The sequence below is a fragment of the Ambystoma mexicanum genome, chromosome 9 (genome assembly GCF_040938575.1).
Source record: "Ambystoma mexicanum isolate Mex_15411 chromosome 9, UKY_AmexF1_1, whole genome shotgun sequence".
NCBI classification, from domain to species: domain Eukaryota; kingdom Metazoa; phylum Chordata; class Amphibia; order Caudata; family Ambystomatidae; genus Ambystoma; species Ambystoma mexicanum.
In genome coordinates this window covers 179,110,010-179,686,725 of record NC_090931.1, presented here as the reverse complement: position 1 = coordinate 179,686,725, position 576,716 = coordinate 179,110,010, and the positions used below count along the sequence as shown (strand labels likewise).

Below are 576,716 nucleotides of genomic sequence, written 5' to 3'. Positions count from 1 at the left end.
TAATAAATTATGTTTATGTTTAAATGTGTAACTAGGTGATGTCATGACCTACCACTGACAAATCCTAAAAGGATGTGTGCTGTAGACGAGCTGAAGATGGTAGTTAAGTTAATTGTGACCTATGACAACATTGGGGGAATTGGAGAAGCTTGATTTCTTAAGTATGGTTTTGACCAATCACGTGTGGGGGTGGTTTCTAATAAAACATATGGCAGTGTTTTGGCTGTTGCAAAAATATATATAATGTGACAACTTGTGTGGTTCAGGGAGACTTGGGTTAGTTTGACTATATAGAATCATCTAGCCCCTCGCAGCCGATTGTACAATAAACTTGCTTTGCGTACAAACGTGCACTCACTTAAGTAGCAGGCCTGTTTTGGGTTAGGGTGATTTAAAGTCCATCCGCACAGCAATCCTTATGCCCCTTGCTGTGTCCTGAAACACACCATATAAACTCTGCAACATGCTGAGCCAATCGAGAAGGATTGAGATGGGAAATGCATCAAACCTAAGACTGATGCGAGCAGGAATTGTTACACACCCAGATCTGTTAGGAATGGGGAGTGTGCCGCACCGGGGTGGAGGGCAGAGGATGAGAGGTATGTCCCCCCTGGAAGGGCGGTTGGAGACCAGAAGTGCATTTCACCTTGACAGAACACCAAAGGTGGGAACAGTAGAGGGAGATGCATCACACTTAAATGGACTGCTGAGGGTGTGAAATGTGTCACACAAAGGAATGCATTTGGGGACAGAAACTGCCACACACGGATTGACCTCCGGTGACAGGAGACATCTCTCCTTGAGGAATTTGCGGGGGTGGTAATTGCTTCACACTAGAATGGACAGGGGGAGGAATATGGAACAAGTTACTTACCTGTAACTATTGTTCTCCAGCATGGGTCTGGCATGGATTCACATGCTCATGAATATTCCCTGTCGTCAGGTTCACTTCACTTATAAACTGTATTTCTCCTCTAAACCCATCACTCTACTTTGCACCCAGCCAATGACTGCCCTCTCCCTAAGCACCTCCTCTGTCAGCCACCTTCAGATTTGGTAAGCGTGTACAGTGGCAGTATGACCAAGAAGAGCTGCAGAGGGGTACGAGGGAGGGTTCCATGTGAATCCATGCCAAACCCATGCTGCAGAACAATAGTTACAGGTAAGTAACTTGTTCCTTCTCCAGCATGGGGTCTGACATGGATTCACATGCTCATGAATAAAGAATACATAGCAGTACCACAATACACAACCACGGGAGGTGGCAAGGCTCAACAGAAGCAATTATCTCTTACCTCTGGAACAGACTCACCTCAAACGAACAGGTCGCGTAGCACTGCTTGGCCGACCCTGGACTCCTCTCTGGAATCCCCGTCGATGCAGAAGAACCTTGTGAAGGTGCACACAGACCTCCACGTAGCAGCCCTGCTGATGTCCAGCAGGGGCACACCAGACAGGAACGCCATCACATCGATCGCTCTGGTGGAATGGGCTCTCGGACAGCCGGGCATAAGTCGATTTGCCAAACAATTACAGTGTGTGATACAGCCGGAGAGCCACCTGGAGATTGAAGCTTTGGACAATGCCTTCCCATTGTTCACAGGACCAAAGTTCACAAACAGTTGAGACGTCTTCCGAAAACTCTTCATGCATGCCACGTACAACTACTGAGCACAAGCAACAATCAGCTTGTGCAAGGCCCTTTCAGCTGGTGATGAAGGCTTCGGAAAAAACTGTCAGGTCCAGCTTCAGAATTCCTGCAGGAGTGACGATAGCCCACCAGACCCCCTAATCCTGTCGGCCCAAAAGTCTGAGTAACAACTATCAAGCTGGCAAACCCAAGGGAAAGGGGAAGTGGAGAAAATAACAAATGCAGGTTTCTTTTAGCCCTGGACTTCAAAACCTGACCTCCTCACGACTGGATTGCACAGAGATAACCTAAAAGATTATCACAAACACATTGCGAACTTGTCTGCAACTTCTCTAACTGTTGCTGTGTTAAATTTCCCAACCTCTCGTTCATACCTGCTGCATATACTTATTTAGCTAATAGGCCCTTTAGATGTTGAAGACTGAAGTGATGCTTGCTTTTAATAAAGTCTTCAACATTAATGTCTGCTTGGTATTTTTACTGCTTCAGTTTCTTCCCACTTTCAAACTAGAAATGCTTTGACACAGCCAAAGTCTCAGAATAAATGCCTTGATGCTTTGTCAGCTTCTCTGCTTCAAATTCATACTTTAAATAGTTCAACTTGCAAACTCTTCCTTGAAGCATTTTCTCATGAGGCTGTGTCCCTACCTCAGCGAAAACTGAAGTCATTGCTTTTCTAAAAATATCAGGTCTGTAGATCGTTGCGTGGCTTCACGCTACACTATGTGAGTTTGTTCACTCTAAATAACGTTTTACAGCTGCTGCGTGAACAAACTACTGTTCCGTTGTGGCCATGTTCAGTTAGACACGTAATATCCTTTGAAATTGCCTGGAGTTATGCTGACAGTGTTCCGGCTCAAAGTGACTTGATGCGTGTGTGCGCGATTCGATTCATCAGGTCCTGTTCACTAAGCAAAGCCTGTCAGAACACTCCTCACGCATGCAACGACTAAAAGAAAAGCTACGCGAGTTAACTAATGTTAGATTGCGGTTACTGAAAATAACTTTCAATTAGTGCGTTAGTTTAGGGGAAGAGAGTGACGCTGTTCATCCACTCGCTTTAGTTAATAAAATAAATGCGTGGCAAATATGATGCAACAAGCAATAAACTCCTTGCCAGATAACATTACAACTTTGTACATTTAAATTGTTTAAACATTGAAGATTTCACTTGGAATTCCTTTTCTTAGACATATAGTTTAAATACTAAACTGGGTAATTCATTCTGTAAAACTGAAAATCATAAATTAGAAGTTCACTTAGCTTTCTTCTTCATTAGTTGCTGACTTGACTTCTCTTCTTTCAAGCGATGACACTGTAGACTCAATACTTCTCTGGAACTTAATCTATGGATAATATAACTCCTTAAGGTGTAAGAATCTAGTTCTTATAAGGACTAAATTCCTCTGATTGCTGGAGCAATGCTGGAGCTGCAAAAGCTGTGACCTGCTCTGATGGTTACTTGAATGAAAGGCCATTTAGAATCCTAAAAAGAATTCCAAACTACTTCACACGCAGCCTCAGCCAATCAATGCTGCTGCATAGAGCCTCCATCTGCCCTGGGGAAACAAAGGCTTCCTCAAAGATACATTAAGGAAATACCACTGTCACTGAAACCCATGCCATTTCCACAAAGAACTGAACTCCCCCCTTAGATAACTGGCCAAATCTTAGACAACCTACCTCTCCAGATAGAGTGTCTCAAACGTGAATGGTATGGGACCCTGACAGCACCCCCTTCGTAATGCCCTGTTCCAGGGCCTGGTTTTCCTGGCTACAATTGATGGAACCATCTAACCAACCTCAGAGCATGCACAATCTCAACCTTTTACCAAGATCTTTCCTCCAGCCCATAACCCTTCCAATCCACCAAATATTGCAGTTGCCCACGAACGACTCTAGAATCTAATATGGCCTGTACCTCATATTCATTTTCATCATCAGATAATACTGGACCTGGAACCCCATGAACCCTTGTGTCTTTTCTATAAATCTTTAACAAATTTACATGAAATGTAGGATGCTCCTTTAACCCAGGAGGCAATTTCAGTCTTCCTGAAAGATACATTAAGGAAATACCACTGTCCCTGAAACCCAGGCCATTTCCACAAAGAAATGAACTCCCCCTTAGTTACCTGTCCAAATCTAAGACAGCCCACCTCTCCAGACAGAGTGTCTCAAACGTGAACAGTATGGGACCTTGACAAAAACACAGGTAACACCAAAGGCTCATTGAGGTGGAATTCCGACTGAACCTTTGGCATGAAGGAGCGGTGCGTCCGTGGCACCACCCTTGATTCGTGGAAATTCAGATATGGCTGTTTGCAGGACAGGGCTTGGATCTCACCCGTACCCCTGGCAGAGGTGATGGCCACAAAGAATGCTGTTTTCCACAAGAGGAAGGAGCGGGGCCTGATGCATGAGCTTCTTCAGCACCATGTTGAGTTCCCACGCGGGTGCAGGAACCTTCACCGGCGGGAAAGATCAAAACAGTCCTTTGAGGAAGTCCTTGACGAGATGGTGGGACCAAAGAGAAGATTTAGGAGACCTGGTGTACTGGGAGATAGCTACCAAATGCACCTTGATAGAGGCATGTGCCAGCCCCGCCCTGGCCAAGGACAAGTATGAAAGAATCTGCCGGGCCGTGACCCTCAGAGGGGTGATCTTCTGCGACCAGCACCACGTAGCGAAACGCTTCCACTTGTGACCATAGCATTTAAGAGATGACAACGCTCTGGCCTTGTCAAGCACGTCCCTGCAGTCTGCTGGCAAATCTAATCCTCCAAACACTAGGGCAGCAGGAGGAAAGCCCTCAGGTTCAGCAATCCTGGTTCATGATGCTGGATTGCGCCTCCTTCTCTGGTGAGCAGATCCACGGCCACTTGCAGCTTGACAAGAGGTGACGCTGACAGGCTGAGAAGGTCCAGGTACCAAATCTGCCTTGGCCACGCTGGGGCGACTAGTATCCTGCATTAGCACTGTTTGAGTTGACTGATAACTCTTAGCAGGAGAGGCAATGGGGGAAACACATACAGAAACAGGCCTTCACACGGAAAGGAGAACGCATTCCCCATGCTCCTCCGCTGGTGGAACCTGCTGACAAATTTCTGGCATTATGAGTTTGCTGCCATCACAAACAGATCGATCTGGGGCCTGCCCCACTTGATGAAGATGCGGTCCACCTGGTTCAGCTGAAGTTCCCACTCGTGACAGGAACGCAGCTCCAAGCTGAGGGAGTCGGCGATGGTGTTCTTGACTCCCGCCAGGTGAAAGGGGATGAGGAACATCTCTTGTTCGACAGCCCGGTGCCACAAATTTTGCACCTCTTTGGAGAGTGCTGGAGATCGGGTGCCACCCTACTTCCTGATGTAGAACATCGTGGTGGTGTTGTCTGTGAAGATCCTTACCACCTTGCCCTTCAGGGATGGAAGGAATGACTTGCTGGCACAGAACACTGGCCGCAGCTCCAGGATATTGATGTGGAGATCCTTCTCCTCCGGCAGCCACAGGCCTCTCGCGTGCAGAAGTCCGGGTGTGGGCTCCCCAGCCCTCCAGGGAAGCGTCCGTGGTGACCGTCTCCTGGTATGGGGTTTTGAAACCCTGGGCAATGTTGGAGTGTATGCCCCACTACCTCACAGCCGGACGGAACTCCTTGTCGAGCAGGTATTGTTTGCGAAGCTTCAGGACACTTGTATCCATCGAGCGTCCAGAAACTCAAGAGGCTGCATCCGCAACTTGCATAGATGGATAAGGTAAATGCACGACATCATGCAGAGCAGCGACTTGATAGTCCGCACTGTGACGGTCTTCAGTGACAAAAGCCATTGCACCTTGACCAGCTTGGCCGCTATCTTCTCCTCTGAGGGAGATGTACAGCAGGAGACCGTGTTGAGCTTGTCTCCTAGAAACAGCGTTGTGCGATGGAGTCAAGCAGGACTTCATATAATTGACAGAGAATCCCAGATCTGTCAGCAGCTGGACGGTCATCTCCTTGTGTTCAACGGCTACCTCTCGAATTGGCCCGGATGAGCCAGCCATCAAGGTACTGGTACATGTGTATCTCTCTTAGATGGGCCGCTGCTGGTGCCAGGCACTTTGTTAACACCCTGGGAGCTGATTTTAGGCTGAAAGGGAGAACTCTGAACTGGTAGTGCCTTCCTTGCACCACAAAGTGTAGGAACTTTTTGATGCTTCCTGTGAATGCTTCCTGTGAATGGGGACATGGAAGTAGGCATCCTCTAGATCCAGCGACGTCAATAAGTCTCCTTCATCCAGTTGGCTGAGCATGTGCTGCAACGTGACCATCCTGATTTTTTGGGACTTCGGGTACTTGAGACGCTGTAGGTCTAGGATGGGCCTCCAGCCCCCTGTCTTCTTTTTGACTAAGAAGTATCTGGAGTACACTCCAGAGCCCTGGAGTAGTCTTGGAACTGGCTCTATTGCCCCTTTTTTGTAGCATGGCACGTACCTCCTGCAGGAGCTGAGGGGTGTGCTGCTCCGGCCGGGTCACTAGAGGGATCCGCAGACACTTTTGCTGAAACTCCAGGGTATGTCTGTGAGCGAATGTGTCCAGCACCCATCTGTCGGTAGAGATCTTTTCCCCACTCGCTGACGAATCCAGTCATCCGGCCTCCCACCGGGGTGCATGGGTGGGGGTCCGACATCCAGGCCGGTTCAGTCCTGCTTCGGCACCTGCGTTCTGTCTTGGGGACGACTACACTGACCACCTCCACCGAAAGCCTTGGAACAGCCTCTGTAGGCCTCCTGGGTCATGGACCGGGAGGGCTAACAGTACGAGGAGCTTGCACCAAACCCTTTAGTTGATCTGCCCGATTTTTTCCACCGGAGGCGCAAAAGGATGAGGGGTGCTGTTGGAGAGTACTCAGGGCATGAGCCGTATCAGTCTTGATGGCCTGCAAGGACTCATCGATGGCATTCCCGAAGAGGTTATCCCTGTTGAAGGGCATGTCCAGTACCCTCGTCTGGATCTCCTGGCAGAAATTGGTGGCCTTTGTGTGTTTTTTGTGCAATAACTTTTGTGCTTAGGTACATTTTGGTTAAACATTTGAGATATTGATGGTATGTGTGAAAATATGAAAGAATAGAGACCGATGAGAAGAAATTATGATGTGGAATAAGTTGGGTTAATATTATTTTGAAAACTGCGTTCTTATGTAAATGAAATTGGTTTGTGTTTTGAAATTATACAATTTGTATATTTTTGCAATTTTCTCTCTAGCCTCATTTGTACCTAGGCTTGTTGTTTATTATTGTGTTATATAAGTTTACCTGGAGGGCCTATGGTATATACAGGTACCCCTTTATTATTCCCTAAAACATATGTGAGCAGAAAGCTTGCGTCACTGCTTTGTGACTGCTTTGCCCTGCACCCGCGAGTTTCCCTACTCCACCGGTGGACTGCAAGACTGCAGTCTAAGCAATGGAGCTAGCCCAGAAGTGTGGGGCTGGGAGTAGCCCATCATTGAAGATTGGTGTGAGCGGTCCGCTACCCGTGGATAATAAGGCTGAATCTGATACCTTTAATTCAACAAATGTAACTTCGCTGGCAGCTATGTCCACAGAGTCAGTGTGTGTCCCTTCTTCGCAATGGCCTATCCTTATGGGCAGTATTGATAAAGAGCTGTTATTATGTACCAGCCCATTTGATTTGGGCTTACTAGTTGACTCACTGAACGATTGGGTAGCAGATATACGCCAATCTAGCACGAATACTGTTTCACAGACTAAAGGGCTTAGCAGTCCTGCTGTGTGGCCACAAGTGTTGAAGCTGGATAGATCTTGTCAAAAAGGAATGAAGAGACCAAGCCACACAAACTGTCCATCTTATTGAGGAGTCTCCTGTTTCTAAGGGGTTAACATCGGCAGTCAAGGAGAGGGTGAAAACCTCCAATACTGAAACAAAAGGGTTAAAACAAGAAATTCCCCCTGCACTTTCGACTATTCATGTGGATGACAAAGTAGTTAAACCACTTACTGAAGTGAATGTCAACTAAAAGGGTAGCTGTGCGAAGCCTACATCTAAGGAAATCACAAATGCCAATAACTCAGGCCAATAGTCTCCAGGACTTCATTATGGACGATAGGAACTTGATCATTAATAACATTCCGAAGGCTGAAACTATAGAGTCAAGACAAGCATTACGCTATAAGGTCCTTGCTTGGTTTCGACAGATGACAGGACCCGGCGTAGTCAGACTGTCGGATTTGAAGATCATGCGTAGACTAGGCTTGGATGGCTGGTGTACACAACCCGACAGTGACTGCGTCTTAGTGGGTTGTGGGAGCAGCTCCTTACCTGCCTTTTTAAGAAAATGAAAATATCCCCCCAGAGGTTCTTCTATGTGCAACTTGATGTGCATCCCGGTATATGCCTTTTTCTATGGATACCATTTGATATATCATTCATATGTTGATAGTTGTCATTTTCTGTTTATTGTTGTATGTACTGTTATGCGCCCTCACACGTCTGGGTTTATGGTGTGCTATATAAAAGTAAAGTAAAATTATCTAGCCAGGATCCACAATTCGAGTCTGGTGACGGTTGTGACCGTAGGCACTTGGGTGCGGACTACGGCATTCAGTACTTTTTCTCCAGCCTATCCCACTTGGCCAGGGGCAAGGATTCTTCAGGATGGCTAGGCCTTGCTCCCACACGTCACCCAGGAGGGGCACTGCCACGATGGTCTTCCTTTTGGTATAGGCGATCCACGCGCCGTGACAAAGTCGTCGTCAGTTGTCGCAGTGGCTGTGTCCGTCCCCATCGGGGTGGAGGGCATCTGGCACGGGTGTGGAGGTTGATGCGGGGGCGTCAGATGGCGCTTCCTCTTTTTAGCCAGAGGATAATCCGGAGCCACCGGGGCCTGCGGCATCCTCTTCTGGATTTCAGACACCAGCGTGTGTAGGGTGGAAAGGATGTCCAGGGATACATATGAGCTGAGCAGGCATGGTGGGTACACTAGGCCCCAGAAGTCATTGCCCTCGGCGCTGCCGCCATCGTCATCCTCCATGTCCTTGTGGACCGTGTAAAGGGACTCCCAGTCCTCACCGTCCGAAGACGAAACATCCATGTCTTGGGGTACAGCCTTTCGCTGGCCTGGGACTTCATCACCCCCCACCCCCTTTTTTCACCCTGAGGGGTCTCAGCCGGGCTTAGTGAAGGCATCATCTTCTCTGGTGTGCCAGCAGACTTTGCCACTGCCCCGGTTGAGGACTCCCGCCTCTGGGGCAGTGACACCCTGGACACAGTACGGGCTACCTTCACTGGGTCAGCCCCTTTGGCTTTCGAGAGAGCTGCCACCACCTTCTCGATCGCGATGACAATTTCTCCTGTGCCGCATGGGCCTTCTTGGGCAGGTTAGCCGTCTTTTCCTCCGCCCTAGGCTTCTCAGGCTTCTCCCACAGCTTAGCCGGGTTGGGCGACTTCTTTTTTGAGGAGGAGCTCGATCGATGGCTGGCGATGCAGGCAGACTGAGATGTTCGCGTCCTTCCCATCGAGGGACCCTCTTGCACAGCAACCCAGACGGAAACGGACTCGCTGTGCTTGGCCTTGTTTTGTGCCCCTACAGATGGAGCGCCCTCATAGGACTTAGAAGCCCGCTCTTCGGACCGGCGGGTCCTGGGTGAGGCATCACCCTGCTAGGGGCACGGGGCAGAGGGCTTGGCGCTTAGCCATGTTGCCAGTCTACTATGTCGATCGTTCATCGTTCTCTAGGAGAATCCGAGGCAGATCTCGCAATTGCCTTTGCGAACCGGGTGAAGGCAGTAAAGGTATTGAAGGCGTTTGTCCTCCACAAACAAGTTCCGCAGTACGCATCTGGTGCAGATCTGGAAACGGGAACTTCCTTCCTTCTCCTCCGTCATGGTGGGAGGTGCGGAGTAGGCCCAAAGGCCTTTCTGGAAACTTTGATGAAAACTTGACGATCTTTGCCCTTGTGGGGTGTTGAAATTCACTGACAGATTGCCGTTTGTCGGTAGATGGAGGGAAGAGCATGTGGGCTGTTTTTGATAAAATATAACTTTCTGTAGAAGAAGCGCGAGAACCGTAGAATAGCTCACGTAGCAAAACACGAGGACTCCCAACACTTGAACGTGTGGTAAAAATATGAAGATGGCTGCCAGAGCAGGGGCTTAGGGAGAGGGCAGTCATTGGCTGGGGGCAGTATGACCCAGAGTACAGTGATTGGTTTAGAGGAGAAATACAGTGTGAAAGTGAAACTTTTTTCTTTAACTGAGGCTTCCCAGCCTGACAACAGGGAATATTAATGAGCATGTGAATCCATGTCAGACCGCAAGCTGGAGAAAGGTTGTATTTCAAAACAAATGTCAGGGCAGGAAATGTATTGCCACAAGCCATACTACAAACTCACCCTTATGCATACGCCTTCTCACACTATGAACTAAACACAACCATACCTCTCTTCAGCACCACAAACCATGTGCACTTCACAACACCCAGACAACTAAACAAACAACACAATCGCAGCTCAACACATGATGCCTACCAACCGAAAAACCATTGATGCTCCGTGACTGGCGGTTTGTACAAACTGAAGCTGCCAACAGCACATCCTAGCTCTCTTGCTCTTCTCCCGCTCAATCCTGCTAAGAAACCCTGCCACCCTACTTGCATTACAGAATCGCCAAAGCGCCAAGTGACCACACAGGTGGCAACAGTGCGCTGTACAAGCACCTTTAAAATAACATCTAGCAATCACAAGATGTTCACAGATATTTCCAGGTGGGGGCAAATACCCGATGCATGGCGGGCGAGTTTTCTTGTCCCAATTTATAAAAAGACACTGCAACAATCCTGGCAACTACAGGCTATTAGTCCTGCTGGATGCTTCATCAAAAATATTTTCAACACGGTTATTAGAAGATCTGACAGAGTGGGCTGCATCCTGTGGGAAACCAAATAAATATCAGCCAGGCTCCCGCAGTCACTATGTAAGCACCCTGAGCTGACTTATGGTGAAGCTGCTTCGGTCTCAAATACATCTTGGAGCATCTGAATCGTTACACATGGGTTTTATAGATCTATCCTGTGCATTTGATCTAGTCGACCGGAATATACTTTGGAATAAGCTACACAGCTGGGGAATTCTAGGAGGGTTACTAAAGCTGCTGGTGCTACTTCACGAAAGGAGTGTCCGAATCAGGTTAGACAACATCAGGAACTTCGCTCCGCCAGTAGAAACCTCTGTGGGCCCAAGACAGGGCTGGTTATTGGCCCCCATGTCTATATAATCTTTCTATCCGATCTCATTAAACATATAGGGCAATTTTGTGCCTTCTGGACTAAAAATAGGCAAACTAATACCAGCTTTACTATTTGCCAACGATATTGGACAGAACCCCTATCGGACTCCAAAGAACCGTTTCGAAACTCTCAGTGCCTATTTTCTGGTAAACAATTTAAAACCTAATGCAGATAAAATTGGCTATAGTATTAACTTCAGCAACCAGAAGAAAAAAAAAACTTTAAATGATACATAGACGTCACTACAATTAATACTATGAATAGTATCCGATATTTCGGCTTTATGATACATAGCAAAATCGGTTAAAGCGCAACCACCTTACATAAATCTAAACTGGCACAATCTAGGAAAATCCTTTTTAAATATTGCTGGTTTACGATGCTACCAATCTTATGCTTTTATGCTGGTATGGTGATCCGATCACCTACTCTAATGTGTTGAATTGCAGGAGATCAACTGGGTGCAGCTTGATAGATTGGAATGCAGGTTCTGGAAACGACTCTTGGGTCTCCCTGCATCCTTGCCATTTGTAGTTTTAGGGCACGAGTTAGGGATCACCTCATGGGAAACGTATGTGAAAATAAGGATAAGCTTAGGGTCCATCAAACTATTAGTACCTACATTACATTCACTGTTTGGGGAGCTGCATGAGGTAGCGTGATCCAAAAGCGATCAGGCCCTAAGTCAGCTTGCTCAAGACTGAGGATATACTAACCCAAATCGGACAATGGTTAACCCATGTAAGACCTACAAAAAAAAATAATAATTGAATGGTCCAAGGATCAAGATAAATTTACAAACTAAATTGCAAGCTTGGGCAACTGCAAAGACTCCCTTCGAGTTTACTATCATATTTAAGTAAGTTCCCAAATTTTCCCCATCATAACTTTTTTGCATTTCCATTTAAACTTCTTGAAATCACTGGAAAGGTGGGGGTACGGGGGGGGGCGTTACGTTTTGTCATGTCATTTGTATAGCGCCTTTTCCCATGGTCTCAAAGCTGGGGACCAAAGTGCAAGGTGTGGGAACAGAGGAGTTGGGAATGCTTGTATGCATTGTTAGGCAAGAATAAGTGCAGTCCAACTGGTTCGGGACTAACCAAGACTTCTCTTGGCATTAAACAACACACCTTTTAATATAGGTTTGTACTGCACAAGTTGGTAGTAAGACTGAGGAGCCAGGCTTATCTCAAGAGGGGTAATGTGAGCTGTACAATGAAATCAGTAAATACAAGTATCCAATTAAACACTTACACACTTAAGTTATACAATAAATTATGTATTTATTTATACACACATATTTAAAGCATTCTTTTAAATGCAGTAATTAGATGCAACATTAATCCGCAGGTAAGATTCAATTCAAACAGTGAACAATGAGCAGGTGAGTAATTCATTCATGTGCTCAACATGTTCCAGCACCCGTCTGTGATGTTATTTGAGGTCGGTATAGCATTTATATAGCATCACCTTTGCAATAATGGGTTTTCAAGGAAGGAAAGGTTAGGGTTAGATCAGAACAGACTGATCGGTTATAAGAACAGTTAGATTCTCCCAAAGGGATACAGGCAGTCTATTATCCCAGCATTAAAGTATCCAACATTAAAACGTGTAAGGGAACTAGCACTGCCAAAGCCAATAGGTTCGGAAGACGTCCTTTAGGGAGCCAGAACAGCCATGGTCAATGGGCAAAGTCAAAGACGTCATCTTACTATTGAGAACAGTAGTTCACCCAAGAAAATGTAGTTAAACATTAAGAGAAGTCCAAGGGACTTCAGTGAAATTGCACAAAAGGTGCTGTGTGTCACAATGCAAAACCTGATGCCTATGGAGTTTACCAGACTCCATAAAACAGTAAAGTACATAGAAAGACATAGGCAGAAAAAACACATGAGTGAGAAAAAGGTCCCACTCAGACAGGAGTCAAAATTAAAAAGCCCAGAGTCCAGCAAAAGAGCTGGGGGCTCCAAGGTTAAAAGGAATTTGCACAGAAATGAACATTCTCCCTAACACACCCACCCCCCCCCCCAACCCCAACTAAGGGACATGATGATTTAATCCACTCCTGGATAAATCTCTTGTTCCAGTCGTTCATACTTCCTGGAGAGACCATTAGCATTTTGGTGATTGCATCCGGACCTATGCTTAATGGTAAAATCAAACCCTTGGAGGCTGATAGACCATCCAAATAATTTAGGATTTTCCTCCTTCATTTGCATTAACCATCTCAATGGTTGGTGGTCCGTTTGAATAACAAAAGTAGAACGATACATGTATGGCCTAAACTTCTTCAAAGACCACACAATGGCAAACCATTCACGCTCTATAGTTGCCCACCTTGTTTCATGGTCCTTCAGTTTCCTACTGAGGAAGCAAATGGGGTGTTCTCTACCTTGCTCATCCAGTTGACTTAAGACTGCACAAATTCCTGTATTAGAAGCATCTGTGTGTACTATAAAGGATTGGTTGTAATCAGGAGCGCTTAAGACAGGAGCTTTGCAGAGGGCTTTTGCTTGAGCCTGTGAATGCCTTGGCACACTCCTCATTGACTCTGACCTTCTTAGGAAACTTTGGAGAGGAGATGACATTCATGGAAGAAGCTATGGTCCCATAGTTCTCAATGAAATTTCTGTAGTACCCAGTGAGACCTAGAAAGGCTCTCACTTGGGTTTCAGTAGTGGGGCTGGCCCAGTCCTGTACAGTGTGTATAGGCAAAGGCCTAATCTCACCACTTCCTACCCCATGTCCAAGGTAGACCACTTTGCTCTGATCAATTTGACATGTTCTTGCCTTTATGTTGAGATGGGCCTGTTCAAGAGCCTGCAGTACATATCCCAGGTGAAGATGGTCTTCCCAAGTGGGGCTGAACACTGCTATGTCATCCACGCAGGCCGTGCAGAAGTTCTATCCCATTCAGACCCTTGTTCACCATCCTTTGGAATGTAGCAGGTGCATTCTTTAATCCAAAAGTCCCCTAAACTGGTATAAGCATCTTGGGGTGGAAAAAGCAGTTTTCTCCTTGGCATGGTCTGTCAGTGCTGTTTGTCAATAGTTGTAACGCTCACCTGATTCCCGCAGAGGCGCCGGTCTTGACTGGGTGAATGCCGTATCTTCAAAGGTGATGTGTAACACACGGTTGGCTCTTTGGGCTCGACCTCTGTGCACTGTATGTCTGACTCGAAGAGTAAGATGTCTGCAGATAGAAAATATGGGATTAATGAACTGGGGTTATTGGGTGCCTCTCTCCTCTTCCCTTTCTCTTCTCCTGTACAACCCCAAAGGTTAACGCCCTCACCTTAGGTAAGTGAACGCCGAGCTCTCCATCTGCCTCGGGGCAGGGTGCCGTAACCAGTTTCTTCACTGGATAAGGGTGCAGGCCTCTTGACCTCAGAGGACTGCTGTCCGTCGTTAACTGCACGAACGGTAAGTTCTGGGCACTTCAAATGTCTTAAAAGTCTTTTGTAATGATATCTCTTGTTTTGCAGGGTTCCGGCGATGGCGGATGGCGGGCTGATGAGAGTTGAGGATCGAACCCGCGTGAGGAATAGAAGCGCCTGGAAGCACGTAAGTAAGCGCTTGTAGCCTGCTTCACGATGCGCACTAACTGTCCCTTTTATCTTGCAGGTACAAGTTTGGAGCTTTAGAGAAGCTGAAGGGTGCTGGAATACCCACTGGATTCGGCGTGGGAAGGAGTAATGGCACGTGAGTAATAAAGTTGCCCAATGTCTTTAAACGCACCTTCTTTTGTCTTTCAGATGCGGGATGCAGCGCCGAAGGCCTCCGGAGCGTGCGAAGAGCTGGTAAGCTTTTGTCTTTCAGATGCCGGAATGCAGTGCGAAGACCTCCGGAGCATGCGAAGAGTAGGTAAGCCTTTGTCTTTCAGATGCCGGAATGCAGCGCGAGGCGTTGGTGACAGCCGATGGACCAGGTAAGAGATGCGCTGCCACTGAAGACTGTAGTGCTAACCTGTTCTTTCTTTGTCTTTACAGGTGCTGCTGAAGACTGGATTCCAGGATGGTAAGCCTTTGTTCCCTTAGGCCCAGGATCAGAAGCAGAAGACACAATGAGCGTTCTGCTGCAGAGAATGCAGAATAACACAAAGCAAGATTCATCCATCGGGTGTGGTTTAAATAGCCTCCTGTAGTGCTTAGGTGTCTCCTTCCACAGCCACGCCTAGGTAAGAAAAGAGTTCCTGCTTTCCAGAAGAGTTCCAGTGTTCTGAACCTAGGGAGTGGCTCCTGCCCCACCCAACAGGAAAAGTAGTCCCAAACAGAAGAGGATCAGGGGTTCAACTGGCAGGTAAGTAAGCAGCATGGTCTGCTGCAGGTAAGTCCACCCAAGCATTATGAGCCCGGCGCTTCCAGCGCTGGGACTGGGCATCTTTATGAGCCTGGTGCCACTGGCGCCAGGACAGGGTCCAAAAGGTCCCAATTGGGACTGGCTGGCACTCGGAACCGGGGTTATGGGTCTGCTTCCAAGGGAGTCGGGCAAGTCCTGATCTTTTGGAAGCAGAGATCATGACAATAGTCTGAGGTCAAGTCAAGTCAAATCTGCTGAGGAACTTGGCAGATAAAAAGTTTGTGCACCAGCTCCTCTGTCCTTGGTAAAGGATGGGCATCAGTCTATATGACTACATTTAGAGCTCTATAGTCGACACAGAATCTCAATTCCTTGGTTCCTGCTTTGGGTACTAGTACAACGGGACTAGCCCATGGACTTGTAGATAGCTCTATAACCCTGATGTCAAGCATCTTGTGAACCTCCTCCTTTATACGAGTTCTGACATGATCAGACATTCTGTAGCCCTGGCTTTTAACAGGGAGACTGTCACCAGTGAGGATATCATGCAGGCCCCAAGGGGTCAACCTTGGTGTCAGAGAAAACAGGGAGGCAAACTGACTTAACAGAGAATTGCACTCCTGTTGCTGAGAGTCAGATTTGAAGAGTTTGACTCCTTTAATTGTCGCATCTGAAGGGTCCCCTGAGGAGATCAGGGAGAGGCCCACTCTCCTCTTCCTCCTCTTGAACATTGGCTAGAAGCAAAGCTCTCAGTTCGGGTCTAGAGACATAGACGGTTAGTGTGAAAGACACTAGGGACCTCCGTGTGGTTGCCCAAGTCCACTAAACAATTCACCTCTCCAAGTTTGCCTACAACTTTGAAGGGTCCAATCCATTTGTTCTGTAAGGGCCTCTGCCTTGTAGGAACCATAACTAATACTAATTGGTCTGGAGAAAACTGCACCATGTTGGCCTTCTTTCAGGTTTCCTGTTTCTTCTGTCATCAAAAGTACCATCCTCCTCCTGAGATCTAGCAGATATTCAGTGACATGAACTGGCTTCAGGGATGAAAGAGTCTCCAAACTCATTTTAATCAGGACCAAGGGGCCTCTGACAGGATGACCATACAGGAGCTCAAAGGGGCTGCAACCCACTCCAACTTGAGGCACCTCTCTGTAAGTAAATAAAAGGCATTTCAAAAGAGGTTCCCACTTTCTTCACAGGGGTTCTTCTAATGCACCTATCATGCTCCTTATTGTTCTGTTAGACCTCCCAACCAACCCGTCCGTTTGAAGGTGGTAGGCAGTTGAGAACTTCTAAGTTACTCCACAGTTTCTCCACATGATCTGTAGTGGGACATAACATTAGATGCCCTGTTAGAGATAACATCCATCGGAAACCCAACCCTGGTAAAAATACCAAGGCGAGCCTTAGCCACTGCTTGGGCAGTAACAGTCCTGATAGGTATAGCCTCAGGGTACCTGGTAGCATGGTCTAACACTTGCATGAGGAAGTAGGAGGGCCTAGGGGGCCAACAATGTCAATCCCCACCTTCTCAAAAGGAACTCCCACCACTGGAAGGGGCACTACTAAAAGATACCACATTATTGTATCCACTTTTGCCAGAGGTCTGGTAGGTGTGGCAGATTCTACAATGTTTGTCAACATCTGCACACATATTGGCCCAGTAAAAGTACAGAGAAAGCCTGTCTTTGGTCTTCTTGTAACTCGAGTGACCAGCCAGAGGTGGTATGTGCTAGTTGTAGTAGCTTGGATCTCACATCCTGGGGTACTACCAGTCACCTGAAGTCCCCTGGGGTAGATTCTGTAGGTTCACTGTAGAGGAGTCCATCCTCCCAGTAGAGTCTTCACTTCCAAATATGCTTGTAAGGGCCACCCTGCTTTGTCTCCAGGGAAGCCCCGGTGTTTGGGGTGTTGTTAAGGGCTTTGGGGGCCAGAGGGCATCAATCCAGAATACCTCATATTCATGTCCCAGCTCTTACCCAGTTCTAGCCATCCCTGGAGTGAGTCCGATTCATTCATGGGGGTTTATCATCTAATGGATGAAACATGTCCCAGATTAGTGCCTTCCAGGCCTCATATGCAGGGCTCGCATCGCCTCCTGCCTTAGATACTCCATCGCCCCATACCTTAGTTTCTGCCCCCGTCCAATGTTCCATCTCACTGTGCCATCTGGAATCTTACGGGCCCCCTGCCATTTTCCACACCATTGCAATGGCCCTCTTGATCAGCACACATACCACGTCCATGAATTTAATTAAGTGCCTGAATTTACTAATTCTTGGATAGGCCCCCAGGAAGCCTTCCTTCAGTGTCCATTCGTACCATGCTACCCCAGCCTTTCTGCAAGTTTGTTCTATCTTGGCCCAGAAGCGCTGTACCTTCAGACACCCCCAGAACATATGCATCATTCTAGCACCCTCTGCCCTACACCAAGGGCACAGTGGGTTTGTTTTGGCATTTCTTGACACTTCCCGGGGGAACACTAGAATCCTCTGTCATTCCTTCTCCGTTATAGTGGTACCCAGATTTTATTCTCACCAATGCTTCAACATATCGCTTTTAGGGTTGGGTCTATCTGTGAGCGGACTATAAAGTCTAGATACTGGTTTCCACCAATCCCCCAGTTTGCGAAGTAGCGTAAGTATTGGTTCAGCCTCTGGCTCCCCTGGCCATTCATTCCATTTACTCCTCGCCACCTTCCTAATCCTCTGGTACCATAGAAACTGGCCGTTGGGCAGCCCCTCCTTCTCCCCCATGGATTCAAATTCCCTAAAGACACCCTCCTCATATGCGTCCCCCCTCCCCCCAAGTATAAATACTGTATCCTTCCCATTGCCTTGCCAGGTATGCCCTAACTACACAGACATCAGCAGCGATCGGGGTATCAGGTGAGTAAGGGTGTTCTTGTCCTACCAGTTTTAGGGCCCTGCCCCAAACCCTCCTACCCAACTGTACAATCATTGGAGCCTCACTCAAGCACCTCAGCAGGACCCATAGTGTCTCTTTCAGGCGCGCTGGCGCTACTAGCTGTTTAAGTAGCTTTGTTTCCGAGGTGGTCTTGTCTGCGAGCCACTTGGCCACAAAGCTGAGTTGCGCTGCCAAAACATATCTTTCGAGATCTGGCAATTGGACCGCGCCTGCCTTGTAGGGAAGCATAAGTGTGTTTAGGGATAGCCTGTGTCTGGCAGGACTCCACAGCAGCTCCCTCAGTACCTTTTCTAACAGACAAAAGAAAGAGGCCAGTATTTAGTAAATAACATTGTTGAAAAAGTACAGGAACCTTGGCAGGACTATCATTTTAATGACGGCCACCCTGTCCATAGCCGACAGCAGCGATTGGGACCAAAATGTCATGGACTTCCTGAGCCCCTGCACCGCCAATAGTGTGTTACCCCCATCCATGCATCTATTCAGGTGTGTGCCAGACATTTACGCCCAAGTATCTGAACTAGTGCATCTTCCACCAGAGCCCAACTTTTGGGAGATCTTCCTCCTTTTTCTTCACCAGCCCCGCTAGTGGGAATATGCACAATTTCTCTGCGCTGAAGGAGATCCCTGATACCCGCGCAAAGTTCTGCAGCACCTCCAAAATCACTGGTACATTGAGGTGTGGGTCCCTTAGATAGAGCAGTACATCGTCCGCGTACAGGGACACATGACTCGCTCCTTCCACTCTGATGCCTACGTCAAACAATTGTTTCCTAATGTATATAGCTATCGGCTCTAAATGCAAGACAAAGCATTGGCGACAGTAGGAAGCCTTGTCTGGTGCCCCTTTGAATGTCCCACAATGCTGATACGGTTCTCCCAGTTTTCCCCCTAGCCACCGGTGCCATGTAGAATATTTTAAATCGACCCTATGAAGTGTTCTCCCAACCCGAATTGTCTCAAGGCAGCGATTAGCCACTCCCAGTATATGGAGTCAAACGCTTTTATGGCATTCAGGGGGATCACTGCATATTGTTCCTGCGCATCTGCCGTTTGCGCAATAATATGTTGCAGCCTTTGCAGGTTTATTGCCATGTTTCGCCTGGTATGAAACCATTCTGGTCCCCATGCACTATGGTTCCTATGCCCCTCGACAGCCATTTGGCCAGTATGGTCGTCAATATTTTAATGTCGTTGTTCACTATCGCCAACACAGCCTGTACGAGCCAAACTCATCCGCGGGTTTCCCCGGTTTAGGTATCGGGACCACCAATGTCTCCCTCATGCTCCTCTGCAATACCCTTGTTTTGTATCCCTCCTTAAATACTTCATGCAGGACCGGGGCTTACTCCGGGCTGTATGCCTTGTAGAACTCGGGAGGTAAACACTCAGTCCCTGGGATCTTGCAAGTAGCTAGTGCTTTAAATGCATCACTTATGTCCTCTACTGTTAGTTCCACATTTAATATTTCCCGTTGAGTACTGTCTAGTGAGGGAAGATCTATCCCTTCTAACGTGTTCAATATATCTGCCTGGGATATGAGCTCGTCATAGCAGTACAATTGGGAATAAAAGTTTTTATAAGCGTCGTTGATTGCCGACTGCATTGTGTGCACCAAGCCCGTTTCATCTTTGATTTCTGTGATCAGGTATTTTGGTTTTCCTTTTTGCACAGCCACGACAGCAGCTTACTTGATGTATCACCCTCTGAGTGAGCCCTAGTGGTTTTTGCGATATAATCAAACTTTGCTAATCTAGCCCAGGCGCTTTGGCAGTCATCCCTGACTGCTGCTAGTTCCAATACTGCCTCTCTGGTTTTCCGTGCATAAGCCTCCATCTGCCTAATCCTCCCCTTGCTCGCCTCTAGTTCACTCCTCAGCAACTTTCTAATGCCCCCAGTGCTAGCGAAGACCACCCCTCTGACCATCACTTTCAGTGCCTCCCAGATTGTGTTCCAGCCCTCTACACACCCCACATTGTTGTCCATATACTCTGTTATCCTACGCCGGAGCCCCTCTCTGAAGGCACAGTCCGTCAGGGCGTATGTTGGCATACGCCACAGCGGTATGTGTAGCCTAGGGCCCTGTATCTTCCATTCCATGAGTAATGGTGAGTGATCTAATATTGATCTGCCCAGATATGACGCTGATTCTACTTGGGGTAGGTGTGTTCTATCCACCAGTAGGTAGTCTATCCTGGTATATAGTTTATGGGGCAACGAAAATAAGAAAATTCCTTTCTCTCTGGGTGTAACTCCCTCCACACCTCTTCCAAGTCTAGGTTCCCTATCACTTCATTCAATGATGACAGGGTCAGCTTTGCCCCTTGCATCAGTGGGTTAGACCTATCTAGGGGAGATCGCAAACACAGTTGAAATCTCCTCCCCAGATGAAAAAGCAATCTCAGTATGGAGCTAGCCTCGCACTCAGCTTGGTCAAATACACCGAGGTCCCACAGTTAGGGAGGTAGGTATTAACTATGCAGATCTCTAGCTGTTCAATGCTTCCTCGGAGTATCAAATATCTCCCCTCTGCGTCTACCTCCTTCATTAAGAGCCTGAATGGCACAGTGTCGTTTATCCATGTGTATACACCTTGTGCATACTTAGAGTATGTTGCTCTGAAACCGTTGCTCCGAACCCTTGCCCTCCCCAATGTCCTACCACTTTGCTATTTCCTTCAGCAGTGAGGTGGGTTTCCTGCAACAATGCGAAGGAGACTTTCTTCCTCCTCAGGAAGGATCTGATCCTGTTCCTGCACATATAGGTACCCATCCCTCTAACATTCCAAGTAAGCACTTTTATGTCAGCCACCATCACCACCTAGTGTAACCCAAGTGCGCTCCATTCCCACCCTTTGCTTCCACCAGCCTGTCACCCCCCCTTTCGCTCACACCCCATCATCTGCTTTCCCCCATCGAGTGCCCTACTCCCCATTGTCTCAGTTACTGTAAAGACCTTATAACAGTTCAAAAACAGACCACACTTAACCAACTGTAACCAATAATTGCATTGAACAGGCAAAGCCAACTGCGCCCAGCTGCTGCCATACTCCTGCAGCGCTCAGGCGCCCCTGCACGCCTCACACCCTTCCGGGCCATTGTGTGTGAGTATTGTCGTGCCAGCCACAGGCCGGCACTAACCGTTCCGTGGGCTAGACCAGTAAGCCCAGGTCAAGTGGCCAGGCAGGCCCCCTGTCAGATATTAGTCATATAACAGTGCTGCTGTGGACATAAAGCGCTGTCGGTTGGTTCATCACAGTTGTAATGGGCGGCTTTGTTCCCCCATTCCGGCTTCCGGCCTCCGCCCCAGCACTGTTCATGTGACTGCTTCACCTCCCTCTGCCAGGTTGTTGTGCTCCAGCCACATGTTTGCTCCTGCTGGAGTATCCAAGAATATGGCTCGCTCTTTATAGATCACTTTTAGTCTAGATGGGTACATTAGCATGTATTTCAGGTTCAGTTGTCTGAGCCTGGCCTTTATCGGGGCAAAGGAGTTCCTTTCACTAGCCCTACAAGACTTCCCATGAAATTTACCCTTGTGGGTTTTGTGGCCCTCTTTAGGTGGTGGAGGATTAAAATGTTTCTATCTTTCTTGTGATTTTTCCTTTATCCTTTTTCTGAGTTGCCCCAGAATCCTTATGAGTGGCCCTGTTGGCTACCCATAAGTCAGCAGCTTGAGCCAGTCTCTTGGAATCATGTTCCTTAGAGTCAGCCAGGTGCTGTCTCAGCTCAGGAGAGCAGGCATCAATAAAATGCTCTAGTAAAAGCAAATTCCACATTCCTTCAAAGGAGTTTGCTTTGTAACCCTTAACCCAACCATATGGGGTTTTCAGGCATTCACAAACCCAGGTAGCCCAAGGGGTACCAGCTTTCTTTTTATGGTCTCTAAACCTTTTAAGATATTGAGGAGTCTTCTGGCAACAAGTGCCTGTTTGACTAGTTCATAATCTTTTCTGTCTTTAGCACTCAATTCCATTCAACCATTCTAGTGGAGCCTAGACATGATCCATGCAACTAAATCATTCCCCACATATACTCTGCAAACCATAATTGAATTCAAATGTACTCAACAAATCCAACACATCAAGCATAGGATCATACATACTTACAGCCTCTTTTGGTAAGCAAGGTCTCTTGGGACTAGTACACCGAGACAACACTCTGAAGGAAGCCGAACCAATGGACCTCTTTTTCATATCATACTTGTGCTGTATTTCCCTCTCTCTGAGCCTGCCGTCTTCAGATTGCACTGCATGTTTGTTGAATTCTAGTTCGTCTCATTCTTTCACGATATCAATATTCTGGGCTGATATTGTGACCCTCAGGGGTCGTGATAGGAGTCTCTTGAATTATAGGAGCAGGCTGTAGAGAGGAGTTGCTCACTCCTTGAGGATCCTCCTCACCTTCTGACACATTTGGCAGATTGGAGTTAAGCTCTAAACTACCAGTTTCATCAATTTCTACCACATGAATATTGGGAGTAGGGGTTATGGGCCTTCTCTCAGGGTGTTGGTGATTTAACAATTTTACAACAAACTCACTCTTCCAACCCTTTAAACTTGGTCCCCTTATCCTACATGCATCTTTCAATTCTTCCATTGTAAGTGCAGCAAGGGACTGTTCATTCAAATTATCCATTCCTGGCATTTTCAGTTACAAGATTACTTTTCTTTGTGTTGGCGCTAGCCTTGTGTATGGTTTATTTGGGCACAAGTACAACCAATAGTCACTAACCACTCTACACCAATCCCACTGCTGCCTCCACTGTTATGTAAAAATTAGTGCAGTCCAACTGGTGTGGGACTACACGAGACTTATCTCTTAGTATTAGGTAACCTACCTTTTAATGTAGGTCTGTACTACAAGTTGGTAGTGTGCCTGAGCAGCCAGGCCTATCTTAAGAGGAGCAATATGAGCTGTAGAGCTGTACAATTAAATCAGTAAATCCAAGTATTCGATTAAACACTTACACACTTAGTTATATAATACAGTATGTATACACAAAGATATTTAAAGCATTCTTTTAAAGGCAGTAATTAGCTGTAACATTAATCCTCAGGTAGGATTCAGTTCCAACAGTGAAAAAGCAGGTGAGCAATTCATTCATATGTGTAAGGAAGTCATGGTATCAACAGTAAGACAGACAAGTGACCACAGCTCAAGGGATTAAAAAAAAAAAGATTGTCTATCCTTACCTCTAAATACAAATAGTGTGGGGGAACAATGTTATGAAAAAGAAGAAGTGTTCAAAATGATAAGCCAGGTTGTTCAGTCCGTTGGCCTCCCTTCCCCATGTTTTCAGCACGGGACAAGGCAGTTCAATCAAGCGTAGCACAGTCTCTGGCTTCTTTAACACAAGGCTACAGTTCAATCATTAGCATCAGGGCTTTCTGTGCACAAGGTAGTAGTTTCTTACCTGTAACTCCATTTCTCCAGCGTTGGTATCTCATGGATTCACATGCTGTGAATATTCCCAGTCAGGCTGGGAATCCCGAGTTACTTTGATTTAGTACTTTCCTATGGAAAAATGTTGACACCTTGAGTGTCCCATTGACATCGTTGTGGGTGCTTTTGGCCCCCCACCAATAGGACGTCGAGTATATAGCTTTGCTCCAGAAGCTTCCCCTCAGATTTTAACCACTCCAGCTGGAGGGCAATCCCCTGTAGATGTTTGCTTGGAGGGAAAGGCAGGAAGGTACATGTGAATCCATGAAAGATGCCAATGCTGGAGAAATGGAGTTACAGGTAAGAAACTACTCCCTTTTCCAGCATTGGATATTTCATAGATTCACATGCTGTGAATAGATGTTATAGCAGTATACATGTCTGGAGGAGAAAAACCAGGCAAACAAAGATTTGAAACCTTTGCATTTTTACACTCATGCCAGAGGTTTACATATGCAATTACAACAAAACCCGGAAGGTGCAGGGCTTACCTTACTGAAAGGGCCATTGAAGGACTGCTCGTCCCCTTTGCACATTTTCCACGTGCTGTTGATGCAGGAAGTAGTGCCTAGTGAATGTGAGAGGCACTGCCCATGTTGCCGCCTGTCAAATGTCTTTGATGTGCATTCCCGACCAGAGAGCTGTCGAGGTTGCTGTGACTCTAGTAGAATGTGCCCTGGCTGTAGTTTGCAGTGGCCTGTTGGCTTTTGCGTGGCAGAAGGAAATCACCAATGATATCCACCTTGCGATACCCTGTTTTGTGATGGCTTTCCCTTTGTTCGAGGGACCAAAAGCAATAAAGAGCTGTCTCGCCGCTCTAAAGTATTTTGTCCGGTCTAGGTGGTATTTTAACACCCTTTTTACATCCAGAGAGTGCAATACTCTTTCTGCTGGGGAGGTGGCATTCTGGAAGAATGTAGGTAAGTTGATAGTTGCATTCTTGTGGAATTCAGATGGCACTTTTGGGATAAAGTGAGGATTGGTGGAAAGAATTACTTTGTCTTTTGCAAATCGGTGGTACAGAGGGTCTATCACTAAGGCCTGTAGTTCAGAGTCTCGTCTGGAGGATGTAATGGCAATCAGAAACGCCAATTTCCAGGTTACAAACTTGATGTGCACCAAATAGAGAGGTTCAAAAGGTGTTTTCATGAGGCTGGCTAGCACTAGATTTAACCTCCACACCGGTGGAATTATTTTCTTTGGTGGAAAAAGCCCTTTTAGGAAGTGCTTGAGCAGCCTGTTGCTGTAAAGAGGGTTTTCCTCTTTTTGTAGTGAACCTGGAGATTGCTGCCAGGGTTACCTTTATGGAGGAGATTGCAAGACCTTTCTTTGCCAGCTTCAGTAGATGGGGAAGACTCTGTTGCGGTCGTATGGCCAGAGGTTGAAGGTTGGACTGCTGGGAACACCATGCGTAGAACCTTTTCCACTTCTGGTTAGTGGAAGATGCCCTTGCTGCCGCTTGTATGCGCTGGCATTCCTGAGAGATGTCTAGGTGCCGAATTCGGTGCGGTCAGGAGCCACGCTGTCAGCTTGAGAGTGCCTGTGTCGTGATGCAGAATTGCACTGTTATTCTGTGACAGGAGGTTGGTGTGGGACCCCAGATATATTGGGTTGTCTGCCGATAACTGAAGGAGGTCTAAGAACCAGGTTTGTCTGGGCCAGTAGGGTGCCACCAGGATTATCTTGCAATGGTATCTGTGGATCAACTGGATCGTTTTCCTGATCAGCAGGAATAAAGGGAACACATATGCAAAGATGCCGCTCCATGGGAATGAGAATGCATCTGCCTGAGAGTTAGGGTGTGATAACCTGCTCACAAATTATTTGCATTGTTTGTTGCACCTTGTGGCAAAGAGGTCAAGAGGAGGCTGGCCCCATGCTGAGATTTTGTTTATTTGGTTGTAGTGAGGGCGCCATTCGTGGGACTGTGTAGAGTCCCTGCTGTGGGTGTCTGCCAGTTGATTGTTTATCCCGGAAGGTGGAATGCTTGCAAAGCGATGCTGTGAATGGACTACTGCCAAATGGTTTGAGCTGCCTGAGACAGTGTTTGATTTCTTTTCCGCCTTGCTTGCGCAAGTAAAACATTGTGGTGGTATTGTCCCTGAGGATCTGCTCTACTGAATTTTTGATCAGTGGAAGGAAAGACTTTAGGGGGCAATGGATTGCTTTCAGCCCCAGGATATTTATGTGCAGGATCGATTCTTCAGGAGTCCACATGCCTTTGATCTGGTGTTTGCCTAGGTGAGCTCCCCAACCTGCCATGGAAGCATCAGACATGATAGGGAGTTGGTGAGCCGGTTCTACTAGTGGCATCCCTCTCGAGATGTCGAGGACCACTCACTATTTCAGTGACAGAGTGCAGGGGTGATGGTTATCTTGCCTCCCCAGGAGCCTTGTGTATGGGACCATCTGGTAGCTATAAAACACTGCACCGGTCACATGTGTATCCTACAATTGGGTATTAGTTGAATGCACCTTCAAGTGCAAGTGTCATGGCCTCCTTGCGCTGTTGTTCTGGTAAGGAACAAGTTACTTACCTGCAACTGTTGTTCTCCAGCATGGGTCTGGCATGGATTCACATGCTCATGAATATTCCCCGTCGTCAGGCTGGGAATCCTCGGTAAAGAAAAAAACAGTATCAGTTTAGTAACCAATCACTGATCTCTGCGTCATACTGACCACAGCCAATGACTGCCCTCTACCTAAGCACCGCCTCTGGCAGCCATCTTCAGATTTGGTAGCACATGAAGTGGCAGTATGACCAAGTGACGAGCCGCAGAGGGGTTGGCGGGAGGGTTCGCATGTGAATCCATGCCAGACCCCAGCTGGAGAACAACAGTTACAGGTAAGTAACTTGTTCCTTCTCCAGCATGGGGTCTGGCATGGATTCACATGCTCATGAATATAAGAATAAATAGCAGTACACACATGCACAACCACGGGGGGTGGCAAAAGGCTCAACATTAAGCAATACAAAAAACTCAACATTAAGCATCTCTTACCTCCTCACCAGGCTCACCTTAAGCGAACACGTTGCGCAGCACTGCTTGGCCGACCCTGGACTCCTCCCTGGAATCCCGATCGAGGCAGTAGAATCTCGTGAAGGTGTGCGTCGACCTCCACGTAGCAGCCCTGCAGATGTCCAGCAGGGGCACACCAGATAAGAACGCCGTAGTAGCAGCGATCGCTCTGGTCGAATGGGCTCTCGGACGGCCTGGCAGCGGTCGGTTAGCCAACCGGTGACAGTGCATGATGCAGCCGGAGAGCCATCTGGAAATAGAAGACTTTGAGAGAGCCTTCCCTTGATTCACAGGTCCAAAGTTCACAAACAGCTGTGATGTCCTCCGGAAACTCTTCGTGCGGTCCACGTAGAACTTCAGCGCTCTAGCCACATCCAGCGAGTGCAAAGTCCTCTCGGCCGGCGACGAAGGAGACGGGAAGAAAACAGGTAACACCAACGGCTCGTTAAGATGGAAGTCCGACGGCACCTTGGGCATAAAGGAGGGGTGCGTCCTAAGCACCACCCTCGAGGTATGGAAAGTTAAGTACGGTGCTTTGCAGGATAAGGCCTGGATCTCTCCCACTCGTCGTGTGGAGGTTATGGCCACCAGGAACGCAGTCTTCCACGACACAAACTTCATCGGTGCGGAGTGCATCGGCTCGAATGGGGGCCCCATGAGCCTGGTCAGCACCACGTTAAGTTCCCACGCCGGGGCCTTCACCGGCGAGAACGACCGGAACAGTCCTTTCATAAACTCTTTTACCAGTCAATGGGACCACAGGGACGTCCGTCCTGTGGTTCTGGTATATCTGGAGATCACCGCCAGATGAATCTTAATGGAGGCATGGGCTAGCCCAGCCTTTGCCAGCGATAGCAGGTACGGCAGCACTTGAGGGGCCGTAATCCGTAGGGGGTTGATCTTCTGTGCTCGGCACCAGATAGAGAACCTCTTCCACTTATGACCGTAGCATTTGAGAGTCGAGGACGCCCTGGCCTTTGCAAGAACCTCTCTGCAATCGGCCGGTATATCGTAGCCTCCAAACTCTAGCGCTGCAGGAGCCAAGCCTGCAGATTCAGTGATGCCGGGTCGTGGTGGAAGATGGCGCCCCCTTCTCTGGAGAGAAGGTCCGCGTCCGCCGACAGCTTGATGGGAGGGGACGTTGACAAGTCCAGAAGGCCCGGGAACCAGATCTGCCTCGGCCACGCCGGTGCGACGAGGATCATCCTGCACCGGGACTTCTTGAGCTGGCTGATGAGTCGAAGCAGCAACGGCAACGGAGGGAACGCATACAGGTTTAGGCCGTCCCAGGGGAACGAGAACGCATCGCCCATGCTTTTCGGCTGGGGAAACCTGCTGGCGAACCTCTTGCACTTAGAGTTCGTCGCTGTTGCGAACAGGTCGATTTGGGGTTTGCCCCATCGTCGGAAGAGTTGATCCACCTGATCCTGGCGCAGTTCCCACTCGTGACACGTGCGCAGCTCCCTGCTGAGCGAGTCGGCGATGGTGTTTCTTTCTCCTGCCAGGTGGAAGGGAACCAGGAACATCCCCTGGGCGACCGCCCAGTGCCACAGATCCTGTGCCCCCTTCGATAGGGCTGGGGATCTGGTGCCTCCCTGCTTCCGCATGTAAAACATTGTCGTGGTGTTGTCCGTGAAGATCCGCACCCCCTTGCCCTTGAGCGACAGGAGGAACGATTTGAGAGCCCAGAACACGGCTCAGAGTTCCAGGACGTTGATGTGCAGGAGCCTCTCCTCCGGGAGCCAGAGGCCTCTTGCGTGGAGATCTCCGGTGTGGGCGCCCCACCCTTCCAGGGAGGCGTCCGTCGTCACCGTCTCCTGGTACGCCGGCGTCTGAAAGTCCTTGCCCGCCGTGAGGTGCGCTCGAACGCCCCACCACTGAATCGACCGCCAGAACACCTCGTTGAGGGGGACCCTGTCTTCGAAGGTGCCCGTCGCCTGCAGCCAACGGGCGTTGAGAAATTCTTGAAGAGGGTGCATCCGTAGTCTGCAGAGGTGCACCCGGTAGATGCAAGAGGACATCATCCCCAAGGGATACTTGATGGACTTCACCCTGGCCACCTCCGTGGCTAGCAGGCGCTGCACTTTGCCTAGAATGGTCTTCGTCCGTTTTTCCGATGGGGCCGCCAGGCGCCTCACTGTATCGAGCTTCGCTCCCAGAAACAGGGCCACCTGCGACGGCACCAGGTGGGACTTTGGGTAGTTTATGGCGAAACCCAGGTCTGTGAGTAGCTGGACGGTCCTCGCAGTGTGTTCGACGGCGAGTTCCCTCGTCCTTGAGCGGATGAGCCAGTTGTCCAGGTAGGGGTAGACGTGAATCCCCTGCAGGCGCAGCCGCTCCGCCACTGGTCCTAGGCACTTGGTAAAGACCCTGGGGGCCGACTTCAATCCGAACGGCAGTGGCGTCCCTGGACGACGAACCTGAGGAACTTTTGGTGACTTTTGAGGATGGGAACATGGAAGTATGCATCCTCCAGGTCCAACGACGATAGAAAGTCGCCCTCCTCCAGCTGTCCCAGTACATGCTGGAGGGTGACCATCCTGAACTTTTGTGATCTGATGTATTTGTTCAAACGACGAAGGTCTAGGATGGGGCGCCAGCTGCCCGTCTTCTTCCTGACGAGGAAGTACCTTGAGTACACCCAGGAGCCCCGGAGCCTCTTCAGGACAAGCTCAATGGCGCCTTTCCTGAGCATCGCCCGTACTTCCAACAGCAGTTGCGGGACGTGATTTTCCTTCCTGGCCACAGGTGGAACGTGAGGGCACTTCTTCAGGAATTCGATAGAGTGTACTCTTGCTAGGGTATCCAGCACCCAACGGTCGGTGGAGATGGACTTCCACACGCCGACAAAATTCGTCAGCCGGCCTCCCACCGGGGTGCTTCGGTGGGGGCCCGAGACCACGGCCGGTTCAGTCCTGCTTGGAGGTGGTGGCCTTGCCGCCCTGGCCACCTTGCCGACGGCGGCGAGGCGCTCCCTGCTTGCCGCAACCCCTGTAGGCCTCCTGAGAAGAGGAGCGTGCCGCCTGGCGGTAGGACGAGCCACCGCTGGATCCCTTGGAGGCACCCTGTCTGCCTCCGGAGCTCCGAAAGGGCCGTCGTTGCTGAAGGGCTCCTAAGGCGCGGGCCGTCTCCGTTTTTATGGCTTGGAGGGATTCGTCCACCGCCTTCCCGAACAAGTTGCTGCCGTCGAACGGCATGTCCAACAACCTGGTCTGGACGTCCTGACGGAAGTCGGTCGCCCGGAGCCAACCCCGTCGTCTTAGGCAAACACCGTTGCCCAGCTGGCAGAACCCGGTATCGGCAATATCGGTTGCCACCATTATGGCGTGGTCCGATGCCACCTCGCCCTCTTGCAGTATTTCCAGGGCCTCGGACCTCTTGTCGTCCGGCAGGAAGTCCAATATGGGGGCCAGCTTAAACCAGAGCTCCCTGTCGTAACGGGCCACGATCGTCAGGGCGTTGGCCGCTTTGATCGTGGTCGCCGCCGACAAAATGACCCACCGCCCCATGGCGTCCAACTTCTTTCCCTCGCCGTCCGGCAGGGAATTCGACGTCGAGGCTCCTGACCCCGCCGCTTTCTTCTTCGCCGCCGCCGAGACGACCGAGTCTGGCGTTGGTTGGGCCCTGAGGCACTGGGGAGCGGTTTCGGGGACCCGGTACTACTTCTCGTACCGGTCCCGTTTGGCTGGTGCCGTGGAGGGCTTTGAGAACCGACAGGCCCTCCTCCCAGATGTCATCGATTAGGGGCACCGCGATGACCGTCTTCCTCTTGGCCTCCCGGCGCTGATAGAGGAAACCTTCCTTTTTCTGCTCCTCCAGGCAGAGCTGGAACAATTCGGACGCCCTGGCGATCATGGCGTGGAATGAGCCAATCTCGTCGGGCGGCGATGCCCGTGCGACGGGAGACCCGTTCCGTCGTCGTCGCCCTCAGAACCCGTCGTCGAGCCCAACGCACCGTCATCTCCCGACTCGTGGGAGGATGAGGAGGGAACTGTAGGCCTTACGGGGGGCGAGCGGAGGAGAGGGTTGGGTCCTCTGTCGTTTGTTCTGAGGACTTCCCGACGGGCCAGGTTGCGGGTCCTCCGGCCTGGGCCGTGGGAATCTCGTCCTTATCTCAGAGCATAAGGACTGGATGGCAGACAAAATGGCCGCCGAGCCATCCTGAGGCCTAGGATCCGGCTGCGCCGGAAGGGAAGGCCGCTCTTCCTCACCATCGTCGTCTTCCTCGGTTATCTCCCGAGGATCTTCCTGACGGGATCGAACCTTCTCGAATTGGACTTCGAGGTTCCTCACGGCCTCGGTTAGTTCCTCCTCCGAGGCTGACTCCGAGCTCGAGGAGGGCACCGTGCCCCCCCCCTCGCTTCTTCCATCATGGCAGCCACGACGATGGGCTGAAAAGAGGATTCCTTCCTTGGCGGCAGGGAAACTCTAGTCCTGGAGGCAGTCTCCGCTGGTGGTGTCTCTGCCGGCTTGGCCAGAGTCGCCGAGATAGCCTCGATAGAGGCCTTCGCCTGCTGGATAGGGGCCTTCACCACCTTAGGTGCGTCCCGGGCCTTCTCCTTCAGGAGTGGGGCGACGCCTCGCTCCCCCTCTTCCGAGATCGGACGGGGCTTCTCCCGAAGCTTACCCGGGGTCTCGGACTTTCTCTTCCCCGAACCGGAGCGGTGGCTCGTGGTTGACGGTGCCGGGGAAGGTGCGCCCTGCCTGGCGACTGAAGAGCCTGACCTTTCGGCGCTCCCGGAGCCAGCGGACTCGCGCCGCTTGGCCTGGTGTTGGGTCCCCGTCGCCAGGGCACCCGCACAGGACTTAGAAGCCCGCTCGGACCCTTTCTTCTTCTTCTCACCCGTCAAGCCCTTCTCCAACCAGCTTGCGAGATGGGATTGACGGGCCCTCATGGTCCGCTCCGACAAGTTCTTGCAGAACTGGCAGTCCTTCTCTACATGGGTCTTGTCCCCATGAAGACAGTAGAGGCATTGCGAATGTTCGTCTTCCTTAAACACATTCTGCAGCCCGCATCCAGGGCAGCTGCGAAACAGCTTGGGTCCGGGCGACGAACTCGCATCCTGGGCCATCTCGAAGTAGGCCGCAAATCTTCTGGAATCCTCCAAGAAGTTGATTCGACAAAATCTTCACCCTTGAGGGGCGTAGGAAAATCCTGCAATGGGTAGCCGTTAACGGGAGTAGAAACGGTGGAGCTTGAGGCTCGATTAACCGAAAAAATGTGAAAATTCACCTGAAAAAGCGCAAAACACGCAGTAAAAGCTCGAGAGCTAAGCACGAGGACTCCCAACACTTGAACGTGCGGTAAAAATCTGAAGATGGCTGCCAGAGGCGGGGCTTAGGTAGAGGGCAGTCATTGGCTGTGGTCAGTATGACGCAGAGATCAGTGATTGGTTACTACTACGAAAGACAGATCAGAAACGAAACTGATACTGATTTTTTCTTTACCGAGGATTCCCAGCCTGATGACAGGGAATATTCATGAGCATGTGAATCCATGCCAGACCCCATGCTGGAGAAATGCTCTAATATGGAAGCCAACTGATGCCACATTTCACAGTCATAGCGAGCTACTATCGCCAGGGTGTTGGCCACTTTAACTGTTGCCCCGATGGTTAGCACGTTCTCGCAGAAAGCATCTATTTTTCTGCCCCCATTCTCCGGGGGTGTAGCGCATTTGTGTTGTGTATGTGCTTTGTGACTTGCTGCCACCGACACTACCGACTCTGGAGAGGGTTGAGAGGTCATGTCCGGTGCCATAAATTCCTTGTCTAGTCTTCCTTTTACTGCAGGTTCAGAGAAAGGATGTTTCAGGGTTCGAAACCCCTCTTGCCAAACATGATCTAGGATGGGTATTGCAAATACAGCCTTTCTGCACTTACCCACGGGATCAAAAAGAAAACAGTCTTTCTTTTCCTCTGCAGGAGTTAACTCAAATTCTTAGCACACCTGGATACCATGGCGTGGTAAGCACCAAGGTCGTCTGGTGGAGAGGGTTGTGGTGTTTTCTGGTCCAGGTCTTCTGTATCCCACAAATCATCCTGGTGAGGAGAGTTAGAAGAGGTGGTAGAGCTCGAGTCCCTTGGACCGGTGTCCTTATCTGTATCTACTAGCTCCCCTTCTTGCTTGCCTATTCGCAGGTTCTCTCTTCTTGGAGGTGGAGGCCTGGGTGTAGATTGCGACCTGGGCCAAATGTGACCGTTTGGCGTGGTCCCTGGACAAGTGCCCTTGATCTCTTCCTTGTTCTGCTTGCTGAGCTAGGGTTACCTGGTCTTTCCTGCATTGATGCATCCCCTGAGGCTGAGGAGGTGGGAGCCTAGCATTGAGCTGCCCTAGTAGACTTTGCAGAGTTGAAAGTACTTGTAGGGATAGTAGAGATTGTGGATTCATAAAAGGGTATGTTGGTGCCATACCTCCTGTTCCTGATGGTGTAGAGGGAAAACCAAGTGGTACACTGTAGTCTCACTGGTGTTAATTCCCCACCTGATTGGAGCCAACTGGAAGATCTGTCCTGTACATGGGGTTGGATCCTGCATTCTTCAGAATCTGAATCTGTGACCCCCGGGCACACCTCGCTTGGAGGTTCAAAGTGAGATGTTCTCATGTCGTAGGATTTCATCAGACATGATTTCAGTGTAGTTTAAGGGTGACGCACCCAGAGGGAGTTGCCTGGGCTCTGTTGGTTCCTCCGTTGGAGTATCAGTATTCCTTTTGTATAGCATATTTTCCTGTTGTAGCTGTTGGATAGGTTGTTCAGTATGAACTGTGGCTTGAGCCGTGGTAGAAGTCGTTGATGGGGGTGTGTGAACTACTGCTTCACTCCCTGGAGATTTTTGTTTTTTCAACGTCGAGTGATGTCCCCATTTCGTCAGAGTATCTACCGTCAGCGATTTTCCTTGCCGGAGGATGTCTTGTGGACGACTCTTGACAAGAGAAGGATTTATGCCCTTCTCTAGAAGTACGAGAATCTGACAAGTGGTGTTTCCTCGTCATAGAGGTTGTTCTTGACGAATGGGAGGTTGACTTTGTTGACTGGCGTGTGCCCTTATCCGTCTGTTTTGACGATGGTGTTATCATCGACAGGATTTTCGATCACTGTTTAGATATGGACCGGGAGCCTTCGCTGCTAATCAGTTACTTTTTTGCAGGAGACTGGGGTTGTGAGGCAGTCTTATCCTGGCTCGACGATTTTGGCTCACCAGTATTTTTTTTCATAGGTCTTCCGACCCGGACCTGTGGCTTGATGGCGAAAGCCTATCAGAAGGGGTGGTAGCACTCTCACTCCTTGGCGAGCCCATTTCCGATGCCGGGTATGCCCCTTCATTTAGTCAACAAATCAGTCGACGTTTCAGGTCTTTGAGGGTTTTCTGAGAGAAACCCTGACAGATATCTCACATTCTTCAGAGGAATGGTGAGGGTATAGGCAGTATATGCATTCTACGTGTCGGTCACCTTCTTAGACGTTTCTTAGGCTGCACGTTCCACAGGGCCTGAACAAGAATGTTTTAGGTCCAACGGTCTCCATGGTCGTAGCCGACACCGTAGAAGGGTTGTCGGTTGCTACGGTTTGAATGCAGTGTGAAAAAATATAGTTTGTGTGTAAAGATAATTTCTTCTTGAAGAAAACAACTTGAGGAAACCCACCAGCTACAAAGATGGTTGAAATTTGAGGAGGAAGCTGCTGCGGTGGAGCTATACACTCAACGTCCTATTGGTGGGGACCAAAAGCACCCACGTCATTGATGGGACACTCAGGATGTCAACGTTTTTCCATAGGAAAAGTACTAAAACTAATTAATCGGGAGTTCCCAGCCTGACGACGGGGAATATTCACAGCATGTGAATCCGTGAAAGATCCCATGCTGGAGAAGTCTCCTTGTCTTTAAAAGTCTTCACTCAGAGTGCCTGATGCAACCAAATAAACAAGTTATTCTTCGCCTTAGATTTGAACAAATATTCACTTCGGGTAATTTACTATTCACCCCGGATCCCCCTCAGCCAGGCTCAGATCCCTTTAGCAAAATGTTCTCCTTGGATCCCCCTCATCGGGGCTTAGATCCCTTTTAAAAAATGTTCATAGGATATTCCTACCTCGGGTGACCCACAGTTCACCCTGGACCCCCCTCAGCCGGGCTCTGATTCCTTTTACACAATTAGTCTCCCTCAGCTGGGCTGGGACCAATTTCAATTTACTTCATGTATCTAAGGCTTTTGAATGTGCATGTGGTTTGGATTGACCCGTTGCAGGACCACTTCGTTTTCACAATTCCTTTTGGTTCAATATTTGTCACTTTTTCATCGGATACATAAAAGAATTTTAAATAAGCACCCACGTGGTGCTGGACCACTACTAGTCCATGGTATTGTATTTTAAGTTTCAAAGTTCCATCACTCATCTGCTGTTTTAATTATATTTTCGTCGCTCATCACATACGCTTCATTCACAGTTCTCTTCAATTTTCTTTATACAATGTTGCCGCTTGCAACCGTGGTTTACATACAAACTGTTCTGGTATCAGTCTTCCCAACTCACTGGTTGTGCTGCCTTCACTGGCGCTGCTTTGTTGTAGGAGCCAAGGACAGTATCACAGTGGCACACTAACAAGCCCCGGGTACCTCCGACACGCAATGCAGGGATCATCAGCTTTGATTTCAGGTCTTATGTTTCCTATTCTCAAAGGCTCATGAAAGATGCAGACTTTCTGTAAACAGGTCAAGGGCACTTCTCCCCCCTTCCCCCCTTCCCCGCTCCCCTCCTGCAATCCTCTTCAGTCTATCCGTCTTCGCCTTGTATTAAACTGCCATCTTGTAACTGTGTGCTTTGCCTTTCTTTGCACAGTGTGCTTTGGTGCTCCGTGTTTTATCAGTGTGGGGGGTGAAGTGTGATGAAGTCAGGTATGTGTAATGATAAGTAATTGCCTGACCATGGTATTGGGACATGTCAGGTAAATGGCTCAGGTGTTAGTCCATTTTCTTTCACAGTGAGCTGGCCGTTAGAAAGTGTTTGTGTTGGAAAAGGAGGGTGGTGGGGGGGGTTGAGTTGGTTGGTAGCCGACCTGGTATGATGGGGTAATGGTGTTACAGCGAAGGGGATACTGCATCTCGCCATCCGGTGTCCCACTTCCACTCCCCGAAAACCCCTCATTCAGGTGATCCTCCTGCACTGGTCCACCCCCAGAACCTGGATCCGAAAGCAATGGCCATATCCTGGCCACCTGGATGACAGATCAGATCCCCCAGGGACTAGAGTTAAGATTAGATCAGAACAGACTGATAGGAGCTGTTAGATTACCCCAAAGGGATGTAGGCAGTCTATTATCCCAGCATTAAAGGGTTCAACAATAAAACATGTAAGGGAACACGCACTGACAAAGACAATAGGTTCAGAAGGAGGCCTTTAGGGAACCAGGACAGGCAAAGTCAATGGTCAAAGTTCTGCTCTTCTTCTTAGAACAATGTTCTTAAATAGTCAGTGTTCAAAAGAGAAATCACAGCAAATCAAGAGGAGTCACCTTTTGAAAGCACACGCTGTAAGGTTAATGCAGGTAAGTTGAGGTCAACCTGGTGTACGGTTAAAACACACTGCCAAAGATGGGAAGCACATCAAATGGCAAAAGGATAATGTACCCCAAGCCCCACAGTACCTCAAATGAAGAAGTTGTTCCAGCTGGATTCCTTCACGATGCAAAACCCTTGCGCTAACCCATAAATGTGTTCACCAAACGGCCCCCTCCTACCTGTCCCAAAGAATACACATATCCATTTCCACAAGACCAATCAGAACTCCTTACTCCAACTTGCTCACAGTTCCTAAAATTCAAGCAAGTCAGAGCAGGAGCAGCCAGCTTTCCATACCTAGCAGCCCTACAATAGAATGTCCTCCCACCATCTCTAAGAGCCGAAAACGTACACCTGGCACCCCGCAAAACTCTCAAGACCTTACTCTTCACCTAACCACCACCGCACAATAATTGTATACAATGCTCTCAACACTATCTGCCTGTAAAATATAATGTATGTAATCTGTATTGATTGAATCCAAAGGCAGCTCAAAGGTCTCATGTAACTAAGCTCATCACATGTAACAGTGCCTCGATGCCCAAGGGCTGTTTGTGCGCTATATAAATAAAACATTAAAAAAAGAAAAAGCAGAAGACCCTTGTTCCTGGTCGTGGCGACGAAAGGGAAGACCATCTGGCGGGCTTGTGCGGCAGCACAAGAGAGAGGGGCTCAGTAGCAATGGATGTCCATCGATTCAGGGGCTCTTTGTGGTTTTGGTGCCTTTTTCTCAGCGCCAAAGAAGAACAAAAGGTTCTGGTTAGGATTTCCTTGATCCCTCAGTCCTGGACTCTGGCGAGGGGACTGTGGATGCAGATTTCTTGCTTCTGGAGGGTCCTCTGGATGTCTACGAAGATCTGGCCGGATTCGGACTTCGAAAGACAATGCACTCGCAGGTGGAAGAGATACCCCGGCTATTGGGCTTCTGCAGCCTTGGAAAGTCGGAGTAAGTCGTAGATGTGCCAAAATAAAGTTGGTCTCCAGGCTAGTTGGTCCCACCAGCCTAACGAAGGAAGTTGTCCTTTACGGGTCTTCCCGGACGATTCGAAAACAGGGTCAGTACAGCTGCAGGGCTTCACCAGGAACTTTGCGGTCCAGGAAGGTGCTGCTGGCATCTTCTCTCATCTTCTGCTTCGGATGTTGTCCTCCAGTGGTTGACTCTGCTCCTAGTCCTCAAAACCTTGCTTTTTATGCAAGTTCACATTCATTCACAGTCCTAGACTGTCAATCACACAGCAGGGTGGCTGTCCTTCAGGACAGCCAGTCGGCCAATTGGAACTGGTTTCACTCAGGCACTCCTAGATACCAAGGACAGGGAAGTTTCAAGATCCGCCCTCACTTCCTGCCTTTCCAGACACACTGAAGCCTGGACGGGCTTCAGGGCTGAAGCCTGCCAAAGGCAAAACACACAAAGGATCCAAACCTGATGCAAACAACAGAGTAAAAGCCTAAAAGAAACTAATTAACAAGACATTTTGAAAAAAGAAGACCAGGCCATTTTTAGAAAATGGTCACCCTTGGGTGCAGCACTGCAGCTGAGGTATCAGCCTGCAGATACAGGTCACTAGGTAGAACAAAATAAACCACTGCAACCAGCCATTCAAGTAGGTTAGTGTAACAAAATGTTACATGAGGAATGGGTTAAAGGAATGACTATGTAACCACCCCGCCCCCCAGCACTCCACATATGGAGGCGTGTGTTGGATCCATAAAGTAAAGGTATGCAAGCCAGGGGTCATCTTACTATTCTTGGGAACAGTCGTTCACCCAAGAAAATGTAGTTAAACATTAAGAGAAGTCCAAGGGACTTCAGTGGCACTGCACAAAAGGTGCTGTGCATCACAATGCAAAAGCAGATGCCTATTGCGTTTACCAGACTACATAAAACAGTAAGGTACTTAGAAAATCATATAAACAAAGTGAGTGAGAAAAAGGTCACACTCGGGAGTCATAATTAAAAAGCTGAGTCCCGCAAAAGAGCTGGGGGTCTCTAAGGTTAAAGGCCGAAGTTGCGCCAAAGTTAAGCCCATCTGGGCCCATCCGGGTCACGGGCACTGCTCCCGCTCAGGTCTGTTCGATATGGCACAGGCAGCTACTGTTTTTCCCATGATTTCTACTTTGGCATGTTGCGCTCCTGTTGTGGTTTCTTCCAGCTCTAACACACCTCAGTGCCTTGTTGCTTAATTCACACTCCCTAGTCGCACATGCTGATCATGTTTACGATGTTATCTGCAACGATGGTCCATATATACTCTGTTTTACGGAATCCTGGCTAACAGCCATCTTGGGCCCATGTTTCCCCAACTCTTGCATGAGGGGTATAAAATCAGAGCTGTACCCCCATGCGGGTGGTGGGGATAGCGGTTACATTTAAAGCCACCCTTAAGGTTACTACTATACGGGTAGATCACGATTTGACCAGGGAAGCTTTTTTAGTGTGCTTGGAAATCTCTGCTTCAGACTTCGTTCATTTTCTGTGGGTCTATCATCCGCCTGGCCCTTATACGCATTTCCTGATACCCTTCCTGGAACTAGTGGCTTTGCTTCACCTGAAATGTGTGTCTTATGGTGCTAGGAGGCTTGAATATCCGCTTTAACCTTCCCCTTGTCCGTACTCTAGATGATCTTTATTTTTAGGGTGTTGTGGATCTGGGTTTAACCCAATGTGTCACTGAACCCACCTTCTTGGGGGGGGGGGGGGGGAATCCTGGATCTTATTTTTTCTGCAGTCCCGGGTCTGGTAGTCCGCCCCTTAGTGTCTGTCCCTTGGTCCAACCACTTTCCGATGCCTTTTTCAGTACCCCTTGGAGTTTCCCCTCCTAAGCCGTCTAGAGGCAAAGTTCTTAAGAGGAAATGGCATGGCATTGATAAGTCTATCTTGGCATCTGCGGTGAAGACTAAATGTCCTAGTGACTTGCCTGGTGATTTTGCCACCCTGTCTCAGGCACTGCTATCTACTGCCGATCAATTGGCACCCTTTCAAACCATGCAGCTGCATGGCCGCCCGTCTCAGGGATGGTTCACAGAAGAACCAAGAGTGGCAGAACTGGGGCTTCGCCAAGCAGAGCGCAAGTGGCACTCTTCTTATAGTCCTTGTGATAAATCGGCCTTTGCCTCCCTCTCCAGAAACCATCATCTGGCTATTAAATCAGCCAAACAGAACTTCTTTACTCTCAAGATTGAAACAGCACTCAATCGAAGGAGATATTTGTGGTCGTTAAATCCCTTCTAGAGCTCACTTTCGTCCCACAGCCCCTGCTTCCCAGTCACACTGTGATGCACTTGCTGAGTTTTTCCATTCCAAAATTGTTGAAATTCGAAACAATTTTCATCTCACACAGGTTAGCCCTGGTGTGACTGGCATGGGGCGCAGCCAGCCAGCTACCTCTGGCTGGGCTACCTTCCCTGGATTCTCTGATGAGGCTGTATTGAAGGCCATCACTCACCTGAAATCTGCAGCCCCACCCAACCCTATTCCTCTATTTATTCTTAAGCTCTTGTGTGTGAGATTAATCCTCTGGTGACCCAGCAGTAAATCGACAGGAAGTGCCAGGGGAAGAGGGGGGAAGGGAGGATAAGTGGATTGGACAGAGTGGACCAGGCTGGGCTAGTCCAGGGAAGGGTGCCCGATGGCAAGTGCAGGCAAGGGATGCTGGGAGGACTGGTGGGGGCAGAGGTCTGGCCCAGGTATGACTTTGAAGGGACCAGGCCCCAGCCACAGAGGGGAAGTTAGCATGGGAGGGGGGAGAAGGAAGAGGCACAACTTGAGAAGTTTCCAGAACTAAAGAAGATCCAGCTCAAGTCTGAGAGGGAGCAGGGAGGCTGTTCCAGAGGGAGGAACCTGTTGAGGAAAGGGATCTACCTCCCACTGTCTGCTTGGAGAAACATATGACCAGCAGAGAGGTTGAGCCAGAGGACTGAAGAACTCTAGCAGGGAGGTAGTTAGAGAGAGAAAGCTGGCTGTAGAGAGGTCCCAGGCCCCAGACAGCCTTGTGGATGATGCAAAGGGTCCTGAATTTGATCCCTGTGTCACCGGGAACCAGTGGAGAGACATTAGGGTTGGAGAGATGCAGTCCCTTGGATTGAGGCCAAGGCTAAATCTTGCAGTCCTATTCTGGTTTAGTTGAGGGGGGAAAAGGGAGGAAAGAGGAAGATTGAGGAAGAGTATGTTGCAGTAGTCCAGCCTGGAGAGAACCAGGGCTATGGAGACATTGAGCTTCTGGGGGAAGGTGAGAAAAGGTAGAATGCCACTGAGGAGGTGTAGCTGAAAGTTGAACTGCTTGGCAAGGTCCGTAATGTGTGGCGAGAAAGAGGAGTCAAAGTTAACCCCAATGTTTTTTGCCTCACAGGAGGATGAGGGGGCCCAAGGAGGCTGACCAGAGAGTGGAGTGGGGGGGGGCAAGGAACAGGCGTCCCAATGAGAAGGATCTCTGCCTAACTGGCATTAAGGCAGAGATCGTTAGCAGAGAACCATGCCTGAATAGCAGTCAGGCAGTCAAGCATGAGAGAGGAAGGAGGGGAGGAAGAGGATGGCAGCTTAAAGGAGAGCTGTGTGTCATCTGCATAACACTAGAAATGAGGGGAGAAGGTGGAGATCGGGTGAGCCAGAGGGGCCAGATAGATGTTGAAGACCCATGGCGAAAGAATAAAGCCCCGAGGGACACCACAGATAGAGAGTGAGGTGGATGAGAGAAAAGGACCCATTTGTACTTTGGAGGGTATGATATGATAGGTTATTTATAATGCGCTTAATACCCAGAGGTTTCTAAGCGCAAACCCGGGGATCGAACCTGTGGTGCTCTGTGTTGGCTTGCTTCCAAGGCGAGCACGTTGCCCCCGAGCTATCCTCCACGGGGTCTGTTTGAAAGGAAGGTCGTCAGCCACACCAGTGCCCTGTCCGTGATGCCAAGGGTATCATGGAGACGGTTTATGAGGATGGAGTGGTTGACTGTGTCAAGGGCACAGGAAAGATAAAGGAGATCTGAATAGAGGGAGTATTTGAGTCCAGGGTAGAGACCATGTCTTCATAGGTGTTGAGGAGAGCAGTTTCTGTGCCTCTGGATGCCCTGTAACCAGAACGGTGGTCATGGAGGCAGCTAGCCAATTCAGTGTGGAGGGTCAGTTGGGGGATGACCAGCTTCTCCAGGAGTTTGCCCAGGGATGGTGTGATGGGGCAGTAGTTAGCTGGGCAAGAAGGGTCAGTAGATGGCTTTTTTAGGAGGGGGTGCACAAGAGTGCTTAAGGGTGTGTGATAAGGAGCCAGTGGCAAAGGAGTGGTTGCAGAGGTCAGGCAAAGCTGGGGCGAGAGAGGCAATGTTGTCCTGGATGGTTTTGGAGGAGCATGGGGACACCTGTTTAGATGACTTTCACAGAGTGGACAACTCTAGAGATCTGGTGCAATGGGAGAGAAGGCGGCGAAGAGTATTGGGAGAGGGGGGGCCAGAGCAGGACCAAGGGAGGCAAGAGAGGGGAATTGGGTGGGAGCAGATAAGAGGACAGGAACTGTCTAGAGATTTGGAGAAGTGGATGGCAAGTGCAGAGGGCCTGAGAGGGAGGAGAGGATGAGACTGCAGTAAGATTGGCAAGCCCCTTGCTGATTTTAAAGAGCTCAGCCGTGTTATTGGTGGCTTCTGAGATGCAGGCTTGGACAAGAACCCTCTTCTGGGAGAAGATGGTGAGGTGGTATTGCCTTTGAAGTAGGCAACAGGCAAGTTTATCAGAGGATGAGCTGGATGCCTGCGACTTCCACTCAGCAGCGTTGCACTTTCGTTTCAGAGCTGCCAAGTCGGAATCATACCAAGAGTTGCATTTGGATGCAAGCTTCATGCGGATCCTCATAATGGAGCAAGGATGTCAAGAGTGTTAGAGATAGAGAGATGGCGGTTAGCAATAGCAGTGTCAGGAGAGTCCAAAGAAGGGGGCAGGAATGAAGGAGGAGGCAAATGCAGCAGCTGACACTTTCTCATCGGTCAAATGACGGAGAAGGAGATTGGCAGTGCGGGTGGAGGCATCATCGGGGGGGGGGGAGGTCAAGTTAGGAAGAGAGGAGAGAGTGGTCAGACTGGGGGAGAGGGACAGTAACAGGGTTGGAGAGTGGGATGTCAGTTGAGATGAGAGCATCCAAGGTGTGTCCGGCAGAGTGGATTGGGCCAGAGAGAAGGATAGTGAGGGAAAGTGTCACAGAGGTTGCTAAAGAGTAAAGAAGTAGCCACATTCGGGGAGTCAAGATGGATGTTAAAGTCCCCAAGGAAGATAAGTTTGTGGGAGGAGGCAAGAGGAGAGGAGGACAGGTCCGCCCATTCAGAGAGGAAGATGGAAGTTGATCTGGGGGGCCTGTAGATGGTAGCAATAGTAATAGAGAAGTTAGGAGAGACAGAAAGCTTGCAGACTAGGCTTTCAAAGGATGTGTAGGTTTGAGTGGGAATGATGGAGGCAGGAACCCACTCAGGGAAGATTAGAGCCACTCCGCTGTCGGGCCGTGAGAGCCTGGGATTGGACAGGATTCTTGTAGCCATCAGGGAGAAGTGTCAAAAGCAGTACAGAGCTGGCCTTGATCCACGTCTCAGTGAGAGCAAGGACGTCAAGGTCTTCAAGGAGGTGACAGATATCTGCGGTGTGTTTGACAGTGGAGCAAGAGTTAAGGTTAGCTAAGGGAAGCTGGTTGCCCCCTTTAAATGTTTTCCGAGGTGCGGCACAGGGACAGGGTGCCACCACTGGAGAAAGAGAGGGAATGGGGGAAGGAGGGGTGGAGAGAGAGGGTAGAGGGGGGGAGTTGAAAACAGATGAAAGACACCCATCAAGGAGGAGAAGGTTGGGCTGAAAACCCTTGGCCACAATAGTGCCATTGTGATAGACATTAATGGTGCATTTGGAAGATGCAAAGTGAGCCAAGAGAACCTCCCATCTGGTGCCACCAGTAATGGTAAAGAAAGAGAAAGGTGAGAGGACAAACCTTATGGGGAGTACATAGGTCAGAGGAAGGGACAGCAAAGAGAATGTCGATGAGTCTGTCTGGAGGAATCATCGACGTAGGTATCTGCAATGGGCAGACAGGGGTTGGAATTCAGGAGTGTATTTTTAAATATCTTCCTTCCAGACTTCATGAGAGAGCGGTGAGGGGGATAGGTGATGAGAAGCAATTATAAAAAGATAGGAGGGATCGAGAGCACCATGAGGGCAGAGTGGGGGGGGAGGGTTGGAAGCTCTATTCGACAGATTATCACCAGGCAGAACAAAAATATCAATGAGCATGCTAGAGTGCCCAGATTAAAAGATCATTAACAGTTGGAAGCACACCTAGATTCGATTTTCACAGAGACACTTAATGCAGCAGAAAGTGGAGGGTGCACAGTTGGAAAACCACCTTGGAGACAGAGAAAACTGCAGATGAATCATCTAGCATCATTAGACTAACAAGACAGCAGAAAGAATAAGCATGTGAAGATGAATGCAAAGGAGAGTGCCAAAGCAGGGATTTAAAGAAAATAGCTATGGTGTCTTTGTTGCATGATTGCATGGTTGAGGTCATCATTAGAAAAGGAGGGGAGGGTGGCCAGCCAATCGAGCCTCAGAAGAACTGGATGTTCCTCCCACGTATTCCTCATCTTTGATATACTCAGCTATCCTGCTCGCAGCTTGGGAAGGTTTACCAGCAGAGGGCGTTGTCGACCTTGTGTCCCTCAAGAGCCTCCATCCTCCTGTAGTAGGACATTGATGGTGGTACATATGGCACGGACCGCGCTCGTTGCCTCAGTTTGTGTTTTTCCTCTCTTCAGCACAGCAGTCTAGACGAGAGTACTTGAGCGTTAACGGAGAGGAAGGTGTGTGTTGCAGGAGGAGGGAAAGAAGAGTTTGATTTTTATTTAATTTTGGTTTATGCGGTGTAAGAGCCTTTCCAAAGCTGGATTCCCGGCCCGAAAAGGGAATCTAAACAGTAACATTTTGTAAATGTATGCACAAAACAGGTGGCAGCACTGCAGATGTCTTGTAGCTGTACAACTCTCTGGAGAGCTGAAGTGGCTACACCTCTGGTCAAGTGGGCCCGGTCTAACATTCGGATATACAAAGTATGATCCACTGAGACAGCATTTGTTTGGTGATGGCTTGTCCCATTCTGTGGCCTGCATAGCCAACAAATAATTGGTCTACTCTCATTTTAGAGACCCTGCTGATGTAAAAGCTCAAGGCTCTTCTAGGGACCAGTCTGTGTAATCTCTCCTCTTTAGACGGATGAGGAGGGTAGAAGGCCGGTAAGAATCTTCCGTCAGATGAAATTTACACACGATTTTTGGAAGAAAAGAGGGACGAACACTCAAAAACTACATTGTCCTTATGAAAGACTGTGAATGGTGGTTTTGAACATAAGGCTTGAAGCTCGCTCACTCTGCAAGCAGAAGTAATAGCGGTTAAGAATACAGCTTTTAAGGACAACATCCTAAGTGGACAAGTATGTAATGGTTCAAATGGAGAATCCACCAGGAACCTTAAAACTAGGTTAAGATCCCAGACCGGAACAATAAAAAGGAATAGGTGGGAAGATGTTAGTCATCCAATTTTTGAAAGGGTTGACCATGGGAACCTTGAAGTAGGAACCTTGTTCGGAAGAAAGCTTGTAAACTGACAGCACAGCCAGATAGCCCTTGGCTGTAGCAGCCTGTAGCCTCTGATGGGTTAAATATAGTAGTAAAGACAAAACCGATGGTGTGTCACAAGTAAATGGATCAATTCCTTTATCTCTACACCAGCTGCAAAATATGTTACAACAGCAGCAGTATAAACATTTTGTTGGTGGCCTTCTGGCCAAAATCAGCACCTCCATGACATCTCCCGGAAGGTCCCAATCTTTGTATCTCAGCCGCTCAGAAACCATGCATGGTGATGGAGGGTCCTGATCTCTGGATGAAGAATGTGATCCCCCTCTTGCGAGAGAAGCTCCTATCTTTGTGGAAGATGAAATGTGACAGATGGACATTTCCAGAAGTTCCAGGTATCACGTCCTCCTGGCCTAGTCCAGGGCAATCAGGATCATGGATTTCCGAAATTTTCTTAGCCTCCTGAGAAAATGAGGAATGACTGGGATAGGCAAAAAGGTGCACCGAAGTGGAAATTCCCAGTTAACTATGAACACGTCTCCTAGAGCTCCTCTCGGGGGAAATTCCCTGGAGCAGAACTGTTTGCACTTCCGGTTGACACTGGTCACAAACAGATCCACTTGTGGGGTTCCCCAAAGGGTGAAGATCTCTTGAAGGACTTCCTGAGCTAATTCCCACTCGTGGGAGACTGCTCTGCCTGCTCAGAGTATCCACTGCTGTGTTTTCTTCACCAGCCAGATGAACTGTCGACAGATTCCTCCTTGCAGTGCCCAAAAGCAGAGCTGTATTGCCCCTCTGCACAGAGGCAGTGGGCCCACACCGCCACTCTTGTTGAGGTAATGCATGGCCACTGTGTTGTCCGTCATGATCAGGACACTCTTTCCTCGTACAGAGGGCAGGAAGGCCCCCAGAGCCAAAGGTTGATATGCAGTTGGGACTCCGACTGAGACCAGTGTCCGCTGATTGTGAGACTGTTGGTGTGATCTCCCCAATCTGATAGGGAGGCGTACGTCACCAACAATCTCTTACCACAGTTGCCAAAAGGGTTCCCCTTTCAACACATTCTCCTTGACGGACCACCACAGGAGATCCTGCGTGACCCTGTTCGGGATCAGTACCAGCTCAATCATCCTGCCCGAGAACTCTGACCTCTGAGTCCTAAGGGCCCACTGAAGAAACCTCATTCTTAGATGGGCCTCTGGCACCAGAAAAATGCAGGATGACATCCGATAGAGCAACCTCAGAAATCAATCGAAGGCTGGAAGATTTGATGCACTTTGAAATTTGTTTACCATCTGCGCCATGTGGATAGCCCTCACTTTGGGTGGTGAAGCTTATCCAGAGGAAGAGTCCAGGACTGCTCCAATGAATTGCAGCTTCTGGGAGGGTGTCATGTGGGACTTCTTGAAGTTTAGGTAGACGCCCAGCTTGTGGAGAGAATGACAGGTGCCATCTAGATGTTCCAGAGCCTGTTCGGGTGAACGGGCTCCGATTAGCCAATCGTCCAGGTAGGGGTACATGTGACTGCCAACACCCCCCCCCCCCTCCATAGATTTGCTGCCACCACTGCCAACAGCCTGGTGAAAACCTGCGGGCAGAGGTCAACACGAATGGCAGAAATCGAAACCGATAGTGAGAACTGCCAACAGAGAATCTCAGGTATTTCCTGTCCTTGAGATGAATTGGCACATGAAAATACGTATCCTGAAGATCCAATTACACCATCCAATCCTGGAGCTGAAGGGCCTGGAGAATCTGTGAGTGACCATCTTGAACGTATACTTCCTGAGGAACATGTTCGAGCATACAAGATGGGGCGCGTCCCTCCATCCTTTTTCGGGATCAGAAAATAAGCAGAGTACCAGCCTTCATTTCTTCCCGCTACAGGTACCTGTTCGATTGCACTGTTCACCAGTGTTTGAACTTCCTGTAGGAGGAGCGGATATGGTACTATCAAGGACTGGTCTTCTGGGGGATAGTCTGGTGGTGTCTTTATAAAAAGGAGGCAGTAACCATGGGTGACTGTAGTGCCCAAGCATCTGTTGCAATACTTCACCATTCTTTCTGCTGCTGGGATAATCTGCCTCCCATCACTGTCGAATGATTCAAATTTTCAAAGTGGTTTTGTGTTGCACCGGCTAGTTTTCAGGGTATGAGAAAACATTTTTTGTAATTATACTCTTAACTACGCAGTAAATAACATGCTGAGGCTAAAAACTGTTTTGAGCAGCTGAGTGGAATAACAGAACTGAGGCAACAGGCGCAGCGTCAACGTCATACTCTAGGACGGAGGCTCCCAAGGGACACTAGGTCAACGACTACGCATAGCGCCCTCTGCTGAAAATGTTTATGAGCTGCAGGCAGGATATCGGAGTATATCAAAGATGAGGCATGCGTGTATATGGGATACATTACTCACTGTAATCGTATTTCTAATGCTTGTATCTGCTTAGATTCACATGCTTTGCATAGGCCGACATCGAGTGGAAGCTGCAAAGTATTACAGTTGTTTTCGAAACTCGAAAAGGGACTTCAACAGGGTGTGCCAGTAATACTATCCCTAGTGTGACATCCACTGTACCCATGATCCCTTACGCGTCGAGGTCCCTCAGATTGTTATTTTTCTGACATGCGGTAGCATGAGGTTTAGCACGAGTACAGTTGTATCCAAGCAGATACTTATCAGACAAGATCATAAGCATCCAATGCGCCTTCTCTCCGAGGGGAGGAAGGGTGGGTCGCATGTGAATCCAAACAAATGCAAGCATCAGAAATACGATTACGGTGAGTAATGTATCCCTTCTGAGGCTTGTGGAATCTGCTTAGATCACATGCTGTGCATAGATTAGCAAGCAGTGGAAGGAGGTGGGATGTGAGCAGGTTCATGAGCGAATACATGTCTTAGAACCGCTTGTCCCACTTGTGCATCTGTCTTGGAATGAGTGTCAATGCAGTAGTGCTGAGTGAAAGTATGTATTGAGCTCCATGTAGCAGCTTTGCAAATGCTGTCTAAGGGGACATTTGCAATGAAAGCAAATGGCTCCAGTACCTCTTGTGGAGTGGGCCCTTGGCATAAAGGGAAGTGTTTTATTAGTTAAGCAATAGCACAGTTGTATACACCTGACTAGCCACCTAGAGATGGCATTCTTAGAGATGCAATCTCCTTCTCTGCCTGGCGCTATGGAGACAAACAGTTGATCTGTCTTTCTTAGCGGTCTGGTCTTGTCTACGTAGTAGAGGACCGCTCTCCTGACATCTAGTGTGTCGAGTTTTACCTCAGCAGAGCTTTTGGGATCCTGGAAGAAAGCCAGTAGCTCAATAGACTGGTTTACATGGAAGTTGGAGATGAATTTAGGTGAGAACCTAGGGTGAGTGCGTAAAACCAGTTTGTCCGTATGTATAGTAAAGAAAGGATCCTGCACTGACAGAGCTTGGATTTCACTGACCCTTCTTATAGGAGTGATGGCTACTAAGAAGGCAGTTTTATAAGTCAGGTGTTTGAGACTATACTTGTGCAGAGGCATGAACGGGGGTCCCATGAGCTTAGCGAGTACCACATTAAGGTCCCTTTACCCCTTCCATAAATGCTTTGATGACTGGTACCTTCCACCATGAGACCTTGTTATGGGAAGTGGTGTATGCTGACAAAGCTGCCAGGTGGACTTTTAGGGAGTTGAACACTAACCCTGCATCTAGTAAGCGGAGCATATAGGATAGAATGTTAGATGGAGTACAATCAATGGAGTTGATTTGCTTATTCTGGCACCAAATTACGAATCGTTTCCATTTATCATAGTAACAGTGCCCAGTGTTTGGTTTTCTTGATTTCTTCAAGATATCCATGCATCTCTGTGGTAGATTGAGATGCCAAACTCTGACTTCAGGAGCCATGCTGCCAAGTTCATTGAGTGTGGCTGTGGGTGCACTGTTAGTCCTCCGTGCTGGGTGAGTAGGTTGTACTGGTACGGGAGTTTGATGGGATTGCGCATCGCCAGTCTGCGCAGATGTGGATACCAGGGTTGTCTTGCCTACATAGGAGCAACAAGGATAAACGTCATCGGTTCCTTGTGTAACTTGTCCACCACCTTCCTCAAGAGAGGAGTCAGGGGGCGTGGGGGAGGGGGGAAGAGTAAGCAAACTTCCCTGACCAGTTCATCCATAGGGCATTCCCCTTGGAGCCTGGCGGGGGGAACCTGGACACGAAGTCTGGGCATTGACGATTTTCACTTGTGGCAAATAAGTCTATAGTTGGGAAACCCCATTGAGAGATGAGGTGTTCTACAACTGCTTCGTGTAGACGCCACTCGTGTTCCTCTGGTAGGGGATCTCTGCTCAATGAGTCTGCTAGAGCGTGGAGTTCCACTGGAACATGTTGTAATGACAGGAACATTTTCCGTCTGAGTGCCCATTTCCAGATTTTCTGTGCAAGTCCGGATTTGGAGAGTGTGTACCCCCGTTTGTTGATATAAAACATCGCTGTGGTGCTGTCCGTTAGGATCGGCACCGACAGGTTTGTTAAGTGGGGTTTGAATGCCTGAAGGGCTTTCAATACTGCCAGAAGTTCTAGCACATTGAGGTGGTTCTGAGCTGCAGTTTGAGACCACAGACCCTGAGTTGTGTGGTGCAGGTAGTGAGCCCCCCAGCCTGCCAGCGAGGCATCCATTGTGATCAAAGCCTGTATCTGTGGGCCATAGAAGGGTTTCCCTTTCGTCCGATTTTCTCGTCCACCAGCGAAGATTTTGTACCAGTGTTGGCGAAATGACCACTAGATTGTCCCACTGACCGCTTGCCTGAGACCATTGTTTCACCAACCACTCCTGAATGGGATGCAGGCGCGCGTGAGGAACCAGGTATATGCAAGATGCCATCCTGCCAATTAAACGCATTGCTTTGCACACCCTTATCTGGTGGCCGGCCTGATAATGTGGTATTTGCAGCAACATATTTTTTACTCTTTCCTCTGAGGGAAAGACCAATCCTTCCTCTGTGTTTAGGATAGCTCATAGGAACTGTTTGGAAGTGCTTGGCACTAGGCTTGATTTGTTCTCATAGATTGAGAAGCCCAATTGAAAGAGGAGGTTGATTGTTGTTTGTATGTTTTGTCTGCAAATCAGAGGTAATTCCCCTGTTACGAGCCAGTCGGCCAAGTAAGGGTACACTGGGATTGCTCCCCTGTGCAGGTGCACTGCCACTACCGCCAGTACCTTTGTGAATACCCTTGGAGACGAGGCTATTCGAAAGGGCAGCACTTTGCATTGGTAGTGCTTGTTCGCTATCTTGAAACATAAGAATCATCTGTGTGCTGGAAACATTGGAATATGAAAATAGGCATCTTTCAAATCCAGTGTTGCCATGTAATCCCCCCTTTTTAGTGGGGGGGATTACCTCTTGCAGGATAGTCATGCAGAATTTTTGTGGCTTGGCATACTTGTTTGCAGGGCGCAAATCTAATACAGGGCACATTGTTTTATTTTTTTTTGGCACAAGGAAATAAGTTGAATAAATACCCCCGTTTACCTGGTTTATTGGGACCCCTTCTATGGCGTCCTTTAATAGATGCGCTGTTATTTCTTCCAGAAGGATCTGCTGATGTTCCTCCGAGTGGACCTTCTGTCGTGGGGGGTGGCCGTGAGGACGTTGAAGTAGTTCTACACAGTAGCCCCTTGCTACTGTGGATAGCACCCATCTGTCTGAGGTGATACCATCCCATGCGTGGGTGAAGTTGTTAATGTGTCCTCCTATTGGAGATGCATGGGAGGGTACCTGGAGCGGAATGTCTTTTGCTCTGAGGTGGGGTGCCACCTCGAGCTGGGCCTCGGAACAGATTACCACGACCTCTGTGTTGGCCTCGTGGATAGCCTTGTTTCAAAAACAAAAACTGTAATACTCTGCAGCTTCCACTAGATGTCGGCATATGCACAGCATGTGATCCAAGAAGATTCCACAAGCCTCAGAAATTACATATTATACACACACACAACACCAAGAAAGTTATTGTGGGATATGGGATAAATTCCTCACCGTAAACGTATTTCTGATGCTTGTATCTGCTGAGATTCACATGCTATGCATAGGCCGACATGTAATGGAAGCTGCAGAATCTTACAGTTTTCGAAACTCAAAAAAGGGTCCACAGGGCAGCCTAGTGTGACGTCCACTGTACCCATGGTCCTTCACGCGTCGAGGTCCCTCAGATTGTTTCGTTCATGACATGAGGTAGCATGAAGTGTAGCGCGAGTACAGGTGTATTAAAGCAGATATGAATCAGATAAAGCTCATATAAACACCTGAGGCTTGTGTAATCTGCTTAGATCACATGCTATGCATAGATTAGCGAGTAGTATTAGGAGAAGGTGGTGGGTTGTGAGAAGGTCCAGCGGCAAATACATGTTTTAGAACCGCTTGTCCCACCTGTGTATCTGCTTTGTAATGAGTGTCAATGCAGTAATGCTGAGTGAAAGCGTGTACTGAGCTCCATGTAGCTGCTTTGTAAATGGTATTCAGCGGGACATTAGCGATAAAGGCCAAAGTAGCTCCTGTACCCCTTGTGGGGTGAGCTCTTGGTGTGAAAGGCAGTGTCTTGCTTGATAATGAGTAACAGAGCTGTATGCATCAGACTATCCATGTGGAGATGGCATTTTTGGAAACACGGTCTCCCTTCTTTGCCTGGTGCTATGGAGACAAACAGTTGGTCTGTTTTCCTGAGCGGTTTGGTCTTGTTTACATAGTAAAGGAGCGCTCTCCTTACATTTAGTGTATGGAGTTTTCTATCAGCTGAGTTTGATGGGTTCTGAAAGAAGGTCGTTAGCTCAATGGATTGGTTCACGCGAAATTTGGAAATTAATTTAGGTGAAAACCTAGGTGAGTTCGCAAAACCAATTTGTCCTTGTGGATGACAAAGAATGGGTCCTGCACTGAGAATGCTTGAAGTTAACTTACTCTTCTCATGGACGTGATAGCTACTAAGAAGGCAGCCTTTTAAGACAGGTGTTTAAGACTTTACTTATGTATAGGCTCAAAGGGAGGTCCCATGAGCTTTGAAGGTACTACATTGAGATCCCATCCTGGCGGTGGTTTGAAATTGGAGGGTGGAGTCACTATACTCCCCCCATGAATGCTTTAATGACTGTAAGCTTCCACCACAATACTTTACTGTGAGAACTGGTGATAGAGCCACCAGGTGAACCTTTATAGAGTTGAATACTAACCCAGATTCTAACAAGTAGAGCATGTAGTGAAGAATGTGGGATGTACATTCTACAGGTTGTGCTTAGACTGACACCAAATTTTGAATCTTCTCCACTTGTCAAAATAACAGTGTTTGGTTTATGTGCCTCCTTGAGGATATCTATTCACCTCTGCGGTAGATTAAGATTCCCAAACTCTATGACCTCAGGAGCCATGCTGCCAAGTTCATTGAGTGAAGTTGGGGGTGTACTATTATTCCCCCGTGTTGGGTCTGTAGATTGTACTGGCACAGGAGTTTGATGGGAATCGCACATCGCCAGTTTGCGCAGATGTGGATACCATGGCTGTCTTGCCCACATGGGAGTAACTAGGATGAGCGTCATCTGTGCTCTGTGAATCTTGTTTATCACCCTGTTCATTAGAGGAGTTGGGGAAAAGCATAAGCGAATTTCTCTGACAAGCTCATACATCGGGCATTCCCCTTGGAGTCTGGTTGGGGCAACCCGGGTGCAAAGTCTGGGCATTGCCTGTTTTTTCTTGTAGCAAACAAGTCTAGTGTGGGTTAACTGTATTTTGAGAAGATGTGGTCGACATTTGTGTCTAGTCGCCATTCATGTTCCTCTGGTAGGGGATCCCTGCTGCACAAGTCTGTCATGGTGTGGAGTTCCCCTCTGGAACATGCTGGCAAGATAGGAGCATTCCCCGTTTGAGTGCCCATCTCCATATTTTCTGTGCTAGCTTGAACAGATTTGGAGAATGTGTGCCCCCGTTCTTGTTGATGTAGAACACTGCAGTGGTGCTGTTGGGTAGGGTTTGTACAGACTGATTTGTCAGTTGTGCTTCGAATGCTTGAAGCACTTTGAATACTGCCAGAAGTTCCAGCAGGTTGATGGGGTTCTGTGCTGTGAGATGAAGGCGATGTGCCCCCTACCCGAAGAGTGATGCATCTGTGCATCTGTTGTAACTACCGCATGCACCACTGGATCGTGGAAGGGTTTTCCCCATCAACAGATTCTCCTTTGTCCACCAGCGAAGGTGTTGTACTAGTGTTGGCAAAACGACCAATTGATCGTCCCACTGACCGCTTGCCTGAGACCAGTTTCGCCAACCACTGCCGCATGGGGCGCATGCTCAAACATTTGTGTGGGACCAGGTAAATGCAAGATGCCATCATACCGAGCAAACGCATAGCTTTGTGTACATTTATCTGCTGACCGGCTTGATAATGAGGTATTTGCAGTAGCATATTCTGTACTCTTTCCTTTGATGGAACCCTTCTTCTGTGTTTATGACAGCTCCTAGGAACGGTTTGGTCTTGTTTGGTACGAGGCTTGATTTTTTTCTCATTTATTGAGAAGCCCAATTGGAAGAGAAGGTTTATATTTCTTAAGAGTATTTTGCACGCAAATTTGGGGAGGCTCCCCTGTAATCAGCCAGTCGTCCAGGTAGGGGTACACTGGTATTGCCTCCCTGCGCAGATGCGCTGCCACCACCGCCAGTACTTTGGTGAATACCTTGGAGCGGATGCTATGCCAAAGGGTAGCACCTTGAATTGGTATTGCTGGTTTGCCATCTTGAAACGCTAGAATCTTCTGTGCGCTGGGAACATTGAAATATGAAAATAGGCATCTTTCATATCCAATGTTGCCATGTACTCCCCCACTTTAGCAAACGGGATGACTTCTTGTACCATTATCATGTGGAATTTTTGTGGCTGGACATAGGTGTTTGCAGGGTTTATACTGGGTGCATTGTTAGATTTTTTTTGGGCACAAGGAAGTAGGTTGAATAGATATCCTTGTTTACCTGGTTCGCTGGGACGATTTCGATGGCATCCTTGAGCAGCAGCATTGAGACCACTTCTAGAAGGATACTTTGTTCCTCCTTCGTGGTTGGTTTTTGCCGCAGGCGATGGTTTTAGGGTCACTGAAATAATTCCACGCAATAACCACCCACTACGGTCGATAGCAACCACTTGTCCAAAGTGATTCCCTCCCATGCGTGGGTGAAGTGTGTTATACACCCTCCTACTGGAGAGGCATGGGAGGGGACCTGAAGCGGGTGATCATTGTTTAGGTGTTGCTCCACCTCTGGAAGTGGAGGACCTTCCCCGGCCACAAGCTCTACGCTGGCCCCTCTGGAAACCTTGCAAGGCTTGTCCCTGATTGTTGCCCCAGGATGAGCCCTGACTTTTGCCATAGCCAGAACCACTTTTCGGGTTTTGTCCTCAAAAGCGACGAAAATTGCTTCTGCCTCTGGCCTGGTGGTTTATTAGTTAGCTGGCCTAATGATTTAAGAGTATCGTACTCTTCTTCGGCAGATTTTGATGCATCCTCAACGGCTTTACCAAATGAGACATTGGGATCTATTGGCATGTTGAGGAGTGTTGCTTGTGTCTCCACTTTGAATCCCGACAGGCGAAGCCATGCATGGCATTTTAATATTGGCCCTTCTGCAATTATTCTGCCTGCGTTATCTGCGGCATTCAAGTTATTCTTCAGGATGCAGTTTAACACCGACTTTCCTTCCGCTACTGCAAGGCATAGTTGGGATTTGAGAAGTTCAGGTGCCGGTGCCATTAGAATTGCAACTTCATCTCACTTATGGCAGTTGTAACTCACCAATAGTGTGCTATAGTTTGCAATCCTTGTCTGAAAGGCCGCTGAGGTGGCCACTTTCCTCCCTAGAGTTTAAAGCTTTTTGCTTTACTTATCTGGGGGAGCTTCAGATGAGGCTAGCAGTGTTCATGCCCCCTTTCGTGTAGTGGTCACTACTAATGAGTCTGGTTACAGTTGACCCCTTACGTAAAGTGGATCTATGGGCGCAGGTTGGAACATCTTTTCAATACATGGGTTCACAGCCCGAGTTTGCCTTGGCGTTTCTAGTGAGGGCTGAATTCTCCTTTGTATTGATTGGAGGAGGGGTATAAACTGGGTAACAGCTTTTTTGTCCCCCCAATAGGTCCCCTACAAAATCCTTATCCAACTGCATCTCCTGGGTCTTGGATTTGCTCTGCTGCTTTTATGAGCATATCATTAAACGAAGGTTGATTGTCCACCGGCGAGTCTGCCACTAGTGCGTCCAGGTGATCTAGAGAGGGCAAGATGTAAATGTCCTCATAATAGTGATCTTGACCCCCCCACCCCCCCTCGCCCCTTCGGTATCCTGCGCCTCAGTGTCTGAATTGGGATCATAAAGATCATATTTGACAGGATCTTGCTGAGGACTAATTAAGAGGGTGTCAGGATGTGGCATCTTTGTTGGGGGGTGTGAAGTGGATGTGCCACTAGTGGCTGGCGTGTTCCGTAGGCTGTGTAATGCCTGTGGATTTTTTGCAAAGAAATTTGCCAATTAAGACATCCTACGCATTACCCCATCAGGGTCTTCACAGGACCATTTAGAGGAACTTGGTATAGCAAGAGGACTCTGTGGTAGGAGTCTGCGGTATTTCTGGAGTAGGCTGCTTATGTCTCAAAGCACCTGCTAAAGTAACCTCCCCTTGGGAAGCACTCTTACCCCTCACTAGGTGAACTACCTTTCTCCTTATGGGAATGGTGACTCTTAGTGTTTTTTTTTAACGTTCTCCCTTTAAGGAGCAACTCCAGAACATGTTTTTTCATTAGCTGGGCTATTTTAGAACTGGTTCGTTTCCGCCGATTTAGATGTTCGTGAGTGTCGAGTCTAAGCAAAAGGGAGGTCCGAAGCTACCAACACTCAGCTTTTGCCCATTGGTTTGGACACTGCATCACCTTTGTCGTGCGACTTTGGGGGCCTGTCGTGTGGCTATCGAGATCTTGAGTGCCCAGAGGACAGGGAGCTTGTGGACCTACCCCTTGGCGCCATGTGTCGATGATGGCGTTGATTTTCATCCATGTGGTATTTGTTTTGTGCGAGTTGCACTGTGTGTGCTAGTGCTGCCAGGTGTCGTCCCGTAACAGCACTGCTGGTCTGTCTATTGGGGTCACGGGCTAGCATGTGGGAATTGATTTGTTCCACATCGCCTTTGTCAGAAAAGACTGCAATGCTGCCATAGCTGGAAGCACAGTCCACGTCCAAAGCGGCCTCGGCCTGCATGGTAAGCCCAATGTTTGGTCTTTCAGTACTTTAGTGTTTTCGGTTTGAAGAACTGACAAGCTCAACAATGGCCCTCGTTGGGGTCCAATGCAAGACAGAGGTTGCACACCCAGTGCTGGTGTTTCCAGGGGAACTTCTTGTTACAACTGGGGTAGAATTTTAATGGTGGGTTTTCCATATTTGGATGGAAGGGCAGCTAGGCTAAAATAGAGCGGGTAAAGGGGAATATGCATTCTCTTAGAGCCCTAAGAAACCCCTCACTCTCTCTGTCTGGGCCGAGGCACAGTGCGGCCTTCCAAGGCCAAAGGGGTGTCTTCGAGTCAGGATGTTCGTCCGACAACATTCATCCTTATTGCCGCCAAAGAGGTTCCTCGAAGGTCAACGATTTAAAGGATAGAAAGAGTAACTAACTCTAATTAAGTTTTACAAAATGGTGATAGCTGGATAAGAAATCTGCGATTAAGCATCTGTCGATGATGGCAGAAAAAAAACAATCTGAGGGACCTCGATGCATGAAGGACCATGGCTACAGTGGACGTTGCACTAGTGATAGTATTACTGGCATGCCCCGTCAATGTCCCTTTTCGAGTTTCAAAAACAACTAATACCCTGCAGCTTCCACTAGATGTTGGTCTATGCATAGCATGCGATCTAAGCAGATGCCATAAGCCTCAAAAATATATATCATACATTACTCACCGTAATCTTATTTCTGATGCTTGTATCTGCTTAGATTCACATGCTATGCATAGGACAATATCTAATGGTAGTCGTGGAATATTGCATGATTTGTTTTCAAAAATCGAAAAGGGACATCGACTGGGCGGGTCAGTAATACTGTCCATAGTGTAGAGCAGAGGTCTTCAAACTGTGGGGCGCGCACCCCAACGGGGGCGTGGCCGCATACCAAGGGGGGGTGCCAGAGCCCAGCATGAAATGTAAAAAAATAAATTTAAAAAAAAAATCTTTTTTTTTTGATTGGAGGAAATGGGAAGGGGCAGCTCACATGGTCAGACTGGGCCATAAAACGGTCTTAGGCACCAATGAAAAAATGGCCAGCAGTTGCAAATGGATATTCAGTGTTTAGTCACAGACTGTTTGAATACTACCCAAGGGGTTGTTTTTTGTTCAAATGTAAACAAATGGTGATATTTAAAGAATATTTATTCAGCAACAATGGTCAAAACTACTAGCTGCATAGTGAAGTAACTCCTCAAACTGGCCCACATTGGCCAAAAAAGTGGCCCATTTTTACTGGCCTACACTAGCATTTTGCATTTTTGGTACGGTCATCGCCCTATTGCCCTATAGGCCAGTCCAAGCCTGCCGGCACATCCATAATGGGGGAGGGGGCATCCACCCACTGGCCACCTCACACATTATGGAGGAGCCGAGGAGCCAGCCCAGTGAAACACCGAGCACTCCCTCAGCTGCTTTTTCCAGCTGAGGGAGTGCTCCTGGGCTGGCTGAACTGTCAAAGGGAAACTGTTTGCCTTTGATAGTTATGATATGGTATGGTATTTGTAACGCGCCTATACACAAGTGTTTCAAGTTCATTTCCCCAGCCGCACATGATCACTGAGCCATGCAATGCTGGGGGTGTTTTGCTTCGCGAGTCTTGCATAGCTCATTGGAAATGCTGGCTGGGGCACTGCATGTATGTATGTGCGAGGGGGTGCTCCTGCGCCTCCTCGCACATACGGGCAGAGCAATCTGGAGCGGGGCATTTTAGCAACCACACGAGGTACGTTTATGGCGATTTATTTTTTATTTATATGTGTATGGATGTGTGTATGCTTGTGTTATGGGACTGTGGTGGGAGCAGGATGGGCGGCAGCACTGGGATAGTGGTGGGAGTAGGGTGGGGAGAGCCCAGGGTCTGTACTGGGAGTAGGGTGTGGTGACGGCACGCAAAAGTTCATAGCGATTTCTACATACTGTCCACCTGTCACTTTGGGGGGGGCCTGGCCTGCCCAAACTTTGCTCAGGTGGGTGAGGGGGGCAGGCCAAAAAAGTTTGAAGACCACTGGTGTAGAGTCTACTGTACCAATGGTGCTCAACACATTGAGGTCCCTCAGATTGTTTTGTTTCCAACACGAGGTTGCATGAAGTTAGCGCGAGTACAGATGTAATAAACCAGAAGAAATGGCAATTGAGCAAGACCATCCATGCACCTTTGACTTCAGGAGGGGAGGAAGGGTGGGCGAATGTGAATCTAAGCAGAAATAGGATTATCGTGAGTAATGTATGCCTTCTAAGGCTTGTGAAACTGCCTAGATCACATGCTATGCCTAGATTAGCAACCAGTATCTGGAGAAGGTGGTGGGTTGTGATCAGGTACAGCAGCAAAGAGATGTTTTAGCACCGCTTGTCCCACCTTTGAATCTGCTTTAGAATATGTGTCAATGCAGTAATGCGGTGTAAAAGTAAGTATAGAACTCCATTAGCTGCTTTGCAAATGGCATCCAGTGTGACATTTGCAATAAAGGCCAAAGTAGCTCCTGTACCCCGAGTAGAATGAGCTCTTTGTGTGGAAGGCAGAGTTTTGCTTGATGGAGTAGCACAGCTGTATGCATTTCACTATCCATATGGCGATGGTGTTTTTTGAAGTGTGATCATCTTCCCTACCAGGTGCAATGGAAACACAAATCTTGTCCGTTTTCGTTAGAGGTTTTGTTTACGTAGTACAAGACCACCCTCCTTATATCTGATGTATGGAGGCTTCCTTCAGCTAAGTTGGATGGATTTTCAAAAAAGGTAGGTAGTTCAATGGATTGGTTGACATGGAACCTAGATATGAATTTTGGTGAAAACCTAGGATGTGTACCAAGGACCACCTTGAACTTGTGGATTATAGAGAAAGTCTTGTACAAATAATGCCTGTAGCTCACTAACCAGTCTCATCGAGGCGATTGCTACCAGAGAGGTGGTTTGTAGGTTAAGTGTTTAGGCTTGCTTTGTGCATAGGTTCAAAGGGCAGGCCCATAAGTTTTGAAAGCACAACATTAAGGTCTCAACCTGGCAGAGGGTTCAAAATGGGAGGGTAAAGTCTCTTTACTCCCGCCATGAAAGCTTTGATAACAGGAACATTCCACCAAGACACTGTTCTGAGAAGTGGTGTACATGGACAGGGCATACCTTGATGGAGTTAAATACTAGTATAGAGTCTAATAGAAAAAGCATGTAGTGTAGAATGTTGGATGGTGAACATTCAATTGAATTGAAGGTTTGTGATGGGCACCATGCTACAAACCTTTTCCACTTGTTGAAGTAACAGTGTCTGGTGCTGGGCTTCCGTGCCTCCTTTAGGCTATCCATACACCTTTGAGGAAGGTTTAAGTGCCCAAACTATGACTTCATGAGCCAGGATGCCACGTTCGTAGACTGAGGATGTGGATTGAGTGTCGTCACCTTGTGCTGGGACAACATGTTGGAGGGGCACAGAAGTTTGATTTGTTCACAGATCACCAGTTTGAGCAGGGGTGAAAACCATGGTGTTCTTGCCCACATTGGAGCGATCCAGTTTAGCGTGGCTTGTGCCTTGTGCACTATCCTGCTGTGGAGTAGTGTCGGGGAGGGGGCGATTTGGCGGAGGAAGCGTAACCAAATATCCCCAACAAGCTCATCAACATGGCATTCCCCTTGAACTCTAGTTGGAGAAAACTGGATGCAAGGTCTGGCATTGTGCGTTTTGGCTTGTGGCAAACAAGTTTACAGGAGGATAATCTCACAGGGAAAAGGTTTCTCGAATATCTGTCGAGTTGCCACTCGTGCTCCTCAGGAAGAGGAATTCTGCTCAATCTCTGCAAGAGCAGCGAGTTCCCCTAGAACGTGTTGGGACTAGGAACATGTTCCGCTTGAGTGCCCACTTCCACATTTTTGGGGGATAGCCTGGACAGACTTGGAGAGTGTGTGCGCACCCCTGCTTGTTTAGGTAAAACATGGCAATGGGGCGGTCTGTAACGACTTGCCCTGTCTGACCTACTAGACGCTTCTTAAAACCTTGCAAAGTCTTGAGAAATGGCAGAAGTTCTAGAAGGTTAATGTGGATTTGTGGTGTGTGTCCACTGGCCCAACAGCTGTGTGGTGAAGGTAATGGGCACCCTATCAGGAGAGTGAGGAGTCTGTAGTTAGTATCACTTGAACTGGTGGATTGCCAAAGGGTTTTCCTTTTAACAAGTTGTCCTTGCCCACCAGCGAAGAGCAGAACAATCACTAGAACATCCCATTGACCGCTTGCCCAAGACCATGGTTTTGCTAACCACTCCTGCATTGGGCGAATGTGCAGTTGCACGTGTGGCACTAGGTAAATGCATGAGGCCAGTATCCCAAGCAGGTGCATTTGCCTTGCGTACAGTTATTTGACGACCGGCTAGATAGTGGGTTATAAGCAACAGCATGTTCTGAACTCTTTAGTTTAAGGGGAAGACAAGCCCCTCCTTTGTTTTTATGATTGCTCCAAGGATTTTGTTTGACTGGGTACAAGCCTTTCTTGATGGAGAATCCCAATTGGAACAGAAGGTTGATTGTTCTTTGGGTGCTGTCTGCAAATTTGCGCAGACTCCCCCGTTATCAGCCAATCGTCCAGATAAGGGTACACTGATTGACTGTGCGCCACTACCACTGCTAGTACTTTTGTGAATACCTTGGTGCTGAGGCTTTGCCAAAAGGGAGCAACTTGATTTGGTAGTGTTCTCCCACTATTTGAAAGCATAGCTACTTTCTGTGCGCTGGGAACATTGGAATATGCAAGTATGCATCTTTCATATCCATTGTTGCCCTAGAATTACCTCCTGAAACAAAGTCATGCGAAATGTTTGAGGCTTGACATACGTGTTCGCTTGGCACAGGACAGGTCTAGTACCGGGTGCACGGTTAGGTCTTTCTTTGGCACAAGGAAGTAGGTTGAATACCCTTTTTTACCTGGTTTGCTGGGACAATTTTATTGCCTCCTTTTCCAGCAGGGCTTTCACCTCCTCCAATAATAAGTGCCTTTCCTCTGGTGTCATTTTTCTGCATCTTGGTGGTTGGATGGATGGTCTTTGCAGAAGCCCTATACAATATCCACCCGCAACGGTGGATAACACCCACTTATCCGAAGTGATCCGCTCCCATGCGTAGGTGAATTGCGAGCTGTGACCTACTGGATAGCTTGGGAGGGGACCTGGAGTGGAACGCCATTGCTTGGGTGGAGTGGAGTCTCTGGCAGAGGAGGCTGTACCCCTACTCCTAGCCCTTTTGTAGCCTCTTTGAAAGTTGGACGGCCCTGTGAAGTGCCCCACGGTGGCAAATGGCTGCCTTGATCGTAACCAGAGGAGCGTTGCGAGTCCTCGCCACGGAATCTTCTAGTGTTAAGACCTGCTTTGGAGGTAAGGTTTCTTAGATAGATGTCAAAGACATTTTAGGGTGACCTATTCCTCTTTGGCACCTTTCACGGCATCTTCGACTGCCTTACTGTACAGGGCATTAGGTGCAATGGGCATGTTGAGCAAAGTGTTGAGCAATGTGGCCTGCGTTTCTAGTTTGAACCCCGGCTGCCTTAGTCAGGCATGGCGTTTGATTAATGTGCCCATGGCCGTTTGTTTGTAAAAGTGCAACTACAAAATATATATATATATATATATATATATATATATATATAGAAAGACAACTGAGAAAAAAATGATCTTTGGTGGTCGGACTTTTTCAATTCTAATTTCACACAGATCCGTTTTTTTCTACCAACAGCCTATTGCCCGCAGCACTAACTGCTTCGACGGATGGCTATATAGTTGACGCTCAACTACCTCAAACTGAGACTGCGGCCTACGCAGGCATCACCGGGCCTTGGCCCTTCACAGTAGGGAGAGTGGGAGGCGGTCATACATGTGTAACCTTTCAGAGAATGCCTCTTCTAACCACTTATCTTCCCTTTTATCATTGCTTTGCTTTTTCCTCTAGCAATGGAAAATGTTCCATTTAAATGTTGCCCTTCCTGCAACAGGAAATACCCCTGGAAAGACACGCACAAAGTGTGCAATCAATGTCTGCCAAAGGATCACCCGAGAAAAACTGCAAGTCCTGCAGACCTATCGGCCAAACACCCTAAAGGACCGTCCAACCAAAGGCTGGGCCGCCCACACCATGCTGGATGAGACCTCCATAGATGTGGTGGGGGGAATCCAGTGAAGGCAGCACTGACTTCCTTGGTGATGCCAAAGGCGATCAGGATTCAATGGATTCCCATGTGTGAACCCCCAGCTCCAACAAGCAGGCCAGCGGTCCTGTGATGGATAAATTAACCGGTGGCTCAGGCACACACACACCCCACGGCCGACCGTGTCATCACCAGTTAAGAGCTATGCAGTGTCGAAGTAGGGGTCCTCAAAGTCATCTTTGTCCTCTGGGCCATTGTGCTTGCTGCATGACAGGACTCCAAATCGGTTGCCAAAAGCCATTTCGGACACTGCTCCAAAAAAGTACTCCTTTCACTTGCCGAAGGGCGTCCACTGAAAAGCACTTCAGTGCCCCCTGCCCTCCACATCCAAAAGGAAGCAAATTCTCCCAAAAAAAAATTATATATTTGCGACCCCCAAAAGCCCCCCACCTTATACATTAACTTTACCCCCACATATGCGAATAAATGGGGTCGGACATCTGGTGAAAGGACAACATTACCCAAGTAGAAAAGTCCTAACCCGAAAACACAGCAAAAAAGTCTAAAATAAACGGTCTAATCAAAGGAGCTAGTCAGAAGAACTCTGCAAACTATTGACCGACCACAATGGCGTAAGGAAAAACAATGAGTGACAGACATGTGAACAACCATGGGTATAGTAGACATCACAATAGGGATAGCAATACTGAGACACCCAGTCAACGTCCCTTTTCAAGTTTAGAAAACAAATCCATGACTACCACTAGATGTCAGCCAGACCTGCAAGACTCAGAAATATATCCATCTCTGCATTCTCTGCATTCTCTTCATAAAACTGGTTTGTGTGCATTGTCGTGAGAATTGATCACCCGGTTGGGTGGAGTCTATAGTGTATAGGTCATCTGAGGTGTCCAGACTGAGGAAAGTTTGACTTATGGAAGCACCTTGTTTCTGCACTACTACCTTGTGGTGCTGCACTATCCTGTGAGTGTAGACATTCCTCTAGGTGACTGCCCATAAAATCCATAAAGCATGAGGTTCGCTTCATGACTTCTTCCAACTTTTCCCTGGTCCACTCAGTAGATTTTGGAAATGTGTGGCCCTGGAGGGAAGAGGACTCTAAGCGGGAGGCATGCTTACCATTACAGTTTTAGGCTTTAGGTGTTTGCAATACTTGCAGTTCTTTTCTGCATTGTGTCAGGGAAGCCAATGGTTGCACACCGAGTGCGTGTCTTTCCAGGGGTATTTGCAATTGCAGGACGGGCAAAATTTAAAGTACTTTCCATACTGAATATTAAAAGCAGCACAACGAATAATGGTAAGTGGAGTAAAAGTAGGAACAAGTTACTTACCTTTAACGGTTCTCCAGCATGGGTCCGGCATGGATTCACATGCTCATGAATATTCCCTGTCATCACCCTGGGAATCCTCAGAAAAGAAAAAAAAAAAATCAGTTTTGTTTCTGAACTGTCTTTCTACTAGTAACCAATCACTGGTCTCTGGGTCATACTGCCCGCAGCCAATGTCTGCCCTCTACCTAAGCCCCTCCTCTGGTAGCCATCTTCAGATTTGGTAGCACGTAAAGTGGCAGTAGGACAAAGAAGAAGAGCCGCAGAGGGGTTGGAGGGACGGTTCGCATGTGAATCCATGCCAGACCCATGCGGGAGAACAGTTACAGGTAAGTAACTTGTTCCTTCTCCACCCTGGGGTCTGGAATGGATTCACATGCTCATGAATACAAGAATACATAGCAGTACACACATGCACAACCACGGGAAGTGGCAAGGCTCAACATTAAGCATCTTACCTACTCACCAGGCTCACCTTCAAGCAAACAGGTTGCGCAGCACTGCCTGGCCGACTCTGGACTCCTCCCTGGAATCCCGATCGACGGAGTAGAATCTCATGAAGGTGTGAGTCGACCTCCACGTAGCAGCCCTGCAGATGTCCAGCAGGGGCACACCAGACAGGAACGCCATAGTAGCGGCGATCGCTCTGGTTGAATGGGCTCTCGGACGGCCGGGCAACGGTCTGTTTGCCAACCGGTCACAGTGCACGATGCAGCCGGAGAGCCATCTGGAAATTGAAGCCTTCGATAGGGCCTCCCCTTGGGTCACAGGGCCAAAGTTCACCAACAGCTGTGATGTCTTCCGGAAACTATTTGTGCGGTCCACGTAGAACTTCAGCGCTCTAGCTACATCCAGCGAGTGCAAAGTCCTCTCAGCCGGCGATGGGAAGAAAACTGGCAACACAAAGGGCTCGTTGAGGTGGAAGTCCGACGGCACCTTGGGCATGAAGGAGGGGTGCATCCTCAGCACCACCCTCGTCTCGTGGAAAGTCAAGTATGGAATCTTGCAGAATAGGGCCTGAATCTCTCCCACTTGTCATGCGGAGGTGATGGCCACAAGGAACGCTGTTTTCCACAACAGAAATTTCAATGGTGCCGAATGCAGAGGCTCGAACGGCGGCCCCATGAGCCTGGTCAGCACCACGTTGAGCTCCCACGCCGGGGCCGGAGCCTTTACCGGAGGGAACGATCGGAACAGTCCCTTCATAAATTCCTTCACCAGGTGATGAGACCACAGGGATGACCATCCCGTAGTTCTGGTGTAATGTGAAATTGCTGCAAGATGGATCTTGATGGAAGCGTGAGCTAGCCCCGCCTTGGCCAGCAACAGCAGGTACGGCAGCACTTGAGGGGCCGTAATTCGCAGAGGGTCAATCTTCTGTGCACAGCACCAGACAGAGAACCTCTTCCACTTGTGTCCGTAGCACTTTAGAGTCGAGGACGCCGTGGCTTTTCCAAGCACCTCCTTGCAGTCCGCCGGGATATCGTATCCTCCAAACTCTAGTGCTGCAGGAGCCAGGCCTGCAAGTTCAGAGACTCTGGGACGTGATGGAGGATGTCGCCTCCTTCTCTGGAGAGAAGATCTGCGTCCGTCGACAGTCTGCCTGGGGGGGGAGACGGTGACAAGTCCAGAAGGTCCGGGAACCAGATCTGTCTCGGCCATGCCGGCACGACGAGGATCATCCTGCACCGGTACCTCTTGAGTTCGTTGATGAGTTAGAGCAGCAACAGCAACTGAGGGAACGCATATAGGAACAGGCCGTCCCAGGGGAACAAGAAAGCATCGGCCATGCTCCTCGGCTGGGGAAACCTGCTGGCGAACCTCTGGCACCTGGAGTTCATCGGCGTCGCAAAAAAGGTTGATCTGGGGTTTGCCCTACCGTTGGAAAAGTCGAACCACCTGATCCTGACGCAGCTCCCACTCGTGGCACGAGCGCAGCTCCCTGCTGAGTGAGTCGGCGATGACGTTCTTTGTTCATGCTAGATGGATAGGCACCAGAAACATTCCCTGGGCAACGGCCCAGTGCCACAGATCCTGGGTCTCCTTGGACAGGGCTGGGGATCTAATGCCTCCCTGCTTCTGGATGTAGAACATCGTGGTGGTGTTGTCGGTGAAGATCCTCACCACCTTGCCCTTGAGGGACGGGAGAAAAGACCCGAGGGCCTAGAACACTGCTCCAAGTTCCAGGATGTTGATGTGGAGTGACGCCTCTCGCGTGCAGATCTCCAGTGTGCGCTCCCCATCCCTCCAGGGAGGCGTCCGTCGTCACCGTCTCCTCATGTACCAGGGTCTGAAAGTCCTTGCGTGCCGCGAGATGCGCACGGGTGCCCCACCATTGGATCGCTTGTCGGAAAACCTCGTTGAGCGGGATCCTGTCTTCGAAGCTGCCCGTCGCTTGTATCCAATGGGCGTCGAGGAACTCTTGTAGAGGGCGCATCCGTAGCCTGCACAGGCGCACCAGGTAGATGCATGAGGACATCATTCCAAGCAGGGACCTGATGGATCTCATCCTGGCCACGCCCGTGGCCAGCAGGCGCTGCACCTTGCCCAAGATGGCCTGCTTCCTCTCCTCCGACGGCAAGGCCAATCGCGCCACTGTATCGAGCTTGGCTCCCAGAAACAGTGCGACCTGAGACGGGACCAGGTGGGATTTCGAGTAGTTGATGGAGAAGCCCAGATCCTTAAGAAGTTGGACGGTCACCGCCGTGTTCGACAGAGAGTTCTCTTGTCCTCGCAAGGATGAGCCAATCGTCCAGGTAGGGGTAGACTTTTATCCCCGCAGGCGCAGCCGTGCCGCCACTGGTGCAAGGTACTTGGTAAACACCCTGGGTGCCGACTTCAGCCCGAATGGCAGGGCCTTGAATTGGTAGTGCCGCCCTTGGACTACGAATCTGAGAAACTTTCGGTGTCCTTTTAGAATGGGGATGTGGAAGTAAGCATCCTCCAAGTCCAGCGACGATAGGAAGTCGCCCTCCTCCAGCTATCCCAGCACGTGCTGGAGGGTGACCATCCTGAACTTTAGTGCATTGATGTATTTGTTCAGCCGCCGCAGGTCCAGAATGGGGCGCCAACTGCCTGTCTTCTTTCTGACGAGGAAGTACCTTGAATATACTCCGGAGCCCCGGCACCGCTTCGGGACGTGCTCGATGGCACCCTTCCTGAGCATCGCCCTTACTTCTAACAGCAGTTGAGGGATGCGATTTTCCTTCCTGGCCACGGGAAGAATGTGGGGGCACTTTCTTTGAAATTCGAGAGTGTGCCTGTGGGCCAGGGCATCCAGCATGCCACGGTCGGTGGAGATGGACTCCCACACGCTGATGAACTTCACCAGCTGGCCTCCCATCAGGGTGCTCCGGTGGGGCCCCAACGCTACGGCCGGTTCAGTCCTGCTTGGAGGCGGCCTTGCCGCCGAGGTCCTCCTGATTTGCTGCAACCTCTGTAGGCCTCCTGCGACGAGGAGTGAGCCACCTAGCGGTACATCGAGGAGCTGCCGCCGGATCCCCTGGAGGCACCCTGTCTGCCTCCGGCGTTCCGAAAGGGCAGCCATTGTTGCTCTAACACTCCCAAGGCCTGTAACGCTCACCTGATTCTCGCAGAGGCGCCGGTCTTGACTGGGCGACTACCGTATCTTCACAGGTGATGTGTAGCACCCGGTTGGCTCTTTGGGCTGGACCTCTGTGCACTGTATGCCTGACGTGTAGAGTAAGATGTCTGCAGATAGAAAATATGGGGTTAATGAACTGGGGTTATTGGGGTGTCCCTATCTCTTTCCTCTTCTCCTCTCCTGTAGACCCCCAAAGGTTAACGCTCTCACCTTAGGTAAGTGAATGCCGAGCTCTCCATCTGCCTCGGGGCAGGGTGCTGTAGCCAGTTTCCTCACTGGATAGGTAGTGCAGGCCTCTTGACTTCAGAGGACTGCTGTCCGTCGTTTACTGCACGAACGGTAAGTTTCGAGTCATTCAAATGTCTTTTTAAAGTCTTTAGTAATGATGTCTCTTGTTTTGCAGGGTTCCGGCGATGGCGGATGACGGGCTGAAGTGAGTTGAAGATGGAGCCCGTGTGATGAATAGAAGCGCCTGGAAGCACGTGAGTAAGCGCTTGTTGCCTGCTTCACGATGCGCTCTGTCTTTTTATTTTGCAGGTACGAGTTCGGAGCGGCTGCAGGGTGCCGGAATACCCACTGGATTAGATGTGGAAAGGAGTAATGGCACGTGAGTATTAAAGTTCCCCAATGTCTTTAAACGCACCTTGTTTTGTCTTTCAGATGCGGGATGCAGCGCCGAAGGCCTCCGGTGCGTGCGAAGAGTTGGTAATCTTTTGTCTTTCAGATGCCGGAATGCAGTATGAAGACCTCCGGAGCGCACGAGGAGTAGGTAAGCCTTTGCCTTTCAGATGCCGGAATGCAGAGTGAAGACCTCCGGAGCGCACGAAGAGTAGGTAAGCCTTTGCCTTTCAGATGCCGGAATGCTAACCTGTTCTTTCTTGTCTTTATAGGTGCTGCTGAAGACTGGATTCAGGATGGTAAGCCTTTTTCCTTAGGCCCAGGACTGGATGCAGAAGACACGATGAGCGTCCTGCTGCAGAGGGTGCAGAATAACGCAAAGCAAGATTCATCCACCGGGTGTGGTTTAAATAGCCTCCTGTAGTGCTTAGGTGTCTCCTTCCACAGCCACGCCTAAGTAAGAAAAGAGTTCCTGGTAAGAAAAGAGTTCCTGCCTTCCAGAAGAGTTCCAGTGTTCTAAATCTAGGGAGTGGCTCCAGCCCCACCCAACAGGAAAAGTAGTTCCAAACAGAAGAGGATCAGAGGCTCAACTGGCAGGCAAGTAAGCAGCATGGTCTGCTGCAGGTAAGTCCACCCAAGCATTATGAGCCCGGCGCTTCCAGCGCTGGGACTGGGCATATTTATGAGCCTGGTGCCACTGGCGCCAGGACTGGGTCCAAAAGGTCCCAATTGGGACTGGTTGGCACTCGGAACCTGGGTTATGGATCTGCTTCCAAGGGAGTTGGGAAAACCCTGACCTTTTGGAAGCAGAGATCATGACAGGCCCGAGCAGTCTCCGTGTCGGTCTTGATGGCCTGAAATGACTCATCCACTGTTTTTCCAAACATGTTGTTCCCGTCGAAGGGCATGTCCAAAACTCTGGTTTGCACGTCCTGGCGGAAATCAGTTGCCTTGAGCCATCCCGGCCGTCTAAGGCAAACACCGTTGCCCAACTGGTGGAATCCAGCGTCAGCGATATCCGTGGCCACCGTTATGGCGTGGTCCGACGCCACCTCACCTTCCTCTAGGATCTCCAGGGCCTCTGACCTCTTATTGTCCGGTAGGAAGTCCAGTAGGGGAGCGATCTTGTAACACAGCTCCCTGTCGTAGCGGGCCACATCGCTAGGGCGTTGGCCACCTTAATTGTCGTCGCCGCAGACGAGATGACTCATCGTCCCATGGCATCCAGCTTCTTTCCCTTGCCGTCCGGTGGGGAGGTCGAAGTTGAGGATGATGCCCCCGCCACCTTGATCTTTGCTGCCGCCGAGACAACCGAATCCGGGTTCGGCTATGCCCTAAGGCACAAAGGGGCGGAATCGGGGACCCGGTACTTCTTGTACTGATCCCTCTTGGCAGGTGTAGTGGATAGGTTCTTCAGGAGAGCCAGTACCTCCTCCCAGATATCGTCTATCAATGGTACCGCTAGGACCGTCCTCCTCTTGGCCTCGCACCGCTGATAGAGGAAACCTTCCTTCTTCTGTTCCTCAGGGCAGAGCTGAAAGAGCTCGGATGCCCTGGCAATCATGGCATGGAAGGAGCCAATTTCATCGGGTGGGGAGGCCCGAGGGGGTGGTGATGGAAGGCCATCCCGTCGTCACCACCGTCCCCACCACTGTCCCCGTCGTGGCCGTATCCGTTCCCATGTCATCCCTAGGATCAAGGCGACGAAGGCTGAGCGGGCACGAGGGCTGGAAAGGCAGGGAGGTGCGGGGGGGGGTGAACTCTCCTCCGCTTGTTGGGGAGGTGAATAAGCCGATCCTTCATGGGCCGATCCGACATGTTCCTGCAAAATGCACAGTCCTTCTCCACGTGTGTTGTCTGCATGAAGGCAGTAGAGACATCTTGAATGCTCGTCCTCCTTGAAAACATTCTTTAATCCGCATCCAGGGCAGTTCCTGAACAGCTTGGATCCGGGTGTCGAGCTTCCCTTGTCCTGGGCCATGTCCACAAGGTAGGCCTCGGATCTTCTGGAATCCTCAAAGAAGTGTAGCTTGATGAAACCTTGCCCTTGAGGGGCGCAGAAATTTCCGAAACGGGTCCCCGTTAATCGGAAGTAGAAACGGTGGAGCTTGAGGCTCGACTGACCGAATAAATTAGATTAAACTCTTTGGAAAAAAAAAATGAAAAGAAAATAAATATATCGCAAAACGCAGTAAAAGCTTGAGAGCTAAAGCACGAGGACTCCCAACACTTGAACTTGTGGTAAAAATCTGAGGATGGCTGCCAGGGGTGGGGCTTAGGGAGAGGGCAGTCATTGGCTGGGGGCAGTATGACCCAGAGACCAGTGATTGGTTATTACTAAGAAAGACAGATCAGAAACAAAACGGATACTGATTTTTTCTTTACTGAGGATTCCCAGCCTGACGGGGAATATTCTTGAGCATGTGAATCCATGCCAGACCCCATGCTGGAGAACCACTTAATCCTGCCGAAGTTCCCACTCGTGGCAAGAGCACAGCTCCCTGCTGAGTGAGTCGGCGACAATGATTTTCACTCCTGCCAGATGCAAAGGTACCAGGAACATTCCCCAGGGAACAGCCCAGTGCCACAGGTCCTGCGCTTCCTTGGATAGGGCAGGGGATCTGGTGCCCCCCTGCTTCCGTATGTAGAACATCGTGGTGGTGTTGTCAGTGAAGATCCGTACCACTTTGCCCTTGAGGGATGGAAGGAAAGACCTGAGGGCCCAGAACACGGCCCGAGCTCCAGGACGTTGATGTGAACGGACCTCTCCTCCGGGAGCCAAAGGCTTCTTGGGTGGAGATCTCTGGTGTGTGTGTGCTCCCCATCCTTCCAGGGAGGTGTCCATCATCCCCATTTCTTGGTGCTTTGGGTCCATGCCCACCACGAGATGTGCACAGATGCCCCACCACCGGATCACCTGACGGAAAGTCTTGTTGAGGGAGATCTTGTCTTCAAAGCTCCCCGCCACTTGCATCCAACGGGCTTCAAGGAACTCCTGCAGTGGTCGCATCCGCAGCTTGCAGAGGTGCACGAGGTAGAGGTGCACGAGCTAGATGCAGGATGACATGCCGAGCAGGGACTTCATGGACCTCACCCTGGCCACTTTCATGGTCAACAGCTGTTGTACCTTGCCTAGGATGGCCTTAGTCCTCTTCTGCCGGTGAAGCCAACCGCGCCACTGTTTCGAGTCTGGCACCCAAGAACAGGGCATCCTGCGACGGCACCAGGTGGGACTTCGCAAGGTTGATTGAGAATCAAAGTTCTGTGACCAGGCGGATGGTCCTCGCTGTGTGGTAGACGGCGAGTTCTCTTGACTTTGCTCGGATGAGCCAATCGTCCAGGTAGGGGTAAACATGGATCCCTTGCAGGCGCAGTCGCGCCGCCACAAGTGCCAGGCACTTGGTAAAGACCCTTGGGACGATTTCAACCCGAAGGGCATGGCCTTGAACTGGTAGTGCCGCCCTTGGACCACGAAACGTAGGAACTTTCAATGTCCTTTGTGTATGGGGATGTGAAAGTAAGCATCCTCCAAGTCCAGCGACGATAGGAAGTCATCTTCCTCGAGCTGTCCCAGCACGTGCTGAAGGGTAACCATCCGGAACTTGTGGGCTTTGATGTATTTGTTGAGGCGCTGAAGGTCCAGGATGGGTCGCCAGCTGCCAGTCTTCTTTCGGACAAGGAACTACAGCGAGTATACTCCGGAGCCTCTTTGGGACGAGTTCTATCGCACCCTTTCTCAGCATGGCTCGTACCTCCAGAAACAGCTGTGGAATGTGGTTTTCTTTCCTGGCCACAGGAGGGAAAGGGGTGCACTTTCTTTGAAACTCCAGAGTGTGCCTGTGGGCCAGGGCATCTAGCACCCAACGGTCGGTGGAGATGGACTCCCACACGCTGACGAAGTTAGTCAGCCAGCCTCCCACCGCGGTGCTTAGGTGGGGGCCGGACGTCACGGCCGGTTCAATCCTGTTCCGAGGCCTTGCCACTCTGGGCTCCTTGGCGACGACGGTATCCACCGGTCTTGCTGCGGCCTCTGTAAGCTTTCTGCGATGAGGAACGGGCAGCTTGGCGGTGCAACGAACCGCCGCCGAATCCTTTGGAGGCGCCTTGGATTTGTCTCTGGAGGTCCGAAAGGACGGCCGTCGATGAAGAGCACAGGCCGTTTTGGTGTCCGCCTTGATGGCCTGTAGCGACTCGTCCACCGCTTTCCCGAATAGGTTGTTTCCGTCGAAGAGCATGTCCAGCACCCTGGTCTGCACGTCATGACGGAAGTCGGTGGCCTTGAGCTAACCGCGCAGGCAAACTCCATTGCCCATCTGGGGAAAGCCGGTGCCCATCACGATGGCATAGTCCAACGCCACCTCACCCTTCTGCAGGATTTTAAGGGCTTCCGCCCTCTTATCTGGGAGGAAGTCCAAGAGGGGAGCGATCTTGAACCACAGCTCCCTGTCATAGCGTGCCACGATTGTGAGGGCATTGGCCGCCTTGATAGTCGTCGCTGACGAGATGACCCGTCGTCCCATGGCGTCCAGCTTCTTCCCCTCGCCGTCAAGTGGGGAAATGGAAGTAGATGGCGTCGTCCCTGCCGATTTCTTCTTGGCCGCCGCGGAGACCACCGAATCTGGGGACAGCTGTGCCCTGAGGCACATAGGAGCGGAGTCTGGGACCCGGTACTTTTCGTACCGGTCCCTCTTCGCAGGGGCCGTAGACGGATTCTTCAGCAGGGACAGTCCTTTGTCCCAGATGCCGTCCAGTAACGGGACTGAGAGGACGGTCTTCCTCTTTGCCTCCCATCCTTGGTAGAGGAAACCTTCCTTCTGCTCTTCGGGGCATAGCTGGAAAAGCTCTGATGCCCTGGCGATTATGGCGTGAAAGGAGCCATTTTCGTCAGGAGGGGAGGCCCGGGCAGGGAGTGAGGGGAGATCCATCCCGTCATCACCACCATCGTTGTTTGTCCCCGTCTCCGTTCCCATCTCATCTCTCGGTGGAGGGGATGCAGGTGAAGGATGGAAGGGAGGGGTAGGATGGATTCGCCTCCGCTTGTTCGGTGGGCTCCCGACAGTCCAGGCACTGCTGGATCGTCCACTGGGGGTAAGGGCAACCTTGTCCTCATTTCCGTACACAGGGTCTGCAAAGCCATCAAGATTGCTCCTGAATTGTCCGGTGGCCTTGGTTGCAACGGGTTCAACGGCTGGGGCACGGGGTCCTCAGTTTCCTCCACGGCCCACGGCTCCTCATCGGCTCCATCGTGCTCTCCACATCCGCCTTGTCGGGATCCTTCCCATTGTGAGACCGTGCACCAAACGAGACAAATTCTACCATTGGCCTACCCCCAAGTGGGCGACCATGCATCAGTCTTAAACAATCTCCTAGGGGGGGGTGTGGATCACTATTTCCCCCCCCCCTCCCCTGCTCTTGTATCTCAGTGCCTTTGTGCACTGTGTTACTCCTAGATTACTCCTATCTTACGCCAATGGGCACATCAACATAAGGCACAAAGAAAACACATGAATTGATTCAACAAAAGAAAAACTTTTATTCATACATAGCAATGCATGATGCAAACACTACTATAATGCAAATCTCAAATGTGCACCTTTTATAATTTTGGTGCAAATCTACAATGAAACTACTATAAGCCTTACTGGCTTCTAGTGCAAATCTAGTAGGCACACCATTCCTCTCCATTCCACACCATACTTCACACTCTCTAAGACAAACCCTGTCTGATTACCCCATCTATCATGTCAGCCAAAGCTCTGTGCGAGTCTGTTCCAATTCCCCATGCACGTGTCTTATTCAGCAATACTCCTCTTTTCCTGTTCTTTGCTCGGTTTCTCCTCTCCCGCTAACTCTGAAGTCAGTCGGTGTCAGGGCCAGGCCTCTCTCTGCCAGATCTCATCAGCTTTGCTCAGAATGCTTCCCCAATGCTCCCTCGATCTCAGCTCAATCTCTCAGAGAGCAGCTCCATCCAAAAAACTCCATCTCCAACTAGAAACTCCCAAAAGCCTCTCCTCTCATTGTACTGTTCAATGACGTACACATATCCATGGTTACACTTGTTCTCTAAGCTAAAATGCCTCTCTTTACGTCTGTCAGCAATTCTATAATTGAGCAGTGACTAAATGTCTGTGATGCATGTACTTGTACTTTTTCATAACTGCGTGTTCTGGTCATTTTGACATTTGCCATCATATCAATACCATATGTATTCTTCGGTCTGCCAGCTCCTCATATTTCTCCATTCAAATCCCTCTATCCTCCTGCTGCATGTCTCTGCCTACACAAGCTCTTCTCCCTTCATGGTGCTGCCTACCCCCACCTTCCCTCTCTGCGAAGCACAACCCAGGATCTGATGAGGTAGAATGCCTTCTCCCTCTCGGACAAAGGTTCATGTTATCCATCTGCCAAGCAATTGTTAACGAATACTTTGTACACTAACTCATAACAATCGTTGCACTCCGCGGAACGAACAGTTTTTGTGTGTCTCAACGGAAATGCTTCATAATACCATAGGCCTCATTCTTTCTCTATTCTCGAAGGTAATGCCTAACACATTCATTCATACCAAGCACTATACTCAAAGCTCAATGCATATTCTAAGTGCACACTCATTGTGTGTCTCTCTACAAGGCATACATAATACATAACATCTCTACAAGTCTCTCTTAATGGCACTTCAAATATAACAGGCCTCATTCTATATTCAAATTGCAAATGCATACAAAGTGGCAGAATAATGTTAATAGTCTAATGTTACCATTTCATGTCACTACTAATCAGAACATATGATGGATAACTAAATAGGATGCAACAATAGATAACTGATTCCTAAATGGGTAATGATTCCATAATAATGATGACAAACCAGGCCTCGCCATACTATCAGGTTCTACACCATAGGTCCTGACCTCAAACTTCTTGTCCAGGATAGCTTTAATGCCAGCCAGCTCATCCTCGGAGGAGGTGACTGTCCGTTATGGCTACCGTGCCCCCCCCTTCTTTCTCGTCATGGGGTTTCACAGGGGTCCTCTCGATAGGCTGGAAAGATGATTCCCTCTGGGGTGGCAGGGACACTCTAGGCCCGGAAGTCGTCTTCACTGGCGTAGCCTCCACAGGCTTCACCAGGGCCCGCCATGACTCCTTTAATCTAGGCCTTTGCCGGGTGAATCAGGGCCTTGCCGACCTTGGGCGCGCCTGAAGCCTTCACCTTAGTGGGAGGGTCACTGCCTCGCCCACCCTTGGCTTTCTCCGTCGGGATCGACCGGGGCTTCTCCCGAAGCTTACCTAGGTTCTGACTTCCTTTTCCCCCCCCTCGAGCCAGAGCGTTGGCTCCTGGATGATGGCGTCGGTGACATTGCGCCCTGCCAGGCAGCCGAGGAGCCCGAACCGACGGCGTTCCCGGTGGCCACAAAGCTTTGCCTTTTGTTGGACCCCCGTCGCCGGAGTGCCCTCAAAAGGTCTTAGAAGACCACTCGGAAGACCACTCAGACTTTTCACCTGCTGCTGGGCTCTTTCTCCCCCCCCCCCCAGCCAGTTGGCGAGCCGAATAAGATTTCCTTCATTGTCTGGACAGACATGTTCTTACAGAACGCACAGTCCTCCACATGCGACTTGTCGGCTTGAAGGCAGTAGAGGCACTGAGAGTGCTCATCTTCCTTGAAGACATTCTGTAGTCCACATCCTGGGCAGTTCCTGAACAGTTTGGATCCAGTAGGTGTCGAATTTCCTTTGTCCTGGGCCATGTCCGAATCGAGGTAGGCCTCAAAAGGTCTTCCAGAATCCTCCAAGAGGTTTAATTGGACGAAAATACAAAAATCCAAAACGGGTCCCCGTTGATCAGAAGAATCAGTGGAGCTTGAGGCTCGAATTGACTGAAAAAATAAGAGTAAACTCTTTGAAAAAACGCAATACGCAGTAAAAGCTCGAGAGCTGCAGCACTAGGACTCCCAACACTTGTACATGCGGTAAAAATCTGAAGATGGCTGCCAGAGGAGGGGTTAGGTAGAGGGCAGTCATTAGCTGAGGGCAGTATGACCCAGAGACCAGTGATTGTTACTAGTAGAAAGACAGTTCAGAAACTAAACTGAAACTGATTTTTTCTTTACCAAGGATTCCCAGCCTGACGGGGAATATTCATGAGCATGTGAATCCATGCCAGACCCCATGCTGGAGAAATAGGCATTCTCTAAATACAAGAGTAAATGGCCTCCCCTCACTCTACCTACTGTGATAGGCCAGAGTTGGCATCCATCGAGAGTTGAGGATCTCCTGTCCAGGATGGTAGCTGGAGCACTTCGTGAATCATCAACGAAGGTTGTCGAGAAGTAGGTAAACAATGGGAACAGCTAATACAGTAGTATAACTTTATAATAATGGCATTAGCCAGGAATCTTTACAACACGCTGCAGACTATGATGGCGGAAAAAAAAACAAAGGGACCTCGACGCATGAAGGACCATGGGTACAGTAGAAGTCACTAGGGATAGCATTACAAACATGTCAACATACGTCCGTTTTTGTATTTCGAAAAGAAGTCGTACAATACTCAGCAACTACCACTAGATGTCGGCCTATGCATTGCATGTGATCTAAGCAGATCCACAAGCCTAAGAAAACTATTTCTATTTTTGTAATGCATGTATTATCATTGAATGAATTGCATTTTTCAGATTTTGTAACTTTATAAATGTGTAAAAGTAAGCACAACAACCGAAGAAAAAAATGTGTACTGCTGATCAGCCCTGAATACCCCCTTCTCAGCTATGAACCAAGGACTTCACACCCCATCTGACCACATGCACAAATTCCCTTGGGTTCGACAGACACCTCTCCTTCAAACAGCACATAGTATACACAAGGCATGGTACCAACTTTCTCTCCTGCAGAAAATCAAGCCCTGCTTACCAGAAAAGAACTTCTGATCTGCTGCTTTCCACACCCTCCTGGATGGTGGCAAAGGCCTTTTGTAAGGCATCCCACCTACTAACCTGGCACCCCTGAGATGTGCCCTGCATTTTGCAGTACGATTCAAAAGAAACTAACTGCACTGGAACCTGCTACAAGGCTCTCTTCAAATCTTGCTTCACAACCAACAAGGCAGTCATACTGAGGTCCGCAAGCGGCCTCCCTGAGAAACTCTGCATCTTCAGAGGACTATGATCCACCGGAATTATGGAAATGTGCAGACTAACTCCAGCGGTGCAGTAAGGAAAGAACCAGAATACCAGGCTTCTCCGTCTACGCCCCAAGAATCTGGAACCTCCTTCCAGACTCACACAGTCATTCTATCCACAAGTCTACTGTCTAAACTACCTCTTTACTCTGCTACGGCAGAACTTGAACTTCTGCAGCTTATATCTGGTCCTACTCGCATCCACAGTAATACACAATCTGTTTGCCCCGGATATCTATGCCAAAGTCTATTCCCCCATTCAGATGTGGACCAAAAACTTCATTCCCTTCTCAGTGCTGGCCCCCCTCAAAACCCCCCTGCAGTCCCCCCCGCCATCTCAGCCTCAGCATATGGGTCGTCACCGGCATACTGTAGCTACCACAGACGTCCTAGATCTTGAGACCTTGTGCCATTCCCTTTCTTCCAATTCTAATGTTGACTTTGAACTTCTATAATGTTTTTCTCAAGCCAGATAATCACTTTGCTCCCCTTAAGCTTCTAAAACCATGTGCATGTACTTCTCAACCATGGTCCATGCCCAAACTCTGAGCTTCGTCACCTTCGTAGACAGGCTGAAAGGAAATGGTGCTCAAATTATTGCCCTGCCAAATCTGCGCTTCGTAAAGCCACCTCTTCCTATCACAAGGCTATTCTGGATGCCAAACACGATTACTTTACCAACCGCATACAACATGCCCTTAATTTCCCCAAAGAGCTCTTCAGAACTGTGCGGTCACTTTCCTCACTCTCTCCTTCCCCCAGTTCTATTCTCTCTTCACATGATTCGGTCTTCCGTTATTGAAAAAAAATCTCTGACCCGTTACTATAGCTCTGCTCTTCAGATTAATCCCATTTTGGTTCCTGAACCTGCTTGCCGTGCGCAGCCAACCCCTTGCACCCCCGGTCGGTATGGTCTAATTTTCTTGTTTTCAGCACCCACCATTCTTCAAGCTATTGCCCGTTTAAAGTCTGCCTCCCCTTTAGATTCTATCGCTATTTCAGTCCTCAAAGTGATGGCCCGTGTACTTTCTCCCTACTTGCTTCAGCAGTCAACCCATCAGCCCTCACTAAACCCCTCCTTGTCTAAGAACTACCAACCTATTTCTCTTCTCTCTTTATGACATTACTTGAAGTTCTTATCGCCCCATTCTATCTTTTCTCGAAGATGGCTCTTTCTTCGACCCTTTTCATCCTGCTCGTGGTACAGTCAGTACTCGTATCTGGGGTCAACTACCTCACCAGGCTGGCACAGTGTTGGTGTGGGCACTCCAATTCTTTTAGACCGATCAGCAGCTTTTGAAACTATCGACCACACCACCCTATTGCACCACTTGGCTGAGGACGGCATCTCTGGGCGGATCCTGACTTGGTTCTGTTCTTTTTTAATGGACTGTTCACTCTTCCCCTTTTTCAGTCTGCTCCTCTCCCGGTCACTTGTGATGTCCCCCAAGGTTTGGCAGTGCACCTATTCAATGGTTATGTTCAGCCCGCAGCCAAGCTAATTCATTCTCATGGCCTTCGATGCTACATATGCCATCGACACGCACATTTGTTTCCACCTTGACCTCTGACAACCATAGGTGGCTGCTGCTAGTCTTCACTCTTGCCTTGAGTCAGTGGGTAACTGGATGGGCCTTAACTGTCTCAAGCTCAATGGTGACATGACAGAGGTCCTGGTGGGTGAACCTCCCGTAGATTTCTGTTTAGACCCTGGGTTTTCGGTTTCCATATCTCTGCCTTTCACCTCGCTCAGCGACTATTGTTAAAGACCTGGGCATTCAGCGCACTACCTCGCTATCTATGACGGCCCAAATTAGCGACGTTTGTGAAACAGGCCACTTCCACTTGAAAGTCTTACGTAGGGGGGTCCATTCCTTCTTACGTCAACCTTCAACACACCTGTTGTGGCTGCTGCCCTTTTAAGTCACCTGGATTACTGCAATTCCCTTTATTTAGCTCAACCTGCCTTCCTGCTTCACCATCTTTAAGTTCTTTATAACTCTGCCGCAAGACCACCTTCTGGTTGCTCCTACCGCACTCACTTTTCTCCCATTTTACATGTATTGCATTGGCTCCCTTTAGCTGGCAGAATCCAGTTTAAAAACACACTGCATCGTCCACCATGCTTTTTATTGCCGTGGAGCTTAATTTCTGCAGGATACATTTTGTCCCTATATTCCTTCCAGACCCCTCCCCTCTGTCAATACCTTATTCATCAGGCTCCTCGTTTTCACTGTTCTAGAGTTGGAGGTTGCGCTTTTCCCATCACAGCTGCCACTATTTGGAACTCGTTACCGCTCTTTATCCATACCACGTGTTAGGGGACTTTTCCTAAAGTCGACTTGAGGTAAGACTTCATAAAACTATCTCAATAATTCTTAGAATAAGTATGTACTACTCATGGACCCATGGCAGAGCAGTGAGGCGTATAAGAGTAAGATGTGAACTGTAGACAAGTACACTGAACCCAGTTACTAATGCAATTCAAAGAAACACTTACACAAATCAATGCATATAAAATATATATTTACACAACATGTTTAATACTTTGCACATAGAACCAAAACACAAATGATTAGTTGTAGATCCTTTTCAAAGGCCAATGCTTAGTTTATAGTTGTTCGCAGTTATAACAAAGTTACTCACTGTAGCGACTACCTTACTCCTAGTCCATAGTCCCCTTTTCCCCAATTTGTGGGATATTCAGTCCTTCGGGACGGTACCGTAGCACCTTTGTTAAAAGCATCAAAAATGTAATTGTCCTTTTATTTTTATAAAGGGCCACCGCACAAGGCCGTAACCCTACCCTCTTGAGATCCGCCCCACGCACCGCCCTGCAGTCCTTTTCCATCACCAGGTCTGAGATCATTTAAGCAACAATAGAGGATACGTTTTAGAGGGGACAGCAGGTGGGCATATGGAGGAAAGGGGACTATGGACTAGGAGTAAGGTAGTCACTATGGTGAGTAACTGTTTTACTCATACGTCCCGTCCTTTCCTCCACGCTGGTGGGAGATTCCCAAGCAGCAACCATAGGTAGTACAGGTGGATGGAAAATCCCTTTACTGGAATAAGTTTTTCAGCACAGCCTGGCCAAATAGGGCATCAACCCTGGAGCTCAGGTCTAAGCAATAATGCTTGCAAAAAGCCGATGGGGAGGCCCCACGTAGCCGCCCGCTGATGACTCCCAAGGGACATACTTTTGGAAGGCAACAGCAGCCGCTTTGCCCCGGACTAGATATGCATGGATGCCCTTTTGCTGTTGAAGACTTTGAATGTTATAGGCCTCAGAAATACACAAGGCTATCCAGCGGGAGATGGATGCTTTGGAAGCTGGTTTCCCTTTTGGATCCCCGAATGTAACTAAGTTGTGAGGATCCTCTGAGTTCTATCAAGGTAAAACTTCAGGGCTTGCCTGACGTCCAGGTTGTGTAGAACTCACGGCATCAAAGAATGCCAGGATCAGGAAGAAAACTTGTAAAGAGAGACTGGTTCAAATGAAAATCAATAACTACTTTAGGAAGGATGGATGAGTGCGAAGCACCACCTTATCCTTGTGGAAAGTGAGGCACGGATGTTCCACAGAAAGAGCATGGAGGTTGCTTACTCGCCATGCGGATGTTCTTGCAATCCGAAGAGCAACTTTCCAAGAAAGGTACCCAAGGGTCGGTAGTGGCCATGGGTTCAAACGGCTTATGGCATAAAGCAGCAAGGACCACATACAGATCCCATTTGGGATAAGGAGTCCGCACCAGCAGGAAGAAGTCCTGCAAAATGCCTTTTGATGACCGGGTTAGTCAATGAAAAAACAGCTGTCCATGGACAGGTAGGCCGCTATGGTGGATAAATAAGTCCTGCATGACAGAACATGCATGTCAGAAGCCGCCAGGTGAGACAAAAGATAAATAGTGTAGACTGAAGCATGCCTGGGATCGAGCGGTTTAGCTGAACACCAGTTGCAGAAAACAGCCATTTGCTCCTGTACTGGGCCCTCGCAGGTGGTTTCCTGGCCGCTTGGATAATGCACATGTCTTCGGACAGATTGAACTGTGCTAAAGAGCTGAACTCCGGCACCAGGCTGCCAAGCGGAACGATTTTGGGGAGGGGTACCTTAGCTGGTGATTACTCTGGTGAAGGTGAGTTATCTGCAGCAATCTGAGGGGAGGGGGGGGGGGGGGAGAACCGACAGAGGCTGTAGTTCCAAAAAACAGAATCTGGCTGGCCACCAAGGAGTCATGAACAGGAGAGTGCAGTCCGATGCGGTCCTGAGCTTGCAGAGTAACCAATGAATCAGTGGCAATGGAGGAAAGGCATAAGCCTTCATGTAGTCCACCAGAATATTGAGCGAGTCACCCAGGGAGGATGCTTCGAGCCTGTCCCTGGACGCAGAAAGAGGAAGTTTCTTGTTTGAAACTTCTTCAAAGAGGTCCGCCTCTGGAGTGCCCCACTGCTAGAAAATGTTTGAGAGGACATTGCTGTTCATTTCCCACTCAACTGGCTGCCGACTGAGCAAATCTGCAGTCACATTGATGTGACCCGGGATGTGGACAGCCTAGAGTCAAACATTGCGCTGGATGGCCCAGTCCCAAATTTGTATGGTAAGATCCACAAGGAGAGGTGACCCTGTGCCGCCCTGCTTGATGTAAAATAATCGCCACAGAATTGTCTGTGCGAATATGGCCTACCATGTTGTCGATAGTCGGTTGAAAAGCTTCGAGTGCCAGGAACACAGCCAGGAGTTGATATGAAACTGCCTGTCCTGAGGCATCGAATACTTCAAGGAGACGCAGCATCGCTCCCCACCCCAGAAGGGAGGATTCTGTAAGAACCGTTAATTGTGGGCAGGGCTCCTGGAAGGAGGCTCCCACTGAAAGGTTGTTGGCAGAGGACCACCATTGTAGATCCACCGCGATACAGGATGGAACTGGAATGATCTTGGAATCCGGATCTGAAGCCTGAGACCAGCAGCTCCGAAGAGCTAGCTGAGTGCGCCTCATCTTCAGACATGCAAGTCGTAGAGCTAGCACGCAAGAGGCCATGAGACCCAGAAGTCTTTGGAACTATCAGGCCATCATGTGCAGAGATTGGAGGAAGAGCAACCACGTGGTCGACAGGTCTGCAATCCTGTCTGTCGTTAGGAACACCCTGGTACTGACCATATTCCAAAGGAAACCCAGAAAGATCAGGTCTTGAGCGACCGTCATGGATGATTTCTGCCAATTCACAGACAGCACAAGATGGAACAGGAGCCAATCTTCCAAGTATGCGTATATAGGAATCCCCTGCAGTCTGAGGAATGCTGCAATGACCGACATCTTCATAAAGACATGCAGTGCCAAGCTCAGATCAAAAAGGGATTACACGAAACTGGAAGTGTTCTGCTCCCACAGAGAACCACAGATATTTTTAATGCGTGCTCCAAATCATAGTGTGCATGTATGCATCCTGGAGGTCTACCACGCTGAGCCAGTCGCCCTTCCAGAGAGAGTACTATCTGGCAGTGCGTAGTTATCTTGAATTTCTCTTGGGGAAGAGAAAGATTAAACTTGGAAAGATAGAGGATAGTGCACAGGCCAGCCTGGTTGGGTACTGAACAGACAGGAGTAGTAACCCTCCTGTTGCTCCCTGAGGGGAACAGGCTCCACCACTGAGGTCTAGAAGTTTCTGAACCTCTGCTCTGAGGGAGGGTGACCCAGTCTGCTGGAACAGAGGGTTGAAGGGTGGGGTAGAGGCAAGCAAAAGCCCACCTGAGCGATTGAAAAAAATGTATTGGTCTTCGGTGATGGTCTGCCACACCTCCAGATTAAATGAAATTTTTACTCCCACTGGAGTCTTGTGCGACTGACAAAATATCATTTAGAGGATTTGTCGGCAGAGAGACTACCTGTCCCAGGACAGGAGAGGAGAGGAGGCCGATGGCCGAGCGAAAAACCGCCTACCTTGCTGCTGCTGCATATGGCGGGGCCTGCCAGCCAGAGTGATTGGTGTGCATGGCGATCCTGAAAACCGCCGATTCCAGAGAAAGACAGAGTTTGGGACCCTGACATCTGTGTACAAGGAGCCTTAGCTGGAGTTTTTGCCAGGACCAATAAATACTTGGCTGTTTGAGTGCTTGCCTTGATCTTTGCGAGTTCCTCATCTGTGGAGGAATGGAACAATTCCTTCCCATCAAAAGGAAGATCAAGCACCTTGTCCTGCCCTTCCTTGGAGAACTTCGTAGCACGGAGCCACACTTGGTAGGAGATGTCGACCCAGGCCATGAGGCCTCGAGCAGAAGTGTCTACGTGGTGTCCCGAAGGCTCCAGTATATCCTAAGCAAAAACAAAGAGGTGATGGCTGGAAGGTTTAGACGGAATCTTAACCACTGGCATTGCTCGGGGCAACCCTCCAGACCATTGTTCTTCGCCTGCCAAGCAATTACAGAAGGGGAAAGACCATATGCAAATCAGGCTTGGCCCCACCCCAAAAGGGGCAGTCCAGCCCGAACTGCTAGGTCACATCCCTTCTGCACGAGACCACAAACATCCCCAAACATGTTTCACCCTTGTTGGGGCTCATCAGTGAAGAGTAGCTTGGGTCTCTAGGCCCAGCAGGCACGGGACCCACGTCTGGGCATACCCGTCCCACTCGGGGTGACAAAGCAAAAACAAAGAGGTGATGGCTGGAAGGTTTAGGCGGAATCTTAACCACTGGCATTGCTCGGGGCAACCCTCCAGACCATTGTTCTTCGCCTGCCAAGCCATTACAGAAGGGGAATATTTCTTCTCTGTGAAAGATGGTGAGCTAAAGACTCTGGGTAAGTCTCTCGTAACCAGGACTAATGTCTGGCAGAGGGATTCCCAGGACCCCCCTTGTTAAATCTGCATATTTAAGTAACTTTGGGTCTCACCCTAAGTTACTAGGGGAATCCAGACGTGGACCCCTTGCTCACTATTCTTAGAGAGGCACAGATCCACCCTACTGATGAGGTCCAACCAGACCGAAACACGTGTCTGGGGTTTCTGTTGGTACTCTTGTTCAGAGGAGAATTGCCTCGCATTTCGGTGCTGGACAAAGACTGATATGTTTGGGATATTTCTTCTCTGTGAAAGATAGTGAGCTAAAGACTCTGGGTAAGTCTCTCGTAACCAGGACTAATGTCTGGCAGAGGGACTCCCAGGACCCCCCCCCCTTGTTAAATTGTATTGTATTTTATTTTATATAGCGCCGGTAGCCCGTGGGCATCAGGGCGCTTGCACTTACAATACAGCAACAACAAGACAGACATAAAGTGACAAACACTGCGGCCTATTAAGGACCCCGACACATTGCTTTCCCCAGGCTCTTCATCTGAAGAGGTATGTCTTCAGGTGCTTCCTGAAGGTAAGGTGGTTTACCTCTGACCTCAGCACTTCTGGCAGGCTATCTCCAAATCTCCAGTATATCCTAAGCCAGCACTCTGTCATCCAAAGAAACAGCTTTGAAGTCCTCGAGCCTATTCGCAGGAGTATATTCCTGGAAGTCGGCTAGTTCCCTTTATAGCTTGACATTGGCCGCTGCCAGGATAAGCTCTGTGTTAGCCTGACCGAGCTAGAGAGCCTGACGAAGGTGGAGTGCCAAATTGGAAAAGACCTTCTTCCCAATGGCATCAAGAAGCTTGTCCTCCTTGGAGAGGATTTGGAACGCTGCAGTGGAGGATGTAGAGGTCGGCTTGGACTGGAGGGTGGCTGCTGCCACCACCGTTAAAGGAAGCGGACAAGCCGACAAAGATACGTTCTCAGAGGTATGAAGCTTGTAGTGAACGTCAATCCCATTGAGACGCTGCCTGGAATTAGGTTTTTAACCAGACCTTATTGGCCTCCGTCAAAACGTCCTTCTGGAGGAACAGGCCGCTGCGCTCCTGAGGCGACAGTGAAAGCTCCAGAAAGCACCCCCTCTTGTGGAGCTGTGACCTCGGGTACTGGAATGTAAGCAGCACCATCATGTCCAGCACACAGTCATGAAATGCTCTAATAGAGCGGGGCAGCTCATCGCTGTCCTGGTCCACCTGATCGTAGTTCAGTGAAGCAGTAGCAGATGACTGATCTGCTGCACCTTCTGCCTCAGGTCCTAAAGTGTTAATGGGGAAGTGGAGGCAGAGCAGGAAGTGATGGAGGAGGTTTGACAGGCAGAGGCGGAGGAGGCACCACCAGTACCCGTGTAGGATCTGCCAGAGCAGGAGGCGGTACTGAAGGCCTAAGATACATTTCCCTGAACAGAATCTTAATGCCTTCATGGGATCAGAATGCATCAGCGTCTGAAATTTCCCAAAAACGCATCCTCGGCCGAAGGTCTAGTTGCTGGAGTGGGCAGAGGCCACTCGGAAGGGGCCTACACCCATGAACACAGATCAGGAGTGCGAAGGCAGGAGAGAGCGAGACTGTATGAGGCAGCGGTGCCAGAGCACACCAGTCCATTGGAAGGGGGAACAGATTCTTATCCAAATAGCGCGGAAAAGGCTGCTCTGCCCCCAAAAAGGAGGTCCTCCAGCACCAGCCGTAATGAACGAAGTAGTCAAAATAACTGCCATGGTCCGGGGAGGTTGGGCCGCCATTTTTTGTCGACTCCTGAGGCAAACTGCGTCACAGGGGAAAGTGAGGCAATAGTTTCCTCAGGGGAGTCAGTGGCCTGGTGCGCCATTTTAGCCTTGAAGCACCGAACCTCGGCAGAGCCACTACTGGCGGATCTAAGGTGTTTACTGGACACCTTAGGGACTGCCCCAGAATTAGCCTAAAGTGGAGGAACCATAGCAGAGCCAGTGCTGGAAGGCCTATGGTGCACGACTGCCTTCTTTGCCCCCTCGACAGAACTGGTATCACCACACCCATGAGCATGGGAAGGCTGTGGGATGTACCTCACAGCAAGGACCCTTGAAGAGGGTCCCTAAATTCTGCCGGTATTCGATTTAGCCCCAAGAAGGGGAACCTCGGGTTGGACCCTGGTACGTTTAGCTCCCTCGAGAGGGAGCTAGAGCCGAGACTTGGTGCAGGGAGTTCCAGATGCGGAAACCTCAGGGCGAACCCCGGTACCCAGAGCCACAGAAGAACTGGGCCCAACTTTAGCCCCCAAACGGGGAACCTCGGAAGACCATCCGGTTTTGGCAGGCCCGCTGCAAGGACCCTCTGGTGCGCCTATTAAGTCCCTTGCGGGTGGACCGTTAGGGAGTATTCTCAGAAATGTGCCAATTCCCTTCTACCTTAGAAACTCCAAGCTCTTTTGCTGGACTTTAGGACTTAATTCTGAACCTGGAGAGAGTGAGACCTTATTTCCCCCACTTTTTTCTGTGATTTGGACCGTTTCTTTTGACTTTGGAGTCTGACAAACTACATAGGCATCATCTTTGCAGTGTGACACAGCACCATCAGTGCAGTGACACAGGGTAGCCTCTGATTTCCCAAAGGTTTAAATACCTTCTCTTGGTAAAACTACTGTTTCCAAGAGCAGTGAAGTGAAATGAACTTTACTTACATTTTGTAAACTTTCTAGTGCTGGAGGGGTTACTTAGGATCCCCTTTGTCTAGTTTCTCATGTAAAATGTGCAGGTTACCCTTTCTGCAATTAATGGCTCGTGGCAGTGGTTTACTTTTTACTACAATTTTGTCTCTTTACCGCGGGCTGCGTTCGCAGCTTCAGTAAGGCACCCATGGGTGCCCATTTTGTCAAAAAGGCCCCGGTCTTTTTTAGCCACTTGTTGGAAATGTCCTTCGAGATTTACTCTGCGCGCCAAACCTGGTTTGGTCCCTTTGTTCGCTTTGTCTTTCGTGGGATTCACAAGTGAAGCCCACCTCTGGCTCCAGCATGTCTGGCAGGGGGAGGAAGTGAGGGAGGTGCCCGAAACTCCCTGTGCTTAATCCCCTGGTTACAGTAATGCACCCAAAGGTGATTGGCCAGCTGGCTGTCCTTGGAGGGTAGCCACCCTCCTGGGTGACTGACCTCTAGGCTGGAATGAATGTGAGAAACCTGCATAAAAGGCAAGGCTTTTTGGCTCGGAAGGCAGAGTCGACCGCTGGACTAAGGAATCCGAAGACGACCTTGGAAGAGACGCCTGCTACAACTCCTGGACCGTTGGTTTGCCCGGTGAAGCCCTGCTGCTGTGCTGATGCTCCGATTTAGTTTCGACTGGAGAAGCCCTGCAAGGACTACGACTTCTCCCCTTGGGTTGGTGGGACCAATCAACCCCAAAGTGAACTAGTCGGGTCATCCTCTCAGAGCTGGCTGTACTTCCACTGCTGCTGGAACCGAGGTGCCAGGGAGAGGAACACCAGATTGTGTGCGCTGTTTTAAGTCAGACCCGAGCACCAGGAAGATCCTCCAGACTTCCCTGAAGCAGTACTGACCAAGCCTGAGCCCCCTCAACAGAGTGCTGGACCCCAGATGCGAGGAAAGTCTGAAGTGGTATCGGAGAACCGCTGTGTTGCAGTTTGCTGTAGACACGAGGAGCTGAAACTGCAAAGCTCCGCTGAAATGAAGTTTGCCCAGTGCTGCGGCCGACCTTCCCCGTTGTGTTGCACGAGTCCCGACGTCCTACCTCTTGTCCCCACAACTGAGGCCCAGGATCTGCAGAGCCACACAGGAACAGAAGCCAGCTGGAATAATTTCTTCTAACCAAAGGCACTGTAAACCTAACGGGATTTTACCGCTTGTTGTGTAGCCTTACTTGCTCTCAGCTGAGACTTGTCTTGGTTGCCATTGCAGAGTTGCTTGCAGCTTTGGCCCTTCACAAGCCTCCCAGCTTGTGGCCCTTCAAGTGAATCTTATTCCTACAAACGTTTCTAAAAACATTGTGCAAGACTTACCTACAAAGAAGATCTTCAGCTCCCCTAGACTTTGCTCAACTAAAATTGGCTGTCCTGACTCCGAGAGACTCTTCTCACCACTACTATGACTTTTACCTTTCCCCCAGGAAAGGGTTAAATTTACTTGACAGTGGAAAGATTAAAAAGTACTTAACCGTTTATGAATTGTTAACCTTCGTTTTATTCCCCAATCTAACCTTTGCACCGAATTAAGTATTGTTCTAAATGTACCAGTGATAAATAATATCCAGTGTCCTAGCTATTTAAGTCCCCCGAGGGTGTAGGAAGTGTGTGTACCATCCCCAATGGGTATCATCTGATTAGAGCACCAAAGAGTGTGTTTTGAAGTATAGTTGGAAGTGTTACATGTTTTGCTCCCTTCTGAAGAAAGCGTATATAACTGACTTAAATTAATAATTGTTTAATCAAGAAACCTTGAGTTTAAGGAACAAGTTACTTACCTGTAACTGTTGTTCTCCAGCATGGGTCTGGCATGGATTCACATGCTCATGAATATTCCCAGTCGTCAGGCTGGGAATCCTCAGTAAATAAAAAAATCAGTTTCATTTTCGTTTCTGAACTGTCTTTCTACTAGTAACCAATCACTGGTCTCTGGGTCATACTTCCACCAGCCAATGACTGCCCTCTACCCAAGCCCCTCATCTGGCAGCCATCTTCAGATTTGGTAGCACGTAAAATGGCAGTAGGACCAAGAGAAGCGCCTCAGAGGGGCAGGAGGGAGGGTTCGCATGTGAATCCATGCCAGACCCAGGCTGGAGAACAACAGTTACAGGTAAGTAACATGTTCCTTCTCCAGCATGGGGTCTGGCATGGACTCACATGTTCATGAATATAAGAATACACAGCAGTACACGTATGCACAACCACGGGAGGTGGCAAGGCTCAACATTAAGCATTTCATCAACTCAACATTAAGCATCTTACCTCCTCACCAGGCCCACCTTCAGGTGAACAGGTTGCGCAGCACTGCCTGGCCAACCCTGGACTCCTCCCTGGAATCCCGGTCGACGCAGTAGAATCTCGTGAAGGTGTGCATCGACCTCCACGTAGCAGCCCCGCAGATTTCCAGCAGGGGCACACCAGACAAGAACGCCGTGGTAGAAGCGATCGCGATGGTCGAATGGGCTCTCGGACAGACGGGCAACGGCCGGTTTGCCAACCGGTGACAGTGCATGATGCAACCAGAGAGCCATCTGGAAATGGAAGCCTTTGAGAGGGCCTTCCCTTGGTTCACAGGTCCAACGTTCACAAACAGTTGTGATGTCTTCCGAAGGCTCTTCGTGCGGGCCACGTAGAACTTCAGCACTCTCGCTATATCCAACGAGTGCAAAGTCAACTCAGCCAGCGACGGGGAAAAAAACGGTAACACCAAGGGGTAGTTGAGATTGAAGCCCGACGGCACCTTGGGCATGAAGGAGGGGTGCGTCCTCAGCACCAGCCTCGTCTCGGGAAAAGTCAGGTATGGAGGTTTACAGGAGAGGGCCTGGATCTCTCCCACTCGTGTGGAGGTGATGGCCACAAGAAACGCCGTCTTCCACGACAGGAACTTTAACGGTGCCGAATGCAGAGGCTTGAATGGCGGCCCCATGAGCCTGGTCAGCACCACTTTGAGCTCCCACACCGGGGCAGGAGCCTTCACCGGCAGGAACGATCGAACAGTCCTTTCATGAACTCCTTCACCAGGCGATGGGACCATAGCGACGAGCACCCCAGAGTTCTGCTGTAGCAGGAGATAGCCGCCAGATGGATCTTGATGGAGGCATGCCCCAGACCCGCCTTGGCCAGCGATAGCAAGTACGGCAGCACTTGAGGGGCCGTAATTCGCAGAGGGTTAAATCTTCTGTGCACAGCACCGGACAGAGAACCTCTTCCATTTGTGTCCATAGCACGAGAGTTGAGGACGCCCTGGCCTTTGCAAGCACCTCCTTGCAGTCTGCTGGAATATCATACCCTCTGAATTCTAGTGCTGCAGGAGCAAGGCCTGCAAGTTCAGCGACCCCGGGTTGTGGTGGAGGATGGCGCCTCCTTCCCTGGCGAGAAGATCCGCGTCTGTCGGCAGTTTGACTGGGGTGGGGGGGGGGGGGGGGGGGGTGACGCTGACATGTCCAGAAGGTCCGGGAACCAGGCCTGCCTCGGCCACGCCGGTGCGATGAGGATCATCCAGCACCGGGACAGTCTGAGTTGACCGATGAGTCGCAGCAGCAACGGTGAGAACGCATACAGGAACAGGCCGTCCCAGGGGAAGGCGAAGGCATCGCCCATGCTCCCCGGCTGGGGAAACCTGCTGGCGAACCTCCGGCACTTTGTGTTGGTCGCCATCGCAAACAGGTTGATCTGGGGACTACCCATCGTCGGAATAGGAGATCCACTTGATCCTGCCGCAGCTCCCATTCGTGGCACGAGCGCAGCACCCTGATGAGTGAGTCGGCGATGGTGTTCATTATTCCTGCCAGAAGGAAGGGTACCAGAAACATACCTTGGGTGACGGCCCAGTGCTACAGATCCTGGGCTTTCTTGGATAGGGCTGGGGATATGGTGCCTCCCTGCTTCCGGATGTAAAACATTGTGGTGGTGTTGTCAGTGAAGAACCTTACCACCTTGCCCTTGAGGGACGGAAGGAACAAACTGAGGGCTCAGAACACGGCTCGGAGCTCCAGGTCATTGATGTGTAGTGACCTCTCCTCCGGGAGCCAAAGGCCTCTTGCGTGGAGCTCCCCGGTGTGGGCTCCCCATCCCTCCAGGGAGGCATCTGTCGTCACCGTTTCCTGATGTGCCGGGGTCTGGAAGTCCATGCCCGCCGCCAGATGCGCGCAAGTGCCCTACCACCGGATCGCTTGGCGGAAAGTCTCCTCGAGTGAGATTCTGTCTTCGAAGCTGCCCACTGCTTGCATCCAACGGGTGTCGATGAACTCCTGTAGCGGTCTCATTCACAGTCTGCAGAGGTGCACGAGGTAGATGCACGAGGACATCATGCCGAGTAGGGACTATATAGACCTCACCCTGCCCTCGTCCATAGTCAACAGCCGTTGTACTTTGCCCAGGAAGGTCTTCGTCCTTTTCTCTGACGGAGAAGCCAATCGCGCCACTGTGTCGAGCCTGGCTCCCAGGAACAGGGCGACTTGCGACGGTACCAAGTGGGATTTCGCAAAGTTGATCGAGAATCCCAGATCCGTGAGCAGTTGGACAGTCTTCCCTGTGTGATCGACGGCGAGTTTTCTTGACTTTGCTCGGATGAGCCAATCATCCATATAGGGGTAGACGTGGATCCCCTGCAAGTGCAGCTGCGCCACCACTGGTGCGAGGCACTTTGTGAACACCCTGGGAGCAGACTTCAATCCGAAGGGAAGGGCTGAACTGATAGCGTCGCCCTTAGACCACAAATCGCAGGAATTTTTGATGTCCTTTTAGAATGGGGATGTGAAAGTAGGCATCCTCCAGGTCCATTGACGATGGGAAGTCGCCCTTCTCCAGCTGTCCCAGCACGTGCTGGAGGGTGACCATCCGGAACTTCTGGGACGTGATGTACTTGTTTAGATGACGAAGGTCCAGGATGGGTCGCCAACCACCGGTCGTCTTCTGGATGAGGAAGTAACACAAGTACACTCCGGAGCCTCTTTGGGACGAGTTTGATGGCTTCCTTTCTTAGCATCGCCCGTACCTCCAGCAGCAGTTAAGACGTGGTTTTCCTTCCTGGCCACGGGTGGAATACGGGGACACTTCTTTAGAAATTCCAGAGTGTGCCCGCGGGCCAGGGAATCCAGCACTCAATGGTCGGAGATGGACTCCCACACGCTGACCAATTTCGCCAGCCAGCCTCCCAACGGGGTGCTCAAGTGGGAGCCCGACCCTATGGCCGGTTCAATCCTGCATCGTCGCGGCCTTGCTGCCTTGGCCTCCTTGGCGACGACTGGTCCTCCTACCTTGCCGCGTCCTCTTTGGCCTCCTGAGACGAGGAGCAGGCCGCTTAGCGGTACGAGGAACCACCGCCGAATCCCTTGGAGGCACCTTGCTTGCCTCCGGAGTTCCGAAAGGACGGCTGTCGAAGAACCCTCAAGGCTCGAGCTGTCTCGGTGTCCACCTTGATGGCCTGCAGTGACTCGTCCACTGTCTTGCCGAACAGGTTGCTCCCCAAGGGCATGTCCAGAACCCTGGTCTGCACGTCCGGGTGGATGGCCTTGAGCCAACCGCGCTGGCGAAGGCAAATGCCATTGCCCATCTGTCAAAAGCCAGTGTCGGCGATGTCCATGGCCACCGTAATGGCGTGGTCCGTCGCCACCTCTTCATCCTGTAGGATTTCCAGGGCCTCAGCCCCCTTGTCGTCCGGGAGGAAGTCAAGCAGGGGAGTGATCTTAAACCAAAGCTCCCTGTCATAGCGAGCCACAATGGCGAGCGCATTGGCGGCTTAATGACCCGTCGTCGAATGGCATCCAGTTTCTTTCCCTGAGTGTCCGGAGGAGAAGTTTAAATTGAAGCTGTCGCCACCGCCACTTTCAGAGACCACTGAATCCGGGGACGGCTGCGTCCTGAGGCACATGTGGCGGAATCCGGGACCCGGTATTTCTTCTCATACTGGTCTCTTAGCCGGAGCCCGAGCGGGTGGTGATGGATGATCCATTCCATCGCCGCCACCGTCGTCATCCGTCCATGTTCCAGTCTCATCCCTCAGAGCAGGTGAAGGCTGTGAATGCTGTACAGTCTGAAAAAGGAGGAGGGGGAGGAGTTCTCCTCTGCTTGTTCAGTGGGCTTTCCGACGGTCCAGGCTCCACTGGATCGTCTGCTGGGGTAAGGGCAACCTTGTCCTTATCTCCGTACACATAGCCATCAAGATTGCTCCCGAGTGGTCTTGTGGTATCGGCACCGGTTGCGACGGGAGCGACAGTTGGGGAGTAGGATCCCCTGTCCTCTCCCCGCCCCCGGTTCCTCGTCGGCACCGCCGTTGCTTTCTTCGTCTGCCTCATCGGGAGGGCTGCCACAATTCCCTCAATCGAGGCCTTAGCCGGGTGAGTAGGGCCTTCGCGACTTTGGGCACGCCCGAGGCCTTCAATTTAGGGGGGTTGGGGGGGGGGGGGTCACCACCTCGCTCCCCTCGGCTGTCTCCGTCGGGACTTCTCCCGAAGCTTAGCCGGGTTCTCTGGTTTCCTCTTCCCCCGAGCCAGAGCGTTGGCTCGTGGTTGATGGCGTCTGTGATAGTGCGCCCTGCCTGGCAGCCAAGGAGCCCGACCAATCGGCGCTCCCGGTGCCCGCGTGCTTTGCCTTTTGTTGGGCCGGAGCGCCCTCAAAGGTCTTAGAAGACCGCTCGGATTTCCTCTTCTCACCTGCTGCTGGGCCCCTCCCCTCCAGCCAGTTGGAGAGTACGACGATCCCTCGTCCGTTCGGACATGTTCTTACAAAACGCACAGTCCTCCACGTGCGATTTGTCGTCGTGAAGGCAGTAAAGGCACCGAAAGTGCTCATCCTCCTTAAAAACGTTCTGAAGTCCGCATCCAGGGCTGCTCCTGAACAGCTTGGATCCAACAGGCTTCATACTTCCCTTGTCCTGGGCCATGTTCACGCGGGGTGGGCATCAAAGATCTTCTGGAATCCCCAGAGAAGTGGAAAACAACGAAAAAGTGCCCTTGAGGAGCGTAGAAAATTCCCAAAACGGATCCCCGTTAATCGGATGGAGCTTGAGGCTCGATTGACCGAAAATATAAGAGTAAACTCTTCGAAAAAACGCAGTAAAAGCTCCCAACACTTGAACGTGCGGTAAAAATCTGAAGATGGCTGCCAGAGGAGGGGCTTAGGTAGAGGGCAGTCATTGGCTGTGGGCAGTATGACCCAGAGACCAGTGATTGGTTACTAGTTAAGAGTTCAGAAACGAAATTGAAACTGATTTTTTCTTTACCGAGGATTACCAGCCTGACAGGGAATATTCATGAGCATGTGAATCCATGCCAGACCCCATGCTGGAGAAGTGTTTATTTGAATAACTGTCACTGAAACTCTGTTACACCCTTCCGCTCACAATGGCCCCTCTTGACAAACTTGACTGATCAGCCACATTACCAACCTGTGTAGTACAGACAAGGTTGGGTTCCTATTGCCAGGAAGTCAAGGTTGCAGTAGTCTTCCAAAGCATACTGCACACAATCTTACCTAACCGGGACACCTCAGGGATATCCCTGGTAGAAGAGGTACTTGAGCCCCTCCGGGTCCTGGAAGACCCCAGGAAGGAGTATTCTGGGCAGGGTGCCCTAAAAAGGAAAGAACACACCAGAAGTTTCTTTTTTTCGTTGATGAAGAGCTGTAAATGAGGTGGAGGAATGGGTTGAAACACCACCTCCCACCTGACAAGACAACACTGGAGTGCACGGACGGAAAGGGAGTCGCATTAGAAGTGCAAGTCCCAGTGGTGTTTCGGGCCTAGACACTCCAGGCAAAGAGTGGGGATCTGCTCTAGTGAAACTACGTTCGCAGGATGAACAGGACAAGAATCCCAGACGCTCCGGCATAGACTGAGGACAAGATGACTGTAGAACCGGAACAGAAAGGAAGGACAAAGGGAATAAAAAAGAAATTCCCAGTGATTCTAGTGCATCCAAGCGCACTGAGAAAAGGACTGAAGAGCAGGGTTACAGCCACATGCGGTTAATCTGCGTAAAAGTAAAAAGGACACATTTTTTTCAAAATAATTATTAGGTTTTATTTAACAAAAGAAAAACTACAACATGAGTACACAATGACATTAGGAGTCCTGTCTTCAAGGTCGCTGTAAATAGCAGAACATAACCTAGCATTTGACGGTTAAATGACAACGGGAGCAGAGAGTCTGCAGCGCCCAACCGGCAGGTGCACTGGGTACCTCGGCTCTCCCTTGTTCTTGGCTTAACTGTTTTTATACTTCCCACTTCCCCCATATTTTCCAGAACGTACAGGGGGACCCCCTTCGTTTATAAATTCTCTTTTCCAGGGAGGCGCATCTGTCCATTTCGTTGGACCATCTGTCTATCTTGTCTCTCGAGCCCCAGGTGGCTGTCGTTAGTCTGTTTCCCACTCCAAATGCCAACCCAGAAATGTTTTGTGTTTGTTGAGGTCAGTTTCGCCTCCTATACCCAGCAGGATAAGTTTGGGGTCCCTTGGGATTGTGGTGCCAAGTATTCTGGAGAGGCGGAGTAAGCATGCTGTCCAAAACTCCTGCAGCACCCCACATTCCCATATCATGTAGTAGAAGGTGCCCTCTGCCCTTTTGCATCAGCGACATTCTGTATCGACCTCTCCCCCCCCCCCCCCCAAGCTGGCTATGTGCGTTCTGGAGTAGTAGGACCTGTGTAGGATTCAAAGCTACATCAGCCCGAGTTTGGCGTCAATACCCATTTCCCTTGGGGACATCAGGACATCCACCCACTCTTCCGCCTCCAGTGGCCCCAGGTCTTGTTCCCATTTACCCCCGAGGTTGGCAAGGTCCCCCAATCCAAAGGAGTGAATTGCGTGATAGAGGGTGGTTACCTTGAAAGGGATACGGTGTGGGAGTAGATTTGTTTCCAAGGGAGAGCAGGTGGGTATGTCGGCCAGGTTCGGGAATGGGTGTTAATGGCGTGCGTGAGTTGGCGGTATCTAACGCGGTCCATGGGTGACAGCCGTTTTTCGTTTGCACAGTTTCAAAGACCATCAGTCGTCCCTCCTGGGCGATGTATGCCAGTGTGGATATCCCCTTTCTCTCCCAGGTTTCAAAGTGGCTCATTTTTTGGATTTCAGAGGTGTGTATTGCACCAGAGGGGTTGGATCAAGGTTGGTCTGCCTTCCCAGCCGATGTATCTATGTATTTCTCTCCAGACTCGATGGATGTGGCGGGACCCACTCGGTGCTGTTCTTAAATTCTTTTGGTTATCGTATAGTATATGGAGGGGGGAGGGGGAGCCGGTGTCACCCACCTCCACCCGGATATGTGGGAGCAGTGGGTCCCCGTGTAGCCATTCATTTGCCACCCCAGCCTGTGCAGCCCAATAGTATGTGCGAATGTTGGGCAGCGCGATGCCCCCTTCCCACACGAGCGGTAAAGCGTTTTTAAAGCAATGCACGACTGTTTCCCTCCCCAGAGTAGTGTACGGAGGGTCCTGTTGATGTCTGCAAATGTTGTGGCCGGGATGGGGAGTGGGGCGTTGGAGGTTGGAGGACATAAAGGAATTTCGGGAGTGCAAGCATCTTAAATAGTGGCTGCCCTCCTGAGTAGTGGGAGGGAGTGCCAGTGGGCGATGTCCTCAAATGTTTGCATTATCGGGTGCAGGTTCAGTTTGAGGAAGTCCTGTGTCCTGTTAATCTGTTTGCCCAAGTAAGTGAAGCCCAGTACCGAAACAGAGTATGGGCAGGGTTCTGGGATTGCTTCACCACCACCCTTGTACCAGGAAGTAAATTGTTTTCTGCGTGTTGACCTGGAGTCCCATGAAGTGTAGGTATTCCTCCAGGGTTCTGGTCACGATCGGGCAGGAGATTATTGGATTGCTCAGATATAACAGGAGATCATCCGCGTACAGCGAGACATGTTCCTCCCCTCCCCGCGGCCAGGCAAATCCTGCCCATTGTGCATCAGTTCTTAGCCGGATCGCCAGAGGTTCAATGACGAGGAGAAACAATCGGGGAGAGAAGGGGCATCCCTGCCTAGTCCCCCTACTCAGCGGGAATGTGGCAGATGTTTTCCCGTTGTCTCTTACGGAAGCCTCAGGGAGGGAGTAAAGGAGCTTGACCCATGACATGAAATGTCCAAAGCCCATGCGTTCCATTATGGCCCACAGGGCGTACCACCACACTGAATCGAAGGCCTTCTCCAAATCAACCGCGAGGAGGGCCAGCGGGGATGGGATATCGTCTGCCCAGTCGAGGGCGATCTGAACCCCGCGGAGGTTCATTCGTGTGGATTTACCGGGCATAAATCCACACTGATCTGGGTGAATTGAAGAGCCGATCACCCCAAGCAGTCTATTTGCGATTGACCTCGATCGCGAACAGATCCACTCGAGGGGTTCCCCCAAAGGGTAAAGATCTCTTGAAGGACTTCCTGAGCTAGTTCTCACTCATGGGAGACTGCTTTGCCTGCTCAGAGCATCCGCCGCCGTGTTTCTCTCCGGCTAGGTGAACTGCTGATCACAAGATTCCAACTTGTATTTCCCAGAACCAGAGCTGCATTGCCCCTCTGCACAGTTGTAGTGACCCTACACCCCCTCTCTTGTTGAGTTAGTACATGGCCACTGTGGTGTCTGTCATTATCAGGACATGCTTTCCCCGTACAGAGGGCAGAAAGGCCTTCAGCGCTAGTCTGATTCCCTTCAGCTTCAAAAGGTTGATGTGTAGTTTGGACTCAATGGAGACCAACGACTGCCGATTGTCAGATCGTTGGTGCGAGCTCCTCTGTGAGGTCCTCACCCCTTGAGTGAGGCGTCCGGCACGAATGTTATCTCCGGAGATGGTTGCCAAAAAGATTCTCCCTTGAAAATATTGTCACAGCAAGCCCACCATAGCAGATCTTGAGCTACTCTGACCGGAACTTGCAAACGATCCAACATATTCCCCGAAAATTGGAACCATTGAGTCCCGAGGGCCCATTGAAGGGATCTCATGCTCAATCTGGCTTCTGGCACCAGAAAAATGCAGGATGACATGAAGCCGAGCAACCTCAGAAAACCGATGAGCTCTCACCTCGGGAGACGAGACTTTGCCCGAGGAAGTATCCAGGACTGCTCCTATGAATTGGAGTCTTTGGAATGCTACCATATTTGACTTCTTGTAATTTAGGGAGAAGCCCAGTCTGTGTTAGAAGTGGCAGGTCATGGTCAGATGTTCCGGGGCCCGCTCAGGTGAAGCACTGATTGACCAGTCGTCCAGGGAAGGGAAGTAGTGAATCACCTCCCCCCTCTGCCTCCTGAGACTCGCTGCCACGCCAGCCATCAGCTTGGTGAAAACCCTCAAGGCAGAGGTCAGTTCGAATGGCAGAACTCGAAACGGATAGTGAGAATCGCCAACCGCGAACCTCAGGTGCTTCCTGTCCTTGAGATGGATCGCCAGTAAGTAAGCATCCTTAAGGTCCAATGATACCAACCAGTCTTAAAGTTGGAGAGCCTGAAGGATCGGAGAAAGGGTTACGATCTTAAACTTGTCCTTTCTGAAGAACTTGTTCAAGTGTCTCAAGTGCAAGATGGGTCTCAATCCTTCCTTCCTTGGGATGCGTAGGAAAGTGGAGTACCAACCCTTGTTCCTCTCCGCTACAGTTACATGTTCTATTGCACCTTTCTCTAGCAGGGTTAAAATCTCCTGCACAAGGAGCGGGTCTGGAATTTTGGCAGCGTTGGCTCCCGATGGATGGTCCCGAGGCCTTTGTTGAAAAGGAAGGCAGTAACCCTGAGCTACTGTCTCCAGTGCCCAAGCATCTGAAGTAATGCCCCTCCATTTGTTCAGATGCGGAGAGATCCTGCCTCCCACCGGGGTCTTGTGGGTCAAGCCCTCAGTGGCTTTGTGGCAGCTGAAAGGACAGTTGCTGCGGCTGTTCTAGCACTGTTTCCTCTTCTTTGACTAGCCTGCCCTCTTCCAAATGAGGAGTAGAATCGAAAAGGACTACCCATTCAGGAAGATGAACATGAGTAGGAGCGTTGCTGAGGTTTTCGTATGGAGGTGCTAAGAGACTTAGCCACCGCCTTGGCGGTCTGCAGCTTCTCCAGACTTTCATCCGCCTTGCTGCCAAACAACCTCAAGCTGTCAAAAGGCATTAAGTAGTCTGCCTTGCACGTCCGGTGCGAAGCCCGACTTCCCAGCCAGGCAAACCTGCATAGCACTGTGCTAGATGCCATGGACCCGCTTATGCCATCAGCAGTGTCCAGTCCCGATTGAAGGCATTCCCCATAGCCTCCTTTCCATCTTTTACAATCGTGAGGAAACCCTCTCTCCCCTCACCCTCAGGAATGTGTTCATCCGCTGCAGTAATACAATTCCACAGGGTGTATGTGAATCTTGCAAGGGTGCAAGTCACATTTGTTGACTTTAAGGCCATGCTGCCCGAAGAGAAGATCTTGCGAGACCAGGCATCAATTCTCTTATCCCTATCTGGGGGAATTGAAGGATATGCCAAAGGTCTAGTGGATGTGGCTGCCTGCACTACTAAGCTCTCAGGCATATGATGTTTAGTTAAGTATCCATCGTCAGAAGAAGAGGGCCTATATTTTCCTGCACATTTTTTATTTACTGCTGGTCTAGAATCTGGGGTTTCCCATGTGGCCATAACCTTCTGAAGGGCAGTGTGAAAAGGAAGGACGGCATCCTTTTGAGGAGCTCCTCTGAGAATGTCAGTCATGTCGTCTTGCTCAAACTGGGGAATTTCTATTCCACCCCACGAATGCTACCACCCTATTACAGATTTCTATATCCAGAGACTGCATGGTCATCTTTATCCAATTCCACTTCAGGAGACGTGTCTAGACCACTAGCTGTTTGCAGACATTCACAGAGGTCAGCCATTTTGGAGCGAGGATCAATTAATCCATCATGAACAGCCCTTGTACCATATTTTAACCCCAGAAGGGGAAACCTCCCCAGAAGATTGTTCTTCATAAATAGAAGCCACAAACTTCAGTGTTGTCTAGACAGGGTGAAAAAACATACCCATGGATTGTGGAGGCATAGACCTTGGCTTTGCCAAAGGCGTTGATATTGGTGCTGGAATCAGTGTTGACCTCGACAAAGGAGTCGGAGTCGTGGACGAAGGCTTCGACACGGTCAAAGGAGCGCTGGATGCAAGCGCTGTTGAGAAAGCGGACGGTGCTGTCCGACACTGGCGTTGAGTAAGTCTTCGACAGATGCGTTGAGGAGACCTTCGACACAGACTTCGATAGTGGTTTGGTACCCGACGCTATTTTGTCTGGTTTTGAGTCCGGTTTATGCACTAGTAGGCCCATTTTACTTTTCTTAGAACGCCATCACCAATTTTTCACTGGATTTAGAGTGTCTCGTCTCTGACCTCCCTCTGTCACTGTTCGAAAAAAGACCCGGGACATGGTCTTCACGCAATCTCTTCGAGGGGGGTCTGGCCACAGTCTCAAAGATTTGCATCATCGATGCTCTGAAGGCATCCTATTTCCTAGGGGAATCGTGCTTAGATGGACATTCGATAACCCCTATATCGGATGACGAAGGAGATCGGCGACGCCTCTTCAAAGATTTGAGACGGACTCCTCGACCTAGATTTCTTTGATTTACATTGGGATTTTACACTAGACTCAACGGAGTCTTTTTCCTCAAAGAGGACTTCGAGGATTCCTCCCCCACCGCCAATTTACCTTTTCATTCCTTGAGAGCTTTGTTCATGGCTTGACAGGAACCGCATTCGTCAACTCAATGGTACGGGCGCAAGCACCAGAGGTAAACTTGATGGGGGTCAGTAATAGACATTTTCTTCACGCATTTCTGGCACTTTTTAAAGCCAGTTTTGGGGGTAGAAGGATTTGAAGACAACATTGTCGAAAGACTGACGCGCCGTTTTTGTACACATGAAGCGAAAGCTGTGTCGGAAAAACTGAACTGAAGCCAACAGTCGCGGCTAGAGTCCTTTATACTGCGGATGACGTTGACGCTCAGTGGCAGCCCTCGAGGTACATAGACACCGTGACCTCGAGCACAGCGCCCCCTCGTGGACATTTTTTTTGTGAAGCAGCAAAGCTGAAGATAAGAATATATAAGATGAGGAATACGTGGGAGGACAATCCATTCGAAGGGGTCCTCTTCGGAGCTCCACTGTCACACAGAAAACAGGGTCAGGACAGCAGTGGTCGCTTCAGTGTCTCAAAGGGTCTGCAGGTGTCTCTGGTCGTCTTCGGTTAATTCAGTTTCCACTGGTCAGCTTGCCTTTCACCTCAGGAAACACAACTTCTATTCAGTTTCAGCACACTCCTCTGCAATCTTTCAGCAGTTTACAAACAGGGGTGGGTGGTTTTCCAATCAGGACAGCCAAACCCCCAGTGGGAGCTGGTTCCACTCAGACCGAGCAGGGGAGTGAAAAACTCCTCCCCCATTTCCTGCCTGCCCAGACACTGGAACCTAGGCAGGGACACTCATAGGTTCCCGGCAAAGGCAACAAAAACAGATCCCCACTTCCAGAATGGTAAAATGGGGAACAAAGAACGCTAGAAATGGTGAAAAAGGAAAGGTGCCACCATGTTAGGACAAAAGTGACCCTATGGTGCACAACCGGGACTATGAACAGTCGGTGGCTAAAAAGTAGAACCTTAGTTGGTAGAATATGTCCACTGCCACCAACCATAACTAGGTTGTCTGACTAAAAAGTCAAAGGAGCAGAGAGTAGGGGGTAGACTAGGAATCCCCCTAGCATTCCACCCAAGGTGGTGTGTGCCAATCTCATGGTATAACGTTTTTAAGAGCAATACAAAGTATCCCTCTATTTGTATCCCTCTACCCATAAGAACTGTAGTTACTCTAGGATCAAGACAATCTCAAGGAGAACCCAGAGGGTTCCCAGCAACACTGCCCATAAGGAGCTGTGTACTGCAAAAGTGAAACATGGATGCCTTAAAAGCAAATGGAGGAAAGTAAACGCCACTGGAAATGTAAAAAAACAGAGGAGTTCCAAAAGAGCCCATAATGAATGAGTGGAAAAAGGCTCTACTCACCCAGAGGGTTCCCAGCAACACTGCCCATAAGGAGCTGTGTACTGCAAAAGTGAAACATGGATGCCTTAAAAGCAAATGGAGGAAAGTAAACGCCACTGGAAATGTAAAAAAACAGAGGAGTTCCAAAAGAGCCCATAATGAATGAGTGGAAAAAGGCTCTACTCATTCCGGATAGAAAGAAAAAGGCCCAGAAGTCCATTAAAATGTGCCGGGGTCTCACTAGAAGAGGGACAGAAGCATAAAAATGATAAATCTCAGGCAAAACATTTATTTTGTAATATTTTCATTTGTCACACGCCTTTCCCCTGTGATAATTTCCTCCATTAGAACAATGCCACCTTCGGTCAACTGCTGCGCTCTACAAATACGCTTAGCATAACAAGACTCTCCACTTGAAGGTAAGGACCCCCTTTCTCCCCCCCCCCCCCCCCCCCCCCCCCCCCCCCCAACACCATACTGGAAAGTGGGTGATTAACACAAAGTTAGTTCCACCCTCAATACCAGAATAATAATCTAAAGAAACCCAGCTGTACACAAACATGTGCAATCCAATACCAGTGAATGAAAAGTAACATGAATTATAACTATATTTTCCTGTTTCAGGTTATATGACATGCATTACTTACCGTAAAAGCATTAGATGATTGTATCTGCTCAGATTCACATGTTGTGCATATAGTCCGACATCCAATGGACACCGCAGAGTATTGCATCAAGTCTTTTCGAGAATCTAAAGGGAACGTCGACATGGGCGTGCCTGTAACACTATCCCTACGTGACATAGTGTACCCAAAAGCCCTCACGCATCGAGGTGCGTCCGATTGTATTTTTTCAGCCGTGAGGGAGCCTTAGGACTATCGTGAGTACAGAAAAGAGAAAGTAGTAGATGTCTATGTTCCGTCCATTCGAGTGGGGAAGAAGGGTGGGTGCATGGGAATCTAAGCAGATACAATCATCAGAAATGCTTCTATGGTAATTAATGCATGTCTTCTGATGCTTCTTAATCTTAGAATCACATGTTGTGCATAGACTAGCAAGCAGTACCCAGCGTTGGTGGGGTGTGAGAAGGAACAGTAGTGAAAAGATGAACAAGTTACTTACCAACTGGTAACATTCTTTCGATTGGATGTTCCTCCAAAGTATTCCTCATCTTAGATGTATTCCATCCAGCTTTGCTGCTCTTCAGAAATTTTTTCGGCAGCTGGCGTCTATGTCGGCGAGTCGATGGTCCCTCGAAGGCCTCCGTCGAGGGTGACGTCATCGGGTATATAATTAGCACGCGCGGCGCCCATTGGCCTCAGTTCTGTTTTTACCCTTTTTATCTTTGATCTTGTACTGTGTAGATTTGTGCCGGCAGACAGGTATGAGCCTTGCGAGATTTGAGATGGCAATAACCCGGAAAAATCTACAGAGGGGAAGGCTGGGTGGGCGATGAGGCATACGTTGGAGGAACATCCAATCGAAAGAACGTTACCAGTGAACATTAACTTGTTCTTTGAGTGGATTGTGTCCTCCAACGTATTCCTCATCTTAGATAGACTCCTAAAGCAGTATGGACAATTCCTCTGGAGGAGGGGGTAGATTTTTGCGATACTCTTAGATGGCCGAGTATAGTACTGCTTTTCCAGAAGTTAGCTCCCTAGACTGGGAAGCATCCAGGTTATAGAATTTTGAGAAGGTGTGTAGTGAAGACCAAGTTGCTCTTCGGAAATGGATCTTATTGGAACACCTCTTTGAAGGGCCGTGGAGGAGGCGATGCCTCTGGTGGAATGAGCCCTTAACCCTTCCGGAGGGTCTTTTTGAGCTAGTCTGTAACATTCTGAAATGCAAAGCACAATCCAGCGTGAAATTGTCTGTTTTGTCACCGATTGACCCAGTTTCCTTCCTGTATAACCTATAAACAGCTGGTTGTCCACTCTACGTCTGGAAAGTCTAGAGATGTAAAAGCTTAAAGCTCTTTTCAGATCCAACCTGTGTAATCTTTCCTCCTCCTTCGAAGGATGGGGTGGAGGATAGAATGCGGGTAAGAATTTTCTGACTTAAATGAAAATCAGATACTAATTTCAGTAAAAATGATGGTTTTACCCTCAACACAACTCTGTCCTTATGGAACACAGTATAGGGTGGCCCAGAAAGTTTGCTCACTCTTCTTGCCGATTTTAGAACAACCAAGAAAGCGGTTTTCCATGCTAGTAATCTTAATGGACACGTGTGCATAGCCTCAAAAAGGAGAACACTAAGAAATTTAGGACTGCATTTAGATCTCAGATCGGTACTTGAAATGGGTGAGGAAGAAACACATTAGTGAGTCTTTTTAAGAATTGTATCAAAGGAATTTTGAAGTAGGAGCATTCTTCCTATGAGCGCTTGAAAATGGAAAGCGCCGCAAGGTAACCTTTTATTGTTCCGATATTCAGACCTCTATGTGCTAGGGTCAGAAGGAAAGATAATACTTCCCCGAATAGAACATAGGAAAGGATCGACATTCTTTTCTCTGCACCAGTTGCAAAACTTTTTCCAACGGTATAGAGACTTTGTTGCTGGCCTTCTTGCTGAAAAGCAACATCCATAACGTCATCTGGAAGGTTCCAATCCCTGTATCTCAGCCTTTCAGATACCAAGCATGAAGGTTGAGCGTTTTGACCTCTGGATGGAGAACCTGACCCTATATTTGATAGAAGGTTCTCTGAGGAAGACGTACTGGGGGGACAGATGGACATGTCTAGAAGGTCCGGGTACCACGTTCTCCTGGCCCAATCCGGGGCAATTAGGATCATGCGGCTCCGAAACCTTCTCAGCCTCACGATGACCTGAGGAATGACGGGAATCGGAGGGAACGCGTACAATAGTGGGAAATTCCACTCCATCACGAACGCGTCCCCCAGGGCTCCTCTCTGGGGAAAATCCCTTGAGCAATACCTTCCGCATTTTCGGTTGATTCCGGTTGCAAACAGGTCTACTTGAGGGGTTCCCCAAAGGGCGAAGATCTCTAGAATGACTTCTTGAGCCAGTTCACATTCATGGGATACCGTGCTCTGCCTGCTCAGCGCTTCTGCCATCATATTCTCTTCCCCGGCTAGATAAATTGCTGTTAAAGAGATTCCTTCCTGAATCGCCCAATACCAGAGCTGCATTGCCTCTCTGCACAGGGGTAGTGACCCCCACACCTCTTGTTTAGGTAGTGCATGTTCTTTCCCCTGACAGATGGCAGGAAGGCCTTCAGCGCTAGTCTGAGTGCCCTCAGCTCTAAAAGGTGGATATGTAGTTTGGACTCCGATGGAGACCAACGACCATTGATTGTCAAATCGCTGGCATGAGCTCCCCACCCCAGGAGTGAGGCGTCTGTCACTACTGTGATCTTCGGCCATGGTTGCCAAAAAGGTTCTCCTTTTAGGAAGTTCTCTGTACAGGTCAACCATAGGTCTTGTCTGACCTTGTTTGGAATCTGAAGAAGATCCGTCATTTGACCCGAGAACTGGGACCACTGAGTCTTTAGGGCCCATTGAATGGATCTCATCCTCAAGCGTGCCTCTGGCACCAGAAAGATGTAGGATGCCATGAGGCCGAGCAACCTTAAAAAGTCGTAAGCCTGGAGATTTTGGGCATTTTGGAAACCATCTGAAGAATGTCTTGAGCCCTCGATTTGGGAGGCGAGCTCTTTCCCCAAGGACGTGTCTAATACATCTCCTATGTACTGAAGCTGTTGGGGTCATCTGTGACTTCTTGAAATTGAGGGAGAAGCCCAGTTTGTGGAGGAAGTGGCAGGTGACTTTCAGATGATCCAGTGCTTGCTCGGCAGAATGCGCTCTGATCAACCACCGTCCAGGTAGGGGTAGACCTGAATTCCCCCCTCTCCTGAGGTGCGCTGCCACCACTACCATTAACTTGGTGAAGACCCTCGGGGCAGAGGTGAACCCGAAAGGCAGGACTCGAAACTGATGTGAGTCGCCAACTACGAACCTCAGGTATTTTCTGTGTTTGAGATGAATCGGCACATGAAAATAAGCATCCTGGAGGTCCAATGACACCAACCAGTCCTGAAGTTGAAGGGCCTGAAGATCTGAGAAAGGGTAACCATCTTGAACTTGTCCTTTCTGAGGAACTTGTCCAAGTTTCTTAAGTCCAAGATGGGTCTCAGTCCTCCATCCTTTGTGGGGATCAAAAAAATACGGGGAGTACCATCCCTGGTTCCTCTCCGCTGCAGGTACTGGTTCTATAGCACCTTTCTCCAGCAGGGTTAAAACTTCCTGCTGTAGGAGCGGGTTTGAAGACTTCAATGGGTGTCTCCCTGGTGGATTGCTTTGAGGTTGCGTTAGAAAAGGAAGGCAGTAACCTTGGGCTATTATTTCTAGAGCCCAAACGTCTGAAGTCATGGCTCGCCATTCTTGCAGATGCTGGGACAGCCTGCCCCCTTCAGGTGTTTTGTGATGCAAGTCCTAAGCGGTTTTGTGGCAGATGTTGCAGCCGCTGATGGCAGAGAGGCTGCAGCTGGAGCTGGGTTAGCACGTTTTCCTGTCCACCACGAGTGGCCTTTTTCTGGCCCCTTTGAGGCCATTCCTCTCGCCTTTCCATATGAGGTGTAGTAATGATAGGATCGTCCCCTCCATGACTGTCCTTGCGCACGAAAAGGCTGAGGTTGCCTAATAGCAGCTCCTAAAGATTTGGCAGCTGCTTTTGTGGTCTGCAACCTCTCAAGAATCTCGTCAGCCTTGTTGCCAAAAAGGGGAGACCCGTCAAAAGCCATGTTCAGAAGGCGGTTCTGTACGTCCGGTGCGAAACCAGACTTCCGTAACCACGCAAATCTGCGCATTACCGTGCTAGTGCCATTGACCTGCTTACACCATCTGCAGTGTCCAATCCAGATTGAAGGGATTCCTGCATGGCTTCCTTTCCATCTCCGACGGCTAGGAACCCTTCCCTTTCTTCCCCTTCTGGTATGTGCTCCGCCGCCATTGCAATGCACTCCCAAAGAGTGTACGAAAATTTTGCCAAGGCACATCTGGAGTTGGCAGATTTTAATGCCATGCTCCCGGCTGAAAATACCTTCCGTGCCCAACCATCCACACGCTTATCGTCCCTGTCTGGAGGGATAGACAGGTATGCACTTTTTTTTAGAAGCTGTGGCTGCCTGTATGACCAGACTCTCGGGAGTTGGGTGTTTGGACAGATAGCCGGGGTCGCTACTGGCCGGGCGGTATTTTTGAGGTGAGGGATTTACTGGAGGAATAGATTCCGGAGTTTCCCAATTCTTGGCCACCCTATTTTGCAGGGCTACATGAAAGGGTAGTACTGGGTCTTCGGTGGGACCATGGTCCAATATATCTGTTAGATCATCCTGGATGAATTGGGCTGATGGTTTAGCCCATCCTAAAAAATCTACTACCTTTGTCATTAATTGATGGTATGGTGGACTGGCATGCTCTCCTGGTTCTGCTCTGCCAAAGTCGTTTTCAGGAGATGTGTCAATGCCACTTGCATTGTGTAATGATTCCACTAAATCCCTCATTCTGCTTTCTTCTGAACTCAAGCATTCTGGGACATTTGGGGTGCCATATTCCAGCCCAAAAGGTACATTCTCCTCATCAGATCTCTCCCGTTCCTTAAAAATGGAGGTCAGGGATTTGAAAAACTCTTTCTGGGGAGAGGCTTGAAAACCTTTGGGGAGGAGGAAGAGGTCTAGTACCTGGCTCTGAGGACACTACAGGTTTTGTAATCTTATCCTTCTCTTTTTCTGGCTTCCCTGGCTTGGCTGGAGCCTTTGGTGCCGAGGGTTTCGGCGTCGACGTCTATAACGGCGTCAACAACATAGTGGTCGTTGACAGGGTCTGCTTCGAGGGCGTCGAGGCGACCTTTGAAGATTTTCCCTTCGAGGTATGATGGGTCTCGGACGGCGTCTATGACCTCGAGCGGTCGACTCGACTAGCGTTTTTCACTCGGCGTCCTGGAAGGTTCCGTATCCTTCCTTTTTCGATCACCCGGGCTCGAGGGCGATGGAGGGTGTCGGAGCGATGACGCTCACGGCCGGCTTCCAAAGAAGGTGCGGACCGAGGTTTTGCTTTTTCAAACACCTCCATCATTTTGACCCGGAATGCTTCCCACTCTTCGGTAGACAAATGTTTCATGGGGCATTTCATCTTTTTTGGAGACTCGTCTGACGATGAGGTGGAGGGAGACCTGTGGCGTTTCTTCGATCTTTTTGATGAAGACGAGGAGCGATGGGAATCGCTACAGGACCTCGATCGATGCCTTTCGCGTCGATGATTCTCCTCACGGGATCTCGACTCGACGCTAGAGGTTTTTCGACCTACCTGTAGCTTTCCTCTCTTCTCTCGCATGGCCTTCCCCGTCATCCCCCGACACTTCGTACAGGCCTGCATGTCGTGGCCTTCTCCGAGGCACCACAAACACTCGATGCGGGTCCGTGATCGACATTTTTGACCCGCACGATTTGCACTTTTTGAATCCCGATGTCGTGGTCGGTGTCGATGACGAGGACATATTTCTATATTATATATTTTCACAGAACTCGAGGCGTGCCAAATGTCCCAAGCAACGTATACTGCGGAAAAACGGAACTGAGGCCAATGTGCGCAGCACATGCTACTTAAACACCCGATGACATCATCCTCGACGGAGGCCTTCGAGGGACCATCGACTCCACATCGACGCACGGCGCCCTCCGACGAGAAAATGTCCAAAGAGCGGCAAAGCTGGATGCAATACATCTAAGATGAGGAATACGTTGGAGGACACAATCCACTCGAAGTTTTAGTACTGCCTGTCCCACCTGAGAATCAGACCTAGAGTGTGTGTCTAGGCAAATAGGTTTTGTAAAAGGTGTGTACAATACTCCAAGTTGCCGCTTTGCAAATGAACTCCAGGGGAACATTTGCAATGAATGCTATGGAAGCCCCAGTGCCTCGAGTAGAATGTGCTCTAGGCTTGAAGTGCGTTCTCTCTTAGCAAGATTGTAGCAGAGTGACGCATTTGACAATCCACCTAGAGCTAGTGGACTTGGAGACCGGATCTCCTCTTCCTGCTGCCACTGAAACGAAAAAATGATTAGTCTTTTAGTGGTCGAGTTCTTTTCATGTAAAACAGGACTGCTCTGCGTACATCAAGTGTGTGAAGGCTTCTTTCTCCCATGCTTGAAGAGTTTTGAAAGAATGTTGGTAGTTCTATGGATTGGTTGACATGGAACTTGGAAACGAAATTAGGCGGAACCCTAGGGTGAGTGTGTAGAACCATCTTATCTCTGAACTGTTACAAAGTCTAGGAGTGAGCGCTTGTAGTTCACTTACTCTCCTAATGGAGGTAATAGCGATTAAAAAGGCAGTCTTATAGGTGAGATCTTTAAGACTCGCTCTATGCATGGGTTCGAAAGGAGGACCCATAAGTCTAGTCAACACCATGTTTAGGTCCCATCCGGGAGCTGGGTTAGAAATGGGAGGGTGAATTGTTTTCACACTCTGCACAAAAGCCTTAACTGGTATTTTCCACCACAACACTGTTATGTAGTGTACGGGGGGGGGAAATGTCTGCTGAGAATGTCTGCCAGAAGACTTAGTGGAACATGTTGTGACAATAGGAACATGTGTTTGAGAGCCCACTTCCATATTTTCTGGGACAGTTTGGATAGCCCTGTAGAATGGGTGCCTCAGTTTGTTTAGATAGTACATGACCGTGGTGCTGCCGGAGGAGTTGTGCAGCTGTGTCTGGAAAGCTTTTAGTGCTTTGAACACCGCTAACAGTTCCAGCAGGTTTATGTGGTTGGATGCTATGTCCGACGACCAAACTCTGCGCTATTTGTTGAAGCAGGTGAGCTCCCCATCATGTGAGAGATGTGTAGTTAGAGTGGCCTCCACTGCGGGGGTGGTGAAGGATTTACCCTTCAAGAGGTAGTCCCTCAAACACCACCGCAGTGAGAGAACGAGAGCTGGAGAGACGACCACTAGATCGTCCCATTGTCCGCTGGCCTGACACCACTGGCTGTTGAGCCATTCCTGCATTGGACGCAGGTGCAAGCGCGCGTGAGGAAGTAAATGCATGACGCCATCATTCCCAACAGTCATATAGCTTTGCGTAGTGTCACCTCTCGACTGGCTACATATTGAGGGATTTGAAACTGCATGCTTTGGACCCTCTCAGAGGGGACGACAAGGCTGTATTTTTTCCTTGTTGCTAGAGAATCCCAGACTGCATAAAAGATCTATCGTTCTTTGGGTATTTGACAGACAGGTTTTGTAAGAGTCCCTTGTTAGAAGCCTGTTATAAGCCAGTCGTCGAGGTAAGGATAGACCGGGATTTGCCTGCGCAAGGTGTGCTGCTACTACCGCTAGTACCTTTGTAAATACCCTTGATGCAGATGCTATGCCAAAAGGGTAGTACCTTTAACTCATGGTGCACATCTTGCATCAAAAATCTGAGGTATTTTCTGTACGCCAACAACATTGAAATATGAAAGTATGCATCTTTCATGTCCAGTGATGCCATGTAATCCCCCTGTGTGAGCAGGGGGATTACTTCCTGCAGAGTGACCATGCAGAAGTTGTAGCTTTACAAATTTGTTCGCTGAGGGCAGATCTAATACAGGGCGCATAGTGATATCCTTTTTGGGTACAAGTAAGTACACTAAATAAAATACCTTACTTTACATATGACGGAGGTACAACCTCTATGGGTCCGTTTTCTTGTAGTGTCGACTTCCTGAAGGATCCGCAGATCTGGTGTCAGTAGTCTTGCATGTGGAGGTCTGAACGTTGGGGACCAGCGGAACTCTATACATTACCCATGGGCCATGGTCTTTAGCATCCACTGGTCTGTAGTTATCCCCCTCCCATGCCTGAAGGAATGTTGTTAATCGGCTCCTGACCAGGGAGGCATGGGAGGGGACCCGAATCTTCGGGTCGTTTTGAACCCGAGGACGGGGGAGCCTCTGGGGGGGTAGAGTTCTGGCCCCTTCCTTTCCCACTATGCTGACCCCTCTGGGGGTAAAGGGTGGTGCATCTGCTGGTTCCCTGTGGAGAGGACCAATTGTTTCAAGGTGTACTGTTGAGGGAAGCGTTGACCATGAAAGACACCTAGACCCAGATCCTCGTCGTGTGGAGGGTCTTCGTTTAATTTAGTCTAGCGTCTTCAAGGTATCATGCTCCTTTTTTGCGGTCTTAAGGGCCTTGTCAACCGCTCTTCCAAACAGGTTGGATTCGTCCAAAGGTTTATTTGTAAGTGACGCTTGCGTCTCTGGCTTGAACACAGAATTTCTTAGCCACGCGTGTCTCTTTAGGAGTGTGCCCTGAGCCAAAGATAGACCTGCTGTTTCAGCGGAATCCAAAGATCCAAAGTGTTGTTAAGTAAACTTTGATTTACTTTTCTGCCCTTGGTCACCGTGGCCAGGAGACGAGTCCTAGTGGTTCGGGAACCTCCTGTGGGGCTTCTTGTAACAAGGCCCAATCAGCAACCGCGTAGCTGGCTAACAAGGTGGTATTGTTGGTGATGTGTGTAGAAACAGCTGCTTCGGCTGTGACCCTTTTCTAAAGGGCGTAAAGTCTTTTACCTGCTTTGTCAGGGGGTGCCTCGCCGGTTGACAGGAACTCCTGCCCTCTTTCTTGTAGTTGTCACCACCAGGGAGCCTTGGGTGGAGTGACCCGATATAAAGGGGTCCGAGGGGGAAGGCTGAAAAAGCTTTTCTATCCCTGGATTAACACCTCTTGTTAGAGCAGGTGTTGATAACGAGGGAGCCAGATGCTTTTTAATAGAGTTGAGGAGAGGAATAGCCTGGCTGGCCAGTGGCTTCTCTTTAAGAATATCCTCCACAAAGTCAGCTTCAGGGACAGCTTCATCGGTGGCGATCTTAAAGTGTTCGGCTGTTTTGCGCAACCTGGCGTTAAACGTCATTTGATCGTCCACTGTGAGGGCTGTCTAGTGGGAGTGGTCTGGGGAATCCAAACACAGGGCATCAGGATCTGGAGACTGCCAAAGCAGAGTGTCACCCATATCTGGGTCCTTCCCTCCCCCCACACCTCAATGGGATCATGCATGTGCTCAGGATTCATGAATGGATCTTCATCCTGAGTGTCTGGAGGAATCTCTTCAGTGAGGTCATAGGTGTACATATCCTCTTCCTGAGAGGGGTCAAAAAGTCTTGGGAATTTTGCTACAGGTCCAAAGGGCTCTCATCCTGTTGTCTTCTTGGGGTGGGTTGCTCTGAACGGGTAACTAACTGGTAAAGCCTCTCCATACAATTTTCAAACTTTTCCCTAGTTCAAACAGAAGACCCAGAATGGTCTAGAGGCGGAAAGGGATCCTGTAAACAATCCTCTGCCGTCAAACATCGAGATTTTTGTCTCAACGTCAAAGAAATACCTTACTCGCCATCCGAAAACAACTCCTGTGGGACCGACGGAGGTGGCGTGTCCCTGTGCTTCTACCCCGGCTTGGCAGAGGGTTCGGGTACTCCCCTTAGGCTATCCTTGGATTTTGACAGATCCTTGGCCTTTTCCATAGGCCTTGGTGAATCCCTTGACTGCCGCCTAGGAGCGTCGGCGGAAATCATTCTTGCCATGCTGTTGGCAACATCCTCCACAGACGGGAAGCGTGTAGCCTCGGCCTACGATTGTGAAGTTTTCGACGGACGCCATTTTCGGCGGGGCCAGGGCCTTGTCGCCAGACGCCTTCTTGCGATGCATCTCGACAGAAGTTGAAATATTAGAAATGGCGCCATTTGTTTTTGAGGGCCTGGTCGCTAGGCGCATATGCGGCTGCCTGGAGGGCTGCCGATCTTTACAGTTGGCGGTTACAGCCAGAACTTGCGGTGTACCAGTTGGTGCCGAGGTCTTCTTCGACTTAGTTGAAGATTGACTGGGGGTTGTGTGCTTAGTGATTTGTAAATTCGTCTTTGTTGCCGGGGTGTATATTCCCCATTGCAGCGCCAGGCGGGGCGAGACGATGTGGAGTGTGAGCGCTCCTTCAAAAGGTCAACGACCTCCAGTTCGGAGATGTTAGTCCGACTATTGCCATCGTCACATTCGGTGGCTGCGGCAGTTGGAGGTGACTCAGCCTTCGACATCCCGTAGGCCGGCCACCGATTGATTCGGCGCTCCTTCGATGTTTTAGGACGGAGTAACTTGGAAGCCGCGCAACCGACTTCATTGTGATCGAGGGGCAAGCAACAGTTACACAGTTTATGCGCATCTCTACAAAGAAATTTGCCTTTGAAAATCGGACAAAACCTAAATGGAGTCCTCTCCATAGCTGAGGATAGGTAAAGTGACTAAGACCAAAGAGGAAAGAGGGAGGAAAGGGAAAGGCATTCTCAAATTGTACAGAAATGTCCACCCCAACCCCACTCTCCCTACTGTGTAGGCCAGCTGGAAGGCCCGGCCATGTGGTCAGCCATGTGGTCGGCTGCGCCGACTGGATCACCATCCGTCAAAGGTCAGTTGGAGGCTTTCGGCAGAGATCTGGAACAGCCGTCGAAAGAAGGACGGATAGGGTGATCTTAAGTATTTATATAAACTATTCGACCAAAGGTCGAAGGGACAATTGGCAATGTCTCGGGCGAGCTCCGCTTAAGGTGACCAGTATGCTGGGTGGAAAAACCCAATCTGAGGGACCTCGACGCGTGAGGTATTTTGGGTACACTACATGTCACGTAGGGATAGTGTTACAGGCACACCCATGTCGACGTCCCCTTTCGATTCTCAAAAGACAAGATGCAATACTCTGCTGTGACCACTGGATGTCAGACTATATGCACAGCATGTGATTCTAAGCAGAGTAACAAGCATCTGAATTTTTTTTTTTCACTTCTGGGGGTGTTTTTATTCTGTAAACAAAAACCTTGCTCACTGCGAGTTCCATAGAATTACAGCCCAACTCTGTTCCAGAGAGCAGCTTGTGCACCGTACCACGGCATCCGGAAAAGAAACCAACTATTTAGCCAACTTTAGAAACCCATAATCAAGATGCAGCCGCCTGCTTTGTTTGAACTCTGAACATGAACAAACAAGAGGTACATATTTTCTCTAAGCGACAGCGCTGTCTGTATGCCTACAAACATGATTGGGGTGCTACTGCATTAACTCCCCAGCAAAGACAAATTAATGTTGGCTTTTGCCGCAGTTTGAAAATGTGGCCAGTTGATCACACAAATCGATTCTGCGAGCGCTCAGTGCACATAATAGTCTTAAAGGTTATAAAATTAAGCACCACTGCACTAAATTCCCCAGCAAAGGTAAAAAGACAAATTAAGGTTGACTTTGGCCACCATTTGAAAGTACGGTCTGCTGATCTCACAAGTTGCTTTTGGGAGCGCTCAGTCCACTTAGCTGTCTTACAGGCAAAGTAACCTAGCACCTTTGCCAACTCACCAGGGCACAATCACATCTCTAACATGTGTGGCTGCAGAGCGCTGACCTTGTTAAGGTGTAAATACAGATATTAGCAGATTGTGTTTGGGGAGCTGGGGGAGGCGGGGCGCCTCGGATGGTAGCAGCTGCACTTAGTTTGCTGTTCGGCATTCGTTAGAATTTTCAAACTTTTTTTTGCACTTTAGATGAATCTATGGTGATTGGTGTCTGGGTGGTATGTAATAATTCTCAATCAGGTCCCAGGCCCATTTCCCTGCTGACAGGCACATTGAATCCAAGTGTGTGTTGATTAAACAAACTATACACATGCTAAATAAGTGTGCAACTCCAAGGAGTGCCACACAGAAGCTGCCATCCAGGAAGAATTCTATTCACAGGAGTCGGCAGGATAGCTCAGGGGCAACACGTTTGACACAGAATGACACTGCTTTGAATCCTGCTTCAGCACAATTATTAATTCAATATAAGTGTTATTCAGAGTCCCACAATAATAAAAAAACAATCCCATGGGCTATATTCTGGAATTTCAGAATTTACCAGAAACCGGAAACCAATCATAAGTTCCTCCAAGTCAATATAGCACTTGGATGGCCCATGCAGCTGGCATGCTTCCAAAACATAAAATTAAACTATCATGTGCAAGATCAGAAGTTGACGGTTATGTATGTGGCACAACTGTCAGATTCAAGTGTTTCTGTATGTAAAGCAAGAAGCTGGTGAATACAAAAGGACATTAAAGACAATATGGAGGATCCAGTGGGTTTTTATTGAGCAAAATACATTAAAATAAATTAGGTTTTTACCATTCTTTTCCATACTTCAACTCTTCTCATGGTCACCTGCTTTCAGATGCATACAATACAAATAATCTCAAATCAAACCTCTACCACACTGGACCAATTAGCCATTTGTTGTTCCCCAAAAGCCAATTGTGTTGCTTGTTTGCTCGCCCACCCTTCTCCCTCCTCCCATCCCTTCCCCAACCACTGGTTTCAAATTTGGTGTCAAACCTGTACTCTGTAAAGACACTGCTGGTACAGGTTGTTCGTCCCTCCCCCATCCCCCAGGCCCCAAAAGGTTGACTTTAGTTTCAGATATCTGTCAGTTGAACATGTAAAGTGCCAATTCGCTAAACAATTAAAAAAATGGAACAGGGCTTGTTCCAATGAAGGGGTAATATAACTTTGAGAAATGTTCCAACCCTCCCACCGCCCCCAACCAACCCACTCAATGTTTGGTTAAAATACAGTGTCTGTATCTCAGTTCTATTAATTGCCCCCACACCCTTAAGTTTGTCCCCACAAAGGATTTATGAAAAGTTCAAGTAGTTTAGCTTCCATAATCAGCACTTCGAAATAATGCCATTATTCAGGGTTAGTAGCAATGCAAGTTTTGGGGAATTGTTCAAGCATCCTTCACAAAGCCAGTCCTGTTTAGTTGCCTGCTACAAGTGCTTGCTAGTTTTAGCAAACTGCTGAAGCACCTATTGTAGAACAAGGCAATGCCATTAGGACCACCCATTTTCTCAGCACAAATGAAACTGAAGACAACCTTCAAGGAGAAAGTGAAGAGTTCAATATCATGGTTGCTGTAAAACACCAGCTTTGCTGGTCTTCATTCATCTACGGATAATTGGTGTTGGTGAAAGGCAGACCCCGTTTAGTCTGACCAGAGGAGAGAAGCTCCATTCCCATGACAATTTTAGGTGTGAAGACAAATACTTGAACAGACCATTCCTTTGTGTGGACCCCATCCCGCCAAATAAAAAACAGAATGAGATGATTCAATACCAACTACATGTATGCCAGTAGAATGCTTCTTGATGACTGCCGCTAGCAAACACTACAATGCATACACAAAAATAGGAGTTGCTGCAAAGGAAAGATGCTCCCACCTCATTCTAAAAATATAAAGATATATTCATAGACCCTCCCCCACCCACTTAGGACCCATCTCCCATTGTGTAACCTTATTTCTAAGTTTTGAACAGTTCTGCAATAACAATTGCAACTGAAAAGCTGCCTTAAGCAACCAACCATTTGGCATTCCCAAAGCCAAAATAAAATGCACTTTACCCGTCGTGATCAACTACATTTATGCTTCAGGAAACAGTTTATTTGGTTGGTACCTTCATACATCAGTGAAAAGCACAGACTCTGCCCAAATAGCGTGTCACTCAGAATTGCAAGTAAGATTATTAGGGCCAAAATTAAGCAATCAACAGATTGCATGACTCAATACTGCTCCAGAAGGGGAATAAAAAAAAATAAAAACTGACTAGGATAATTCCAAGTCAGCATTTTAGAGCATCTTAACATTTGCAGCTTTAAAGTACGAGGGGGAAAAAAATGCATGGCACCAGAACTGCCTGCCCTTACAATAAGTCACACTGGCAAAAGTGACCTACTATAAGGGTAAGTGAGGCCAAGCTTAATACTTCAATATAGTTTGCATTTCTGGTTAGTTCTGGGATTGGAACACTATCAGAACGCAGAACGGTGCCAGCTAAACTTCTGTTATAACATGGTGTGCAAAGCCCATGGGCCACTACCCATCTACTTCCCAACTGACCATGCACACAATTGCAAAAAGGAACAAAACAGAATTTCCACTATGATCATCCTCTCATTAAACAACTCAAATAATTTTACTGCAGTACTAGGGAAATATTGTAGATTTGGTCAAGTTTTCCTCAAAAATCACAATCCACCCTCCCACCCACAGCGAAAGGATAATTTATAGTACCTGCCAGATTTAACTAATGTTGGTGCATAGCTTACTTTTGTATATAGTGCGTTTCAGAAAACGCACACGCTGAAATGTCTAGAGGCACCGGTACCTTTTCAAAAGGCAGAGAGGTTGGCCTTTTTGTAACACATTTTAAAATTTAACAAGGCATAAACAAAAAAACAAGGGGGAAGAACAGAAAAATAATCATGCCTTGTTGGGTTAAGCCACTACTGCGTCTTTAGTCAGGCAGGTTTTACTGAGGTGCCTCACGAGAGACAGTTGACCAGGGGAAAGAAAGAAACCCCAATATAATTTGTCTCCCTATTGTTGCCTGTACATCAGGCCAAACCTCGAGCATGTTGGGAGGGATACAGTTTAAAGCAACACAAACACTTGCCAATGGGGAGATAAGAGTGGAGCTCATAAAAACTAAAGGAATCTTTGAATAGAACCCATTCACTAGTGCATGTGTAGGTGTGTGGACAGCTCCCTTCAAAAGAATGCTTGGTTCAATAACGTACGCTGTGAATTGTGAGAAGTATACAATGGCGGAAGAGAAGTTCACGTAAGGAAAACTTCAGATGTAGCTTTGGTTTTATTACTTTTAAATAAACTGTGAGGCAGCCAAGCCCTACCGGTACAGCAGAGACTAATGTTTGCAACCTAGCACAACTGTGCTAGGAAGCTTCTGTATAAACAAGAGGCCTACACCTCTGAAATGTGAGCAAAAAATGCATGTTCGGGCAGACTTCCTTTACTCCAATTCAAGCATATAAATAAGGATCCCTGCATACTTTAAACTCAGCGGGAGTTAATTTAGGCCTCCTAAATTCTACATAGAAAGTGCTTTCAAAATTAGCCAATGTTTCTCCCTTTAAGTCCTTACTAACAGCGCTTCCTTGGCAATTACAACTTAGTTGGACTAACTCTAAGTTAGAGCATGTGTGTCTGGTGTTGCGAATAAAACTGTACCCCTCTCATCCTGAGCTCCTTATAATCCTTTCAATTTCTCTTTACCCCCGACAACATATAAAAACTAGGAAAAGGGTTTGAAAACATGGGCAGGGACAAGTAAATGAAAAATATTTACAAAGTTTGTACAAGTACGCACACAGTTTTGTTTTCTCCTGGTGGTAAACAGCCAAGGAAGAAAAAGAAAAACAGAGTGCCATGGCTGCATACAAAGACTGCAACGCAAGTGCTGGAGCCGATCGTCCAAGGCGGACGCAAATCAGTCTTTAGTGTTCCGCAAGATCAAAGGGGACTTAAAACGGCTCATACTCCAAAAATAAAAAAAATAAAAATTACAAAGTAATGCAATGTCCTCTCCAGTCTGGAGTTCTTTAACCTAATCAGCAAAGGTATGTTGAATTGGGTCTTCTGTCAAGTACATGTATTTACACAGCACGTTTAACTCGGTGTCGCATCAACATCCCCTCAGAATGAGCAGGTGCAGGAAGGAACTGAAAACAAATCTAGGTTGTATTTCTGATAAATGTCATCCACAAGCCCTGGTCACCAAAGCGTTTCAGAGGAGGTGAAGGACAACCTGAAACGAACAAGATGAGCTGCTGAATTCCGAGGGCTACTTCCGGAAGATCTTGCATGGTCTCGTAGCATAAGGCACTTTGCACGAATAACAAGCTCTAAAGCTTTATTTAAAAATAAACCAGAGGAGAAGTTGATGCACAGCAAGTTTGCCACTTGAAAATGCAGACGCTGTTTTAACGATGAAGCTTCGATAGAGTCTTCTTTGTCCAGGAATTCTTCGCCTTTTCCATCCCGCAAAATATTGTTTCCTCCATAAAAAAGCAGTTAGTGCAACTCATGTTCAGTCAGCACACAGTGCAAACGAAGGGGGCGCAAATTAAAGGTATTCCTTCTGTGAATAATCTAGAACTTCAGATACTTTCCCAGATTTAAAAAAAAAAATGAAGGAAGATTCTCGGTCTTTGCAGTTCAAAACCAAAAAGGAGACAAAAACCTGCAGAGAGAAACTGCAGTCAAAGAAACAAGGTTTCAGATCATGAGCCAAGGACTTCAGGCTTCAGGAGTGCGGAATCAGCCTTAAAAAAAAAAAAAAAAAAAACACATTAAATTCATTTAAATTGTGTGTTAACCTACAAAGCCAACTCCATTTTTGAAGGTACAAGTGCTACATAAGTAATTTACATTGGCATGAGCTCTAGAGCAGGCATTCCAAACAGATATTCCTTATCCCAGGTTGAATACATCCACGATATCTCTGACAAACTACACAAATTCTAGGCAGACCAGACTCCACTAAATTCGGGGCAATAAGCAGCCGAACTTTGATAAAATGTTTGAGGGACAGACATGTGTATAACCCTGCCATTTTAAGGTTGGGTTTAGAAATGTCTTCTCTCTCAAAGCTGGAGACATTTGAATGAGAAAGGGTGATGCTTGGTACTAAAGTCCCATTTCTTGTGCCACAGTAGCATACAAGTCTACTGTACCTGTCACAAACATCTGCTGAAAGATGTGTCAACGGACATGACAAACACAGCCAAACTCGGAACAAAGCAATCATGTGGAGTGCAGCATTTTATGCTGATGGACCACCACTTTACACCAAGTGCAATTCATTTTCCACAATACGTTCAGCTTTCTAGAATCAGTCAACCATTTGTAAGGCAGATTAAAGTAAAGCAAATTAAAAACAGTTTTGTACAGATTCAAAAGATTCACTAGCTCCCCAATTACCAGACGCATTGGGTAAGCTTGCTCTGCCCCAACCAAAGCCAGATTTAAGCAGTGTATTCCCTGTGCTCACATTTGGGCTTCGACTTACATGCTTTTTATGGTTTTTCGTCATCCACAGGTTCACTGTGATATTCTGCCACGTAAAGGCTTTTGTCTATGCTGCCAGGGATTGGTTTAATTTCAGTTCCCAGCTGCTCCTCAATACTTTTCAGGTTGAATCGATCATCGTATGTGATCAAGTTGATAGCAAGACCAAGGTGACCAAAACGACCTAGAAGGAAAGTAAACTACCATCAGGGCCAGAGGGAGCCAGCAGCAAAACACTGATCCAACAGAGTAACTATACAGAGTAAAAAACCACTTAAAAAAAAGAACTTGTGTACAGCATTAAGAGCTATAATGACTTGTCTTTGGACTATTAACCACCCTCCAATTTCTGGGGAGCAAAACAATAAGTTATTGACCAGTAAAAAATGAGAGTGAGGCATCTCCTGTGTTAAGGGAGTTTTCCTAAAGTCTGCCTGTGAGAAGACTTTATAAAACTATCCCTTGGTATATAGGTCCCAACTTCTAGTATAAGTCTGTATTAAAGGTTTTGGTAGTATGGCAGAGCAGCCAGGCTCATTTTTAGGAGGAGTATGTGACCTGTAGGCAAGTACAATTAACAATTAAAAAAAAGTAAATACATGTTAGGACAGTTTTTGTGAAGTCCAACTAAGGGCATAGTAAAACCATACAACCAAGACAGTATAAGGCTGTACCAACTGAGTATTTAGTACCATAAACAAAGCAGCCAGGTTCATTTTAGGAGAGGGGGCTGTATGATTGTACAAAAAACGTGTAGCACACAAATGGTTCAACAGAAACACATTCACCCAGAAGTATGGCCAAGGTGAATCTTGGTGGGTAAGTACTTTGTCATAGAATCATAAACCCAAAATAAAAATGTAACAATGCTTAAGGTACACAGACCAAAGCATAAACCTTTTTCAGAATCACTACCAGTATTTTTAGGCAAGTCCGCAACAGGTACTGTCTGCCACAACTACGAATGGACCCAGGACAACATCCCACAGACTATCATGATGCCCTGAAATGTAGCTTGCATAACAATATAATGGCCTTCTGCTAGTGAGCCACAAGGATGCGACTCCCTGCACTGCTGCACCTACAGTCTCGGAGGGCTCTCCTTGCGGCCGCATTACTCCCACATTCACCAGCTGCAGGTGAGGCAGGCAGGGAGAGGGAGGGCAAGCATTGGGTCATTGCTTTTGGACCTCGAGGTCAGTACAATATGGCTGGCATTTTTCACCCGCAACTTTGATGGTTCTTTGGAGTCCTCTCCCCTCTTGTTGCAGCTGATTGGTTGTGTGTGGACCTAATTGGCCTATCGGGGACCAGTAGGCTTTAGCCTGCCCCCTCACCAAAAAGGCCCACTTCCTGGGCCCCGTCTGTTCCCTGGCCGGGTCTGGGGAACTCACTGTTTACGCCGCCTCCCACCAAGTGCACATGGAAGCTGAGGTGACCGCCATATGCTTGGGACACTGGAAATCAATGGAGCACCTAACTTTTCTCTAACGTTGGCTATCTCTACTAACTACCTGCACTGTTAATTCTCTCGAACTTAGTTGTGTCCAGAGGCTGCTTTGTGTTTCATCCTGCACAGTTTAATTCCGTACTTCGCTGTGCCAAGTGACTGCATTCTGTCTGTTCCTGTAATGTTCTTTCTCTTCTGCTTGCATCCCCCTTGCTCTCCCCCAGTGTTTCAACCCCCTCTTCCGATCCGCTCACTCCCCCCACCCCCCATCCACCCCACTTCAATCTCCTCTTCCACTTCATCACCCATGGCGCTCTCCGTTTCTCCCATCTTCTCCAACTGTTTCACCATTGACTATCCCACCCTTCACACTAAGTCTGGTAGGAAGAAATTAAAAAAGGATATCCTGGTCTCCAACCCTGACCTCCCTAGCGCTGATGCCTACACCAGTGCTTCCTCCAGACAGACCCTCACTGACATCCTCCGTCGTACCTTCGCCAGACCTAGGGTCTCTTCATATGGTCTCTGCTCGCTCCTTTTCCCTATTCTCTCATTAATGGTGGCCCCCGCTGGGAGGCCCTCCTGGCTTCCTTCCACTCCTAAAGGGTCAACATTAAGCTCTACCTTAATGGCACCATCTTGTTTCAAGGGCCCTCGGGTCAACCTCTTTGACAGACGTTTCCCACAACTTATCAATTTCCTTTCTGCTCCTGCTGTACACTCCCGTTGCCACCTCTCTGGTGCCCTCTTCCTCCTCTTCAGCTACCTTGCCCTCTCCTCCCATTATTCCCGCCCTGCCAAGTCTTTCAAGGACGGCAACCTTCTCTTCCTCGCCACTCTTAATTCTCATTCAGCTGTAAAACATTCTCGACATCTGCCGTCTCCTGGAAGAACTGGACCTCGATTTCCTTGGTGTTGCAGAGACATGGTTCACTGCCAGCCACCCATCACAAGCTTTGATACTCTCCTCCCCGATGGCTACAAGATACTCTACATGCCCAGATCCAGCCGTTCTGGTGGTGTAGCCTTGATCTTTCTAGAGCGGACCCCTACCTCCATTTCTATGCAGGCCTACTCCTCCTTTGAATACCTCATCTGTCTGCTTTCTCTCTCTCCTGGTCATTCTCATAGTTGCCACTATCTACCGGCCACCGGGTCAGATCACCTCCTTCCTCTCCGAGTGGGCATAGTTCTGTTTCTCCCTCCTGGCCTCGACCACTCAACTCCTCCTTGGAGACTTCAAAATCCAACTGGATGCCTCCTGTCCTGCCACAGGTCTTGTTCGTGACCTCTGCGTCTCTATTCTTCCCTCTGGCCCGACTCACTCTGCAGGGCACACTCTATGTTCTTATCTCCTCTCACCTCGCCCTCTCTAACCCCCTCACCACTCCTCTCTCCTGGAGTGATCACTTCCTCATCTCCCTCACTACCCCCAGGCCAATTCTACCCCGAAACTGCCACCCACCGTCTGTCATTCGACCTATGAAGAATGTGTCTGTTGAGGCTTTTGCCACTTTCTCTCCCTTCTGCATCTCTGGCTGACACACCGTGACATAGCCCTCTCCATTCTGCTATCTGCTACTCTTGATGTACTTGCCCCTGTGTCATGAGGATCGCATGAAGCCTAAAATCAAGTGCAACTCCTGGTACGACTCCGACCTCATCACCCTTAAACGCAAATGCAGAGTGACTAAGAGGAACTGGTTGGCATCATGTACATCCTCTGACAAACTGGCCTGTCACCTGCTCCAAAAGGCAATACCAAATCTGCAAGGAATTGGCCAATCCTTCCGCAGTCTCTAGCTCTCCTGTCCCTTCCCAGGCCATCTGCATGTCCCTGGCTTCTCACTTCATCTCTAAAACCCAATTCATCCTGTCCACCCACTATCATCTCCTCCTCTGGCCCGTTGCAGTCAGTCCCCCTTGCTTTCTCTGCCTTTCCTCTCTCCTCCCCTGACGAGGTTTCTGGACAAGTCTGATCTAAGAAAACCTCTTCTAAGCGGGTTCCTCTGTTATTCCAAAACCATCAAGGACCAAATTGACACCCTCACCCAAGCCTTGGCTGACTTCTGCAATCACTCTTTCGCCTCTGGAACCCCCCCCCCCCCCCCAACCCCCCATCTTAAGCACTCGTCCACCCTCTCAAGAAACCTCAGTCGACAACTCCCTTCTGAATAATTATTATCCTATCTCCATCACTCTTTCCTGGGCATACTCCTGGAAAAGCTAGCCATCTCCCAGCTTAATCTTCACACTGAATCTGTTGGTTGTCTTCATGACCATCAGTCTGGCTTCAAAGCAGCCAGAAGCACGGAAACTGCTCTCCTGAACATCCGTGAAGACCTGCTCTCCAACCTCGATTCCAACCTCCCCTCTGTCCTCATCCTACTGGATCTCTCTTCTGCCTTCAACACGGTCAACCATGCCAACAGGCTCTGTGATAATCTGGGTATCACTGTAGGCGCTGGCCTGGCTGACTTTCCTCTCTGGCTAACCCTTCTAGGCCCAACTTGGGTCCTTCCTCTCCATCTCCCTCCACATGGTGTTCCCAGGTGTCTAACAGCTCTCCCTAGTTGTTCAACCAATATCTGGCACCTCTCACCCAACACATTGCTGCTCTCTGCTCCAACTTTCAGTGCTATGCAGATGACACCCAGCTCGCTCTCAGGCTCCCCTCTGCTCCTCCTCCTCTCATCCATGACTGTACGCGTGGTGCGCCGCCAGCCATCTCTGCCTTAATGTCAGTAAGACAGATCCTCTAATTAGCATACCGGCACTCACCTATCCCGCCACTCTGGCCAGCCTCCCTTGGCCCTCTTCCTGCTACCACCTGTGACGCCAAGAACCTGAGGGTTATCTTTGATTCCACCCTCTCCTTCTCCCCCGTTTCCGATGACTAAGAAGTCACACTACCGACTGCACCTCCTCAGAGGTATTCTTCCTTTCCTCCCCCCTCCTCCCCCTCCCCCTCCCCCAGAAGCTCACTGTCTCCAGAGCTCTGGTTCTCACTAGACTTGACCACTGTAGCCTCTTTAAATCTACCCTCCTTTACTCTGTCCTCTGCAACTCATCCAGAATAGGACTGCAAGACTTATCCTTGGCCTTAAGCCCTGGGGCCGTAACTCTCCAGCACTGAAATCTCTCCATTGGCTCCCAGTGGCTGCAAGGATTAAATTCAAGACCCTTTGCATGGTCCACAAGGCCTTCGGGGGCTGGGTCCAAAATCTTCCTTCTTGAGCTGTTCTGGCTTCCAACTCCATGAGGTTCAGTCGCCTCTAAGCACAGAGTTCGGGGAGATGTCTCTTCAGCCAGTGCCTCCCTCTGGAACAGCCTCTCTGAAACTTGAGCAGAACCATCTCTGGCTCTGGAAGCCGATCAAGACCTCTTTGCTTCGGCCTTCTTTCTTCCACTTCTCTGCTGATCTCATGCTTGAAAATGCACTGGTTACCTGGCAACCCACTGAATCACAGACCCAGATCCCTGCCTTCCCAGTTGCACACTTGCACTGCCTCCTGGCAACCGTGCACTCGGTCTGTATTCCGCATCCATACAGTCCCCTCTACCTGCACTTATTTAACACTGGTTATCTGCACTTAACCCCTGCACCGCCACCTTTTGGCCGCACTTTTTTTTGTCTTGATCCTATGTTTTGCACTTCTCCCCTTGCCTCTGAACGTTTCCCATTCCCACTCCTCACATGCACGATCTCAATGTCACTTGGCCTAGTAAAATCGTTGTTTGTCCCCACCACCATGCCTTGTCGTGCCCTGAAACACTTGTCTATAGGCGCACTATAATATATAATGATGATGATGCGTCTGCACCGCCACTTGTCCCTACTTAGTCTAAACATTGCAATGTCCTCAAATCTGTGCAAGAGAATGCAGAGTTCCCACCAATTGGAGTTAGCGAGCAGCAATATTGTAATGTAATTCAGACGTTATTTGAGCCAAGATAGACCGCAAAGCCCAAACACTAGTACAAGCATTATTCGTTTAGCCAACACCATTGCAAAGACAAACAGTCGATACAGAAGTGTATGCTAGCTTTGCCCGAAATACTGCTAAACGCTGCATGCTAGAAAATAAAGTACAAATTGCTAATGCAGATGTTTTGTTATTGTGTCACCCGGAAATCCCTCTGCCACTACGCAGCACCTTTCTCAAACCAGCACTGAGTGAAGCGCTGCTCTCGCATAATGATTGGTTATCCTCCCCATGACCAAACAAGCTACCCAATCAATATCGGGGTGTGGCTAGCATTCGGCATACAAACGTCTGCCTGCGCTCTGACAGAACTAGCACAGTATAAAAGCGTTGCAATTGCCTACAGCACCCAGAGAACTAAGCACTGCCTCAAACCTCAGTGCTCGCTCAGGCTGAATTCAATGCCAGCGCGAATGCCAGTCAGTTCCAACATGGTACGAGAGCCCTGATCAGGAAAACTCCCCCACAAGCCTGTGCGTATGGGCACACATTGCAAAGTCAGTCTATTGCTGCTAGGCTTTCTGATCCATCTATATCAAGCCTGCGCACAGCAAAGGTATCCGCATCTAACAGCAGTGGCCCTCGTCACAAAGTGATATGCCTGCATTAGTTGATCCATGCTTGCCCGCGACAGTAAGTTGCTCCCACGCTCTGCGCTGTCCAGAATTCCCTCACAGGCTGCCCAATCCCACCACTTTCCTTCCCACTTGCTGGCCAAATGTAGCCACGCTCCCTCCGACACCTGAATAACGCCCCTCTACCCCAACAATCTAAGGACCCTGCTTAGTAATGAGCGACTGCACTCACGCTGCTGTCGCAGCCCCCTTATCACATCAACCCTAAAGCAGACTAAGAAAAGCCAGTCTGCGCCTGCACAACTGTACCACCTCTTGCACCCCCCCCAAGCTGCCTACCCTCCCAAGCCAACAATGTAACCACGTTACCCCCCCGCCCCTACCCATGCCAACCTACTCACTCTCTGCAATGAGCAGCCAAGGCCCCGCGCTCAACACTACTCAAACTAGTTTTTATCCCCAGGAAGGACTTGTCCCCTCAGCGCACCACCACTGCCACCCTGGGAGTCAACACCAAGCCTATCCCTGCACTGCTACACCCTCAGTTGACACCGCCATCCCCCAATCTTGCAACCCCCAAAACCCTTACAAACATCTCCACCTAACACGATCAAGAACACAGCCTTACCAGTTAGCCACCCGAAACAACCAGCACCTAGCCTCCAACAGCTTGACGCACGCCCGCTCACCATTCCAAGTCCAAGCAGGGCTATGGCCAGTGTCTCCCGACCACAGCCACCCAGCCCCTCTTGAACGGCACCTTCATTCATTAACGCTCGATCACTGCCTGCACATGCGTTTGTGTTTGGAGATGAGGTTGTCTAGTGCAACGCCATAGCTGAGACTTGGCTTCATGAGGCCTTTGGCCGTGCCCCATCCCTAGCAGTACCTCCAGGATACACCATCTTCCAGAATGACAGACCCTCTGCCAGTGGAGGTGGCATCCCCTTATAGCCAGAGAATCCGTCCCCTCAGAAGGGGAAACGCCACCCTTGAGGGTTCTACTGACGATCACTCAAATTCTCGCCTTCACCTACATAAACTATCACCATCCACCTCTACCGCCCACCTGCCCCTCTCCACCCCCCCCCCAAAAACGCTGATCAAAACCTACTTCATATTCTACTTGAGAACCTAAAAGCCCCCTATAAAATGATCCTGCTAGGAGACCTTAATCTGGGCCTCCATGACCCAAATGACCAATATGCATCTTCGCTTTCCGACGCCCTTGACAACCTAGGATTCTGACAGCACATTACCATTCCCACACTCTAAAGGACGTACTCTAGGCTGGAGCCGACCACAACGGTAAGATCTCCACCAGTGCCAACCTTCCCTGTCCTTGATCAGACCACCATCTTCTCCATCCCACAGCCCGCCAAAGCCAAAACCACACCCAAACCTCTACCTCCTGCGCTAGCACGAAACTCACGGAAGCTCACTAGAGACAACATCCTTCCCCTGCTTAACATCCCAGACCTCCAGCGCCGGATCTCATCCAACCACAACGCAATAGTGGCAACATACCACAATCCTTTCCAAAGCTATGGATACCTTAGCGCCCCCTCCCCCCCCCCCCCAGCCCCACACAAATCCAAGATAGACATTCAAACTCTTGGTTTACCCCAGACCTCATGGAACTGCGTACTCAGAAACAAGCCCAGCTCACTTGGCTGAAGGACCCCTCCAACTCTGAAAAAGGAGTTCAGCATATTATCAAAATGCTACAAAGCTGCCACAATTGCAGCAAAAGCAAACTCCTTCAACGCAAGAATCAGCATGGCCAACTCTATACAAAAGACATCTTTAACATTCAGGGAACTTGAATCTCCTACCCCACCAGCCTCAACAAAGACGCTATGTGGTGCTCTGACATTCAAGCAGTGCTCTTAGGTAAAAATCGACACCCTAAACCTAAAAGTACCCTTATAAAACGCCGAATAATGACCCTACAGCCACACTCCCACCTCCCCAGTTCCCTCCACCAATCCATTCTCCTTCAGAGAAATCACCAAAAGCAAAGTCTTAAAGCTAATACAATGCTTGAAAGCCTCTAAATGCAAAGGGGATATTTGCCCAGCATCCCTCGTCAAAGACTGCTGACTTGCTACCCCCAGTCACTGCAGCCTTCATAAATGCATCCTTCTCCAAAAGCACTGTGCCAGCCAGCCAGCCAGCCTTAAAAACCTCACTAGACCCATCCATTCCATCAAAATATAGGCCAATTACAACTGCCCCCTTTCTACTAAGCATCTTAAACCAAGAAGCCTACTTGCAGGTTCAGCAATTCTTGGAGGAAAACAAATCCTAGGGATGCATGGCACAGAATCTGAAAATCAGCTTGAGATCTGGGATGAACGTAACTGCCTTGCTCCTAGAATGATCCGCAGCATGCAAAATGCTGAACCACCAAATCCTCTTTCACCACCTTACCATCCATGCTAAATTCTTCCCACCTGCTTCTGCCTGGATTGCATTCTTCCTGGAAGGCAGAGTGCTGAGAGTCTTGGACACTGCCAACACCTCCCCCCTCCTAATCACCTGTAGTGTATCCCAAGGGTCCTGCATCGCCACCAACCTATACAAGATCTTTACCAGGCCACTAACATCCTAGACTCCCTCGGCATAGCTTACACCTACTATGCCGATAACATGCAAATCCTGATCCCACTCTCAGACAATTACACAGATGACTCCATTACCCTCCAAAACATTTACTCTACAATTCAGGCATGGATGGCAGCTAATCATCTTCGCCTCAACAGCAACAGATGGAAATCTTAATTGTTGGCACACCCTGTTAGGGAGAATTCTCAAATATGTGCCAATTCTCTTCACCCTAGAGAACCCCAGCAACTTTGCTGGATTTTGAAGACTTGTTTTTTTTTACCTGGAGAGAGTGACTTTTTTTTCCCCCACTCGTGTATTTTGATATGCGATTTACCCTGGCGTTTCCTTTGGTTATGGAGTCCAACCAACTCCATAGGCATCTTTTTCAATTGTGTCACACAGCACCCTCAATGCAGTGACACAGGAAAGCCTTTCAGGCTTCCCCAAAGTTTAAATTACTTACTCTGGGAAACCGTTTATCCCAGAGAAGGTAAAGTGAAATTGACTTTACTAGTCTTTTCAAATTCCTAGTCCAAGCACACCCTATCTTACAATAGAGTGCTGGAGTGGTTACTTAGTATCCCCGGTGTCTAGATACTCCTGTAGCACTCAAATGCTACCCCTTTCCTCTCAGAATGGCTCATGGCAGTGGTTTTACAACAAAATACCATGATTTTTCCCGACCGCTAACTATTCATAGCTCTGGTAACGTTAAATCGCGCGAGCCATGTTTTTCAAGATGGCGCCCAGTCATTGTTGCTAAAATGGTTCCCGTGCTTTTTTCGCCATGTCTTTGTGGAAAGGTCCTTCTAGAGTTTTTCTCTGCATACCAAACCAGGTTTGGTCTCTGTTCATTCGGCTTTGGCAGGCTTCAGGAGTGAAACCCGACTCTGGCTCAAGAGTGTCTGGGGTAGGCAGGAAGTGTGGGAGGTACCCGAAAATCCCTGTGCTTAGTCTCCTAGGAGACCCAAATGCACTCTGATTGGCTGGCTGTCCGGCAAGGACAGCCACCCTGCTGGGTGAGTGGCAGCTAGGCTGGAATGAATGGGAGAGAACTGAATAAAAGGCAAGTCTCTTGGATTGGAAGGCAGAGTCAACCGATGGACGAAGGAAACGAAGAACTTGAAGAGGTCACCTGCTACAACTCCTGGACCGTTGGTTTGCCCGGTGAAGCCCTGCTGCTGTGCTGAAGCTCCGAATTTGCCTCGATTAGAGAAGCCCTGCAAGGACTTCTCCCTCTGAGTTGGTGGGACCAATCAACTTCAAAGTAAGCATGTCTGTACATCCTCTCGGAGCTGGCTGTACGAGGAACACCTGATTGTGTACGTTGCTTTTAAGTCTGACCAGAGCGACAGGAAGATCCTCCGCACTTCCCTGAAGCAGGTTTGACCAGACCTGAGCCACCTCAAGAGTGCTGAACCCAGATGCGAGGAAAGTCCAGAGTGGTATCAGAGAACCGCAGTGTTGCTATTTGCCGTCAGACGCGAGGAGCTGAAACACTGAAGGACCGCTGAATTGAAGTTTACCCATTGCTGCTGCTGACCTTCCCACTGCAGAGCAGGGGTCCCCAGACGTCCGCCCTCTTGTCCCCATGACTGAGGCTCAGGAACAACAGGATCTGCAGAGCTGTACAGGAACAGAAGCCAGCTGGAACCATTTCTTCTAACCAGAGGTACTGTAAAGTGTTAGAGAACTTGCCTCTTGTTGTGTAGCCTTGTTTGTTCTCAGTTGAGACCCGTCTTGGTTACCTTGCAGAGTTGCTATAGCTTTGCCCCTCATGCCTTCCAGCTTGTGGCCCTTCAGTGTTCTATTTTCTACAAACATTTCTAAAAACACTGCACGACTTTTTCCCTACCTGCAAAGAAGATCCTCAGCTCCCCTAGACATTGTGCAATTAACATTGGCTGTCCTGGCTCCCTGAGAGACTACTCTTCCCTTTGACTCTGTGCTTTATCTTTTCCTCAGAAAAGGATTAAACCTATCTGACATTGGAAGGTTTTTAAAAAGTACTTACCCGTTTGTGAATTATTTGCTAACCTCTTTTTCCTCTCTTCCATCTTTTACACCAAACTCAGTATTGCTCTAAATGTAACAGTGATAAATCAATGTCCTAACTATTTAAGTGACCTGAGGGTGTAGGAAGTGTCAGTGTGCCATCCCCGATGAGTATCATCTGATTTAAGTGTTTTAAAGTGTATTATACGTATTACATATATTACTCCCTTTTGAAGAAGGCTTATATAACCAACTGAAATAAATGTATAATTGTTTTATCAAGAATCTTTAATGTAAGTGTTTATTTGAAAAACTGCTTCTGTGAAACTGTCGCAACATTACTGCTCACATTGACCCCTTTTGAGATGAGCCTGACTGCTCAGCCACACTACTAACCTGTGTAATTCAGACTTACCAAAGGTTGGGTCCCTATTGCCAGAAGATCAAGGTTATTTTAGTACACCCAAAGCGTACTGCATACAATCTTGCCCAACACTGGTCCTTGGTCGTGGTGACTAAAGGGAGGACGTCCGACGGGCTTCTGCGGCAGCACTCGAGAGGGGCTCTGCAGCAATGGACTTACCTCCTTGATACTAATTATTATTATACAGCTGCCTTTTGTGGTTTTGGCACCAAAGAAGAACAAACAGCTCTGGTCGGAAGCCTCTTGATCCCTAGGTCCTGGACTCTGAGGGGACTCTGGATGAAGATTTCCTGCTTTTGTAGGGTCCTCTGGATGCCAGCAAAGTGTTGGCCGGATTCGCACTTCTGAAGACCATGCACTCTAGGATGGTCAGGGGTCCCCAAGCATTGGGATTCTGCAGCCTTGGAAAGTCACAGTAAGTCGTGTGGTGCACCGAAATGAAGCTTGTCTTAAGGCTAGTTGGTCCCAACAGCCCAAAGAAATCATTCCGTATGGGTCTTCCCAGACACAATTGTGAGTCAGCACAGCTGCAGGGCTTCACCGGGCACTCCATGGTCCAGGTGGTTGCTGCTGGAGCCTCAACAAGTCTTCATTGGATGTTGTCCTCCAGTGGTCGACTTCCTCTAGTCCCAAAAACTTCCCCCTTTCCCATTCATTTACAGACCTGGCTGGCCTCCCTGGCTGGCTGACTGTCCGGCAAGGACAGCCACCCTGCTGGGCGGGTGGCAGCTAGGCTGGAATGAATGGGAGAAAACTGGATAAGAGGTAAGTCTTTTGGAAGGCAGAATCGACCACTGGAACGAAAGAACCGAAGACTAGCTTGAGGACGACGGCTGCGGCAACTCCTGGACCGTTGGTTTGCCCAGTGAAGCCCTGCTGGAGGTCTGAATCGCCAAGTTCATCTCGACAGAGAAGCCCCTCCCAATGACAACTTCTCCCTTTGAGTTGGTAGGACCAATCAACTCGAACCCTAAGCCACCTGGATACCATTCTCGGAGCCGGTTGTATTTTCCTCAGAGTGCTGCAGGAAACCGAATAACCAGGGAGAGAGACACCAGTTTGTATGCTTGTCTACAGCTACCGCAATCGAAGATTTTCCACTTGCCAGCTTTTTGACCAGTGCAGGAGTCCCGACTTCTTCCCTCTTGTCCCCACGACTGAGGCTCAGTAACAGCGAGATCTACAGGAACTGCTGGAACAGTAGTCTTCAGCTGAATCTTTCTTCAATTGTAAAGGTACTGTGAAACGAGACAGTACTCAACTCTCGCAATGAAAGTGCTTGAAACTTCCCCAACTTGGATCAGTTTGTGACCCAACATATGATTCTTTCTTTTACGAACTACTTCTGAGAACCTCTACAGAGACTTTACTGTTTACTTACCAGAACTGTTTTTACCTATCCAAGACTTTAGCCCACTGACTTTGGCCTAACCTATTGCATTGAATCAATTCCTCTGGTGAACTCAAAGCCTCTGCACCATCTAAGAGTAATTGTAACCTTTGTTTTATTAACTTATGCCATTTTGCTCCTCCTTCAAAGTAGTTGAAATGCCTCAGAATCTTCTATTGTGAAGAACCGAAGTATAGTTGTGTGCGACATGTATTGCTTCCTTCTAGTGAATGTTTTCCAACTGACTGAAATAAATTAAGTGTTTTACCAAGAAACCTGGAGTGTAAGTCTATTTGCATACTTTTAATTGTAGACCTCTGTGTAACCTCATTTTGGTGCTTTATGGCCCTAACCAATGAGGTGGCAGGGTTTAAGCTCCGCCCCAGTCAGCCACCTCCAGATTTTGAACCATAGAGACTACAGTATGATGGTGCCGAGCGTAGGAGCAGCCTTTAGGGGAGGCAGGTGGGCGCATGTGAATCTATGAACGATACCTGTAACTGTATTTCTCCAGCATTGGTAAGTAACTAACTTCTCCAGCATTGGATCTTTCATAGATTCAGATGCTTTAATAGAATACCAAGCAGTTAAAACTTGCCCACATCTATACATAGATCTGCAGAAACTTCTGCAAGCCTTTGCCATACAGCATCACCAAGGTTACAAACCCAGGGAAAGGCGGGAGGAAGGCAGATCCTACCTTATGCAAAGAGATGGCGGAGCACTGCCTGGCCAACTGCAGGTTTTGTTGGCATCTTCTGTCAGGCAGTAATACTTGGCGAACGTGTGCAGAGTGCTCCAGGTAACGGCTCTGCAAATGTCCTTCAAAGCTACCCCTGCATGACAAGCCACTGAAACTGCCCTTCTGGTGGAGTGCACCAAAGGAGGTCTGGTGAAGGGGGGAGTGGGGGTGGGGGTGGGGGTGGGGGAGGGAGGGTCGCCTTTGGATTGATGACAGTGGGTGATACAGAGAAACCCAACGTGCCAATCTGTTGACCTTAAGTGCGTCCAGAGAAGGCAATGAACAATCTGTTGGAGGAGCAGAACTCCTTAGTTCTCTGTAGGTAAAATTTTAGGACCCCTGCCACATCTAGAGAATGCAAAGATCTTTCTGCATCAGATGTGTTATTCTGGAAGAAAGTTTGGAGGACAATGCGCTCTGTGAGAGGCATCTCCGACAAAACTTTGGGAAGGAATTTAGGATGGGTTCTCAGAATGACTCGGTCTTTGTGGAACAATGTGAAAGGAGGTTCTGATAAAGCTTGTAACTCACTGATCCTCCTCGTTTTCCATGGTAAGAATTTCATTTCGCATCTATGAATAGGCTCGTAAGGTGGTTCCATTAGAGCTGTCAGTACCGTGTTTAGGCTCCAGGATGGTACCAATGTTGGCATAGCTGGGAAAGTATGCATCATCCCTTTCAGGAAGATCTTAACAGCTGGTAGAGTGAGCAAAGACTGTTTATCTGGGTTTGTTGTATATGCTGCTATGGCCGATAGATGAACCTTGATAGAGGATATAGATAACCCCGCTTTTGCCAAGTACAGTAAATAAGGCAGTACTTGTTCGACCGATGCTGCGAGAGGGTTCACTGAAGATGTTTCGCCCCACTTGGAGAAAAAAGTCAATTTACAGGTATAGGTGATCCGCGTGGAAGGAGCTCTAGATGCCTTGATAATATCCCAGCAATCAGCAGGGAGATCCAGATTCACGGATTTTCGCTGCTCAGGAACCAGGCCTTGCGAGATAGGCTCGCTGGGTCGTGGTGGAGGACCTTGGGGTTCTGCTACATCAAAAGCTCCTGATGATCTTTGAGGTGAATCAGGGGCCACCGGGAGAGGTGCTGTAGCGTTGAGTACTAGATCTGCCGGGCCCAATCCAGAGCCATCAGGATCATTGAACAATTATTTTCCTTCAGTCTGCGTAAAACTCTCAATATGAGAGGGATGGGGGGAAAGGCATAAAGGAATTTCCCTGTCCAATCCACCGAGAACGCCTCTCCTACTGACCAATGCTCTGGGTACCTGGAGGAGAATTCGTGGCATTTCTTGTTGGCTTTGGTGGCGAACAGGTCGCTCTGCGGATGACCTCATTTGGAAAACATTCACTGGACTTCTTTCTCGTCTAGTTCCCACTCGTGAGATGTCATGAACTCTGTTTAATTTTTCCGCTAGGACATTGTCCACTCCCGGGAGATGTTCTGCTTTAATTTGTACTCTGTGGTGTTGTGCCCGTGCCCATAGGAGTTGAGCTTCTTGTGACAAGATTTGACTTGGTGCCTTCCTTGTTCATTTGTGTAATGCATGGAGATCGTATTGTCTGGATGGTCACCCCCTGGCCGGCTAATACCGGAAGGAAGGCTTTCAGTGCCCACTGTATTACCCTGAGCTCTAAGACATTGATGTGTAGTAGAGATTCCTGAGTGAACCATGTGTCCTTGGTTTGAAGGTCTTCTAGATAGGCCCGCCAGCTGGACAGATGCGCATCTGTCCTGAGGAGAAGGGTAGATGTTGGTGCCTGAAAGGGCATTCCCTGTGACAGGTTTTGAGGTGAATTGCACCATCAAAGTGCTTTGAGTAATGTCTGTGGTAGTTGGACTGTATCCTCCCATGAGCCGAGTGCCCATTTCCATTAGTGGTCCAGGGCCTCCGGATTGGTCTCATGCGAAGCCTGCAATTTGGTATGAGGAATATACATGAGGACATCATGCCAAGGAGAGATTTGTAAGAGTGTACTGTGGTTGTCGCTCTGTTTAGGAACCATGAGGTCAAGTGGAGAATAGCAGTTACTCTGTCCGCTGAGGGTCTTTACCCTGGGGATGCAGGTGGCGAGGTCCACACCCAGGAAGAGAACTCGTTGCTGGGAAGGATTTTGTTTTGTTGATGGAAAAACCGAACCCTTTCATAAGTTTTATTGTTCTCGAAACTGCCAAGCGTTTGAGTTTTTAGGAGCTTGCCCTTATCAACCAATCGTCCAAATATGGGAAGACTTGTTCCTGTCCTTCTGAGTTTTGCTGCTACCAGTGCAAGACACTTGGTAAAAACTCTTGATGCCGACTTTAGGCCGAACGGGAGAACATGGAATTGGAAGTGCAGCTCCCCTATTGCGAACCTGAGGAACTGTGTGGGCAGGATGAATAGGAATGTGGAAATAGGAGTCTTCCAAATCTAGAGTGGCCAGGAAGTCGTGCTGGTTTAGCCAAGGTAAGACACTTTGCAGGGATATCATCTTGCATTTGATGCGCTTGATGAACTTGTTGAGCGCTCTTGGAACACTATAGGTCTCCACTGACAGTTTCTTCTTGATCAGGAAGAAATGGTAGTAAAAACCTCTTCCCTTCTGTTGGTCTTGGACTGGTTCGATAGCTGCTTTTAGGAGCAGTTTTTGAATCCCAGACAGGTCTTAAAAGATGTACCTTGTAAGGTGTGGGAGCAATGGATGGAGGTTGATCTAGAATTCTATAGTGTGAACATTGCAGATCACCTGCAACATCCACTTGTCCGATATTACCTGCCAACAATGGAGAATCGGCTTAACTCTTCCCCCCAACGGCGGGGAGACGTTAAGGGGAAAGACATGATCTGTCCATTTTGTTTACCCTGGGTAGAACCACTCCTTCCCCTCTGGGAAAACCACCTGCCAGAGGTTTGGTGGTATCTTGTCCTAGAAGGTGTTTCCCCGTATTTTTTGGCCATAAGAGGAACGATTGAAGCCTCTGAATTTGGATGCAGAACCTTGAAAGGGACGAAGAGATCTACGGTCTTTGTCCTGGTCTTTAAGGGAACTGATGGCTCAAGCAGTGTCAGTCTTTATTCCTTTGAGGTGGTCATCGATCTTCTTACCAAATAAGTCTTGACCATCGAAAGGCATGTCCAATATTTGAGCTTGCACTTCCGGTCTGAAATTTGTAGCTTTCATCCAGGCTTGTCTCCTTAGAACAATACGGTGAGACATTTGCCTGAAACCTGATTCTGCCATGTCCACGGCTGCGTCAATCATATGATCTGAGGTAGCTTCCCCGTCTGCTATGCTTGTTCTGGCTTTTTCCTGGAGATCCAGTGGTAAATGCCTGGTTAGTTTAGACATACGCAACCATAGCTCGCAGTCAAAACGCGCTGTCATGGCTAGTGCATTGCCCGCTCTGATGGGGAGAGGCTGACTAGGATACCTTCCTTCCCATAGCCTCTAACCTACGGCCTTCCTTGTCAGGAGGTGCTGATAAGGACGATAAAGGATTGGCCAACTTTTTTCAGGCTGCCACCGTGATGACAGAATCTGGTTTAGTATGTCCCCGTAGACAAGGTGGCACGGTGTCAGGAGCTTTGCATTTCTTTTCCGGTCTTGAAACCAGAGTGATATTAGCTAAACGCGTAGCCAATTTCTTTGATCTAGATTCCCACATGGTATGAAGAAGAGTAATGTTCATGACTGTCCCGAGTTTGTCCCTGTGCTCATAAAGCACAGACTTTCTCTTCAGATGTGACTTGAAGCTTGAATAAGTCTGCAGCTTTGCCAATAATGGTATCGAAAGATAACAAATCGTCTGGTGGTGAAGACTCTCCTGGAGACTTTCTTGGTTTTTCAACTACGTAGTCATACCATTCCCACTGAGTGTCAGGCTCATGCGTGATATCCCCTGCTTCGGGTTCAGAAAAATCTCAAAGGATCCTCTTGTCAGTCTGAGACCAATGCGGTTGAAGGCACAATTGTAGTGTCTCAAACAGGTGACCTTGGCCTAGGCGATAATCTAGGAGAAGGGACCCTTGCTGGTGAAGCACTGAGTCCTGCTCTTGGATCTGCGAGGAGGCTCCAGTGAATGTGCCCTTTTAAGTGGCCTGCTCCTGGAAGGAGACTCTTGGTGTGCTATGGAGAGGCGAGATGCTCTGAGGAGGGGTTACCTCTTGTTATGGATGACTTATTCTTTTCCGCTTGACGTCTGTTGAATTCTTAAATGATCCTTTGCATCGACTAGGAGTGCTGGATCGTAAGGATCAGCAGGTTCCTCCACAGTTGGTTGCCAAGGAGGACTATGTTCCTTGGGGTTGAGGCAAGGTTGCCCACCAACAAATTCTGTGTCTGAAAACTACCCCTGAAGAATGTCTTGGAATTCTGTCATCTCTCCCAAAGGAGAAAGTTGTGCTCCTATCGGTTCATGAGTCGCTGATAAAGGAAGCACTGTTTTTTCCATGTTTTATTTTCATTTTACTTATAACAACAAAACATGAAATAAAGAAATTCATAGCAAAAACTATACATAATTACAAACACAAATTCCCCCCCCCCTTACAGATGCCAGGTACACATCATATAATATGAAATTGAGAGATTCAATACAATGTCAGAAATGTGCCCCAAATGTTCATAAACAACCCATTCTTGCCTTGTTTCCTATATATACATTTTTCCACATCCGCCTGATCAAGCATTTCTTTCAACCAGTCCTCTTTTTTTTGAAGAAATGTAGGATTTCCAATTCCTAAGGATGATTTTTTCCCCCCCCCCATCATGGCTCCCCTAAATAACCACTTCTTTTGGCTTAGAGCGAGTATATCTAAGGTAGCATCATTTCCCAGTATTAATGTCTCAAAATCAAGACCTATCGGTTCATCCAAGACCTTTTCCATCACCACACCAATCTCATTCCAAAATTCACGCACCTTCCTACAATCCCACATCATATGTTCCAGTGTACCAGTTTCACAAATACAAGCCCAACACTCAGTCATCTTTCAAACCTCGCTTCCATAATCTTTCAGGTGTCCAATAAACCCTGTTTAATATCTTTATTTGTCTCGTTCTCTCAGTCAAACCCAGGGAACAAAATTTGACATTTGCACACATCCTTGTCCATGTCTCCACTGTAATTTCAGAGCCAATCCTTCGTCTCCACTCGTCTCTGAGCTGAACATTGTCTTTATATTCACTCACTATTTGTACACCCGGCTAGCTAAGCCACCTTCACCTACCAACGACTTTCTTGTAAGAAAATCCAAATTCAAACTCGCCTGGAAATCAATCTCACCAACTGCAATCTTCAATTTCCTGTAATCCGAAAACCTGAAATTTTCAATATGAAATTGTTGTTGCAACTCTCTAGCACTCATCCATTTCCCCTCCTTAAATAAATCATCAATCCAACTCACACCACCCAAAACTAGTCTGCCCAGAATAGCATCTTATTTTCCAATCTAATAGAGGGATTCAACCATAATGACGCACCAGGATCTCTACATGCATCTACACCCAGAAAACCATTGAATTTCTTCCAGGAGTTTCTCAGACAGTCAATGGGTCCTTCACACACTTCACTCTTGATTCTGTAGTCAGTAAGGTTCTGGGTGACAGAGGATCATTACAACTTGCTTCCGCCACAGCCCATTCATCAGGTATCAGTGCCAAGAAATCAATTATGAAGTCACAAATAAAGGCAAGGTGATAGGCTCTAAAGTTCGGCACTCCTAGTCCACCTTTCTCCACTGGTAATTGTAGCACTTTTTTCATTGGATGGTGTAAAAGTGGCGTTTGCGGCAGCTGTTTTGGGTTTTGGTTTCTCTGTGGACAAAGGAATGGCGTCATTATGTGCTTTGTCGACAATGACTTCGACGACGGTTGAGCGTGTTTATCCGTTGACTGGATCTTCGTGGACAAGAGACTTGTGGGCGAGTGATGGGACTCAGTCGACAAATGTTTCGTGGAGGCTGACTGACGAAGATTTGGTCATCGATGACTAGGTTTGAAGTGTCGTCATGGATACAAGTTTAGACGCTTGGTCATCTATGGGCCTATCACGATGATCGCTCAGACGGCTTATCCATTGACAATTGCCGCCCCTCCGCCCCCCTCTGGTTTTTTGAATGCGCCTCATCTTTGGGGGTGGTTTTTTTCTTGCCGTTTGTGATCCCCAGATTTCAAAGGAGGTATTTCCACCTTTTTACTTTTGTGAGACACTCCTTTCCACTGAATAGGCCCTTCTCTTAGAGGTTTGTCTCTCAGATGGTTTAGAAGAATGTGCAGGAACTTTCTTGGCAGATTCTTCGTCAGAAGATAGACCTTTGGCTTGTAGATGGAGAAGAAGTCTTCTGTGTCTATCCTGCAGGGTCTTGTTGGAGAAAGTCCTGCAAATGTCACATTTATTTATATCATGAGGATACAAGCAGTAGATGCATTGCTTATAAGGATCCTTCATGTAGACAAGTTTCTTCATGCACCTCGTGCAGTCCCTTAACAGGGAAGGCTTCTTGGCGGTTGGAAGTTCAGCCATGTTTTGACGAGGATTTCACTCGACGATTTTATGAGATAGTGTTTTCTAAGCCCAGAAACGAAGCAGAAAGCTCTTGAACAGGAGATCTCAAAAAGATATCATTTGTGTAAAACAAATACGCCCAACAGGAAAAAATATATGAAGAGCTCAGAGAGCTGGAGGATTCCCTCTGTCAGACTACGGTGAAAAATCTGAAGATGGCTGGCTGGGGCAGAGCTTAAACCCTGCCACCTCATTGGTTTGGGCCATAAAGGACCAAAGTGAGGTGGAGGGACTACACAAGGGGATGGCTCAGACCATAATGGGCTATCTACACTCATATTTCTAAGGCAATAATGAATATATTTAAAAAAATATAATTTAAATCAGAGGATTCCCAGTCTGACGACGAGGAATATTCAAGGATATGAATATATGAAAGATCCAATGCTGGAGAAGCCTGGCTGCTCAGCTCTGCTACCAAAAACGGTAGTACAGACTTATACCAAAAGGTTGGTTTTGCTTACACCTGTAGCCTTAGATGTGTGTAGTGGTCACAAAGGGTACTGCATACAAACTCTGCCCAACTGATTTTCTATCCTATGGCGTGGTGGACAAATGTGTACAAGGCCAACTTAGTATTGCTACAGGGACAACTCTGAGCTGTAGCCAAACCAGTTCAAGGAAGCAAGGCGAGTGGTTTAGACTAAGTCTAAAAGAGGCGGTGAGCTTGTAAGGGGTCCACAATGAGCACAAAGAGTGCAACAGTCAAGGAACACACTTAAAATAGGTATACAAATAAGTCTTTACTTATGGCCAAATACAGTGATAAATGACTACAAACAGGTAATACCATCACACAACACTAATAATAGATACATACACACAGAGTAGAGCAAAGTAGTTCAGGTAGGTATCGCTACAACTCACTCCCCGTACAAGATTTTTCAGAGGACTTGGCAGGTCTGTTAGAGGGTCCAAGGTCACTTTCCCTGCAGTCCGCTTCAGCCCTCGATTCCCTGGGGTTGCAGGTTTCAGTACTTCTCCAGTCGGTGACTAATGCTGGTGCAAGGTCTACCAGTTGAATAATGCAGCAGAATGCAATTCAGGGCCCCTGCAAGGACAGCACTCCATGCAGGCAACCAGTTTCAGACAACGGCAACCAATGCACGGTGACGCAAAGGGATTCTCTTGCCACGGTCAGACTTTGCCTCCTATCTCAGGTCCTCTTGATGCCAAGACCAAGACATTTCACGAAGGTAAGTCTTACAGGACAAGCTGAAGATCCCCCTAGTTCCAGGACACTCTTTAGAACGGCAACGTCTGCAGCAGTGTAACCTAAACTTCGAGCTGGTCAGCCACTGGGCGGTCCAGGGACACTTACGAAGGCTCTTTGTGGGACTGAGCAGACGTTGAGAATGGATGTTTCCCTCCACTCCAATGGGTTGCAGCCCCTTCGCAGGACTGCTGGAGATCTTCCATAAGACCTGGCTCGACCAGGGCAGCAGCAGAAGTTGGTCGCCGGGCCTTCTTTCTAAGGGTCCATGGTCTCCTCGCAAGTCTCGCAGCTGGACATGATTCTTGGCTCCTTCAGCTTCTTCCAAGATCACTTTAGAGTGGGTACAGATTTACTCTCATCCCAAAAGCAAGGCAAGAGCTGAAACACCCACTAGCCAATGACAGATCTGTCTGACACCCCAACATTGGTCCAATCAGGACCACTGGCAGCCAAACTCGAGCATACCAGCCAAATGCACCAGTTTGTGGATTGGGACCAGACAGTTCCCACCCACTTCCTGGCTGCAACGCACATAGCCCTAGAGTAGCCTGCCAAAAGCCTCTGCTTTCCTGGGGACTTTCTATAAGGATGTTCCTGGCCTCACAGGCCAGGAAGTAGTGCAAAAGACAAGATGGCCAAGGACAAGAGAAAAACCTTGTGATATGGCCAGGTTTGACCACTAGCCACAGTTAGTAGCCAAACGCGGTAAGGCTCAAACAAAATGTACTCAAAAAAACAACTAACTACTGCTCCCAGCTTGTACATTTAGCATACCTAAAGTAACCAAAAATCCTCAGTGTTCGTCTAGGGCGAAACAAAAAGTGTACCCCATTGTACGATGCATCATACAATGATAAAATGTTGCCACAAGTAATAAGTTACTAAAAGTAGTAACTAAGTAGCTACACTATGGGAAACTGTTAGGTTAAAAACTGGTGCAGTCACACAGACTACACAACGCTCATCTGCTTGGTATAGATCTGAACTACACACATTGGTAGTGTGACTGAGTAGCCAGTTCTCTCTCGTGAGCGATAGAGAGTTTCCGAATAAATCACTCTAGGGTCACAAACTAAAGCCTGTGAGAAGTGAGTTGGAAACACTTGAAGGTAAGCTAATGCGATTCCCTAGTGAAAAAAGCATGGCTACAGGCAGTGAGGCAAGTACCCCAAGCCTAAACAGTACCTCTGGTTAGAACAGTGGTCCAGCTGGATTCTGTCTTGCTACAACGGGGCAGAGACTGGTTCCTGAGCTTTAGTCAAGAGGGACAAGAGGGAGGACGTCTGAAGGGCTCCTTGGCAGTACTTGAGGTACTTGGCAGCTATGGGCTCTTTTACATTAAGCAGCACTTTGTGGTTTCATCGCTTAGCCAACAGCACTGATGCGGATAACTAATACCGGTTGGACTTCCTTCACTCATTCGGTCCTGCACTCTGGTGAGAGGACTCTGGATCTAGAGGCCCTGCTTCTGGAGGGTCCTTCAGAGGCTCCTGGAGCTTCTAGCTGGATTTGTTACCGCTGCAGATGTTTCTCTAGACTACAAAAATTCGACCCCTGGCATTGGGCTACCGAAGCAATGGAGAAGAACAGAAAGTCGGGGATAGTGGTCCAGTTGAGTTAGTCTCAGGGAAAGTTGGTCCCACTAAACCAAGGGGAGAAGTTGTTCTGTTCGGAGCTTCTGTGTCGAGGTGAAAAAGGAGTTCAGCACAACAGCAGGGCTTTACCGGGCAATTCAAAGTTCAAGGAGGTTGCAGCAAGCTTTGTTCGTCAGGTGTTTCTCCCAGTGGTCGACTGCTGTAGCCCCAAAACCCTCGCCTTTTAAGCAGATTTCTCCCATTTATGCACAGCATAGGTTGTCAATCACACAAGCTGCCTGGCTGTCCTTTTGGGACAGCCAATCAGGACTAGTTGCATTCAGGCATTCCTAGAGAAAAGGGACAGGGGAGTTTCGGGACCCTTGCCCACATCCTGTCCTTCCAGACACACTGAAGCCACGGGTGAGGTGCACAGCTGAAGCCTGCCAAAGGCAAGGCAAACAAAGATCAAATCTGCCTCAACACAAAGTAAACCCCAAGAAAGACCTTGCAAACAGAAAATGGCGGAAAGAGACGACAGGGGCCATTTCAATGGGCTAAAGTCTTGGTTAGGATACAGTAGTTCTGGTAAGTAGATTGAAAAGTCTCCGCCCACGTTCTTAGAAGTAGTTTGTAGAAAGAAGAATCACATGTTGGGTCACAAGCCGATTAGGCCTGCGAGTTGCAAAGGTGTCAAGCACTTTTACAGTGAGGGGTTAGGTTTTCTCAGTCTGGATTTACAGTACCTTACAATGAAGAAAAAGATGCAGCTGATGACTTCTGTTCCTGGCAGTTGCTGCAGATCTTGCTGTTCCTGGGCCTCAGTCGTGGGGACAAGAGGGAGGACGTTGGGGGACTCCTGCATTGGACTGGTCAAAATCTTGCAACTGGCAAACTACAATTTTGGTGGCTGTTTCACGTTTCAGCTACCGCACCGGTAACAACGCTGGTCCTGGCTGTCGAGGTGGACTGTCCTTCCTTCTGAGGTCCTGCACGCAGCTGAAGAGGGTCAAGCTCGGTCAGTCCGACACCGTGGGACTTTAGGCCAGCTTACAAGCAACGCACACAATGTGGTGTCCCTCTCCATGGCTCTATGGTTTCCTGCAGCAACTCTGAGGAAATTCAACCAGCTCGAAATGGGTGTCCAGGTGGTTTACTTACTCGAGTACATCGCCTTTAAGCCGGTCCCAAGCTCCAAACAGATCCCCCGGACTCCCTCGAAGCAGGTCTAACAAAACCTGAGCCACCTCAACAGAGTGATGGACCCCAGAAGCAAGGAAAGTCCACAAGGTGTCCAAGAACCGTGATGGTGAAATTTGCGAGAAGCTGAAACGGCAAAGTACTGCTGATCTGAATTGCACTCATTGCTGCCGCCGACCTTCAAACCGTAGTGCAGGAGTCCCCAAACGTCCTCCCTCTTGTCCCCAAGACTGAGGCCCAGGAACAGGCTCTGCAGGACTACAACGGGAATAGAAGCCAGCTGGAACCTTTTCTTCAGACTCAAGGTGCTGTGAAACTAGGGGTACTTACCTCTACTGTATAGCTTGCTTGCTCTCACTGGAGACTTGCATTTGCTGCTCTTTGCAGAGTTGCTTGCAGTTGGCCCTCCACAAGCCTCCCAGCTTGTGGCCAAACAGTGACTCTTTTCACAACAAAGCTCCCTTTAACTTTGTGCAAGACTTTTGTACTACCTTCAAGAAGTGCCTCAGCTCCTCTAGACTTTGTTCAATTGCCATTGGCTGTCCTGGCTCCCTGAAGACTCTTCTTAACCTCTGACTTTGTGTTCATCTGTCCCTCCTAAATCATACATACCTTACTTGTATAGCTGGGAAAGGGTTAACCTATATTTCACTGGGGGATTGAAAAGTGCTTACCTGTTTGAGAAACTTGTTAATCTTTGTTTCCTTCCCTAACCTTTTCCTTTCTGCCATACCTTCTGTATTACCAGTTAAGTGATATATTAATGTCCAGAGTGTTCCAACTATTGAAGTCACCTCAGGGTGTAGGAAGTATCTGTGTGCCATTCCAAAAGGCTATCTACTTACTTTATCGGACTGAAAGTGTATTGTTGAAGTGTATTGCATGTTGCTCCCTTCTAAAGAAGGCTTATTTTAAAACCAATTGTTAAATTAATAAATAATTATTTGATCAAGAAACTTGCATATAAGTGTTATTTGACTACTTGTCACTGTGAAACTATGTTGCAACGCTGCAGCTCACATTGAACCCTCTTGAGATAAGCCTGGCTGCTCAGTCACTACCAACTTGTGTAGTACAGGCCTATACCAAAGGTTAGGTTACCAATTGCCAGAGGACAAGGCTGGTCTAGTCTCCCACAGGGTTACTACATACAATCTTCGCAACACTGGTGGCAGGCGGTGAGGATCTATTGTAGATTTGTTACATTGAGTATGTTGCTTTGCTAGTGTTCAACTAAACCCCCACAAGGCAACAGCAATTGTAACATGCCAAATATGGAAACTTCAGTCAGGAAGCCCAGATCATTTGGACAGTAAATCAACTGAAATAATTTGCAAAGCCAGCAATCTTACTGTAAAAGGAAAGAAAAATGAGTTGATTACAAGGTTGTTGAATCACCAAAGTTTGTGTAGTAAGCCTGTAACACCTACTCACCCAATAAATGTGGAAAATTATGAGTAGGACAATTCTTTCTCTAACTGTTGTACAAGAGGAGTCTGAGGCTGTAGAGTCCGCGGATAGGAGCCCATCTTTGCCACAGCCTGCCTTTCTGCCTCAAACCATGTCTACTGGGACACCACAAGGTCCAACACAGTCCAGATTATATATGAGTCTTGAAACAATGAGACTAGAATTGGAACATCAATCTCAGAAATGGAAATGCGGCATGCTCTTGATGCGAAAGGTTTGTCTGTTGAAACCGCTTCCTTCCCAGGGTCCTCTAGTCATCCAGTGCCAAGAGGCCTCGCCTGCTCAAAGAAGCAGTGAGTATGTATGATCAGAAACTTGAAGATATTTTGGATTGGTTGGGTGCCTTGGTGTACAATCATGGGATTCTGGGTTTCAAAGGGAAGGAGTTACCTTCCTTGCTTTTGTCTAGGCTTCCCCACAGTGCAACTGATGCTGTAATGGAGGTGAGTGAACATGAAAGACAGGAGTATGATAATGTGAAGCTGCCATTGACAACCAGATTTGGGAAAACTCCTTCCCAGTACCTTAAGAGGTTTAGGACCCCCAAAAGGCTGATGTTAGTCCATGGGGGACCTGGGTGTGTGAATGTTTGAAAAACTTAGATGGATGGGTGAAGGGTTACATAGTGAACACCTTTGAAGGAATGAGAAGAACAAGTTACTTACCAACTGGTAACGTTCTTTCGACTGGATGTTCCTCCAACGTATGCCTCATCTTTGACATGTAATGTCCAGCTTCGTCAAACTTTCAGCAGAGGTTGCCATGCATCGATGGCTTCGAGTCAATGTCCTCGAAGGCCTCCGTCAAGGGGGACGTCATTGGATGTTATAAGTAGCACGCACAGCCCCAGTTGGCCTCAGTTCTTTTTTTCACTCCTCGTGTTAGCAAAGGTGCCCTTGGTACAGGCCGGCAGTAGTCAGCCTTGTTGGAACGAAAGCTGTAATAGCATGGGAAATTCTACAGAGGGGTAGGATGGGAGGGTGATGAATACGTTGGAGGAACATCCAGTTGAAAGAATGTTACCAGTTGGTAAGTAACTTGTTCTTCGAATTGTGTCCTCCAACGTATTCCTCATCTTTGACAGACTCCCAAAGCAGTATCCAAGGCTGGAGGAGGGTGGAAAATGTAGAATTGCCAATTTTCACAGGGCAGACTAAAGTACCGCCTTACCAAAGGCGACGTCCTGGGCGTGGGAGGTATCCACGCAATAATGCTTAGTGAACATGTGCAACGATGACCATGTTGCAGCATCACAAATGTTTCGAATGGTTACATTTAACCATATTAATTGGCTTAAGTCACATCATTAAGACCTGGCCTCCTTCACCACTCTGCACCTAGTCGTTACAATGCTGCCATTTTTCTGTAACACAGTATACCCTGCTCATGCGCCCATTCCCGATTGTAAAGATTCGTAACTGCTACCTATGCCTGCTTTTGTATATATTTGCCTCCTGTAATAGGTCTGTAACTCAAGCTGTGAATTTCCTTGTAACCTCTGAGCCCTGATACCTTCGGGTCAGGCGCGCAATACAAATAAAGAAACAAACTCCCCTTTGCAGGCCATGCCCCTGGTGGAATGTGCCCGCAAATCCTGTAGTGGGTCCTTGTCCGCCATTCTGTAACATTCTGAAATCCCAAGGATGATCCACCTTGACAAAATCTGTTTAGAAACCGCTGGTCCCAATTTTTGTCCAGTATATTTCATAAAGAGCTGGTTGTCCACTCAATTTGGACATCCTACAAATATAAAAGCTTATAGCTCTTCTAGGGTCCAATCTATGGAGTCTTTCTTCCTCTTTACTGGGATGCGGCGGAGGATAAACCACTGGCAGAACAATTTTTTTTATTTAAATGGCAATCAGATACAACTTTAGGCAGGAAGGAGGGCGTGACCCTCAACACAACCCTGTCCTTGTGGAATACAGTAAAGGGTGGCTTGGAAGAGTGCCTGCAACTCGCTCACTCTACGTACAGATGTTAGAGCAACCAACAATATGGTTTTAAAAGTTAATCTCAATGGACAGGTGTGCAAGGGTTCAAATGGTGCACACATTAAGAATTTTAGAACCAGGTTAAGGCCCCAAACTAGAACCTGAAAAGTAGAAGGTGGGAAAACGTTTGTGAGCCCTTTCAAAAATTGAATTATCAAAAAGGTATTTTGAAGTAGGAACATTCTTCTAAAGAGCGTTTGAATATGGAGAGCACTACCAGATAACCCTTAATGGTCCCAATTTTAAGACCTTTGTGTGCTAATGAAAGCACAAACGATGGCACATCTTGAGAAGAGCATAGAAAAGGATCAACATTCTTTTCCCTGCACCAGTCACAAAACTTTCCAACGGCTCAGATTTCGTTACTTGCCTTCTTGCTGTAAGCAACACTTCCATCAGGTCATCCGGGAGGTCCCAATCCCTGTATCTCAACTTTCAGAATCCATGTGTGAAGGGAGTGTTGACCTCTGGATGGAGAACCTGACCCCCCCCCCCCCCGCACCCCCCTTGCGAGATATGAGCCTCCCTTTGTGGAAGACTTATAGGACAGATGGACATGTCCAGAAGATCCGAGTACCACCACGTACTGGCCCAATCTAGAGCAATTAGGCTCATGTGGCTTACAAACCGTCTCAATCTCCTGATTACTTGACTAATGACAGGGATCAGCGGGAACACGTATAGTAGCGGAAAATCCCAATCCACCACGAATGCGTCTCCTAGAGCTCCTCTTAGAGGAAATTTGCTTGAGCAGTACCTTTCGCAATTCCAGTTGATTACGGTTGCAAACAGATCTACTTGAGGGGTTTCCCAAGGGGGGGGGGGGTTGAGATATCTCTTGACGGACTTCCTGAGCTAGTGATCATTTGTGGGGGACTGCTCTGCCTGCTCAGATGGACCGTAGTGTTCTCCTCCCCGGCTAGGTGAACTGCCGACAGGGAGATTCCTTCTTGAATTGCCCAGTAACAGCTGCATTGCCTCTCTGCACAGTGGTAGTGACCCCACACCACCTCTTGTTGAGGTAATGCATGGCCACTGTGTTGTGTGTCATTATCAGGACATTCGTTCCCCGTACAGAGGACAGGAAGGCCTTCACAGTGCTAGTCCGATTGCCCTCGGCTCCAAAAGGTTGATGTGTAGTTTGGACTCCGATGGAGACCATCAACCGCTGTCAGGTTGTTGGCGTGGATTTCCCACCCCTTGAGTGAGGCGTCCGTCACTACTGTAATTCCCGGCCATGGTTGGCAAAATTGTTGCCCCTTAAGAATATTGTCTTTGCAGGTCCACCACAGAAGATCCTGTGCAACCCTGCATGGAACCTGAAGTAGGTCCGACATGTTTCCTGATAACTGGGACCATTGAGTTCTTAGAGCCCATTGAAGGGATCTCATTCTCAGGCAGGCCTATGGCACCAGAAAAATGCAGGACACCACGAGGCCGAGCAACCTCAAGAAATCGAAGGCCCGAAGATTCTGGGCACTCTGAAATTTGGAAACCATCTGAAGAATGTCTTGAGCCCTTACCTTGGGTGGCAAGCACTTTCCCCAAGGATGTGTCTAATACAGCCCTGATGTACTGGAGCTGCTGGGAAGGTGTCATCTGTGACTTCTTGAAATTGAGGGAGAAGCCCAGTCTGTGAAGGGAGTGGCAGATGGCAAATGATCCAAGGCTTGCTCGGGAGAACGCGTCCTGATCAACCAAAATCATCCAGGTAGGGGTAGACCTGAATGCCCCCACTCCTGAGATGCGCTGCCACCACCATCAGTTTGGTGAAGACAGTCAGGCGGAGGTCAACCCGAATTGCAGGACTTGAAACTGATGGGTGTGAGCCGCCAACAGCAAACCTCAGGTATTTTCTATGCTTGAGATGGATTGGCACATGAAAATAAGCATCCTGAAGTGACCATCTTGAATTTGTCCTTCCTGAGGAACTTGGAAGTATCTCAAGTCCAAGATGGGTCTCAGTCGCCAGTCTTTCTAGGGGATCAAAAAATATGGGTAATACCAATCATTGTTCCTCTGCGCTAAAGATACTGGTTCTATAGCACCCTTCTCTAGCATAACTAATATTCTGCACAAGGAGCGGATGTGGAATTCTCAGTGTTTCCCCAGTGGATTGGTGCGAGGCTGCGCTATGAATGGAGGCAGTAACCTTGGGCTTGTCTCCAGAACCCAAGCACCTGAAGTAATGGCTCGCCATTCTTCTAGATGTTGAGGCGTGCCCCCGCCCCCCACCATCGGCGACACATGACGCAAGCTCTCAAAGTGGTTTTGAAGTGGTTGCTGCAGCTGCTGATGGCAAGGTAGCTGAGTTGGCTTGGCACCTCGTCCACCACGAGGGAACTTCACCTGGCCTCCGACTGACCAATCCTCTCGCCTTTCTAAATGAGAAATAGTAGCAAAACTATAGCCCCCCTCCATGGCTGTCCCGCCGGATGAAAATGCTGAGGTTACCCAACAGCGGCCCCTAAAGATTTGGCAGCCGCCTCAGAGGTCTGCAACCTCAAGGCTTTCGTCAGCCTTGCTGCCAAAAAGGTGAGACCCGTCAAATGGCATGTTGAGAAGACGAGCCTGCACATCCGGTGCAAAACCGGACTTCCGCAACCACGCAAATCTGCGCATCACTGTGGTCATGGCCATGGACCAGCTGATGCAATCTGCAGTGTCCAATCCAGATTGAAGGGACTCTCACACGGCTTCCTTGCCGTTTCATCCCCTTCTGGAATATACTTCGCCACCATGGATATGCACTTCCGTACTAACATTTTGCTAAGACACGTGGAGTTGGCCGACTTTAGTTCAGAGCCATACTCGCAGCTGAAAATACCTTCCGTGCCCATCAACCACGCGCTTGCCCCCCATCAGGAGAGATGGTAGGGTGCGCTGCCTTGTTTGAGGTAGCCGTGGCTGCCTGGACCACCAGACTCGGAGTGGGGTGTTGAACAGGTAGCCACGGTCGCTACTGGAACAGCAGTATTTTTTTGTAAGGGACAGAGCCACATGGAAGGGTAATATGGGGCCAGTAGGTCTACCTTGGTCTAAAATATCGGTCAGATCATCCTGATGAAATTGTACTGGGGGTCTGGACCAACTCAGACACTCCACCACCCTGGACTTGAGCTGCCGGTATGAGGCGGTGTGTTCCCCTGGTTCTGGCCTGCCAAACTAATGCGGAAGAGTTATCAACACCGCTGGCATTATGTAAGGTGTTTCAAAGGGCTTGCATCCTACTTTCTTCCGATATCAGACATTCCGGGACATTGGGGGTTCCATAATGGCCTCATCAGACCTTTCTTGATCCTCAAAAACAGATGAGGGATTTTTAAAAATCTGTCTTGGGTAAAGGTCTTTTCTGGCATAGAGCTCACTGGATTCAGAACCAAAGGAGTCTATTTAGTCTCGGCCCTAGCTTTCTTATGAGGCTCTTCAGGCACAGGGGGCTGAACAGATAACTGGCTTCAATGGCTTAGTTTTTGGTGTCTACATCGAGAATGGCATTGACTGTGCCAAAAGCTTACTCGAGGATGGTGACGCAACCAGCTCCTTTGACGTTTTTGGCGCCGCTGGCATTGAGGGCTTTACGGGCTTCAAGGGTGTCGACCTAGAGCGATCGCTGCGTCCCAAGTGATCCTTCTACAATCGAGGCATCGAAGGTTCTCGATGTGGATCACACCGTCCACTTGGGCTCGATGGCACAAGAGTTTCTGGTCGAGACTGCTCCTTGACGGCTTCCATCGAAGGCGCGGACAGAGCTTTGCCCTGCTTTTCAAAGATCCTTAGCATCTCTACCCAGAATGCTTCCCACTCCCTGGGTGTTCACTTTTTAGAAGGGCACCAGTGTTGCCTCCTTCTCGAACGCTTCACTGAGGACGAAGAGTGGAGGGAGACACTGTGGGACCTTGAACGCTTATCTTTCTTACACCAGGGAGAGTCACCTCTAGTCGGATGGACTTATGGGGCTTGAATATTTTGCCTACCTGTAGCTTCCCCTTTTGTTCCCGTAAGGCCTTTCTCATCATAGCCTGACACTTCGAACAGGTATCTGTGTCGTGGCCTTTACCCAGGCACCACAGACATAAGCAATATGTATCCGTGATAGACATCTTGGAGTCACACTCCTTGCATTTCTTGAAGCCCAAGCGAGGGGTCGATGGTGTAGAAGGCAACGCCATTTTTGAGAGAAAGTAGTAACTAAGAAGTTATAAATTGACCGGCCCGAAGCGTGCAGCGTTTCGAAGCAAACATGTTTGCGGAATAACGGAACTGAGGCCAACGGGCGCCATGCGTGCGACTTATAACATCTGATGACGTCACCCTCGACGGAGGCCTTCGAAGCACATCAACTCAATGCCTTCGACGAAAGGCGCCCTCTGCCAAAAAGCTTTTCGAAGCTGGACATTACATGTCAAAGATGAGGAATAAGTTGAAGGACAATTCATTCAAAATCTGTTTATGAGAATCTATTTTTGATGCCTGCTCTCATAGGAGATTGATCCCAAAAAGTTAGCAAAGGCTGCTGACTTGTGGGTTGCCAACAGGGCCACTCAAGAGTATGGGACCGCTCAGAAAAAGGATGCGGGGAAGCAACACAAGCGTGGAAAAGAGATTTCTAATTCCAAACATCCAAAAGAGGGCCACAGACAAGGGTAAGCCCCATGGGAAACCAGTTCAGTCTAGTGAAACCTCTGGTGCTAAACCAGATGGAGGTCAGCATAAACCCCATTCCAAAGAACATTTGGTAAATGTTATGCTTGTGGGTCAACTGACCATGTGAAAGAGGATCCCAGATTTAAGGGTAAACCTTCAGGGGGTACACACTGCCTCCCTAGCATTCATCCCTAAGGGATAAGTTCATATAGCAAGTGGCAACTTTCAATTATCGGCTGACGACCCCATTGGCGTCTCAGCCAGTATTTAGTATCCCTGGGTCTGCGGGAACAGCAGAATGTGGATATGTACAACTCCATTCCAGATAACAAAAGATTATTATAAGGGCAATGTACTTGTAAATGGTCAGGAGAACCCTGCCACTAGAGACACTGGGGCCAGCATTACAGTGGTTGATGAGTTGTTTCAAACCCGAGAATGTTGCCAAGGCACCAAAAGGTCCCACTAAACCTGCTGGAGGCGCAACCCAGATGGTTCCAATACTGCCAGCTCTCATCCAGTGCATTAATACGACTGTTAGAATACCCGTCAGTGTACAAAATGAGGTGCCTGGACGAGTCCTGTTGGGGAATGACTTAAAAGCTCTTTGAGTTGTATCAAGCACCCGAGGCCTCCCAGTAAAAGGAAGCAGAAGCATACTCCATTGGCCAGAGAGGCAACATTAGATGACGCTCAATGGGAGGTTACAGAGGTACCTATAACCCCCCAGTCCACAGGTACACTTCCAATTCCAGGCCAAAGAAAGAAAGGGGAAACCCAAGGTCTCAGGAAACAAGAAAGGTATTACACCTGTTCAAAGGACAAGGACATCCAAGGTCACACCTGTGACACCCTCCAGCAGCTGAGGCCGAGTGGGAGGACCAACCAGAAAGCGGTGAATCAGCTACTGGTGAAACAGACCTGGAAGAAGCCATTCCCTATGTTGGAGATCTGGATCTTAAAGCCCATCCCAAGCTGCAGACTTTGCTTGCAGAAGGTGGACGCCCTAGTGCAGACTTCAGCAGAGGTCAAAGAATGTCCTTCTCTTGAAGGACTAAGCCAACAAGGAGCTTCCCAGTTGGATGGGCAAGAGGCAGGGAAGCACAGGCTGTACTGAGAGTATGGCCTCCTTTACAGTGAGCCTATTGAGTCTACCCCAAGGGACTGCGGAAGACTTGTAGTGCCTCAGGTGACGAGACCCCAGTTTCTACAGTTAACCCACGAGATCCCTCTGGCTGGTCACTTGCGCTTCAAGAAGACCAAAGAGGATATCACTGTATTTTTACTGGCCCAAGACGGGGGTCTGATGTAGATAGATTCTGTAGAAGCTGTTAAACTTGTCAGACATATGGCAAGAGTGGAGCCAAAAACGTGGCACCCTTGGCGCCTCTCCCATTGGTGGGAGTTCCTTTTGAGAGGTTAAGGATTGACATTGTTGGTCCCCTTGACCCTCCCACATCTTCTGGCAACCGATTTATATTGGTTGTGGTAGACCATGCTACTAGATATCCTGAAGCCATACCCATGAGGACTTACTTCTCAGGCAGTGGCAAAGGCCCTTCTTGGTATTTTTATCAGAGTTGGTTTTCCTAAGGAGGTCACCTCAGACAGGGGGTCACATTTTCTGTCCCACTAAATGGAGACCATGTGGAAAAACTGGAGTGATCTACAAGTTCTCAACAGCCTACCATCCCCCAAACCAATGCCTTGGTGGAGAGGTTTAACAGAACTATGAAGAGTACGATTGGTGCTTTAGAGGTATCCCTTAGAAGAAAGTGGGACCTGTTAGGGAGAATTATCCGAAATGTGCCAATTCTCTCCACCTTAGAGACCCCCAGCAATGTTGCTGGATTTTGAGGACTTGATTTCTTTAACCTGGAAAGAGTAAGACCCTTTTCCCCCAGCTCAAATGTATTTTAATGTGATTTTGTACACTGTTTTTTGGTTGTGGAGTCTGACAAACTCCAAAATGCATCATATTTTACATTGTGTCACACAGCAGTTTCAGTGCAGTGACACAGGGCAGTCTTTCAGATTTCTCAAAGGTTTAAATAACTTCTCTGGGATAAACTCTTGTTTCCCGGAGCAGTAAAGTGAAATTGACTTTACTTACATTTGTAACTTTCTAGAACCAGCACACACCATCTTACAATAGGGTGCTGGAGGGGTTACTTAGTATCCCCTTTGTGTAGTTTCTCATGTAACAATTTTATTTTACCTTTTCCTTGATGAATGGCTGGTGGCAGTGGTTTACTTTTAACTACTGTGGTGTGCATTTACCGCGGGTTACGTTCTCAGCTGCAGTAAAGCACCCAAGGGTGCCATTTTTGTCAAAATAGCACCAGTCTTTTTTTCGCCATTTCTTTGTGGAATGATTCTTCTTGAGATTTACTCTGTGTGCCAATCCAGGTTTGGTCCCTTTGTCCGCTTTGCCTCTGGCGGGATTCACGAGTGAAGCCTGCCTATGGATCCAGGGTGTCTGGTGGGGGCAGGAAGTGGGGGAGGTGCCCAAAACTCCCAGTGCTTAGTCTCCTAGGCAACCCAAATGGTGATTGGCTGGTTGACTGTCTGGTCTGCCTGTGATATTCGCTGGACCCTTAACTTCCTTCACAACCTGATCAGTTCTAGAACGCTCACTCCTAACCCAAACCCTACTCTCAGAAAAATGTCCCCACTTTTCTGACCTCTCACTCAACCTTACATCTAATTGGATAATCAAGGAAATCAAATCCTCACAGGAGATTGGCCTCTACAATGGTTGACAAGGCATCCTTTAACTCCTCGCGTAATACCCTATAGAAAATTGAAGCCCTCTTTTCTTCAGGCCAAAATAAACACCCAAACTGGGTGATATAAGCCACAAACTCCAGATTCCCTTGAAGCAACTCAAGTAACTCCCCATCTACACTCTGTGATAGCGTTCTACTGTTAAACATCTTTCTGAATTCGGCTTTAAACTCCTCCCAACTATGCAACTCAACTGCTCCCTTCTCTACCATGGTATTGACCAAGTGCCGCTTCCCCCGTTAAATAGGAAATTAAAACCGCTACTTTATAAGTTTGTGGAAAAAGACTCTGGCCTGCACATGAAGTGCAACTCACACTGCATAAGAAAAGTCTTACATTTCCTGAAATCTCCACCAAATCTTTCCGAAGGTACCAAAGGAGTGGAAACTATTGATATACCTGAAGGAATATGATCTCTTCTGTCCCTGCCCACTATACCTTTGGACTCCTCCGAGCCTCCTTCTGGATACATACTGGCGGCTCCTTTTCAATCTCCAAACTCAACCCTGAGGATCTTGCAGAATCTACCTTATAAACTATTACTTAATTCCTCCATCTTAACTCCCAGGGACAAAGTTTCTTTCCTTGCCCCTTTCAATTCTTCCTAATGCGTCCAGACTCCACCCTGACTCCAGGTCTATCGCTCGGGCAGAATTAATTACGTGGGCCTTTCTTTCTGTCCTGTCTGCCCGTGATATTCTGCAGGAGTGATGCTGGACCTCTAGAGGCCCTAAGCCTGCCAGCCCAACAATCTCGTAACTTACAACTACCAAATTGGCAAACCCAAGAGGAAAGGGGATTTGGAGAAAACAAATGAATTCTTCTACTGCTCTTGAATTCTGCTTTCTCAAGATGTGTATGGTTCAGTAGAGGACCTAAGGAATAAATTACAATATGTTGCTCCTTACCGGCCAACTCTTTCTTGAACATACCATTACATCCCTCTCAGCACCCTTCTCATACCTTCTGCCCAAGCTCTATTCCCTTTAGGCTTCTGATCTGTTCATAGACTGGTAAGCTCAGGGAAGTCTTTCAACTGAAGGACACTGCGCTGACTGCTTCTGATCACTCAAGCTCTTGCTCCTCCTCTCTATCTGTAACTTCAATTGGATTTGATGTATCCTATAATTAATTTCAGTCTTTTAAATAAATTCAAAACTTTCTGTAGCTTTTGCTTTTACTGTTGCTGAAGTTCACTGTGGAAGGTGCACAACGTTCATTTTTTTTTTAACAATTTGCTTACTTGGAATTCAATGTTGAAAACTGTCCTGGTTTTCACTGCGTGCCATTCAATGAATGCAGCACGTAAAGCTAGCGGTGGTAATTTGATCCGTTACCCGCGCCTCAGATTGCCTAGACTTTCTCAAGCTGCAACCAACTTCCCTGAAGCCTGACGTGATGCACGAGCAATGTTGTAAGGTCCTTTCCTCGAACTCGCGCTCCGAGAGAAAAAGCTTTGCCCGCCACCTCAAACTCTTCAATGATACGCGACCTGTAGCCAATGTTAGTACCTACAATGTTATTAATTCCTGTACAAGACAACGCTTAATATCGCAAGCTATGTTACATGTGCCAAGATCACTGCTGATCTCTCCTGCGCACTGTTCACTCCGCTAAGCGCTGCGTATGCCAAGCATGCAGTTACTGTCACACTTCTATTTACTCAGCTGTCTTATGCTAAAATACCAGCCACCTTAACAATAACTCTTAACTGCAATTTATTCAGATTATCACTCTTCTTTAGTAAAAGAATACTTAGCTTAGATCTGGTCTTCAGTAGCTACAGCTGATCTGCTTCCTCTTCAAATTCATTTTCGGATGAATTCTGCTTCTACCAAGACAAATACTTTGATGGAACCTTCAATAAACGCTCTAAAATAAAGACTTCGTCTTTCTGGGATTTTTTTTAAACCCTTTATTAACTGGAGCTAAAAAGCCTATGACCTGCTTTAACAAAAACTAAAACGAAAGGCAGTTTGTTTAGAAACCCACTGAGGGTTCTAAGTGACAACACAAAGCCAGAGCCAATTACTGCTGTGATGTTGATCCTCCATCTTGGCCTGGGAAAACAAAGACTTCCTGATGTAGGAAAATTAAGGATAACGAACATTACAACCCAATTGTCACCCAAAGCCAGGCTCACTCCCAGAACCTAATACTTAAACTGACCTCCCCTTCTACACCTCCTGAGCAAGTACCTAGAACGCCAGCAGTTCTTTGAAACCCTAACAGTGTAGATAGTGTGGAACCCCGACATCCGGCAAGGACAGACACCCTGCTGTGTGATTGACAGCTAGGCTGGTATGAATGCGAGAAACCTGCATAAAATGCAAGGCTTTTTGGCTTGGAAGGCAGAGACGACCACTGGACGAAGGAATCCGACAAGACCTTGAAGACACCGACTGCAACTCCTGGACGGTTGGTTTGCCCGGTGAAGCTCGGCTGCTGTGCTGAAAACTGAAAATTTGTATTGACAGATAAGCCCCTGCAAGGACGACTTAGTCCCTTGAGTTGGTGGGACCAGTCAACTCCAAAGTAAGCCACCTAGACATCCTCTCTGAGCTGGTTGAATTTCCACAGAGTTGCTGCTGGAAACCAAATAGCCAGGAAGAGGAACACCAGATTGCGCGTGTTGCTTTTAAGCTGGCAAGAGCGCCAGGAAGATCCAACGGACTCCCATGAAGCAGGACTGACCCAGCCCGAACCTCAGAGTGCGGGACACCAGATGCAAGGAAAGTCCATCTAGACAGCCAGGAACCGCAGTGTTGCTATTTACAGTAGTCGCGAGGAGCTGAAACATTGAAGATTGCTAGTTGCGAGCGGTGACCGACCCATTGCAGTGCAGGAGTCCCCAGAAGTCCTCCCTCTTGGCCCAACGACTGAGGCCCAGGAATAGTGAGATCTGCAGAGCTGCACAAGAACAGACGTCATCTGCTGCACTTTTCTTCAATCCAAAGTTACTGTAAAGCCCGAGAACACGGACCTCTTATTGTAGAGGCTTGCATCTTCGACTACAGCTTGTGGCCTACATTGATTCGTCTTTTTCTTCAAAGACTTCTAAAACATTGTGCAAAGACTTTTCTTACTTAACTACCAGAAGTGCTTCAGCTCATAGACTTTTGCCCATTGACTTTGGCTTAGCCTGTCCCACTGAATGACTCAGATTGGGGGACCCAAAAGTATTTGCCTGCTTATTATTATTGGTGATCTCTGGTTTGTTCCAATAACCCTATCCTTTGACCTATTCCTAAGAATATTCTTAATGCAACATGGTATATTAATGTGCCCAACACCCTAATTGAGGTCAACTAAGGGTGTAGATTGTGTCAGTGGGCCATCCCAAAAGGGTATTTACTTATTTAAAAACTTGAGTGTTTTGAAATATATTTGTGTGGCGTTACATTGCTCTCTTCTGAAGAAGGCTTATTCGAACTGACTGATAAATGAATAATTGTGTATTCAAGAAACCTTGTGTTTAAGTGTTTATGTGAATACTTTCACTGAATCTCTAACTCCCCTACAGCTCACATTGACCCCTCTTGAGATGAGCCTGGCTGATCAACATGCCACCAACCTGTGTAGTACATACTTATACCAAAGGTGTGGTTCCTATTGCCAGGAGGTCAGGGTTGTTGAAGTGCAGCCAAAGGGTACTGCATACAATCTTGCCTAACAGGACCTTCTACAGCCATGTCTTCACTTTGCTTATAGAGAAGTCCCTCAGGAAGGGATTGGTGTCACCCCCTTTGAGCTGCTCTATGATCATCCAGGTAGAGGTCCATTGGCCCTACTCAAGGAAGGGTTGGAGAGTGCTCCTTCCCTCAAGCCGGTGGGAGTCACTGGGGGTGTTATGCTCACCTGGCTCCCACAGGGGTGTCGGTCGGACCCGGACAGCTGCGGTCTCCACCCACGTAATGCGTAGTGCAGCGATGACTGACTGGATTTGCCCTCCTAATCTTGTCTGCTTAACCCATAGAAATATTCTCCTGCAAGTGGAGGGATGGATTTAGCCACTTGTGGATTCAAGTGATGGCACCCCCACAGTCTCCCCAACTAATCACCTCAGAAATGCCCTCACAGAAATCTCACCTTATATTCTTGAAAGATGAGCTCTCCATCCTGCGTGGATTTGCAGGGGTGCGTCGATTCCAGTTACTTCACTGGTTTGAAGGCACGGGAGAGTTCCGGAGGGTATTGACTTAGGTTCCTGGTGAGGACCAGTAAGTATTAAGTTCATAGAGTTCAATATGTCCGATATTCACTCTTGTTCCCCCCCTTCCTTTCTTGTCTTGCAGCTGGCTCGTGAAAAGATGCTCTTGTGGCAGCTGGTGGCGCTCAGGTAAGAGTCTGTATTACCCGGCGCTGTCCGGTAAATGTTGCACGAGGAAAACGTGTTTTGTCTCTTTACAGATGCGGCACGTGAAAATATGGAGATTCACAAAAGGATGCCTCCGGTGGTAAATCAGGTAAGTCTATGGTGGTAAGAATTATATTTGTTGGTTCCCTCGGCTCACCTTGTGGTTTTCTTTTGTCTCCTAGGTGCCGAAGTTCGGCGAAGAAATTGAGGCAGCGCCGACCCGAAGGATGCTGTGAAGACTGGCGAGTATGGCGCGGCGCTGCAGCTGGAGGTGCGGCGCATGCAGAAATGATGTTCTTTACAGGTCCGGAGAGAAGATGCATCCAGAATCAGGTGTGGAATAGAAATAAGTTTGTTTTCTAACCTTGTCCCTTTCTTCCCTCTTTGTTTTAGGAGCTCCGGTTTCGAGGCGGGCGTGGCAGAAGACTGAATGCAGGCTGCAGGCACGGTGAGTGTTACACTGCTGGATGCAGAATAACGTGAAGCGTGTGTTGCTGGTCGGGTGTGGTTTAAATAGCCTCAAAAGTAGTCCCAGGTAAGAAGTCCCTAGAACCACACCCGAGTAGAAAAACAGTGAGTCCCTGTAGAAACAAAACAGTCAGTCCCTGTAGAAACAAAACAGTCAGTCCCTGTAGAAACAAAACAGTCAGTCCCTGTAGAAACAAAACAGTCAGTCCCTGTAGAAACAAAACAGTCAGTCCCTGTAGAAACAAAACAGTCAGTCCCTGTAGAAACAAAACAGTCAGTCCCTGTGGAAAAACAGTCAGTCCCTGTGGAAAAACAGTCCCTTTCAGGTTTCATGTTGGATTGGAGTCATTTGCAGCATGGTCTGCCTGAGGTAAGTAGTGACTATGAGCCTGGTGCCTTAGCCGCCAGGACTTATTCCTACTATGAGCCTGGTGCCTAAGGCGTCAGGACTGAACCCAGATAGCCCCTAGCCGGGGCTGCTGGGGTTTTACTAAATGTCTACATGCCTGCTCCCGGGGCGCAGGGGCTTGGTCCGGATGCCTGGGGGTAGGCATCATGACAGGGGGGGATCATTATGAGGTTGCCAGTCTGGAAATGTTACAGTTAAGCTTGCAGGTACCATTGTTTCCAGATCTGCAAACTACGATTCTGCAAGCAGGTGCCATTCAGCCCACCAAGTCTGACCTGGCGTACAGAACGGCACCCCCTCACAGACCTTGACTGATGCACCGGCACCAGTAATGAATGCTGCCGGTGCATCCGACCTCCGCATTCCCATTGAGTCTAATGGGACTCAAATAGGAATAAAAATATTTCAGCGCCCAGCAATGAGGAATTACCGGGACCACCGGGGCTGTAATGCCACGGTAAGTCCCCATTGACGGTCACTTGAGAAAAAGAAATGTCTCTGGCGGCAGCCGTGCCGTTACTGAAACGGCTACCGCCGGACTCACTGAAGCCCAATGACTATGTTTTAAGTCTCCGAAGGAGAATGGCACAAATGACAGAAGCTTCTGGTAACTTGAAAGCAGGTCAGGCTCTGGTCAAACATTGGCATAACCAGAAAGCAAACTTGGTTGAAATTACACCAGACCAGCTTGTTCTAGTTATGGTACCTACAAGGCAGAGGGGCCTTACAGTACAAATGGATTGGACCCTTCAATGTTGTGAGCAAACTTGGATGTCAATTATTTAGTGGACCTGGGCAAACCCAAGCAGGCCCCCCGGGTCCATCACACTAAAGGCCTATGTTTCCAGACCAGGAGCTTTGCTTTTAGCATCTGATCAAGAGGAGGAGAGTGAACCTCTGACCTTCTCAGAGGACAACTTTTAGATGGAAAAATGGGAGTTAATCTCTTCTGATCTGACTCAGAAACAGGAGTGCAAGGTTCAGTTGAATCAGTTTGCCTCCCTGTTTTCACTTATGCCAGGCTTGACCCCTTGGGGCCAGCATGATATACTCACAAATTATAAATTACTCACCGTAGTGACTAACATAATCTTAGTCCCCTTTCTTCCATACTGCATGGGTGCACCACACATCAGTCCCCATAGACGCGTCGACAATAGATTGCCTAATGACACCAGTTTTATAAGGGGGTGGAGGGGTTGGCAGGACGTATGAGGAAAAGGGACTCTGGACTAAGTATGTTAGTCACTACGGTGAGTAACTTATAATTACTTTTACGTCCCGCCCCCTTTCCTCCATACTGCATGGGTGATTACAACAGAGTATAGCCCCAGGGTGGAGAGGAGACCCTCCTTAAGCAAACAGGTTTCTAAAAACAGCCTGTCCGAAAGCCGCGTCTGCTCTAGAGCCGGCAGTGCTTGCAGAAAGCCGAAAGGGGTGGCCCATGTGGCCGCCCTGCTTATGACTTGCAAGGGGATTATGCCGCTGGAAAGCGATGGCCGTTGCCTTGGCTCTGACCGCGTGAGCGTGCATGTTGGCCAGCAGTGGCTTGTGCTGTCCCTCGGAGGCTTCTTTGATGGCCGAGACCTTCCAATGGGCTATCGAGGCCTTGAAGGCCTACTACCCCGGTCTTGAACCTCCAAAAGATGACAAAAAGAGCATCTGACTTGCGGAAGTCCCTGGTCCTGTCCAGGTAGAATTTCAGGGCACGCCTGACATCAAGGCAATGCAGAACTGTGCCTAGTCTTTGGGCTCAGCAAAAAAATGTGGGCAACAATTTTTGTTCAGATGGAATGCGGACAGCACCTTAGGTAGGCATGCTGGCTGCGGCTGTACTACTTTGTCCTTGTGAAGCGTAGTGTATGGCTCCGAGGCGACCAGCGCCTGGATTTTGCAGATTCTGCGAATAGAGGCGAGGCTGACTAACAAGGGCATCTAAATGGTGACCAGGCTGATGTCCGCGGATGCCATTGGTTCGAATAGTTTGTGCGCCAGGGCACCCAAGACTATGTTGAGGTCCCACATGGGGTACGGCATCCTGATGGGTGGGTAGAGCCTGGCGAGACCTGTCAAATGTCGCTTGACAAATGTGCTGGCAGAGGAAAAACTCTCCTCCGCCGAGTTTCTGTATGCCCCAATGGCTGCGAGGTAGGTGCGAGGTAGGTGCGGGCAAGTGTCCACCTGCACGCCTGAATGGGCGAGTTCTGGTACCACGCTGCTTGTTGACGTAGAACATGCTGGTTGAATTGTTCATCTGAATGAGGACTACCTTGCCCTCAAGAACCGGAAGGAAGGCCCTGAGCACCAGCCAGATGGCCCTCAACTCCAGCCAATTGATGTGGTGCTCCTGCCGGGTCCAGGTGCCATGGACGCAGTGGTTGTCCAGTGTGGCCCCCCAACCCGCGAGAGAGGAGTCCGTGGTGATGGTGACCTGTGGTGTAGGTTGCCAGAAAGGCTTGTCCGTCCGCAGGTTGCAGTCCCTGGACCACCATGTGAGGTCCGGGTGCAATGGAGGAACATTGATCATTTCTGACTGATGGCCCCGTTCCTGGTTCCAGGATGCTGTAAAGTGCAGCTGTATCCACATCCGGAGTCTCGTGTGGGGGACGACCAAGAGGACTGCTGCCATGAGACCCGGTAGGTGTTGGTACCACCAAGCCGAGGTCAGCTCGCTGTGGCCCTCTTGGTGTCTGATCTTGTCCTCCGAGGGGGGGGAAAACTTTCTCGGAACATGTGTCCCAAATGAGGCCCAAGGAGGTCAGTCTCTGCGTGGGCTGAGGTGCGACTTTGAGGTTGAATGAAAAACCCAGCTTGTGCAGTGTGTTCATAATAGCGTGGGAAGTATGGTGCACTGCTTCCAGAGATGTAGCCCTGACGAGCCAGTCGTCGAGGTACGGTAGATGTGGCCCTGCGACCTGAGGAGGGCCGCCACAGAGTTCAGCCTGGTAAAGACCCTGTGGGCAGAGTTGAGGCCGAAAAGGAAGCACCTTGTATTGGAAATGACAGCCCATGATCCTGAATCGTAGAAAGGAAAGATGTGGCTGCCAGATCGAGACGTGTAGGTAGGTGTCCTTCAGATCCAGGGAGCACACCCAGTCTCCCCTGCACAAGGTCTCCGCTATCAAAGCTGGCGTAACCATCTTTAATTTTTGTAGGGAGAGGTCCAGCACAACTCAGGCCTGCCTGTTCCTTTCTGAATGGCGAAAATCCTGGAGTAAAAGCCCAAGCCTTGCTGGGAGGCTGGGACTTCCTCCACTGCCTGGCTCTCGACGAGCGACTGGATCTCTGCCAAAAGAGTTGCTGTCCCTACCTGTGGGAGTGGAGGGGAGGAGAGGCTGGGATAGGGAGGTGGTACCCTGTGGAGTCTACAGAGGATCCAGCGGTCCACGAAATTCTGGCACCAGAAATGTGTGTGAAGAGCAAGCCTGCCCCTCACTGGAGACACGTTGACCTGAATGGGTGCGTCATGCCTTCTTTCCCTTAAGGCTGTTATGAGGAAGGGGACTGGAAAAACACACATACTCCCCACGTTTACCCGACAACCCACCCCCGATTTTTGTTTGCGCCGATGCTGGGACGGCGAATGGTCAGGCTGCATGGACCTCTGCTCTTGAAAGCTGCAGAACCCTCCATAGGTACGCCGCTTCTCATAGCGCTGCTGTGATTGAGTGTACAGTTTGGGCGTGGTCTTTGTAAGGATGGATAAAGGCTTGGCCGTTTGAGAGCCGATTTTCTTTTAATCCAGCTCCTCGTCCGTTGTGGAGTGGAAGAGGTCACCCCCTTCAAACAGAAGATCTAGTATGCGTTCCTGGTCATCTGGGTAGAATTTCGTAGCACGGAGCCAGGCCGTTCTCATGTCCGTGGCAATACAGATGGCAGGGCCAGGGGTGTCATTGTGGGCCACGGAGGACTCCATGATGTCCTGCGCCACACTCTTGGCCTCTGCCAATCCCGCCTTGAATCATGATTGGCTCTGTACTGGAAGCTCTGGGAGGAAATCCTCAATTTCCCGCCAGAGCCTCTGGTTAACGGCTGCCAGCATGGCACCCGCGTTGGCTTGACACAGGTGCAAGTACGTGCTGGAATACAGCTTCTTCCCGTACACCTCCAAGATCTTCTCGTTGTCCAGCAGCGCAGCAGAGTCGGCGGCGGCAGCAGCTCAGGACGACTGAAGCTTGGAGTACAGTGATGCTGCAGCGATCACTGAGGAGTGTGGCTGGGGATGGGCCGATAGCAAGTGTATCACCATCCATCTGCCTGTACTTGGCGTCCAGGTGTTTATTTACTGGCTGGGCCGAGTGGGGCTTCAGCCAACCCTTTCTGGCCAAGGCAACTACGTCCTTCTACCTCAGGATCCCTGTTCTGGCCACAGTATGTAGCATGAGGATTTCTGCGAGGACCCCCTCTGCTGGTTGCTCGACCTCGGGTTGAGGAAGGTCAAAGTACTTTGCCAGCCTTCGTGGAAGGCTTTGGCTGAAGATGACGTGTCAGCGGCGTCCTCATCTGTGTCCACCTGTTGGACCGGCACTGGAGGGTGGGGGATGCTAGAAGCTGCAGGCTGAGATGTGGGGACCGGAGCCAGAGGCTGCAGCGGGGCCTGGTATGGCCCACTTGCTCAATCGGTTGGGGGCCCGGAGCAGGCTGCCGAGGCTGAACATGGACCGGAGTGGCCTGTACTGGGGCCTGCAGCGCCGGAGCCATTGGAGGGCGCAAGTCCCTGATGGCGTCCCAGAGGATGACCCCCATCTGAGGAGACTTCATGAGCCTGAGGAACTTTTCAAAGAACCTATCCTCGCTGGCTGGGCTGGTGGAAGGTGGTACTGACCGGGTAGCGGGTGGCTTCTGAGCAGTTGCATGCCCTGCCCGTATGGTACCAAGGCGTGATACCTGAGGACCGAGTACCTGAAGGATAAAAAGACGAAAAAGACAAAAGAAGAAATATCCATGCATGGAATTACATGGCCAAAGCCAAACCCAGGAGCGCTGGTGAATTTGGCCCGTTCCAGTCGACACGGAAAAGGGGACTGATGTGTGGTGCCGGAGTCAGGGCAGTGCATGCTCCCAGGGACGCACCCATGCACGCCTCTAAATTTAAAGGGGAAGAATGTTTTTTCTGGTGAAAAAAGTTCAGTCTCCCGTCCCTCGCGAGGGACGCCAATGTAGTATGGAGGAAAGGGGACAGGACGCAAGAGTATATCAGACCATGTAAGAACCCACATAAAGGAAGAGGTCTGGAAGATGCTTGATCTTTGATTAATAGATGTTAGGCAAGATTGTATGCAGTAACCTTTGGGTGCACTACAACAACCCTGACCTCCTGGCAATAGGAACCCAAACTTTGGTATTAGTCTGTACTACACAGGTTCGTAACAAGATTGATCAGCCAGGTTCATCTCAAGAGGGGTCAATGTGAGCTGTAGGGGAGTTAGAGATTCACAGTGACAAGTATTCAAATAAACTCTTACACACAAGGTTTCTTGAATCAACAAGTATTAATTAATCAGTGTAAGCCTTCTTAAGAAGTGAGCAATATAACAGTAACACTCAAATATACTTCACAAGATACACTCTTAATCTCTCTAAATCAGCTAGTACCCTTTTGGGATGGCCCAGACAACCTCACCATCAGGTGACTTCAGTAGCTAGGGTGCTAGGGACCAATATACAACAGTGATGTATTAATAATAATTTAGGAGTAAGTCGAAGGAAAAGGTTATTAGAACATACAAGAGACCACAAATATTCTTCAAGTAGGAAATTACTTTTGGATCGCCCAATAAGAGTCATTCAGTGGAACAGGATAAGCCAAAGTCAATGGGCAGAAGTATATATGAGCTGAAGTACTTCTTTGCAGGTAAGTAAAAAAGCCTTTGCACAATGTTTCAGCAGTCCTTGAAGAAAAAGAAGAATCAATGTAGGGCCACAAGCTGTTAGACTTGTGAGTAGTAGAAGATGCAAGCAACTACAGCAAGAGCGAAGTTCTCTCAGACTTTTACAGTACCTTTGTATTGAAGAAAATGTGCAGCAGATGGCTTCTGTTCCCAAGCAGCTCTGCAGATCTCACTGTTCCTGGGCCTCCGTCGTGGGGACAAGTAGGACTTCTGGGGACTCCTGCACTTCAATGGGACGGTCACCGCTCGCAACTGACAAACTTCAGACAATTGGCTGTTTGGTGTTTCAGCTCCTCGCATTTACCACAAATAGCAACACTGCGGTTACTGGCTGTCGAGACTTTCCTTGCTTCTGGGGTCCCACACTCTGAGGGGGGGCTCAGGCTCGGTCAGTCCAGCTTTCTGGGAGTCCGGAGGATCTTCCTGGAGCTCTTGGCCAGCTTAAAAGCAACACACAATCTGGTGTTCCTCTCCCTGGCGTTTCGGTTTCCAGCAGCAACTCTGGAAAGTCAACCAGCTCCGAGAGAATGTCCAGGTGGCTTACTTTGGAGTTGATTGGTCCCACCACAGTCGATACGAATTTGGAGTTTCAGCACAGCAGCAGGTCTTCACCGGGCAAACCAACGGTCCAGGAGTTGCAGCAGGCGTGCTGTTCAAGTTCAGTTCCTTCATCCATTGGTCGACTCCGCCTTCCAAGCCAAAAGCCTCGCCTTGTATTAATTTCTCTCCCATTCATTCCAGCCTAGCTGTCAGTCACCCAGCAGAAGAGCTTGAAGAGGACGCCTGCTGCAACTCCTGGACCGTTGGTTTGCCCGGTGAAGTCCTGCTGCAGTGCTCAAACGCCAAGTTTGCATCGACAGAGAAGCCCCTGCAAGGACGACTTCTCCCTTTGAGTTGGTGGGACCAATCAACTCCAAAGTAAGCCACCTGGACACCCATCTCAGAGCTGGTTGGATTTCCTCACAGTTGCTGCAGGAAACTGTATAGCCAGGGAGAGGAACACCAGATTGTGTGCGTTACTTTTAACCTGGCTTAAAACTTTTCGAAGATACTCCAGACTCCCAAGCCTGAGCCCCCTCAGCAGAGTGTGGGACCCCAGAAGCAAGGACAGTCCACCTTGACAGCCAGGAACCACGTTGTTGCTATTTGTGGTAGCTGAAACGCGAAACACCACTGAAAGTGAAGTTTGCTGGTTGCGTGTTTTGGCCATCGCATTGCAGGAGGCCCGACGCCCTCCCTCTGGTCTCCACGACTGAGGCCCAGGAACAGTGAGATCTGCAGATCTGCACAGGAACAGAAGTCATCAGCTGCATCTTTTCTTCTTTACCAAGGTACTGTAAAACAAGTCTGAGAACTTGTGGCCCTACATTTGATTCTTTTCATCGAAGACTAAGAACCTGTGCAAAGACTTTTCCATTGACTTACCAAAAGTGCTTTATCCCATCTAAGACTTTTTCCCATTAACTTTGGCTTAGCCTATGGAATTGAATGACTGCTTAGGAATATTTGTGGTCTCTTGTGTTCCAATAACCTTTGCCTTTTATCCACTTTTTAAAGAGTGTTCTGAATGCCAACAGTAAGATATTAATGTTCCCAGCACCCTTGTTACTGAAGAAGTCACGTGTGTGTAGGTTGCGTCTGTGGGCCATCCCAAAAGGGTCTTGTCTGATTCAGAAACTCAAAGTGTACAGTACTGAAGTATATTTGTGTGTTACTATTCTATTTATCCCTTCTGAAGAAGGCTTTATAACTGACTGATACATTAATTGTTTATGCAAGAAACCTTGAGTGTAAGTTTATTTGAATACATGTAACTGAATCTTTGTGTAACTACACTACAGCTCACATTTCCCCTCTTGAGATAAGCCTGGCTGCTCAACACTCTACCAAGGCTTTGTAGTACAAGCTTATACCAAAGGTTGGGTTGCCTATGCCTGTAGTCAGTTGTTTGTAGTGTTCCCAGAGGGTACTGCATTCAAGCTTTGCCCAACAGTCGATTGGTCCAAACAATCGAAGGGGAGTAGTCTGCCTTTGCAGGGCTTCTACAGTCGAGGCAAATGCAGAGCTTTGGCACTGCAGCAGGGCTTAACCAGGCAAACCAACAGTCCAGGAGTTGCAGCAAGTTCTTCAGATTCCTTCATCCAGTGGTCGACTGCCTCAGATCGTCCTTTCTAAGGTCTACCGGCCCGTAGTGCCCTGCGCTCACCTCTTTGCTGATCCTTGGATCAGGTGAAGGCATTTCTGAAAAGACCCTCATGGGCCTCTTCCACAGTATTATTTTGCTTTATTAGCGTCCCCCAACCCATTTGTGCAGCCTCTCCACTTCCTCCCCCCAGCCCGCTCCCACTTCCTGTGGCAATCCGCCCACCAACCCCGATTGGCGCTCCTAGGTCTTAACTGACCTTCCCAGGGCAGCCCTCTGCCCGGCAGCCCTTGTGGCTAAGGGCCCAAAGGCAAAGGGCGGCTCCAACAGAGGTGGCTCCAGGTTGTGTCTGGAGTTGAAGCCAGTGGCCAGCCATCAACAACGAACAAGGTAGGAGCGGCCAGGGTAGGGAGTAGAGCAATTACTACTCTGGAAACCCTACCACATAAACCTACATACACTAAGATAATACTTTGATTATTAGACTGCGCTGTACCCTTAGAGATTACCACATTGACTTAAATCACATCTAGAAAGCACCACAATAGAATAGTACTGCGATTGGTAGCCTGTGTCTCTCTAGGATACCACCGATTATTAGCTTGTGCCTTTCTAGGACAGTACCGTGATTAATAATCTCAGTACTATTCTAGAGAGGCACAGGATAATAGACTGCACCGCACCCTTAGAGATTAGTAGATATTGACCCGAATCACATCTAGAAAGCGCCACAATAGAATAGTACTGCGATTATTAGCCTGTGCCGCTCTAAAAAAGTACCATGATTATTAGCTTTCACCTTTTCAGGATAGTACTGTGACAATTGGCTTGTGCCTTTCAAGGCTAGCATTGTGATTCGTAGGCTGTGTCTCTCTAGGATAATACTGTGAACCTTTAGCCTGTGTCTCTCTAAGATAGTACTGTGATTATTGGCTTGTGCCGTTCAAGGATAGCACTGCCATTATTAGCTTGTGCCTCTCTAGGATGGTACTATGGTTATTAGACTGCACGCTTAGAGATTACCACACAGTGACTTGAATCACATCTAGAAAGCACCACAATAGAATAGTACTGTGATTATTAACCTGTGTGTCTCTAGGAGACTACTGTGATTACTAGCTTTTGCCTTTCTAGGATAATACTATGAATATTAGATTGTACTATTTCTAGGATAGCACAGATTAGCTTGTGCCTTTCTAGGAGAGTACCGTTATTAGCCTGTTCCTCTCTAGGCTACTACTGTGTTTAAACTGCACCTCACCCTTGGAGATTAGCACATATTGACATGAATCACATTTAGAAAGCACCACAATAGAATAGTACAGTGATAATTAACCTCCATCTCCCCAAGACAGTACATTGATTATTAGCTTGTGCCTCTCTAGGATAGTACTGCTATTACTAGCCTGTGCCTCACGAGGTTAGCACAGCGATTATGACCCTGTCCCACACTAGGATAGTACCGTGACTATTGGCCTGCACCACAGTGGGATAGCACTGTGAATGTAGGCCGTCGCACCATTAGAAAAATGTTAAGGCCTTTAAATCACACCTAGAAAGTGCCACATTGGGATTAAATATTGGCCCTGCCGCACCGTGATGGTACTGCGATTATTGGCCCTGACATTCTGAGATGATGCTGTGAATAATAGCCTGCATCACACCCAGGAGATCTGTTTGTTGCTGTAAGTCTCACCCAGGGAGGGCCACATTAGGGACAGCCACTGAATTACCCTAGCGACATAGCCCCTTAGTAGACATCCCCAACCAGACCGCCCTCAAGCTTGAGAAAGCAACTGAACTTCCCTAGTGATATAACCCGACAAGACCACCTCCAACAGACAGAGCCCAAGCTTGTGTTGGACAATCCCCCACACTCAGCACAAGACAGGTGGACCAAAGCATGAAAGAACGAGTCTGCAACAATGAACCGAACAAAACCAACCAGAAAAACATGTGCAACCGTATGATCATAACAAAACTAACAAAACTAACCAATCAACAAAGCACTGCACAAGGGCTACCGACCCAGCAACTGCAACCCCGAGGAAATCAAAGGAAATACATTCCAAACATGTTAGCAAGCACGCAACCGCCAAATAACTAAAAATGCAGTGAAAACGAATCGTACCACAGGAAAGAGCAGAATAACAAAGTAGTGATTATCTTACTCCTAGTCCATAGTCCACTTTCCTCCGTACTTGTGGGACATTCTGTCCTTCGTGATGGGACCGGAGCACTTTTTCCAAAAAGCATCAAAAATGGAAAATGGTGTCTTTTTACGCAGGGTACCGCACACAGCAAGAAAAGCTGAAAATGAGGCAGAGGAATGCGCTGAAAAATGTCCTCCCACCGAAGAAGACAGCGACGGAATGCCCGGACTGAGAGGGCATCGCAGTAGAAGCCCGAATCCCAGCAGTGGTCCCGCCCGAGACACTAAGAGAAAGGGGATCAGCCCTAGCGAAGCGTCGTTCGCATGAAAAACAGGACTCAAATACCAGACGCTCCGGAATAGACTGAGGACTACGCAACTGCAGCAGGAAAGAAATACAACGGGAACAGAAAAACTCCAGAAGATGCAAGTGCGTCCAGTCCTAACCGCTCAGAGAAAAGGACTGAAGTGCGATGCACAGGGAAGAGCTAAGGAGGGCGGGGTTACAGCCGCATGCAGATGCGTAAAAAGAGAAAGCCAAACATTCCATTTTTTATGCTTTTTGGAAAGTGCTACGTTCCCGTCCCAAAGGACAGAATGTCCCACAAGTACGGAGGAAAGGGGAAGGGAGTGTAAGAATAAACCCAACTGAACACCACAGAAAACTACAGAACACACTCCCACTGACAAGAATAATAGAACCAGCACAGAGGGAAGAAAGAAATCCCTATACCTAACACAATGCATCACAAATAACCACTCACCAGACCGACCCAATGTATAAATCCAAAATGACCAACAACCAAACCACCACACAGACAAAGAACGGACAAAGCTAGAGGTAATAAGAACACCCTAACCCCTTGCATCACCAAAACAAGAGGACCCTCCCCTCAACTGCTAGCCACAAAATTTGACAAAGCAACCTGATGAAAACAAAAAACAAGACTGAACCTAGAAGAGCTATTCGATGACATACAACTGTACCAACACCAACTGGATATCGACTTGGAAGGAAACCAAAACACCAGTCAGGACAACACAGACACCAAAGCACACGTCATACTATACCTTAAAAATCCACTGCAACATAATGCAAAATCCATGTCAAAACACCCAGATCTTCGACCTTCTGACAACTTTATCAACATCCTATTCATCACAGAAACATGGCTTGCTGAATACAAAAATCACACTCCAAAGCTGCCTCCCCACCAACTTCAAATGCCTACAGTTAAACAGAAAAAATAAAAAAGGAGGTCTCAGAATAGCATTCATAAAACACCTGAAAATAAAAATAAACCCAAGCATCGTGAACTGCAAATCCATGGCCATACACCTATCGGCAAATCAAAAACAAACATTAAATTCATACTGGTTTACAGACCGACATAGGATGCAACCTTCGACAACTTCATAGAAGCCATCACCAACATAGCCATTCAATACGAGTATCTGATAAATCCTGGAGGACTTCAACATTTGGTTCGAAGAAAAACACCATGAAACTACAACAGCTGGTCAAAGGGGCAACACACTCGGCAGAAAACACCCTCGACGCAATCTTTGCGAAGAAAATATCACCACTGCACCGTCAACACATACTTTGGAGCTACCATCTCATCATTCCATTTGTGATCACACTACCAAAGTCACCATCCATCCCCTCAAGCTCCCAACCACCAAAAAAAAGAAACTGGAAAACCGTCAAAGCAAGCAACCCAATAGAACTGGAGCTGACCAAACCTTCAATGGCAGAACTGGAGAAGGCAGACACAGAATGGGAAGTGGGGCTCCTCCACAAATGGATTTCTGATACAATTGAAAACATCTGCCCGGAAAAACCTTTTACCCCCTCAAGAAAAAGAGCAATGGCAAAATGGTTCACCCCACTACTATGCACCACGAAAAACAAGAAGCTGAACTAGAATGGAGGAAAGAATACGACCAAGGTAAGAAAACCCAGTTCCAGAGACAAATCAGATCGTATGAGAAGGAAATTCAAAAGGCAAAACAAGGCATTATGATGACAATCACCAAGCCACCAACAGAAAACAAATGCTCCACATCAACAAAATGAGAAAACAACCAGGTTGCGATAACACCCCAATACCCAACTATGCAACAACTTGGCAGACCACTTAAAAAACAAAATCAATGACATCCGACCAATCATACAAAACAGACCAACCAACCCCAACACTCCAACAACTGGACGAGGCATCAGAGCACAAACTGCATTCGTCAAGTTGGTAAAACACACCAAGAAAGCAGGATCCCATGGATCCCCGACCCACTGACATCTACAAATCAATCCGCGCACAAGGAACGCCATCAGAATAGAGAAATCTCTCAAACCGTTGCTCGCAACAGGGACTGTACCACGATCCTTCAAATCAGCATATATTACACCACTTCTAAAAAACACAAGTGGTGACATGGAAGACCGATTTTTCAAACATTCCCTACCCGGCAAAACTCAAACATGCATATACAAACGAACCCAACGTCACGTAGAAGACCAAGCAAAAGTCGGCTTCAGACCAGCAAGAGGAACAGAATCGGCACTACTATCCATCTGGGACGACTTAAAAACAACCGCAGACTACAGCACCACCACCGCCCCGATTCTGCTCTACATCCCGGCAGCTTTCGACACAGTAAGCCAGGACACCCTAATGAAAAGATTAGAACATATAGGTATACCAGACATGGCACTACTCTGGATTAAATCATTCCTAGCAAACAGAACAGAAACTATGTATAAAACCCTTCAAATCTACTCCATGAGTTAACTCGAGTACCACAAGGTTCCTCACTATCACCACTATACTTCAACACCTTCCAGACTGTTAATTAGGATTTAAAAAAAAATACAATATTACATGCTACAACTATGCATAAGACTCAATCTACAAAATCGAAGATACACAAGCCGATAACTCAACCCTAGGAGACGGTCTAAAAGAAATCTATGCGTGGATGAACGCCTACAAAAAAACAAAAACAAAACAACCCAGGAAAGACACAAATCATGATTATATCCAAGAGAACACCTCAATTCCCTGGCCGACAGAATTGGGAACCGCGTTCACACCCTCTAAGGCAGTAAAAAACCTGCGAGTCCTAATGGGCAACGCTCCAACTTTAGAACCACAAGCAAACGCGATAATTAAAAAAAATGCTTCCACCTACACTCAAGAAGAATCCTACTTTTCCTCTCCTTCACCCACCAAACACTGACAATCGTCGCCCTCATGTCAAGCATCGACTACGCAAACAGCCTCTACCTCGAGATGCCGAAACACCACCTGAAGAAATTACAACGCATCCAAATTACAGCAGCTAGACTATCCAGAAGAAACCACATCAGTCCAGCACTAAAAATGCTACATTGGCTTCCAATCAAACATCGCATCACGTTCAAAACAATGTGCATAACACACAGGGCAAAATGACAGGGAGCAGAATTCCTACAAAAGAAAAATCGACAAGCCAACAAGACTCCTCAGATCAAGCAATGAAATCCACCTGGAACCAAAACCATACGCCAGGAAATACTAGGGGGCTCCTTCTCCCACCTAGCCGCAAAAACTTGGAACAACCTCTCAAAAGAAATAAGAAACACCAAAGACCACCTTAAATTTAGACAACTTCTAAAAACCTGGCTCTTCAACACCTGGGAACCAGACGGAAACAACAATCAAACAGGCAACACAAATGAATATTCCGAGTAGATGATGGCACAGACAACGCCTAGGACTGAAAAAAGGCAATGCTAGGCGGAACAGAACATGAGCGACAACCCCATGAGGCACAAGAGCAAACATGCCTCACACAAAGGCACTACCACCAACCATACCCACTCAAAGAGTGGAGGGTACGGGCATAGGTCGCAAATGAATCGATCCAAAAGGACTAGACAAAGTGGGAGCTAAGGGGTGGCCAAATACAATGATAGAAACAACGACTAGATAACTTAGCATAATGACAGATGAGACAGCCTCATCATGCTGAAGAACAAGTTCCTTTCTTACCTGGTAACGTTTTTCCGCTAGGTATTCCACATCTATGACAGATGATCACCACAGCTGTGCTGCTTCGGAAAGTTTTCGGTGTCTGCGTCCTGCATCAATGACGTCGATACGCTGTCCTCGAGGGCCTCCGTCGAGCCGACGTCACCGGATGTTATAATGAGGACGCACGACGCCTGTAGCCTCAGTTGTAGTTTTTTTCCCCAGAACGTGTGGCACCAATCTTCTGCCATTATGACTACAGAAAGCCTTGCGGAAACGGAAGCTGCAATCGCATAAATTCTGTAGAGGGGCAAGCTGTGAGGGTACGATGTGGAATACGTTGTCGGAACTTCCCATCGAAAGAACATTACCAGGTAAGAAAGTAACTTGTTCTTCGAAGGGATTGGTTCCTCTGACGTATTCCACATCTATGACAGACTCCCAAAGCAGTACTAAAGTAAGGAGGTGGGGAAAGAATTTAGAATTTTAGAATGCCCAATTCAATTGCAGAATAGAGGACCGCCTTGCCGAAGGCCAAATCATGCCCATGGATAGAATCCAGGGAGTAGTGTTTTACAAAAGTATGGACAGAGGCCCATGTGGCTGCTTCACAAATGGGAACACCCCTCTGCAGGGCAGTAGAGGCAGCCACACCCCTAGTATAATGGGCCCGTAAGCCTACCGGAGGGTCCTTCGCCGCCAAGCGGTAACATTCAGAAATTGTCAAGATAATCCATATTGACAAAGTCTGTTTAGTAACCGCTTGTCCCAAACGCCTTCCAGCGTATCCTACAAAGAGCTGATCGTCCACTCTGACCTGGGACTGCGTGACATGTAGAAACTTAAAGCTCTCCTAGGATCCAACCTATGAAGCCTCTCCTTCCTTACCAGGATGCAGAGCAGGATAGAACGCCAGAAGAATGACCTTGCTTAAATGAAATGCCGACAACCTTTGGAAGAAAAGAAGGACGAACCCTAAGGACAACCATGTCCTTATGGAACACTGAAGGGTCGCTTAAAGGAAAGTGCCTGCAACTCACTCTGCGAGCGGAAGTGACCGCAACTAAAAATAGTTTAAGGTCAACAGTCTCAAAGGACAAGAATGTAAAGGCTCAAACGGAGCTCCCATTAGGAATTTTAGAAGCAGGTTCAAAACCAAACCGGGCACCTGGAAAGGTGACGGTGGGAACACATTAGTGAGCCCTTTCAGAAACTGAGAAATCAAAGGAAGTTTAAAATAAGAACACTCCTCAGACGAGCGCTTAAATATGGACAGCGCCGTCGGGTAGCCTTTAATGGTACCCACTTGCGGGCCCTTATGGGCTAACTAAAGCAAAAAAGAACCACAGGAATAGCACATGAAAAAGGATCCACATTCTTAACCCTGCACCAGTCGCAGCACTTCCTCCAACGGTAACGGTACAGGGACTTTGTTGCAGGCCTTCTGGCCGAAAGCAACACCTCCATCACGTCTTCAGGGAGGTCCCAATCCTTATACCTCAACCTTTCAGAAGCCAAGCGTGAAGATTGAGGGATCTGACCTCTGGATGGAGAACCTGACACCCCCCCCCCTCCCGTGAGAGCAGATCGTCTCGGTAGGGAGACGACGTGGAGGGCAGATGGACAAGTCTAGAAGGTCCGGGTACCACGTCCTCCGGGCCCACGCCGGAGCAATGAGGATCATCCGGGAACCGAACCTCTGTAACCTCCGCAGCACTTGCGGGATGACTGGGACTGGAGGAAACGCGTACAGCAGTTGGAAGGACCACTTCACTACGACCCCAGCCACTAAGGCTCCTCTTGGAGGAAATTCCCGCAAGCAGAATCTTTCGCACTTCTGGTTGACACTGGTGCCTAAGAGATCCACTTGTGGGGTCCCCCAAGGGGCGAAGATCTCCAGGAGAATCTCATGAGCCAGCTCCAACTCGTGAGAGACTGCTGTGCCTGCTGAGAGCGTCCGCCGCTGCATTGGTCTCCGGCCAGATGAACTGCAGAGATCGAAATTTCCTGCTGAATGGCCCAGAACCAGCGCTGCATCGCCTCTCTGCACAGAGGGAGAGACCCTGCCCCCCCCCCCTTTTTGTTGAGGTAGTCCATGGCCACTGTATTGTCCGTCAGAATCAGGACCTTCTTCCCCTGCACAGGAACAGAAAAGCCTTCAGGGCTAGCCTGACGGCCCTCAGCTCCAAAAGATTGATATGGAGTCTGGACTCCGACAGACCAATGACCGTTGACTGTCAACTCGTTGGCATGAGCTCCCAATCCCATGAGGGATATGATCGTCACCTCTGCCCAGGGTAGCCAAAATGGGGCCCCCCCTTCATCAGATTGCCTTTGACAGCCCACCACAGAAGATCCTGGGCGACCGAGGGTGGCACCTGAACGGGATCCAACATCCTGCCGGAGGACTGTGAACACTGTATCTTGAGAGCCCACTGCAGAGATCTCATCCACAGCCTGGCCTCTGGCACCAGGAGAATGCAGGATGCCATGAGGCAGTGCAACATCAAGAACTCGAATGCCGGGAGACTCTTGGCATGTTGAAACTTGTTCACCATCTGCAGAATGTGATGAGCCCTCACCTGGGGAGGAAAACACAGCCCCAGGGATGAGTAGAGCACTGCTCCGATGTACTGGAGCTGCTCGGTAGGTGTCAAGTGGGACTTCAAGTTGAGGGAGAAGCCCAGCCTGTGAAGTGAGTGGCAGGTGACAGATCTAGGACTCCCTCTTGGGGAGCTGGTGCCTCAGGTAGGGAGGCAGGGGCGGAAGGGCTGGAGGTGGGCCAATCGGTAGAGGTGAAACAGCTGCTGGGACAACCGGTGCTACGGCTGGAACCGTCGACACAGGAGCAAGCGCTGGAGGGCAGATTTCCCTAAAAAGACCTCTGAAATACTTCATGCCGTCAGAGTGCATATGCCTCTGACATTTTTCAAAAAAGGCATCCTCCACTGAAGGCTTAGGCATTGGAGTGAGGAGAGGCCGCTCATGAAAGGGGTAATTCCAAGGCCGTAAGGGAGGGGGCTGCCAAGAAGGGCCTCCTCCAGTCAGAACATAGATCAAAGGGGCAGATGTAGCGGGCGGCGAGACCGTGTGCAGTAATGGCATCCGAGCCTTCCAGCCGTACACTGGACGAAAAGGATTTGCACCGGGAAGTAGATGTTCACCTGAAAACATGCTCCCAGCATCTGACGCCAATGGCGTAGGTGTAAGGGAGGAATCCAAAATGGCCACCGTAGTTCGTTCGGGAACGGGCACCATTTTGTCAGCGTCTGAGGAGAACAGTCACATGTGTGAGAGGCAGGGATCTCCAGACTGGTCAGGGGCCTTGACTTTAGTCTTGACACAAGGAACCCCGGCAGAGCCGGTACTGTGTGGCCTAGGGTGTTTGAGACATACTATTAGCCAAATTAGCCTCTAGAAGAGGAACCTCGGCAGAGCCGGTAACAAAGAAATTAGGGTCAGCGACCTCACTGTGCCCCCTCAAAAGAACCGGTATCGCAGGAAAGACGGGCACGTTAAGGAATCCACCTCACAGACAAGACCTTGACAGGTCTCAGTTCTGTCGGTCACCTTCGCCTCAGAAAGAGGAACCTCGGAACAGAGTCCGGTAACAGCTCCCTCAAGAGGGGCCTTGAACCTTGGTTCTGTACAGAAAACCTCTACAGAGGCCTCAGGACAAGCCCCAGTGTCTGTATGGGAAGCTCCAGCCAAGGAGACCTTGAAGCAAGCTCTGGTACCCCACCGCCTCAATAGAACTGGGCTGTCGATTAGCACCCACAGCAGGGGCCTGGGATTGCAATCCGGTGTTGGCAGGCCCCTTACGGAAGCCCTCTGAGAAACTGGTACCTTTTTTAGGCCTGGAAGGCACCTCAAGGGGAACCCCGGAAATAAAGCTTATGAAGCCCCTCCCGGACCGGGAAGACACCGGGAAGATGTCCCCTGGCCGGGGTGCCCTAAAAACTTAACTTATCAGGCGTCTCATCTCGTCGATTAAACTCTGAAAGTGCGGAGGAGGAACGCACAAACACCTCCTCCCACCGCTCCAGATGACATTGAAGTGCCCGGATCGAGAGGGAATCACAGTTTAAACACGAGTCCCCACCGATGATCCGGACCAAACACTAAACAAAGAGGATGGGGATCCACCCTAGCAAAGCGTCACTCGCAAGAAGAACAAGGAAATTCTAAATGAACCGGCATCGACAGACTACTACGTGACCGCCAAACCAGAGGAGGAGAGAAGGACACTGGAAGGAAAAAAATATCCCAAAGATGCAAGTGCGTCCAGTCCTGCCCACACAGAGAAAAGGACAGATGGGCGATGCGCTGGGCAGAGAGGGCGGGGTTATGGCCAGGTATGGTACCCCGCGTAGAGACTTTTGAACAACGTGATTTTTTTACAAAAGTTCTCAGGTCCCATCCCATAGGACAGAATGTCCCATAAGTATGAAAGAAAGGGGACAGGACATGGGAGTAGCTCTTTAATTTGTTCTCTTAATTAGCTGTTCCCGAGTAGCATATGCCGTTCTAGCTCATCTTAAAGGTCAATATCATTCGATATTTCATGGGGTCACTTTGCCCCCCCCCCCCCATCTTAAATATTGTAATTAACACAGATCGCTTCCAGGAAAAGGGGGGGGGCGTAGGTCCCTGCGACTCAATGGTCATTGAAAAGCCCAAACATATCAGATGGAATGAGAGGTATGTGCAGTATAAGAACAGTATCCAAGTTCCATCGACCACACAGGCCTCGATGCGTCTTTTCAGACGTGCAATTGTCAACCTTGTTCCATTGCAGTCTCCCATGATGGAATAAAATTGCGTAGTAGCATAATTATAGCACCTACTTTCAGTTTAAGTTTGTGAGGAGGCAATCTTCCTACAGCTCCCTCTTTAGAGACTGAATTTAGCAGGTAGTTAAGTGACACTGGGACTGCTGTGCCCTGTGTGAAGAGAAATAGGAGTAAAGAGAAATAAGAGTAAAGAAGTAACTTGAAATTATTCTGAATGTTTCCGATAGTGGAAGGTGAAGGTGACCGCGTAGCACCGGGCTCATTTTGTTTGGTGCAATGATAGCCATTGTTGAAGTAGGTGCACTTTGCCATTTGGACAGCAGAGGGCAACCAACACTGAAATATTGCATCAGTTGAGTACAGAAACATACCCAAGCATTTTATTTATAGAGATTCATCACAATCCCCCAACATACAAACAGTTCCCTCTGCCAGTTTTGCCAGACCTGTCGTACTTCCATCTGTGGATCCGCCAAGGGTCTTCAGTGTCACATCTCCCCTAACAGCTAGCTGCCCTACGAGGCGTCTGGCGGGGACCAGACAGGACTTTCTCCAATGGTGCTCTTGTTGACCTCTCCATAACGTGCAATATCCCTCTCCCCACAGGCCACCTCCGTAGTCTTCTGGCCACAGCAAGGACCGCGTGACAATGTGACTCTAGCAAACCATCCCCTCTGCTACCATCTGTTAAGACAGCTTTGAAAGTCACATTTGCACATGATCTGGAGCCAAATTATACCACACGCAATAATGGAAAGGGACAAAAAGGGCAAGGCAAAACCCAGCTAAATCATCAAAGTAAGTCAGAGACAGCATACAAACATTAAAATGTTGTCACTCTTGCTCATTTAAAGCCAGTTCTATATTCACTATTCATCATAACTAACACTGTCATCTTAGTTGCCAAAACCTACGAGGTATGGGTATTTGAAACAATTCCACAACTCAATCGTTTTTCAATTTGATGAGCAAGTCCCAATTGAAGGCCAAGAAAATTCGATCGGACTGAAGTTCTGCTCAGATGTCTGTGTACATATACACTTCACCCCGACCAAGAAGCCCTTAGCTAGACATCTGAAAACAACCAGTTTACTGAAGTCCTTGCAGCTCATATTTCAAAGTAAATAAATGTAATCACAAAATTAAAAACCATAAACATGACAAAATTGCGAAACCTAAACTGCTTTCGAGCATGTGAAAGTGCAAAAACATTAGTGTTAGTAACAGCCCTCTCTGCAGGACTGCATTGAATACTCCATGAGATCAGGTTGAAATCATTGATCAATAATAAAACATAATGCACAAGAGACAAGCCAAACCACCTAACCATAGCACACTGTTTTTGCTTACCGGATCTGCCAATACGATGCAAATAGGTCTCTGCAAGCTTTGGGAAGTCAAAGTTTATCACCACATTCACAGCTTGGATATCAATACCTCTGGTAAACAGATCTGTAATGGGAAAAACAAAACATGTGTCCATATTACCACAGTGCTTCAGTTCACAGAAATCCATGGTACTGTGGGGGAGCAAGAGCCCCAACACCAAGAACATAAAACCATCGAGAGGATTAGAAACTTGTATCAGTTTGTGTAAGAATATTGAATGAAAATGTGTGTCACAGCACACCAACTCACCCACAGTGTATCACTGCCAAGGCCTACAGTGAAACTTCAGGCCGAATGCAAGATCTAAGTTAGGATGAAAGTTCTAAACTCAAGGTATTTACAGGCCTTCAGAAGAGGGGGTTAAAAGTATCCAAGCGGTAAAAGATTCTAACAAAAAGAAGCCCCCACCCAAAAAAGAAAAAAAAAGTAGCAATGACGGAGGATTATTGGCTTCACTCAAGGGAGGTAGGGCAGCCAATTGTGAAGAAACTTCAAAATATCAACACTTTATTACAAAGTTACACGAAAATTCCTACAAGTTCAAATATGTATTCAGTGTAGGGCAACAGTTACTCCAGTGTTCATAAAAACAACCTTCAGTCAGACTCTTCCATCTATAGACAATTGTTAGGCAAGCTTGTATGCCGTACCCTTTGGGAGACTACAGCAACCTTGTCCTCTTGGCAATAGGTAACCCAAACTTTCATAAACGTCTGTACTACACAGGTTGGTAGTGTGGCTGAGCAGTCAGGCTCATCTCAAGGGGTGGGACGGGAGGAGGGGTCAATATAAGCAGTAGGGTTCTTCACAGGTTCAAAGTGACAAGTATTCAACTAAACTTACACTCAAGGTTCCTTGATTAAACAATGATTACATTTAACAGTCAGTTATATAAGCCTTCTTCAGAAGGGAGCAATATAGATGTTAAACAAAAAACATTTCAAAATACACTTAGTTTCTCTAAATCAGCAACTACCCATTTGGGATGGCACACAGATTCTTCCTACACCCTGAGGTGACTTAAATAACTAGGACACTGGACATTAATATATCACTGGTACATTTAGAGAAATACTGAGTTTGGTGTCAAAGGGGTTTGGGAATAAAACAAAGGTTAAGCAAATATTCTGAAGCAGGTAAGTACTTTTTAACTCCCACTGCAAAGTAAATTAACCCTTTGCTGGAGGAAAGGTAAAGCACAAAGTCAGGGGTAAGAAGAGTCTTTCAGGGAACCAGGCCAGCCAATGTTAATTGAACAAAAATGTCTAGGTGAGCTGAAGCACTTCTTGCAGGCAAGTACAAGTCTTGCACAAGGTTTTAGAAGTCTGTAGAAAAAATATAATCACTGTAGGGCCACAAGCTGGGAGGCTTGTGAGGGCCAAAGCTGCAAGAAACTCTGCAAAAGCAACCAAGACAAGTCTTAACTGAGAACTAGCAAGGCTACACAACAAGAGGCAAGTCCCCTTAGTTTTACAGTACCTTTGGTTTGAAGAAATTGGTTCCATTCTGGCTTCTGTTCCTGTATAAATCTGCAGATCCTGTCCCTCTGCCTCAGTTGTGGGGACAAGAGGGAGGACGTCTGGGGACTCGTGTACTACGAATTGAAGGTCGGCGGCAGCAATGGGCAAACTTCAGATCAGCGGCACTTTGCAGTTTCAGCACCTCACCGACTCGAAAATAGCACCACTGTGGTTCTCAGATACCACTATGGACTTCTCGCATCTGGGGTCCAGCACTCTGTTGAGGTGGCTCAGGCTTGGTCAGTCCTGCTTCCTGGGAGTCCAGAGAATCTTCCTGGAGCTCTGGTCCGACTTAGACAAGACACTCACTCGATTCTGGTATTCCTCTCCCTGGCACTTGGGTTGCTGCAGCAGCGATGCAACTACAGCCAGCTCAGAGGATTTCGAAACAAGCTCGTCTTGGGGGTCGAGTGGTCCCACCAACTGAAGGGGAGAAGAAGTCCTTTGCAGGTCTTCTCTAGTCGAGGCGTATTTGGAGCTTCTGCACAGCAGCAGGGCTTCACCGGGCAAAGCACTGGTCCAGGAGTTGCAGCAGGCGTCCTCTTAAAGTTCTTCTTCGGTTTCTTCGTCCAGTGGTCGACTCTGCTTTTCAGGCAAAAAGCCTTGCCTTTTCTACAGGTTTCTCCCATTCATTTGCAGCCTAGCTGTCAATCACACAGCAGGGTGGCTGTCCTCCAAAGAAAGCCCTCCAGCCCATCAACCTTGGGTGCATTCCTGTACCCAAGGAGAATAAGCACAGAGTTTTGGGCACCTCCCTCGCTTCCTACCCTGCTAGACACACTGGAGCCAGAGGCAGGCTTCACTTGTGAATCCCTGTCAAAGAAAGCGAACAAGGGACTAAACATGGTCTGGCTGACAGTAAATCTCAAGAAGGACCTTTCCAACAAGAAATGGTGGAAAAAAAAAATAACTGGAGCCATTCTAACAAAATGGGCATCCATGGGTGTCTTATTGCAGCTGCACTTGCAACCCACGGTAAAAACACAGCAGGAAAAAGTAAACCACTGCCACCAGCCATTAATTGTGGAAAGGGCAACATAAAAATGTTACATGAGAAACTAGACAAAAGGGATACCAAGTAGCTCCCCCAGCACCCTATTGTAAGAGTGTGTGCTGGGTCTAGAAAGTTACAAAATGTAAGTAAAGTCAAGTTCACCGCTCTTGGAAACAGTAGTTCACCAAGAGAAGGTATTTAAACCTTTGGGAAATCTAAGACTTCCATGTGCCACTGCACTGAGGGTGCTGTGTGTCAATGTAAAGTTGGATGCCTATGGAGTTTGTCAGACTCCAAAATCAAAAGAAACTTCCCAAATCACAAAAATGAGCGAGTGGGGAAAAGTTATCACTCTCTCCGGGTTAGAAATTAAAAGTCCTAAAGTCCAGCAAAAGAGCTGGGTGTCTCTAAGGTCAAAGGGAATTGGTACATTTCTGAGGATTCTCCCTAACAATACAGACCAACCCCTGGCCGCAAACTATTCTTAAGATAAGTGATGTTATTGTTGTTATTGTTATTTTGCATTTATATAGCGCCTTATATACCATTGGTATGGGCTGAAGGCGCTGGTAGGTTGAACGCCCTTGGGAACCGAAGTTCAGATCGGTAGAGAGAATAGAGGGAGTCAAAAGGTGCGTGTGAGCACCGGGTATGTGTGCAGCAAATCGTGCAATAGCTGCTTCTTAGCGGTAGGTGTGGTGGTTGAGAGATCAGGAGTATGTGTTCGTTCTGGAAGGATTTATCCAGACCGGGTGTGGCTGTGTTAGGTCTGAGGAGAACGCCTGGCTGGGGTTGTGAAACAAGCAGGGTTTAGTTAGAATGATGTGGAGTGAGCGGCAGATGTTGGTATGAGAACAGTTATACCGAATGGTGTCATAGTATCTGTGTTCTAGTTGAGTGGTGATGTAAAGGAGAGAGTAAGCGTGGTGGTGCGATATGATGGGTTGTATGCTCTTTCAAACGGAGAAAAGGGATCCCTAGACATAAGCACCAGGCATGAGCAGGTCTCAAAAGCCAATGTCATGATTCCACACGTCTATTAGATAGTAGAACAGAACACCAAGGTAAATCTGAGTATAATGTATAGAGTGAAGGATCTCAACAATGTGAACCTTACCCAGAAAGCCGCCAACTGTCAGAATACAGTTAGGCTTACACTATAGTACACCTACATGGGTTCAATAAAACCAGAAATCAATGGAAATAAAATAGCCAGAGAGATACAGTAATGCAATATATTTTAATTGAGGGGCAACAGTGCGCTGGTGTATTACATTAAACTCCCCAAGGTTAGGCAAAGTTTGTATGCAGTACCCTTCGGGTGCATTACATCAACTCTTGACTACAGGTATAGGATACCCAACCTTTGGTATAAGCTTGTACTACATAGTTTTGATAGCGTGTGGAGCAGCCAGGCTCATCTTAAGAAGGGTCAATGTGAGCTGTAGGGGAGTTACAGATTCACAGTGACAAGTATTCAAATAAACTTTTACACACAAGGTTTCTTAAATAAACCATTAATGTATTTATCAGTCAGTTAGAGTAAGCCTTCAGAAGGGAGCAATTTAAAAAGTAACAAACCCACCTCAATACTATTCACTCTTAGTTTCTAAATCAGTAAAGACCCTTTTGGGATGGCCCACAGACACAACCTACCGCCTCAGGTGACTTCAATCGCTAGGTTGCTGGGGAAATATCTTACTGTTTGCATTTACAATACTGCTAGAAGTTGGTAAAAGGAAAAGCTGATCAGAAGAACAAGAGACCACAAATATACTTAAGCAGGCAAATACTTTTGGATCCCCTAACCAGAGTCATTCAGTATAATAGGCTAGGCCAAAGTCAATGGGCAAAAGTCTTATACAAGATGAAGCATTTATGGTAGGCAAGTAGAAAAGTCCTTGCACAATGTTTAAGACGTCTTTGAAGAAAAGAATCAAATGTAGGGCCAAAAGCAGATTAGGCTTGTGAGTAGTAGAAGATGCAAGCAACTCTACAGTAAGAGGTATGTTCTCTCAAACTTTACAGTACCTTTGTATTGAAGAAAAAGTGCAGCAGATGACTTGTTCCTGTGCAGCTCTGCAGATCTGTTCCTGGGCCTCAGTTGTGGGGACAAGAGAGAGGACTACTGGGGAATCCTGCACTGCAATGGGACAGTCACCGCTCGCAAGCGGCAATCTTTCCAACAAGTGGCACTTGGGTTTCAGCTCCTCGGGACTACCACGAATCGCAACACAGATTCCTGGCGGTCGAGATGGACTTTTCTTGCTTCTGGGGTCCCACACTGTTGAGGGGGCTCAGGCTTGGTCAGTCCCGCTTCCTGGGAGTCCAGAGGATCTTCCTGGAGCTCTTGCCCAACTTAAAAGCAACACACAATGTGGTGTTCCTCTCCCTGGCTATATGGTTTCTAGCAGCAACTCTGGAAATTCAGCCAGCTCCGAGAAGGATGTCCAGGTGGCTGGCTTTGGAGTGGATTGGTACCACCAACTCAAAGGGAGAAGTCGTCCTTGCAGGGGCTTCTCAGTCGATACGAATTCAGAGCTACAGCACAGCAGCAGGGCTTCACTGGGCAAACCAACGATCCAGGAGTTGCAGCAGGCGTCCTCTTCAGGTTCTTCTGTTCCTTCGTCCAGTGGTCGACTGCCTTCCAAGCCAAAAGCCTCGCCTTTTATTCAGTTCTCTCCCATTCATTCCAGCATAGCTGGCCGTCCTTGCCGGACAGTCAGCCAGCCAATCATTACAGAGTGCATTTGGGTCTCCTAGGAGACTAAGCACAGGGAGTTTCGGGCACCTACCTCACTTCCTGCCCACCCAGGACACCCTGAAGCCAGAGGCGGGCATCACTCGTGAATCCCACCAAAGGCAAAACTAACAAATGGGACTAAACCTGGTTTGGTGCACAGAGTAAGTCTCAAGAAGGACCTTTCTGACAAGAAATGGCAAAAAAGAAGACTGGGGCCATTTTGACAAAATGAGCACCCATGGATGCCTGACTGCAGCTGCGAACACAGCCCGCAGTAAAAACACACAATGGTAGTAAAACGCAAACCACTGCCACAAGCCATTAATTGTACAAAGGGTAACAAATGTTACATGAGAAATTAGACAAGGGGGATACCAAGTAACCCCTTCAGCACCCTATAGTAAGAGTGCGTGCTGGGTCTAGAAAGTTACAAAATATAAGTTAAATTCAATTTCACTTCACTGCTCTTGGAAACAGTAGTTCCACCAAGAGAAGGTATTTTAAAACCTTAGGGAAATTTAAGAGACTTCTGGTGCCATTACACGGAAGGTGATGTGTGTGACAATGCCAATATGCCGCCTTTGGAGTTTCAGGCCCCAAACTCAAAAGAAACGGCCCAAATCACAGAAAAAGAAATACACGAGAGAGTGGGAAAAAGGTCTCTCTCTAGGCTAGAAATTAAAAGGCCTGAAGTACAGCAAAAGACCTGGGGGTCTCTTAAGGTAGAGAGGAATTAGCACAATTCTGAGAATTCTCCCAAACAAAGGGGATACATTGCATCTCCCCAGCACTCCACTTAAGGTGGGGTGTGCTGGTTTCCCCAAAAAATGTAAAACGGGATCCAAAGATCCAATCTACCCTTGGGAACTGTGGTTCTTTCAAGGTTAGCCAGAGAAAGTTTATGTGGGGTACCGCACACGGCCGTAACCCTGCCCTCCTTAACTCCATGCATCGCCCTCGAGTCCTTTTCTATCGCCAGGTCTGAGACCATTTAAGCAATAATAGAGGATACTTATTAGAGGGGACGGTGGGTTGGTGTATGGAGGAAAGGGGACTATGGACTAGGAGTAAGGTAGTCACTATAGTGAGTAACTATAATACTCCTACGTCCCGTCCCCTTTCCTCCATACTTGTGGGAGATTACCAAGCACTCCTTACATAATAATGGGTGGATGGAAGGGGTTTTTAAGAACAGCTTGCCCGAACTTAGCATCAGCCCTGGAGCTCAGTAATGTTTCACAAAAGCTGATGAGGAAGCCCAGGTGGCTGTTTTGGCAAAGGGTTTCCAAGGGAACATATTTGGAAGACAATGGTGGCTGCCTTGCCCCGCACAAGATGGGCATGAATTCCCTTCGGAGACTGAAGGCTCTTCACGACATAAGCTTCAGGAGATCCAGGAAGCAATCCTTTGGGAAATGGGAAAGCGGCTTTCAAAGCAACTATCGGGTCTCTGAAGGTCACCAAGAGTTAAGAGCGCTGAAGATTAGATATTCTGTCCAAATAAAACTTAAGAACTCGCCTTACATCAGATTATGCGGAAAACTCTCGGCATCTGAAGCCGGTTCTGGAAAGAAGACTGGCAAGGAAATAGACTGGTTCCGATGAAAATCGGATGCCACCTTTGAAGGAAAGAAGGATTGGTCCGGAGGACAACCTTACCCTTGTGAAAGGTGAGAAATGGATTCTGACAAGGCCGGAAGCTCGCTTACACGCCTTGCCGAAGTTACCGCAATCAGAAAATCCATTTTCCATTAAATGAATTTCAAGTCTGCCGTAGCCATGGGCTCCAAGGGTTTAAGGCATAAAGCAGTAAGGACCACATTAAGATTCCACCTGGGATGTGGGTTGCGTACAGGTGGCTATAGATGCAATAGACTTGCAAAGTGCCTTTTAATGACAGGATTTGTCAAAAAGAAAAAGAGCAGGAGTCAGTAGACAGGTAAGCGACAATAGCCGACAAATTAAGCCCTACAAGACATGTATGCCCGAAGCTGCCGATGAGAAATGAAGGCCAGAACCATATTGATGACTGCTTCTCTGGGGTCCAGCTTTTTCGCTTAACACCAGTGACAGAAACTGAGCCATTTGCTCCTGTACTGAGACCTCGAAGGCTTTCTTGCCACCTGGATGAAACGCATATTATCCACGGACACATTGAAGCATTCTAAAGATTTGAACTCTGGCACCAGGCTGCCAAGCTGAATGATTGTGGGGAGGGGTGCCACATCTGCTGATCACTCTGGTGAAGCAGGTCAGGAATCAGCGGAGGCCTGATCGGTGAGCAGACCGACAGATGCTGAAGCTCAGAAAACCAGAATTTGGCTGCCCACCACGGGGCTATGAACAAGAGTGCAATTCTACGTTTTCCTGAGCTTGCTTAACGCCCAGTGAATCAGAGGAAGAGGTGGGAAGGCGTAGGCCCTCATGTTGTGCCACGGAATCTCGAGAGCATCCCCCAGGGAAGAATCTGAGTCCGTTCCTGGAAGCATAAAGGGGAAGTTTCCTGTTTGATGACGCCGCAAAGAGGTCCACTTCTGGAGTGTCCCAAAGGCAAGAAAGATCAGAGACCATCTACATGTTCAGTTCCCACTCGTAGCTGACCACCACTCGCTGGCTGAGAGTCTGCAGTCACATTCAGATGGCCCGAATGTGTACCACCAACAGCCAAACACACTGCTGAATGGCCCATTCCCAAATCTTGTAGACCTAGCCTTTCAGAGGATGTGACCTGGCAACCCCTCCTGGTTGATGTAAAACAAGGATACCGCATTGTCCGTGCGGATGCGGATCACCTTGTTCACAATCCCAGGCTTGAAAGCTTTGAGCACCAGGAAAATCGCCAGAAGTTCCAGATAATGTATGTGTAATTGTCTGTCCTGCTGTGACCACAGGTCGAAAACCTGATGATCCATCGTCGCGCCCCACCGGTTAAAGGAGGAGTCCGTGGTAATGGTCACCTGAGGGCAGGGCTCCTGAAAAGGCGCACCCACTGACAGATTGCTGGAAGAAGACCACCAAAGGAGATCTGACATGTAGGGTGGAACGGAAATCTTTTTGGTGTCCTGGTCCACCGCCTGGAGCGCCAAAGAGCCAACTGCGTAAGTCGCATCTTGGAGACGTGTCAGGGGAAGAGCAAGCAAGCACGAGGCCATGAGGCCCAGAAGCCTCTGGAACCACCAAGCGGACATGCTCTCGGACTGAATAAATACTGGTTAACAGATCCGCCATCCTGTTCACCATCAAGTACACGCTGCAGTCGATCATGTTCCAATGGAAACCCAGGATAATCAGGTCCTGAGCGATCGTCATGGAGGATTTCTGCCAGTTCACCAACAGCCCAAGACTGAACATGAGCTGAAGGAGAGACTAAGGTTGCTCGAGGCTTTCACCGGACAGGGGCTGCGCAGAAGCCAGTCGTTCAAATACGGATACACCTGAATACCGTGTAGCCTTACAAAAGCCACAATGACTGACATATTTGTGAAGACATGCAGAGCTGAGACCGAAAGGGAGCACTCGAAACTGATGGTTCTCCCTGCGAGAGGAGCACTGCAGATATTTACGATGCGGGCTCCAAATCAGGATATGCATATAAAGCATCCTCAAGGTCCACAACACAGCTATTCGCCCCTCTGAAGAGGACTTTATTTGGCAGAGCGTAATCATCTTTAATTTCTCTTGGGGGAAGAGAAAGTTTGAACTGGGAAAGGTCTATAATGGTGCGCAGGCCTGCCCGGTTGGGTTTTGGCACCGTAAAAAGACGAGAGTAGAAGCCATCCCCTCGTTCCACTAGGGTTACAGGTTCGACAGCCCTGAGATCTAGAAGTTTCTGGACCTCGCTCTGAGGGAGGGTGTGCCCGAATGCTGAAAGGGAAGATTGAAGGGTGGGGTGGGGGGGCAAGCAGAAGCCTGCACAATGGACAAAACCCACTGGTCAGTGGTTGTTTGCCTCGCCTCCAGATGAGACGAGATTCGTCCTCCCACCGGAGTCTCATGCGAGCGCCAATAAATATAATTTTGCAGACTTTCGGCAGATAGACTGTCCCTGATGTGGAGACAGACTACCGAGAGAAAAAACGGCCACATTGCTGCCTCTGGCGGGAGTTACCCGGCAGAGGATCAGTCCTGCGCGACCTGCGATCCTGGAACCCTCTAAAGCCAGAAGAGGAACGAGAGAGACCCATCTCCAACCTTTGATTGGGGCCTTCACGAGCAGCGACGAAGACTTGGTGAGCTCATCATCCGCTGGAGAATTAAATAACTCTTTGCCATCAAAAGGCAGGTACATAACTTTATCTTGGACCTCCTTCGAAAACTTAGCTGCATAAAGCCAAGCCTGACGAGAGGTGTCGACCCCCATCATGAGGCCTCGAACCGAGGTGTCACCATGGTGCGCAGCAGCCTCTGGCATATCCTCCGCCAACACCCTGGCATCTGAAAAGCTGCCTTTAAAGTCTTCTAGCTTGTCAACAGGAATGAACTCCTGGAAGTCAGTCAAATCACTCAACAGTTTCATATTCCCCCGCCGCCAGGATGAGCTCTGCGTTGGACTGATGCAATTGCAGCGGCGAATTGGCAAAAAATCTTCTTGCCCAAGGAATCTAGCAATTTGTCCTCCTTGGACAGAACTGGAGCCGCAGAAGTCGCAGAGGCCGGCTTGGATTGCAGAGTGGTGGCCGCTACCACCATCTAGGACGAAAGTGGACATAGCACCAAGGCTACTTCCTTGGAGGTGTGAAGCCTGTAACTGGCGTCAATCCTTTTATTAATGTGCAGCCCGGTGTGGGGCTTTTGCCAGACCTTGCGGGCCTCGGCAAGGACGTCCCTCTGAAGGAACAGGCTGGTACGCTCCTGTGGAGACAAGGTTAGTGCCCCCGAAAGCACCCCTTCCTGTGGAGTGGGTGCCTCAGGCAGTGGGATGTCAAGGAGTGACATGTCAAGTACCAAGTCGTGAAATGCTCGGACAGAGCGGGGCTGGTCCTCACTATCCTGATCTGCCAAAGGGTTGTCTAGAGCATCCGGGTCCCCCAGCTGAGACTCAACCGGCATCAAATTGACATCACGCTCTGCCGGAGTCTTGTCCACCAGTGACAAGGGAGACAGAGGCGGAAGAGCCAGGGGAGGGCCGGGAGGCAGAGGAGGTGCTGCCGCCAGGGCGACAGGCACCAGGACAGGAACTGACGGGCAGGCAACGGAGTCTGCAGGGAGATTTCTCTAAAAAGGCCCTTAAAGTACTCCCTCATGGGATAAGAGCTCATTAGACTGAAATTTCACAAAAAAGGCATCCTCTACAGAGACCTTAGGCACTGGAGTGGGCAGATGCCTCTCATGAGTAGAATAACCCCACAAACGCAGTAAGGAGGACTGCCAAGAGGGCCCAACACCAATCAGATCTACACAGACTAATGGGGTAGATGTAGGAGGAAGCGAAACCGACTGTGGTAGTGGCATCCGAGCACACCAGTCATAGGAAGGGCGGAACGGATTCACACTGTTGCATAGAAATGGTTGTCCACCGTAAAGAAGGGTCCCAGCGCCCTCCATCAATAGCGTGGGTGAGAGCAAAGAATCCAAAATGGCTGCAGTCCTCCATGCGGGAAGGGCCGCCATTTTGTGAACATCTGAGGAGAACTACGTCACATGTGTAGATGAGGCAGTTGACTCCAGAGATTGGTCATGGGACTCGACTGAAATGTTAGTCTTGACACAAGGACCTAACGCAGAGCCGGTACTATGGGGCTTTGGATGTTTACTGGACATCTTGTCCCTTGAATTAGCCTCCAAAAAGGAGGAACCTCGGCAACGCCGGTAACAGGAGTTCTGGTCGACGACCTCTCCCTGTGCCAACTCAACAGAACCGGTACCTCTGCGAGCCAGGGAAAGTTGAGGAATCCACCTCACATACAAGACCTTTACAGGCCTCAGTTCTTTTGGTACACAGCTTTGCCTCGTTAAGAGGAACCTCGGAACAGAATTCGGTCTTGATAGCTCCCTCGAGAGGGGCCTTGAATCGTGGTTCGGTACAGAAAGCCTCAGAGGCCTCAGGGCACGGGTCTGTGTGGGACGCTCCAGACAAGGAGACCTCAGAGCGAACTCCAGTACCCAACACCTCAACACGACTATGCTGGCTATTGGCACCTGATCGGTGAACCTCGGATTGTGATCCGGTATAGGCAGGCCCCTTGTGGAAACCCTCAGAGAAAACCCTGGTATGCCTATTAGGCCTATGAGGCACCTCAGGGAAAACCCCGGTAGCAGAGCTATTGAAGCCCCTCCCGGACCTGGAGGACCCCGGGAAGGAGCCCCCCCCACCCCCATGAAAAGTAAAGAACTTACCAGGGGTCTCTTTCAGTCAATGAAGAGTTGGAAATGCGATGGAACTTTCTGGAAGATTTCCACCCCACCTGCGAAGATGACGAAGTGCCGGACCCAAAGGGAGTCACAGAAGAAATGAGTCCCAACGGTGATCCGGACCCACACTCCAAGCAGAGAGAATGGGGATTCGCCCTAGGGAAGCGACGTTCGCAAGAAGAACAAGTGGCAAATACAAGACGCTGTGGTATAGACGGAGGACTACGCAACCGCAGAACCAGAGCAGGAGAGAAGGACAACAGGAAACAAAAAAGATGTTCCCGGTGATGCAAGTGCATCCAGCCCCAACCGCGTGGAGAAAAGGACTGAAGGGCGATGCAGAACTACAGCCGTGTGCGGTACCCCACATAAAATGAGAAGGACACATTTTCAATTCGATGTTTTACAAAAGTGCTCCGGTCCCGCCCCACAGGACGGAATGTCCCACAAGTATGGAGGCAAGAGGACGGGATTTAGGAGTAAGACCTATACCAAAGGTTGGGTTCCCTCTTGCCCAGAGGGCAAGGCTGGTGTAGTCTCCCACAGGGTTACTACATATACTCTTGCCTAACAGAGCTTCTCTTGTCGATCAGAAAAAGGAAATTTAGCACAGCAGCTAGGCTTCACCGGGCAATTCAAATGTCCAGGAGGATGCAGCAAGCTTTGTTCAGTTTCTTTGTTGGGTGTCCTTCCCAGTGGTCGATTGCCTCTAGTCCCCAAAATCTCGCCTTTTAAGCAGGTTTCTCCCACTCATGCACAGCCTAGGCGGTCAATCACACAGCACGGTAGCCAGCGGTTACATGTTTTTACAACGAAAATTATATAAACTAATGCATGTTTCACCAAAATATTTTCACAGAAAAATGATTTACCAAATTAACATTCATGAATACAAAAGTGCTTATATACCGAAACCCTTTCACTGAAAAGATCACGGATTCAATGCTACTTTGAGAGGTCTGAGAAAAGGACCCTACCTGAATGAAATCCTTTGAACATGTAAATGCAGTTGGAAACGAACATTCGATGTAATTGAAGGACTAACTGGATTACTGGGAGTGTTGAAGCAGAGAGAATTATGAAAGGAAAACATTCTAAAGAAACAGGTTAGGGTGAACGATTAATAATGTGACAAACCCATTATTTTCCATCAGTACAATACTGGTATTGGGAAAATACTATGTTTGGAAACTTAGTAAATTATGTTTCTCCTTGTTTTTAGAGTACATCACAATGAGTGATTCTGAGGAGTTTGTACTTTCACAGAGGGGGAAAAACTGGTTGTAAAGGTTTACAACAGAAAAAGGCAACAGAACGAGAAAATATATTGGAAGTGTTCAAAATACCACAACAACAAGTGCAAGGGAAGGGCAGTTACACAGAGAGCATCCAATACATGAGGCAGAACACAATCACCTTTGAAATAGCACCATAATATTAAAGTTTTAAAAAAAGGTTATCAAAATGAAAGCTCTTGTGGAGATAAATGTGGATGAACCTAGTGGATTGATAGTTGGGCGAGTATGCTCAGAACTAACATTTCACGTGGTTAGCCAGATGCCACAAATGAGTGTTACGACATATATGTAACCACAGAAAACAAAAACCGGTTTTCCTAAAGCACCAGAAAGCTTTCACGATATAACAATACCACCAGAAATGCAGATAACAAACATTAAGCCTTTTTACTTACAAATAAGGAAAGTTACGAACAACGAATACCAATATTTGGAACTAAAAATGTGGAATATTTATGTGGAGTATGCCCAACACCGTTTGCACAATTTTACACAATTCATAGAATAATACAAGATACACTGCTACCTTTGATTTTTACCCTTATGCCATTCAAAACAGAGGAATACAAGCATATTTGTTTCATTCGTGAAAAACACCAAATGCACCTGAAATTATTGTTCTAGATTATGAGCGTCAGCAAGCAATAGACAAACATTATTTTGAACCACTTTTAGATTATTATGATAGCTCATGGATTGGACAATTGACTAAAAACAGATGACGTACAAGACCATGGTTTGATTAAAAAAAAAATTGAATTGTTACAATGCTGTACTAAATGGAATTTCGAAAACAAATTGGAAGGTTGGCATTAGGGAGAATTCTCAGAAGGAACAAGTTACTTACCTGTAACTGTTGTTCTCCAGCATGGGTCTGGCATGGATTCACATGCTCATGAATATTCCCAGTCAGGCCGGGAATCCTCGGTATAGAAAAGAAAAAAAAAAAATCAGTATCAGTTTTGTTTCTGATCTGTCTTTCCTAGTAGTAACCAATCACTGGTCTCTGGGTCATACTGCCCTCTCCCCAAGCCCCGCCTCTGGCAGCCATCCTCAGATTTGGTAGCGCATAAAGTGGCAGTATGACCAAGTGAAGAGCCGCAGAGGGGTAGGCGGGAGGGTTCACATGTGAATCCATGCAGACCCATGCTGGAGAACAACAGTTACAGGTAAGTAACATGTTCCTCCTCCAGCATGGGGTCTGGCATGGATTCACATGCTCATAAGAGACTACATAGCAGTACACACATGCACAACCACGGGAGGTGGCAACAGGCTCAACATTAAGCAATACAACAACTCAACATTAAGCATCTCTTACCTCCTCACTAGGCTCACCTTAAGCGAACAGGTTGCGCAGCACTGCTTGGCCGACCCTGGAGTCCCGATCGACGCAGTGGAATCTTGTGAAAGTGTGGGTCGACCTCCACGTCGCAGCCCTGCAGATATCCAGCAGGGGCACACCAGACAAGAACGCCGTAGTAGCAGTGATCGCACTGGTCGAATGGGCTCTCGGACGGCCGGGCAGCGGTCGGTTTGCCAACCGGTGACAGTGCATGATGCAGCCGAAGAGCCATCTGGAAATGGAAGTCTTCGAGAGAGCCTTCCCTTGATTCACAGTCCCAAAGTTCACAAACAGCAGTGATGTCTTCCGAAAACTCTTCGTGCGGTCCATGTAGAACTTCAGCGCTTTAGCTACGTCCAGCGAGTGCAGAGTCCACTCGGCTGGCGTCAAAGGCGTCGGGAAGAAAACTGGCAACACCAAGGGCTCGTTGAGGTGGCAGTCCGACGGCACCTTGGCCATGAAGGAGGGGTGCGTCCTCAGCACCACCCTCGTGTCGTGAAACGTCAAGTATGGAGGCTTGCAAGATAGGGCCTGGATCTCTCCCACTCGTCATGCAGAGGTGATGGCCACGAGAAACGCTGTCTTCCACGACAAACTTCAACGGTGACAAATGCATAGGCTCAAATGGGGGCCTCATGAGCCTGGTCAGCACCACGTTGAGCTCCCACGCCGGGGCAGGGGCCTTCACCGGCGGGAATGATCAGAACAATCCTTTCATAAATTCCTTCACCATTCGATGAGACCACAAGGACGCCCGTCTCTGGTGTATCATGAGATGGCGGCCAGATGTATCTTGATGGAAGCGTTAGCTAGTCCAGCCTTGGCCAATGACAGTAGGTACGGCAATACTTGGGGGGGGCCGTAATCCGCAGAGGGTTAATCTTCTGTGCACGGCACCAGACAGAGAACCTCTTCCATTTATGTCCGTAGCACGAGAGTTGAGGACGCCCTGGCCTTTGCAAGAACCTCTCTGCAGTCGGCCGGGATGTCGTACCCTCCAAACTCTAGTGCTGCAGGAGCCAGGCCTGCAAGTTCAGCGACTCTGGGTTGTGGTGAAGAATGGCGCCTCCTTCTCTGGAGAGAAGGTCTGCGTCCGTCGGCAGCTTGACTGGTGTGGTCCAGAAGTCCAGAAGGTACGGGAACCAGATCTGTCTCGGCCACACCGGTGCGACGAGGATCATCCTGCACCGGGACCTCTTGAGCTGGTTAATGAGCTGGAGCAGCAATGGCAGCGGAGGGAACGCATAAAGAAATAGGCCGTCCCAGGGGAACGAGAAAGCATCGCCCATGCTCCTCGGCTGGGGGAACCTGCTGGCAATTGGAATTCGTCGCGAAGAGATCGATTTGGGGTTCGCCCCATCGTCGGAAGACCACTTGATCCTGGCGTAGTTCCCACTCGTGGCACGAGCGCAGCTCTCTGCTGAGAGGGTCGGTGATCGTGTTTTTTATTCCTGCCAGATGAAGAGGCCCCAGAAACATCCCTTGGGCGACGGCCCAATGCCACAGATCGTGGGCTTCCTTGGATAGGGCAGCGGGGATCTTGTTCTGCCCTGCTTCCGGATGTAGAACATCGTGGTGGTGTGGTCGGTGAAGATCCTCACCACCTTGCCCTTGAGGGACGGAAGAAAAGACCTGATGGCCCAGAACACTGCACGGAGCTCCAAGATGTTGATGTGGAGCGACTTCTCCTCCGGGAGCCAAAGGCCTCTCGCGTGAAGATCTCCGTAGTGCGCTCCCCAACCTTCCAGGGAGGCGTCCGTCAATGTCACCTGGTGATCTGGGGTCTGAAAGTCCGTGCCCGCCGACAGATGATACCGGATACTCCACCACCGGATCGCCCGACGGAACGTCTCGTTGAGGGATCTGTCCTCGAAGCTGCCCGTCGACTGGACCCAGCAGGCGTCAAACTCTTGTAAGGGGCGCATCCGAAGCCTGCAAAGGCGCACCAAATAAATGCAGGAGGACATCATCCCGAGGAGGGACTTGATAGATCTTACCCTGGCCATGTCCGTGGCCAGCGGACGCTGCACCTTGTCCAGAATGGTCCTGGTCCTTTCCTCAGACGCCGAGGCCATCCGCGCCACTGTATCGAGCTTGGCTCCCAGAAACGGGGCGACTTGTGACAGAACCAGGTGGGATTTTGGAAAGTTGATGGAGAATCCCAGGTCCGTGAGCAGCTGGACGGTCTTCGCAGTGTGCTCCACGGCAAGCTCCTTTGTCCTTGCCCGGATGAGCCAGTCGTCCAGGTAAGGGTAGACGTGAATCCCCTGTAGGCGCAGCCACGCCGCTACCGGTGCAAGGCACTTGAACACCCTGGGTGTCGTCGCTACAGATGAGATGACCCGTCGTCCCATCGTGTCCAGCTTCCTGCCCTCGCTGTCAGGCAGGGAAGTTGATGTCGAGGCCGATGCCCCCCCAGCTTTCTTCTTTGCCGCCTCCAAGTCGACCGAATCGGGGGTAGGTTGCGCCCGAATGCACAAGGGGGCAGCGTCCGGGATCCGGTACTTCTCGTACCGGTCCCTCTTTGCCGGCGCCGTGGCAGGGTTCTTGAGGAGGGCGAGCCCCTCATCCCAGATGTCATCAAGAAGTGCTACGGCGAGGACCTTCTTCCTTTTAGCCTTGCACCGTTGGTAAAGGAACCCGTCCTTCCTTCTCTTCTGGGCAAAGCTGGAAGAGCTTTGATACCCTGGAAATCATGGCATGAAAGGATCCAATCTCGTCGGGCGGGGACGCCCAAGCAGAGGGCAATGGGGGACACGTCCCGTTGTCACCTCCGTCGTCATCTGTACCTGTCGTAGCCGTGCCTGTATCATCCCTGTGGGTAGTAGACCGGGGGAAGGCACAGCAGGTCGCAGAGGTGGTAGAGGTGGCGTGGGAGGTGTCCTCTTATGCGGTGGACTTTCCGAAGGTCCTACTCCGGTTCCCCCGTCGGGTCTGGCTCAGGTACCTCCGCTGGGGGGAGGGGCAACCTTGTCTCCGAGTATAAGGACTGAATCGCTGACAAAATGGCCGTCAAAGTGTCCTGCGGTGCCGGAAACGAGGAACCTCGTCGGCGACACCGTCGCTCTCGTCGTCGCCCTTGTCGGGATCCCTCCCGATCGGCTGGGCCTCTTCCACGACTTCAATGAGCTCTTCCCTTCCAGCCAGTTGGCGAGACGGAGGTGGCGATCCTTCATGGTCCACTCCGACATGTTCCCACAAAAAGCACAGTCCTTCTCCGTGTGCATCTTGTCCTCATGGAGACAAGAGAGGCATAACGAATGCTCGTCCTCCTTGAAAACATTCTGAAGCTGGCATCCAGGGCAGGTCCTGAACAGCTTCCCGGGCGTCAAGCTTCCTTTCTCCTGGGCCATGTCCTGGGTAGGCCTCGGAACTTCTGAAATCCTCCAAAAGCGTAACTTGACGAAATCTTCACCCTTGAGGGGCGTAGAAAACTCCGCAACGGATCCCCGTTGATCGGATGTAGAAACGGTGAAGCTTGAGGCTCTATTTAACCGAAAAATCTCCTGAAAAAGTGCAAAAACGCAGCAAAAGCTCGAGAGCTACAGCACGAGGACTCCCAACACTTGAACGTGCAGTAAAAATCTGAGGATGGCTGCCAGAGGCAGGGCTTAGGGAGAGGGTAGTCATTGGCTGGGGGCAGTATGACCCAGAGACCAGTGATTGGTTACTACTAGGAAAGAGATCAGAAACAAAACTGATACTGATTTTTTTTCTATACCGAGGATTCCTGGCCTGACAGGGAATATTCATGAGCATGTGAATCCATGCCAGACCCCATGCTGGAGAAAGTTGCCAATTCCCTTCACCTTAGAGACCCCCAGCAACTTTGCTGGATTTTGAGGACTTGATTTTTATTACCTGCAAAGAGTGAGCCTTTTTCCCCACTCTTCAATTTTTTTTTAAAACTTTATTTTTGCATTTTAGTAAACATGAGTACCAACAAGCCCAAACAGTGGGCTGATAAGCCGCTGAATGCCCCCCTCACGCCCACCCTGCCACCCTCCGACAGTCCCATCACACAAAAGGCAATTAACGCATTTACATTTACACCAGAGAAGTCTGTGGTGGCTGATCGGTTGTCCCGGCTGGTGCTGCGCTAGAGAGGAGGAACGAGATATACAGGCCCCATATATCTGGGTATCTTGCGTGGAGAGAGTGTCTTTATGAATTCGGTTTCCGTTTCTTGGCAGTATGTGATGTCCCTCTTCCAGTTCGCTAGGGTAGGGGGTGTGCCCCGTCCCCATGCCATAGCCACTCTTCTACGTGCCAAAACCAATAACAAGCTTGTCAGTTTCCGGATGTGTGAAGACAGGGGTCTCGTTACGCCAAGGAGCACCACCAGTGGCGAGTGTCCCACTCTCTCGCCGATAATTGCGTTAGTTTCGTCAAGCACATCTGACCAGAATTTAGACACTGCGGGAAACTCCACGCTAGGTGCAGGAAATTAGCGTCCGGGGACCCACAACGGTCGCAAGATGCATTGGACCCAGGGTGGTGTCGGTTTCTCTTGTTAGGGGTATAATAGGTTTGATGCAAATAGTTAAAGTGGATTTGTTTGAAGCGTGAATTGAGTGCCACTTTTTGTGTCTGTTGTAAAATATAGTGCCAGTCTCCATCAGGAATGGGGGTTTGAAGCGTGGTTTCCCCATCTTGTCTTTGTTTAGGGGTTCGAGGGGAGAGTGTCGGTGAGCAGGGTTTTGTAGATGGATGAGACTAGTTTGCCCTCTCCTTGTGCCTAAATGGTCCCATGCAGTAGTTGAAAGGTGGGAGGTTGTTGCGGGAAAGATGGGATGAGGGCCTGCAAGGTGTATCGTACTCTGAAGTACAAAACGATGTCAAGGGAGGACGTGCCTCCCTTTTCCCTCGCCTGCTGGGGTGTTATGAAGGGGTCTTGTATAAAGAAGTCGCCTAGAGTTTTTATTTTGCACTTATCCGCCCAGTTCAGGTACACTTTCTCAGCGGTGAGTGGGATCCAGGGAATTAATTTCGCGGGCAGAAGAGGAGAGTATCTTAGCTGAATCTTGTACTTTTGAGGTATTTTCCGCCATATTGCGAAGGTGGATTGCACTATGTTCAGCGTTGTGTGTGGCACTGCTTGATTGCTGATAATCACTGCCCTTAGCAAGTTGGGTGAGGCTAGTGCCCGTTCGACCTGCACATGCGGTCTTACGAATTGTGGTTCGTACCAATGACTGAGAAACTGAGCTTGTGCTGTCCAGTAGTACCGTTCTAGATCGGGTAGAGCCAGGCCACCCTTATTAACAGGAAGCACTAGGGATGACGAAGCCATCCTTGCAGGTTTGCCAGACCACATAAGGTCCAGAACTAGGCTTCTCAGATTACCCAGGAAGCGTCGGACAGCAGGATGGGGATGTTAGCGAAAAGGTATAGGAGTTTGGGTAAGATTACCATTTTTACCAATGAGGCTCGCCCCCAGATGGTGAGCGGTAGCGATTTCCACCTGTTTACCTTGTCTCTTAATAATTTCAGTGTGCTATCGTAGTAGTCTTTCAGTATATCTTGGTGATTTAGGGAGACCTTAATTCCTAGATATCGGACGTGAGCTGTCTCCCACTGGAAGTTAAAATCGTCTTGGACAATTTTGGTTTTTGGGTTTAAGGGAAAGACGATTGATTTCGATTGGTTAATTTTCAAGCCAGATACCAACCCAAACTTGATTATTTCACGCATTATTGGTTTAAGATTTTCGCAGGGGTTTTGCATGAACAGGACTAAGTCGTCGGCATAGAGTGATATTAGCCGGTGAGGACCCATTTTAAGACCTCTGGATATGTCGTTCCCTAAGGCCCACTGCCAAGGGCTCCATTACAAGGGCGAATATCATAGCGGATAATGGGCATCCCTGCCTAGTGCCACGCTGGAGGTTGATCTGAGCCGAGCGGGTCGACCCAAGCAAGATTGCTGAAAGGGGCTGGGTATAGAGGAGTGAGACTAGCCTGATAAACGGTTTCCCCAAGTCCGAGCTGCTGTAGCACGGCGAACATAAAGGGCCACTCAGAGTCGAATGCCTTTTCGGCGTCTAGCAGCATCGCCACTGCCCGCTGATCAGGGTCGAGTGCTGCCAAACATTCTGCGTATCCCGAATGTGGTGTTTCGGCCAGGCACAAATCCCACTTGGTCGGCGAGAACCAGTGCGGGCATTAATGGGAGAAGCCAATTGGCGAGGATCTTGGCCAGGATTTTGTTGTCCAGATTAATGATATGGGGCGATAGGACTTACAATCTTCGGGGGGCTTGTCTTTTTTGTGTAGCAGATCACGTTCGCTTCGCTTAGTGTCTGTGGGAGAATGCCGGATTCGATCGCCTCCTCAGACACTTAGCAGGAGAGGGGCAACAAGAGGGGCGAAGTATTTATAAAACTCACCAGTTAGCCCGTCTGGTCCCGGGGCTTTGGAAGATGGCAGATTTTTGATGGCTTCTTGAATCTCTTCCAGCATTATGGGCGCATTCAGTGGCTCACGGAGTTCTCCCTCCACCCAATAAAGTTCAGTGTCATTAAGGTAGTTGCAGATCGCAACAGTCTGTAGGGCCCCCGGCGCTTTATAGGTCCTGGAAGAAAGCCCTGAACACCTCGACTATATCATCTTCTTTGTGCAGCATATTTCCCTGTGGTGTCCGGATACTGTCCACCCTTGTCGGCCTCCTGTCTGCCGCTATGAGGCGAGCAAGAAAGGCTCCAGGCTTCTGGCCTTCACTGTATTGTCTAATTCTGTGGTTGTGCCCCAGAAATGTTATCTCCCGTTCAGCCAGTTTTCTAAAGTTCAGATGTTCTTCTTTCAACCTCGCCAGGATTTGGTCTGAATTGTGTGCGACTTGCTGCTTTTCCAATTCCTTCAGGTGCGTTTCGCAGGTTTCTAGTTCGCGTCTAATAAGTTTCAGGATTCCGTTTTCCTTGGCTAGACAGACGCCTCTTACGTAGCATTTGAAAGATTCCCATAGCACTCCGGCAGAGTTGACAGTGCCTTGGTTAATGTCAAGAAAGGAGTTGATTTCCTCGCTCAGCGGCGAATGTCGGATCGGCGAGGGATCTGGGTTTGAAGCGCCATTGTGGAGGACGTGCCTGGTGGTCGGCCGGTGGCATTCGAGTGTTACCGTGGCGTGGTCTGAGAAGGTTTTGGGGAGTATTTGGCATGCTCCCATTGCCAGCTACTGTGAGCGGAGAACAGATGGTCAATGCGAGAGTTCGTGTTATGAACACTTGAGTGATGTGTAGTCTCTGGCTTCCCAATTCTGGGTCCTCCAAATGTCCGAAAGGTCAAACGCTTTACAGATCTCTTGCACTTGTAGGCTGGCTTTGGACGGGTGCGCGGTTAACTTTGATTCATCTTTCTGTGGGTCGAGGTGGGTGTTCAGGTCTCCACCCCAGATTATGGTCGCGTTTTGCACTTGCGAGAGGCGGGATAGCACCCAGTCAAAATTGTTTGCGCAGTCTGTGTTGGGGGCGTAGGAGTTGACGAACACCACCTCCTCACCATCCCCCATACCCCAAACCATAAGCGCCCTTCCCTCGCTGTCCCTCTGTTTGGATCAGGCGAAACTCCAGTGAAGAGTGAAGAATAGCGACGACTCTGGCATAGGATGAGTATGAAGAAAAGTAGCGAGGACAACCACCGCTGCGGGCCCATGGGTGCTCATTTTGCGGCAAGAGGTGGGTTTCCTGAATCATAGCCACCTCGACCTTGTGATGTCCGAGTAGTTGCAGGATCTTGCGTGTCTTAGCCGGGATGTTGCCCCCTCTAATGTTCCAGGTTGCTACTTTTAACGTACCAGTGATCTATGTAACACCGGAATGTGGCTAGACCAGAGTCGGAGTTCGGGCATATGGGAGCGGCGTTAAGGCTCGAGAGGGGCGGCGGTGGGGCGCAGGGTGAGGCCCCGCGGTTAGGACAACAACCACAATCAAACAAGTTTCCTTACATGGACAACCCCCAACTCGTCCGTTAGGAAACCCCCAACTGGAACATACTGCGTGCTGTGCACGGGGCGCAGGGTGCGGGTGGCCTTCCTAGGCACAGTCCCCAGCCTCCCGTTTGCAAAGGTTGTCCTGGTGGCTTGGTTCCTGCTTGCTTAGGTGCAGTAGTGCGGGTGTTTGTCACGGCGGAACTCTCTCTGCTCTTTCTCTGTTTGATGCGCCGGGCGTTTGGTTTGCGGACTTGCATCTCCGCCTGTCGAGGTATAGTGAGGCTTCTTCTGGGGAGTTGAAGAAGTGGGTATTATCCTCTATTTGAATGCGGAGCCTCCCCGGGAAGAGCAACGAGTATGTGATCTGGTCGGCGCGCAGTCTGTGTTTCACCTGGGTGAACAATCTCCTTTGGGCTTGGACAGACGGCGAAAAGTCCGGGGAAAACTGGATGTCGTCCCCGTCGAAGTGTAGTTTGCCCTTTTCCCTTGCCATTCTAAGGATGGAGCCCCTGTCCTTGTAGCTTAGAAGCTTGGCAATGATCGGGCGGGCAGGGGCTCCCGGCGCCTGTCTGGTTGAAGGGATTCTGTGGGCTCTTTCCACTACGAACATTTGCGATAGGACTGTGGGACCAAAAAGCTCTGCATAATTTTTCGACATGTTCTTCCATTCTGACTGGTAGTTGTCCTTCTCCGATAATCCTGATATTATTACGCCTGGAGCGGCCTTCCAGGTCCTCGTTTTTGGCGAGTACAGTTTTCATTTGCCCCTCGAGCGTGGAGACCCGGGAGGTGAGTGCTGCTGTGCCGTCGTCCAGATCTGACACTCTCTGCTTGACGGAGTCGAGACGGTCGCTGTGTTTGTCGAGTCGGTGTTGTAACAGATCTACCTTGGACGAGAGCGAGTCTATCTTGCTGTCCAGACCGCCTATCCCAGCTTTTAATTCCATCAGGATTTCCCTGATGTCCGTCTGTTGCTGCAATTCTGCCTCCGACTGGTTGTTCAGGGATTCAGGGCGGTGTTCCGGCCTGGGTGTTTTAGGTGCTGGGCCTGCATCAAAGTTGAGCCGTTTCTGGGACTTGTCCGGCTTCCCCATCCTGAGCTTGACTACGGAGTCGAACGTCTGGACAAGGCGCGGACGAGGCACCCGGATCCGGTGCGAGGGGCTGAGATCAAGGCGCGTGGGAAGACTCTGTGAGTCAAGATGGCAGGGACGCCGCGGCCAACTCACCCGTTTTGCGTGCTTCTATGGGTCTCCTCGCACCTCCCGCTCTGCCACCGGCTGTGGGTACCCCAACTCAGATTCCCCCTTCGCCGCTTTCTGCTGGAGGTGGTCGCGCCAGGTCCCTCGGATGGCTCTCGTCCGTCTACGAAGGATTTTGGGTGGGCGAGCGGGACACCCAGGCCCCACGCAGGTCACGGCAGTGCAGGCCACACTACGCAGCGAGTTTCTCACGGAAGGCAAGTCCGATTCGCTCCGAATTTGACAGGGATGAGATGCCGTGCTAGGATATATTCTTGCAGATTTAGTAGTTTCGCCACAGGATTGCCGCGATTAAACAGGATTCATGCGGGAGGCAGCCGGGAGCTCACAAGGGAGCGGCCATCTTGGTCGGCCCTCTAGCGCCCTCTCCTTTTTTCCCCACTCATGTATTTTGATGTGCGTTTTACACTTGTGTTCTTTGATTATGGAGTTTTCGGTAATTCCATAGCCATCTGTTCATGTGTGTTACACAGCACCCTCAGTGCAGGGACACAGGGATGTCTTTTAGACTTCCCAAATGTTTAAATACCTTCTTTGCGATCAACTACGGTTTCCTAGAGAATGTAAAGTGAAATTGACTTTACTAGTCTTTCCAAATTCCTAGACCCAGCACACACCATATTACAATGGAGTGTTGGAGGGGTTACATAGTATCCCCTATGTCTAAACACTCATGTAGCAGTGAAATGCTACCCTTTCCTACTGAAAAGGCTGGTGGCAGTTGTTTTACAACGAACTACCATGATTTTTCCCCGACTGCGAACAATGGTAGCTAAAAATCATGGGAGCCATGTATTTCAAGATGGTGCCTTAACCCCCTTTGTTTGAACAGGTCCCGGTCTTATTTTTTCACCATTTCTTTTTGGAAAGATACTTCGAGTGTTTGGTCCCTTTGTTAGTGTGCCTTTGGAAGGCTTCAGGATTGAAGACTGCCCTCGGCGTCCGAGTGTCTGGGGTGGGCAGGAAGTGAGAGAGGTGCCAGAAACTCTCTGCTTAGTCACCTAGGAGACCCAAATGCACTCTGGCGTGATTGGTTGGCTGACTGTCTGGCAAGGAAAGCCACCCTGCTGGGAGAGTGACGGCTAGGCTGGGATGAAAGGGAGAGAACGGTTTAAAAGGCAAGTCTCCTGGACTGGAAAGCAGAGTCGACCACTGGAACGAAAGAACCAAAGACAAGCTGGAAGAGGATGGCTGCTGCAACTCCTGGACCGTTGGGTTTGCCCGGTGAAGCCATGCTGCAGGTCCGAATTGCCAAACTCCATTCAACAGAGAAGCTCCTTCAAGGACGGCTTCTTCCTTTGAGTTGGTGGTACCAATCAACTCATAAGACACCTGGATACCATTCTCAAGGCTGGTTAGGATTAACCAGGGAGAGGGGCACCAGTTTGTGTTCTTGCATCTACAGCTACTGGAACGCAAGTGACTCCATTTTGTTTGTTTTCTTCAATGATCCTGTGCAGTGCAGGAGTCCCCCGGCATCCTCCCTCTTGTCCCCACGACTAAGGCTCAGGAACAGCAAGATCTGCAGGAACTGCCAGGAACCCGGACTTCAGAAAAACTTTTGAGAGAACGCCACTCTCGCGGTGCAAGTTCGTGAAACTTTCCCAACTCGCAGGCCTAATCAGCTTGTGACTCCATAAATGATTCTTTTTCGCCTAAACTATTTGAGAACTTTTGCAGAGACTTTACTGTTTGATACCAGAACTGCTCTTTCCGATCCAGAACACTAGCTCATTGACTTTGGCCTGGCCTATTGACTTGAACTCTTGTGATGAACAAACTATTTGCATTGCCTAGAAAGTATATGTAATCTATTCTACTTATTTTTGTCCTTTTTGCTCACTGCTAAGTAACTGAACTGCCATTAGCCTCCTATTTCAGGGGAGCTCAAACTGTCTCAAGAGTTTTGTATTGTAGTGTACTGGTATATAAGGAACAAGTTACTTACCTGTAACTGTTGTTCTCCAGCATGGGTCTGGCATGGATTCACATGCTCATGAATATTCCCCGTCGTCAGGCTGGGAATCCTCGGTAAAGAAAAAACCAGTATCAGTTTCGTTTCTGATCTGTCTTTCGTAGTAATAACCAATCACTGGTCTCTGCGTCATACTGACCACAGCCAATGACTGCCCTCTACCTAAGCACCGCCTCTGGCAGCCATCTTCAGATTTGGAAGCACGTGAAGTGGCAGTATGACCAAGTGAAGAGCTGCAGAGGGGTAGGCGGGAGGGTTCGCTTGTGAATCCATGCCAGACCCATGCTGGAGAACAACAGTTACAGGTAAGTAACTTGTTCCTTCTCCAGCATGGGGTCTGGCATGGATTCACATGCTCATGAATAAAGAATACATAGCAGTAGACACATGCACAACCACGGGAGGTGGCAAAGGCTCAACATTAAGCATTGCATCAAACTCAACATTAAGCATCTTACCTCCTCACCAGGCTCACCTCAGGCGAACAGGTTGCGCAGCACTGCTTGGCCGACCCTGGACTCCTCCCTGGAATCCCGATCGACGCAGTAGAACTTCGTGAAGGTGTGCGTCGACCTCCACGTAGCAGCCCTGCATATGTCCAGCAGGGGCACACCAGAAAGGAACGCCGTGGTAGCTGCGATCGCTCTGGTGGAATGGGCTCTCGGACGGCCAGGCAGCGGTCGGTTTGCCAACCGATGACAGTACATGATACAGCCGGAGAGCCATCTGGAAATGGAAGCCTTCGAGAGAGCCTTCCCCTGATTGACAGGTCCAAAGTTCACAAAGAGTTGTGACGTCTTCCAAAAACACTTCGTGCGGTCCACGTAGAACTTCAGCGCTCTAGCCACATCCAGCGAGTGCAAAGTCCTCTCAGCCGGCGACGAAGGCGACGGGAAGAATACAGGCAACACCAAGGGTTCGTTGAGATGGAAGTCCGACGGTACCTTGGGCATGAAGGAGGGGTGCGTCCTGAGCACTACCCTCGTGTCGTGAAAAGTCAAGTACGGGGCCTTGCAGGAAAGGGCCTGGATCTCTCCCACCCGTCGTGCGGAGGTGATGGCCACAAGAAACGCTGTTTTCCACGACAGAAACTTCAACGGGGCCGAGTGCAGAGGCTCGAACGGAGGTCCCATGAGCTTGGTCGGCACCACGTTGAGCTCCCACGCCGGGGCCGGAGCCTTCACCGGCGGGAACGATCTGAACAGTCCCTTCATGAACTCTTTCACCAGACGATGAGATCACAAGGACGTCCGCCCCGTGGTTCTGGTGTATCGGGAGATCGCAGCAAGATGAATCTTGATGGACGCGTGTGCCAGTCCAGCTTTGGCTAGCGTCAGCAGGTACGGCAGAACTTGGGGAGCCGTAATCCGTAGAGGGTTAATCTTCTGTGCGTGGCACCAGACAGAGAACCTCTTCCATTTGTGTCCGTAGCATTTAAGAGTCGAGGACGCCCTGGCCTTTGCAAGAACCTCTCTGCAGTCGGCCGGTATGTCCTATCCTCCAAACTCTAGCGCTGCAGGAGCCAGGCCTGCAAGTTCAGAGATTTCGGGTCGTGGTGGAGGATGGCGCCTCCTTCCCTGGAGAGCAGATCCGCGTCCACCGGCAGCTTGATTGGCGGGGACGCTGACAAGTCCAGAAGGTCCGGGAACCATATCTGCCTCGGCCACGCAGGTGCGACGAGGATCATCCTGCACCGTGACCTCTTGAGCTGGTTGACGAGCCGGATTAGCAGTGGCAAAGGAGGGAACGCGTAGAGGAACAGGCCCTCCCAGGGGAACGAGAAAGCATCGCCCATGCTCCTTGCCTGGGGAAACCTGCTGGCGAACCTCCGGCACTTGGAGTTCGTCGCCGTCGCGAACAGGTCAATCTGGGGTGTGCCCCACCGTCGGAAGAGGCGATCCACTAGATCCTGCCGGAGTTCCCACTCGTGGCACGAGCGCAGCTCCTGCTGAGTGAGTCGGCGATGGTGTTTTTTATCCCTGCCAGATGAAACGGCACCAGAAACATCCCTTGGGCGACTGCCCAATGCCACAGGTCCTGCGCCTCCTTGGACAGTGCTGGGGACCTGGTTCGGCCCTGTTTCCTGATGTAAAACATGGTGGTGGTGTTGTCGGTGAAGATCCTCACCACCTTGCCCTTGAGGGACGAAGGAAGGACCTGAGGGCCCAAAACACTGCACGGAGCTCCAGGACGTTGATATGTAAGGATTTCTCCGTCGGGAGCCAAAGGCCTCTTGCGTGCAGATTTTCGGTGTGCGCTCCCCACCCTTCCAGGGAGGCATCCGTGGTCACTGTCTCCTGGTGGGCTGGGGTCTGGAAGTCCATGCCCGCCGTCAGATGCGCGCGGGTGCCCCACCACCGGATCGCTCGTCGGAAACTCTCGTCGAGTGTGATGCTTTCCTCGAAGCTGCCCGTCGTTTGGATCCAGCGCGCGTCCAGGAACTCCTGCAACGGGCGCATCCGGAGCCTGCACATGGGAATGAGGTAGATGCAGGAAGACATCATTCCGAGGAGGGACTTGATGGACCTCACCTTGGCCGCGTCGGCCACCAACATCCGCTGCACCTTGCCCAGAATGGTCCTGGTCCTCTCCTCCGACGGGGAGGCCAGAAGGGACACACTGTTGAGCCTCGCTCCCAGAAACAGAGCGTCTTGCGCGGGCACCAGGTGGGATTTGGCGTAGTTCACGGAGAATCCCAGGTCCGTGAGAAGTTGGACGGTCCTTGCTGTGTGAACCACGGCGAGCTCCCTTGTCTTGGCTCGGATGAGCCAGTCGTCCAGGTAAGGGTAGACGTGGATCCCTTCGCGGCGCAGCTGAGCCGTCACCGGTGCGAGGCACTTGGTGAACACCCTGGGTGCCGACCGTAGACCGAAGGGGAGGGCTTTGAACTGGTAATGACGCCCTTGGACCACAAACCTGAGGAATTTTCGGTGCCCCTTTAGGATGGGAATATGGAAGTAGGCATCCTCCAAATCCAACGACGACAGGAAGTCTCCTTCCTCCAGCTGACCCAGGACGTGCTGGAGGGTGACCATCCGGAACTTTTGCGCCTTGATGAACTTGTTCAGACGTCGCAGGTCCAGGATGGGGCGCCATCCCCCAGTCTTCTTCTTCACGAGGAAGTATCTCGAGTAGACTCCGGAGCCCCGAAGCCTCTTTGGGACGAGTTCGATGGCGCCCTTCTTGAGCATCGCCTTCACCTCCAGGAGAAGTTGAGGGACGTGAAGTTCTTTCCTGGCCACGGGGGGGACGCGCGGACACTTTCTTTGAAACTCGAGCGCGTGGCCCCGGGCCAAGGCGTCCAGCACCCAACGGTCGGTGGAGATGGACTCCCACACGCTGACGAAGCTCGCCAGCCGGCCTCCCACCGGGGTGCTTCGGTGGGGGCCCGACCCCCCGGCCGGTTCAATCCTGCTTAGACGAGGCTTTAGCGCCTTGTCCTTGGCGACGAGGGCGGGGTCCGCCAGACTTGCCTCGTCCTCTGTAGGCCTCCTGAGACGATGAGCGGGCTGCTTGACGGTAGGAGGAGAAACCGCCGCCGGAACCTTTGGAGGCGCCCTTGCCTCCGCTGCTCCGAAAGGGCGTCCGTCGTTGTTGCAGAACTCCAAGGGCCCGGGCCGTCTCGGTGTCCGCTTTAATGGCCTGAAGGGAATCGTCCACGGTTTTCCCAAACAGGTTGTTCCCATCGAAGGGCATGTCCAGGACTCTGGTCTGAACGTCTTGACGGAAGTCCGTAGCCTTGAGCCATCCACGCCGCCTAAGGCAAACGCCGTTGCCCAACTGGCGGAACCCAGTGTCGGCGATGTCCGTCGCAACGGTAATGGCGTGGTCCGAAGCCACCTCACCTTCCTGCAGGATCTCCAGGGCCTCTGCCCTCTTGTCGTCCGGCAAGAAGTCCAGCAGGGGAGCCAGTTTGTACCAGAGCTCCCTGTCGTATCGGGCCACGATAGCCAAGGCGTTGGCAGCTTTAATCGTCGTCGCTGCAGACGAGATGACTCTGCGTCCCATAGCGTCCAATTTCTTTCCCTCGCCATCCGGTGGGGAAGTCGATGTGGAGGCCGCACCCCCCCCCCGCTTTTTTCCTGGCCGCCGCGGAGACGACGGAGTCCGGGGTAGGCTGCGCCCGGAGGCACAGAGGGGCCGTGTCCGGAACCCGGTACTTTTTCTCATACCGGTCTCTTCTAGCTGGCGTCGTGGAAGGGTTCTTGAGGAGGGTGAGGCCCTCATCCCAAATGTCGTCCAATAGAGGCACCGCGAGGGCCGTCTTCCTCTTGGCCTCGCGCCGCTGATAAAGGAAACCTTCCTTCTTCTCCTCAGGGCAGAGTTGGAAAAGCTCGGATGCCCTGGCGATCATAGAGTGGAACGATCCAATCTCGTCGGGCGGAGAAGCCCTGGTGGGAGGCGACGACGGTACATCCTCGTCGTAAACCTCGTCGTCCGTACCCGTCGCTGCCGTGTCAGTCCCCGTATCATCCCCTCGGGTGGACGGGGAGGAGGGCTGGAAGGGGTGCGACGGCTGAAAAGGAGGTGGAGGGTGGATCCTTCTTCTCTTGGTAGGGGGAACACCAGAAGGTCCCGGTTCTGGGTCCCCCGACGGGAGAGGTTCCGTCGGCAACGGTAGTCTCGTCCTTATCTCTGAGCATAAGGACTGTATAGCCAACAAAATGGCCGCCGAGGTGTCTCGCGGCGCTGGCAGAGGGGAATCCGACGGGCGATCAGGGGCCCCGTCGGTACCCTCGACGATGTCGTCGTCCCCTGAGTCGGGATCCATCCCGACGGGCCGGTCTTCTTCCACGCCGAGGCCGTGGCTTAAGACCTCGACCAGCTCCTCCTCCGAGGTTGAGGCCGAATCTACGACGACGCCCTGCCCCCCCTTTTTCTTCCCCACGGGGGATTTCACGGGGGTCCTATCGATGGGCACAAAAGAGGACTCCCTCCGAGGTGGCAGGGAGACTGAGCCCCGAGGTCGCCACCACTGGTGTAGCCTCCACAGGCTGAGCCAGGGCCGCCGCGACAGTTTCGCTAGAGGGCTTGGCCGGATGGATTAAGGCCTTCACCACCTTAGGTACGCTCACCGCCTTATCCTTGAGGGGGGGGGGGGACACTGCCTCGCTCGACCGGGGCCTCTCCAGGAGCTTCGCCGGGTGCTCGGCCTTCCTCTTACCCGACCCAGAGCGTTGGCTCGTGGTTGATGGTGCCGGGGAGGGTGCGCCCTGCCTGGCGCCCGTAGAGCCCGACCGTTCGGCGCTCCCGGTGCCAGCGGACTCGCGGTGCTTGGCCTTATGTTGGACCCCCGTCGCCGGGGCGTCCTCAAAGGTCTTAGAAGACCGCTCGGATTTCTTCCTCTTCTTCTCGCCGGACGGGCTCTTCCCTTCTAGCCAGTTGGCGAGACGTTGATGGCGGTCCTTCATGGTCCGCTCCGACATGTTGCCGCAAAACGCACAGTTCTTCTCCACGTGCGTCTTGTCCTCATGTAGGCAGTAAAGACAAAAAGAGTGTTCGTCCTCCTTGAAGACGTTCTGCAGCTGGCATCCAGGGCAGACCCTGAACAGCTTTCCGGGCGTCGAGCTTCCCTTCTCCTGGGCCATGACCGGGCCTGAGAAACTTCTGGAGTCCTCCAAAAGCGTAGCTCGACGAAATCTTCACCCTTGAGGGGCGCAGACGAATCCGACACGGGTCCCCGTTGATCGGATGGAGAGTCGGTGGAGCTTGAGGCTCTTTTGACCGAAAAAACGAAGTTTTTGAGAAAAAACGTGGAAAAAATAGCACTAACGCTCGAGAGCAATAGCACGAGGATCCCAACACATGAACATGCGGTAAAAATCTGAAGATGGCTGCCAGAGGCGGTGCTTAGGTAGAGGGCAGTCATTGGCTGTGGTCAGTATGACGCAGAGACCAGTGATTGGTTATTACTACGAAAGAGATCAGAAACGAAACTGATACTGGTTTTTTCTTTACCGAGGATTCCCAGCCTGATGACGGGGAATATTCATGAGCATGTGAATCCATGCCAGACCCCATGCTGGAGAATATTAAGTTGCCTCCTTCCAGTGAAATGTTTTCTAAATGATTGTGTAATAATTTACAAAGTATTTTTACCAAGAAACCTTGAGTACAAGTGTCTACTTGAACCACTGTGATTGAAAGTCCTCTGTGTAACAACTTGTATTGCTCACATTCACTCTTTGAGATAAGCCTGGTCAGCTACCAACGAACTGTGTGGCACAGACTTATACCAAAGTTTGGTCTTGCTTATACCTTTAGTCCTAATTGTGTAGTGGTCCCTGAGGGTACTGCATGCAATCCTGCCTAACAGTTGGCACAATGGGTTGAGACAATCAGTTAAAAACGTACCATCGAAACTTATGGAGTTTTATTAGACAATTAAAAAGAAAAAAGTCACCAAGAAATAAAATTGCTCAAGTAATTGCACGCAAAGAGACAAACAGAAAAAATATAGAGATACCCAACAGACTAAAAGTGTGTTTCATCATTCAAAAAACAAGGGAACAGTATAGCCTTTCAACAAAGTGTTAAAAATAAGAAAATAGACTCACCACAGCAATTGGGAAAAGTAGAAACCACAAAGCCAATTTTAAATCCGCATCCATGGGAATCCAAAACGCAAAATTCGAAAATACAGGGAAAGACACCATAAAAGTCCCCAAAATAGTCTAGGAGAACCGGGGAAAAATCCATGACGAATCCAAAACAAAAACAAATCCATAAAATTAAGAAATCCGGCATGAAATCCAATCCATGATTGCGGAATCGTAGAAAGCCAATGAAAAAAACCATCTAAAAAACCAAAAATAGTCAAGAACTGTAAAAAAAAAATCCATAACAAAACCAAAGAAAATTCCACAAAAATCGCAAATCTGGGTAGAAATCCAGATCCACTGAAGAGGAAAAGCAGAAATCCAAGAAAAAAAGCCACTGAAAAAAAGGAAAGCAACCACCGAAAAAACCTAAACAGGAACTCGAATGAAATGCAGCACAATCTCCAAGGAAAGAAATCCAAAATGGCCGAAACGTATGGACTTCAATGGAAGTCCATGTAAAATATGGACAAAACAGCGACCCCAAGTGGTCAAAAAAGATATCCACATGATCGTATGCATTTAACATTATAAACTAATTTGTTTTATTATTTATAATGCGCGCCAGACCCGGGAGTGTCAGGGCGCAGAAAAAGACAATATTTTCATCTTGTTTGATCATTATTATATCTAAAGGTTTTTAATGTTATATTACTAAATATCATGAAGAATACAGTATTCGATATTTAGATGTTCAATACATTTTCGATATAAAAGTGAATTAAAAAAATTCAGTGAAAACACAATCGAAAATCATTCTTTCGGTAACTAGACTGTATACCCCAGCCAACCAATTAGGACTGGGTCCATTCAGGCACTCCGAGACAAAAGACAGACACACCAGAGGCAGGTTTCAGGACTCAAGCTGGCCAAAGGCTAAACAAAGGGCTCAAACCTGGCTTGGCCCGTAGAGCAAAACCAAGTAAAACCTCACAAACAGAAAATGGCGAAAAAAAGACGACCGGGCCATTTTGACAAAATGGCCACCCATGCGTGCTATACTGCAGCGGAGGATTCAGCCTGCAGTAGAACAGCACAATGGAAGGAAAATAAAACTGCCACCAGCCATTTAAAGTAGTGAGGGGGAACATAAAACATGTTACATGAGTAGGTAGGATAAGGGGCTACTCTGTAACCCCCAGCACTCCACGCAAGATGGTGTGTGCTGGACACAAAAAGAGAAGAGGTAGGTAAAGTCAATTTCGCTTTACTATTCTTGGGAACAGTCGTTCACACAAGAAAAAAGGTACTTAAACCTTAGGAGGAATCTAAAGGATTGCCCTGTGACACTGCACTGAAGATGCTGTGTGTCACCATACAAAAAGTAGATGCCTATGGAGTTTGTCAGACTCGAAACAGGGCACCCAAATCAAATCCGGTCAAACCACGAGAGTGAGAAAAAAGGTCCCACTCACTCCAGGGTTAAAATTAAAAAGTCCTAAAGTCCATCAAATGAGCTGGGGGTCTCTTTTAGGGAAGTGGCACAGAAATGAGAATTCTCCCCAACACCATGAACAAAGCTTGCTGCAGCCTCCTGGACCTTCAATTGCCCGCTGAAGCCCTGCTACTGTGCAGACCTTTTTCTCCTCGACAGAAGCTCCTCAGGAACTACTTCTCCCCTTGGGTTAGTGGAGCCAACTAACCCCGAGACTAACCACACTAGGCACTGTCCCACACTTACTGTGCCTCTCCATTGTTGCGAAAGCCCAATGCCTGGGGGTCAAGGGACCATAATCAAGTGCAACATCTGCTGCGGACGAATCTGGCCAAAAGCTCCAGGAGCCTTTTAAGGACCCTCCAAAAGCAAGACATCCAGAGGCCTCTCACCACAGTACAGGACCGAGGGAGCACAGAAAGTCCAACGATCCGCATCGGTGTGGTTTACTAAGCACTGAAACCACAAAGTGCCGCTGAAACGCAAAGGGCCCATAGCTGCCGACGACCTTCCAGAGTACTGCCACAGGAGCCCTCCAGACGTCCTCCCTCTTGTCCCCACGTCTGAAGCTCAGGAACCAGGGTCTGATTTGCAGCAGCAAGACTGAATCCAGATGGACCACCTTTTCCTGTTAAAATATATATATTTTACTTGTATCGCGCTCATACACAAGTGTTTCAGAGCACGAAGAGGCAAGGTAGGGGAACAAGTGAGAAAACAACAATCTTACTAGGCCCAGTGACATTGAGAACGCAAGGGGAGGGGGGGTTTCCAGTGGAAAGTGCTGAGCAAGGATAAAAAAAATAAAACAAGTGGTAGTGCAGCCAGCAAGTGGCAAATGCTAGGTTTAAGGCACAGACAGAGGGTGTCCGATTACTGCAGAAAAAAGGGGGGTACTGTAGTGTTATAGATACAGACCCAAGTGCAAGTGTTGCCATGAGAAAGTGCGGTGTGTGGCAGGGTAGGCAAGTACCTGAGCCGAAATCAGAGGGTAACCATGTGCACGATGCCGAAGCAGAACAGATCAGCAGGGGAGAGGCGGCGAGAAGGCAGAAGCAAATAGGAAGGTCTTTAGGTGCTTCCAGAGATGGTTCTCCTCAAGTTTCAGAGTGGCAGGGAGGCTGTTCCAGAGGGAGGTCCCAGCCGAAGACAGACTGACACTGAGGGAGTTGGAGGAGCTAAGAGCGAAGGTATTTACAGAGGTAGAGAAGATATTTTGGACCCAGGCCCCAGAAAGCCTTGTGAACAATGCAAAGGGTCTTGAATTCAATCCTTGCAGCCACTGGAAGCCAATGAAGAGATTTCAGGGCTGGAGAGAGATGATCCCAGGGCTTGAGGCCAAGGACACATCTTGCAGTCCTGTTCTGGATGAGTTGCAAAGGGCGGAGAGAAGAAGCAGATATATTTAGAAAGAGGCTGTTGCAGTAGTCCAACTTAGAGAGAACCAGGGCTCGCGAGACAGTGAGCTTCTGGGGGTAAGGAGAGGAAAGGCAGAATACCTCTGAGGAGGTGCAGTTGGAAGTTTGACTTCTTAGAGGCAACAGATGTGGGCAGAAAAGCAAAGTGTTGAGTCGAAGATGACCCAGAGGTTCTTAGCCTCAGAGGTGGGGGTAGGAGGGGGGCCCAAGGGAGGCCGGCGAGAGTGCCAGGAAAGGAGGGTGACAGTGGGCCAATGAGGATAAGCTCCGTCTTGCTAGCATTAAGGCAGAGATCATTGGTGGCACACAACTCCTGAATAGCAGACAGAATCCGAGATGAGAGAAGAGGTGGCTGAGGGAAGCCTGAAAATGAGGAGTGTCATCCACATAGCACTGAAAATTGGAACCTAGAGCAGCAATGCGATGGGCTGGAGTTGCCAGGTATTGGTTGAAAAGCCAGGGTGAGAAGTTAGACCCCACCTGGGAACACTGCAGGTAGAGAGATGAGGAAAGGAAGGACCCAAATTGGAACTGGGAGGGTCGATCAGAGAAAAGTCAGCCAGGCCAGAGCCTGATTGGTGATACCCAGGTTGTCAGACGGTTGAACAAGTACCAACCAGAGGTACCGTTTGGGCTTGGGGGTACTTACCTTCTTGCCTTAGGAGGTGCTGCCTCACTTGAGGCTCTTGGGAGCCGCGGACCCCCCATATGTACGCCCCTTGTCCGAGCGCTGCTGTGACTGGGTGTATGTTTTGGGCGTGGTCTTTGTAAAGATGGATGAAGACTTCGCTGTTTGTGAGCCATTTTTCTTTTTATCCAGCTCCTCGTCTGTAGTGGCGCGGAAGAGGTCACCCCCCTTCGAAGGGAAAGGTCTAATGTGCGATCCTGGACATCCGGGTTGAATTTTGTAGCGCAGAGCCAGGCCCTCATGTCCGTGGCAATGCAGATGGCCCAGCTAGATGACGGCCACAGTGGATTCCATGATGTCTTGTGCCACCATCTTGGCCTCAGCCAGTCCAGTCTTGAACAGTGATTGGCAGTGCAACTGAAGTTCTGGGAGGAAATCCGCAATTTTCCGCCAAAGCCTCTGGTTAATGGCTGCCAGCATGGCACCCACGCTGGCTTACAAAGATGTAGCGACGCGTTGGAATACAGCTTCTTCCCGTAAGCCTCCAAGATGATCTTCTTGCCTAGCAGCACCGCGGGTGTGGAGGCAGAGGACCGAGGCTTGGAGTGTAGCGATGCCGCAGCGATCACCGAGGAGTGAGGCTGAGGGTGGGCCGATAGCAAGAGTGTATCCACCTCCATCTGCCTGTGCTTGGCATCCGGGCGTCGATTGACCAGCTGGACCGAGTGGGGCTAGAGCCAGCCCTTTTTGGCCAAGGCAATGACGTCCTTCGGCATCGGGATGCCAGTTCTTGCTGCAGAACGTAGGGTCAGGACTTCAAGTAACCCCTCTGATGGTTGCTCGACCTCAGGCTGAGGAAGGCCCAAGTACTCTGCCAGCCCTGCAAGACGTTCGTGTAAGCCCTTGGCTGATGATGGTTTCGGGGTCGTCTTCATCTGTGTCCACCTGGGGGTGTGGTCGGTCTGGCACTGGTGGAGGGGTGCTGGGAGCCGAAGGCTGAGGCGTGGAGATCGGAGCGGGAGGCTGCAGCTGAAGCTGGTACAGAAACGCCTGCATTATCGGTAGGGGGGCAGAAGAGGCTGCACAGGGGCCAGGGGCACCTGTACGGGGACCTGCGGCGCCGGAGCCATTGGTGGGAGCAAGTGCCTGAGGATGACCCCCATCTGAGGAGACTTCATAAGCAGTGTTAGGGAGAATTCTCAGAAATTTGATAATTCCATCCACCTTAGAGACCCCCAGTAACTTTGCTGAATGTTGAGGGGTTTTTTTTTTTTTAAACGAGAGACCTTCCACACCCCCCCCCCCACTCATGTATTTTTTGCGATTCTTGAAGAGCGCGTTTCTTTTGGTTAATGGAGTCTGACAAACTCCATAGGCATCTTTTACATTGTGTCACCAAGCACCTTCAGTGCAGTGGCACAGGGAAGTCTTTCACTGTTATGATCACGCACAGGCCAGCGCTGCCATTTGGGATTCATCCTGTTTACTTGATCGGCAATATTGTCAATGAGCCATGGCATTTTGACCTTTCCCTGATACAGTGGATTACTTACCTCGTTTGGGATCACCCCCATTACCATTCTTGATCCACAATTCATTGTGCACCATTTTGGATACAAAGCTGCTTATTGATGAAACCAGTTTCTCAGACATTAATGTCTTATCTACTTTGAGGTGTTATTCTTGTGATAACAATACCACTTACTGATTATTCAGTCTTCACGGATCTAGCCCTTCCACTATTTGTTCCCCAATGGGAATGGATTCCCTTTCTGATGTTGCAATTACTTCGTGGCATTTATACCCTTTATGATAGGATGTTCAACTTCCTCTTCTTACAGCAGCCTTCGAAATTATGCTTCTGGCTTGATCTACTCAAGTTATTAGCCTTGAGAACGACCAGCTGGGTCGAAACACGCGTCGGCTGTACAACCATTGATTAAAACACGTTCATAACAATAATCCATGGGCTCTTGCTATTTTTGACTGTGATTAGAGCTACATATTTCTATGGCATTGCGCGTTTGATCACACCCAAATAAAATGTTGCTTTCACTATACTATATAGTATAGTGAGCGGGGTGTTACGGGGCTACCCCACAGCTGTTCCGACCCAAAAATAAGGAACAAGTTACTTACCTGTAACTGTTGTTCTCCAGCATGGGTCTGGCATGGATTCACATGCTCATGAATATTCCCCGTCGTCAGGCTGGGAATCCTCGGTAAAGAAAAAACCAGTATCAGTTTCGTTTCTGATCTGTCTTTCGTAGTAATAACCAATAACTGGTCTCTGCGTCATACTGACCACAGCCAATGACTGCCCTCTACCTAAGCACCGCCTCTGGCAGCCATCGTCAGATTTGGAAGCACGTGAAGTGGCAGTATGACCAAGTGAAGAGCCGCAGAGGGGTAGGCGGGAGGGTTCGCATGTGAATCCATGCCAGACCCATGCTGGAGAACAACAGTTACAGGTAAGTAACTTGTTCCTTCTCCAGCATGGGGTCTGGCATGGATTCACATGCTCATGAATAAAGAATCCATAGCAGTACACACATGCACAACCACGGGAGGTGGCAACGGCTCAACATTAAGCATTACATCAAACTCAACATTAAGCATCTTACCTCCTCACCAGGCTCACCTCAGGCGAACAGGTTGCGCAGCACTGCTTGGCCGACCCTGGACTCCTCCCTGGAATCCGATCGACGCAGTAGAATTTCGTGAAGGTGTGCGTCGACCTCCACGTAGCAGCCCTGCATATGTCCAGCAGGGGCACACCAGAAAGGAACGCCGTGGTGGCTGCGATCGCTCTGGTGGAATGGGCTCTCGGACGGCCAGGCAGCGGTCGGTTTGCCAACCGATGACAGTACATGATACAGCCGGAGAGCCATCTGGAAATGGAAGCCTTCGAGAGAGCCTTCCCCTGATTGACAGGTCCAAAATTCACAAAGAGTTGTGACGTCTTCCGAAAACACTTCGTGCGGTCCATGTAGAACTTCAGCGCTCTAGCCACATCCAGCGAGTGCAAAGTCCTCTCAGCCGGCGACGAAGGCGACGGGAAGAACACAGGCAACACCAAGGGTTCGTTGAGATGGAAGTCCGACGGTACCTTGGGCATGAAGGAGGGGTGCGTCCTGAGCACTACCCTTGTGTCGTGAAAAGTCAAGTACGGGGCCTTGCAGGAAAGGGCCTGGATCTCTCCCACCCGTCGTGCGGAGGTGATGGCCACAAGAAACGCTGTTTTCCATGACAGAAACTTCAACGGGGCTGAGTGCAGAGGCTCGAACGGAGGTCCCATGAGCTTGGTCAGCACCACGTTGAGCTCCCACGCCGGGGCCGGAGCCTTCACCGGCGGGAACGATCTGAACAGTCCCTTCATGAACTCTTTCACCAGACGATGAGACCACAAGGACATCCGGCCCGTGGTCCTGGTGTATCGGGAGATCGCAGCAAGATGAATCTTGATGGACGCGTGTGCCAGTCCAGCTTTGGCTAGCGTCAGCAGGTACGGCAGTACCTGGGGAGCCGTAATCCGTAGAGGGTTAATCTTCTGTGCGTGGCACCAGACAGAGAACCTCTTCCATTTGTGTCTGTAGCATTTAAGAGTCGAGGACGCCCTGGCCTTTGCAAGAACCTCTCTGCAGTCGGCCGGTATGTCGTATCCTCCAAACTCTAGCGCTGCACGAGCCAGGCCTGCAAGTTCAGCGATTTCGGGTCGTGGTGGAGGATGGCGCCTCCTTCCCTGGAGAGTAGATCCGCGTCCACCGGCAGCTTGATTGGCGGGGACGCTGACAAGTCCAGAAGGTCCGGGAACCATATCTGCCTCGGCCACGCAGGTGCGACGAGGATCATCCTGCACCGTGACCTCTTGAGCTGGTTGACGAGCCGGATTAGCAGTGGCAAAGGAGGGAACGCGTAGAGGAACAGGCCCTCCCAGGGGAACGAGAAAGCATCGCCCATGCTCCTCGCCTGGGGAAACCTGCTGGCGAACCTTCGGCACTTGGAGTTAGTCGCCGTCGCGAACAGGTCGATCTGGGGTGTGCCCCACCGTCGGAAGAGGCGATCAACTAGATCCTGCCGTAGTTCCCACTCGTGGCACGAGCGCAGCTCCCTGCTGAGTGAGTCGGCGATGGTGTTTTTTATCCCTGCCAGATGAAACGGCACCAGAAACATCCTTTGGGCGACTGCCCAATGCCACAGGTCCTGCGCCTCCTTGGACAGTCCTGGGGACCTGGTTCCGCCCTGTTTCCTGATGTAAAACATGGTGGTGGTGTTGTCGGTGAAGATCCTCACCACCTTGCCCTTGAGGGACGGAAGGAAGGACCTGAGGGCCCAGAACACTGCACAGAGCTCCAGGACGTTGATATGGAGGGACTTCTCCGTCGGGAGCCACAGGCCTCTCGCGTGCAGATTTCCGGTGTGCCCTCCCCACCCTTCCAGGGAGGCATCCGTGGACACTGTCTCCTGGTGGTCTGGGGTCTGGAAGTCCATGCCCGCCGTCAGATGCGTGCGGGTGCCCCACCACCGGACCGCTCGGCGGAAATTCTCATCGAGTGTGATCCTCTCCTCGAAGCCGCCCGTCGTTTGGATCCAGCGCGCGTCCAAGAACTCCTGCAACGGGCGCATCCGGAGCCTGCACATGGGAATGAGGTAGATGCAAGAAGACATCATTCCGAGGAGGGACTTGATGGACCTCACCTTGGCCGCGTCGGAAACCAACATCCGCTGTACCTTGCCCAGGATGGACCTGGTCCTTTCCTCCGACGGGGAGGCCAGAAGGGACACTGTCGAGCTTCGCTCCCAGAAACAGTGCGTTTTGAGCGGGTACCAGGTGGGACTTGGCGTAGTTCACGGAGAATCCCAGGTCCGTGAGAAGTTGGACGGTCCTTGCCGTGTGCTCCACGGCGAGCTCCCTCGTCTTGGCTCGGATGAGCCAGTCGTCCAGGTAGGGGTAGACGTGGATCCCCTCGCGGCGCAGTTGCGCCGCCACCGGTGCAAGGCACTTGGTAAATACCCTGGGTGCCGACCGTAGTCCGAAGGGGAGGGCTTTGAACTGGTAGTGACGCCCTTGGACCACAAACCTGAGGAATTTTCGGTGCCCCTTTAGGATGCTATTCTTCTCGCCTGACGGGCTCTTCCCTTCCAGCCAGTTGGCGAGACGTTGATGGCGGTCCTTCATGGTCCGCTCCGACATGTTGCCGCAAAACGCACAGTCCTTCTCCACGTGAGTCTTGTCCTCATGTAAGCAGTAGAGACAAAAGGAGTGTTCGTCCTCCTTAAAGACGTTCTGGAGCTGGTATCCAGGGCAGATCCTGAACAGCTTTCCGGGCGTCGAGCTTCCCTTCTCCTGGGCCATGTCCGGGCCTGAGAAACTTCTGGAGTCTTCCAAAAGCGTAGCTCGACGAAATCTTCACCCTTGAGGGGCGCAGACGAATCCGACACGGGTCCCCGTTGATCGGATGGAGAGTCGGTGGAGCTTGAGGCTCTTTTGACCGAAAAAACAAAGTTTTTGAGAAAAAACGTGAAAAAATAGCACTAACGCTCGAGAGCAATAGCACGAGGATCCCAACACATGAACGTGCGGTAAAAATCTGAAGATGGCTGCCAGAGGCGGTGCTTAGGTAGAGGGCAGTCATTGGCTGTGGTCAGTATGACGCAGAGACCAGTGATTGGTTATTACTACGAAAGACAGATCAGAAACGAAACTGATACTGGTTTTTTCTTTACCGAGGATTCCCAGCCTGATGACGGGGAATATTCATGAGCATGTGAATCCATGCCAGACCCCATGCTGGAGAAAATAACCTACACCAAATAGATGCTACAAAATGTCCTATGAACATTTTGTCAGTAGGACTTTTAGTAGTATCTATTTTCAGTAATTTGGTGGTGTAGGTCATTTTGACCAAATCCGTCACAGACATCCCTTCAGACTTTGTAAGGTTTAATTACCTTTTCATTTGTGAACTACAGTTCCCTAGAATAGTAAAGTTAAACTGACTATTTACCTATTCTCTTTTTAGGTCCATCACACACTTATGAATTCTCAGAAATGTGTTAATTCCCTCCACCTTAGAGACTCCCAGCAACTTTGCTGGATTTTGAGGACTTGATCTCTTTACCTGGAGAGTGTGATCCCTTTTCTGTATTTTAAGTGATTTTGTACACAGTTTCTTTTGGTTATGAGTCTGACAAACTCCATAGGCATCTTTTACATTGTGTCTCACAGCACCTTCAATGCAGTGACACAAGGAAGTCTTTGATATTTTTCAAAGGTTTAAATACCTTCTCTTGGTTAAACTACTGTTTCCAAGAGCAGTAAAGTGAAATTGACTTCACTTACATTTGTAACTTTCTAGACCCAGCACACACCATCTTACAATAGGGTGCTGGAGGGCTAGCTTCACATGTAATATTTTGTATGTTACCCTTCTCTCACTGAATGGCTAGTGGCAGTGGTTTCGTTTCAACTACCAAGGTGTGCATTCACCGCAGGCTGCGTTCGTAACTGCAGTTAAGCACCCAAGGGTGCCATCTTTGTCAAAACAGCCCCAGTCGTTTCGCAATTTCTTTGTGGAAAGGTCCTTCTGGAGATTTACTCTGCGCGACAAACCAAGTTTGGTCCCATTGTTCGCTTTGCCTTTGGTGAAATTCACAAGTGAATCCCGCCTCTGGCTCCAGGGTGTCTGGGGTAGGCAGGACGTGAGGGAGGTGCCCAAAACTCCCTGTGCTTAAGTCTCCCAGGAGACCCAAATGCACTCTGGTGATTGGCCGGCTGACTGTCCGGCAAGGACCATTTAGTATTAAAGAAAGGGGGCATATGGGAGAGAGAAGCCAGCCACTCTGGTACAAAGATGCTTGAGAAGGAAAGGAGAGGACTCTGAACGGGACTCGTAGTGAGAATGGCAGTACTGAACCTCTGGGAAGGAAGGAGGACTGAGGGGCTAAACTAGGACTGAGGGGCTAATAAAGTCTCCCAGGGAGAAGTGCCAGACCAGACTCATCCCCAAGTGCCAGGCAGTGAAGGGACATCTCCACAAACCCTCTTTTGACCTGATACATTGAATTTGTCCGCCTCCTGCGTTGTTGAAGTTGTTAGGTGAGGAGAATAAACACTGTTCCAATCCTACTCAGTCTCAGGTGTGGTCTATTCCCATCCGCACTTGTAACACTGAAAGTGAAGTTTGCCGGTTGCGAGTTTTGACCGTGCCAGTGCATTGCAGGAGTCCAGACATTCTCCCTCTTGTCCCCACAACTGAGGCCCAGGAACAGTGAGACCTGCAGAGCTGAACAGGAGTCATCTTCTGCATCTTTTCTTCATCTTTAAAAAGGTACTGTACAAAGTCTAAGAGAACTAACCTCTTACTGTAAAGTTGATTGAATCTTCTACTCAAGTCTAATCAGCTTGTGGCCCAACATAGGATTCTTCTTTTCTTCATAGACTGCTAAAAGATTGCGCAAAGACTTTTCCATTTACCTACCAGAGGTGCTTCACCCCATATAAGACTTGGGCCCATTGACTTTGGATTAGCCTATTGTATTGAAGTACTCTTTCTGGGGGGATCCAAAAGTATTCGTCTGCTTAAGAACATTTGTGGTCTCTTGTATATTCTAAATCTTTTCCTTTGACATCTTACTCCACGATTCTAAATGCAACAGTGATCTATTAATGTCCCCAGCACCCTAGCAATTGAAGTCACCCGAGGGTGTAGGTAGTGTCTATGGGCCATTCCAAAAGGGTATTTACTGATTTAGAGATATTAAGAGTATTTCATGAAGTGTATTTGAGTGTTATATTGCTCCCTTCTGAAGGAGGATTATTCTAACTGATCAATAAATGAATAAATGTTTATTCAAGAAACCTTGAGTGTAAAAATGTATTTGAATACTTGTAACTGTAAATCTCTAACTCCACTACAGCTCACATTGACCCCTCTTGAGATAGGCCTGGCTGCTCAACACACTACCAAAAGTGTAGTACAAGCTTATACCAAAGGTTGGGTTTCCTATACCTGTAGTCCGCGTGGGTTGTAGTGTTCCCAGAGGGTACTGCATACAAACTTTGCCTAACACAATTTTATGTGGAGTGCTGGGGGGAGGGTGATGTCCCTAAATGCCCCTCATCCTACATTACCATGTAACATTTTAATGTTATCCTCACTACTTTAAATAAGCTGGTGGCAGTGGTTTAATTTTTCCTGCCATTGTGTTTTTCTACTGCAGGCTGAACCCTCAGCTGCAGTACAACACCCATGGGTGACCATTTTGTCATTTTCTGTTAGCAAGGACTTTCTTGGGTTTCAGTATGTTCGTACGTAGAGGCAGGTTTCAGCCTTTTTTTTCTTGCCTTTGGCGGGCTTCAGCCCTGTGTCTGGAAGGACAGGATGTTAGGGGAAGTCCCTTAACTCCCCTGTCGCTAGTGTTAGGCAGAGTTTGTATGCAGTACCCTTTGGGACCACAACACACAACTAAGACTACAGGTGTAAGCAAAGCAAAGCAAAAACATTTATTATTTTACTTATTTGCATTTGTGAAGCGCACTTCGAGCCCGGAGGCATCGATGCGCTGTTACAAGAACTTGTAAGCAGTTTTGATTAAAATGTTCATGGGGAACCAGAGTTCTTAGTTACAGATACAGAGTCCGTGAAGTACAAGTATGATCATTGTTACAAGCATACATAGGATAGCAGGAAGGTGAACACATTTACCTTTTGTACAAAAAGCTTAGTTTTAATGGCTTTGCGGAATGCTTGGTGTGACGCAATCATTCTTAGATGGGTAGCAGCCAGTGTAGCAAAACTGGAACCCCCCCCCACAAACCCACCCCCCACGCCCCCGCACGTGCTTTCCTTGCTTTTGGTGTGAGAATCATGTTGAAATAGCCCACCCTCAGGGGTCTAGTGGCAGTGTGCTTGGTGATTCTCTGGGACACGTACGGGGGTGCAAGCTCATGGAGGCATTTGTGAGTGAGGATAAGGGTTTTGAAGACTATTCTCTTTGACCGGGAGCCAGTGGGCCTGCCTTCTCACTTCGGAGATATGGTCCTTTCATGATGTACCTGTGGCCACCCTAAGGGCGTTGTTTTGAACCAACTGGAGTTTGGCCAGAGACGTTCCGGAGAGAAAGGGCATTGCAGTAGTCCAGCCTTGAACCAATCATTGCCCTAGCAATGGTAAGGCAGTTCTGGCGGGATATGAAGGGTCTGGCTGCGTTAACCACTTTTGAATAATAGGCTGAGGAGGAGGAGATGGCATTAACCTGTCTGTCCATGGTCAGATCCGAGTCCAAGTGGACTCCCAGTGTTTTGACATAGTTCGAGACCTTGATAGGAATTTTATCAATGGTAAAGGATGTGTACTGCTCGTCGAGGTTGCCAAGAGAAGTGGGACACCCTATAAAAAGAAGCTCCATTTTTTCAGTGTTAAGGCAGAGCCAGTTATCTGCCATCCATGATTGGATGGGAGTAAATGGTGGCGAGTGTGTTCATATCCGCATCAAAGTCCCCCGTAAGTGGGATGAGCACCTGCGTGTCATCCGCATAGTTGGTATACGAGATGCACAAGGAGTCAAGGAGGCTGAACAGCAGCCTCGTGAAAAGGTTGTAAAGCGTAGGGGCAATACAGGAGCCCTGGGGAACACCACATTGGATGTGGTAGGGGATGGCACAGGCGGAATCCGAGAAGACTTTCATAGCCCTCTCTTTGAGGAAGGAGGTGATCCACTCCCATGCTTTAGGGGAGAAATTGGCTTCAGTTGGTAGGTGGCGGCACAAGGTGTTGTGGTCAACCAGGTCGCAGGTTGCCAAGAGATCCAGGAGTAGGAGCAGCACAGGTTTGCCTGTGTCTGAGATCATCCATCTGGTTCTTCAGGTCTAGGAGAGCCGTCTCGGTGCCGTGGGCGGAAGCCAGATTGCCGCAGGCCGAGGAGACGGTTCTCTTCCAGAAAATATTGGACTTGCAAGTAAGCGGCTTTGTCCAGGATTTTTAGTAAAAATGGGACGGTGGTGATGGGCCTATAGTTGCCTAGGACCGTTGGGTCGAGGGACAGTTTCTTCAGGAGTGGGTGCACCCAAGCTTCCTTTAGTCCAGTTGGAACATGGCCAGATTGGAAGGAGGCGTTAATGAATGCAGTTAGGAAGGGAGCTAGGATATGTGCAGAACCTTTGATGAGTTGGGCAGGACAGGCGTCTCCTTTGCAGTTGGAAGGTTTGATGGATTTGAACAGGGCGATGACTTCCACTTCAGTCATGTCCTTAAAGTGAAAAGGAGGGGAGGAGTTGGAGGTGGTGGGCTTGGATGAGACTGTGCAAGGTGGCTATGAGATGGCTCAAGGCTTTTTGATGGCCACAGATTTTGGTTTGAAGAGTTGAGCTTATATAGCATGGCAGCCCGAATACAGTTGCACCAGTTTGCGTCCTTAAGGAGAGTGGGAGGAGGGGTTGAGGGTTTTTCTAGCTCCCTAAAGATGGTGAAAATTTCTTTGGACCCTGATTTGGCATCATCGATTCTAGAATTGAAGGATACAGCTTTAGCATGGGTGATGTTAGCTTTATAGGATACGGATACGGCTTTGAAGGCACTTCTAGTGTCTTCAGTTGGGTTAGCTTTCCATGCGGATAAGGCTAGCCTTTTCTGGGAGAGTTGGTCAAGCAGTTCTTTTGAAAACCAAGAGTTGGAGTGTTTGGCTTTTTTTGTTTTTTTAAGGGTTAGGGGAGCAATGGTGTCAACCGCTTGGGTGACGATTTCTTTGAAGGTGTTGGCTAAGGTTTCTGGCGCTTGCAAGTCAGGCACTCGTAGAAATGGTGCTAGGTTTTCGGCCGACAATTTGCGCAAGCTCCTTGCGAAGGCTGCTGGGCATGGGGTGATGGGCCTAGAGGGCCCTTTTTAGTATTAAGGTTGAATTTAATGTAGTGGTGGTCCGACCATGGGATGGGATTGTTGGCGATGATTTGGATGGAACAGTTATGTTGGCTGATCCAGTCAAGAGTACGTCCTTTGGCGCGAGTTGGTTCAGAGATAGAATGTGCAAAGCCCAGAGTGGAAAGGGCTTTGAGGGATTTGGCGTGCTAATCCTTGGAGTCATTGAGCCCTAGGTTTAGATTGCCCAGGAGTAGGACTTGGGACATCTTTTTGATGTGGTCAGATAGTGATAGGATGAGGGAGTCCTGAAAAACAGATGGGACCAGGAGGTCTGTAAACAATATGCATAGTGATGGTGCAGTTGTGGGAGACATTGATTTTTAGTAGGAGGTATTCACAATTGTGATCAAGTTGCCCTTCCACCTCTGATATCAAGGGTATCCCGGGCAATGAGGGGCACACCCCCGCCTCTTTGCATGGCATGGTCTTTTCTGTAGATGGTGTACCCTGACGGGATGGCGAGGGATAGTGAGGGACCTGAGCTTTCGTTTAGCCACGTTTCTGTAATTGTTAGGAGGTCGAGGTTGTCCTTGACAATGAGGTGGTTTATGTCAAGGGCATGGGCAGGTATTGAGAGCGCGTTGACCAGAGCACACTCAAAGGTGTTGGCCATTGATGGTGCGGAGGTGGAAAGGCTTGCGGGCGTGGCGGTGGACCTCAGCAGGGAGTTAACACTACTATCCTCTGAGTGCTCAGGCATAGCAATTAATATAGTGTCTACATCCAGTGTGGTGGCCACCGGGGGCTCAGGCACGGCAGGCAATACAATAGTAGCATCATACGTGGGGGCCACCGGGGGCTCAGGCACGGCAGGCAATACAATAGTAACATGCGTGGGGGGCACCGGGGGTTCAGGCACGGCAGGCAATACAATAGTGACATCATGCATGGGGGCCACCGGGGGCACAGGCAAGGCAGGCAATACAATAGTAGCATCATGCGTGGCGGCCACCGGGGGCTCAGGCACAGCAGGCAATACAATTGTAACATGAGTGGGGGCCACCGGGGGCTCAGGAAGGAGGTGCATGATATTGCCCCCAGGTACTTCTGTGGGGGCAGGACAAGGTGTTTTTGTGGCTGAGCCTATTGTGTGAAGGTCTGAGTGTTTTGACGGCCAGGCATAGAGACTCTAGCATCACCGCTAGATTGAAAGGGTGCAGTGAAAAAGGTATACATCTGTGACCGAGCATCCGGTTGCAGTCTGCCAGACTCGGAGTATACTTGGATAGCAGGACGGGGCGGGTGCGTGATCGGAGCCGTGCGTTTCTCTGGCGGCAGGGGGGGTTGGAGGGGATTGCTTCTTCTGTGTGGGGAACATATGAAAATATGTTGTGCTCTTACGAAAGCCGAGAGCCTTACCTTATGCAAGAGATTTTCCTGGCACCAATCGCGTCGTCGAGCAGCGGAGAGCTGCAGAGAGGCTGTGGCCTTAACCCATGGCCTTCGCCTCGATGTGGCTTCGCCTGGCGGTCGCCTGTCTTCCTGTTAGTACCGGGAAAGGCACAGCGATGCAGCCTATCGGGCTGTTCTGCTTGTTTTGGCACTGTGGCGATGGTAATCTCCTCCATGTTCGTTTCAGTTTTCAGCGCTCCTTTTGGCATGGTGCTAGAGGGTATGATGCCCTCGTGGGCAGCCACATGGGTACTGCAGCTCCATCCCTCCTGATACAGATTCTGGGCCGTGTGGGTGAACATCGCAGCAGAGCTGCAGAGAGAGGCTGTAAATAAGTCTGTACTACAGATTTTGGTACCGGAGCAGCCAGGCTCATCTCAAGAGGGACTGTGAGCTGTAATGATGTTACATAGAGGTCCACAATCACAAGTATTCAAATAGACTCTTACACTCAAGGTTTCTTGGTAAAACACTTATTTTACAGTCAGTTATAAAACATTCAATAGAAGGAAGCAATATATATCACACACAAATATACTTCAGTATATTGACACTAAGATTCTGAGGCATTTAACTACTTTGAAGTAGGAGCAAAAAGGCATAGGTTAATAAAAAGAAGGTTACAAGTATTATTAGACAGTGCAAATGTTTTGAGTTCAGAGGAGTTGATTCAATGCAATAGGTTAGGCCAAAGTCAAAGTCTTGTATAGGATAAAGCAGTTCTGGTAGTTAAACGGAAAAGGTCTTTGCCAAAGTTCTTAGAAGTAGTTCATAAAAGAATGAATCACTTCCACCGCACATACGACTCACCGAAGACCTCATGTTTTTCCACAAATTACTGAAAACGTGCCTCTTCCCATAAAATGGCCTCTTAGCACAAACAGAACAACCAACCACAATAAACCGAAACCAAGGGTGCTGAATCAAAATAAAATAAAAAATAGTCCAGCATAGTAACCGATAGAACAAACAGAAAACTAAATTGCCTAATGTAAATAAAACGGACAAACTACGGAACAAAGTGGAACAGGCGGAGTGGACGGAACAGGCAGAGTGGGTGGAATGGGTAGAACGGGTGGAGTGGATAGAACAGATAGTGTTACGCCTTACTGTTAACCAAATGGATGCAACAGACGAAATGGATGATCCGAAGTAGAATGAACGGACAGAGTAAATAAAACGTATAGAATAGATTGTACAGATGGAGTGCCTGATCTCAAGCGCATAACTGATAACCGCCATATCACGCCACCACGCTTACTCTCCTACCCACCAACACTCATCTAGAACACAGCGATACTATGACATTCGGTACAGCTGTTCTCATACCAACATCCGCTTGCATACTGCCCATCATCCCAACTAAACATCAGCTGAGCACAAACCTAGCTTAAGCGTCTCCTCAGGCCTAACAGCCACAAATCAGTCTGGGGTCATCCCCCCAGAATGAACACATGCCCGACCTCCCAACCACTACACCTACCGCTAAGAAGCAGCTAACGCGCAACTGCTACATCGGCTGCACAAATAGCCGGTGCACACATGCACCTTATGACCCTTTCCCTCTCTAGCGACTTCTGAGGGTGTTCAACCTACCAGCGCTTTGAGATCATACCAATGATACATAAGGCGCTATATAAATGCCAACATGTTGGGTCACAAGCTGATTAGGGCTGCAAGTTGGGAAAGTCTCAAGCACTTTCACCGCCAGAGGCAAGTACTCAGTCTCGTTTCACAGTACCTTTACAAAGAAAAAGATGCAGCTTAAGACTTCTGTTCCGGCAGGTCCTGCAGCTCTCGCTGTTCCTGGGCCTCAGTCGGGGGGACAAGAGGGAGGACGTTGGGGGACTCCTGCACTGGGACTGGTCAAAAAAGCTGGCAATTTCTTAATTTCGATAGCAGTGGTCAAGCACACAAACTGGTGTCCCTCTCCCTGGTTATTCGGTTTCCTGCAGCACTCTGAGGAAAATACAACCAGCTCTGAGAATGGTATCCAGGTGGTTTAGTGTCGAGTTGATTGGTTCCACCAAGTCAAAGGGAGGAGTCGTCCTTGTGGGGGCTTCTCTGTCGAGATGAACCTGGCGATTCTGACCTGCAGCAGGGCTTGACTGAACGGTCCAGGATTTGCAGCAGCGGTTCTCTTCAAGCTTGTCTTCGGTTCTGTCATTCCAGTGGTCGACTGCCTTCCAAGCCAAGATACTCGCCTTTTATCCAGTTCCAGCCTAGCTATCACTCACCCAGCAGGGCTGCTGTCCTTGCGGAAAGAGGGCCAGCCAATCACACCAGATTCCATTTGGGTCTCCAAGAAGACTAAGCTCATGGAGTTTCGGGCACCTCGCTCACTTCCTGCCCACCCCAGACACTGAGGCGCCAGAGGCGGTCTTCAGTCCTGAAGCCCGCCAAAGGCGATGGAACAAAGGGTCCAAACCTGACTTGGCGCGCAAAGAAAAACTCTAGAAGGACCTTTCCACAAACAAAAAAAAAGAAAAAAAGACGACCGGGACCCGTTTAAACAAAGGGGGCTCAGACACCATCTTGAAAAACATGGTTCTCGCAATTTAACGCTACCCGTGATCACAGTCGGGAAAATCATGGTAGTTCGTTGTAAAACCACTGCCACCAGCCATTTCCAGAGGAAAGGCTAGCATTTGACTGCTACGTGAGTATCTAGACATAGGGAATACCAAGTGCTGGGCCTAGGAATTTTGAAGAGACTAGTAAAGTCAATTTCATTTCATCCAGAGTAAGGGACAGGAGGCTTTAATCCACCCCTGGATGAATCTCCTTACTCCAGTCGGTCATACATTCTGGAGAGACCGGTAGTCAGTCAAAATCTCGAAAACAAGATATCGAATACAAAAAGACCGAAAAAAAAATATCAAATTTTTTATTTATTTATTTATATATGTTTTTGGGGTCAGGTAAGTAAAAAAAAGGGGTAAAATAAAAAAAAAATGAAAAAAGGGGGGTTGGGGGAACCCCCCCATTTAAAAAAAAAAACACATTGAAAATTTTTTTTTATTTTTCGGCCTTTTGTATTCGAGATTTTGGTTTTCGAGATTTTTGAATTCGATATCATCACTATGAACCGGAGAGACCATCAGCATTTTGGCGATTACACCCAGACCTGTGCTCAAATGGTAAAAATCAAACCGCTGTAGGCGGATTGACCATCTTACCAGTTTAGTATTTTCCCCTCTTCATCTGCATTAACCATCTCAAGGGTTGGTTGCCCGTCTATCACAAAAGTAGATCCATAAAAGTATGGTCTAAAATGTTTGAGAGACCACACAATGACAAAACACTCACGCTCTATGGTTGCCCACCTTGTGTCTGGTTCCTCCAGTTTCCAACTGATGAAGCAGCTGGGGTGTTCCTTGCCTTTATCATCCAGCCGACTCAGAACTGCACCTATACCTGTATTGGAAGCATCTGTTTGCACAATGAAGGTTTGGCTGTAGTCAGGAGCTCTTAAGACTGGAGCTTGACAAAGGACTGTTGAAGTCATTGAAATGCCTTAGTGCACTCATGTCACCTGACCTTTGAGGAATTTGGGTGAGACCACATTCAAGAGAGGCTATGGACCCATATTTCTCTATGAAGTTCCTATAATAACCAGTGAGACCTAAAAAGGCTCACTTGGGTTCGAGTAGTAAGGGTGGCCCATACTTGTACAGCTTGTACTTTGCTAGGCAGTGGCCTGATTTCACCTCCTCCTACCTCACGTGCAAGGTAGACCATTTTGCTCTGACCAATGTGACATTTACTTGCCTTTATGGTTAGATGGGCCTGCTCAAGAGCCTGCAAAACATATTCTAAGTGGTCAACATGTTCTTTCCAAGTAGGGCTGAACTCTGCATCATCCAGGTATGCCACGCAGAAGTCCACCAGCCCATTCAGAACATGATTAACCATCCTTTGAAATGTAGCAGCTGCATTTTTTAATCTAAACGGAATAACCTTAAACTGGTAGAGGCCTGCTGGGGTCGAAAACTCAGTTCTCTCCTTGGCATGGTCTGTCAGACCTATTTGCCAATAGCCTGATGGTAGGTCAAATGTACTGAGGTACTTGGCTGAACCAAGTTTGTCCACCAGCTCATCTGTTCTAGGAAAAGAATTGGCATCAGTCTTTGACTGATTTAAGAGCTCTATAGTCCACACAGAATCTCAACTCCTTGGATACTAGCTTTGGCACTAGTATAACCGGACTAGACCATGGACTTGTAGATGGCTCTATTACCCAGAGATCAAGCATCTTGTTGACCTTTATTGTGGGTTCTTACATGGTCTGACATCCTGTAACCTATGCTTTTAACAGTGAAACAGTCACCAGTGAGAATATCATGATGGCCCCAAGGGGTCAAGCCTGGTGATAGTGAAAACAGTGAGGCAAACTGATTTAACAGAAACTTGCACTCCTCCTGTTCCAGTGTCACATTAGATGAGAGATTAACTCCCATCTTCCCATCTAAAGGTTGTCCCCTGAGGAGGACAGGCAGAGGTTCACCCTCCTCCTGAGCAGAAGCAAGAAGCAAAGCTCCCACTTCTGGCCTAGAGACATAGGCCTTTAGACAGTTGGTGTGAAAGACCCTGGGAGACCTCCTTAGGATTGCCCAAGTCCACCAAATAATTAGTTTTCACAAAACCTTGAAGGGTCCAATCCATTTGTCCTGTAGGTACCATGACTAGAACCTGCTGGTCTTCGGTAAACTCAACCATGTTGGCCTTCTGGTCATGCCAATGCTTCACCAGAGCCTGACCTGCTTTCAAGTTATCAGATGCTTCTGTCATGTGTGTCATTCTCCTCCGGAGACCTACGACAGTCCGTGACTTTCACTGGCTTGGGGGAAGGAGCACTTGACAACCTCCTCCTTAATTAGGGCCAAAGGACCTCTAAGTGGATGACCATAGAAGAGGTCAAAGGAACTAAATCCAACTCCCTCCTGAGGGACTTCTCTATAAGCAAAGAGAAGGCATGGCAGTATAAGGTCCCACTTTCTTCTAAGGGATTCTTTTAAAGTACCTATCATGCTCATCATAGTTCTAGTAAACCGCTCTACCAACCCATTCGTCTGGGGATGGTAGGCAGTTGAGAACTTGTAAGTCACTCCAGTTTTTCGACATGTCCTGCATGTAGTGGGACACAATAGTTGATCCCCTGTCGGATGACTTCCTAGGAAAACCTACCCTGGTAAAAATACCAAGTAAGGCCTTAGCAACTGCCTGAGCAGTAACAGTCCTCATAGGTACAGCTTCAGGATACCCAATAGCATGATCTACTACAACCAATATAAAGCGATTGCCTGAAGAGGTTGGAGGATCCAAGGGACCAACGTCAATTTCTACCCTCTCAAAAAGGGACTCCCACCACTGTGAGAAGCACCAAAAAGGTGCCACATTCTTGGCTCCACTCTTGCCAGATGTCTGACAAGTGTGAAGGCTCCTACAGAATTTATCTACATCAAACCCCAACTTAGGCCAGTAGAAATAGAGAAACCCTTTCCTTGGTCTTAAAACTTAAGTGACCAGCCAATGGAATCTTATGGGCTAACTGTAGGAACTGTGGTCTCATCTCTAGAGGCACTACAAGTCTTCCGTAGTCCCCTGGGATAGACTCAGTAGGTTCACTGTTGAATATGCCAACTTCCCAGTACAACCTGTGCTTCCCTGGCTCTTGCCGGTCCAGCTTGGAAGCTGCCCGTTGGCGAAGGCCTTCAAGAGTAGGACACTCTGACCTCTGAAGTCTGCCCTGCAGGGGCCACCTGCCAGTAAAGATTGAAGCTCAGGATTGTCTTTAGGATCCTGATCTCCAATGGGGGTGTGGGGGGCAGGTCTTCCAGCTCTGAATCTTCAGCAGCCGATTCAACCTCTCCTGGTTGTTTCTCGCTCTCAGGTGGAGTAGTCACAGGTGTGACTTTGAACAGTCCTCTCTGGGATGTACTGTTTGATGCACAGAAGTGCCATCTTGTTCCCCTTAGTTTCTATGCCTTTGGCGGGCTTCGGGACTGAAGACTGCCTATGGCGTCTGAGTGTCTGGGGTGGGCAGGAAGTGAGGGAGGTGCCCGAAACTCCCTGTACTTAGTCTCCTAGGAGACCCAAATGCACTCTGGCGTGATTGGCTGGCTGACTGTCCAGCAAGGACAGCCACCCTGCTGGGTGAGTGGCAGCTGGGCTGGAATGAAAGGGAGGAAAAATTTTAAAAGGCGAGTCTCTGGCTTGGAAGGCAGAGTCGACCACTGGAACGAAAGAACCAAAGACGAGCTGGAAGAGGACAGCTGCTGCAACTATTGGACCATTGGTTTGCCCAGTGGAGCTCTGCTGCAGGTTCGAATCGCCAAGTTCAGCTCGACAGAGAAGCCCCTTCAAGGACTTCTTCCTTTGAGTTGGTAGGACCAATCAACTCGTAAGCCATCTGACACCATTCTCAGAGCTGGTTAGGATTAACGAGGGAGAAGGACACCAGTTTGTGTGCTTGAAGGCAGTGCAGGAGTCCCCCCAAACATCCTCCCTCTTATCCTCATGACTAAGGCCCAGGAACAGCGAGATATGCAGGAACTGCCAGGAACAGAAGTCTTCAGCTGCATCTTTTCCTTCAAAATAAGGTACTGTGAAAACCCGACCGAGTGTCAGGGCTGGCTAGAGTAGTGACCTGAAAGTGTGTGTACATAGAATTAACATTGTGGTAGCCCAAGTTAAAATGGAGAGAAAGAAACTTAATCTGATTGGTTTAAGGAACAATGCTATGTTTGGTTTGTCTGATTGGCTGAAAGGATAATGGGTTGGATTATGGGGAGGTGAGCAAGATTCTAAACTGCCTTTCATCCAAAGAAATTCAGTGGCTGGTTGTACATTTGTTAAGCTCCTTAAGTAAGGCCTTTCAGAGTTCAGAAGATTTACCAGAGAAGTAAGAGAATCGTTTGCTGAGCCAGAGTGAACAAGACGACCTCAGGTGGGATCGTTCTTTTAAAAGCTTAAAGATTTTCACAGAGAATTTCCATTTTTCTAATAAGAAGTTAAAGTGTTAAGAAGTTTAAAATTAACTGAGAGAAAGAACGTTTACAGTTTAAATACAGTAAGCAGACAAGTGTAAAGACTGTGCGTGCAAGTTTTAAAGTTATAAATTACAAGGAAAGTGTTTCAAAATTGTTTAGCGCGCGCAAGTCCTCGTGTCTTCAGCAACGTCGTTATGGGAGCGCGCGGGTATGCAGAGCGATAGAGCCCAAGCCCATTTTTACAGAGCGCGAGTTTTTAGCGCGTGTACAATTTTTTCGCGTGACTGATGTTGCGTACGACAGCTTGTGTTTGGTTGCGATAGAGCGCGAGTCCATTTTTACGTTGCGTGTGATTTTTCATCACGTGCATGTTTTACAAGTGTACGTGAATTAGTTAAGGTGCGTGTGCTTTTTAGCGCGAGGACAATTTTCACGTCTTGTGAATTCGCGAGTTCATCGCAAAAAACGTTTGCACTTGTAAAAAGGAAAGATTCACACGCAGGAGCAGCAGCATTTAAGAAAGTTAATGAGTTTCATTTAAAGTAACCTTCACGCAAAAGGAATGCAATACTTCTTAGAAAAGACTGCATTGTTTTTAAAAGCATTTAAAACTCAAATCTCAGAGTTTAATGTTCTTAAGGAGCAAACAAGAATATCTAAGTCAGTGAACTACTTGCAAGAGGATTCTAAAGAGACTTGAATGACTAGTGACCATATGCTCTAAAGTACTACATACTACAATTGTTCTATACTCCATGCAGATAATTAACCTCTAAGTCTTAAACAGAGGTTTAAGAGGTAAAGAAGTTAGAGTGGTTTCCAAAATAATTTAAGGAGTCTACAGTAATGTATAAGTAACTAAGTGTATTTGTTTACTACAGATACCAGAGCCTACCAGTCGGTTGCAGGGCTGCAGTGTGTCAGGTTTCCTTCCCCTATTCAGGCTATTTTCCCTTATTCAAGTTTCTTTCCCATTATTTCTCTTTTATTATCCTTTTTAGATTAGCCTTGTGTGGGTGGGAAGTTTTCTATTGTAGTTGGTTTGGCCTTAACTTCCTGATACAGAATCCTGGTTCTGACACAAGGCAAAATGGAGTTTCACAGTGACAGCTCTGATTGGTTAGAAAACACTGCTAAACAACAATGACCATTCTAAACTGTCACTCTTTGCCTTTCATCATCTAAACCCCAGCTGAGAGGATGTGTTTAGTGGCTGCTCCTGCTTTAGACTTGGGCCTGGTGGATTTTATCCTTCAGGCATTAGCAGTTGAGCGGCTACTTTCTTGGGGGTTTCAGGAGAAGCTATCAGCCATCAGGAATTCGTTTTGAAGACAGGAAACTCTGAAGATCTTTAAGAAATCGTTCTGGAGATAAGTGACTTTGTTTTAACTGCAGCTCTGTTTATCTTAACGACATTTAAGTGAGAACTCGTAAAATGTTACCTTTGCATTTATATTTTTGAACTCTGAGTGCGCTTGAAAATTTGCGCGAGGTTAACGGGTGAACGCTATTTGTAAAACGCGTACTACAGGTAATCTGAAACTAACCGTTGAACCTTTGCGCGTGCGAGAGAATTCAACAGCGCGTGTGCTTCCTAGCGCGAGAATCGGTTTGTCGCGTGAGAACTCTATAGCGCGTGTGTTTCCAGCGCGTGTGCTTCCTGGCGGGAGAATCTGTTTGCCGCGTGAGAACTCTATTGCGCATGTGTTTTCAAGCACGTGTGCTTCTGCGCGAGAACTCCATTGCGCGTGTGGTTACCAGCGCGTGTGCTTTTTTAACGCGTGTACTCGACCGCGTGTGAACTCTTTTGCGCGTGGGTTATAAGGCGTGTGTGAATAGGTGCGGGAATTCATCAGCGCGGGAGTTTACAAGCGCGTGTGTTATCTGCGCATGAATTCTGCTTCGTGTGTTTTTACAAGCTCGTGTGTATTCTGCGCGTGGACTTTTCTTACAGTGCGCGTGTTCTTCAACGCAGGAAGTTTTCAATGTGCAAATCCTCTGTATTGAGATTATCCGCGTGTGTGTTTAGCACGTGTTTCTTCAAGAATTCACAAACTTTATTGAATTGTAAAAAGTTTGAAATCTAAATAAAAGTTTGAAAGAAAAAGAAAGAAAAAATAAAGACGTTAACTGGACAATTAGTGAATTTTGGAAAAAAGGCAAAGAGCAAAACTTTACAGGTTTGCCCAAATTAAGAAGCTGCTGTGAATTTCAAGAGTCTCAAGTAAGAGATTTTCAGCTTCTTTACAAGCTTCTCTAAGAAATTTCAAGAGAAGAACCAGGTATGATTCTTAATTATTAGTTAAGGATTTAAAGTCTTTCCCACTCTAAAGGTTAAGTAATAAAAGGATTTGTATCTGCTTTTCTTATATCCTCTGCAGGTTCAGCTTTGGTTAGCCTTGACGCAGTCAGCCTGGTGTTTTGTTATCCACTTCCCCCTTTCCCTTTGGGGTGTAGTTTGCAGAGCTGAATTGAAATCTAGTTCTGGGAATTACATTTCAGGGGGATTGTCGGGGGTTCAGCAGCTTCCGCGGACACAGGACCTCTCAGCCTGACAGAATGAAAGGCCAATAATTTTGTCCGCCCAAGCTGTCATGAACCCCGACGAATCCATGGAGGCGTTAGGATCTTTGATCAGGGAGTTACGGGAGGAGTTGAAAATATCTCGGGATGAAAATGCCTTACTTAGTCAAAAGGTGGATGACTTGAGTGTTAAAAGTAACACAAATTCAACAGAGGGGAGAAAGGAGAGAGGATGAGGTTTCAGGGTGTGCTGGTTCTCCACCTGAGTTAGAAAGGGAAGGTGGAAATCAATTACCACAAATACAACGGGCCCCTCCAGTGGCAGAAGGGTAAGGAGTTTAATTATGCCAGTTCCTTTGGCGCCTCCAGAACGTTATCATGGGGACCCCAAGAGGTTTAGGGTGTTTTTGACGCAATGTGAATTACATTTTATGAGTAGACCAGAATTATTTCCCACGGATGCATCTAAGATAACTTTTATGTTGTCATATCTTTCTGGGGAGGCATCTGCTTGGGCTGGGTTGTTGGCGAGTCAAAAGAGTACGGTTTTAGGAAATTACACCAGTTTTTTAGAGATATTCCGAAAGATGTTTGATAGAAGACAGTTATCTCTGGAAGTGGATGGTGAACTTTTAGAACTCAAACAAGGTAATAGAGACTTGATTGCTTATATAACACAATTTAAGTCCCTTGTGTTAGAAAGCAAGTGGCCCGAGGATAAACAGGCCTCGTCGTTTTATCGGGGCCTTAGAGATGTGTTAAAGGATGCATTGTCTGGAACGGTTGAACACCCTTCTATTTGTGAAGGTCTGATTGATTTGGTTATTCAATTGGACTTTCGTTTGAGTGAAAGGAAGGCAGAGAGGCGTCATTGTCAGTGACGTAAAGTCTCTAGTTAGAGTGGATAGATCTAAAGTAGAGAGTAGATCCAAAGGGAATAATCCACCTCCCAGGGTCCAAGGTCCTTTAACTGTGGAAGAAAAGGCTAGGAGGAGAGATAACAATCTGTTTATATTGTGGAAGAGGTGGGCACTTTTTAGGGAATTGTCCTTACACTCCCAAGAAGACTTCTACTTCAGCGGTCAAGGTACAACAGATTGCCAATACTGTGCAGACAGCGGTTCCCCATATAACCGTAAATGTATCCTCGTTCTTTGAGTTGGAGTGTAAGGGAAATGGTGCCGTTATGCTTGACTCAGGTGCCACCGGGAATTTCATGGATTGGGGTCTGGCAAAATCTTTGGGAATTCCAATTCTTCAGAAAGAGGTTGTAGAGCAAGCTAGGGCTGTTGATGGTATGTCTATCTTCTGGTCCTATTACTCACAGAACTGGTTCTTTAACTTTGGAGTTATCAGGAGGTCACAGAGATAATTTCGTTCGAGTTAATTGATGCTCCTTTGTTAAAGATTATTTTGGGTATGCCTTGGCTTACTCTCCATAATCCTCTGATTGATTGGAGTGCTAGGACAATTGACATGCAGTCAGATTTCTGTAAAGAGAATTGCTTTTCAGGAAGTCTCTTTGAGGAAGATGTCAAACAAAGTAATTCAGTGTCTACTTTTCTGGCTGGAGACTGGAATTGGATGTCATGATGTGGGAGCTGTAGTGGGTCAACTTCCCCAGTGTTACAAAGATTTTTGGGACGTATTTGGTGAGAAAGTGGCAGGAGAATTACCACCCCATAGGCCCTTTGATTGTAAAATTGAGCTGGAGCCAGGAACAATTTTGCCTAGTAGTAGAGTATATGCTCTTACAGAGAAAGAGAATGATTATTTAAAAGAATATTTGACGGAAAACTTGGCCAAAGGGTTTATTCGTCACTCTAAGTCACCGGCGGCCTCTCCTTTATTTTTTGTACCAAAACCGGATGGAACGCTTCGAACCTGCATAGATTATCGAGCAGTTAACAAAGTCACTGTTAAGAACCGGTATCCTCTTCCTCTCATCTCGGAAATGCTTAATCAAATACAAGGAGCAAATATTTTCTCTAAATTAGATTTGAGAGGAGCTTACCATCTTGTGCGTGTGCAAGAGGGGGACGAATGGAAGACAGGGTTTAAGACCAGGTTTGGGCTGTTTGAATACCAAGTTATGCCATTCGGTTTATGTAATGCTCCAGCGGCTTTCCAATTTTTTATTGATGAGGTTTTTAGAGAATACCTGGATATTTTTGTTGTCGTGTATATCGATGATATTTTGATTTTCTCTTCTGACCTGGATCAACATCAGAAACATGTTCGCTTAGTCTTACAAAAGCTGCGAGAAAACCATTTGTTCGCCAAATTGGAAAAAAGTCAATTCCATACAGATTCTGTGGAGTTTTTAGGTTTTATAATTTCACCTAAGGGTTTAGAAATTAATCCTAAAAAAGTTCAAGCAGTTCTTGAATGGCCCTCTCCTACTAAGGTTAAGGAAATACAAAGTTTTTTAGGGTTTGCCAATTTTTATAGGAGATTTATCGAAGGTTTTTCTCAGGTGGTTGCTCCTATAACGAGACTTTTGAAAAAAGGAGTGAAATTTGACTGGGACCTTGAAGCAGAAAAAAGCTTTTCAAGAGTTAAAACAAAAATTTACTTCTAGTCCGATTCTAATTCATCCTGATCTCTCTAAACCTTTTTTTGTGGAGGCGGACGCTTCAAATTTAGCTTTGGGGGCGGTGCTTTCTCAAAGGAATGAAACTACTGGTCAACTACATCCAGTTGCATTCTTTTCTAGGAAGTTTTCTGCTGCTGAAGTGAACTATACAATTGCAGATCATGAACTTTAAGCAATAAAGTCCGCTTTTGAAGAATGGAAGCATTTTCTGAAAGGGGCAAGACATACGGTAACGGTTCTTACTGATCATCGAAATTTATTGTTTTTAAAATCTGCAAGAACCTTGTCCCCACGACAACTTCGTTGGTCCTTAATTCTTTGCCGATTATGATTTCGTTGTGACTTTTAAACCCGGAAGTCAGAACAAAAAAGCTGATGCCTTATCCCGCCAATTTCCTGGTAGTGAGGAGAGAGAGATTCTGGAGCCAGAACCTCTAATTGCTCCAGAACGTTTTTTGTTAGCCGGAGCCATTAAAGAAATTGATTTTTTGAACGAAGTTCGCCAGAATATGTCCTTGCAGAAGATGGAGGAATGGGTGAGACTGGATCCAGCCAGAAGTTTGAAAGACGATCTTCCATTTTTTGATAACAAGCTTTATTTACCTACCGAAGAGTTAAGAGAAAAGGTTTTGAGAAATTGTCATGAATCCATTTTATCAGGACATCCTGGTTTCAGAAAAACTCTGAAATTGGTTCGAAGGAACTTTTGGTGGGAAAAAATTTGCCAAGACATATTGAACTTTGTTAAAACATGTGTAGTCTGTGCACAAGCAAAAAGTCAAGTTGGGAAGCCGCATGGTTTATTGGAGCAGTTACCTGTTCCTCCTCGTCCTTGGCACACTATTTCTATGGATTTCATTGTTGGTCTCCCTCAAGTAAGGGTTGTACTACCATTCTTGTTGTGGTGGATCTTCTTACTAAAGAAGCGCATTTTTTACCAATGGAGGGAGAGGTTACCGCGGAAAAACTGGCTCATAGTTTTTTGCAAGGTGTGGTTCGACTACATGGTCTCCCAAGTCAAGTTATCTCTGATAGGGGATCTCAATTTATTTCAAAATCTTGGAGGGCCTTCTGTAGGAAACTTGGGGTAAACGTTAGTTTGACTTCTGGGTATCATCCGGAGACTAATGGACAAGTGGAGAGAGTAAATCAGGAATTGGAGAAGTTTTTAAGGTGTTATTTACAAGCTGGAGAGGAATGGGTGGATTTGGTATGGTTGGCAGAATTCTCTTACAACAATTGTGGTAAAGATGCTACTTCTACATCCTCTTTCTTTTTGGGTCGTGGGTTTCATCCTCGCTTTGAGTTTTGAGGTGTTGGAGGATTCCGGGAATCCTAGAGTGGAAGATCGTTTGTTGGTAATGAATAACTTGAATAGAGCACAAAAGGTGCTGGGAGAAAACAAGTTGAAATATAAAAAGGTGTGCTGATTTGAGAAGGAAGGCTGGTCCTGAATATAAGGTGGGAGACTTAGTTTGGCTTTCTACCCGGCACCTAAAAAATAAGGGGAAGAATAAATTCAGTCCACGATTTGTAGGCCCATTCGAGGTAGAGAGAATCATCAACCCTGTGGCAGTACGATTGAAATTACCCAAGCATTTGAAGGTACATCCTACTTTCCATGTTAGCCTTTTAAAACCAGTTTGTTCAGGAACTAGATTTAGAACACCACCTTCCCCTGTGATTTTGGAGGATTCATCTGAGGAATTTGTGGTTAAACACATTTTGGATTCCAGGAAAATGAGGGGAAGGTTGCAGTATTTGATTGATTGGGAGGGATATGGACCTGAAGAACGATCTTGGGAAGATTCAGTTGATGTACATGCTCCCCGTTTGGTTGCTAAGTTTCATGCTAAAAATCCACATAAGGTAGGCCCAGAGACTGGGCATTAGGAGGGGGGGATACTGTCAGGTTTCCTTCCCCTATTCAGGCTATTTTCCCTTATTCAAGTTTCTTTCCCATTATTTCTCTTTTATTATCCTTTCTAGATTAGCCTTGTGTGGGTGGGAAGTTTTCTATTATAGTTGGTTTGGCCTTAACTTCCTGATTCAGAATCCTGGTTCTGACCCAAGGCAAAATGGAGTTTCACAGTGACAGCTGATTGGTTAGAAAACACTGCTGAACAACAATGAACATTCTAAACTGTCACTCTTTGCCTTTCATCATCTAAACCCCAGCTGAGAGGACGTGTTTAGTGGCTGCTCCTGCTTTAGACTTGGGCCTGGTGGATTTTATCCTTCAGGCGTTCGCAGTAGAGCGGCTACTTTCTTGGGGGTTTCAGGAGAAGCTATCAGGAATTCGTTTTGAAGACAGGAAACTCTGAAGATTTAAGAAATCGTTCTGGAGATAAGTGACTGTTTTAACTGCAGCTCTGTTTATCTTAACAACATTTAAGTGAGAACTCGTAAAATGTTACCTTTGAATTTATATTTTTGAACTTTCCGAGTGCGCTTGAAAATTTGCGCGAGGTTAACGTGTGAACGCTATTTGTAAAACTCGTACTACAGAGAATCTGAAACTAACCGTTGAACCTTTGCGCGTGCGAGAGAATTCAACAGCGCGTGTGTTTTCCAGCGCGTGTGCTTCCTAGCACGAGAATCTGTTTGTCGCGTGAGAACTCTATAGCACGCGTGTTTCCAGCGCGTGTGCTTCCTGGCGGGAGAATCTGTTTGCCGCGTGAGAACTCTATAGCGCGTGTTTTCTTAGCACGTGTGCTTCCAAGCGCGAGTATCTGTTTTCCGCGTGGGAACTCTATTGCGCGTGTGTTTTCAAGCGCGTGTGCTTCTGCGCGAGAACTCTATTGCGCGTGTGGTTACCAGCGCGTGTGCTTTTTTTAACGCGTGTACTCAACCGCATGTGAACTCTTTTGCGCGTGGGTTATAAGGCGCATGTGAATAGGCGCGGGAATTCATCAGCACGGGAGTTTACAAGCGCGTGTGTTATCTGCGCGTGATTCCGTTTGCGTGTGAATTCTGCTTCGCGTGTTTTTACAAGCTTGTGTGTATTCTGCGCGTGGACTTTTCTTACAGTGCGCGTGTTCTTCAACGCAGGAAGTTTTCAACGTGCGAATCTTCTGTATTGAGATTATCCGCGTGTGTGTTTAGCACGTGTTTCTTCAAGAATTCACAAACTTTATTGAATTGTAAAAAGTTTGAAAACTAAAGAAAAGTTTGAAAGAAAAAGAAAGAAAAAATAAACACTATTTAACTGGACAATTAGTGAATTTTGGAAAAAAGGCAAAGAGCAAAACTTTCCAGGTTTGCCCAAATGAAGAAGCTGCTGTGAATTTCAAGAGTCTCAAGTAAGAGATTTTCAGCTTCTTTACAAGCTTCTCTAAGAAATTTCAAGAGAAGAACCAGGTATGATTCTTAATTATTAGTTAAGGATTTAAAGTCTTTCCCACTCTAAAGGTTAAGTAATAAAAGTATTTGTATCTGCTTTTCTTAGATCCTCTGCAGGTTCAGCTTTGGTTAGCCTTGACGCAGTCAGCCTGGTTTTGTTATCCACTCCCCCCTTTCCCTTTGGGGTGTAGTTTGCAGAGCTGAATTGAAATCTAGTTCTGGGAATTACATTTCAGGGGGATTGTCGGGGGTTCAGCAGCTTCCGCGGACACAGGACCTCTCAGCCTGACAGTGTCTCCGTTGTTATTTTATCCAAATTCCCCTTTCCCCTTCTTGGGGTTCTCAGCTCCGCTTTACTTTAGGGTTGAGAGGTGAACTAGTGAGGGTCTGTGGGGCCAGCATCAGCTCCTGTGGAATTCGTTCAAGCCGGACCCTAACAGGATGAAAGGCCCACGATAGTTTTTTCCACCTGAGCTGATATGGATCCCACAGAAGCATTAGCAAGTTCCATTAGGGACATGTTTTCAGAGCTAAAGGAGGAGATGAGGGCAGTACGAAAAGAGAACCAGGAACTCCAAGTCAGGTTTGAAGAATTAAATTCTAAGGTTACCCGTAGGGGTGAGGACATTTCTTTGGAGTCTAGAGTTTCAGAGAGCCCCAGTAGAGAATTCCCCGTGTTAATAAGAGAAGATGTGGTGAAGGAACTAGTTTTCAGGAGAGACGTAGGGAGAGCTTAATGGTAACTATAAGTCCAGTTCCTTTAGCACCTCCAGAGCGTTTTGGGGAGATGCAAAGAAATGCCAAATTTTTCTTACGCAGTGTGAACTTCATTTCCTTTGTAGACCTGAAGCATTTAATACAGATGCTGCTAAAATAGCTTTTATGCTGTATTACTTTACTGGTGAGGCGGCGACTTGGTCAAGAGAATCCCATACTAAAGAACTGGTTTGCTTTTAAGTTAGAATTTAGAAAAATGTTTGACAGACAACAGTTATCTCAAGAAGTTGAAGAACTATTAGAATTAAAACAGGGAACTTAAGATTTAGTGCCTTACATCTCACAGTTTAGATCTTTAATACTAGAGAACAATTGGCCAGAACAGAAGCAATCATCTTTGTTTTATAGAGGTTTGAGAGGAGTTAAAAGATGCTTTAGCTACAATAGTGAATAGACCCGCTACATGTGAAGAGTTAATTGATCTAGTCATACAAATTGATTATAGATTAGGAGAATGCAAGGCTGAGCGTAAAAGAGGAGTTGAGCAACCCAGAATTTTCCCTAGAGTAGATCAAGGAAGATTTGAGTTTGTAAATAAAGAATTGAGAACTGGGAATGCAGAGAGTAAATAAGGTGAGAGGTCCTTTAACTAAGGAGGAGAAGGATAGGCGAAGACAGAACAAATTATGTTTATATTGTGGTAGATCAGGTCATTTTGTTGGAAATTGCCCTTGGTGTCCAAAGACCTCTTCATCTTCTAGCAGTTCCAGAAACCAACAAGTGGCAAATACTATCGAAGCTGCGGTACCACATATTACATTGAATGTATCCTTGTATATTAAAGAGGAACTTAAGGGAAGTGGTCCTGTAGTGATAGATTCTGGAGCCACTGGTAACTTCATGGATTGGAATGTGGTTAAAGAAATGAATGTGCCTTACATTGTAAAAAATATACCAGAGCAAGTGAGAGCAGTGGATGGGTCTCAACTTACATTTGGTTTAATTACACATGAAACAATTCCATTGGGGATGGAGATTGGAGGACACTGGGAGGAAATTGTGTTTGTTAATAGATACTCCACAGTTGAAGATAATTTTGGGAATGCCTTGGTTGACGTACCATAACCCTCAAATTGATAGGGTTGGAGGGTTGTGAAATTGGATTCTTTTTGTGTTACAAACTGTTGTAAGGAAAAAGTTGAATATGTTTCTCATAGTTGTTCGGAAGTTGTGGAAGGCTTGTTGAAATTGGGAGCCATAGAACATTCTATAGGGGCAGTAATTGGAGAATTACCAGAGTGTTATCAAGAATTTAATGATGTGTTTAATGAAAAGGGAGCTAATGAATTGCCTCCTCATCGAGAATACGATTGTAAGATTGATTTAGAACCAGTAGCCCACATTCCTTGCAGTCGCACCTATGCCTTGACTGAGAAAGAATCCGCATTTGAAAGATTACATCCAAGAAAATTTGGCTAAGGGGTTCATCAGACACTCGCAGTCGCCAGCAGCTTCTCGACTATTTTTTGTTCCAAAGAAAGAAGGTACTTTACGAACATGTATAGATTATAGGGCCTTCAATAAGATAACCATCAAAAATAGATATCCACTGCCTTTAATCTCTGTAATGTTGGACCAGATTCAAGGAGCTTCAGTGTTTACCAAATTAGATCTTCGTGGTGCATACCATTTGGTGTGGGTACGTCAAGGTGATGAATGGAAAACGGCAGTACGAACAAAATTTGGTCTTTTCGAATATCAAGTAATGCCTTTCGGATTGTGCAACGCCCCCTCAGCCTTTAATTTTTTTATAAATTAAGTTTTGAGAGATTGACCTTTTTGTGGTAGTATACATTGATGACATTCTCATTTATTCTAAGGATCTACTGCAACATGAAGAACATGTCAAGAAAGTTTTACAACGTCTAAGGGAGAATAAATTATTTGCCAAGTTAGAAAAGAGCCAATTCCATACCTTGGAAGTGGAATTTTTGGGCTTTATTATTTCTCCTAAGGGTTTGGAAATGGACATGAAGAAAATTAAAGCAGTATAACAATGGCCAATTCCAACTTGTGTCAAGGATATTAAATGTTTCCTGGGTTTCGCAAATTTTTACAGGAGATTCATTAAAGATTTCTCTTAAACTGTTTCTCCTATCACCAAATTATTGAAGAAAGGAATGAAATTTGAGTGGAAGGATGAAGCTGATCAGGCTTTTAAAAAACTGAAGAATTGCTTTACATGAGGTCCAATCTTATTGCACCCAGATCTTTCCCAACCATTTTTTGTAGAAGTAGATGCTTCTAATATTGCAATTGGAGCAGTACTTTCTCAAAGGCATCCTGAAACTGGGCAATTGCATCCTGTGGCAGATCTATCCAAGAAGTTGCTTCCAGCCGAGATGAACTACACGATTACTGATAGAGAACTCCTGGCGATTAAGAAAGCATTTCAAGAATGGAGGCATTATCTGTTAGGAGCAAGATTTACGGTAACCGTTTTAACCGACCATAGAAATCTTCTGTTTTTGAAATCTGCTCGAACATTATCACCGCGACAACTTAGGTGGTCGCTTTTCTTCTCGGAATACGATTTTGTGATAACATTCAAACCAGGGCGGTTTATCGGTAAAGCGGACGCTTTATCACGACAAGGTTCTTCAGAAGAAGTTGAAAATCAGTTATTACCAGAGCCCGTGATTGCAGGAGATGGATTTATTTTAAGTACTAAGAAAAAGAATTTGTTTGAGAAAATTCGAAGGGAATTACCGGAGGAGGCGATGCAATCTTGTCTTTCGGAATCTTCCGCAAGCCATTTAATGGATTTCCATGTGTCCATTCTAAAATTTACCTTCCAAGTAAAGAACTACGAAAAGAAATTATACAAGAATGTCATGAATCTGAGTTGGTGGGTCATCCTGGAATTCGCAAAACCATTGAATTGGTGAAAAGGAAGTTCTGGTGGAAAGAGATGAAACAGGATATAGAAGACTATGTGAAAACATGTGAAGTGTGTGGTCGAGTGAAGTCAGGAGGAAGAAAACCATCTGGATTACTTAATCCATTACCAGTACCCCCTAGTCATTGGTTTACCATCTCTATGGATTATATTGTAGATCTTCCTAAAGATCAAGATTACACTACAGTATTAGTAGTTGTGGATTTATTGACCAAAGCTGGGCATTTCATTCCCATGAAAGGTGAAGCCTCTGCAACGAATCTGGCAAAGAGTTTTTAGCAAGAAGTGGTGCGACTGCATGGATTGCCAACACAAATTGTATCAGATCGAGGGTCTCAATTAATTTCCAAGTTTTGGCGAGCTTTCTGTAAAGAGTCAGGGATTGAGATAAAACTTTCTTCAGGTCAACATCCACAAACCAATGGCCAGACAGAACGAGTAAATCAGGAATTGGAGAAATAGATCTTTTTGGCAGGAAAAAAAGAGCTGGGTAGATCTTCTTTGGTTGGCAGAGTTTAGTTATAATAACTCTGTCAAGGATTCTACTAGTTATTCTCCTTTTTACAGTCATTTTGGTTTTCATCCACTTTTTTGAAAGAAGTGTTACCATCTGAGTATTCCAATCCTGAGGTTGAGCATCGTTTGACTTGTATTAGAGATGGTTTAGTGAAAGCTAAGGAGATTTTGAAGACAAGTAAATTAAGGTTCAAGACTTTTGCTGATAGAAAACGTCAAAAGGCACGACATTATCAGGTGAGTCAAAAAGTTTGGTTGTCCACACAAAATCTACGTCTAAAGGGAAGAACTAAATTTAGTCCGAGATTTATTGGTCCATTTGAAATTGAAAAAATAATCAATCCAGTGGCAATCGGGTTGAAATTACCCCCCAGTATTAAAAGTCATCCTACATTTCATGTCAGTTTAGTGAAACCTTGTGTGTTAGGAACTAGATTAGGAAAACCACCACCAGCAGTTTTTACAGAGGAAAATGAAGAGTTTGAAGTTAAGGAAATTTTAGATTCCAGGTTTGTTAGAGGTACCTTGCAGTATCTAATTGATTGGAAGGGATACGGGCCTGAAGAAAGATCTTGGGAAGATCAGGCAGATGTGCATGCCCCTCAATTGAAAGACAATTTCACAGAAAATTCCCTACTAAGCCAGGCCCTGGGACAGGGCTTTGAAGAGGGGGTACTGTCAGGGCTGGCTAGAGTAGTGACCTGAAAGAGTATGTACATAGAATTAACATTGTGGTAGCCCAAGTTAAGATGGAGAGAAAGAAACTTAATCTGATTGGTTTAAGGAACAATGCTATGTTTGGTTTGTCCGATTGGCTAAAAGGATAATGGGTTGGATTATGGGGACGTGACCATTGACTTTGGCCTACCTATTGCATTGAATCAATTCCTCTGGTGAACTCAACCATGTGCACTGTTTTAAAGTAATTGTAATATTAGTTTTATTAACTTATGCCTTTTTGCTCCTACTTCAAACGCTCCGAAAGCCATTTTGCTCCTCCTTCAAAGTAGCTTGGATGTTTCAGAACTGGTGTCACAATCCATGCCACTGACCCCCCTCAGGTATAACAGCCCCCTGGCCCCAAGGGCCTTAAATCTCCATCAGAAACATACATGAGTCAGTCCTTGAGCCTTTGGCGCCAAGCTCATTATCAGGAATAAAGGAATACCAGTGTTGGACCTTAATACAACATGGAGGCCTATTACGCAGCTCAGTTCTTTAGAACCAAGCCAAGCGGTCTAGTGTTTTGGGTGGGCCTGGAACTACTTTACCTAGGCTATTTAAACCACAGCCAAACAGCAGAATACGCTTCGAGGTATTCTGCACTCCTGCAGCGTAACGCTCACCGTGTCCAGCTCCTGCTCATCTGCTTCTCCGGCGGCACGATCGTGAAGCCCTAGATCCAGATTCCATTAATAACCTGGAAGAAAAAGAACAGCATTAGCAAGCAAGAAGACTTACCTGTGAAGTGACCGGCCTGGAGTCCATCCTGTGCTTTGCTTACCTCGCCCATCTCTGGAATTCGCCGCAACGTGCAAAGGTAAAGAAACAAGGACAGCATTAATAACAATTCTTACCTGGGCAAGCAGAGAGTCCTGGCAGCACCCTGCGCTTCTCTTACCTCGCCCACCTCCGGGTTTCACTGCAACCTGCAAGGGAGAAGGAATAAGGGCAGCATCAACAAAGCACTTACCTGGGCAAGCAGCGCTTCAATCACTCATCACACCGGAACATCACCGCAACCTGTACAAAGAAGAGAACACAGGTTAGCAATTAACACCAATAAAGAGCGCAGCGCTCCGTGCATCAATAATTCACGTGGTCTTCGCCATCAGCACGGCAACTCCGAGATCGCAACCATCCCTGTGAAAACAGACATTGTTGGGGAACAGCATAGTGGAGCAAGACGCAAAGAAGACAGAAAAAAGACGGAAAAGACTCATCTGGAAGACAACAAGCAGAGTCGGAGTCACAGCCGGTCTGGACCAGACATAAGGGCACACGGACCAGTGAAGCAACTAGGTCCACGGAACGCCCGCACCAACCATGCGTCCCTGCACAGAGATGCAGGACGGAGAGTTCAACGCACTAAAACATACGGTGCTACACAACGTCTGGCATATAACCAAGCAGAGAGGGTTCTGGGGTAGTACCTAGACCTCCATCCAGTTTCGTGTGGTGCCCCTGTGGATACCAGGTGAGCGTAACAACCGGTTAGTGTAAAGTATTGTAGCATATTTGTGTGATATTGATTGCCTCCTTTTAGTGAATGTTTTCTAGCTGACTGTGTAATAAATTAAGTGTTTTACCAAGAAACCTTGAGTATAAGTGTCTTTCTGAATACTTTTGATGGTAGACCTCTGTGTAACATCTTTACAAGCTCACATTTCCCCTTGAGATCAGCCTAGCTGCTCAGCTGGCTACCAAAAACTGTGGTACAGACTTATACCAAAGGTTGGTTTTGCTTACACCTGTAGTCGTAGTGGTCCCAAAGGGTACTGCATACAAACATTGCCTAACAGAAGTGTGTATGAAGCATCTCTAAAGAGCATCTACTTATCTTGATTCTGAGAACGTGTTATGAATTATATTTTTATCCATGCACATTGCCCTTTTTAAAGAATGCTCATTTAAAACTGAGCATTCAATAATTATTTTACTAGAAAACCTTGAGCGGAAGTATTATTTGGATACTTTTATGTGTGGATTGCTATGCTACAGCTCACATTTACCCCTCTAGAGATATGTCTGGCCGCTCAGTCACTACCAACTTGTGTAGTACAGACCTACACCAATAGGTGGGTTACCTAATACCAAGAGGACAAGACTGGTGTAGTCTCCCACAGGATTACTGAATACAAGATTGACATACAGCAACCTTAGAATCTGCAAAGTAAATTTGTGAGATATATAAATATCATTAATGCTCTTGTGATTGAAGTCACCTCAATGTGTAGTAATTGTGTAAGGAGCACATCCAAAGATTATCCACCAACTTGTTTTAATTCTGAAAAGTAATTTTAAAATATATTTACATTGTTACAAAAAATTGCCTTTTTAAAGAATGTTATTAAATATTCATAACAAACCAAGTTTTACTTGGCTACTTTTATTTACGGATTTAATTGCTACAGCTCTACAGCTCACATTTACCCCTCTTGAGATAGGCCTGGCTGCTCAGTCACACTACCAACTTGTGTAGTACAGACCTATACCAAAAGGTGGGTTACCCAATACCAAGAAGGTAAGTGTGGTGTAATCTCAGTGTGACTGCACCAATTCTTATCGAACACTGGTGGCAGGCGGTGGGATTGGCGTAGAGTGGTTACATTGACTATCTGTTGTACTTGTGCCCAACTGAACCAGCCACAAGGCTAAGCTCCAAACAGATCAGCAATTCTAACATGCCAAATATGGATAACTTTAGTCAGCCCTGACTTGCCTGACAGTAGAACTGAAAGATGGGTAAAAGGAGTCTGACTCTGAAAGGAAAAAAATCCATTGATTGTAAGGTTAAATCATAAAGCTTGGGTAGTGGGCCTGTAACAACTACTAACCAAAATAATGTGGAAGATAAGGATGAGGATGCTAGTTTAGAGTCAAACTCCAATCAGCAAGAAGAATCGGAGGAGGGAGAAGAGCCCCCGGAAAAGAGATTGCTGTCCCCTGTACCCCATTCACTTCCCATTGTGACCCACAGTCCAAATCTAAGCCCAGAATATATTTCCCTTGAGCGACTAAGATTAGAGGTGGAATTCAAGACACTGGATGTGCAATCTGAAAACAAACATCAAGAGGTGAAACTAAAAGAAATGCAGCATGAAATAGAAATTAGAAAGATATCATTGAATCTGCTTCCCTCTGGGACTTCTCGGTCTACTAGTCCCAAGAGGCTTCGCCTGCCTAAAGAAGCAGGGAGTATGCATGAACCTAAACTTGATGTGTTGGAATGGCAGAGTATGTTTGAATACACGATAGTCTGCAAGGAATAAGTGGGAATGATTTGATTCTAAGAAGTACATCAGATCCATAGACTGTGCCAAATGACTGGCTGTCCTGGCTCCCCGAAAGCTCTTCTAGTCCACTGACTTTCATACTGTTTGTCCCTCATAGGTGGTAGCTTGTTGTATACTGTTAATGCTGGGAAAGGCTCATCTAGATTTCATTGGAAGATTTAGTTGTCCTCACATATACTGAGTAACTAACCTTTTTCTTTCCCTCAACTTTCCTTTCTGCAACCTAAGAATCTGCAAAGTAAACTAGTGAGATAAATAAATGCCATTACTGTCCTTGTGATTGATGTCACCTCAGGGCTTAGGAATTGTGTGAAGCATATCCAAAGATTATCCACTAACTCATTTTAATTCTGAAAAGTAATTTTAAAGTATATTTAAATTGTTAAAACGAACTACCTTTTTAAAGAATGCTCATTTAAAAATTGATGTTAAATATTTTGTCATGGCGTGAGCTCTGAAATCCCTGGAGCTGTTGGGCCCATCCCACTCCCCACCACCCAGAAGAGTTTGTCAGGCCCCAAGGAAGCGCCCCAGAGTCTCATGGCCAACGGCGCCAGGCTCATGAAATGGGCTGAACGCATGGAACAATTTAACCTGCCTAGTGAGGCTGGGCCTTGGTATAATCCAGGGAGGGGCAGAGGGACTATTTTTCTTGTGAAGACACGCTTTATGTTATTCTGCACTCCTGCAGCGTAACGCTCACCGTGTGTGCTCTGTCCTCAAGCTTCAACAGCCACGCCCGTCAGTGCTTCCATCCATCGGAGCCTGGAATAGATAAAGAACAGATGCTACTTCAGCGACCAAACACTTACCTACAATCCGGTCCATCGGTCGCATCCCCAGCTTGTTCCCTGATCGCCGCCCCTGTTGAAAGGACGTCCACGCAGGTGCCGATACTCACCCGGGATTCCGCGTTCCTCCTGGTTTCATTGGAGCGGTTCTTCCATTCTTCATCTAGGGACTGAGCCGCGCCTGCAAAAGGGAACAGGAAAAGAACAGCAGGTTAGTCGTGCTCAGTACTGAACGAACATTTATTCCAGTCACTCAGCGCCTTTCATCCGCATTATACTCACCTGGAGGCAACTATTTAGCATCCTGGGAGAGTCGAATCTTTTACTTGATTTCTGCACCAAAACTGCATCTGCAAGAGAAAACAAATCCGTTTAAAACATTGGGACAATAAGACTTTGAGCATCTATACCAAGCTGCTATTGAGGTAGATACTCACCCGATAATCCCAGCATTCCGAAACGTACAGTAACAGCACTCTGGAACAGTGAGGTAACTGCGCCCAGAAAAAGACTGCCTACCGCGCCCCTGCTGAAGGTTAAGCAGGACGGAGAGCCAGCCTCAAACTCAAAAGGTGAGGAGGAGAGGAGTCGGGCCTCAGGAGGTGGCAAGTAGTGGGACCAATCCAACCCACTCATAGCTAACATCTTGTTTCGCCACTGCAGGCTAACGCCTCCTGGGGAGGTTAAAAGGGAGAGGACGCCAACATACCATCAAAACTGCGCCAGTACAGATATCGGTCATACGACTGCGTGCTACGCCCCCGTGGAGACCAGGTGAGCGTGACATATTTAGAACTGAAACCTTGAGTGCAAGTGTTACTTGGCTACTTGTATTTAGGGATTTCATTTGTAGAGCTCACATTTACCCCTCTTGAGATAGCCCTGGCTGCTCAGTCACACTACCAACTTGTTTCGTACAGTCCTATACCAAAAGGTGGTTTACCTAATACCAAGCAGATAAATTGTGTAGTCTTGCAGTGTGACTGCACCATTTCTTACCCAACAAAGGGAAGCCCAAGGGAATCCCCAGCAACACTCCACATAGGATGCTGCAACAATCACTTACGGATGCCTGTAATAAAATTCATGGAGGAAAGCCGGACTCATTGTAAGTAAAAAGAAACAGTAGCAGTAAACCAGGAATTCCAAGTCAGAGCAAAAAGAATGAGTGGTAAAAGTTCCACTCACTTATAATAGTTCAAAGAAATCTCCCTGGAGTCCACCAAAAGTGCTGGGGGTCTCAGATCAAGAGCAATTGGCACAAGAAATGAAAATTCTCCCTAACATAGCACACTTGTCTTGGTAAAAAAACAACCTTGTGGATGGTTTCTCTGGACACAAGTAACCCAAGAATCAATGTAATCCAAGACTACACTTCACATCATTTTTAACCACAATGAAGGCATTTCAGGATACAAATCCCACTGTTTGCTAGCAGTTTTGAAAGTTTTTCGAATGTCTACCCATGGTAAGACTTTATAAGACTATCACTTGGGTAATACAGTCCCCCAACTTTTAGCCCCTACCAGTACCTTGAGTGGTGCAGTCATTAAGAGTTGGGGATCTTTATTGTTTGAGGGCTACCAACTCTTACAAAGTATTATCACAGACAGACTAGAGAAACTGCCAAAAACTTATGCTAGTACTTGCCTTTCCAAAGAGTTATCTTTACCCATGTATATATAAAAGAAACCATTCTTTTTACAATACATCAGTGTTTCTTTGGACCATATGTATTCTACAAGGCCTTTGTACCTCAACAGCCTTCTCTACCTTCCAAGGATAAGACTGGTTGCTCTGTCATTGCTACCCTAGTATCAGGTGGTACAGCCTTAAACTAAGAGTTAGAGTTCCAGTGGTAGTTTTGTAAAGTCCCTAAACTGCCCGAACAAAGTCTACTCAATACCCATGCATGGTGAGAAAGATCCTACTGCCAAAACGGCCTGCTTAAAAAAGCACCACACAGTCCTAACAGGCATTTGGGATACCATACAAATATAGTTAATGAAGGCTGGTGGGGGTGGGGTGTTGGGGGACTTCGGTAGAAGTCTTGCCACAAAAAGAAAGCAGATCCTATAAAACAATTTAACTTTAGGGGCCCCTTAAAAATAGGATGGAAGAACTCCCAAAAATGGAATTCTGCTAACAAACTGTAGGAGAACTTCTTGAATTAACTTAAAAATCTCAAATAAGCAAAACTGCTTACTTACCTGTGATTTTTTTGGGGCATTTGTTTAGGAGCCAGTGCTGGCCTTAAAGTAAATGCAGATTTTGCTGGTGTGGCTAATAATGCAATTTACAGGAACTAATTTGTTCAAACCATTGCCCTCCCTCCCCCCCACTGCAACATTATGTGATACAAATGCATAGTTTGTGGACACCCTATAGTTATTGTCTGCATTAACTTTCAGTTTAACTAAAAGTTAATGCAAATTGTAAGACCTTTTCAGTAAATCGTGTGCAGACTCACTTTTGCGTAATCTGTACTCTATACTACTCTCTTCCTCTTCGAAGAGTAATCCTACCTGAACAGCCATGCTACCAGAGTTGGACTAACCTTTTGGAAGTCCACAGAGGTTTGGTTTGTCTAACCACCACACCAGTCGTGCTCTAGAAAAACCCTCAAAACACGTTTTAAACCTGTACATTTTCAAAAGAAAGGTTGCCTTGGACTGATCAAGTAGCAGAGTGTAGGCTCAAGGCTGGAAGCTGATTGCACCTCCCATCCATGGAACAAAAAGCCAATATCTGAATCACACTTACCAGTGCAAACAAGATTGCGACACAAGCCGTTCCGGAAGTCATGAAACACACGATTCCGGTGCTCCTGAAAGAAAGCATTACAAGTGGTTTTGAAAACTGCAATGGTTGTTCAATTATGCTTCATACTGAGAAACATCCAAGGTATATTTAGTCTATCTTGGAGGCTAAATTGCACTGCTAGATACAAAAAGTGCAAGAAACCTTTGGATATACAGTTTAAGCATTTAATAGCATTTCATTCAACAAAGATATTTTTCAAATGCCAAACGATTCATCAACTGTCACCATAGGGAATTCTTTTTCAAGACTCCACTAAGGGTGCAACTTAACGAATATGGTCCCAGATACACAGGTTGTCAAAAAAGTACTGTGGGTTTTCTTTCGTTATTAACATTGCTCAGTACGTCTATGAGCCCCTGAACTATTGGTGCAGCCAGAAGCCATCCAAGATGCCCAGATACTTGCTAGTGGATACCAGATAAGAAGTTTGAGTAATGTGAAGGTATTATTTTACACCTCACCCGCACCCATTTAAGGATTAGTTTGCATAAATAAGGAAGTTGGCAGCAACATCCAATTAATGGCACCCCTTAACCAGTGTTTCCTAGATTAGCTGCAAATGAATTCGGTGAGAAATGTGGCATGTCTACTTGTGGGGGTGTGCAAAACACAATTACATTGTAAATAAAACCTTTTTAATGTTAATACAGTTAGGTACATTCTTACTAGTAATGATACATATTCCTGACCTGTGTCAACAACTTTCTGCTTTTACTGGTGGATTATTTTTCCTTAGACCTCTGAGTGGGAACCTTTTTTCACACTCACAGAATCTTTTACTCTGTATGGGTGTCATTAAGACTCACCATGGTGTCTTAAAAGTTACTCTGAAAACGTTTTGGTAACAAGTGCCCATTGTTGCTAGGTTGACCTAGGGGCTCCCCTTTTAACTTTCTCTGGCTAACCTTGTGAGAACTACAGTTCCCAAGGGTAGAAAGGATCTTTGGATCCCCTTTACATGTAATTAGGGACGACCAGCACTCCTCCTCCCCCCCACCTTGTGGGGAGTGCTGGGAAGAGAGTATCGTCTTTCTCATTTTAAATGAGACATGTTACAAGGACAAGCTTACCTTTAATGGCTGGTGGCAGTGAACCTTTTTATTAATTTGGTGCATCTTTAACGCAGGCTGTTTGCACAGTCTCAGTAAAGGCACCCATGGGTGCTCATTTTACCAACATGAGTCTGTCTTGTATTTTCGCTATTTTAGTGTTCCTGGTCCTTTCCCATTCCTCACCCCCCCCCCGACCTCCAGGGTGGGAAATTCCTTTGGCGATTTTTTATCTTCGACGGGAGCCCTGTGCACTCCACACCCAGACTCCAGCATGTCTGAAGGCAGGAAGCGAGGGAGGAGTCCAAAATTCTGCAGCCCTTTGGCCAGTGTGCAAGAAACCAGTTCAAACTGGGAGGCTGGCTGTCCTGAAAGGATTGCCAACGCGCCCAAGTTTGAATGTTGCAAGACTGTTTCATTGGCTGGGTTTCTGCATAAAAGTCAGATCCTGGAAGCTGAAGAGGTAGTTGACCACTGGAAACAAACTAAGAGCAAGATGAAGCATTTGCCGCTGAAACGATTTCCAACGACCGGAGAGCCTACTGTGTAACCAGAGCCTGCTGTAGCCCTTCCTTCCAATCGATCGATCGATCGATCTGGGGGCTCTGAAAACGATGACCCGGAGCCTGGTGTGACCCACTAGGCTCAAGACCTGCATTCTGAGCCGTCTGCCCTCCTGAATCCCCGTCGTCGCCACCATGACAACCCCGAGTGCACTGCGGTAGTTGCATATGCTGAGTCTGAGTATATTGTCACCGCACAGCCCTTGGCTGTGTGCAGTGCTTCGATCAGGGCAGTTAGTTCGGCTGCCTGTGCCGAGTAATGGGATGGGAGGCGCTTTTGCACAATCATCTCAGTCATCTTCCTCCATGCGCACTACTGCCATTCCGATGTGTTTTTCCCCCGTTTCGGCGTTTATTGATGCCGACCCATCTACAGGAGGGAGAAATATATTTCATAGGGCATTTTCACTTGCTTTTGGGATGTCATCACATTCCCCCTCATATGTGGCACAATCGTGTTCCTGTATGTCCTCTAGTGCATGGCTCTAGTCAATAGGGGCTTACCTGGGTGTGGGCACCCCCAACCTTGTTCGTTCTCCATAGGCTGTTGCCCCTGGAAATACCCTGAAGGCTGTTTTCTACAATCTCTGGAGTAGTGTCCCCATCTCCCACAATTCCAGCATGACCCTTGTGGTCCGCCTCATTCCTTGGCCACCAAATCCTCTATTCCCCATACCTCCAAAACCCCGCCCCCCTCTCTGGCCACCGTACCCACCTGTCCTCTTGCTGGTCTTTCCTGCCACTGTTGTCCACTGTATTGCTCTTCTCCGTTCCACTGTCCTTGTCCACCTGTGGCCCGCAGTGCCACTATTGTTGCTGGTCTGTTTCACACTCCTTCATCCCCCTCGTTTTCTCTGTCTGGCTACGCTGGCGTTGACGGCGGCGACCTTCACTAATTTGTTCTGTACCAGCTTCGCTTCATCTGCCAGCCTTTTTTGTGCCATCTCCTTTTCTCTCTTTGATCCTCCTGCAGTGGTGCACAATTATACTCTGTATTTCAGACAGCCCTCGGATTCTATCCCAGCCATTTTGTCCAAGGCCTGCTGCACCTTCTTTCGGGAGCCCCTTTTTAATGATAAAATAAGGCAGTGGACTGGTTCCACGCCGTGCCAGTTTCGCTTCACCATAAATCCTGCACCCGCAGTATGAATTGCGTAGGATCCTCGTGCTCCATTGTGCACTGCATCGCTAAATTTAAATTTGGAATATCTGGAAACGTGCGCCTCAATGCATCCCATACTTGTGCTCGAACGTTGTTGAACGCCGACCCATCGTGGCGGTCACAACTCATCGTTACTCCGGGGAATCCGGCTTTTCCCCCACACTGCATCCGCTTGGTCACCAATTGCTGACACTAATAAACTTCACATCCCCTATCGTTAGCGGCACTCCTGCTGTGTTTCTCAAAGGCGTGTATCCATTTCCCAGCCCCTCATGATAATGGGCAGGGGGGACCGTTAGCAAGTTGTTTTTATCCATTTGAGCCCATGGAATGCAGTGTGGCCTACCTGCTCCTTTATGCATCAATGGCATTTGTAACTTGTGTTTCTTTCCTACCTTACTTACCGCACATTTCTTTATTTTACTTATCATATTTCCCACTCGCTGTCTTAGTCTACCCTGCCATAGTGGTGGCGATGGTGTGTCTGGGTAACTGAGGTTTGGCAGTGGGGACCCTGCCGCGGCAGCTGCCTCTTCATATTCGTCTAAGTCACTCCACACCTCTTCTATTTCTGTTTCTTGCTCATTGTTCCCTTCACATCCTTCCCCTCTCACTTTCTGGGGTGGGTGGGCGTATAATCATCACGGGTTTGTCATTTAGATGGAACAGGAACTCCCCCGACAGCCACTCTTTCTCTTGCCCTTGTGGTATGCATGTTCCTTGTGATACTGAATGCGCTGGCTCTGAGATTGCTTGTGCCACTTCCCCCTCCTGTGCTCAATGTTGGCGTTAGATCTGCTATGGATAATGGTGGTACCTCTCCTCCCCCTGGCAGCATTTGGCTTCTAACACAATGCTCTTAGCTGCGTTATTTCCATCTGTGCATGCGTTAGCTGGCGGTTTAATTCTCCACTGAAGTGTGCCAAATTCACGGGGGTGCACTTGTTGTGCCATACAAACCTCCTTCATCTTAGGGTGGCGGTGCTGTGGCAACTGCTCCGGTGGTGGGACAGGCTGGTATGTACAGGGGCTCACTGTATCCTACTGCTGGCCTTGACATAAAGGATAGATTTTGGTTGCATTGCCTTCAGCTGTAGTGGTTGTGCACTCGCCCTTTGGCGTTCCGTTACCTCTTCCTGCGTTTTCTGTTTCGTTTGTTCTTTATTTACCTCTGCTGTAGGCGTAACTTCTTCATTCGCCACAAGTTTAGTACCTCTTCTATTTTGTAGTTGTTTCCCCTTATGACTTGGAAGCAAGTGTGTGGATACTAGATCTAACACCCTTTTGTTGAATGACCCACCTGCTGGCCAAATTGGCGTGTCACTGTCCTTTTATCTCCGTCAACCATTGATTGTGGTATTTTTGTATTTTCTCACTGTATAACGGAAGGTGCCGACAGATGTGCTAGTGGCGTTATTCCCCCCCATGACCCTATCTTTTCCTTTTCTCCCTTTGTCTGTACTTGCCCTTCGACCTCTTTTTCCCTTTAATCACTTTTTCACTAGTCTCTTTCCTTCTAGCTGAGCAATACACCATGAATCCTCAGTTATTTGTAAGCACCTATTTGTATCAATATATATACACACATCAATTTTCAATGTTACCCTTACGATTGTTGCATGTTCACATTCAACAGTTCATTTTTGTATATTTTGCCACTTTACCCACAAATCAATCACAGTACTTGGATATCCTTGACAAAAATGGACAGAACACAAAAGACATATCATGCACGTGCACTACCTGTGCGCTTTTACTTCCCGTCTGTTCTTTTTACCACCCTTTCCCCTTTTCGCCTACTCTTCTCATTCACTCCCCACCTCTTACCCCACTCTTACTCTTTTCCAAGAATTCTTTCATACTCAGAAAAAGAATGTTCTAAATAGCCACTCCGAGTCTACTCAATATACGAGACTCCTACTATTTTCTCTGTATCTTCACTTATTTGTTCTGCACTGGACGAGACAATGCTACGCGGCGCCGCCTTCTACCCTGTTCGGGCTAAGATACCACTTCTTTACTTCTTACAAAAACCTAATGGCCATATAAAGGACGGACCAGAGGAGGGGCTTAGGTAGCAAGCCAGTCATTGGCTGGGGCAGTATGACCCAGAGACCAGCGATTGGTTATTAGGAGAAAGTTCAAAAACGAAACAGATTTTTTTTTAACCAAGGAATATTCATTAGTATGAGCATTTAAATCCATGCTGGTGAAGAACAAGTTACTTACCCTACCTGGTAACTTTCTTTCGATGGGATGTTCCTCCGACGTATTCCACATCTATGACAGGTAATGACCACAGCTGTGCTGCTTTGGAAAATCTTTCATCATAGGCGTCCTGCGTCGATACGTTGTCCCTCAAAGGCCTCCGTCGAGGGTCGACGTCACCGGATGTCATATAGGACGTACGGCGCCCGTAGCCTCAGTTGTAGTTTTTTCCCAGAACACGTGGCACCAATCTCCTGCCAGTATGACTGCAGAAAAGCCTTGCGGAAACGTAAGCTGCAATTGCATAAGCAATTCTGTAGAGGGGCCGGCTGGTAGGGCTCGATGTGGAATACGTCAAGAGGAACATCCCATTGAAAGAACGTTATCAAATAGGGTAAGTAACTTGTTCGAGGGGATTGTGTCCTCCAACGTATTCCACATCTATGTCAGACTCCCAAAGCAGTACCAACGTATGGAGGTGGGAAAAGCATTTACAAATTTAGAATTTTAGAATGCCCAATCAAATTGCTGAACACAGGACTGCCTTACCAAAGGCCAAATCCTGCCCATGGACGGAGTCTAAGGAATAGTGTCTCACAAAAGTATGGACAGAGGCTCATGTGGCTGCTTCGCAAATATTGCAAATCGGATCACCCCTCTGTATGGCAGTGGAGGCAACCACACCCCTAGTAGAGTGAGCCTGTAAGCCTACTGGAGGGTCCTTTTCCGCCAAACGGTAACACTCAGATTGTCAAAATGATCCATCTGGACAAGGTCTGCTTGGAAACAGCCTGACCTAAACACCTTCCAGCATAACCAACAAAGAGCTGATCGTCCACTCTGACCCGGGACATCCGTGAGAGATAGAAACTCAAAGCTCTCCTAGGATCCAACCTATGGAGCCTCTCTTACTCGTCAGGATGTGGAGGGGGATAAAACGCCAGAAGAATTACCTTGTGGCTCAAATGGAATTCCGACAACCTTCGGAAGGAAAATAAGGCCACATCCCAAGGACAACCCTGTCCTTATGGAACACAGTGAAGGGTGGTTTGGCAGAAAGTGCATGCAACTCACTCTGCGTGCAGAAGTAACCGCAACTAAAAATACAGGGACAACAGTCACAACGGACAAGAATGTAAGGGCTTAAACAGAGTTCCCATTAGGAACTTTAAAACCAAATTCAAATCCCATCCCAGCACCTGGAAAGGCGATGGTGGAAACACATTAGTCAGCCCTTTTAGAAACCGAGAAATCAAAGGGATCTTAAAATAACATTCCTCAGACAGGCACTTAAATATGGACAGCGCCGCCAGGTAACCCTTAATGGTACCTACTTGCAGGCCCTTGTAGGCTAAAGAAAGCAAAAAAAGACAATAAAAGGAATGGAACATTGGAAAGGATCCACATTCTGTACCCTGCCCCAGTCGCAGAACTTTCTCCAACAGCATAGGGATTTCGTTCCAGGCCTTTTGGCCAAAAGCAACACCTCCTTCACTTTTTCAATCCTTATACCTCAACCTTTCAGATACCAAGCATGAAGGCCGAGACTTGACCTCTGGATGGAGAACCCGACCCCCCTCCTGTGAAAGCAGATCGTCTTGGTAGGGAAGACTGCGTTGAAGGCAGATGTCATGATGCCTGCCCCCGGGAAACCAGATCAGGCCCAGCAACCCCGAAAGCAGGCATCATGCCATTTTGAGCGCGCCCAAAGACCCCAGCTAGGGGCTGTTTGGGTGCAGTCCTTGCGCCTATGGCATACACTCACCTGGCTCCCCGTGGGAGCCAGGTGAGCGTAACAGCAGATGGACAGGTCTAGAAGATCCAGGTACCACGCTCTCCTGGCCCATGCTGGAGCAATAAGGATCATTCAGAAACCGATCCTCCGCAACACCTGCAGAATGACAGGGACTGGAGGAACACGTACAGCAGTGGGAAGGACCACTCCGCTACGAACATCCCCCAAGAATCCTCTTGGAGGAAATTCCCGCAAGCAGAATCATTCGCACTTGCAGTTGACACTGGTGGCGAAGAGATCTACTTGTGTGGTTCCCCAAAGGAAGAAGATCGCCAAAAGAACTTCCTGCGCTAACTCACACTCGTGAGAGACCGTGCTCTGCCTTCTCAGAGCATCCGCCGTCATGTTTTAGTCTCCGGCCAGATGAACTGCCGAGATCAAAATTTCCTGCTGAATGGCCCAGAAGCAGAGCTGCATCGCCTCCCTGCACAACGGGAGTGACCCTGCCCCCCCTTTTTTGTTCAGGTAGTGCATGGCCACTGTATTGTCCGTCATAATCAGGACATTCTTCCCCCGCACAGACGGCAGAAAAGCCTTCGGGGCTAGCCTGACGGCCCTCAGCTCTAAAAGTTTGATGGGAAGTCTGGACTCTGACAGACCAACTGCTGGCTGTCAACTCGTTGGCATGAGCTACGCAATCCTTGAGGGAGGCGTCCGTCACGTTCGTCACCTCCAGCCACAGTTGCCAAAATGGAGCTCCCTTCATCAGATTGCCTTCGATGGCCCACCACAGAAGATCCTCGGCGACCGAGGGTGGAATCTGAAGAGGATCCGACATCCTGCCGGAGAACTGCAACCACTGCATCTTGAGAGCCCACTGCAGAGATCTCATCCACAGCCTGGCCTCTTGCACCAGGAAAATGCAGGATGCCATGAGGCCGAGCAACCTTAAGAACTCCAACGCCGGGAGACTCTGGGCACGTTGAAATTGGTCCACCATCTGCAGAATGTGATGAGCCCTCACCTGGGGAGGCGAACACTACCCCAGGGAAGTGTTGAGCACTTCTCGGATGTATTGGAGCCGCTGGGTGGGTGTCAAATGGGACTTCAAGTTGAGGGAGAAGCCCAGCCTGTGAAGGGTGTGGCAGGTGACGGACAGGTGATCCAGGGCTTGCTCGGGAGAACGTGCCCTGATCAACCAATCGTCCAGGTAAGGGTAGAAGTGAATCCCCTTTCCTCAGATATGTTGCCACCACCACCATCAGCTTGGTGAGGACCCTCAGGGCGGAGGACAATCCTAACGGCAGGACCCGAAACTGAAAATGCGAGTCACCAACCGCGAACCTCAGGTACTTCTTGTGCTTTGAATGAATCGGCACATGAAAGTAAGCATCCTTGAGGTTGAGAGACACCAACCAATCCTGAAGTTGAAGGGCCTGGAGGACTTTAGAAAGAGTTACCATCTTGAACTTCCTTCCTGAGGAGCTTGTTCAGCCAACACAAGTCCATGATGGGTCTCAATCCCCAGTCTTTTTTCAAGATCAAAAGATAAGGGGAATACCATCCCTTGTTCCTCTCCGTTACAGGCACCAGTTCTATGGTGCCTTTCTAAGGCAGGGATAGGATTGCCTGCACAAGGAGCGGATCAAGATGCTTCAAAGAGCTTCCCCGGTGGATTGGCGTGATGCCTCTGCCGAAAAGGAAGACAGTAGACGTGGGTTATGAACTCCAGAACCCACGCATCTGAAGTAATGGCACGCCGTTCTCCAAGATGCTGCGCAAGTCTGCCCCCAACCGGCGAACCATGGGACATGGCCTCATGACTGTGCGGACGTGGCTGCGCCAGTGCCTGAGGGCAAAGAGGCAACTGCCCGAGCGGCTTTGACACCTCGAGTACCTTGCTTTCCACCTATGGTACTCCTACGGTGGCCCCTTTGACTGGCAGCTCCTCTTGACCTACCAAAGGAAGAGTAGTACCGAAAGGAACCTCCCCCTCCATTGCTGTCCCCTAGGACGAAAAGGCAGAGGTTGACGTACTGCAGCGCCCAAAGACTTCACTGCAGCTTTCGAAGTCTGCAACCTCTGAAGGCTCTTGTCAGCCTTACTTTCAAACAGATGGACACCATCAAAGGGCATGTTTAGAAGCCAGGATTGCACATCAGGAGCAAACCATGACTTCCGCAACCACGCAAATCTGCGCATCACGGTGCTCGCAACCATGGACCGACACAGTCTGCCGTGTCCAAACCCGACTGAACGGCTTCACACATGGCATCCTTGCCGTCATGCACGAGGGCTAGAAAACCATCCCGTTCCTCCCCTTCAAGAATATGCTCAGCCGCCAAAGATGCAGTTCCACAGAGTATGAGTGAATCCTGCCAAGGCACAAACAATGCCTTCAAAGCCATTCCCCCAGATGAAAATACCTTCTTCGCCCAACCATCAAAGCGCTTATCGTCCCCATCAGGAGGGATGGTTGGGTACGCAGCCTGCTTTGTGGGGGCCATAGCCACCTGCACCACCAAACTCTCCAGAGTAGGGTGCTTTGACAAGACAAGTAGCAGGGGTCACCACTGGCTGGACAGTATTTTTCGGAAGCGACTTATTCACTACTGGTAGACTCTCCGGAGCAGTCCAAACCACCGCCACTCTCTTTGCAAAGCCATATGAGATGGCAACACCGGGTCAGTGGGTGGACCTGGGTACAGGATATCCGTCAGATCATCCTGAAGAAAATCAATGGGTGGATCAGACCACCCCGAGTATTCAGTCACCCTCGACATGAGACGTCCATGAGGATTCGGCATGCGTACCAGGCTCCGGCCTGCCAAACTCCACCTCTGGCGAGGTATCAAGACCACTGGTGTCATGCAAGGACTGATGGAGTTCTTCCATCTGACTGACCAGACAACAGGTCATCAGGGAGATCAGGAGGCACAACCATCTCCTCAGACCCTTCTTCCACCTCCAAAATATCATCCAAAAGGTTGGAATAAAACCAATCTGGTTGGCGGAACAGTGGGAGAAGGGCTCAAAAACAGGCCTCACGGACTTACTGAGAGCCTTCCTCAGAGTTTCCACAGCCCTTCGGGGCACCTCCGGCAAATCTTCCACAAACGGCGTCGAGGGTGCCGATGAAATCGGCGTTACTTCGACAACTGCTTCGAGGCCGGAGCCCCGAGTGTTTCCTTAGATGGCCTTGTCGCCGATGGCGTCGTCGCCTTCTTGGAAGACTTCACAGGTTCCGACGGTCCAATGGCTTCGAGGACCGGGACCTGGATCTGGCACGGCTATGGCGATTAAACTTGTCCAATCGGGACCTCGACTGTTCCCGATGATCGCGACGACCGCCCGAGCCCGAAGGCGTGCAATTGGTGGCCGTAGCCTGTTCCTTCCCGGCTTCTCAAAGGTGCGGCCGGAACAGTGCCTTGCGATTTGAAAATCGCCATCTGCTGGCGGAATGCCTCCCATTCGGCTGGCAACGAAGACTTGGTGGGACAAGTCAACCGCCTTCTGGCGGAGTCCTCCGACGAGGACGGGGAAGGCGACTGGTGACCGTGCTTCCGCGAATGCCTAGAAGAGGCAGAGGAATGGGTGGGAACCACTCCTGAGACCACCTTGACTTCGCCGACGTGGAGAGTCACCCCTCGAGTCGTCGGTCGAAAGCCCAGCGGATTTCGACTTATGGGGCTTAGACACCCTACCTACCGTTAATTTCTTCTTCCGTTCCTGCAAGGCCTTCGATGTCGGGGACTGGCAGTCATCCCAGTTGTCGGTGGAGTGGCTTTCGCTGAGGCACCAGAGGCAGACGTCGTGCGGGTCCGTGATGGACATCTACGCTCCGCAGTGCCGACATTTTTAAAGCTCGACTTCAGGGTAGAAGAAGACTAAGACATTGTTTCGAAGTAGAATTCGCTTTCGAAGTACAAGAAAAAAAATAATAAAATAGAGCGCGCCAAGAATCCGAACAAACATTTGCGGGAAAAACAGAGCTGAGGCTACAGGCGCCGTGCGTCCTATATATAACATCCGGTGAGTTCGACCCTCGACGGACAACGTATCGAGGTCATCGACGCCTACACCAAAAGATTTTCTGAAGCAGCACAGCTGTGGTCATTACCTGTCAGAAGAGGACTACGTCGGAGGACACAATCCCCTCGAAACTCTTTGTAGTCCCAGCACACACAATTTTATGTGGAGTGCTGGGGGGTTACTTAGTATCCCCTTTGCCTACTTTTCATCTAACTTTTTTTATGTTACCCATACTACATTTAATGGCCAGTGGCAGTGGTTTAATTTTCCAACCATGCTGGGGTTTATTTTATTTTTTTTTTATTTTTTTTAACAGCAGTACTGCACCCATGGATGCCCATTTTGTCTAAAAGGTCAGTCTTTTTTCACCATTCCTTGCTAGTGCAGTCTTTATTGGGTTTTACTCTGCGCACCAAACCAGGATTGGTCCCTTTGTTAGTTTAGTCTTTGGCAGGAATCACGGATGAAGCCTGCCTCTGGCTCCAGTGTGTCTGGAAGAGCAGGAATCGAGGGAGGTTCTGAAACTCTGTGCTTAGTGTACTTGGTTACAGGAATGCACCCAAAGTTGATTGGTTTGCTCGGTCCTCCAAGGACAGCCAGCCAACGGCCCAGTAGTTCCAGCAGCCGACCTATTCCAGCTCTTCGGTTCTTTCCGTCTAGTGGTCGACTGGCTTCCAAGCCAAGAGACTCCCCTTTTAAATAGTTTTCTGCGATTCATTCCAGCCTAGCTGCCACTCACCCAGCAGGGTGGCTGCACTTGCCTGACAGTCAGCCAGCCAATCACGCCAGAGTGCATTTGGGTCTCCTAGGAGACTAAGCACAGGGAGTTTCGGGCACCTCCCTCAATTCCTACCCACCCCAGACACTTGGGCGCCAGAGGTGGTCTTCAGTCCTGAAGCCCGCCAATGGCATAGAAACAAAGGGAGCAAACCTAGTTTGGCGTGCAGAGAAAAGCCACTAGGACCTTTCAAAAAAGAAATGACGAAAAAAGACTGGGACCAATTTAAACAAAGGAGGCTTAGGCGCCATCTTGAAAAACATGGCTCTAGCAATTTAACGCTACCTGTGTTCATGGTCGTAAAACCACTGCCACCAGCCATTTCAAGAGGAAAAGGGTAGCAGGGGACAGCTACATGAGTTTCTAGACATAGCGGATACTAGGTAACGCCTCCGGCACTATATAGGATGATAGTGTGTGCTGGGTATAGGAATTTAAAAAAAGTCATTTAGCTTTACTTTCTCTGGGACAGTAGTTTATCGCAGAGAAGGTATTTAAACCTTGGGACAGCCTAAAAAGGCTTCCCTGTGTCACTGCACTGAGGGTGCTATGTGACAAAAATATGCCTATGAGTTATCTAAAACTCCATAACCAAAGAAAATAGACAGAAAAACAATTAAAAAGTTCAAAGCCCTAAAGTTTTGCGAAAGAGCTGGAGGGTTTTAGAGCCAATTCCCTCTACCTTACGGTAGAGGGAATTGGCACATTTATGAGAATTCTCCCAAACACTGACCAAGACTACCTTGGCTGGAACCCGTTTCCTGGCTGGCTGCACTAATTTGTTGGTGCTGGAACAGAGTGCCAGGGCACAGGAACAAGTGCATCGTCTTTAAGCTGTTCCCGAGCTCCAGGAAGATCCCAAGGAAGCTCCCGAAGCAGGGTGACCCAAGCCTGAGCCACCTCAGAGTGCTGAACCCCAGAAGCAAGGGGACCCCATAGGTGGCCAAGAACCGCAGTGGTGCTATTTGCTGGTAGCTGAAACTGCAAAGTGCTGGAGTAAGCCCATTACCGCCGACCTTCAACTGCAGTCCAGGAGTCCTACAGACGTCCTCCCTCATGTCCCCATGACTGAGGCCCAGGAACAAAGGAACAGCAGGACTGCAACCAGAACAGAAGCCAGCTGGATCCCATTCTTCAGACCCCAAGGTACTGTCCAACTAGGGGTGCTTAGATCTTGTTTGAAGCTTGCTCTCACTGGAGACTTGCATTAGCAGCACTTTGCAGAGTTGCTTGCATCTTTGCTTTTCACAAGCCTCCCAGCTTGTGACCCAACAGTGATTCTTTTCTACAAACTCTCCATTTAACATTGTGCAAGACTTTTGTGCCATCTACAACAAGTGCCTCAGCTCCCCTAGACTTTATGACATTGGCTGTCCAGGCTCCTTGCAGAATCTGACCCTCTCACTTACTTATATTGCTGGCAAAGAGTTAACCTATACTTCATTGGGGGATTATAAAGTACTTGCCTGTTCAGAGAAACTGGTTAACCTTGGTTTCCACCCTTACCTTTTCCCACAACCTCAGTATGGCATTAAGTGTTAAAGTGATACATCAATGTCCACAGTGTCCTGGCAATTGAAGTCACCTCAGGGTGTAGAAGTGTGTGACATGCATTACTTACAGTAAAAGCATTTCTGATGATTGTATCCTGCTTAGATTCACATGCTGTGCTTATAGTCTGACATCCAGCAGTAACCGCAGAGTATTGCATCTTGTCTTTCGAGAATCGAAAGGGGGCGTCGACACTGCGAGTGCCTGTAACACTATCCCTACGTGACATGTAGAGTACCCAAAATCCCTCACGTGCGAGAGTACAGAAAAGAGAAAAAACAGCAGGCGTCTTTGTTCCTTCCATCCGAACAGGGAGGAAGGGTGGGTGCATGTGAATGTAAGCATATACAATCATCAGAAATGCTTTTACGGTAAAGTAATGCATGTCTTCTGATGCTTGTTAATCTGCTTAGAATCACATGCTGTGCATAGACTAGCGAGCAGTACCCAGAGTTGGAAGTGGGTTGCGAGATGGAACAGTAGTGAAAATATGTCAGAGTACTGCTTGTTGCACCTGAGAATCAGACCTATAGCGAGTGTCTAGGCAGCAGTGTTTTGTAAAGGTGTGTACAGAACTCCAGGTTGCCACTTTGCAAATGGACTCTAGGGGAACATTTGTAATGAATGCTATGGAAGCCACCGTGCCTAGAGTAGTGTGCTCTCGGCTTAAAGGGCAGTTCTGTCTTAGCAAGAGTGCAGCAGAGCTTGACGCATTTGACAATCCATCTTTAGATCGTAGATTTGGAGACAGTGCCTCCCTCTCTACCCGCTGCCACTGAAACGAAAAACTGGTTTGTCTTTCTTAGTGGTAGAGTTCTTTCCAGGTAAAACATTACTGCCCTGCATACATCTAGCATATGCAGGTGTCTCTCCACCATGTTGGAGCGGTTCTGGAAGAAAGTTGGTAGTTGTATTGACTGGTTCACATGGAACTTTGAAATGAACTGTAACGAAGGGGTCTGTGCGCTGGCAACATTGAAATATGAAAGTATGCATCCTTCATGTCCAATGTTGCCATGTAGTCTTCCTGTGTGACCAGCGGAATTACTTCCTGCAGAGTGACCGTATGAAACTTTTGAGGTTTGACAAAATGTGTTCGCTGGGCGCATATCTAGTACAATGCGCATGGTGAGATCCTTTTTGGATACAAGGAAGTATACTGAATAAATACCCTCGTTTACCTGTAGAAGAGGTATGACTTCTATGGTGCCCTTTTCCTGCAGGATCTCAACCTCTCGTAGCAGGATGCGCAGGTGTCAGGAGTCTTGATCGTGGAGGTCTGAATTGGGGGGTCCGGCAGAATTCTATGCAGTACCCGTGGGCGACAGTCTTGAGTACTCAACTGGCCTGTTGCTATCCCCTCCCATGCTTGAAGAAATGATGTTAACCAGCCCCTGACCGAGGAGGCATGGGAGGGGACCCGGATTGGCTCGTCATTTCTGACCTGAGACTGGGGAGCCTCTAGGGGTGGAATTCCGGCCCCTTCCTTTTCCATATTGTCACCACTTGGGGGGATACAGGGTGGCATAGCTGGTTCCCAGAGGCGAGGACCAGTTATTTCCAGAGCCATATTGGTTGAGAGGGGAGCCAGATTTGCCACAAAAGGAAGGTCGAGAACCGTCCGTTTTATATGGGAAGGCCTCTGGGAGATTTGATCCAGGGTCTTGAGGGTGTCTTGTTCCTTCTTAGCTGTTTCAAGTGCCTCATCAACAGCTTTCCCAAATAAGTTGGTCTCCTCCAACGGCTTATCACTGAAGCTTGAGTTTGAGTTTCCAGGCATGCCGCTTTAGGAGGGTACCGTGTGCTAAGGTCCTGCCAGCTGTTTCAGCAGAACCGAAAGTATTTTTGCAGAATACTGTGATTAACCAGTTTGCCCTCAGCTACAATGGAAAGCAGGCGAGCCCGCAACAGTTCAGGGACTTCTTGAAGGCCCTCTTGTAGCATGTTCCATTGTACGTCTGAATAGCTAGCCAGCAAAGTGGTGTTAGCTATGCGAGTGGGATATGCTGCAGCAGTTGTGACTTTCCCCCAGTGCATATAACCTTTTGCAATCCTTGTCAGGGGGCGCTTCCCCTGTAGACAGGGGGACCCCCGCCCTCTTTCTGGTTGCATTTACCAACAACATATCTGGAGTAGTATGTCCCCTTATGTAGAGGGGATCGGAAGAGGAAGGGTGAAACAGTTTTGACTCTAGGATTGACAGCCCCTTGCTAGGGCAGGTGTCAACAATGAAGGATCCAAGCGCTTGATTGAATTCAGCAGTGGAATAGCTTGACTGGCAGCTGGCTTTTCTTTTAATATGTCCGACAAAATCAGCCTTGGTACAGCTTCCTGAGCATCAATCTGGAAATGTTCCGCTGCTGCTCTCAAGATGGCGTTAAATGCCATCTGGTCTACAACTGGGGAGGCCTGTCTAGCAGGTGTGGTGGGGGAATCTATCCACAGGGCGTCAGGTTCCGGTGCCGCAGTAGGTGATGCCCAAGGCTGAGGTTCGACTGGCCGGTCTTAGTCGTCTTCTCAACCCTCTGTGGGGTCAATGGGATCACCCACAGGGGCCCCCAAAGGGGTATTCATCTTGAATGAATTGGTCTATAGGGATCTCATCTTCAGTGAGGTCATAAGACTCTTCCTCCCGAAAGGAATGAAGGGTCTTGAAATTTTGGCAAAGGCTCTCCTCTCGAGGCCTTTTGGGTGTGAACTTCTGAGAATTCCACTAATCTCTCTAACCTATTCATACACACCTCAAACTTCTCCCTGGTCCATAATAAGGAACCAGCGTCTAGGGGTGGAAAAAGCTCTTCCAACTGATCTTCTCTAGAAAGAAGAGTTTTTTTTCAGGCCTATCTTTCCGTTTTCATGAGTCCTTATGATTATCCTTGGGTTTTGACAAGTCCTTCGACTGTTCTCCTGCATTTGCCGCCAAAACGATCTTAGCAATGCTTTCGGTAATACTTGGTGTAACAGAAACGTGTTTGGATTGGGCCGGCGGTTGCGCGTTTGTTTTTGGCGTAAATGCGCATTTGTGCGGCATCGGCGGCGTCTTCTGATGCGTCTCAACGGCTGCTTGAACATTCGCGTGGCGCCCATTGATTTAGACTGCCCGGGCGCATGCCACACCTGCGGTTGCGGGAGGGCTGCCGATCATGAGGCAGAGCTATCTGGTGTGCAGGTTGGCGCTATGGAATGCTTAGACTGTTTCGTCGAAGACAGACCTGGGGTTGCTTTTTTTAGTGTGGTAAGAATATGCGTCCTTGTCGCCGGGATGTAAAGTTCCCATAGCAGGACTCACGTCGTGCCTATTCGGGCCAGGGGACAGACATCACTAAGCCCTTCGTCACTGTGGTTGCGGCGGGAGGCTACTCTCGGCCTACGACAGTACTTAGGCTGCCCACTGCTTAACAGTGCTCCTTTAGGGTCTTGGGGCGCAGGAGCTTACAAGCCGCACAGGCCGCCTCCTTGTGTTTAAGGGGAAGACACCTATTACACTTAAGGTGTTTGTCTTTCCACAGGAATTTTACCTTGCATGAAGGACAAAAACCTAATAGGAGTCCTGTCCATAGCGCAGGAATAACAGTGACAAGACCAAGGGAACAAAGATGGGGCAGGCATTCTTAAAAAGGAAATGTCCACCCCAACCCCACTACCTACTGTGTAGGCCGGCCTGAAGGCCACGTGGCGGGCAGTGCCAACCAGATCAACTGCTGTTGAAGGTCCATAGTAGCAGGCTTTGGCAAAGATCAGGAAACAGCCATCGAGGGAAGGGATGGTAGATAAGCCAAAACGACCAAAGGTCAATCAATATAGCAATGTCTCTTGAAGAGCTCCACATTAGACGACCAGTAAACTGGGCAGAAAAAAACAATCTGAGGGACCTCAATGCGTGAGGGATTTTGGTTACACTACACATCATGTTAGGGAAAGGGTTACAGACACGCCCATGTCGACGTCCCCTTTCAATTCACGAAAGACAAGATGTAATACTCTGCAGTTACCACTGGATGTCAGACTATAAGCACAGCATGTGATTCTAAGCAGATTAACAAGCATCATAAATCTACATACTTAACTGAGTGTATTTTTGAAGTGCATTTTATTGTTGACCATTACCCTTTCTAAAAAGATTTTAAAACGGACTTAATTATTTTAATGAAACCTTGAGTATACGTGTTCTTTAATACGTGTCACTGTGAATCTCTATGTTGCATCTCTACAGCTACTGATACAAGTCTGGCTGCTCAGCCACTCAACCAACTTGTTTAGTACAGACCTATACTAAAGGAAAGGTTGGGTTCACCATTGCCAAGAGGACAAGGCTGATGTAGTCTCCCACAGGGTTACTACACACAATCTTGCCCAACACCCTTCCCAGGGTCGGTTCTGAAAATCATCTCAACAACAAACAATGGCTTCAATGTAAGATCAAACAGCCCTTTAGTGCCTCTAAATCCAGTGGAACAGTTAATAACGTGCTAGGTAAGAGTGCAGTCGCCATATGTAGAAGAGCAAGCAATTGCACAATAAGCGCATCACTGCACAAACCAAACTCACCTGCCTCATTTTAGCATGTATATAGAAGCAAGAATATCCAAGCTGAGAAATCTTCTTGGCTAGCAGTTCCACTCGCTGCGAAGAGTTGCAGAAAATGATGGACTGGTTTATCTGGAGCTGAAGAAAAAAAGGTCACTAACATTTAATCTGCAATGCCAAAAAGGATGAAAAACTAAACAGAATACTACTAACTGGAGGGGATTCTCAAGTAGATAGGAGAATTACAGATTTCCAATTTACAATGTGCAAGGTGCGTAGCTTCAGGGAGTGGTGGAGGTCTGCGAGTGGGGAAGAGGGGCAACCAGAGGGGTTAGAAGACCCATTGGCTTCATGAAAATGCTTTTAGGCCAAGTAGATGAGCAATTACACACACTGGAACAAATCAAGTGTTCATTAGGGCAGACAACCTTTCTATGCATATGATTTGCACATACTTCGTAGTGAGAAGACCAAAAACAAACCAAACAAAATAAAATCACAGCATGACTTGGTATGAGAATATTGCATGCACTGCAGAAAAACTTAGTAATTACTAACGAAGGACTCCTTACCCTGGAGAAGAGTGTGTTGAGGCAGTGCACTTTTTGACGCTCCGTCACATATGCATAATATTGTGTAACTCCTTTAAGTGTCAGCTCCTCCATTAGATTGATCTCATACGGTCTATGCAAATGGGAACTCTGATTGGCAGAGAAAGTCATTTTATTAAGTTAAAAATATTTGCAAGGGCAGCAGAGTTACAGAAAACATAGCAAAACATACCTATGGCTTTTTGAGCGCAATAACAGACGCTATCAGATATATTTTTTTCAAAACAGCAAACCAGATGTGTACATTGCTCCTTGATCCCAAGGACACATTTTTGAGCAATAGCAATTTACCTTTGCGGCAAGGCTTAACCAGAAGTTCAGATAATCATACCAAAACAACTGCAGGAATCGAAATGAAAAACCAAGCAGGATCTAAAATCAGACTGGGCTATCTGGCATGACCCCATAATGTAGGAGCATGCCACAGGTTAGGCAAAGTTTGTATGCAGTACCCTTTGGGACCACTACACACAACTAGGCCTACAGGTGAAAGCAAAACCAACTTTTGGTAAAAGTCTGTACTACACAGTTTTTGGTAGTGGTTCCAAAGGGTACTGCATACCATCTTTGCCTAACACTGGTGGCCGGCAGAGAGGATTCATTATAAAGTGGTTACATTAAGAGTTCTGCTTTACTAGTGTTCAAATAGTATCCCTCAAAAGGCTAAGCACCACTAGGAAAGCAATTTTATCATGCCTGAAATGGATAACTTCAAACAGGAAGCCCTGATCATTCTAACAGTAGATCAACTGAAAGATATTTAAGGTCAGGAATCTCCCTATTAAAGGTAAGAATGAATTGATTGAAAGATTGTTGGATTTTCAAAGTCTGAGAAGTGGGTATGTTACACCTACTCCCTCAGCAAATGTGGAAAATGTTGATTAGGATGATAATGATTCAGAGTCTAACTCTAATGTTATTGAGGAGCAAGAAGAGTGAGGAGTCTTGGGATGCGAGCCCCTCTGCACCACAATAATCTTAGGCCTCAACCTTTAGCCACAGGGACCCTACTCTGGTCCAATACTGAGTCCAGAATGTGTCTATTGAAAAAATGACTCTTAGGGATTCAAAAGGCTCCAAATGCAAACTGTAAGTAAACATCAAGAAATCAGACTCAGAAATGCAACATGCTCTTAAGAAATTATCTCTCGCGGAGTGGCGGTGAGTGGCAGTCTTGCAGCTGCCAGTGTTTCTTCCAGCTCTATTTTTCAAGAGGTGTGTTTCCTGCTACACCCTTCCCTACAAAAACTCATTGACACCGCGGAGCGGACGCGGAGTGGCGGTGAGTGGCAGTCTTGCAGCTGCCAGTGTTTCTTCCAGCTCTATTTTTCAAGAGGTGTGTTTCCTGCTACACCCTTCCCTACAAAAACTCATTGACACCGCGGAGCGGACGCGGAGTGGCGGTGAGTGGCAGTCTTGCAGTCATGCCAGGCAAGACGGGCCTGGCTGCCTCATCACCCTCAAAACCACCATGGTTGGACCCAGAAGACTCTTCAGGCCGCCTTCTTAGAAGTAAAATCAAGTCGCTAACCAAAAACGCAACTACATCACCCACACATCAACTCCAAACTAGTCCCCCCTTGACTGTAACGGAAACAACAGACGACCGTGACATTCTCACGAGTCCAAGCTTTAATACTAAAACAAAAATGGGAAACAGAATTTGTGTTGCCAACGTTCAATTTCCCCATCATAAAACCATTGAGAAAGGCTCTGCTACTTGTAGCGGCAAACATTTACCATCCTGCAGCGAAGCCGCCTTACCCGAGGAGGAGCTTGTAGCTCGGGGAGTAGACGCCGCGGGTTCCCCCCAGACCGCTGTGTTGAAGCCGGCCGCTGACAGCCCGCGGCCCGGGCCGGCACTCTCGGGGGTTTTGCTTGGCCCCGAGAGAGAGTCGGCGCCGCCCGCGTCGGCGCCCTGATCGATCGTTGCCTCGTCGAGGACTCGGAGGCCCCCCGGAGGGGGGTCCGCCTTGAGCCCGGAGTCGGAGCCCCCGAGGGCGCTGATAGGGTCGAATGCTCCGATCGTCCCCGCCACTGCAGCCGCGGCTCCGCGGCCCCTCGAAGGGGAGGCGGCGTTGAGCGGGCAGGCAGCGCGGGTCTCGACGGTTATCGAGGTTTACACGGCGGGGTTGGGGGGGGACCCCAATGAAGGTGCCCGGCACCCCAACCAGTCGGGAGAAGGAGAGACACAGCCAGTTGGAGCTTCTGAGACCCGCCGCCCATCGGCAATAGGGCAGGAGTGCCCGAGTGGCTTGAGAGTCAAGTACGGCTCATCAATCTTGGTGAAGGAAAGAGAAATGGTCACAGCGCCACCTATAGCTGGTTTTAAGATATCAGCAATGATACATAGGGAAACTCACATCAACTTACCAGCAAATATACCAAATCCAGAAAACAACGCTACGGCTTCAACAAGCTCAATTGTATCCCAAGAAACAAAGTCGCCATCGCAGGAGCTTAATATCACAACAAAAAAAAAAGAGATCACGACCTAGAGACGTCTCTACCAAGAAAAACTCAACCCTAGAATTGTCAAACAACCTAGCGGAACCCACAAGATTGGTTAAACCGCCACCTAAACAAACACACCCTACTAAAGCTCCTCGTGTCGGCTCTAAAACAATAAGAAAGGGCAGTAAAAAACCACAACGCCCTTTTAAGTTACTATCAGACTTTTTCAATAGACACTCCATAGCCATCCAAGAAAAATGTAAAGAGCTGACCGACGCAGAAATCCTTGAGGCAGCTGATGCAATTACAAAACCTAGTAAGCATCGTAGATTGTTACAAGCAAAACGAAGATCCCCTATCCCCCAAACAAACAATGACACCTGGCCAGCTCCGGACATCGATCCAACAAAATGGCACTTCTCAGGCCAAGTGTCCTCAAAAATACCACAAATTATCCAGGAAGAGTTGGGGACTTCGCAGGTCCGAAACTTGGCACAACTATCTACAACTAATCAAACACCAGTCCCAGAAAGCACTACTTCTGCGGAAACCTTCACCAGTGATCAAGAAGTGCAGAGTCGCACCCAGACTTTCACGCAAGAGCAAGTCGAAGGAGAGAGCTCTGTTCCTCTCCAAACCACCTCGGCACCACCAAAGCAAACTGGTTCCATGATCATAAACCCCACTCAATTTCTGATACAAGACCAACAAACGACCAACAACATACTACATCAACCAAACGACAGCACCGAGCACAAAGATCAGGTTCTGTCGACCTCACCTCAACAACTAAGCGAGCCCTCAAGATTAATCCCACAAACTCAAGACAAAGATGGTGGAAGTCAGTATTCTGTCAACTAGAAACAAGTTACAGTTTGAGAAAACTTTAGATTCTTTCTACTCAAACCTAGACAATTATAGTAACCAAAGAAGACATTCTTATGACTTCCCCCCTAGAAGATCATCAAACATCATTGTACCCCCCATACGACCATCAACTCCTGGGACAATTAAATCAGCTGTTCATCGTGACACCAATGCAACTGACCCACATCCAAAAAAGCTTGACACTTGTACTTTAATGTCAGCACTATCGATAGCCCTCAACCCTTTCATTAAACTATACGAAACAATAGCGGACTCGTTGAAAGACCACACAGCGATTCAAACTTCAATGCTGAACAAAATAACTTTTTTAGAGGGTTATATCATGGCACAAGAATCAAAGATCTCCGCATCTACGATCAAACTGAATCAAGATCAGAGTACCGATCCACCTCAAAAATTGGCTCCAATTGCGTGCTATACCTCCCAGGTCATCTCACAAACAAACTCAGAAAATACCCAAATTTCTTCATTTATCGATCTAACTGTCCCACCCACTTTCTTGACAGAAAAAACCAAGTTGATAAAAAGGGTAGAAAAAACAAATTCTCACCAACAAGGATCAATACCAATAACACCCTTAATCCAACAAGTGAATTCAACAAATTCAAAAGCAATAGACGCTCAAAGAGACCTCTTTATTTCATCAAAAATAAAGGATAAATCAAAGAAAACTGAGGTGATAAGCAGAGTCGAAAAAGAAACACAAAATGTATCTCCTAGAGGAATAGAAGCATTTCTAAATGACGAAGAAATGATGAACATCTCGCAACATATCAGTGACCAATCAACCACTTCGACCCGAAACTCAGAAGAAATTTTCGATCCACCTACAATCCCTACACTGCAGGTAGGAAACTCCAACAAAGAAACAAAGACTAGAGAATCTCCATTTCTAACTCTAGAGGAACGAAGAACGCGACTGGCCACGACCAACCACAAATTTAAAGATCCTGCACTTGAAAAGTCCTTGATAGCCCCTAAAACGAACGATCCAAAACATGAAATTGAAAGACGGGAAAAATCTTTTTCGAGTAAACAGTCGGCAAGACGATCCCATAGATCGCATAACAATTCCCAACGTTCGTGGCCAAAAGCACAACCAAAGAAATTTTCAACAAGAGCCCCCAGCAAGGAAGCCCAGCGACCAATTTACAAATCAAAAATCACAAAACACCACACAAAACCTCTAATACGATGGATATTGAAATTAGAACAGATCCCGGGAAATCACGATGAGGTAACTCTAAATAGAAGATCGGTTATGGATCTATTCAGCTACATTCCGAAACTACGAGTAGTGAAGTCTGATCTCCAAATCGTCGACCCGAGCCACCAAGGATCCAGGGCAATTTCACACTTATACATAGCGTCATACGCAACAAAAAATGCCCTGGAACCCGCCCTAGAAGAACTTTTAATAATGGGCTACGACCTCACCGAATCTTCAAGAGAAATTAAAACTTGCAACTACCAAGTTAATAAAGATTACTTGGCATCTACAAAAATAACAGAATATTCCCAGTCTTTACATCAAAAACACCACCAATCATCAAAAAAAACGACCAACGGCCCAACCTTGGATCAAAATCCTAAACAGTCTGAAAGCACCAATAAACCAAAATCTAAGGAGCCATCTAAAGACCCGGAAAACCTAAACCCAGAGCATAGAGAGCGGGCTGGTAGACTGACGTTCCCAAAAGAAGGTCAAAAACTTCAAAGAACAGTTCAGAATGAACCCCACCCAGTGACAACAAATCCATCTTCAAACCCACCTCTACTTTCTCTCTGGTCATGGTTACCAAAGGCCCTAAAGTTAAACAAACAAAAGTAGCCATTCGAGAACACGATCAACATCAACACAACAGATCGTCTAAACGCAAACGTCCAAAACCAAATAAAATTGTGCTCGTGGAACACCAGAGGTTTCCTTCATTTAACATCAGGACCTTCAAACCTAACAAACTATGATATTGTCTGCTTACAAGAGACATGGCTTATACACTCTCCAGTACTTGATGGCTATGAAACCCACACAGTGTTAGCCAAGAAAGGCTCTTTAGGCCGTCCAACGGCCGGTCTCCTGATAGCAATCCGTAGCGGACGAGGTCTCGTAAATTCGCAAAAGCTAAAAGAAAACCACTTCATGCTGATGGTAAAGTTAAATTGGATTACCAAAAAAAGAGAATCGTCTAAAACCTTGCTACAGACACTTATAATTGTGACCATCTATTGGAACCCAGCCACTATTGAAAGTTCAAGATTTATCAACACAATAGAACAAGAACTGGACTGGGTGCAAGTTACACATAAGCCTGACCACGTAATCTTATGTGGGGACCTCAACATAAACAGTCAACCCTTGGCAAACTCAAAGGGACATAGATCGAAAAAATTAGCAGCAGACCAGAGGCCGACAAAATGGCAAAACTTAATGAAGTCTAGATCTTTTGACAACTTGGATCTAACATTTCCCGACTCTAATAGACTTCCAACTTGGGAAAGAGCAAATTCATCCTCCACAATTGACTACATCTTTGTATCTCGTTCTCTACTACCCCACATAATCTCCTTTAAAGTGATTAAAACAAAGGAAAGTGACCATAATCTACTAGAAACAATTTGGTCTACCTCCTCTCCGATTAACCACACCATGACCTCAGATATTGAACTTTCCACGCAAGGAACAAGACTCAGATTAACGGAAAAAGCAATAACTACTATCACAGCGCAATACAAAGACTACAGTAATCAACCCCCTAGGACAGACGTGGACTACCTGCCCCTATTGACCATCTTTAAAGCTCCTCAAAAAAAAAAGAAGACTCCACCACCAGACCGAAACCATACCTATGACACATTAGTCACGGAAAAAAAAAAAGAGAACTGAGGAGAATAAAAAGACAAGCAAAAGGGTTGGAGCCCTCATCAGCACTCGAGACCATTAAATTGGCCGTTAAAGACTACAAATCATGGTTAAAATGCTACCGCCATAAGTTGTACCAACAAGACGCGGAAAATATTCTCATGGCCATCACCAGAAACAACGCCAGAGACTTTTGGACCTTACTTCATTCAACTGCACCAGGAGATCGACCATGCCAAATAAATGGAATTGGTCAACTGACCTGGGAACACCACTTTCAAACCCTTTTTAAGAGTCCAACTATCAAAACCCCTTTGATGGAACCAAACGAAACCCCCTGGATCAGTGTGGACAACATTGAGGACATCATTGCCTTAATTAAAAAGTTAAAACCATCACGTGCGCCTGGACCAGATGGCATCACGAACCTCGATTTGAAATCCCATCCAGAGACTTGGGCTCCCCTTTTGAGCCAAATATTTAAACGCTGCACAACCACAAAATCAATTCCATCTTCATGGACTTGTGCAAACGTCGTCCCTATCTACAAAAAAGGGGATAGATTAGACCCAGCGAATTATCGCCCTATCGCCCTCCTTGACCCAATAGGCAAAATGTTTGGGTCCTTGCTGCTAAAACATTTCACTACTTGGGCCAAAGACTCCCCGTGCCACGACAAGCTCCAAACTGGCTTTAAAAAGAACCTGGGGACTAATGCCAACATTTTGATATTGAGTGCCCTCAAAAGCAAAATCTTGGAGGGTCGCCCACGTCTATATATCATCTTCGTCGATCTCACACAAGCTTTTGACAAAGTCGATCGAGAAAGACTGTGGAGAAAGCTTACCCTATGGAGATGTCCATTAGACGTACTCAACCCAATTAAAGCCCTCTACTCAAATACTACCATGAGGGTCCGCCTGAACAAGCAAGGCACTCTAACACAAGCAATAACAACAAACAGAGGCGTTAAACAGGGATGTCCACTAGCACCGGCTCTGTTTTTGTCCTATTTAGGCGACTTCCAGGAAACGGAAACAAAGATTAGAGTTTTTCCGCCTAAACTCGGAGGAGAACAAATCAGTCGCCTACTCTACGCCGACGACCTGATTTTGCTGGATAATACCCCCATTGGCCTTCAACGTCAATTAACAAATCTTCAACTCTACATGACGTCAAACAATTTGGAAATAAATGAATCCAAAACAAAAATGATGATAATAGAGAAATTCTCTAAAAAGAAATCGGCACCGAATTTGAAACTTGGCACTACTACCATTGAAAAAGTCAAAACTTTTAAATATTTGGGAGTCACCCTAGATAGCTCATACAAAGAAAAAGCAATGCAAGAGTCCCTACGCGCCAAAACTACCAAGCTAGCCACACAAGGAAAGGCGATTGACATTAAATATGGTAGATTCTCAATTAGACCTGTAAGAGATTTCTACAAAATGAAAGTTATCCCATCCTTGACATATGGCGCCGAAGCAATGCCGAACCTTCCCCACGACTTATGGCCAAAATTAGAAGCAAACTTCTGGCGCCCAATTTTGGGCCTGCCGAAAACAACTCCGATATCAGTAATTAGACGAGAACTAACTCTCTCCTCGCTAAAATCAATTGTGGATTGCAATAGCGTCATGCTTTATCGAAAATGTAGACAGAAAGAAACGCTTTACGCATACCAACTGACAAGTGAAGAAATCCGACTGGGTACTTGCCATATGCTCACTCGATGGGAAAGTAAAGTCTTGAACATCCTAGACTCAGTTGCCTGTAACACAGAAGATCTCATCACAAACCCCGTTCGAGTTGTCAAGAAAATCAAAGAACTTGACTGGATCAACACCAATGACTGCCTCAAAATACAAACTTTCCAGTCACCTTCCTCCTTTCTCTAAGAAACTTGACGCTATCCAACCTTTTCTGAAACTATTCCCAAATAGAGCGGCCCGAAATTATTTTTTAAAAATAAGATTGAACCTTCTAGAAACCAATGAAATACTGGCGATTAGACATCAATCCTTATCCAGCTTCTGCCGTCTCTGCAAGTCCACCACGGACAAGGAAACCATACGCCACCTCCTCCTGAACTGTCCGGCGACAATAGAAATTCGTGACAGATACCTGACAGACATTTTTACAAATTTTACTCTTCAAAGCGAAGAAACGTGTTGGAACAAACTGTTGGACGGAGACAAACAGGCATGGCAGTTGGCAACTATAAACATCATGAAACACATCCTTAACGTGCTTCTTCCAACACAGACTGAATGAAAAGTTCCACCGTTTCTTCCGTTTCTCTCGAACAATTCTTTCCTCTCAACTTTTGTTAAAAAATCTAGAAAGATTATATACAAATAATAAAAAAAAAAAAAAAAAATTATCTCTTGAAAATGTTTCCATCCCAGAGTCTAGGTCTTCCAGTCCTAAGAGACCTCGCAGGCCCAAGGAAGCCGCGAGTATGTATGACGTGAAGCTTGATATTTTGGATTGGTTGGTTGCTTGGGATTCAGGGTTTCACAGGGAATCAGTTGATTCCTTGGCTTTTGTCTAGGCCCCCCCAGGTTGCAAGTGATGCTGTAATGGAGGTGGGGGGAACTTGAAAGATTGGAGTATGAAAATGTAAAGCTAGCTTTAATGACATGCATTACTTACCGTAAAAGCATTTCTGATGGTTGCATCTGCTTAGATTCACATGCTGTGCATATAGTCCGACATCCAGTGGTCACCGCGGAGTATTGCATCTTGTTTTTTGAAAGTCAAAAGGGGACTTCGACATAGGCGTGTCTGTAACACTATCCCTATAGTGACATGTAGTATACCCAAAATCCCTCACGCGTCAAGGTCCCTCTGATTGTATTTTTTCTGCCACTTGGGAGCCTATGACTAACGTGAGTGATTACAGAAAAGAGAAAGCAATAAGACGTCTATGTTCCTTCCATCCCAACGGGGGAGGAAGGGTGGGCGCATGTGAATCTAAGCAGATACAACCATCAGAAATGCTTTTACGGTAAAGTAATGCATGTCTTCTGATGTTTGTTAATCTGCTTAGAATCACATGCTGTGCATAAACTAGCGAGCAGTACCCAGAGTTGGAGGTGGGTTGTGAGAAGGAACAGTAGAGAAAAGGTGTCCTAGTACTGCTTGTCCCACATGAGAATCAGATCTAGAATGAGCATCTAGACAATAGTGTTTTGTAAAGGTGTGTACAGAACTCCAAGTTGCCACTTTGCAAATGGAGTCAAGGGGAACATTTGCAATGAAAGCTATGGATGTCCCAGTGCCCAGAGTAGCGTGTGGCCTAGGCCTGAAGGGCAGTTCTCTCTTAGCAAGAGAGAAACCGAGTGATGCACTGGACAATCCATCTAGAGATAGTGGATTTGGAAACTGCATCTCCTTCTCTTCCTGCCGCCACTGAGACAAACTGATTAGTCTTTCTTAGTGAACGAGTTCTTTCCACATAAAACATGACCGCCCTGCGCACATCGTGTCTGTAGGCTCTTCTCTCCCAAGTTTGAAGGGTTTTGAAAGAACGTTGTTAGTTCTATAGATTGGTTGACATGAAACTTTGAAATTAATTTTGGTGCAAACCTCGGGTGTGTGCGTAGGACCACCTTATTTTTGTGAACTGTTACAAAGGGGTTTAAGGTAGAGAGCGCTTGTAGTTCACTCACTCTCCTGATGGAGGTAAAAGCTATTAAGAAAGCAGTCTTAAGTGAGATCTTTAAGGCTTGCCCTATGGATGGGCTCGAAGGGGGTGCCCATTAGCCTGGTTAACAACGTTCAGGTCCCATCCAGGAGCTGGGTTAGATATAGGCGGGTGAATCCTTTTCACTCCCTCCATAAAGGCTTTAACTGGAACTTTCCACCAGGACACCTTATGTTGTGACGTAGTGTAGGCAGAGATTGCGGCTAGGTGAACTCTAATGGGATTAAAGACTAGACCTGAGTCCAGTAAGTGAGTCAGGTATAAGACAATATGAGTGGGAGAGCAGTCAACAGGGTTGATGCTCTTGAGTTACACCAGATGACAAACCGTTTCCACTTACTGGAGTAGCAGTAACGAGTGTTCGGTTTCTGTGCCTCCCTGAGAATGTCCTGAGTGAGCTGTAAATGTCCAAATTCTATGACCTCAGGAGCCAGACTGCCAAGTGCAGGGTCTGCGGGCATGGGTGCGGCAGGCCCCTGTCTTGCGACATGTTGTACGGGCATGGTAGTTTCACCGGAGGACATAGTGACATCTCCCTCAGATGAGCGAACCAGGGTTGGCGGGCCCACATGGGAGCCACCAGCATCATTGTTACTGGTTCCTGGTGCATCTTGTGCACTATCTTGTTGAGAAGAGGAGTGGGGGGCGGGGGGGCAAATTTCCCTGACCATGTTACCCAGAGTCAGTTTCCCTTGGAGCGGTTCTGGGATTACCTGGAGGTGTAATCTTGGCATTGCGAGTTCTCCAGAGTTGCTAACAAGTCGATCTCTGGGAAGCCCCATTCTGCAAAAACGTTGGAGACGATGTCTCAGTGTAAGCACTATTCATACTCTGCAGGTAGAGGGAATTCTCTGCTGAGTCCCGTCTGCCAGAAGACTGAGGTCCCCTGGTACATGTTGTGCTAATAGGAACATGTGTTTGAGAGCCGACAGATGTTCTGAGACAGCTTGGACAGTCCTAGAGAGTGAATGTCCCCCGCTTGTTTAGGTAGTACATGGCCGTGGTGCTGTCTGAGGATCAGCACTGTCTTTCCTTGCAGTTGTGTCTGGAAGGCCGTTAGTGCTTTGAAGACCGACAACAATTGCAGTATGTTTATATGGTTGAATGCCACACTTGACGTCCAAACTCTGTGCAGTCTGATGGGACAGGTGAGCCCCCCCTAACCCCCCCATCATGTGAGGGATGCGTCTGTGGTTAGAGTGGCTTCCACTGCGGGGGTGGTGAAGGACAACCCCTTCATGAGGTTTTCCTTCGACCACCACTGCAGCGAGCGAACCAGGGCATGCGTGACAACTACTTGATCGGTCCATTGTCCGCTGGCCTGACAACTGGCTGTTGAGCCACTCTGCATTGGGCACAGGCGCGCGTGAGGAACCAAGTAAATACATGACGCCATCATTCCTAGCAACCGCATGGCTTTGCGTACCATCACCTCTCGACCGGCTACATAATGAGGGATCTGAAACAGCATGTTTTGGACCCTCTCGGAGAGGAAGATGAGGCCTTCCCTTGTTCGAATTAGAGCCTGTAGGAATTGTCTGATTTGGCTGGGGTCTAAACTGGACTTCTCGTTGATGGAGAAGCCCAGGTGGAACAGGAGATCTATCGTCTTTTGGGTATTTGAGAGGCATGTTTTGCAAGAATCCCCCGTTATGAGCCAGCAGTCATGGGAAGGATAAACTGGAATGGACAACCTGCGCAGATGTGCCGCTGCCATTGCCAGTACCTTTGTGAACACCCTTGGTGCTGATGCTATGCCGAAGGGCAGAACTTTGAACTGATAGTGTTTGCCTTCTATCATGAACCCGAGGTATTTCCTGTGCGCTGGCAACATTGAAATATGAAAGTATGCATGTTTCATGTGCAGTGTTGCCATGTAATCCTCCTGTGTGAGCAGGGGGATTACCCCCTGCAAAGTCACCATACGAAATTTGAGGTTTTGCAAATTTGTTCGCTGGGCGCAGATCTACTACAGGGCGCATGGTTAGATCCTTTTTGGGTACAAGGAAGTACACTGAATAAATACCCTCCTTTCCTGTGACAGAGGCATGACCTCTATGGATCCTTTTTGCAGCAGCGATTCCACTTCCTGAAGGATGAGAAGGTGTTCCCAATTTGAGAAGTCTTCCCTTTGGAGGTCTGAATGTCGGGGACCGGCTGAACTCGATACAGTAACTGGGCTATAGTTGACAGTACCAAACGGTCCATGGTAATCCCCTCCCATTCCTGGAGAAAAGATATTAACCGGCCCCCGACCGGGGATGCATGGGAGGGGACCTGAATTTTCGGGTCATTTAGTGATGGTGGCGGGGGAGCCTCTCTAGTAGGGCCCCGACCCCTCCCTTTGCCACAACGTTGGCCTCCGAGCATACAGCGTGTTGTAACCACTGGGTTCCTTGAGGGGAGGACCAGTTGCTGAGGTTGTCGTTGGCAACGAAAAAAAGCACCTATTGCCATATCTGCGCTTATTGTGGGGGGGGTGGGAGTGGGGGGTTCTTGTGATCTGGGCCAGGGTTTTTAAGGTCTCATGCTCCTTTTTCACAGTTTGCTGTGCGTCAACTGCCTTTCCAAACAAGTTGGAGTCCTCCGGGGTTTTTTTTTTTTTTTTTTTTTTTTTTTTTTTTTTTTTTTTTAAATGGGTGACGCCTGTGTCTCTCTGGCTTGAACCCCGAGTTCCTAAGCCATGCATGCCTTTTAAGGAGTACGCCCTGGACTAAGGAACGGCCAGCCGTTTCCACAGCATCTAAAGTATTTTTAATGATGCTGTGGTTCACTTGAGTGCCTTCTGTAACAGTGGCCAAGAGACGGGTGCGAAGAGGTTCAGGGACTTCCTGTAGGCCTTCGCGCAACAGGCCCCATTGGGCATCAGCGTAACTAGCCAACAGGGTGGTATTGTTGGCAATACACGTAGCGAATGCCGCCGAGGCTATAATCCTCTTACCGAGAGCAGAAAGCTTTTTCCCCTCTTTATCAGGGGGTGCTTCACTGGTGTACAGAGGAACCCCCGCCCTTTTCCTCATGGTCACCACCAGAGAATCTGGGATAGAATGACCCCTAATGTATAAAGGATCTGAGGGTGAGGGGCTAAAAAGCTTCTCAATCTGTGGGTTAACAACCCTGACTTAAGGCTTGCGTAGACAGAGGGAATGAGGCGCCTCTCTAGCTGGTGGCGTTTCTTTGATGATTTTCTCAGCAAAATCATCCTCTGGGGCAGTCTCCCCCATATCCATCTGAAAATGTACAGCTGCCTTGCGTAGCATAGCATTAAACGTGGGCCGATCGTCCACAGGCAAAGGATCTCTGACAGGAGTAGTCTGTGGAGAGGCCAGATCTAAAACCTCAGGATCAGTCGACGCCCCCGGGGACTGCCATGGCTGTGGCTCACACACCGGGGTCTTCTTCAAAGCCCCCTACAGGATATTGCAGGTCTTCAGTATCTATGAATTCATCATCTCCCTGAGTGTGAACATGAGGGTCCTCTTCAGTGAGGTCATGTGTATAGTTCATCCTCCTGGGGGTCAAATAGTCTTGGAACTTTGGCTAAAGGGTCTTGACGGATTACATCCTTTGGCCTTTAAGGTGTAGTGTGCTCAGAAATGGACACAAGCCTATCCAGCCTGTTCATACAGGTTTCAATCTTTCCCTGGTCCAGTGGGAAGAACCAGAACGGTCTAGTGGCGGAAAGGCTTGCTCTTCTGCCTCCAGGCGTCAAGATCTCTACCACAAAGTGGAGGAAATCCCTCGCCCTCCCCCCCCCCCCCGTCCTTTGAGAAGCCTTCCCGTGGGACATACTAATAGTACCTCTGGGTCTCTCCTTCAACCTAGGGGAGCGTTTCGGCGTTCCCATCGCACCTTCGCTAGGTCTGTGTTTCCTTGACCTCAGCAGGCTTCGGCGGCTCCTTCACCCGCCGTTTGAGAGTCTTCCCAGGGCTGATCGGAACTAGTTTTCGGCAGAGCCGGAACCTTGCCTTTGACGGATGCCTTCTTGCGATGCGTCTCGACGGATGATACTTTAGGGGTAGCGCCCTTTGCATTCGATGGCGCAGTCGCTATGCACGAATGCGGCTGCGGGGAGGGCTGCCGACCTTTACGGTCGGCAGGGCGGCTGGCTGTGTTGGCGCAGAGGCCTTCTTCGGCTTACTCGAAGAATGGCCGGGGGTGTGTTTTGTGACGTGCTATTGTCTGTCAGTCGCCGGGGTGTACATCCCCAAAAGCATGGCCAGAGCAATACCTGTCTGGGCCGGGTACAGACGCCACAGAGCGAGAGCGCTTTGTTAGGGGGTCAACAACCTCCGTTATGGAGGTAGAGTCATCACCTTCACCCTCTCTTCGCACTCAGCAGCCACTGCAGCGGGCGAGGAATCAGCCTTTGACATCCCGTAGGCGGCCCACCTTTTAACCCTGCATTCCTTCAGAGTTTTTGGGCAAAGGAGCTTACAGGCCGCGCAACCAGCTTCATGTTCGAGGGGTAAGCAGCGGTTACACCAGTTGTGCTGGTCCTTCCACGGGAATTTGCCTTTACAAACTGGGCAAAATCTAAAAGGAGTCCTCTCCATAGCTGAGGACGTAACAAGTGATAACGACCCGGAAGAAAGGGAAAGGCATTCTGGTATGAGACAGAAGTATCCACCCCGACCCCACTCTCCGTACTGTTTAGGGCGGCGAGGCCGGGCCACGTGGTCGGCAGCGCCGATAAAATCACAGTCCGTCGAACCACCGCCCGTTGAACATCTGGTCTCGGCGGAGATGTGGAATGGCTGTCGAGCGAGGGCTGGAGGTGTTCATAATTAACAAAATCGACCAAGGGTCGAGCAATGGCAATGTCTCTTACGAGCTCTGCTTAAGGCGACCAGTATTCTGGGTGGAAAAAAAAAACAATCTGAGGGACCTCGACACGTGAGGTATTTTGGGTACACTACACATCACTATAGGGATAGTGTTACAGACACACCTATGTGGACGTCCCCTTTCGACTTTCAAAAAACAAGATGCAATACTACGCGGTGACCACTGGATGTCAGACTATGTGCACAGCATGGGATTCTAAGAAGATTAGCAAACATCAGAAAGCTAGATTTGGGAAAACGCCTTCCCAGTACCTTAAGAGGTTTAGGACCCTCAAAAAGAATGAAGATAGCCCTTGGGCTTCCTGGGTGTGTGAATGTTTGAGGAACTTCGATGGTTGGGTAAAGGGTTACACACTTTTGAAGGAATGAGAAATCTATTTTTGTTAGAATCTACTTTTGATGGCTGCTCTGAGGTGAGAAAGCACTTGGCTGACTAAGAGCTTGATCCCAAGAAGCTAACAAAGGCTGCTGACTTGTGGGTTGCCAACAGGGCTACTCAAGGATTCTGGGGCAACTCAGAAACCAGGTGAAGGGAAGCAGCAAAAGAAAGATGGCAAAGAGAATTATAATACCTCCAATCCAAAAGTGGGCCACAAACAGAAAAAGGGTAAGCCACAAGGAAAACCGAATCAGGCTAGTGAAACCTCTGGTGCCAAACTAGAGGGACCTCAGCAGAAGGCCCACCACCCCCCCCACATTTGTCAAAACATGTGGAAAATGTTATGCTTGTGGGTGAACTGACCATGTGAAAGGGGATTCCCAGATCCAAGGGTAAGCCTTCAGGGGTCTACACTGCCTCCTTAGCATTCTCCCCAGATGGAGAAGTACATATGGTAAGTGGAAACTTTCAATTACTGGCTGAAGACCCCATTGGAGTCTCTGCCAGTGCTTCTTTAGTGTCTGTGGCAACAGCAGAATTTAGATGTCTGGAATTTTATTCCAGATAACACAAGAACATTACAAGGACAGTACTTGTAAATGATCAGGAGACCCCTGCCATTTGAGACACTGGTGCCAGTATTAGTGGTGGATGAAACTTTTCAAACCAGAGGATGTTGCTAAGGCACCCAAAGGCCTCACTAAACTTGCTAGAGGTCCTGTCCTAATGCTTCTAAGACTGCCACCTCTCATCCAGTGCAACACCAGGACTGTCCGAATACCTTTTAGTGTACAAAGTGAGGTGCCTGGGAGAGTCCTGTTGGGGAATGACTTTAAAAAAACTTGGGAGTTGTAACAAGCACTGCTAGGCCTCCTAATAAAAGGAAACCGGAACAGACAAAGAAGGCCAGAGAGTACCTTCAAGGACTTTCCAGAGGATGTTACAGAAGAAACTAACACCCAGTCCACAGGAATTACTAACTGCTATTTCCAAGAAGAAAGTGAAAAAGCCAGAGAACACTCCTGTGCAACCAACAAGGACATCCCTGAGAAGACTGTCCAAAGTCACACCTGGACTGCTCCACCATCTGAGGCAGAGTGTGAGAAACAACCAGGAGAAGTTGAATCAGCTGCTGAGGATTCAGAGCTGAAGACCTTCCCCATGTTGGAGATCTGGATCATAAAGACCATCCTGAGCTGCAGTCTTTACTGGCAGAAGGTGGCCCCTGGAGGGGAGACTTCGGTAGAGGTCAAAGAGTGTCCTACTCTTGAAGGCCTTCACCATCAGCCAGCTTCCCAGCTGGACGGACATGAGCCAGGGAAGCACAGGTTGTACTGGGAAGATGGCTCACGTGCTTTTTAGCCATCGGTGTTTGCAGTCAGGGAAAAGTCATGGTAGTTTGTTCTAAAACAACTGCCACCAGCCATTTCGAGAGGAAAAGGGTAGCAGAGGATTGCTGCATGAGTTTCTAGACACAGGGGACACTAGGTAACCCCTTCAGCACACTATACGAAGATGGTGTGCGCTGGGTCCAAGAATTTAAAAAGACCAGTAAAGTCAATTTAACCATACTTTCTCTGGGAAACAGTTTATCCCAGAGAAGGCGTTTAAACTTTGGGACAGCCAAAAAGGCTTCCCTGTGTCACTGCACTGAGGGTGTTGTGACACATGAAAAGATGATGCCTATGGAGTTATCTAAAACTCCTTAATAAAAAAACAAGAGTAAAACGCACATCAAAATACACAAGTGGGGAAAAAGGCTTGAAAACTCTCCAGGTAACAATATCAAGTACTCAAAATCCAGCAAAGTTGCTGGGGTCTCCAAGGTGAAGGGAATTAGCACATTTATGAGAATGCTCCTGTAACACTTAGATCCTCCAACCTCTTCAGGCAATCGATTTATATTTGTTGTAGTAGACCATGTTACTAGGTATCCTGAAGCTATACCTATGAGGACTGTTACAGCTCAGGCTGTTGCCAAGGCCCCACTTGGTATTTTTACCAGGGTAGGTTTTCCTGAGAAAGTCCGCGCTGACAGGGGATCCAACTTTATGTCCCACTACATGCAGGCTATGTGGAAAAACTGGAGGGACTTACAAGATCTCAACTGCCTACCATCCCCAGACGAATGGGTTGGCAGAGAGGTTTAACAGAACTATGAAGAGGGATAGGTGCTTTAGAAGAACCACTTAGAAGAAAGTGGGACCTTCTACTGCCATGCCTTCTCTTTGCTTCTAGAGAAGTACCTCAGGAGGGAGTTGGATTTAGTCCCTTTTAGCTTCTCTATGGTCATCCAGTTAGAGGTTTGTTGGCCCCAATTAAGGAGAGGTTGGAGAGTGCTCCTACCCCCAAGCCAGGAAAGTCACCGACTATATGCTAGGTCTCCGGAGGAGAATTACATGACAGAAGCATCTGATAACTTCAAAGCAGGTCAGGCTCTGGTGAAGCATGGGCAGGACCAGAAGTCCAAGATGGTTGAGTTTACTCAAGACCAGCAAGTTCTAGTTATGGTACCTACAAGGCAGAGGGCCTTACAGGACAAATGGATTGGATCCTTCAAGGTTGTGGGAAAACTTTGAGAGGTCAATTATTTGGTGGACTTCAAGGAGGCCACCAGAGTCTTTCACACCAACCTTCTAAAAGCCTATGTCTCTAGCCCAGAAGTGGGAGCTTTGCTTCTAGCTACTGCTCAGGAGGAGAGTCAACCTCAGCCTGACCTTCGCGGACAACCTTTAGATGGGAAGATAGGAGTTAATCTCTCTACTAAGCTGAATTTGGAACAGGAGGAGTGCAAGTTTGTTAAATCAGTTTGCCTCCCTGTTTTCACTACCACCAGGCTTGACCCCCCCTGGGCCAGCATGATATTCTCATTGGTGACTGTTTACCTGTTAAAAGCAGAGGTTACAGTATGTCAGACCATGTAAGAACCCACATAAAGAAAAAGGTCAACAAGATGCTTGATCTCGGGGTAATAGAGCCATCTACATGTCCATGGTCTAGTCCAGTTGTACAAGTGCCAAAGGCCGGATCCAAGCAGTTGAGATTCGGTGTGAACTAAAGAGCTCTTAATGCAGTGACAAAGACTGATGCCCATTGTTAGGCACAATTGCATGCAGTACCCTCTGGGACCACCACACACAATTAGGATTACAGGTATAAGCACGACCAACCTTTGGTATAAGTCTGCACCACACAGTTTGTTGGTAGCAAGCTGAGCAGCCAGGCTCATCTCAAGAGCGAATGTGAGCAGTACAAGTAGTTACACAGAGTACTTTCATTCACCGTGGTTCAAGTAGACACTTATACTCAAGGTTTCTTGGTAACACTTCTACATTTATTACACAATCATTTAGAAAACAGTTCACTAGATGGAGGCAACTTATATACCAATACGCTACAATACAAAACTAAGATTCTGAGACAGTTTGAACTCCCCTGAAATAGGAGCCAAATGGCAGTTCAGTTACTTAGCAATGAAGTAAGTAGAATAGATCACATACTTTCTAGGCAGTGCAAATAGTTTCAGTTCACCAGAAGTGTTCAATTCAAGTCAATAGGCCAGGCCAAAGTCAATGGGCTAGTGTTCTGGACATGAAAAGGCAGTTCTGGTATCAAACGGTAAAGTCTTTGCAAAGGTTCTCAGAAGTAGTTTAGGCGTGAAAGAATCATTTGTGGGGTCACAAGCTGATTAGGCCTGCGAGTTGGGAAAGTTTCACAAACTTTCACAGCGAGAGTGGCGTGCCCTCAATCGGGTTGGCACAGTACCTTTTTATGAAGAAACAAATGTTGCTGAAGTCGTGGTTCCTGGCAGTTCCTGCAGATCTCGCTGTTCCTGAGCCTCAGTGGTGGGAACAAGAGGGAGGATGTCAGGGGACTCTTGCAATGCACGGGATACTTGAAAAAAGCAAATAAAATGGAGTCACTTCAGTTCCAGTAGCTGTAGATGCAAGAACACAGTAGCTGTAGATGCAAGAACACAAACTGGTGTCCCTCTCCCTGGTTAATTTTAACCAGCCTTGAGAATGGTCTTATGAGTTGATTGGTCCCACTAACACAAAGGACGGAGTATTGACATTGTTGGTTATGTTTGGGTACAACTGTCCTTTGAAGGGAGACAAACTTACTGCAAGTTATATGTGGCGCTCAAGGGTTTTGCCATAGTTGGTTGGTGGGAACAAGCAGCTCTAAAGATTAGAATTCATCCAGGAGAAATCAAGCCTATTTTGAGTGTCATGGATAAATGTTGCGATTCTCCTGATAGCTTGGTCCAGAGATTTCCTGAAATATTTAACGATAGGATTGGAATGCTTAAGGGCTTCAAACATCGCATTGTCCTGAAAAGAGGAGCGAGACCTGTTGTGCATAAGTTGAGAAATATACCGGTTGGAACATGTGATCCTTTGAAGAAAGAATTGGAAAAGTTGTGTTCTCAAGATATCATCGAACCGATAGAAAGCGTCCTTGGAGCGTCTGTCGAATGGAGTTTGGCAATTTAGACCTGCAGCAGGGCTTCACCCGGCAAACGGTCCAGGAGCTGCAGCAACCGTCCTCTTCCAGCTCGTCTTCGGTTCTTTCATTCCAGTGGTAGACTGCTTTCCAGTCCACGAGACTCGCCTTTTAAACCGTTCTCTCACCTTTATATTCCAGCCAAGCTGTCACTCACCCAGCCAGGTGGCTGTTCTTGCCGGACAGTCAGCCAGCCCATCACACCAGAGCACATTTGAGTCTCATAGGAGACTAAGCACAGGGAGTTTCTGGCTCCTTCCTCACTTCCTGCCCACCCCAGACACTTGTGCGCCAGAGGCGGTCTTCAGTCCAGAAGCCCGCCAAAGGCACACGAACAAAGGGACCAAACCTGGTTTGGTGCGCAGAAACAAACACTAGAAGGACCTTTCCAAAAAGGAATGGCGAAAAAAGAAGACCGGGACCCGTAAACAAAGGGGGCTTAAGGCACCATCTTGAAAAAATTGCTCCTGTGATTTTTAGCAACAGGTGTTCGCGGTTGGGAAAAATCATGGTAGTTCATTGTAAAACCGCTGCCACCAGCCTTTTCAATAGGAAAGGGTAGCATTTGACTGCTAGATGAGTGTTTAGACACACGGGATACTATGTAACCCCTCTAGCACTCAATTTAAGATGGTGCGTGTGTTATCCAGAGAAGGTATTTAAACCTTTGGGAAGTCTAAAAGACATCCCTGTGTCACTGCACTGAGGGTGCTGTGTGACAAAAAAGATGATGCCTATGGAGTTGTCTCAAACTCCATAACCATGCGTTGATTATGCACCAACCAATGACACTAGCGACAATATGTAATGCAAATGCTTGCTGATGTACATACTCCACGGCCAATCATATGTAACAAAAATGAATGTGCAAATGACACTGAACACATTGTGTATATGTGTCCGTGCCATTATGCTTCACAAGTGTGCAATTTTCACCCGCTATGACCTTCTCTACGTGCACCCCATGTCTTAGTCGCCCAACAGTTTGCCCGCTCACACGCGCTCGCGGCTGGGCATGTCATGGTATTCATTACAACAGCTCATGACATCTTGCCGGCCCTTCCATGGGCCACCGCTTTGATACATTTTTCGAATTTAATTTTTCAATTTTAGTTAATGTGCATCAGGCACTCCAGCGAACACCCCATTAGCGAACATCTTAAAATGGCCGCCTAACTTTTTCTCAGTAACGAACGGTGAACCGACCCGGTGCACCGTTCACGGGTCTCGTGTTAGTCTACAGACACTCTGCTGCAGACATCCAGTCTCCGACCTCGAGGTGAGTTGTGTTTTTTCACGTTAGACCAACGAATATGATCGCTCTCACCCGACCGCACGGCCACGTACAGCACTCTTGTGCTTTCAAACACACATTGTGATAGAGCCAATCTAGTCGCCTCTAGATGCCACTAGTTACCACATGCGACCGCTTTCTGCCACATTATGCGATCACTTCGTGTATTTTGGCTACCACTGGTGAATCTGCCACGCCTAGGGCCTAATGCTCCTAGCATTAGATTTGTCCTTATACCGTATATAACAGCACATCCCATAACAACTAAGCATGTTGATGCACAAACGTTCTGTCTTTGACTTAATTCTCACGATCTAGTCCACGCAACATCATTGTGCCACACTGCACCCCTTACTCAGCAGCATTCCTATCCGCACAGGTACACGCATCATTGTAGCATATCTGCTACTGATGGGAGAACATGGTGGTATGCAGGCCTCTCCACACCAACGCATGTCACGCCTATCTCACCACTCTGTCACACGGGCACCTAGACTATCACGAGACCCTGAAACATATCCTGACCCGAACCTTATGTTCATTTTATCCACAGTCATCCCATGGCGGATTGACACAGCGTCACCCGACGCCAACCTGATGAAACACCCTAGGTCAGGGTACCTAAAGGTAAGTTCCTACCCATCTGGCGATACTTACTCTATTCTAAAAGAGACGGACAACTAAATGCCTTTTGTCTTGTCCAGAGGATCACAAGACCTTGTAAATTCTAAACAGTGTATTTGGACACTGTTTTCTTCCAAGCCACTGCGCTCCCCAGACCCGGTAAGCACCGGCTCTTCTCCGCGATTCATGTCACTCATTTACTGCTAGATTTGCCTTTTTTGACACACTCCTAAAACATCCCTGTCTGTTTACAACAGACCTCTTAAGATACCTCCGCCTTTGGAATCATCTTGTCCTGATGAAAGTCGTCCCACCAGAGCTAACTTAAGCTCACTCCCTGGCCGAAACACTGTTGTGTTGACCTTCTGTATTGTTGTGTTGTTCAACCTTACATAGTTCTGATTATTTATTAATCATATGCTATCACATCACTAAGTCTGCTGGTTTCCTTCCCAAGGACACCCTAGTAGACGTAGAAGCAACTGATTGAGACCACAAATATCCAGCATTTGTACCCGACTAACTGGTTAATTTACCTCAAAAATGTACACCGGCTGATGTATCTTTTGCTTATGATTACGTGTATTGAAAACACCCGCTGCAATCTAAAACCCTATTGCAGGTCACTGAATCGTCTCAAAATATTTGTTACAACTATTCATCTTAGTATAAACTCCACCACCTACAGGTAGCTATCTGAGGATTGTGTTCATCTAAGCACTCAACAGTGAAACACTTATATCCTTGCTCAATTGTGTTCTTTTTACCATGTTACCCACCTGGGCAGAGTAAGGCATCAACCAGGTGCCCTTTTTGATAAATCAAACTCCACAACCTAAATAAATAAAAACGAACAGGATTAAAAAGTTCAGCAAAAAGAGTTGGGGGTCTAAGGTAGAGGGAATTAGCACATTTATGAGAATTCTCCCCAACACTCGTCCCCCCTAGACTAAGTGACAGGAGGATCTAATCCCCATCAGGATGTCCTGTTGCAAGTTGGTTAAATGGCCTGCTGAGTACACCAGCAACCTTTTGTAACCCTTGCTACGACACCATCAGGTGTTTTCATTTGCAAGCTTTATGCCCTACAAACCTGGTTTGTTACATCCTTCTTATTTAAGGTATAGGGGATCGATCGAACAGTCCCTCAAAAGTTGTGAACCTCTGAACCTACAATAGACCTTTTCAAGGGGTCCTTAGAAAGGAATCCCTTAGATCTAGTGGGGCCTCCATGGTTCCTCACCACCTCTTACAAGAGCAGGTTGGTCTCAGGTTTCTGGGTTGGAGGGGCAGTGGTCAAGCAAGGTACATGCTTCAACTTCCTGAGATCTGGTTTTACCCGTTTTAGAATTATCCTTCCTAACACTAGGATTCTCATTGGAGTCTTCAGTAGAAGATCCAACAGTCTTAAGGTGTTTAGCCTTCGACCTATTTTTCATGGTTTTCAACCAGCTTTCAGAATTGCCAGTTCTCACAGGTCTAGAGAGGGGTCCAATCTGTCTATCCACCCCTTCCTCAGAAGCAGGGGGGAGGGGGTCAAAGACTTTATAATTGGATGGGCAATCATGAAGCTTGATTAGGGTCCAATTTCCCTACTATTCTAGCCTCAGATTTGCCTTCGTTGGAGTTCAACTTACTAACATAATGGCTTACAGTGGAGTTCTCAGTAGCGGATTCCACAGGCTCAGAGTGGTCTCTTAAGGTTTCCTCTCTAGCCAATTTAGTTTGGTTTCCCCTCACGGTGAGGCCTGGGGGTACTGGACACTACTCCTAGAGTTTAAGTCATTCGCCAACAGAACTCTTCGAGGCACCTCATTCTGAATACTGACAGGAATCCTCTGTCATATGGTTACACTGAAAGAGCTGGGAGAATTGGAACCAATTGGACAGGGCCTCAAACAAATCTAGTGGGACCTTTCATCCACAATCCAAAAGCTTTCATCCATAATTGTTCTGCTGGCCCCAGTGCCTCATGGCAGGAGTGTCCTGGCCATTTACAAGAACACTGTCCATAGAATACCCTTTGGAGTTTTCTGGAATGGAGTCATACGCATCCATATTATGTTTCTTACCCGGACCATGGACTAAGGATACAGTGGCGTGAAAACCCAAGGGTTCTTCAGCCAACAGGTGAAAGTAGGCACTAGCCATTTGTACTTCTTCCTTTGGGGAGAAGGCTAAGGAGGTGTTAGGGAGAATTCTCATAAATGTGCTAATTGCCTTCACCCTGTAGACCCCCAGTAACTTTTCTGGATTTTGAGGACTTAGAGTAAGCCTTTTTTCCCCACTCATGTGTTTTGATGTGTGTTTTGCATTTGTGTTTTGATTATGGAGTTTTAGATAACTCCATAAGCATAATATGTTCATGTGTGTTACACAGCACCCTCAGTGCAGTGACACAGCAATGTCTTTTAGACTTCAAAAGACATAAGTACCTTCTCTGGGGAAAAACTACTGTTTCCCAGAGAATGTAAAGTGAAATTGACTTCACTAGTCTTTTACAAATTCCTAGACCCAGCACACCATTTTACAATGGATTGCTGGAGGGGTTACATAGTATCAAATGTCAAATGCTACTCTTTCCTATTGAAAAGGCTGGTGGCAGTGGTTTTACAACAAACTACCATGATTTTTCCTGACTGCGAACACCGGTAGCTAAAAACCACAGGAGCCATGTTTTTCAAGATGGCACCTTAAACCACTTTGCTTAAACGGGTCACAGTCTTTTTTCACCATCTCTTTTTGGACAGGTGCTTCTAGTGTTCGTCTCTGCATGCAAAACCAGGTTTGGTCCCTTTGTTTGTGTGCCTTTGGCGGGCTTCAGGACTGAAGTCCACCCTTGGGAGTCTTGAGTGTCTGTGGTAGGCAGGAAGTGAGGGAGGTGCCAGAAACTGCCTGTGCTTAGTCTCCTAGGAGACCCAAATGCACTCTGGCGTGATTGGCTGGCTGACTGTCTGGCAAGGACAGCTACCCTGCTGGGTGAGTGACAGCTAGGCTGAAATGAAGGGGAGAAAACTGTTTAAAAAGATAGTCTTGTGGTCTGGAAGGCAAATACCACCACTGGAACGAAAGAAGCAAAGACAAGCTGGAAGAGGACGGCTGCTGCAACCACTGGACTGTTGGTTTGCCCGGTGAAGTCCTGCTGTAGGTACGAATTGCCAATCTCCATTCGACAGAAGCTCCTTCAAGGACGGCTTCTTCCGTTGACTTGGTGGGACCAATCAACTCATAAGACACCTGGATGCCATTCAAGGCTGGTTAGGTTTAACCAGGGAGAGGGACATCAGTTAGTTTTCTTCAATCTAGAGCTAATGGAACTAAGTGACTCATTTTGTTAGCTTTCTTCAACGATCCTGTGCAGTGCAGGAGTCCCCAGACGTCCTCCCTCTTGTCCCCACGACTGAGGCTCAGGAACAGCGAGATCTGCAGGAGCTGCCAGGAACCAAGACTTCATCAACATTGGTTTTCTTCATACAAAAGGTACTGGGCAAAACCAGATTGAGAGAATGCCACTCTCGCGGTGAAAGTTTGTGAAACTTGCCCAACTCGCAGGCCAAATCAGCTTGTGACCCCACAAATTATTCTTTTTCGCCTAAACTACTTCTGAGAACTTCTGCAAAGACTTTACCGTGTGATACCAGAACTGCTCTTTCCTACCCAGAATAGCCCATTGACTTTGGCCTATTGACTTGAATTGAGCTATTCTGGTGAAGTGAAACTATTTTCACTGCCTAGAAAGTATATCAAAACCTTAGAGTTGTGTATTGGTCTAATATAAAGTTGTCTTCTAGTGAAATGTTTTATAAATGATTGTGTAATAAATTACAAAGTGTTTTTACCAAGAAACCTTGAGTAAAAGTGCCTACTTGAACCACTGACTGAAAGTCCTCTGTGCAATTACTTGTACTGCTCACATTCACTCGAAATGAGCCTGGCTGCCTAGCTCGCTACCAACAAACTGTGGTACAGACTTATACCAAAGGTTGGTCTTGCTTACACATGTAGTCCTAATTGTGTGCGGTGGTCCCAGAGGGTACTGCATTCAATTCTGCCCAACACTGGACCGCAGTGCTAAGGAGAAGAACAAATTGAGTGGATCGTTTTGAAGTCGGACCGGAGCACCAGGAAGATCCTCCAGACTTCCTGAGGGAGGACTGACCAAGCCTGAGCCACCTCAGAGTGCTGGACCCCAGATGCGAGGAAAGTCTGAAGTGGTGTCCGAGAACCACAGTGTTGCTATTTACAGTCAGACACTGAAACCGTGGAGTGCTGCTGAACTGAAGTTTTCCCATTGCAGTGCAGGAGTCCCCAGATGTTGTCCTTGTCCCCACGAATGAGGCCCAGGAACACCAGGATCTGCAGAGATGTACAGGAACAGAAGCCAGCTGGAACCATTTCTTCTAACCAAAGGTACTGTAAACCTAAGTACTTACCTCTTGTTGTGTAGCCTTACGTGCTCTCAGTTGAGACTTTTCATGGTTGTCCTTGCAGAGTTGCTTACAGCTTTGCCCCTCAAGCCTCCCAGCTTGTGGCCCTTCAAGTGAATCTTATATCTACAAACTTTTCTAAAAACATTGTGCAAGACTTACTTACCTGCAAAGAAGATCTTCAGCTCCCCTAGACTGCTCAACTAACATTGGCTGTCCTGGCTCCCTGAGAGACTCTTACCTCCGACTCTGTGCCTTTACTTTTCCCCCAGGAAAGGGTTACATTTACTTGACATTGTAAGGTTTTAAAAGTACTTCCCTGTTATTTATTTGTTAAATTTGCCTTAATCCCATATCTAATCATTACACCAAACTCAGTATTACTCTAAACGTACCAGTGATAAATCAATGTCTACAGTGTCCTACCTATTTATTTAAGTCACCCGAGTGTGTAGGAAGTGTGTGTGCCATCCCCAATGGGTATCTGATTTAGAGAAACCAAGTGTGTTTTGAAGTGTATTATAATTGTTACATGTTTTGCTCCCTTACGAACAAAGCTTATATAAATGACTGTTCAATAAATTAATAATGGTTTAATCAAGAAACCTTGAGTGTTAAGTGTTTTCGAATAACTGTCACAACCCTACTGCTCACATTGACCCCTCTCGAGATAAGCCTGACTGCTCGGACACTACCAACCTGTGTAGTACAGACCTATACCAAAGGTTGTGTTCCTATTGCCAGGAGGCCATGGTTGCTGAAGGCTTCCAAAGGATACTGCACACAATCTTGCCTGACAGTGGTTTGGAGGGGGTGAGGTCCAGTAAAAGTAAAATTGCAAAAGTAATTATTTTCTAAACAGTTTGGCAGTAGTGCCTGCACAAACCCAACTGTTCATAAAAGCAAGATTTCGTAAACACTGAATTGTGTATCCAAATTTGAGAGCCAACCTAATGTTCAATCAGAAAGCAAGACAGACAATTGAGTAGAAGTGATAGATTCCTTCAATTTATATAAGGTCACAAATGCTTAACAAATATTTTGACATCAGCAAAAATACTTACCATGAACTTCTGTACACTGAGGGGAAATGTGGCAGAGTAGAGCAGAATCTGCCTGAATTTAGGTAGCGTATAGATAATGTCCTCCATTATCTGCATAAAATCTTGAGACAAGAGCTTATCGGCCTGTTAGGAAAACAGATTAGAAACAGGCATAAGAGCAGACATTTTAGGTAGTCCTGATTTTGCAGCACTAGTAATAATTAGACCTGCTCCCCTCCCCCATATAATCGTAGACTATCAACCTTAGAATGACAATCCACCACACAAGCTTTACAAACAGCGGATAACCAGAAAGATGCCAATTCACTGTATTGCCAGACCTTGACATGGAGGGCAGCAAAAGCTTGCAAAGCTGGATAGCTGCTGCAGGATCCTCAACACCTAAAATGAATTAAAACCAAGACAAGAACACTGCTGTCAAACATCGAACCGAGCACACACAAAAGTAGGCTCATCTGAAAAACTATAAGTGAAACTAGAGGTTGCAGGTAGATTTCAACCATGTAAGGGATGGTCAAAGCCACAGTAACCACACTGTACCAGTATGCGCTTTCCTCTGGTTTCTAGGTGATGGGCTAGTTAGGGTAGATTTAATCTTTGACATGCGAGTGCCCCAGCACTTTTTGCTGGATTGATTTTTAGTCTGTTGTCCCGAGTGAGTGGGAACCTTTGAGACACTCATTCCGTTACCCTGTCTTTTGGGATACTTTGTATTTGTTTTTGTAACTCTTGAAGAAATGCTTTCCTACCAGTTTGATGGCAGTCTTGACTTTTGCTACACAGCACTCTGCAGTGTGGCTGGGAGTCCCTTCGCTACCGTCTTATTTATAGGGCGGGGGATATTTAGTATGCTTCTCAGAGCTTGAAAAATCGCCTCACCCACTCGCATATGCAAGGAGCTTTTATGAAGGGCGAGGACAATTCCCATTGTCCTCGCACTTCATGGCGAGCACAGGGATTAAAAAGCTTTTCATTTGCCATTAACTGCAAAGCACCATACTTTGCAGTAAATATCAAAAACATACTGTGCATGTTTTGCCACTTGATGGAAGCACTGCAGCACTGCGCCAAATACAATATTAATTAATGGGGAAATGCACCATTAAACAAAAACCTAACTTGTTCGAATGGATTGTGCCTTCTCATGTATTCTTGATAGAGAGTTTGGCGGAGGGTGCCAGGAATTTACTTGTTAATGATGTGGAGCAAAGCTTTGCCAAATTTGGCTTCCTCTCCTGAAAAATAATCTACACAGTAGAATCTAAATGTATGCAGGGACTTACAAGTTGCCGCTCTGCAAATGTCCCTCACTATTACACCTCTCTCAAGAGCTGATTAATCAGCCACTCCTCTGGTAGAACGCGCTTTTAGACCGTTAGGTGAATCCTTGCCAGCCAATGAGTAACTCATGTATGCACGTCACAGTCCATCTAGAAATGGTTTGTTGTGCGACAGCTAATCCTCATCTTTGACCAGCATAACCAATAAAAAGCTGATCTTGGCAAATATTTGCAGTCCTTGCGATATAGAAACTTAGCACCCTCTTTGGGTGTAAACAACAAAGTCTCTCTTCCTCCTTGGATGAGGATTTAAAAAATGAAATGGTAACATTCGGCAAGAAAGATGACAACCTTCAAAACTACCTTATACTTGGAGGTGGTTGTGAAAGCTTGTTTGGAAGATAGAGCCTGAAGCTCACTGTGATTGCCACTAAAAAGGCATCCTTATAGGGCACGAATGTAAGGGCTCAAAGGGAGCTCTGATAAGACTTTAGTACCAAGTTTAGATCTCATCATGGCACGATGAAGGGAGTAGGTGGGAACATTTGTCAAGACTTTCAGAAAAAGGGTCACAATCAGTACTTTGAAATATGATCCCTCATCTGGAGATCTTTTGAAAATTGAAAGGGCCGCTAATAGCCCTTCACAGTGGCCACTTACAACCCAGAATGGGTCAATTACAACCCAGAATGGGTCAAATGAAGTAAGAAAACTCGGGGAAGTTTACATAAAATAGGATCTATCTTTTTTTTTCCCCTGCACCAGCTGGCTGAGAAATCTTTTCCAACGGCACCGGTACAGGGATTTAGTTGCTGGTCTTCTCTCCGAAAGCCACACTTCCATTAGGTCTTCCGGAACGTCCCAATCCCATCTCACCCTTTCAGATACCAGGCGTGAAGGTTGAGAGTCCTGATCTCTGGGTGAAGAATGTGACCTGCCTCTCGAGATTGTAGATCCTATCTTTGGGAAGCCAATTCCAGAAGGTCCGGGTAACACGTTCTCCTGGCCCAATCCGAGGCAATGTGGAGCATGGCTTTCGCAAACTTCAAGGAACAAGTTACTTACCTGTAACTGTTATTCTCCAGCATGGGTCTGGCATGGATTCACATGCACATGAATAAGAATACATAGCAGTACACACATGCACAACCACGGGAGGTGGCAACAGGCTCAACATTAAGCAAAACAACAACTCAACATTAAGCATCTCTTACCTCCTCACCAGGCTCACCTTAAGCGAACAGGTTGCGCAGCACTGCTTGGCCAACCCTGGACTCCTCCCTGGAGTCCCAATTGACAGTAGAATCTTGTGAAAGTGTGCGTCGACCTCCACGTCGCAGCCCTGCAGATGTCCAGCAGGGGCACACCAGACAGGAACGCAGTGGTAGCCGCGATCGCTCTGGTCGAATGGGCTCTCGGGCGGCCGGCCAGCGGTCGGTTTGCCAACCGGTGACAGTGCATGATGCAGCCGGAGAGCCACCTGGGAATGAAGTCTTCGAGAGAGCGTTCCCTTGATTCACAGTCCCAAAGTTCACAAACAGCTGTGATGTCTTCCGAAAACTCTGTGCGGTCCACGTAGAACTTCAGCGCTCTAGCTACGTCCAGCGACGAAGGAGACGGGAGGAAAACTGGCAACACCCAGGGTTCGTTAAGGTGGAAGTCCGACGGCACCTTGGGCATGAAGGAGGGGTGCGTCCTCAGCACCACCCTCGTGTCGTGAAACGTCAAGTATGGCGACTTGCAAGATAGGGCCTGGATCTCTCCCACTCGTCATGCGGAGGTGATGGCCACGAGAAACTATCTTCCACGACAGAAACTTCAACGGTGCCAAATGCATAGGCTCAAATGGGGGTCCCCCATGAGCCTGGTCAGCACCACGTTGAGCTCCCACGCCGGGGCAGTGGCCTTCACCGGCGGGAATGATCGGAACAATCCTTTCATAAATTCCTTCACCAGTCGATGAGACCACAAGGACGCCCGTCTCTGGTGTATCGTGAGATGGCAGCCAGATGTATCTTGATGGAAGCGTGAGCTAGTCCAGCCTTGCCCAATGACAGTGGGTACGGCAATACTTGAGGGGCCGTAATCCGCAGAGGGTTAATCTTCTGTGCACGGCACCAGACAGAGAACCTCTTCCATTTATGTCCGTAGCACGAGAGTTGAGGACGCCCTGGCCTTTGCAAGAACCTCTCTGCAGTCGGCCGGGATAACGTACCCTCCAAACTCTAGTGCTGCAGGAGCCAGGGCTGCAAGTTCAGAGACTCTGGGTTGTGGTGAAGAATGGCGCCTCCTTCTCTGGAGAGAAGGTCTGCGTCCGTCGGCAGCTTGACTGGTGTGGACGTTGACAAGTCCAGAAGGTCCGGGAACTAGATCTGTCTCGGCCACGCCGGTGCAACAAGGATCATCCTGCACCGGGACCTCTTGAGCTGGTTGATGAGCATGAGCAGCAACGGCAGCGGAGGGAATGCATAAAGAAATAGGCCGTCCCAGGGGAACGAGAAAACATCGCCCATGCACCTCGGCTGGGGCAACCTGCTGGCGAACCTCCGTCACTTGGAATTCGTCGCCGTGGCGAAGAGATCGATTTGGGGTTTGCCCCATCGTCTGAAGAGTCGATCCGTAGTTCCCACTCTTGGCACGAGCGCAGCTCTCTGCTGAGTGCATCGGCGTTCATGGTTTTTATTCCTGCCAGATGAAGAGGCACCAGAAACATCCCTTGGGCGACGGCCCAATGCCAAAGATCCTGGGCTTCCTTGGATAGGGCGGGGGATCTGGTTCCGCCCTGCTTCCGGATGTAGAACATCGTGGTGGTGTTGTCGGTGAAGATCCTCACCACTTTGCCCTTGAGAGACGGAAGAAAAGACCTGAGGGCCCAGAACACTGCGCGGAGCTCCAAGATGTTGATGTGGAGTGACTACTTCTCCGGGAGCCTCAAGGCCTCTCGCGTGAAGATCTCCGGAGTGCGCTCACGAACCTTCCAGGGAGGAGTCCGTCGTCACAGTCACCTGGTGAGGCGGGGTCTGAAAGTCCGTGCCTGCCGACAGATGAGAGCAGATACCCCACCACCGGATCGCCTGACGGAACGTCTCGTTGAGGGATCCCGTCCTCAAAGCTGCCAGTTGACTGGACCCAGCGGGCGTCGAGGAACTCTTGTAAGAGGCGCATCCGAAGCCTGCAAAGGCGCACCAGATAAATGCAGGAGGACATCATCCCGAGGAGGGACTTGATAGATCTTACCCTGGCCATGTCCGTGGCCAGCAGACTCTGCACCTTGCCCAGAATAGTCCTTGACCTTTCCTCAGACGGCAAGGCCAGCTGCGCCACTGTGTCGAGCTTGGCTCTCAGAAACAGGGCGACTTGTGACGGAACCAGGTGGGATTTTGGAAAGATGGAGAATCCCAGGTCCATGAGCAGCTGGACGGTCTTGGCAGTGTGCTCCACGGCAAGCTCCCTTGTCCTTGCCCGGATGAGCCAGTCGTCCAGGTAGGGGTAGATGTGGATCCCCTGTAGGCACAGCCGTGCTGCCACCAGTGCGAGGTAGGTAGGTGTCATCGCTGCGGATGAGATGACCCGTCGTCCCATCGTGTCCATCTTCCTGCCCTCGCTGTCTGGCGGGGAAGTTGATGTCGAGGCCGATGCCCCCCCCCCCCCCAGCTTTCTTCTTTGCCGCCGTCGAGACGACCGAATCCGGGGTAGGTTGCGCCCGAAGGCACAAGGGGGCAGCGTCGGAGACCAGGTACTTCTCATACCGGTCCCTCTTTGCCAGCGCCAAGGCAGGGTTCTTGAGGAGGGCGAGCCCCTCATCCCAGATGTCATCAAGAAGTGGTATGGCGAGGACCGTCTTCCTTTTAGCCTTGCGCCGTTGGTAAAGGAACCCTTCCTTCTTCTCTTCTGGGCAGAGCTTGGATGCCCTGGAAATCATGGCATGAAAGGATCCAATCTCGTCGGGCGGGGACGCCGAGCAGGGGGTGACGGGGGGACACGTCCCGTCGTCGCCTCCGTCATCTGTACCTGCCGTGTCCGTGCCTGTATCATCCCGGTGGGAAGGCAGAGCAGGCCGCAGAGGTGGGAGAGGTGGCGTGGGATGTGTCATTGTCCTCTTATGCGGTGGACTTTCCGAAGGTCCTGGCTCCGGTTCCCCCGTCGGGTCTGGCTCAGGTACCTCAGTCGGGGGGAGGAGCAACCTTGTCCTCTCCGAGCATAAGGACTGAATCACTGACAAAATGGCCGCCGGAAACAACGGGCTCGAGGGCTCTTGAGGAACCTCGTCGGCGACACCGATGGGCTGGGCCTCTTCCACGAGTTCGATGAGCTCTTCTTCAGAGATCGTGTCTGTATCCACGATGGCCACCTGCCCCTCCCCCACCTTTTCCAACGAGGACTTCGTGGGGGTCTTCTCAATGGGCCTGAAAGACGACTCCCTCTGGTGTGGCAGGGAGACTGGGTCCTGAGGTCGCCTCCACTGGCGTAGCCTCCACAGGCTGAGCCAGGGCCGCTGCGTCATCCTCAATCGAGGTCTTAGCAGGGTGAATTAAGGCCATCGTCACTTTCTGTACGCCTGGGGCCTTCACCTTGGGGGGAGGGTCCGAGCCTCGCTCCCCCTCTGCCGGAATCTTCGAGATCGACCGGGGCCTCTCCAGAAGCTTCGCCGGGTTCTCAGACTTCCTCTTACCCGAGCCAGAGCATTGGCTCGTGGTTGATGGTGCCCGGGAGGATGTGCCCTGCCTGGCAGCCAAGGAGACCGACCGTTCGGCGCTCCCGGTGCCCGCGGACTCACGGTGCTTGGCCTTTTGTTGGGCCCACGTCACCGGGGCGCCCTCACAGGACTTAGAAGACCGCTCAGACTTCTTTTCTTGTTCTCGCCTGACGGGCTCTTCCCTTCCAGCCCGTTTGCGAGACAGAGGTGGCGATCCTTCATGGTCCGCTCCAACATGTTCCCACAAAACGCACAGTCCTCTGTGTGCGTCTTGTCCTCATTGAGACAGAGGCATAACGAATGCTCGTCCTCCTTGAAAACATTCTGAAGCTGGCATCCAGGGCAGGTCCTGAACAGCTTCCCGGGCGTCGCGCTTCCTTTCTCCTGGGCCATGTCCGGGGTAGGCCTCGGAACTTCTGGAATCCTCCAAAAGCGGAACTTGACGAAATCTTCACCCTTGAGGGGCGTTGAAAACTCCGAAACGGATCCCTGTTGATCGGATGTAGAAACGGTGAAGCTTGAGGCTCTATTTAACCGAAAAATGAGAAATCTCCTGAAAAAGCGCGAAAACGTAGCAAAAACTCGAGCTACAGCACGAGGACTCCCAACACTTGAACATGCGGTAAAAATCTGAGGATGGCTGCCAGAGGCGGGGCTTAGGGAGAGGGCAGTCATTGGCTGGGGGCAGTATGACCCAGAGACCAGTGATTGGTTGCTACTAAGAACGACAGATCAGAAACAAAACTGATACTGATTTTTTTCTATACCGAGGATTCCCAGCCTGACGACGGGGAATATTCCTGAGGATGTGAATCCATGCCAGACCCCATGCTGGAGAACCTCTATTACATGAGGAATGACGGGGACTGGCAGAAAGGCGCACAGGAGTGGAAATTCCCAGTCCACTACGAACACATCTCCTAGAGCTCCTCTTTGGGGAAATTACCTGGAGCAGAACGCCTCGCACATCCAGTTGACAATGGTCACGACCGGTCAACTTGAGGGGTTCCCCAAAGGGCAAAGATTTGACAGACTATCTGGGCTAGTTACCACTCGTGGAAGATAGTGCTCTGTCTGCTCAGAGCTTCCGCCACTGTGTTCTTTTCTCCGGCTAGATGAACTACCAGAAGTTATTCCTTCTCTTAGTGCCCAGAACCAGAGCTGCATTGCCTATGCACAGGAGCAGTGACCCTACACCGCCTCTTGAGGTAATGCATGGCCACTGTGTTGTCCGTCACTTTTTGCCCCATATAGAGGGCAGAAAGCTCATCAGCACTATTCCGATTGTCCTCGGCATCAAAAGGTTGATGGGGGTGTGGACTCCGAGACCAGTGTCCACTTATTGAAAGTGCTCATGTGCGCTCCCCATCATGAAAGGGTGGAGTCTGTCACAACGGTCATCTCCGGCCATGGTTGCCAAAATGGATCTCCTAGTCACATTCTCTCGGCTGGCCCACCACAGGAGATCCTGGGCAACCTTTGTCTGGACCTGGAGAAGGTCTGTCATTCAGCCGGAGAATTGAGACCGCTAGCATTGAGAGCCCACTGAAGGGGTCTCATTCTCAGATGGGCTTCTGGCACCAGAAAAATGCAGGATGCCATGAGGTTGAGCAACCCTGGGAAGTCAGAGGTCGGAAGACGGTGCTAGGGAGAATGCTCATTTCTGTGCCAATTCCCTTCAACCTTTGAGACCCCCAGCTCTTTTGTTGGACTTTATGACTTAATTTTAATCCTGAAGTGAGTGAGAGCTTTCTCACTCTCTCAAGGATTTATCGGATTTGGACTCTTGCTTTTGGATTCTGACAAACGCCATAGGTATCATCTTTTTGTATTGTGACATCACCTTCACTGTAGTATCAGAGAAGTTGTTCGGATTTCAGTTAAGGTTTAAAAACCTCTTGAATAAACTATTGTTTCCAAGAGTAGTAAAGTGAAATTGTCTCTACTCATCTTTTTCTCTTTGTGGACCTAGCACACATCTTATGTGGAGTGATACTGGATACTAAGTAACCCCCATAGTCTACCTTCTTAGGTAAGATTTTTTTATATTACCCTCACTACAATTAATGGCTGGTGGCAGTGGTTTCATTTTCCTACCATTGTGCGTTTTTAACCAGACGCTGACTGCTCAGCAGCACCGTTAGGGAGAATTTAGAAATTTGCCAATTCCCTCCACCTTAGAGACCCAGAGCAACTTTGCTAGATTTTGAGGGCCTTTTTTTAACCTGGAGAGAGTGACCCCTTTTTCCCCACTCTCTCATGTATTTTAATGTGATTTTGTACACAGTTTCTTTTTGGTTATGGAGTCTAACCAACCCCATAGGCATCTCCTTTTACATTGTGCCACACAGCACCTTCAGTGCAGTGACAGGGAAGTCTTTCAGATTTTCCAAAGGTTTAAATACCTTGTATTTGTTAAACTACTGTTTCCAAGAGCAGTAAAGTGAAATTGACTTTACTTACATTTGTAATCGCTAGACCCAGCACACCCTATCTTACAATAGTGTGCTGGGGGGAGAGGTTTACTTAGTATTCCCTGTGTCTAAATGCTCAGCTAACATTTTTTTATGTTACCCTTTTGTGGTTCCGGTAAAGTAACCGAGGGAGCAATCTTTTTCAAAATGGTGTCCAGCCATCTTTGCTAAAATGGTGCCCGGTCTTTTTTCGCCAGGTCTTTGTTGAAAGGTCCTCTGGCTCCAGAGTGTCTGGGGTAGGCAGAAACGGGAGGAGGTGCCCGAAACTCACTGTGCTTAGTCTCCTAGGAGACCCAAATGCACTCTGTGGTGGTTGACTGTCCGGCAAGGACAGCCACCCTGCTGGGTGAGTGACAGCTAGGCTGGAATGAATGGGAGAGAACTGAATAAAAGGCAAGTCTTTTGCCTTGGAAGACTGAGGCGACCACTGGAAGAAGGAACCGAAGAATTACTTGGAGGACGCCTGCTGCAATTCCTGGACCGTTCGTTTGCCCAGTGAAGCCCTGCTACAGTGACTGCCAAGTTCACATCGACAGAGAAGCCCCTGCAAGAACGTCTCCTCCCTTGGAGTTGGTGGGACCAATCAACTCCAATATAAGCCACCTGGACACACATCTGTGAGCTGGTTGAATTTCTTTAGAGTTGCTGCAGGAACCGCATAGCCAGGGAGAGGGACACCAGATTGTGTGCTTTACTTTTAAGCTGGCTTGAAGCTTTTGGAAGATCCTTCGGACTCCCACGAAGCAGGACTGACCAAGCCTGAGCCCCCCTCAGCAGAGAGCGGGACCACAGAAGTAAGGACAGTCAACCTTGACAACCAGGAACCACGCTTATTGCCATTTGCTGTACCGCAAGGAGCTGAAACGCGAAACAGCCACTGAAAGTAAATTTTGCCGGGTGCCAGTTTTGATGGTGCTGTGCAAGAGTCCCCGACCACCTCCCTCTTGTCCCCACGACTGAGGTCCAGGAACAGTGAGATCTGCAGAGCTGTACAGGAACAGAAGTCGCCAGCTGCATCTTTTCTTCTTTACCAAGGTACTGTAAAACAAGTCTAAGAACTTACCTCTTACTTTGGAAGCGCTTGTAACTTCCACAACTCACAAGTCTGGTCAGCTTGTGGCCATACATTTGATTTTTCTTTTCGTCTGACTCCTAGGAACTTGTGCAAAGACTTTTCCATTACTTACCAGAAGTGCTTTATCCTATCCAAGACTTTTGCCCATTGAATTTGGTCTAACCTATTGAATTGAATGACTCATCTAGTAAACTCTAAAAGTATCTGCACTTAAGAATGTGTGGTCCCTTGTGTTCTAATAACCTTGCCTTTTAGCAACTTTTAAAGAGAATTCTGAATGCCAACATTAAAGCATTATTGTCCACAGCACCCTTGTTACTGAAGTCACCTCTGGGTGTAGGTTGTATCTGTGGGCCATCCCAAAAGGGACTTGTCTGATTCAGGAACTAAAGTGTACAGTATTGAAGTATATTTGTGTGTTCGTATTCTATTGCTCCCTTCGAAAGAAGGCTTTATAACTGACTGATAAATAAATTGTTTATGCAAGAAACCTTGAGTAAGTTTACTGAATCTTTGTGTAACTTCACTACAGCTCACATTGACCCCTCTTGAGATAAGCCTGGCTGCTCAACACGCTACCAAAACTGTAGTACAAGCTTATACCAAAAGGTTGGGTTTCCTATACCTGTGGTCAGAGCTGCGTTTAGTGGCCCCAGAGGGTACTGCATACTTGCCAGGTTACTCACCGTAGTGACCACCTTACTCCTAATCCATAGTCCCCTTTCCTCCATACTTGTGGGACGGGACCGGAGCACTTTGTAAAAAGCATCAACATTTTCTTCAAAAATGTGTCCCTCTTTCCTGCGCGGGGCCTGGCACGTGGCCGTAATCCCACCCACCTTGGCTCCGCCCCGCGCAGCGCCCATCAGTCCTTTTCTATCGCAGGGTCCAACACCCATTAGCAATAACAGAGGAACCTTATTAGAGGGGGCGGCGGGCAGGCGTATGGAGGAAAGGAGACTATGGACTAGGAGTAAGATGGTCACTACGGTGAGTAACCTGGTAATACTCCTACGTCCCGTCCCCTTTCCTCCATACTTGTGGGAGATTCCCAAGGACTCCTTACAGGAACTATTGGTGGATGGAAATACCCCTTACTGAAACAGGTTCTTTAGCACAGCCTGACCAAACTGAGCGTCAGCTCTAGATCTCATATCGATGCAGTAATGCTTGCAGAAAGCAGATGGGGTGGCCCAAGTAGCTGCTTTAGCGATGGACTCCCAGGGAACATTTCTGAAAAGCAACGGCGACTGCCTTGCCCCGCACCACGTGTGCATGGATACCTTTAGGAGGTTTCAGCTTTTGGACGGTGAAAGACTCCGTGATACAGGCGGCAATCCATCTGGAAATAGATGCCTTAGATGTCGGCCTGCCCTGAGGGTTACCAAAGGTGACAAAAAGTTAAGAACTCCGAAGCTCGGAAGTCCTGTCCAGGTAGAACTTAAGAGCTCTTCGGACGTCCAGACAGTGTAGAACACTTTCAGCCTCCGAGGCAGGGTTCGGAAAAAAGACCGGAAGGGAGATTGACTGATTCAGATGGAATTCGGTCACTACCTTCAGTAGGAAAGCCGGGTTTGTCCGAAGAACTACCTTGTCCTTGTGAAAGACCAAGAAAGGATGCTCCACCAACAATGGCTGGAGCTCACTCACTCTGCTCGCTGACGTAACAGCGAACAGAAAGGACACTTTCCAGGACACGTACTTGGTCAACTGTAGCCATTGGCTCAAAGGGTTTATGGCACAGCGCCGTCAGGACTACATTTAGGTCCCAAGGCGGGTGTGGACTACGAACCGGAGGGTAGAGGCATGTCAAGCCAGCAAAATATCTCTTCACCACCGCGTTCGAGAATAAGAACACAGGTCTGTAGAAAGGTAAACAGAAACCGCTGAGAGATAAGTCCTGCAAGACAGAACATGAACCCCAGACTCTGCTAGGGAGGATACGAAGGACAGCACTGTGTCAATCGTTGCCACCCTCGGATCCAACGCTTTCTCCAAACACCAATGACGGAACCTGAGCCATTTACTCTTGTATGGAGATCTGGTCATGGGTTTCCTGGCTGCCTGGATAATGCGCATGTTATCCACAGACAAACTCATGCTCTAAAGACTTGAGCTCAGGCACCATGCCACCAAGTTGACTGATTGTGGGCATTGTGCCACATCTGTTCCCCTTGGTGAAGAAGATCGGGAGTTACTGGTAACCTGATCGGCGGACACACCGACAGGTGTTGAAGTTCTGAGAACCAAAATCTGGCCGGCCACCACGGGGATATCAGTAGAAGAGAACAGTTCACAGAGTTCAACTTCCAAATTGCTCGATGAACTAGGGGCAGAGGCGGGAAGGCGTAAGCTCTCATGTTGTGCCATGGAATCTCGAGAGCATCCCCAAGAGAGGAGGCTCCCAGCCCCCCTCTGGAGGCGTACTGAGGAAGCTTCTTGTTTACCGCCGTGGCAAAGAGGTCCACCTCCAGTGTGCCCCAACGTGAGAAAATCCATGAGGATTTCATCCTCCCACTCCCAAAACTCCCACTCGTAGCTGACCATTGTCCGCCGGCTGAGGGCATCCGCTGTGACATTCAGCTGGCCCGGGATGTGCACTGCAAGCAGCCAAACCCCATGAAGCACGGCCCACTCCCAAATCTGGATGGACAGGTCCATGAGAGGGGGAGACTTCATTCCCCCTTGCTCGTTTATGTAATACATTGATACCACATTGTCCGTTCTTATGCGGACCACCTTGTTGACAATGAGCGGTCTGAACGCCTTGAGCGCCAGAAGCTCCAAATGATTTATGTGCAGGAGCTTGTCCTGAGGCGACCAGAGGTCCAAGACCTGAAGAAGATCTAACGTCGCACCCCACCCCAAAAGGGAGGAGTCCGTCGTGATCGTCACCATGGGGGCTGGGTCCTGAAACCCCGCGCCCACTGACAGGTTGCTGAGGGATGCCCACCAGTCCAGGTCCACTCATGGAATCCAGAATCATTATCCGCTTGGAATCCGGGTCCACAGCCTGACGCCAGGAACTCCGAAGAGGCATCTGGGTCGGTCTCATTTTGAGACGAGCAAGAAGAGCCAATACACACGAGGCCATGAGGCCCAGAAGCCTCTGGAACCACCAGGCCAACATGCTCTCCGACTGCGCAAAAATCTGACACGTGGCCAACAGATCCGCCATTCTGTCCCCAGTCAGATACACTCGACAGTCGATCGTGTTCCAACAAAAACCCAGGAACGTCAGGTCTTGTGAGACCGTCAGAGGATTTCTGCCAGTTCACCGACAGCCCAAGATGGAACAGGAGATGAGACTGGAGGTTGCCCGCTGCTGCCAACGGACAAGGGCTGCGTAAGAGCCAGTTGTCCAAATAGGGATACACATGGATACCCTGGAGACGAAGATAGGCCGTAATCACCGACATCTTTGTGAAGACACGCAGCGCCGAGCTGAGGCCAAAAAGAAGCACCTGAAACTGGAAGTGCTCCTCTCCCAAAGAGAAGCGGAGGTATCGCCTGTGTTGATTCCAAATCAGGATATGCATGTACGCATCCTCAAGATCCACCACACTGAGCCAATCACCCATCTGCAAAGAGTAGCGAATCTGGCCAGGCGGGATCATCTTGAACTTCTATTGGGGTAGGAAAAGATTGAACTGGGAAAGGTCTAGGATGGTGCGCAGGCCAGCCTGGTTGGGTTTGGGCACCGTAAACAGCCGGGAGTAAAAGCCCTCGCTCCCCAAGGGGAACGGGTTCCACAGCTCTGAGGTGCAGAAGTTTCTGAACCTCAGCCTTGAGGGAGGGTGAGCCCGACAGCAGAAAAGGCGGGTTGAGGGGTGGGGTAGGGGGTAAAGGCAAGCAGAAGCCCGCTCGAGCGACTAACAAGACCCATCTGTCTTCTGTGATGGTCTGCCACACCTCCCAATGAGACGCAATGCGTCCTCCCACCGGGGTCTTGTGTGAGCACAGAAAACCCTCATTTGGCAGGCTTATCGGTGGCGGCGCCACCTGAACCCGATGAGGCTGAGGAGCGGGAGAGAAAGCGCGTACGCTGTTGTCTACGGCGGTTATTCCCCGCAGGAGTATCCACTCTTGAGATTTGCGGTCGAGGAAGCCCCTAAAACCAGAGGAAGGTCGACTTTGCGACAACGGTCTCTGGGATTTGCAAGGGGCTTTAACCAGAACAGACAATGATTTAACCGTCTGAGTGCTATCCTTGGTTTTGGTGAGCTGTACATCAGTAGAAGAGTGAAAAAGCTCCTTACCATCGAATGGAAGGTCCAGTACCTTGTCTTGCACTTCCTTCGAAAACTTAGTGGCATGCAGCCATGCTTGCCGCGAGCTATCAACCCCAAGCATCAGGCCCCGAGCCGAGGTGTCTACGTGATGAGCCGCAGCCTCCAGGACATCCTGGGCCAAGACCAAGGCCACCTCTGAAATCTTCCAACTTCTCGACCGGAATGTGCTCCTCAAACTCCGACAAACCTTTACTCATCCGCATGTTAGCTCCCGCCAAAATCAATTCTGCATTGGCCTGCCTGAGGTGCACGGCCGAATTGGCAAAGATTTTCCTCCCTAGGGAGTCCAGAAGCTTGTCCTCCTTTCCCAAGACCAGAGTAGCCATCATGGAAGAGCATGAAGCAGGTCTGGATTGCAACGTAGCCGCAGCCACCACTGTGGAGGAGGGAGGCGGACAAGACAAGGCCACTTCTTCTGAAGAATGTAGCCTGTACCTCGCGTCAATCTTTTTATTGACAAAAAGTCCCGAGTGTGGCTTTTCCCAAACTCTACGGACCTCGGCCAGAACGTCCTTCTGCAGGAACAGGCCGGTACGCTCCAAGGGAGATAAGGTAAACGCCCGAGAAAGCACGCCCTCCTGCGGAGTGGGTGCCTCGGGCACCGTAACATTTAAGAAACTCATGTCCAGCACCAGGTCATGGAAAGCTGAGAGCAGGGAAGGTCCTTGTTGTCCTGATCGCCTTGAGGGTCATCTGACAGGTCAGGATCCTGCTGAGCCGTGTCAGGCACTGCCTTGCCCACTGGGGACAATGGTGGCAAAGGCGGAAGAGCAGGGGGAGGCACCACGGGCAAGGGAGGCGCCGGCGGAACCACCGGAGGCGCAGATGGACATATCTCCTTGAAAAGCCCTTTGAAATATCCTCGGTCGGAGCGCATAAGCGCTTGAAATTTACCGAAAAAGGCGTCCTCAGGAGATTGTTTCGGAACCTGAGGCGGCCCCATGAGGTGGACAAATCCAGGGACGTAACAGAAGGGTGCCACACCGGCCCCTCCACCGACGTATCCACATAAATCAAGGGAGCCGCCCCCGCGGGCAACGAAACATTGTGCGGAAGAGGCATCTGGGCGTTCCAATCATAAACCGGCCGTTAAAGATGCGCACAAGGGACCTTAGGTTCACCCAAAGGACCGAACCCTACACACCAGGGGCCGATGGCGTAGTTTTAGGGGTCGTACCTAAAATGGCCGCCATTTTGTCCTCATCTGAGGGGAGCTGCGGCACGTGAGGAAGTGAGGCAGGGGTCACCGTCGATGGGTCAGGAGTCTTAATTTTAGCCTTAACGTAAGGAACCTCGGCAGAGCCGGTACTATGAGGCCTGGAATGGTTCTGCGACATACCAACCGCCAACTGAGCCTTCGAAGGAAGGGCCTCGGCACTGCCGGTAAAAGAAGATCCTTTCTTCTTTGCCCCCTCAACAGATCCGGAGTCACCACAAGAGCAGGAACGGTGATTAACCGCTTTCACCGACAGGGCCTTGCCCGGCCCCTCAGAACTGTTGGTAGCCTTAGCCTCTGTACGAGGGTAGGCCCGGTAGAAGCCTTAACGGCACGGGCCTCTAACATCCGTTCGGTAACCACAAGCCCACCCAAGGCCTCGGGGCGCACCCTGGTTTTGTTTTTGAGGGAAGCCGAAAGAGAGGCCTCAGAGCAAGCTCTGGTACCCCACGAATCAGTAGAACTGGGCCTACAAACAGCCCCCACAGGAGGGGCCTCGGAGCGTACTCCGGTGTACACAGGCCCCTTACGGAGACCCTCGGAGAAAACTCTGGTAGAATTATTAGGCCGACGGGCACCTCAGGGCGAACCCCGGTAACAGAGCGATCAACGCCCCTCCCAGCCCGAGAGGAACCTAGGATGGTATCCCCCGGTCGGGGTGCTCTGAAAAGTAAAGAACTTACCGGACGTTTCTTCTTCTCGTCGATGAACGCCTGAAAATGAGGAGGAGTTCGTCGGAACGCCTCCTCCCACCGCTCCAATCGACATTGAAGTGCCCGGACCGAAAGGGAGTCACACTAAAAAAAGGAGTCCCAACGGTGTTCCGGACCCAAACACTCTAAACAAAGGATGGGGATCCGCCCTTGCGAAGCGACGGTGACACGAACAGTCTAGAAAACCTAGTTTAAAAGACAGACTATCAAACGAATGCTAGCGAGAGCCAGAGAGGAAAACAGGGAAGAAAATCTCCGAGGATGCAAGTGCGTCCGGCCCAGATCGTGCGGAGAAAAGGACTGATGGGCGATGCGGAGCCAAGGTGGGCGGGGTTACGGCCACGTGCCGGGCCCCGCGCAGGAAAGAGGGACACATTTTTGAAAAAAATGTGTATGCTTTTTAAAAAGTGCTCCGGTCCTGTCCCACAGGACGGAGAGATGTCCCACAAGTATGGAGGAAAGGGGACGGGACGTAGGAGTAAAACTTTGCCTAACATAAAGTACCTTTGGTTAGAAGGAAGGGGTTCCAGCTGGCTTCTGTTCCTGTGTAGGTCTAGAGATCTTGTTCCTGGGCTTCAGTTGTGGGGACAAGAGGGACGACGTCTGGGGACTCCTACAGTACGAATTGAAAGATGGCAGCAGCTATTGGCAAACTTCCGATCAGAGGCACTTTGCGGGTTTCTGCTTCTCGCGGCTCTCGCAAATAGCACCATTGCGGTTATCGGATACCTTATGGACTTTCCCTGCATCTGGGGGTCCAGCACTCCGAGGTGCTCAGGGTTGGTCAGTCCTGCTTCATGCTGGTGCTCGGGTCTGACTTAAAGACTACACTCTATTCTGATGTTCCTCTCCCTGGCAATTGGTTCCTGCAGCAGCAATAGAAGTACAGCCAGCTCCGAGACGATTTCCAGATGAGTTAGTCTTGGGGTCGATTGGTACCACCAAGCCAAGGGGAGAAGTCTTCCTTTGTAGTGCTTCTCTAGTCGAAGCAAATGTGGAGCTTCAGCACTGCTGTAGGGCTTTATCGGGCAAACCAACAGTACAGGAGTTGCAGCAAGCGTCTCATCCAAGTTCTTCTTCGGATTCCTTCGTCCAGTGGTAAACTGCCTTCCAAGCCAAAAAGCCTCTCCTTTTATGCATGTTTCTCCCATTCATTCCAGCCTAGCTGTCACACAGCAGGGTCCAGCCGGCCAATCACCTTTGGGTGCGTTAGGCAGAATTGCATGCAGTACCCTCCGGGACCACCACACACAATTAGGGCTACAGGTGTAAGCAAGACCAACCTTTGGTATAAGTCTGTAACACACATTTTGTTGGTAGCAAGCTGAGCAGCCAGGCTTAACTCAAGAGTGAATGTGAGCAGTACAAGTAGTTACACAAAGGACTTTCAATCACAGTGGTTAAAGTAGACAATTATACTCAAGGGTTTCTTGGTAAAACTCTTATAAATTTATTTGCACAATCATTTATGAAACATTTCACTAGAAGAAGGCAACTTAATATTATAGACCACTACACTTCAAAACAAAAGTCTGAAACAGTTTGAGCTCCCCTGAAAAAGGAGCCAAATGGCAGTTCAATTACTTAGCACTGAGCAAAAAGTAAGTAGAATAGATATAATATATTTTCTAGGCAGTGCAAATAGTTTGTTCACCAGAATAGTTCAATTCAAGTCAATGGGTCAGGCCAAAGTCAATGGGCTAGTGTTCGGATAGGAAGGAGTAGTTCTGGTGCAAAAGTTCTCAGAAGTAGTTTAGGCGAAAAAGAATCATTGGTGGGGTCACAAGCTGGGAAAGTTTCAAACTTTCTCAGCAAGAGTGGCGTTCTCTCAATCGGGGTTGGCAGAGTACCTTTGTATGAGGAAACAAATGTTGCTGAAGTCGTGGTTCCTGGCAGTTCCTGCAGATGTCGCTGTTCCTGAGCCTCAGTCGTGGGGACAAGAGGGACGACGCTGGGGGACTCCTGCACGAGATTGTTGAAGAAAGCTAACAAAACTGAGTCAGTTCCAGTAGCTGCAGCTTCAAGAACACAAACTGTTGTCCCTCTCCTTGGTGAAACCTAACTAGCCTTGAGAATGGTACCCAGGTGTTTTATGAGTTGATTGGTCCCACCAACTCAAAGGAAGAAGCCGTCCTTGAAGGAGCTTCTCTGTCGAATGGAGTTTCGCAATTCGCATCTGCAGCACGGCTTCACTGAGCAAACCAACGGTCCAGTGGTTGCAGCAGCCGTCCTCTTCCAGCTAGTCTTCAGTTCTTTTGTTCCAGTGGTCGACTGCCTTCCAGTTCCCCGAGACTCTCCTTGCAAACAGTTTTCTCCTTTCATTCCAGCCTAGCTGTCATTCACCCAGGTGGCTGTCCTTGCCGGACAGTCAGCCACCCAATCACGCCAGAGTGCATTTGGGTCTCCCAGGAGGCCAAGCACAGGTAGTTTCAGCCACCTCCCTCACTTCCTGCCCACCCCAGACACTCAGATGCCAAGGGCGGACTTCTGTCCTGAAGGCACACGGACAAAGGGACCAAACCTGGTTTGGCACGCAGAGAAACACAGAAGGACCTTTCCAAAAAGAAATGGCGAAAAAAGACTGCAACTCGTTTAAACAAAGGGGCTTAAGGAGCCATCTTGAAAAACATGGCTCCCATGATTTTTAGCTACTGGTGTTCGCGCTCGGGAAAAACCATGGTAGGTCGTTCTAAAACCACTGCCACCAGCCTTTTCAATAGGAAAGGGTAGCATTTGACTGCTACATGAGTGTTTAGACACCTGTGAATTGGTTGTGCCTCTTTCCCAAAAGTAATGCTGTTGGTTTCACTTCACTATTCCCAATACGACTTGCTATTAGCCTGTCCAGAAGAAGTTTAACATTGAGTCATTCATAAAGTGAAACACTGGGTTTTGCTTTCCCTGGTGTGTTGTAAACCGACACAAAAACAGACTTCAGTATGTACCTGCCTAGTTGCTTACAGCCACTTCAAAAAGTGTATAGGTTTTACTTACCTCGAGTACAACGGATTACTTCCCTTAGTCTGAACTGAAAAGTAACTAATTTGATATTACACCCCAAGGTGTAACTCCCCTAGAATAACTTATCCTGAATCAGAGTTGTGTTTTACTGTTCGTAGAATAAGTGTTCCACTAGTCACAAAGTATACTGTCCAGTTGGTTTATCATGTGATTTCTTTCTGTGCGTCAGAGTACAACTGCTCGGGTCTATTACCCCTATACTACTGAAAGTAATCTAAAAAGTAACTATTGGATTTAGTTCCCTAAAACTTCTGTTAGCCGTTCCGAATTAGGTTATATGCTTTGTTCTGTGTACCTTCAAGCATAGTGTAGTGTTTCTATAATTGTGTTTATATATAATTATACATTTCCCCCAAGATTTATCTGGGCCTACTTTTATTTAAATCAAAAAGTAGTGTGTGTGTTTCGACCATTTGCTTTACAATTTCATTTGTACTGATTCTACAGCCCTCTCTCCCGCCTAAAATGAGCCTGGCTGCTTGGTCTACGCTACCATGAACTCAGGTGGTACAGTCTTATACCAGGAGTCTTGTACTGCCTCAGTTGAATGATTTTACTAAGCCCTCAGAAAAACTGTCTTAACAGGCTCCTGCAGCAATTTGACAGATCGCTGGAGCAAAGACCTCTACGAGAAAGAGCAGTCTGCAGAGGACAACTGCAGCTCTCCAGCATTGCCTCAAGCCAAGTCTCGGCAAAACCCTGCTCCTCTGTCTGACCTCAAAAAGTTCCTAGTCAGTACTTGGCCACCAGACCAGTGGGCAATACCAGTCTCAACCTTTGTTAAAGGAAATGTGCCTGCAGAGCCTTCCCCAAGTGCAGTGGGATTGAGCGAGGCACTTCTCTGAACATGTAATCTTTTAGAACACTTGATCACAGCCACTGGCATTGCTCAAATAGTAAACCTACCTGAAAACTGGTGACTCTGGACACTAGGCCCATTCCATCTCAAGGCTAGACTTACTAGTTAGTGATCAAGTTCTAGGTTTGTTCATAAGTGAGAAGTGTTATACCTTCGTCTTGCGATCCGATTACTTGCATGTCATTCAAAGCCAGTAAAAACAGGTATTACCCACCGTAATAGCATTTCTGATTATATCTGCTTAGATTCACATGCTGTGCATATGGTCTGACATCCAGTGGTAACCGCCGAGAATTGCATCTGGTCTTTCGGGGACCGAAAGGGACACGGCATAGGCGTGTCTAACACTACCCGTGACATGTAGTGTACCCAAAATCCCTCACGGTCAAAGGTCCCTCTGTATTTTTCTGCTATGAGAGAGCCCCAGGCTATTGTGAGTAAATGGAGAGAAAGTAGTAAGACTTCTATGTTCCTTCCACCCGAAGAGTATGGAGGGCGCTTATGAACCTAAGCAGATACAATCAGAAATGCTATTACGGTGAGTAATGCAGGTCTTCTGATGCTTGTTAATCTGATTAGAATCACATGCTGTGCATGGACTAGCGAGCAGTACCCGGAGTTGGAGGTGTGTTATGAGAAGGAACAGTAGAGACAACATGTCTTAATACTCCTTGTCCCACCTGAGTCAGTTCTAGAATGAGTGTCTAGGCAATAGTGTTGTGTGAAGGTGTGTACAGAATTCAGGTTGCCGCTTTGCAAATGGACTCGAGGGGAAGATTTGCAAAGAATGCTATGGAAGCTCCAGTGCCCGAGTAGAATGCTCTAGGATTGAAGGGCAGTTCTCTCTTAGCAAAAGAGAAACCGTGCTATACATTTGACAATCCACCTTGAGATAGCGGATTTAGAGTCAGCATTCCCTTCTCTGCCAGCTGCCACTGAAACTAAAAACTGGTTTGTTTTCCTCAGTAGTTTCATTCTTTCCAGGTAGAACACGACTGCCCTGCGCACATCTTGTGTGTGTGTAGGCTTCTTTAGGCAATGCTAGTGGGATTCTGGAAGAAGGTGGGTAGTTAGATCGATGGGTTCACATGGAACTTCAAGATTAATTTAGGCACAAATCTGGGATGAGTGCACAGAAAAACCTTATCCCTGTGGACTAACAAAATGGTCTAGAACAGAAAGGGCCTGTAGTTAGCTAACCTTTCTAATAGAAGTGATAGCCACTAGGAAGGCTGTCTTGCAAGTAAGGTCTTTTAAACTTGCTTTATGCATTGGCTCAAAGGGAGATCCCATGAGTCTGGTCAAAACCACATTTAGATCCCATCCAGGAGCTGGGTGAGAAATGGGGGGGGTGAATTCTCTTAACCCCTTCCATAAAAGCCTTAATAACCGGTATTTTCCACCATGACACTTTGTTCTGACGTGGTGTAGGCTGAGCGAGCAGCAAGATTAACCTTTAGGGAATTGAAGACCAGTCCGGAGACTAACAAATGGGTTAGGTACAGCACAATGTGTGTGGGTGAGCAATCTACGGGATTGACGCCCTTGGTATTACACCAGATGAGAGTTTCCATTTACTGGAATAGCAATAGCGCGGGTTAGGTTTCCTAGCATCCCCGAGTATGTCCATGCCTCTCCGAGGGAGCTGTAGTTTTCCAAACTATGACTTGAGGAGCCAGGCTGCCAAGCTGAGTTTGTGGGCATGGGTGCAGATCTCCTCCCTGTCCTGAGACATGTTATACGGGCAGGGTAGTTTTACTGGTGGGGGGAGGGTTCATTTCCATCAGATGAGCAAACCAGGGTTGGCGGGACCACATGGGGCCCACCAGTATCATGGTAACTGGTTCCTGGTGCACCATGTTGAGAAGGGTAGTCAGGGGGAAACCATAGACAAATTTCCCTGACCATGCTATCCAGAGTCCGCAGAGTCCGTTCCCCTTGGAGTGTTTCTGGGGATACCTGGAGGCGTAGTCTTGGCATTGGGCATTCTCCTGAGTAGCGAACAGATCTATCTCTGGGAAGCCCGATTCTAAGAAGACAATATCTTCGTGTAGATGCCATTCCTATTCTAAAGGCAATGGGAAATCTTGGCTGAGCACACCTGCCAGAAGATTGAGTACCCCTGGAACGTGTTGGGACAACAAACATCTTGCGTTTGAGAGCCCACATCCAAATGTTTTAGGACAGCTTGGATAGCCCTGGAGTGTGTGCCCCCTCGTTTGTTTAGGTGATACATGGCTGTGGTGCTGTCTGTCAGGACATCCTTATCCTTGCACCAGTGGCTGAACTTATTCCAGCGACACCGGTACAAAGACTTTGTTGCTGGCTTTCTGGCCGAAAGCAAGATCTCCATTACGTCATCCGGAAGATCCCAATACTTGTATCTCAAACTCTCAGAAACCATGCATGAAGGTTGAGTGTCTTGACCTCTGGATGGAGAACCAGACCTTCCTCTTGCGAGAGAAGATACTCTCTTTGCGGAAGACGTATTGGAGAGCAGATGGACATGTCTAGAAGGTCCAGGTACCACGTCCTCCTGGCCCAATCCGGGGCAATTAGGATCATGGTTTTCCTGAACTTTCTCAACCTCCTGATTACTTGAGGAATCACGGGTACTGGAAGAAACGCATACAGCAGTGGAAACTTCCACTCCACTACGAATGCGTCGCCCAGAGCTCCTCTGAGGAAATTCCCTTGAGCAGTACTGATCGCACTTCCGGTTGATCGTGGTGGCGAACAGATCCACTTGAGGGGTTCTCCAAAGGGTGAAGATCTCCAGAAGGACTTCCTGAGCTAGCTCCACTCGTGGGAGATTGTGCTCTGCCTGCTCAGAGCGTCTGTCGCCGTGTTCTGCTCTCCGGCTAGATGAATTGCAGATAGAGATTCCTTCTCATACTGCCCAGAACCAGAGCTGCATTGCCTCTCTGCACAGTGGTAGTGACCCTACACCTCCTCTCTTGTTGAGATAATACAGGGCCACTGTGTTGTCTGTCATTATCAGAAAATGTTTTCCCTACAGAGGGCAGAAAGGCCTTCAGCGCTAGTCTGATTGCCCTCAGCTCCAATAGGTTGATGTGTAGTTTGGACTCTGATGGAGACCGCCGATTGTCAGATCGGTGTGTGCTTCCCATCCAGTGAGTGAGGCATCCGTCACTACTGTTATCTCCGGCAGGGTTGCCAAAAAGATTCTCCTTTGAGGATATTGTCGTTGCAAGCCCACCATAGAAGATCCTGAGCAACTGCGCTCGGGACTTGCAGAAGATCCGACATATTCCCTGATAACTGGTGAAAACCCTCGGGGCGGAGGACAAGCCGAATGGCAGAACTCGAAACTGATAATGAGAGTTGCCAATCATGAACCTCAGGTACTTTCTGTGCTTGGGATGGATTGGCACATGAAAGTAAGCATCCCGAAGGTCCAATGATACCAACCAGTCTTGGAGTTGTAGAGCCTGAAGGATCTGAGAAAGTCACCATCTTGAACTTGTCCTTTCTGAGGAACTTCTTAAATCCAAGATGGGTCTCAATCCTCCATCCTTTTTTGGGATGAGAAAATATGGGGATTACCAACCCCTGTTCCTCTCCGCTACAGGTACCTGTTCTATAGCACCTTTCTCTAGCAGGGTTAACATTTCTTGCAACAGGAGTGGGTCTGGAATTTTTACAGAGTTTGCTCCCAGTGGATGATTGAGGCCTTTTTTGGAAAGGGGAGACAGTAACCTTGAGCTACTGTTTCCAGTGCCCAAGCATCTGAGGTAATGCCCCGCCATTCCTTCAGATGCTGAGAGATCCTGCCTCCCACTGGAGTTTTGTGTAACACGGTCTCAGTGATTTGGAGGCGGCTGCGGGAGCGGCTGAGGGCAAAGATGCCGCTCCCGAGCCTGGTTTCGCACCTCTTCCTCGTGCTCCACGAAGGACATTTCTTTTGCCTCTTTGAAAAGCCTGTCCTCTTCCTCTACCAAAAGAGGAGTATTATCGAAAAGAACAACCCCTCCAGGAAGATGAGCCGGAATAGGGTTTCTGAGGCTGGCGCATGGAGGCACTAAGATTTAGCTGCCGCTTTTGAGGTCTGGAGTTTTTCTAGGCTTTCATCAGCCTTACTGCCAAACAGCCTCGAGCCATCAAAGGGCATGTCGAGAAATCTGGCCTGCACATCTGGTGCAAACCAGACTTCCTCAACCACGCAAATCTGCGTAGAACCGTGCTTGCAGCCATGGATCTGCTGATACTATCAACAGTATCCAGTCCAGACTGGAGACATTCCCCCATTGCCTCCTTCCCGTCTTTGACTATATTCAGGAAGCCTTCCCTTTCCTCGCCTTCCGGAATATGATCAGCCGCTGCCGAAATACAGTCCCACAGGGTATGGGTGAACCTGGCCAGGGTACAGGTGACATTGGTTGATTTAAGGACCATGCTGCCAGAAGTGAAAACTTTACTGGCCCAAGCATCATTTTTTTTATCCTCTCTATCGGGAGGGATAGTGGGATATGCTGTTTGTTTTGATGTAGATGCTGCCTGAACAACTAGACTTTCTGGAGTTGGATGCCTGTTTAAGTATTCAGGATCAGAACCAGCTGGTCTATATTTCCTGGGAAAATTACTGTTTGCAGCGGCAATACTTTCCAGATTTTCCCAGTTTTTTTTCCACTGTCCTCTGAAGAGCCCTATGGAAAGGGAGATCTGGATCTTTGAGGTCCTCTGACAATTATATCTGTCATATCATCCTGTTCGAAATTTTGCCATGTAATCCCTGTTTCAACAGTGGAATTTCTTCCTGCAGAGTTACCATACAAAACATTTGTTCGCTGGGTGCAAGTCTAGCACAGGATGCATGGTGAGGTCCTTTTTGGGTACAAGGAAGTACACTGAATAAATACCCTTGTTAACCTGAATAATAGGGACGGCTTCTATGGTGTGCTTTTCCAGAAGTGCTTCCACTTCATGCTTCAGGATTCTCAGATCTGGCGTCAAGAGTCTTGTGGCGGCTGGGCGAATTCCATGCAGTACCCGTGGGCGACCGTCTTTAGAACCCGCTGGTCTGATGTAATCCCCTCCCATGCCGAAAGGAAAGAGGTTAAGCGCCCCCCACCCTCCCAACCGGGGTGACATGGGAGGGCACCTGGATACGTAGGTCATTTCTGACCAGAGGTTGCCATACCCCTGGAGGTGGGGCCTCTGCCCTTCGCGCATCGCTGACCCCTAGGTAGATAGTTGGCGGGGGTGCTGGATGCTTGGCTTGCGTTCCAGTTGTTTCCCGTGTTGTAGATGTTTTGGGCGGAACGGGATTGGCCTCAAAAGGACCGGCGGGAACCACTTCCCCTCTCGGGGGGGAGAGTTTTTGTGTGATCTGTTGCAGGGACAGAGTCTCATGCTCTTTTTTGGCAGTCTCCAGAGCATCGTCGACTGCTTTACCAAAGAGAGACTCTTCGATAGGCTTGTTAAGAGCAGCTTGGGTTTACGGCTTGAAGCCGGAGTTTCAGAGCCAAGCTAGCCGTTTAAGCAGAGTGCCCTGTGCCAGGGATCTTCCTGCTGTCTCCGCAGTATCTAAAGTGTTAAAAACATTTTGATTGACTGGCCTACCCTCAGCAACATTGGCATAGCTGGCAAGCAAAGTGGTGTTTGCTATGCGCGTGGTAAAGGCCGCTGCCGTGGTAATACGTTTAGCCAAGAAGAAGAGGGTGAGGAGGGCACCACATATTATAGTTGCTTATATTAAAAAAATACTAAATTCACTATACGGTAAGTCGATCATAATGTTCTCGCCTGGAGCTGCCAATTCAAAAATGGTCCTGTGGCACTAGGACCTAATCAAACAAAAAACTTCCAAAAAGCAAAATGGAACCACTTTGCTAAGAAAGGCGCCTCTCAGTTAGCCCCAAATAGGTTGCTAATCTTTGATATATTAGAGATTAGGTATCCAATTCATGTTATACAGGTAATGAATTTAAAGAAATGTTTTTCAATTAAATATTTTAGCAGGAATTGTTTAATTCACATTCCTGTAGTATTTGCCGCCAAATTTTGTTCATGTAAATCACACAATGAGTTTGCATCTCAAATTGTCCATAATACTCTAATGCCAATGCATTTCGGAATTAATCCTTCATCAGGGCGGTATTATAGCAACAAACAATTAATATAGCATAACTTATTACATTGTTAATAGTATATGTACATACAACAGCCATTGTTCAAAGGTTATTTCAAAAATCACATACCAATCCGCGAATCACGTCCATTTGTAGAGATAATGAGAAAAGCAAAACGGAATAACAATTAGTTAACTGGGGTAAATATGTATTTTCTCTATTTTAACTATTTTGACTATGCGTACGTGTCATACCTTGGTCAAGCCGAACGCTGCAATCGTGGTGTTGTGCGAGGATACAACACGATCTATAAAAAAGTTTAACAAAAACACTACATCATCCTCAAGTCTTTCCGTAGGTGAAGCTTGTATAATCTAATTGTTACTGTTGTACTTACTAAGCTTCTATTGTGCACAAAGCGTAACCGCAGAGTGAGCCGCTTGCAACGCGCAAGCGTTATTTTCCTTTCGTTTTAAAGGTTACCATGGAGACGGAGTGAGGCGTCGTGGTTCAGTGAGAAGCACGTACGCCTCGCGCCCCACCCTCGGGCGCCAGCCAGGGGGCGGGGATGTTTCCATGGTGACCAACCCATTCAAAGTAGACGCGCGTGATTGTAATCTCATGTCTACTGGGCCAGAGCAATTAGGGGACTGGCAATGTGTATTCATTAAGCAGATCCTAATAATGTATGCAAAGCTAAAGGTTCAAAGTGACTAAATCTGGGAAGTGGGAAGTATGTAATGAAATAATCCATAGTAATCCAACTCTGGAACATATATTCTATTACTATGATGTTATATAAGCAATGAGTTTTCATTATTATGAAGTCATAAACCTAGATCTCGTGTAATCTTAGAGAAAGACGTGGCAAGGAATGTTAAATGCAATTAAATAGCGGAACAGTAGCAGCGGTTGTTTTCATAGAAAATATCGATATACTGTGAAAAAAACATAAAGTTGATTCTCTTCTACAAACATGTTATCACAAGAAACACAAAGTTTATTTCTTCATTGAGCCCCCTTGGTGTAAGGGAACTCAGACGGTCTATCCAAAAGGATTCTCTTTGATCCATTTTCCTTTGGAAATTCTCGTGGGTGTCTCTTTTTAAAATCACTTCTAGGATAACAAAGCGGATTTGAGCCAAGTTATGTCTCTTCTCATCCCAATGTCTTGACACCGCTGAGTTCAGATTATGGTTCCTTATGCATGATCTATGTTCATTCCACCTAAATTTTGCTACTCGTAATGTCTGACCCACATAGTACAGTCCACACGGACACTTGATGGCGTAAATCACATTAGTAGAATCACATGTTGCAAAATCTTTCAATCTGATTGTCTCTCCTGTATGGGGATGTTTCACTGTTTCACCTTTCATCACATAACTGCAATTGCTACAATTCAAACAGGGAAATGTTCCAATTCTTTCTGTGAGTTTCTTCTTAAGAGTAGGTTTTGTTTGAACTAGTCTGTCCTTTAGGCTTTGACTTCGCTGATAGGCAAATGTAGGTACTTCATTAAACAGGTGTTCTACTCTCTGATCACATAATAATATGTTCCAATGTTTTTTAATAATACACTTAATTTGATTACTTTGACGTGAGTATTTAGACACAAAGACCAGTGGTGGAGCCGACTTTTGCTTAGTCTTTATCTTCAATAGGTCTTCTGTACTTTGTGTGGCTACTCGTGACTGAGCTGTATTTATTTCTTCTTCCGAATATCCCCTCTCAAGGAACTTTCTCCCCATTTCTTGGATGGCTATCTTGTAGTCTTCCGGGTCACTTACCAATCTTTTGACTCTAAGCATCTGGCTGTATGGAAGGTTTTTTATGAGACTCGGTTGATGAAAGCTAAGGCGTTGTAATAGGTTGTTCCGATCTGTTGGTTTTCGAAAGATGGTGGTCTGATAGCCTGTGTTGGTAATCTTAATATCTACATCCAAAAAGTGGATGTTGGTTTGGGAGTGTTCTTGAGTAAATTGGATGCGGGCATCTATGTTGTTAAGATATGTGAAGAAGTTGAGCAGTTCTTCTACTGTATCTTTCCATATTCCAAATATGTCGTCGATGTATCTGATCCAAAGACCCAATTTTGGGTACCAATATTCATTCTGTAGTATGTTTTCAGATTCGAATTTGTACATGAATGCGTTAGCATAAGAGGGGGCCATAGTGGCTCCCATGGCTGTCCCAGCCACTTGGAGAAAGTAGTCATTCTTGTATTGGAAATATGAGTTATTGCTAATAAACTCCAGGAGTACCATTATAAATTCTCTCTGAGCTGGTATCTCTTCAGCATTGAGTAGTATCCATTCCACCGCCTCACCCCCTAGGTCGTGGGGGATCGATGTGTAGAGGCTTTTAACATCGATGGTAAAACAGATGTTGTTACAATTGAATGGAGTTCCATTCAACAGTTGTAAAAAATGGGTTGAGTCCTTGATGTATGTGTTGGTTTTTTGAATTGTGTGATTTACATGAACACAATTTGGCGGCAAATACTACAGGAATGTGAATTAAACAATTCCTGCTAAAATATTTAATTGAAAAACATTTCTTTAAATTCATTACCTGTATAACATGAATTGGATACCTAATCTCTAATATATCAAAGATTAGCAACCTATTTGGGGCTAACTGAGAGGCGCCTTTCTTAGCAAAGTGGTTCCATTTTGCTTTTTGGAAGTTTTTTGTTTGATTAGGTCCTAGTGCCACAGGACCATTTTTGAATTGGCAGCTCCAGACGAGAACATTATGAGCCACTATGGCCCCCTCTTATGCTAACGCATTCATGTACAAATTCGAATCTGAAAACATACTACAGAATGAATATTGGTACCCAAAATTGGGTCTTTGGATCAGATACATCGACGACATATTTGGAATATGGAAAGATACAGTAGAAGAACTGCTCAACTTCTTCACATATCTTAACAACATAGATGCCCGCATCCAATTTACTCAAGAACACTCCCAAACCAACATCCACTTTTTGGATGTAGATATTAAGATTACCAACACAGGCTATCAGACCACCATCTTTCGAAAACCAACAGATCGGAACAACCTATTACAACGCCTTAGCTTTCATCAACCGAGTCTCATAAAAAACCTTCCATACAGCCAGATGCTTAGAGTCAAAAGATTGGTAAGTGACCCGGAAGACTACAAGATAGCCATCCAAGAAATGGGGAGAAAGTTCCTTGAGAGGGGATATTCGGAAGAAGAAATAAATACAGCTCAGTCACGAGTAGCCACACAAAGTACAGAAGACCTATTGAAGATAAAGACTAAGCAAAAGTCGGCTCCACCACTGGTCTTTGTGTCTAAATACTCACGTCAAAGTAATCAAATTAAGTGTATTATTAAAAAACATTGGAACATATTATGTGATCAGAGAGTAGAACACCTGTTTAATGAAGTACCTACATTTGCCTATCAGCGAAGTCAAAGCCTAAAGGACAGACTAGTTCAAACAAAACCTACTCTTAAGAAGAAACTCACAGAAAGAATTGGAACATTTCCCTGTTTGAATTGTAGCAATTGCAGTTATGTGATGAAAGGCGAAACAGTGAAACATCCCCATACAGGAGAGACAATCAGATTGAAAGATTTTGCAACATGTGATTCTACTAATGTGATTTACGCCATCAAGTGTCCGTGTGGACTGTACTATGTGGGTCAGACATTACGAGTAGCAAAATTTAGGTGGAATGAACATAGATCATGCATAAGGAACCATAATCTGAACTCAGCGGTGTCAAGACATTGGGATGAGAAGAGACATAACTTGGCTCAAATCCGCTTTGTTATCCTAGAAGTGATTTTAAAAAGAGACACCCACGAGAATTTCCAAAGGAAAATGGATCAAAGAGAATCCTTTTGGATAGACCGTCTGAGTTCCCTTACACCAAGGGGGCTCAATGAAGAAATAAACTTTGTGTTTCTTGTGATAACATGTTTGTAGAAGAGAATCAACTTTATGTTTTTTTCACAGTATATCGATATTTTCTATGAAAACAACCGCTGCTACTGTTCCGCTATTTAATTGCATTTAACATTCCTTGCCACGTCTTTCTCTAAGATTACACGAGATCTAGGTTTATGACTTCATAATAATGAAAACTCATTGCTTATATAACATCATAGTAATAGAATATATGTTCCAGAGTTGGATTACTATGGATTATTTCATTACATACTTCCCACTTCCCAGATTTAGTCACTTTGAACCTTTAGCTTTGCATACATTATTAGGATCTGCTTAATGAATACACATTGCCAGTCCCCTAATTGCTCTGGCCCAGTAGACATGAGATTACAATCACGCGCGTCTACTTTGAATGGGTTGGTCACCATGGAAACATCCCCGCCCCCTGGCTGGCGCCCGAGGGTGGGGCGCGAGGCGTACGTGCTTCTCACTGAACCACGACGCCTCACTCCGTCTCCATGGTAACCTTTAAAACGAAAGGAAAATAACGCTTGCGCGTTGCAAGCGGCTCACTCTGCGGTTACGCTTTGTGCACAATAGAAGCTTAGTAAGTACAACAGTAACAATTAGATTATACAAGCTTCACCTACGGAAAGACTTGAGGATGATATAGTGTTTTTGTTAAACTTTTTTATAGATCGTGTTGTATCCTCGCACAACACCACGATTGCAGCGTTCGGCTTGACCAAGGTATGACACGTACGCATGGTCAAAATAGTTAAAATAGAGAAAATACATATTTACCCCAGTTAACTAATTGTTATTCCGTTTTGCTTTTCTCATTATCTCTACAAATGGACGTGATTCGCGGATTGGTATGTGATTTTTGAAATAACCTTTGAACAATGGCTGTTGTATGTACATATACTATTAACAATGTAATAAGTTATGCTATATTAATTGTTTGTTGCTATAATACCGCCCTGAAGGATTAATTCCGAAATGCATTGGCATTAGAGTATTATGGACAATTTGAGATGCAAACTCATTGTGTGATTTACATGAACAAAATTTGGCGGCAAATACTACAGGAATGTGAATTAAACAATTCCTGCTAAAATATTTAATTGAAAAACATTTCTTTAAATTCATTACCTGTATAACATGAATTGGATACCTAATCTCTAATATATCAAAGATTAGCAACCTATTTGGGGCTAACTGAGAGGCGCCTTTCTTAGCAAAGTGGTTCCATTTTGCTTTTTGGAAATACGTTTAGCCAAGGCATATAATATTTTAGACTCCTTATTGGGAGGTGCCTCTCCCGTAGCAAGGGGTACTCCCGCCAGTTTCCGGGTGGTGGTAACCACTAGGGAATCGGGGTGGCGTGGCTTTTAATATATTGATGGTCTGTAGGCGATGGTCAAATTAATTTCTCCACCCTTGGATTGACTGGTCTGGGCTGGTGTGACGAGAGGAGGAGCCAGTCTCCTCTTAATGAATTTAGGAGAGGTATGGCTGCCTTCCTTAAGATTGCATTAAAGGCCATCTGATCGTCTATTGGTGAAGGCTGGAGGGCCGGGGTGCAAGGTGGGGAGTCCACACATACGACATCGGTGTCCTGGTTGCGAGGAGAGCCCACTGCTCCATATCAACTTGAGGAGGGTCCTCCCAGTTGTCTGTGGCATCCGTCTGGTCATCTGCAGTATCGTCTTGTAGGAAGGTATTCTCTTCCTCATTATAAATTTCTTGTTAAGTATCCATTAAAGTTTCCTCCTCAGGGTGGACAAAAATTAAATGGCCCAGAGAAGATTCTAAATTTCCAGGGAATCTCAAGGTTGGCATAGAAAGAGGAACCTCTCGAGGTCTCTTGGGTGTAGGCTGCTCTGAAAGTGACAATCCTTTCCACGGAGTCCATCCACCCTTCAAATTTTTCCCTGGTCCATTTAGATGAACCAGAAGGTGCGAAAGGTGGAAAATCTTAATTTTCTTGCCTTTGGCGCCGATATTTATTAGTAATAGTGCTAGGCTCCTTACTATCCTCCGTCTTCGCGAGCATCGGGGTGCTGTGGTGCGTCTTCAGACGTGTCCGCAGCACGCTCCTTGCGTTTTGACTATTCCTTAGGCACCAGCCCCAGTGCCGAAGTGATCCTCGCAAAACTTTCGGCGGTGTCCGGCGAAACAGAGCGTGCTATAGGCCTAGCGGTAAAAGGAAGCCTAGAGGCAGAAGGAGGCCTAGAGGCAGGTTTTTCACCTATCGATTGACTAGAAAGCCTAACAGTAGATTAGTATCCTACCGGGGCCGTCGGAGCATCAGATGAGCACGCTTCCCCGCCCAAATGTGATTGAGGTAGCGCCCTTCATTTTTGAAGGCCCAGTCGCAAGACACTGCGGATGCAGGTAAGGCTGTTGATCTGCAGGATCAGAGGATTCCGTCGAAATTCACCCGTTTCAACGAAACCGTCGAAATTGGGGAATGGGCTGGGTGTTAGGTTAGGCCTGGAGGTTTTGGGGGATGGGCGTGGCGGACCTAGAAGGGTCTGTCGTAAGGTCGATGGCATACAGTACGGATGCTTGGTCATCACTAGTGCCCCCGTCACTTTCGGTGGATGCAGCGGTGGGGGAAGAAGACCCAGCCCGCCGACATGCCGTAGGCATCCCACCGCTTAACGCAGCGCTCCTTTAGTGTTTTAGGCCTAAGGAGTCTACAAGCCGCACATCGCGCTTCGTCGTGGTCAAGGGGCTTGTCCTTCCACAGGTATCCAACCCTGCAAAAGGGGCAAAACCTAAATGGTGTCCTTTCCATAGCGCAAGGTAATGAATATGACCAGATCTAGAGGGTAAGGGGGGGGGGGAGAAGACCTAGCGAAAGATTACCACCCCGACCCCACTCTCCCTACTGTGCAAGCCAGCCGAGGGCCCGGCCACCTGGACTCTCCCGCCTGATCTTAGGTGTCGAGGTCCACCGCCATCGAAAGTTCCGCGCAGTCTTCGCCGTAGTATTTGAGGCACTGAAGTGACTTTAGGGGAATAAACTGACAAAGTCGGTAAACAAGTATAAACAATGTCTCTTATGAAGAGCTCTGCGTGGGGCGACCAGTTATCTGGGCAGAAAAAAAACAATGAGGGACCTCGGCACGTGAGCAATTTTGGGTACACTACACGTCATGATAGGGATAGTGTTACAGACACGTCTATGCCGACGTCCCCTTTCGGTCCCCGAAAGACAAGATGCAATACTCCGCTGGATGTCGGACCATATGCACAGTATGTGATTCGAAGCAGATTAACAAGTATCAGAACTGTTTCTCTTTCCTCACTGCACAGTAATTGAAAGTCTTGCGTATGCTCTATTGCTGAACTGTCTTTTATAAAGTGTAGGGGTTCTGGTCAGAACCCCCAAATGTGGATGAACACGTCTTGCTAGAAGTTGTGTAATACTTACCCAAAGGTTCCATAGCTTAATGTGTACTTTAAAGGCCTAATAGGATAGGTTTGTACCCAGTCGAACTGTAATTCTTGGGTGCTGTGTAGGTCATTGTAGGCCAGACAGCTCACACCCCTCCTGAGTACAAGCCTTGCTACCTACCTTGAATAGGTTTGGCTAGACTTCAGTCTTCATAATAGGTTGGCCTCCCAGAATCCAGCCCAAAAGATTATTTTTTTTTTAAAGCCATCTTAACAGAAGGTTATAGATCCTTCAGACCTAGCCAGCCATCCCTTGCATGTATCCCTCCCACCCCCAGTCTGCCTTCATCCTTTCACCACAACCACCCAACCATGGCCTGATAAGGAAATGCATGCATAGCAGGTGTGCAAATCGCCACTACTGGGATAAACACTTTGCCTCCAATGTACTGGAAGCCAGAAAGTGCACCTCCAAATAGAGACGGATTGCCCACCATCCCTTTAACCCCTTAAGTGCCAAAGGTTAGGTATCTTGTCCTTGGGATCACCTCCCTGTTGCCAAGGACGAGATGCCTCGTACTTGGCACTTAAGGGGTTAATGAAAGAAAATGTTAGACTGCATTGACTGGCGAAATACCGAAATCACCAAAAAAGGCCTTGGAACTGGAGGGAACCCATGGCAGTTAAGTGGTTAAATTGCCTTATCTTGCATCTAGGGGGGCATATCATTTATGGCCAATTTTACTAACAGACCACTAGAATCAGCATTTCTACAACAATGAAATCTTGCTACTTCTAGAAGGCCCTCAAAAGAGCACATTTCAGTCCCTGAAATTTCAGAATACAAAAGGACAATAAGGAATGGTGACTTTGACCAACCTCTATGGGGAGCTGCCATATTCCACTAGCTTGCAAGTGCATTTAGCCATTGTAAAGAAAACTAGATCGCAAGTGCATCTAAAACAGAGAAATTACCTCATCCAATACGATCATCTGAATGTGGTCAACCTTGGCCACTCCTTTCTTGATGAGATCGAGGATTCTCCCAGGGGTAGCAATCACTACATGCACTGTGAAGACAATTTTGAAGAAAAAAATAAGTAGCTACATAAGTGAACACCTTTCATACAAGGATGCAAAATGTGTCTCGATGGGAATCTGTCATGCTCGGCTCCCTGTCCCCACTCACCTAAACCCCTCTTCCCAACAAGAAATTGTTATGGAAAAGCATTTGTGCACACAAAATACTATCGTCTTAAGAACCAATACATCCCATCCCTTTCTACAGAAGATGCAAGGCTAGCAAATTCTATTAGCACACTTGCATACGGAAGGACATTTTCTGAAGGAAGAGTACCATTTGCATGCATACCTTGCTGGGGAGTATGGGGATATTTTGGAACTTGATATTTACTGAAAAAAGTTTGCAGTACATGGCAAATTAACATTTCACTGTGCAAAGCTGTCATTTGGGTGGCAGTATTGGACCAAATATGAACTGTGCTTATGGTGACATGCACAATTTCACAAAAAGCACTGGTAAATACTGTCACCAAGTGTTAGGGGGAATTCACATTTCTGTGCCAAATCCCTTCCGCCTTAGCGACCTCCAGCTCCTTTGATGGACTTTAGGACTTTTAATTTTTACCCAGGAGTGAGACCTTTTTCGCACTCTAAATTATTTTTTATCTGATTTGGACTCCATAGGCATCTTTGTATTGTGACACAGCACCCTCAGTGCAGTATCAGAGAAGTCCTTTTGATTTCTGTTACGGTTTAAACACCTTCTCTTGGATAAACTACTGTTTCCAAGCGTAGTAACGTGAAATTGACTTTACTTTCCTTTTTCTCTTCATAGACTCGGCACACACCATCTTATGTGGAGTGCTCGGGGTTACTTCGTATCACCTTCTCATGTTAAAATGTTTGTTACCCACACTACAACTAATGGCGGGTGGCAGAAGATTAATTTTCCTACCTTTGTGCGTTTTTACCGCAGGCTGAATCGTCAGCTGCAGTATTGCACCAACGGATGCCTATATTGTCAAAATGTCCCTGGCCTTTTTTTGCCATTTGCTTCCGGAGGTCCTTCTGGAGTTTTACTCTGCATGCCAAACCAGGTTTGTTTTCATTTTGCCTTCAGCGGGATTCACTGGTGAAGCTTGCCTCTGGCTCCAGTGTGTCGGGTAGGGCAGGGCGGTTCACGAAACTCCGTGCTTAGTCTCATTGGTTTGTTTATTTATACTGCATGGCGAACCATGAGGTAACTGGGCGCCAGAGACTTAAAGCAGGTTACAACATATTATAGATATACAAGAAATAAGAGTAAGTGCAGATGACCGGTTGGTTACATGTTGGCCAGCAACAATACAGTGGTGAGGCAAAGAGGTTAGTAAGACAGACAGTGGGGGCGTTCTTGTTGGCAAGCCAGGATTTCGTTTTTGCTCTGAATGTCCAAAGGGATGGTTCTGCTCCAAGGTTCACAGGAATAGCATTCCATTGTTGACCCGCCTTTTTTTTTGGGGAGTATTTGGGGTTGAATAGACAGTGCGAATACCCAAGTTCTAATTGGTCTGGCTGATGTGTCTGTTGAACTGGTCTGCCAGGTATTTGGGTGTGTCATTAGATAGGCATTTGTGGATGATGACGAGTGATCTAAGGACATCATGCCTGAAGCTGGAGATGAGTGCCGCAGGATATTCAAGGCGGCTCTGAGGGCATTGTTATGCAACACCTGCAGTTTGTTCAGGTTGCGTTCTGAGGTGGCGAGGAAGAGTATTACAGTAGTCAATTTTTGAGAGCACTAGCGTTCTGGCTAGTGTAATGCAGCTGGACGGCGAGAGGAAGGCTTTGCAAGCATTGATGAGCTTATATGTGTAAGCCGTGGAGGAGGTGGTAGAGTTTGCTTGTTTGAGAGATATTGTGGAATCCAGATAAACCTAGAGTTTTGATTTCTTTGGCTATAGTGATTAAGTTACTATTTATGTTGATAGAGGCGTAACAGGGGTCCAATTTGTTAAGCCATGGTTGGGAGCAGACGAGAAGGAGCTCAGTTTTCTCTTTGTTGAGGCATAAGCCATGCTCTGCCATCCAAGCTTGGATCTCCAGGTAGAGGTTGTTCCTGTGTGGAGTCCTCTTCATAGCAACCTGAAAGGGGGATGAGAACCTGGGTATCGTCAGCATAGTTTGTGTATGTGACACCCAGGTTATCTAGGCGGTCGAATAATAGCTTTGTGAAGATATTGTACAAGGTCGGTGAGACGCACAAACCTTGAGGGATGCCACAAAGGATGGTGGTGGGTAGGGCGGAGGTCCCTGGTGAAAAGACTTTAGTGGTTCAGTTGGCGAGGAAGGATTGGATCCAAGCGGTCAACTGGCTGGAGAATGCAGCCTTCAGATGTTCCGTGAGGATCTGGTGGTCAACGAGGTCGAAGGGTACTGAGAGGTAAAGCAGCAGGAGAATGGCTAGATTACCCTTGTACTTTGCCTCGTCCATCTGGATTTTTAAGTCCAGAAGTGCTGTCTCAGTTCCGTGCCTTGGCCTGAAGCCAGATTGAGGCCCAAAAGGTTGTTCGCTTCCAGGTGCTTCTGGATTTGCAGGTAGGCCACGCTAAGATCTTTAGGATGTAAGGTACGGTGGTGATTGGCCCATAATAATTAGTGGGGTTGTTGGGGTCTAGGTTCGTTTTTTTTGGGAGGGCATGACCGAGGCCTCCTTGAGACGGCTAGGGACTGAACTTGATTTGAAAGAGGCATTGATTAGGGCTATGAAAGGGGCCAGATCGTTGGCGCCTTCCTGGATGATGGCAGCTGGGCAGGAGTCCCCTTGGCATCTGGAAGGCTTGAGGCCTTTGATGATGCTTTCCACTTCTTTCGTTGTGACAGGGGCGAAGGAGAAGGGGGGCAGGTTGGTGTTATGGGAATGGGTGAAGAGGCGTTCGCTTTTTTGGCTAGGCTTTCTGTTCGATTCTAGATTGTAGCATGGCAATTTTGTCTGCCAAGGCTTTTTGTATTCTCTCGCACCAGTCTGCATCTTTTACGCAGGTATCTGTAGGAAAAGGAGGGGGACTCCAGCTCCCCGAGGATAGTGAAGCGCTCTTTTGTTCTCGGTTTGGCGTGGTCAATTCTGTTGTCGTAGGTCTCTTTTCTTGGCCCCAAGGATGGAGGTTATGTTACAGGAATGCACACAAAGTTGGCTGGCTCTCCTTGGAGGACAGCCACCCCTGCTGTGAGAGTGAGAGCTAGGCTGCAAATTAATGGGAGAAACCTGCATAAAAGGGGAGGTCTTTTGCAAGGAAGGCAGAGTCGACCACTGGACGAAGGAACTGAACAAGAAACTGGAGAAGCTTGCTGCACCCTCCTGGACCATTGGTTTGCCCGATGAAGCCCTACTGCAGTGCTGAAGCTCCAATTTTCGAATCTACTAAAGAAGCACAGACACCGACGACTTCATCCCTTGGGTTGGTGGGACCAACTATCCCCAAGACGAACTTGACTGGAACCCCTCTCCGTGCTGTCTGTTCTTCGCTGCTGCTGGAACTGAGTGCCAGGGGACAGGAACACAATGACCAAGTGCATCATCTTTAAGCAGGACATGAGCTCCAGGAAGATCCTGAGAACCCTCCCGAAGCAGGGTGTCCCAAGCCTGAGCCACAACAGAGTGCTGGACGGCAGAAGCCAGGGGAGCCCATAAGGTGTCCAAGAACCGCAGCGGTGCCATTTGCAGGTAGATGAAACCGCAAAGTGCTGCTGATCTGGAGTAAGTACTACACAAGTTGGTAGAGTGACTTAGCAGCCAGGCTCATCTCAAGAGGGCTCAATGTGAGCTGTAGAGGTGTAAGATTCACACAGACAGGTATTCAAATAACACTTATACTCAAGGTTTCTTATTAAATTTATAGATTTAACTGCCAGTTTTAAAATAAGCCTTCTTTAAAAGGGAGCAATATGCAACACCCAAAACACACTTCAACGATACCCTTTTGGGAGGACGCTCAGATACTTGACTTCAATAGTTAGGACATTGGACATTAATCTATCACTTTTCACAATACTGAACTTATGGCAAAAAGGAAAAGGTTAGGGAAGGAAACGATGGTTAACCAGTTTCTCAAACAGGTAAGCACTTTAGAATCCCCCAATGAAATGTATTAGTTTTCCCAGTGAAGTCCTGCTGCAGTGCTGAAGCTCCAATTTTTGTACTGACTAGAGAAGCACGGAATGGACGACTTCCCTTGGGTTGGTGGGACCAACTGACCCCAAGACATTGACTGAAACCTCTCCCTGCTGGCTGTACTATTTTGCTGCTGCTGGAACAGAGTGCCAGGGGACAGGAACAAGTGCATCATCTTTAACCTGGATCTGAGTTCCAGGAAGATCCTGAACACCCTCCCAAATCAGGGTCACCCAGACTTGAGCAACCTCAGTGCTGGGTTGGGGGTTTGTGTGCGTGACATCCCAAAAGAGTTCCTACTTAACTGAAGGAGTGTATTTTTGAAGTGTATTTTATTGTTGCATATTGCCTTTTCTAAAGAAGGCTCATTTTAAAACTGACTTAAATTAATCAATAATTATTTCAATAAGAAGCCTTGAGTTTAAGTGTTATTTGAATACATGTCACTGGACCCATTACACCTCTACAGCTCACATTGACCCCTCTTGAAATAAGTCTGGCTGCTCAGTCACTCTACCAACTTGTGTAGTACAGACCTATACCAAAGGTTGGCTTGCCTATTGACAAAAGGACAAGGCTGGTGTAGTATCACAGCGGGTTACTACATATAATCTTGTCCAACACCATGGGGCGAGTGGATTTCTGTAAGTTAGCGTATGTAAACTAAGGAACTCAACCAGCTTATCTAGTGGGAATTGCGAGTATTTGCAAAGCCAGGAGTGGATTGCCCAGGCAGACAGTTGAAGGTGAAAACCAACTCCACACGCATATAAAGAAAAAATAATACATTCAGGGCTGGCACGTCTTTAAGAACCTTAGCAAAATATTCTAAGCAGCCAGGAGAACCTCACTAGGTCATAACGGGTGTACAAAGTGCCCCAAAACAGGAGACCAAAGGTTGAGGGTAGCATCATCTTGCAGTAAACATTTATAACAAAAAGGTTTTAAGTCAGTGAGGTTTAATCAGTTAAACAGGCTCTACCGCCCGTTTAGTGTCTTAGCTCAATTTGCATGTGTACAACTTAAGGTCTTTTTCTTTATTTTTAACAGAGTCCACTGCATTCTCTTTTCCATCACGGTCCACTGCCTTTCCGACTCACTGACAATCTAAAAATTAATTTGTCCCTGGGAGTCTGAGATCAGGGTACCTCAAATTTTGTCTGTAATAGCAGCCGTTTCCCCCCATGACAAATCAGAACCATGAAGCCTTCTAAATAACAGAAGATTGTTCTCAGCAGTTCCTGCATCAAAATAGGGACATAGGTTTGCATTAGGCAGCAGGCTTACTTTTTGCCACACAAAAGCATCCTGTATGGTTTGCTGGCTAAGTGATGCATTTTTCCCCCTCTGCCAAGCTGAATTTCAAACCTACAAGTGACTAGGCTCATTAGGAAAGACTTTTGTAACTTCACTCGATAGTTTTCTTTAGAACCCCATTCTTTTTGCTTTGTTTTTGGTCCATAATGGTTAAGAATTAGTGACAAGGCGCACACTCTGTTGCCAGTCAAGTTTTCCCGCATTGACTTCTCCTCTAAACACACGTTTTCATGACTCAATAAATGTTCAGGGAGGCTGTGTTTCTTTACCTTTTCAGGCGTATCTTCATTTCCTTTACAGGTGTAGCAGGACTATAGTCTAAGGATTCTGGTACTTCTATTTTTCGCACTTAATTTCTCTGGAAACAACTCCCTCCATACCACAAATCTTACCCTTGGTAGGGGGAGGGGGAAAGCCATGTTTGTGGCTCTCCATTGTAAGGCATGATGGCCCTGATGCTGCAGCCTTTTGAGCCCGGGACTCCTGGAACATAATTAAGAATTATTTTTTATCCAGATCTGAATTTTGCAAGCAAAGTAAAGCCTTCAGCTTGCCTTTTGCTAAACTGTTATGGGGAAACAGACGAGTCCTTCAGACTATTGGTACTAAGAAATTGTTTCCCTTCTTAATTCTACTGTTTAAAACATTGCACACAGAACCTTACAGTGCAGTGGAGATACTTGTGTCAACATACCTTTTACATATGGAATTTTAAGGTACTCTTATGTGTGCCAAAGACAAGCAACATTTTTTGCTACATTTTTGGTGTGCACATCCAAGTTAAATATTTATGGCTACTAAACATGGCTAATGCCCCAACATGGCTCTACAACAAGATTTCTGTTTGTTCTTTAGCCAGAGAGATTTTTTTTTTTTTTTTTTTTTTTTTTTTTTTTTTTTTTTAAAATCGGGCCTTCATACCTACTCAGGTCAGGAAAGTACACACAGTCATGCACTTGACCAAGAAAGCAGTTGCTTTCGTGGGCTAGTGATTTCCTTTGTGTGGGGTCTGGGGTGGAATATCTAGTCACACTCCACATCCTTGGTGCCAGCAAGTGTGGGGTAAATGAACCCAATGGTGGTCCCTGATTGGACAACCATCTGCTCGAACGGTGCAGATCCTTACCATGGGTGGGCTTGGACTTTGTAGTATTGAGGACAGGAGACGGTAAGTGTGATGCCAAGTGATATTTTTTCTTAAAGTGTCTGCAAGGATGGGTTGGGACTCGAAAACAACTTTACTGTTAACATCTTGGAGTTAGACTACTCCTTTTGAGGGTTCTCCTAAGTACTCGGGCCCGGGTAGGCCCACCAGTTGCTTCCTCTCCTTCCAGGATCAGCTCTCTGAAACAAGTAACAGAAACCGGGTTAGGAACAAGTTACTTACCTGTAACATGTTCTCCACCATGGTTCTAGCATGGATTCACATGCTCAGGAATATTACCCGTCAGGCTGGGAATCCTCGGTAAAAGAAAAACCAGTTTCATTTCTATAAAGCAATCTCTGAGCTCTGGGTCATACGGCCCCTAGCCAATGACTGCCTTCTACCCAACCCCCTCCTTTGGCAGCCATCTTCAGATTTGGTAGCACGTTAGTGGCAGGAGGACCAAGAGAAGAGCCGCAGAGGGGCAGGCGGGAGGGTTTGTGCATGAATCAATGCCAGACCCATAAGTAACTTGTTCCTTCTCCAGCATGGGGTCTGGCATGTATTCACATGCTCATGAATAAATATGGATTAGTACACACGTGCACAACCACGACGTGAGGCCAGGCTCAACAGAAGCAATCTCTTACCTCCTCACCAGGCTCACCTTCAAGCAAACAGGTTGCGCAGCACTGCTTAGCCGACTCTGGACTCCACCTTGGAATCCCTGTCGACGCAGTAGAATCTCATGAAGGTGTGCGTCGACCTCCATGTAGCAGCCCTGCAGATGTCCCGCAGGGGCACACCAGACAGGAACGCCATAGTAGCAATCGGTCTGGTAGAATGGGCTCTCGGACGGCCAGGCAGCAGTCGGTTTGCCAACCAGTGACAGTGAGTGATACAGCCGGGGAGCTCCCTGGAAATGAAGCCTTGGAGAGGGCCTTCCCATGGTTCACAGGACCAAAGTTGACAAAAAGCTGAAGTTTTCTGGAAACTGTGCGGGCCACATAGAAGCACTATAGCCACATCCAGCGAGTGCAAAGTCCTTTCCGTCGACGACAAAGGTGTCAGTAAAGGGAGCAGTTTCTTACCTGTAACTTCATTTCTCCAGTGTTGGTATGTTTCATGGATTCACATGCTGTGAATATTTCCCCGTCACAGCTGGGAAACCTCAGTAACTTTAATATAGCAGTTTTCCTACGGAAAAATTGTGAGTGTCCTATCAAAGTCTTTATGGGTGCTTCAGGCTGCACCAATAGCATGTCCAGTATAAATAGCCTTGCCCTGCCGAATACCTTCAAATTTTAACCTCACCAAAATGGAGGAACCCAGATGAATGTTTGCCTGAAAGGGGGCGGGGTGGGGGTGGTCAGAGGGCGCATGCTAATCCATGAGCGATACCAACGCTGGAGAAATGGGAGTTACAGGTAAGAAACCACTCCCTTCTCCAGCATTGGATCTTTCATGAATTCACATGCTGTGAATAGACTACATAGCAGTAAGATAACCTGGGGGTGCATAACAGTCAAACACCCAGGCCCCAGGCAATCAAACCACAAAATAAAAACATGCATTTGCAGTTATTAAGACTGAAAGCATTCGTAAAACCAAACCCCAGAAGCTGCAGGACTTACCTTATAGCAACAGGCGGTGGAGGACCACACGCTCCACCAGCACATCCTTCGCATGCTGTTGACCCAGAAAGTATCTGGTGAAGGTGTGTGGCACCGCCCATGTTATTGCTTGGCAAATGTCACTGAGCAGTATGCCTGCCCACAGCACCAGACGATGCCATGGACCTCGTAGAATGGGCCCTGGGAGTCTACTGCAACGGCCTGCCGGCCTTGTCTTTGCAAAAGGAAATCGTAGATGTTGCCCAACGGGAAATGTCCTGCTTCAAAATTGGCTTCTCCTTGTTGGAGGGGCCAAAAGCACAAATAGCTGTCTCGATGTCCTGAAGGACTGAGTCCCGTCCAGGTAAAACTTCCAACGCCCTCTTGATATCCAAGGAATGTAGTGCTTTCTCTGCTGGAGTGGTAGCCTTTGCAAAAAAGGTGGTCAAGGCTAACGTAGTGTTCTTATGAAACTCAACTGAATCTTCAGAATAAGGTGAGGATTTGTAGATGGGAAAACCTTGTCCCTCATGAAACGCTGATACGGTGGGTTGATAACCAGAGCCTGAAGTTCAGAAACCTGCCTGGCAGATTTAATGGCCACCAGAAAAGCAACCTTCCATGTGAGAAACTTCACTGCTTTCGTGGACATTGGTTCAAACGGTGGTTTCATGAGGGCCGAGAGTACCAAGTTGAGACTCCAGACTGGAGAAAACTTCTTCCGGGGGGCTGGCGGGGTGAGGGGTGGAAGACCATCCTCAAAAGGCCCTTGAGGAAGTGTTTAATCAATCTGTCGCTGAACAGAGGAGTAGGGTTGCCCTGCCTCGTGAGCCTGGAGATGACTGCCAAGTGGACCCTGATCGAAGACAATGCCAGACCCCACCCCCCTTCACCAACAGCAGAAGATCAGGCAGGCATTAAACCTCTTCCACTTTCGGCTGAGACACACATTGGTAGATGGCGCACTTGCGGCCGGCAAGATGCAGCAATAGTCCAGTGAAATTCTTGGTGTCCAAATTCGGCGTGGTCAGGAGCCACGCTGCAAGGCTGAGGGAGTCATGATGCCATACCATTCCTTCGTTCTGAGACACAAGTTCCGGAGCTGACCCCAGATGAAGAGGGTTGTCTGCTAGGTGAAGAAGGTCCGAGAAGCAGGTGTCTGGGGTAGAACGGGCCACCAGGATCACCTTGCACAGAACCTTGTGCACATCTGGATAGTTTTCCAGATCAGAGGAAACAGGGAACGCATACGCAAACAGGCCTGTCCATGGGAATGAGAATGTGTCCCCCACCCCCCCTCACCCTCGAGTCCAGATGAACCACCCTGCTGGCGAAGAGACAGCACTACCCGTTTTCTGGGCTGGCGAATAAGTCCAGCGGGGAGGGGGCGGTGGAGGCCGGGGGGGGGGGGGGATATGGGGAGTCCCCCATTTCCTGAATATCCTTGCCACCTGGCCGTCCTTCAGCCGCATTTCGTGCATCTGAACTGAGTCGCTGCTGAGTGCATCTGCCTGCTCGTTTTGCACCCCTGGCAAATAGTAAGCCACTAGATGAATCTTGTGCGCTATGGCCCAGTGCCAGACCACCTGAGCCTCTGGGCAGAAGCTGGGAATGCATGCCTCCCTGTTTGCAGAGATAAACCAGTTGTGCTGTTGTCAGTCAGAACCCATACCACTGAGCCCTGAATGGTGGGCCGAAAAGACTTCAGTAACCACTGTACCGCCCTCAACTCCAGAACGTTGATGTGCAACGAAGCCTCGGAGGGACCATAGGCCTTGGACCTGAAACTGGTCGAGGTGAGCACCCCAACCCACCTGGGAAGCATCAGTCACAATTGTATACTGAAACCCTGGCTCCACCAAGGGCATACCCCTCACTATGTTGTCGAAGCAAGTCCACCACTGCAGGGAGTCTGCCAGTGCCTGGAATATTAGAATCTTGTCGGACCAGGAACTGAGGACCTGTGACCATCTTCAAGCAAGAAACTCCTGCACTGCTGCATGAAAAGCCGACAATTCGGGAGGAGTGGGATGTAGGACGCCATGGGGCCGAGTGGAGACATGTATAACTGCACTGTGACCGTCACCAGATTGAGCTGCGCATGAAAATGAGCCCCTATAAAAACCAAGTCCCTGGAGGGCATCGGACAAGATTTAGCGAAGCTGAATGAAAAGCCCAGACGCTGTAACAGGAGCATAGCCGTATGGAGAGATTCAATGCTTGCTGAAGAGTTGCCCCCCTGACCAACCAGTCGTCCAGGTACTGATGAACATGGTGTCCCTCCCTGAGGAGGTAAACCGCCACATACGCCGGTCAATTGGTGAACGTCCTGGGAGCAGACTTAAGGCCAAAGGGGAGAATCTGAAACTGGTAATGCTCATCGCCGACCACAAAGCGTAGAAACTTGTCATGTTTGGGGTGCAGCAGGATGTGGAAATGAGCATCTTCTAGATCAATGATGCCAGAAACTCCCCATGCTGCACCGTTCGTATAATGCCTTGCAATGTTAGCATCCTGAACTTTTGGCATTTAACATTTTTTGTTTAGTGGCCCTAGGTCCAGAATGGTGTACCATTTTCCTTTCAGTTTTTTGATTACAAAAAACCGGGAGTAGGTACCTTGTCCTCTTTCCGACTCCAGGACCCTTTATATAGCCCCTTTCTGCAGCATCAGGCACACCTCTTGCCAAAAGAGGTGTAGATGCGGCTGTGATACCTTCACTGGTGGAATAGGGACGGGTGGATGCCGGAACTCCGAGTGGCCGTATTGAACTGCAGCCAGCAAACATCGGTCCATTAAAATCAAACGCCACTGGCGGAAATGTGCCACTCTCCCTCCAAGTCGACTGCCCTTGTGGCAGTCATTGTTGAGGCTTGGAAAAGCAGCCTCTAATAGCAGAGAACGAAGCCCTCTTTCACCTACTTTGATAGTCCTTGTTCCGCTGAGCAGACTGGTAAGATCGACAAAATCCCTGGGCGGAATAGTTGGCGTAACCATAGCCTTTGTCGCGAGATCCTGCAATCCTGGCATTCCCAGAGGCTACCCAAAATGAGCAAAAGACAAAACACCTATCGTGCATTTTCACCCGGGTCCTCGCCATATCCGAATCCTCCTTCATATTCTTCAGAGCCTTGTCAATCTTTTCCCCAAACAGCTGCTCCCCCTCGCAAGGCATGTTGACCACATTGTGCTGTACTTCAGGTCGGAAATCATTACAGCGCAACCATGCCTGCCGCCGGAGGACAACCATTATTTATCTTTTTAAACCTAGATTCTGCCATGTCCACCGCAACATTAATGCAATGATTGGAGGCTTCCTCCCCTCACGAAGCAGAAATATTGCCTCCTTCCATTGCTGCTCAGGTAGATGGCCCAGCAGCAGTAGCTGCTGCAATCTGTGCCATGTTTCCGTCATAGTGCGAGATGGCCGCCTTCACTATCACCCCCACCGGCAGCACCTTCGTGCCAAAAGCATCCAGCTTACGCCCATCATTGTCGGGGGAGACGCACACTTATGCTGGCTACGCACTTTCCAACTGGCAGCCGCCGACACAACAGACTCCGGAGTGGGCTGCAATTTGAGGCACTTTGGCGTGGACTCTGGTGCCTTGAACCTTTTCTCCAAGCAGCCCTTGACCGCAGGCTCGGTGAAAGGATGGTGCATCGTGCAAAGGCCTTCCTGCCACACGTGGTCCAAGATGGGGATAGAGAAGGCCACCTTCCGCCTCTTTCCCATATGATCAAACCAAAGTGTCCTTCCTCTCCTCTTCCGGAGAGAGGCCAAACTCCTGTCCTGGCAAGCCTTGGCCATCATGACATGAAAAGCGCCCACATCGTCCGGCGGAGAGGGCTGTGCTGCTCGGGTCCGGGGTCCACCTCTGGGTCCCTATCCCAGGTATCCGCCCGCCTGGGTGACGAAACCAGCTCCCCTTCTTCCCGATCCCTATGAGGAGGGGTGTATCCCCCCCTAGGCGATGGAACAGGCGGCCTAACCTGGGGAGACTTCCATGGTTGACCCTGTCGAGAGGTACCCACCACCTCCTAGTCAGAGAACTACCGGTAAATCCTACCCCAAGGTCCCCACCAGCGTTTGGTGTACCGGGAGCCAGGCATCCAACTGTCCAAGGAGCGCCTGCAACGCAGTCAGCACCTGCATTGAGATTTGGGAGTGCGGGTTGACCAATGGATACTGTGGCGGATAGCCCCCAGACCGCCCAACGTGGATGGAACTGCCGGCCATAGGCCCAATGTCGAAACGTCGAGGAAATGATAAGTCTCCTCCTTTGGACTGGAGGTGAAGTCATAGGTCGGGGTATCTTCCTGGAGAATCTCCATTGGGAGCAAAGGCACAAAGCCGGTCCCAGACTGCCATGGCACCTCCCCCGAATGCAATGGGCCTCCATCTGTCTCTAGTGGAACCGAAGAAATCAGTTCCAATCCTGCTGAAAGAGCCGTCGACGAGGCAGTCGTTGTGGTCACCAGCAAGGCTGTAGCTGGGGTCATTGACAAGGTGGACAAAGGGATAGTAGGCAGCAAAATGGTAGTCGACAGGTGTACCATTGTTTACTAGCTAGTCTGGATCGTGGCCGCATCCGGCAGCCTGGAATTCGCCGGCGAAGATGGCAGTGGAGCTGGAATGGTGTCTGGAAGACTTTGCCAGACGGCGAATGCCTCAGGTCCTTTCAAAGACTACTTAGTCGAAGACTAATGTGACCATGAATTCTCCTTGTCCGAAGACTAGGGCCTGCATGATGGATCCGCAGGCTTCTCCGGCTGGCCATTCAAATTTTTTTGACTACGCAGCCTGCGGTGCAGGCTTGCCTGGAGCAGGACCTCCAGACCCCGTGCCTTTTTTCACCGGCCTTTCCACTGAAGACTCACTGCTCTTTTCGAAATGCGAAGCCGGGTCTGCCCCTGTGCAGTTTTAGGTGCTGGCTCCACCAACTGCGCCCGCTGGTGCGAAGGAGACCTCTTAGCCAGAGAAGTAGAAGGCTTGCCCCTGCGGGCCGAACCAACCTCTGAGCCCTGATAGGCCCCTTCATTCAACCAGCAAATCAGCCGCCTGTTAGTCTTGAGCGTCATTTGGGAGAACCCCTGGCAAATCTCAGTTCTCCATGGAGTGATTGGGGTACAGGCAGTCCGCATGACCATCCCCTTTATAAACAAGGCAGCACGTCTCGCATGGCCGGAAAACAAGACTTCTTCGGGCCCGCACAGGACATGATGGGCCGGGACCGAAGCAGTAACGCTGCATAGAAAATACGAAGAGCAAAAAATCTCAAGCGAGAACACAGTGATGCCAACAGTTTGGAGACGGTTGAAATCTGAGTGGAAGCAGCGGGGGCGTGTCATCTATACTGGACATCCTATTGGTGCAGCCTAAAGCACCCATAAAGACGTCGATGGGACACTCGGTGTCAGGAAAACTGCTATAGTTACCGAGGTTTCCCAACCCGATGACGGGAAATATTCACAACATGTGAATCCATGAAAGATCCAATGCTGAACACAACACCAAGGGCTCGTTCAGATGAATCCGACGGCACCTTGGGCATGAAAGAGGGGTGGTTCCGCAGCACCACTCGTCTCGTGGAAAGTCAAATAAGGTGTTTTACAGGATAGGGCCTGGATCTCACCCACTCGTCGAGCAGAGATGATGGCCTAGGGAAAAGCTGTCTTCCACAACAGAAAATTGAATGGGACAGAATGCATAGGCTCGAACGGAGCTCCCATGAGGCTAGTAAGTCCCACATTGAGTTCCCACGTTGGGGCCGGAGCCTTCACCGGCGGGAATAAGCAGAATAGTCCCTTGACCAACAGGTGCAACAACAAGGAGGATCGTCCTGGGGATCTGGTGTAGTGGGAGATGGCCGCCCGATAAACGAAGGAGGCATGAGCCAGCCCCGATTTTGCCAACAACAGCAAATATGGAAGTACCTGAGGGCAGGAGTCCCTAAGATTCGATCTTCTGTGAACTGCACCAAATTGCGAACCTCTTCCATTTGAGACCGTGGCATTTAAAAGTAGATGACGCCCTAGCCTTGGCGAGAATCTCCTTGCAATCCGCAGGAAGATCGTAACCCCCAAATTGTAATGCTGCAGGAGCCAGGCCTTCAGGTTCAGAGATCATGGGTCGTGGTGCAGAATTTTGCCTCCTTCATGGCAAGACCAGCGACCACAGGCAGCTTGACTAGAGTGGACGCTGACATGCTGAGAAGGTCCGGGTACTAGATCTGTCTCAGCCACGCTGGTGCAACAAGGATCATCCGGCACCGTCTGAGTCGATTGTTGACTCGAAGACGCAACAGAGGGAACGCATACAGAAACAGGCAGTCCCAGGGAAATGAGAATTCGTCCCCCATGCTCCCCGACTGGGGAAACCGGCTGGCAAACCTCCGGCACTTGGTGTTAAGTCGCCAACAGATCGATCTGGGGATTGCCACATCTGTTGAATAGGTAGTCCTGCCGAAGCTCCCACTCATGGAAAGAGTTTAGCTCCCTGCTGAGGGAGTCGGCGGTGTTCTTTACTTCTGCCAGTTGGAATGGAATGAGAAAAGTCCCCTGGGCTACGGCCCAGTGCCACAAGTCCTGCGCCACCCTGGAGAGTGCCGGGGATCTGGTGCCCCCTGCTTCCGGATGTAAAACATTGTGTTATTGTCCGTGAAGACCCTCACCACCATGCCCTTGAGGGTCCAAAACACCGCCTGTATTTCCAGTATGTTTATGTGTAGGGTCTTCTCTTCTGGCAGCCACAGGCCTCTGGCGTGGAGGCAGCCAGTGTTGACTCCCCAGCCTTCCAGAGATGCATCTGTTGTGACAGTCTCCTGGTATGGGGGCCTCTGGAAAACCATGCCCCCCGGCAATATTGGAATGTATGCCCCACCTTCTGATCACTCGTTGGAACTCTCATCGAGCGGGATTCGGTCCTGGAACCTTCCGGACACCTGGACCCCACTGGCGTCCAGGAACTCCTGTAGAGGCTGCATCCGTAACCTGCAAAGTCGAATCAGGTAAATGCAAAACTACAACATGCCAAGCAGCAACTTGATGGTCCTCACCTTGGCGATCTTCAGTGACAACAGCAGTTGCACCTTGCCCAGGATGGCAGATATGGAACAAGTTACTTACCTGTAACTGTTCTCCAGCATGGGTCTGGGATGGATTCACATGCTCATGAATATTCCCCGTCGTCAGGCTGGGAATCCTCGAAAAAAAAAAAAAAAAACAGTATCCGTTTCGTTTCTGATCTGTCTTTCTTAGCAGTAACCAATCACTGATCTCTGGGTCATACTGCCTGACTTCCCTCTCCCAAAGCCCCGCCTCTGGCAGCCATCCTCAGATTTGGTAGCACGCAAAGTGCCAGTATGACCAAGTGAAGAGCTGCAGATGGGTAGGCGGGAGGGTTCGCATGTGAATCCATGCCAGACACATGCTGGAGAACAAAACAGTTACAGGTAAGTAACTTGTTCCTTCTCCAGCATGGGGTCTGGCATGGATTGACATGATCATGAATAAAAGAATACATAGCAGTACACAAATGCACAACCGCGGGAGGTGGCAAAGGCTCAACATTAAGCATTACATGCAAAACTCAACATCAAGCAATACTTACCTCCTCACCAGGCTCACCTTAGGCAAACAGGTTGCGCAGCACTGCTTGGCCGACCTTGGACTCCTCCCTGGAGTCCCGATCGACAGTAGAATCTTGTGAAGGTGTGCGTCGACCTCCACGTAGCAGCCCTGCAGATGTCCAGCAGGGGCACACCAGACAGGAACGCCGTGGTAGCAGCGATCGTTCTGGTCAAATGGGCTCTCGGACCACCGGGCAGGGGTCGGTTTGCCAACCGGTGACAGTGCATGATGCAGCCGGAGAGCCATCTGAAAATTGAAGTCTTCGAGAGAGCCTTCCCTTGATTCACAGATCCAAAGTTCACAATCAGCTGTGGTGTCTTCCGAAAACTCTTCGTGCGGTCCACGTAGAACGTCAGGCTCTAGCTACATCCAGCGAGTGCAAAGTCCTCTTGGCCGGCGTCAAAGGCGAGGGGAAGAAAACTGGTAACACCAAGGGCTCGTTGCGGTGGAAGTCCGACAGCACCTTGGGCATGAAGGAGGGGTGCTTCCTCAGCACCACCCTCGTGTCATGAAAAGTCAAGTATGGAGGCTTGCAAGATGGGGCCTGAATCTCTCCCACACGTCGTGCGGAGGTGATGGCCACGAGGAACGCCGTCTTCCATGACGGAAACTTCAAAGGCGCCGAATGCATAGGCTCGAATGGGGCCCCCATAATCCTGGTCAGCACCACATTAAGCTCCCACGCCGGTGCAGGAGCCTTCACCGGCAGGAACAATCCGAATAGTCCCCCCTTAAATTCCTTCACCAGGCAATGAGACCACAAGGACGCCCGTCGCATAGTCCTGGTATATCGGGAGATGGCAGCCAGATGTATTTTGATGGAGGCGTGAGCCAGTCTAGCTTTGGTCAGCGACAGTAGGTATGGCAGTCCTTGAGGGGCCGCAATCCGCAGAGGGCTAATCTTCTGTGCACGGCACCAGACAGAGAACCTCTTCCACTTAGGACCGTAACACGAGAGTTGAGGACCCCCTGGCTTTTGCAAGAACCTCTCTGCATTCAGCTGGGATATTGTACCCTCCAGTGCTGCAGGAGCCAGGCCTGCAAGTTCATCGACTCCGGGTTGTGATGAAGAATGGCGCCTCCTTCTCTGGAGAGAAGATCGGTGTCTGCCGGCAGCTTGACTGGTGGGGACGTTGACAAGTCCAGAAGGTCCGGGAACCAGATCTGCCTCGGCCACGCCGGTGCGACGAGGATCATTCTGCACCTGGACTTCTTGAGCTGGTTGATGAGACAGTGCAGCAACGGAGGGAACGCATATAGAAACAGGCCGTCCCAAGGGAACGAGAAAGCATTGCCCATGCTCCTCGGCTGCGGGAACCTGCTGGCGAACCTCTGGCACTTGGAGTTCGTCGCGAAAAGGTCGATCTGGGGTTTGCCCCATCGTCGAAAGAGCCGATCCACCTGGTCCTGACGTAGTTCCCACTCGTGGCACGAGCGCAGCTCCCTGCCGAGTGAGTCGGCGATGGTGTTTTTTTATTCCTGCCAAGCGGAAAGGAACCAGAAACATCCCCTGGGCGACGGCCCAGTGCCACAGATCCTGGGCCTCCTTGGATAGGGCTGGGGATCTGGTGCCTCCCTGCTTCCGTATGTAGAACATCGTGGTGGTGTTGTCGGTGAAGATCCTCACCACTTTGTCCTTGAGGGACGGAAGGAACGACTTGAGCGCCCAGGACACTGCTCGAAGCTCCAGAATGTTGATGTGAAGAGACCTCTCCTCCGGGAGCCAAAGGCCTCTTGCATGGAGATCTCTGGCGTGGGCCCCCCCCCGAACCCTCCAGAGAGGCGTCCTTCACTGTCTCCTGAAACGCCAGGGTCTGAAAGTCTGTGCCTGTAGTGAGGTGCGCACGGGTACCCCACCATAGGATCGCCCGACGGAACTCCTCGTCGAGAGGGATCCTGTCTTCGAAGCAGCCCGTCGCCTGAAACCAGCGGGCGTCGAGGAACTCATGTAGCGGACGCATCCGAAGTCTGCAAAAGGGTACAAGGTAGATGCATGAGGACATCATCCCGAGGAGGGACTTGACGGACCTCGCCCTGGCCACGTCCGTGGCTAGCAGGCACCGCTCCTTGCCCAGAATGGCCTTCGTCCTCTCCTCTGACGGGGAGGCCAGTCGCCCCATTGTATCAAGCTTCGCTCCCTGAAACAGTGCTATTTGTGACTGAACCAGGTGGGATTTGGGCTAATTGATGGCGAATCCCAGTTCCGTGAGCAGCCGGACGGCCCTCGCTGTGTGTTCGACGGCGAGTTCTCTTGTCCTTGCCCGGATTAGCCAGTCGTCCAGGTAGGGGTAGACGTGGATCCACTGCAGGCGCAGCCGCGCACCACTGGTGCCAGGAACTTGGTGAATACCCTGGGTGCCGACTTTAATCCAACGGCAGGGCTCCGAATTGTTAGTGGCGTCCCTGAACCACGAACCTGAGAAACTGACCTTTTAGAATGGTGATGTGGAAGTAAGCATCCTCCAGGTCCAACGACGATAGGAAGTCACCCTCCTCCATCTGTCCCAGCACGTGCTGGAGGATGACCATCCCGAATTTCTGCGCCTTGATGTACTTGTTCAACCGACGCAGGTCCACGATGGGGCGCCAACCGCCTGTCTTCTTTCTGACGAGGAAGTAGCTCGAGTACACTCCGGAGCCTCCTGGGGACGAGCTCGATGGCACCTTTCCTTACCTCCAACAGCAGTTGAGGGACGCGATTCTCCTTCCTGGCCACGGGAGGAATGCGAGGACACCTCTTTTGGAATTCCAGCGAGTGCCCGTTGGCCAGGGTGTCCAGCACCCAACGGTCGGTGGAGATGGACTCCCACACGCTGAGGAACTTAGTCAGCGGGCCTCCCACCGGGGTGCTTCGGTGGGGGCCCGACGCCACGGCCGGTTCAGTCTTGCTTGGAGGCCTTGCTGCCTTGGCCTCCTTGACGGCGGCAGGATCCCCCCTGTTTGCCGCAACCTCTGTAGGCCTCCTGGGACGAGGAGCGGGCCGCCTGGGGGTATGTAGAAGAGCCACAACAGGATCCCTTGGAGGCACCCCGTCTGCCTCCGGAGCTCCGAAAGGGCTGTCGTTGAAGTACCCCTAGGGCCCGGGCCGTCTCCGAGTCGGTCTTGATGGCCTGGAGCGACTCGTTCGTCTTCCCAAAAATGTTGTTTCCGTCGAACGGAAAATCCAACACTCTGGGTCTGGACTTCCTGGCGAAAATCTGTCGCCTTGAGCCATCGTCGTCAGAGGCAAACCCTGTTGCCCAGTTGGCGAAATCCGGTATAGGCAATGTCAGTTGCCACCGTTCTGGCGTGATCCGACGCCACCTCTCCTTCCGGCAGAATTGTAGGGCCTCCGCCCTCTTGTCTGGTAGGAAGTCTGGCCACGATCGCCAAGGCATTGGCCGCCTTAATCGTCGTCGCCGCCGACGAGATGTCCCATGGAGTCTAACTTCTTGCCCTTGCTGTCCGGTGGGGAAGTGGAAGTTGAAGCCGCCGCACCTGCTGCTTTCTTCTTGGCTGCTGCCGAGACGACAGTCTGGCGTGGGCTGGGCCCTGAGTCACAAGGGGGCGGCATCAGGGACTCCGTACCTCTTCTCGTACCTGTCCCTCTTGGCGGGTGTCATGGAAGGGTTCTTGTGGATAGCAAGCCCCTCGTCCCAGATGTCGAGCAACGGCACTGTGAGGACCGTCTTCCTCTTGGCCTCTCGTCGTTGGTAAAGAAACCCTTCCTTTTTCTGTTCCTCAAGGCAGAGCTGGAAGAGCTTGGATGCCCTGGTTATGGCGTGAAAGGAGCAAATTTCGTCGGGTGGAGAAGCCGGAGGGAGGGGTGATGACAGGATGTTCGTTGTGTCATCGCTGTATCTGTCGCTGTATCCTCTCTAGGGTCCGGCGAGGGGGGTGAGGGGTCAACAGGCCTCACGGGCACGAAGGGAGGAGCGGGGTGGACTCTCCTCCACTTGTTTGGAGGGCTTCCCGACGGGCCTGGTTCTGGATCCTCCGTCGGGGTCTGTGGTAACCTCGTCCTTATCTCAGTAAATAAGGATTGGATCGCCAGCAAAATGGCCGCCGAGCTATCCTGGGGCATAGGTAATGGTCGCGACGGACGGGATGGCTGCTCCACTGGGCCCTCTTCGTCGATCACATCAGCGGGAACCGTCCCCTGGGATCGAACCTTCTCGAACTTCTCGTTGAGGCCCTTTCCGGTTTCCATCAGATCCTCCTCAGAGGCTGATTCCGAGTCTGTAATGGCCAACACGCCAACACCCCCCCCCCCTCTTTTTCCGCCGGGGTCTTCACAGGGGTCTTAACGATGGGCTGGAAAGATGATTCCCTCCGCGGTGGCAGGGATACTCCAGAGGCCATTTCCACTGGCATAGTCTCAGCCGGCTTCGCCAGGGTCGCAGCGACCACTTCAATAGAGGCCTTTGCCGGCTGGATCAAAGCCCTCACCACCTTAGGTGTGTCCTGGGCCTTCCCCTTGGGGGGACGGTCAGCGCCTCACTCCCCCTCGGGTCCCTTCGAGATCGACCAGGGTCGCTCCAGGAGCTTACCCGGGTTCTCGGACTTCCTCTTCCCCGAACCACAGCGCTGGCTCGTGGTTGAACGTGCCAGGGAAGTCGCGCCCTGCCTGGCAGCCGAAGAGACCGACCTTTCGGCGCTCCCGGTGCCTGCGGACTCGCGGTGCTTGACCTTCTGTTGGGCCCCCGTCACCAGGGCGCCCTCACAGGATTTAGAAGCCTGCTCAGACTTTCTTCGCCTTCTCACCTGCTGTGCCCTTCTCCAGCTAGGCAGGAACGACGATCTTGTTTGGTCCGTTCCAAAAGGTTCTTGCAAAACGCATAGTCCTTCTCCACGTGCGTCTTGTCCTCATGAAGGCAGTAGAGACATGGCGAATGCTCGTCTTCCTTGACAACATTTTGTAATCTGCCTCCAGGCCAGCACTTGAACAGCTTGGATCCGGGAGTCGAGCTTCCCTTGTCCTGGGCCATGTCCATTGAGGTAGGCCGCAGATCTTCCGGAATCCTCCAACAAGCGTAAACGCGACGAAAACTTCACCCTTGAGGGGCGTAGAAGAATTTCCGAAACGGGTCCCCGTTATCGGAAGTAGAAACGGTGAAGCTTGAGGCTCGATTAAACCGAAAAATCAAGAAAATCTCCTGAAAAAGCGCGAAAACGCAGCAAAATCTCGAGCTAAAGCACAAGGACTCCCAACACTTGAACGTGTGGTAAAAATCTGAGGATGGCTGCCAGAGGCGGGGCTTAGGGAGAGGGCAGACATTGGCTGGGGGGCAGTATGACCCAGAGATCAGTGATTGGTTACTGCTAAGAAAGACAGATCAGAAACGAAACAGATACTGATTTTCTTCACAGAGGATTCCCAGCCTGACGGGGAATATTAATGAGCATGTGAATCCATGCGGGACCCCATGATGGCGAACCTTTCCTCCGGCGGCGACGCCAGGCACACCACTGTTGAGCTTGGATCCCAGGAACAGGGCGTCCTGCAATGGCGTTAAGCAGGCCTTTGCATAGTTCACTAAATCCCAGATCCATCAGCAGACGGACGATCCGCTCCGTGGGTTGGACGGCGGTGTCCCTTGACTTGGCCCCGGATGAGCCAGTTGTCCAGGTAGGGGTAAACGTGGATCCTTTGCAGTCGCAGATGGGCCAGCACCGGCGCCAAGCACTTGAAGACTCTGGGCGCCAACTTCAGCCCACATGGTAGGTCCTTGAACTCAATGCTTCCCCTGAACGACGAGGCACAGTAATTTGCAGTGTCCTTTGTGTATGTGGAAGTAAGCGTCCTCTAGATCCAATGACAGAAAGCCCCCCTCCGCCAGCTGGCTGAGCACGTGATGCTCAGTGACCATCCCAAACTTCTGGGACTTTATGTATTTGAGTAGCCGTAGGTCGAGAATGGGCCTCCAGCTCACTGTCTTCTATCTTATGAGGAAGTATCTTATGAGGAAGTACCTAGAGTACTCCGGAGCACTGGAGTCGCCATGGAACCAGCTCTATCGCCCCTTTCTGTAACATGGCCCGAACCTCCAGCAGCTGAGGGACGTGGTTTTCCAGCCGGACCACCAGTGGTATTCGCAGACACTTTAGTTGGAATTGTAAGGGGTGTCCGTGGGCGAGAGCCTCCAGCACTCCTCTGTTGGCGGAAATGGGTCTCCACACTTCGACAAAGTTCGCCAACCAGCATCTCACCGGGGTGCACAGGTGGGGGCCCAACGTCCTGGCCGGTTCAATCTAGCTTGGAGGTCGACGGGCCATCTTGTGGTCCTCGACTATGCCGTACGCCCCCAAAGGCCTTGGAGAGATTCCTGCTGGCTTCCTGGAACGAGAGTGGTGATGTAAGAGTACGAGGCTCCCCCCCACCCCCCCCACGAAACCCATCAAAGAGCGGATACTTCCCTCCTGATGAACGAAAGTATGGTTGTCATTGCTGTAGGGAGCCTAGGGCACATGCAGTCTGACCGTGTTAGTCTTGAGGGCCTGGAAGGATTCATCCGCAGCCTTCCCAAACAGTTTGCCACCGTCAAAAGTCATGTCCAAAACCCTTGTCTGGACTAAAGTCTAAAGTTGATGGCCTTGAGCGAACTCGACTGAAAACCTTCTGCTGGCTGTAATTCCATTGATGCTGCAGGAAGAGAGTGCCAGGGCACAGAAACACCACAATAGCGAGCTCCAGGAAGATCCTCTGGACCCCTTGAAGCAGGACTGACCAAGCCTGAGCCGCCTCAACAGATTGCTGGACCTCAATCAATGAAAGTCCACAAGGTGTCCAAGAACCTCAGTGGTGCTATTTGCGAGTAGCTGAAACCGAGAATGCCACGTTAGGGAGAAATCTCAAATGTGCTAATTCCCTTCACTTTAGAGAACCCTAGCAACTTTGCTGGATTTTTAGGACTCAATTCTTTTTACCTGGAGTGTGTGAGCCTTCTGTTCCCCACTCATGTCTTTTGATGTGTGTTCACTCGTGTTTTTGATTATGGGGTTGTAGATGACTCCATAGGCATCTTTTTAGCATGTCTCACAGCACCTTCAGTGCAATGACACAGTAATGTCTTAGACTTCCCAAAGGTTTAAATACCTTCTCTGGGATAAACTACTGTTTCCCAGAGAATGTTAAGTGAAATTGACTTTACTAGTCTTTAAATTCATAGACCCAGCACACCCCATCTTACAATAGAGTGCTGGAGGGGATACATAGTATTCCCTGTGTCTAAAAAATCATGTAGCAGTCAAATGCTACCCTTTCCTATGGAAATGGCTGGTGGCAGTGGTTTTACAACAGACTCCCATGATTATTCCGACCGTAAACACTGGTAGCTAAAAATCCCAGGTGCCATGTTTTTCAAGATGGCGCCTTAAGCCCCTTTGTTTAAACAGGACCCGGTCTTTCTTCGCCATTTCTTTTTGGAAAGTTCCTTCTAGTGTTTATCTCTGCACGCCAAACTAGGTTTGGTCCCTTTGTTGCTATGCCTTTGGCGGGCTTCAGGACTGAAGACTGCCTTTGGCGTCGAGTGTCTGGTGTGGTCAGGAAGTGAGGGGTTGCCCGAAACTCCCTGTACTTGGTCTCCTAGGAAACTCAAATGCACTCTGGCATGATTGGCTGGCTGTCCGGCAAGGACAGCCACCCTGCTGGGTGAGTGATCGCAAGGCTGGAATGAAATGGAGAAAACCGTTTAAAAAGGAGAGTCTCTTGGCTTGGAAGGCAGAGTCGACCACTGGAACGAAAGAACCGAAGACGAGCTGAAAGAGGACAGCTGCCCGGTGAAGCCCTGCTGCAGGTCCGAATTGCCACGTTCACCTCCCCCCGTCAAGGACGACTTCCTTTGAGTTGGTGGGACCAATCAACTCGTAAGCCATCTGGATACCATTCTCAGAGCTGGTTAGGTTTAACCAGCTTGTGTGATTGATGAAGAGCTACTCAAACCGAAGATCGTCCATTTGCCAGCTTTTGGACCAGACCCCATGCAGTGCAAGAGTCCCTGGACGTCCTCCCTCTTGTCCCCACAACTGAGGCTCAGGAACAGTGAGATCTGTAGGCACTGCCAGGAACCATGACTTCAGCAGCATTTGCTTCTTCAATCAAAGTTACTTTAACACCACAAATGATTCTTTCTCGCCTAAACTACTACTGAGAACTTTTGCAAAGACTTTACTGTTTGATACCAGAACTGCTCCTTCCTATCCAGAACACTAACCCATTGACTTTGGCCTGGCCTATTGGCTTGAATTGAACTCCTCTGGTGACCTGAAACTATTTGCACTGCCTAGAAACTGTATGTAATCTATTCTACTTACTTTTGTCCTTTGTGCTCACTGCTAAGTAACTGAACTTCCATTTGGCTCCTATTTCAGGGGAGCTCAAACTGTCTCAAAAGCTTAGAGTTTTGTAGTGTATTGGAATATAATTAAGTTGCCTCCTAGTGAAATGTTTTATAAATGATAAATTCCTCTGTGTAACTACTTGTACTGCTCACATTCACTCTTGAGATAAGCCTGGCTGCTCAGCTCGCTACCAAAAAACTGTGTGGTACAGACTTATACAAAAGGTTGTTTTGCTTACACTTGTAGTCCTAATTGTGTGTGGTGGTGCCAGAGAGTACTGCATGCAATTCTGCCCAACACGGGTGGTAAGCAGTGAGGATAACAATTGTTACGTTAAGAGTGAGTGCTGCTCTTACTTTTGTTCAAGTAACCTTCACAAGGCTAAGCACCACTAGAAAAGCAATTGTTTTATAATGCCCAATATGGATAACTACAAAAAGGAAGCCCTGATCATTTTAACAGTAGATCAACTGAAGGAAACGTGTAAAGATAAGAACCTCCCTGATAAAATTAAAGAAAAATGAATTGATTGAAAGATTTGTGGAACAAAGAATGAGAAATTGGGCTGTAACCCCCAATCTCAGAAAATGTGGATAATATTGATGAGGAAAATGATGTAGAGTCTAACTCTAATGTTATTGAAGAGCCAGATGAGTCCGGAGTCTCAGGATGTCAGCCCCACTGCCCCCTCAATCTTCTCTTGGGCTTCAACCTTTAGCCACAGGGACCCTACCAGGTCCAGTAAGGAGTCCAGAGTGTGTCTTGCTTGAAAAAATGAGATGAGTTGGAATTCAAAAGGCTCCAAATGCAAACTGAAAGTAAACATCAAGAAATCAAACTCAGTGCTCTTGAAATTAAGAAATTGTCTCTTGAAAATGGTTCTCTCCCAGAGTATTCTAGGTCTTCCAGTCCTAAGAGGCATCGCATGCCTAAAGAAGCTGCGAGTATCTATGAGTGTGTATGAGGTGAGACTGGATATTTTAAATTGGTTGTCTGCTTTTGAATACAACTATGGGATTCATGGTTTTTCAGGCAGTCAGTTGATTCCTTGGTTTTTGTCTATGCTCCCCCAGGTTGCAACCGATGCTGTAATCGAGGTGGGGGAACTTGAAAGATTGGAATATGAAAATGTGAAGCTAGCTTTGATAGCTAGATTTGGGAAAACTCCTTCCCAGTACCTTATGAGGTTTAGGACCCTCAAAAAGCACGATGGTACCCCTGGGCTACCTGGGTGTGTGAATGTTTGAAGAACTTAGAAGGTTGGGTAAAGGATTACAGAGTCAACACTTAAAGGAATGAGAAATCTATTTTTGTTAGAATCTACTTTTGATGCCTGCTCTGAGCTGGGACAGCACTTGGCTGACAAGGACATTGACCGAAAGAAGTTAGCAAAGGCTGCTGACTTGTGGGTTGCCAACAGGGCTACTCACAAGGATTCTGGGGCAATTCAGAAGAAGGCTGATGGGAAGCAGCAAAATAAAGATGGCAAACAGAATTCTAATACCTCCAATCCAAAAGAGGGCCCCAAACAGAAGGATAAGCCACAAGGGAAACCAAATCAGGCTAGTGAAACCTCTGGTGCTAAACCAGAGGGAGGTCAGTAGAAGCCCGCCTTTGTCAAAACATTTGGAAAATGTTATGCTTGTGTGTCAAATGACCATGTGAAAAGGGTATCCCAGAAGCAAGGGTACATCTTCAGGGCTTCACACTACCCCCTTAGCCTTCTCCCCAGAGCAAGAAGTGCATATGGCAAGTGGAAACATTCAACTACTGGCTGAAGACCCCATTGGAGTCTCAGAGTGTCCCTGGGTTTGTGGGAACATCAGAATTTAGAGGACTATAATTCTATTCCAGATAAAACAAATGATTACAAGGACAGTGTACTTGTAAATGGCCAGGAGACCCCTGCCATTAGAGGCACTGGGGCCAGCATTACAGTGGTGGATGAATCTTTCAAACCTGAGGATGTTTCTAAGTCACCAAAGGCCTCACTAAGCTTGCTGGAGGCCCTGTCCAAATGCTTCCTAGACTACCAGCGCTCATCCAGTGCAACAACATGACTGTCAAGATACCTGTTAGTGTACAAAGTAAGGTTCCTGGGAGAGTCCTGTTGGGGAATGACTTAAAAACTCTTGGAGTTGTATCAAGCACCCCCATGCCTCCCAGTGAAAGGAAACAGGAGAAGACAAGGAAGGCCAGGGAGAGTACCTTAAAGGTCTCTCGAGAGGATGTGACAGAAGAAACTAACACCCACTCCACAGGAGCTACTAACTGCCATTTCCAAAAAGAAAGACAAAGGGGGAAACCCAAGGTCCTAAAGAAAGGCAGAAAGCACTCCTGTGCTTCTCAAAAACGGACTTCCCCGAGAGGACTGTCCAAAGTCACACCTGTGACTACTCCACCAGCTGAGGCTGAGTGGGAGGACCAAGCAGAGGATGGTGAAGCAGTTCCTGGTGAAACAGAACTGGAAGACCTTCGCCCTGTTGGAGATCTGGATCCTAAAGAACATCTTGAGCTGCAGTCTTTACTGGCAGAACGTGGCCCCTGTAGGGCAGCCTTCAGCAGAGGTCAAAGAGTGTCCTACTCTTTAAGGACTTCGCCAACAAGCAGCTTCCCAGCTGGACGGGCAAGGGCAGCATGGGTTGTACTGGGAAGATGGCCTCTTCTACAGTGAACCCACTGAGTCTATCCCAGGGGACTACAGAAGACTTGTAGTACCTCTAGAGACAAGACACCAGTTCCTACAGTTAGCCCAGGAGATTCATTTAGCTGGTCACTTGAGCTTCAAGCAGACCAAGGAAAGGCTTTCTCTCTATTGCTACTGGCCTAAATTGGGGTCTAATGTAGATAAATTCTGTAGGAGCTGTCAAGAGTGGAGCCAAGAATGTGGTACTTTTGGTGCCTCTCCCAGTGGTGGGAATGCCCGTTAGAGGGTAAGAATCGACATTGTTGGTCCTTTAGACCCTGCAACCTCTTCAGGCAATCGATTTATATTGGTTGTAGTAGACCATGCTACTAGGTATCCTGAAGCCATACCTATGAGGACTGTTCCAGCTCAGGCTGTTGCTAAGGCCCCACTTGTTTTTTATATAGCAGGGTAGGATTTCCCAAGGAAGTCATCTCTGACGGGATCACATTGTATGTCCCACTACATGCAGGCCATGTGGAAAAACTGGAGTGACTTGCAAGCTCTCAACTGCCTACCATCCCCAGACGAATGGATAGGTAGAGAGGTTTACTAGAACAATGAAAAGCATGATAGGTGTTTTAGAGGAACCCGTTAGAAGAAAGTGGGACCTTCTACTGCCATGCCTTCTATTTGCTTATAGAGCAGTCCCTCAGGAGGGAGTTGGATTTAGTCCCTTTGAGCTTCTCTACGGTCAACCTAATAGAGGGGTTGGAATGCTCCTTCCCCCAAGCCAGTGAGAGTCACTATGTGCTTGGTCTCCGGAGGAGAATGACACATGATGACAGAAGCATCTGATAACTTGAAAGCAGGTCAGGCTCTGGTGAAGCATTGGCATGACCAGAAGGCCAGCATGGTTGAGTTTACTCAAGACCAGCAGGTTTTAGTTATGGTACCTACAAGGCAGAGGGCCTTATAGGAAAAATGGATTGGACCCTTCAAAGTTGTGGGAGAACTTGGAGGTCAATTATTTGATGGACTTAAGCAATCCTAAGAAGGCCCCTGGGGTCTTTCACGCCAACCGTCTAAAAGCCTGTCACCAGACCAGAAGTGGGAGCTTTGCTTCTAGCTTCTGCTCAGGAGGAGAGTGAACCTCTACCTGATCTCCTCAGGGGACAACCTTTAGATGAGAAAATAGGAGTTAATTGCTCTTCTAATCGGACACTGGAACAGCAGGAGGAGTGCAAATCTGTTAAATCAATTTGCCTACCTGTTTTCACTATCACCAGGTTTGACCCCTTGGGGCCAGCATGATATTCTCACTGGTGACCGTCTACCTGTTAAAAGCAGAGGTTACAGAATGTCAGATCATGTAAGAACCCACATAAAGGAAGAGGTCAACAGGATACTTGATCTCGGGGTAATAGAGCCATCTACAAGCCCATGGTCTAGTCCAGTTGTACTAGTGCCAAAGGCAGGATCCAAGGAGTTGAGATTCTGTTTGGACTATAGATCTCTAAATGCTGTCACCAAGACTGATGCCGATCCTTTACCTAGGACAGATGAACTGATGGACAAACTTGGGTCAGTCAAGTACCTCAGTACATTTGAGCTAACGTCAGGCTATTGGCAAATAGTCCCGACAGACCATGCCAAGGAGAAAAACTTTTTTCAACCCCAGCAGGCCTGAACCAGTTTAAGGTACTGCCTCTTGGATTAAAGAATGCACCTGCAACATTCCAAGGATGGTTAACCAAGTTCTGAATGGGACGGAGGACTTCTGCATGGCATACTTGGATCACATTGCAGTGTTTAGCCCTACTTGGAAAGAACATATGGACCGCTTAGGATATGTATTGCAGGTTCTTGAGCAGGCCAATCTGACCATAAAGGCAAGTAAACATCAAATTGGTCAGAGCAAAGTGGTCTACCTTGGACACAAGGAGGAGGAGGTGAAATAGGCCATTGCCTAGCAAAGTACAAGATGTACAAGTATGGGCCACCCCTACTACTCAAACCCAAGTGAGTTTTCTTAGGTCTCACTGGTTAATATAGGAACTTCATTGAGAACTATGGGACCATCGCTTCTCCGTTGAATGTGGTCTCCTCACCCAAATTCCCCAGAAAGGTCAGGTTGAATGATGAGTGCGCCAATGCATTTCAAGGACTTAAGAAAGCCCTCCGTCAAGCTCCAGTCCTAAGAGCTCCTGAATACAGCCAAACCTTCATTGTGCAAACAGATGCTTCCAATACAGGTATAGGTGCAGTTCTGAGTCAGCTGGATGAGGAAGGTAGGGGGCATCCCATCTGCTTCATCAGCAGGAAGCTGAAGGTACCAGATACAAGGTGGGCAACCATAGAAAGAATGTTCTGCTATTGTGTGGTCACTGAAGTAGTTTAGGTCATACTTTTATGGATTTAATTTTGTGATTCAGACTGACCACTAACCCTTGAGACGGTTAATGCAGATGAAAGGGGAATACCTAAATTGTTAAGATGGTCAATCAGCCTACAGGGGTTTTATTTTTACTACCACTGAACAGGTCAGGGTGTAATCATCAAAACGCTGATGGTCTCTCCAGAGTGTTTGACCGACTGGAGTTAAGTAGATTCATCCAGGGGTGGATTAAATCCTCCTGTCCCTTAGTGGGGCAGGGTTAGGGAGAATTCTCATAAATGTGTTTCCCAGAGAATGTAAAGTGAAATTCCTAGATCCAGCACAACACAATCTTACAATAGAGTGCTGGAGGGGTTACATAGTATCCCCTGTGTCTAAACACTCATGTAGCAGTCAAATGCTACCCTTCCCTATCGAAATGGCTGCTGGCAGTGGTTGTACAACAAACTACCACAATTTTTCCCGAACGCAAACACCGGCAGCTAAAAATCACGGGAGCCATGTTTTTCAAGATGGCACCTTAAGCCCCTTTGTTTAAACAGGTCCTCGTCTTTTTGTCATTTTTTTGGAAAGGTCCTTCTAGTGTTTGTCCCTGCGGGCAAAACTAGGTTTGGTCCCTTTGTTATGCCTTTGGCGGCTTCAGGACTGAAGACCGCCTCTGTGGTCAGAGTGTCTGGGGTGGGCAGGAAGTGAGGTAGGTGCCAAACTCCCTGTGCTTAGTCTCCTAGGAGACCCAAATGCACTCTGGTGTGATTGGCTGGCTGACTGTCCAGCAAGGACAGCCACCCTGCTGGGTGAGTGACAGATAGGCTGTAATGAAAGGGAGAAAAAACTGTTTAAAAGGAGAGTCTTGGCTTGGAAGGCAGAGTAGACCACTGGAATGAAAGAGCCGAAGACAAGCTGGAAAAGGTAGGCTGTTGCAACTCCTGGACCGTTGGTTTGCTCGGTGAAGCCCTGCTGCAGGTCCAAATTGCCGCATTCAACTCGACAGCGAAGCCCCTTCAAAGAAGAGTTCTTCCTTTGAGTTGGTGGGACCAATCAACTGGTACGCCACCGGGATACCATTCTCAGAGCTGGTTAGGTTTAACCAGGGAGAGGGACACCAGCTTGTGTGCTTGATGACCAGCTACTCGAACCAAAGATTTTCTATTTGCCAGCTTTTGGACCAGTCCCAGTGCAGGAGTCCCCCCAAACGTCCTCCTTGTCCCCACGACTAAGGCTCAGGAACATCAAGATCTGCAGGAACCAACGTCTTCATCTGCATCTTTTTCTTCATATTAAAAAGGTACTGTGCCAACCAGATTGAGAGCGCTTACCTCCCGTGGTGAAAGTTTGTGGAACTTTCCCAACTTGCAGGCCTAATCAGCTTGTGACCCAACATACAATTCTTTTTCATACAAAAGACTGAGAACATTGGCAAAGACTTCACCGTTAACTACCAGAACTGACCTTCCTATCCAAGACACTAGTTCATTGACTTTGGCCTAGGCCTATTGAATGGAATTGATTCTTCTAGTGAACAAACTATTTGCACTGCCTAAGAAAGTATTTGTGATCCATTGTATGAACTTGTACCTGTTTACTCCTATTTTAAAGTGACTGAAAGACCATTTTGCTCCTATTTCAGGGGAGCCTAATTTACTCAATCGTATTGTTTTGGTACTGAAGTTTGTGTATAGTTGGCTCCTAGTGAATGTTTTCCAAATGACTAATACATTTATAAGTGTTTTACCAAGAAACCTTGAGTGTGTGTCTACTTGAACTACTGATTGTAAGACTTCTGTGTAACTTCATTTACTGCTCACAATCCCTCTTGAGATAAGCCTGGCTGCTCAGCTCGCTACCAAAAACTGTAGTACAGTCTTATACCAAAGATTGGTTTTGCTTACACCCGAGTCCAAAAAGTGCCTCCGCTCCCATAGACTTTGCTCAAGTGACATTGGCTGTCCTGCCTCCCTGAAATACTCTTATCCGCTGACATTTGATCTGTCCCTCCAAAAAGTTATAAATACCTTACTTGTATAGCTGGGAAAGGGTTAAACACCATTGCATTGGGGGATTCAAAAGTGCTTACTCGTTTGAGAAACTGGTTAACCATCGTTTCCTTCCCTAGCCTTTTCCTTTTTGCCACAACTTCAGTATTACCATTTAAGTGTGAAACGTAATATATTAATGTATACAGTGTCCTAACTATTGAAGTCACCTCGGGTGTAGGAATATCTGTGTGCCATCCCAAAAAGGTATCTACTTTCTTTGTTGAACTGAAGGAGTATCTTTTGAAGTGAATTTTAAGTGTCACATATCGTTCCCTTCTAAAGGCTCATTTTAAAATGGACTTTAATAAATAATTATTTAATCAAGAAACCTTGATTATAAGTGTTATTTGAATACATGTCGCTGTGAATCTATGTTGCAACCCTACAGCTCAACCTCTCTTGAGAAGTCTGGCTGCTCAGTCACTTTACCAACGTGTGTAGTAGAGGCCTATACCAAATGTTTGTGTTACCTATTGCGAAGAGGACAGGGCTGGTGTAGTCTCCCACAGGGTTACTACATACAATCCTGCCTAAAAAAGGAAGTTACTTACCCGTAACTGTTCTCCAGCATGGGTCTGGCATGGATTCACATGCTCATGAAAATTCCCCGTCGTCAGGCTGGGAATCTAACCAATCACTGATCTCTGCGTCATACTGACCACAGCCAATGTCTGCCATCTCCCTAAGCTCCGCCACTGGCAGCCATTTTCAGATTTGGTAGCACGTGAAGTGGCAGTATGACCAAGTGAAGAGCCGCAGAGGGGTAGGCGGGAGGGTTCGCATGTGAATCCATGCCAGACGCATGCTGGAGAACAACAGTTACAGGTAAGTAACCTGTTCCTTCTCCAGCATGGGGTCTGGCATGGATTCACATGCTCATGAATAAAAGAATACATAGCAGTATACACATGCACAACCACGGGAGGTGGCAAAGGCTCAACATTAAGCATTACATCCAAAACTCAACATTAAGCAATTCTTACCTCCTCACCAGGCTCACCTTAGGCGAACAGGTTGCGCAGCACTGCTTGCGCGACCCTGGACTCGACCCGGGACTCCTCCTTGGAATCCCGATCGACGCAGTAGAATTTCGTGAAGGTGTGCGTCGACCTCCACGTAGCAGCCCTGCAGATGTCCAGCAAGGGCACACCAGATAGGAACGCCGTGGTAGCTGCGATCGCTCTGGTGGAATGGGCTCTCGGACGGCCAGGCAGCGGTCGGTTTGCCAACCGATGACAGTACATATACAGCCGGAGAGCCATCTGGAAATGGAAGCCTTCGAGCGGGTCTTCCCCTGATTGACAGGTCCAAAGTTCACAAAAAGTTGTGACGTCTTCCGAAAACTCTTCGTGCGGTCCACGTAGAACTTCAGCGCTCTAGCCACATCCAGCGAGTGCAAAGTCCTTTCAGCCGGCGACGAAGGCGAAGGGAAAAAAACAGGTAACACCAAGGGTTCGTTGAGGTGGAAGTCCGACGGCACCTTGGGCATGAAGGAGGGGTGCGTCCTGAGCACTACCCTCGTGTCGTGAAAAGTCAAGTACGGGGGCTTGCAGGAAAGGGCCTGGATCTCTCCCACCCGTCGTGCGGAGGTGATGGCCACAAGGAACGCTGTTTTCCACGACAAGAACTTCAACGGAGCTGAGTGCAGAGGCTCGAACGGAGGTCCCATGAGCTTGGTCAGCACCACGTTGAGCTCCCACGCCGGGGCAGGGGCCTTCGTCGGCGGGAACGATCTGAACAGTCCCTTCATGAATTCTTTAACCAGAGGATGAGACCACAAAGACGTCCGTCCCGTGGTTCTGGTGTATCGGGAGATCGCAGCAAGATGAATCTTGATGGAAGCATGCTCCAGCCCAGCGTCAGCAGGTACGGCAGTACTTGAGGAGCCGTAATCCGTGGAGGGTTAATCTTCTGTACGTGGCACCAGACAGAGAACCTCTTCCATTTGTGTCCGTAGCATTTAAGAGGACGACGCCCTGGCCTTTGCAAGAACCTCTCTGCAGTCGGCCGGTATGTCGTAACCTCCAAACTCTAACGCTGCAGGAGCCAGGCCTGCAAGTTCAGCGACTTCGGGTCGTGGTGGAGGATGGCGCCTCCTTCTCTGGAGAGAAGATCCGCGTCCACTGGCAGCTTGATTGGCGGGGACGCTGACAAGTCCAGAAGGTCCGGGAACCATATCTGCCTCGGCCACGCAGGTGCGACGAGGATCATCCTGCACTGTGACCTCTTGAGCTGGTTGATGAGCCGGATAAGCAGCGGCAATGGAGGGAACGCATATAGGAACAGGCCCTCCCAGGGGAACGAGAAAGCATCGCCCATGCTCCTCGGCTGGGGAAACCTGCTGGCGAACCTCTGGCACTTGGAGTTTGTCGCCGTCGCAAACAGATCGATCTGGGGAGTGCCCCACCGTCAGAAGAGGCGGTCCACTAGATCCTGTTGCAGTTCCCACTCGTGGCACGAGCGCAGCTCCCTGCTGAGCGAGTCAGCGATGGTGTTTTTTATCCCTGCCAGATGAAACTGCACCAGAAACATCCCTTGGGTGACGGCCCAATGCCACAGATCCTGAGCCTCCTTGGACAGGGCTGGGGATCTGGTACCGCCCTGCTTCCTGATGTAGAACATGGTGGTGGTGTTGTCGGTGAAGATCCTCACCACCTTGCCCTTGAGGGACGGAAGAAAAGACCTGAGGGCCCAAAACAATGCACGGAATTCCAGGACGTTGATATGGAGAGACTTCTCCGTCGGCAGCTAAAGGCCCCTCTCGTGCAGATTCGGTGTGTGCGCTCCCCACCCTTCCAGCGAGGCATCCGTGGTCACTGTCTTCTGGTGGTCCGGGGTCTGGAAGTCCATGCCCGCCGTCAGATGCGCGCGGGTGCCCCACCACCAGATCGCTCGTCGGAAGCTCTCGTTGAGTGTGATCCTGTCCTCGAAGCTGCCCGTCGTCTGGATCCAGTGAGCGTCCAGGAACTCCTGTAACGGGCGCATCCGAAGCCTGCACAGGCGGATGAGATAAATGCAAGAAGACATCATTCCGAGGAGGGACTTGATGGACCACACCCTGGCCGCGTCCGCAACCAGCATCCGCTGCACCTTGCCCAAGATGGCCCTCGTCCTTTCCTCTGACGGAGAGGCCAGAAGCGCCACTGTCGAGCTTCGCTCCCAGAAACAGTGCGTCTTGAGCGGGCACCAGGTGGGACTTGGCGTAGTTTATGGAGAATCCCAGGTCCCGTGAGTAGTTGGACGGTCCTCGCCGTGTGCTCCGCGGCGAGCTCCTTTGTCTTTGCTCGGATGAGCCAGTCCAAGTAGGGGTAGACGTGGACCCCCTCCAGGCACAGCCGCGCCGCCACCGGTGCGAGGCACTTGGTGAACACCCTGGGTGCCGACCTCAATCTGAAGGGAAGGGCTCTGAACTGGTAGTGACGCCCTTGGACCACGAATCTGAGAAACTTTCGGTGTCCCTTTAGGATGGGGATATGGAAGTAGGCATCCTCCAAATCCAACGACGACAGGAAATCGCCCTCCTCCAGTTGACCCAGGACGTGCTGGAGGGTGACCATCCGGAACTACTGTGCCTTGATGAATTTGTTCAGTCGTAGGTCCAGGATGGGACGTCATCCTCCCGTCTTCTTCACAAGGAAGTATCTTGAGTAAACTCCAGAGCCCCGAAGCCTCTTTAGGACAAGCTCGATGGCACCTTTCTTGAGCATCGCCCTTACCTCCAACAGCAGTTGAGGGACGTGATTCTCCTTCCTGGCCACGGGAGGAATGCGAGGACACTTCTTTTGGAATTCCAGCCAGTGCCGTTGTCCAGGGTGTCAAGCACCCAACGTCGGTGGAGATGGACACCCACACGCTGATAAACTTCGTCAGCTGGCCTCCCACCGGGGTGCTTCGGTGGGGGCCCGACACCACGGCCGGTTCAGTCTTGCTTGGAGGAGACCTCGACGACGGGATCCCCCCATTTGCCGCGACCTCTGTAGGCCTCCTGGGACGAGGAGCGGGCCGCCTGGCGGTATGTAGAAGAGCCACCGCTGGATCCCTTGGAGGCACCCTGTCTGCCTCCGGAGCTCCGAAAGGGCCGTCGTGAAGTACCCCTAGGGCCCGGGCCATCTCAGAGTCGGTCTTGATGGCCTGGAGCGACTCGTCCACCATCTTCCCAAAAAGGTTGTTGCCGAACAGCATATCCAACACTCTGGTCTGGACGTCCTGGCGAAAGACTGTCGCCTTGAGCCCTCCTTGTCGGAGGCAAACCCTGTTGCCCAGTTGGCGAAATCCGGTATCGGCAATGTCCGTTGCCACCGTTATGACGTGATCCAACGCCACCTCTCCTTCCTGCAGAATTTGTAGGGCCTCCGCCCTCTTGTCGTCTGGTTGGAAGTCTAGCAGGGGAGCTATCTTGAACCAAAGCTCCCCGTCGTAGCGGGCCACGATCACTAAGGCATTGGCCGCCTTAATCGTCGTCGCCGCAGACGAGATGACTCGTCGTCCCATGGAGTCCAACTTCTTGCCCTCGCTGTCCAGCGGGGAAGTGAAAGTTAAGCCGCCACACCCGCCGCTTTCTTCTTGGAGGCTCCCGAGACGACAGTACGGCGTGGGCTGGGCCCTGAGGCACAAGGGGGCGGTATCAGGGACTCAGTACTTCTTCTCGTACCGGTCCCTCTTGGCGGGTGTCGTGGAAGGGTTCTTGTTGATAGCGAGCCCCTCGTCCCAGATGTCGAGCAACGTCTTCCTCTTGGCCTCTCGTTGTTGGTAAAGAAACCCTTCCTTTTTCCGTTCCTCAGGGCAGAGCTGGAAGAGCTTGGATGCCCTGTTTATCATGGCGTGAAAGGAGCCAATTTCATCGGGTGGAGAAGCCTGAGGGGGGGGGGGGGGGGGGGGGGGGTTGATGACGGGATGTCCATTGTGTCATCGCCGTCCGTCCCCGTATCCGTCGCCGTATCCTCTCTAGGGTCCGGCGAGGGGAATGAGCGGTCCACAGGCCTCACGGGCACGAAGGGAGGAGCAGGGTGGACTCTCCTCCGCTTGTTCGGAGGGCTTCCCGACGGGCCTGGATCTGGATCCTCCGTCGGGGTCCATGGTAAATGCCCGCCGAGCTATCCTGGGGCTCAGGTAATGGCCGCGACGGACGGGATGGCTGCTCCATTGGGCCCTCTTCGTCGCTATCTTCGATCACATCAGCGGGAACCGTCCCCTGGGATCGAACCTTCTTGAACTTCTCGTTGAGGCCTATGAACCTCTCGTTGAGGCCCTTCCCGGTTTCCATCAGCTCCTCCTCAGAAGCTGATTCCGAGTCTGTAATGGCCACCCCCCCCCCCCCACACACCCCCCTCTTTTTCCACCGGGGTCTTCAGGATGGGCTGGAAACACAGGGGTCTTAAGGATGGGCTGGAAAGAGTATCCCCTCTGCGGTGGCAGGGATACTCTGGGCCCAGAGGCCGTTTCCACTGGCGTAGTGTCAGCCGGCTTCGCCAGGGTCGCAGCAACCACTTCGATAGAGGCCTTTCCTGCTGGATCATAGCCCTCACCACCTTAGGTGCGACCTGGGCCTTCGCCATGGGGGGGGGGCGCCTTCAGCGCCTCACTCCCCCTCGGGTCCCTTCGAGACCGGGGCCACTCCAGCAGCTTACCCGGGTTTTCGGACTTCCTCTTCCCCGAACCAGAGCGCTGGCTCGTGGTTGAACGTGCCGGGGAAGTCGCGCCCTGCCTGGCAGCCGAAGAGCCCGACCTTTCGGCGCTCCCGGTGCCCGCGGACTCGCGGTGCTTGGCCTTCTGTTGGGCCCCCGTCACCAGGGAGCCCTCACAGGACTTAGAAGCCCGCTCAGACTTTTTCTTCGCCTTCTCACCTGCTGTGCCCTTCTCCAGCCAGGCGGCGAGGCAGGAACGACAATCTTGTTTGGTCCGTTCCGAAAGGTTCTTGCAGAACGCACAGTCCTTCTCCATGTGCGTCTTGTCCTCATGAAGGCAGTGGAGACATCGCGAATGCTCGTCCTCCTTGAAAACATTATGTAATCCACATCCAGGGCAGCACCAGAACAGCTTGGATCCGGGCGTAGAGCTTCCCTTGTCCTGGGCCATGTCCGTTGCGGTAGGCTGCAGATCTTCCGGAATCCTCCAAGAAGCGTAAACTCGACGAAAACTTCACCCTTGAGGGGCATAGAGGAATTCCGAAACGGGTCCTTGTTATCGGAAGTAGAAACGGTGGAGCTTGAGTATCGATTAAACCGAAAAATTTGAAAATCTCCTGAAAAAGCACAAAAACGCAGCAAAAACTTGAGCTAAAGCACGAGGACTCCCAACACTTGAACGTGCGGTAAAAATTTGAGGATGGCTGCCAGAGGCAGGGCTTAGGGAGAGGGCAGTCATTGGCTGGGGCAGTATGACCCAGAGATCAGTGATTGGTTACTACTAAGAAAGACAGCAGAAACTAAACGGATACTGATTTTTTTCTTTACCGAGGATACCCAGCCTGACGGGGAATATTCATGAGCAGGTGAATCCATGCCAGACCCCATGCTGGAGAAGTACGCATCCTCCAGATCCAACGACGACAGAAAGTCTCCAGCTTCCTGAGCAAGTGTTGAAGAGTGACCATACAGAACTTCTGGAACTTTATGTACTTGTTTAGTCATCGCAGGTCGAGAATGGGCCTCCAGTCCCAGTCTTCTTTCGCACAAGGAATTACTTTGAATACCCTGCGGAGACCCGGAGTCGCCTTGGAACTAGTTCTATTGCCCCCTTCTTCAGCATGGCTCGATCCTCCAGCAGCAGCTGAGGGACGTGGTTTTCCTCCCGGGCCACCAGTGGTATTTGGGGACACCTCAATGCCCGAGGGCGAGAGCATCCAGCACCCAACAGTTGGTGGAGATGGTCTCCCACACGCTGACCAAGTTAGCCAGCCGGCCTCCCACCGGGGTGCACAGGTGGAGGGCCGATGTCCTGCCCGGTTCATTCTTGCTTAGAGGTCGACAGGCCATCTTCGGGTCCCTGTTGAGGACGGCGTCTGCTTTCGAAGGCCTTGGAGTGGCCCCTGTTGGTCTCTTGGGATGAGGAGTGGGAGGATTGGCGGTAAGAGGAGTAGCCCCCGCCATAACCCTTCGAGGATCGGGGAGACTGGCCTCCTGAGGATCGAAAGGACAGCCATTGCTGCTGTAGCATGCCCAGGGAACGCGCAGTCTCCGTGTCCGCCTTGATGGGCTGTAAGACTCATCCACAGCCTTTCCAAAAAGGCTGTGTCCAAAACCCTAGTCTTGTGCCAGGCATGGCAGCGAAGGCAAACGTCATCGCCCATCTGGCAGAAACCTGCGTCCGCGATATCTGTGGCCACCGATGGCGTGGTCCGAAGCTACCTCGCCCTCTTGCATAATCTCCAATGCCTCTGCCGTCTTATCATAGTGGAGGAAGTCCAGCAGAGGTGCAAGCTTGAAACGGCTCCTGGCGCGCTACAATAGCAAGGGCGCTGGCAGAGTAGATATCTCGGCCTTCCAATTGCATCCAACTTCTTCCCCTCATTGTCCGGAGGGGTGGAGGCAGCCGAAGACGCAGAGCCAAACTACTACTTGGCCGCTGCAGAAACCACCAAGTCTGGCGATGGCTGGGCTCGCAAGCACTTAGGTGTGGAATACAGCACCCTGTACTTCTCTAACCGGTCCCTCTTCGCTGGGGCCGTAGAAGAGTTCTTCGTGAGTGCCAATCCTTCACCCCAAATGTCATCCAAGAGCGAGACTGAAAGGATCGTCTTATTCATCGCCTCAAGTTGAAAAAGCTCTGGCGATCGTGTGGAAAGCTCCCATCACGTCCGGTGGAGGAGACCATCCCGCCGCCGCCCGTTCTCATCGTCGACACTGTGTCCGATTCAGTCTCACCTGCAAGGGGTGGGGAGGTGTTCACCACCGGAGCAGCTGAGTGAGCGGACAGCCTCTTCTGCATCTCAGATACGAGTGTATGAAGGGTGGAGAGCGTGTCCGTCAAAAGATCTCTAGGTGGCAGCTGTGGCATAGAAACAGGCAGCTGGGGCATAGGAGCAGTGTCAGGGCCCTCGCCGTCCCGAGGCCATCTGTCGCCTTCCTCCCCGCCTTTCTTCGTGTCCAGAGGAGACAGTCTTGGGGAGATGACTGGCATATTCTCTGGGATCTTCTCAATGGGCTGAAATGAAGTCTCCCTCCTAGCAGGAAGGGACACTCTTGCCTTTGGAAGAATTTCCTGCGGGTCCGCCCCCGCAGCCTTCGAAAAAGACGCTACCACCACCTCGATGGAAGGAGCTGCCTTTGTCTGGTGCACCTGGGCTTTCATGGTCAGGCCAGTTCTTGTCCTGCTTGGCCTTAGTGGTCGCCCCAAGCACATGGTCCTGCTTGGCCTTCTGCTTAGGGGCCGGCTAGAAGGCCCAGGCCCCTTTGCCTTCTCCGCTGAGGCTAGGCCGGGTGCCGTACCCAGTTTTATCTTCTCCTTGGTTGTATCCGGGTCCACCTTCAGCTTGCCCGGATGATCAGTCTTCCTCTTAGATGAAGATCGAGCGTTGACCGGGGACCGATGCAGCTGGCGATGTCAAACTCGCCCTGGCCGCCGAGGAGCCCGCAATGGACTCCGAGCTTGGCCTTTTGTTGGACCCCTGTGGGATCGGCGCCCACAAAGGACTTAGAAGCCTGCTCAGCTTTCCCAGATCCGGGAGAGGCATGCTCCTGAGAACCAACCGGTGCAGAGACCTTGGCCTGCAGCCACCTCCAGCCGCTTATACGCCGATCATTCAACATGCGCTTCGAGAGTTCACAGCAAAACGCAGTCTTCCTCCTTATGCTTTGGATACAGGCAGTACAGGCACTGGGAATGTTTGTCCATGTAAACATTCCGCAAACCGCAGTCGGAGCAAAGCTTGAAAAGTGAAGGGGAATCCTTTGTGTCCGACATGATCCACACGGTGTAGGCCTTGAAGAATCCTCTGGAAGTTTCTCTGAAGAAACTCGTCGAAATCCGCCCTTGAGGGGCGCTGAAGAAATCCAAAAACGGGTCCCCGTTAATCGGAAGGATGATCAATGGAGCACAAGTCTCGATTGACTGAAAAATAAGAGTTAAAACTTCCAAAGAAAGCGAAAAAACAAAAGCTTGAGAGCTAACCACGAGGACTTCCAACACATGAATGTGCAGTAAAAATCTGAAGATGGCTGCCTGAGGGGCGGCTTAGGTAGAGGGCAGTATGACCCAGAGTTCAGTGATTGGTTGTTAGGAGAAAGTTCAGAAATGAAACAAACCGATTTTTCTTTTACCGAGGATTCCCAACCTGACAGGTAATATTCATGAGCATGTGAATCCATGCCAGACCCTATGCTGCAGAAACACAATCCAAATCAGATCAAAATACATGAGTGAGAGAAAGGGCTCACTCACTCCAGGGTTAAAATGTAAAAGTCCTAAAGTCCAGCAAAAGAACTGGGGGTCTCCAAGGTTGAAGTAAATTAGCACAGAAATGAGAATTCTCCCTAACAGTCCATCAGCCAATGATCACAAAATCCTGTTTGTGGGCCCAGTCACATTTGTAACAAACTACACTGCAGTCCTCTGGGCGCTCAGTGGATAATGGTGCAACAGTTACATCATTTGGGTAGACTAATTATGCATGAACCTTGGGGGCCTCCAGTATTAGCTAGGTTTAAGATCCTAGAAGAACAAGTTACTTCTTACCCTGTAACATTCTTTCGATGGGATGTTCCTCCGACGTATTCCTTATCTTGATAGATAACTTCCAGCTTGTTGGCCTCAAAAAATTCTCAGTAGAGGGCGTTGCGCGTCTACGTCCCTCGAGTTAGTGTCCCTCGACAGCCTCCGTATCGGCGCTGATGTCATCGTGCGTATAAATAGACTCGCGCAGCGTCCGTTTCTCAGTTCCGTTTTAAAGCTTAAGAGTAGCTGTGCATGAATTGGTTATTGACCTTGAAGGAGCGTAAGCTGCAACTACAAAGGAAGTTTTACTGAGGGGATGGATGGGAGGCGCGATAAAGAATATGTCGGAGGAACATCCCATCGAAAGAACATTACAAGGTAAGAAGTAACTTGCTCTTGGAAGGGATTGTGTCCTCTGACGTATTCCTTATCTTGATAGACTCCCATAGCAGTGGTGTGTAAACGGAGGTGGGAGTAAAATTGGAATATTTCCCTTTAAGAGTGAACAGAGTAACACAGCTTTGCCAAATCTGGTCTCCAGGCTAGAGGAGGAATCCAGATTGTAGAATTTTGTAAAGGTATGTGCGGACGACCACGTGGCAGCCGCACATATGTCTTGAATCGCTACCCCTCTTTGGAGGGCTGAAGAGGCTGCGATACCCCTGGTTGAATGAGCCCCAAGGTGTTGAAGGGGCTCTTTACCTGCCAATTTGTAGTATTCTAGAATGGCTAAAATAATCCATCTGGAAATGGTCTGCTTTGTGATTGGCAATCCTAATTTGTGTCCTGCATAACCTACAAAACATTGGTCTGCTTGCCTAATCTTAGCAAGTCTGCTGATATAAAAACTCAAGGCTCGCCTTGGATCCAGCCTATGTATCCTCTCTTCCTCTTTCCCAGGATGGGGATGAGGATAGAATGAAGGTAAGGTTATCTTCTGAGTGATCTGGAATTCAGAGACTACCTTTGGGAGGAAATTAGGCTTCACTTGTAGGACAACTTCGTCTGTGAAAAATTGTATGAGGAGGTTTGCAAGATAGAGCTTGTAATTCGCTCACTCTTCTGGCAGATGTCAAAGCCACTATTAAGACTGTTTTAAGGGTGCGAAATCTTAATTAACAAGAATGGAGTGGTTCAAAGGGAATACCCATCAGGAATTTTAAGACTAGATTTAAGTCCCACAAGGGAACTTGGAACGGCTTTGGGGGATAGACATTAGTCAACCCCTTCAGAAATTGGATTACTAGGGGTAATTTGAAATATGATGGCTCCTCCGCAGAGCACTTGAAGATCGACAGCGCTGCGAGGTAGCCCTTGATCGTACCAACTTGAACTGAATTTGCCAAATAGAGTAAAAAAGATAACACCATTGGTGTACCGCATGAAAAGGGTTCGATATTCTTCTCTCTACACCAGCTGCAAAACTTGTTCCAACGGCAGCGGTATAAAGTCTTTGTGGCTGGCCTTCTAGCCGAAAGCAACACCTCCATGATGTCATCTGGGAGGTCCCAATTCTTTTATCTCAACCTTTCAGAAACCAAGCGTGAAGGTTGAGGGTTCTGATGTCTGGAGAACCTGACCTCCCTTCTGCGATCGAAGATCCTCTGTGTGGAAGACGAATCGAGGGCAGATGGACATGTCCAGAAGTCCGGGTACCATGTTCTCCTGGCCCAGTCTGGGGCAATTAGGATCATAGTCTTCCGGAATCTTCTCAACCTCCTGATCATCTGAGGAATGACAGGGACTGGAGGAAAAGAGTACAGAAGTGGAATCTCCCAGTCCACTACAGACGCATCCCCTAGAGCTCCTCTCGGGGGAAATTCTCTTGAACAAAACTGATCGCACTTCCTGTTGATATTGGTGGCGAACAGATCCACTTGAGGGGTTCCCCAAAGGGTGAAGATCTCTTCAAGGACTTCCTGAGCTATCTCCCACTCGTGGGAGACTGCTCCGCCTGCTCAGAGCGCCCGAAGTCAAATTCTTTTCTCTGGCTAAGTGAACTGCCGATTGAGAGATTCCTTCTTGAATTGCCTAAAACCAGAACTGTATTGCCTCTCTGCACAGTGGCAGTGATCCTATGCCTCCTCTTTTGTTGAGGTAGTGCATGGCCACTGTGTTTTCAGTCTTTAGGACATTTTTCCCCTTGTACAGATGGCAGAAAATCCTTCAGCGCTAGTCTGATAGGGCTCAGCTCCAACAGGATGATTTGTAATCTGGACTCCGATGGAGACCAACGACCGCTGAGGGTCAAGTCGTTGGCATGGGCTCCCCACCCCGTGAGTGAGGCATCTGTGACTACGGTTATCTCCGGCCATGGTTGCCAAAACTGTTCTCTCAAAATGTTCTCCTGACAGGCCCACCATTGAAGGTCTCAAGCCACTTTGTCCGGGACCTGAAGGAGATCTGTCATTCTTCCTGAGAATTGCGACCACTGGGTTCTTAGTGCCCACTGGAGAGATCTCATTCTCAGGCGAGCCTCTGGCACAAGGAAGATGCAGGATGCCATGGGGTCTAGCAACCTCAAAAAGTCGAAGGCTGGGAGACGTTGGGCATTTTGAAACTTGGTGACCATCTGCAGAATATCTTGAGCCCTCACCTCTGGTGGTGAGGCTTTCCCCAAGTTAGGACCGCTCCGATAAACTGGAGTCTCTGGGATGGTATCATCTGTGAGTTCTTTAAATTGAGGGAGAAACCCAGTTTGTGAAGGAAGTGGCAGACAATCTAGTTGAATCTGAGCTTGTTCCGAAGATACTGATCAACCAATCATCTAGGTAGGGGTAGACGTGGATCCCTTCCCTCCTTAGACTTGCAGCCACTACCGATATAAGCTTGGTGAAGGCCCTCGGGCGGAGGTCAGCCCAAATGGCAGAATTCTAAATTGATAGTGAGAGTTGCCAAATGCGAACCTCAGGTATTTCCTGTGTTTGAGATGGATTGGCACATGGAAATGAGCATCCTGAAGGTCTAGAGATACCAGCAAGTCCTGAAGCTGGAGGGCCTGAAGGATCTGAGAGAGAGTCACCATCTTGAACTTGTCCTTCCTGAGGAATTTGTTCAATTCTTTTAAGTCCAACATGGGTCTCAGTCCTCCGTCCTTCGGTACTAGAAAATAGGGGGAATACCAACCCTTATTGCCCAAGCATCTGACAGCCTGCCATTCCGTCAGATGTTGACTTAACCTGCCCCCTACTGGTGTCTTGTGAGGAGAGACCTCAGAGTGGTTCATAGGTGGCTGACGCAGATGCTGAGGGCAAGGAGGCACCCGCTGCGGCTTTTGTACTTTCAACCCGTCCACCGCGGGTGAATTGTTTTTTTGCCCCTTTGAGCCGGCTGTCCTCTGCCTTTTCCGAATGCGGAATAAAAGCGAAAGGACCTACCCCTCCAAGAGGTTCCTGAGGGGTGATAGAGTTTGACGGATTGCAGCTCCAAGAGATTTCACTGCTACCTTGGATGTTGGTAACTTCTCTAGGCTGTCATGAGCCTTCTTACCAAACAAGTGCCGTCAAAGGGCATATTCAAAAGTCTGGCCTGTACATCTGGAGCAAAACCAGACTTTCGCAACCATGCACATCTGAGGATTGTGGTACTTGCCGCCATGGCCCTGCTGATACCGTCAGCAGAATCAATGCCAGTTTGAAGGGACTCACATTGCATCTTTACCATCTTTAATGATGGTCAGAAAGGATTCCCTTTCCTCCCCTTCCGGGAGACAGTCCGCCACAGATGAAGCACACTCCCAAAGTGTATGGCTGAATCTTGCGAGCGTGCAAGTAGCATTAATGGATTTAAGCGCCATGCTACATGCTGAGAAGACCTTTTTTGACATAGCGTCAAACCTTTTATCATCCCTGTCTCATGGAATAGCAGGGTATGCAGATCTACTGTTCGATGAAGTTTCTGCTTGTACAACCAAACTCTGGGGTTGGATGTTTGCTCAAATATTCACAGTCAGAAGCAGATACCCTATATTTGGCAGATAGTTTGTTAACTGCTGGGATAACCTCAGGGGTTTACCAGTTGATATTTTTCTCTGCAATGCAGTATGAAAGGGAACCACAGGATCTTCCTGTGGGCCTTTAAGTAAAATGTCTGTCATCCTGTTGAAAAGGTGAAGGTGTAGACCACCCCATGAACTCTATTATTCTGGCCATTAAGACCCTATAAGGGGTCTCTGCATGTTCCCTTGGGTCTGGTTTAGCGAATTCTACTTCTGGAGAAATATCTAAACCACTTGCCTCATGCAAAGAGTCTTGAAGGTCTTTCAATCTATTCTCTTCAGAGATAAATTCCTCTGGTATAGGTGCAGTGGTCCTCTGTAACCCAAAGGGTCTTTCATGGTCAGAATCCTCCCCTTCCTCATATATAGAGGACAAAGCTCTGAAATAATCTGACCTTGGGTATGGTTTAAAACCCATTTCTAAAGCAGAAGGGGCGAAGCTTGTAGTCACCGGTTGAGAAAACATTGAAGTTGTTGACGCAGAAGTCAAAGGCTTTGATGAAACCGAAAATGGCGTCGGAAAAGTATGAAGAGGCCTCAAAGAACTCAAGAGGATCGGAATCCTAGTCGTCGAGGTTATTGACAACATGCTCGAGGTCATGGTCGAAGCCCTCGGTATGTCTACTGACTGACTGAGATGTAGTAACAGCAGTAGGTCTGTCCTTAATCAGTGTCGACAGCAGCATCGAAGACGTCGTCGATTCGACAGATTTGTGTGTCGAAGGAACCTTCGACGACGCGGTCTTACTGCCTTTGCTCGAGGGTTCATGACACTCTCGGCAGTTTCTTTTGCCGGGTGCAACGACCCGCAGCGTTTCGACTTTTTAGGGTCTTTCACCCAGGGTATCACCTTTAGCCATCTGAGGGGGTTGAGGCCGCTTTCTTGAAGACGCTAAGCATTTCTTTACGAATTCCTCCCACTTAGCTGGAGATCTGTGTTTCGTGGGGCAGGCGACCCTTTCCGGGGAAGAAGGAGATCTACGACGCCTCTTTTTCAAGTGTTTAGATCTCGAAGACTGATGGGAACCGCTTCGAGACCTTGGGCGAGAATGTTTCCTGTGATGGCGAGGAGACTAATGTCTCGACTCTGCCGAGGAAACTTTCGAAGAAGTTGAAGTTTTAAGAGTCTTACCTCTTTCTAGCTTCCCCTTACGCTCCTTCAAGGCTTTCGCCATCATGGACATGCAGTCCTCGCTTTCCGAACAGTGATGCTCTGATCCCAGGCAACACAAACAGATCCTGTGAGGATCCATCAACGACATTTTCTTCCCACAATCTCGACACTTATTGAAGCCGGACCGTGGGGTCAACAGTTCGGAAGAGGAAGCCATCGAATGACATATCTTCGAGGAATAATAAGAAATACTTGAAGAACTGAGCAACACGATTCCGAGGCCCACGAAGCGCGGAAAAATTGAACTGAGCAACGGACGCTGCGCGGGTCTATTTATACGCACGATGACGTCGGCGCCGATACGGAGGCTGACGAGGGACACCAACTCGAGGGGCGTCTACGCACAGCGCCCTCTACTGAAAAAATGCTCTGAGGCCAGCAAGCTAGAAGTGATCTATCAAGATAAGGAATACATTGAAGACAATCCCTTCGAAGGGCATTTTCTTTCTCTAGACTAGTCAGCGGGCACAACATTGTAATTGGTATAGCATGGTAAATCATTCAATGAAAGTCACCTGTATCATCAAGCCTCATTATATCGTCTCTCAGGTTTGTTCCACCTGTGGTTGCCATCACTTTAACTCCTCCCATGTGCTTGCTGACCTGGATGCAAATCTGACTAACCTGCAGGGCAAGTTCTCGAGTGGGTACAATCACCATTGCTGCAAGAAAGAAAAATATGTTCAGTTTCAACATGGTGCTACACAAAAAAAGCCGTTTGAGGTTATAGTCATGTCAAAATGCACTGGTGACAGCATGAATGTACAAGATCAATGCCCCATCGTGACATGGACCATACATACCATCAACAAATGATCGTTTGTGGACCGTGGATAGTTTGGCTACAGGGCAAAGGTGGGAACAAAATATAAAAGTAGGAATGTGAGATTTAGAGATCATCTTTTCTGTTGATGTCCATTGTCCTCTACCCCAGGAATGAACGTATCTTCAGGTTTAAGAGTGATGGGGATATTATTCTTAGGTGCCAGTTGGTTGTGTGAGGCATCTGGTGTGTTATTTGCCTTTTCTGTGTCTGTAGGTCTTGCATTGGGTGAAGCTTAAAAGGGGGCACTCGGGAGAATAATTAGTTTCTGTGCAAATTCCCTTTAACCTTCGAGCCCTTCAGCTCTTTTGCTAGAATCTGGGATCTTTATTTTCAACCTCCTGAGTAGTACTTTTCGCCCCCTCACTCATGTTTTTCTTGGAATTGGATTTATAACTGGACTCTGGTAAACTCCATAGGCATATGCATTTTGCCTAGTGACACACAGCACCCTCTGTGCAGTGCCAGTGAGACGTCCCTTGGACTTCTCAATTTTTAAATAACTTTTCTTGTTTGAACTACAGTTCCCAAGAACAGTGAGATAGCTTCTGTCTTACCTTTTCTTTGTTCAATATTTGTATTGCATCGTTATAAACTAATCACACATTAATCAGGATATCATCTTATTCAGTCATCTACTCCATCTAACTCGACATAACCCCCCCCAAACTTAGCCTATGCAACCTATCTAGTTATACATTGTTATCCCAACGCATTGACCGTCCCCTGTGCCGACTCTGCAGCCTCCCCTCCTCCTTCATTTGCAAACAGTGTCACAGTAAACACTATCCATTGTTCGATATCCATTCCCACATCAGCTTTTTGTTCTCAGAGTACCTTCTCCCACACTCCTGTCTCCGCTATAATACATTTTTCCAAATCCATCTAGTTATGCTCGGCTCTTTGGTATCTTTCCAACCAATAGACCTACTACATATAGCCATTATGTACATCAAATCTGATTTTATCAACGGTTTATCATTTATTCCTCCATCGACCTAGCATGCAAGTGTCTGGATATCCAGCTCTATGCCCCCTGGGCTGCCTTGTGTGCCACCTTCCTCCAGAACCCGTGCACTATCGGGCATTCCCGAAACATGCATTAACTGTAGTCTTGCATTTCTAGAGACTTATTGTACAATGTTCCTTCTTTCCATTCTATCCTCAAATGTCTTTACCAATTCCTTTTCCCATTTCTCTTTACACTTCAATTCTGATTGCAAGGTGTGGTCTATCAATGTGTGGCGAGAGTGGGTCCACTAGCCTCATAACCTTACAGTTCCTAGTCCAAACTCTGATGCCCAACTCCGCTAGATAAGGGTTACAAGTTTTCTCCCTGGTGGGGATCCACAGGAGGTCTTGTTATAACTGGTTGTAGCAGCATCGTTACTGCCGTGGGATAGTCATCCATTGTACAACATATTGCAGCTGGCACGCCAGAAAGTACAATTCTAAGTTTGTTATCTTTAACCCCACCCTGCTCATACGGCCTTTGCAGCGTGCTCAAAGCTACCATGTTCCTCCCCTCCTGCCACAGGAACCTCCCACATATTCCATCTAACTCCCAAAAGTAATGCCTTGGTATATTATACAGGACTTTACCAAAACAATGCAGGAGTCTCGGCAGTGCAACCATTTTTAGCAACGCTGCTCTGCTCATCACCAACAGGGGCAACTTACTCCAGAACTCCATAGATTCTACTAACTAAAGTTTGGCTTACAGTGTTGGATTCATGTTCTCGCTTAGGGTGATAAATGTTAATGCACAAGTATCTAAAGGAGTCCTTGCTCAAGGGCAAAGGAAGGTCTGGCAAGTCCTCAGCCCGCTTTGCCGTAGCAGCCAGTGGAAACAGGCATGACTTATTTTTATTTATTCTGATTCCTGTTAGTTTACTAGAGTTGTCCAGTGCCTCCAGAATGTATGGCAGATTAGTCTCTGGATTGCTCAGATGACATGCAATACTTACCGTAAAAGCATTTGATGATTGTATCTGCTTAGAGCCATAGTCCGACATCCAGTGGTAACTGGAGTATTGCATCTAGTCTTTCGAGAATCGAAAGGGGACGTCGACATGGGTGTGCCTGTAACACTTTCCCTAACGTGACATGTAGTGTAATCAAAAACCCTCACGCGTAGAGGTCTCTCCGATTGCATTTTTCTGCCGTGAGGGAGCCTTATGACGATCGAGAGTACGGAGAAGAGAATTTGCAAATGTACTCTAGGGGAACATTTGCAAAGAATGCCATGGAAGCCCCTATGCCTCAAGAAGAATGCGCTCTAGGCTTGAAGAGCAGTTGTCCCTTAGCAAGAGTGCAGCAGAGTGAGATGCATTTGACAATTCACCTTGAGATAGTAGATTTGGAGGCGGGGCCTCCCCCTCTACCCGCTGTTAGGCAAAGTTTGTATAGTACCTTTTGGGACCGCTACACACAACTAGGACTACAGGTGTAAGCCAAACCAACCTTTGATACAAGTCTGTACCATACAGTTTTTGGTAGCGGGCTGAGCAGCAAGGCTTAGCTCAAGAGGGAATGTGAGCTTGTAAGGGTGTTAAACAGAGGTCCACAATAAGTATCCAGATAGACGCTTATTAATTACACAGTGTTAGAAAACATTCACTAAAAGGAGGCAATTAATATCACAAAAATATATTACAATACTTTACACTAACCAGTTCTCAAACATTTAAGCTACTTTGAAGGAGGAGCAAAATGGCATTCAAAGCGTTTGAAGTAGGAGCAAAAAGGCATAAGTTAATAAAAATGAAAATTACAGTTACGAAAACAGTGAAAATAGTGTTCAGAGGAGTTGATTCGATGCAATAGGTAGGCCAAAGTCAATGTCTAGAGCATGGGTGCACAACATACGGCCCGCGGGCCAGTTGCGGGCCGCCATGCCGTTTTGTCCGCCCGCCAGCAACAAACACTTTCCTAATGGAGGGCGGCCCGCAAGCAGCATCGGCCGCGCTCCATTAGGAAAAGACTGTCTTCCGGGCCGGACAAAACACTGGCCCTCATTGGCTCAGGGCACACGAACCACGTAGCTCCTACGAGCCACGTAGTGCGTGTGTGACGCACCAATGGAGGGCCAGCACTATGGCTGGCGTTGTCAATAAGGCTTGATGCCGGAAGGCATTTCAGCCTTGCCATGCCCACCGTAGTACCGGACCTCGCCAGCGTTCGAGCTAGCCTGCCTTCAAGCACGTCGTCCAGCAAGTACATATTTGGGGGGCGGGGGGGAGTTTGTGTGGAGATGCGGGGGGGTGTCCGGGTCTGTATGGGTGCATGCTTGTGAGTTTGTTTGGTGAGTTGGGGGTGGGGTTCAGGTCTGTATCGATGCATGGTGTATACTTGTTAGTTTGTATGCAGGGGTGGGGGGGGGTTGGTGTCTGTATGAGTATGCATGCATGGTGCATGCTTGGTGGCATGGGCATATGGTTGGGGGCCATGGTTTTTGCTTGAGGGGTGGGGGCCTTGGGGCATAGTGTTTGCTTGAGGGGTGGGAGCCATGGGGCATAGTGTTTGCTTGAGGGGTGGGAGCCATGGGGCATAGTGTTTGCTTGAGGGGTGGGAGCCATGGGGCATAGTGTTTGCTTGAGGGGTGGGAGCCATGGGGCATAGTGTTTGCTTGAGGGGTGGGAGCCATGGGGCATAGTGTTTGCTTGAGGGGTGGGAGCCATGGGGCATAGTGTTTGCTTGAGGGGTGGGAGCCATGGGGCATAGTGTTTGCTTGAGGGGTGGGAGCCATGGGGCATAGTGTTTGCTTGAGGGGTGGGAGCCATGGGGCATAGTGTTTGCTTGAGGGGTGGGAGCCATGGGGCATAGTGTTTGCTTGAGGGGTGGGGGCCATGGGGCATAGTGTTTGCTTGAGGGGTGGGGGCCATGGGGCATAGTGTTTGCTTGAGGGGTGGGGGCCATGGGGCATAGTGTTTGCTTGAGGGGTGGGGGCCATGGGGCATAGTGTTTGCTTGGGGGGTGGGGGCCATGGGGCATAGTGTTTGCTTGGGGGGTGGGGGCCATGGGGCATAGTGTTTGCTTGAGGGGTGGGGGCCATGGGGCATAGTGTTTGCTTGAGGGGTGGGGGCCATGGGGCATAGTGTTTGCTTGAGGGGTGGGGGCCATGGGGCATAGTGTTTGCTTGAGGGGTGGGGGCCATGGGGCATAGTGTTTGCTTGAGGGGTGGGGGCCATGGGGCATAGTGTTTGCTTGAGGGGTGGGGGCCATGGGGCATAGTGTTTGCTTGGGGGGTGGGGGCCATGGGGCATAGTGTTTGCTTGGGGGGTGGGGGCCATGGGGCATAGTGTTTGCTTGGGGGGTGGGGGCCATGGGGCATAGTGTTTGCTTGAGGGGTGGGAGCCATGGGGCATAGTGTTTGCTTGAGGGGTGGGAGCCATGGGGCATAGTGTTTGCTTGAGGGGTGGGAGCCATGGGGCATAGTGTTTGCTTGAGGGGTGGGAGCCATGGGGCATAGCGTTTGCTTGAGGGGTGGGAGCCATGGGGCATAGCGTTTGCTTGAGGGGTGGGAGCCATGGGGCATAGCGTTTGCTTGAGGGGTGGGAGCCATGGGGCATAGTGTTTGCTTGAGGGGTGGGAGCCATGGGGCATAGTGTTTGCTTGAGGGGTGGGAGCCATGGGGCATAGTGTTTGCTTGAGGGGTGGGAGCCATGGGGCATAGTGTTTGCTTGAGGGGTGGGAGCCATGGGGCATAGTGTTTGCTTGAGGGGTGGGAGCCATGGGGCATAGTGTTGCACTCCAAGAGTGAACCCAAAAATAAAGCTAAAAAACAGGCACAGTTGGATGTACATCCTTTGCTCAACGAAGGCTATACTCCTCTTGGGCAACCCAAACAGTAAAGTATAGCTATCCAAAATAACGTAATGTCCAATCAAGGTCCAATAAAATATATAATTTAATTAAACAGATGATATGCAATAACTAAATAGAAATGATAAAAATGTGCAGTACAAAATGTAAGTTTGAAATCCAAATAAAAATCATTACACCTCAAAAACGTATTCTTTTTCCATGTGTTTAATAAAAAATTGGGGGTTGAAAAAGCCTCCTGCAAAGCCCCACTCCGCCTACCGCCCCACCCACATTTACTTTTCGGCCCACTATAGCCATCATGTAAGGTACATTCGGCCCTCTGTCAAAATCAGTTGTGCACCACTGGTCTAGATTCTTGTATAGGTAAAAACAGTTCTGGTATTTAAGGTATTTAGTATCCCCTTTGTCTATTTTCTGATGTAACATTTTTTATGTTACCCTTCCTACAATTAATGGCTGATGGCAGTGGTTTACTTTTTACTACCATTGTGTGCTATGTACCCATGGGTGCCTATTTCATTAAAATGGCTCCGTTGTCTTTTTTTCTCCATTTTCTGTTGGAAAGATCCTTCTTGAGATTTACTCTGCACGCCAAACCAGGTTTGGTCCCCTTGTTCATTTAGTCTTTGGTGGGATTCACTGGTGAAGCCCACCTCTGCCTCCAGCGTGTCTGGCAGGGGCAGGAAGTGAGGGAGGTGCCCGAAACTCACTGTGCTTAATCCCCTTGATTGGAGGAAAGCACCCAAAAGGTAATTGGTTGGCTGTCCTTGGAGGATAGTCACCCTGCTGTGTGATTGACAGCTAGGCTGCGAATGAATGGGAGAAACCTGCATAAAAGGCAAGGCTTTTTGCTTGGAAGGCGGAATTGATCGCTGGATAAAGGAATCCGGCGAAGAACTTGGAAGAGACGCTTGCTGCAACTCCTGGACCGTTCGTTTGCCCGGTGAAGCCCTGCTGCAGTGCTGAAGCTCCAAATTCGCCTCAATTAGAGAAGCCCTACAAAGGACGACTTCTCCCCTTGGGTTGGTGGTACCAGTAGACCCAAAGACTAACTCATCTGGAAATCCCCTCGAAGCTGGCTGTACTTTCATTGCTGCTGCAGGAACCAATTGCCAAGCAGAGTAACACCAGAATCTAGTGTGTCGTCGTCAGACCAGAGCTCCAGCATGAAGCAGGACTGACCAAGCCTGAGCCTCCTCAGAGTGCTGGTCCCCAGGTGCGAGGACAGTCCATACGGTATCCGATAACCGCAGTGGTGCCGTTTGCGAGAGCTGCGAGAAGCAAAAACTGTGTGCCACTGATCGGAAGTTTGCCCATTGCCGACGCCGTCCTTCAGCTCGTACTGCAGGAGTCCCCAGACATCCTCTCTTAACCCCCACAACTGAAGCCCAGGAACAAGATCTACAGACCTACACAGGAACAGAAGCCAGCTGGAACCACTTTCTAACCAAAAAGTACTGCATGTTGGCCAAGGTTTGTATGCAGTACCCTCTGGGACCACTACACAACTCTGACCACAGGTATAGGAAACCCACCCTTTGGTATAAGCTTGTACTACGCAGTTTTGGTAGCGTGTTGAGCAGCCAGGCTCACGTCAAGAGGGGTCAATGTGAGCTATAGTGGAGTTAGAGAGATTTACAGTTACAGGTATTCAAATAAACTCTTACACTCAAGGTTTCTTGCATAAACAATTAATTTGTCAGTTAGAATAAGCCTTCTTCAGAAGGGAGCAATATAATAGTCCAACAAATACACTTCAATACTGTACACTCTTAGTTTCTAAATCAGTAAATACCCTTTTGGGATGGCCCACAGACAACCTACACCCACAGGTGACTTCAATAACTAGAGTGCTGGGGACATTAATATCTTATTGTTGGCATTCAGAATACTTTTAGAATTTGGCAAACAATGGTTATTAGAACAAGAGACCACAAATATTCTTAAACATGCAAATACTTTTGGATCCTCCAAAAAGTCATACAATTCAATAGGCTAAGCCAAAGTCAATGGGCAAAAGTCTTGTATACGATGAAGCACTTCTGGTAAGCAAATGGAAAAGTCTGCACAAGTTCTTAGGACTCGGATGAAAATAAGAATCAAATGTAGGGCCACAAGCTGATAGACTTGCGAGTTGTAGAAGTTGCAAGCACTCTACAGTAAGAGGCAAGTTTAGACTTTTTTACAGTACCTTCGAAATGAAGAAAAGATGCACCTGATGACTTCTGTTCCTTTTCACCTCTGCAGATCTAACTGTTCCTGGGCCTCAGTCGTGGGGACAAGAGGGAGGATGTTGGGGAACCCCTGCAATGCACTGGGACAGTCAAAACCCGCAAACAGCAAACTTCACTTTCAGTGGCTGTTCAGTGTTTGAGCTCCTCACCTCTAGCGCAAATAGCAACACAGCGGTTCCTGGCTGTCGAGATGGGCTTTCCTTGCTTCTGGGGCCAAGCACTCTGTCGAGGGGGCTCAGGCTCGGTCAGTCCTGCTTTCTGGGAGTACGGAGGATCTTGCAAAAGCTCTAGGCCAGCTTAAAAGAACACACAATCTGGTGTTTGTCTCCCTGGCTATTCGGTTTCCAGCAGCAACTCTGGAAATTCAACCAGCTCCGAGATGGATGTGCAGGTAACTTACTTTGGAGTTGATTGGTCCCACCAACTCAAGGGGAGAAGTCATCCTTGCAGGGACTTTAGTCAATGCGAACTTGGGTGTTTTGGCACTGCAGCAGTGCTTCACTGGGCTGACCAACGGTACAGGAGTTGCAGCAGGCATCCTCTTCAAGTTCTTCTTCGGTTCCTTCCTCCAGTGGTCGCCTGAGTCTTCCAAGGCAAAAGACTCGCCTTTTATTCAGTTCTCTCCCATTCATTCCAGCCTAGCTGTCACTCCCCCAGTAGGGTGTCTGTCCTTTCCAGACAGTCAGCTGGCCAATCACCACAGAGTGCATTTGTGTCTCCTATGATACTAAGCAAAGGGAGCTTCGGGCACCTCCCTCACTTCCTGCCTACCCCAGACACTTTAGAGCGAGAGGCGGGCTTCACTCGTCAAAGGCAAAATGAACAAAGAGACCAAACCTGGTTTGGCGCACAGAGTAAATCTCAAGAAGGATGAAATGGCGAAAAAGACGACCGGTGGGCATTATGACAAAGATGGCTCCCATGTGTGCTTTACTGTAGGTGCGAACGCAGCCCGCGGTAAAGGCACACCATGGTAGTTCAAACGAAACCACTGCCACCAGCCATTGAGTGAGAATAAGGCCAACATAAAAAATGTTACATGAGAAGCTGGACAAAGGGTATACTAGGTAACCCCTCCAGCACCTTATTGTAAGATAGCGTGTGCTGGGTCTAGAAAGTGACAATGGTAAGTAAAGTCAATTTCACTTTACTGCTCTGGGAAACAGTTTATCGCAGAAAAACCTTTGGGAAATCTGAAAGACTTCCCGTGTCACTGCACTGAAGAGGCTATGTGACAATGTAAAAGATGATTCCTACGGACAGTGTACAAAATCACAAAATACATGAGTGAGAAAGGGTCACACTCTCCAGGTAAAAAAAAAATCAAGTCCTCAAAATCCAGGAAAGTTGTTAGGGGTCTCCAAGGTGGAGGGAATTAGCACATTTCTGAGAATTCTCCCCAACACTGTAAAACTAAGGGGTTGCTTACCTCTTGTTGTGTAGTCTTGCTAGCTCTCAGTGGACTCGTCTTGGTTGCCTTTGCAGAGTTGCTAGCAACTTTGCCCCTCACAAGACTCCCAGCTTCAGACCCTACAGTGATTTCATTTTCTACAAAGACTTCTAAAACATTGTGCACGACTTTACCTACCTGCAAGAAGTGCTTCAGCTCACCTAGAGTCTTGCTCAACTAACATTGCCTGTCCTAGCTCCCCGAAAGACTCTTCTTACCTCCGACCTTTGTGCTTTGCCTTTCCCCCAGGAAAGGCAAAATTTACTTTGCATTGAAGGGTTCAAAAAGTACTTACCTGCTTAAGATAAGTGTTAACCATTGTTTTATTCCCTCATCTTTTCCTTTTAACACCAACCTCAGTATTGCTCTAAATGTACCAATGATCCATCAATGGCCACAGTGTCCTCATTATTTAAGTCACCTCAGGGTGTAGGAAGCGTCTGTGTGCCATCCCAAATGGGGATCTACTGATTTACAGAAACTGAGAGGTTCTATTCTGAAGTATATTTTTGTGTAACATATTTGCTCCCTTCTAAAGAAGGTTTATTCAACTAACTAAAATCATTGTTTAATCAAGAAACCTTCAGTGCAAGTGTTTATTTGGATACTTGTCACTGAATCTGTATGATAATCCTATAGCTCACATTGACCCCTATGGAGATAAGCCTGGCTGCTCAGTTACTCTACCAACTTGAGTAGTACATGCTTATACCAAAGGTTGGGTTTTGCCAAGAGGACAAGGCTGGTGCAGTCTCCCACAGGGTACTACATACATTCTTGCCTAACAAAGGCCAACCTATATTGCGACAGGAAAAACTCTGGGAGCTGTAGCCAAACCAGTTCAAAGTAGCAAGGAGAGTGGTCTAGGCTAAGGCAAGAGGAGGCAAGCTTGCAAGGGGTCCACAATGAGCACACAGAAATAGTCAACACACTCGGCGCAGGTATAAAAACACTTTACTTATGGTCAAGTAAGAGTGCAAAATGACTACCAACAGCCAATAACTCAATACTAAAAATAAGATACATATATAGCAATATAGTTTCGTGAAGCTGGACAAAATGAAGTTAGGGTCTCTGGGATCCAGTGAAGAATTCCAAGTGTCAGGGGACGAGAAACTAGCTAACAAACGTGTGTTCCCAACTTGTGCTTGTGTGACTAAGCAATGGCAAAGCCAAATTTTTAAAGTTACACTTTTGGAAGGAAGTTAGGGGAGCAGGCAAGTATTGCTATAACTCAACCCCCTGTTCTTCATGTGACTTGGCAGGTCACTTTCCCAGCTGTGAGATTCAGTTCTTGATTCCCAGGGGTTGCAGGTTTGAGCAGCTCTCCGGTCGGTGTCTAATGCTGGTGCAAGGTCTCAGTTGAATCAGGACAGGAATGGATGCAGGAAATCAGTCTAACGACAGCCACAGATGCAGTGACTCAAAGGGATTCACTTTCCGCTGTCAGACTTTCCCTCCTATCCCAGGTGCTCCCCCCAATCCACCTTTCCCCTCATCTCCGGTCCCCTTGCTGCTAGGGCCATTCATTTTGCTGCGTTATGTCGTGTTGCATGGGCTGAAGATTTCCCCCAAGTTCCAGGCCTCAACTCGGAACGGCAATGTCTGCAGCATGGTAGCCCAAACTCAGCACTGGTCAGCCACAGGGCAGTCCTGGGGCACTTGCTAAGGCTCTTCGTAGGACTCCGAGCCGATAGTGAATGGAGGTTTCCTCCACTCCAAGGATCGCAGCTCCTTTGCAGAATTGCTGGATATCTTCCACAGGACAGGGCTCTACCAGGGCAGAAGTTGGTTGCCAAGCCTTCTCCTGGCAGGTCCATAGTCTCATCGCCAGTCTTCTAGCTAGAGAGGAATCTTGGATCCTTCAGTTTCTTCCAGGATCCCTCCCGAGTGGGTGCAGGGGTCCTCTTATCCTAAAAGCCAGGTAAGAGCAGCAGCTCCACTAGCCAATCACAGATCTGCCCCCACACACCCCAGCAATGGTCCATTAGTACCACTGGTGGCGAACCTCATGCATACCACTAGGACACACGGGCACGAGTTTGTGGATTGGGAACAGACAGCCCCAGACCACTTCCTGACAGCAAACGGCCATAGCCCTCCAGTACCAAGCCTCTGATTTCCCATGCATTTTAAGCCACATAAGTATTAACTTGGCTACAAAGAAGGCTAAAAGACAAGATGGTCAAAGGCCAAGCGAACAACCTTGTGGCGTGGCCATGCTTGACCACTGGCCACAGTTTGTATCCAAATGCAGTAAGGCTAAAACTGAATGCACCACAAAAAATGGTTAAAGGTCACTGCTGCCACCACCAGCTTGTCCAATTAGCACACCTAGAATAACCAAAAGTCCTCCGAGTGTTAGTCTAGGGCAAAACAAAGTGTACCTCATTGTACTGCATTGGAAGAAGATGCACTGTACAATGATAAAAGTGAACACAAGTGGTTAGTTACTAAAAATAGTAACAGTATATCAAGACGAAGGGGGACCATGTTTCCCAGTACTGACAACCAGAAGGACATGCTGTTTCCCCATAACAGTTTGGCAAAAAACAGTGTAGTGAAACTTAATGCTTCACTGCACTGTACAAAAGAACAGGTCTGATACAAAAATAAAAGCTAAATGTTTTGGGGGAGGGGGTCCACAGAAGTTTGGGGTAAAGATGCAGTAAAGAATAATATTTCCCAACAGGTTTTACTTACCTTGAATAGCTGCTGCTCTTCTATACTTGAACACTGGGTTGTGCCTGCCCTGAAACTGCGTAGAGCGTTTCCAAAATAGTCACAGGGTCAATAACTTACCTTAAAATCATTGTGTCTTTCAAAGTGTAAAGGCCTTTGCTTTCCTTGAACTGCTTAATGCATTCTAAAATAGTGATCAGTGTTCATACTCATCATAAAGTAGCTAAAGGCCCCTCCAGAAAGAATACGAGTTGATTTACTAGCTCTGAAGTAATGTTGCAAGGAGCATACTTTTAGCAGGGTTGGTTTATTATGATTTCATAACAGAGTCACTGCATGACTGAACTATCCTTGAATTACTGATTGTATTCTAAAAGAATGTCTAGTTTGGTCTTACTCCCCATAAATTGTATATTACTATCACAAATGTATAACCTTCAGTTTGACTCATTTTGACTTGCTTCATGCTCTAAGGTTATACCTTGGTTCGCACACCATAGGTATTAAATTGGTTTTTAGGATTGTGTTTGTATGATGTTCTAGTACTTACGCTAGAACTATCTTGGCCTACTATTTAAATAAATCCTTTATTTTTACAACACAGTATCAGTTTCTTTGGACCATATTTATGCTACAATTTCTTTGCACCAACCTAGAACCCCCTCTCCCTCCAAAGATGAGCCTGGCTGCTCTGTCTGGGCTAGCAAATGTACTCCTTTGGTACAGCCTCATACCAAGAGTGGATTTTGCACTGCCTCAGATGTACGATTTTATGAAGCCCTTAGATGGACTTAAGAAATAAACTGCCTGAACAGTCGCTGTGCATTGAAATCCAGGGGAAGTAGCTTTCCTACGAGGTGTCTAGAAGAGTCTGCATCGTTGAATCCTTCTGGCCTTCGCCACAGGTTGAATCCAGCAGCCAACCAAAGAAATCCATGGACGCACAACTTTTAGACAGTCTGCACCGGACCAAACAGTAGTAAAACTGAAAACCAGTGATCCCAGCCAACCCATCAACTGGCAAAACGAGAATCAGGGAGTGGAATACTCAAAGCATTCAGTTGCCCCAGTCTCACCTATAGAATAAACCTTAGTTTATTCCATTGCTTTTTCATCGTTTTATCTAAAAAGATGTACCTGAAGATAGGAAAATAATTTTACTAGCCTGCAACATTGTTGAAGTATCTTCTGGCACATTTTTCACTATCACAAAAACTCTTCCTACATCTATCCTCTCTCCTAAGAAGAAACATTGTGACTTTTGGGCTTAAAGCCTCATATCAGAGGGATTGGAAAACGTAGGGTAATATTCTTGTAAACTGGTTTCTTTCTACTGTATCATTACTTACCTTATTTAGTATTTTAATTGTACACATTCCTACAAACCTAAAGGTAACTGTGTATATATTTCATAATTGTGTGTTTTGTGATGGTGCTACCTACTGATTTCATTTCTTAGTGTGCGTTTTTGGGCCTATAGAGTATATTTGTACTTGCCAGTCTAAACTGAATTGGTGCACTTCACTGCCTGGATTCATTGTGTACCCCCTGACACTTCTCACTTTCTCCCAAGAATAGCCTTAATTGCTCTCCATTGCTACCTTCACTGGGTTTTGGCTAACCCCTGTTCTCCAGAACTAGGGTGGCCTTCTATAATCTGTCCACCATGCCAGATTGTAGAAAACCATCTTACACTACTCCTGTGGTTGTTCAGTGCTGCCCAAGTCTAAGGGAATGACAGACTAGTAGTGGGGAACAAGCAGCCGCTTCATAGCAGCAAAGAATGTGAGGGACTGCCTTTATGGGAAAAGAAATGCCTTGCCGGGGAAGACAGGAATACTGTAGACCATGGATCAAACTGATTGAACACGCCTGAAATATTTTAAGCCAGATTTACAGTGAGAATCTGGGTCACTGCGTGCAAAGTAGTGGCCTCTGTGCCGACATGGTTATTTTACTTGGCTCTAGGATTTCCCATAGCGGGCTCCCTTGAACCAGACTGAGCATGTGGGAGAATAAAAAGCTTGTAATGCTAGGTGACTGAGCAGTATATGTATGGCTAGCATTTACCAATTTTGGCGAGGTCTGCCCTATTCGATAGGGCAGACCTGCACAGCCAGCCATCTGGGTCATATTCCAGATCCAGACAATGCTTGGAGTCATTTTCGACCTATGGAAAATCTAGAGGAAACAGCCCTTCTAAAAACAAAAGTGAAATATGTGGGCCTACCCTAAAATGGCCACCAACTAAAACCTACATTTCACAAACCCCATCACACCAGAGAACAAGCCAAAACATGTGGTCTTGTTGCAGAAAATTCATGTGCAGAGAATCACGACATCAATTTAAAAAGTGAAGGTGATAATACAGAGGGTTGTGTGCAGGAAAAAATAAAACAAATTAACAGTGGTTTCTGTGTGGAAAAAACACATTAGAACCTTGAACACTGGTAAATATGTTAACATAAACCAAAGGAATGGAACTGCTCCCACAGAGTAGCATCTTACCTTGTATGCGGTCCTTCTTCAGATCTATCCTTTCAAGTAAGGGAATGAGGTAGGCGCCACTTTTGCCCGTTCCATTTTTTGCTCTAGCCAAGATGTCTCTTCCTGACAACGCAATCGGAATACTCTCCTCCTGTAACAGACAGGAAGGCAAAGGGGGACAGGAGGTTAAAGGTTTAAAAAAAAATGAATTTGCTCTGCTCAATTGCATCATTATGGTGGGGAAAGATCTACTTTGCTTGGTTTGAATCTGTGGATGGATTTTTTGAATCTCGCCTAGTGGACATATTCTAGAAGGCCACCCTACATATAATGAACAGGAAACTCGGGTATGCCAAAACCCAATCAAGGTACGTGGATGAGCAGCCAAGGCTTATATTCTCAGTGAGTCCACACATTATGGCATACAATTAAATTTAGACGGCAAGAATAAAACAGTTCCATGACTTTTGGATACTGTAAAATGAAACCAACAGGTAGCATTATCACACAATACTTTGTTACACATGTACCCTCGCCACAGCTCAGATATGCATTAAAATCTCATTCAGCAATGCGGGTAACCAGATAAAATGAGCTAAGTGATGGAACCAGGTCACAGGTTAATTCCCTAACTTAAGCAATTCAAACCTTAAGAAGAATGGTGCCTTGTTCCCAAGGGTCACAGGAGCCACAATGTTTCTTCCCTGAAGGGGGTCTCTGCAGGTTAAGTGGCAATTTACTTGTGTTGGTGATAATTTTAACAACTACTTTAAGTAAATGCCTAGTTCAGGTTACTCTACCACAGTTCGACAAACAAAAAAGGTTCGCTCATCCAACTCCTTCAGGGTCCGTCGCTTCTCCAAGCAACGAGTTGGTCGTAGATCTCGCTCCTCGGCTGGACCTCCCTATGGAACAGCCTCCCTGTCTTTGAAAATTGAAAACCAGTTCTGGAAGCACCTCAAGACCTTGCTCTTTACTTCTGCTTTCTCTCCTCCACTCCACTGCAGTTTCAGCAGGGAGTTCAGCAGGGGTCACCTGGCAACCCTCTGTTCTCAGGCCCAGGTGCCCCCCCCAGCCAGTTGCAGACCTGCACTCGAACCCCCCCCTCCCCAGCCCCTCCCAGCAACCCTTGTATCCTGTGGCTATTTCTGTATCCCCCTACCAGCACTGGACACCTGTTGATTACACTTACCCTTGCAGCTGCCACCAGCTAGCCGCACTTATTTATTGTTCCCATTTATTGCTTCCATTTACGGTCCCATGTACTGCCCTTCCCTCCCCTTGCCCCCCCCTTCCCCAACTCCCCTGCACGATCTCTGTCACCTGGCCTAGTAAGAGCATCATCTCTGTCTTCCCTCCATTACCCTCCCTTGCCTCGTTGCGCCTTGAAACACTTGTGTATAGGGCACATTATAAATGCCATAACATATCAATGCAGGAGACAAAGTTACTTGTTCCCAACGTAATCCTATGGTGGAAAGTTTATTTACTCCCAACTCCCCCCCCCCCCCGTCCTCCGCCCCCCCCCCCCACCCAAAACTGCGATTTTCCAGGATCTTGTCATAGATCGCATAGGGGCTCGATCTTCCACCGCTGGTTCCAGTGAGTAATGAGGAGTTGCAAGTTTGAGGATTCTTCCAGTCGGGTGTGTTAGGGAGAATTCTCAAAAATGCGCCAATTCCCCTCCACCTTAGGGACCCCCAGCAACTTTGCTGGATTTTGAGGACTTGATTTGTTTACCTGGAGAGTGACCCTTTTTTCCCCCCACTCTTATGTATTTTAATGTGATTTTATACACAGTTTCTTTTTGGTTAAGAGTCTAAACACTCCATAGGCATCTTTTACAAATGTGTCACAAAGCACCTTCAGTGCAGTGGCACAGGGAAGTCTTCCAGATTTCCCAAGGTTTAAATATCTTCTCTGAGATCAACTGTTTCCCAGAGCGGGCAGTAAAGTGAAACTGACTGTACTACTTGCTAGACCCAGCACACCCCATCTTACAATAGAGTGTTGTAGGGGTTCTAGTGTCTAGTATCCCCTGTGTCTAAATGCTCATGTAACATTTTTTAGGTTACCCTTTCCTCAATTGTCTGGCTGGCGGCAGTAGTTTCGTTTTGAACTACCATGGTTTGCATTTACTGCGACCGTTCGCAACTCCAGTAAAGTAACCATGGGAGCGGTTTTTCAAAATGGCATCCAGCCATCTTTGCTAAAATGGTGCCCGGTCTTTTTTCACCAGGTCTTTGTAAAAAGGTCCTTCTAGAGAGTTTCTCTGCACGGCAAACCAGGTTTGGTCTGTTCATTTCACCTTTGTTAGGGTTTCTTAGAGAAGTTCTCTCAATTGGGTTGTCACAGTACAATATGAAGAAAAGGGTGCAGCTGAAGACTGTTTCTGGTAGTTCCTGCAGATCTCGCTGTTCCTGAGACTCAGCCGTGGGGACAAGAGGGAGGGCGTCAGGGGACACCTGCACTGCACACGATCGTCAGAAAAAGCAGACAGAAATGGAGTTCCTTCAGTTCCAGTAGCTGTAATTCAAGCACACAAGCTGGCGTCCCTCTACCTGGTTAATCCTAACCAGCTCCGAGAATGGTGTCCAGGTAGCTTATGAGTTGATTGGTCCCACCAACTCAAAGAGCGGCCTTGAAGGAGCTTTGGTTGAGTAGAACTTGGCAATTCAGACCTGCAGCAGAGCTTCACCGGGCAAACCAACAGTCCAGGAGTTGCAGCAGCCGTCCTCTTCCAACTTGTCTTCGGTTCTTTTGTTCCAGTGGTCGACTCTGCTTTCCAGACCAAGAGACTTACAGTTTTCTCCCTTTCAATCCAGCCTAGCTGCCACTCACCCAGCAGGGTGGCGATCCTTGCCGGACAATCAGCCAGCCAATCCCGCCAGAGTGCATTTGGGTCTCCTAAGCACAGGGACTTTTGGGCACCTTCCTAACTTCCTGCCCACCCCAAACCCTTAGGCGCCAGAGGCGATCTTCAGTCCTGAAGGCTGCCAAAGGCATAGAAAAAAGGGACCAGACCTATTTTGGCGCGCAGAGGAAAACACTAGCAGGACCTTTCCACAAAGAAATGGTGAAAAAAAGACCGGGACCCGTTTAAACAAAGGGGCTTAAGGCACCATCTTGAAAAACATGGCTCCCGCGATTTTTAGCTACCGGTGTTCGGGGATGGAAAAAAAATTCATGGTAGTTCGTTGTAAAACCACTGCCACCAGCCATTTCGATAGAAAAGGGTAGCCTTTGACTGCTACATGAGTTTCTAGACACAGGAGATACTAGGTAACCCTTCCAGTACTCTATAGGAAGATGGTGTGTGCTGGGCCTAGGAATTTAAAAAGACTAGTAAAGTGAATTTATCTTTACATTCTCCGGGAAACAGTTTATCCCAGAGAAGGTATTTAAACCTTGGGACAGCCTAAAAGGCTTCTCTGTGTCACTGCACTAAGGGTGCTCTGTGACACATGAAAAGATGATGCTTAGGGAGTTATCTAAAACCCCATATTCAAAGAACACAAACAGAAAAACCGAATTAAAAGTACAAAGTCCCAAAGTGGAGCAAAATAGCTGGGGGTCCCCAAGGTAGAGAGGAATTAGCACATTAATAAGAATTCTTCCCAACAATAAAGAATATCAAAAGGAGAACCCAAAGGCTTCCCAGCAACACCAATGTTTGCAGCACACAGCTCCTTATGGGCAAACAGATGCAGGTAAGTAGATTCCACAGTAAAGGTAAAACACAGAACAGAGTTCAAATGTCAGAGCAAATAAGAATGAGTGGGACAAGACTCCACTCATTCAGGATGGAAAGGAAAAATCTGCGGGTCTCACTAGGAGAGGAGATGAAGCACGAAATCATAAGTCTCCCTAACAGTCCATAGAAATGGAAGGACAGGTGCTATAAAGAGAAATCTTTCCAAAGAGCCAACCCACTTAATACCTAATCTTGGCCGAACGCATACACGCACTGTAAGCCTTTGGAAACTTTCCCGTACCTAAACTTCAGTCCCTCAGGGTGTTCCTACCACAAATGAGAAAGCGTTATATAAATGACAAATACAATACAAAATACACTGATGGTGAATGTCTGTGCAAATTCCATCCAACCTTCGAGACCCCCAGCTCTTTTGCTGAACTTTCGAGCTTTATATTTTAACCGTGTAGACTTTTCACCCACATGCGTTTTGACCCGATTTGGATTATGTGGTTCCTCTGTTTTTGGAGGCTGACAAATGCCATAGGCATCTACTTTTTGTATGGCGACACCAGCACCTTCAGTGCAGTGTCAAGAGAATCCTTTAGATTTCATACCTTTTCTTGTGAGAACTGTTCCCAAGAATAGTAAAGTGAAATTGACTTTACTTACCTTCTCTTTGTAGGTTAGGCACACACCATCTTATGTGGAGTGCTGGGGGTTACCCAGTAGCCCCTTATCCTACATTCTCCTGTAACATGTTGTATGTTACCCCTCCGTACTTTAAGTGACTGGTAGCAGTGGTTTAATTTTCTACCATTGTGCTTTTCTACCGCAGGCTGAATCCTCAGCTGCAGTATAGCACCCTTGGGTGACCATTTTGTCAAAATGCCCTCACCCCCCTCCCCCCCAATCTTTTTTACACCATTTTCTGTTCGGGAGGTCTTTCTTAGTTTTACACTTTGTTACCCTTTGGCAGGCTTCAGACCTGAAGCCCGCCCGCCTCTGGCTCCAGTGTCTGAAAAGGCGGGATGTGATGCAGGTTCCTGAAACGCCCCTGTCCTTTGTCTCTAGGAGTGCATGAATGCAACCCGTCCCGCTTGGCTGGCTGGCTGTCTGTCCTTTCAGGATCTCCTTTCAGGACAGCCAGCCAGCCGTGTGACCGACAGCCTAGGCTGTGCATGAATAGGAGAAACCTGCTTAAAAGGCTAGGGTTTTGGGACTAGAGGCAGAGTCGACCACTGGGAGAAACACCAGACGAAGAAACTGAACTAATCGTCCTGCATCCTCCTGGACCTTTGAATTGTCCAGTGAAGCCTGCTGCTGTGCTGAAATTCTTTTTCTGTTTGACAAGAGAAGCTCCGGAAGGGACAACTTCTTCCCTTGGGTTAATGGGACCAACTAACCCAGAGACTCCACTGGACAATCTTCCCCATCTTTACTGCGACAGGAACAAAGTGCCGGGAAGGGGGGGGGTTCGAGAAATCTGTAGTCGAGTGCAACGTCTGAAATCTGTCCGGAAGCTCCAGGAGTCTAAGGACCCTCCAGAAGCAGGACAGCCCGAGCGCGAGTCCCACCAGAGTGCAGGACCCAAGGAGTGAAGGAAGCCCAACCGGTATCCAAGATCTGTGGTGGAGCCGTTTACCAAGCGCTAAAACCACTGAACCGCCTCTGAACCGAAAAGAGCCTGTAGCTGCAGAGGACCTCCAAATTGATGTAAGTTTTGTAAAGGTTTGATTAAACCAAATACAAAAAAATAATTGCTGCCGCACGAGCCCTCCAGACCTTCTCAGTCTTGTCCCCACCACAGAGGCTCAGGAACCCAGGGTCTGCATCGCTGCAACAGGACAGAATCCAGCTGGACCACTCTTCTTCAAACCACAGGTACTGTGACTTTCAGTACTTGCCTCATTGTTTGTTTTGGCTGTGCTCTTCTCAGTTGATATTTGCATTGGCTGCTTTCGAGAGACTCTGCCAGCTCTCCTTTCACAGACTTTAGAGCTTGTGACCCTACAAGTGATTTCTACAAACTCTATATAACTTTGTGCAAGACTTATCTAAAAAGTTACTCGGCTTCATAGACTGTGCTCCAATTGACTTTGGCTGTCCTGGCTCCCTGCAGACTCTAGCCCATTGACTGATATTTCTGACCTTCATAGGTGGTAACTTGTTTAAGATTGTTATTGCTGGGAAAGGCTTGTCTAGATCTCATTGGAAGATTTAATTGTCCTCACCTATACTGAGCACCTGTTTAACCTTTCTCCTCCCTTTAACCTTTCCTTTCTGCAACCTCAGAATCTACAAAGTATAACTAATGATGCTGCCCCTGTGAATGAAGTCCCCTCCGGGTGTAGGAATTGTGTAAAGAGGATATCCAAAGAGCAACCACTGACTTGTGCAGATGCTGAAAAGTATAATTGACTGCTACATACATTGCCCTTTTTAAAGAATGATTATTTAACATACATTTTTAAAAAACTATTCATAACAGAAATATAAGTTACTTGTAAATACGAATTTCATTGCTACAGCTCACATTATGCGCAGTGAGCTTCTCAGTCACACTACTAACTTGTGTGTTACAGACTTAGAACAAAAGGTGGGTTACCCAATACCAAGCAGATGTGCAGTTTCAGTGTTACTACACCAGTTCTTACCCAACAGTAAAACTCATGCATACTTCCTAGACCTACAGAAACCAGTATGTGGATCGAGACCAGGCAGTCCCAGCCCACTTCCTGGGAACACATGGCCCTGCACTAGCCCGCAAAAATGAAGTCTTTCCGGGCAATGCATGACCATAAATAAAAGGAGCTTCCTTACCTGGCAAAGCAACCACAGAACAAGATGGCCAAAGGAACAAGAAAAAGCATGGCCATATTGGGCCACTAGCCACAGTTCATAACCAAATGAAGTAAGGCTAATGAAAAGTATTGCAAAATTAGTAAAAATGCAACTGCTGCCACCGGCTTGTTTTTAAGCACATATAGAGTAACCAAAAAATCCCTGAGTGTTGTCTAGGGTCATACAAAAGAAACCCTATTGCACTGCATTTCAAGATGCATTGTACAATGATAAAATGTTATGTCACACTTAAAACTCAGGCAATTAATTCTTCATTTACATATTTACCAGATGTCTGTATCTGGTCTAGCTTGCCCTCCTGCGGTAGGAGGGCAAGCTAGACAGGATACAGACCTCTGGTAAATAATACAATAATTAATTACCTGAGTTTTAAGTGCGACATTGATGAATAGGGAAAACCTTCAGGTGCGAGACTCTACACTGTCCAATGCATGTGTTTATGATAAAATGATACCCAAAAATATAGATGCCATGTACAAAGAAAAGGGAAACCTAGTCTCCTAGTACCGACGGCCTTAAGGACTGGTCAGTTTCCCCATAACAATGAGCAAAAGTGGAGTGAAGCTAAAGGCTTCATTCACTTCACCAGAAAATGTCAAGACAGAGTACAGAAACAAAAGCAAAAAGGTTGGGGGTTGTGAGGAGTCTGCAATGAGAGGCATACTGTTAAGAAAGGAAGAAGGCATACTATGGCAAAAGGGAAAGTGCACACAGTTGCACTGTGAACAACTCTGAATCTAACAACGTGTATATAATACCCAAGTCTTGTGTATATATGTAAAACCCAGGAACGTCAATAAGATAAAACAGTATTACCAATATAGGAAAAGGGATGTGGGGTAAACACTTAGGACCTCCTTATGACTGAAAGGAAAGTCGGCAAACTCTTTACCCACTATGCTCTTACAGATACTGACAGCGCTAAACCCACGTAGCGGGCAAGCAAGGACAGATTCTGTGAACTGACAATCTGTAGAATACTGAATAAGGCAATTATAAACAGTACTCACGAGGACCGGAAAGACCACTTGAATGTCAGTAATTTCACGAACCCTGTAGATCAAACAGGGACCCAGAAGGCTGTAAAAGCAAAGGGTTAAAGATAACAAAATACATAAACCCTAGTAAAAGGCAAGTCTGAATTGTGATAATAAATCGTGAGGAAAACTAAAAGGGGAACACTCTGGAACTTGTAACAAAACCCACACCTAATAATCAATGGAAAATGAATGCGAAAGTGCAATGGAAAACATGGAGTGGAATAATAAATCGTGAGGAAAACTAAAAGGGGAACACTCTGGAACTTGTAACAACAAACCCACACCTAATAATCAATGGAAAATGAATGCAGAAGTGCAATGGAAAACATGGAGTGGAATCTCAATAAAGTTGGATTAGGAGCAGGGAAAATGATATCACAAAAGGAAACCTTTCCCACCCAATCCAAGGAGAAAAGGCAGTAACTAATTCTACGAAAGTAAATAGTAATACATCATGCTTTTCAGTAACCAGGACAGCATAAAGGGACAGAAAACACCGGCAAACTGGGCTGCATCAAATAGTAAAGTACAGAGAAAGGCTGTCTGCAGACAGAGGAAGACAGAAAGGGAAATTCAGAAAGCATAAATCAAATAAGCGCATAAATCCGAAATCCAGGACAGAGGAACAGGACACAGGAACTAGTAACTGGGCACAAAGCTAGGAACAGGAACTAGGTACAAGGCATGGAACTAGGAACAAGGAAATGGAACTAGATACTTGGCACAATATCTATGAACAAGGAACTGGAACTAGGTACAAAGCACAGAAACTAGGAACAAGGAACTGGATATAGATACTTGGCTCAAAATCTATGAACAGGGAACTGGAACTAGGTACAAGGCACAGAACAAGTACAGGAAACAGGGACTAGTCACAACAGGAACACTGCTACAATGACCAGCGCCGGACTGAAGCAAACTGAGGCTTTTAAAGCTGCTTAACGAGCACACCCCCAGGCGTGCTGCCTGCTGCACCTGCAGCCACAGGTGTTGCCTATCCTCCTCCCAGCCTTGTGCTGCAAGGGAGGAGATGATGCAGTGAGCCAGGCATTCTGGGAAGCAAGAGGTGAAGCAATGAGCCAGGCATTCTGGGAAGCAAGAGGTGAAGCAGTGAGCCAAGGCATTCTGGGAAGCATAGTCATTTGATTTGAGTAGCATGCTGGCTGCCAGGGAGGAGATGAAGCAGTGGGCCAGGCATTCTGGGAAGCAGGAGGTGAAGCAGTGAGCCAAGGCATTCTGGGAAACATAGTCATTTCATTTAAATAGCATGCTGGCTGCCAAAAACCAGGAATGGATCCGGAAGGGAAGTAACTGGGAAAATAAGGTTTTAACGCTCCCAATTCATCAGAACACTGTAGCATAGGGTTCTAAGGAAATGTCCAGTAAGGATTAAACCCCAGAACATGCCCCCAAGTGGCGGGGACGGGAACGAAGGGAGCGAGAACGGGAGCGAAGAGAGCGAGCCGTGACACATACACAAGGTGTTCATGTTTTCAAACAAATGCATTTGTTAAATGAAAAGTAGGTTTGGGAAATGCCTTTCTAGCCCTATTCTAAAGAGGAATTTCCCTACCTAGAAAACAAGACAAAGGATCAGTCTGTTAGGAAGTCTCAACTAATAATCTGTTCTTGGGACTGCGCATGTGCGAGCCGCACATGAGGCGCTAAAGGCAACAGCTCCCGGTGGCCGCAACAACATATCCTGGAAAAAAGCCTGCAATTGCTCGAAAACGCCCGACCTCGGGCAACACAGGCAGCGCACCCATCCAGGCAGCGAACCCTGCAATCTGGGGCACAATCGGACCCGGGATCACGAGAAACGCCCCGGAGTCCGTCGGCGCGAATCTTGCCGCCATTGCCGGACAGACATGAGCGGCTGCTCCGCCCCTCCCCCCTCGAGCGGCCGCGGCCTTGGCCCCCCCGGGGAGAACACGCCTGCGGACTACCGTGGGGGGGAGGGAGGGGGAAATCCTCCCCCCCCCCCCAGTTGGAATCCAGAGGTGGCGACCAGAAGCGGCACCAAATCACGGCACAACCGCGGCTGATTTGATCCCCTGGCGGCTAGGAGCTGGCAGCACGGGGCGGCCTCTCGGAGGTACCAGAACAGGCAGCAGGATATGGGCAACCTCGCCCCCCCCCCCAACCCGGCAAATTGCGGGACAGAGACCCGCATGAGGGAGGCGGCACACTCCAAGACAACAGTGGGGAGCGGCGTGGACTGTAGGCACCCCCCCCTCCCCAATAAGCACCTACTGCCCAAAAGCCTGGCAGACTGACCGTCCTCGGGGCATGATTCCTGAGGGAGCAAAGGCCCATACCGCCCCACAGGCATAAACCACTGGACGTACACCCCACAAAGGGGAAATAACTCCAGGAGGGATCACGCACTGTGAACTACAGACACCCCCTCCCCCCCAGTAAACTCCGGACCCTCCATCGAGCACACCGGACCAGCCGGAACAGGGGACTGGCTCCCAGCAACCTACTTAGCATCACCGGGGCTCAGGATCAAGGACAGAGGGGCAAAAGATAGGCGCCTGACAAGCCCACCCCAACTTGGCCTCCACGGCAATCCCTGAGGGGCATCCACACGATCCACCCGGGCCTAAATCCTCAAACAAATTGCTGCCCCGGACATGGGCAAAGACAAGGCCAAGCGGTAGACCCTGCAGAGTAAAATGGACCTCTACACAGTGGAGGCCCCCTCACGCCAGGAGACACAAAGCCTGGTGGAACCAGGCAACAGGGAAGAAACTCAGGACCCCTAACTCTCCTTGAATGACGTAATGAAGGCAATTGGGGACTCGAGAACATCGCTGGAACTGAAAATAGGCGGAATCTTCACGGAAGTATCTCTCCTACGCCAAGATCTCCGCAACTTATCGTCCAGGGTCGGAGAAGCGGAACAAAGTGTCGGACACAGAAGATGACGTCCGTCAGTTGGAGCAACAACTTGCCATAATTGCCCAAAAAGTCAACCAACTTGAATACCGAGCCGAAGACAGTGAGGGCAGGGCACGTTGCAATAACCTCAGGATTCTCGGGATCCCGGAAAAAGAGGAAGGCCCCAGTGTCGAACTTTTCCTAGAAGACTGGCTGACCCACATCTTCGCCCCCAGGAAACTGTCGAAATTCTTCTCTATCGAAAGAGCACACAGGGTACCCACTGGGCGACCTGCCCCAGGAGCCCCGCCAAGAACAATAATTGCACGTCTCCTCAACTATCGGGACCGAGACGCTATCCTGCAGATGGCACGGGCCTCCAGTCCAATCACATACAACGACTATAAAGTGGGGTTCTAGCCGGACTATACTAAAGAGGTCCAAAAGGCCCGCCAATCGTTTGATTCTGTCAAGAAGAAACTCCACTCCTTATCAATCAAGTTTGCCCTCTTCTTCCCGGCGATGCTCAAGGTCCACCACGAGGGCACAACCCACCTATTTCACAACCCCAAAGAAGCATGGGCCTGGCTTGAAACGCAGATCCTCAATGGGCCCGCGGCCCGATGCTCGCCCTCTGGACCGTCTGTTCGCAAACCCGGACAGAACTCGCCATCCCACACAGACAGTCTCGGAAACCGAATCGCCACAGCGCGCCACCAAAAATACCACAGGGAACGGATGAGGTCTGGGCACAACAGGACTGAACTCGCCGCGGTATACCACCGCAACTACACTATTGCGGCCGCCACCGCAGTCCCAAGCTTAGTCCGGGTGATCCCGCAGTGGTTACCACCAGAGTTTGGATCATCCCGAGGAAGTTGCAGTTCACCAAGTTATAAGTTTAATGTTTGGGCGACAGGTGCTCCCAGCTGGGGGGGGGGTACAGGGTTGGGGAGTTTTGGGGACCCAAGGAAGCGGAATCACGAGACAAGAAGGCTGGAAGCAGACAAATGCAGGCAAGGTAAACATGCACTCTCCTTGGTCGGGACCGTGAACGTGATGGTTGGCGGTCATCAGGCATTTCAGCACAGAGGCCCCTGGACGTCTCCCCTGAGAAGATACCGACACATGCCCCCGAAAAAGTGCAAATGCCACTCATCCTTCCAGACGCCCCACCAGAAGGCCTCATGCAGATAAGATGCACCCCAACAAGGTAACCATACTGTCCTGGAACGTCAACGTCCTCGGCTCCAGCATAAAGCGCAGACTGGTGCTCCAGTACCTAAACCGACATTCGCCAGACATTGCCCTCCCTCTTAAATGAAACACACTTGATAGGCACAAACACCAACTTCTTCAAAAGATCCAACTACTTGCACACTTACCATGCCGGATTCACAAAAGGTGCTAGGGGCACGATGATTCTCATTCACAAGCGTATCCCTCTCCAGGTTAGGAAGATCAGGACAGACCCCCGGGGCCGCTATGTAGTGTTGCTAGCGGACATCTGGGGTGAAAAATGGGGCCTGGCAGCAATCTATGCCCCCCCCCCACCCCACGCTGACGAAAGAACTGCTCTCCGAACTACAGGGTTTGCTCCTGGCAGAAGAAGCCGATACGTGGGTGATTGGAGGGGACTTTAATGAAGTTATGGACATCTCAGCCGATAGAACCCATAGGAGATCTGGAACACGGCCCACCTCCACACCGCTCGCCGCATTCGCCGAGGCCGTGGGACTGACGGACACATGGCGCTCACTTCATGGAGACGAGACAGGTTTTTCCTTCTATTCGGGTGTCCATAAATCGTTCTCCAGGATTGATTATGCCTTTGTACCCCGCAACATAGACCACAGGGTTCTCGATGCTGAATTCCTCGCGAGGGGATTTTCAGATCACTCTCAGCTCCTTCTAACTATCAAAAACTCCTGCCGCCGCCCAGATCGTAATTGGCGCCTAAACACATCACCTGCGTCTCCCTGAAATTGCTGAGGAGCTGGAAAAAAAGACTGCGGGATACTTTTAACTCAACGAGGGCTCCGTGGACTGCCCGATCTCGATCTGGGAGGCGTACAAGACAGTCCTTCGGGGGGGAGGCTATTTCAGCGGTCTCCACCTACCAACAACGTCAAGTCCGGGAGGTCAGAGAAGCAGAAGCACGCGTCTTGGAGTGTGAACGACAAATCCTAATTCAAAGCACCCAAGAAGCAAAGGAGGCGATGCTCACGGCGCAAGACGCCCTTAGTAATCTATCACTAGATAACGCACGGACTGCGCACCAATTAGTCCGGAGCCAAATATATGAACGGGACGACAAAGCTAACAAGACTCTTGCCAGGTTGGAGAGACGCGAACAAAGCAGGGGACACGTATGGGCCATCAGATCTCAGGATGGAACACTGATGAGAGGACTGACATAGTGGAGGCATTCGCCGCCTACTACAAACATCTCTATACCCCACCCACCGGGAACCTGTCAGTTGAACCCTCACAATACCTCGACCGAATCGAGATCCCGATACTCCCGCAGCACCAATCAGATCTCCTGAATGCGGACATCACTGACACCGAGGTGCAAGAGGCGCTGGCACAGCTCCAACCCGGGAAAACCCCGGGCCCCAATGGGTTCCCGACAGACATGGAAATACCTCGGTGGCATGCTAACTACCCAAATGCACCGCATGTTCCTACGCAGCAGAGAACTAGGAGCACTCCCCCAGACCTCAGGAAGGCATGCATAGTAGTTATACACAAGCCTGGGAAGCCCCCGGAGGAATGCGCCTCCTACCGCCCAATATCCCTGATTAACGGCGAAGCAAAGGTCCTCGCCAGAACACTCGCTAACAGACTACTGCAGGTTATTGAGACCCTCGTCCACCCAGACCAATGCGGCTTCATGCCCAATAAATCAACTCGAATGAACTTGCGCAGAGTCCAGTTGGCACTGTCCAGGGCAAAGGAAATACCAGCCCCAGTCGCCCTCCTGGCGGTGGACTTCGAGAAGGCGTTTGACTCTGTGGGATGGGATGCCCTGTGGGAGATCATGGCTAGGATGAACCTGGGCCAGACATTTATATCATGGGTTAAACTTCTATAGGCATCCCCGGAGGCCACGGTGAGGGTGAACGGCAGATCCTCAAAATCGTTCCCCTTGGGTCGGGGCACGAGATAGGGATGCCTGCTATCTCCACTCCTCTTCCTCCTGGCCATCGAACCGCTGGCAATTGAACTTAGAGCTAGCACCAACTGGACCGGTTTTGCTTGGCGATGAGGGGGAGAAGACCGCCTTTCGCTCTATGCGGATGACCTGCTCATATACCTCAGTAACCCGAGCATCTCGTGCCCGGCTGTCTCCCTCATCCTCAGAGAATAGTGCTTTGCGGGCCTAAAGGTCAATGATGCCATCTTCTTCCCGATTCAGGGTGGTGAGTCTGCGATCCCGGAGACCTGCCCATACCATGTCTCTATTAGGGGAATTTAAATACCTGGGTATACGGCTTGATCCGACACTCGAAAGGTTCCTTCAACTGAACCTTCAACCAGTAATTGAGCGGTTCAATAGAGACACCCCCCACTGGCAATCACTCCCCCTGTCGCTAATGGGCCGCGCCACACTATTCAAAATGATGACTCTCCCCAGACTGTTATATGTCCTCCAGAATGCCCCATTCCCCATCCCTCGAGAAACCTTCGCACTCATTGACAAGAACCTGCGCACACTGCTATGGGGTGGGAAACAATCCAGGATCGCCCTTGATACGCTCCAGAGATCAGTATGGGAGGGAGGCATTGGGTTACCCTGCATACACACTTATTACCTGGCCACACAGATAGGGGTGGTGAATGACTGGATGCACGCAGACCACACACTACCGCACACCCGCATCGAACTGGAGACCATGGCCCCATTAACACTGCTGAAAATCCTCTATGCCACCCACGATCAACTCCCAGCGCTGCCCAAAATGACCCACAAAAACCGGCGTGCCTGGCGGGACGCGCACAAACCAATCGGCTGGAAAGGACAGCCAACATTGACACAACCCATATGGCACAACGCGCTCCTCCCGGAAATAATGAAAATGGGCTCCTTTGATCACTGGCAAGCAAAGGGAATACACACTAGCACATGTGATACAAGGGGGGCACATCCTGGGTTTTGAAACTATGCAAGAACAATTCGACCTTGCACCCATGGACCGGTTTCGGCATGCGCAACTGACCCACGCCATCCGCACCCAATTCCCTGACATGACGATCATACCCCCCCTGCTCTCCCATTGAGACCAATGTTCTCCCGCAGCGCATCTCCTCTAAGGTCACCTCCACTCTCTATAAGGCCCTTAATTCATTCGGGGCGGCACAGCTTGACGGGCTCAAAGTAAAGTGGGAAATGGACGTAGGACCCCTCAAACCTGAAGATTGGGTGGAAGCATTAATGTTCCCCAGTGAAATTGGCATAGAATCCAAGCTCAGACTAATACAGTTGAGGATCCTCCATCGCTCATACCACTCATGCGCCGTAATGGCCAGATGGGGTGGAATAGAAGACGGGACATGCATTCGATGCAAAAACGAACTTGCCACCTTCTACCATATGATATGGGACTGCCGGTTGATACAGGCCTTCTGGGTGGACTGTGTTAACACAATCTCAGCCGCTCTGGCGACACCAATCCCTAGGGATCCCAAGATGATACTCCTGGGTATCGGGGGGGGGGAAGTAGACCTGTCTAAATATGAGAAATTGTTTCTGGCAATTGCGTTGGGGGCAAGCAAAAGACTTATTGCAGCCAATTGGGGATCTGCCGACCCACTGAGCCTAAACCGCTGGAGCAACGAACTGGACAGGTGCGCAGCCACAGAGCGCCGGATTTATAACGCACGGGCTGCCCCCATAAATTTGAAAAAATATGGGGTAAGTGGCTAGATCTTCACTGAGACCTGCGGGTGGGGGTACATTGGTAGTACTGTTAGCACTGTTTGCCGGCCTCGGCCTATTGATGTCCCGCGGCCCTTGACCCAGGGGGCCCATGCTAGTTATTATTGCCATGCTGACTTCATCCTATGTATACCGATGATTCATGTCTCATCCATGTTTGTTCCTTAAAGTTGTGCTGTTTAAACTCAATGAACAAGTTACTTCTTACCTTGTAACGTTCCTTCGATGGGATGTTCCTCCGACGTATTCCTCATCTTAGATATCTCATTCCAGCTCTGCTGGCCTTGGAAATTTTTTTCTCTAGAGGGCGCTGCGCGTCGACGTCCTCCGAGTCGATGTCCCTCGACAGCCGCCGTGTCGACATCATCCTGCCTATAAAGGCCGCGCGCAACGTCCGTTGCTCAGTTCCGTTTTGTAGCCCACAATAATACTTTCTGGACTAACTAATCACCCTGAAGGAGCGTAAACTGCAACAAGGGAAGTAGAACTGCGGGGATGGATGGGAGGGTCGATGAGGAATACGTCGGAGGAACATCCCATCGAAAGAACGTTACAAGGTAAGAAGTAACTTGTTCTTCGAAGGGATTATGTCCTCCGACGTATTCCTCATCTTAGATAGGCTCCGATAGCAGTATTCTGTTATCGGAGGAGGGAGTACTGACTTCACGCTGTCTTCTATTGATGAATAGAATGCAGTACAGCCCTTCCAAACCTAGTTTCCTGACTGGTGGAGGAATCCAAATTGTAAAAACGTGTAAAGGTATGGACAGACGACCATGTAGCAGCCGCACATATGTCTTTAACCGGCACTCCTCTTTTGAGGGCCGATGAAGCTGCAATACCTCTGGTCGAATGAGCCCTAAGGTTTTGAGGGGGCTCTTTCCCTGCCAGTTTATAACATTCCAAAATGGCTAGAATGATCCATCTGGAAATGGTCTGCTTAGTTATTGGTAACCCCAGCTTGTGACCTGCGTAACCTACAAACAGCTGGTCTGCCTGTCTTATCCTGGCTAGTCTACTGATGTAAAAACTTAAAGCCCTCCTAGGGTCTAGCCTGTGTAACCTCTCTTCCTCTTTCCCCGGGTGAGGAGGAGGATAGAAAGATGGTAGGGTAATCTTCTGAGTGATATGGAATTCAGAAACCACCTTTGGGAGGAAATTAGGCTTCACTTGCAGGACAACTTTGTCTTTGTGAAATATTGTGTGAGGGGGTTTACAAGAAAGAGCTTGTAATTCGCTCACCCTTCTAGCAGATGTAAGTGCTATTAATAAAACAGTTTTAAGGGTAAGGAATCTTAACGAACAAGAATGGAGAGGTTCGAAAGGTGTACCCATCAGGAAAGTTAGTACTAAGTTTAAATCCCATAGGGGAATTTGGAATGGTCTTGGGGATAAACATTGGTTAACCCCTTTAGAAACTATTACCAAGGGTAATTTGAAATAGGATGGTTCTTCCGCAGTACGCTTAAAGATGGATAGCGCTGCGAGATAGCCCTTAATGGTGCCAACTTGAAGGCCTGAATTTGCCAAATGTAGTAGGAAGGACAAAACCATTGGTGTACCACATGAAAAAGGGTCGATATTCTGATCTCTACACCAGCTGCAAAATCTGTTCCAACGGCAGCGGTATAAAGACTTTGTTGCTGGCCTCCTTGCCGAAAGCAACACCTCCATAACATCAGGGAGGTCCCAATCCTTGTACCTCAGCCTTTCAGAAGCCAAGCGTGAAGGTTGAGGGTTTTGATGTCTGGATGGAGAACCTGACCTCCCTTCTGAGAGAGTAGGTGCTCTCTGAGTGGAAGTCGAATTGGAGGGCAGGTGGACAAGTCTAGAAGGTCCGGGTACCACGTTCTCCTGGCCCAATCCGGGGCAATTAGGATCATGGTTCTCCGGAATCTTCTCAACCTCCTGATCATTTGAGGAATGACAGGGACCGGTGGGAACGTGTACAGAAGCGGAAACTCCCAGTCCACTATGAACGCGTCTCCCAGAGCTCCTCTCGGGGGGAAATTCCCTTGAGCAGAACAGGTCGCATTTCCTGTTTAGGCTGGTGGCGAACAGATCTACCTGAGGGGTTCCCCAAAGGGCAAAGATCTCTTGAAGGACTTCCTGAGCTAGCTCCCACTCGTGGGAGACTGTTCTGCCTGCTCAGAGCGTCCGCTGTCAAGTTCTTCTCTCCGGCTAGGTGAACTGCCGAGAGATTCCTTCTTGGATTGCCCAAAACCAGAGCTGCATCGCCTCTCTGCACAGGGGTAGTGATCCTACGCCTCCTCTTTTGTTGAGGAAATGCATGGCCACCGTGTTGTCCGTCATTATCAGGACGTTCTTCCCTTGTACAGCTGGCAGGAACGCCTTCAGTGCAAGTCTGATGGCTCTCAGATCTAACAAGTTGATATGTAGTCTGGACTCCGATGGAGACCAACGACCGCTGATGGTCAAGTCGTTGGCGTGGGCTCCCCACCCCGTGAGTGAGACATCCGTGACTACTGTTATCTCCGGCCAGGATTGCCAAAACTGTTCTCCTTTCAGAATGTTCTCCTGACAGGCCCACCACTGAAGGTCTCGAGCCACCCTGCCGGGAACCTGAAGAAGATCTGTCATTCTCCCTGAGAATTGTGACCACTGAGTCCTCAGTGCCCACTGGAGGGATCTCATTCTCAGGCGAGCCTCTGGCACTAGGAAAATGCAGGATGCCATGAGGCCTAGCAACCTCAAAAAGTCGAAGGCTGGGAGACGTTGGGCATGTTGGAACTTGGTAACCATCTGTAGAATATCTTGAGCCCTCACCTCTGGTGGCGAGGCTTTTCCCAGGGAAGTGTCCAGGATCGCTCCTATGAACTGGAGTCTCTGCGATGGTATCATTTGTGACTTCTTTTGAGGGAGAAGCCCAGTCTTTGAAGGAAGTGGCACACATGATTTAGCTGGATCTGAGCTTGTTCCGGAGAAACAGCCCTGATCAACCAATCGTCCAGGTAGGGGTAGACGTGAATCCCTTCCCTCCTTAGACTTGCAGCCACTATCGACATTAACTTGGTGAAGACCCTCGGGGCGGAGGTCCGCCCAAATGGCAGCACTCGAAATTGATAGTGAGAGTTGCCAATTGCGAACCTCAGGTATTTCCTGTGTTTGAGATGGATAGGCACATGGAAATAAGCGTCCTGGAGGTCCAGAGATACCAACCAGTCCTGGAACTGAAGGGCCTGGAGGATCTGAGAAAGAGTGACCATCTTGAATTTGTCTTTTCTGAGGAATTTGTTCAATTCTCGCAAGTCCAAGATGGGTCTCAGTCCTCCGTCTTTCTTTGGAATGAGAAAGTAAGGGGAGTACCAGCCCTTGTTCCTCTCCGCTACAGGTACCGGTTCTATGGCACCTTTCTCTAGCAGGTCCCAGATTTCCTGCAAGAGGAGCGGATCTGGAGCTTTGAGAGCTGATCCCCGGTGGATGACTGAGGTAAACGTAGGAAAGGCAGGCAGTAACCTTGGGCAACTGTTTCCAATGCCCAAGCATCTGACGTGATAGCCTGCCATACCGCCAGATGTTGAGTCAACCTGCCTCCTACAGGTGTCCTGTGAGGGAAGTCCTCAGAGTGGTTTTGGGGCGGCTGATGCAGATGCCGATGGTAAAGAGGTACCTGCTGTTGCTGCGGCTTTTGAATATCTACCCCGTCCACCTCGGGTAGTTCTTCTTTGTCCCCTCTGAGCCGGTCGTCCTCCACCTCTTCCGAATGCGGAGTAGAAGCGAAAGGACTTGCCCCTCGCAGAGGTTCCTGTGGGACGAAAAGGAGTCTGACGGATTGCAGCTCCTAGGGATTTTGCTGCTGCTTTTGAAGTTTGCAGTTTCTCTAAACTGTCATCCGCCTTTTTCCCGAACAAAGAAGAGCCATCGAATGGCATGTTCAAGAGCCTGGCTTGCACATCTGGGGCAAAACCAGACTCTCACCCAAGCGAATCTCCTGGTTGATGTGCTTGCCGCCATTGCTCTGCTGATACTGTCAGCCGAATCAATGCCCGTCTGGAGGGATTCGCACATAGCGTCTTTACCGTCCTGTATAATATTCAGAAACGCATCCCTTTCTTCTCCCTCCGGGATGCAGTCAGCCGCTGTAGAAGCACACTCCCAAAGTGTATGGCTGAACCTAGCAAGGGTGCAAATAGCATTAACAGATTTTAACGCCATGCTACATGCTGAAAAGACTTTCTTTGCCATAGCATCATATTTTTTATCGTCCCTGTCCTGTGGGACGGTAGGATAAGCCGTCTTGACATCGGTAGAGGATGCTGTCTGTACCACCAGACTTTCTGGGGATGGGTGTTTAGACAAAAACTCTGGGTCTGTAGAAGATACCCTGTACTTTGTAGACAGTTTTTTATTTACTGCTGGTACTACATCTGGGGTTTCCCAGTTTGTCATGATCTTTCTCTGAAGAGCTTTATGAAAAGGCACCACAGGATCCTCCTGTGGGCCTTTGTCAAGAATATCCGTGAGGTCATCTTGTTGGAAAGATCGTGAAGGTGCAGACCACCCCAAGAACTCTGATCCTGGCCATTAAGGCTCTATAGGGGGTTTCAGCATGCTCCCCCGGGTCTGTCTTAGCAAACTCCACCCCAGGGGAAGTGTCTAACCCACTTGCCTCATGTAAGGAATCATGAAGATCCTTTAACCTGCGCTCTTCAGAGGAAAATTCCTCTCTAATTGGAGTTACAGGTCCCTGCAACTCAAATGTGTATTCCTGTTCAGACAATTCACTCTTTTCCAAAATTGAGGACATAGTTCTCAATTGTTCTGAACTCATAAAGGGAGTAAATCCCATTTCCAAGGCAGAGGGTGCCGAACTTGTCATTATCGGCCTCAAAAACGTCGATGTCGTCGACGGCTTCGAGCATGGCGTCGAAAAACGAAGGCGGAGGCCTCGAAGACCTCGACAGAATTGGAATTCTACTCGACAATCTCGAAGCCATCGACGTCGAGGACCTGGGGATAGTCACTGGGTGTGTCGTAACCGTGACTTTTCTTGGCGTCGACGCCGGTGTCGAAGCTGGCGTCGAGTCGACAGACCCGTGTGACGAAGGTCCCTTCGTCAACGGCGTCGAAGACATCGACCTCGACGGAACCCTCGTCGACGGAACCTTTGAGGAAGGGTTCGAGACGCGCTCGAGAGGTTTCCTTCGCCGGGTACTGCGACTCGCGGCGTTTTTGACCTTCGGTTCTTTCGACCAGAACATCGCTCTCGGCAGTCTTCGAGGGGGTCGAGGCCGCTTTCTCGAAGACGATCATATTTTTGCGGAATTCCTCCCATTCAGCCCGGGAACTATATTTCGTGGGGCAAGGGATTCTTTTTGGCGAAACAGAGGAAGAGGAAGACGGAGAAGGGGATCTTCGCCGTCTCCTCTTCGAGTGCTTCGATCTCGAGGAGTGATGAGACCCACTCCGAGACCTGGAGCGCGAATGGTGACGAGGAGACGAATGTCTCGACTTCGTCGACGAAGAAGAAGCTTTAAAAGTCTTACCTTTCTCCAGCTTCCCCCTACGCTCCTTCAGGGCCTTAGCGGTCATGGACATACAGTCCTCGCATTCCGAACAATGGTGTTCAGCTCCCAAACACCACAGACAAACTCTTTGAGGGTCAGTCAACAACATCTTTTTCCCACAATCTCGACATTTCTTGAAGCCGGATCGAGGAGTCGTCGGTTCCGACGAGGAAGCCATCGAGTACAGATCGAATGACTTGAGGTAAATAGGATTAATCTGACTAAGAACTGAGCAACGGTATTCCGAGGCACTGAGTAAGCGCGGAAAAACAGAACTGAGCAACGGACGCTGCGCGCGGCCTTTATAGGCAGGATGACGTCGATACGGCGGCTGTCGAGAGACATCGACTCGGAGGACGTCGACGCGCAGCGCCCTCTACAGAAAAAATGTTCCGAGGCCAGCAGAGCTGGAAGGCGATATCTAAGATGAGGAATACGTCGGAGGACACAATCCCTTCGAAGGAGGCAACTTATACACAAATATAATTCAGCACAAAACCAATATGTTTCTGAACAAATTAGGCTCCCCTGAAATGGTAGCAAAACGGCATTTCAGTCACTTTAAATGGGAATACAAAGGCACAAGTTAATAGAATAAATCAAATACTTTCTTAGGCAGTGCAAATAGTTTCATTTCACTAGAGGATTCCATTTAGTTCAATAGGCCTAGGCAATGGGCTAGTGTCTTGGATAGGAAAGAGCAGTTCTTGAAGTAAAGGGTAAAATCTGTGCAAATGTTCTCAGAAGTAGTTTGTACGAAAAAGAATAATTTGTTGGGTCACAAGCTGATTAGGCCTCCAAGTTGGGCAAGTTACGCAAACTTACACCGCAAGAGGTAAGTTCTCATTCGGGTTAGCACAGTACCTTAATATTAACAAGATGCAGCTGAAGACGTTGGTTCCTGGCAGTTCCTGCAGATCTCACGGTTCCTGAGCCTCAGTCGTGGGGACAAGATGGATGTTGGGGGGGGGGGGGGGAGGGGGTCACCTGCACTGCAGGGGATAGTCGGAAAACGCGTACAAAAAGGAGTCACTTCAGTTCCAGTAACTAATTCAAGCACACAAGCTAGCGTCCCTCTCCCTGGTTAATCCTAACCAGCTTCGAGAATGGTATCCAGGTGGCTTACGAGTTGATTGGTCCCACCAACTCAAAGGAAGAAGTCGTCCTTGAAGGGGCTTCTCTGTCAAGATGAACTTGGCAATTCGGACCTGCAGCAGGGCTTCACCGGGCAAACAAACTGTCCAGGGGTTGCAGCAGCTGTCCTCTTCCATCTTGTCTTCGGTTCTTTCGTTCCAGTGGTCGACTTTTAAACAGTTTTCTCCTTTTATTCTAGCCTAGCTGCCACTCATCCAGCAGGGTGGCTGTCCTTAAGCACAGGGAGTTTCGGGCACCTCCCTTCACTTCCTGCCCACCCTAGTGCCAGAGGCCGTCTTCAGTCCTGAAGCCTGCCAAATGCATACGAACAAAGGCACCAAACTTAGTTTGGCGCGCAGAGACAAACACTAGAAGAACCTTTCCAAAAAGAAATGGCGAAAAAAGAAGACCGGGACCTGTTTAAACAAAGCGGCTTAAGGCGCCATCTTGAAAAACATGGCTCCTGCGATTTTTAGCTACCAGTGTTCGCAGTCGAGAAAAATCAAGATAGTTTGTTGTAAAACCACTGCCAGCAGCCATTTCGATATGAAAGGCTAGCATTTGACTGCTACATGAGTTTTTAAAGACACAGGGGATACTAGGTAAACCCTCCAGCACTCTATTGTAAGATAGTGTGTGCTGGGTCTAGGAATTTAAAACTACTAGTAAAGTCAATTTAACCTTACATTCTCTGGGAAACCGTAGTTTATCCCAGAGAAGGTCTTTAAACCTTTGGGAAGTCTAAAAAGGCATCCCTGTGTCACTGCACTGAAGGTGCAGTGTAACATGAAACAATGATGCCTATGGAGTTAACTAAAATTCCATAACCAAAAGAAATGAACAAAAAACAAACAGAATTAAAAAGATGAAAGTTCCAACGGTCAGCAAAAGAGCTAGGGGGTCTCTAAGGTAGAGGGAATTGGCACATTTATGAGAATTCTCCTTAACAGACTTATTTTGGACAGGCTATACAGCAGGTCATGGGAAGCTGGACTTATTTTCTGAAAGAAATAGTTAGGTGAAGCCAACAGCATTACTTTTGGGTGGCGGATCTAATTGACAGGTGAGTAAAATAACCTTACATGTTTTCACAATAGCAGAACACATTGAAAGGACAATAAGAACTTTTCTAACTGTTCATATTTCAGAGGAACAGTTACCAACCAACTCTTTCACAAGTCAGTCACCTTTTAACACTGGTTATACTTTAAGGCAGAATACTTTTCCAATCCTTCCCTAGTCTATTGCACAAGTTCAAGAGGTACCCCATTGGTCTAGGTGCCAGCTGTAGGCAGGTTGAGATAGGTTTCAGTTGCAGGAAAAGTCAGTTCCTGAGGAAGTCTCTTCAAAACAAGTACGTTCACTAGAGTTGGAAAGTGTCCAGGGACTTCAGAGTAGACCTCCTCGTGGGATTCCAGCAGAGGGCCTGGGCAAACTGGATGGGAGGACTCGCAATTACATAAATCCCCCCCAAAGCTTCACAGAATTCACAACAGGCTTAAGGTAAATAAGCCAGTCAAAAGTACCTCCGCACAAAATAGTTTGCAACAGGATACCATCAGGGTCTGCAGCCAAAAACCAGTTCAATTAATTGCTTGTCATGAAAACTGTAGACAGTTCACTAGAAGGGAATTTGCAGCCGGCATCACCTGGGAAGACTGCAGGCAAGGGTTTCTTCACAGCTGGATGCAGATCTGTGGTTTTGGCACCCTTTTCAGGAGCCAGGAGAAGACTGTATATCGCCAGTCGGATTCATGTTGCTCATCTGGTCCAGAACTCTGGTGAGGGGATTTCAAGGACTCAAATATGGTCTCTGGAGAGCCATGAGGAGGCCACCAAAGTTGGACGGATTCAGACTTTGGAAGACCATGCACTAATGGCTCTATATACCAGTGTATAGCAGCTCGCAGGGTTGCAGCACAACATGGGATGGCCCAAAATGCAGGTTTTGAGACTAGTGGATATCACCAGGCTCTGGATCAGGGTCATCATTTTCGGGACCCACAGGTCCATTGGTAGGAATGATTACAGCAGGCTCCAGTTACACAGCATGCTCTCTGGTCGCTAGCAATTTCTACAGCCGTCCTCTCTTCCTTTCGGTTTCAGTGGTCAACTTCTTAGCAGCTTCCAGGTTCAGAGTTTTTATCAGGCTCTACAGCATAACTTCTCCCTGCAATTTTCAGCAAGTGGCCAAAAGGGCAGCAGAGTGGACTCCTTCCTAGCTTCCTGCCTTGTCACACTCTAGAGCCTGGGCGGGGAATTCAAAGGAGTCTCACTGAAGACAAAACTTCACTGAGGTTGTTCCCACCTAGACTGGCAAGTGAAGACCTCAGAAACAAGAAAAAAGCACACAAGAAGCAAAATGGTGGCCATTCTGTGCATTACAGAGGCTGAATCAGCCTGTGAGTAATAAAGACTGAAAGTCAAAAGGTAAAACCACTACCACCAGCCATTCGTGTAAACTAGCAATTGTAACAGTTTGCCAGGAGGGGCTACATTGTATCCTCACAGGACTCCACATAAGGTCTGTCTCACTTAAAATATAAAGGGAATGCAAATCCCTGTTCACTACTTGGGAACAGTAGTTCACACAAGTATATGAAAGAAATTAACAGGGAAGCCCAACAGGGCAACCCAGCCTAAGCCCAAAAGTTGTAGGAAACCAACTTCAGCCATATACTATGGGAGACACATTAAAAGGTCACTCAAAAAGAGCAAAAGGCTAGGTGAGGGGAAGAAAAAGAAAAAAGATTCCACTTGGAGCACCGTTTGGAGTGCGTGTTATTCATTTTGTGTTTCAGCATGGGCCAAATGGACAGCAACTATTTTAGTTTCTTCGGGAATCAATGTTACGCTCTACTTCGGTCGACGTTGTTTTACGCCTGATTTTTATTGCTGCAGTCTTGTGGATGCCCAGAGTACTCAGCAGCACAACCTAAGGTGTGCCATAAAGAGCTGGGGGCCACTTGCAAAGAAACACCATATTTTCTCAATAGTAAGCTCTTTGGTTTAGCTCTCGAGCCAGAGGCTAAACTCTTGGGCCTTGAACTTTTCCACAGTAACAGTGGTTTCACACCTTTGGATTTTTTGTCCGGCATGGTGAATGCGTCCCAGTGCTCCGTTCAGCGCTCCCAAGGTTTTCAGCTTAACCAGCTGAGCCTACTCGACACCGCCTGTTAGGAAGGAAACCGTTGCACAAGCTGTGTTATCCAAGTGTATTTAGAATTACAGCTTGGGCATATAAGGAACAAGTTACTTACCTGTAACTGTTGTTCTCCAGCATGGGTCTGGCATGGATTCACATGCTCATGAATATTCCCAGTCAGGCTGGGAAATCCTCAGTAAAGAAAAAATCAGTATCAGTTTAGTTTCTGATCTGTCTTTCTTAGTAGTAACCAATCACTGATCTCTGGGTCATTCTGCCCCCAGCCAATTACTGCCCTCTCCCTAAGCCCCGCCTCTGGCAGCCATCTTCAGATTGGTAGCACGCCAAGTGGCAGTATGACCAAGTGAAGAGCCGCAGAGGGGTAGGTGGGAGGGTTCGCATGTGAATCCATGCCAGACCCATGCTGGAGAACAACAGTTACAGGTAAGTAACTTGTTCCTTCTCCAGCATGGGGTCTGGCATGGATTCACATGCTCATGAATAAAAGAATACATGGCAGTATACACATGCACAACCACGGGAGGTGGCAACAGGCTCAACATTAAGCATCTCTTACCTCACCAGGCTCACCTTAAGCGAACAGGTTGCACAGCACTGCTTGGCCGACCCGGGACTCCTCCCTGGAGTCCCGATCGACGCAGTAGAATCTTGTGAAGGTGTGCGTCGACCTCCACGTAGCAGCCCTGCAGCTGTCCAGCAGGGGTACACCAGACAGGAACGCCGTGGTAGCAGCGATCGCTCTGGTCGAATGGGCTCGGACGGCCGGGCAGAGGTCGGTTTGCCAACCGGTGATGATGCAGCTGGAGAGCCATCTGGAAATGGAAGTCTTTGAGAGAGCCTACCCTTGATTCATAGACCCAAAGTTCACGAATAGCTGTGACGTCTTCCGAAAACTCTTTGTGCGGTCCACGTAGAACTTCAGCGCTGTAGCTACATCCAGCGAGTGCAAAGTCCTCTCGGCCGGCGTCTAAGGCGACGGGAAGAAAACTGGTAACACCAAGGGCTCGTTGAGGCGGAAGTCCGCCGCACCTTGGGCATGAAGGAGGGGTGCGTCCTAAGCACTACCCTTGTGTCCCACTCGTGCAGAGGTGATGGCCACGATGAACGCCATCTTCCATGACAGGAACTTCAAGGGCGCCGAATGCATAGGCTCGAATGGGGCTCCCTGGTCAGCACCACATTAAGTTCCCACGCCGGGGCAGGAGCCTTCACTGGCGGGAATGAACATTATAGTCCCTTCATAAATACCTTTACCAGGCGATGAGACAACAAGGACACCAGTCCTGTAGTCCTGGTATATCGGGAGATGGCAGCCAGATGTATTTTTATGGAGGCGTGAGCCAGTCCAGCTTTGGCCAGCGACAGTAAGTACAGCAGCACTTGAGGGGCCGTAATCCGCAGAGGGTTAATCTTCTGTGCACGGCACCAGACAGAGAACCTCTTCCATTTATGACTAACACTTGAGAGTTGAGGATGCCCTGGCCTTTGCAAGAACCTCTCTGCAATCAGCCGGGATATCGTACCCTCCAAACTGTAGCGCTGCAGGAGCCAGGCCTGCAAGTTCAGCAACTGTGGGTCGTGGTGTAGAATGGCACCTCCTTCTCTGGAGAGCAGATCCACGTCCGCCGGCAGCCTGACTGGCGGGGATGTTGACAAGTCCAGAAGGTCCGAGAACCAGATCTACCTCGGCCACGCCGGTGCAACGAGGATCATCCTGCACCTGGACTTCTTGAGCTGGCTGATGAGGCGGAGCAGCAACGGCAACGGAGGGAACGCGTATAGAAACAGGCCGTCAAAAGGGAACGAGAAAGCATCAGCCATGCTCCTCGGCTGTGGGAACCTGCAGGCGTACCTCTGGCACTAGTTCATTGCCGTTGCGAACAGGTCGATCTGGGGTTTGCCCCATCGTTGGAAGAGTCGATCCACTTGATCCTGGAGCAGTTCCCACTCGTGGCACGAGCGCAGATCCCTTCTGAGTGAGTCAGCGATGGTGTTTTTTTTTCCTGCCAGGTGGAAGGGAACCAGAAACATCCCCTGGGCGACGGCCTAGTGCCACAGATCCTGGGCCTCCTTGCTTCCGTATGTAGAAAATCGTGGTGGTGTTGTCAGTGAAGATACTCACCACCTTGTCCTTGGGGGACGGGAGGAACGACTTGAGCGCCCAGAACACTGCACGGAGCTCCAAGATGTTGATGTGAAGAGTCTTCTCCTCCGGAGCCAAAGGCCTCTTGCGTGGAGTTCTCCGGTGTGGGCCCCCCAACCCTCCAGAGAGGCGTCCGTAGTCACCGTCTCCTGAAACGCCGGGGTTTGAAAGTCCGTGCCCGTCGTGAGGTGAGCCCAGGTGCCCCACCATAGGATCGCCCGACGGAACTCCTCGTCGAGGGGGATCCTGTCCTCGAAGCAGCCCCCCGCCTGAAACCAGCGGGCGTCGGGGAACTCCTGTAGCGGATGCATCCGAAGTCTGCAAAGGGGTACAAGGTAGCTGCATGAGGACATCATCCCGAGAAGGGACTTGATGGACCTCACCCTGGCCACGTCCGTGGCTAACAGTCGCCTTACCTTGCCCAGGATGGTTTTGGTCCTCTCCTCTGAAGGGGAGGCCAATTGCTCCACGGTATCGAGCTTCGCCTCCAAACAGTGCTACTTGCGACGGAACCACGTGGGATTTGGGGTAGTTGGAGAAACCCAGCTCCGTGAGCAACCGGACGGTCCTCGCCGTATGATCGACAGCGAGTTCCCCTTGACCTTGCCCGGATTAGCCAGTCGTCCAGGTAGGGGTAGATGTGGATCCCCTGCAGGCGCAGCCGCGCCGCCACTGGTACCAGGCACTTGGTGAAAACCCTGGGTGCCGACTTTAATCCGAACGGTAGGGCTCGGAATTGGTAGTGGCGGCCTTGAACCACAAACTTGAGGAACTTCCTGTGCCTTTCTAGAATGGGGATGTGGAAGTAAGCATCCTCCAGGTCCAGCAAGGATAGGAAGTCGCCTTCCTCCAGCTGTCCCAGTACGTGCTGGAGGGTGACCATCCTGAATTTCTGTGCCTTGATGTATTTGTTTAACCGACGCAGGTCTAGGATGGGGCGCCAACCGCCTGTCTTCTTCCTGACAAGGAAGTACCTTGAGTATACTCCAGAGCCCCGGAGCCTCCTGGGGACGAGCTGGATGGCACCTTTGAGCATCGCCTTTACCTCCAACAGCAGTTGAGGGATGTGATTCTCCTTCCTGGCTACGGGAGGAATGCGAGGGCACTTTAGGAATTCCAGCGAGTGCCCATTGGCCAGGGTGTCCAACACCCAACGATCGGTGGAGATGGACTCCCACACCCTGATGAACTTCATCAGTCGGCCTCCCACTGGGGTGCTTCGGTGGGGGCCTGACCACTCGGCCGGGTCAGTCTTGCTTGGAAGCAGCCTTGCCGCCTTGGCAACGACCCCCTTGCTTGCCGCGACCTCTGTAGGCCTCCTGGGAAGAGGAGCGTGCCGCCTGGCGGTATGTGGAGGAGCCACCGCTGGATCCTTTGGAGGCACCCTGTCTGCCTCCAGAGCTCCGAAAGGGCCGTCGCTGCTGAAGCACCCCAAGGGCACGGGCCGTCTCCGAGTCGGTCTTGATGGTCTGTAGAGACTCATGCACCGCCTTACCAAAGAGGTTGTTGCCGTCGAACGGCATGTCCAACACGCTGGTCTGGACGTCCTGGCGAAAGTCTGTCGCCTTGAGCCATCGTCTTCGGAGGCAAACTCTGTTGCCCAGTTGGCGAAATCCGGTATCGGCAATGTCCGTTGCCACTGTAATGGCGTGATCCGACGCCACCTCGCCCTCCTGCAGAATTTCTAGGGCCTCCGCCCTTTTGTCCAGGCAGGAAATCTAGCAGGGGAGCCATCTTGAACCAGAGCTCCCTGTCGGAGCGGGCCACGATCGCTAAGGCATTGGCGAAGTGGAAGTTGAAGCCACCGTGCCCGAAGCCTTCTTCTTAGCCGCTGCCGAGATGACCGAGTCCGGCGTGGGCTGGGCCCTGAGGCACAAGGGGGCGGCATCGGGGACTCGGTACTTCTTCTCGTACCTGTCCCTCTTGGGGGGTGTCGTGACAGCAAGCCCCTCGTCCCAGATGTCGAGTAAAGGCACCGCGAGGACCGTCTTCCTCTTAGCCTCTCGTCGTTGGTACAGAAACCCCTCCTTTTTCTGTTCTTCTGGGCAGAGCTGGAAGAGCTCGGATGCCCTGGTTATCATGGCGTGGAAAGAGCCAACCTCGTTGGCTGGGGACGCCCGCGGGGGGGGGGGGTTGACGACAGGATGTCTGCCATCATCGCTGCCGTCGCCGTATCCTCTCCCGGCGAGGGGGATGAGGGGTCCACCGGCTTCGTGGGCACGAAGGGCGGAGAGGGGTGGACTCTCATCCGCTTGTTCGGAGAGATTCCCCGACGGGTCTGGTTCCTCCGTCGGGGTCCGTGGTAATCGTCCTTATCTCGGTACATAAGGATTGGATTGCCAACAAAATGGCCAGCGAGCTATCCTGGGGCTCGGGCAATGGCAGCGACGGACGGGATGGCCATTCCACTGGGCCCTGTTCGTCGTCCTCGTCGCTGTCTTCGATCACGTCAGCAGGGACCGTCCCCTGGGATCGAACTTCTCGATGAGGTTTATGAACCTCTTGTTGAGGCCTATGGACCTTTCATTGAGGCCCCTCTCGGTCTCCACCAGTTCCTCCTCAGAGGCCGATTCCGAGTCTGTAACGGCCACCGCGCCCCCTCCCTCTTTTTCAGTCAGGGGCTTCACGGGGGTCTTAGCAGTGGGCTGGAAAGGATTCCTCCACGGCGGCAGGGATACTCTGGGCCCAGAGGCCGTTTCCATTGGCGTAGTCTCATCCGGCTCCGTCAGGTTCGCAGAGACCACTTCGGTAGAGGCTTTAGCCGGGTGGATTCCTGAACAGCTTGGATCCGGGCGTCGAGCTCCCTTTGTCCTGGGCCATGTCCCTTGAGGTAGGCCGCAGATCTTCCGGAATCCTTCAAGAAGTGTAAACTCGACGAAAACTTCACCCTTGAGGGGCGTGGAAGAATTCCAAAACGGGTCCCCGTTATCGGAAGTAGAAACGGTGGAGCTTGAGGCTCAATTAAAATGAAAAAATAAGAATCTCCTGAAAACGCAGTAAAAATGCGAGAGCTAAACACGAGGACTCCCAACACTTGAGCGTGCGGTAAAAATTTAAGGATGGCTGCCAGACGCGGGGCTTAAGGAGAGGGCAGTCATTGGCTGGGGGCAGTATGACGCAGAGATCAGTGATTGGTTACTACTAAGAAAGACAGATCAGAAACGAAACTGATACTGATTTTTCTCTTTACCGAGGATTCCCAGCCTGACGACGGGGAATATTCATGAGCATGTGAATCCATGCCAGACCCCATGCTGGAGAAAGTGTGTATTTTCCACAGAAGCGGAGTACCACCAGTGAACGGATGTCTTGAAAATAAAGGTAACAGAGGCATTCTATTTTTATATATGAGACATGCAGTCTTGCGTTGAAAGGCACAGTATAAAAGATTTTAAAACTAAGGTTCTCACGGTGCAGATACTTGAGCAAAATGTGGCGTTTTGCGCCCCAGCAAGGGTGTAACAGACCGTGGTGGAAAAGAAAATTGGACAAATGACCAGATGAGACCAGTAGGAAATGGGCATAAAAAAGGAAGTTAATATGCACAATGGTTAATCTACAATTAGGGGTCCAACATAAAAGTGCAAAGTAAATCCAATGCTAGAAATCGCACTAATTATCCAGATAGAGCATGACTTCCAAGAATATAATTAGGCTATTTGCTAGACGTGAACATTGCCCAACGTTTGTTATAATCAGGTCAAATATTACATTTAAAATAAACAGAAGACCATCCATCCCACTGCTCCACACCAACCTGAATCGGAGATGGCTTCTCCCAGCCCATTTCAAAAATTCCCATTAGCAACTCCCGCTTCAAACAGTAATCTTCAAACTCATTGCCTTTGGTGGAGGTGACGTCCTGCATGGATCAAAGAAATTGGTTAAATGTGGACAGGGTTTGGCAGCAATGACTACAGAGTAACGATCCTTTCTATGTTGCAGCAAGAATCTTTTATTGCACATTACTAAAACACAATGGAAGTCCCCTCGAAGCTGGAGAGGCGGTGTCTGGGTATTGGTTACATTATCTGCATAATTCCTAGGTGCAGCAATGATTAGACTTAATATCTGCTCACACATAAGGTGTTGGGGTAATACCCCCTAATTTGTTGGAAGTAAATCCTAAACAGGTAAGTACGGTTTGCCTTTATTACATGGCAGCAGTAAGCCGAGGATGTGCACCTTTTTACTTATGGCTGCAATAAGCTCATTATAGACAGATTAAGCCCTACTGCAATATTCATCAGTAGTTAAAACACTAATGTTATGTGCAATTATGTAAATCTGACATCAATGGTGCAAGGTTAAAGGCTGTAGATGGTTAGAATTTTGTTTGTCCCGATTTTCTAAAACCATATTGTTTGCAAAGTGTTCAAGGTTTACCGGGTAGATACGGGACAGAAAAATAACAGACATGCAATGGTGTTGGGATGGTGCCATGGCATATTGTCCTTTGTAAGGAGTAAAAGCTAAACAAATCATGCCCCAACTTGTTGGCAATTATTCACCAGCAGTGATCTTTACTTTTGCATGTTTGGGTACCTGCCAATTTGCAGCTAAGAAGCAGAGACCAGGGCACTACTGGCAAGAGGAGTCTTCTCAAATTTAGTTTGAGCATTAACATCTCTTGGTGGTTACTGCCACCAGTTTAGGTTACTGCCACCAGTTTAAGACTCAATCCTTGAAAGATATTTATGTGCCCAAGTCCACGTTGCCAACACTTAGTCTTTCTTAATGACGTGTGTCTATTGACAGACTTCACCAATATCCAAGCAGTTAGATTTGGAAGGCAAGTGGATGGAGATGTCAAACCTATACACCTGTACGCCTCATCTACAATTCTCAACGTCAAAGCTCCAGAATACGTTGCCACCCTCTGAAGACGATATCCTTCCACAAGAACTTTAAGATCCTGAACTGCCCAATATGTATGGTCAACCTCCAAGGAACAAGCATCTCAGGAAATGCTCCATCAGCTCTGGTGGAGCCAGTCACGAGAACTCCCTCTCACCACACCCACACAAACAGCCTCTAGTCTTGTGAAGGAAAGAAAATAAAAAATAACTTTGCTGTTACTCTGGGCTGCAGTTTGCTCCACCATAGCACCAGTTGTAAGATTTCAGACTGATTGAAATCCATACTTTGGTATCTTTGCAGTTCATGGCTTCTTACTGCCTCCACAGCCTGTAAACTCCTCCCTCCGTTTTATGTTCTTATTCTTACACTGTCAGGTTCCAATATCGATGCACTGACTCTAAAGGACTTCACTATTCCCCCCCCCCTGCCCCCAGTCCTCTCCATTCCTGCATGTTGGCTGATTTGAAGGTACCAAAATCTGAACAATCTCCCGTCACTTCCCTTGTGCGCCCCCCCGCTCCCCCTTTACCTGGTCTGGTCTCACCCTTCTCCCCACTACAGCTTGGGGCAGCAGAAAGGGGATAAGCACTGCAGTTGAACAATACATAAAATCCACATGGGGTGGGTAGGCGGGGAGAGTTTGTCAAATGAGCAGAGAAAAAGTGGCCATGTGGTCCTAATTTATCATTGCATTTGGTTTTTAAAGTATGGTTCAGTAAAGGTATTGCCTATGGCATCACATTGTATGTTCATTACTATTCTTTATTAGCACCCGGGCGGTGGAACCAACCAATCAGGTTACTCGGATGTCTGTCTGAATCCACGATCCAGGCCTGTGTTCCAAGCAAGCCAATGGCTGCTTCCCCCCTGTGCCACTCATCTTCTGCCCCCACCAGTCCACACCAGATTTTTCAGCAGCTGCTGCACAACCGCCTCTGATCCAGCCTCCTGGGTCAGCATGGGAATGGAAATGGGACACTGGTTCCCCTCTTCCATTTCCGTACGCTGCGAGGCATCCGGTGCACGGTTATGTAATGGGCACTTCTATAGCACCTTTCATCACTGGTATGGTCTCAAAGCACTGTAGGTTGAATGCCCTCAGGGTAGCCCAGATAAGTGAAGCTGGTCGGAGAAATGATGCCCTAGATCACAGCTCTCACGTGTTAGGGAGAATCATTTCTGTGCTAATTCCCTTCTATCTTAGAGACGCCAGCTTTTTTGAATCCTGTAGAGTGAGACCTTTTTCCCCACTCGCTCGTGTATCCGATTTGGACTCAGTTTCTTTCGGTTTTGGAGTCTGACAAACTCCATAGGCATCTTTTTGTATTGTGACACAGCACCTTCAGTGCAGTGTCAGAGCAGTCCTTTGGATTTCTGTTTAAATACCTTCTCTTGGATAAACTACTCTTTCCAAGAGTAGTAAAGCGAAATGGACTACTTACCTTTTTCTCTTTGTAGACCCAGCACACATGGAGTGCGGGGGGTTACTTGGTATCCCCTTTGTCTACCTTCTCGTGTATAAAAAATACAGGTTAGCCTCACTACAATTAATGGCTGGTGGCAGTGGTTTAATTTTCCATCCATTGTGCGTTTTTACAGCAGGCTGAATCCTCAGCTGTAGTATTGCACCCATGGGTGCCCATTTTGTTAAAACTGCCCTGGTATTCTTTTTGCACTATTTCTTGTTTGGGAGGTCCTTCTTGGGTTTTACTCTGTGCACCGAACCAGGTTTGGTCCCTTGGTCATTTTGTGTAACCCTCCTTGGACCTTCAAAAGGTGGCAACCAGCTTCACCTAGCTACCACTCAAATTGCTCACCTGTTAAACACTCCTCTGACAGCCATCTCCTGGAAAAAGTTGACATTCTTGCTCTCACTGAGACATTGTTCACCCTCAGCTCTGTCCCTACTTTTGACACTCCCGAGGGCTACACGATCCTCTCTAAGCCCAGGCCCAACAGGTCTGGAGACGGAGTGGCCCTGATCTTGCCTGAATGGGTCCCTGCTGCCATCATTCCCCCATCAGACCTACTCTTCCTCCAAATACCTCATTGGTAGGGTTAGTGTGCCTCCAATCCTCTGACGCTTGCCACCATCTACAGGACTGCAGGTGCGATCTCCCTCTTGGAGTGGTCTGACCTCACCTCTTCTGGCCTCCACCTCCAAGGTTCTCCTCAGACTTCAATATTCACCTGGACTCTCCTGCAACCTCCAACTATCCCTCACCATTCTTCCCTCTGGTCCGACACACTCAGCCAGACACACCTTAGATGCTCTCATCTCAGCAGACATCCCCATCTCCAACCCTCAACTACACTTCTCTCCTGGTCTGACAATGCTCTACTGTCCTCTTACCTTGATCTCTTGGGTCCCCCGGCTAAGCCTCTGCCTGCACGGCCAGGCTCCTTTTCCACCATTCGACAGATTAAGTGTCCCTTTCATTCCTCCCACTCCGGTCAGACTCACACTGAGACAGCTACAACTCCTAGCTGATAAATATGCCTCCGACACTCACCCTCCTACCACTAATGGCAACATCAAACCTACCTTCCAATTCACACCAGTCTCACAAGAACTAGTGTTCAACATCACCAAGCTTAAAGCCTCCAATTGTAAGGGAGACTCCGTCCAGGCTAAAGTAGTCAAATCATGCGCCCATGCACTGACACCCATAACAAGATTCATAAATGCATCCTTCGACAAAAATATGGTGCCAGCTAGCATTAAGGAAGCCTGGGTTATCCAATTGCTAAAAAAACCTAACTTTGAACCCAGTGTGCCCACAAACTACAGACCAACGGTCCCTTTCTCATTAAACATCCTTGATAAAATAGCCTACAATGAAGTCCAAGCACATTTGGAACAGAACCAACTCCTTGGCACCAGACAATCCAGTTTCCGCCCCAACCATAGCACGGAAACCGCTCTATTGGACCTTAAAATCCAAATGACTCCAGAGAGTCAGGAAAGCGCGGTATCCTCCTCTTACTGGACCGATCTGCAGCATTCAACCTAGTGGACCACATGGATAAAATCCTTTCTGGCAGATCGAACATTCAGAGTGTCTGTAAGCAAAGAAGCGGCAGACCCTATTCCAGTCCCCATAGGTGTCACAAGGTTCCTGCCCATCTCCCCCCGCTCTACAACACTTCCACAAAGCTCCTCTTCTCAGCACTGGACGGTATGGGTGTCATCTACACAAATTTTGCAGATGACACCCATATCCTCATCACACTCACAGGGAACTACCCACAAGACATATCCAACATAAACAAAATCTACTCCATAATCCAAAACAGGATGGCTCGTAACAGCCTTTGTCTCAATGACGAAAAGACAAATCCTCATTGTGGGCTCACAAGCCAAAATAAACACCCTCCAGCCAGACTACGCCACCATCAACATAGACGGCACCATCATCCCAGTACTCAAACATGTAAAAACACTAGGAGTATATCTAGACTAACCTCACCCTGACCAAACACATCAGTGCATTCATCCTCCACATCCTACACCTTGAAACTCATCTCACTCAGCTGCCAATTCCTGACACCATCCAATTGCATCACGCTAGCCAGGGCTTTGATCTTATCTAGACTACTGCAATGCACTATTTCTAGGCACCTCGGCCACTAACCTCAAACTGCAGTTGATTCAGAACAAAGCCCTCAGGGCTGCCCTCGGAATAAGAAACTGATCACATATCTAAAAGCAGAAGAGAACACCACTGGCTCTACCTAAATCCCCTGCCCGCAATCATCCGCTCACACAATCATACTTGCCCCTTAAAATCCCAAAATCAAGACTCCAGCCAGTCACGCCTCTCGGAAATTGAGCATCAATCACCTCATCCTCAACCGTGGGAAAACTGAAATCTTAGTTTGCAGGCAAACAGTACTTCCACCCCCACCCCCTAATCCCCCCCCACCCAGCCCCCCGTCCCTCCACCCCAACCGATTCTGTGGCCTCAATTCCTAGGACCAGCAACTTCAAACGTGGTAAAAAACACCTTGGATGAACATTGGACATAGACACTACCTCACCCAACATGTCGGTATGTAAAAACCCGTTTCTTCCATCTATAGATTCTTTGGCATATTTTCCCTCACCTATCCTCACTGCTTCTCAGCAATCAATTCCATCATCCTGTCCTGCCCCTAGACAAAGCAAACTGCCTCTACCTAGGCGCTACAGCATTTCAAATAAGGAATCGATAAAGAATCCAAAACGCAGCCGCGCACCTTCTCATCAACCTACCTCCCAGAGAACACATCAGCCCTACACTAAAAGTCCTCCAGTGGCTCCCGATTGGCCGACGCACTACCTTTGCATCCATGTGCATCACCCACCGCGCCATCCACAAAACCGGCCTGGAATTCCTTCAAGACATAATACTGCACTACCAGCCCCCTCAAGGAGACTGATCGCACAGATCACCTAGTGGCCCCACAGAGCACATCACCTAGTGACCCCACTTCACAACTCCTCCAGGCTGGGCAGATAATTTTCCATCAAAGCATCTACACATTCGCAATACTGAAAATCACCTGAAATTCAGAAAGGCCCTAAAAGCCTAGCTCCCGCCCCCCCCCCCCCCCAACATCCTTTTGAACCGCTAAACCTCTCTAAACTACATTGCTGAACCCAACATTCCTATACACCAATCACAGCACAGATGCAGGCAGCATTCACAGCGAATCACCTTGACAGACTATCGACCCCTTGGACAACACTCCAACCCAATAAATCACGCAGGGAAACCAGCAGCATTAGCTGAGGCACACCGCAATAAACTCCCTCGCCGCTCAGACTTTTCGCTCCAGAGACCACGAACAAAGACCATGCCGTCCACATTGGACAAAGAAAATGCTCCAGCTGAACTACATTAAAGCATACAGTACGTACACCTTACACCACAAATTGACACAGGCCGCAAGCATTGCCATACGTCCATGCACCATAGAACCCAGCTATTGCTGTGCCATTCCGGTCTAGCAGCGCACAGCCATCCACACAAACCTGACGTACCTCAACTGCCACTAGCATACAGTGACTACCAATGAAAGAACTTCAGTACAGCTGGGCACACATCGAATCTTCAGTAATAGCACTATCCAAAACCCCAACAGCGCCCACCCACGTGCTGGACCTTTGGGCTGGCTAACCAGCCACTTAAGTCCTAAGCAGGCGAAAAATGCACACAAGCGTCTCTTAATCTAAGCTCTTAGAACCTACCACCACCTTGACTGCTGTCACTGCGGGCGTTTCAATCACAAAGCGTATGGAGTCCATACAAATGGGGAAAGTGTGCTATATAAATAACCGAATACAACACATGGTTAATTTGATGGGACAGGGTTAGTTTAGAGCCCATAGTCCCATAGTGCAGCCAAGGTTTTTGGCGGAGGAGGTGGTGGGGGGCGGGGGTGCAGTGCAAGGGAGGGTGGCCAGGGAGACAGTTGAGGAAATGGGGCATTTTCCACGAGGGGCAGAGGTTGATTTGGGAATTCTCAGGATGATTTGTGTCATTGACATAGTTCTAGCATGTGAGGTTCTGGGAGTGGGTGCGCAGAGGCAGCGCTGCCATGTACAGGTTTAAAAGGAGGGGTGATTGGTAGGCTCCTTGGGGATCACTGGGCGTGCACTGGAGGAGAAAGGGGGGGGAGAAGTGATTTGGTGTCCATTTGTGAGGAAAAATGCGATCCAGTTGAAAGTCCGATTCCAGGGGAATGTATTCCGTCAAGGAGGATGGTGTGGTTTAGTGTCAAAGGCTGCTGAGAGGTCAAGAATAATAATGGCAGCACAGCCTTCTGCATCTGCAGGGACTTCAAGGTCATCTCAGATGGAAACTAGTGTGGATGCTGTTCCGTGAAGATAATGGAAACATGATTGCACGGGGTCCAGGAGGTGGTTGGTTTCTACAAAGGAGTTGAGGTGGGAGTATCCAGTACGGTCGTTGAGATTTGCCAAGAATCGGGTGTTGGAGATGGTCTGTAGTGCGTCAACGGATGGTTTGACGTGTGAGACTTTGAAGGGTTCTGGAAAAATGCTGGAGGTGAGCGAGTTATTTAGGGTGGACCTGGCTAGTTCCCCTGCACAAGTTGAAGATTTTAAGGAGTGAGGTGGGACGGAGGAGCCGGATGTCAGCTGTCAGACAGCACCTTGATAAACTCCAGACTCGAGATAAGGGCACATGGGTTGGATCTTGGACAGCGGGGGGGGGTTGGTCAGTTCAGCATCGATGGTGGGTGTCCTGTGGAAGTGTTCAGAGAGGGAATTGCAGCGATTGAGATGGTGTTGGGGTGGCCGTGCATGGAGGGTTCGGGAATTCAGAGATTATCCTGGGAAGGCTTTTGCTATTGTTGTGGCAGTTAAATATTCTGTTATTGTAATAGGCTTTTTTGGCCTTGCGGATCTCAATTTTGTAGTTAGAGATGGTGGGCAGGGGCCGATTTGTTTTGTGGGGGTGGGTCGCCATCCAGAGCATGGTTTTGGGGTTTGATCGCCTCGAGGTGGGAGGTGAACCACTTGGGGGAGTTGGCGTGGGAGGGGGGGCAGAGCAGGAGGGGAGACGAAGAAGCACATTGAAGCCAAGAGTCGAAAAGGTCTATTGGTGGATGTCCTTCTGGGGGAGGGAGTGAAACAGGGCTTCTGCCAGGTCTTGGATTACCTTTACCTTGTTCCAGCTCTTTAACTGAGGGAGCAATGGTGCAAGTCTTGAGGCGGTGGGGGTGTACAGAGAAAGAAGGGCATAGCCGAGTAGTGTGATATGGGATACATTACTCACCGTAATCGTATTTCTGATGCTTGTATCTGCTTAGATTCACATGCTGTGCATAGGCCGACATCTAGTGGAAGCTGCGGAGTATTACAGTTTGTTTTTCGAAAGTCGAAAATGGGCGTCGACACAGGCGTGCCAGTAATACTATCCCTAGTGTGACGTCCACTGTACCCAAGATCCCTCACGCGTGTAGGATCCTCAGATTGTATTTTTTCTGACATGAGGAAGCATGAGGAGTAGCGCGAGTACAGATAATCCAAGCAGATAGACAGAAAGGTAAGACCACAAGCAATCATGCGCCTTCTCTCGGAGGGGAGGAAGGGTGGGTCGCATGTGAATCTAAGCAGATACAAGCATCAGAAATACGATTACGGTGAGTAATGTATCCCTTCTGAGGCTTGTGGAATCTGCTTAGATCACATGCTGTGCATAGATTAGCGAGCAGTACCAGAAGAAGGAGGTGGGATGTGAGAAGGGTCATGAGCAAACAGGTGTCTTAGAACCGCTTGTCCCACTTGCGTATCTGTCTTGGAATGAGTGTCAATGCAGTAATGCTGAGTAAAAGTGTGAATAGAGCTCCAAGTAGCCGCTTTGCAAATGGTGTCGAGGGGAACATTTGCAATGAAAGCCAGAGTGGCACCAATGCCTCTAGTAGAGTGGGCCCTTGGCGTAAAAGGCAGAGTCTTTTCAGAAAGAGAGTAACACAGCTGTATACAGTTGATAATCCACTTCGAGATAGCGCCCTTAGAGACGCGATCCCCCTCTCTGCCTGTAGCTACGGAGACAAACAGTTGATCTGTTTTCCTTAGCGGTCTGGTTTTATTTACATAGTATAGGACCGCCCTACGCACATCTAGGGTGTGTAGTTTCACCTCAGCTGAGCTTTGCGGGTTCTGGAAGAAAGCCGGAAGCTCGATGGACTGGTTTACATGGAACTTGGATATGAATTTAGGTGAGAACCTAGGGTGTGTGCGTAAAACCAGTTTGTCCTTGTGGATAGTAAAGAAAGGATCCTGCACTGACAGAGCCTGAATTTCACTGACCCTTCTTATGGAGGTAATGGCTACTAAGAAGGCCGTTTTATAAGTCAGGTGTTTGAGACTACTTTTATGCATGGGTTCGAATGGGGGTCCCATGAGCTTAGCTAGCACCACGTTGAGGTCCCATCCTGGCGGTGGGTTCGAAATAGGAGGGTGAAGTCTCTTTACTCCTTCCATGAAGGCTTTAACCACTGGTACTTTCCACCACGAGACCTTGTTCTGGGATGTGGTGTAAGCCGAGAGGGCTGCCAGGTGTACTTTCAGCGAGTTAAAAACCAACCCTGCATCCAGCAGGTGGAGCATGTATGTCACAACGTTGGAAGGAGTGCAATCAACCGGGTTGATTTGTTTATTCTGGCACCAGATAACGAATCTTTTCCACTTATCAAAGTAACAGTGCCTTGTATTTGGTTTCCTGGACTCCTTTAGAATGTCCATACACCTTTGTGGTAATTTGAGATGTCCAAACTCTATGACTTCAGGAGCCATGCTGCTAGGTTCATAGAGTTGGGTTCCTGATGCACTGTTTGACCCTGTTGCTGGGACAGTAGATTGTACCAGGCTGGGAGTCTGATGGGTTCGCACACCGCCATCCTGCGTAGGTGTGGAAACCATGGTTGTCTCGCCCACATGGGAGCAACTAGGATGAGCGTCATCGATTCCTTGTTCATCTTGTACACCACCTTCCTGATGAGAGGAGTTGGTGGAAAAGCGTACGCAAACATCCCTGACCAGTTCATCCACAGGGCATTCCCTTGGGAGTCCGGCTGGGGGAACCTGGATGCAAATCCTGGGCATTGTTTGTTTTCGCTTGTGGCGAATAGGTCTATAGTGGGGAAACCCCACTGAGAGAAGAGATCTTCTACTACGTCTCTGTGAAGGACCCATTCGTGTTCTTCTGGGAGGGAGTCTCTGCTTAGAGTATCCGCTAGGGAATTGAGCTCCCCTGGAACATGTTGCGATGACAGGAAGATGTTCCGTTTGAGTGCCCATATCCATATTTTCTGGGCAAGCTTGGACAGATTTGGCGAACGAGTCCCCCCCTTGCTTGTTCAGATAGAACATGGCTGTCGTGCTGTCCGTCCTGATCTGCACCGACAAGTTCAGTAGATGGGGCTCGAACGCCTTTAGCGCTCGGAATACTGCCAGAAGCTCTAGCAGATTGATGTGGTTCTTGGCTACTGAGTGAGACCAGTGACCCTGAGCTGTGTGGTGGAGATGGTGAGCTCCCCACCCAGTCAGGCATGCATCTGTAGTCACCACGGCTTGTACTTCGGGATCGTAAAAGGGTTTCCCCTTTGCGAGATTCTCTCTTGTCCACCAGTGTAAGCTCTGTACAAGTGTTGGCGAAACGACCACTAGATCGTCCCAATGACCACTTGCCTGAGACCACTGTTTCGCCAACCATTCCTGCATGGGACGCATGCGCAGACGCGCGTGGGGGACCAGGTAAATGCATGACGCCATCATGCCCAGTAACCGCATAGCTTTGCGTACTGTTATCTGTTGACCTGACTGATAATGCGGAATTTGCAGAAGTATATTCCGAATTCTCTCTTCCGAAGGGAAGGTCAATCCTTTCTGAGTATCTAGGATAGCTCCTAGAAACTGTTTTGAGGTGCTTGGCACCAGACTTGACTTTTTCTCGTTGATGGAGAAGCCTAATTCGTGGAGGAGGTCGATAGTCCTCTGAATGTTTGACCTGCAAATTCCTGGGGTTTCCCCCGTTATGAGCCAGTCGTACAGATAAGGGTACACCGGGATTGCTTCCCTGCGTAGGTGTGCAGCCGCCACCGCCAGTACCTTGGTGAATACCCTTGGTGCTGAAGCTATCCCGAAGGGCAGTACCTTGAATTGGTAGTGGCGACTGTCTACCTTGAAGCGCAAGTACTTTCTGTGCGCTGGGAGCATGGAAATATGAAAATAAGCATCTTTCATATCCAAGGTTGCCATGTAATCCCCCTTTTTTAGGAGGGGGATTACCTCTTGTAGCATGGTCATACGGAATTTTTGGGGCTTGACATACTTGTTGGCAGGCCGTAAGTCCAATACTGGGCGCATTGTCAAATCTTTCTTTGGCACAAGGAAGTAAGTTGAATAGATACCCTTGTTTACCTGGTGTCCTGGGACGAGTTCTATCGCGTCCTTTTCTAGCAGAATGGCGATCTCCTCGAGAAGGATCCTTTGATGCTCTAGGGAGTGCACTCTTTGTCGTGGAGGATGGTTCCGGGGACGCTGCAGTAGTTCTATACAATATCCTGCGGATACTGTTGACAGCACCCATCTGTGAGGTGATCCCTTCCCAAGCCTGGGTGAAGGTGGAAATGCGTCCCCCCTACTGGGGTTGCGTGGCAAGGGACCCTGAACTGAGCGTCACTGTTTTGGTGGAGGCGTGCCACCTCCCTTGTTGGGGCTGCCTCTGCCTCTTCCACGACCTCTCTTGTTACCCCTGCCGTAACTCTGGGTAGACTGCTGGTTGTTATTCCATTGTGTACCCTGTCCCTGGGCATAGTTGCCTCTTTGTGAATTTTGGCCGCGTGGGCGACGAAAATTACTGTTCCCCCTCTGGTTAGGGGGTTTGTTGGTAAGCTGGCCAAGGGATTTGAGAGTCTCATATTCATCTTTGGCATTTTTAAGTGCGTCTTCGACCGCTTTCCCAAACAATAGGTCGGGTTCCACTGGCTTGTCTATTAAAGAAGCCTGGGTTTCTGTCTTGAATCCCGACTGCCGTAACCACGCATGTCTTTTGATAACAGTACCTTCTGCTATCAATCTCCCTGCGTTGTCAGCGGCGTCGAAAGTTGCTTTTAAAATGCAACCAGACACGGTTCTCCCCTCTGCCGAGATCCGAGCCAGCTGGCCCTTTAACGGTTCTGGAGCAGAGGCAATGAGCGCCGCGACTTCTTCCCATTGATGGCAATTGTAACTAGCCAACAGGGTGGTGGAATTCGCAATCCTTGCCTGGTAGGCGGACGTTGAGGCTACCTTCCTGCCAAACCCGTAAAGTTTTTTGCTCTCCTTGTCGGGAGGAGCTTCTGATGAAGATAAGGGCGTGCCAGCCCTTTTTCTAGTGTTGGTAACCACTAGGGAATCTGGTTTAAGATGTCCCCTTATATACAGAGGGTCAGACTGGGCTGCCCGGAAAATCTTTTCAATTCTGGGGTTGACAGCTCTGGTGAGGTTCGGATTCACCAGGGAAGGATCTATTCTTCGTTGGATGGATTTAAGGATAGGGATGGTCTGAGCGACCGGTCTTCTCTCTCCTACAAACTCCTCCGCGAAGTCCCTTTCCTCCTGTACACCGTGGGTGTCGATGTGGAAGTGTTCCGCTGCTCGAGCGAGAACCTCGTTAAGGAGGGGCTGGTTATCAACTGGAGAGTCAGTAACTGGGGCTTCGCTTTGTACTGGGGAATCTACTCTGTAATTTTCCTGCTCATCTTCTCCCTCCTCCAGGTCCTCATCCTCTGCATAGTAATCTGTCCCGGTTTGTTCTTCCATAATTTCAAACTCCTGGTCCTCTTCAGGGAAAACTTGTCCCTGGTAACTGGGGAGTGGAGTAGAATATGGAGTGGAGTAAGGCTGAACCTCGAAGGGTTCAGGTCTTTCGAACCGGGGCTTTTTATTTAGCGGGATAGGATCGGAGGAGCCTGAGGGTGTGGCCCCTTGAGGGTTATATGAAAGAAAGTGTTCTGGGTTCTTATCATAAAAATCAGCCAAGGAAGACATCCTAGACATAACCCTGTCTATGTCTTCACTGGACCATTCCCTGGAACAGGGTATTATTTTAGCAGGTGGTGATTTATGGGACTTTTCAAGGGTAGACATGTGTTTGCTTGTCTGCCTAGGGTGAGAGGATGGCTTTACAGGGGTGGAAGGCTGTGCTTTCCGCTGTTTCCCCCCCCTCCCCGTGCGTGGAAAAATGTTTTCCCTGTCCCTTGGAGGCCCCAGAGACTTTCGACGCCTGGCGCCGAGGGTCTGGAGAGGTATCTGTGTGCTTCGGGCGTGGGGCCTCACTGGTGTTAACCGCGGTCTCGGTATCTTGGAGCGCGGCCTGGGGGTGGAAGTCGTCTTCGTCTCCCGACGATCGAACTTCCGTTAATGTGTGTAGCGAGGCACTCTTGGCAAGAGTGGATGATTGCCTTGCGTCGTGAGGTGATCTCGATCGAGAGCGCCCAGAGGACACCGAGTCGGACCGTTCTTTTTGTGCCTCTTTCCGGGAAGTCGACGTCGTCGAGGTCCGGTTGGTCTTAGTGTGTTTAGTGTGTGTTAGGTGTGTAGCGCTTGCGTCGCCGGGGGTCTTCCCCATAGCCGCCCTGCCGGACGACCTTCCGAGGTCGGGGACCTGCGCTCGTTGGCTGTCTTTCGACGCCATAATGCCCTCGCCGTCCGAAAGTACGGCGTTGCTGCCATCGCTGAAGGCGCCCTCCGCTGCCATGGCCTCCTGCCTGGCGTGGTGGGCCCAACGCTTTGTCGAACGGTCCTTAAGTGTCTTAGGTTTAAACCTACTACACGCTCTGCAGTTCGCTTCGGGGTGATCCCTCGGCAAGCAGAGATTGCACGTGGCGTGCCTGTCGACCAAAGGGTATTTGCGATTGCACTTGGGGCAGAATTGAAAAGGGGTACCCTCCATACGCACCTTAAGGCAGCGGGCTGCTAAGTGTAGGAGTATATAAAATGTAACTATATCAAGAGTGAAGAGTATGTACCACCCCCCCACTCTCCCTACTTGCAAGGGCCGAGGCCAGCGGCCTACTAGGCCCGGGCCGAGGCCAGCGGCCTTCCGAGGCCCAGATCCGTCGTGCAGCAGTCGACGGTCGATGACTTCTCCAGCCGTCGTCGAGGTTGAGGGTCGACGTTGGGGTGGGGAAGGGAATGAATAAGAATTATAATTATAATAACAGCAAAAGTATGGCTAAGGCCAGGGAACTCCGCAAGATGCTTCCGACCAGTATGGCGGAAAAAAACAATCTGAGGATCCTACACGCGTGAGGGATCTTGGGTACAGTGGACGTCACACTAGGGATAGTATTACTGGCACGCCTGTGTCGACGCCCATTTTCGACTTTCGAAAAACAAACTGTAATACTCCGCAGCTTCCACTAGATGTCGGCCTATGCACAGCATGTGATCTAAGCAGATTCCACAAGCCTCAGAAATATGGGATACATTACTCACCGTAATCGTATTTCTGATGCTTGTATCTGCTTAGATTCACATGGGTTCGAAAGGGGGGCCCATGAGCTTGGCTAGCACCACATTAAGGTCCCACCCTGGTGGTGGGTTTGAAATAGGAGGGTGAAGTCTCTTTACTCCTTCCATGAAGGCTTTAACTACTGGTACTTTCCACCACGAAACCTTGCTATGGGAAGTGGTGTAAGCCGAGAGGGCTGCCAGGTGTACTTTCAGTGAGTTAAAAACCAATACTGCATCTAGCAGGTGGAGCATGTATGTAACAATAGTGGAAGGAGTGCAATCAACTGGGTTGATTTGTCTACTCTGGCACCAGATAACGAACCTCTTCCACTTGTCAAAGTAACAGTGCCTTGTGTTTGGTTTCCTAGATTCCTTTAGGATGTCCATACACCTCTGTGGTAAATTGAGGTGTCCAAACTCTATGACCTCAGGAGCCATGCTGCCAGGTTCATTGAGTTGGGTTGCTGGTGCACTGTTGGACCTTGGTGCTGGGACAGTAGGTTGTACCAGGCTGGAAGTTTGATGGGCTCGCACACCGCCATCCTGCGTAGGTGTGGGAACCACGGTTGTCTTGCCCACATGGGAGCAACTAGGACGAGCGTCATCGACTCCCTGTTCATCTTGTTTACCACTTTGCTGATGAGGAGTTGGTGGAAAAGCGTACGCAAACATCCCTGACCAGTTCATCCACAGGGCGTTCCCCTGGGAGTCTGGTTGGGGGAACCTGGATGCAAATCCTGGGCATTGTCTGTTTTCGCTTGTGGCGAATAAGTCTATAGTGGGGAAACCCCACTGAGAGAAGAGATCTTCTACGACCCCTCTGTGAAGAACCCATTCGTGTTCCTCTGGGAGGGAGTCTCTGCTCAGAGCATCCGCTAGGGAATTGAGCTCCCCTGGAACATGTTGTGATGACAGGAAGATGTTCCGTCTGAGTGCCCATATCCAGATTTTTTTGGGCAAGCTTGGACAGATTTGGCGAGCGAGTCCCTCCTTGCTTGTTCAGGTAGAACATGGCTGTAGTGCTGTCCGTCCGGATTTGCACTGACAGGTTTAGTAGGTGGGGCTCGAACGCCTGAAGCGCTCTGAATACTGCCAGAAGCTCTAGCAGGTTGATGTGGTTCTTGGCCAATGAGTGAGACCAGAGACCCTGAGCTGTGTGGTGGAGATGGTGAGCTCCCCACCCCGTCAGACATGCATCTGTAGCGACTACAGCCTGTACTTCGGGATCGTAAAAGGGTTTCCCCTGTGCGATATTTTCTCTTGTCCACCAGTGAAGGCTTTGTACCAGTGTTGGCGAAACGACCACTAAATCGCCCCACTGACCACTTGCCTGAGACCACTGTTTCGCCAACCATTCCTGCATGGGACGCAGGCGCGCGTGGGGGACCAGGTAAATGCATGAAACCTTCATGCCCAGTAAACGCATTGCTTTGCGTACCGTTATTTGTTGACCGGACTGATAATGCGGAATTTGCAGTAGTATATTCCGAATTCTTTCTTCTGAAGGAAAGGTCAACCCCTCCTGGGTATCCAGGATTGCTCCTAGGAATTGTTTTGAGGTGCTTGGCACCAGGCTTGACTTCTTCTCGTTGATTGAGAAGCCTAACTCGTGGAGGAGGTCGATAGTCCTTTGAATGTTTGTCCTGCAAATTCCTGGGGTTTCCCCCGTTATGAGCCAGTCGTCCAGATAAGGGTACACTGGGATTGCCTCCCTGCGTAGGTGTGCAGCCGCCACCGCCAGTACCTTGGTGAATACCCTTGGTGCTGAAGCTATCCCGAAGGGCAGTACCTTGAATTGGTAGTGCCGACTGTCTACCTTGAAGCGCAAGTACTCTGTGCGCTGGGAACATGGAAATATGAAAATAAGCATCTTTCATATCCAAGGTTGCCATGTAATCCCCTTTTTTAGGAGGGGGGGGGGGGGATTACCTCTTGTAGCGTGGTCATACGAAATGTTTGGGGCTTGACATACTTGTTGGCAGGCCGTAAGTCCAATACTGGGCGCATTGTCAAGTCTTTCTTTGGCACAAGGAAGTAAGTTGAATAAATACCCTTGTTTACCTGGTGTCCCGGGACGAGTTCTATTGCATCCTTTTGTAGAAGAATGGCAATCTCCTCGAGGAGAATCTTCTGATGTTCTAAGGAGTGTACTCTTTGTCGTGGAGGATGGTTCCGGGGACGCTGCAGTAGCTCTATACAATATCCCGTCGATACTGTTGACAGCACCCATCTGTCTGATGTGATCCCTTCCTAAGCCTGGGTGAAGTTTGAAATGCGTCCCCCTACTGGGGTTGCGTGAGAAGGGACCCTGAACTGAGCGTCACTGCTTTGGTGGAGGCGTGCCGCCTCCCTTGCTAGGGCTGCCTCTGCCTTTACCACAACCTCTCCTATTACCTCTGCAGTAACCCTGGGTAGACTGTTGGTTGTTCCACTGTGTACCCTGCCCCTGGGAATAGTTAGATCCTCTCTGGGAATTTTGGCCGCGTGGGCGACGAAAATTACTATTCCCTCTCTGGTTAGGCGGTTTATTGGTTAACTGACCAAGGGATTTGAGTGTCTCGTATTCGTCCTTGGCATTTTTCAGTGCGTCTTCGACCGCCTTACCAAACAGATCGGCTTCCACCGGTTTGTCTAACAATGATGCCTGTGTTTCTGCCCTAAAACCAGACTGCCGTAACCACGCATGTCTCTTGATAACAGTACCTTCTGCTAGCAATCTGCCTGCGTTGTCCGCGGCGTCGAAGGTTGCTTTCAAAATGCAACCAGACACGGCTCTACCCTCTGCGGAAATCCGAGCTAATTGGCCCTTTAACGGTTCAGGAGCAGAGGCTATGAGAGCCGCGACTTCTTCCCACTGATGGCAGTTGTAGCTGGCCAACAGGGTGGTGGAGTTAGCAATCCTTGCTTGATAGGCGGACGTTGAGGCTACCTTCCTGCCGAAACCGTATAGTTTTTTGCTCTCCTTGTCGGGAGGAGCTTCTGACGAAGACAAGGGTGTCCCAGCCCTCTTACGAGTGTTGGTGACAACTAGGGAGTCTGGCTTCAGATGTCCTCTTATATAGAGAGGGTCAGACTGAGCTGCCCTGAAAAGTTTTTCAACCCTGGGATTGACTGCTCTGGTGAGGTTTGGGTTCACCAGGGACGGATCTATTCTCTGCTGAATGAATTTAAGGATAGGGATGGTCTGGGAAACAGGCCTCCTTTCTCCCACTAACTCTTCTGCGAAGTCCCTTTCCTCCTGTACACTGTGGGTGTCAATGTGGAAATGTTCTGCTGCGCGAGCGAGAACCTCATTTAGAAGGGGTTGGTTATCGACCGGGGAGTCGGTAACCGGGGCTTCGTTCGCTAGCAGGGAATCTACTCTGTATGTTTCCGGGTCATCCTCTTCTTCCTCCTGGTCCTCATCATCCCCATAGTAGGCCGTCCCGGTTTGCTCTTCTATCAACCCAAAATCATGGTCTTCACAAAAGGAATCCTCTCCTTGATACCGTGAGTATGGTCTTGCGTAAGGTTGTACCTCGAAGGGTTCGGACCTCATTGGAGTTTCAAACCGGGCCTTCTTACTCGGCGGATAGGATCAGTAGAGCCTGAGGGTGTGGCCCCTTGTGGATCATACAAGAGGAAATGTTCTGGATTTCTATCATAAAAATCAGCCAAAGAAGACATTCTTGACATGACCCTATCTATGTCTTCACTGGACCATTTTTTGGAACTGGGAATGACTCTCTCAGCAAGTCTATGGGATTTATCTTGAGTAGCTTTGCTGGTTGTGGACCTATCAGCAGACCTGGGTTTGTCTGTCTGTTTAGGGGGCGGGGGGGGGGGTGGAGTGTTTCACAGGTGTGGAAGAATGTACAGGTAGTTTCTTCTGCTGTTTTCCCCCCTCCCCGTGCGTAGAAAAATGTTTTCCCTGTCCCTTAGTGGCTCCGGAGTTTCGACGCCTGGCGTCTAGGATCGGGAGAGGTGTCCCTGTCCTTCGAACTTGGGGCCTCGCTGGCTTTAATTGCGGGCTCCGACTCCTGGAGCGCGGCCTGGGGGTGGAAGTTGTCTTTGTCTTCCGACGATCGAACTTCTGTTAGCCTAGGGAGCGAGGCACTCTTGGCAAGAGTGGATGATTGCCTGGAGTCATGCGGCGATCTTGATCGAGAGCGCCCAGAGGACACCAAATCGGACCGTTCTGTCTATGCCTCTTTCCGAGAACTCGACGTCGTCGAGTCTCGGTTGGACTTAGTGGGTTTAGTGTGTGTAGTATGTGAAGCGCTTGTGTCGCCGGGGGTCTTCCCCATAGCCGCCCTGCCGGATGACCTTCCGAGGTCGGGGACCTGCGCTCAGCTGTCTTTCGACACCGTAATGCCCTCGCCAACCGAAAGTACGGCGTCGCTGCCATCGCTGAAGGCGCCCTCTGTTGCCATGGCCGCCTGCCTGGCGTGGTGGGCCCAACGCTTCGTCGAATGGTCCTCAAGTGTCTTAGGTTTAAACCTACTACACGCTCTGCAGTTAGCTTCGGGGTGGTCCCTCGGCAAGCAGAGATTGCACATGGCGTGCCTGTCGACCCAAAGGTATTTGCGATTGCACTTGGGGCAGAATTGAAAAGGGGTACCCTCCATACGCACCTTGAGGCAGCGGGCTGTTAAGTGTAGGAAATATATAAGGTGTACCTATATACCAAGAGTATAGAGTATGTACCACCCCCCACTCACCCTACTTGCAGGGCCGAGGCCAGCGGCCTACCAGGCCCGAGCCGAGGCCAGCGGCCTTCCGAGGCCCAAATCCGTTGTGCAGCAGCCGACGGTCGATTTCTTCTCCAGCCGGCGTCGAGTGTCGAAGTTAGACGTTGGGGTGGGAAAGGATGTCAATAGATTATTATTTTAAATTCTAGCAAAAGTATGCCTAAGGCCAGGGGACTCCGCAAAATGCTTCCGACCAGTATGGCGGAAAAAAACAATCTGAGGATCCTAGACGCGTGAGGGATCTTGGGTACATTGGACGTCACACTAGGGCTAGTATTACTGGCACGCCCTGTGTCGACGCCCATTTTCGAGTTTCGGAAAAACAAACTAATACTCAGCAGCTTCCACTAGATGTCGGCCTATGCAGCATGTGATCTAAGCAGATTCCACAAGCCTCAGAAATATATATATATATTTCTGATGCTTGTATCTGCTTAGATTCACATGCTGTGCATAGGCCGACATCTAGTGGAAGCTGCTGAGTATTAGTTTGTTTTTCCGAAACTCGAAAATGGGCGTCAACACAGGGCGTGGCAGTAAAACTATCCCTAGTGTGACGTCCACTGTACCCATGATCCCTCACGCGTCTAGTACCCTCAGATTGTATTTTTTCTGACATGAGGTAGTATGAGGAGTAGCGCGAGTACAGTTAATCCAAGCAGATAAGACTACAAGCATCCATGCGCCTTCTCTCAGAGGGGAGGAAGGGTGGGTCGCATGTGAATCTAAGCAGATACAAGCATCAGAAATACGATTACGGTGAGTAATGTATCTCTTCTGAGGCTTGTTGAATCTGCTTAGATCACATGCTGTACATAGATTAGCGAGCAGTGTTAGGAGGTGGGATGTGAGAAGGGTCATGAGCAAATGTCTTAAAACCGCTTGTCCCACTTGAGTATCTGTCTTGGAATGGGCGTCAATGCAGTAGTGCTGAGTAAAAGTGTGATTAGAGCTCCAAGTAGCTGCTTTGCAAATGGTGTCAAGGGGTACATTTGCAGTGAAAGCCGGAGTGGCCCCAATGCCTCTAGTAGAGTGGGCTCTTGGCGTGAAAGGCAGAGTTTTTTCAGAAAGAGTAACACAGCTGGATACAGTTGACAATCCACTTAGAGATGGCACCTTTAGAGACGCGATCTTCCTCTCTGCCTGTAGCTACAGAGACAAACAGCTGATCTGTTTTCCTTAGCGGTCTGGTCTTGTTTACATAGTAGAGGACCACCCTATGCACATCTAGGGTGTGTAGGTTCATCTCAGCCGAGCTTTGTGGGTCTTGGAAGAAAGCCAGAAGCTCAATGGACTGGTTCACGTGGAATTTAGAAATAAACTTAGGTGAGAACCTAGGGTGTGTACGTAAAACCAGTTTATCTTCATGAACTGTAAAGAATGGATCCTGCACTGACAGAGCCTGAATTTCACTGACCCTTCTAGATGTTATTGCTACTAAGAAGGCTGTCTTATAAGTCAGGTGTTTGAGACTGCTTTCGTGCATGTGTTCGAATGGGGGGCCCATGAGTTTAGATAGCACCACGTTACAGTCCCATCCTGGTCGTGGGTTTGAAATAGGAGGGTGAAGTCTCTTTACTCCTTCCATGAAAGTTTTATCCACTGGTATCTTCCACCACAACACCTTGTTATGGTTTGTGGTGTATGCTGACAGCGCTGCCAAGTGTACCTTCAGTGAGTTTGATACCAGTCCTGCATCCAGCAGGTGGGGCATGTATGTGACAATTGTGGAAGGAGTGCAATCAACTGGGTTGACTTGCTTATTCTGGCACCAGATAACGAATCGTTTCCATTTGTCAAAGTAGGAGGGCCTCGTGTTTGGCTTCCTAGATTCCTTTAGGAGGTCCATACACCTCCGATATAATTTGAGATGCCCGAACTCCATGACCTCAGGAGCCATGCTGCTAGGTTCATTGAGTTGGGTTGAGGATGCACGGTTTGACCTTGGTGCTGGACAGTAGGTTGTACCAGCCGGGGAGTTTGATGGGTTCACACACCGCTAGTCTGCATAGGTGTGGGAACCACAGCTGTCTCGCCCACATGGGAGCAACTAGGACGAGCGCCATTGACTGTTCATCTTGTTGACCACCTTCCTGATGAGGTGTTGGTGGAAAAGCGTACACAAACATCCCTGAGCAGTTCATCCACAGGGCGATCCCCTGGGAGTCTGGCTGGGGGAACCTGGATGCAAATCCTGGGCATTGTGTTTGCTTGTGGGGCGAATAGGTCTATAGTGGGGAAACCCCACTGAGAGAAGAGATCTACGATTCCTCTGTGTAGACACCATTCGTGTTCCTCTGGGAGGGGATCTCTGCTCAAAGCATCCACCAGAGAATTGAGATCCCTGGAACATGTTGAGATGACAGGAAGATCTTCCGTCTGAGTGCCCATTTCCACATTTTCTGGGCAAGCTTGGACCGATTTGGCGAACGAGTCCCTCCCTGCTTGTTTAGGTAAAACATGGCTGTAGTGCTGTCCGTCTGGATCTGTACTGACAGATTCAGCAGGTAGGGCTCGAACGCTTGAAGCGCTCTGAATACTGCCAGAAGCTCTAGCAGGTTGATGTGATTCTTGGCCACCGAGTGAGACCAGAGACCATGAGCTGTGTGGTGGAGGTGGTGAGCTCCCCACCCTGTCAGGCAAGCATCGGTTGGGACTACCGCCTGTATCTCGGGATCGTAAAAGGGTTTCCCCTTGGACAGATTCTCTTGTCCACCAGTGAAGGCTTTGTACCAGTGTTGGTGAAACGACCACTAGATTGTCCCACTGACCACTTGCCTGAGACCACTGTTTCACCAACCATTCCTGCATGGGGCGCAGGCGCGCGTGGAGGACCAGGTAAATACATGACGCCATCATGCCTAGCAAACGCATTGCTTTGCGTACCGTTATCTGGCGACCGGCCTGATATTGCGGAATTTGCAGCAGTATATTCCGAATTCTTTCCCCTGATGGAAAGGTCAACCCCTCTTGCATGTCTAGGATCGCTCCTAGGAACTGTTTTGAGGTGCTTGGCACCAGAGTGGACTTCTTCTCGTTTATTGAGAAGCCTAATTCTAAGAGGTTGATCGTCCTTTGAATGTTTGTTCTGCAAATTACTGGGGTCTCCCCCGTGATGAGCCAGTCGTCCATGTAAAGGTACACCGGGATTGCCTCCCTGCGTAGGTGTGCTGCCGCCACCGCCAGTACCTTGGTGAATACCCTTGGAGCCGAGGCTATCCCGAAGGGCAGTACCTTGAACTGGTAGTGCTGACTGTCCACCTTGAAGCGCAAGTGCTTTCTGTGCGCTGGGAACATGGAAATATGAAAATGGGCATCTTTCATGTCCAATTTTGCCATGTCATCCTTTTTTTAGGAGGGTGGATTACCTCCTGGAAAGTAGTCATGTGAAATTTTTGGGGCTTGACATACTTGGCCGTAAGTCTAATACTGGGCGCATTCTTTTTTTTGGATCAAGGAAGTAAGTTGAATAAATACCCTTGTTTACCTGGTGTCCCGGGACGAGTTCTATTGCATCCTTTTGTAGAAGAATGGCAATCTCCTCGAGGAGGATCTTCTGATGGTCCAAAGAATGTATTTTGTCATTGAGGGTGGTTTTGGGGACGCTCCAACAGTTCTATGCAGTATCCTGCGGACAGATCTGTCTGAAGTGATCCCTTCCCAAGCTTGGGTGAAGTTGGAAATGCGTCCCCCTACTGGGGATGTGTGCGAAGGGACCCTGAACGGAACTTCATTGTTTTGGTGGAGGCGTGCCGCTTCCTCTACTGGGGCTGCCTCTACCCTTACCACGTCCTCTCTTATTACCCCTGCCATAACCCTAGGTAGGCTGCTGGCTGTTCCATTGTGTACCCTGCCCCTGGGAATAGTTAGACCCTCTCTGGGAATTTTGTCCGCGTGGGTGACGAAAATTGCCATTCCCTCTCTGGTTAGGGGGTTTATTGGTTAGTTGGCCTAGGGATTTGAGTGTCTCATACTCGTCCTTGGCATTTTTCAGCGCGTCCTCGACCGCTTTTCCAAACAATAGATCCAGCTCCACCGGTTTGTCTATCAATGAAGCCTGGGTTTCGGCTTTGAACCCAGACTGTCGCAATCAAGCATGCCTTTTGATAAAAGTACCTTCTGCTATCAATCTGCCGGCGTTAATTGCGGCATCAAAGGTTGCTTTTAATATGCAACCGGACACAGCTCTTCCTTCCGCCGAAACTCGTGCCAATTGGCTTTTTAAGGGTTCTGGGGCGGAATCTATGAGTGCCGCGACTTCTTCCCACTGGTGGCAGTTGTAACTCGCCAGCAGGGTGGTGGAGTTGGCAATCCTTGCCTGGTAGGCGGAAGTGGAGGCTACTTTCCTGCCCAAGCCATAAATCTTCTTGCTCTCCTTGTCGGGAGGAGCTTCTGACAAGGACAAGGGTGTTCCCGCCCTCTTACGGGATTTAGTAACTACCAGGGAGTGGGGTTTCAGATGCCCTCTTATGTACAGTGGGTCTGTTTGGGCTAACGTGAAAAGCACTCTGGGGTTTACCGCCATAGTGAGATAGGGATTAACAAGGGAAGGGTCTATCCTCCTTTGTATAGGCTTAAGGATAGGGATAGCCTGGGCAACAGGCCTCCTTTCTCCCACTAACTCCTCGGCAAAATCCCTCTCTTCCTGAGCACCCTGGGTGTCAATGTGGAAGTGTTCTGCCGCTCTGGACAGCACTTCATTCAAAAGAGGCTGGTTATCGACAGGGGAGTCGGTAACCGGGGGTTCTTTATCTACCGGGGAATCTAGCCTGTAGGTTTCTGGGTTGTCGTCCTCTTGGTCCTTGTCATCCCCATAGTAGCCTGTCCCAGATTGTTCTTCCAACATGCCCAAATCTGGATCCTCATAAAGGGATGATCTCCCCGATATTGAGAATAGGGCTGTATACTGAAGGGGTCTGAAGTAGGAGCTTCAACGCGGGACTTCTTACTTGGGGCTATAGGATCCTTAGAGTCTGAGGGAGTTGACCCGTCGGAGTTAAAGGAGAGAAAGTGTTCAGGGTTTTTGGCGTAGAAATCTGCCAATGATGACATCCTTGACATGACTGTCTATGTCATCAGTAGACCACTTGTTTGAACTGGGAATGATTCTTTCTTGAAGGCCTTCCCCGGTCTTATCTAGACCTACTGGTTTGAACAGGGGTCTTTGGGATAACAGAAGACCGAGACTTGTCCATCTGTTTGTGGGGTAGAAAGTTTGAGGTGTGGAAGTAGGCTGAAACTGCTTCCTTTGTTTTTCCCCTTCCCAGTGTGTGGAAGAGTGTTAACCCTGTTTTTTCGCCCCTCCGGAGTCGATCGACGCCTTGCGCCAAGGTTCGGGGGTAGTGTCCCCATCTCTGGATAGTGGAGGTTGGGACTCGGGAGTAGCCGTTGCACGGCCTGTTGAAGCCGACTCCTGGAGTGCGGACTGAGGATAGAGGTCGGTTTCGTCTTCTGACAATCGAACCTCCGTTACCTTGGGGAGAGAGTCACTTCTGGCAACAGTGGATGGTTGCCTGGAGTCATGCGGCGATCTAGATCGAGAACGCCCAGAGGACACCGATTCGGACCGTTCTGTATGTGCCTCCTTCTGAGTACTCGGCGTGCGCGTCAAGTCTCGGTTGGACTTCATGTGTTTTGTGGAAGTGCTGTGGGTAGCGCTTGTGTCGCCGGGGGTCTTCCCCATAGCCACCCTGCCGGACGCCCTTTCGGGGACTTGCACTTGGCTGTCAATTGACGCCACCTTGCCCTCGCCGTCGGAAAGCATGGCGTCGCTGCCATCGCTGAAGGCGCCCTCCGCTGCCATGGCCTCTTGACGCCTGCCGTGGTGGGCCCAACGCTTGATCGAACAGTCCTTGAGCGTTTTCGGTTTGAACCTACTACACGCTCTGCAGTTAGCCTCGGGTGGTCCCTCGGTAAGCAGAGATTGCACGTGGCGTACCTGTCAACCCAAGGGTACTTGCAGTTGAACTTGGGGCAAAATTGTAAAGGGGTACCCTCCATACGCACCTTGTGGCAGCAGGCTAAAAAGGGTAGGAATATATAAGAATGTACCTATATACCAAAAGAGTGTAGAGTATGTCCACCCCCCACTCTCCCTACTTGCAGGGCCGAGGCCAGAGGCCTTCCGAGGCCCAAATCCGTCGTGCAGCTCACGACGGTCGATTCCTTCTCTGTGCCGGCATCGAGTGGATGCTCGGTGACTCGATGTTGGGGTGGAGAAATGGGGAAATAACACAATATTTTAGCAAAAGTATGGCTATAGCAAGGGAACTCCGTGGAATGCTTCCGACCAGTATGGCGGAAAAAAACAATCTGAGGGTACTAGACGTGTGAGGGATCATGGGTACAGTGGACGTCACACTAGGGATAGTATTGCTGGCACGACCTGTGTTGACGCCCATTTTCGAGTTTCGAAAAAACAAACTAATACTTTGCAGCTTCCATTAGATGTCGGCCTATGCACAGCATGTGACACATACATACATACATACATACATACATACATATACACTCAAGTGTGTGACCGGCAGGACTTAAGCAAGGTTTCAGTCATTGGATTGTTAGGGGCGTCAACCAGATGTTGAAATCTCCAGTACAGTGAATCTGGGTGGGTGACCATTTTGGCTACTAGCGAGTCGCATAGGGTGTTTGCAAAGGCTCGGTTGTATCTGTGCATAAGTAGGGAGCTGTGGGAGAGGAGGAGAGTTTTACTAGTAGGGATACAGTTAGCTGTGCAAGGCTGCGTTTCCAAGTGTGAGGGTGGTGTGTGTAGGAAGGCTACTGTGCCTCGTTTAGACGGCTGTTGTAGGACAGGAGTGAGTATTGGGGAAAGCTTTGTGTACAAGTGGTTTGAAGTCATCCGAGAACCATGTTTTAATGGAGATCAGGGTTTTCGGAGGAGATCAAAGATGCTATGTCTGTTCCTTGCCACAGAGCGGCATGGATTAGAAGGCAGGAGAGTGCGGTGGGATGGGGTTGATGCTTCTCAGAGTCCAGGGTTTGGCGGGTTTGGGTTGGCTGGTTGGAGGTTGCTTGTGTTTGGGGGCACCAGGGGTGGTGTGCAGAGGCTGGGAAGAGGGAGCAGTGAACAATGTTGAGGTTTGGGTGGGGGAGGTGGAATCAGCTCGGAAGCGAAAGTGGGTGTCGCGAGTGGGCGATGGGGTATTATGTGGTTGGGTGATGGGAGCTAGCGGTGGGTGGCCTGGAGTTCAGTGTGAGGGTGGGGATCGGTGCTGGTGGGGCAAAGGGGTGGAATCTTGGCAGTGTTCAAAAAGGGATTTGATAAATGTTGGCTTGTGTGGTAGAGGGAGTAGGAAAGGTGTGGTTGTAGGACTGATTTAGGCCATAGGGGCTGGATGAAGAGGGCAGTTCCTACCTACAATTTGTGAGCCAGTGGGCGTGTGCAGAGTGGAAGGTTCAGCAAAGAAGGGGTTGAAACAATGGTTCCGGAAAGGGCGAGACGTGCCATGTTGAGGGATGAGAAAAATGTAGTCAACGGAGGTCTGGAGGGGTGGCCACAGGGATGAGCGGTTAATCACTGGTGAAGAGGAGGCTTAAGAGTTTCAATGAGTTCAAGGGTGGGGCATTGTATTGAGGGAGATATGAGAGCAAAGGGGAGTAAGTGAAGCCTTGTCTGGTCATGCTGGTGGGGGGGGGTGCAGGAGGGGGTTGGAATAGGGCATAGACTAAAAGTGGTGGGTGCGAGGATGTGGGGGGCAGGAAAGGGATGTCTCTTGGAATGCCAGAGAGTGGTCCTGGTATCAGAGTTGAAAGAGGTATGTGTGCAGTTCTGGGCAGGGGTGGATGGTAGGATTTGGGGGTTGCAAGGGATATGCAACGAGGTAGGAGATTTCCTTGCTCATTGCTCTTAGCACCCTGGGTTTCCAGATTTAATTCAGTGTGTTAATGTTCTGTCCAGGTCAGTGGAGAGAGTAGTGTAGTAAAGTGCTTGGGTGCGCTCTGTATGTGTGCAGCCACGGCGGATGAAGTGGTGTGGAGTTGCATTCTAGTGCTAGGCGTGGTGGTTTGAGATCAGTTGAATGTGTGCAAAAAGGCCAGTTGGACTTCACTAGCTGCATACTGGCGGTAGAGTTTGTGAATGGGATTGTGTGCAGCTAGGCCGGTTTTTGAGGTATAGCCGCGCTCTAAAGGTTGTTGGTGATCATGGAGGTGTGCAGGTATGTGTGCAGCTGGACCAAATTAATTGAAGGGTATAGCTGCATTTTATCGTTTGTTGGTGCAGAGGGAGTTAGCATATTGTTTTGTTTGTGTGGATTTGATGTGGACTCTGTTCCAGACTAGTTTGCAGTGCCTCAAGGGGATATGATTTCCCTTCGGCTACTAGGCTAGGTCCACAGTCTTGTTGGATCTGCAATTGTCCATTAGCATAGTCTGTTGGATGATAGCCAGACCTGGCCCAAATCATATCTACAATATAGGCGCTGGAGAAACCCCTCTGTCGGTGTAGGGAGAATTCTCATAAATGTGCCAATTCCTTTCACCTTAGAGACCCCCCAGAGCGTGAGCCTTTCTTCCCATCATGTATTTTGATGTGCGTTTTATTCTCGTTTTCTTCGATTATGGCGTTTTAGATAACTCCATAGGCATCATCTTTTCATGTGTTTTACACAGCACCTTCAGTGCAGTAACACCTTCTCTGGGATAAACTACTGTTTCCCAGCGAATGTAAGGTTAAATTGACTTTAGTCTTTTAATTCATAGACTCAGCACACCCTATCTTCCAACAGAGTGCTGGAGGGGTTCATGTAGCAGTTAAATGCTACCCTTTCCTATCCAAATGGCTGGTGGCAGTGGTTTTACAATGAACTGCCATGGTTTTTCCTGACCACGAACACCGGTAGCAAAAAATCGCGGGAGTCATGTTTTTCAAGATGGCGCCTTAAGCCCCTTTGTTTAAACAGGTCCCGGTCTTTTTTTGCCATAAGGTCCTAGTGTTTCTCTCTGCGCGCCAAACTAGGTTTGGTCCCTTTGTTCGTATGCCTTTGGTGGGCTTCAGGACTGAAGACCGCCCCTGGCGTCTGAATGTCTAGGGTGGGCAGGAAGTGAGGGAGGTGCCCAAAACTCCCTGTGCTTCGTCTTCTAGGAGACACAAATGCACTCTGGTGTGATTGGCTGGCTGACTGTCGCAAGGACAGCCAACCTGTGGTGCGAGTGGCAGCTAGGCTGGAATGAAAGGGAGAAACAGTTTTAAAGGCGGGTCTCTGGACTTGGAAGGCAAAGTCGAACACTGGAACAAAAGAACCAAAAACGAGCTGAAGAGGACGGCTGCCGCTACTCCTGGACCGTTAGTTTGCCCGGTGAAGCCCTGCTGCAGGTCCGAATTGCCAAGTTTATCTCGACAGAGAAGCCCCTTCAAGGACAACTTCTTCCTTCGAGTTGGTGGGACCAATAAGCCACCTGGAAACCATTCTCGAAGCTGGTTAGGATTAACCAGGGAGAAGGACACCAGCTTGTGTGCTTGAATTACAGCTAATGGAACTGAAGGAAGTCTCCCCTCACCGCTCCTGACATCCTCCCTCTCGTCCCCACGACTGAGGCTCAGGAACAGTGAGCTCTGCAGGAACAGCCAGGAACCAACGTCTTCAGCTGCATTTTTTCTTCATATTAAAGTACTGTGGAAACCCGACTGAGAACTTATGTTTCGCTGTGAAAGTTTGTGGAGCTTTCCCAACTTGCAGGTCTAATCAGCTTGTGACCCAACATATGATTCTTTTTCGTACAAACTACTTCTGAGAACTTTGGCAAAGACTTTACCGTTTACTACAAGAACTGCTCTTTCCTATCCAAGACACTAGCCCATCGACTTTAGCCTATGCCTATTTAACTGAATCGAGTCCTCTAGTGAACTAAAACTATTTGCACTACCTAAGAAAGTATTTGTGATCTACTCTATTAACTTGTGGCTTTATACTCCTATTTAAGTGACTGAAATGCCATGTTGCTCCTATTTCAGGGGACTCTAAAAACTTATTGGTTTTGTGTTGAAGTGTATTTGTGTATAATATTAAGTTGCCTCCTTCTAGTGAAGGATTTCTAAATGACTAAAAATTAAGTGTTTCACCAAGAAACCTTGAGTGTAAATATCTACTTGAACCACTGCGATTGTAAGACCTCTGTGTAACTTAATTTACTACTTACATTCCCTCTTGAGATAAGCCTGGCTGCTCAGCTCGCTACCACAAACTGTAGTACAGACTTATACCAAAGGTTGGTTTTGCTTACACATGTAGTCCTTATTGTATGTGGTGGTCCCAGAGGGTACTGCATGCAATTCTGCCTTACAATCGGTAGGTAGTTTTGCTCGATACATTCCCCATTAGGTAGGATAAGCAAAGATTTGAGTGCCATCAGGCACTCGGTATGAAGTTCCACTCCAAAATGTCCAGATGAGTAAGATCTGCAAAGGGAGTCTCCTGGAGTGATAGTGTAGTGCATATCTGGAGGGATAAAGATCAAGCTCAGCCGTTGTATTGGTACATAAGTGCTAGGGTTATGAGTTTAGTACAGTCAGTCCAGATAATTGGAGACAAATGTATCTCTTGGTCTCATTGTATTGCATTTGTCATAGCGCCCCCATTCATATGGCCTCAATGCCCCACGTGGTTGGATCGCCCCCCCCCCGGGACCGAGGTCCATGTGTGTAAGATGTGTGCATGCATATTCATCAGTTTAGGACGAGGTGGTCTGGCTAGGCTCCAGCAAGCAGCCCGGAGGCTAGGCACGTGGGTGGACACTCTTGGTGGCTCAGGATAGTGCGCCCATGCCAAAGACTGCCCAGTAAGACCAACATTCCTTGCAGGCCGTCACTGCATGCCAATGGCAGAGGTGTCTAGGCATGTCAGGTGTCGCTGTGAACAGCTATGCAAGCTGCTAGACCATTGCTACACTATAGAGTATGGATGGGTGGCCTGGGTTACTGCGCCTGCGACCAGTGTCCACCGATGTGGCACAAGTCATACATACCTTAAACTCAGATGAGTTCATCTTCGATGTTTAAGTCCAAAGTGATTTGCTGGTTTCACCAGCTGTGGTCTCCCTAGATTGAGAACCTGAAGGCTTTGAGTCGAGATGGACTGTGCTGTGCGGGTTGGGGTAGGGTGTGATGGATACCGTTGGGCATACTGGCATGCAGCTTGGATTGGGGGGTGGCATGGTGGACATCTTGGAGTAAGACGCAACCTTAATTGGGAGATCCTTCAGGTATGGATGGATGGATGGTGCAGCTGGGGTCGTGTGGAGTGGGGGTGGGTCTGGGCAAATGTGGGAACACCCAGATGGAGGGAGAAACAGCCAAAATTGGGGCACAGCAGCAATAGAAACACCTATGTTTGAGAAAGCACCTAAAATGGGGGCACAACAGTAAACACCTAGATTTGGTAAACCTGGCTAAAGGGAGCAATGCCCAAGATCGGGGAACAAGAGTTAATGAAATGATGAACGGTTGGGGTCCAGCAGTGATGGAATTACTACTCATTAGCTAGCAAGCCTTGGTAAGCTATGGTATGTAGATGAGGGGTGGTAGGGATTTCCAGACTATAGTGATTACTGTATTACCCACTGAGGCCACTCATCTTTCCACTTGCGCCTGGTTGAAGGCAGCAGGCTTCCCAAGCGAACACAGCCGACAGGACTGGCGCTGCTGCTTCAGGAGCTGCTCTTTGCCTTATGGTCCTTAGCAGACGGGCTGCCAGAGCAGGAGCTGCCGTGGGGGTAGTTCTCGGCTGCTCCGGGCAGGTGGCTACGGGAACAAGAAGCAGGTCAGGATGCCTCCTGGACGGGCTAGTGCACAAAGGGAGACCCAAACTGCCTCAGCCAATTGCTAAAGGGCTGGGTGAAGAATGTACAAAATTGCCACAGAAATACAGTACCAGAACACTACAGGCAGACCAGCACAGAAAACTGTTAGGAGTCAAAGGGAAACCACAAATAAATTCCTCTAAAAATCAGCAACTGGCCCAAAAAACGATTGCAATATACTCACAAATCTCTCCAAAAATGGCACTCATATTCCAGTCAAAATTGTACTGGAATAAAAGGAAAGACCTCACAAGGCACCCATCAGGGCCTAGGACTGACGACGAAGTGGTCTCTGTGCAGGAAGGCTGCACATTCCATTCAGGAAAGGAGAGGGGAGCAGGGAAAGATAGCTGCCAGGACAGAAGCAAAGGGACACTTGACTGCCTCAGCCAATTGTTAAAGGGCTGGGTAGGGAAAGTGAAAAAGCCAGAAACAAACGACTACAGCACAAAGCACCCATCAGGCCCTACGACCGATGAACAAGTGATCTCTAACAGCAACATCTGGCGTGCTGGATCAGGTGGAAACGGGGCCCATCGGTAAGGCCCGAGAGATATACCTTGTGCCCCAGGCCATTACCACCCAATTCGATGGGCGCGATTGCTCAAATCTTCTATAGTCCAGAACTTGTACGATCAACCACTTTCTGTTATGCAGGTTAAGACACCAAGATCATATCTACAACCAATTTGAGTTAAGACAAAAGGGACCGTGACATCCACGAATTCAGTAGTGGACATGTACGTTAAATTAAAAGATATTAATTACAGGATATAGGGATATAGTGGGTCAACACAACAAACAATGGGATGTCAGGACCTGTTGGAAATGGTAACATGCGCAACAGTTTTGAACACCACAAAACCATGCAGCTTCTTGAATGAGATAACCCAGCTAGAAGGCCCACACCACCAGTATTTGCAAACAGTACTGGCGATTTGAAGACACTGGTGTTAAGTGATTTTTAAAGCAGTTAATTCCTCTGTGGCGCTGCTTCTCTTTGCTGTAATCTGGTTTTAGGCTTTCTTGTGCGCACGTTACAGAACCGACGGCAGCAAAAGTTGCAAAATCTAACAGCAAGTTTAAAAAAAGAAAATGATAGTCTTCAGCAGCCATGCATTAAAACCCTGGGTGCCAATGAGTGCACCAGAGGGAGCTGAGGGAGAGCAGGTGCATATCTCAGTTCGATGGGCACGTGGCACTATTGCTTGCAATTGCTGTGCGTTTGACATTGCTCTTAATGCCGAGAAAGGATATGCGACATTTGAAATATATAGAGGGATTGAAATAATGCCGACTCACTTGCTAAAACTGAAAGCACACTTGTGTTAAAGGGACTTTGATTATTTGATCTTGCTCGAACGAAGTGCAGGCAGTACCCAGAGCCCCATTGAAGGCGTGTGGCAGTCGGTTGGCACTGGTTAGTGCTTGGTTTGCATAGCTTTGCTGCGGAGTTTCTTTGAGCTAGTGCTCAGTTGTAAAGTTCAACATTTTCTTGTACAATTTAATATTACATTTTGAGATTCTGAGGGATACCATGTTGCCTGTAAAAGTATCAGGCTTCAATAATCAGTTCCGGCCTAAATACCAATAGGCAGCTGATAATTTGCAGCGCTAGTGCACTATGGCCTTTCAATCCACTGCACATAAAAATTTACAACGTAATTGGATCCTGTCAGAAGGATCCCATATTGAAGATTCTACTGGGACAGGCTGATATGAGAGATCTTTACCAGCAGATGCACATAGTACATTCTCTCAGTTCAGAACTAAGAACACAAATCATGATACGGTGTACATTAACCATGTGCAAGTGAAGGACCCTGCTAATGACGTTGCAGCCTCACTACAACGCCTAACTAATTTAATTGATCGACTTGGCTATAATAATTACTCTTTCTTCCTCACATTATCTAGGTTGCTTACCTCCGTGCTCGATGTACATCTAAGTGTTTGTGAAGGTGTCAGTAATCAATTCCAGTTGACTGAAAAAATGGAGTAGCGCCACCCGAGAGTCAGTGGTTGAAAGATAAATGCCCATTACGCATCCTCTATTAGTATGGTTACTCTGGGAAGGACTACAATTTTGAAATGTGCGATACTTAACTTGCTCACTAATAAAACACGCTGCAGATATTTAAATTATATTGTCACTAACAAATTAACATTTGTATGTTTAAAGGGTCCTGGTTGCAGGATGCTGCTGGCCAGTCTGTCCTTAGCAATCCTTTTAGGCTTTAATGTTGTTAACATTGATAGAAGTTGGCCAGAGGGGGCTGTGGGGCATTGATTTACAAGTCATCCTTTAGTATTCATAAGGCTGATATCCAAAGTCAACCAGTTTGCGACATCTTAAAGTTAAAATATTAACATAAAACAATCAATCTTGTATTTTTTCTATCATCCACCCTCTGCAATGCCTGATTTCCATGCTCAATTTACTGATCTGATAATTGCAATGCTTAAGCCTACATCTAAATGTGTGGTCCTCAGATTTCAACGTAGGGTTGTTGGATGGCAGAGATAACATTGCAATTCTGGTTGAATGCTGGCTTGGGGTTTATGAATCATGTGTTGGATACAACACATTAAAAGGAGGGCACTGGACTGGCTTACCGGTCAATGTGCACCACTGATAAAGTAGATAAACGTGCCCATGGTCCGATCAGTTTTATACATCGGAACATTGCATCTACCATGCAGCTAAATAAGACGAAACTAAAGAATTACGATTACATCCAGAAACATGCAGAAGCTAACTCCTGAGGCCACTTTCCCTCTTGTGGCATCTCTTTCACAAAATGTTTATTAGACAACTGATGAGCGAGGTCTATAGAGAGACGAGTTGTGGACTAGGTCACTCCCCAAAAAGACAGCATGTCTAAATTATAAACCCTGGTGCTCACCTGAAGTTCATGAATTGAATGAGCGCAAAGCCTAGGATACTGGCTTAATCAGATTCTGCAGAGAAGAGAAATATATGGAAAATCGGCAAAGACTTACAAGCCTGCCATTATCCAGGCCAAAAAGTCAGTATATGATATGATTGAGACTGCTAGCTGGTCACCAGAGAGCTCCTTAAAAATCGACAATACGTTTGTGGCAATGTAAGCAGAGTGGGTGGCCGCTCCCTTTCCTTGGTTGGATCCCCCTCTGGAACAGCCTTCCACTTTCTCTCCGTCTTGAACCAGATACAAGTTCTGAAAGCACCTCAATGCGGTCTTCTCCTCCTTCCCTCTCCCCCTCCCTTGCTAAACCCCCACAAGTCCTGGTAATTGGTATAAGCGCCTGTTAGGTAAGAATTTGTTGTGTCCAACTGGTGTGGGACTTTACAAGACCTCTTGGTATTGGGTAACCCACCTTGTAGTATAGGCCTGTACTACACATGTTAGTGTGACTGAGCAACCAGGCCCATCTTAAGAGGGGTAATGTGATCTGTAGAGCTATACAAAGACATCAATAAATACAGGTATCCAATTAAACACTATAGCTTTATAGACCTGCTTGTTCGGGCAGCTTAAATATTCCATGTGGAATATTTAAGTTTTTTTATAAACTAACATGACAAAGCTATTAGAACCCATGGCTAAAGAGAAAAGATTAATTTAAAAAAAAAATGTTAACTTTTTACATTGTTTTTTGGGGATTTATATAGTAAATTATTCGTATAATTTATCCTGAGCTCGAGAGGTGAGAGGGCGCGGGGAGCACAGAGGTGAGTGAGGTGGTGGGAGAGTGGGAAGTGGGTGGGCACAGAGTAGCAAGTTAGCGAAGAAGCAAGTCAGGTGATGAGTGGATACTGTGAGCGATTGGGCACACAGGATCAGTAAAAGGGCACAGTAGGGGGGGTGGAAACATGCCCTCAGAGGGAGGAGTTTGCAGGTGCGAGTGTGCGACAGAGCACAGAGGGAGTACAGGGAAGGCAAGAGCGGACCACGTAAGAGGGATAGCAGAGAAATGATAGTTGAGGGAGGTGAGTGCACAGTGAGGCAGAGGGCACAGCCTGAGGCGAGTGCTCAGGCTCACGGAATGGGGGTGTGAGGGAGAAGTAAAGGGGTCCCTCTCCGACACCAACTCCCAGCTGTCATGCATTTAAACAAAATGAAAAAAGCAAGGTATTTGTAGGCAAATGTTAATTTAAAGAAGGCCACTAGAGGGTGGCGAAGTACTGTTAGTGCTCTACTTTCCGAGCTACAAGAAAGCAAAGGGCAAGTTGGCGGGCTAGAATGAAACTGCGAGCTATACAATTTCTTATAGATCGCAAATTGACCAATAGGAAAGGGGAATTCACCAGCTCAAGGTTCCAATTAAAGTTAGTTTAAATATTTATTTATATATACACACACAATAATAGACAATCTTTAAAAAACAACTATTAGTAACATTAATCCCAAAAAGATTCAATTTAAACAAGAGCAATAAAGCAGGTGATATATATATATTATATATATTTATATATATATATATATTTATATATATATATATATATATATATATATATATATATATATATATATATATATATATATATATATATATATATATATATATATATATATATATATATATATATATATATATATATATATATATATATATATATAATACATTACTCACCGTAATCGTATTTCTGATGCTTGTATCTGCTTAGATTCACATGCTGTGCATAGGCCGACATCTAGTGGAAGCTGCCGAGTATTACAGTTTGTTTTTCGAAACTCGAAAATGGGCGTCGACACAGGGCGTGCCAGTAATACTATCCCTAGTGTGACGTCCACTGTACCCAAGATCCCTCACGCGTCTACTCCTCATGTCAGAAAAAATACAATCTGAGGATCTTAGAGTACAAATAATCCAAGCAGATAGAAAGGTGGGACTACAAGCAACCATGCGCCTTCTCTCAGAGGGGAGGAAGGGTGGGTCGCATGTGAATCTAAGCAGATACAAGCATCAGAAATACGATTACAGTGAGTAATGTATCCCTTCTGAGGCTTGTGGAATCTGCTTAGATCACATGCTGTGCATAGATTAGCACGCAGTACCTGAAGGAGGTGGGATGTGAGAAGGGTCATGAGCAAAAAAGTGTCTTAGAACCGCTTGTCCCACTTGTGTATCTGCCTTGGAATGGGTGTCAATGCAGTAATGCTGAGTAAAAGTGTGAATAGAGCTCCAAGTAGCTGCTTTGCAAATGGTGTCAAGGGGTACATTTGCAATGAAAGCCAGAGTGGCCCCAATGCCTCTAGTAGAGTGGGCTCTTGGCGTGAAAGGCAGAGTTCTTTCAGAGAGTGAGTAACACAGCTGGATACAGTTAATAATCCACTTCGAGATGGCACCTTTAGAGACGCGATCCCCTCTCTGCCTGTAGCTACGGAGAAACAGTTGATCTGTTTTTCTTAGCGGTCTGGTCTTATTTACATAGTAGAGGACCGCCTTACGCACATCTAGGGTGTGTAGTTTCACCTCAGCCGAGCTTTGAGGGTCCTGGAAGAAAGCCGGAAGCTCGATGGACTGGTTTACATGGAATTTTGATATAGACTTAGGTGAGAACCTAGGGTGTGTGAGTAAAACCAGTTTGTCCTTATGGACAGTAAAGAAGGGATCCTGCACTGACAGAGCCTGAATTTCACTGAACCTTCTTATAGAAGTAATAGCTACTAAGAAGGACGTTTTATAAGTCAGGTGTTTGAGACTGCTTTTATGCATGGGCTCGAAAGGGGGTCCCATGAGCTTGGCTAGCACCACATTAAGGTCCAACCCAGGTGGTGGGTTTGAAATAGGAGGGTGAAGTCTCTTTACTCCTTCCATGAAGGCTTTAACTACTGGTACTTTCCACCACGAAACCTTGCTATGGGAAGTGGTGTATGCCGACAGGGCTGCCAGGTGTACTTTCAGTGAGTTAAAAACCAATCCTGCATCTAGCAGGTGGAACATGTATGTAACAATAGTGGAAGGAGTGCAATCAACAGGGTTGATTTGTCTACTCTGGCACCAGATAACGAACCTCTTCCACTTGTCAAAGTAACAGTGCCTTGTGTTTGGTTTCCTAGATTCCTTTAGGATGTCCATACACCTCTGTGGTAAATTGAGATGTCCAAACTCTATGACCTCAGGAGCCATGCGGCCAGGTTCATTGAGTTGGGTTGCTGGTGCACTGTTTGACCTTGGTGCTGGGACAGTAGGTTGTACCAGGCTGGAAGTTTGATGGGCTCGCACACCGCCATCCTGCGTAGGTGTGGGAACCACGGTTGTCTTGCCCACATGAGAGCAACTAGGACGAGCGTCATCGACTCTGTTCATCTTGTTCACCACTTTCCTGATGAGGAGTTGGTGGAAAAACATCCCTGGCCAGTTCATCCACAGGGCGTTCCCCTGGGAGTCTGGTTGGGGGAACCTGGATGCAAATCCTGGGCATGGTCTGTTTTCACTTGTGGCGAATAAGTCTATAGTGGATAAACCCCACTGAGAGAAGATATCTTCTACGACCTCTGTGTAGAACCCATTCGTGTTCCTTCTGGGAGGGAGTCACTGCTCAGAGCATCCGCTAGGGAATTGAGCTCCCCTGGAACATGTTGTGATGACAGGAAGATGTTCCGTCTGAGTGCTCATATCCAGATTTTCTGGGCAAGCTTGGACAGATTTGGCGGTCGAGTCCCTCCTTGCTTGTTCAGGTAGAACATGGCTGTTGTGCTGTCCGTCCGGATTTGCACTGACAGGTTTAGTAGGTGGGGCTCGAACGCTTGAAGCGCTCTGAATACTGCCAGAAGCTCTAGCAGGTTGATGTGGTTCTTGGCCACTGAGGGAGACCAGAGACCCTGAGCTGTGTGGTGGAGATGGTGAGCTCCCCACCCCGTCAGACATGCATCGGTAGTGACTACTGCCTGTACTTCGGGATCGTAAAAGGGTTTCCCCCTTTGCGAGATTCGCTCTTGTCCACCAGTGAAGGCTTTGTACTAGTGTTGGCGAAACTACCACTAGATCGTCCCACTGACCACTTGCCTGAGACCACTGTTTCGCCAACCATTCCTGCATGGGACGCAGGCGCGAGTAGGGGAGCAGGTAAATACATGACACCATCATGCCCAGTAAACGCATTGTTTTGCGTACCGTTATTTGGCGACCGGACTGATAATGCGGAATTTGCAGTAGTATATTCCCAATTCTTTCCTCTGAAGGAAAGGTCAACCCCTCTTGAGTATCTAGGATTGCTCCTAGGAACTGTTTGAAGGTGCTTGGCACCAGGCTTGACGTTTTCTCGTTGATTGAGAAGCCCAACTCGTGGAGGTCGTCGATAGTCCTTTGAATGTTTGTCCTGCAAATTACTGGGGTTTCCCCAGTTATGAGCCAGTCGTCCAGATAAGGGTACACCGGGATTGCCTCCCTGCATAGGTGTGCAGCCGCCACCGCCAGTACCTTGGTGAATACCCTTGGTGCTGAAGCTATCCCGAAGGGCAGTACCTTGAATTGGTAGTGTCGACTGTCCACCTTGAAGCGCAAGTACTTTCTCTGCGCTGGGAACATGGAAATATGAAAATAAGCATCTTTCATATCCAAGGTTGCCATGTAATCCCTTTTTTAGGAGGGGGATTACCTCTTGTAGCGTAGTCATACGAAACTTTTGGGGCTTGACATACTTGTTGGCAGGCCGTAAATCCAATACTGGGCGCATTGTCAAATCTTTCTTTGGCACAAGGAAGTAAGTTGAATAAATACCCTTGTTTACCTGGTGTCCCGGGACGAGTTCTATCACGTCCTTTTCTAGCAGAATGGCGATCTCCTCGAGGAGAATCTTCTGATGTTCTAACGAGTGTACTCTTTGTCGTGGAGGATGGTTCCAGGGACGCTGCAGTAGTTCTATACAGTACCCTGTGGATACTGTTGACAGCACCCATCTGTCTGATGTGATCCCTTCCCAAGCCTGGGTGAAGTTGGAAATGCGTCCCCCTACTGGGGTTGCGTGAGAAGGGACCCTGAACTAAGTGTCACTGCTTTGGTGGAGGCGTGCCGCCTCCCTTGCTGGGGCTGCCTCTGCCTTTACCACAACCTCTATTACCCCTGCCGTAACCCTGGGTAGACTGTTCCACTGTGTACCCTGCCCCTGGGAATAGTTAGATCCTCTGGGAATTTTGGCCGTGTGGGCGACGAAAATTACTATTCCCTCTCTGGTTAGGGGGTTTATTGGTTAACTGGCCAAGGGACGAGTGTCTCGTATTCGTCCTTAGCATTCTTCAGTGCGTCTTCGACCGCCTTACCAAACAGATCGGCTTCCACCGGTTTGTCCAACAATGATGCCTGGGTTTCTGCCTTAAAACCAGACTGCCGTAACCACGCATGTCTCTTGATAACAGTGCCTTCTGCTATCAATCTGCCTGCGTTGTCCGCGGCATCAAAGGTTGCTTTCAAAATGCAACCAGACACGGCTCTACCCTCTGCGGAAATCCGAGCTAACTGGCCCTTTAAAGGTTCAGGAGCAGAGGCTATGAGTGCCGCGACTTCTTCCCACTGATGGCAGTTGTAGCTGGCCAACAAGGTGGTGGAGTTTGCAATCCTTGCTTGATAGGCGGACGTTGAGGCTACTTTCCTTCGGAAACCATATAATTTTTTGCTCTCCTTGTCGGGAGGAGCTTCGGACGATGACAAGGGTGTTCCAGCCCTCTTACGAGTGTTAGTGACAACTAGGGAGTCTGGCTTCAGATGTCCTCTTATATAGAGAGGGTCAGACTGGGCTGCCCTGAAAAGTTTCTCAACCCTGGGATTGACTGCTCTGGTGAGGTTCGGGTTCACCAGGGACGGGTCTATTCTTCGCTTAATGGACTTAAGGATAGGGATGGTCTGGGCAACAGGCCTCCTTTCTCCCACTAACTCCTCTGCGAAGTCCCTCTCCTCCTGGACACCGTGGGTGTCAATATGGAAATGTTCTGCTGCACGTGCGAGAACCTCGTTTAGGAGGGGTTGGTTATCGACAGGGGAGTCGGTAACCGGGGCTTTGTTTTCTACCGGGGAATCTACTCTGTAGGTTTCAGGGTCTTCCTCTTCCTGGTCCTCATCCCCATAGTAGCCCGTCCCGGTTTGCTCTTCTACCATGCCAAATTCTTGGTCCTCACCAAAGGAAGCCTCTCTTTGATACAGTGAGTATGGTCTCGAGTATGGTTGTACCTCAAAGGGGTCTGTAGACCTCATCGGTGTTTCAAACCGGGGCTTCTTACTGGGGGGATAGGATCATTAGAGCCTGAGGGTGTCGCCCCTTGTGGATCAGACGAAAGGAAATGGTCTGGATTTTTATTGTAAAAAATCAGCCAAAGAAGACATCCTTGACATGACCCTATCTATGTCTTCACTGGACCATTTTTTGGAACTGGGAATGACTCTCAGCAAGTCTCGGGGGATTTATCTTGAGTAGATTTGCTTGTTTTAGACATATCAGCAGACCTGGTCTTGTCTGTCTGTTTTAGGGGGAGTGGTGTGTTTAACAGGTGTGGAAGAGTGCAAAGGCTGCTTCTTCTGCGGTTTTCCCCCTCCCCGTGAGTGGAAAAATGTTTTCCCTGTCCTTTTGTGGCTCCGGAGGTTTTCGACGCCTGGCGTTGAGGATCGAGGGTAGAGTCCCTGTCCTTCGAGCGTGGGGCCTCGCTGATTTTGTCTGCGGGCTCTGACTGGAGCGCGGCCTGGGGGTGGAAGTCGTCTCGTCCTCCGACGATCGAACTTCTGTTAGCCTAGGGAGCGAGGCACTCTTGGCAAGAGTGGATGATTGCCTGGAATCATGCGGCAATCTCGATCGAGAACGCCCAGAGGACACTGAATCAGACCGTTCTGTTTGTGCCTCTTTCCGAGAACTCAACGTCGTCGAGTCTCGGTTGGACTTCGTGTGTTTAGTGTGTGTGTGGTGTGTGAAGCGCTTGTGTCGCCGGGGGTCTTCCCCATAGCCGCCCTGCCGGACGACCTTCTGAGGTCGGGGACCTCGCCGTCCGAAAGTATGGCGTCGCTGAAGGCGCCCTCCGCTGCCATGGCCGCCTGCCTTGGTGGGCCCAACGCTTCGAACAGTCCTTAAGTGTCTTAGGTTTAAACCTACTACACACTCTGCAGTTCGATTCGGGGTGGTCCCTCGGCAAGCAGAGATTGCACGTGGCGTGCCTGTCGACCCAAGGGTATTTGCGATTGCACTTGGGGCAGAATTGAAAAGGGGTACCCTCCATACGCACCTTGAGGCAGCGGGCTGTTAAGTGTAGGAAATGTATAAGGTGTACCTATATACCAAGAGTGTAGAGTATGTACAACCCCCCACTCTCCCTACTTGCAGGGCCGAGGCCAGAGGCCTTCCGAGGCACGGGCCGAGGCCAGAGGCCTTCCGAGGCCCAAATCCGTCGTGCATCAGCCGACAGTCGATTTCTTCTCCAGCCGGCGTCGATTGTCGAAGTTCGACATTGGGATGGGGAAGGATGTAAATAAATTAATATTTTAGCAAAAGTATGGCTAAGGCCAGGGGACTCCGCAAAATGCTTCCGACCAGTATGGCGGAAAAAAACAATCTGAGGATCCTAGACACGTGAGGGATCTTGGGTACAGTGGACGTCACAGTAGGGATAGTATTACTGGCACGCCCTGTGTCGACGCCCATTTTCGAACTGTAATACTCCGCAGCTTCCACTAGATGTCGGCCTATGCACAGCATGTGATCTAAGCAGATTCCACAAGCCTCAGAAATATGTATATTAGTCATTTGAGGTCAGTAATAACACTTACTTGTGATCACCATTGCAATATTGATTTATAAGGAGGGAAAAGAACATACTTTGTACTTTGAAAAACAGTTGGATTCTCCCAGATGGATGTAGGCAGTCTTATCCCAGCAATAATAGTATTCAAGAGGCTGTAAGGGAACAAGCACTGCCAAAGCCAATAGGTTCAGAAGGGGGCCTTTAGGGAGGTAAGACAGGCAAAGTCAACAGGCTACTTAAAGTTCTGACGCCCTCTTAGATAAGGTTTTTTAAAGTCAATAGTTCAAATAGAAAAACCACAGAAGCTCAAGAGGAGCCACCTTGAAGAAGCACAAGCTGGAAGAAGAGTGCAAGTGAGTTGAGGTCAACTCAAAAGAGTTGAATAGTTCCCCAAGCTAGGAAGTGCCACAATTGGCAAAAGTTAGATCTAGCCCAAGACCCACAGTACCTGTGAAATGAAGAATTTGCTCCAGCTGGGTGCCGTCCTGTTGTAGTGTAGCAGACCCTTGTCCTTGGTCGTGGTGACAAAAGGGAGGACCTCTGGCAGGCTTCTGCATCAGCACTCGCGAGAGATGGGCTCTATAGCAAATCGGCAGCCTTTTGTAGTTTTGGCACCTTTTTCTCAGCGCCAAAGAACAAACAGCTCTGGTTAGAAATTACTTGATCCCTCGGTCTGGGGCTCTGGGTGACAGTTTCCTCCTTCTGTAGGGTCCTCTGGATGCCCAAAAAGTGTTGCCCGGATTCGCACTTCCAAAGACAATGCACTCAATGATGTCAGGGGTCCCCAAGCATTGGAATCGGTCAGCCTTGCAAAGCCACAGCAAGTCGGGGGTTGCACCGAGATGAAGCTCGTCTCAAGGCTAGTTGGTTCCACTAGTCCAAGGGACGAAGTAGTCCTGTACGGTCTTCCCAGTCGAAACGAAAACTGGGTCAGCACAGCTTCACTGGGTACTTAGTCCAGGAGGGTGCTGCTGTCGTCTCTTCCCAGTCTTCGTCGGATGTTGTCCTCCAGTCCCAAAAACCTAGCCAGGAGGGTGCTGCTGTCGTCTCTTCCCAGTCTTCGTCGGATGTTGTCCTCCAGTCCCAAAAACCTAGCCAATTCAGGTCAAGCACCCAGCAGGTTGGCTGTCCTCCCGGACACTCAGCTGGCCTATCAGAACTGGTTTCACCGAGGCGAACGTAAAGACAAAGGACAGGGAAGTTCCGGGACCCTCCCTCACCTCCCTCACTTCCTGCCTTTCGAGACACACTGGAGCCTGGACAGGCTCCAGGGCTGAAACCCACCAAAGGAAAAATGTACAAAGGACTTAACCCGATTCAAACAGTGTAAAAGCCCAGAAGGAACTAACTGACAAATGGTGAAAAAAGAAGACCGAGGCCATTTTGGGAAATGGGGGGCGGAGAAATCAGCCTGCAGCTACACATCACAAAAGGTAGTAAAAATAAACCACTGCCACCAGCCATTCAAGTTAGTGTAATAGAATGTTACATGAGAAGTGGGATAAAGGAGTTACTACCCAACACCCCCAGCACTCCATAGGGCGGTGTGTGCTGGACCCACAATAGAAAAGTAAGACCAGTGTCTTCTTACTATTCTAGGGGACAGTAGTTCACCAGGAAAATGTAGATAAACATTGAGATGAACAAGGGGCCTCAGTGGCATGGCACAAGAAGGTGCTGTGTGTCACAATGCAAAAAGCAGACGCCGAAGGAATTTACCAGACTCAATTTTGCCAGAAAAATAAAAAAAATAAAAAGAAACAAAATAAAAAAAACATGAGCGAGTGAGAATAAAGTCCCACTCAGAAGTCATGATTAAAAAGCCTGAGCCCAGCAAAAGAGCTGGAGGTCTAAGGTTAACGGGAATTGGCACAGAAATTTAAATTCTGGGCAACAATGCCTTACAAATGCCCAATATAATAAAGACGCTATGGTTAAAAAGCTAGACTATCATGGAGAATATCGCTAGTAAATGTACTAGAGCAACGCTTGAGGCCAATACTAAAACACACTTTATATTCAGGTCAGTTACAGAATTTGAAGTGATTAATATCATAAACCAACTAAACCTACCTTCTGTAAAGGTGATGCCTGTCCTGCTATGGTGGTAAAGGCATGTGCAACGTCACCAATTCCCATTATCCCCAAATGTATCAATACATCGTTTGGAGAGTACCATGCCATGTAGTATTAAGCAGGCCTGAATTTCTCCACTGTTAAAGAAGCCAACTTTGGACCCCAATGTTCCTACAAATAATAGAAAATGATCAATGCTCCCTTTCTGCTTAATATCCTGGATTGTGTTGCTTACCTTCAAGTTCAGGACTTTTTGATTGGAAACCTTGTGTCAGAGGCACTCTGGGTTTTGATCTGCTTATGGCATGGAAACAGCACTACTTGATTTGAAAGTCAACATCTTACAGATAATAGAGAATGGAGGAGGTACTGCACTACTCCTGCTTCTAGATTTATCTGCAGCTTTTGACCTTGTCGATCACAGCATACTGGTCAACAGGATAGTATATTCTGCCTCTTTCCGTTGCTGCAGCCAACTGGGTCCAATCATTTTTGACCAATCGATCAGCCAGAGTGTTTAGCTGTGAAGCCATTGCTGATGAGTTTAACGTGACGTGCGGGGTCCCACAGGGGTCATGCTGGTCTACATTGTATAATATCTTTACAAAGCTAACTATTTGAACTGCTTCACGCCAGGAGCATCATGTACACCACCTATACTCAAACTAATTCCACACTCGGCAACTATGATCAAGATACAGAGACCACTAATGAGATCTATTCCCAATTCAACAATGGAGGGCTTATCACGGCTTGCAAAAACTGAGTTGATAGTAGGAACAGCTGCACGGTTAAGGAAGCTTGACAAAAATCACAGGGAATTTGTGATCACCGGATGTACCATCACTACTTTACCCAAAGTCAAAATGCTCAGTGTTGACTTCGACCAGGAGTAATATGAAGGCCCATGTGACTAGGTTGATATCCACATCCTCCTACTACATTAAGTAGTCAGTTGAGATCTTTCGTGACGCACAAAAACTATGCTTCCATGGTCAGAGCCATCATCAGTGCTAAGATAGACTATTGTGGTAGCTTGCTTCAGGTTATAGGGAAAATAGAAATACCAAAACTGCAGAAAACGGCACCGTGCATGCTGTTGAAGGCATGGGAAAGAACACATCTCCAAGGCCAGAAGAGCTGCATTGGTTGCCACAAGAGGATAGTCTTTCGTGTTCTCAGACACACAAATGTCTGTGGTCAAAGCCCAGCTATCTTTCAGATGGGCTGACTTGGTTGCCCTCTCACAGAATGCTGAGATCAAACAATACCCACCTCCTGTTTGTGCAAAGATCTAACATGGCATTGGTGAGTCAGCACTAAAAAGTTGGAATGCTCCATCTCACGATTTGAGGTGCTGGGTCTCCCAGCACCGTTTTAAGTGTGCCTTGAACTCTAAATAAAAAAGGCAGATGAAAATAAAAATGTTTCTTTGCCACGTCTTGCTTGGTTAATGTTATAGGTTTTTCATCTTGTTAGTGTTCCGATGCCTACATGCTTGATTTAAGCGCTACATTAATAATAACAGCGGTTTTCTTAGAAGTCTGTTAATAAGGCCTGTATTTGTAGCAGCCTGATGGGACGCTTAGCCAATGTTAAATATCAGTCGCTGGTCCGTGGATGAAGATGCAGCATATTCCACATAATCTACTAGACGTTCTAACAAACATGGGTGAGTCTAAAGGAGCAGTACCAATACCAATAGATAAGGCACAACAACTGTGCAATAGTTTCAAGACCATGAAATTTAACAGGCGGTACCGTTGAATAGGTCACCGAAAAGGTGGCGAGGCTGGGTGGGGTATACATACGGCTCTGTGCCCCCTTGCTATACCTTACTGCTAGTGCACATAATCCGATGAGGTAGCAGTGAAAGCCATAAACCACTTAATATTTGGTTGTGGGACATACTTCACAAGTAGAAGGCAAGGTTTCTTTTGAGATTGCCAGCAGAACAATCGCTTCAGAGCATGTAATCTGCTCATCTTCCTCGGCCACAAGTTTACAATGGAGAACCATTACTCAATGGCTGACCAAACTATTCCAGCAAGGATGCTACTTCGCTCCTTTACAGAACTTTCTCAACTAAACGACCAAGCCACGTGTGCAAGCCCATCCTAGCTTTAAACATTATTTCAAACAAGTGTGAAGGACAGACCTACACAAGAGAGAACTGGTATAGGATATTGTATGTAGTTAAACATAGGTAGGACTGAGCCAAGAATCAAATTTATCGCAACAAAACCGATTCTTGCAACATTTCCACAGGATTCCCCGTCAGAAAACAAAAACCGGTACAAACGTGAAAACCACCTTAACCACCACCATTTCCCAAGAGGTCACCTTTCCCCACCTCAACATGGATTAACCAGGCCTTTCCCTCCTACACTTTTTTTGCACATTTTTCGGTTGCCTTGGGATTAGTCTGAAAAGCTCTAATGCAACGCACCATATGAGTTTTTTGGTACCCTTACCCACATTTTTTAAAACTAGAACAGGTTTACGCTCCAAGCCAAAAAAACTTTATCGCTTTATGCCCAAGTGGTTTCTCATCCGGTTAGAAAATGGCCAGTGGTTATTCTATGGGTATTCAATCAGAAGCACATTTTTCTCTATTGGAAAATGATGCCGAAAACCTCAGATTTTCATAACCTTTAAACAGTTTAATGAATTTTCAGCAAAATCTCCAATTGAGACGCCCGAGGCAGGTATTTTTTGGGGGGGGGGGGGGGGGGAATTCATCCAAACCCACCCAACAAGTCAAAAATAACAAGAGAATTTTGAAAGTCAATTCAAGCTGGTGTCATCTTACCGACAACTGCTGCCCTGTAACACGTTCATAAATGTACTGCTGCCCTGTAACACGTTCATAAATGTACAGGAGTCAAAATGTGCACTATCACTAGACATTACTAGTACCTGTAGCCTCGTGTGAAATAAATGTGTTGTGTGTATTTGTAGAGTGACTGGCAAGTAGCTTTAAACTTTAAATGTTTACATGTCCGCACATGCACATCTAAATGCACACTGCCTCAAAAAGTACACTATCCCCTGGCAAATGAGACTCTTGGCCGGTAGGAAATATGCTATGCATATGGAAAGCTAAGGAGGCATGGCATTGCACGGCTAAAAGCTCACAACTTGAAATTAGCACCACTATGTGTACACACAAAAAAGTAGTACCAAAGTACAGATTTACCCCAGGTCATTAATTCAAGAGACATGGTTTTGTGGATGCAAATCACATGAGCTTATTTCATCTCTAAAACAAAGACATCCTGTGCTCACTCTCCTTTATCCCCTCCCTCTGTTCCCTGCTCTTCCTCTCAACCTTCTGCAGCCACCTCTCATCCCTCCTTCTCGGCCTTTCCCCTGTTCTCCGCAGACGAGGTTTCTACACAAGTCCGATCTATGCAAGTCTTGTCAAAACAGGTTCACCCCTGTTTCTCCAAAACCATCAAGGACCACATCGGCTCCCTGGCCTCTGCCCTGGCTGATTTCTGCAATCACTCCTTCGCCACTGGAGTCTACCCATCCCCCTGAAGCACTCCCTTGTGCACCCTCTTAAGAAACCCTCTGCCAACCCCTCCTGCCCAGCGAACTATCGCCCAATCTCCATCACTCCCTTCCTGGGCAAGCTCCTTTAGAAACTGCCCATCTTCCAGCTTAATCTCCACACTGAATCTGTTGGTTTTCTTCATGACCATCAATCTGGCTTCAGCCCGGAAACTGCTCTCCTGAACATCCGTGAAGACCTGCTCTCCAACCTTGACGTTAACACCCCCATTGCGTCCTCATCCTGCTTGATCGCTCTTCTGCCTTTGACACAGTTAACCATGCCATCCTGCTCAACCGTCTGATAGCCTGGGTATCACTGGTCAGGCTTTGGCGTGGCTGACTTCTTTCCTCTGACCAACCCTCCCAGGTCCAACTTGGGTCCTTCCTCTCCGCTATCTTTTTTTCTGCCTGTGGTGTCCCCCAGGGGTCTAACCTCTCTCCCTGGCTTTTCAGCCAATACCTGGCACTCCTTGCCCACCACATTGCCACTCTGCCCCAACTTTCAGTGCTAGGAGGATGCCTCAGCTCATTTTCAGGCTGCCCTCGGCCTCTTCCTTCCCTCATCTCTGACCTGTCTGCTATCCACTAGTGGTGTGTCGCCAATGACCTATGCCTTAATGCCAGTAAGACAGATTCTCATCGACACACCCACTCCCTCCTTTCCTGCAGCTCTCCGGCCGGCCTCACTTGGCCCTCTTCCTGCTCCCACCTGCAAGGCTAAAAACCAAGAGTCAAATATCAATACGCAATGGTTTTTGGAAAGCGCACATTTTGTGTACTGGCATATAGTGAATAGTACAGAGCGAGAACATTAAAAAAGGTTGCAAGGGCCACCAAAGGTTAAACCACAATTACAAAACAACCATTGTTTGAAGTCTCCAATAATGCCCACGTACCACTGTAAAAATCCAGCCTTTGTTAAGATGGATTGCTAGAATATGGCCTGGTGACGGATTCTAGTAGGCCACCCTAGTTCTAGTGACCAGGTAACTGAGGTTAGCCAAAACCCAATCAAGGAAAAACATGAAGAGCAGCCAGGGCTATTCTCAGGAGAGAGTGGTCAGGCGCACTCAATGAGTTCACAGAATAGAATATACAATAATTTAGACAAGTATAAAAAAAAATACAGATTTATTCTAGACCCTTTGCACACATTGAAACGAGAAACCGGTGCTATTGGACAAGACATACATTACTCACCGTAATAACATTTCTGTTTCCGATTATTGTATCTGCTTAGATCCACGTGCTGTGCATATGGTCCGACATCCAGTGGTAACCGCAGAGTATTGCAGCTCGTCTTTTGGGGGACCGAAAGGGGACGTCGGCATAGGCATGTCTAACACAAACCCCATCATGACGTGTAGTGTACCCAAAATCCCTCACGTGCCGAGGTCCCTCCTATTGCATTTGTTCTGCCATGAGGGAGCCCAAGGCTATTGAGAGTGCTACATAAAGAGAGAAAGTAGTAAGAAGTCTATGTTGCTTCCACCCGAGCGGGGAGGCAGGGTGGGCGCATGGGACTCTAAGCAGATACAATCATCAGAAACGCTATTACGGTGAGTAATGCATGTCTTCTGATGCTTGTTAACCTGCTTAAAGTCACATGCTGTGCGTAGACTAGCAAGCAGTACCCAGATTTGGAGGTGGGTTGTGAGAAGGAACAGTAGTGAAAAGATGTCTTGATACTGCTTGTCCCACGTGAGAATCAGATCTAGCATGAGTGTCTAGGCAATAGTGTTTTGTAAAGGTGTACACAGAACTCCAGGTTTCCGCTTTGCAAATGGACTCTAGGAGAAGATTTGCAATGAATGCTATGGACGCCCCAGTGCCCAGAGTAGTGTGTGCTCTAGGCTTGAAGGGCAGTTCTGTTAGCAAGAGCATAACAGTGATGCATTTGACAATCCACCTGGAGATAGCTGATTTAGAGACAGGATCACCTTCTCTACCAGCTGCCACAAACAAAAAACTAGTTGGTCTTCCTCAGTAGTTTCGTTCTTTCCAGGTAAAACATGACTGCCCTGCGCACATCTAGTGTGTGTAGGCTTCTTTTGGCCATGGTAAAGGGATTCTGGAAGAAAGTGGGTAATTCGATTGATTGGTTCACATGGAACTTCGAGATGAATTTAGGCACAAATCTGGGATGAGTGCACAGAACCACCTTATCCCTGTGGACTAACAAAAGAGTCTAGAACTGAAAGGGCCTGTAGTTCACTAACCCTTCTAATAGAAGTGATAGGCACTAGGAAGGTCTTTTTATAAGGAATGTCTTTAAGACCTGCTTTATGCATTGGTTCAAGAGGAGACCCCCATGAGTCTGGTCAAAACCACATTTAGATCCCATCCGGGAGCTGGCTTAGAAATGAGGGGGTGCATTCTCTTAACCCCTTCCATAAAAGCCTTAACAGGTGTTTTCCACCCCGACACTGCTGTGGCGTAATGTAGGTTGATAAATGAACCTACAGGGAATGAAAAACCAAACCCGAGTCTAACAAATGTTACGTACAACACAATGTGGGTAGGCGAGCAGTCATGGGATTGATGCCCTTGGTTTTACACCAAATGACAAAGCGTTTCCCTGACCAGGTTATCCAGATCCGTTCCCCTTGGAGCAGTTCTGGGGGTACCCGGAGGCGTAGTCTTGGCATTAGGCATTCTGAGTTGAGAACAGGTCGATCTCTAGGAAGCCCCATTCTGCGAAGACGGAGACTGTCTTCGTGCAGACACCATTCGTATTCTACGGGCAGTGGGAAATCTCTGCTGAGCACGACCGCAAAGATTGAGTTCTCCTGGAACGTGTTGGGATAGTAGGAACATCTTGTGTTTGAGAGCCCATATCCAAATGTTCGGGGACAGCTTGGATAGCCCTGGAGGGTGTGTGTGCCCCCCTTGTTTGTTTAGGTAATACATGGCTGTGGTGCAGGACCAGGAGAGTCTTCCCTTGTAGCTGTGTCTGAAAGGCCTTCAGTGCTTTGAACACCGCTAGCAGCTCTAACAGATCTATACGGTTGGATGCTACTTGTGGTGACCACACTCCATGCGCTGTCTGACCACACTCTATGCGCTGTCTGCTGAAGCAGGGCAGCCCTCCACCCCATGAGAGATGTGTTGCGAGAGTGGCTTCTACTGCAGGAGTGGTGAAGGTCTTCCCCTTCCCTCGACCACCACTGCAGAGCGAACGAGGGCTGGCGAGACAACTACCAGATCTTCCCATTGTCCGCTGGCCTGACACCACTGGCTGTTGAGCCACTCTTGCATGGGACGCATGTGCAGCCGCACGTGGGGAACTAAGTAAATGCACGACACTATCATACCTAGCAAACGCATGGCCTTGCGTACTGTCACTTTACAACTGGCTACATATTGGAGGGATCTGAGAAAGCATGTTCTGAACTCTCGTTGGAGGGGAAGACGAGGCCGTCCTTTGTTCTAATCAGAGCCCCTAGAAATTGCATGACTTGACTGGGGTCTGGAGTATTCAACTAGGCATGTTTCGTAAGAGTCACCTGTTATGAGCCAGTCGTCGAGGTAAGGGTAAACAGGGACGGATAGTCTGCACAGGTGTGGTGCCGCTACTGCCAAGACCTTTGTAAACACCCTTTGTCCCGAAGGGGAGTAATTTGAATTGATAGTGCCTGTCCTCGGTCATGAACCTTAGATATTGTCTGTGCGCTGGCAACATTGAAATATGAAGGTATGCATCTTTCATGTCCAATGTTGCCATGTAATCCCCCCCCCCCCCCCGTTTACTTCCTTCAGGGTTACCATACAAAACCTTTGAGGTTTGACAAATTTGTTCACTGGGCGCAAGTCTAGCACAGGGCGCATGGTGAGGTCCTTTTTGGGCACAAGGAAGTACACTGAATAAATACCCTCGTTTACCTGAAGAATAGAGACGGCTTCTATGGTGTCCTTTCCCAGAAGTGCCTCTACTACTTGTATTAGAATTTGCAGATGGTCTGGCGTCAGGCGTCGTGCTCTGGGCGGTCTGAATTGGGGCGCAGGGTGAGGGGGGCGGGCGAATTCCACACAGTACCCGTGGGTGACCATTTTTAGACCTCACTGGTCTGATGTAATCCCCTCCCATGCCGAAAGGAAAGATGTTAAGCGCCTCCCGGCCGGGGTGCCATAGAAGAGGACCTGGATCCGTAGGTCATTTCTGACCAGAGGCTGTTGCTTGTCCGGTACTGTCAGGTTGGAGCGACATATTCTTTACATACAGTATCATATACTGATTTACATTGGGTCAGGGGAGACACATAGTATAGAAAGGTTTTGGGAAGTTATTATGGGTTATATTTTTTTAAACAGACAATTTTGCCCTTAACCTTCATTGCAGTCTATGGAAAATGCCCCAAGCAAAGATGGAGGTTCTCAGTCTAAATTCTAATTGGCTGGAGATTGTTTATAGGGAGCACAATGAACATTCTAAACTGCCTTTCATCGTCCTTGCCCAGCTGAGAGGTCGTGTGCCTTGCAGCTCCTGCTTAACTTGTTCAAGGGTGACAAGTTTCAAGCAGTTGAGCAGAATATCTGAAAGTATAACAGGAGTCGTGTATGGAGTTTGGTGGAGACACAGGACAGGAGTTAGAAATTTCCAATTTTCTGAGAAAAGAAGTTTAAGTCTCAATCACAAGATAAGTGACTTTCCATTTTTGATGAAATTTGTAAAAAGGTTATATTAATTTAATAATCTGTATCTAAAGAATTGAAGCGCGTACGTTTGTTTTCATCTCTTCGTGTCATTTCAAACTAGCGCGTGAGTTTTTTCCCGTTACTTTGAGCCCGCGCGTGTGTCTCTGCGCGTGAGAGTGAAGCGCGAGGGTGAACTTTGGACTCGCGTTTACTGTTCATATACGCAAGGGTTTTTTCTACGTGATAAAATAAAAGCGTGTGCTTTTTCCCCACGATTTGGTTTTTATGCGTATTTTTTCGTGGGTTGGACTTTAGAAGCAAGTGAGTTTTTAATCGCGTCTTGGACTTTAGCGCGTGTGCGTTTTACCCGCGATTTGGATTTTCAGCGCGTGTGCGTATTTCCCGCGACTTGGAGTAAAGTGCGTGTGTTTATTCCCGCGGTTTGGATTTTCAGCGCGTTTGCGTTTTACCCGCGGTTTGGATTTTAGCGCGTGTGCTGGCTTTCCACGTGAAGATTTCATCGCAAGTTTAAAATTTGTTCCGGAGTAAAAGACACGCTACAAAGAAAATTTAAAACAAATACAAGAACTTAAAAGAACTTCCTTAAACTTATTTGAAGAACTTTAGATCTTGTTCAAGAATTTTAGGGTTGAGCAGACGAACTACAAAGTTAAAAATTACATTCATAGACCTACTAAGAAGGCTGAATGATCTATAAGATTCTGGTCCGTAAGGAAGTCTTGTCTGCTTATCACTTCTCTGGGCATACTGAAGAGAAGTACCAGGTATGTTTTTTTACTATTTTGGTAAAGGATATAGAGTTTAAGGTTAGTATAGTAACCCATTGAGTAATGAGGTGTATTGCATGTTTATGTTTTAACTACAGGTGATGAACCAGCGAGTTGATAGCTTCCAGCCTGGTGTTTGTTTCTTTGTCCCTTCCCCCTTTCCCCTGAAAGTGAGGTAAACTGAGCAGTTATATATATGTCAGCTCAGAGTGCCACATTTTGGGTGGATTGTCGGGGGTTCAGCAGCTTCTGCAGACACCAGGTTCTCAGCAAGACAGTGCTCCCCTGGAGTTGGGGCCTCTGCCTCTTCCTTTCCCATGCTGCTGACCCCTAGGTGGATAGTTTAGGGTGCTGGATGCTTGTCCTGAGTTCCAGGTGTTTCTAGTATTGAACATTTTCTGTGCGCAACAGGTTTGACATCGTAAGGACTGACGGGAACCACATCCCCTCAAGGGGGGTGGGCGTGGGGGTGGCGGGGTAAATCCTGAAGGTATTTAAGAGACTCATGCTCTTTTTTGGCAGTCTCTAGAGCATAGTTGACTGCTCTACCAAAGAGATTCGACTTGATAAGTTTATTAATAAGAGCTTCTTGAGTCTACGGCTTGAAGCCCGAATTTCGGAATCAAGCATGCCGTTTGAGCAGGGAGCCCTGAGCTAGGGATCTTCCTGCTGTCTCTGCAGTATCCAGAGTGTTTTTAGTACATTTTGGTTGACCTGCCTGCCCTCGGCCACAGTGGCAAGTAATTTGATCCTTGCGGGTTCAGGAACCTCCTGGAGAACACTTGTATAAGGTTCCACTGTATATCGGCATAACTGGCAAGCAACGTAGTGTTTGTTATGCGCGTAGTAAAAGCAGCCGCAGTGGTAATTCTCTTACCCAAGGCATGCAATCTTTACAATTACTTATCGGGAGGTGCCTCTCCCGTAGCAAGGGGTACTCCCGCCGTTTCCTGGTGGTGGTAACCACTAGGGAGTTGGGGATGGCATGGCATTTAATATATATATCAGTAGGCGATGGACAAAATAATTTCTCCACCCTTGGATTTACTGCCCTAGTCTGGTCTGGTGTGACCAGGGAATGAGCCAGTTCCCTTTTAATGGAATTCAGGAGCGGTATGGCTTCGCTGGAGAAGTGGGGGGCAGGGGTGGGCGCGGGGTTTTCCTTTAAGAATATCCATCTTGTTCAGGAAGGGCCTCCTGGGTGGCGATTTTAAAATAATCTGCGGCCTTCCTTAAAATGGCATTGAATGCCATCTGATCGTCCACCGGGGAAGCCTGGCGGGCCAGAGGTGAGGGAGAGAGGGGAATCCAAACATAGGACATCCGTGTCCTGGTAGGCCGTCTCAACCTGGCGAGTGTCTTCCCAGCCTTCCGTGGGATCTGTCTGGTCATCCACAGTGTAGTCATGTAGGAAGGTAGCATCTTCTTCCTCATAAAGGTCCTGATAAGTGTCCATCTGGATTTCATCTTCTGGGTGGATAGAAGTGAAATGCTCGAGAAGGTCCAAAATGTCTAGGAAATTTAGAAACTGGCACAAATGGAGGGTCCTCCGGAGGTCTCTTGGGGGTAGGTTGCTCTGAAAATGAGAAACCTTTCCAAACGGTCCATGCACCCTTCAAATTTTTCTTTGGTCCATTTAGATGAACCAGAAGGGTCCAAGGGTGGAAAATTTTCATTTTCCTCCCTATGCCGTCGAAATTGTTGCCTATAGAGCTAGCCAAAGGCCCCAGACTCTCCTTGTAGTCCCCTTGAGCATCGGGGTGTTGTGACGTGTCTTTCGACATGTCCGCGGCCTGCTCTTTACGCTTCGTAGTGTCTTTAGCTACCAGCCCACTGCCGAAGCAATCCTAGCGATGCTATCAGCGATGTTCGGCGAAGTGGGGCATGCCGTATGACTAGTAGGCCTAGCAGTAGATTTTTCCCCTACCGGGGCCTTAGAGGGCATCGGAGAGTCAGCCAAGCGCGCTTCGACGGCCGAATGTGGTTTGGAGGTAGCGCTCTTGTTTTTTGAAGGCCCAGTCGCAAGACGCTGCTGTGGATGCAAGGAAGGCTGTTGATCTTGAAGATCAGAGGATTCCGTCGAAATTTTAGGCGGTCCTGTTGGCGCCTTCACCCATTTCGGCAGAAATGTCAAAACCAGTGTTGGGGTTGTGAGTTCGTGTGGCGATCTTGAACACTGATGTCGCCGGGTGTTTTCCCCTTAGCGTGACTTGCGTCAGGCCTAGTGGGGTCAGGGGCAGGCGTGGCAGACCTAGAGGAGTCAGTGGTGAGGTAGATGGCATCCGGCATGGATGCCTAGTCATCACTAGTACCCCTGCACTTTCAGCAGGTGCGGCGGTGGGGGGGCGGGAGGGGAGAAGATCCAGCCTGCGACATGCCGTAGGCGGCCCACCGCGGCGCTCCTTAAGAGTTTTAGGGTGCAGGAGTTAACAGGCCGCGCACCGCGCTTTGTCATGGTCAATGGGTAGACAATTATTGCACTTATTGTGCTGGTCCTTCCAAGGATATCCGGCCCTGCAAAAGGGACAAAACCTAAATGGTGTCCTTTCCATAGCATCAAAGTGGTGGCGAAAGGTAATCAAAGCAGTGACTAGACCTAGAGGGCAAAGGGGGGAAAAAGGAGCGACATAGCTGAAAGGATATGACCACCGCATCCTCACTCTCCCTATTGTGTAGTCTTGTGTGTTGAAAATCCCATGTTGTCTTCGGCGTAGCACAGGAAGCATCGTCAAAATTACTATCAGGGGGAAAATCGACAAAGTCAATAGACAAGGATATAACAATTTCCTCTTATAAAAGAGCTGCGCAATAAGGTGACCAGGAAAAAAACAATCTGAGCGACCTCGGCACGTGAGGGATTTTGGGAACACTACATGTCACGATAGGGATAGTGTTACCGACACGCCTATGCCGACTTCCCCTTTCGGTCGCCGAAAGACAAGATGCAATACTCGCGGTTACCACTGGATGTCGGACTATATATACAGCATGTGATTCTAAGCAGAACAACAAGCATCAGAAACAAGTACACATTCACCATAGTTCATAAATGCATTAAAAGTGCAGTAATAAAAACAAGTCACAAGTCAATTCCTCCAAGTTCAGGAGTACAATCCCCACAGGAGCCATAATGCTTCTCACCAGAATGAGTTTGCAGGCAAGTATATTTACGTTGGCGAGGGTTCCAAATATTTCAACAAATTTAATAAGGTAAGTGTTCTTTAGTATTTCAGGGGTTGCCTGTGTTTTGCACTCCCGACAACCAGTGTAACCAGGATGAAGGCACCGGAACACAAGAAACTGATCCTTCATGTCAGACCTAGGGGGAAATGGTGGGAAGTCCGCAAATAACTTCCACTACAGGAGTCACATGTACAGCATCATATGGCCGCCCAAAACTGGGCTGAAACTGTAAAAGCAACCCACTACTAATCCAGGCTAGTGTGATAAACCTAGCAATGCCCTCAATACTTTCCCTGAGGCCACTTCATCCTACGTGGCCAGGGGACAGCAGCCGCTTCTCGACAATGGCTGGGGGAGTCTATGAGGGAAGACCACCGGTGGGGTGGGAGTATATGTTGGAAAATTAAGACATGGTTAAAGGAAAGAAGAAACCACATACCCACAATCCCCTCCTCTCCCCCCCGCCCACTTCCCCCTTCCCTTTCAGAGATGTCCCCTCGATTGCCCAGACTATTATGGCATAGTGTCATATCCTTCCCCAACATTTTAGTAGGTCTTTAGTCCCCACCAGTGCCCCTAGAATACCAATAAGAACCACTTACAAACTATTGAGATGAGGAAGAGACCAGGAGTAGTAAAGATGACCACCCCCAATGTAGCTCATTGTTCACTTCCTCAATATCATTTGAGAGGAAAGTCTACAGCCACTGACACAGGGAAGAGACCAGGAGTAATAAAGACTACTCCTAATGACGTTCAGCAGTTACTCCCTCAATGCCATTCAAAAGGCAGAACTATGGCCACTGACAAGAGGAAGAACAGGAGTAATGTGGATTTCTAAGACAGTGTCAAACGCAAGGGTTCAGTAATTGGGAAGGGAGTAGTTACTTACCTGTAACTCCATATCTCCAGCTTTGGTATCTTTCATGGATTTACATGCTGTGAATATTTCCAGTCAGGCTGGGAAAACCTTACTGTTTTCCTATGGAAATCTACGACACTGAGTGCCCCATCGACTTTAGGCTGCACCAATAAATAGCCCCACCCCTGCGGCTTTCCTTCAGATTTTAACCTCCTAAAGTAGAGGCAAACCCAACCAAGGGTTGCCTGCAGGGATGGTCGGCGGGCACATGTGAATCCATGAAAGAAATCTACGCTGGAGAAAGGGAGTTACAGGTAAGAAACTACTCCCATCTCCAGCATTGGATCCTTCATGGATTCACATGCTGTGAATAGATTACATAGCAGCAGGACAATGGTGGTGCACGACAGGCAACCAAAAGGAACACGTTACTTACCTGTAACTGTTCTCCAGCATGGGTCTGGCATGGATTCACATGCTCATGAATATTCCCCGTCAGGCTGGGAATCCTCGGTAAAGAAAAAAATCAGTTTTGTTTCTGATCCGGCTTTCTTAGTAACCAATCACTGGTCTCTGGGTCATACTGCCCCCAGCCAATGACTGCCCTCTCCCTAAGCCCCGCCCCTGGCAGCCATCCTCAGATTTGGTAGCACATAAATTGACAGTGTGACCAAGTGAAGAGCCGCAGAGGGGTAGGAGGGAGGGTTCGCATGTGAATCCATGCTGGAGAACTGTTACAGGTAAGTAACTTGCTCCTTATCCAGCATGGGGTCTGGCATGGATTCACATGCTCATGAATATAAGAATCCATAGCAGTATACACATGCACAACCACAGAAGGTGGCAAGGCTCAACATTGAGCATTACACAAACTCAACATTAAGCAACTCTTACCTCCTCACCAGGCCCACCTTCAGGCAAACAGGTTGCGCAGACTGCTTGGCTGACCTTGGACTCCTCCCTGGAATCCCGGTCGACGCAGACGAATTTAATTTAGGTGTGCGTCGACCGCCACATAGCAGCCCTGCAGATGTCCAGCAGGGGCACACCAGACAAGACCGCCGTAGCAGCGATTGCTCTGGTCGAATGGGCTCTCGGACGGCCGGGCAACAGTCGGTTTGCCAACCGATGACAGTGCATGATGCAGCTGGAGACCCATCTGGAAATGGAAGCCTCCGAGCGGGCCTTCCCTCGATTCACAGGTCCAAAGATCACAAAAAGCTGTAATGTCTTCTGAAAACTCTTCATGTGGTCCACGTAGAACTTCAGCGCTCTAGCTACATCCAGCGAGTGCAAAGTCCTCTCGGCCGGCGACAAAGGCGACAGGAGGAAAACTGGCAACACCAAGGGCTTGTTGAGGTGGAAGTCCGATGGCACCTTGGGCATGAAGGGGGTGCGTCCTCAGCACCACCCTCGTCTCGTGGAAAGTCAAGTATGAGGCTTGGAAGACGGGGCCTGAATCTCTCCCACTTGTCGTGCGGACGTGATGACCACAAGGAACGCCGTTTTCCACGACAGAAATTTCAATGGTGCCGAATGCAGAGGCTTGAATGGCGGCCCCATGAGCCTGGTCAGCACCATGTGGAGCTCCCATGCCGGGGCCGGAGCCTTCACCGGCGGGAACGATCGGAACAGTCCCTTCATAAATTCCTTCACCAGGCGATGAGAAAACATGGATGGCCGTCCCGTAGTTCTGGTGTAACACGAAATTGATGCAAGATGGATCTTGATGGAAGCGTGAGCTAGCCCCGCCTTGGCCAGCGACAGTAGGTACAGCAGCACTTGTGGGGCCGTAATTTGCAGAGGGTCAATCGGTGCACCAGACAGAACCTCTTCCACTTGTGTCCGTAGCACTAGAGTCGAGGCCGCCCTGGCCTTTGCAAGCACCTCCTTGCAGTCTGCCGGGATATTGTATCCTCCAAACTCTAGTGCTGCAGGAGCCAGGCCTGCAAGTTCAGAGACTCCAGGTCGTGATGGAGGATGTCACCTTCTCTGGAGAGAAGATCTGCGTCCGTCGACAGTCTGCCTGGGGGGGGGGGGGGGACGCTGACAAGTCCAGAAGGTCTGGGAACCAGATCTGTCTTGGCCACGCCGGTGTGACGAGGATCATCCTGCACCGGGACCTGTTCAGTTGGTTGATGAGTCGGAGCAGCAACGGCAACGGAGGGAACGCCTATAGGAACAGGCCGTCCCAGGGGAATGAATGCATCGCCCATGCTCTTCGGCTGGGGAAACCTGCTGGCGAACCTCTGGCACTTGGAGTTCGTCGCTGTCGCAAACAGATTGATCTGTGGTTTGCCCCATCGTTAGAAAAGTCGATCCACCTGATCCTGACGCAGCTCCCACTCGTGGCAAGAGCGCAGCTCCCTGCTGAGTGAGTCAGCGATGACGTTCTTTGTTCCTGCTAGATGGAAGGGCACCAGAAACATTCCCTGGGGGACGGCCCAGAGCGCCACAGATCCTGGGCCTCCTTGGACTGGGTTGGGGGATCTAATTCCTCCCTGCTTCCGGATGTAGAACATCGTGGTGGTGTTGTCGGTGAAGATCCTCACCACCTTGTCCTTGAGGGATGGGAGAAAAGACCTGAGGGTGCAGAACACTGCTCTGAGTTCCAGGATGTTGATGTGGAGTGACCTCTCTTCCAGGAGCCAAAGGCCTCTCGCATGCAATCTCCGGTGTGCGCTCCCCATCCCTCCAGGGAGGCGTCCATCGTCACCATCTCCTGATGTACCGGGGTCTGAAAGTCCTTGCCCGCCCCGAGATGCGCGTGGTTGCCCCACCATCAGATCGCTTGGCAGAAAACCTTCAGCGGGATCCTGTCTTCGAAGCTGCCCGTCGCTTGTATCCAACGGGTGTCGAGGAACTCTTGTAGAGGGCGCATCCGTAATCTGCACAGGCACACCAGGTAGATGCAGGAGGACATCATTCCGAACAGGGACTTCATGGATCTCACTCGGGCCACGCCTGCGGCCAGCAGGCGCTGCACCTTGCCCAAGATGGTCTTCGTCCTCTCCTCCGGAGAGGCCAATCACGCCACTGTATCGAGCTTGGCACCCAGAAACAGTGCGACCTGCGACGGGACCAGGTGGGATTTCGAGTAGTTGATGGAGAAGCCCAGATCCGTGAGAAGTTGGACGGTCTCTGCCGTGTGTTTGACGGCGAGTTCGCTTGTCCTTGCACGGATGAGCCAATCGTCCAGGTAGGGGTAGACGTGCATCCCCGCAGGTCACTTGGTAAACACCCCGCGTGCCGGAATCAGCCCAAATGGCAGGGCCTTGAATTGGTAGTGCCGCCCTTGGACTACGAATCGGAGAAACTTCCTTTTAGAATGGGGATGTGGAAGTAAGCATCCTCCAAGTCCAGCTACGATAGGAAGTCACCCTCCTCCAGCTGTCCCAGCATGTGCTGGAAGGCGACCATCCTAAACTTTTGTGCCTTGATGTATTTGTTCAGCCGCCGCAGGTCCAGAATGGGTCGCCAATCGCCTGTCTTCTTTCTGACGAGGAAGTACCTCGAGTATACTCCGGAGCCTCTTCGGGACGAGCTCGATGGCACCCTTCTTGAGCATCGCCATTACTTCCAACAGCAGTTGAGGGACGTGATTTTCCTTCCTGGCCACGGGAGGAAGGCGGGAGCACTTTCTTTGAAATTACAGTGTGCCCGTGGGCCAGGGATCCAGCACCCATCGTCGGTGGAGATGGACTCCCACACGCTCACGAACTTCGCCAGCCGGCCTCCCACCAGGGTGCTCTGGTGGGGGCCCGACGCTACGGCCGGTTCAGTACTGCTTGGAGGCGGCCTTGGCGACGAGGTACTCCCGACTTGCCGTGTCCTCTGTAAGCCTCCTGTGATGAGGTGCGGGCCACTGGGCGGTATGTCGAGGAGCCGCCGCCGGTTGCCCAACTGGCCGAATCCGGTGTCAGCGATATCCGTGGCCAGCGTTATGGCGTGGTCCGACTCCACCTCACCTTCCTCTAGGATCTCCAGGGCCTCTGACCTCTTGTCGTCCGGTAGGAAGTCCAGTAGGGGAGCGATCTTGTACCACAGCTCCCCGTCGTAGCGGGCCACAATCGCTAGAGCGTTGACCGCATTGTCGTCGCAGACGAGACGACTCGTCGTTCCATGGCATCCAGCTTCTTTCCCTCACCATCCGGTAGGGAAGTCGAACTTGAGGATGATGCCCCCGCCGACCGAATCCGGGGTCAGCTGTGCCCTAAGGCACAAAGGGGCGGAATCGGGGACCCGGTATTTCTTCTTGTAACGATTCTTCTTGGCAGGTGTAGTGGGCGGGTTCTTCAGGAGAGCCAGTCCCTCCTCCGAGATATCTTCAATCAATGGTACTGCTAGGACAGTCTTCCTCTTGCGCTGATAGAGGAAACCTTCCTTCTTCGGTTCCTCAGGGCAGAGCTGAAAGAGCTTGGATGCCCTGGCAATCATGGCATTGCATGGAAGGAGCCCATTTCGTCGGGCGGGGAGGCCTATGAGGGTGGTGATGGAAGGCCCATCCGGTCACCACCGTCATCCGTCCCCATTGTGGCCGTATCCGCGTTCGTGTCATCCCGAGGATTAGGGGAAGCAGAAGGCTGAGCAGGCTGCGAGGGCTGAAAGGCGGGCGGGGGGGGTGAACTCTCCTCCGCTTGTTTGGAGGGCTTCCCGACGGGCCCGGTTCTGCTGGGTCGTCCGTTGGGGTGAAGGGCAATCTTGTCCTCATCTCTGTGCATAAGGTTTGGATTGCCATCAAAATAGCCGCTGAGCTGTCCTGAGGCTCGGGCACTGGTTGTTCCTCTACGGGAGCCTCATCAGTGCCACCGTTGCTCTTGGTCCGCCTCCTCGGGTTTCCTCCCGTGGGATCGACCTCCTCGAACCTTTTGAGGCCTTTCACGACTTCAACCAGCTCCTGCTCAGAGGTTGCATCCGTGTCAGTGTCCGTTATGGCCACCGGCCCCCCCCCCCTCTTTTTCCACCTGGGTCTTCATGGGGGTCTTATCGATGGGTTGAAAAGAGGATTCCCTCCGTGGTGGCAGGAAACGCTGGGCCCCCGAGGTCGCCTCCACTGGCTTTGCCAGGGCCGCCACAACTCCCTCGATAGAGGCCTTTGCCGGGTGAATCAGTGCCTTCACCACCTTGGGTGCGCTTGAGGCCTTCACCTTGGGGGGAGGGTCACCGCCTCCCTCCCGCTCGGCTGTCTGAGATCGACCGGGGCTCCTCCAGAAGCTTACCCGGGTTCTCAGATTTTCTCTTCCGAGCCAGAGCTTTGGCACGTGGTTGATGGCGTTGGTGAAAGCACGCCCTGCCTTGCAGCCAAGGAGCCCGACCCTTCGGCGCTTCCGGTGCTTTGCCTTCTGTTGGGCCCCCGTCGCCGGAGCGCCCTCAAAGGACTTGGAAGACCGCTCGGCCCTCTGCTCACCTGCTGTGCTCTTTCCTTCCAGCCAGTTGGTGAGGCGGATACGCCGATCCTTCATGGTCCGCTCTGACATGTTCCTGCAAAACGCAGTCCTCCTCCATGTGCATTTTGTCTTCATGAAGGCAGTAGAGACATCTCGAATGCTCTTCCTCCTTGAAAACATTCTGTAATCCGCATCCAGGGCAGTTCATCAGCTTGGATCCGGTTGTCGAGCTTCCCTTGTCCTGGGCCATGTCCACGAGGTAGGCCTCAGATCTTCTGGAATCCTCCAAGAAGCGTAGCTCGACGAAACTTCACCCGTGAGGGGCGTAGACAGTTCCGAAACAGGTCCCCGTTAATCGGAAGTAGAAACAGTGGAGCTTGAGGCTCGATTGACTGAAAAAAGTGATTAAACTAGAGAAAAAAATTCGCAAAACTCATTAAAATTGAGAGCTAAAGCACAAGGACTCCCAATACTTGAACGTGTGGGAAAAATCAGAGGATGGCTGCCAGGGGCGTGGCTTAGGGAGAGGGCAATCATTGGCTGGGGCAGAATGACCCAGAGACCAGTGATTGGTTACTACTAAGAAAGACCAATCAGAAACCAAACTGATTTTTTCTTTACCGAGGATTCCCAGCCTGACGGGGAATTTTCATGAGCATGTGAATCCATGCCAGACCCCATGCTGGAGAACCCCAGGTCACAGTAAGAAACATGAAAATAGGCATGAGAAACAAACCATTAGAATGGGAAAGTCCTTGCTTAGAAATTAGACTGCCCTCTGTTGGATGGGCCAAACGCCACAAACAGGTGCCTCGACTGCCTGAAGACTTTAGTCCCGTTGAGCTAAAACTTCAACGCCCTCATAATGTCCAAGGAATGCAGCCCTCTCTGCAGGAGTGGTAGCCTTAGTGAAAAAAGTAGGCAAGGCAATTGTAGAGTTCTTGTGAAACTCAGATGGCACTTTAGGGGAAAATGTCCTGAAAAGGCCCTTGAGGAAGTGGCTGACCAATCTGTCACTGAACAGAGGCATAGGAGTTGTGCCGTCTCGTGAACCTGAAGATGACTGCCAGATGGACCTTTATCAAAGATGACAACCCACCCTTCACCAGCAGTAGAAGAAACGGCAGAAGCTGAGCTGGTGACACCTCTAATGGCTGCAAGTCGTTGCTCTGCGCACCAGGCACAGAACAGAGTCCATTTTCAACTCTGACACGTTGGTAGCTGGTGCCCTTGCTGCAGCCAAGATCAGACAGCAATCCTGCAGGATTTCTAGATGTCCAAATTCAGAATGGTCAGGAGCCACGCTGCAAGACAGAAATCGGGTGATGCCACACCTTTCCGTCGTCTTGGATAGCAGATCCAGCTCCGATCCCAGATGAAGCGGGTTGTACATCGCAAGGTGAAGTAGATCCGAGAACCAAGTTTGCCAGGGCCAAAATGGGGCCACCAGGATCACCCTGCAGGCCTGTCCATGGGAATGAGAATGTGTCCCCCCCCTAGAGTGGATGAGCCACCCTGCTGGCAGAAAGCAGGCACTGCTTGTCAGGGTTGGCAAACAAGTCCTGCAGGGGGAGACACTCCCTCCTCCATTTCCTGAACATTCTCGCCACCTGGGCATCCTTCAGTTGCCATTCGTGCAGCTTACCCATGTCCCTGCGAAGAGCATCCGCCTGAACATTCTGCACTCCTGGCAAATGTTAAGCAGTGATGTGAATCCCATGAGCAATGGCCCAATGCCAGAACGCCTGAGCCTCCCGAAACAGGAGCGTGAGTGCGTACCACCCTGCTTGCGCAAGTAAAACATTGTGGTGGTGTGGTCTGTCAGAACGCGAACCACTGTACCCTGACCGAGAGGCAGAAAAGACAAGAGCACAGTGTACTTGGTGTCCTTCACAGTCCACAAGCCCCGAACCGGATACTGGTCGAGGTGCGCACCCCAACCCACCTGGGACACGGCCATCACGATTGTGTTTCGAAATTGCAGCTCCACCAGCGGCATGCCCCTCACAATGTTGGAGTCCACCACCGGAGGGCCTCTGCCAGAGCCCAGGAGACAACCACCTTGTCGGACCATAGTCGAGGCTCTGCGACCACCTGGAGGCAAGAAACTCCGCACTGGTATTTGGGATGAGGAATGCAGGATGCCATGGATCCGAAAAGAGACATTAACCATCGGACCGCGACAGACGTTCCTGGCCCCCACAAGGCTGCTCTGGAGATCAGCTTTTGTATTCGGTCGACCAATGGCTTCACCAAATTGAGCTTCCGTGTGAAACTGGGCCCCTAGGGAAAGTCCCCTGGATGGCGTCCGCAAAATCTTGTCGAAGTTGACTGCAAAGCCGAGACACCGTAACTGGAGCATTGCTACCTGGAGAGACTGACGTCCTTTGAGGAGACGCGGCCCTGAACAACCAATCGTCCAGGTATGGGTAAACATGATGCCCTTCCCTGCAAAGGAAGGCAGCCACCGGAGCCAGACACTTGGTGAAGGTTCTGGGAGCCGACTTGAGGCCAAATGGGAGAACACGAAACTGGTAATGACAGTCGCCGACCACGAACCTTAGGAACATGCAATGTATGGGAAGCATCATGATGTGGAAGTAGGTGTCCTCTAGGTCCAACGACACCAATAATTCTCCTGGCTGGACCATCAGCATCTTGAACTTCAGGCGCTGCAGCTACAGCCAAATGGTCCAGAATAGGGTGCCACTTTCATTTATTTTTTGGATTACAAAATACCAGGAGTAGACCCCCCCCTGTCCAGGTTCCGACAACAGGACCGGTTCGATCGCCCCTTTTTCCAACATCAGACGCACCTCCTGCCGCAAGACTGATAGATGCTGCTGCAACACCTTCACTGGTGGAATAGGGAGTTGCGAGTGCGAAAACTCCGAGTGTTAGTGTACTGCATCCAGCGTTCATCTGTCCATCGTAATTAAATGTGACTCGTCAACATAGTGCACCACCCTGCCCCCTAGTTGACTGCCTATATGGCAGTCATTGCTGAGGCTTGGATTGCCAGCCTCTACTAGCCGAGGCCACCAGACCACTTCTGCTGTGCTTGAAAGTCCTTCCTCTTCTTAGCGGACTGGAAAGAAGGTCTGAACCCTTGGAAGGAATAACTGGGGCAACCGTAGCCCCGTCACGGGAGCCTGGAAATCTGGCATTCCCAGATGCTCCTCGAAATGCACAAAAGGGGTGAAAAGAGCATCCAATCTGCAGCGTGCCCAGTGACCTCACTGTATCCGAGTCTTCCTTCATCCCTTTCAACGCCTCATCAATTTTTGCACCAAAAAGCTGCTCCCCTTCACATGGCATGTCTACCACTTTGTGTTGCACATCAGGCCGGAAATCAGTACAGCGCAGCCAGGCCGGCCGCTGAGAACCACACCATTGTACTATTTCAATCCGGACTGCCAGGTCCACCGCAATGTTAATGCTGTGGTAGTAGGCTTCCAGCGGCATTGCCTCCTTCCTTTGTTGCTCAGGCAGATGATCCAAGAGTGGAGACTACTGGTGCCACATCTCACTGTCATATCGAGCCATAATGGCCAAAGAGTTGGCCACCTTGACTGCCGTAGCCCCCACCATAAGCACCTTCTTGCCAAACTCATCCTGCGTCGCATACTTGTGCTGACTACGCGCCTTACGACCAGCCGCCTCCGACACCACCAACTCGTGTAGGTTGTGACGCGAGGCACTTGGATGAAGACTGGCGCTTTAAACATCTCCAAGCGGCCCTAGAGCACAGGCTCCGAGAACAGATGGTGCATCATGCGCAGCCCCTCTTGCCACACGTGGTCTAAAATGGGACAGAAAACAGCCTTCCGCCTCTTCCCCGTGTGATCAAACAAAAATAAAAACAGTCCTTTGGCTACTCCGCTGGAGTAAGGCCAAACTCTTGACAAGCCTTGGCCATCATTACATTAAAAGCGCTGAGATCATACGGTGGAGACGGCTGAGCTGGGCTGCTTGGTAACCCAAGGTATACGCATGCCTGGGTGACGACACCACCGACAGTGTCACATGGAACACCATCAGAATCCACCAGCTCCCTTCTTCAGGATGTGTCTGGGGAGGGGTGAAACCAACCAGAGACTGCACCGGCAGCCAAACCATAGGCGATGTAAGCAGGGAAGCATGGGTGAGGGGCACCCACACGCTCATCCCGTCGCAGCACAACCCGCACCTCCTTCTCCACGGGACCCACTGGGCTCAGCGGGACTGGGAGCCATGCATCCAACTGCCCCAACAGTGACTGCAGCGTGGTCAGCACCTGCATGGACAGCAACGAGTGCTGATTCAGCAATGGGTACTGCGGTGGAACAGCACTCGGGCCTACCGACGTGGACAGCCCTGCCAGCTGCAGACCCAATGTCGATGGATCGAAAAACAGATGACTTTTCTCTTCCGGACTTAGTCCGAGTCGTACATCATGGGGTCTTGCTGCAGAATCTCCAACGGGAGCAACAGCCCAAGACCAGACCCAGAATGCCATGGCACCTCTGAAATAAACTATGCACCTGCTGCCGTGGTCAACGAATCCAATGCAGTCGACGACAGCGCAGTCACCACGGTTGACAAAGGAAGAGAGGGCACCACCACCACCATTGGAGGGACTTCTGTAGACAAGCCCCTGGCGACAGAACCAAGGCAACCACCGGCCTGGCCGTGGAAGTGGACCGTTTGGACGTGGAGCTCGATCGATACGTGGAAGACTCGCGGCCTCAAGAGGAACGGTGCTGGTCCTTAGACATAAGCGCTTTGTTGAGAACGCTCGAGACTTCGCCTTCTCCTTATCAGACGCTGCGGGCATGTGTGACAGCGTCGCCGACGTCTCTGGCCTGGAAGTCACGCCCTTCGACTTTCCAACCCTGGGAGCCTTGTCCTGAGAGAGACCGCCCGACCCACTACTCTGATGCATCGACCTGGTGCCAGACTTCTCCCCGCCCACCTTTCCTCCACCTCCAACACCAGCCCAGCACTGCTTCTTAGAGCGGGGTTCCGCCGTTCGCGCCCTCTGGAGTTAAGACACCTTCTCCGCCGTGGTAGAGGACTTGCCCCCATGGGCAGATCCAACCTCCGAACCCAGGCAAGTCCCCTTGTTTAGCCAGCAAATCAACCACCGATTGTGGTCCTTAAACGTCTTCTGGGAGAAGCTTGGACACACCACAGTTGTCCGCGGAATGATTGGATATAGGCAATAAAGACAGTCTGCATGCCCATCCCTGTCGGAGACGTTCTTAGGCCGCACACGGTCAAAATGATTTCTTCGGGCCCAATGAGGACAGTGGGCCTGGAAAGAAAACCAGCGAAAGCACGTGTAGAAGAGCAATTTTCCTCGAGAAAAAACACAAGGTGATCCTAACAGTTTGGAGACAAAGGGAAGCCGCGGGGGCAGGGCTATTTATACTAAACGTCCTATTGGTGCAGCCTAAGGCACAAAAAAAAAAGCCATCAATAGGACACTCCGTGTCGAAGTTTTCCATAGGAAAACACTATGTTAAGGTTACCAAGGTTTTCCCAGCCCGACAACAGGAAATATTCACAGCATGTGAATCCATGAAAGATCCAATGCTGGAGAAGGAGGTAATTGGCACAGGAAATTGAACCGAGCTGACAGTGGTGAAGCGGAGGAGAGAGTCGAGAGGAAAAGTACAGAGAAAGCTGCAGACGCGGGTCTGCCCAAAGGTCAGCAACGCAACTGAAATCCAAGCGGAAGGAAGACGTGTGGTCGCAGACAGCAGAATGGCCAAACCGACTTCAGAGAGAAGAGAAGGAGGTGCCATTGGTTTGCTGTGAGGATGTGAAATGCTACAGGAACCGCACCCCGAAGAAACAGGACCAGTAGCAAGCCTGCACTTGACCAGGCGCACACTGAGCCAATACAGCAAAGTAGACAACTGCAAAGCAGCACCAAATGAAAACAGTAAGGCCAGGGAAAGGAAAAGGTTTGCCGGCAGACCTATGCCATTCGAAAGGAAAGTAATGAAAGCAAGGCGAAGATGGTGACTGTTAAGCAAGATATTATGTTACTCACCGTAGTGACTTAGTCCCTCCATACTGCATGGGCGTCCCTTCCAAGGGACAGGAGACAACCTTTTTCACCAGAAAAATACCTTCCCCTTTAAATTTAGAGGCACGCAGGTGTTTGGCCCTGGGAGCAAGCGCTGCCCTGACTCCGCCCTCCGGCGCCATACCACAGTCCCCATAGATGCGGCGACAATAGTTTTAACATTGCCTAATGACACCAGTTTTATTAGGGGGGAGTTTGTTGGGACGTATGGAGGAAAGGGGACTAAGAGTAGGTTAGTCACTACAGAGAGTAACTTCCAATTACTCTTACGCCCCGTCCCCCTTCCTCCATACTGCATGGGCGATGTACACCCGAGTTTAGCCCCAGGGTGGAGAGGAGACCCTCCTTAAGCAAAAAGGTTTCTAAGAACCGCCTGTCCGAAAGGCGCGTCCGCTCTAGAACTGGCATCCAAACAGTAGTGTTTACAGAAAGCCGAAGGAGTGGCCCATGTAGCCGCCCTACTTATGACTTGCTAGGGGACATGCTGCTAGAAAGCGATGGCTGTTGCCTTGGCTCTGACCGCGTGGACATGCATGTTGGCCGGCAGTGGCTTATGCGGTCCCTCGTAGGCTTCTTTGATGGCCAAGACCATCAAACAGGCTATGGAAGGCTGATACCCCGGCTTTGACTGATCCTCCAAAGATGATAAAAAGAGCGTTTGACTTGCGGAAGTCCTTGGTCCGGTCCAGGTAAAATTTCAGGGCACGCCCGACATCAAGGCAATGCAGAAGTCTGCCTCGTCTTTGGGCTCAGCAAAAAACGTGGGCAACATGATTTCTTCGTTCTCATGGAACGCGGATGGCACCTTTGGTAGGAATTCTGGGTGCGTCTGTAGGACTACCTTGTCCTTGTGAAACGTAGTGTATGGCTCAGAGGCGACCAGCGCCTGGATTGCACAGATTCTGCGAGGTGAGGCAGACTAACGAGGCAGTCTTAATGGTGACAAGCCGGATGTCGGCCTACGCCATAGGTTAGTACGCCAGGGCACCCAAGACTATATTAAGGTCCCACACGGGGTGCGGTCTCTTGATGGGTGGGTGGGTAGAGCCTGGCGAGACCCATCAAATGTCTCGACAATTGGGTTCGAAGAGGAAAAACTCCTACTCAGAGTTTCTGTATCCCCCGATGGCTGCAGCAGGTGTCCACCTGCACGCCTGAGTGGCCGAGGTGCGCCGAGCAGGAGAGCACGTTATCCAGAGTACATGCTAGAGGGTTGATTTCCTTGGAGGCTGCCCAGTGGTAGAACGTGGTCAATTTACTCTTCTACTGGGCACTGGTAGCCTTGCGCCGTATATTTCCAGATTAGCCTGCAAGAGGCTGAGATGCCTTAGCGTCACCTGCTCAGGAACCATGCAGTGAGGGCTAGCTTCTGTGGCGCGGGGTGGATGACCCTGCCCCCCTTCTTCGCCAGATGATGTGCTGGGCCCTTCTGGAGGTGAATCAGAGGCTTCTCCGAGGCAGAGCAGCTCCGAGAACCATAGCCTGGCTGGCCACCATGGAGCCATTAGAATGATGTTGAGCTGGTGAGACTCCTTGATCTTGCAAAGCACTCTGAATCAGCGGAGTGGGCGGGAAGGCGTAAGCAGTCATGCCGTTCCAGTTATTCTGAAATGCGTTGCCCAGGGAGCCGGGGCCCTGTCCCTTCCAGGAGGGAAACTGAGGGCCCTTCTTGTTGTGCCAGGTGGCAAAGAGATCATCTTGGGGCAACCCCATCGGCTGAAGATCCCGAGTAACAAGGTTGTGTAACTGCCACTCGTATTTTTCTGCCACCAACCTGCTGAGCCTGTCTACCTCCACGTTGGCTTCCCCCGGAAGGTGGACTGTGAGGAAGATGTTTTCCAGGGCCCACTCAAACATGCAGATTGCCAGTCTGCACAGTGGAGGGGATCTGGGGTCTGTCTGGAGGAGGACAACTTTTCCCCTGATAAGTGGGAGGAATGCTCAGAGTGCTATCCAGATGGCGTTCAGCTACAACCAATTTATGTGGTACTCCTGCTTGTGTCAGGTCCAGGTGCTGTGGACCGAAAGATAGTCCAGAGTGGCTCCCCATCCCTCGAGTGAGGAGTCCGTGGTGATGGTGATCTGCAGGGTGGGAGAACGGAAGGGCTTGCCCGTCCGTAGGTTGCAGTCCATGGACCACCATGTGAGGTCCTGTTGGAGAGATGGAGGAACGTTCATCTGGGATTAAGAGCCCCGCTCCTCATTCCAGGATGCCGCAAAGTGCAGCTGTATCCTCTCATCCTGAGTCTTGTGTGTGGACCGCTAATAGAACCGCTGCCAAGAGACCCAGGAGGTGCTGTTACCACCAGGCCGAGGTCACCTCTCTGCTGAGACAGCGAGTACTGGCCCTCTTGATGGCTGATCTTGCCTTCCGAAGGGAACACCCTCTCGGAGCACAGGTCCCAGATGAGGCCCAAGAATGTCAGATTCTGCATGGGTTGCAGCTGCGACTTCTTGAGACTGAGCAAAAAGCCCAGATCGTGCAGTGGGTTCATAAGAGCCTAGGAAGTGTGATGAACTGCTTCCGGCGATGAGGCCCTGACGAGCCAGTCGTCGAGGTATGGATAGATGGAGGCCCCGAGGAGGGCAGCCACAGTATTTATGAGTCTGGTAATGACCCTGGGGGCCGAGGCCAAAAGGAAGGACCTTGTATTGAAAATGGTAGCCCATACCCTGAACCGTAGGAAAGAACAATGGTGCTGCCATATCGCGACATTTAGATACGCGTCCTTCAGATCCAGGGAGCACATCCAGTCTCCCCTGCACAATGTCTCTGCTATAAAATCTGGCGTAACCATATTGAATTTTTGTAGAGGTTAGGAGAGGTTGAGGGTGGAAAGGTCCAGCACAGCTCAGGCCCGCCTGGTTCTTTCTGCATGGTGAAAATCCTGGAGTAAAAGCTCAATCCTCGCTGGGAGGATGGGACTTCCTCCACAGCCTGGCTCTCGGAGCGATCGAATCTCCGCCAGAAGAGTTGCTGTCCCAACTTGAGGAGAGGCTGGGATGGGTAGACGGTACCCCGTTTATACTATGGAGAGGATCCAGGGGTCCGTGAAATATTGGCACCAGAAATGTGCGTGGAGAGCAAGCCTGCCACCCACTGGAGGCACTCTGACCCAGAGGTGCCTGTCATGCCCCCTTTCCCTCCGAGGCTGTTGCGGAGGGGGGGGTCCTGGGAAAAGCCCTTGCTCCCCGCCCACCCCCTTTGTTGCTTGCGCCAATGTGGAGTCGGCAAGCAGTCCGGCTGCCTGGACCTCCATTCTTGGAAGCCGCGGGACCCTCCGTATGTATGCTCCTCATCGGAGCGCTGCTGTGACTGGGTGTACAATTTGGGCATGGTCTTTGTCAGGATGGATAAAGACTTGGCTGTTTGTGAGCCTTTTTTTTTGTCCAACTCCTCATCCGTGGTGGATGAGAAGAGGTCACTCCCCTAGAACGGCAGGTCTAATATGCGTTCCTGAACATCCGGGTTACATTTTGTTGCACGGAGCCAGGCTGTTCTTATGTCTGTGGCGATGCAGATGGCCCAGCCAGAGGTGTCGTCAATGTAAGCCACTGTGGACTCCATGATGTCCTATGCCACCAGCATGGCCTCAGCCAGTCCCGCCTTAAAACGCGATTGTCTCTGCATAGGAAACAATGGGAGGAAATCCGCAATTTCCGCCACAATCTCTGGTTAGCGGCAGCCAGCATGGCATCGGCGTGGACCTGACGAAGATGCAAGGACGCTTTGGAATAGCGTTTCTTCCCGTACGCCTCCAAGATCTTCTCCTTGCCTAGCAGCATCGCGGAGGACGACTGAGGCTTGGAGTATAGTGATGCTGCAGCGATCACTGAGGAGTGTGGCTGAGGATGGGCCGATAGCAAGAAGTACCCCCCCTCCATCTGCCTGTACTTGCATCCAAGCGTCGATTGACCGGCTGGACAAAGTGGTGCTTGAGCAAATCCTTCTTGGCCCGGGTGACTACATCGGTCTGCGGTGGAATTCCCATTTTAGCAGAGGGGCGTCACGTGAGGACTTCTGCGAGGACTCCCTCTGCTGGTTGCTCGACCTCGGGTGAAGTAATTGGAAGCCGAAAGTCTGAATGCATTATTGGCAAAGTCCATGGGTTTCAGGTCATCGAACTCTGAGCTGGTAACTAGGGCAATCATTCCACCTACAGTTGTATGTTGCTGAGCCACAGGAGTGCCAAACTTTAGGTTTGTCAGCCTGTGTCAGCGTGGTTTGCAAAAAAGGGTTTTCTTGGGGGCTGCCCTGAGGCTTGGCCCCTTCGGTCACTGCCCTGGTTGTGAGCGAGGAACCCTCTAAAACCTCTACTCCAGTGGTTTTTGCTGCTACACGAGTACCACTCTTCTGTGCAGGTCTGGAAATAAGACTAGATTTGTGTGAGACTGAGCTTTTTCCTTCACAAACTCATTGGTTGGATGGAAAAGGTTTATCCCATAGAAGGGCAAAGCCTGGACCTTTTTGTGGAAATCACAAGTTGTAGGCTCTTCAGCCAGGCCCCTCTATGCAAAACAATGCCCAAGCACATGCCTCTGGCAGCAGAGTCTATGAGCGTGGCTTCAACCTCAAGCATTTGCTTGCTAGGTCTTGGCGTTCCAAAGCCCACCCCAAAAATTCATCAAGTGTCATGTCTTCCATCAACGACTCGCATCTCACGCCGGTTTGTTGTTGCATACAGCAAGGATCAGTCTGCCTGTCGAATGATGCAGCACACTGTTCAAATAAACCTTTCCAAGCACATCTTGTACCCTTTCCTCTCTTCCTGGGGGTGTTCTTGCTTTAGCCGAGACCCCAGTTGGTGCCTTTCCCTGTTCTAATGCTGCCGACACCAGCGTGGACTGGGCTGAGGGGTCTGTCAAAGTTCTTCTGTTGGTTCCTGATTGTAGAAGGAGTCCCATTTAATACTTGGCACGTTATGTGACTTTTCCCAGATGTTTCAGGCTGCTGCTTCGGGATACTAACTCTTTCGGCCTGCCTGCTTAACATTTCAGAAAGTACCATGACTCCAAAGGATGGAAGATGGGTGAGGGGTGCACTATGTCCCACACCCTGCGTCTTGGTAGATCCAGATGAATTATGTTGCCTCCTGATCTTCCTCTTCACCCTTTTGTGACTTACGGAGCAGCGCCTGGGTGAGTGTCCTATAGATTCCTGAGCAGATGTGATGTCTGAGCCACCGTGGGCCTGCTCTAAAGGAACAGTGAAATGGGGTACCCAGGTCCTGAGCCTTGTAGAACATTATTGAACGGTATTCATTAAGTATTCGGCCAGCCTTGGTGGAGTGATCAGATTGTCAAAGGAGAGCCAGAGTCATGCAACTCCTCAAAGGCCATGTGTGAACCCACCTGCCATGGTTGTCCCGTCCCAGATGTAGCTTACGTAACATGACAGTCAGGCAGCTCAAAGGGCCTGGTGTGTCTTTTCGGAGATTGTGACATGGCCCTTTGCCTGCTTGGTCTCGAGCAGCCCTTTGTCTGTGCCTCCAGCACACTTTAACTCACCTATGCCTGCAAGCCATGTGGGACTTGCACCTTGGTAGACTCCTCTGGGGGGTTTACCAAAGCGAAAGACATCTTTTGCGGGTTGACCTTTTTTTAGACTCTTCCGTGAAGACCCTCTTCTGGCTCCCGCAATTCACATTGGGTTTTTCTTGTGCTCACGTCTGCAGTAGTGAACAGGGGGGGCGGTAGTGGCTTGCGTGGGACATGCAACCTCCCTAAACAGAATATGCAAAAGGTGTGCAGTCCGAAGGAATAGCTCTTTGGGCAACCTGTTAAACCTGTTACTGTGAAATGGGCAACTGCCACCGACGGCTCTTTACCAGCCTGATGCAGAGAAAAGGACAGACTGTTGCATGGGGGTTTGCAGGGAGGTACCGTATGGTACACCTATTGGAGTACTAAATATTGACCCACTAATCTACCATACTTCTCCCCCACCCCTCAGTTTGTATCAGACTAGGTTTGAATCAACTACAAACTAAACACGCATTAGAAAAAACATGTCACAATGCAAATCAAATGCAGTCTAGAAATTTTACATAAAACAAAATTTGATTGACACTTCTCTTACATCAACTCTTCAAAACAGGAGTAACAAGACAAAAGTGTGCAGATCCAGTTGAGATACTATTCAATTAGACCTCTTCATACACTAAGCCAAACAAGCACCTATATCCAAGATCATAGCTCTGGGTAAAGAAAGTGTACAGCACAAAGTGTCATGTTCTTTCTTTGAAACCCAACGGTCAAATGAAAATGTATCACATTTTTAATAACTCAACCTAAAAATGAGAAAACAGTTCTTTAGCATCTACCGCCTGCGTATTTTAATCACAAGCAGTTTGAGCACTGATGATTGAGGCCACACATTAAAAATAAAGTATGCATAACATCTTTTAATCTTATCCCGCATTATCACATTCACCGTAAATCAACTTGATACTTTAGCATGTTCATAGGTCAGTCTACCCAAAACAAGTCAAACCAGGCCACAAAATATGTACTGGCCATTGGCGGTTGAAATTCTGTGGATTACAAAAAATTGTGTACTAGGTATAGACTTCTCATTCATGCCAAAGGCAACCAACACTTTGAACTACACATTTTTCACCCCAAGTCAAACACTAAACCCAACTGCAATAGAGAACCAGTCATCAACTCTGGTTTACAGAGGCCCCGCCTAAAATGCCATGTTCTCTTGCTCCAGTGAGAATGTTCAGGGAAAAAAAAAAGCCAGACCTTCAACACCACCAAAAAGAGAAAAAGCCAACATCTCATCCTCATTGGACAAAACAATCCCTCAAGCGACTCACTCAATTATACCATGTCAGATAATCGGAAGGGCCCTTTCCTTAATGAATTCATCCCATATTTCTCGTACATTAAAGTTATCCTTCAGAAACTAGACAAGTGCAGAGGTGTGGGGGATAAGGGAGGTTTAGATATTTCCAAATTTCACAGCTACCAAACGCCCTTTCATAGCTGCCTGATGCCTAATGGCAAGACAAAATCTATATGTATACAATCTAATCACACTCCTACAAATAAACCAAATTCCCAGAACGGAATCCTTACGTCCCAAGTACCCAGTGCCCTTTTATAGGAAAAGAAAATCCAGCTGCATTGAAATAAAAAGTAATGACCATGCTGCTGTGTGGCACAGGGTTTACAACAATATGGTTAATGCATTACATCTGTATCTCTGATTAAAGACCTATGGGAACAGCCTTAAAAATTTCTTCCAAATCCAAGGTCCATTTACGTTTCCAGACCTTTAATTATGAACATGCTGAAACTGAAGGCTTGCATGTCCAAAAACTGCTCCTAGACTGCCACTCTAGCTCTTTGTTATGGAAAGAAAAAAAATGTAGATTTTTGGTTGTCATTTGATTTTCCAACTTTCGCAAATGACAGACTAGGACATGAATTGGACGTCAAGGTGGGCAGTTCACAATATACAATTCTATTTGCTACGTTATAAACCACAAAAAAGGTTATACCCATTGCGGGTGGAGCCATTTGAAGATACAAGCAGGAGGATTTAGACAGCAAAGTTGTCCACCTTGTCGTAATTGTCATTTATATAGCGCATTTTACCATTACTATAGTATCAACACACTTGTTGTGGGAAAACTCAGGGACCGCAGTCCAGAGTATGGGAAATTCTCAGAGGTTTAGAACGTGTGCATTTGGCAAAGATTAGAGATTGGATGGGCTGGCTGGGCTCTGCTAAGCAACCCAAAAGATCAAGCATGTGGGGGCTGAGGGTGGTCACGATTGTTAGTGCAAGAGACTTGTGTCCCGCTTAACCGGAATTGTCGTAGGTTGTCGCTTTATACCAATGGCATCGGTGTTGTCCAGTGCGAGTAAGCTCTAAAACGTTAAGGCTCCAGCTAGACTGAATTTTGTCATAGGTTGTCGCTGCATTCTAATGGATGGAAAGCCTAGCCTGCGGCAGATATCCAGAAAAATGGTGCATGTATACATACCTGAAGCTCCGATTGAGCTCATCTTTGATGTTGCTGTATCATCTCTTCTGTGGGGACAAAAAGCCAGCTACCTTCGTAGACTGAGGCAGGACAGGCAAGCTACCATGAGATCAAGGATATAGGATTCTGACAGTGTCATAGACTAGCTACTGTGATGAATCCTGTGGAGTCATCACCGATTCCCCAGCCAAAGATCATCCACGTAGCCAGAGGACGTCAGTAGCTACCGGATCCCAACCGTGGGGGTGGTATTATGAGGGTGGATCACATGGGAGGATTTGGCTGTTAGGGAGCTGTGGTAACTCATCAGAAGCGACATGGTATTTGTTAATTAACAGTTGGTGCAGTCACACTGTGAAACACCACAACACTTATATGCTTGGTGTTGGATAACCCACCTTTTGGTATAGGTCTGTACTACACAAGTTGGTATTGTGAATGAGCAGCCAGGCCGATCTCAAGAAGTAAATGTGAGCTGTACAATTGAAATCCGTAAATACAAGTAACCAAGGAACATTCAAGGTTTTAGTTACAAAAACTCCTCCTACCCCTACCTGTGAGGCTAAGATCCTCTGGGTCATCTTTGACTCCACACTTTCTCTGCCCATATCTCTGAGGTCTCTAAAAAGTCAAACTTCCTACTGCACCTCCTCAGAGGTACAGTGCCGTTCCTCTCCTTCACTCAGCTCACTGTCTCCCAAGCTCTGGTTCTCTATAGGTTGGACTATTGTAACAGCCTCTTTCTAAATCTACCTGCCTCTACTCTCCCCCCTCTGCAACTTATCCAGAACAGGGCTGCGAGACTTGTCCTTGGCCTCAAGCCCTGGGATCGTATCTCTCCAGCCCTGAAATCTCTCCATTGGCTCCCAGTGCATGCAAGGATTACATTCAAAACCCTCTGCTTTGCCCACAAGGCTTCCTGGGGCCTGGGTCCAAAATACCTTCAGCTATCCCTCCGCAAATACCTGCCCTCTCGAGCTCTTCGCTCGTCCAACTCCCTCCGGGTCAATCGTTTTTCAAAGAAACAAGCTGGGGGTAGATCTCCATCTTCAGCTGGGGCCTTCCTCTGGAACAGCCTCCCTGCCAATGTAAAGCTTGAGGAGAACCACCTCCGATTCCGGAAGAACCTCGAGACCTTCCTCTTTGGTTCTGCCTTCGCTCCCCCTGCTGATCTGCTCTTGGCACTTTGCACTAGGTCACCCTCTGGGCCCAGGTACCCCCTCACCCTGCCACCTTCCTGCACTGCCTCCTGGCCACTCCTTGCACTGGGCACTGTATCTGTACCCATACAGGCCCCCATTTTTCTTCTTTTTCTGCACTTAAGCCTTACCCAGTCTGCTGCTTTAAAAACAGCACTTGTTGGCAGCACTACCACAGTTTATTGCCTCCATTTTCTATTTTTATTATTAATCTGCTCTCCTCTGCTCTGCACTTTCCACTCTTCCCTCTTCCATGCACTCCCCCCCCCCTTTTCCCCCCATGCACTTGCACGTTCAAGGTCACTGGGCCTAGTAAGATCGTGGTTGTGTTGTATTCTCCCCTGTTCCCCTCCCTAGTCGTGCTCTGAAACACTTGTGTACGAGCGCGATGCAAATGAAAGATCATATTAATTTTTAAATGAGCATTTTTTAAAAAGGCAATTTGCTGTAACAATGTAAAGAATCAAAACAAGTTAGTGGATAATCTTTGGATATGCATCTTACAATTCCTACACCCTGAGGTGACTTCAATCACAAGGACAGTAATAGCATTTATATATCACATTAGAAAACTTTGCAGATTCTGAGGTTGTAGAACAAAGATTAAGGTAAATAAAAAGGTTAGAATAGTTTCTCAACAAATGTGAGGACAACCAAATATTCCAAAAGTCTAGATAAGCCTTTACCAGAAGCACCCATGAAGCAAGTTACCGCCTATGAGGGACAACAGTGTCTAGAGTCTCCAGTGAACCAGGACAGCCACACAGTCTATGGATCTAGATGCATTTCTTAGATCCAAGTTTTACACAAAGTTATATAGGTTCAGAGAAAAAGAAAAATCACTTTAGGGTCACAAGCTGTAAACCCTGTGAGAAGGGAGTTGGAATCAACTTGAAAAGAAGGTATACCAATGCAATTCCCAAGTGAAAAAAGCAAAGGTACAGGTAGTGAGGTAAGTACCCCAAGCCTAAACAGTAACTCTGGTTAGAAGAGTGGTCCAGCTGGATTCAGTCTTCCTACAGCAGTGCATACCCTTGTTCCTGAGCCTCAGTCATGGGGACAAGAGTGAGGAGGTCTAGAGGGCTTCTGCCGTGGTATTTGGGAAGTCGGCAGCTACCGACTCTTTTTGGTTCAGCGGCACTTCGCGGTTTCAGCAATTAACAAACAGGACTGATGCAGAACACGTATAGCAGTTGGCCTTCTTTCACTCCACTCGAGGTCCTGCAGACGTTTCACTCTACGCCTGGAATTGGGCTTTCAAAGCAATGGGGAGGCACAGCAAGTCGGGTGTAGTGGTCCTGTGGCGTTAGTCGGTCCCACTAACCCAAGGGGAGAAGTTGTTCCATCCGGAGCTTCTCTGTTGAGGTGAAAGGGGATTTCAGCACATCAGCAAGGCTTCACTGGGTAATTCAGAGTTCCAGGAGGTTGCAGCAAGCTTTGTTCACAGTTTTAGTCAGGTGTTTCTCCCAGTGGTCGACTGCCTGTAGTCCCAAAACCCTCTCCTTTTAAGCACGTTGCTCCCATTCATGCACAGCCTAGGCTGTCAATCACACAGCAGGGTGGCTCAGAACAGCCAGTCGGGACTAGTTGCATTCAGGAATTCCTAGAGACAAAGGACAGGGGAGTTTTGGCACCCTCCTTCACATCCTGTCCTTCCAGACACTGGAGCCAGGGATGGCCTTCAGGGCTGAAGCCTGCCAAAGGCAAGAAAAACAAAAGGCTCAAATCTGCCTCAATGCACAGAGTAAAACCCAAGAAAGACCTCACAAACGGAAAATTGGGGGAAGGGGGTGGTGGACAGGGGCCATTTTGACAAAATGCTGATGGTTCAGCCTGTGATAGAAAAGCACAATGGTAGAAAAAAGTAAACCACTACCAGCAGCCATTTAAAGTAGTGAGGGTAACAAATATTACATGAGAAAGTAGGATAGAAAGCTACTAGGTAACCCCCCCCCCCAGCACTCCACATAAAATGGTTTGTCCTGGACCTACAAAGAGAAAAGTTAAGTAAAGTCAATTGCACTTTACTAATCTTGGGAACTGTAGTTCACACAAGAAACCGCATTTACACCTTTAGAGAAATCTAAAGGATTTCTCAGTGACATTGCACTGAAGGTGCTGGGTGCCACCATACAAAAAGCAGATGCCTATGGAGTTTGTCGGAACAGTGAAAACACAAAATACAAATCAGGTCACAACACATGCGTGAGGAAAAGATCTCACTCCAGAGTTAAACATTAAAAAGTCCTCAGTCCTGCAAAAGAGCTGGGGGTCTCTAAGGTTGAAGGGAATGCGCACAGAAATGAGAATTCACACCGACAACTTCCAAAAGAGGCACCAGCTTTGCAAAATAATAAAATAAAAAAAATACTTGGTTCTAGCTTCTAACATGCACCAGCTACGAATCCGTCTAAACGTGGCCCTTTTGTATACGTTTTAGGGGCCAGAACTGTCTCGAGTGTTCCATGGCCTGTGAACAGAGTTCAACAAGTTTCCAAAGGAACATACATCCCCGATTTCACAGGATTACAAAAGTATGCCCAAGAATATATAAGTGGGCAGGAAAAGCATCATTGGAGGGGAGGCGGGAATGAGGGCATGGGGAAACCCGTAATGCAAAAGGAAAACAAACCTTCCTAGGAAACCACATGCAAAGCAGAAGGCCAAAATGATAAACGTCACCAAAAGCTACGCGTTATTTTCACAAGTCATAAAGGCAAGTTTGATGATGCCAATCACTGTATCCACAAAGAATTTGAAATATTAACCTTCAAGCACTTTACGACAAAAGTCATTTTTGGTGCACAGAACACTTACAGACGTTTTGATTCTCAGATCCTTTGGAGGCAGTTTTAAAGTCCTCTTCCAATCATCACCCGGCCTGCAAAGAAAAGCAAAATATAAGTCACCCATGCCATTTTCATGTTTTGGAGCAGCTTCAGCAAACGACAAAAATGACATCTATAGTTTTAAAAATGAGGAGCCTTCATGGTTTCCCTGCAAAAGTCTGCCCATCGCTGATCAGAAAAATGAAATGGATTCCACAACAAGCAAACCTAAAATTTCACGTAAAAATGTTTACAGAAGATGAGCGAGGCCAACAACAATGTGTTGCACTAGAAAGTTTAGGTCGTTTCCCCAGAAACAGAAGCAACATGATGCTCTGGTTCTTCAGGATTACATGAAAATCGCCGCGAAGGCTAGTTAAACAATCCATTCTGAAATTTAACATGGGAAGGAGGGTCACAGTCACAATAATTTCATACATGCAACTTTTGCCAAAAAAGTAAATGTGTATGTATAGATCTGCGTGGACACGCAGAAGCATCAGCAGGTAAATTTAACAGGGCTCCAAAATTGATGCCTACACAGGAAAGCAATAGCAGAAGGGAACTCACGCAGACCATCCAGGAAAGAACTTGTAGCATCCATGCCAGCATGTTAATCTGGTTTAACAAAAACTATAGAGGGATACCAAACATCCTATCCCATTGTGCCCATTGCCAGGGACTTCATGCGGTTTGCAAAACGGAGCGAACGCTTTGTAGCACACTAGACGGAAACTGCAGACCCGTGTTCACTTACCATTCAATTTAATACCAAAATCATGAAAACATCCCCGCAGAACAGCCTAAGCACAAAACTACTAAAAGATGCAGCTATGCTTGCCACCATACAATGCAATTCATACCATACATAAAGAAAAAAATGTGACAAGGAAAATTGCATTTCAAATCATGTTGGGATCCTATTACAGTATCTTTCCTACAGAACACCAGGTCTCAACTTTCGAGCTCAAGGATTAGCTAACATTACGGTTTTATCAGTCACCACCAGGTGAAACAGTAAATGCACAAAATATGTAAAAGGAGGGGGGCGTTGTTGCACCGTGGCCAAGATGGTAGCTCCCTCCTAGACCTCCTGCACATGGCACTAATCTAGGGCCGACACACCTTCCCACCGGTTTTCAGGAGAAGAGGAGTTTACTGCTGGACTCTATGCATCAGCTAGGAGATTTGTCTACTGTCCTTGCAGCAGCTCGCAGTCGCCCTGAACGGTGAGCAGTACTTTGAGCCAGGCACGAGCGAGGAGCGCTCTCTGCCGCCCACTTCCGTGTGAGACCCTGCATCACCTGGGGTACCCCGTGACACCCCCCCCCACCCCCCAGGTGCCCCTCCAACCGGCCTGTGTACCGAGGGCCACGCGGGCCAAAAGATCCAGCTGATATTGCAACGCCATCCACCCGGGTCTGGGACAGCCACCCTGAGGCGTGCTGTGAAGTGGCTCGCAATACTGGAGATGAGACCCTCTAGTAACATCCACCACGCCGTCCCGCCCTGGTGTGGAGGACATCTGGGCCACCCACTCAAAATTGCCCTCCTCTCCTGTTGCCCGTTGCACCCCTTTCTGGACTCCGACGGCTCCATCCACATTAATTTGAGCCAGCACAGTGGGTTAGTGGGGACAGACCCCTCTACATCATCTGCCCCCTACTACAAATTGTTAGTCCTTTGCTGTACTTGCCACATACTGTCCCATTGCCCAATTACCTTGGACCCCGCCCTCCTCCACCTTGTTCGCCTTGCTGTTGGGCACAAGATACCACTCCTTGACATACATTTGATTTCAGCACAGGCCTAGCGGGGGTGCCCAACAACTGCAGGGCTCGCCACGCTTGCCCCCCTGTACCTGCTTTGCTACACAGGATGACCAAGGGATGAACAAAGAACCAGCGCTCCATGAACTAATACATATATATATAGCCGGACGTCTCGGTGGCTGTCCAACAGGAGAGAAAGTCCTTCCTGGCGGTGAAGAAGCATCTGCGAGACAAAACTCTGTATGCTTTGCTATATCCTGCCAAACTGCGGGTTGAATGGAACAATAAGACTTTCTTCTTAACTGAATGGCAAAGCTATGACATTTCTAGACCAAACATTGCCACCACCCCAACTCCTGGCTACTTCACTCAGTTGCAGTGCCTGTCCCAATTGACTAATTGCATCCAAAGTTGCACCCCCAGACTCTGCTAAGGAGGTGATCTGGTTGGCCTGATCTACTGCTGTTAGGGAGATTTTGAGGACGTTTTTTTTTAACCTGGAGAGGGAGACCCTTACACCCCCCCCCACCCTCGTATTTTAATGTCATTTTTATACACAGTTTCCTTTTGGTTATGGAGTCTAATCAACTCCATAGGCATTATCTTTTACAAGTGTCACAAAGCACCTTCAGTGCAGTACCACAGGGAAGTCTTCCAGACTTCCCAATGTTTAAATACCTTCTCTGGGATCAACTACTGTTTCCCAGAGCAGTAAAGTGAAATTGACTTTACTTCCCATTGTACTTGCTAGACCCAGCACACCCTATCTTACAATAGAGTGCTGGATGGGTTACCTAGTATCCCCTGTGTCTAAATGCTCATGTAAAAAATGTTATGTTCCCCTTTCCTCAATTGACTTGCTGGTGGCAGTGGTTTCATTTTGAATTACCTTGGTTTGCATTTAACGCGACCGTTCACGGCTCTGGTAAAGTAACAGCGGGGGCCATCTTTTTCAAAATGGCATCCAGCAATCTTTCCTAAAATTGTGCCCTGTATTTTGGCCAGGTCTTTGTAGAAAGCGCGCCAAACCAAATTTGGTCGCTTTGTTCATTTCACCTTTGGCAGGGTTTCTGAGAGAAACCCTCCTCTGGCTCCAGAGTGTCTGGGGGAGGAAGTGAGGGGAGGTGCCCGAAACTCCCTGTGCTTACTCAGAGGAGACCCAAATGCATTCTGTGGTGATTGGCTGGCTGACTGTCCAGCAAGTGCAGCCACCCTGCTGGGCAAGTGACAGCTAGGCTGGAATGAATGGGAGAGAACTGAATAAAAGGAGAGTCTTTTGGCTTGGAAGGCAGAGTCTACCACTGGACGAAGGAACCGAAGAAGAGCTTGAAGAGGATGCCTGCTGCAACTCTTGGACTGTTGGTGTGCCCGGCGAATCCCTGCTCCAGTGACTACTTGCCAAGTTCGCATCGACAGAGAAGCCCCTGCAAGGACGACTTCTCCCTCCAAAGTAAACACCTGGACACCATCTCGGAGCTGGTTGAATTGCCTCAGAGTTGCTTCCAGAAACCGAATAGCCAGGGAGATGGACACCAGATTGTGTGTGTTACTTTTAAGCTGGCCTAAAGCTTTTGGAAGATCCTCCGGACTCCCACGAAGCAGGACTGACCAAGCCTGTGCCCCCTCAGCAGAGTGCGGGACCCCAGAATTGAGGACAGTCCACCTTGACCACCAGCAACTGCACTTCTTGCGATTTGCTGTAACGCAAGGAGCTGAAACGCGAAAAACAGCCACTTGCCGGTTGCCAGTTTGACAGTGCAGGAGTCCCTACATCCTCCCTCTTGCCCCCATGACTGAAACCCAGGAACAGTGAGACCTTCAGAGCTGCACAGGAACATACGTCTCTAGCTGCATCTTTTCTTCTTTACCAAGGTACTGTAAAACAAGTCTAAGATAACTTACCTCTTACTGTAGAAGTGCTTGTAACTTCCACAAGTCTAGTCAGATTGTGGACCTACATTTGATTCTTCTTTTCGTCAAAGTCTCCCAAGAACTTGTACAAAGACTTTTCCATTACCAGAAGTGCTTTATCCTATCCAAGGCTTATGCCCATTGACTTTGGCTTAGCCTATTGAATTGAATGACTCTAGTGAATTCTGAAAGTATCTGCACTGCTTAAGAATATTTGTGATCTCTTGTGTTCTAATAACCTTTGCCTTTTACCCCCTTTAAAGAGTATTCCGAAATGCCAACAGTAAGGCATCAATGTCCCCAGCACCCTTGTTACTAAAGTCACCTGTGGGTGTAGGTTGCGTCTGTGGGCCATCCCAAAAAAGGGCCTCGTCTGAGTCAAACTCAAATTGTACATTATTGAAGTATATTTGTGTGATACTATTCTATTGCTCCCTTCTAAAGAAGGCTTTATAACTGACTTCTAAATGTTTAATTGTTTATGCAAGAAACCTTGAGTGCAAGTTTATTTGAATACCTGTAACTGAATACCTGTAACTGAATCTTTAACTCTACTACAGCTCACATTTTCCCTCTTGAGATAAGCAGGGATGCTCAACACGCTCCCAAAACTGTAGTACAAGCTAATACCAAAAGCTGGGTTGCCAATACCTGTAGTCATATTCCCAGAGGGTACTGCATTCAAACTTTGCTTAACGCCGCCACAAAAGAATTTTAGCCGATGGTCTACTCCTACATAGTCGTGGTGGGGTGCTCGCAATACGACTCTTGTTGTACGAATTACGATTGTATATTTCCTTGCTTCTGTACTCCAGTCCGAAGATGGCCCAGGTGAGCCCGTGTGCCAATTGCTTGTGGGGTATCATCGCTCCATTTCTGAGGGTGATGCGGGGGGGGGGGGTCCTATAAAACTTAAAAGCACTTGGCACACGCCATACACAAGGGAAAGTAAGATCTGGGTACTAGAAATACAGAAGAGACGCAGGTTGGTTCAAGTCACTGAACACAGAACTATTGCGCAACGTGTACTGCAATGGGAGACATAACTTTCCTTAGTTGGAATGTTAGAGGACTGGGCAACCAGGTCAAACTGCATCAAATGCAAATTATGTGGAAAGACCATGCCAAAATAATTCTGACACCACTGAGCGACCAGTCTGCAAGCCTCGACGAAGAAACTTGTTGGTGTAGAATGATAGCAGGAGACTCGGCCAGATGGTCGAGGCCAAATTTCTTGAAGTGACACTTAAAGTCACTCGTCCAAAGCGAAACGCCAAGCTCTCCACAAAGTCACCAAAACACACCAACACTCTAAATTCTTCTCCTCTATCAGTGGTGTCGCTACGTAGCAGGCAAAGGATCTAAACGGAAACCAGCAACCTTTTGTTAAAACCCTTGAGGTTGTAAGCAAAAATAATAATTCTGCAGGAAACCCACGTGCTACTTGCAAAGGGTTCACTAAAAACTGGGGCGCACCCCACTTCTATACAACCTATTCCTCACAATCCAGGGGTGCCATGTCCCTGATCCACAAGTCCCTCCCATTCCAGTGTAAATACTCCAAAACAGACCCCCTGGGTAGATCTAGAAACGTATGCGACCCGCACCTATTCCGACCATGCTCCAATCACCATCACCCTAACACTCCCAGCACCAACTAGACCTCACAATCCTTGGAGGTTTAAGCCTCTTGCACTACAAGACACCGCATTTGCATCTACCATCGATGAGCATGAGAGATTCGAGGAAAATGTAGGCTCAGTGACTCCGCTGGGTACGCTCTGGGAAAAGTTCAAGGTCTGCCTCAGAGTTTAGAGTCCATAAAGCAATCCGTCGGAACATAATGCGAGAAAACTCAGAGCTGGAGCATGGCCAAACTTCTGAACTCCCCGCCCCTCTTCAGCCACACTGACACAAATTAAGGTGGCCATTGATGCCTTCAGAGTACACGCTGAATGAGAGGTGAAGTTCTTTGACACCCCAGCGGCAAGAAGATAAGGAGAAGGGGACAGGCCAGGCAAACTACTTGCTCGCATGGCATGTCAAGAAAGTGGCAGATACATCTCGGCTGACCAATGCTGCTGGTGCTCCAATGCATACACCCAATGCCATCGAGGTGTTCACACAGTTCTATACAGACTTTTACACCAACAAAGACACGCACGACTGAGCAGATTGATCAGTTCCTCAACACTTTACTGCTCAGCCAACTTTCCCAGGACACAAATCCTGCACGATCTCCGGACCACCTTTGCTGACATTACCCACGCTATTGACCTCTTGTCCACTGGGAAAGCCCCATGCACCGACTACCTCTCGGCTGAATGATACAAACGCTACAAAGAAACTCTTCCCCCACCCCCCCTTGTGCAGGTGTGGCAGGAGTCGCTCGAGTCCTGCTCACCCGTTCCCCCCCCATGCGGGAGGCAGTTATGGTTTTGCTCAAGCCTGGGAAGCCCGATGACCAATGCGGATCCTACCGCCCCCTCTCCTAACACGGACGTTAAAGTGTTTGCTAAAATACTTGCTACCCGTCTTATGCCAGTAATGCCGCACATTATTCACCCTGACCAATCAGGGTTCATCCCAGGCAGATTCATGGCCTTGAATCTGCAATGCCTTTTCAACATTTTAGAACAAGTAGCCCCCCCCCCTGCCGAGGCCTAGCTGTGGCTGCCACCTTAGATATCCAGAAGGCATTTGATTCTGTGTCCTGGAAGTTCATGTACACTGTATTGGTGGGTTTTGGGTTTGTGGATGGCATCTCCCTCCTTTATGCGTCCCAGTGGCTAGGGTCAATACAAACGATATGCCTTATACAAAGCCACGGGGGGGGGGGGGGCTATTTATCCGAGATACGGAGGTGCATCTGACACGTTATGCAAGACATAACCTTCGGAGAGATGTCGGGGCTTCGAGTAAACTGCCGCGAATCTGAACTTTTTCCCCCCCTTACAGATGCTACTAAACCTCCTTCAGGGTTTCAAATGGTCCTCGGAAACTATTCGATACCTCGGGGTGACGATTGCGTGGAACCATCTCTCTGTAAAACCATAACTACAGGACCTACATGGCGCAGCTGCGTCCTAAATTCGCCAGTTGGTCCCACCTACCCATTACAATAGCGCTTTTGAAAACAATACTTCCTAAGCTCCTATACTGGTTTCTAAATGTGCCTTTATGGCCTGGCAGGGTGCCGTTTCAAGAACTAGACGGCGAAGTAAGTGAATTTGTCTGGTACTATGGCACAGTCAGATTGAAATGGGAAACGATGACTCAACCGTTTGACAGGGGAGGGTTTGCAGCACCCAATTTCAGACTATTGGATGGCAGCCCAGGCACAGTTCGTGATCCACTGGTTCACAGATACCCTTCCCCTTCCACATGTACAACTCGAGACACTCTCGGCGGGAGACTGGGATCTCCGATCGCTGGTACTCCCCCTGCTGTTGCAGAGGATTGCGGCTTTGACCCCCGACAGCGTCACAGCATTGGCCTTGTGTAAAATCTGGAGGGAATTAAGCGTGGCAGCTCCATTTCATGAAGACTTTCCCCTTTGGAATTGCAACCCTCCCTGCTGCATGTTGACTCCAGGACCAGCACCATCTGGAGGCGACAGATTCTCTACACTAGGATCAATGTTCATAGAGGGTAGCTTCATCCATTCCTCCGACATGCCTGAATTAATGCATGGGCAATCCTCTCAATGGCTGCAATATGCCGGCCTTCGCAAGGTTTCCAAGCAATTATGGGATAGCATCCCGGTCGAACCAGAGAACGACCCCCCCTTGCTGGGATATATAAACGCTCCTGGGGGCAATAGTAGACATGTATCATTGTACCGCCTGATCCAAACTCAATCCACCACATTACACTACAACGCAGGAACCAAATGGGCCGCAGACCTCCAATTAGATATAGGCGACTACCTTTGGGCTGATGTGAGCACAAAGTATCATAAAACTGCCGATTCAGACTGATACAAGCTAAAGGTGTTGCATCAGTATCACTACGCCCCAGGACGGCTTCGGTTGTTCTCTGGGGAAGGTACTGGCATGCCCATGCAGCTTAGCGCCCAACACCAAATATTTTCATATGATATGGGATTGCCCCGGGCTCACAACCTTTTGGAAAGATATGTGCGGATCGTCTGACATGGTATGTAAAGCAGTTGACCCTTTAACGTGTCTGTCCCATATTACCAACCCCCAGCAGTAACTATGTAAATATGTATGACCGTCTTCTTTTGGCCAAAAGATGTATCCTACTACGATGGACTACCCCATACCCCCCCCTAATAAGGACCATTGGTTAAGGGATGTGGTGTGGGCCAACGACATGGAGGACCAGTGGGCGTTTATGCAACATCCTCAATCCCGTCCCATCGATATATGGTCTCAAGTAATTTCTCTTGCGTGCCGGACTTGCTACCCACCGCCCACATGAGCTACACCCCCACATTACCTGCCCCCTAGACTACACAGTGGAACTAGCCCAGTTCAAAGCCCATTATTATGGTTTACCCCTACATCCTCAATAACTGTCTGATACCACCTGAATGCAATTGTTAACTGAACCGATTTCCCACAAAAAATTGAATTTCTTTGAACTTGTACCATGTCTTATCAAGTGTACCAATAAAGAAAGTGGTAAAAAAATATGTAAAATGGTGTGTCCAATAAAAATATAGACCAACGCCTACCATGACAAGTGCCTGACTAAAAGGACCCTTCAGTTTAGATGCAACATGATACAAAATGTATGGCTGAATCAAGTAAACATACAGGAAATTCAAAAAAGCTACAAAAAAGGAGCACAAAATGCTTCATAATAAAAAAACTGGATTGAAACGGCCTGTTTCAAAAATGTCATAACAGGAGCCTGACAAACCAAGCACAACAGGAAAAATGTAGCCCCATCCTCTGTGCCAAGATCGGTTGCATCAGTCACAAAACACTTTCAAACTTGCATCAAGACATTAAGGCTGCATTTTATGGTTCAATAACTGGTGGACAGCATCCACCCAGTCCACCGCTGCAGCCATGAGCTGGGGCTGAGAGCTCTGGGGAACGGAGCAGCACGCCCAGGCAGCCTCTTACTGAGACCTGCTGGAACCTGTATTGGTTGTTCGAAATTACTGGCACCATCGAAACCGGTCGACCTTTTTAGGGTTGTGGTTGCTTACATAACCCTATGAGATATCCCTATGAGTTGGAGGGGATACTCCTTGTGTTCAGTACATTCTTCTCATGAAGAGAGCCTTTTTAAGGGTATCCCACGTAGAGTTGGGATCAGTTTTTTACGATTTTTTTACTTTATTTTATCTTGTCATTTCACTGTTTTGTCTTACACATAAACCAACAAAATCTGGATAAGTGGCAGCGCAAATTGTGGCGTTAGACTGGACAATGCAGTTTCTCTTTGACTACACTATATGTTGCGAGTCCTGCCCACACAATTGGTAAGACCTAGGGACATTCTCCTTTATCTATCCTTTTAGATAAGCGGTGCATCACTCGCCATCTATGGATAGGCACCCCCGTTAGGGCTAGGGTGTTCTTGAGGGCTAGACAGGCCATAGTCTTCCCCATATGGCATGCTACCTTGCATGGTTTCGTCAGTTATGGGACTTTTTTTGCACTTGTTACTCCCAAAGAACCGTGTAGGCTGTGTTATAAAACAACTAAGAAATTGTTAAGAAATATACTAAGAAATGTAAGGTTCTAAGCTAGATGGAAATCCTTTTATAAGATGTAGATATGATGTGTAAAGCAAATGTTTGATATTGTTTCTCGAAAGGGAATTGTAAAAATGTAATTAATTTTATAAGATTGCTATGATACTGTGATGAAATTATATATTTTTTAATAATGGATATAAATTGATAAAGCTGTATGTTTGACTATTCTGAAAATAATGTAATCTTCCTCAAAAGATGTTTTACACTTTTAAAAATGATTTTTACAATACACTCCTCCCATACAATGACCCTTGAAACTCATACAGTAGAAGGAAATTACCTGTGTTAATCATAAGTGCATCACATAGAAAATATTCTAACATACAACCATGACCAAAACGAGTAAAAAAAATCCTCAACAAGTGTCTTGAAACCACTATCCCAACATGTTTGTTTCTTGAAATCAAATAAAAGTGCCTTGGTACATACATTTCAAACATGACAGATGAGGGAGGGGTTGAGTGGAGGATTATTAGGGTCAGATAGAAAACAGATGACCACAAAAAAAGAAAGAAAAAAAAACAAAGAGTAAATGAATAAGTCGTATACGTATCGATTATCACATAAAGGAACCTCATGTCTTATTCGAGGAATTACATTCAAATTACTCACCATTTCCTTCCTCACCTCTTTCTGACACACCTTTATAATTCTAAAAAAAACAATATAGGCTGCAATCCCCATTATTGGTCACAAAGTAAGTCCTTATGCTTCTAGATAATATTACTGAGATCAAACGATGTTTACACTAAAATGTTAATGCTGGTTTATTAGTCATGAATTAAAATGTATTATTTCATCTTACCATGTATGCATATATTTCTCTTTCGGTCTTAGGCCGAAACTCACAGATTAATCCCACCTGCAAAATATTTTTACCTCCTTATTTAAAGATCCCGCTAATCAGTTCTTGGCATTATCTGGAACCATTCGCTCAGTTGCCACTCTCAACGTTGTTAACATTTCTCTGTTACAGACTCCGGTCACCATTCGTTATATAAATACTTTTCTCTTTCCCCATTATCCATTATCCATTATCGAAGTCCCTTGAGGGTGCATGCCAAAAATACTTGTGGCTTTATGCCAGGACATACCCAGTCTTTTGACTTAGTTTATCCGAATATAATCGCTGCATCTCCGTCATTGCCATTACATTTATACAGGCAACAACAACTGATCGTAAAGAACACAAGAAATACCATGAAACAAACCGATGTTTGTTTAAAAAATGCATTCATGTTGGCATTCACATGCACAGCCCTAAGCACTCAGAATATATCTAGTTAATGCAGAACTACATCCGGCTATCCCTGCACATCTTTCCTTCGATGCCCCTTACCTGAAACTTTATTCTCTGTCCCTGCGTGTTGGCTCTCCGATTGAACGAGACGCTGACTTGCAAAGTTAGTGTACCAACGGTCACCATGGTTAACGTTTGAGGCCGCCATCGATTTCATTGGCTTTCATGCAGTCGCCATATTTTGAGACTAACATTAATGTCCCTCTGATTCCGTATAAGTTTACAAAGCTGGGGAATATTTAAAACATTATGGATGCGTTCTATGGATAATGCCTACATTTTACATTATTGCGGTCTCCATTTTAACGGAAAATTCTGTACATATAGGGGAATTCCAAGATGGACGCCGTAGCGTAACCAGCACGTCCGAGCTCCCGGACCAAAAGGCTGACATTCAGCGAGAAGCTTAGCGGACAAACCCTCCCCAGGTACCGCAGCACAGGCCAACCAGCGCAAAGCCCAGGCAGAGCAAAGGGAAGCGGATCCAGAGCCTAGGACACGGGAACTCTGCAGCAGACAGACTCAGTGGGATGCCGCGGCTTATGCTCTAATCCGAGGCCCCACTCATGGGGGAAACAGCGGGCAAGCAGCACAGACTTCAGCGCCGTGCCCCGGAGACAATCAGCCCAGAAAGGGGGTGCAAGCAGTTGAGACCGCTTTGCCATTGTGAGCCCATGGCGGCCGAGGTACTCCCACGATACGCCACTGCCGGCCTGTGACCCCATGGACTCGCCCTGGTCGGAGTGAACAGCCACCCAAAGATACAAGGCCGGAGTGCTGGCGGAGAACTGCCAGCCCCAGACCTTCCACTCACTCTCCAACAAACCGGATCGCTGTTCACCTGTGAAGCGCAGAGCCCGCCACCACGGGGCTCCGAGACCGGTCTGCCTCCACCAGGATCCCCTGCCGCCACAATCACTGCAGCGCCTCCCCAGGCAATGCCGTCACTGCAGTGCTGCAGTAGGATGCTCAGAGGAAGATTCGCTGTAAGGAGACCACAGAGACACCGACGGACTTCCTGGTACCCAGCCGCCTCCACTCAGAGCCACAGAACGTCCACAACCAACGCCAAGGCGGCCAGGAACACAGACCCAGCGGTCCCTTCCACTCCGGAATACCCTCCACTGGTAACGAGGTGGTGAAGTCCCGCTGCCCCTCATGCCCTGCCGGAGTGGGAGAGCAACACTGCGGTGGAAAGCAGTTCCCCCACTTGACCACCTAGCAGGACTCCAGTAAGTGGAGACGGGGTCAGCTGCCGCGGGGGGGGGGGGGTGTTTAGGAGAGCAGGCACAACCATGCAGGGAGTGATCACCACAGTGTCCCCCAACGGCGCCACAGGCCTGCCCCACCTCCAGCCCCCCCCCCCCCCCCAACCGGAACCAGAGCCGAGGGGCCCACTCATAGGACCACACCTGGACCTCACAGCACCTGGATCCAAACATCAGAGACTTCTCCGCGCCCCCAGCAGAGGCGGGACCCCCACCCCTCGTGCCAACGAGGGCCCGCCACACACCCCAGGACCCGGCCATTGCTCTTGGCCTTGCAGAAAGCACCATAGGGGGAAGAACTGAGAACTCATCCGCCCCACGAACTGGAAGGGATCCAAGGAGCGCCTCCGTCAACCCCCCCCCACACCCCCCCCCAATTCACCCTTACATCCGCCAGACAGCACCGAAACAAAGGTACTACCAGAAGCCCATCCCAACAAATTGGGAATAGAGGCGAAGGACAACCATCCCAGGCGGCCGCCACTGAGGGAACCCCGCTGCTAAAGGCACCCACTCCCCGCAAACACTTCAGGGTGTTTGCAGTGTGGAGGCCAGCAGCCACTAGACTCGACAAGCAGCCCTATCCCAGCAGTCATAGGGAGCATTGCGCTTTCTTCGCTGCACCCCCTCATGCAGGGGCCATCCACCTAGAGATTTCTAGGAACAGGAAGAATGACACCCCGGCCCCACCCAAAACAGAAGCTTCAGGAGGGCAGCCTAGTGCAGATATGACAGACACCGGGCGCCCAATCGAACACTGCTTGGGGAGCAGACGCCTCCACAGACAACACTGAGGATCACCAAGAGAGAACGGTAACTTACTCCGCTCTCAAGGACCTGCTAGGGGATTTAGTTGAAAAAAAAAAAAAAAAATCACCAATGCGGGACAAAAACAAATGGAGACCTTGAGAGAGGACCTGGCCGAGGGGATTCAAGAAATAAAAAGGCACATTAAAAAAATAGGAGGAAAGAGTGGACATTAATGAGGGCCATGCAGGAGATAACTGAATAAGCATGCAAAGCAGACTCCTTGTTTGAAACCCTGGCCGTGGCCACCCACAACTTGGAGCTACAAGGCGAAGACCTAGAAAACCGCTCCAGGTGCTCAACATATGAGTAAAATCTCTACCAGAAGCTATTCCAGACCCACAGTTGGCCCAGGCTATCTTCAGTGACCCGTTAGACGAAGGCCAAAGCACGGAAATCGGCTTTAACAGGATCCACAGGGTGGGCCCGAAACGCCAAGAACCACAGGCAAGACCCCGGGACATCCTAATCACCTTTCCAGGCAAGGTCCACCAACCAAATTACGTACAACGGAGCAGAGATAGCAAAAATAAATAAATCACAGAGTAACAACGTGCGGGGAAGGGGCGCCATCCTTGGAATAGAGGATATCCATATTCCACACCCCTCACAGCTCAGCCAAAAAACTGCTCGGAAAACCTGGGAATGGATAACGATAGAGCCCAAGAAACAAAGGGGGGCCTCCCTCACGCTAACCACGTCAAACCAGGGCAAGCAGGAACACAAGACAACTGAGACCTCAGAAGTCCCAGGCTAGGGTGCGGGAGACTCAGGGGTTGAGGAGGGGGGGGGGGGGGCGAAAGGAATGGGAATTCCTGCATGGGGACACGCTGGGCAGAAAATGGGGTCAGGCTCTTGGGACCGTACGAGGGGAGGGAAATGGGAAGGAGCAGGACTTTCAGCATGAAGGAGATTAAACGAGCGGGACCACCCAAAGGAGAAGTGGGGGATGGTCAGCGCACACCGAAGAGGCACAGGCCTCCCCTTACTGACAACCGGGACTCGGAAAACCAAACATGACACTAACTAACCAACTAAAGATCTTATCGCTCATCAATGGCCTCAAATCCCCGCTCAAGCAAAAAAAAAAAATAAAGAAAAAAAAGTTGATATCTCAGGAGAGAAAACCTGCACATTGCCGCCCTTCAAGAAAAACATACCAACACGGGACACCCACGGGAACAGATTCTGGGGATACAGGGTAATCCTACAGGCCACACAACCTAGCAAAAAAGGGGGGCGGGGGAGAGGTTCTCAGTTCACAGACAGGCCGGACCCAACTGTGACAAGTTCAGATAAAGACAACCAAGTGGAATGAAGGGGGGAGGCATACACGATCGCAACATTATACGCCCCCAACACGGGCCAGGACCCGTACATACAACGCGCACTCAAACACTTAGAGAACTACGCACAATTCCCCATCAGGGGGAGAGGGAGGGGTACACCTTTTACTCCCATGCCCACAGATCGCAGATCGATTACATCTGGCTGTCCACCCCTCTGATGGGCAAAGTCGCTGACATGGGGGCTATCGCCCTCTCCGACCCTGCACCCATGACCCTAGAGCTAGCTAGGAAAAGGGGCACTCTGGCAGTGGAGATATCCGGGGCACCTGTTCAGAGACATAACCTTAGCTAGGGAGGTCTCGGAAGAGATAGATACGTAGATGCCAACAAAGTGGGGGACACCAGCTGGCAAAACTGGTGGGATTCGCTTAAAGTGAGGCAAGATAATAGCGATCAAAGCTAGGTGCACGAGGGAGCAGAGGCTCGAAGAAGCCAAACTAAAAGAGCAGATACCCAAAATGGGCCCCAAACTAAGCCCTGCCATCAAAAGGGCGATCAGGGGACAACTAGACACATTGCAGACCAGAGCAGCGGAGCATAATCTGCTTCGCCTTAAGCAGAGGTTGTATGTCAAAGCCAACATATCAGACCATCTACGGGCTAGAATGCTCAGGAAGGAAGAGGGGGACATACTATAGTAAAGATAAAGCAGCAGGGGGGGCCAGAAAAGCACTCGCATGCAGGACATACAACAGGAATTTGTTAAATTCTACACCAACTTATACATCACCGAATACCAGACCCTAGAAAATCAGGAAGAATACCAGAGGGAAGTTAATCTAAACCAACTAACCAGGAAAGAGAGGGATATACTAGAAGGGGAGATCACAAGAGATGAAGGGCAGCCATTAACTCGCTCCCACTCAACAAATCCCCGGGCCCCGACTGATACGGATCAGAGTTTTATAAACTCCACAAGGAAGATCTGATCCCTCACCTCATAACCATAGAGGCATCATTACCGAAAACAATGGAAGAGGCAAAAGTTATACTAATCCACAAAAAAGGAAAGTATGGCGAGTGCGGATCTTACTGCCCCATCCCGCTAATTAATGTAGACGCCAAAATCCACACTAAAATATTGGCCAACAGGCAAGCACTTATCCTCCCGAAATTAGTTCAGGCCGATCAGTCGGGGGCAGGCAGACTAGCAACAATATCAGACGCATAGCCCACCTAATTGAAAAAGCTCAGAAGGCCACCCCCCGCTCTCCTACTAACCATAGACGCTGAAAAAGCCTTCGATATTGTGGAGTGGGGATTCCTCTTCGCAACCATGAGGAAGATGCGGTCCGGGATGAGTTTTTTTTTTTTTACGAAGAGTTGAGGCCAATTATCAGCGCCCACTTCTACAGCTAGCCATCAACGGGCACATCTTGGAACCAATCCTAGTAGAAAGTAGAAACAAAACAAGGTTGCCCATTATCGCCCATTCTCTACACCCTACCCCTAGAATCCTTCTTGGCGGCAATCAGGGCAACTGAGGAGATAGCTGGGATGGCTTTTGGGGGGGGGGACCACATAAAATAGCCTTTGCGGATGATCTGATCCTCGGTTTAATCAGGCCAGAGACATCCCTGAAAGCGGCCCAGAAAGAGCTCGACTGATTTGGGGCAGTGGCAGGCCTGAAAGTGAACATAACCAAATCAGAAATCCTCAACCCCACATTAACGCAGCAGGAGACGCAAACCCTTAAACACAACTTACAATTTACATGGACAGGAAATTCCATCAAGTACCTGGGGAGAACACTGACTAGCACAGTGGATGGGCTGTACCAAGCAAATTTACCACCCCTGCTAGAGAAGCTGAAAACAAAAGTAATAGACTGGGGACCACTGGCCATCTCATGGCTGGGCCGCATCAGCTTTCTGAAAATGGTGGTCCTGCCCAGTCTACTCTACCACTTCACTTCCCTCCCAATACATGTGCCTCCCAGTTTCTTCAAAACCCTCCATAAGTTAACAGACAGCTTCCTCTGGAACCATAAACCACAGAGAGTGGCGGGGAGGGTGATGAGAATGCCAGTGGGAAGTGGGGGAATGGGAGTGCCAGACTTCAAAGCACACTATATAGCCGCCCAAATAAAAGTCAGACTGTCAAAGGGACAGGAGCAAGGTTTGGAGACAGATGGACAGGGCCGTGGTGGGTACGGAGTTAGAGGAAGCGTCGTGGAAACCTAAGGTGGACAGACCCCCACAAATGTATGCAAGCCACATCACGGGGACAGTGGGCAGGGCCTGGGACCTAGCAGCGATCAAAGCCTGTACCACATTTCCTCCCCCCCCCTATATGCCACTATTCAGGAACCCCCCCCCCCCTTTCACCCCAGGGCTCGGCTCAGCTGCTTTCAGGAAAAGGGGAGGCTGCCACAGAGTGAGGGACATGTTTGTGGGACCCCAGATCAAAACATATGAACAATGCAAAGCAGATTTCAAATTGGGGGAAAACCAACGATGCGCCTATCCTCAACTAAGACAGTGGCTATCCCAGCCCGCAATGAGAGCTGCAGCAACCCAAGAGCTCACACCATTTGAGTAATAACTTAAAACGAATACAGGCTACAAGAAATTGGTCGCCAACATTTATAGGCTCATAAAAAGAAGGGGCGCCAAGACCAACCATGCCATATACAGCAAAGTGGGACGCTGAAACGGGTATCGCAATAGATTCGGCAGCATGGGTGAAACTTTGGAACCAAATACCAAAACTCACAAGATCAATCCAAATCCGGGACATGTGGAGGAAACCTCTAACACAATTGCACCACACCCCGGCGAGGCTGCACAAGATTTACCCAAGGGCATCGCAGGAATGCTGGAAAATGTGGTCAGACGGGTACATGGAGCCACATTTGGTTGTCATGCCAGAAAATAGCACAATACTGGGAAATGATCCATTCAGCTATCGAACAAGTCCTGGGTATAAAAACTGAGGGGAATTGGGGTCTGGCCATGATGGGGTTGAACGGGGAACTAGAGGAAATAAACAACAAATCCCACCGAAAGCTCTACATCATGATGGTGGCGGCGGCCCTAGTCATTGCATGAAAATGGAAAATCTGCACACCCTCCCGCTGACCACAAACATTTGGTCGCTCCTAGCAATGGAATGGCCGACTTACTCATTACAAGGACACCACCTAAAGTTTAATACAGAATGGTCAGCCCTACTGAACAATCCGAAGGAGAGCGCTCGCTGAGTGGTGCCCAAAGGCCATGACCCTCCTGGGGATAATCCATAGCGAAAGATGGTGTCTGAGCCCGCCGCACAGCTCAGAGGTGGCACACAAAGGGCACAAACCCACCGAACTGCCACGAGAATTTAGGAACTGCTCCGGACCCAGGGGGATTGGGGGGCAAGAAGGGAAGGGAGGGGGCCTTATCTGTTTCACAACCAACTTACTTTGTGTTTATGTTCTCTTTTGTAATGGTCACTTATAAACGTTAATAAAAATCTATTGAAAAAAAATGTATTCTGTATATATAAACCGCCCTTGAACTTTTCCCCCTCATAAAACATGGTATTCCCATTATTGCATTGCGTTATACGATCAGCTTAATTGCACTATACAATTTGTGTTCTGTAACATGTTTGAAAGAAGTTTTTCCCCTTCCTTGATTAATGACCTAAAATGTATATAGGCTGGTATGTGTTCCTAGGTCATTGCCTATAACATTTGGCAGAGATTAAGCCCTGGACGGCATGGAACATCATAGTGTGTTAAATCTTGATATAAATAGGTCACAAGAGGATGCGATATGAAATAAAATAAACCATTCTATTCTCAAATGAGTATCGTGTGTACAAAGGTTATGGTCCCGCAAACTAATACATTTTAAGTGAAATTGTGAACAAATTCATTGCCTTGCATTCGTGTAAAGTGCATTTTCATATTCACTAAAAACGTTTAATATTCTGTATAAGCGTAATCATCTCCACATATCCTTCCTATTACAGTGACATGTATTAAGGCTAATCCTATTTGTTTGCAATTGCTTCTTGCATTTCGTAGATGCAGTACCAGTTTTCTGGTAAGTGAAGCCAACACTTTCCTTCAATTCTGTATTGTAATACACTCCACACACACACTTCAATACATTGAAAATACAAATGTTACTATCATGTTACACATATATCCTACCAAACAAGTACCACATTTCCTAAAGCCTTGAGTATCCAATCTCAACCATGTTCAATTGGTATGCAGTGCTCATCAGCGAACTGTTTTTCAAATTCTTAGCCCTTTTGTATATGATTCTCAGGCTGTCTTCCACAAATTTGGATACATGCGGGTCCAATTTCAAAAGATGCCAGGTTCTTACATAAGGTTTTCTGTATTTCATAGTGGTTTATACAAAATGTAGTTACAAAGCTCAATTTCTCCTGATGTTGTGTTCTGGACCTGTCTTTGTATTGGTATTCGTTCTCTTGGTACGTTTCTTGCCTTTTTTTGTGCACGGACAGCAGGATGTAGTTCTGCATGTACTTCTGCATTAACTAGATATATTCCAAGTGCTTATATAAATGAACGAGAATACCAACATGACTGCAAATGCATTTTTGAAACGGACGTTCGTTTGTCGGCATTTCATGTCCTCTTACGACAAGGTGTTTAATAGCAATAACGGAGATTATAGCGATTACATTTTACTGAATGCAAATGCTAACATGACTGCGAATGCATTTTTGAAAGAAATGCTGATTTGTTTCATGGTATTTCGGGTCTTCTGCACGACCAGTTGCTGTTGCCTGTATAAATTTAAAGGCAATGACAGTGATACAGCGATTATATTTGGATAAACTAAGAGTCCAAACAAATGAGGGGGTATGCCCTGGCATAAAGCCATAAGTATTTTTTGCACGCACCCTCTGGGGACTTGGGAAAGAGAAATTATTTTGAACGAATAGTGATAGGAGTCTGAAACGAAGAGAAATGTAAAAATGTTATGAGTGAGGCAACCGAGCGAAGGTGCCAGATAATGCCAACAACCGATTACCGGGATCTTTAAATAAGGAAGTAAAACTATTTTACAGGTGGGATTAAACCCGTGAAATTTTCGGACCAAGACTGAAAGAGAAATACTTGCCTAGATGGCAAGATGAAATAATACATTTTAATTCATGACTAATAGAAGATGAGCATTAACATTTTAGTGTAAACATTGTGTGATCCAAGTAATATGTTAATGGAAGCATAAGGACTTCACACTGACCAATAATGGGGGTTGCAGCCTGTATAGTTGTGATATAATTATAAAGAAGGGGTGTGTCAAAGAAAGAAGTGGGGAAGGAAATGAATAATTTGAATGTAATTCTTCAAATAAGACATGATGTTTCAGGTATGTGATAATCGATACGTATATGACTTATTCATGGTATTTTTCTTAATTTTGTGGTCCGTCAAATGTTTTCTATCTGACCCTAATCGCCCAACCACTCCCTCATCTGTCATGCTTGAAATGTATATACCAATGCACTTATTTGATTTCAAGTAATGTATGTTATTCCAACAACGAATAATGTCCAGATATTTTTTTAAAAAAGGCACGGGACGTGCCGAAACATGTCATTGTAAGGGCTGTGCCACAGTAGTGGAACTACGTTACCAATAAATCCAAAAACTATTGAGTTTGTGGCGCAGTTTCTTTGAGTCAACCTTTACTCAATATACCTGAAGTGGGGTCTTTGCCTCCGAATAGCTCACATGCGCAACACACTTATCAAAGTCAAAATGATATTGGTCACGGGGCACACATTGATATCTAAGAAACCCCCAAAACACATTTCAACATATGAAAGTGGACTACCAGCCAACAGCAGAGGCATTGCCCTGCTGGCATGTCCGACTGCATTTTGGGCGGCACCTGCAGCAAGGAGGAAAAGGGTGGGGCAGGGGGAGATAACCATTTGCATAGGTAAGATATGCCTGAGGGAATCAGGAAAAAACACATGAGACGCCCAGTCAGACTAAAATGGAGACATTTGCCACGAAAGGGGACGCAAAACAAGATTAAGTCCAGTCACGTCACCCGTGGGCCCAGATGCCAGACTATTGGAAGCCATAGCCCTGCAATGGGATCAAGAATAGACAAGTGTGCTGTGTCTCCTGCACCAGGATCTTAGAAACTTGGTGAGCAGGGGCGCTGTTGCGCTTTGCGAAAATGGCTGCTTAAACCCGAGGCTCCCGCGCTGCCTTTACATCCTGAGCTTATAGATCCGTATTCTGGCTGACTGGTTTGCTGCAATTTGGTGGGCCTATTGCGGCCAGGCTCCTTCACGGTCGGTGAAAGTTTGAGTCCTGAATAGTACTGCATCTCCGAGATTTGCCCTCGTGAAGTTCCGCCGACACGAGCGGCGCTCCCGGGCCGGCTCCCGGCTCTGGAGGAATCTACCCGTTTACCGTGGCTGCTGTGTGTTGAGGGCCGCTGCTGGGCGGAGCTTCCCTCCTTGGCGCCAGATCCTGACATCAGACGGAGAGGACCTGTGAAGACCCGTTGCTACGCTGGATGGTCGGACTGTGTTCCGGCCCATTCCTGGACCCGTCGCTGCTTTTTGGACCACCTACCCTCGCCCTGATACTTCGTAGCTTCTGCCGGTTCACGATCCTGTTGCCGCATAGCCCTCCGAGCCGGGTAGGCTGCCGGTGGTACCGCGGGTGCCGCTCCCTCGTGAGTCTGAGTCCCTCTGGCGGACGTGGACCCCCTGCTGTGCTGCCTGCCCCCCTCTGGGCCCCTCCGCTTGGCTTGCTGCCGGGGGCGGGCTATATGGACCGCTGGTCCCACACTCCTACTTCTTGAATTGGTGTGCCTCGGATGCTTCTTGGCTGCCGTGCTGCTGAATGCTGATGCCCCACGTACGGCCGCTTCCAACTGGGTTGTGCACCAGGGACATCTGGATTATCTCGCTCGGGTGAGGTGGCGTCCGATGCTGGGGGTCGGAGTTTCTCTCGAGAACTCCTGATTTAGAGCTGCGGGCCTCCCGCTTTCTACCTGCCTCTCTAGACCCACAGTTTATTTGTGGATTGGGCTGAAATGCATCCTGCGTTTTGCTGTGGCTGATCCCTGCTCGTTGTGACTACTAGTACTTCGTTGCATTTGATACGCGGCCGTTCTGCCAGCTGGTGGGGACCCCTGGGGGCCATTATACTGGTTATCCCGCTGGACATCATTTACGTGGGAGGATACAATTCATCCTTATCTCGCATTTAGTTGAGGTCCCCTCGTGTCCGCTCCCTGAAGTAGGGGCCTCGACCCTGCAGAGATCCTGTGTTAGATCTAATATACAAATAGATTTGTTACAATCATGGGGGAGCCCAGCAAATCAAACAGAGCCTCGAAGACCCTTGGTGGCAGGAAGAAGGGCCCTGTGGACACATTTACCAATACGGTTAGTCACTCTGTGCCAATTGACAACCAGCAGGATGAGGGCGAGCGGGATGTGTTGGACAGAGGATAAATTGGCCACGCTAGTTCAGAACAGATTCCTGGCTGTAAATACCAAACTGGATGAGATAGTTGCCACCACAGGCTCCTTGAAGGCCAGAATCGATAAGGAGAGTGCGCATGTCACTGAGGCAGAGGGCAAAGTGCTACCGAGGATACTATTGGGCACCAAAGTCGAGATATATCTCATATCAAAGACACTATGAGCAAGCTGCAGAGTAAGTGCGAGGACCTTGAATCTAGGTCCAGAAGAAACAACGTCCACGTGGTTGGTGTAGCCGAATCCCGGCAAGTGCCAAATGGAGAAACATATGGAAGAACTTTTTAAATCCTTATTTGGGCCCAATGCATTGTCCGAACACTTCCTTGTTGAGAGGGCACACCGCACCCTAGCGCCGGTTCCCAAACCTGGGGCACCACCGCAAACCATAATTGCTCGTCTACTAAACTACACGAACAGAGACACAATCCTTCGTTTGGCCAGAGAGACAGGCACACTGCACAATGAGGGCAATCGTATACATATCTATCCTGATTTATCCGCCTCTGTCCAGGCGAGCAGACGCTCGTATGAACCAGTCAAGAAGCTCCTCAGAGAACGGCAGATCACATACGCCTTAATGTTTCCGGCCAAAATGAGAATCTAGCACGCTGGAAGGTCGCACTTTGAGAACCCATCCGAAGCCCTGTCATATATTGAATCTTCTATACCCCTCCCTCCAAGAGGGGAGCGACCAGCCCCGAACAATAGACCTCGACCAGCGGACTAGGAAGTGCATATCTTTCATGTTTTGGCAGTGAGTGATTGTTGGCCCCATGTCATGGGTCCTTTTGTTCTGAGATTACAGACAGCCATCTTCTGTGAGTGGTGGCGTTGGAGGCCTGGGATGGCGGTCGTGTGAGGCAACATGGCTACCCCGGGAATATTCCACAAGTTTGGGGTCGGACACTGTCGAGTTGGGGGAGACGGTGAGGGTGGCGGGTGGGAAGTTTGGGACTGTTTTTTTCGAAGCCCATGTTGTAGAGTGGGAAGGCTCCCCCTCTGCATGGGTATCTGCCCTAAGAAGGTTTTTTTGGGAAGTGATTATGGGTTACTGTTGATACTAGTGGTCTGGAGTTCACTGACACAGTCTAAGATGCATGATACCACATCTGGCAGTTTTGCGTTACTATCCACACAATTCTTTTGTAAAGCTCTCCTCACGCTTTGGTTACTATCCGTGTATTTTATTTCCTGTAAAGCTCTGTTCATGCTCTGAGGGTTACACTTGTTTCATGGAATGTGAGGGGACTGAACAAGCTGGAAAGCCAAGAAGGTGGGAAATTACATTGTCGGACATGGTGCCCAAATTGTTATGCTACAGGAAACCCATACTGTGGGAACTGATAATGAGGTCATCATGCCCGGTTGGGGCAAGTCCAGGTTCTGTACCAACTATTCATCCCAGTCCAGGGGGGTTGCTCCGGCTCGATGGCCATAAACTGGACCCTAGGGGTAGATCCGTTCTTGTCTGGGGCTCGATTTCACGTCAGCGGATATTGTTGGTCAACACTTATGGGCCTAACATTGATGATCCCGCCTTTTATGCTGATGTATACCAATTGATCGCTGCTGTCGATATCCCTACCATAATTTGGGGAGGAGATTTCAATATTGCTATGGACCCGGTGCTTGATAGATCCAGCACAATTGTAAGAGCACCGAGCAGGGCCTCTTACTATACAAAATGTTCTCTCAGCTTTTCCTTGAGGATGCCTGGCGAGTTCTGCATCCGACTACGAGGAGTTACACGTACTATTCATCGGTACATGATTCCGAGTCAGGAATCGATAACTGGTTTGTCTCCCCCTCTTTGATTGCTGGAACGAAGGCATGTGAAATACTGGCCTGCACACTATCTGACCATGCCACTATAACACTTGAGGTCACGTTTCACAATTGCCCTAGGCCCCCTAGGAGGTGGAGGATGCCCGAGGGTTTGCTGAGGGACCCCGGGGTGGTGGAGGGGTTGCACACTGAGATCGCTGAATTCCTTGAAATCAACATACTCAGTCGATAAATGCTCCACAGTGTGGGAATCCTTTAAGGTCTGGGTCAGAGGTGCGCTATTGTCTTAATCTGTTGGTCTTTTTAAAGGAGTCAGGACTGAACTAACCCTGACTGAAGGTAAACTGAAATTACTGGAGGACACTTATGCTCGCACCCATGACAACTTATTAGCGGACATACAGAAACAGCTTCAGGAATTCAGTAAATTGGCCTCTAGAGAAGTACAGTACATGGCATCCCCGATCCGAGCCCGTAGATATGGCGAAGGCAATAAGGTGGGCAGGTCACTTTCTAACTTACTCAAACAAGACAGGCACCCAAATCGAATTACCAGCATACAGACGCCTGGAGGTACGCTTGTATTGAATGAAGAAGAAATAAATGCTGAGTTTGCGGGGTTCTATGAACGATTGTATAGAAATAGAGGTACTAAATCGGCCACCGAGATAGGGACATACCTTGCGGCACTGACGCTGCCGAAACTCCATGAGGAGGCCCGCCTTGCACTGGACCAACCTCTCACTACAGATGAGATTGCTGAGGCGATTAAGGATTGAACGCCCAATAAAGCTCCAGGGTTGGATGGCCTGGGTGGAGAGCTCTACAAAGAGTTCAGTGCGGAGCTTGTTCCATTGTTATTGCGGGTCTGGGAAGAATCCCTTCAAAGTAACATATTACCTCCATCCATGAGAGAGGTGTTAACTGTTCTCCCTAAACCACGCCGCCCTCCCCAGGATATGTCGTCCTACAGGCCGCTGTCTCTCATTAATACAGATGCCAAAATATTTGCCAAAGTACTGGCCAACAGGCTTTTGGCGGCGGTCCCTACATTGGTCCACCCTGACCAGAATGGGTTTATCCCTGCTAGATCTACGGCACTTAACCTACGTAGGCTCTTTGACATACTTGCCCAAATTGACCCGGGCAGGAACGCTGTGGCTGTATCATTAGATGCTGAGAAGGCCTTCGACTCTGTTTCCTGGGCCTACTTGCTGGCAGTGTTGGAGTCATTTGGGATAGGCCCGAACTTTATTAGGTACGTGCAATTGCTTTACACGAAACCCGGAGCCCGGGTGCTGACAAACCAATCAATTTCAGATATGTTTCTGTTGGGGCGAGGAACTAGGCAGGGCTGCCCATTTTCGCCTATACTATTTGCCTTGACAATAGAACCAATGGCAATTGCGGTCAGGCTTCGACATTCCAATAGGGGCATTAACCTGAAGGGGGCCACACAGCTAATATCCCTGTACGCTGATGACACTCATATTCGTGAACCGGAAAATAACCTACCTCCCACAATGGCAGCGATTCAAGAATTTACTGCATACTCTGGCTACACCATAAACAAGGATAAGTCAGAGGTTTTTCCTCTTACACCGGCAACTGACTGCCCTGTCTCTCTGGGCGGGCTGAAGTGGTCCAACGAGTCCATCAGATATTTGGGAATACTTGTCTCGCACGGGAAAAATAGGTTATACACTGACAATCACGATGCCACGTTACAGGCCTTGAAGACTAAACTGCTATTGTGGAACCGCCTCCCGTTATCACTGCATGGCAGGATAGCAGTCCTTAAAATGGTAATCCACCCCAAATTACTGTAGCTGTTTGTGAACATACCGATTTGGCCGGGAAGACTTTTACTAAACTTAGGTCTATGGCTACGGCCTTCCTTTGGCATGGACAGACTCCAAGAATAGGGTGGGGAAAGATAACTGAACCATACTCTTCAGGTGGTCTAGCGGCTCCTGACTTTGAACTTTATTATCATGTGTCCCAGGCCCAATTCTCTAAATATTGGTATTCCAGGGATGGGGGCCCCCCGCATGTGGATGTAGAAGAGCTTACCACTGTACCCACGAAGATACAGTCCGTAATTTTTGATGATCGTTATGGGGATACATGCGATTTCAACCCGGTTAGTAGTACGGTCGCTGCCTGGCGGGCAATATTCAAGAAACTGGGACGTCGACCCTGTATAATCCGGAGGTCTCCCTCTGGAGATACCCTGGTATCCCTCCAACACATGATGTCTGCCTGCGGTCAGCCTAGGACCCAGATGACGAGATGTGCCTGGGTGATATGTTTATCGATGCAAAGTTCGTGACCCTTCAGCAGATAACTGGAGCTTTTGGCAGGGGCCCACTTAGGGTTCTGCAATACTATCGTATGAGGTCGGCCTTCCAGAAACACTGCATCTTTCCCTGATGAACCCCCTACACACCCTTGCGTTCAGATGATCACTTCCGGAAGCCGCTTGAGTGTGTCCAGCCTATATGCCATGGTACAAGCACACTCACCCACGTCTGATTTTAACATGGATAAATGGGAAAAAGATCTCCAGATCCCTATTGATGATAAGACTTGGGACAGGTATTGTTCACTTACCAAGAAGGTTTCCCTGAATGCTGGGCTACGAGTGATCCAATTTAAAATTCTTAACAGATTGCACTACACCCCGGCCAAGATAGCCAAGTTTGTTTCAAACGCTCCGAGTCAATGCCCAAAGTGCAAAGCAGACTACGCTGGCTCGTTCCACATGTACTGGAGCTGCCCGGTGGTGGCAGATCTACTAGATGAAATCACACAAATCCCCCCCGGTGCTGACTCCACAGAAATATTTATTCGGGGACATCGGAACGCGTTCCGAAAAGACAAGAAAACTGTTTAATGTCACATGTGCAGTGGCCAAAAAATTTATTCTGCTACAATGGAAAAGTCCGGCGCCACCCACTGTGCAGCAGTTCCTCCGGGAACTGGTCTATGTGAATGAGGATGAAGAGCAGTTTGTTCTCACACGCCCTTCGGCGTACAGACCTAAGGATATTTGGGGACCCTTAGAATGTTTCTTTGTGATATGATATCTGATGGTGAAGGTGATGTTTAGACTCGCCGCTTTAGGAAAATGCATATTATATGTACTGTGGTTCCTCTGCATTACCGTACCATGATGATTGCGATCTGTATGATGAAGCTCTAACTGTGTTTTGTGTTTTTCTGGACCACTAATAAAAAAAAGAAACCTGGTGAGCAGGGTGGGCGAGAGGCAACCGTGGTGGAACCATTGTCTGCCTTGAATGACATGCATAGAAAGGTCCAGTAACTGGTCAAAACAGTGAGAATGTTGCAGGAACCTGCTGAGGATGCAGAGGGAAGAGCGTGCAGGAGTAACATACACATTCTGGGTCTGCTGGAAAGGGGGGGATGAAGGTAAAACAACCATGTTTGTCGAAAATATGATTCTCCAGGAAATTGGATCTGGAAACCATCACAAGGGTTTACTGTGGAGAGAGCTCACTGAGCATTGACAAGACCACCTCCCCCAGGAGCTTCACCTAGGCCGATCATAGCAAAAATATTGAACTTCAGTGACACAGAAAAAATACTGGCTTTCTCCAGGTAATGGGGAGTGATAATGAGGGGAGCAGCCACGTTAGCAATGTACCTGGATTATACCCCGGCAAGTTGGGAGAAAGCCTGCTCAATTAAACTGAGACAAAGCAATGTAGGCTTCTCTAACCTGCAAAACTAAAAGTCCTCCATAAAGGGAAATCCCTGTTTTTTCAATAGTCCAGAAGACATGAATGCATGGATGGCGCCGATGAAAACAAGGGACAATTGATTTACCATTGGTAACAATGTTGTACTATTACAGTACAAACGCTGCAAAGACATCCTTCGGGAAAGCAAACTGGATCAGAATCCTGGTCACCGGTAACACAAGCATAGGAGATTAGCAAGTTCAGAGCGCTGGCCAGGGGTAGGGGCCCCCCTCCCAGGCCCAACTTTCCCCCATTTGGGAGACTGATACCTGTGGGTATTTGTCCACCAGGTCTTTGACTAGGACGGGCCTAACGGTGTAATCACCTCAACAGGAATGTTCCGATGAGTGGTTGTTTTTTTCTTAAGTTGTTTGAATAAGTTAGCACAGTTTATTGAACAGAATTTACGATCAGAAGATTCACTGACAGTAAGGAGAAAGGAGGGGATCATCATGGGCAGAAGGTGGAGGGTGAAGTGGACAAGGGTGAAAGCTCTATGGCCCAAATGGCGGATTTGGGAAAAAGAATTCAGTCCCCGACATTCCGGAACGAAAAACTGAAACGGCTTAGAGTGATGGAATACATACAAAGTAAGGGTTTTAAAATAGTGATGTTGCAGGAAACCCACTCGACTGCAAACAAAGATTACGGAAGGTGGCAGGATTTGGGTTATCATATTCCAACTATGCAAGGACTACTAATTTGGATAGCCCCAACGGTGCCCTTCCGCAAAATAAAAGTGGTCAGGGAAACAGACGGAAGGTTGGTACATGGCTTTGTGGATAAAAGATATGTTTGATCAGCAACTATTCCCCTAATCCTAACGCATCAGCCTTCTTCCGCACATATCAATCATTGGCCCTCTATGTGGGAATAACCAGGCTGTGGGCAGGAGAGTTTAATTGTACCCTAAATCTAGTATTGGACAGGTCGGATACTAAGCATGGAGCCCCGTCTCAGCCGGCAAGTGTTCTTAAGACTATGCTGGAGGAACTGGAATTACCAGAATATGGAGATGGTTGATGGGGCCCTGCAGAGAATTATTATTCTGCGGTACACCATGTCTACACCTGTATAGATTCGTTTTTTTCTCCAGGATGGATCAGGTGGGGGAATAGGAGGGCAGGACCGTGACCACTCGCCCCCAACTGTCGAGTGGGTGCTAAATGAACCAGCACCGATCCCCAAGTGGAGATTAAGAGCCGAGGCTCTCAGGAACGGGCCTTTCCAGGATGCTATGAAGCACCAGACAGAAGACCATTTTAAATTTAATGAAGCAAGTGTGCCTAATGGGGGACCCTATAGGATGCATTTAAAGTAGTGATTCATGGGGCAGCCATCGCAAAACCAGGAGGGATCCATCCCTAGGGCACTGGAGAGGGGTCTGGCTGACAAACTGAGAAAGAGGGAAGACCAAGAATGTACTGGAGGGCAAGAGAGAGAGCACTCCTATGGCACTCAGACAAAAATGCATAGAACACTGGGAGAGATTGGGAGGCATGGCTAAACAAGATTCGCAGAAAAAGTGCATGCGCAAGGGGACAAGCCGGGTAGGCTGTTGACGTGGTTGAGCAAAGGACCACAGCCAGGCAGGGATCACTGAAATTAAATACTATTGTGAAGAGTTTGAGGTCACAGAAATGACTTTGACCTTTGGGACAATGCATCGGGAACTATATATAGTGAACCAGAAGAGAGCAGGATAGGAGAGGTTGAGGAGACTATTGAAAATAAACTTGCCCACTCTAAATGCAGCACAGGCGGAGGAACTTGGGAAACTGTTACAGATAGAAGAATTGATCACCACACTACCAACACGGAAAACACCAGGTGCCAACTGATTACCTGCCGAATTTTATAAAGAATATATGGATGAGATAGCCCAAAAACTGCGTCAAACATTTGAAGATGCATATGATAAGGCAGCATTACGAGGCATCATACATTGTAATTCCGATCCTAAAATCAGGGAAAGGGGACAGTCATATCGGCCAATATCAGGACTGCAATATCCTTACAGTGGCAATTCACCCAGATCAGACAGGGCAAGCCCAGGGAAGGCGACATCCGAGAAGGTAACACACCATTATAGATGCAACGCAAGATATGGCAAGAGGGATAGGTTTTGGTGACCCTAGACGCCATCAAGGCATTCGGCGCTGAAGTGGGAATTGCCACTTGCCTCCCTGGAAAGTTTTGAGCTGGGGAATGGGTTTATGAGGTGAATTAATTGCTGTATCACAGACCAAGTGCGAGGGTGCAAACTGGTAAATATGAGCAGTTTCCCATCCAAAGAGGAACTAAACAGGGGTGCCCTATATCCTAGCCCTGGAACTGCTGGCAGTGTTTCAGAGGAAGGAGTTCAGTGGAGCAGGACTCGAGGTGGGTGGGGTGCACCGTGTTGTCCCGCTATATGCAGACGACATGTTGCTGTACAGGCGCACCCCAGACGACAACTTGCACCTGTACCTGGAGGTACTGGATAACCTAGCAAAATATCAAGGATAACTGTAAATCTTGCCTCTTCCAATAGCGGGTTGGAAGTGGGAGACGGAGTCCCCCACTACCAACCTTTGGACGCCAGTGGAAAATAAATACCTTCCGATATTTGGGGATTAATGTACATCATGATGCAAGAGAAACCAACCAGGATAATACACTGAAAGCCAGCAGTGGGCTGCAGAACCCGATCAGGTTTTGGGAAAACCAACCCCTCCGATTGGTAGAATAGCATTACTAAAGATGATAGCTAGCTCTCCCCCGCCTGCTCGATTTTTATTTAATTGTCCCATTCTTTATCCCTAGGTCCTTCAGTTGATCGGGAGCTTTATATGGGGATCAGGAAGCCACCAGGAAAGCCCTTAACGTTTTGTATAAAGAATACGAGTCAGGAGGAGTACAGCTCCCTCACTTCGAGCTTTTACTACCTGGCAGGGAAACTGCAACACGTGTTTGTGTGGTTGACAGACAGTGAGACAAGTAAGGCAGACTTAAGTGCCGAGATAACTTCTTACCTGCTGAAAGAAGTCCTCTGGTTAGAGTAATAGGATCAGAAATACCCTGCGATTGTTGGTCTTGGGCAAGAGAATCTGGAATACAACCAAGACTATCTTGAATCTAGAAGAAACGTAAGCCCCATATATACCCTTGGCAGCGATATATGGCACACAAGCAATTGATCTAATACAGTATAGGACACATTGGGAAAATAGAGGTCAGGTAACAGTAGGAGATGTGCTTCTGCACGATTTACCTAGAGTTCCAAGGGGTAATAGAAGAGTATGGGGTCAATTTCTAATGTACTCTAGATTGAGGCATGAAATATATAGTAGGTGGGGGCAGCCATCGACACCGTGGAAGAGGATAAAGTGCTAGAGCTCCTGTATGCTACATCTGAAGGTGGACATGGGGGCGTCTAGATTGTATCAAGGATCTACATGCAAGGACAAATCGAAAGGCAAACCCAAATGGGAAGATGATGTAGGAATGGAATTCAGAGGCAGAATGGATGCAGGCTTTGGGGTATCCAGTTTCGACAAACGCAAGGCTGAAATTGAGAAAGCTTTATGTATTACATATAGCATATAGGACTATATCAAAGTTCCCAGGTTTGAAAGGGGCAAACTGTCCGAGATGCAGGGGGTCAGGATGCAGACATGATAGACCGGTTTTGGAAATGTCACGTGGTTGAAGGGTTCTGGAGAGGGATGCAGACGCAGAGATGGCCTGAAGGTATGCACGGACCCCGGAAGCCCGTTTGCTGGGGATCTTCACACATTCGAAAAAGGCAAAACCCCGAAAATATGATGGATTTGGCCTGGGTACTGGGGAAAAGTAGTATAGCGATGGCGTGAAAGTCCAACAAAGGCCCTTGCTTAAAGAAATGGTGGGCAGACTCAAAGCGATGGCCGAAACTGGAGTCTGGTATGAGGCTATACAGATGGGAAAAGGTGAAAACATGGTGTGTGGAGACTTTGAAGGCCTTGATGCACAAATTGTTCAGTTCCCCCGATAATAAACCCCCCTGAGCACAAGGACTTACATACACTCACATAAATGTAATGACTCACTGGACTAAGAAGGTATGAACAAAGGAATGTAGAAATACTTAAACCACTGTTGCCCATTGTGATTAAGATATGAGGTAGTTGGGTTGTGTCAATTACGTGAACTTATGAGTATTAGTATTAGATAAGTATTAAATAAAGCATTTTTAAAAAGTACAGGTAATACAGGGTTTCAGGGTGAATCTTTCACCATAGGTCCCTCGGGCTTCACTCACCAGAGTATGGGCCTCAACTTTCAATTTGTTTTCCAACTTTAGGATTCCCTTCCCCAACCTTCTTGGTTGTCGTTTCACTTTCACATCGAAGACCTTCAAAACTGTATGGATTTACTGAGGCCCATGCATGAACACTTCAAGGTGAATTGTGTCGGTTATTGTACTTTCCATTAATCACAGTTAGTCGTGCCCTAGCACCTTGGTTTCATAGAGGCTTTCTTAGCACGTAGGTTTTGTTAAATGTTCTCTTTATTCATTAACAAGCTCTTTCAGGATCACAGCTTATGCCTCATCGGCCTCCCTGTCAGACTTGCTTTTCAAAAAGGTTTCCCAAAACAACTTTCAGCTCCTTTGGGCTGGGAGTGTTTTACAGTTCAGAGACTTCAATATTGCGCCTTTCCTTTTCCGCAGGACCACTCTGCTACTTTTTACTTCTGAACAATTGAATCTTTCGCTCCGAGTCTCTCGCCACACGTCTGCCCTCACACATGTAGCCTTGCTCGCAACATTATCACTCACTTTTTCACAAACCGAGCTCTCCATTCAAGAACTCTGCGGCTGTGACTGTTCAACGGCATTCACGGTTATCAAGTCCGAGGTTAGAGTCTCCCTTTCACCTCTCAGACCTTCCTGGATGCTCTTGCCGCTCCAGGAAAACTAGCAACCTTCAGAACATCAAAGAAAGCATTCCTCTAGCTTCTTGGCATTCCCCTCAACCTCTTCTGCTTCTTAGAGGCAAATTCGCCTTGCTTGCTCTCAATCGCAGTCATTCCGCATCTTTTCTCCACAGCCTGGTTTCCATCCGCCTTTGCTCAGCTGTTCCTTCTCGTACGTCTCGTTCCTTGTGTGCTCCTGGGCGCCACCTTTTATACTCAGATTGTCAATGTGTTTCAGGTGTGTGTGGCAGTGACCGAGGGCTGACCCTGCTTGGCGTGGGACAGAGCCATTGCAGATCACTAGTGGTAACCTTCCTAGTCTCAGTCCTCTTGCTCATCGCAGTTGGGTTGAAAAAAAGAAAGGAGGGGAATTCTGGGAGTTGTAGCATTACCACAAGACTGGGTTCACGTTGCGTAATTGATCTAAAATATGTCCAACTCTTTCTTTATTCCCTTCCTACAATAGTATTTAGGAGTTCTGTTAAAAGGATGGTTCACTGTTTTCTTATGGTAGCGTTTTCCCTTTTCTGGCAATTAACTGGGCTTTCGGGTCTGTTGAGGACAATTAATTGTAGTCTTCTTTGAAGACTTCGGGGGAATGGGGTGAGTCACTATTCAAGGATAGGGATAACCGATTTTACATTTTTTCTTTTGGGCTCTCCTTTTCCCTTTAAATTGGGAATATTTCGGAGCGCTTTGAAGGTTAACAGGACAAGAGTAGCAATATACGATAAATCTGCCAAGGATGTTGGATATTTCCTGTGAGGAGAATGAGTCATACCGCGTCTTGTCAGAAGACTTTTTTCCTTCCACACCAAAGGACCCCCTACTTAGGTAATCCTCCCTCATTTGTCCACCCCCAGGATTAGGATTAAATTGGGGGGAGGGGGGGAACAGGTTTTCCAAGAGTGCTCCGTATCATCATGGAACACCAGAGGCCATCTGAATCAATTTGATTCTGGGTAGAATTTTGAAATAGAATTTGGTCTTTACACAAGAGACGTGGTTGAAGGAAAACCATCCTTTGATGAATGTAGATCCCACCTTCAGTAAGCCTGCATGGGTATATTGGGTGGACTCCGGGTTGTGATCAAATCCAGTGTTGGTTTGGAGGTTGTAGAGGTACTCTAGCTACACATTCAGTTGAAATATGGAGGGCAGGTAATACATTTGTTAATCATTAATGTTTATTGGACTGAAGGGGTTAGTGACTTCCAAAAGTCAGTCTTCCTATGTAAATGACTCGTGTAGTAAGTGAAAGGGGCGCATCCTATGGTAGTGGGTGACCTAAATCAAGTTAGGTTGCTCTTCCGCCAAGGATGAGGAAAATAAAATCTAAGACTCCTTGTGTGGGGTTGTGGCACTGGCTCCACCTAGAATGAGTTGTGGAGAGTGATTTGGCCAAGTTATGCTGATTATTTTAATTTTCACCACCACCAAATAGGTCTTCAAAATGCCTTTAGTAATTTTTTGACAGACCCTTCAAGATAAATTGGATTTAAAAAAAGAAAAAACATTTTTAAAAAAATCACACATTTCACATGGAAGATAAGATCTTCTGCATTTCGAGGTCGAGTATCAGGGCATGTGAACAGTTATTTACTTTGGTTTTCCTATTAATTCAACACAAGAGAATGGGGGCGCTGTTCGTGGACGAATGTGGACGTGACCACAATGAGCTCTGTCCGGCAAGTCGACATCCTGGGCACAGGTCCTGGTCCCTGGTACAGGCAAGGAACATCTCTGGTTGTGCTGGACTCCAGAGGACCCCAGCTCCCTGCTGCTGCAATCCTGACCGAAATCGAACCAGGAAAACAGCTCTGAGGGGCTTCGAGGAGGAGATTGAAGACTGGAGTGGTAAGGCGAGTCCGCCCGCTGCCTCGCTGTCCAAGCACCACATTAATCCCTCGGAGTTTGGGGGTGTGCAGACTCGGTCCGCTTCCTCCAGAAGCCGGACCCAACCCGGCAGCCAACAGAGAAGAACCCTCCCGCCTGCAGCCCAGCCACACACAGATCACAGCACACTTGCGGGAGAGGCTGTACAGCCTGTCCCTCTGCTGGGGCTGCATCCAGATCCGACCATATGGTAGCGAGGAAGGGGAACAGGCGGAGGGGGCCCATCTGCAAACACCTCGCCATCAACGAAAACCCTTCTGGGGCTGGACCCGACCCTGCAGTACCAACAGCGGGGGAAGGGTCCTCCTGCCCACCAGCCCAGCCACAAAGGTTACAGCACACCCATGGGAGAGGCGGTACGGCCCATCTCTCCCACCTCCCCCACCCTTGCTGGGGCTGGATCCGACCCAGCAGGGATAATACAACGGCTATGAGGCAGGATCACCAGGCAGCAAAATATCTGTGATACAGACCATGTAAAGAGACCCAGGCCCACCCCCCTTTGGTGAGGGATGGTTGGGGTGACACAAAGGAGGTCAGCACTTAAAGAAAGGGGACTTTAGTGCATGTATGTGGACCCACAGACTAGCACCAGGGATCCAGGCCTGGGGCAATCTCAGCAAGTTCTGTTCCAGGGACTGCTTGGGGGGGGGGGGGGGGGGGGGGGGTGGGGGGGACAACATTGCGCTTAGGACACTCCAAGGCTCGGTGTGGGAGGGTGGTCTGGGGATCCCCTGCCTCCAACGGTGTTTCAGGGCACCACAAATGGGCATGATAGACAACTAGTTACATTGGGAAACATGGCACCCACACGTGGCGATGAAGGGGTGAGGGGGAGCGTCCAAACAGATACTATATGGGGAGAAAACCACAGACGCGGCACTCCCAACTAATCAAACACGCTAGGCAAGTATGGCATTAAGCACACCATGACATGGGGTGTGGGGGCGGGGGGTGAGAAGCCCACTTGGAGCAACCTTTGGAACAATAGGTTTCTCCCAGAACTCAGGAAAATGGGGCATTTCAAAAAGTGGGATAAGGAATCTCGCAGATGTGGTCTGGGTTGGGGGTCCTGATTCGCTTCACGACCTTGCAGGACACATTTGGGGTGCCAGGGAGTGACCGCTATAAGTATGTAGAGCTAACCTATGCGATGAGATCGCAGTTCCTGGTTCTAGGAGAGGTACCCGCATGGTCTCCCCTAGAGGCGGTCTTTCCCGAGCACATGGGCAGGAAGGTCACCTCAACTTTATACCAGGTACTGACAGCCTCTGGGTCCCCTGAACTATCCCAACTTAAAAAGGAAGTGGGAAGGGGGTGTGGGGGGGTACTGGAACCAGAGACGTGGGTCGAAGCACTTATGTTCCTGAGAGAAATTGGGATGGCGGCCAAGTTAGGCCTACGCCTGATCCAATACAAAATATTTAATACGGACCAAGATAACAGATGTGGTGGACCTGGGGGTACCTTTTTCCACATCTTATGGGAATGTGTGCAAGTTTTTGGGGGGAGGTTTACCCGGAAACTGTCCCATATAGGGTCCGCAATCCCCTGTGTTCCTAAACTGTCTGTATTTGGAATCTGGGGGGGATGCGGGGTAAACAATGAAAAGATTTCTGGTTGTTGCACTGGGACTTTATATAAAAAAATTAAAAAAAATGTTTTAAAAGTAATTGCAATGATGTGGGGGGGGGGGGCGGTTCAGTAGACCGTCAACAATTTAGCCAATGGACAGCCGAGATGACAGATGTTATGTCCCTTGAACGGCGCATTTACCAGGCCAGAGGATGTCCATGGAAATTGCAAAAGGTGTGGGACGGTTGAGCTGGGGTGGCTGACTGACAGAGATGGGAAGCGGAATTTGCACTGGGCTGTATGTTGTGGTAATGCCTATAACAGCTATTTTTTACAGTATTGTTTACGACTAGACAAATCTTAAGCCGACAGCCAAGTGTTTTGTTTTCTGATAATGTTACAATACAGAAGAAACAAACAAATAATGGCTAAAAGCTTGTGCCTTACACCGCTGGTCAACCAATTGGTTCGGGTGGATGCCAGTTTTGGTACGTTTTCCCTTATACGTACATTGAGATTATATGAGGGCTAAAATCCTGCTGAAAATTCTTTATGCAATTGGAAGTCCATTTTTGATGGTGTTTTCAAGATTTTACCACATATTGAAAGTATATTTTGGCATTAAGTTTCAAAAGTACAGAAATCTGTTATTTTGGTTGAAATACAGTACGAGCTGGGTGTCAACTGATTAGTAGAGCGCAATGGAGACGTTGTGTTCTTTGGGAAAAATGATCTATCCTTTAGCCAACTTTGTATTGCGATTTAGAAAACATGTTAATTAGAAAGGTTCCAGTTTTAAATTAAATTGACTTGTGCATACAAATGTTAACTCAGTTGAATCTTACTAAAAAATGACCTTAATAGGAATCAAAGGTGAAACTATTTTATATTAACAAGACTGGATGGACATAATGGAAGGAATAAGGATAAAAGCAAGGGTCGCTAGCACCATATATGTCAACCTACCCTATGTGATCAATAAGCCGATACTTTCTGGTGTTTAGATGGCACCAGATCCGTACCAACAATTTATGCTACGATATGGCCTATGCTCCATTAGCACTGCCAACTGCAGATTCTGTGGTTAGGAGGACTTAATAGAAGATCTTGAGCATTTGGTTATGTCTTGTGCAGTTATCAGGGAAACAGCCAGTGTATTAAAAATAAAAAATGTCAGGACAGATGTCATAATGGGGGGGGGGGTAGTAGATTTTTGGTGTGATTGGTTAGCTAGAAGAACTACTTCCATTGTCAGTTGTGGGTTTTATTGAGAGTTTGGCATTGAATTAAATATTAAGTGACTGTACAAATTATGCTTCATTTATTATGCTTTGCGAAATGTACTTTGCATTTTTATGATCTTAAGCTTCATTTCAATTTTGTAAAATGCTTCTTTAATGAGATTAAAGTTTTGATTAACTGATAAAGGCTTTATTGCAAACAATAAGCATTAGGACACATGTATTATGAAAGTTAAAGCATCAGGGTTCATAAGCAAAATGTTAATTTGAATCTTACGTCGCAGTGTACCAGCTCCTGGTTCCCCGTGGTAGATCCTGCTCACTGGTTAATGCCGGAAACCCAGGAGTTGCTTTTAGCTCCTGCTCATCTAATCTTAATTTCGACCCCTGACATTTATCAGATTTCAATATGTATTGTTTACAGACCCAACACATGAAATGTACATTTTCTGCTGAAGGTAATTTGTCTGAAGAATCATTTTAAAACATTCTCAGAACTCAAACATTAACCCAATGAAGATCATGTTTCCACCATTACCTAGACATACAACTCCCGAACAGATTACCACAAACTAGGTTGCCATTTTCTGTATCCAAATACTTACTTGATGGCGGTGCTCATGCTCTGTGCTTGCTGCTGAGTGCCGTTGTTGATTGTGCTGGCATTTTTCAGATGGTTCATTTGAGGTGTGTGCATTCCCCCAACTCCCGGACCCAAAGTGGGTTTCATTTGCCCCCGCAGCTGTCCATTTTGACTGTTCAGACCCATTATAACAGGGTTCTCAGTTCTGGCGGTACTCATTTTCTGTATAGCGTCTTCAGAAAGTTTCCCAAGTCCAAATGTTGAAAGTCAATAGAAAAACTGTAATAACAGTTTATTAGGCTCTTCAAAATGAAGAGATAAATAAAGTCTCGCTCAATATATAGGAGTCCTTTTATTGCAATGTAGGCAAGCTTGATTTTAAGTTTATGCACAGCTAAGCAGCTTGCTCCAACAGTCCAACAAGTTTTCTTTTTTTCTTTAAAAAAAAAAAAATAAGCCTCCCAACAAGATTTATATCCAAGTTCGTTTCAATCTGAAAGAAAGAAAGAAATTGCTCATACATAATGGACATTGCTAGTTTGGCCAAAAATACTTCAATTGAAACAACCCTACTAATACACATCCAGGTTGTTTGACCAAGCCATCATTTTTGCTCACGCTGGTGTCGTCAGAGCCTACAGTGATTCATGACGAACATAGACGCTGTTAACAGTGAATGGGTTAAACCAATCCCATTCCACTCTTTCAAAGCTCCTGAAGACCCTGCAAATGAAAGCGGAGCAGGCTTAAAAAAAAAAAAAAAAAAAAAAAAAAAAAAAAAAATTTGTAATACAATATTACCGGAGACTTGATGCCCACTATAGAATGGCTTTTCTGTAGGAAACTAATGACTCAGCAAATTCCCTAGAATGACCAAGTCATTTTTTTTATGAGCGCAAGAGGGTTCTGGGAGAGTGTAAACATGCATCCATTATAATATAGACTTAAATTACAAATCAACTGAAATAGCAATCCATTGGACCCGTGTGGATCACCACTGCAGTTTCTCTCTACTTGATCAGGTGCAGTGATTTCCTATTGCATTGAAGGCATGAACACTATGTATGGCAGCTTATCAAAACTACACATTTATCACAAGTATACAAAACCAGGACAATAGACTGTCCAACACCAGCAACTTCAAAAGTCCCTCAGAACAAAATGCCTGCCCTAGATCATGCCACATTCGGGAAAGCAAGGCTATGGTATGGCATCTCAAACCTAAAGGTTTCAAAGATCTTTAATACAATAATACCACACAAGCGAGCCAAGTGAAATTTTGCCACAGTTAACATTGAGTAAAGAGTGAAGCTTTTCTGTTAGATCTGCCGCTCACAATGCAGCATTTATCTAGCTTTGAAGTCTCAAACAGAAGCAAAAAAGAAATAAGTTCCCCACTCGGTTCATTCGTGGCAGTGAAGGATGACTACCTTTATTGAGAATGGAGGGGGTTTTCTTTCAAACCAGGACGTGGCCAGAAGAGGTTGCATCAGCCCAACAATGGCCTGTTCTAGTCCTCCCAGACTTTGAGAACATAATTTATCTAAGCAGCATTGACAAGTCTACAGTGCAGGAAAAAGGGAGCAACATTTTGGGCTAATGGAGTGGCTACAAATGGCAGTTGTGCGAGGGCTATTCAGCCAAGGTGATGGGGAAGTGCATTTAGGTATTCACAGAGGGTTAAGTAGTAATCTGTATGCTAGCAGCAGGGGGCTAATTGCAAGCTACTAGCCAGACATTAAAAAAAGTTCTCACCTCCTCAATTCTATACATGCAGCATGCCATTTCCTACTCGCAAAGAGTCAAATATCACAAGCCAGTGGAGAGTGCAGATTATGCACCCGGCTAGGATGTTTGCAGACATGATAAAACATTCCTCAGCCACCTGTAAGGGGTAGAGCACCTTTTTGGAAAAAGGTAACAGACTCCATAGCATTTGGAGGTGGGGGGCTTGGGAGGAATGATCCACCTGCAAACCAAAAATAGGCAATATGTGGTGCTATGCATGCAAAGGGTACAGAAGTGTATGCCCACCAGGGCTAGCCATGGTATATTGCACACTGCTCAGTTTCATCACATGCACCCATTGACAAGAGTTACAAGTTGCGAAGGAGGTGTTTTACAGAAAGTAAATTGAGAGTAATTCTGACGCACAATTCTTTGGATGCAGGTAGGAGAGTAAACAGAAAAATATCAATATTTGAGATCGGATAAGTCTTGTAATGCAGCCTGTGAGAAATCAACCCTGCCTGCAAGGTTGTCAAAAAAACAAAAAAAGCGTATGCAGTGGTCTCACCTCCAACATATTGATATATATAACAGTTTGCTTCAGCTCAAGACGATCAATGCAATACCTATTTAAATACACAGATGGGGGGGGAGGGGACATGCCATCATAAATTAGACAGACAACCCTTTCTTTTTTCCAATTAATGTGGTACGGCCCAGGGTTAGGATGGAGGGTCCGCAGGCATCAGGGCGCATACAAAGACAAAAAGCACAGGACAAACAGAGGCAATGTGACAGAGCAATAACGTTTATGTGAACAAATACGTTCTGTTGCTGCAGATTCAAAGGCGGAGTTCAATGCTTTCAGGGCCAAATTGCCAAAGGTGAGAAAAAGTAGATGTAAAGGTGCACTCCTGTGAATTCAACGAATAAGAGTTTCTGATGTAAGGATACAATGCTGCTCCAAATTTGAATCTTGGCTACAAGATTGACATGAACATGGAGGATCCCTCAGTATTAGTGGGACAAATCAGGGCACTCTATGCCAAAATAATGGCCAAATACAATCTACAGTAATTCACAAGGGGGCGCTGTGACGCGCCAAACAAGATGGCCGCCCAACCTTTGAGCTCCGCGGCTATATAAATCCTGATAAGAAAATTCTGCAGATTGATGTGGTTGCTGGCATCTCTACGAGACCCGGCAGGAGCATCAATACCCCCAGAACTAGGGCTAATTACAGAGCTGCCTGCAGCTTCGCTGCCTGAAAACACTGCCCGCAAACCAAGGCATCTCGCCTGGCTGCCGCGTGCCTTCCTGTCTTTGCGCCAAATATTCTCCCGGGGCCGCAGCCCGTGAGGGGCCCGACGACCGCGGGCGGCAGGCTCCACCATCCGTTGCAGCACCCCTTGCACACACTCCTGACACTGCCGGGACCAAGCTCCACTGCGGCCTGCCGCTGCGGGGACCCGGCCACCAGGGGATAGACGCCGGCGGGTTGCAAAGACTATCCTGGCCACAACCTTCATAATCGCCGCCCCGGGTCGCACCAGGCCTTTAGCGCAAGACCAGGCGTATTACTTGCACTCAGGTCGATCCGCTCCCCGGAGGAGAGGAGGAATAACACGCCGCTGAGGTCATCTCCTGGCTCAGACACAGCCATTAAGGTACGTGGGTGGGGGAGGACAACACCGCGGGCTCCCAGGGGAATACGGACCGCAGTCCCCCCCGCCCCTCCAACTTATGATCTGGATCGGCAAGCAGGGGGGAATAACTGAGGCCACTCATACGAACCGCCACCCAGCCCCGCACACACAGCTGAACCACCAAGGCAGGTCCGAGGGGCATCCTCCACACCGGACTCACTCAGGAAATCAGAGGACAATCCGGCTGCAATACATGTGCGGCTAGTCTATCCACAGCATCACCACGAGCAACTAGAGCTCCATGCACAACACCACCAGCAAAGGAGTACAACAGCCTGTATCTCCTGTCCAGAGCCCCATAGAATCCAGTCCAAAGCTTGAAGCAAATGACAATATGTGAACCCCCATAAATCCTCCAACTGCACCCACTGCAACACCAGGGGGTGAGTACCTAGTCTGACCTCCCGGCACCAGATGCAAACTCTGTCCACCGAAGTCAGGCCACCAACTCGCCTTCGCGCTCAGCCTTCGACCTGTAGGTCTCATCGACAAACCAAAGCATGAACATGGCAGGTGTCACCAAAAACAAGGAAAAGAAAAAAGGGGCCCATGGATGCATTCACAAACTCCCCCAATCAAGAACACGCCTCTGAACCTACTGAAACACCTGACAATCCTCACTCTGACCTAACACACATTATGGCCCCATACATGGCTGCTATGGAAAAAGGATTTGCATCCATTAACGGCAAACTAGACGACATGGGTGACATCGTCTCCATCCGCACAGATATAAAAACACTAAACACAAGGGTCTCGGAGGCGGAGGACAGGGGTCTCCACATTGAAAGACAAGCTCCCAAAGCAAAACCATGGCAAGATTCAGAAAGATGTTAAGACCCTCCAAAACAAATGCGTAGATTTAGAATCTAGATGAAGAGTGGTTGGGGTGGCAGAGCGCAAGTCCAATGTGCCCATGCAACAATTCCTGGAAGATCTACTCCACTCACTATTCCCAGAAACACAATTCTCAAACAAATCCTGATAGAAAGGGCACACCAGTTCCTCTGCTCAAGCCTGGAGCACCACCAAGAACTATTATAGCCAGACTACTCCGCTATAGAGACCGTGATCTTATCTTCGCCTGGCAAGAGAACAAGGTCCACTGACATTCGAGTCTAACCGGGTCCACATCTACCCAGATTTTTCAATGGGAGTCCAAACTGTCCGAAGATCCTTGGACCCTGTGACAAGAACACTTGGAGAATGGAAAGTAATATATGCGATGATGTTCCCCGCCAAGCTACGCATCCAGTATGCAGGTAAAAAAATGTTGAATCACCAGAGGACGCTATGGCATTTATCAAACGCCACATTCTAGAGGCACCCAACAGGACCCGATGCAAGTACCCCTACTCAGAAACAAGGAGGGAAATACCCATAAAGCCCAGAACACCTTAAACAGCAGCATGTCGATCTACAAGACAATTGAAGCCGTGGCGCAGTAACAGGATGGACCACACAGGCCCCCTGCCTCCACCACAATCAAAAGTTTTTGCTTGCAAGTAGCATATGGTTTGAGGGACACCGCCTTATTTGTGTGTGTGGGGGGGGGGGAGGAGGAGGAGGTTTGGGGGAGGGTGAGGGTTGGGGGATGGGAAAGTCAATGGCCAGTTGCCAGTACAGGATGAAGTAATGTCGTCCAAATGTTCATAGAGTTAGTAAATGTTACAAAAAAAGAAAAACCCTGGCACGGGTGCAACGGGAAGAAGACACCATAAACCGGATGAAACAGCAATCATAATACAAATACCCCACAAATGGCATACCAACAGATGACTAGTAGCACCAGACTACTAACGTGGAACGTGAGGGGTCTACTGAATCCAATCAAAGTCAGGAAACTAATCGCATACGCCAATAGACACAGAATCGACATCCTTCCGTTACAAGAAACGCACATGATATGGATGACCAATTCATTTGGCCGCGCGTGGGGTCCACAGGTCTTCACAACAAACTACTCGTCACAATCACGGGGAGTCCCAACATTGATTCACCGAAGACGGATTCCTAGCACAAAAAACTAAAATAAACGCTGATGATTTGTAATATTGGGCTCCCTACACGGGCAAGAACTGGTCATTGTGAACACTTCTGGCCCCAATGTCGATACACCAGAATTTTACCAACAGATAGTGTCCCTAATATCTCCGACTGAAGAAACGAGAATAATATGCGGAGGAGACATCAATACTATTCTGGATCCCTTGCTCGACAGGTCATCCACAACGCTGCAGCCAAATTCCAAAGCAGCACTCACCATAAAGCAAGCCATGTCATCTTTACCAATTGCTGATGCCGGGAGAGAAATGCACCCTGACACCAGAGACTATATGTTTCACTCATACATCCAGGGATCGAGCTCCAGAATTGACTACTGGCTCTGCTCCACGAGCTACACCCCAGGACTAAAGGAATGCATCATACTGCCCAGAAACTCTCGGATCACTCACCAGAGCACCAACTATGGCGAATGCCTCCAGACCTTCTGCGAGATGTCTCAGTACATGAAACTCTACGAATTGAGGTGCAGGACTACTTCGACAGAACCAAAACTCTGAAATCACACCAAATAGTCTGGGAATCCTTTAAGGACTGGCTAAGAGGGCACCTAATCTCCAAGGTGCATGGCACGCTGAATGAAATATGCACCCAACTAACCCCAACAGAAGGACGCATTAAAGGGTCTGAAACAGAATATACGTATACAAGAAATCCAGAACAAGCTACATTAGCCAGGATGCAGGAAGCCCTTACTAAATTCACAACACTAGCAGAGCAAGAGGTGTGGTATACAGCACAAGCAATCAAAGCTAGGCGGTATGGAGAGTGCAATAAATCCAGCAAACTACTGGCTAAACTCATCCAAACTGAACTGGGACAGACAAATTAGCAGCATCACGGACGATCTAAGTAGAACCCATGTAGACCACCGGGAGGTGAACGAAGTGTTCTGAGAATTCTACACCCAGCTCTACACAAATGCAGACCAAGTAACAGCAGAAGAATTGCAAGAGTACCTGAACTCCTTTCCGCTTCCTAGACTCACTGGAGAAGAAAGTACCATCACCGTGGTCAGATGGCCTGCTGGCAGACCTCTACAAAATCCTCAGGGATGAACTAGCCCCACGACTCCTGGAAGTATGGGAGAAATGCCTTGAATCCGGAACGCTCCCTCCTACAATGAGAGAAGCCATTATTGCAGTCCTGTTAAAACCTAATAAGCCTGCGCACTCTAAGTCATCATACAGACCATTATCCCTCATCAACGTTGATGCAAAAATCTTCGCTAAGGCCCTAACCAACAAGCTGAATCCATACATGACCAAACTGGTGCACCCGGACCAATCAGGGTTCATTCCTGGGCGCCTCACTGCCCTGAACCGCAGGCGCTTCTTCGCCATCACCTCCCAAATAGACCACCGGGCACAGACGGACTCACTAGTCGCAGAAAAAGCATTCTACTGTTGGGTGGGAGGTTCATGTTTGTAATCCTGAAGATGGGGTTCGGCGCCGGCTTCCTCTGCTTCATAAAGATACTCTACAACAACCCCATGGTCAGAGTACGAACCAACAAAACACTGTTCCCCAGCTTCACACTACAAAGAGGAACCAGGCAGGGATGTCCACTCTCCCTGCTGATATTTGCACTGACAATAAGAGGGAATGGCGGCACATATGCAACATAAACATGCCTGGAGAGGTATTCGCATAATGGGACCCCCGCAGTTCATCTCCCTCTACGCGGACGATACAAAGCTATACACCAGGAACCCAGATACCCATCTCGCCCCCATGCTGCGAGATATAGCTGAATTCAAACATTCCGGATATAAAGTCAACCAAGCCAAGTCCAAAATTATCCCATTGACCGACTCCACTATCCAGACCGCAGCCATTAATGGCCTACGCTGGTCTCCTACCACTGCAAGATACCTGGGCATCATAATAGCATCGGACTTACGAACCTTGTTTGCCAATAACTATACTCCATCGCAGTTGGAAAACAAACTCAATGCATGGACCAGGCTGCCGCTGTCCCTCTACGGTCACATAGCCCTACTGAAACTGTTGGTAGTACCAAAACTACTATACACCTATTCAACGGAATCCCTATCTGGCCGGGCAGGAAGTACGACACTACAAAAACTTGCCACACACTTCGTCTGGGGAGGACAGAGTCCCAGAATGAGCTGGTCCAAACTATGCAAATATTACGATGCTGGCAGCCCCAGATTTTCAACTATACTACTACTCGGCGCAGGCACACTGCAAAATACTGGTCCATTACTGTAGAACAGTTTGCACACATACATGCAGAAAAATTTGCTGCATTTCCCCTAGAACTCTGCAGCATGATGTTTGCCAAGGTACCTAGAGAAAAAACTCACCGACCCGATGGAATCGACTGTCCGAATGTGGGCGCAGATCCTTAGAGTAGGATGCAAAACGGCATACTGGCCACATTCATCCCTATGGCACTACCCAGGGCTGGAACCTACAATGGACTGCACCATACAAACATCTTGGGACACTGAAAAGCAAGCCAAACTTGGAGACCTTTTCCTGGAAGGTAGATTCCTCAAGTTGTCAGAAATCCAAAACAAGACAGGGCCTATCCACAACTCTGCATTACCAACGACTAAAAGCTGCCTGCAAGAAGAAATGGCCGACCTTCCCAGAGGCACCTCCAACCCACAAGTTTCTTACGGAAATGCTCACTGAAGAAGGCTTCACGGGCAGCGTTTCCACGCAATACAGGCCAACACACTATCCAAGAACGATGATAAAAACGAAATGGGAAAAAGACTTCCAGATTGGAGAGCAACAATGGACAAACTATTGCAGATACACTAAAACCATCCCTCTGCGCAAACTTTAGACTCATACAATTCAAAATCTTGAACCATCTACACATCACCCCCAAGCAAATCTCCATGTTTGACCCTGCCAAACCACAGACATGCCCTAAATGAAGCACACTCGATGCCACACCCCTGCACATATATTGGGATGTCCACCAATTAAACACTACTGGAACGAAGTGGCAAAGACAATGAACTTGATCTTAAACACAAACATTACTGCTACCCCGTTGAAGTACCTACTGGGTGACATAGGGAAGGCTTCGTTAAGGACCCGCAAACCGTTTGCTGTGGGGGGGGTGCAGTAGCCAAACAGAACATTCTCAGAAATTGGAAAGCAAAAGACAACCCCCCCGCCTACCCCCCCCCCAACACACCAGTGCTGGATGCAAGACTTGATCAGCACACAAGAATGTGAAGAAACTTATGTTAGAGGGGTCCAGCCCACCTCGAGACCCAAAGACATATGGGCCCCCCTCAGATCATACTTAATGTCAGAGGAAGACAAGGGACACGAGGACTGGAAACGGCCCCCCCCCCAAATGACCTATTAAGCTCCACCTCTTCCCCATCTTCCTCCTCTCTCCCCTTCCCCAATACACCCCAATGTTGCATATGCTGTCACACTGTTTACTTATGAAATGCTTGATAATGTATTGTTTTAAGTGAAATACGATCTTCCCGTAATGTCAACATGCCAGTATTAAAGTTTAAAAATAAATGAATTCACACATTTCAAATATAAAATATATGTTATCCATTTTTAGCATACAAGTAATGTTTTCTTCACATTTAACATACAAACTTGTGTCTTACAATTCAACAAGGTAAAGAAATGAAAAATAAAATGCATTCATCAAAGCAGAATGTATAAGATTTGTGAAGATAGCGATACAAATCTTTGTTTAAAGGAGAAAGAAAGCAGTCAGGCTAGGTTGACGGCACTCAGTGCGTCTTTCAATGTCAATACAACGCGTTTTCGGCACACATGCCCTTCATCATCAGGTATTGAACATTTCTGATATTCTGTAATCAATAAAATAGTATCGCAAATATGTTTCTTCATTCGAATAATTTTCCAACCAGACTGACCAATAACAATGAGTTCACTGACCTGTAGATTCACGAAATCTCTTTGCTCATGGGTTACTTGTTCAGTTAGAGTTCTAATTGATTGCTTGATGCCATTCACCAGAGTTGGTGGCATTGAAAATAAAATATAAGATTTTTGTGAATCTTAGTATGGGTATGTTAAATATGAGGCCACGCATGGGACCAGTCGTTATAATTTAAGTCAACCAACTAGAACTGTAAAAGAATGACCATGTGTGAGCGCCATACAAATCCCTACCACAGAATGTGGTGTACTCACTGTAATGGAGCTCCCTCTGGTATTTTTTATTTTATTGATAACGCGCCGAAGCCTGCAGGCATCAGGGCGCACACAAAGACAAAAAGCACAGGACAAGCAGAGGCAAGGTGACAGAGCAATAATGTTTATGTGAACAAAAAAGTTCTAACTTTTTCAAAATTGGCATGAGTTGCCGCAGATTCAAAAGGCAGAGTTCCATGCTTTGAGGGCCAAAGTGACAAAGCAATTGCCTTTGCCCAAGGCACATCTTTAGGACAAACAAGAAGCCAGGTACCTGAAGATCTAAAAGTTCTACTTGGTTTGTATTTGACTAATCTGTCAAAAAGGTAGGTGGGTGCAATATCATGGATGCATTTATGGGCCAAGATAAGTATCCAACTGCAAAGGGTGCCACGGGTAGCCAGTGCATTTCCTTCCTCATTTCCAAGGAAGGAGTGTTGCAAGGCATGTTTTTTGTGAAACGGATACCATTGAAGGTTAGGACTTGCAGTTAACGAAAGCTCCTCGTGCCTCCCAACAAAGCATTACAGTGATTAATTCTGGTTAGAACAATGGCTCGAGCAAGAGAAATGCAATTTGTTTTTGAGAGGAGTTGCCTTATTTGTCTCAGCAACTTGGTGGTACCGGGAGGTTTTACAGATGTAATTCACTTGAGTATCAGAAACAATAATGCTTGTAGGCAAATGGTTTTTACTCTATCGAGGACCGGAATTGCACAGTCATCGATCATAAAACTGGATTAACAGAGTTTTGATCTATACTGATGAGATACAAATATTAACAACTCGGTTTTGTTGCTATTGAGGCACATCCAATTAGTAGTCAAATGCTGTAACTGGACTATAGATTTTCCATGTCCATTTTCTATGTCCCCTCCAGCACAAACAATAGTTTAGTGACGTCCGCATAGTTCGTAAAGAGTATGCCCATTTCGACCAATGTGCCAAAAAGTGGTTCGATATAGCTATTAAACAGCGGAAGTGACAAACTTGCACCCTGAGGAACGTCAGACTAAAGGAGACCGGGCATAGTTACCATCCTCACTAACTACTTAACTCAGCAGATGGCATTCTCCGAGCAATGACCCACAGACGATAAGGTTGTTAAAAGGCGGTCATGATCCAGGATGACAAAAGCTGCAGAGAGGATCACTAAGACCAACAATCCTGCCTTCCCTCTATCCATAATGTTAAGCATGTTGGATTGTGGGTCTAACCGTGCACTCTGTCCCATCATGCAGGGGGGAAACCTGACTTGCTTAGGACGCACAAATAGCTTCCTCTAGATCAGCAGTATTCAAACTGTGGGTAGTGACCCCCTAGGGGGCCATGGCCTCATGTCCAGGGGTTGCGCACCCACAGTCTGAAAAATTAAAAAAACTATTTGTTTGCCAGAGTGCCGTTGACTGCGTTGGAGACTCTCCCTTAGCCCTCGTCCACCAGCAGGAGGTACCTGGCTATGTTGCTGCCAAACAGGAAGAAAAATACACTAAGAACTTTAAGCAACTGAAGGAGACTTAGTATATACAGGGGCACTGTTCACAGCTATACATGTTCTTTATTTGCAGATTTCGATACGAATTGAAAGGAAAGGCGTAAGCCTTCGCCCCTTGGACCAGAGCAGCATATAACTGCAACCAGGATCTGCATAGCTATAGCAAGACGGAATCCAGCTGGACCACCCTACTAATCAGAGGTACTGTTTGGGGGGTTGGGGGCACTCACCTTCTTGCCTTAAGTCGTGCTGTCTCACTTGAGATTTCAACTTCCTTAACTTTGAGTTCATTCCAACTCCCCTTTGCACAGGCCTAACAGCTTGTGTGTCTTCACTGATTTTCTATGAACAGACTTTGTGAAAGATTTTATCCAAGAAGTGCATCAGAACTATAGATTCTGTCCAAATTACTTTAGCTGTCCCAACTCCCTAAAGGCATTCTTCTAAATCCATCGACTTTGGCATTGCTTGTCCCTCCATAGGTTGTAGCTTGTTGAATACTGTTACTGCTGGGAAAGCTTTCCTAGATCTCATAGGAGGATTCAGTTGCCCTCACCTTTTAAGAACCCTTTTTCCTCAACTCTGTTTCTGCAAACCAGAGTCTACAAAGTATATTCGCATGATATATAAATGCAAATGCTATCCTTGTAATTGAAGTCACTTTGGGGTGTAGGAGAAGTGTATTGAGCCTATCCAAAGAGTAGTCACCAGTTGATTCTGTAAAGTATTTCCAAAGTGTACTTGAGCCTTTTTTAACAAATGCTCATTTAAAACTGATTATGCCCCCGAGCGGCGGGGGCATTACTGACTCAGGTAATGACCCGGGGACTATAGTTAAAGGCCCCGAGCGAAGCGAGGGCCTTAATGAAGGCCCCGGGGCATTACCAGAGTCGGTAATGCCCACGCCGCGAGAGGCTTATAGCTATTAGTACCCCGGCATGCAAAAACTGTGACCGGAGCACTAAGCTTTATTTTTTTCCTGAAACGACGGAGCGTTTCGGGAAAAAAAAGTCAAAGAAAATGGCCGCAATGGAAAAGGAAAACAGTCCGTTTTCCTTTTTACATGGCGGCCATCGGGAAAAAGCCTTACATCTGTTCCCGGCGGGGGGCGAAGGTAGCCTCTCAGCTGGGATGGCCCCGCTTCGAGCCTCATCATTGGCTGAGGGGCTGCCACGCCTAGGGCTGGGGACAGAGGCTGTGGAATCCCGACGGAGGGATTCCCGGCCTGTAACGACTCTGCAAGGGCCAATCAGAATGGCTTTCATTCTGATTGCACCCTCGCCGGATACCAATTATTTAAAACAAACCTTGAGTCCAAGTGTTACTTGGTCACTTGTATTGACCGATTTCATCTGTGCAGCTCTACAGCACACATTACCCTCTTGAGATAAGGCCTGGCTGCTCACTCACACTACCAACTTGTGTAGTACAGATCTATACCAAAAGGTGGGTTACCGAATACCAAGTCTTGTGTAGTCTCACAGTGTGATTGCACCAATTGTTACCAAAGTGCTACTCAGGGGAGTAAGGGCCGCCCAAAGGGAGTATTGGCTATAGCCTTAAGAAATGGTAACGGTTTTTCCAAGATCTTTAAGGCTATACTGGCAATTTTAGTTGCCACGGAGCTCAAAATGTAATATACAGAATGTACTTCTGATGAATGTGTATTGGAACCCTCTGGAAAATATAAAACAGTTGTAACTCTAAAACAGATATGGCTAACAGTGTCCAGAGGGAGAAATTATAATTGCAGGACACTAACACGGATTAAACATTTACCACCTATTGAACGAGGATAAAATCTTACCTCATAACAGAAGAGGCTGCAGGGTGCTAAATAGCTTAATTTTTTGGAAGGGTGGGGCTTGTTTAGGGTACATGTTGACACACCCACTTGGTCAGCACAAGGAGCCAACTCATTCATTGATTATATTTTTGTCATGAAGGTTTTTAATAAGATACAGAAATGTGAGATTATGATACTCGAGAAAAGATACAGGCCCGTACATTGATGAGAATAAATAAGAATTCTACTGTTATCGGGTGATTGCAAATGAGAGCACAATTATTAAGCAAAATGTGGGAAACTAGTATCAGAGGCATATTCTATATCAAAGGGATGGTGAAAGAATGATTGCCTCAATGCTAATAATTATATACGTCCCTGGGAACACACGACAGAGGACAAGCAACAGATCCTACACACTAATCCAATTTCTGAATTGAGCTGGATAGAATATATATATATATATATATATATATATATATATATATATATATATATATATATATATATATATATATATATATATATATACCCCGTGATCAAGCGCTCAGTGTAGCGCGAAACGCGTTGTCTGCAGGCTGCTACACCTTGGCGTCCTGCTGTTTTGTTTCTATGTGCTGTGCATTGTATTTGCATGATGCATTTTTTTACAAAATTTTTGCAAACATTAAAGACACTACTGTGTCTTTAATGTTTGCATGTGTCCGGTGTGTTTTGTCCAAATATATATATATATATATATATATATATATATATATACACACACACAAAGGAGCAAGGGGAGAAAACATCAAAGTAAAGTGGGAATAAGATATTTCATTTGAAAATATTGAGAGGCGAATTAATAAAGCAAGTTCCAACAGAGCCAGGGACCCCAATCAATTAAATCAATTAAAACAGAATTCTGCTCTTTGGGCAAAAAATGTACATATATTTGCAGATAGTCTGGTGACTAAAACCACTCCCTCATCTTTGAAAACCTCATATGCAATACCCAATATTAAAAAAGGACACCAAGAACATTACCACTAAATCATAGACCCAAAGATATTCACAGCCATCATTTGATCATATGGGCTGATGGTGTACAGAAAACAAGATTCTGGACTACAGACAAATAGGGTTTAGGCAACAAATGGGAACCGACTGTGGGGGCCTTCTGTTAAGCTGTTTGCGGAGACAAGTATGGGACGAACAATCTGTTCCTGTGTATGTTGCAGTGATGTCTTTAACCGTGGCATTTGATCTGGTTGCCAAGACATTGTGGAGGAAACTCTGGAAGCTTGGCATGACAAGGAGTCTACATTGTTATTCATATGCACAGAGACTCACATATACAGGCAAGACTCCACTCAAAGCCTATTAACTAGACCCATTACTACTAAAAATGGTTTGAGACCAGGATGCATCCAAGCTCCCACCATATTTAATTTGTATATGATGGCCGATGTGGGTAATGCCTTATTGGAAGCTTCTTTTATTGCTCCAAAAATTGGTAGCTTAAAAGTTGTTTGGGCAGCTTCTGCAGACTATTTCATCCTTTTTGACCATACACCAATAGGCTTGCAAATATTAATGGATGCCATTAGGCATTTTATGCTTTTACACAAATAATCCTGTAAAAACAGTTATAGTAAAACTGACTAAGGGAGGAATTAGGAAAAAGAATTGTACTTGGCTATTGGAGAATACCAAACTACAAGAAAAAACGAACATATTGTATCTTGGTTTCCCCATAATTGCTAGCCCCACTAAAGGCTCCTACAGAAATCTGACAAAAAAGTTGTCTAAACTGGTCACACAAATTAAGCTTGTGGATAAGCAATATGGTAAACTTTACATAATTAAGGTGATCCCAAGATTGTGTTGTGGGCTCGAGTTCTTTCCTTCATGGATATTTTCAGAATTAGAATTAAAAAAGTATTATGAATACATGATTTGGGGACCAATTTAATTCCATTGACCGAAATATGTCCCAGTCGAAGGCATATGAATTGGGACTTCAATCGTTAAAAAGTATCATAATATGGAAAAGACTGAATCTTCTGAGAAAATGTTACGTAGAGGCCATCATTTTTACTATTTGCTGGGCAAAGTAGTAAAAAAAAAAAAAAAAAAGTTTATAAAGGAATGACGACTTGGGAATGCCCATTGATATAACTAATCCACTAAAGGTGAAAACGATTCAATGTCAAGACTAGGGCTTAACAATGAGTTTGTTTATATGAACAAGTATCTCCCCAAAAAGAACCAGGGATAGCAGAATTTTACTTGAAACGTTTTCCATTTAAATTTGAGGAATAACTAATGAGTCAATGTATTGCTAACAAATGAATTTCAATCTATTTAAGATAATGCAGCCATGGTGAAATGCAGGCACCAAGAATGAGAGAAATTGAAGTGGCAACCAAGAATTGAATATTTTAGTAGATTTGTCTCCCATACTGAATGGGTTGCAATTCACTTACTATGGTTGAACATTTTACATGGCAATTGTGCCCTTAAAGAGCAGTAATATGTTTCTTTAAAAAAAATATGTCAAGCTTTTTTAAAAAGTCGTTTTAAGATTTAAAGGATCTCTAAGATTAATCAATTTAAAATGTGATTTTAATGTATTCTGTAATTATTGAATTTGTAAATATGTATTATATTACTCAGTTCATTTGTAAAGGTTTGTATAAACCTAAACAAATATTTGTTTTCTTTTTTCAGAGTCTAAAGTCTGAACTCTGATAACCCGGCTATCCAACCTCAAAACATTACTAACCAGCATATTCCAATATATGGAATAGCTTTATTCCATGTAATGGCAGGTGCTAGTTAATCAGAGCATTCTGCTTACTAGAGTGCCAGAAAGTGGCCTCCTTATTACCCTATTGTTTAACTAGCCCTGCTTTTCCCTCCGTCTTCAAGCAGTGACGTAGACTGCCAAAAGCTAATCAGCATTGCATGCCATCCAAGTGAACTCACTCACAGCTGCCTTCTTCTATTAGAAGATAATTTTCATTTTGTACCGTTGATGCAGGAGAATATGCAATTTGTTATAACACGTATTCGGAGACAAAACAGCAATGAATCGGGCCAGCAGTACTATCATGTAGACATGTGATCTCTAAATTCTTTCAGAAATATTTGTGCAATTTTTATTTTTACAGATGTTGGCTAGTTACCTAATTTTTTAAAATGCTCTAAAATGCAGTATTTTAACCCATCATTTACTAAAAATTGCGTGGGTGAAGACCCCCACTCCCAGATTGGTTTGGGCATCCCTGCTACCCCGTCGCTATGACGTAACTGGGGAAAATATGTATGCCCCTCCACCAGCCGCAACTGGCCCTGGGACAGTGCTGGGAGCAGGGTGGGGAGCCCAGGTACTGTGCTGGGAGCTGGATTGCGTGAGTGGCACAGGGATAGTGGTGGGAACAGGGTGGGGAGAGCCCAAGGACTGGGGTGAGGTAGTCCAGAGACTGATGGGACCAGGTGGGGGAGCCCAGGGACTATAAAAGGAGCCGCAGTGGCACGCAATATTTCTTAGCCATGTGCACTGTCCATTTGGCACTTTGGGGGTGGGAGGGGTTCGGCCTGCACACATTTTGCTCAGGGGGCCCAGGCCAAAAAGTAGTTTAAAGATCAATGCTCTAGATGTTTTTGAAGTTGTATACAGGCAATCTTATTGATTACCTTCAGTAGAATGTGTGAGTTAGTAACACGCCCAAGTCCTGGTTTCTTAACCAAAGGGGTCACTAACTTCCTTTATGCTGTCAGACACACTGGTATGTAAGAATGATTACCACATTTTGTGAAGACTGGGGAAGAATATTTTGATGTTGCCCAGAACTATTTTAAACAGAAAAACATCCCCAAAACATGAGGTAGGATGAATGTCTCAACCTCTTCCATCTCAAGCACTGTAACTGAGTGGAATGAAAATGTGACACGAGGTTGATTGTTTAGCACCTGGGGAGCTTTGACCGAAGTTGTCAGATCTGAGTGAAGAACTCAAGAAGGAAGATATTTGGGAAGAGAGAGTTGGAGGTATTGAGGCCCCAGAAGGCCTTGGACAATGCAGAGGGTTTTGAACGTAATCCTTTGTCACTGGGAGCCAGTGCAGAGATAGGATGGCGTTTCTTTATCCTAACAGTCCCCACCAGCTCTTGACACCATGTCTGCACTTTAACCTACTGTTTTATTTATTCTATTTTTTTACTGTTCATCCTATGTATTGCACTGCCCCCACCCCCCTACCCGCACTTTCCCTTTCCCCCTCCCCTGCACTTACACGATCTCATCACCGAGCCTAGTAAGATTGTTGTCTGTTCTCCCTCTGTTCCCCCCTCCCTTGCCTCGTCGTGCTTTGAAACACTTGTATATGGGCGTTATAAATGCCATATCATTTCCCTATGTGGAACAGAGCTAAAGGATTGATCTTTTTTATCTAGAGCGTTGTTTACTTTGTTCGTAAAGGCTTGTTGAGCTCTAGTGCAATCCACAACAAATGGAATAAGTGATCAAACCTGTGATTTGGGCTTCTCCAATTATCTCATAATATCAAAGAGTTTCTTTGAATTTTTCTCCACATTCATGATTTGGGCATGGTTTCTTTCGCTTTAAGAGGGGCCCTTTAGTACATTTTGTGAGCCATTTCCACAGTAGCTTATTAGTCTCGCTCTTAGATTTTTGCCATGACCTTTCAGCCTGCTTTGCCTTTTTAAGAACTCCTAGATCCAGTGTAAACCAGCTCTTATGGTCAAGGCCGTCCCCCTCAGTCTGCCTTCTCAAGGGAGCTAATTGATCCCATTGGTCAGTCATGATGGCTCGGGAAATGGAAGCTAAAATATCTAGGGGAGTCTGAATCCTAGTTTGAATTCTTTTAAAATTCCTAGCAAGGATCCTTTTGTTGAAAGTGGCTGAAAAGCTAATCCCAAAAATAGGTGGTCAGACCATACACATGGTCCGGTATCTGTAATGTCCAAATTAAAAGATGCAACCCAGTCCAATATCTTAACTTTGGAATGGGTGGCTTCCATATTGTGGACACAAAATTCAATGTTAGTCAGATTAGATTCTGAAACCAAGACTTCCCCATCTGTGATGTCTCCCCATCTGTGATGTCTCGATTTAGATCACCCAGAAGAATAGTTGATCAGGCTGGTTCAACAGGCCCAGGATCCGAGTAATTACGTCGTTAATTGAAGGCATAATCTCCAGAGGACAGTAAAGCAAAATGAGATTAATACATGCTAGCATTTTTCAACATGTGATTGTAAGCACAGTGCTAGTTCCACATTGTAGATAGAGCATGCACTGCAGGCATATTACACACAGCACATTGTGCTACTAATAAAGAGTTGCTCACACTGGTGCTATTGGGACCTTGACACCTACTAAAACATTGAACAAAATCATTGCATTCAGTGCCTATGACAAGTTATGAAAAAAGTTTGTTATCCGAAACAGAAAACCTTTACTTGCACCAAGCAACAACTTTGTTGTACCAACAACCAAGCCAATAGGCCCGTCACATTGGAACCCGTGCCTCCAGGCCCAACCCAGCCACCACTGTTAAGGGTGAGAACGTCTTAACTAAACCAGGCCAATTATTCCTTTAGGGTGCCTCGACATGCCATTGCTAACCTATTATTGGCCCACCCAAAATTCATATAGCAACCCTGAAACTGGCAATACAAAAACTGCTTGTTCAGTATCACACTGCCACGCCACATCCTATGCTGGGATTTAAAGTGCTGGGAGCCACTTATCCCCTCCTAGTAGCTTAGAGGAGAACTTTCACAACAGCTACCAGGAGCTAGTTTTGACCCATTAGGCCAACAGAAGCCACCCCAATATCTGACATTTGCTTTATATTTGGCAATGTATGGGAAGGAGCATTAGTACACATTGAAACATAACGACTCATACATACTGAAGACAACCCATACATAGAAGGGTCACTCCCTTACTCCCAAGGAAACAACCGTTCAGGGTCTGGTGGGTTCTCTAGAATAGGATCTTTTTGTCATATTGGTGTTTAGGGCACAAAATGTCTACTTTCCACTAGCCATTGGCTAGAGAAAGTTTACTCTATGCGAGTAATACATGGTCTGCTGTACACATGTAATTTCGGTGGTAGGTAGCATTATGTCTTACTAGTAGCTTTCAAGCCGACATGTTTAGCCTTGCTGGCGTTTTGTAGAGCTCCCCCACCCCCACCCAGACTATAAGCATTAGGAGAGCCCTACTGTTTCATAAACAGCTTCAACTGTGCTAATTTGCCAGGCAATTTGAATTGCCAGGCCCTTCTTGCCATACACCACTTAGTAACACTAAACCTGAGACGGCCAACCAATATTCCTGTTATTCCGAATTCAGATTTATAATATCAAGTGAGTAGCACCCCATTTTATCCAACGTACTTTTCCAGTTTAAAACCTTTTGCACAATAGGGTGCCAGGGTTTCAATACATACCAGAAGACCGACCAGTACTATCCACCACTTCCCTCTAGATTTCCCTTCACATTCACTGAGCAGTATACTAATCGAGATGGCTACTCCTGGCATGCAGGTTTGAGAGGCCCAGTTTTACTATTCTGAAGTTTGTTTATGCAAAGGAATCATACATTCCCTAGCAACAAAAAGCTTCTATGCTTTAAGGGGTTCACTTGGGATCATCTCCATAACAGACATACTCTAGAATCATTAAAGCTTGTACTTCTTAAAACTGACTTCTACTGCCTCTAAAGGAACCTTTGAATGCACCCTTTTACATTTCCTGTACTCCGTACCCAGGTTGGCTGGATCAACAAGCGCACACAGTCCTTTATCATGGGTCTCCTATGCTTGAATTCCGGTTTCATCTTTCCATTACACTACCATCCCTGTTCCTATGTAGATTATGGTCTGGATAGTTATGGTGCAACACCAACCTCCACAGAAGAGGAAGGACAAAAATGTTGTTTGCATCCCACCTTGGAGCCTTTCTACAACACCAAGTCACCATGACAGTGGTCTCAGACCACACAAGCTTGTCTGAGGTTGTAGTACTGTGCAAGCCACCCAAGGTATTCATACCTTAATGGAGGGAGAAGTGGGTGAAATGTAACAGACAGGCATTGGTCAATGGAGGGGACGAGGACTGCTGTGATAGCTTGGGGACATTGAGGTGGACCATAGTTCAAGATTTCAGAAAGGAAGCCATGTTCTTAACATGTGGCATCAGAAGGATGGTCTACGTTAAGACATTTAGGAGGCCAACTGGTAGTTAATAACAAGCACTGCATGGATATGTAATGGGTGTGCCCCCTCCTGCAAGTTAAATGGTGGATTATTTTTGACTAGTTATTACTTTATTTTTTCCACAGTGCAACCACGCAAATAATTTCTGACTTCAAGCCAGAAGTGACCTGGTCCACAATACTGTATGAATGATGAATTTAATTGGAAAAAATGGTAGGAACTGCTGCTTTTGATCTGTGGATACATTCGGGATATGCTGCAAAGAAATGGGGAGTAGCATACAATATTCCAATATATATCACACAGGGGGCTGCATGTTAAAATACTTACTACAAGGCAATGAAGTGATGGTTGTTTGTACATCGCTTTATGGCACAATTTCCACTAAGCCAACATAAACACCAATGGGCCAAAGATACACAGCGCCCTCAGACCCCAAAGTGACAAGTTCTAAAATAGGGCAAAATGTGTATTGCACTGTTGTAGTCATTTATATAGAGCCCCCCGCCCCCTTTTGTATGGCCTCAAAGCATTTTGTAGTAGGAACACCCTCGGGGACACAAGTCCGGGTATGGGAAAGATCTAAGAGCATGGTTATGATCCATGTGTGCATTAGGCCAATATTATGAATTGGGCGGGCTGGCTAGGCTACAATAAGCAACCCAGCTCAATATGTACCCAGCTAGATCTAATTTGTCAAAGGTTGTCGCTGTACTCTAAAAGGCAGAGGTGTTGAGGTAGGTATGGTATGTCAGTGTGAAACTTATGTGACCAGTTAGACCAAATATGTAATAGTTTTAGTTGCAATCTAAAATGTGCATGGATGGCTGGCCGTTGCCTGTGGCCGAAGTCCACCGAAGGTCCGTTTATACATACCTTAAGGTTAGAACAGAACAGGCAACGCACCAGGATAGTTAACATAGGTTGATCAGCAGGGTCCCCGATCTACAGCTGTACTTAGTTTGGGCCACCAAAAAGCAACAGCGCTGGCTCATTATGAGGGCAAGATTTGACTGTATTGTTGATGGGTAACACTGCAAAGTGGCCTGGATACCCAATATCCACTGCTGTCCAGTGTGAGCACACCCCCCCCCCCCCAAGAGGATTTAAAAGATTTGCTACTATTTTGCCCCAGTTACAGACACATAAGAAAACGTACAATCCTGCAGAGTTTGAAGCAAACTGACACACGCTGCTATGGACCTGCCCTATTGTTGCTTCTGTCTGCAGAATCAGTATTGATTGCATGGGCCCAGTTATCTTACTTAAAAAGTGCTATGTATATCAGAAAGGGGATTTTAAAAAGGGACAAGATCAAGTTTTATTATCTTTAATAGTTTCGAGGTTGAGGTTTTTGTATGGCATTGTAATTCGTTTCATTTTCTATCTTGTATTATGATGAATTTTAAGATGCATTTTGTTTGTGTTTGATTGATGTTTTTATCCAAATAAACATGAACAGAACTGAGTTATCTTTGACGTTGCTGTGTCATCCGATCTTCTGTGGGAAGAAGTAGTCAGCTACCATTGTAGATTTGTTCCTATGCACTATGAGCAGGCAACCCTTAAGTGTGCCAAGTGAAATGGGTCGGATGTCCTAGAGCTTCTTCAAGGAGGGACAGAAAGGCTGCCCTAGAAACTAGAATAATGGGAGTCTGCGCACAATCGACAGGTTACCTTTATAGGCTTACTACACATCTTCAAAGTTCTACAACTGAGGTGAAAGGAGTCTACTAGGTGCGAGTAGACTCCTTTCGCCCCAGTTGTAGAACTTTGCACCAATGTGCGCTACAATGGCTAACCTAAGCAGTTATAAGTGCAATGGAGCCTTACCTACATGTCATCTTTTAGCCTCGTAGCCGTGCTAAACATAAGGCATAGATTCTCCAAGTGGGATATATGTTAACCTGCATTTGTTTTCTTTCAGTTGCAATGCCCGGTTACCCGCATATCTAGGTACAACCCCATGACTGTCCTTGTGTTATAAGCTGGCATCGGGTGTTATAAGCTGGCATCAAGAGAGGTCCATTACCAAGGCTGTGGAGCAGTGGTAAGCTATCCTGACAGGTTTTTTAAGCAAAGCGGGGCCAATATTCATACATCTTTATTTTATTTGTATATGGTTGAAAAACCAACATATCAAAGAAAATTACATTTGAAGATAAACTCAAACAAATTCATCAAAAATAGTAAAATATCATACACTTGTTTGTTTTGTTTGTTTATTTGGTAATGCACACCAAACCCTCGGAAAGCCTGGCGCAGCAGACACAGGTATACTTAAAGCTTAGTCACAACATGTAAATAGGTACAGTAGTAGGAGTTGGGAGTGCAATAGGTAGGGAGAAACATACAAAACAAGTGCAGTGGGAAATTCAACCGAGTAGTACATTTAGAAAAAAGATTTGTCGAGAAGTCAAATGCACAATTGGGTAAAGCAACACAAGCAGGTATTAGTTGTCGTTGGCTCAAAGCCAGATTGGCTAAGGGGGGGGGGGGGGGGGGGGGGAGTACATTCCAGGATAGAGCCGCCTTGACTGGGAAACTGGCTCTGCCGGATTTGGAAAGTTTAAATCTGGGAATTTCTAAACAATGGGAGTTGGATGATCTGGTAGGGCGGGTCGAAGTTCTTTTAATCATTCTGTCAGAGATATGGGGATGCAGCACTGTATAGGCATTTGAAGGTGAGAGAAAAACAGTTTTGAGGAGGATCCTGTCGCTGCTCTCTTCTAATGTTGAATATGTGCTCTCTGCTGGGTATGTTCAGAGCTGCTATGGGGGCATTATTTTGTAATCTTTGCATTTTATCTAGGTTGTATTTGTTTGCTCCTATGTATAGGCATTGCAGTAGTCTAATTTGGACATTATCAGTGCATTGGCGAGCGTGATGCAGCTAGCTTTGGAGAGGAAGGGTCTGCAAGCCCTAATCAGTTTGCAGGTATAGGCAGTTGATGCCATGGCGCAGACTTTTTTTAGTGGTAGGGTAGAATCAAGGTAAATTCCTGATGTTTTTACCTCGGTTACTGCTTTAATTACGTTGCTGTCAATATTGAATGAAGCATATCTGGGGCTACATTTTTTTAGGTTAGCGCCAGAGCCCAATATCAGGATCTCAGTTTTGTCGTCATTCAGGCAGAGGCCATGTGATGCCATCCATGCCTGAATGAGGAGGTATGTCTTGTTTACCAAAGTCGGGTCTTCGACAAAATTGCCCGAAAGGAGTATGAGGATCTGGGTATGGTCTGCATAATTAGTGTAGGTAACACCCAGACTATCCAATTGGTCGAAGAGTGGTTTGGTAAAGATGTTATACATGGTCAGTGAGACATTAAAACACATTTGAATCACTGGGAAAAAAAAGGAGGGAAATAAATGATGATTAAGACATGTTCTCGCTCTTCAGGCTACTCTTTGCATATATCCAACATATAATTTACAGTAGATTATTTAACAGAATGGATTTCAAGAAAGCCGCCACAGCGAAGATGTCCCCAACATTCACTAAATAAGCAGCAATGCCATAAACCATCAGTATTAATCCAAATGAGGTAACAAGTTTCCCCAAAATAAGTCTTAGGGAATTTATGAGAAGGGCAGAATACAAGACGCTTAAGAGTTTCTACGGTTTTCTCATTGTTACAGTACCTACATCTCGTCTCAGCTTGGTCAATCTTTCCCCTCAATAGCACCTCTTTAGGTGGTAACAGATTCCATCTAAATCTCAAGAAAATCCTACAGTAGTTATTTGGAAACTGTACAAGGAAGGTCAAGACATCCCTATGTTTTTAGTGGTCATGAACTAGATTATGCATCAAGATGTAACCATGGAAACTTTCTACAGTCTTAATCCAATCCTGGTCAAAGAGTACTTTTTCAGGATTCTCAATCAGGATCTTAGGGTCAAAATGTAGTTTTGTCAGAACATTCTTACTAATACACCCAAAATATGAGACAATCATTAGCTACCTTTTCCAGACAACAGATTTTCCGAGTACATACCATCATGCATCTTACTAGTGCAATTAGCAGTCTGTCCTAAATGGGGTCCCTCCCAGTAAACCACCTTTCTTACCACCAAAACCGAACTCAGTGCGTCACATTTCTTAACCCCAAAACCCAACTCTTGTGCGTCACATTTCTTAACCCCAAAAATCTATCATGTGCGTCATGTTTTCAACCCCCAAACCCTCGCACCGAGTTCGACATATTTGCCACCCCAACCATCCATCTAAGTGCTACACGCATCAAAGCGCCAAAATCAATTTTAGTGCATCACATTTCCTTTCCCCAAAATTCAACTATGCCCACATTTCCCACCCCCAGTAATCCATTTAATGAAGTATTCCAAGTGCTTTGGCACCGAACCTACAGTGGCTCTCAGAATGCAGGTTCGCTGCTCATCGGTAGCACTGCAGCTGCTGCCCGAGCAAGCATTAGGCCCTGCCAGTAAACTTTTAAGGACTCCTAGCGAGTTGTGGAGACTGGGCCTCTCTCTCAATAAGCTACATATAAACAAACTCATTTACAACCACAGCATTTGCAGATGTGACCAGGTGGCAGTAGGGTGAGTCCAGATAGCTTTTGGAAAGAGCTCAATTTACTGGACAACCTGTACCTTATGGAGCACTGAGCAGTCTTGAGCCTTATTCCTAGGGTAACATTCATTTTACTTGGTGAAGCCTCACATGCAGGAGCACCTATTCTCCCCTGCTCAACAGATATTTATCTTGATCCATACAGAGTCAACTTGTGCTATTGTTCATTACATACGACGATCAACCACCACTCACAGCATGGCTTTGGGGTTGATTCTACAACAGATTACCTCTCAAGTGAACAGGTGGGCAATGAGCACCAAATGACCCTTAACATGCCAATACCAATGCATCCCTCAATTGCTTGGATACATAAAGCGGGTGAAAATTAGAATTATGTTTGACAGGTGTGAGCCCATTGAAGTGTATGGATGAATTGGGGGCCAGACAGGTAAGTGGAGTGAACCTATAGCTGTGAATCCCACAAGTATGAGATATGAGGTGGCTGCTTCTCTACACACACATACACCTCTATTACTACAGCTCAGAAGAGGGGCAAACACCAGATTGTGTGTGGAAGCTCATCAACTCCCTTATCAATGGGGGGCAGGCGGGGGAAGAGAAAAAACCTTGCAATGTTACAGTAATAATGAAGTCCTGTCACAATACAAATCTGAAGGGGTGTTCAGAACCTCATCACCCACCCAATACGGCTACACATGGGTGTTTAGGCCGTGTTAAGTACAAGAAGCCACAACCGCAGTCAAAGGCTGTATTAAGTGTGGGGGTAAGACAATGTCTCCCACCCCGTTAAAGCAGGCGGTGGTGGACAGCAAATTGTGGTGGGGCAAAACCCAGTCCCATCAGAAGCTTTGACAGGGAAAGAAAACGCAACTCTGCCTTGTCAAGAGTGCTGTGGGATTAGGGGGAAACAAATAATCCCTTGGCACACCGAAAAGGAGAGTGGGAAAATAAACATCCCCACCCCTAACCTCTGATGGGGAATCCCCGTTGTCGTTGCCTCAGAAAAAGTGTCTGGGGGCAAAACACCTGTAGGTAGCAACACAATCTGAGGAGAAGGTATAAGATCCATATAGCCACCGACAGACGGAGGATTGGGGGGCGGTACACATTTTCTATTAGGGGCTGTATCCCCCCCTCCACCTCACATAAGATGAGCACCTCTGAAGTGCGATGAAGGGGGAGGCAGATGGGGAAAGAAACACCAGTCACAGATTCCGTGTGAGGGACAAAACAGCCCGGTTCCCAAGAAGGAAGCCAAACAAACCCAATGACAGACCAGGGGACTGCCTTCAGTCATTGCCACAGAAGGGATGCATAAATAGCCCTTATGGCAGCCTCACACCAGTGGACAAACGCGGCGCCTCGGGCCACAGCGTAGCGAAGAAAAACCCTATGACAACGCCAATAACAGCCTTGCCATGCATTACCAAGCCCCCCCCGCCCCAGGTCGGTGTCGAGCCCCACATCTTTTGGCAAACCCCAGCCCCCTTTTCCTAACCCCTCTCCCAGCTGTGTCGGCCACGATCCCCCCTTTTTCAATCCTTCCATATTAGTCAGACCCTTGCGCCACATCCTCCCTCACCGTTTTGGGGGCTCCGCTTCCATTCCTCTTCGTGTTTCCGTATTTTATTATTCTTTTTTTTATATCCCGAAATGGCCGCCTTCCTCTTCCTCCTTTAAACCCTCCCCCTCCTCTGCGATCCTTCCGCGATGACGCGGTTAAGCACAACGTTCTCTCTGCCAGTGCGATCCCTGCGCCGCCCCGACGTAGGACTACTTTACTACCGGGGGGAGTTGGCCAGGGCTTCTCCCCGACGAGTTGCCCCGGGCTCTCGCAATCCAAGCACACTTGACTTGGACCCGACGTCCACTATACACCTCAGCAACCGCATCTGCGTCACAGTGGTCTCCAGTTCCCGCACGCCACACCGGCCTTTTCCCTGCTTAGGACAGGGACGTGGTCTGTATTTGTGTCCTTTTTTTCAACTTAACATTTTCTAAAACTTCCTTCGGCTATTGACGTTTATCAAATAATTGGCTGACGAATTAAAGGTACGTCACATTGACCCGCCCGACGCACCACACCCCTTTCCCCTGGGGTCCACTGAGGTAATGCCTTCAGTTTCTACTGTTGGGCTCCCATATAGCAGACCCTGACAATCCACCAGATGAGATGCTAGACCTTAACACCCAGAGAGACAAGGCCCACACCCAGATAAAGCCGGAGACGGCGCACCGATAGACCCCCGTCTCCTGAATGCCCTCCCTTTCAGAGCTTTTAGCCCACGCATTTTGAGACCCGCACTTTGCCCTCCACAGACCTCTTGCGTTAATTCTTCTTTATCTCCCCAGCAGTAAAGAAAATAGAAACGTAGGTATAGATCGTTTGGAAACATGAAAAAACGCCTGCAATCAGCATTCTCTGATGAGATTAGTATGCCTTTAGACTATGGTGGTCCCCTTTTAAGAGTGTGGTATAGTGGCCTGGAAGTTGTGAGAATCTCGCATGCACACCTCGCTGCGCAGTAAAGAAGAGATGGACACGTAGCCTATCAAGCAAACGTCCTTTATTCTTACTCCTCTTCCAACTAACTCCTGCGTCACTTCCCTCCCTGCCTCCCAACTGCCCTGCAACTGAACTGCCCTGCAACTGAACTGTCAACATCCCCCCAATTTAAACAGTTACCCAACAGGGGCGATGAACAAACAGGAACACTGTTCGCTAAGCCATTTCCTCAATGAGGCGGCAAGGCTTATTCCTGGATCTCTGAGGTAGATAGCTGAAACGTTCAACAGAGCCGCTGGCTCCAGTTCTCTCTCCTTGGTCCTCCCGGCCAGATGCTTCTGAGTCCTCCTGATCTCTGTGATAACAATCATCGGAAACATAGTCAATGGTTATCGCCACTCTTCCACTTAGTCGCCATGACCCTGAAAGGGGAACTTTATTGAAATGCAAGGAATTTCGAGTGGTCAGTCCCTTCTCCTTGGGCCGTGATCATGGAGCCCTTCTTTTCCAGTATGATCAAAGGTTCCTCTTTAAAAGCAGCTGTATGCTTGTGAGTCTGGGGCTGTCTTACAGCAACTACGTCCCCTACTTCAAGTTGGGGATCTCAGCCTTCCGACGACCATCCGCATACTCCTTCATGCGATCCTTCGCTGCCTGATTCCCGTTTCCTTATTTTGGTGTCCAGGGGTGTTCAGTCCTCCTGGAGATGGGCCTGGGGCAGCCGGGTCCTGATGTCTCTACCAAACATTATCTCCGCTGGGGTTTTCCCAGTGGAGCTGTGTGGCGTGCTTCATTAGTCCCCCAACAGTTGATGGAGCACTTGTTCATAGTGTTGTCCCATGAGTCGAGCCACCTGTAATGCTCTCTTCAGATTGCCCATGAACCGTTCTATCATACCATTGGCCTGTGGCCATAGTGGTGTGACCTTGCGATGGTTGAACCCCATGTATTCACTGAACTTCGCGAAGCTATGTCCATTGAAGGGAGGCCCATTGTCAGTTTTCACATTCTGAGGAACACTGTAGGCCATGAAGATGCGGTCCAACACCGGAATGACGTGGTGGGCTGCCTTCAAAAATATGATTTGAGCTTCCGGATACCTAGAATATTCATCCATGACAGCAATACATATCTCCCCCTTCGATAGGACCGATGAAGTCAGCCGTCGTGGCCTCCCATATGCCCCCCGGCAGTTCGGACATTCTTAACGGCTATGGATGCCGATTCGGTGTGAGAAAGCAACGTGGGGCACTGTTTCAGGAGCTCCTCCACCAGGGTGTTTAGTTGTGGGAACCACACCTTCTGGCGCAACATGCGTTTCGTGGAAACCACTCCTCGATGTCCCTCGTGAGCCAGCTCTATGACCTTCCTTTTTAGAGATGTTGGAATCACCACCTTGTGTCCCTTCAATAAGAGGTTGTCCTCTGAGAGCGCTAGCTCCTCTTTCACCTACAGTAGCCTGTCAACCTCCTGCCGTACCTCTGACGCTAGGCCACCCCGTTCTTTGGCTCTCCTCCATTGACCGGACTTGAGCCCCTTGTACATTATCTGGCATGCCTGATCCGATTCCACTTCATGGGCTAAGCGGGTTGGTTCGATGCCCTCGGGAATGGCCTGCTGGATCAGGTATCTGAGATATCGGTCCGCCACCGATGGTTCAGGGGTACAACCTGTTCTTGGATGTCTGGATAGGAAATCGGCAGGGTTTTCCTCCTTTCCTGGTCTGTGTAAAATTTCAAATGAATAATCCTGCAGCCACAGCCCCCATCTCGCGATGCAGGGAGGCATTTTGGCTTGTCAGTTGCCATAGAGAAACAGGAGTGCTTGATGGTCAGTCACTACTTGAAATGGCTTGCCGTAAAGAAACAGGTGAAAATGCTCACACGCCCTCACCACTGCAAGACTTTCCTTCTCCGCCTGAGAGTATGCCTGCTCGGTGGCTGAAAAGCTTCTGCTAGCATATGCAACAATGTGTGTTTGCGTCGGGTCTTTCGAGTCAATTTGGGCCAGAATGCCGCCTAGACCCACTGGACTTGCGTCCACTGTTAGTTCAGTTTTCTTGTCCGAATCGTAGTAGGACATGTTTTCAGCTCCCGCCACCCTTTCTCGAATGATCTCAAAAGCACGTTGACACTCCTCCGACCAGTCGAAGACTGCATTCTGCTTGGTCAACGCTCTGTGGGGTTCACTGACTGTGGTAAAATCCTTTATGTACCTTGTGAGTCCCAAGAAAGATCTGAGTTCTGAGACGTTGGTTGAAGGTGGAGTCTCATTGAGTGCGCCAACTTTCAGGATCAGGTGTCAGACCGTTTTCTGAGAACACGTGGATGTCACGACCCTCAGCCCTGACCCCCACTGTTAAGCCCACAAGCCAGGTGGGATCAGGGCTCAGATCTTTAATAAGGCCAGACTTCCACTTTTCAAGCCCTCTTGGGGCCAGGCTCATCATTTGGGAGAGGCATCTGCTTAAGGGACTACTTTATTAAGGCTTTCAGCCAACATGGAGGCATCCACATAGCTGGGTTCCTAGAACCAAGCTATGCGGTGTAGTGCTTTGGGTGTGGTGGCCTAGGGACTACTTTACCTGGACTACTTTACAGTGGCTATTTAAACCACACCCGAACAAGAACACACGCTTCACGTTACTTTGCTTCTAGCAACGTGACGCTCACCGTGTCCAGCTTCTTGCGAAGCCGATGAATTCCGGACCTGCAGAAAAAACAAAGAAACATCGTTAGCAGCAGAATCTTACCTGCAATCTTCATCCATCTCTGCTCACAGCTCCTGGGCTTCTCTGTTGGAAGAGTTTGCCGCCCGGATCGAGGGACCTGAGAAAAGGAGAAAGACATTATTAACAGAGGTACTAGAGACATTACAACCATAAAAGCGCTTAAAGACTTACCTGGCTGGTTACATCTCGACCGGCACTGCTCCGGAAACCCCATCTGCGCTGGGTACTCTCCGTGACCTACGAAAAGGGAAAAACACAGGTCAGTGAGGACAAGGCATCGCTGCGCTACGCAAAGCGCCTCCTTACCGCATTATAGCGCGCCATCATCTCCCGGTGAGAACCAGCACACCCCGTTCTCCGAGTGGACACTCCACGCCCCTAGAGGAGAAAAAGGGAATTAGAACAGACAAAAGGCATGCAAGAAATACAGCGCCATTAATTGCAATAAGACTTACCTGAAAGACACTACAAGGGCCGCAGTCGGTGAAGTAACTGAACTGCCAGCGCCCACAAAAGCCAACGCGCCCCTGCCCAGAGAGCAGGACAGAGAACCCACCGATTCCGGCAACCAGATGAGAAGAGAACCTGGAGGGGCTGGAAATATAATGAGGTGGGGGATTAAACTGCTTACCTTGGTCGCCCAGTCCTGACATAGTCTTCATTTTCCAGGCAGAATTCCCTTGACACCGAGACCACAAGGGAACCATCAGGAAGGGCATTAGCGTCCAGCTGGCTGGGTGGCGTCCCGTGGATACCAGGTGAGCGTAACAGTGGCCAAAGGAACGCAGCGTGCCTTTTCTGAACTCACATTTTGCCTGGTTGAGGGTAAGATTGGCAGCCTCGAGAGCCATACACCTTGGCTCGATTCTCATTGTGTTTTCCCACATCTGTCCCGAACACCAGGATGTCGTTGCTATAGTTTATACAGTTCGGGATGTGCTTAATTACGTTGTGAACTTCCGCCTGAAATAGCTCTGCTTCTGAAAAGACCCCAAAGCTCAATCTTTTGTACCTGTACAGTCCCAGGTGTGTGACGAAGGTTGTGAAGTTCGGGCTCTCGGGACTTAATACCAACTGGTGGTAGCCCTTCTTCAAGTCCAGTTTTGAGAAGACCCTGGCCCGATTTAGTAAACAAATCATATCAATGATACGTGGTGCCATGTGTCTTTCCTTCGACTCGCTTGGTTGGGCCTCCTCATATCCACACGCAGTCTGATTGCCTGAGAGCCTTTCTTGGGCACCATAACAATGGGTGAAACCCACGTGGTGGGGCCCGTGGCCGGCTCTATGATGTCCTGCTCTAGGAGCTTATATTGTTCATCCTCTACTTTCTTGTGGATATTCCCCGGATGTCATGCCGCAAACTTGGAAGTTATGGCATCGGTGGAACTCAGTGCATCGAAGGTAGCCGCATTACTAGGGGCATAGAATAGTCAGCAGCGGTCTAGACTTCTCCCAACATGGCCGACGGCGACAGCGTTTCCATATCAACGCTCCCAGCCTTCACTTCGGTGCGTTGTATCTTTCACGCTGGTACCCGCTTGGCGTTTCTGCCGTCTATTGTTTTTTTGCTTACCTGTCGCAGTTCTTACCCGGAGTTCGTCAGCCCCTTTCATGCTCTGTGGAGCATTCGGCTGCAGTATTCTGCCTTTCTTTTCTCCTCTTCTTGTCAGGCTTTCTGGCCGTATTCGTTACCTCTGCGGTACGGTTCGGCTTCCCGTTCCGTTTCCAACGTTACCTCTGCGGACGTCTATCCCCGGGTTTTGTGGAAATCGAAATAATATTATTCCTCCTATCGCATTGTTTGAATGTATGTTGGCCTACGCCAAGTTGTCTAAGAACATCGTGTAAATAGATTCCGCGTCAAGGTCTTGACCTTAATGTATTGTGTAAATCGCCATCTTGGATTTAGCCGCCATTTTAGGTTCTTTTGTAGTGTGGAAGTCACCCCGAACAACAAAATGGAGGCTGAATGACATTTCGAGTGGGATTCTGGCCGTTGTGACCTCTGCACACATGAATAAGTAATATGCCTGCAGGCCACTTGTTGGGGTCGCGAACTGAGACCTTGTCCTATCCCTGACCTTTGTGTAAATGAACAACTGTATCAGCGGAACTGATCAAATGCATACATTATGGGATTGACCTGGCAACAAACCCTAGGCCTGGTTCTGAGAATGGTTAACCCGCGAGGGGGTTGGCCAGAGCTGGATAAAAAGTATAAAAACCCAAGTATCCCAATGTACGCTCTCTCACACTAACAAGGCGAACTTCCGTTGATAGTTCGTTCTGTTACTCTGAGGGCCGAATAGCTATCCGTTTGTCAATTGACTTTTGGTAATTGTTGTATCTTTGAATAAAGCGCTTTGTATGTTCTTTGTAACCTGTGTTGGTGTGTTTCCTTTGGGCTTCCCGGCCTCATATCAGTTTTTCTGTTTCCACAGTTGGCGCCCGAATAGGGACCCTCAAGATTGATGCCGGATCATTGAAGGTTGACGCAGACTATCGAAACCGGGATCGGACAGTGTGATTCTGTGGGCCCGACCGATCGAGACGCGATATCTCGGCAGCGCTGCACGATCCGATCCTTGGACGATAGTCGTGTGGTCTGACACGGCATCTTGACGAGGGTCCAATTTTGAGGCGGGCAGATTTGCCGAAACCACCAAACACAAGGTAAAATTCGTTAGGTAAGTTCTTTGGTAAACCGTACGGTCCTCCTTAGGTTTGGTCAGGTGCAGTCGTGACCCGGCTCTTAATTTAACCCTGACAATTTGAATTTGGCATATTGTATCTGCAGACACAATTATTGAACCAGGTAACACCAATTATTTGTGAAATGCCTGGGAAATTGTCTAGCTGCTTTAGGGCTCTGTTCCGCAGCGATCGACAATCCTTGGAATTTAGCCGCCCGGCACCACAGGAGGGGTCGCCGGCGTGTACTATGTACTGTAAGTATGGCATTGGAAGTATAGTATTTAATGATATTTGGCACAGACAGACCAGACATGCCTCCGAATTTCAGTGGCCAATCAACGGTAGTTTTGAGATCCCCCGTATTGAATACTTAGAATCGATCTTGTTAAAGAAAAAGGCTAGACCAGCAGCCTTCGATGTGTTACAGAATTGGAAGAAAGAAGCAGTGCAGAAGCTTAAAAGTAGGGATAAACATGCACGTTGTCATAAAACAAACGCTGAAAAAGCATTATTATATGATAAAGAAAAACGGTCAGAATCAGTTAAAAATATAGATAGAGCCTTTTCACTCAGGATCCAGAAAATTTACCCCTCTAAAGATTTCCATGTTTCTGAGGAATTTATTGAAAAGTTATTAAATGTACGCAGGCCCGATGCCTCAGCGCCACCTCCGTATGCTCCTATTTTGGGCGCTCTGCCTATTCCTGTTGTTATTCCTGTTCCCCCTATACAACCTATTGTTGCTAGTCCTTTGGTTGTTGTTCCTCCGCCTATCGCACCGCCCCTTCCCCCTGCACCGATAGTTGCACCTTTGTTAAATTTACCTATACCTCCGCTCCCGAGTGGCCCCGTATTGATTGAAGTTGATCCAGGTGCAGGGTCAAAGATTGTGACTCGTAGTACTGTTTCTGCAGATAAGAAACAGGAATTGTTTGCATGGGCTAAGCATTGCATGGAGAAAGGTG

General features: G+C 48.4%; 1 protein-coding gene across 1 annotated transcript; it reads right to left on the bottom strand.

The window, feature by feature from the left end:
• Positions 1-118,130: 118,130 nt before the first annotated feature.
• DDX6 (DEAD-box helicase 6) lies at positions 118,131-569,787 on the bottom strand. The gene is made up of 14 exons (XM_069614407.1): positions 569,400-569,787; positions 543,093-543,563; positions 505,640-505,703; positions 425,691-425,795; positions 394,560-394,689; positions 380,551-380,697; positions 333,931-334,025; positions 299,896-300,018; positions 272,799-272,927; positions 272,248-272,364; positions 254,562-254,625; positions 179,503-179,604; positions 119,304-119,486; positions 118,131-118,557 (listed from the first exon to the last, which is right to left on the bottom strand). The coding sequence occupies exons 2-13, from the start codon at positions 543,287-543,289 to the stop codon at positions 119,311-119,313; spliced, it is 1,449 nt and encodes a 482-aa protein (XP_069470508.1). The 5' UTR covers positions 543,290-543,563; positions 569,400-569,787; the 3' UTR covers positions 118,131-118,557; positions 119,304-119,310.
• Positions 569,788-576,716: the final 6,929 nt, after the last annotated feature.

Bases quoted from the DNA above. Each gene is read 5' to 3' on its own strand.
- DDX6 (XM_069614407.1), bottom strand. From the start codon at position 543,289: ATGAGTACCGCCAGAACTGAGAACCCTGTTATAATGGGTCTGAACAGT. The intron at 425,796-505,639 runs GTAAGTGTTCTG...TGATCCATGCAG, and splicing joins ATCTGAGAATCAAAACGTCT to GACGTCACCTCCACCAAAGG. The intron at 272,928-299,895 runs GTAAGTATTTTT...TCTGCCAATCAG, and splicing joins TCAGTGTACAGAAGTTCATG to AGTTCCCATTTGCATAGACC.